Genomic DNA, 487587 nt, shown 5'->3' with positions numbered 1-487587 from the left:
TGAGCATGGGGTACATGGTATTCCTACTCATTCCTCAAAAAAAAGGAGCATAAAAAAACACAGGAGGCAGTTTTTGACAATTCCTTTAATAAAAATAAAATAAAATGTCCCCAGGTGCATATCCATCGTCAATCACGATGCCTGCCGCCACCGCCGACCTGCATGACAGAGCATGCCCTGGATGATGACATTACAAGGGGACGTGGTCACCCGGTAACATCACCTGATGGCCTCACCCCTTAGTTATTTAAGGCAGTGGAGCTGTGAGATGCAGAAGCCTTCGTCGGGAGCACAACACTCTTTTTTTTCCAGGTTGGCATTGGCATCGTGATTGATCTCCACCCGGGACTTTTTTTATTTTTGTGTTTATTATTTTATTTTTCCTTTGTTTTTTTAAACTACACTTTTTTTGGTGAATGAGTAGGGGTACAATGTACCCCATACTCATTCACATGGAGGGCAGGATCTGGTGGGCCCCTTTTTAAAGGGGTATTCCAGATTATGATTAGCCCCTTACCCGCAGACTCCCAAAACCACTGGCCAGGGTTGTGGGGAAGAGGCCTTGTCCCCATCAACATGAGGTCAAGGTGCTTTGAGGGAGTGCAGAGCCCCCCCCCACCCCAGAGCATCCCTCCATGTTGAGGGCATGTGGCCTAGTATGGTTAAGGAGGAGGGGCGCTCACTTGTCCCCCCTTTCCTGACCTGCTGGGCTGTATGCTCAGATAAGGGCTTGGTATGGATTTTTGGGGAGAACCCACAGCATTTTTTATTTTGATGTGGGGTTCTCCTCAAGATCCTTACCAAGCCCTTCGGGTGGGGTGGGCCCACGTTTTTTTCTTATTGTTTAATTGTAGGCAATTCTTTTTTTTTACATTCGGCAGCTGATGACTTGTGACATTACCGCATGTTTTCACTGCAAAATTACCACATGACTTAATAAAATAACTCATGTGGTATATTAGTACCATTTTTTAGTGAATGCCAAGATATGTTTTGAAAAACGATGTGAATTGTCCCCTATGTTCTCAAAAATAATGCTAGATACATAAATGAATAAGGGCTTGTTTTAAAGTAATCTTTGGTTGTTTCTGGATTTAACTGTACTAAGTCACAGGTCTTGAACAAGCATAATAAAATGTCAGAGAAGAAAGTGGAGATTGGATAAAATCTGTCCGTTTTTTGTGTGGTCACCTGTTGAGGTTATTGTGTGGTCACCAGAAGAGGAAGTGAGCAGAAGCCCTCCAAAGTGTGTACTGAATACAAAAATGTTTTTTAGACTTTTAGTAGTGTGAGGAGTTAGTACACCTGTGTGGACATTAGAACAAGACCTAAGGGTTAATATTTCCAAGGACACAGACAGCAACAACTACCTGAGAAAGGGTCTTAACCTCTTTCATTCAACCTAAGTAAAAAAATGTAAGTTTCTAGTGGAGTTTCACTTGATATTTGCAAGATCATTACAATTCCACTGTTGTGAACCAGCCGTTGAAGGTGGTGGGGACGACTCTAGTATATATTATCACAAATAACTGCTGCGCTGCCACTAATGAGTGAATGTGCCACACTATGTTTGTGATAGTGGCCCACACATGAACATATACCTCTATAGCCTATAAACTTAAAATGTACCCCTCCACCTCAGGGCCTTAATGCAACCTTGTAATATAGAAATTGGTTAAATTCCCTACATACTTAGTCCAGTACTGTCAAAAGTGCTCAATGAGTGAAAAATTGTTCTGTTAGTGTACCAATCATGAACATCAATATTCCCAGTATGAATCAGTGGCATTCCAAAACATCAAACCATAAATATACATAACACAGTGCACTTGTAGGTAAGTTAATTCATGCACATAGGGCATTTAACCAATTTCTATATTACAAGGTTGTATTAAGACCCTGAGGTGGAGGGGCACATTTTAAGTTTATAGGCTATAGAGGTATATGTTTATGTGTGGGACACTATTACAAACGTAGTGTGGCACATTCACTCATTTGTGGCAGGGCAGAAGTTATTTATTTATGTTTGTATTTACACATTTGTTTGCATTTCACACATTTGTGGTATTGCTAGCAGCAGCCAGTTCATTTCCACAGTAACCACAGTCCACTGGGCAGGCTTCACTATATATATATATCTAGAATATATTATTTACCATATACTAAAAAAGCATGCCTTCTTGACAGGCTAGTTTGAAAAGGTGTGTTTTATTGATGTATTTTTTATTGAAGTATAATTATGCTGTAATTCTATGGCTTAATATGATTACTATAGTCCATATGTAGCACCCTCACATTTAACACATTGAGCTTTTTTATTAAGTGGGCAATTTAGACACTAAGGGGTTTATTTACTAAAGCTGGAGAGTGCAAAATCTGTCTCACTTCTGCATAGAAACCAATCAGCTTCTAACTTCAGCTTGTTCAATTAAGCTTGACAATAAAACCTGAAAGCTGATTAGTTTCTATGCAGAAGTGAGCCTGATTTTGCACTCTGCAGCTTTAATAAATGAACCCCTAACAGGCTATGCCCTAAAGAAAAATGAAAAGTGCTTGAAACCCATTAAATGATGGAAGTAGCCTCCCAAGTCAAACCATGGTAACAATTGCTGGTAAACCAGCCATCAGCAGGCTTCCACATAGGCGGCTGGTGTTGATGATGTGTTATGTGCTGTTTTAAGTATTGTTGACTGTGCATTTCACGTTTTAAGTAAAGTGTGTTTGCCCAGCTTTTGCTCTATTACAGAGTGCACAGACCAATGAAAAAAAGCCACCAGAAGAACCTGGAGACAGAGAACACAGGAGTGTAGAAGATTCTAGATCTGACAGAGAAGGAATGAAAGATCTGCTTTTAAAGATTACAAAGTGTGTTTATCAGCCAGCACATAGGAGGTACTGTAAAGATGATAGTTCTGTGGTCCAGAAGCCTAGCTAAAAACAATGTTTACATTGCTTGTTTAATTATATAGCAGTACATTAGCTAATTAACTAATCACACACTTAAAATACACAATTTAATTTATCTATTGATTATTTTAAAAATGTAAATGTATCTAATGTCTAAGCACCCAACATATCGTGAATGTTGTATCAGTTTTTTCCTCTTCAGCAATACTCATAAGAGAACAATTATAAATAAAGACCTTTTTTTTAAAAAAAATTAAAGGTTTAAGACACATACATACTTTAGCAGGGTTCATCAACTATGTGAATGTAAAATGCTAAGTCCCCTATTGCTCTGTATCAAATTCTGGAAGACAGCACCAATCTTTAGTTTATATTAGAAAGAGTTTGTTGGTCTGTACAGGCTCTTCTTTGGGAGAGTGGCAAAGCAGATGAGAGTGTAAACTACGTCACTAAATAATGTTTAAACAAAAAACATACCAGAAGCCAAGGAAATTGTTAAATCATACCCAGTTTTTCATTGAAGCTTGTTAGTAGATGATCACACTTGCAAATAAGCATTAACATACAGTGAAAGCAACATTGAAATCAAACTGTGCATTTAAAATTAAACTAAGATACATATTTTCCTCAAAATATTACATTGCATTGGAGACAACATTAATTAAAAATAAAATCCAATACAATGATCTCCCATTAAAAACAAATTCAAGTATTTTTCAAATTTTTAGGTACTTGTGCAATTTATAATGTTGCATAGTAAAGAAAAAACATAAACAAATCAAATTACAAAGAGTCTCAACATGCACCTAAAGAAAGTTCGAAAAGTAGACAGTTCTCATACAGAAGACTTAAGTTATTACTGAGGAGTCGTGCAAAATGTGTTTTATATAAGATGTTTTCAATTGTCACTGCAAAGCACTTATAATAATTTAGGAGCAGTTTTGTTTCGAGTTGGTAAAGCCTACAGTATTTATTCTTAGGGGGTAACTTACTAAAGAGAAAGCAGCCTGTTTTATGCTGCACCTGAATAGATATTAAAAACAAACTTAGATTCCCTTCATTTTAGTAAATGACCTAATAAATGTGTTGAGGAACTATGAAAGCTATGTTAGAAATTAAGAGAATGACCATTATTTTCTTGTTTGAATTTACTGCAGTAGTCTAAAACCTTTTAGAGACAATTACCAGTTGAATAGTTTTGTGTGATAATCAAGAGACTGGGAAAATATAATATTTACTAAAATACCACACCACTATATCTAGTTTCAAAACCTTTAAAGAGACCTTGTAACCAACTTAAAAAATGTAGGTAAAAGCACAAAAATCAGTTATTTTAAATGCTTACTTGTAGTGTTTATCCTTTCTATTTTTTGTATTCACTTTCAACATGTTTTTAAACTTGATAAGGGATTTTACTACTCCAGAAAGAGTTAAATCCCTAGCATAGCCAATCCTTGCACATCATAGAGACCAATTACTATCTGTGCTGGCCAAGTGCCTCTGTCCCTACCCTCCTACATAAACTTTATGTAGCTGTCAGGGGTGGAGCATAAAGGAATTCTATAGAGTGTTGCTCAAGTGGCAGCTCTGAGTCTTCTGGGGTTGCTGACATCACATCCAAGACGGCAGTGCCCAATAGCAGTCTCAGGTCTTTTGTATGTCTACATGGGAGTATTTTCTAGATATATAACATGCATAAAATATGTTAACTGCACATATAATTGCATGTATAGATTATTGTTAAAGTGCATTGTCTGGTGAAAGGGTCTCTCTAACAATCTAAACCATATGTAAAGGTACATAATTCTATAATTCTGCACCCACCTTTTTAATATGTGCATAGGAAATAGGCATAAAGAGTAAATGTACTTCCCCCATAGAATATGTATTATGAATTCTCTATATAAATGTCTACAGAATTTATATACCGCCTTAAACTGTAGATGATTCTTTAACTGTCAGCCTGGAGAGTTAGGACTGTCAATGTAATTTACAGTAGAAGTTAACTTTTCTCATATGACCGTGCATAATAGTGTCTTCCTTTGTTTTTGTATTTGTAACATGATGGCAGCAATGTAATGGAACTTAATAAAAATGAAAATTAATATATTCTACTACATAATTATAGTCAATTTTCAAACCTAAGAAACCCAAAGTAGTAACAAGTAAAATTAACAGTGTCAATGTTTAGTAATAACAAGATAGTACATATCAAACCCTATTAGTTATGTAATGTTTGGAAATTCGAAGAATTCTTGAAATCAGTATTGACTGCAAAAAATGAATGTTGACTCCTCACTATCTTACAGGTACCTCAGATACATCCACATTCTTTCATAATTCATCAGGGACAGAAAAGTAAAATCTTCTCAACTTCAGCCACACATTGCAAGTCTACCAAATGCATTTCTAGATACACCACTGAAAACCAATTCAGATATTTGATTGTATTTCACCTTTGTAAAAATCATCCTGAAACACTACGATATGAGTAAAACATAACATATTTCTATAGAACTAGAAATATCTTCTTTAAGAGCCTAAAAAGTATTTACTAATTTACATTCACTGCTGTCATATTATGAGCAGTTGCAATGAACATCTCTTTTTTATATTTAATAAATACTGTAGTACGTATTGAATAATGACTGGTATTTAAAAGTAATCATTTGGTATTTCAGCAATGGTACTGACATCTTAATAACCTTGTCTTTCATATAGCTCAAAACAGACATTGCAACTTTATTGGATAGATATTGCTTATGGGTTCCCAAACACAGTGTACAGTTTAATGCATTGCCTTGATACTATATCTATTGAAGTAATGTGTAGGGTATAAAAAAAAATTTAAAAACTATTCACGGTAAAAAAAATTACATTGTCTTAAATATATTTAATGACAATGAGCTATATATTTAATGCAAAGTGAAAAACCCCATATCAAAGTATTTATTTTTTTTCTTTTACTGATATTGTATCTGAAAACTGCAATGTGGTTGGTTGTTATGGGTTGTTTCACTTTGCACATCTTTCCTACCCTTCAGTTTAACACAATCCCAAAATAAGAGTTACATTTTTGTGACAGTTCAAACTATGTAGAAAGGGAGTATGTAATCTATGCTTTCATTATGAGCTCATTTTAAAAAACCAAAGGGTTAGGAAATATGGAAAAAAGCATTGACTAAATAAAGGGAGTAAAAGCAAATCTTTTCAAGTTCCAGACCCCTATTTAGGTTAAAAGGGGAGTTCACCTAAAATAATAAAAAATAATAATATTTTAACAAAATGTCACCAAGGGTAATTATTTTATTTTCTGAATCTTTCCACAATTTCCAATATGTTTAGCCAATAAAAGTAGCAGCCCTTGGTTACTTTTTTGTTTCTTTAATTCATTCATTACCTTGTCCAAGTCCATGTTTTGATATTTTCATTATTTATAGTTTATAAACTCTAAAGCGTACCAGCTGTCATACCTACACTCATGGTCACAGGGATGCAGAGAAAATAGGTTCAGAAATAGAATTTGTTTTACTTAATGTTACTGGGGTAGTGTTTCTCAAACGTGCTTAGAAGGCACCTAATACAGAATATAGATTTTATGAAGCATGTTTTAGTATGGGTCACGTAATTTTAAGTACCGCTTGATGTAGGAACATTTATTACAAGCACCACTTATTTTTGTGTATATACTTTCCAATCAATTATTTGTTAAATAAATTAATTGACCTATTATTATAATATAATAATCTGTTATGTTAAGTGTATTATAAGATGCAGATGTACCCCTTGAATCCATCAGAATCAAACCATGGAGTACACATGCTACTGGCTGAAAACCAGGACATTAATATAACAAAAGTTTACAGTTAAATGCAAGTGCTTTCTAGAAAGTTATTAAGTTATCAATACCACCATTCACATGCAGGTATGCATTGCACATCACTATTACTTACTCTCAACTGTGCACACAAGTGATAGAAATACCAAATGCATAGAGTAGTTCCTCAATAATTGTGTATGGTGTGAATATTGTAGTACCTCAAACTAATTATTTAAAATGTTATGTAAGTGCCTGATTAGGCCTGGTTAGTTCCATTTCACTAACAAATTCAAATTAGAAACATTTTCAGTTGCCACTAAATACCTAAAGGTGACACTGTGTTCTAGAATGACATTACTCAGCATCTCTGTTGCCTGGTGCCCCTGGAAAAAAGTTATTATGGGGCATCACAGCATTTACTTGTAAAATAAAAAGGTTTGCTGCATTATGATTAAAGACTTCTAAATGTGAGCTTTACAAACTCAGTTATTTTACACCTTAAAAATATTTATCTATACATCTAGGTTAGGAATAGGTATCAGGAGAAAATTTAAAAATGGCATAAACATCTTACTTACATATAAGATTTTCAGACAATATGTCTGATTTTATGATGCAACAATGATGTAGTGAAATGCATTAAATGTAATTATACAATGATTTTCCCAGTCATTTATATATATATATAAATACAGTCAAACCTCCAATTTGTGCCTTACAAAAGCAAAACTTGGGAAACATGGTAACAAAATGTAATACTGCTTGAACATAATTAAAATAGAAAAATACATGGCGCTTGTTGCACATCCCTACATTAGTTTACATTTATTGCTAGACAATCTGCAAAATCCCATTAAGTATAGCATCTGACGTTCAGAGTTCAATAGTCCAGTGAATTATAATGAATGTATTCTATAGATTTGATGGGATGCTGTATGCTATGGCTCTTTGCCCCAAGTTACTTTACAGGTTCTTCAGGAAAAAAGTTATACTCTTTCTTTGGGCATTTAGATTTTCAAAGATTCATTGATTAACATCCTTCCCTTCCATGAGGGAGATGAGGGCAGTTTGAAGTTATCTGAAGTTATCTGGTTGTTAGGTATTTGTTAATCACTTTGTTTCAGAAGAGGTGACTTTTCAAACAGCCTTCTATGGGAGAAATGAGTGCAGTTTGAAGTTATCTGGCTGTTACGTATTTGTTACCTTAGAATGGAATAGGCAACACCTCACCAAATGACTACTTCATTTCAGAATAGTTGACTTTTCAAACAACCTTTGGTTCTTCCTTGGATGAGAATGAGCTGAGACCTCTAACTCAGTAAGAAGTCCTCCTCTGTGATTAAGTGAAAAGGGTTTAACTCTTTCAGAAAAACTGAGAAAAATAAAAGATGTCCTTAAATGAAAACAGTGGCTAAATAAAAACATGTGGAATAACGTAGTTGGCACCACCTGCATGTGTTTTCACCCTACCCCCTGGGACCCCATCAAAATGGGGTGCTGTGATGGGGAAACAATGAGCAGCTTCCATGGTCTGGTGGCTCTGGATTGCACTTGCCTGCAGCTGTTAACAAATCAACCCATTATAGTTATAGATATATAATGAGGTCGGGAGGGAGGAAAGGACTAGGCAGAGCTATGTCTGGGGCATGGTCACTGTTTCCTCATCAAAGCGCCCTCCTTTTCTGGGGTCTCAGGGCACTCTACAACAAATTACAAAGGACATGAAGGGAGAAGCAAGTTACACTTTGTATGTGTCCATTTCATATGGCCATTGACTCACTTCAAAGTAAACAAATCCTAATTCTATGTAACTACATCTGTGGCTATACATAGAAACAGTACTGTCTTACACAGCAAAAATATTACAAGTGAGTGCATTTCGTGGCATAAAATGAGTAAATAAGGACTATATCAAAGAAAAGGCTGATGTACCAAAAATAGAAAAGCTTACAAAAGAAAATAGTATAAATCAGTGGATTGACTGTATCATTCGCGTCATACACCTACATTACCGCATTAAATAATACGATTATGCAAAGAATTACATATTTACATGCATGTGGGAGACAATCAAGTGATAACAGAAATGTGCATATGAGCTTGGCACTTTTGTGATTAATTTGAATGAGTAGTTATATTTCTGCTTTCATACATTATGTACAAAATTTCCATGACAGAAAAAATGGAGCTTAATCATATTTAGAATTATTACATATATATTCATTTACAGTATATTTTAATAAAGGTGTACTTTTTGGTTTCAAGCATACAAACCTTAGTTCATCCGTGTTGTGCCAAAATTTCCTGCATGTACATGCTTAGTCTTCTCTATTAATGTATGCAAGCCCAACGTGCCAACCCTACATGCTAGAAAAAAGAGAGGGGGCAAATGTGTGTATGAGTGTGCATGTATATATTTTTTTTCTTTTTCATGTATGTGATATATATAACATATATGACATACATACAGTATATACATATATAAATATATGCATATATTTATATGTAGTTTAATATATCATTTTACATACACATAAAGCTTTTGTCATCCGAAAATCTTTCAATACATGATATTTAAAGTCCTATTTTCATATTTACATGTCCTTAATAATTTTCTTTTTATTTGTATGACTTCATGTCCACTCTGTCAGTGCAGAGAAATCATGGCTTAGATTTTGAGAAAATGTTTTTTTGTGGGTTAAAAGCCTGCAAAGCATGTATTAAAGTAATTCTTCCATGTTCCACAATGGTGTCACCATCTTCCACATTGGTTGGACATGGTTGGTTCAGTAGCTACATCTACGGTATGTTTAATTTCGTATGTCTGCTTAGTGCTATGCCATGCAGCTTTGCTCTTTTCTTCAGTAAAAAAAAAAAAATCATGCCTTGTTTTTTCCTTAGTATTCTTTGAGAAGAGTTAATCATGCTTAAGTTCAATGAAGCATACTGAGCGCCAACCGCTGAGATAGAAGTGGTTTTCATTTTTTAACCTTAAATTTTCAGAAAAACTATTGCACCTTTATTTGTAATGTTATGTTGTAGACTGATTTGGAGTCCAAAAGAGATATATCGGTGAGCAGGCCTTTACATTCTGAGAAAAAATCCTATGAGGATATTGTCAAAATATTAAAGGCTCAATTTTGATGGCCATGAAAGAGATGAAGTGGTGATTCCCCATAAGTGTGACACTGAAGTCCTTGACCAATGGGTGTAGGAAGACAATATCCGAGTCGCCTCATATTCCAGACTGAGATGGGTCGTATCTTCTCTTTTTGACATTTCTTGCAGGACGTATCAAAAGAAGGTGGGGAAAAAAGGCAGAGAATCGTTAGGGGTATTTAATAAACACAAAATGAACAAATAATGGTTGTGTTTATGGCAGAGAATGCAGATCACCATGAGGTAGTGTTGCACAAAATTCTGTACTACAATTAGAACTTTGTAATCACTTATGACCAGGGGCGGACTGACCATTCGAGCACTCGGGCACTGCCCGAGGGCCCGGGGTCAGTAGGGGGCCCCATGAAATGCCCCTGGTACCTTTTTTTAATGCTTTTTTGGGTGTGCTTTGAGTATGGGCAAGGGCACAGGGGCCCCATGATCCCCTATTGCCCGGGGGCCCCATGAGTTGTCAGTCCGCCCCTGCTTATGACACCAATAAAAATGATATAACAATGCATTGCTTGTGTTCAGGTATACTTTATGTGCACTCCATATCAGATATCTGTGATGTCACTACAGCATTGACACTGCAGTAAATAGAATACATTACCATTTGGTGAGTGCCCCTCTACCATGAAATCCTGCCATTCTTTATACAGAGACAATGAAAGGAGAATGGACTCATCCAATGGTTAGTAGAATTTCCAGCCATGTGTACAGCAATTGTGTTAAAATGGTAAGTGCATCAAGCAGTGATGCCCATTCTCCTTATGTAGTATATGTTTTTACTAAAATAGAGCATAACAATACAGTGCAACAACAAACACTGGGTGCAACCTCCCCATAATCTGGCTTTATGTGGGGCATCAAGCAAAAGGGCTCATGCATTCAATCTGGATACACTTGGCATATGCACCACTACCGCCCTCAGGTTAGCATGCAAAAACACAGAACAGTAGTTTCAGAATATGCATATGCAGCCATGTGTTCTGTGAGAAACTTGTGAAAAGTTCTGTTGGTTTAAAAAAAGTGATCTTAAATACATTTTTCACAAGATAAAAGCAGGCAGTTTTCAAAGTTTTATGTGATACAAGCACAACAATTTATAAGCAATGTTAAAACCTCTCAACATTACACAGGTCCAGAAACTTAATACAATCAACACAGCACAATACTGTATGTATGTAAACGATCCTGATTTTATATTGACACCAAATTTCATAAGCAACTCACCAAATTATCCTAGAAAAGCATGATTCCGTTATATACTGGAGTACATGGTGTATAAATTGATGATATTGTAATGCTAAACACAAACTGATCTTGTGGTGGCAAATGAAGCCACTAAAAGGCTACAAGGAAATTACTGCTATACTTTGATAGCAGAAGCCATGGTACATGTCAGCAATTTTCAAGTAGTAACACTTTTATCTTTGTAGGTTTTACTATTAGGATACACTTTGTGAGCTGTGTGCACATTAACATTTTTTACATCTGTTAGCATGATAACCAAAACTGTTTTTACTTTTGCATAAGAAATGAATTTATATTTGTACTAAAACCTAAAGCAAAATTTTGCTTTGCCCATTGAAGAGAAAGTACAAGCTGATAGCCAACCCCTCTGCTACTGATACTTACCTTCCCCACCTTCCTAATGGAGCCCTTAGAAAGGATTATATAAGCTGCAGTGTGGGCCTGCTCCATACCTCACAACTTTGGACTTTCATAAAGAGGAATGGTCAGGAGAAGAGATAATGTTGCACACGCTCTGTGGTGAAAGCTTGATGTGGTTACATAATACTGAATATTTGGTATGGTTTAGAGGGGTATGGTTAAATACAGTCTGAGTCTATACACAGTATACACTGCACACAAGATAGTACACAATGGAGCTACTTAGTAACCAATAACTATTGGGAAAAAAAACACTGGTCAGGAGTATGTAACATAGAGCACAGCATAGAAAATACAGAGGTTAGGATTACACAACAGTTCCTGTTTCATTGCTGGTCAATGGAAGGGAGAAAAATGTCCTGGCATGGGTGGTCAGTATCAAAAAGAAAAAATGTCTGGTGTCATTAGTCAGTAGGCGAAAAACAAAAGGCCCTGCTGTTGGTGATTAGTGGGAGGAAAACACCTGGAATTATTGTACAGTGGAAGGAAAAAAGCCCCAACATTAGTAGGAGGGGAAACAACTCTAGAGTCAGTGGGAGTAAAAAAAATTCTGATGTCAATGGTTGGTGCCAGGTAAAAAGCCTAATTTTATTGATCAGTGGAAAAAAATGTCTTCATTGGTCAGTGGCAAAAAATGTCCCGCTTAATTGATCAGAGGAAAAAACTGCCCATTGTCATTAGTCACTAACATTATTAGGCTGTGGGAGGAAAATTTTGCCCGACATAAGGGTGAGGAAACATGACTCTGGCATCAGTGGAAGTAAAAAATATCCCCTAGCATCAGTGGAACCTAAAAATGAACCATTGCCAGTGATCAGTGGCCCTTTCTTAACATTCATACCCTTTATCAGTCTCCCCACACCTCAAAGCAGCCCCCTTTAATCTACTTTTCAGATCCATAATTAGCCCCTCTTCAGACCTCAACTCATCCCCCTTATATCTAGTTTATTCCTGTTTTGCATATAAATATTTCAGGTGTACTGTCACTCAAATACAAAGAGAACAATTACTCAACCAGTACTTAAATGAATACAGCCTATGAGATAATTTGTTTTTGGTGATGGTCCAACAATGCTACAAATTCAGATTATTCTGATAGAGAGCTGTGGCACCTAATAGCAAGGGAAGTTTATCCCAGACTCTGAGTCATGTGAAGAAAATGTCAGAAACAGGACCTGGGAATAGTTTTTTTCCCACTCTCTTTTATTTGTAAAGGTCAAATGCTGGCTTCGGTTGCTGGAGCAAGCACTTCAGCACCCAGTGCTGGGACATGGAGTGGGGTCATGGGACACTGGGATGTGTTTTAAATTCTGGGGGAGTTTAGTGGTTCAGAGGCATGGTGGGCAGAGGGCAGAGTGGCTGCCTAAATAAACACTAGGACAGATATTAGGTTGAGGATCACATCAGTATCTGATTTAAAGCCTATGTTTATGTAGGTTTATGGCATGAGGGCAGGAAGATATTTGGGGTATTTTGCATACAATTTTGTCAATTTAAAATGGTTTCTGTGTCCATTAAAAATGCAGAATCTTTTGTGGCAGGATACATTCCACTCGGTCCTCCTTTGAGTGGCAAGACTAAATTTACTACCAGTAAAGGGCACTGCAACTCTCACCCATCTGATTTCATAAACAGCACCCCATGGTGCATTAATGTACCATTATTGCTCCTGCTTGCTGCCTAAATTCACTCTGGAGCCCCATGAAAGATCCTGTGACACGAGGTACATTATTGGTTAAACCAAAGTTTCTCAACCTGGGTTCCTCCACAAATTGTGAGGGGTTCCTTGAGCAATGGGCAAGTTCTACCTCTCGGAAAAGTTCCCACTGACACCATTGATCTTTTTAACTGTCTGTTCTTCTCACTGACCATCACACTATCGTATCATGAGCTGTAGACATAGTAATTTTTAGCAGGGGTTCCCTGAGTTTGGATTGTTATTTCAAGGGTTCCACTGTGTTGAAAAGTTTGAGAAAGGCTGGGTTAAACACAGATAACTAAATCCTATTTACAGTAAAATACTGTCAATTTACAGAGGATTCACACAACTTTTACCCAAGAATTACACCTTTATCTAATCAGAGTCAATTAGGTTTAATGTGTAAATCCTGGGTGAATAGTGGCTGAATTTATAAATAGACCCCTATACATTTAAGAGGGGATAGCACTTTGAACACGGCTAAACTATCAATACTATAATCTGTCTATTGTTTACAGGACTGATTATAATATAAGTACTTCACATTTTAAATACTCTGAAATTTCTCCCTAAGGGAAAGTCAAACAGGCAAGTTTAAGTATTGGGGTATGGTGGGAGAGGGTTGGGTTTCATACACACCACCATTATTGTAATATAATTTGCTATGTTTCATAATGCAAGTATAATGTTTACCTTTAAAGATTTTGTGGTTCTTAAGCACTCACCCTAGACTGATTTGGGTAAAAATCCTACATGTGGCACCCTGACAAGTAAAATTCAATTCAGTTAAATGGGACTCTTCCACAATGTAGAGTAGTGTAAATAAAAGCACATGGCAATGCACACTGCCATATGCACTGTATTGTGAACACACAGTAAATGTAGTTTACAGTAGGGAGAAATTGATTCAATAATATGTAGCTAGTCCACATCTACAGGTATGTGCTTCAGCTCACCCACTTTTTAGCGTACACAAATTAGGCAGTTCTATTAAAAGAAGGCCATTCTGTGTGCTTTAAGGTAGGGATAGGCAACCTTAAAGGATAAGTTCACCTTTGTCAACATGTTACATGTTCCCCCCTCCCTCTGACAGCTAATATGGGGAGAAGTCTCCCCGTACTATCTGTCAGATTTGAAAATGGACTTCCATGAATGAATGAACTGCAAGTCCCGGTAGCCTTAGCGGATGTGGGCTTGCAGTTTTCAATGAACTACCACGGTGCTGTGGAGCGCCGTGGTAGTTCATTGAAGCTTCCTATCAGAATATCTGCGTGGCCGTACATCCCGTACAGCAAGCAGATATTCCGACAGGTCTGCAAGAAATCTGCATGGCATCAGCAATCTACTGATCGTTGATGCAATGCTCTCCAGGTTCCTTTGGACAAAAATAATAAATGCATATGTTCTTACCTGCAAAAAAATGTGCATTTATTATTTTTGTCCAAAAGGTGAATTTATCCTTTAAAGAGGTGGAGATCTACCTGAACAAAATGGGAGAAGGTAAACATCACCGGGCACAGCGTTGCCCAGTTTCTCCTCCTCACACCTGATTTAATCATCTAATTGCTGTACTTACTAGTCGCAGTCACGTGCATTGCATGGAAATCATGGGTTTAAATCAGATGGTGAGGAAGCAACATATCACCTCCTCACCACCAGTCAAACACACTCGGATTGCTTTCCGGAGGAGCATCAGTGCCTGCTGCACTTGTGAATGAGCCCTTAGTAGCATTTGGCACCAGCACCCTTAGGACTCGTTCACAGGTAAAATTGGGGGGTGGTAAATCCATGCGGTTGAGTTACGCTTTTACCTAAATCCTAATCCCTAACCCCTTTAGCTGCTACACCAAAAGGTGTACACATGCCACAGTAGGAATCAAACCTCCTGTTGCTTTTGGTGAATGCTACCACCTGCCAACTGGGACCCATTAAAATAAATGGCGCCACTCTACAAGCGCCCCACAACTGCATGCTTCTGCGGGGTCCAAGGGGTTAAAGCTACACAAATCTGGAAGCAACACAATACTGCCTCTTTTAACCCCTTGTTTGCTATTCTGCACAAGGCTGCAGGGCACTTGCAGTACAGCCTTTTTCACTTCAATGGGTCATGCTTGATGGGTGCTACACCCACCATCCATAACAGGGCATATAACTGCTGCGGGTGTGACATGTGTACACTCCTTGCCGCTGCAGCTAAAGGGGGTGCAGTTGGAGAGGGGGTGGTAAAAACACATCTTAACTATAGGGTTTTACCCCCACTCCCCCCAAACTGCAAATGTAAATGAACCCTTACTGTTCTGAGCCCCCTAAAAGGCTGCTTTCACACTGATGGGTGGAGGTTTACCTGCACTGTGGGTGCAGTGCAATGCATCTGAGACTTTCCTGGGTTAGCTGCACTTTGCCATAGACTTCTAATATATCCTGCAGGTGTGGTGCACTTTCTGAAAGCACACCAAAACTCCTGTATTCAGGAAAGTGCACCAAGCCCACAGGATTTAATAGAAGTCTATTGCTCAACACAGCAAACCCACAGGAAAGCTGTGGGTACACTACACTGCACCCGCTGTGAAAGCAGCCCTATACTATTATGCCCAGTGTATTGCTTCACACTGACCTGAAGATCTCTTCTTTCCTGCTGCGGGCACCACTCTGGAGACCGCAGGTTGGGATAAGAGGAGTGCAGTTGGTATCACTCCGCATGGGACAGGAGCCAGCACTACAGAGGAGGCATCAGCTTATGGGGCTCTTGCTCCTTACTACAACTCCACCTATAAGTAGACCCTTTGCATTGCACTCTGATGCTCTGGGATGGAGGCTCAGCAAGCCCAGACCATGTTCTACAAGTAACCTGGCTGAGATCTACTGGTAGAGTGCAATGACTCCCATTTAAGGGATCTGATCCACATGTGATAAATGTGTTGGTGCATAGCTATGGAATTGAAGCGATCTGGCCCACGGATATCAGATAATGGTTGGAATAAGTAGGTAGAGAAGACACTTCTACAAAAATGCACATACATAATATAAATGTACTTTTTTGAGAAGAGAGGGTGAGAGCAGGAGTATATCCCCAGTTTTTCTTGTAGTAAAGCACAAGAAGTCTCTGTGTACCCACTGGTATATAGTTATGTAAATACACACATGGGATCAAATGATTCTCATTTTATATCAATGTGCACAATATTTTTAACAATTGTACTTACATTTTTTGAGGGGTTGGGTTCCCAAACAGTTTGCTAAATCTTGCTCAAAGTTTGCAAACTCTGAAGGGAGCCCTAAGTGGGGTAATCTTGTTATTCAGTTCTGGCCATTTGTAGGGCTATTGAGCAAGCTATATTTATAAAATGGGGGCAGGGTTATCCAGTCCTTCAAATGATTGGTTCTTGTAACTCATCTGAGTAGGTGCATAGGTTGTGCCCTGTATTACCCTGTTTAACTCCGCCCTGTAGCAGGATTACTGCTACAGGCGGACTCCCTGCGTAAAGTCACGTATACTGTATATACGAGATCCGCGCTCCCATCGTGATTGCGGGCTGGGGGCATGCGTCTGTGTAGCGACCCGGCAGTGCCGTATTGCGGTGCTGCACCGATGAATCAGCAGATTCAGGCCAGTGATCTATGTGAGTAAAAACAGCATACTTTTACAGTACAAGCACAGCTAGGTCAATTTAACCCTCTGATCACCCCCCCTCCCCAGTTAACTCCTTCACTGCCCTGTCACCAGTGTCATTAGTACAGTGTACAGATTTTTTTACTGATCACTGTATTAGTGTTACAGGCAACTTCAGACAGCATTAGAGTCAGCTAGCATCCCTCCCAGATAGCGTCAGATTGCCCGCCACTACATCAGTCATCAAACTTAACCCTTTGATTGCCAGGAACACACTCACATACACAATAAATCTCCATTTCTAGTATAGTGTCTGAACGGATCAATATCTTTGATATCTTTGATCAGATCAGAACTATACCAGCATTCACAACAGTATAGTGTCCCCAAAAATGCAGTGTTAACACGATCAGCTCCGGCACCTGCCAGCACCTGCGTTTAGCCCCTTCGCTTAACCCCCTCTCCCCCAGCAAGTGCAGTGTTAGTAGATCACTGTCACTTGATACCTTGCACACAAAACCACAGTGGTAGCAGAATCAGGGCTGATTTCTGCTAACACTTGCAGGTAATTTTTTTTGTAGCAGTTCAAGCAGTCCCTGACAGCCAGGTGATCTTATTCCCGTGAGTCGCACTAGGTACCTATAAATTTAGTCGCCAACATGTTCAAAGAAAGGTACCCTAGTGAAGAGGCCTACAGGACTCTGACTATGTCAGATGAGAGAGAAGGGGAAGCCTCACTGACAGAATCAGGCTCAGAATACGAACCTGTAGACAGCACCGGCACCCTGACAGATAGCTCAGATGATGGAGGAGAGGTCTCTGCTAAGATCAGGCATACCGACCCCCTTCCCGGGTTGCTGAGGTGGTACAATCGCATGATTCTCATATGCAGCAGAGTGCAAGTACTAGTGTCGCTCTACCTTTTGGTGAACTGGTGAACACCAGCGGCCTAGTACATCCTGGTCTTTTACATACCAGCACTGCAGTATCACTTGTGATGTGGCGAGTCCCATAAGCTGGGGCTGTGGCTAGTACAAGTAGTGTCCCACAGCCACCAAGAATTCAAACACAGGCCCGTAGAGCCCATAGTGTCCTTTCGGATGTAAATCTTGATGGGCGGCCCTCAAATTCTGCAGCACCCGTACTTCCCCCATTCACTGCCCGACCTGGAATTCAAGTGGAAACAGCAAATTTAACTACTCCCCTTGATTTTTTGGTGCTGTTTTTCATGGAAGATCTGTATGGATTGATTGTGGATCAAAGCAATGTATATGCACAATAATTATACCCAAATTTAAACCTTGCCAGACCATTTGCATGGAAACCCATTACAGCTTCTGAATTTAAAGTTTTTGGGGCTTAACTCTCAACCTGGGCATTACTAAAAAAAATGAATTGCGGTTGTATTGGTCCACAGACCTGATTCATCATATGTTCATGTTCTCTGCTGCCATGGCCAGGTATAGATATGAGAATATAATGCAATTTATTCATTTCAATGACAATACACTCTGTCGTCCTTGGGGTGACCCTGAATTTGATCGGCTCCACACAATTTGGCCCCTCGTAAATCACCTCCCCAGCAAAACATCTGTGCTAATGAGTCCCTCATTAGTTTTTCTGGCTGCCTTGCACTCAAACAATTTCTTCCCAGCAAGTGTGCCAGATAGGGGACAAAATGTATAAGACCTGTGAGAGGGCAACAGGCTGTACATGCAATTTTCAGATTTACAAGGGAAAATAGCAAGAGGGAAAATAGCAAGATAGTTTGGGACTTGGTGTCATCCTTTTTTCATATTGGGTACCACTTATGCGTGGACAATTTTTATTCAAACGTGCCACTATTTAGACATTTGTACAATCTTGGAATTGGCGCATGTGGAACCGTGCAAACTAATCACTGGGCTTCCCCCAACGGCTTGTAAATACCCGTCTTAGAAAGGGGGAAAAAGCCTGCTTGAAAAATGATGAATTGCTCACAGTGAAGTGGAATTCAAACAGGATGTTTTCGTCCTGTCTTCCATTCACGCAGACACACCCATCCAAATTTCCATGGCAGCTGGTGTTGTTGAGAAGCCCCTCTGTGTCCATGACTACAACATTAACATGGGAGGGGTGGACTTCAACGACCAGATGATAAAGCCATACTTAGTTTTCTAAAAAGCCATAGTACAATAAAGTGTCTGTTTATTCATTTCAATTGGCTCTATGTAACGCTTTTGTGCTTTACAAAGCAACTGGACAAAGGAAATTCCAGGAAGAGATCATCAAGGCCCATTTGTATCTAGAAGGTGCTGTGGCCCAAACCTCCAACCCAGATGCAGTTATTTGGCTGCATGATAGGCATTTTCCCGATGTCATTCCTGGTACCCCAACTCAAAAGACACCCCAAAAAAGATGTTGTGTCTGTAGCAAACATGAAATTAGGTGTGACACCCGCTTTTATTGTCCCTTCTGTCCTGGTTAACCTGATCTCTGCCTCAAGGACTGCTTCCGTTGCTACCATACACTAGTGTAGTATTAGTATAGGGTACAGCACAGCACAGTCAAGGGCACATATATACACAGGGTCTCGAAAAGATGTTAGGTAGTCAGGAAACTGGCTATCGCATTTTGAGAGACCCTACCATCTGGAAGTTAAAAAAAGTTTTAAAAAACCCTTCAAAATAAAAAGTAAAAAAAAAACAATTGTTGTTTTATTGTTGTAAAGTTACTAGTTTATTGTTACTGTTTGATTGTTAACAACTGCTGTTTTCTTTGCAGACATGCCATTTGGCTGCAGCACCAGTCTGTTTATTCTGATAGCAACAGGGTCTTTCTCTCAAAATATCCATAAGTGTGCACAGCACTGTAGGATAAGATTTTTAATCCGCAGATAAAAAAAGAACATATTTACCCAAGCATGGGGGCCTGGGGTGGCCAGTGAGTGGATCGTCCCTATGCTTCGGCATATATATTTTTTAATTTTTCTTTGCACAGATTTCATTAAAAAAGTTGTTTTATTGAGTTACTGTTGTATTGTTAACCATTGCTGTTTTCATTGCAGGAATGCCATTCAACTGCAGCACTGATCTGTTTATTCTGACAGCAACAGGGTCATTTCATGTGTGCCCACCATTAGGAATGGGTGGAATCGGATGCAGAGCGGTATATTCTAATGGTGGGCATACCACACACTTTTTCTGGCAGAGATTTCTGCCCACAGACTGCATAAAAACAAAGAACATAGCATATATATCCAACAAGGACCAGCGATGTACTGGTACATCACTGGACTTTGAGTGGTTATACCAGGATGATGTCTGCAGCTGCAGGCATCATCCTGGTATAATTTTTTTCAGCCAGTAATTGGCTTTCATGTAAAAGCAATTCTAGTGGCTAGTTAGCTGCAGGATTGCTTTAACAAGCAGCAGGAGAAGATGCCCCCCCCCTGCCTTCCACGGCTTTCTCAGGCAGTCCCCAGTCCCATGCCACCGGGAACCTGAGAATGCAGCTGGTGTCTCTGCCAGCTGACCGTACTAATGTGCAACTGCGTGCACAAACGTTGGCACCGTGTTGATATGTAAACAGCAATTGCACCATGCATGTGAGGTATCGCCGTGAATGTCAGATCGAGCGCAGTAATTCTAGCACTAGACATCCTGTGTAAATCTACAATGATAGCCTGTAAAGCCTTTTAAAGTGTTGCCTGTGGATATTAAAAATGTATGCAGTTTGTTGCCATTGCACGGGGCATGAGCAGTTTTAAAGCATGTCATGTTTAGTATCTATTTATTTTTTATAGTTTACCAAACAATTGGCCAATATATTGTGTTTTTGTGCATTAAAATTAAAAAAAGAGTATTTTTGAAAAAATATTGCATTTGAAAAATCACTGTGTGAGTACTATGTGACATAAAAAATTGCAGCATCCACCATTTTATTCAATAGGATGCCTGCTTTAAAAATATATAATGTTTGGGGGTTCAAAGTAATTTCCTAGCAAAAATACTGATTTTCCCATGTGAAAAAAAAGTGTCAGAAAAGGCTTGGACTTCAGGTGGTTAGACGAGTGAGTGATGTGTGGCATAAATGTCTAATGCTGGGCATAAAATGTCCCCCCCTCCCAAAAAAATGACCTCTTTTTGGAAAGTAGACACCCCAAACTATTTACTGAGAGGCATGTTGAGTCAATAGAGGAATTTGTTATTTTTTACCATAAGTTTTTGGAAAATGACAAACGTTGTCAATATATCGATCACACATGCCATGGGTATATGTGGAATGACTCCCCAAAATACATTCTGCTACTTCTTCCAAGTATGGGGATACCACATGTGAAAGGCGTTTTGGCAGTCTAGCCACGTACAGGACCCTAAAATCCAATAAGCACCTACAGGTTTTTAAAGGGCCTTCCTTATTACACTTCCTGACTACCTATCACAGTTTTGGGTGCCCCGAAATGCCAGAATAGTACAAACCCCCCACCCCCAAAAGGCCCCTTTTTGGAAAGTAGACACCCCAAGGAATTTGATAAGAAGCATGGTGAGTATTTTGCAGATCTTGTTTGTTGCCACAAGTATTTGCAAAATGATGAAAGAAAACAAAAACATATTTCTTCTTTTCTTTTTTTATATTTCAAAACTTTGTGAGAAAAAATGAGATCTGCAAAATACTCACCATGTCACCTATTGAATTCCTTGGAGTACCTACTTTCCAAAAAGGCATCATTTGGGGGGGGGGGGTGCTATCCTGGCATTTAATGGCCTCCAAAACTGTGATAGGTAGTGAGGAAGTAAAATGAGGAAGTTACGCACCTTCAGGCTTTCAAAGTGGTCATTGGATTTCAGGCACCTGTATGTGGCTAGGCTTCCAAAAAATCTCACACGTGTGGTATCCCCATACTCAGTAGAAGTAGCAGAATATATTTTGGGGTGTAATTCCAAATATACCCATGGCACATGTGAGCAATATACCATTTAACTGACAACTTTGTGGAAAAAGAAAAAAACATTTTTTGTAATTTTCCAAAAATGTCTCTCAGCAGATAGCTTAGGGTGTCTACTTTCCAAAAACGGTCATTTTGGGGTGTTTGTACTGCCCTGGAATTTTAGCACCCCAAGAAATGTGATAGGCAGTCAGAAAGGAAAAGCTGTGTAAATTCTAGTATCTACACCATAGTTTGCAGACGCTATAACTTTCACACAAACCAATTAATATGCAGTTATTGGGATTTTTTTTTACCAAAGACATGTAGCAAAATACATTTTGGCCTAAATTTATGACGAAAATTTGAGTTTATTAGATTTTTTTTATGACAGAAATGAGAAAATAATGGTTTTTTTTCAAAATTTTCAGTCTTTTTTTGTTTACAGAACAAAAAATAAAAAAACCCAGAGATGATCAAATATCACCAAAAGAAAGCTCATTTCTGTGACAAAAGGACATAAATTTGGTTTGGGCACAGCACCGCATGAAAGTAAAATTACCAGTTGAATTAGCACAGTGCCAAATAGCAAAAAATGGCCTGGTCAGGAAGGGGGGTAAATCCTCTGGAGGGCAAGCGATCACAGGTTGTTTTTATTCTGTTGGTGATCCTGTGAGGTTTTTGGTCACAAGTTCATGGTTTGCAAATCCTGGGATTCTCAGCAAACACATTATAGAGGAAAAATCAAACCTCATCTCTTGTCACACAGACAAGAAGTGCAGTGGATGCCCTAGAACTCAACAGAGCTTGGCAGACAGTGAAGAAGGTGAAAGAGGAGAATTAAGAATGCTACATTTGTGCAACAGGAAGAAATCACAGCTGCAAAACATTAAAAAAAAAGAGCCGAGGCTGAGGTTTAGTTTAAATACTTTGTTGGCCACCACTTACAGTACTTTCCTGTTTGCCCATCAGAGCCATGTAAAAAAAAAACCATCTGTAAGCTTTATGTTAAAATTTTCCCCCTACCATGACATGACAGGGCTCTTGCTTGACTCCAGCTGGAGAACGGGACACCATGGCAGTGTGAAGAATGTAAGTATCATCAGTCATCAGGGAAGAAGGTAGGCTTAGCTTATACAAAGTGCACTTACTCTCCTCCTCCACGTTTTATAGACTTCTTTGGAGCTGCCTGATAAAAAATCTGTTTTTTACTTTGTATTTAAATTTCAACACTGAAGTAAGATAAATTAAGTCAGGATTTTTAAAAAAACGGATTTGTGCATAGACACTGCAAATCATATAAAATGGTATGCTCTGAGTGAGTGTATCACTTCAATGTAATATTAATCCATACATAAACGCAGAAATATGTCACTTTACATAATAAGTGAATTTATAAATATCCAAGTATTCTTTTAAGGGTGACAGATTCCCCTTAATTCAGTAATGACATAAACATAAATTTAATGTACCCTCATTGAAATACACGGATGAAGAAACTACATTTTCACAGCATTTAGACCAGAACGTCAGCCTCACTTTTTTGTTAATGTTAGAGTTACCTATCCCTAAAAGAGTATCTTTTCTGTTGCTCTTTTTTTCAGAGGAGATTGTGATTTTCACAATCTCTTTTGGAGTTTTGTATTCAACTTTGTGAAGCTGAGCCATCCAGTCTGGATGACAGCCAGCATCATCCAAACACCTCATCCTCAGCTTGGCTGTCAGGGACAATCCCCATGTAATCATTATGCTGCTGCCCACATCATTTGTAGTTGTTGGTAGCAGCATTCTGCATGCAAAGCCAGACTGTCTAACAACACCAAATGACTGTATCAGCAGTTGACTGGTTTAGTTATTGCAGGTAACGTAGACATGCACAGTCAGAAAATCTCTTCGAACTTAGTGCAGATAAATAAGAAGTTATGTATAAAGGCCCATACACAGGATAAGAAAATCATAAAAAAATGTCCATATGAGGAACCATCGGCATATTATCTGATCGTTAATATAGTGCTGTCCACACCTGATTCTGACTTTTTGGATGATAAAAACCAAGGGTGCAAGCTAGAAAATTTTTATTGTATGAGAACACAACGTCTGATTTTCATACAATAAAAATTTTCTAGCTTGCACCCTTGGTTTTTATCATTCAAAAAGTCAGAATCAGGTGTACGGTAATCGTAAGGAGATAATTGAATAGAAAATAATGCGCATTATCAGAATCAAAGAATGACCCTACATTTCCTGTTCTAGTACACTAGTACGCAGCTACGTTTGCCTTTGTCCAACTACATCACGATAAGCACTTTTGTGGAAAATCGGACAATTGGACGTCCAACTTTCTCATAGTGTGTACTAGGCTTTGGAATGGCATTATATAGCAATACTGACTTCTGTTTTATAACAAATATAAAATATTACATACATGACCAAATTGCTTTCTTGCAATCTAAATATAAACAGAAATGCCCAGTGGTCTTTGCATGGCTACAAATTAGCAAAAATGAGATGTGGAAGTGAGGTTATGGCGTTTTGCCAGAACTGTAAATGTTGTATTACAGCACTGACACTTGCAGACACTTATCAGCCCTGATCTGAAGCTAAGCAATAATAGACGTGTTGTACTCTACTATGTCTCTGCACATAATGCTGCACCACAAGCCCATCAACATGCCTGCTCTATAGCCTAGCCATAAGGCCACCCACATGGCAACCCAGCTCTGCACTTTGCAAAACTCAAGGACCCATGGTGATTGTACTTTTTGCAAGGAGTTAGTGACTGTATCGCTGGTATGTGCAATTTAAGTATCTGCAACTGTTTTAAGTAAAGTAAGCAGCATAGATGGGCAAATCAGAGGAGGCAGAAAACTTGTATATCTCAAACTTTTAATGTAGAATGCTAAGCAAACTGTTTAGTTCAAATCCAAATATTTTTACTGTTTTCACCTGGAAAAGAATTTTTAATCTTGACCAATCATTCTGGTAATGCGCACACCTCTGCAAGACAGTAAGATCACTACTACATCTTGCTTCACTTTTTCTGGGTCAGCCCTCTATTTGTAAATAAAGGGGGTATGCAGATTTATTGTTCAGTGATTCGACTGGAGGTGGAGCAGTCTGGCTATGCATTGTGCCAGTCACTGGCCACATACTGTATGTATGTTGAATGCATATTTGGCTTTTGCTCACAGTTTCACTGTAGCTACAGCAAACAAGTATTTTTTTAAATTGTGAATTAACAAATAATGTAAACAACTTTTGCACAGTCAACAAATTATGAAATAGACTAAAGATTACCAGGAAACATATACAGTATATCATGCTAAAAAAATTAATAAAAAATTTTAGACATTCATTTTAATATATTTTAAGTGTATTATACATATGATTTCAAGGAGTGGCTTAACAACTTCAATGCCAAAAGAAATTTAAGTTGGTCTTAATTTAACTAGGAAGAGTTACAGCTGTGTGTTTAACTGCCCTGCTTAAAAACCATAATTAATGCATCCACTGCTTTCTTTAATCATTTGCATTCTTTTATTCTAGAATAGTGTGAACAGGACAAATAATGATTTGAAACCAAAAAGTAAATGGTTAGCAATTAGATTCTTTTGGTAGTCAGTACTGCAATGTACTAATTACAATTACTATAATTATTGTTAATTTTACATAGCAGCTAAATGAAATCATCTAACTGATTATTTGCTGAAGATCATTGCTCATTCTTACTCGTGTGTGGTCATTAAGCCACCTATCACCAAATTATTATACAACAGAAGTTCAGAATCTAAACAGACAGTAGCAAAAAATGCACTAGTGCCAACACGGAACAGATCCTACTAACAATACGGAACATTGGTATTATTTTCAAGTTTTTCACACTGACAGAACAGAAATCCATGATACCAATGCCAATCCACCATAATCTACATGTAAGAATAGTTTAATGTTTCCCGCCCCTTCATAATCAACATGCACTTTAAGCTGTGAGCTAGGCCAGGCCAATTTATTGAGGTTCTGCTACAGTATATACATCAATTAGTTTATTTATTTATTTAATATCAGCATGAACCTATGAAGTATAATTTTAATGTTTTCTCAAATAAATGACACTTTAGGTGCAAAGATATGATCTTACTTTTCTGACTTTAAAATAGAATGCTTGAACATCAATTTACATTATAAATGTCATTACATAGACCCCAAACATTTTACTGAAGCTGGTGCTAATTTAGGTACCAAGCCAAATTACATATGTAATTTATGTACATTATTCTACAAATTATATAAAACATCAACTTCCATCTACAAGTCAGATCCTACTAAGCTAAAATTAGATTTATGTTCATTAAAAGAATTTTGGAACTAAGCCTCAGTTTGAAAGCAAAATCTGGACTCAATGAAGTAAGGGTCTTTATCAATTTAGAAAAAAGTATTCCACTGAATACCAAAATAGGTAGGAAGCAAGTTTTTCCTATCTATAATTTTATATAGTGAAAACACATAAGACTTACATGAGAAATCCATATAATATACTGTAGATTCTCTTAGCTTAAACTGTAATAAACATGACAAAATGCGGGACCAGTTATCAATAATTTTAATGCAGAATACATAAAGGATACAAGTATCCCTGAGGTGACAATCAATATCTAAATGTATCTTTGCCTGATATCAGTTGGGTGCATTTTTATTAATGTGTTTGTATTCTGATGTAAACTTGATAACACATTGTCATAAATTCTTCACTTTACATAATCCATTATCTTGCAGGACATTACTGTCCAGAGACAAGGGCTAACTAAACTTTGTCTTACATTATCATTAGGTGAGAAATCAGTTAAGTCTACTTCCTTTTCCTGAGTGTCACAAAATGTAATAATAGACTATATATACTATCCTAGTAACAGAAATTAGATCTATGCTTCACAATTAATGTGCCATTTACATCATATAAAAAAATCTGCATTGTACTTGGAATGTTTCATTTTGAAATTGCACACATTTTGCATGTCAGTTTGTGTACACTAAACAATGGTAAATCCATGATTTACACATATTTTGCATCAATTATTTTTTGTCTATAATTATAAAAAGGTTTTTACGTTCATGCTAGATCTATCTTGTCACCCAAGTGTCAGGTACTGTTTCATTTTATTGATTTTTTATAAGCAAATGACTTGTTTTTATGTGAATCTGACATGGATCATGTAGCAGAAACTCAAAATGTTGTGAAAAACAGTAAGCAGTAGAGTCATGGCATAGCCATTGAAGAGAAGACATGCGTTGTTCCTTACTTAAAGCCCCATCCAGTCCCCCCAAGGACAATAGCTGCTACCAGGATGGCACCAGCGATGGACCCTATTATAAGGTTGGTAGCACTAGGACCTGTGGTAAAGGATCATGGGAAGAAAAGCATAAGAACCAAAGACAAAAGGGAAACTCAAACAAATAGTTTTGTAGTCATAGAAAAAAAGTAAAAATGTTCAGTCTTATTTAATAAAACAATGCACACTGTATAAAAAGCAGTTAAAAACATTATTAAAGATCCATCCACCACGGACCAAATGACCCCAAAATGAGTCTGATTAAAATAGGTTGCTACACTTTGCACACTGTAACTGGTCTCTGCACTGTCTTATTGAATAAGCCTGATTATTTTCCCATTGTTATTCTCATCTAGTGAATATACATTTTGTAGCATTATATCAATAATGGTTTGTATTGCTCAAAATCAGGAAATTTGTTTGCGGTTTTTTCCATGTTTGCAGTAATAGCAACCTTGTATTTTTGTCTATTAAAAAGTTGAAGAAAGCACACCACTGTTCCTTTTTTGAATCTAGAAGGCTGAAAACTCATTGTTGATAAAGTAATTAGATAGAAGTATGAAATTGCTTTCCTTCTGTGAAGACTAATTAGCCCATCCACTTAAAGGTTACATTTTGAATGACAAGATTTAAATATCTTCTAATATATGAACTCAGTTTATTCCTGTTTACTCTTCAGAAGGTTAAGAAAAAGGGGTCTTCATAAATTCAAAGAGAACATTTAAACATCTAAACACTATATTGTGACTGGAACATTCCAAACATCAAAGCAAGCTATTTGTCATTTACAAGCAGCCATCAAACAGTGTAAAGCAGCAAGTAGGCTTAAGAAAAAAAGGGTGGCCAGAAGAAACCTATTTGTGCAATTATATCTAAGGAGCAGAGAACACTTAAACCAACTGAAGGGTCCTTGTCATAATTAACCTACACCTCAGCTTGGTATTTCCATGACACAGTTACTTTTCAATTGCATGTACACCTCTTTCATTGTTTTTGAAATTACTATAACACTTGTCAATATCATTTTACAGCAGTTTAAAGATGGTCCAGAAACACTATGGGGTTGATGTACCAAAGGCAAATAGGTTGTTCACTTTGCAGGGGATTTTTTTCTTTAGCTTAGTGAATGAGGTGAAGCTCATCTGACTTCCATCTTTCAATTAGGTGCCAGCAGACTTTTTTTTTTTCACTGCATTAACTAAGTTAAGGGAAATTTCCCATGCAAAGTTAAAATTTCTTGCACAGTAAATGGACTATTTGCCTTTAGTAAATCATCCACTATGACTCTATAAGCAGACATATCTCATGATTTTAAAAGGGGTATACTGGTGCTGACTGACTCTTTAAAAAAAAAAAAGCTAGATCCCTGGTGTCAATAACCAGAAGCAAGTATGGAGTTCTAGCTTCTCTGTAACTTTTTTAGCCTGTGTGCTTCCTCCAGTAGAGTAGCTCTCAAAAACCAGGGACAGAAAGCAAGATTTCTGAGGAGATCTGCAATGGCAACCCACATCTGTTTCCCCAATTAGATTCCTTATTGCCCTTGACACTTTTGACCTAATGAGAATGTAATTTTTACCCCCATTTTTTGTTGCCGTTCACATGGTAAGAGGATAATATAAACATCACAGCATCCTGCTTGTAAACAATATAATGGGGTTTACTTAATTTCCATCTGGTTTTCCTCTCACATATACTGTACTAATACAAGAGCATACTTTCATGTAGTCCAGTGCTATACAGCATTATCATATATACATCATGATATGAAAGATATCATTAAGGACACACTCTCTATAATGTGTGCCCAATGTGTAGAGCTGGTATGATGTAGCACGTCACTGTGTAAAAATGCAACTGGTCCTACTTTTTTTTGTAGCACACACCACTGTGTGAACTGAAACATTAGGACATAAGGCAAATTGTCTTGTCTATGTGTTAGGACTGAGTTAGGCAATGCTGTCCAATGCAGCCCAAAAGGGCTGATGTGAACAAGCCCTAATGTAAAATGGACACAGCAAACAGAACTGTATGTTTTGTGCAGTTCTTGATGATCAATAAACTACATGGTTGTGTAACTAAGAAAATAAAAAGATGCAGCATCTATTTACATGTTTAACAAACTTTTAACAAGCTTCATTTTTAGTTCCACTACCCACTGTCCTTTGTTGCATATTTTGATTACTGGATTAGCTTGGTAGAGTTTGGTAAAATGCTACAGTGATAAACACATTTAAAACTGAGAATACTTATGCAATAACATAAGTTCAAGTGCAAGAGTGTATATGTACATGGTAGACATTTTTTTCTTGATTGTTGTAGAGGCAAGGCCAGCACCAGAGAGAAATCCACTCCCTTATTCCTTACTGAGTATAAATGGTAATTTCCAGTCCATACCTCTAGCCCTGTTATCTACCAATCTATCTACACTATATAATGTGAATGATAAGGGACAGTTTACAGTACCTATAACCCATCTAGTTAAATTCCATGTTTTTTAGACATGTCTTTAACTAGAAACGTATGCACAATGTGCTATTTCTGTCCCTTATATATCAAATGGTACACAAAGAATAACTGTTGCAGACATATTATTTTCTGGAAAGGAGACAATGAGTGGATAGTGCTCAAAGTGAAGCAAACAGTTACCGTCCACTGTAAAGGAAAGTCTTTTACAACTTACCTGTAGAAGACATACTATTTAAACAACAATTAATAAAACAGTTTATTTATTTGAATCATAGTAACCAATTGTTACTTGTCCTGGCATTTCTGTAGCAAAGACTGTATATGTGTGTTGAATGGATAGCACATTTATAATACGGTGTCAATCCAGTACCTAAGATTTTTTTAGTAGCAAGCCACAATATACATGCCAATGTCTCACCATACGAAAGCAGCTACATCAGAGTTGTTAAGGGACTGTACCTCTATAAAAATCTGATAAGTCAAAGGCTACTTTAAGTGGACCTAAACTCATTCGTATCCTAGTCTGGGCTAGTTTTATTATGACGTTTATTGTTATCCATGTTATCTACATAAATAGCCCTCAATTAAATTCCCCAGACTGAAGACTAATATTATTATTACACAATGACAAAAATTTTTCACTACATCTACAACACATTACAAAACTCAAACTAAACAATGTTTTATTACACAGTACCTGTAATATTACATTTAACAAGAAACTTTACCTTCAACAACAACTGCAAAACATAAGTTACAGAAATACAAAATGCGGCAAATTATGCCCAGACAATTTTTATAACAGAATATAACAACACATTCCTTGAACAAGATGTCAGTTCAGCCAAAACAGAGTTCTGCTTTGTTCAATCAAACATTTGGCAGCAATAGTTGTGACTAAGATTTCCCTTTCTAGTAACAATGCTGCAAAAACAGTGGCAGGTTTTCAAGCCATGTTGACATGGATGATATTTGCCATGTATAAACCAAAATGGGTACCCTACCAACCAAACTGACTCTGAACAGGTGTGGCAGATACAACATATTCTGTACTATTAGAATAAAACATGCTTGTCACTAAAGAAGTCATCTGCAAAAAAGGAAAGGAATAGAGGATGAAAGACTAAACGTTTGTGCATTGCTGTAATAGTAAGACATGTCTGACAGGATACTTCAATAACCTCATTGTGTTGAAAAAGAAAATTAAAGAATGTATTTAAAGTGGAACTAAAGCCAAATTTTTTTTATTTGTTTTGCACAGAGTGGGTGAAAAGTAGAACCTTTCTTGTGTTTTTTTGAGGAGGCAATTAAATATCAGTTCATATCCTGGTGCTTGGAGTCTGATGGGTCAAGAAGTTAAATCTCCAACTGAAAACACAGAAAGTAATTCAAACAATGTTTGGTAATGTGGGGAACCTCCATTGGGTTTCTGTATGCTGGCTGTGTCCCTATGAGTAGGATACTCACATTACCCTGTAACCACTTGTAGTGCCGTTCACGGTGCTCTGCTGGTAAAAAATCCAGTATCTGACAGCAATGTAAGGGTGCAGGCTGTGCTTGATCCAAGAAGCAGTGAAGCATAAGGGGATGAGATTACGGGTGTGGCTTAGGAGGAGTCCATTCCTTTCCACCTGTTGAACTAGTGTTGTGTGGTGTCTCTCATCCCCTTATCCTTATGAATGAGGTTCACTTCATGTCAGAAAGCACAGGAAGTATGACCATATCTCTCAAGAAGGACCACAGACAGCAATAAAATCCCTACTATGGTTTTAAGCTATTTATTTATAGACTTGATGTGGGAATCTACTAAAGCCTCAAAGTATGTTGGCTACGATTTCAACAATTACACAAAGCACGGTTTGACTAAGAACTATTCATCCACCTTTACCATGATACCCAATTTAGGGTTTGCCCCTCCTGATGGGAGTAGGGCTCTCACTTAGGTTGTACTTTATTTTTTTACTAAACATGTGGTGCTTTGGAGCTGCTGGATTCCATGTTCGTGCATGTGAGCAGGCTATACCTTTTGACAGATGATGGTCTCTGTTTTGCATCCAGATCTGTTGTTTATGCAATCAAATCATGATACAGGTTCTAACATTTCCCCACTTCATCCAAATTTTTTAAAAGGAGTATTCAGGTATATAAAAAGAAGGAAAAAACAACATATACTGTAGTAGCATAGGGATCTAATTATTAGTAATCCAGACTAGCAGATATATTTCACTGGCTATAGTTCTGGGGAAAAAAACACCAATACCAGATGTTGGGAGTTGGAAAGCACCCATTATGGTTTTTTTTTAACTATTGTGACATATTTGCAGAAAGGAATAAAATCAGAAAAGAGGCCTGCAGCATGTCTGTTTAGAGAAACAGGCACTCTTATCATCAGCAAACACTGATATGCCTATGTTAGCTGTCAGCAGTTCACTAATGGATACTACTTTTTTTTCTTATCAGGAAAAAGCCTTTACTGAAGAAATTGTCATATAAAGACAAAAAGTGAAGAACAATAAAGTACAGGTTCAACCAGTAGAAGTGGTGACACGTAACAATCCAGTAGAAGAACATCCAAATAAATACAATGAGAAAAGCCTATTCATCCAGTATAAAAATCATAGTATAGATATAATGTGGCCTGTGTGTAGTAGAGGAGAAAGAATTTTGCACCCCAAAAATATTAGCGACAGAGCAGGGGCAACAAGTTTCAAAGGGGTAATATATGCCCAGGGTAGTGTTTAAGCAGAGGTGCAAACAATCTAAGGGCTATATGCAAGTCTTGGGCAATGGGCACTACTTTTAATCATATGCTATTGCCACGTTTTTGCAAACATTGTGCATAGACAGAAACTGTACAATATTATGACAAATGCTTATAAAAACAATTCACCAGTTAATATAAATGGCAAATAGGGTCCCTGAGTGTTGAAATACTTTGGTATGATTGTATAATCAGTTATCCATTCAGGATCTTGCACAATAGAATGGCAATAACGTTTATTTTTCTAACTTGTAGGCACAGTTACAGTAAATTTTGTCAATATAAAAGTTGTCAAATTTGACACAACTTAGTTCACTTGGTTGCACATGGATATATTCAAGAGTTAGATAAAAGCAACCAATTTTTTCTAGAATCTGTATTTATTATAAGTATTTTAAAAATGAGCCAAAAAAGGACTGCCCCCTTTATCAATGGCTGCATTTTATCAATGTAAAAAAGGCTTTATTTTTTACCATAGACAATTTAAGACAACAAAAATCAACACATCTAGTTCTGTGTGGGTTCAAGGAAGAGAGAAATTCATACTATGCCCCACATTTTCCCAGACAGGAGAGGGTCAACACTGCATGAGCAAATCACATAACAAGGACACGATCAAATCACATGACTATTACGGTCATCACCACGTGACACAAAGCCAATGGGACAAGTACACATAAGGCTCAGACACACAGTATACTTTCACCTCACACACTAATCACCAGACATAAAACTTGGAAAAATGCTTACTCTATTCCCCACCCTGTGCCTCCAAATATCACCCCCAGAGCCAGAATGGTCCCTGCCACTGCACCTATAAGTCTGTTAGTGGCCATGCTCACTGTTTGGAGGGAAAAGGGAGATTATTTTTCATAAGAAGAATAACTTTTCATTAATATTAATAAAACAGGTATACATCATCTGTCTATAAAAATAGTCCCGTGGAATCTTCCATTAAATTCAATTGAGTGATTTAGGTTTGCTGAAATAATAGGTCAGCTCGTAAAGAAATGCAAATTACAGATTGTCTGTATACTTTTATATATATATATGTGCACCTTTATGAAACTCTGCAACATGGTGTTCTGACTAAACTTAGCAAAGGTGGTACTCACAATAAGGGATGATTTTTGTCATGTGTAGCCAAGGGCTGCTCATCTGTACCTAATCACATTTAAACACTCGGATGTACAGTTACATGTGAACAACCATGTCATATGTCTGCCTGTCATTGATTTGTGCAGGCTGCTTGCCACAGCTGATCACACGCACTTGTGCATACCCACAACAGAGAAATTATGATTCTTGGTGGCTCTAAATTAAATCAAGTATAACACTGTAAGTCATATTAATTTGTGTGACATCCCTTAATATAGTTGATAAATATGTTTGTCTTCAGACACAATGACCTTAGGTAAATATTAAAAACAACACCTTTTAGCCTAGCTATATAGTTATTAAACGATCCTAAAGTGAACCTGCCAAAGTATTTAACCATCCTGAACAAGCAGTAAAAAAACAAGCCCTTATTAATGTCTGAAGCTACAGGCATTGTGGAGAAATTCATTTTCAAACTTCAAAGAGGCATGAAAGCCTTAGCTCTTTTCTTATTACGTATGTAAATACACAGCAGATGCCTGTGAACTGTTAGAAACCAATTAAAATCCAAATTTTAGTTTTTGTTTTGATCTTTGAAGATCTTTAAGAATTATTTAATTGACAGTTCAATTAGCCAGAGAGGTCAGAGATGGTTTGTTTTAAAACTTGTTTACTGCTTGTTAAGAAATGTCGGTATAAATACCTGAAATTCATCTTTATACTGTATTATCTTCTTACAATATCCTGTACATAATAAATTCGACTTGTCAGAGTATTAGTAAATTGCCATTTACTAAGCAGGTGCCAATGTGCAATACAATATCCTGGAAATTCCTGGAATGGGAAGTGCCTTTGATATTTTTATCTGCAGATTAGGAAGGCTGAATTTAAGGTGGGTTTTTAGTCTGTTTACCTGAACACTTTATATTTACTTTTATTTTAGATATATGTAAATGGGAACATTATTCAACTTCGAACATCAAACTTGTTTACATTGAAGCACCGGAGGGGAAAGCTTTGGTAGGTAAATCTGCCTTAATGTGTTAATATGCTGTGCATACTAGCACATTATGGCAAAAATCCTTCATATTCATTTAGTATAGCATTTTAGTCTGCTTTAATATTGTCTTTGTTTTCCTGCCTCACTTGTGTCGTGCCTGATTGAAATCAACACACCAAACCATGTTTAATCTAAAAATTTTTTATTACATTATATGCCTTTATACTTCTACCATCTCTTCCCTCCCACATCTGTTTTTTTAATATTTTGCTTACCACGCTTATTAAATGATATTTTCCCTATTTTTTTCTAATTTTAGTTATTTTCTTGCCTACTTTTCCTATTTTAACTTTGGATCACAGAGTTTCTACTGTCTGCTTAAACTCCGGTAGAAAAAAAAACAAATCAAGTGTAACTAGTCAATGGCTATAATACCACTTAAGGCTTTATATTAATATTGCTCGGGATGCCACTTTAGCAAGCCTTTGATGCTATTGCAGCTTGATCAGGGCCTGTCTCATCTATTCTGAGCTACCTGTCTTGCAGATAAGACCAAGGGTTTGTTATACATAACCTAAATAATAAAAGTTAAATGATACATTCAGAACTGTTAACAACCGTACCATAAAGAGGTTAGCAATGGAATTTCCCTTACCAAGTTCAATTACCTTTAACTAATGATAACAAAAAAACTTGTGTTGTAGTTTTTATAGAATACTTCCATAAATGGTATTGCACATGAAACACATTAAATAATAAATATTGCTTTTCCTTTGTTGGAAAGTATTTTGCACCTCTCTTTTAAATGATCAATGAAGCAAATGGGCCGATTTTGAAAATTATAATTAAAATAGGGAAAAATAGAACTCTACTACACTGCAACCAGACTCCTTATTTGATTCAAAAGATCAAAACAGATTTGTTGTAATGGATGACTTTTTTTTTTCTACTTTAACCTTCTTTTAAATCACATACGTCCCTTGTATTTCACTACTTGTCAAATGTTTGAAAATGCCACTTTTCACGTTTTTATTCAAAGGCATAATCCACGTTTTGCAAAAATGTAAGACATGCACCCTTCTTAATAAAATAAAAGATTTGCATGTATTACATTTTGGCATTGAATCCTGTGGAGCATTGTAGCCGTGATCAGTGCATCATGGGTGCAATGCACAGGTTCCTACAAACTCCTCCCCTAGCCCCAGGGCCATATGGAGCTATGGACCTTCTGCTAGGGGGCTGGAGAAAGTAAACACTGGGCTACAAGTGTGGTGACATCACTGCACTTGTGCTGTGCTGAGATCTACAAGTCCTTCTACTACAGTGGCAGATGTCACTTGTAGTCTTTTCATTCCTAGATTCCTGTGAATTGATGATGTAACTGTGTAGGTGGATCCACACACAGCCAGGCTAAATTCAAAAGAAAACAGGACACTTCAGGGAGAGGCTCCCTATGATTTAGGTAAGTAGGGGGGAATATACGAGGGGGGTGGTAAATGTGGCTTCAAGGAGCAGGGCCTTCCTATCCCTCTTGTATTGAATTGTTGCTGTATTGTCTCCCATTATATTGTAAAGCGCTGAGCAAACTATTGGCACTATATAAATCCTATATAATAATAATGTGGCCTTGTTTCATGTTGTACCCAAAAAACAAGGTCACAAAGGTGGAGTATACTTTTACATTCAAACACTGAATAACCTGAAATGGCATAAAGATAACTATAAGATAAAAAGAGTTTAAGTTACCAAAAACTGGAAAATAGTGCAAATTTTAGTAATGCAGAGGCCCTTTTTATGGAACAAGTAAAATGTTAATCTACAGCTTTTCTGCAACAATGAAAGTAAACTAAGATTTGAGAGGTGGTACAAACAATTCCTACAGAATTATTTGGACAGTATTACAATGTACTACACTGTGAAAAGGCAATTGACAAGGAAAAAAGAACACTATTCAGATGCATATAGACTTTTTTCAGACAGTGTGTCCCTTTACAGCGTGGATGGACAAATCTCCCACTGCGGCTAACGTATTTTGACAGCCAGCCCTGCCAAAATACGTTTTTTTTTTAAATGCTGTGCGATATCCTACCGCATACTCGGACGCAGTAAGATACCGCTTAGTGAATTGTGCCCATTGTACTTTAAGTGATTCGTAAGGCTTTTTTTTAATATTAAATTAAATAAAATAAGTGTTATACTTATCTGTTCTGTGCACAGAGTGGTCCCTTATCTCTTCTCTGAAGAATCTCCACCGTGGCTCTCTACTCCTTCCTGTGAGTGACCCCATAGCAAGCCATGTGCTGTGTAGGCACCCATGCAGGTCTGCTCCTGAGCCGAGCTGTGTGAATCCATAGACAAACACATCACAGATCGACCACACCTCCCGCTCCCTGACAGGAAGTGGAGGAACGGTGCTGCAGATGGAACAATGCTGGAGTGGTGACAGGAGCCAGGGAAGTGTTTAGGAAGTGAGGGGAGGACATTTCCCTTAATGCAGGAATGCATAAAGGCAAAAAAAGAGACTTTAGAACCACTTTAAAGCGGAACTTCACCCAAAAGGGAAAGTTCCACTTGTTTGTATCCTTCCCCATGCACTGCCACATATGACACTTTTTTGGGGGGAGGGGGGATTGGGTATCTGTTTTGACAGGTACCCACTCCCACTTCTGGGTCAGATTGCCGCAGCGACCTGAACTGGCAGTTCAGCCCCCCTTCCTTTTCCTGCAGCCTCTGGAACACTTCACAGGTCCCAGAAGACTGTGGGCCATTTACAAAGTGCAGCATATTTTGCGCATGCACAGTAGGAAACCGCAAGGCCAGATGCTGGTACCTGCACCCAAAGCTGATTGAAGAATTGGCTCAGGTGAGGACATCTCTGGATCCCTGGACAGGTAAGTATCCTTATATTAAAAGTCAGCAACTACACTATTTGTAGCTACTGACTTTTAATTTGTTGAGGGGAGCCTGGAGCTCCAATATAAGTATGTGTTCTCCATCAAAATGGCCCATTAAACATTTTACTTTCCTGCTGAGTCATGTGTTTTAGTTTACCATATTAGTATGTTCATTTTCACATTCTGCATTCATTTCACACAGACGAGAAGAATCTAGCGATCTTGTAAACCATAATCACATTCAGACAGGGCATTTTATAGACTCAATACCTAAAATGTTATGAAATCAATGCCCAAAATGTATGTACAACCCAAACTTTTTTTTTGGTTTTGAATGGGGGAAGGAGAGGATAGAACCCCTGTAGGATTTGAACTGCTATCCATTTGAGACCTTTTCCATTACTTTTCATCCAGTTACAATTATTTTACCAGAGAGGGAAAATCTGCAACAGGGACACAAAAAGTAATGGAAAACTGTCTCCCCCTACGCCACTAAAATAAAATAATAAAAACACTTTAATTGTCACATTGTCGCTGTAACAGTAATTGAAGGAAAATCTCTGTAATGAAGCCCCAGATAACAGTGAAAAAACAAGGGTTCTAATCCATTCTACTCAAAGTAAAAATAAAAAAAAAGTTTTGGCTGAATATACAATTTAAAACTGTACAATTACCCAAGTGTTACTTATAAACAGTCTCTAGCACCTGTTGTCCTTGTTTTGAGGTCATTAACTATCATTCATATGTTTTTTCTAAAGAAATTATCCCAGTAATACCGTTTTTTACAACATCTCTAAAACCTTTTTACATAAATGCACGTGACATAGTTCTGGCATATTTCCTGCTTCCCTATATTATACGACATAATGTAGTAGCTAATAAACAACATAAGAAAATGGCACAAACCCTTTGGTACTTCCTCCTTTTTGTTGTTAATCTCTTTTTTTGGGTCATAAATGCTGCAATCTGTTCCTGCCCAGGTAGAAGAGCATATGCATGTGGCTTCATTGCTGCAAACCTGAAAAGAACTGAATGGTATTAGGAGTGGCACATGGTACTTTTGCAATATACCGCACATTCTATGAATTTTTTTGATAGATTCACCAATCATCTGTAGCACTGTTGAAAGATACACTGAAACTTTGCTCATGCACAGTTTCTGCAAAGGGCCCTCCTCCCTGCCCCTCTATACTCACTTTACCAAAGCTCCCTTGCCAGGTCTTCCTACTACGCAGCTGGCACTGAAATGACTTGTATTGGCATTTAGGAGGAACAGTGACATCACTCCTCAAGACATGTGACAGTGCAGGGGGAGGAGAGGAGGAGTTAATATGCACCTCTTCTGGGTGCCGGGTATTGTTGCTGGCTGCGAAGAAGGAAAAACAGCAAAGCTTTTAAGGTGAGTACAGGTACAGTATGTTAGGAGAGAGGTGTCCCTTGCAGCATTGCCACTTTTTACCATCCATGGGCAAGGTGATAGTATCTCTTTAAATAAATGAACTGTGCAGTTGTATTTGAATTCAACTCTGGCTACGAGGGTTTTAGTTTCTTTATTTTTTAAAGGAGAAGTATGGCCAAAGCTTTCATGGCCATACTTCTCCTGGGGTTCACAGGAGTGCACTCAGTTCTGCACTTCTGTGTCTCAGATTCAGCTGATAGTGGGCTAAAGCTCACTGTGGGCTGACATCACAGAGATGGTCCAGGCTCTGCAGGGATCCCACCAATAATTTTGGGATCCACCTAGATGCCTGACTGGCAGCTGGCTCAGCCTCTCAGTGAGCCACTAGAAGCCTGCTGCTCTCAGCCAACACACAGCCCAGCACTCCAGTGAGAGCTAGCGGGGCAGAGAAGAAAGCTGGGGACTGACAGTCACCGGCTCTCTGCTCACTGAAGACCAAGAATTGAGTCATCAGCTGTCTTTGATCGCTCAGTTCTCGGTGTAGAGCCAGCGGAGGACAGCTGCAGCATTGGACTGATGCTGCAGTGATCTAGTTGAGTATATATGTTTGTTTTTTGTGAACTAATGCTTCGCTTTTAAAGAAACTATTTAAAGAGAAAAAAACTCTGGTGGTAAGAAAGTAGACAACTAGGCAACTAGAGACATCTGCGCATATCTTCAGCAGCCAAGCTGTTTTACAAGGCAAAGCACGAAAACTTCTATGTAGTGAAGGAGATTGCTCCTAAGCAGTGCCCATATATTTTCCTACTGGCAATTCACGATGAGCATTCTTTCTGGTTAACAGAAACGTGGAGGCTGGAAGGAAATGCAGTAGCTTTGCCTGTCAGAACAGCCAAGCATTCAGCTGTCTCAGGAGGGTTTGTAAAGCAACATCAGTCAGTCAAATTGCATTTCAGTCAGTCAAATCAGTCAATCCCGAACACTTTTTGAACCACCGAGACTTGTAAATATGATCACAACACAAGCAACTGAGCCATGTATCACTCATTAGTTTGATCGGACCCCAGAATTTAATTTGTGAATTGTGAAAACTAGGTAAATTGAAAGCTTCAATACATTTTATTGAATTATCAAATTAAAATGGAACTGGAAAATATATAATTAAAAGTGATTATGGGAGGGGCCAAGGAGTTGCTACCAAATGTGGCAGACACATTTTGTACCAACAGCACACAGAGATCCAAATAAATTATTATTTGGTTAAATTGTAGGTAGGAAAACAACAAGTGGGTACAGCACCAAAGTTCTTGACTTAACAGTTCCACAAAATATTTAACACCAAGAGCCCAATATTACAAGAGCGCAGTCGTAGAAGTTCCAGCAATGTTAGCGTCACATTGGCAAAAGCAGATAACAGATTGTCACTTTGACATGGTGGTGTCCCTATTCTGTCTCTCCTCATCAAGAACCTCTCTCTAGGGTAAATGAACTGTCCCTATCTAGCGTGGATCCTGTGCCTATACTTTCTACATCCTCATCCTCCATTCCCTTTGTACAGTGGTCAGCAACACAGAGGGGAGGGTAAACTGCAACTGCCTACATGATTTTTTTGGTTTTTTTAGCGTGTTTGATGAGAGCAATTTCAATCCCATCTCCTCTGCAGTCAGTCAACGACTATTATGCTTTCAACTGCTTCTGTAACATTGACAAAAAACTGATTTGAAAGTTCCTGCACCAATTACATTGCCACATGTATTTTTTTGTTTGTTTTTTTAAAAAAAGCCATCATTAAGCTTTGAAACTATATAAATTGTGGAGAAATTAATTTTCAATGTTCACAATGCACTGAAATCTCAGCTTTTCTCTTTGAGAGCAGATTTCTGCAGCCTGACAGCCTTTTAATATAAACACACACCAGGTGTTTCTAAGCTGTTAGAAACAGACTGAAACTTGACTTTAGAGTCTTTGTTGTCATCTTTGGGGATCTTAGAAAACAAATTATTTCACAGTAAAAGTAGCTGCAGAGGTGAGCAATTGCTTGTTTAACTCTCTTTTACCGCTTGTTGAGAATATGTAAATACAGTGCTCAGCATAAATGAGTACACCTCAAGAGATTTGTCACAAAACCTTTACTTTTCTTTAAGAATCAACATTTTCTATGGAAATTGCAATAGAGAAGGCCATACTGAGCAGACCTGCCTAATTCCGAGCTGTGTATACAATGAAGGGCAGTAGGAGGTTGGGAGTTGGCTGCTTAATTTGGTGTGTCAGGTACCGATAGGAACATATAAAATTGTTACTAGGGTCAACGTATATGTATATATTATGATAATGGGTTGATTTGTGTGCTGTTATAGTTCAACAGACATTTATTAGGTTAATAATATGGTTGAGTAAGGCCCTGCTTGAGGTTTACAGTAGTATCTAAAAGCTGGTTAATGTATGGTTCTAAGCATGTGCTGACGAATAGTGAGTGAATGAACATCCTTACACGTAGTGGACCCGATTTTAAAGATGCCAATAAGGAAAAGACACTGAGTAGTGCCATCAAAGTAGTCACTGAAGAATGGTGATGAGGTGCCATGCAGGTGCAAAGCGGCATATATTGGTTAGCACAATGTGTCCTAATGTCAGACATGTCTGGACTGTTCTATAGAAGCTGTCTCTGAAGAAGGTGATGGTGTGCCATTCAGGCACAAAGCAGCATATGTTGGAAGGCAACATGTTTTTATATCAGACATTTATGGATTCTTACTGCCTGGTTATCAAAGAACCATTTGGGCTGTTGGATGTCATCTTGGAGTGTCAGTAAAACAAGAATTTACAACAGGGCGTGTGGCTGCATTGCAAAATCCTGGTCCTAGGAATTCACACTTGCCGCCTAGCATTGGAGCGTGGAGATAAGAGAGCCTCGGCACAGATTCCCTGGTGACATGAAGATTAAAAGGACAGATCGCATGGCTTCTAGCCAGAAGGAATAAACCGGATGTGGACTGAAATGTTGACCTGGGTCATAGCATTTTTGTCAATATAGCAGTGCCCTCTGGTGGAGACGACATACTTCCAGGAGGATGGCTGGGGTAATACTATACTTATGTCCTAATGAGGAAGGAGGACAGCCCCTTATGAGTTATGGACTGTCGCTCTTTGGACAGAGGACTACACCAGATGGGTCAAGGGTGTTTGTGTGGGTGGTGTCTGAGAGTGCTTTAAATGCAAGCCTGGCCATGCTTGCACCCCTTCCCTCTTTCTACCCAGAGCCCAGCTAAAGGATATTCAACTTTGAGGACAAACTTATGTAACGTATCATCTTTGCTCTTTTATTTCGATATGCTCTTTAATTTTTGTTTAGATTTCTCTGTTAGTGTTTTACTTCCTTTGTAAATAATAAAGACCTTGCTTCTTTGAGCACTGTGTTTATTATTATAGCTAAGATTGTAATATATGACTACCATGAATATTGTCAGAACTCAGATATACTGGCTAATTACAGGGACCGACAAGATAGTACATAATTTTAATATAAGTAAGGGGCATCCAAACCCACTCCCATAATTTATTTCAGGCACTATACTACAAAATACTCCCACAAATGCAGGCCATTGATTGCAAACAAGATTTGTTAATTTGAAGACACAAAAAAGTATTTTTCTTAACAAATTCATTCAAGACCATGTTGCAAAAATGAATACACCCCAATGAAAGTCTTAGGAGCAAAGCAAAATTTCAGACAACAAAATACTAATTAACAAGAATTCAACTACAGGTAAGTCTAATTATTCAGTAAACAGGTGTCCAGCAGACAGTTGATTATAAAAGGGCGTTAATTAACAAAGAAAACCCCTTTCCATTTCTTTACACAAGAAGGCTACAAGAAGATCGGCAAAACTTTACTTATCAGTCACAATAGTGTAGCAAAAGTGATACAACAATTTAACAAAGATGGAACTGTGACCATCTCACAGAGACGTCCAGGTTGTCCACAGAATTGAACACCTCAACAGGAGCGTCTTCTGATGAGAAGGGTTGAAGAAAATTGCCATGCAAGATCACTGCAGTTAGCTAAAGAAGTAGACAGCCAAACTGGGGTGATTATTTCCCTTGAGACATCACAGCATACACTGCAGAGGGATGGCATGCATGGGTGTCGTCCACAAAGGAAGCCTTTTCTAATGCCCATGCACAAAAAATCCTGCCTAGACTTTGCAAGTGCCCATACTGAAAAAGAAGAAGACTACTGGGACACTGTATTCTGGAGTGATGAGACCAAGATAAATGTTTTTGGAACTGATGGCCTTAAAACTGTATGGCGTTGCAGAGGTGAGGAGTACAAAGAAAAATGTATGGTGGCTACAGTGAAACATAGTGGTGGCAGTGTCCTTCTATGGGGCTGCATGAGTGCTACTGGTGTAGGGGAGCTGCATTTCATCGATGGTATCATGAATTCACAGATGTACTGCTCTATATTGAAAAAGAAGATGCTACCATAACTCTCTGCCCTTGGCCGTCATGCACTTTTTCCAGAATGACAATGATCCGAAACACACATCTAAGGCCACTGTTGCATTTCTAAAGAAGAACAGGGTAATAGTAATTCAGTGGCCAAGTATGTCTCCGGATCTGAACCCAATCAAACACCTACTGTATGGAATATTATGAACAGACAAGTTGAGCATCACTCCCCATCCAGCATCCAGGTTCTAAAAGAGGTCGTTCTTGAAGAATGGAAAACGATTGATGTTGCAATATGTCACCAACTTGTTCATTCCATGCCTAGATGACTTGGTGCTGGGCTTACATATCATGGTCATACAAAATACTAGATGTAGTAGTTTTTGTTCTGGGTGTAATAATTTTTGCATCAACCAATTTGTGTAAAACTGAAGATTTTGTAATCTAATTTACATTACTAAAGTGATACTCAATTTTGTTATTTATTTATTTAACAAACATGTTACACTTACCTGCTCTCTGCAGTGGTTTTGCACAGAGCAGTCCCGATCCTCCTCTTCTCAGGTCCCCTGTCAGCGCTCCTGGCTCCTCCTTTCTGTCGGTTGCCCTTCATAGCAAGCAGCTTGCTATGGGGGCACCGGAGCAGGCGTTTTCCTGAAGCGCTGCTCCGTGTGTCCATTCACGGAGCCATGGCCTGGCCCTGTCCCCTCTCTCTCCTAACTGGCTGACTGGCCAATGGCTCCCGCTTGCTGTCTCAGCCAATGAGAAGACAGAGACAAGGACAGCCGAGGCTGTCATGCACATCGCTAGATCGTGATGGAGCTCAGGTAAGTATTGAGGGGGCTGGGGGCACTGCTGCACACAGAAGGTTTTTTACCTTCATGCATAGCACGCATGAAGGTAAAAAACCTTCATCCTTTACAACCACTTTAACCTTACTTTCATGTAATTAGCTAAACAAATGTTCTATAAAACGCAGTTTTGTCAAAAATTTGGAAATTGTTCTTGTGTAAATTGAGATATTGATTAAAATCTTACTTTTCAAAAGGGGTGTGCTCACTTATGCAAATCTCTGTAGTTTAATGTCCATAGTCTGGGCACAAATGCACATTAGTAGCAGTTATTAGTTAGGCAAACATGGAAATGGAAATAGAGCATTAAACATATACATTCTACAGAACATAGATAGACTGCAGAAAGCTCTGATAGAAGGCGAGGTCAGTTTCACTTTACTAGTTTAAAACTACAAATAAGTCTTCCACAGTTGGTTAATAGGGCTTTTCCTAAAAGTTCTACATTAAACTTACCCCATGTCCAGAACAGACTTTGTCATTTGAACCCATTGGACAGCTACTGATGTTTAGTGATGAAATATAGAGGCATTTTCTGTCTAGGCACATCATTGATGGGCCACATGGCGTTCCATCTTCTACATATCCCATGTCAGTTTCATCATCCAAAAGAATATGGGCACCACTGTGTAAAGAGATAATTATACATCGAACACTTTTTTTAAAATTTCTGTAGAAAAACAAATTCCAGCAATGAAATAATTGTACCATGGGCCCTGTGCTGTTCTCAATATATGGGCCAGTTTAAAGGGATAACGTTCATTGTACATAAGCATTTGTGTTATGCAGTGGAATATTCAGTGGTACATTCTTCCTCATCCCATGCCGGTCAACCAAGATGGCCGAAGACTGGCACCCAGGAGAAAGATGTCAGCGTTGGCTGACCATTTAAGAAGAGGGTAAGCACTGCAGACTATAATCCCAATTTGGATATTTGTGTTATACTGTATCTGTTCGACAAGTGCAAAAAATACCTGTACTTTTCCCAGAAACCAGTAAACTGATAACTTCCTGTGCTTCCTGCCTGTGCACAAGAAGGTGTTATGAAGATGAGGAAATGAGGAGGTGCGGGAGAGATGTGAAGAGGTGTTTGTTCTTTGTGATGCATCAGAAATTAAGTAGGTAGGGCTGAAAACACATGCTTTAAAATTCAGAGGGTTGTTATGTCAAAAAGGAAGATAGGAGCATAGTATATTTTTGTCATATCAACAGTTAATATTCTGTACTTGCAGCATATTTAAATGATAAAACTTGGGGTTATGTTTATGTATTGCAAGATGTACAAACTGTATACAGTATATGCTTTTAGGAGAAATATGAAGCCTACCATTGATGAACACCTACTCAAGGAAAGGCCAATACACACTTGTCCAATTTTGGCAGATATATTTTTCATTGCATTGAATGTCATTGGATGTGCACAATGGCATGCCCTCATGTGTGTTTACACATCAGAATGTGTGTTAACATACATTTTGATACATTTAAATTAAATTTAAATTACATTTATTTCAGTGATTTGCCATAAAAAAGCAATAAAAAGGACCCAGAAAGCCTTGCAAGGTGAAATAACACTGACGTGCAGAACATTATTAACATCCCCATGGACCTGAGGCAGCCACCCATTCTGTCCTTCTTGTAATTCACCACTGTTTACAATAATAACAGTACAAAAAAATATTGATAAAGCATGTAAAAACCTCAATTAAATACCTGCAGTCCAGAACTCTCTTTTGGTGATTAATGTATGTTGGTGGAATGTCACCCTCTAATTTGCCAATACGAGGGGTTTTAGATACATTTGCACATAGCAGAAATCCACAAAATACATCACTGCAAGAGAAAAAGCCAAATTTAAAAAATTACATTGCTGGTGCCTTTTATTAATTTAATGTACATCTTTCAATGTAATGTTCTTAAATTATTTGTATTATTATTTCCTTGATGTACCCTGCATCAATAGTGTACACATGCCAAAAAACAATTTACTATATCAATGAATATTTCACTGTGAGCCTACAAAGTTGTTAAAATATGGATTATTGCATCTATATTATGAAAAGGCATACAGTCATAACTCCTACATGGAACAGGCATGGGAAATACAAAACGTCTCACATTCAAATTAGAATGTGTTAATCAAGTATATATTGCTGAAGCTAATGCCAATTAAAAAAGAAAATCAAGGAAATGCACCGTCACTCCAATGCAATGTGGTCTTACACACTAAAAATTCAGAAGGTATGCAAAAGAATGTGCTATGCAGTACATAGTCATTCAACATGATCCACTCATAAAGTATGGAAAATGTTACTTCTGAAATGTTTCTGCTTTTGGTGATTAGTGCCCTGGTACTTTAAGCATATCTAAATCCAAAACTGTTTTTCTGCTGTTCAAATTGAGTGAGAAAGGGTAAAAACTGCTGCTTTTGTAAATGTAATCTGTACCTTTGGGAATATTTTTTTTCATTCCCTGTCCTCTAGACACAACAGGAAGTGAAAGGACATCTCTCCAAAGTGAAAGAAATGCCCTTTTAGAGAACTGTCATTGGCTTATATGTCCCCACTGATTTCTCTATTTTTGTGTCAACTCAAAATTGTGGATGAGAGGTCACAGGGACAGATAGAAAGACTTACTTCCTTAACATTCATTCCCTACTCTATCCAAAGCAAAAAAGTTTTCGCTTTAGATACATTTTAAGCAAACTCTTTACAGGAAGATGAGAGAAAATTAGGAAGCTTAATGTACCTTTTAGAACAGGTCATGTTAGAGGCTCTAAATGCAATATAAATGGAACAAAATTGACTGTCATGTCATAGAATAATCCTACCAACCAGGGTTGGATCTTGTTAACTGGAGCTTATAGACACACAACCTTTGGAACTCTGAGTAATACCCCTCTGCTATCACCTCTTTTACAAATAACATTACTTTGTTTTTCTGTTCTTAACCTGGCTTAGAATATTGTGGTAATATACTACTAATATAAACTACTCCTAATGATGATAAAGAAAAATGGCCAATTATAGAGGAAAAAAGAGACCACCTTTGCCTCTGCCACAAATAGACAGATGTCTACAGTGCCTAACACTGGTAAGTCTTGCTATTTATAAGGTCCTCAATTAATATATAGATAAAACAAAAGCAAAAAGCTGATACTGTTTACAGCCAGCTTAGATGTGCATGTATGTTTCACCTACACCGAAAGAGGTTGATTTACTAAAGAACTATACATTATTGGCTTAGTAGAAGCAGAGAAGTAGTGAAGCTGTGTTCACTTTGAAAACAGGGTTTTGACTTGCATATGGTTTGATAATTGATGTTAACACAACTTCACCTTAAATCTAAGCTAAGTGAGCATTCACTTTGCAAAGTATACTTGAACTTTACACAGTGAACATGTTCTATTTCTAGTAACTCAACTCCTATATTCTCACACACAGGATCTATTACCGGTGGTAAGTATTTAGATTTCTTAGCAAATTACATGAAGGTACATTCATCCTGCCATTCCTACATAGGTCAAATATCAATGCTGGCTTATATTTAGCAATAATATCAGGAGAATGTTTCTTGAACTGTTTTGTCCATTCCAATAACAACTAGCTCCTTTTAACTTACTGTTTGCTGCACTTGATCCAGTTACCTCCATCCTTTCCACAATTTCCTTTCTCTGTGCCTTCTGCATTCAGTCTTTCATAACAATATTTGTCCGACCCTGAAGCTTCTGCCATGACAGCAAAAGAAAATTATAAACAGGATAATGGTATAATTATCTAATATTAATTTTCCTTTCCTGAAGCATGGCAGCATACTCATAGATATGGTTTCATTCTTACTCACAAAACTGATTATATGAAACCCCCATAAAAGGCCATTGTTGGTGTAAATATACTCAATGCAAAAGCCCTGGGAGATTTTGTATACTGATATGCTTTATTATCAGGAAAGGAAAATTACTGATAGGTAAGTATACAATTTTCCTCATGGCAGCATGTGTATGTGACATAACAGACAAAATGGTATTTGTACAACTTACATTTATACAAAACTGAACAACCAAACTCTAAATCTCTTAACCTCTGAATGTGTCTATTTGCTGGCATTAGTGCCTTGGTCTTCTATCATGAGAGAATAATCCCAACTTTCCTCCTGTGACTTCAGATATTGCATTTTATAGCTTGTTGATGTACAGGAAAAAAGCCTTAATATGTAATTATACACAGATTTGGCTTAGATAAGATATCTGCAATCCATGGCTTAAGTTGGGGGGATATTTTGAGCATTACTAAATACAACATGGCCTTGGATATGAAACATTGTAAATCTGTTATTGGTAAAATCACACGTCAGTTTAATTTCACTCAGCCATGGACTGAAGACACCTTTTCTAAGTCAAATTGGTGTAGAAGTAAATATGGAGGCTCATTCCTGTACAACAACAAGCTAGAAAATGCAATATCTGAAGTCACAGGAGGAAGGCTGAGACTAGAAAACCAAAAAAACCTTGTTGCCACCCAAAAGGTCTACATTTTATGGCCACAAATGGATTGTTTTGGCTACTGATCTAAGCTGCATTGCTGGCCTACAGGTGCCCCCCGAGGTGGTATAAATCTTCTTGACATCCATATCTGTCCTTCTGTCTAGGGTGTCTTGTGTCGTCCTTTGGTAATGTGACATTCCCAGCAACTTTGCTGACTGCTGCATTGATTAGAGGGACTGCATCCAATCAACAAGCTTTATCTTCTTTCAAAGGCCTAAATCCTAGCAAATCTATTCAGCAGAAAGGGTTTAGTCTCCACTCCCTTCCACTTATCAAATATCATCTGTCTCATTTTTCCATTAGAGCAGGGATCTCCAAACTATGGCCCTCCAGCTGTTGAAGTACTACAAGTCCTATCATGCCTCTGGGAGTCTTGCCTGTGGCTGTTAGAGTCTTGCAAAGCCTCATGGGATTTGCAGTTCCTTAACACCTGAAGAGCCATAGTTTGGAGACCCCTGCATTAGAGGAAGGTGTTGCTAATACCTTCTGGACATTGATGGTGGTTCCATATGTAAAATCAAAGCCTACAGCTGGTGATTCTGCTGACAGCGATTCATCCCCTGAAAGAGATGCTGTTGAGGGCTCTCTAACCTACTGCCTCTGAGACAAAGAAGGGCTTTAGACAGATATGCAGCTGCTTTACTGGGCTTAGTAACTGACAAATCATGAATAAAGGCCTTCACCGTCCGTTTAATAAGGCTCGAAACTTCTAACTTTTTTGCCTCTTCACCCGCTGCTGCTTCTGTTAAGCAGACCTGGCACAGCATCTTACTGGGCAAATCAGGCTGTTCACAAACTCAAAGGTCAATTGTTCCTTCGGGCATAAGGTTTTCCCTTTAGCCTGTCTTGTGGAACTTTGATTGCATTGCAGTTTCTTCAGGAGATGAAAAGGACCTCTCAAGGCATTCTGAATATTTTGCCATCCATTAAGCCCATAACTGAACTGTATTTTAAAATGAATAAATACTTACCTACTAACCCTCACCTTAAAGAATGTGTTTGGTCTCTAAGGGAACTCATGCCTATGTATATGCTGTCATGCTTGTGCTGGCAAAGTAAACTGTGAATGCTTCACTTTGTCCATACATCTATGCTTCTGTTTCTTTCTATAACTTTCATGACAATTATTAAAATATTATCGTTAATATAACAGTTGTGTATGCTAAAAAAAAATAATACATTTCAGAATTTTCAGTGTGCTGTGTATTACCTTGTGAAAGTCTATAAATGAAAAATGAGCATCTTATTCGAGGTGGCAGAAGTGAAAAGTTATACCATATTTTGTCCATAGACAAAAGGGGCAAAGACAAATATAATTTATTTAGTTCATTCTTTGTCGCATGATGTCTCCAGGCACAATGCATTGTCTCCATGAGCCACTCTGATAGGTTCCCAGCACTAGTGATGGTTAAATCTGGATGGGCTCAATACATGGGCATTTTTGGCTAACATGTCCAAAAATTCACAAATAGCAAACTTGAACGTGAAGCCCACTCAAGTCAATGGAATGTGAATTTTGAAAATCGGTTCTGTCCAGCTTCAGAGATAATAGACAATGGATTGTCAAACAAAAAGAACAGGGATGTGAGCACAGGGTGACATGTACCCATGCAAAAAATGCATTTGGAAAATACCACTGAAGGGAATCAGCTCTTTTATTAAAGTTTAAAGAAAAAAATTAAAAATGCACAATTCCTTTAAATAACATTCTTTGGGAGTGCATTAAACCTGTCTCTGACGTAGCATATCATTATAATGTGCCAAACCAAAAGTGACATTTAAAATGAAAAAAATACAATTTAAAATGCCACTACGACATTCCCCTCAATGTCCATACCAAACCCTTAATCAGGGTCTGTTATGGATTGTAAGGGGGAACACAAAAAAACAAAAAATGTCATGGGGTTCCATATTCCTTGATGAGGGTCTAATATGGAGTTTAAAAAGAACTGTGTGTAAAATCCATACCCTATCCTTTTGTATAAATATATAAATAAACCACTTTGTGCTAAGGTAGCAGCCAGAGGTTTGTGGAGGCAAACAGGACAAATTTGGTCATTTAGTTTTGCCAAGTCTGAGAATTACCAGCATGCAGAGTTTGGTGCCACCTTTGTGTAGCACTACCCTCTTGAGGGCCACTGAGTATTTTTGGGTTCCCTGTCTGTCCTGAGCCTGCTTTGGAAGTACAGCCCCTACTGACACCACCGTGAATCTTTGACCAGAAGGAATCTCTGGCTTTGAACCATAAAAAAAAACACACAGTTTAGCGTGAACAAATATTCTTGTTATATTGAGGTCAGAATATAAAGAATGCAAACACAAGAAGAATCACAGTAGATGTGCATAAAAGAAAAGTTAAACACTCTAAAAGGTTCACCAAAGTAATAAAACACAGTATCACTTTAAGCAACCCCAAATATCCTGTAGGATCAGAATTTAAACATCAATTCCAGCTTCTAAGATGTCTCTCCCCAAGTGATCTGGAGTGAATTATCAAGCTGTCAGGCTAACTCACTTTGGGGTTCTCAGTTGCCGGTAACTGGGTTTAACTCTGGAGATGAATACTTTCGTTATAAGCAATAGTGTCCCCCTTTTGTATCTTTTTAAGTAAGGGTGTCAAATCTTTATTTTTTCTACATTAAGGTTCAGATCCTTCCTAGTGCAAGATTTCCTTAAGATGGTATAAGCACAGAAAAATTCCCCCTTTGAGTGATGTTGAATTTGGGTAAAGTCGCTTTAAAACAAAGGATGAAGGCAAGAATTAGCTAAGATTGTAGAAAGGGGTGGAAACAGACTTCAACAAAGCCTGACCCCCTAAAGATGGTGAACCAGTCTGGTGAAGTAGGTTCCTTTATAGTTGGAAGAGGCTTGAAATGAGATACTAAGTGTAATCCTGTCCGAAGTGGGCACGTGTTGTAGCCAGAGTCCTGCGGTTTCAGGGTGTTAGCGAGGCACTAAAGTGGTAGGCCACCAGACAGTCTGGGCCTCAGTGTGATAAGGTGTGGTGTAAGGTGTACTGAACTGAACAACTGAAATTAATACAATCACTGTGATGATCGGGGTATGGAACCCTCTCACTCGATCTGTAGCCTTCACAACATAAGAGGTAGTCTTTCCGGAGGGGGACCTGTTAATGTTTGGTTCCTCTGTTAATGAGTGATGCTGATGACAGCACTACGATCCAACTGCCAACAGGATTTACTGTCCCGCTTGTCAGCGATACCAACGGTTTGCAGTCCTTCTGTACTTCTCTGCTCAATGGCCCGGTCCAGCCCGGATCTCCAGAGTCCTCCACACACACCTTTCCACCACCTCTTACCATCCACTTCCTTCCTGTAAAGTTCCTGGGCTTCTCAATATACATGCCCTGCCCCTTTACCAGCTCTCCTGGGAAATGTAGTCTGTTTACTCCCTATCTGAGTGCTTAAGTCCTGCTACCAGCATACAAGTCCAAGATTTACATCAATAGAGTCTGCATAACTGAACCGCAGAACACTGCCATCTTGTTTTTAGTTAACATCCTGCAGGGTGTTACATTGGTATGGCCACAATTACATACTCTACCTCATCCCTACCCAGCAAAAAAACAAAAAGCAGGGACAGCAGGCAGGATTGGGGATCTTTGGGAAAGGTTATATAGTTGATCTACAGCCTGCTGGAACACTGTATAGTCCATAGATCGACTGACTGCGCTCACTAAGGAGTTACAGTGCCAGTCCAACTAAAACTATTTTTAGTAAATGATGGTGATTTAAACCAATGAATGATTTCTAAAATCTCCAGGAATCCAATGGAATCTTGCGTTCCCCCGAGCTGGCTATTTGTAGAGACCATAAAGGGAGCCTCTGCTCTCCCTACTGGATTGTGTACTAATTTTTTTAGAATGGTCAGATTCTTTATTTAGTTTTTCTAATGAAGCATGAAACAAAATGGGTAAGGCTGTTTCAGTGTAATCAAAACTTGGAACTATGGCAGGGAATCCCCAAGATATATAACACAGAATTATTCAGCCCATGAGTCTGACGTAAAATGAAATACCACTTTTGAATCTATGAATTCATGACAACTGCCTTACTGAAATAAAGTAAATATGATTGAACAATTACTTTTGTACCAATCATAATTTAGCCCAGTAAATAGGCTGCATCTAAATAAACTAGTAGCTATAGTAATTAAAAAAATAAATACAGTTGCATAGTTAATACAGTAATAACTTACTTTGTCCCCAGATGTGTTTGCACTGATTGTCTCTTGTCTTGCATTCCCCATTGTAACAGCGTCCCTGAAATATATTTGTATGTCCAAAACGGAGATATAAAATAAAATAATATATTTTCTGTTAAAATAAATATTAGCTGTACATACCACAAGTGAGACATGCAAGAAATGTAATGCTTTTACCTGTTAAAGTACAACTAAAGGCCAAAGTTTTTTCTTTTTTTTTTTAGTTTTGGATAGTGTGGAGAGGGATTAGAACACTTGTCTGTTGTTATTGTTGTCTGGGCCCCTATTAGGGAGATTCACCCTCTCTATTTGTCCTGTTTACCATTATCATTGAACGTGAAAAAAAAATCCCAAATTTAGGGTTGTACCAGAAAAGTAATAGAGGGGAAATGTTCCAATGGAGGCTCTAGTTCTGATGGCCTGGGGGTCCCCAAGAAATTTCCTTAATTAGCAGTGATTTCTTCTCACTTCCTTTTTTGGCTATTGGACAGGAAAAGAAGGGAAATCTCAGCAATGGGACATAGATGGCGAAAATCTGACAGGGTTTTATTCCTCCTTTGCTCTATCCAAAATTTAATTTAAAAAAATTGTGCCTATAGTTCTACGTTCATTTGTTACAGAATTTTAGCCAAGGCTTTAATTTGAAAAAAAAAAGGCCATGATGAACAATCTAAAAACAAAAAATTAATCTAGTAGATATATCATTCAGTTCTCTCTGTAAAGTTTCCTAGAGACACTAAACATGCACACTGAAGTGATCTTGGACCAGATTAAAGTAGATCTAAATCCTAAGAAGATGATATTTAGTCTACTAAAGAACTGTTTATAAAAACAAAATATAAAAAATTGCCATTATTTTTTTTAATAAAATAAAAGTTTTCACTCTCTTATTTCACTTTTTTATGTTGCTGATCTCACCCAGACTCTTTCAGCTACTTACTGTCTTCATCAACTTGGTCCAGTGTCAGCTGCACAGCATTGCTTAGGGCCATTTTTATGATAGTGGCATTGGTAGACCATGCTTTTGCAACATGTGCGTCAGCACAGCTTTTAATGTAAACCGGGGGTTAATGCAGGTTCTCAGTTGAGAGACAGAGTTTGCTCCCAAACCAGCATGGTCATGAACATGAAACTCATACAGTCATGCCCAAAAATATTGGCACCCCTTCATTTCTGACAGATAATGCACCACTGTACCCAGAAAACTGTTGAAATTACAAGTGTTTATGCAGCCTCTTGTTTATTTCTTTTGTTTGTATTGGTATGACACAAAAAATTGGAGAAACAAAAAGCCAAATCGGACACATTCCACACAAAACCCCAAAAATGGACTGAACAAAATTATTGGCACCTTCAATGTAATATTTGGTTGCACACCCCTTGGCTAAAATAACTGAAATCAATCACTTCTTGTAACCATCAATGAGTTTCTTACACCTCTCTGCTGGAATTTTGGATCACTCTTCTTTCGCCAACTGCTCCAGGTCTCTCAGATTGGAAGAATTCTTTTTCTCAACTGCTGTATTGAGATCTCCCCACAGGTGCTCTATGGGACTGAGATCTGGATTCATTGCTGCCCATTTTAGTACTCTCTAGCACTTTGTCTGAAACCATTTCTGGGTGTTTTTTGATGTGTGCTTTGGGTCATTGTCCTGCTGTAAGACCCATGACCTCTGATGGAGACCCAACTTTCTGACACTGGGCCCTACATTGCACCCCAGAATTCTTTGGTAGTCTTCAGAATTCATAATGCCATGCACTAGGTCAAGACATCCAGTGCGTGAAGCAGCAAAGCAACCCCAAAACATCAGTGAACCTCCACCATGTTTGGCAGTAAGAGCTGTATTCTTTTTTTTTAAAGCCTCATTTCTTTTTCTGAAAACAGTAGAATGATGGGCTTTAACAAAAAGCTGTAATTTTGTTTCATCTGTCCACAGCACCTACTTCCAAAAGGATTTTGGCTTCCTCAGATATGTTTTGGCAAATTCCAACCTAGCTTTTTTATATTTCTGTGTCAGCAGTGCGGTACTCCTGGGTCTTCTACCATAGCGTCCTTGTCATTCAGATTGCTATGTATAGTGCGAGCTGACACAGTTGTACCCTGTGCCTGAAGGTCAGCCCGAATTTGTCTGGAAGTTAATTGAAGTTCTGTATCCACCATTCAAACAATCCTCAATTGTAATCTTTGATCAAATTTTCTCTTTTGTCCATGTCCAGGGAGATTAGCTACAGTACCATGGGCTGTAAACTTCTTGACAAAGTTGTGCACAATGGACACAGGAACATTAAGATCTCTGGAGATGGATTCCTAACCTTGAGATTGTCCATGCTTTTCCACAATATTTGTTCTCAAATCCTCAGACAATTCTTTGCTGCTCTTTCTCTTCTCCATGCTCCATGTGGCACACAAAGCCATACAACAGAAAGGTTGAGTACATTTTTCACCATTTTAACTGGTTGCTGATGTGATTTATATATTGTCAGCACCTGTTAACTGATACAGGTGAGTTTATTTACAAATTACAGGAGCATCACAAACTTGGAATGCAATTATTTCTTACAATATTGAGAAGGTGCCAATAATTTTGTCCACTCAATTTTGGGGGTTTTGAGTGGAATATGTCAGATTTGGCTTTTTGTTTCTTCACTTTTTTGTGTCATACCAATGCAAGCAAGAAATAAACACGAGAATGCCTAAATATTTGTAATTACAATCATTTTCTGGGCTAAGTGGTGCATTATCTGACATAAATGCAAGGGTGCCAATATTTCTGGCCATTACTGTAACTACCCAGCACTTATTAGTAACATCCCAACCATACACCAGGGAAAGCGGGCAGGATTGGAGCTCTTTAGGAAAGGTTAGCCAGTTGATTACCAGCCTTTTTCAAGAACACCACAGTTTAATCCATAGATCAACTAACTATCTTTACTAAAGAGTTACAGTGCTTGTGCTCTTTGAAAATGATGGTGATTTGAGCCAGCTTTCCAATAGTGACAATGGTAGACTACGCCTGTGTAATGTGTGTGACAGCACAGATGCTTGTGGTCAACCAAGAGCTCATAGGACAGGAGCCATGCAGGATCACAATTGGTAGACAGTTGTCTCCCAATAACAAGAGGTGTCTGAATAAGGGCCTCCATAGCAGGATCACCAGCTAAGAGATTTAAAAAAGGTTGAAAACAACTTTTTAATTGGAAGATTGCATTAAGGTTTATATGAGAGTTTAGTGAATGGATTAAGATGTAAAGAGTGAAGTGGTCTGAAGTGAACCTGTATGTATTACAAACAATCAATCAAATTCAGAGGAATTTCAAAGAAAACAAAGCTTCACTTTCAGGTGTTCAGATTATCACTAAGGTTCACTCAAGCCCATTTTTTCCTTTAGTAGGAATGTGAGGACTGCCACTTCTCACCTTCCTTTGGAAATACTATTTGTATGCCTGTTATTCTCACTTTCAATACCTTTTGAGTCACTGACCCAGAAAAATGTAGAACAGAAGAGTCAGAGAAAAGTAGAAGACTTATTAGCATGGCAGCCAGACAACATATTCAGAAAGAAGACCATGTGACTGCACTGGGCCAATTACTTGTGCTGTCAAGTGGGTGGAAAGGGAGTGAGTCACATGCTGCCCAATACCTGGAAGTATCCCATACTGAATCATTTATGCTCCTGGTGTACACATGAAGTGGTAGCAGAGTGAAGGGAAGCTAAGTGTATGTTGCTGGAAGGGAAAGTTACATAAACCTGTTGCTTTCCTTGCTCACTGTGCTTTCTCTGACTTCCCTAGACATCACACTTTAGTAAATCAAGCCACAAAACTGTTTCAGGAATCCATCCCTAGAGCAAAATACGTCCATTTCAGTCTGATGCTGAGTTTTTTTTTCAGATAATTTGCATGTATCTTTTGCATCCAGTCTTTAGTAACTGTTTTTTTTTATAGGGAAGAGTGTAAAAGGTACTCATAGCAACTAATCAGCAATCAAACAAATTGAAGGTCAAATATCACTTACATAGATGGCAATCAGCACGGACCATTTCATTTACTTTTTTATTTGACCACTTGTTTTATTTGCCTTAATGCCTTAAATTGCTTGAAGCAAATCTGTCGCATGTGATGCAAAATGATGTGCTGTAGAGTAAACTAGAGCACTAGTAACACTGTTTTACTCTTTCAGGCTCTCTTCACATTATGCATTGTATTAATGCAAAGTACTATCATGTATTAAGGTGTGCTGTGTTAAGACAGCCTATTCATTTTGAATGGGCAACCAGCACAACTGAACACAGTGAACATCGGCTATGCCTCTTTTGATAATGCATGCACCTCAGCAAATGACATGTGCTTTATGGTGGTCTGTGTTGATGGATGCGTTGCCTGCTACTGTAACAGTGCATCAATGTGCATTATCATAAGGGGTCCTAATACATTCTATCATTGCCAATTAATCAGTAATGGGAATTTTGCGCTTTCCATGGTTTTTACCTTGTCCCCCCCAATTTTTTTTGGGAGGTAAACTTCATTGCCACTGACCATCACTTAAGCATCACTGTCACTAAATGCCAGTGTGGGGGGGGGGGGGGGGGGTTTAAAGGCATTGCCACTAACCACCAATAGGGAAGAGTATTAAATAGTACTGCAACTAAGCACCAATATGCGGTTAATTATTGCGCCCACTGACACCAATGCCGGGGGTTATTATTGTGTCCATTGAGACCAATGCTATGGGTTATTATTGTGGTCTCTGACATCAGTGCTGGGGGTTATTTTTGCACCCACTGGACACCAATGCTGGGGGATAATATTACAACCATTGACACCAACACTGGGGATTTTATGAATACGCATACTTGCACAACGCTTGTAAAAGTTTTGAAAAAAGCTTCAAAATGACTAGGAATACACTACATTTTCGCTCTGCTCAGATGTGAATGCAGGCTTAAGCTGGACATATATGATTTTTTTTTCATTCAGACAGTAGTCAGAAAAAAATGAACAGATTCCTCCATCCACATAAGTCAGGCCGATGGAGGAATCCCCAAGATGGGTAATTGGATTCTGACAACAGTACCTGGGGCTGTCCAAACACACCGATTAGCAGCTGCTGACTGACAGTTTTCCAACCTACTCGTTCAACAGAAGTTGATCTAACATTCCAGTTGTGTTGAACAGGAGCAGCCACACACTGAATTGCTAAACTGACCACATTTTGATCCGCCTATGGCCAGCTTTAGTAATGAGCTTAATGGAAGTTTTAGGATTTTAGGCTGCAGATAAACACATGGTGTAGGTTGCAGGGAAACACATGGCTTCATTACAATGCTGGAGTGGAGTAAACTATTAAAATAATGTGTGGGATGCATTATATTGGCATTATGGCTTTTATGGTGCTCAAAGCTTTGGAAGATATATGGCATTAGGGAATAAACTATGCTGATAAATGTTATCACAAACATGATTATAATTCTACCATAGAGTGTTTTTTTTCTAGTGCGAGCAGATATTACACTCTCTAAAACTATATCTACATTTTGGTCACACTGACAACCCGAGCAATGGTGAATGAAATTAAAAACAATGGGGTTGATTTACTAAAACTTAAGCATGAAAAATCTGATGCAGCTCTGCATGGTAGCCAATCAGCTTCTAAGTTCAACTTGTTCAGTTAAGCTTTGACAAAAGAAATGGAAGATCATTGGTTTCTATGCAGAGCAGCACCTGATTTTGCACTCTTCAGTTTTAGTAAATCATCCCCACCACTTATTGTTGGGTAGAATACTGTCATCTTAAGAAACATTCTCAGTAGATCAACTGCAGAAGGTTGCATGTCTATATTTTCACACAACAAACAAAGTGTTACCTGGTTTGAATCACAGGCATATCCATCTTGTTTACGAAGATTGGGTGGACACTAAAAAATAAAAAAAACAGACAAGCTCACAAAATATATATATACACAGTATATATAGTATTATAAAGCATTACATATACGCTTAAGTGACCTGTATCACCATTGGTGAACAACAACCATGGTGAAAAAAATGTTAAGGTAAAAATTGGTTGAAGCCAATGATTGAGAAAAATTACCTACGTTAGCCACTAGTAACAAGGAAAGGAAGCTTTGTGTCAGCTCTAAGTCACAGCATTTACAGGGCTGGGAACACCATGTGCTGGGTCAGTTGGTCAGTCACCAAGCACCAGTACTGTTCATTAGAGGAAGTGAAGTGAATCACATTATCCTGCATATCCAGAGTACTGGTACTTCCTTTGCTGTCTGTGGCTGAATACATTGATACAGTGGTAAAGGAAACAGTAGGTATGTCTCTTTCTGGGGGAGAGGGATCAATGCAAACCTGTTGCTTTCCCTGTATGGATAAAGTACATGTTTGTTTGAAGTGTGTTTCCACTTTTGCAGCCAAATTGGGATAACACATACTTTAAAGCTATATGATACTGCTGTCAAAGCATAACTTAAAAAATGCTGCTTACTTTTGTCAATGTTTTTTACATTTTAAAAATCCAACCTAGCTTTCCCCTAATTTGTAGAATTTAGGAAAGAGTTGTGTAGTAATGTTTAACATAATTAAACCTCTCTGTAATGTGCTGGCAGATCTCATCATCAGTTGTAACCTAAATTTGAACACTGTTCCAACAAAAGATTCAAGATCTCAAGGCATTGGTTCTACATTGCATGTTATTGCACTTTAAAACATACTATGGGTTATTTACTAAAATTGTAGAGTGCAAATTCTGATGCAGCTCTGCATAGAAATCAATTAGCTTCCAGGTTTTATTGCCAACGTTTAACTGATCAATCTGAAGTTAGAAGTTGATTGACTACCATGCACAGCTGCACCAGATTCTAAGTGTGCCAGTTTTAGTAAATCTACCCCGCTGTTCCTCAAGTGAGTTTCCTCAAACAAGTCCCTCAAATAAGCTATCTATTCTAAGAAAGAGAAGCTGCCCATATAATTCTATCCAAAAATCTGTTCCAAAGAAACAACTAGAAATGTTAAACAAATATTGTTTTCATTAAAATTACTATTAGCAATGCTTGTGAATGATAGCACATAACAAACATATAGTCGTGGGGGGGCTTAATTCAGGAAATAACAATTATCCCAAAATTGAATGTTAAAAGCAAACAACTTTTTTTGTACCATAAATTGTTTATTTTGAAAATTTATAAAAGCTACAAAGAAATAAGGCACCAGAATCATAGCTTCTGACATTGCATCAATAACAATAAGAGCAGCATAGTAATCCATCAATGCTGTGGGTGGGCATCTTCCCCAAGGATGGTCAAAAACAGTAGTGCATAAAAGCAAACAAAATTTAGAGATACTTTCAGATTACATTTGTCATATCATTGAATGTACTAAGAGTTTTTATACTAGTGTTTGAACAGATACTTATATGAACATTGGTGTGAAAATCTACTAGCATATGGCCAGCTTATGTTGGGAGGCTTGTATGATCACTGAAACAGTTGAACGGTGTGTTAGGGTAAGAATTCATAGTGGGTGGCAAAGCTGTACATATCACCAGGTATTATGTAAACTAAGGGTTACAGAAAGTATGCTTTCTATACTAATAAAAATGTTGTTATAAAAGCATAGAAAGGCAAAGCAAAAATACAATATGGGAAGTTAAAATTACAGTACCTGGCCGGAGTCTCCTGTGCATTGCTCTGTGATGTCACAATCGTTCACTGCATTGCGACACTCATACTCACGAGGTAAAAACTGCAAAGGTAACAGATAATATAGACAGTATTTCCTGCTTAGTAGACTTCAGTCTTAAAGTCATATTCCAAAACTCATCGTAAACTAGTTTCAGAAATTCCTACATTAGTGCACCAAATAACAAGATACTTATTTATTAGAAGGTACTTCTATAGCGCTACATTACATGTTTGTTGTACATTCACATCAGTCCCTGCCCTCAGGGAGCTTACAATCTAAGGTCCTTAACTCACAATCATACATACACAGACTAGGGCCGGGTTAAACAGGAGTCAATTAACCTACCAGCATGTCTTTGAATTGTAAGAGGAAACCCACGCAGGCACATGGAGAACATGCAAGCTCTATGCAGGTAGTGCCATGGTTGGGATTTGAACTGATGATGATCCTAGAGCTGCTAGGTGGAAGTGCTAACCTTTAAGCCACTGTGCTGCCATCTTTGATCTGCTGCTTCCAGTTATAGGTCACCAGACTCAGCAATTTAGCCCACAATTTCCCTATTATTCCCTATGAATTTTCATGGTGTCCTCAAGCCTTATGAATAGTGCACTCTTTTTGGCATATTTTGGGTTTCTTTGGGGTTTCTGTCAAATTCAAGATTTTTGATTTCCATGCCAGTCATCTTGAAAATATTTTGGTGGTAAATTTCACAAGCTAAAATATTTTTTTCTAATGCTCCTGAAAACAATGTTTTTAAACTTTATACAGACAAGAGTTTAGCCTTAACCCTAGCCTAATTATAGCCCTGATCATTTATTCATCACACATAGGCATTTAATTCATTTAAATTTGAACATTATTATGAGAAAAATTAACAAAAACTAAAAACATGAAGCCTTTTTGACCCCCCAAGATATAGTCAGTAAACCTTGACTTAAACCTAGTTCTAACCATAGCATAATTATAGCCCTGATCTTATTCTTATACATCTGGTCAGTCATTGGCTTTTAAAGCAGCAGAGACCACACAGATCGGTTCCTGTATGCTTCCCTTTGATCAGGACGTTTCAGTGATAGGTGGAACAGAGAGATTTAAAAATTTATGTGATGACAAAAAGTACCTGACCAAAAGGGTGTGAATATTATGGTAATATAAATCTATCATCATCATGTATAGTGATGAGTACAAGCCGAAAATGTCCTTACATTGACACATAATCAAAGGCCTCTAAATGTATCATTAGTCTAAGCATTATGCCTGTGGCTAAGACCTGTTTGATGTTAGGCACATTAATTGCAAATGTTATTGGTGATTTTTGATCTTGCTACATGTACAGTATGATATATGACACATCTGTTACAGAAGACACCGAACAGACAGGACTGTATAACCCTAATGAAGCTTATGTGTCACCTACCAGAACAGCAGAATTGGAAGTAACATTGCAAATGACTTTTCTACAATTTTTTTGCCTGTACTGGCCACCTCTGTGGTTAATTCAGCAAGAGGGAGAATGGGATACAGTTAAGTTGAGAGGAGTCAGAAGATTCACTATAGTTCAGAACACATGAAGCCATCTCCCCTCCCTGGCAGTCTATACATGTAAAATCTATCTGTAACTGTAAAGCAAACAGAATGCTGCCTCCAAAAGTACATTCAAGCACTATTTTTTCTAAAAGAATTACAGAATCAGAATCAGAGCCATTATAAAAACAAAAGACAATAACATTAGTTAATACTTACCAGACAAGATGTGTTGCAGCATGGTCCATCACTGCACTGGGCTCCATTAGACAAAGAACATTTCTTGCAGCAGTCTCCAATACAATCCTGGGTAAAATGTTTTGTCTATGAAAAAGATAGGTAGAATATTGTTATATGTAGGTGTTAAGCAGCTTCCCATCCACCTTCACAAGCAGTAGGCATTGACATTTTAACAACAAAGTGAAATAAGGCATTTACAGTATGTAATAAAGCAGGTGAAACACTAGTCCCTTTAAAATATCCTACTCCAAATTCATGAAAGCCTTGGGACTTTTTCAGTAACTGTTCCAACTTGTAAGAGATTCATGTAGTTCCTCTTTGCATTACTGCACCAAATTCAAAAAAGAATTACTTGCAGTTCATAGGTAACAAGACTGGAGGTAATTAAGACCAACTCAAAGTTGGTACACATACAGGCCAGAGTAATAAGGAGGGGGTGCTTTTGTGTTAGAACTATATTATGTGGTTTGCATACTTTCTTTATTGATTGCTAGGATGCTGGTCATTAGCTTTCTTGCAACCAATGATTCAGGTCTGAATTTGGACAGAGCCTCTTTGGGATGTTGAGGGGCTAGTTCCCCATCAAGTCCACGTGCCTTGTGATTGTCAGTGGATGTCAGTTGACTGCTATTGGACTGAAAAGCAACTATAGTATTCGCCCAGACCCAGGTCAGCCTGCCCTATGATTGACAGCGAATGGCTGTTATAACAAAATTGGTGCTGCGCTCCCACACTTATACTTATATAAATAAATTAAAAATGAGGTTTCAATTACATCCCTAGTGAATCCTCCCATGTGTAATTATCCCAAACTCAATTCTTCATATTATTATACAATCTTATGCAGTGATGTTTGATAAGCCATATGAAATAAAATTAAAATGTGTAAAACGCATAAAAACACAATATATAAACCCACTTGTGTCCCTAAACAGGGTGAAATCACAAACATGTATTAAACCACATGTGATAAAACACTTGGCATAAATAAATGCCCAAAGGTGCAGTGGAAATAGACTAATAGCACTATTGTGCCTATAAAACACACAATAGGACAGTCAGGATAAATGGACCCTGACTATAGGACAATCTACAAGGACTATAACAAATCCTTCAACATAAATGTGCAACCACCACTCAACAAGTGCCCACATGTACCAAAGTAAAAATTGCCGTGCTCTCGTCCCTAAACTTGGGACTATACTGTTATATAAATAGCAGGAAAAAAAAAATATTGAGTGAATCCACAAATGAAAATCCAGTGACACTCTATGATAAACACATAACTTACATTTATAACAAAGTCCACAAAAACATGTGCCACCAATTATTAATAAACAATAAACAAATCATCCATGTGTGTAATCTTCAATATGGCTGGATATATAGAAACCTCCAGCGAACAATATAAATCTGGCAGGTGAACACAAAGTGTAATCCTTCACCAGTAAGATTGCCTCCTCACCTTCATGCAGCGACCACGCAGGGTCAAACTGCTTTTTTGCTATTAAGCACAGCCAACCGCTCAATCCTCCATGTCAGATTCGGTATTACAAACAGTGGTGGTATCCCCCTTCAGAACTTAAAGGTATCACCTCTCCTGATATCCGGATGGTTTTCATATGATCTATTTGTACCTCAGCTTCCTCAACGATGTTTATAAAACAAGAAGAAGAATCCTTCCATCATGTGATATTGTTTCATTTATTGATATAAAAGAATACTATAAATGCTCAGAGATCCTCATAGGAACTCCTGGGTGTACTCCTATGGGTGTATCAAGATGGCCCTTCCTCCGGAAGTGATGTCACCATGTCTCCGTCTCTCGTCCAACTAGTTGCGTCACTAATCACATTACTTCATCAGGAACAACGGCCGTGGTGACAAACCGTGCTATTTATACTGTCCTCATATTAATCTAATGGAAAAATCCCTGCCATCGGCCATTTTCCCGAAGACCAGCGGCCATTTTTCAAGAGTCCTCCCTATTACTATTGTCTTTCTGGAACTCCTATAGAGAGATATGCTGGTGGCCATTTTCCCGGAGACCCGTGGCCATTTTTATGGAGACCAGCGGCCATTTTTAGAGAGACCATAGTCCCCAAAACGTCCGGGATCGATAAGGATGCAAGGATTTGCTCAGAATTACCTTGCTAACCAGGTATCCATGATCATTTTATTCCCAGAGCTCCTTTTAACTTGAGAGGGTATTTAATCAGCACTTTTTAATACTCATATTCTTTCTTTTTAAGTAAATGGCTGTTAGCGTATACCAAAGCCACTGAGAAGCAGCTATGGAATAAATCACAAGCAGACTTGATGGACAGATATTCTCTCAGAGTTCCCCATAAGGTCTGCCTCCCTTGTGATTGACAGAAGATGGCTTTTTTTGCTGACATTTTGATAACAATTCTCTTCTTGATTTCCTGTTCCAAAAATATATTTTCTAAAATAAAACGAGTTCCTCTTCTACACCTTAATAAATAGGCTCTTCCGTCAGGTTGAAAAAATGTAAAAGTCAGCAGCTACAAATACTGTGGCTGCTGACGTTTTTTAAAAAGACACTGTCTTGGGACCCAGGGCTGTCCTCACCCAAGTCTGTTCTTCACCAGTCCTTGTGTCCCGAGTACCACCTTGCTGACTATGGGAAGCCGGATGTAATTCCCTTTTACTTCACAGCTGGCTCCCCACTGTACATGCAGAAATCATGCTGCTCTCTGTAAATGGTCCTGCAGCCTCTTGAGACACGTGACGTATCTGCCCCCCCAAAAAAAGTTTCCAAAAAGGAGAGAAGAGCGGGAGGTGGATAAGCACAACTTCCCTTTTTTAGGTGAAGTTCCACTTTAACTTTTAGTTTACTCTAATTAGCCCTAATTAACTTATTCTTCCCTTTCTCACCTTAACTATTATTATTAATATTATTTATTTCTTAATTAATGTATTATTTTTATTTTTTTACTGATTTTTTTTATTTCTATTTTTCTAACCATTACTACTTATACTTTTTATTTTGTTTATTAATTTTTTTTTAATGTCCCATTAAAAAAAGTGAAAAATTTAAAAACGTTCTTAGTGTATTTGTAAATAGCTTTGCACTGCTTTGAACTAAAATTTATTTTTAAATTTTAAACAGGACAAATGATAGAATACAATGTACAATTTATACTTTTTATTTATGGTAACAATTTTTAACACTGATTACATTAAAAAGAAGTATGTGTGTGTGCGATTTTTTTTGTCTGTGGATCACATAGAGAAAAATTATTTTTGCAGGCCAATATTAATAAAAGAAAGGCCCAGAGCAGAAGTGTAAAAATTGCTCTGGCCCATAGAGGGTGTACACAAAAAGTGACTGAAAAACTCAGATGTGCATGTTTCTCTATGGGACTGTGTAAAGGGAGGTGTGTCCTTTCCCTGATCTCAAGTCTAAGATTACACTCAGCTCCCTGCTCTACACTGTACAAAGTGTGATGTCAGATCCCCGACCCCTGCCTGCTGGAGCTGAGAAAAAGACTTCAATCCGTGTGTTTTACAAGGACGACAGGGCTGCAGGTAAAGAGGTACAACTTATGTAGGAGGATTTGTTTCATCTCTGCATACCACTTGAGGCTAATCACTTCAATGGGTAAATGTAAGGGTTTACAACTACTTTTTTTAAATCAGACTAGATACCATCTTTTTTTGTTTTCATTACTGAATTGCTAGCACTGCAAATTGTCCTTACTGCTGGAGACTTACTGTTCGTGAACCACAGTCACACTCTTCTCCTGGTTCCACATAACCATTGCCGCACTCTGTCACTTCAAACAGCTGCCAAAGTAGTAAAGAGAAAAACTAAATTCACTCCTTGCAATGTTAACAAAGCAAAATCTTACACATGGGTTCAATTGGTTTATTTTACACTGGTTGCAGCTAATGAAAATACCACCATTACTAACGCTGGCCATATACATTACAACCTGCTTATACAACCACTTTGCAATCTCCTTTAGATTTACCAAAATGATGTCATACGAGGATCAACCTAAACAATGCATATACCACAGCAGGCACACTTGCGCCACACAGTTGATAGTAGATCTAAAGGAAATTGTACAATCAGAGATTGTAGAGTGAATGGTCAGCCTTAGTCTGCAAAAAGACTATTGATTTAGGAGACCTTGTCACAAAATAAATAAAGCCTTTATTGAAGCACTTCTAGTTGTCCGTGTTTACCTGTCCAATTTTTTTTTTAAAGGCAGCCATTTTCATCTAAGCCTGGTGGCCTACAAAGCAGGGAGGAAAAGGCATTCTGAAGACACTGCTAGCGTATCAGTGAAATACCAATAACTGATAGATAAGGCTTTCCAAACTACCCAATCAGCATTTCTACCAAGGAGCCTCAACTGGTGCCATCTGGAGGTGCTCCAGTGTCATTATGTCATCCAGCAAAAAAACAGCCCAATCAGGAAGCTGTATTACAATATTTATGTGCAACTTTAAGCTGGTCATACATTATACAATTTTCTTGTTTAATTTCCTTTAGATTTACCTTCAACTATGTAGTACAAGGGCCTGCCTGACTACATACAAATTGAAAGTGTTTAGGTTTGACCTCATATTATGTGGTTTTGGTAAATCTAAAGCCTTACTCATCTGTAATTCTAATAGATGCTGTATGTACAACATGAGAAAAAAATAATACCAAATAATAAAGTGAATCCATAAGTCATATATCAGCTTCAGCAGTAAGTATGCAGATCTGTTTACATTGCAATAGAAGCATTTACAAAAATGTACAGATTTTTATTTTGTACCTAAATTATAAAAAGTATTGTTATTTTTTTATATAGCATGCTGGGAAAAATATAATAATTTTAGTTAAAAAAAATCTGTCTTTTATCGATTTATTTCATGCATTTTTATTTATACAAAAAAGTCCAGTGTTAGGTCGTAAAAGTTATTGCATCTCACACACATGGAATTGCAGCACACTCGCAGAATATAATGGCTCTCTTTGAGAAGCACTGGTCTTACTCCAGTCTAAGAAGTAATGTTGGGCTGCTCTCTTGGCATTGTACAATGGACCTGTATAAGTAGATGACTTCAAAGGCTTCACATATATATATGGGTTAAGAATAGAACACTTTAAATTAGAAGTAAACAGGCAGAAACTGTGAATGTCTATCACCATGAAGTGATTTGTTAGAAATATTTGAGCTCTCTATCAGGCTAAAGGATTTTTCCTGATCAGTTGTCAACTTGCGAGATACAGATTCCCGACACCACAAATAATAATATTAATAATAATAATAATCACTATGTTTTACGTTCAAGAGTACTGTCAGAGACTGCATACATACAGGTAAAACTCGAAAAATTAGAATATCGTGCAAAAGTTCATTTATTTCAGTAATGTAACTTAAAAGGTGAAACTAATATATGAGATAGACTCATTACATGCAAAGCAAGATAGTTCAAGCTGTGATTTGTCATAATTGTGATGATTATGGCTTACAGCTCATGAAAACCTCCAAATTCACAATCTCAGAAAATTAGAATATTACATGCAATCAATAAAACAAGGATTGTACATAGAACAATGTTGGACCTCTGAAAAGTATAAGCATGCATATGTACTCAGTACTTGGTTTGGGCCCCTTTTGCATCAATTACTGCCTCAATGCGGTGTGGCATGGAAGCTATCAGCCTGTGGCACTGCTGAGGTGTTATGGAAGACCAGGATGCTTCAGTAGCGGCCTGCAGCTCTTCTGCATTGTTCGGTCTCATGTCTCTCATCTTTCTCTTGGCAATGCCCCATAGATTCTCTATGGGGTTCAGGTCAGGCGAGTTTGCTGGCCAATCAAGCACAGTAATCCCATGGTCATTGAACCAGGTTTTGGTGCTTTTGGCAGTGTGGGCAGGTGACAAGTCCTGCTGGAAAATGAAGTTAGCATCCCCATAAAGCTTGTCGGCGGAAGGAAGCATGAAGTACTCTAAAATCTCCTGGTAGACAGCTGCATTGACCCTGGGTTTAATGAAGCACAGTGGACCAACACCAGCAGATGACATGGCTCCCCAAATCAACACAGACTGTGGAAACTTCACACTGGACTTCAAGCATCTTGCAGTGTGTGCCTCTCCATTCTTCCTCCATACTTTGGGTCCTTGGTTTCCAAATGAGATGCAAAAGTTGCTCTCATCAGAAAAGAGGACTTTGGACCACTGAGCAACAGACCAGGTCTGTTTTTCTTTAGCCCAGGTAAGACGCTTCTGACATTGTTTGTTGTTCAGGAGTGGCTTGACAAGAGGAATACGACATTTGAAGCCCATATCCAGGATCCATCTGTGTGTGGTGGCTCTTGATGCACTGACTCCAGCCTCAGTCCACTCCTTGTGAAAGTCCCCAACACTTTGGAATGGCCTTTTCCTGACAATCCTCTCCAGGCTGCGGTCATCCCTGCTTCTTGTGAACCTTTTTCTTCCACACGTTTCCCTTCCAGATAACTTTCTGTTAATGTGCTTTGATACAGCACTTTGGGAACATCCAACTTCTTTTGCAATTACCTTTTCCCTCCTTATGGATGGTGTTAATGATGGTTTTCTGCACAACTGTCAGGTCAGCAGTCTTTCCCATGATTGTGATTCCTACTGAACCAGACTGAGACCATTTAAAGGCTCAGGAACCCTTTGCAGGTCTTATGGCTTAATTAGCTGATTAGAGTGGGACACTTTGAGCCTAGAATATTGCACCTTTTCACAGTATTCTAATTTTCTGAGATTGTGGATTTGGGGTTTTCATGAGCTGTAAGCCATAATCATCACAATTATGACAAATCATGGTTTGAACTATCTTGCTTTGCATGTAATGAGTCTATCTCATATATTAGTTTTACCTTTTAAGTTGCATTACTGAAGTAAATTAACTTTTGCACGATATTCTAATTTTTTGAGTTTCACCTGTACCATATAAAATAAAGGTCAGAGACAAGTTTGGTTGTAGAATACAGACATTCTGTAGAAGACAGTACAAGACTAGAGATGTGTTACATGAGGAAAGACAGAAAGATCACTTCAATTATCCCTTTACAAATCAATGCTCCCACACCCACTACACACTGATGGGACCACAAGCCACACAACAAGCACCAAAGGGCTGCACGTGGCCCTTAAGTCACAGATTTGGCACCAGGGGTCCAGAATGTTGGGCTGTACATGCATAGTAATAAACATTGGGTGAAAAGATGCATGCTATCGTACTACAACTATAATAATTTCTTTCACTATCTTCATCTAAGTAAGCCCGATAAGATTATATTTCAAGAATTGATTTTATTGAGAAATAGGCAGTGGAAAAAAACAGAGTGTTCAACAGCAGGGGCAGGGCAAGTCAAGTCATAAGTGAGATAAATACACTGCTCAAACAAATTAAAAGAACACTTTGAAAACACATCAGATCTCAATGGGGAAAAATCTCATACTGGATATCTATACTGATATGGACTGGGTAATGTGTTAGGAATGTAAGGATGCTGCATCGTTTGATGGAAATGAAAATTATCAACCTACAGAGGACTGAATTCAAAGACATCCCAAAGATCAAAGTGAGAAAATTATGCAGCATTTGCTGATGTAGTCCAATTTCCCAAAGTTTAATTGGAGCAACTCAAAATGGTACTCAGTAACTTGTATGGCCCCTATGTGCTTGTATGCATGCATGACAATGTTGAGACATGCTCCCAATGAGACGACAAATGGTATCCTGGGGTATTTCCTTCTAGTTCTGGACCAGGGCATCACTGAGCTCCTGGGCAGTCTGAGGTGCAACCTGCTGGCGTTGGAAGGACTGAAATATGATATCCCAGAGATGTTCTATTGGATTTCGGTCAGGCCATTCAATGGTATCAATTCCTTCATCCTCCAGGAACTGCCTGCATACTCTCGCCACATGAGGCCGGGCAGGCATTTTCATGCACCAGGAGGAACCCAGGACCCACTGCACCAGTATAGGGTCTGACAATGGGTCCAAGGATTTCATCCCGATACCTAATGACAATCAGGGTGCCATTGTCTAGCCTGTAGAGGTCTGCGTGTCCCGCCATGGAAATGCCTCCCCAGACCATCACTGACCTACCACCAAAACGGTCATGCTGAAAGATGTTACAGGCAGCATAATGTTCTCCACGGCTTCTCCAGACCCTTTCGCGTCTGTCACATGTGCTCAGGGTGAACCTGCTCTCATCTGTGTAAAAGCACAGGGCGCCAGTGGAGGACCTGCCAATTCTGGTGTTCAGTGGAAAATGCCAATCAAGCTCTATGGTGCCAGGCAGTGAGCACAGGGCCCACTAGAGGACGTTGGGCCCTCAGGCCACCCTCATGAAGTCTGTTTCTGATTGTTTGGTCAGAGATATTCACACCAGTGGCCTGCTGGAGGTCATTTTGTAGGGCTCTGGCAGTGCTCATCCTGTTCTGCATTACACAAAGAAACAGATACCAGGTATACAGCCCTGTCCAGCTCTCCTAGAGTAACTGCCTGTCTCCTGGAATCTCCTCCATGCTCTTTAGAGTAGAGAGAGTAGTGCTGGGAGACACAGCAAACCTTCTGGCAATGGTAAGTATTGATGTGCCACCCTGGAGGAGTTGGACTGCCTGTGCAACCTCTGTAGGGTCCAGGTATCGCCCTGTGCTACTAATAGTGACACTGAACCTAGCCAAATGCAAAACTAGTGAAAAACAGTCAGAAAAGATGAGTAGGAAAAAAATGTCCGTGGCCACCACCTGTAAAACCATTCCTGTTTTGGGGGTCATCTCACTGTTGCCCATCTAGTGCACCTGTTGTTAATTTCAATAACACCAAAGCAGCTGAAACTGATTAACAACCGCCGCTCTGCTACTTAACTGACCAGATCAATATCCCAGAAGTTTATTTGACTTGATGCTATACTCTGATTAAAAAGTTTTCCTTTTTTTTTTTTGAGCAGTGCACATCAGTATAGAATGCAATGAATAGAGATGTGCACAGTGGAAATATTTGTTTTGTTTTCATTTGTTATGTAAATCATTTTGTTTTGTCATAATCGTTGTTAGAATGATTCAATTTTGAAATGTTTTGTTATTTCAGGTGAGTATATATTTGTTGTTCCAAAGTTCTGTTATTCTTTTGTTATTTCGGCAGATTGGCTATGTTCATTTTAATGTAATTAATATGTATTCATTTATTATGCTTTTAAGTTGAATTTGTTTCCCCATTCCAAACTGACTTTGTTTGTTGGGCGGCGCACATACAAATTAAATGAATGGTCAAAAAGAAGCTTATTAGAATATTCCTACTACACTCAATAGAATAAAAATGAATGGATTCAAATCAATTTGGATAATTTTTTTATGCCATTATGTTATTTACGGATCATTAACAAAAGGCCCAAACTATTGCATCATGTCTTCCAAATGAAATGATAACGACTGATTCCTTTGTTTTCATTATAATTTATTGAGTTAGTTGAAATTTGTTACTATTGTGATTCGGAATAACACAAATTTCATCAGCACTTCGATTTACAATTAAACTAACTGCATGTGTCTCGTGATGAACGACAATCAACAGAAGTATCCTGTAATAAATTATTTGTTTGAAAACAAGGTTGTATTTGTCATCATGTTTGTCATATCTCCTAAACATATTTTATTTCAATAGCCTTGAAATCTGAGACTTGAAAAAGTAAAAAAAAACTTTCTATGTGACTGGTAATGTTTTTTTTTTTAGTTCAATGCGGAACTGTACCTTTGTTGGCCTATTAAATAGACATGAACCCCCTCCTCGTGAAAGAAATTCCTTGAACTCAGCAATACTGCATTTAGAAAATCTCCGTGAATGGTACACTCTGAAAACATGAACAGTAAAGTATATCAGCACAAAATAGTCACAATTATGAAAATTAAAAAATAGATCCAGTTCACAGAGATATAACTCAAATGTGAGAGATATGAAATACATTTTTTTTGTAAACCTGTTCCATAAAAGAAACTGCAGAACAGTAACTATTGGATAAATCACCTTTTATTCCTATAAAAATCATGCAGTACATGTCTGAGAGTTTCCGGAGGGTATGCTCTGCTGTCTTGCCACAAGTGGAAAATCTGAAGATTTCATTAATGGAAATGTATAGCAGTTTCATTTTTTTTAGATACACATATACAAGAAATCACCGTGATACATATAATCATATCTATACCTGGTTATAGATGAAAAACCTTATTTCTATGGATGACTTGTAATTATATAGATACATGGGGACTGCCATATTTGTTCAGTACATATGCAGGTTCTGCTTTCTGCATTTCAGTGCTGCACAATCACTATGTGTCACTGCCCTTTCCACAACTTAAGTCTATGAATTGTCCAACTTGTTAGAAACTTTGCACTCCCTTTGAGGTTCAGATTTCTTCACAACAAGTAAGAGAAATGTCAGGAAGTAATTATACTTTCAAATTAAAAAAAAACCTCTTATGTGTTAAAAGGCATTCACTCAATGTACATTTTAAGCTACATGCATTACAATGCACAATAAATGAAACTTTATCAGCTGGTTCACACCTGAATAGCACAGGAATGCAGTCCAAATTTCTGTGCATTTCCTGTGCGTTTCAACATGGTGCAATTTTGCAGCCTATTCATTTGAATAAGCTGCAAATCACATCGGATCACACAAAAAGTAGTCCATGCACTACTTTTCAAAAACGCACTGCACAAAAATTACATGGTACTGCAGTGCCATGTGATCTGGTGCAGGCAAAAGTACTGCGTTTGCGATCTCTGTCTGGGGTGCTGTTAACAATGTATTGGCACCCACAGCAGATTGCAAAGGCAGGGTGTTTTGACTGCGGTGCAGGAAACTTGCACGGAAAGCGCCTTTCCCAAGCTGAGTTCTGGTGTGAACTGGCCCTTAGCGCAAATCCTAGGAAAGCCTAATGGTATACCCACCCTGTTTCTTCCATAATGCATCCGCCAAAGTTTTCTGCACAGTCACATTCTTCTAGAAGGACAATGAAAACCATCAGGATTTCACATTTTTAAAAAATATATTTACATAGTTACATAGTTAGTCTGGCTGAAAAAAGACAAAAGTCCATCTAGTTCAACCATACAAAAAAAATGTTATAATCCTATACCCACAGTTGATCCAGAGGAAGCCAAAAACCCCAGCAAAGCATGAGCTAATTTGCTCCTGCAGGGGAAAAAAATCCTTCCTGATCCCCCGAGAGGCAATCGGATATTCCCTGGATCAACTTTACCTATAAATGTTAGTATCCAGTTATATTATGTGTATCTAGGAAAGAACCCAGGACTTTTTTAAAGCAATCTACTTAGCTGGCCAGAACCAACTCTTGAAGGAGTCTATTGCATATTTTCACAGTTCTTACTGTGAAGAAACCTTTCCATATTTGGAGAATAAATCTGCTTGTTAATCCAATATGTTAATCCACAGTAACTTAAACACAATTAACATATTACAGACCAGTGTAGTATATCACAAGGCTTATTAACAAATGAAAAATTGAATTCTGGTTGGTTGCTGTGAACAACAGCTCTAATTTTTTTGTTCTTTTTCATATTTCCAGGTTTTTTTAATCAGTCACAGCACTATTCACAGAATGCTTTGCATTTTCTCAATGAATCAACATCAAAACTTTGGCTCTATGGGACACCATGATTCATACTTATGCCTCTGCATTGCAATCTCATACTTACTTGGTTTCAGCTTTCGAGAAGCTGGTTCCCACTGAATACCAAGATTTTGCGCTAAACTTTGTGCCAGCTGCTGTGCCATGGCCATCAGGAAACCATACTGCGGGAAAAAAACACATAAGGTAGAACAAATTATTTTGCTACAATACAATTTTAAATTCAGTTCTAGCCAAACATAATTATTTCAGCTTTCTGATATTCTTGGCAAGCTGCTTCCCATGCTGGCTTTTTATAATTGTCATGGAGTTTAATGTTAAGATATTTCCACCATAATTCCAAGTTCTGCCCTACTACGCAGCCTTTATAAAGGCAAATGATGGTAAAATGCTCTAGTAAAATTGAACAGTTTATCACTAATATACTGTAGATTGATAACTAGAGAGTCCAGGTGCCAGATGGTATTTTATGGCTGTCTGGAAAAAGGTGGGGAGAAGAACTGTGGCGAGGAAATCTTGTCATTGAAGTTTCAGGTAAATATAGGAAGTATAGAGACTACTGCAAATACAATCTCTATAACAAGGCAATAGCCAGCCGCTAATATTTTTTTAACAAGCATACAAATGTCACTCCCATTGTTATTATTAACACTACTACTATCAGGACTACGACTACTCCTATTACTACTGTGACCTATCCTAATAATAACAATAATAATGATTTTGTTGCACACATGGAATAGATAACCAGGACCTATGCTTTCTACATATCTTAATTTCTTCAATTAAATGCTACCATTCTGGCCAGCTATTCTGATATAGCCACACCCTGGTGACCATTTTTTGGCTCAGATGTATACAGCAATGATGTTTTGCAAAATATTATGGCCCATAGCAGCCACTCCAAGATCATTTTTCATATTCATAAGCTCTCTCAATATTATCAACTTGAGCATGTGTTCAGCAAAATCACATCTACTGAAGAAGTGAGGACATATTGTAAAAAAGGGATATAGGAGTTGGGGTGTTTAGATATAGAAGATGTATTGTGAAAGTTAAGGGGTTTAGATACAGAAGGCAAGATAAGATAAGGTGGGTTATAGGGTTTGAGGGTATTAGGTCTGGAGCGGTATATTTAGGATAGTATTGGCCCAGTTGCTTTTTCTATCAACCAGGGACAGGTCAATGTAGGAGCAGGAAAGGCTCTCACCATAGGTACTGTGTTGGGGGAGCACACTTTGTCATTTTTGCCTTGGGAGTCAGAGAACCCTGTCCATAGCCCTGACACTAATGTCAACGGAGCCTTTTGGATAGTTTTATTATTAACATAGCTTTTTCAGTAGAGAAAGGTTTATTAAACACTGCTGCAAGAGGGTATAGTTGTTGTTTATGGGAATACATATACAGCATTCCATAACAGACACTGCTAGAGTTATTACCACTGAGAGAGATCCATATTCACTGAGAGAAGGACTGCTTAGATTATGCAGAAGCATTTTGAAGGTTGTGTGAAGACACAGGGCCCTGATAAAATTCACTAGATGACACTGGATTCTCTGTGGTGCACTGGAGTTATGGGACTCACAGGGGCAGAGTGGTGTTCCTGGATGTCACAGGATGCTCTAGGTCAGCGATTCTCAACCTGGGGGTCGCGACCCCTTTGGGGGTCGAACGACCATTTCCCAGGGGTCGCCTAAGACCATCGGAAAACACATATTTCCGATGGTCTTAGGAACCGAGACACCGCTGCTCTGTCTCGCGATCTGTGGGCGGGATGATATGCTGCCCCTGTAACCTGGCCACACCTCCGGGATCACTCAACAGCTCCGCCTCCTCGCCGCTGATTGGCCACCGGAACTGTAGCTCAGGAGAGGCACACAGGCGGCCAATCACCGGCGAGGAGGTGGAGCTTGGAGAGGAGGAGCAGAGCGGCAGAGCGCGCAGATCGAAGAAGATCGAGGGAGCTGCAGGACCGAGTGAAGAGGAGAGAGGCCAGAGAAGGAAGACAGCTGACAGGTAAGTGCAAATTTTGCTTCTGCAGGCTGTAGATGGGAGAGGGAGAGAGCGAGCCCAGGCTGGAGCAGGGGTCAGCAAGGTAAGTATCATTGGTGTCAGTGGGAGGAATAGTGCCCCATCATTTGTGTCACTAATACCAACGATGGGGCACTATTGCTCCCCCCACTGACACCAACGATGGGGCACTATTCCTCCCCCCACTGACACCAATGATAGGCACTATTCCTCCCCCCACTGACACCAACGATGGGGCACTATTCCTCCCACTGACACCAACGATGGGGCACTATTCCTCCCACTGACACCAACGATGGGGCACTATTCCTCCCACTGACACCAACGATGGGGCACTATTCCTCCCACTGACACCAACGATGGGGCACTATTCCTCCCCCCACTGACACCAACGATGGGGCACTATTCCTCCCCCCACTGACACCAACGATGGGGCACTATTCCTCCCCCCACTGACACCAACGATGGGGCACTATTCCTCCCCCCACTGACACCAACGTTGGGGCACTATTCCTCCCCCCACTGACACCAACGATGGGGCACTATTCCTCCCCCCACTGACACCAACGATGGGGCACTATTCCTCCCCCCACTGACACCAACGATGAGGCACTATTCCTCCCCCCACTGACACCAACGATGGGGCACTATTCCTCCCCCCACTGACACCAACGATGGGGCACTATTCCTCCCCCCACTGACACCAACGATGGGGCACTATTCCTCCCCCCACTGACACCAACGATGGGGCACTATTCCTCCCCCCACTGACACCAACGATGGGGCACTATTCCTCCCCCCACTGACACCAACGATGGGGCACTATTCCTCCCCCCACTGACACCAACGATGGGGCACTATTCCTCCCCCCCACTGACACCAATGATAGGCACTATTCCTCCCCCCCACTGATACCAACGATGGGGCACTATTCCTCCCACTGACACCAACGATGGGGCACTATTCCTCCCACTGACACCAACGATGGGGCACTATTCCTCCCACTGATACCAACGATGGGACACTATTCCTCCCACTGACATCAGTGATGGGGCGCTAGTCCTCCCACTGATACCAATGATGGGGCACTATTCCTCCCACTGATACCAATGATGGGGCACTATTCCTCCCACTGACACCAATGGCGGGACACTATTCCTCCCACTGATACCAACGATGGGACACTATTCCTCCCACTGACATCAGTGATGGGGCACTATTCCTCCCACTGATACCAACGATGGGACGCTATTCCTCCCACTGATACCAATGATGGGGCGCTAGTCCTCCCACTGATACCAATGATGGGGCACTATTCCTCCCACTGCAAAATTACAGTTCTGAAGTAGCAACGAAAATAATTTTATGGTTGGGGGTCACCACAACATGAGGAACTGTATTAAGGGGTCGCGGCGTTAGAAAGGTTGAGAACCACTGCTCTAGGTTATACTTGAGTCACATGTTACACAGGGGAGCACTGGCATCACTGGATGACACAAGATCCTATGGGTTGCACAGGAGTCATGGGGTATACAGAGGCACACTGAGGTCACTGGGGCACAAGAGGAGCAGGAGTACTGTGAATACTGGCAGCAGAAAATGGATGAAGGACACAGAGGACTTAGGACAAGCACAAGTACACGGGAATGAATACTACAATTGTGGGCTCAGTATGAGTATAGTGACTAATTGCTAGACCGCTGAGCCATTCTTCGCTTTTCCATTTAAGCCAGCACAAAGAGCTGTTTCCAGATTGGCTACAGTGCCAATAATGAGAGGTAAGAGGTGAGACCCGGAAGTGGGTAGACATGGTGCTAGAGCAGATGAATGTTACAGTTGCAGTAGTAGAAATTACCCTCTGCATGTTCTATAAAATAATTACCTCATTCACGCCAACACCTCTAGACATAGAGCACACTCCTCCAAAATAGCTCATACTGCTCCTCTTGTAATGGAAATTTCCATTCCTAATGTTAAGGAAACAAACACATATATATTGCATTAAATAGAAGTGATGTAGATGTCATAAACTTCACAACATCGTCTAAACAATAATACATTCAAATTTCAAAACTGAGTTGTAAAAATGAAATTATTTTTAGGTACATACAAAAGAAGGTGTACAGCATCAGCGTGTTGTTTAATATAATTCTGTCTGTACTTGGAGAAGTCATGTAACATCTTCAGGGGGTCAGGGCCAATTGTTATGCGGTCTTTATCTGTCCACGTCTCTACAGCGACCAGAACCACCCGTGTGTTCAGCTGTTCTTTATAAATCTAGAAAACGGTAATTAAAATGATAAAAAAGACTTTGTTACTAATAAAAAAGGCACTGCTGAGCAGAGTTCAGTGTTCTATAGATATTATCAAATTATTATATTCATTGGCAGTTATGTACAGTATCTCACAGAAGTGAGTACACCCCTCACATTTTTGTAAATATTTTATTATATCTTTTCATGTGACAACACTGAAGAAATGACACTTTGCTACAATGTAAAGTAGTGAGTGTACAGCTTGTATAACAGTGTAAACTTGCTGTCCCCTCAAAATAACTCAACACACAGCCATTAATGTCTAAACCGCTGGCAACAAAAGTGAGTACACACCTAAGTAATAATGTCCATATTGGGTCCAAAGTGTCAATATTTTGTGTGGCCATCATTATTTTCCAGCACTGCCTTAACCCTCTTGGGCATGGAGTTCACCAGAGCTTTACAGGTTGCCACTAGAGTCCTCTTCCACTCCACCATGACGACATCATGGAGCTGGTGGATGTTAGAGACCTTGCGCTCTTCCACCTTCCGTTTTAGGATGCCCCACAGATGTTCAATAGGGTTTAGGTCTGGAGACATGCTTGGCCAGTCCATCACCTTTACCCTCAGCTTCCCTCAGATTCTTTAGCAAGGCAGTGGTTGTCTTGGAGGTGTTTTTGGGGTCGTTATCATGTTGGAATACTGCCCTGTGGCCCAGTCTCCGAAGGGAGGGGATCATGCTCTGCTTCAATATGTCACAGTACATTGACATTCATGGTTCCCCCTCAATGAACTGTAGCTCCCTAGTGCCGGCAGCACTCATGCAGCCCCAGACCATGACACGCCCACCACCATGCTAGACTGTAGGCAAGACACACTTGTCTTTGTACTCCTCACCTGGTTGTTGCCACACACGCTTGACACCATCTCAACCAAATACTTTTATCTTGGTCTCATCAGACCACAGGACATGGTTCCAGTAATCCATGTCCTTAGTCTGCTTGACTTCAGCAAACTGTTTGCAGGATTTTTTGTGCATCATCATTAGAAGACCATGGCGAGGCCTGTTCTGAGTGGAACCTGTCCTGTTAAACCGCTGTATGGTCTTGGCCACCATGCTGCAGCTCAGTTTCAGGGTCTTGGCAATCTTCTTATAGCCTAGGGCATCTTTATGTAGAGCAACAATACTTTTTTTCAGATCCTCAGAGAGTTCTTTGCCATGAGATGCCATGTTGAACTTCCAGTGACCAGTATAAGAGAATGAGAGCAATAACACCAAATTTAACACACCTGCTCCCCATTCACACCTGGCTGAGACCTTGTAATACTAATGAGTCACATGACACCGGGGAGGGAAAATGACTTATTGGGCCCAATTTGGACATTTTCACTTAGGGGTGTACTCACTTTTGTTGCCAGCGGTTTAGACATTAATGGCTGTGTGTTGAGTAATTTTGAGGAGACAGCAAATGTACACTGTTATACAAGCTGTACACTCACTACTTTACATTGTAGCAAAGTGTAATTTCTTCAGTGTTGTCACATGAAAAGTTATAATAAAATATTTACAAAAATTTGAGGGGTGTACTCACTTCTGTGAGATACTGTATATTTGGCAACAGAAGAAGCTTTCCTTGGCATATATGTATTTTATCAAAACTGGTCAATTAAGAGCCTTGAGAGACTACCAAGGAACAAGTGGTTCAAAAAGTGGTGGGAGTGCACTAAAGCTAGTAGAAGTGGTCACATGATATCTTCATCTACTGACAAATGCAGCTACGGTACTAGCTACTGCCCAGTCTTCCCAGTGGCCTAATCTGTTGTTGCAATTGCCTAGTTTGTGGGCACTGTTAAGCTACTCATACACATAATATTATCCTCAGCAGGATAATTTTAGCTGATACCACTGAACTTATACCACAATGGCTGCCACCAAACAACCTAGCTAACTGAACTATTGTGCCTTCCCATCCAACTGTATTATTATAAACACACACATTCAGACAGTGTACACGGTTCGGAAGGATCTTTCTACAGAAAGGTCTTTCATTAAGTCAGACTTTACTCTCACATCTATGCCTCTTCTGATATCAAATGACCCACTGACATTTCCTTTTTGAGTGGACAGGCAGATTAAATAATCAAATGCTTCCTTTTGGGGCTCTGAACTTGAATTAACGGGTTGGCTTGAGTTGGTACAGTCGTTTCTCAAAGGTCTTATTTTTCCTGCTGGAATATCCAGTTAGTTTACACTGCAGATAATGAAAGTCGTTCTAAGAATCCTACTGTCTCTGCAGTAAGAGTGAGACTCCAAGGCACTGTTACAACTACATGTGAAAGATTATGATACCAGAAGACTGAAAATTTAAATATGGCAAAGGGTGATTTAAATAGTTTAAATTTACCTTCAATATTGTTTTTGGGTGTGCACAGTTAAAGTTGTATTAAATCCAATAATACTCAATAATAAGCTGCTTGCTATAGGGGCACTCGTTTGTACTCAAGCTCAAGCCAGCTCTCTGTGTCCATTGACACACAGAGTGTGGCTCGACCCCAACCCCTGCTCCCTCTTCATTGGTTGTGATTGACAGCAGTGGGAGGCAAAGGCTGTCTCTGAGCCAATGAGGAGGGAGACAGCTGAGAGAGCACATTGCTAGATCAAGATCAGGCTCAGGTAAGTATAGGGGGAGTTGGAGAGGGGAGCTGCATGCAGGAGGTTTTTACCTTAAAGGAGAAGTTAACCTTTTAACAAAAAATAATAAGTGAACATTTTTTGAAGGTTAAAAAAATGTGTATTTATTATTTTTGTTTTGGGAGCCTGCAAAGCTGGTGCCATGCAGGACTCCTGAAGACCTGTCAGTGTATCTGTGTGCTCATACCTCGTACGAGCAAGCAGATACATACTGACAGGGAGAATCAATAAGATACCACAATTCACAACAGCGCTGTGGTAGTTCATTGAGAACTACAAGCCGACAGCAGCAAAGCCTGTTGGAACTTGTAGGTTTTCCATTCACAGAATACTGGGAATGATTGACACGGCTGGGTGGGCAGAGCACGGCCATGTTTTTTTTTAATTCTGACAGCTAGCGGGGGGTTGAAGATCCCCTGCTAGCTGTCAAAACAGGGGATCGGGGCCGATCCTTTTGTAACATGTTACATGTTACACCCTGAATATGGATGTAATATGTAACATGTTACAAAAGGTGAACTTATCCTTTAGTGAAGAGAATGCATTAAGGTAAAAAAAAACCCTCCTGCCTTTAGAACCACTTTATGTTTAGCATATTGCACATTGTTATGACTATTTGCTGCTAGTGTACATGAGGCCATAGGTTTATTGTGCTTTTACTTGTATGTGATAAGCATGACAAGAGCTTATTCAAAACCTGTGCTCAAAGCACAATAACAAATGCAACATGTAGCTGAAAAGTGATTTGTTCAGATCCCATAATGTACAGCAGACTTTCTAAAAGTCTTTTTCGAGACCAAAAACAATTGCAAAAGGCTAGGGGATCTTTCCAGAATACACAACAACAATGCTCAGGTAAACCTGCTACTGATTTCCATGATTTATGATTTGAACTATTTTCCTAACTCTCTTAATTTTTTTTTATCAATGATTCTTAAGAAATGAAAAAAGCTGCATATGTAATCTAATCAACTTGAAGAGAAGATCTTTCAAAGCATAGGATGTACCTGAATAAATGTCTCACAAGCATGATATAAACACACTGGCTTTTATGGATGCCCTTTGATGATGTCAATTGCTCATAATAACCCTCATTCAAAACTGCTTTGAATTACAAGAGAGGAAGCACAAACAGAAAATCCATGTAAGCATTTAGTGAAAGTGACACGTGAGAACAAGAGCTTCTCAACATATGTATCTTCTTATTAGTACGATTTCCCTGTAACTAATACATATCGTTTGGATTCCTAGTTCGTATCTTTATCACTTGAGGTAATTTAGATACTTTACTCCTGCTGTACTGCTTAAGGCTGCTGTTCATTTAGGTAAAGTGCAGATGACACTTGATGGCCAGGAGTTGTGATCACTCAAACTGTGGAAGATTGGACGTTGGTGTCGCCATTGTAGGAGTACAGGCACGTTGTGCATCAACACAGTGTCCTCTAGTTTCCAAGTCAGAAGAAGAGACCAAAACTGACCACGGTAAGATGAATGTGCTCCTGTACTTAGTGTGGTCAGTACCACATAGAACCAGATTCTTTGAGCTTAGAAATTTCTCTGAGCTTACAGAGTTCCTAACTGTTTGATTTTAGGCTTAAATACACGTTAACCTTATTTAAAGATAGGACGTTTGAAGCATTTAGGTTGCAATATAAGATTTAAAAAGTGAAACTCATTTTGTCCTTTTTTTAAGTAATTTCCAATATTTCTTTTACAAATACAGCCTCCTACCAATTTGTGCACTGTACTCTTAAAGTATATCTAAACCCAAGAACAAAAGTAAAGCAATTTGCATCTTACCGGTTCTTAGTTGTCCTTTTTTTAAGTAATTTCCAATATTTCTTTTACAAATACAGCCTCCTACCACTTTGTGCACTGTACTCTTAAAGTATATCTAAACCCAAGAACAAAAGTAAAGCAATTTGCATCTTACCGGTTCTTAGTTGTACTAGCTGCACTATTATTATTTTTATTGTTATACAAGATTTATAAGAGTTAGCATAGCGTTTTACAATATACAGGGAGCAAATAGAGCTACAACACAATTCAATATGAGAGAATTGTGAGATCATGCTTGTCAGAGCTTACAATCTAATGGCGAGAGGCAAGTGGTAAAAAAAGGTTATACTGTAACTGTGAGAGGGATGAGATGATTGAAAAGTTAAAAGTTCAATTCTTAGGTGAAGGAGGGATAGGCGTCCCTGAAGAGATGAGTTTTTAAAGATCTAAAGATGGACAGAGTAGGAGACAGCTTGAAAGATTAGGATAGGGAGCTCTAGAGAACTGAAGAGGCTCTGAAAAAGTCCTGGAGGCAAGTATGGAAGAAGAGCACAAGGTAGCTAGACAGGAGGAGATCTTGGGATTAGTTTTCATTTTTAATAAAAGTACATTTTCAGCAAATACAGAAAGATACCTGGTAAAGATTTAGTAAATCCTGATTTACTGAAACTGGAGAATGCAAATTCTGGTGCAGCTGTGCATGGTAGCCAATCAGCTTCTAATTTTGGCTTGTTCAATTAAGCTGTGAAAAAAAAACCTGGACGCTGATGTAAACTCCACACAGTTAGTGCTGTGGTTGGGGTTCAAACCGATGATCCTAGCACTGCTAGGCGGAAGTGCTAACCACTTAGCCACTGTGCTGCCCATTATAATAAAAAAAAAATTATACAGTGTGAATGGATGAATCTCCCACTGCAGCTAACATATTTTGACAGCTGGCCCTGCTGGCTGTCAAAATACCCAAACTCCGGCTACATCTGATTTGATAAAGTCATTTCTCGGTTAACCATTGTCTCTGCCCAGCAGCCTCAATTTTTCAATCAATGAATGTCTGCAGGAGGGTGGTGTTTGATAAGAAGCAATCAATACAATTCCACCACTGCCAATTGTCTTGGCACAAAAACTGCACAGGAGCTCACAAAATTGATCAAACCTTGGATATTTAATTTGGAACTTGCATTTAATTCAACATTTTAGTTGAATGGAGGAATCTTCCACTGCAGCCAACGTATTTTGGCATCTGGTCCTGCTGGCTGTCAAAATACCCGAACCCCGGCTACATCTGATTTGATGCAGTCATTGTTTGGCTGGGGGGGCTGGAGAAAGTAAACACTGGACTACAAGTGTGGTGACATCACTGCACTTGTGCTGTGCTGAGATCTACAAGTCCTTCTACTACAGTGGCAGATGTCACTTATAGTCTTTCCATTCCTAGATTCCTGTGAATGGATGATGTAACTGTGTGGGTGGAGCCACACATAGTCAGGCTAAATTCAAAAGAAAACAGGACACTTCAGAAAGAAGCACTCTATGATTTAGCTAAGTAAGGGGAAATATACGAGGGGGCTAGTGAATGTGGCCATGTTTCAAGTTGCACCCAAAAACAAGGTCACAAAGGTGGACTATGTAAAACGTTTACCTACATCTTTTCTGCAACAATGGAAGTAAATTAAGATTTGAAAGGTGGTACAAACCGTTCCTACAGGAGTATAAAATGTATGTTATTACACTCTCTTTAGAATTATTTGGACAGTATCACAATGCACCGCACTGTGAAAAGGAAGTTACCAAGGAAATTAAGCGCATATAGACTTTTTTCAGACAGTGTATACCTATACAGCGTGGATGAATCTCCCACTGCGGCTAACGTATTTTCAGAGCCGGCCCTGCTGGCTATCAAAATACCCAATCTCCAGCTACATCTGATTTGATTCAGTTGTTGCTGGGCTATCCATTGTCTCTACCCAGCTCCTTCAATTTTTCAATCAATTGATGTCAGGCAGAAGGGTGGTGATCAATAAGAAGCAATCAACACAATTCCACCGCTACCAATTGTCTTGGCACACAAATTGCTTAGGAGATCACAAAATTGATAAAATTCTGGATCTTTAATTTGGAACTTTTTGAGAACCAGCCCTGCTGGCTATCAAAATACCCAAACCCTGGCTACATCTGATTTGATGCAGTTGTTGTTCGGCTAACAATTGTCTGTGCACAGCACCTTCAATTTTTCAATCAATGGATGTTAAGCAGGAGGGTGGTTATCGATAAGAAGCAATCCAAATAAGTTTCACAGCCTAGGGTGACAATGCCACACCTCCATAGATCCATTAATTTAACTTATGAATATTTTATTATTATTTTATAAGATTTATAAAATAGCATATGATAGTAGAATGCTCTTTCGTTTCATGTGGGATTTAAATAGCTTTCTATGTTGAACATCTGGACAATAAAATGGATTTGGATTTGTTGCATGATAAGGCTTACTGTACACGTGTATATAATTTCTAGTAATTTTGTCCCTGACAGGCTGAAAAACAGTTCCAATAGATCACTATCTAGATTTATAGCTCTTCTTAGGCTTACAACATATTTCAGTAACATTAATATATTACTTTAAGCTTTGAATCCTTTGCTATGGTTTACCGATTCACAGTACTTAAGTAAACACTGTCTATTTTATGCAATATGGCTGTGAATGACTCTGTTTTTGATGCATTAACTGCCCACTATCTGTTCACTTACGAAAGCCAGGTGGCTTAAGTTTTTATTTACTTTTAGGTGGCTATTAGCTCTTGTCATTTGGTGGCTGATTGAGGTATATCAATAAAATTGTCATCTTAATTGCACTACCCCAAGGTATACAGATACAATCTACCTTGCTTCAGAGACCATTACATCAAATAGCAAAGATGTAGATGTGTTCTATACTGATACAACAATTCTAAATATTTTTATTGAAATGTAACCCTTTACTGGTACTACATAAAAGACACTGCAAAAAGGAGATGTATTATAAAAAAAATGATTACCATTTGTGGCCACTTACTCCAACTCCAATTATTCTGCCATACTATTCTTATCTCATACCAATGACCTTCCATCTGGACAGTGTGAGTAGTTCTGTCTCAGTGGTGTCATTACCACTTCTAAATATGACAGCTTCCCCTCAGGTTGGCTGTTAGGAAGCCAGCAGCTGCCGACGTCCTAACAACCAATGGGTCAATGGGTCATTCTCTATCCATCCAGCCCATGTGGCTGTCAGCCAGGAAAAAGGGGTGGTCCCTTGCAAAAAGTAAGTTAAAAAAGCCTGAGGTCCCCCAAAATCCACAAAAACCATCTGGGCACCTTGTCGACATGTTGATGAAGACGGATGTATATATATATGGAAGCCCCATTTATGAATTAGGGGACCCCAAACCCTGGTTCCTCCCTATCTGAATGAGTAGGGGGTGCACAGCACTCCTACTCATTCGCCAAACAAAGTATACAGTAAATAAATGCACTGACACTTTTTGACAAGTCCTTTATTAAAAAAAAAAGTCCCATGAAGTACATCCATTGTCAACCACGTCGTCCAGCAATGCAGATTCATATCGGTCAGGAAGAACAATGCCCTCCAACCTGCCAAAATTTAACAAATCCACTGACATAATCCGCTCCCAAGGTTGGCCATAGTCAGTCAGCTGCTCATTGAGATGCATTAGAAAAGGCAGCTGTACGTGATTGTATAAAGTATGCTCATGTGCACTAGAATTATTTCTGAATGCAGATCTGAGCATATATCAGTGCTCCTGCAGGTGCTTTACACAATACCTGGCACACAACCATGTACAGCTGCCTCTTCTCATGCATCCCAGTGGCTAGCTGGACATGGCTGCACTGGGTCTGGAGAATATCTTTACACAGCTCTGTGTTCTGTCTGGTCCCAGTATGGTCATGAAGCCCAAATCCTGTTAAGAATTATTTGGATTCTCCACAATTACAGTCAATGGGGTTGATTTACTAAAGGCAAATAGACTGTGCACTTTGCAAGTTGCTCCAGAGCTTTGTAAATGAGGGGAAACGGCTGATATCCATCATCCAATCATGTGCAAGCAAAAATACTGGGGGTATTTTTGGACTCTGGAAAGTGCACAGTCTATTTGCCTTTAGTAGATCAACCCCAGTTTGTCTTTATCCTTTCAGACCTTACAGTGCTAAAACAAATGATTTTTGCTAATAATAAAGACAACAGATGGTATTTACTTACTGAATCCACCACATTCACTATTGATTTTGCAAAGTTGCTGGTGTGAATGTGAGAAGAACGTTGTTTCTTATACTGAAAGAAAAGAAAATGCAAGTTATTTTTGAGGAGAGCTCTATTTTAGGTGTTGCACAGACTCAGTATCCTGCATTGTTACAAATGCAACACTGCCACCGCCTGGTCACAAGAAAAGGTTTGCAGAGTAATAAAAGAAAATGAGAAAGACATACAAATAGAGCAAAGGCTAATTATTATTATTATTATTATTATTATTATTATTATTATAATACAGGATTTATATAGCGCCAACAGTTTGCTCAGCACTTTACAATATAATGGGAGACAATTCAACAAGAATACAGTTCAATACAAAAGGGTTAGGAGGGCCCTGCTCCTTGGAGCTTACAATCTAAGAGGGCTAATGTTGATAGGTGTTCTTGGCAATTGCTGCATTTGATACTGGAATACAATAGCAAACATTTGAATATCCAACACAGCATTTGAGAAGAAAAGGCTTTGTTTTCCCTGCTTTGCTGCAGTTCAAATGCACCTTAATAGGATATCCTGCATCCACAGAGACACAGTGCAACGCAAACCATTAAAATATTATTGATACACAAGTAAACAGTTTATAGAGTATTAGGTTTTATTACTATCTTCTTTTCTGGGTCAATCTGCTGCAGAACGAATCATTTTCCCTTTGTTATCTTCTTTACTCTTAACGTACACACACACACACACACACACACGCACACGCTAGGTTTGACATCCCATACCAGGAACATTTATATTCTAAGCCTCAGTTGTTCGTCATTTCTGCCATCTAGTGGGCAAACTGGAGTAAAGATGATGCTATTTATTTCCAACAATACTGAAATACTACTTACTAAAACAAGCTAAAACATAAGTCATATACCGTATTTTTCGCTCCATAAGACGCACTTTTTTCCCCCCAAAAAAGGGGGGAAAATGTCAGTGCGTCCTATGGAGCGAATATAGAGCGACTGGTCCGGTATTTCCACCGCCGCCGTGCAGAATACCGGGCCGGCCGCTCAGCTCTGCAACGGGACCTTATGGAGAGGACTGCTGACCTTTGGGGAGGTGGGGAGCGGGTACCTGAATTGGACAGGTACCCGCTCTTACTTCTTTGTTCTTACCTGTTCCTCTATCCAGCAGCGCGCTGTCTTCCCGGCTTGTGTAGTGCGGGCACTGGGCATGACAGCCAGGTGCCAAGTGCGCATGCGCAAGAAACGGTGCTTTTTGTGAATGGTAAGGTGGTACCTGGGACACATGACCGATCCCAGAAGCCGCTGGACCAATCACAAAGCGCAAGTGCTTCTCGCTCATGCGCACTGGGCACCCGGCTGTCATGCCGAGCGTCATTACAGAAGCCGGGAAGACAGCGCGCGGCTGGATCGAGGAACAGGTAAGATCAAACAAAACTCTGCGGAAGTAAGAGCGGGTACCTGTCAAATTCAGGTACCCGCTCCCCACCTCCCCAAAGGTCAGCAGTCATCTGTGCTGTCCGCAGTCTCTGGTCATCCCTGTGCTGTCCGCAGTCTCTGGTCATCCCTGTGCTGTCCGCAGTCTCTGGTCATCCCTGTACTATGTCTGCAGTCCATTAGTTCAGAATTTTTTTTTCCTGTTTTCTGCCTCTAAAACCTAGGTGCGTCTTATGGTCAGGTGCGTCTTATGGAGCGAAAAATACGGTAAATACCAATTTGCTGTAGATATACCAGTGTTACACACAGACAATATCCCAGTGTTACATTCATACAGTATAACAGTGTTTCATGCATATAGTATACCAGGAAGAAAGCATACAGGTGGAGCAAACACCTAGTACATTATCCAAGGTTTATTAAAAGTGTAAAAGGACAAAAAATATATACTCACAAACATAGCATGTGTGTAAAGCCTATAAGGCCATGGAGATGACCAAAAGGATGGTAGAGTATCCGACTGATGGTGCGGTCGGCCTACTGACGCGTTTTGGGGACAAATCCCTTTCCTCGTTTTAAAACACATACTGGGGTTGATTTACTAAAGGCAAATAGACTGTGCACTTTACAAATGCAGTTGCACTAGAGCTTAGTAAAGGAGGGGAAGCTCTGCAGACTTCAAAAAATCAAACATGTGGAAGAAAAGAGCTGGTATTTTTTTTATATTTTCCTTGCATGCAATTGGGTATTCCTTGCAAAGTGAAGCTTTATGTCAATTACTAAGCTCTAAAGCCAACTGCACTTTCAAAGTGCACAGCCTAGTTGCCTTTAGTAAATCCACCCCACAATGCCCCAGTGTTACACACATACAGTATATCAAGCACCTGGCAATCCCCATTCTCCCCTCCTCCATTCTCTCCAAATGGCATAAATTGATACCTAGGTCCTCAGCAGATGCAGGTGCCTGATGGTGTTATATAGTGCCTGTACATTTGATCATAATCTCAATTCTATAGGAACCTTAAAAGAACCCTTTTACTTACAAAAATATAGAGGCTACCATTACTGATTGCTCAGTTTGCAAATGCTAGTTCCCTGGATATCATGCAGACCCATTGGCTTTGGTACTTTAAGTCATTAACCTAGAACAAGCAAGAAGATAAAGAGTTCTGATCTGAGAGGACTGACCCATATACTTGTTTTAGCACAGTGACTCAGTAACTGAAAGACCAGATCAATAAAATGGCCAGGCAACTGGGTTTTTTAGTAGGAGGTCAGCAATGCCAGCCTCTATGTTTCTTTCAAGAAAGGTTTACTTTAAAAGTAGTAAAGTGTGTAATGAATAGGGACTTAAATAAGAAGAGGAAGAGGAAAATGACTACGGAAGGTGACTACAATATGGCATCTAAATGAGTGCCACTGGATGGGCCTGAGCACTTCAATTTATCTACAGCAGGGACAGCAACATGTCCGGAGTATTGAATGAGGATTGAGTGTCACACACATCAAGCTATGCAGGGGTCACGGTAACACTTCAGATGTTCCACTGAAATAACATTGAGTTAAACCTATGGCTACAAAAATATGTAACCATCTGTGTAAAAATGCCTACTATGCAAAACAGGTAATCAAAATATGCATATTACAAAACGTATTGGCAAAAAAGAAAATCCTTTTACTGTATTACTTATTTATCTCTAGATATACCACCACAAGTACAAAAGTGCTTACCATTTGATGGTCATTCACAATCATAAGTTCAATATATTTCATCTCTTCAAATACTCCACCACGTGTCTGTAATATTAACACAATAGATGTCAGATAAACACCATCATATATCACAGGTACATAATACAATAATTGCAGCACATAAACAAATAGTGAACATACAGTATCATCAAATGTAACTCAAAAGAATAAATAAATTAACATCCAAATCCACTTATATGAACATATGACAGTCCAAGAACGTGCATCCGCCGTGTGGAAATTATCCACCCAAGTTTTTGCTCGTCACCTCTCAGCAAAGAGAAAAAATGCAAACTCACTGCAAACAAATGCTGCCAGAAAATAAGCAGCAACAGCATTTAAGGTAACCTGGGCAAGGTTCTCTATCACACAGGATCCGATCTTCAACTCCTCCTTTCATCCACTGGGGGCAGTAGTATACACTTGTCACCAGTGGCCACCACAAAGGAAAACCAATGTGGCGTCATGACGTCACACATGTAGCTCTGCCCAGGGAAAAGTCTGATCAATAGGCATCATTTAGAACCTCAGACTTAAAGCTGAAGTTTAGCATAAATAAATAAATATCCCTACAGCTTAAATTGGCCCATATACTATTCATATTTTTTTGTCTTTCAGCCAGAAAATTTCCCAGCTTGTCCACTCAGCAAATGTTGATCCAGTGATCGACATTTGCCATGTCCAGTGCAGCACTACAGGCACTGCATTTTATTTGATTATTTCAGAGAACCTCCCTCCTAGATTGTAAGCTCTAAAGCAGTGGTTCTTAACCTTGTTGGAGGTACTGAACCCCACCAGTTTCATATGCGCATTCACCGAACCCTTCTTAATTGGAAAAATAAAATATGATTTTTAAAATTCAAAACATAGGTATATATTTATACATAGGTGCACAAAATGAACAAAACCGTTAAGAACAAAGAACAAAACCATTAAAACATGATTTTCACACAAAAACAAAAACATAATAATGAATATTTACTGCACGAATCATATGAGTCGGGTGTGGGTCTTCACCTCTGCCGAACCCGCGAGACTGACTCACTGAACCCCTGGGGTTCGATCGAACCCAGGTTAAGAACCACTGTTTTATAGTAATTCATCCCCCATAGTAATTCATCCCCCATATAGTAATTCATCCCCCATATAGTAATTCATCCCCCATAGTAATTCATCCCCCCTATAGTAATTCATCCCCCATATAGTAATTCATCCCCCATAGTAATTCATCCCCCATATAGTAATTCATCCCCCATAGTAATTCATCCCCCATATAGTAATTCATCTCCCATATAGTAATTCATCCCCCATAGTAATTCATCCCCCCCTATAGTAATTCATCCCCCATATAGTAATTCATCCCCCATAGTAATTCATCCCCCATATAGTAATTCATCCCCCATAGTAATTCATCCCCCATATAGTAATTCATCCCCCATAGTAATTCATCCCCCATATAGTAATTCATCCCCCATAGTAATTCATCCCTCATAGTAATTCATCCCCCATAGTAATTCATCCCCCATATAGTAATTCATCCCCCATAGTAATACATCCCCCATATAGTAATTCATCCCCTATAGTAATTCATCCCCCATATAGTAATTCATCCCCCATAGTAATTCATCCCCCATATAGTAATTCATCCCCCATAGTAATTCATCCCCCATATAGTAATTCATCCCCCATATAGTAATTCATCCCCCATAGTAATACATTCCCCATATAGTAATTCATCCCCCATATAGTAATTCATCCCCCATAGTAATTCATCCCCCATATAGTAATTCATCCCCCATATAGTAATTCATCCCCCATAGTAATACATCCCCCATATAGTAATTCATCCCCCATATAGTAATTCATCCCCCATAGTAATTCATCCCCCATAGTAATTCATCCCCCATATAGTAATTCATCCCCCCTATAGTAATTCATCCCCCATATTAATTCATCCCTTATATAGTAGTAGTAAGTAAGTAGCAAGTAGTAAGCCAAGTCCCCCCTGTGTCAATTCACTTAACTTTGCTCCGCGCGTTCCTCTCGCCGTATTCCCGCGCCGTTCCGGTCTTCAGGGCGGACTGTGAGAGGAGCCTAGCTCCTCTCACGTTCGTCACGCTGCCCCGCCTACACACATCCTGACAGCCAATCACTGGCTATCAGGATGTGAGTGGCAGCGAGACTGGCCAATCATTGCATTTGAGCGCGCTGCCCTGGCTGTTTTTTTTTTTGGATCACGCTGCAGAGTCCCTGCCGCCCGAGAGGAGGGAGGGGAGCGGGCGCCCGGCACACAAGAGCCGCATTAAAGCGTGTAAAGAGCCGCATGTGGCTCGCGAGCCGCGGCTTGCCGACCACTGGGCTAAGCGATGTTGCGTGACCACCTGCAGCCAATGATGGACAAGCGGGGCATGTCATCACGAATCATATGAGTCGGGTGTGGGTCTTCACCTCCGCCGAACCCGCGAGACTGACTCACCGAACCCCTGGGGTTCGATCGAACCCAGGTTAAGAACCACTGCTCTAAAGAGTAGGGCCCTCTAACCCCTCATGTGCTGTTTGTAGTTGCTGTACTGTTTCATGTATTGTCCCCCCCCCTCTATTGTACAGCACTGAGCAAACCCTTTGGCGCTGTATAAACTCGATGTAATAATAATAATAATAATAATTGCCAAAGCACAGAGTCTAGCAGGGTGGAGTAGCCTATATGGGAGCAGGACTTGGGTAAGTAAAAGTGATTTTTTTTTTTTTTTTTTACTGGCTGCCCATAAAAACAAGAGCGGTTGGCAACACTGGTACATTGGGGTATTTCTATTTGTTAGGAGGAATTATTATACTACTTGAGACAACACAGGACATGTGTAGAGAACACAGGACATCTATGAACTTCTGGCATGATCAACACGTTTGTTTTTTTAATTGACTTATCAAAATCATATTGCAAAATGTTTTCAATTGTATATTATTTAACAGACCAAGAAGTAGTAAATTAAAGAAGTTAGGGGTTAGTTACATGCACCTTAGTGAATTGTCACTTAAGTGAATATTCTGATATATAAAATGTATCCAAAGAGTAAAACCATCTTTGTCAAACTGCACACATAATTGAATGCATCCTATGTGAATGGGGCAGATTATAAAAAAGCACCCAGGGGTAATGGTGAAGGCAGCAGACATTAAGGCACCATTTACATTTCTGTGGTGTGTTATACATGCACAATAAGATTCGTCGCCCACAGCATACCCCATCATGGGCAAAATCCCATATGTTCTTTTCTTTTGCAATGCAATGCATACAACACACTTATTGAATGGGCTGCCCATGCATGAGCAAAATTGCAGAGTTGTGGAGTATTACATGCAGCTGCATTGCTTTAGGGTGTTTGGGTGCCACTGCAAATGAATGGCACCACAGTGCACCAAACAAATGTTACATGTGTCAGTGCATGTTGCATTACCACAATCTCAGAACTGTGAATCCAGCCAAGGAAAGACCAACTGCTATGCATTCAAAGGTCAGTGTTAATGCTCATGTAATCACCAAGAGCTTTCGTCAAACAAATTGCAGAGCATTACTCATGGTACAGGCTGAGCTCTGTTCACTTTGCGTAAAACATGTGATGCAGCTAGATCTTCCATGTACAGGGTACCTCACTGAGGTTGGATGATGACCCCACATATGGTCAGAAGATGCCATTTTCTAATAGGGTTTTCTGGTTACAAAGTCCAGTATCTGAAGCTTATTGTATCAGCTGGACCACCAAACATTTCTGGATCATACACTGCACATTTTGACCTTACTTTACTAATTATAGATATAGCACAATGTAGTGTGACCTTGAAAGATTGAACAAAACCCACAATATATGAAAACCCAGGATTAGAGACAAACATGCTAACATTTCCCTTTTATTTCTAGGATAGTGCCGACTACACACAGTAAAACCAGACTCATTGTTCTACATGTATAGAAACAGAATTACTGTAAGATTACTTTCATTTGGAAGATTACGGTTAATCTGACACTTTATGTGTAGTCTTCCAGCAGCCCACAGTAATACCTAGTAGCTCAGTGTAAGCCTGATTAACCAATAGGCCAAACTGGAAACAGCTCCTGGTATTTGGCATTTGGGCAAAGTGACAGGACTTGAAGAACAATGGCAAATATATACAGGGCACAAAACATAATTTAAAGTATAAACATGTTTTCTAGTTCATGTATACCAATAATCTACATGAGGTTTTGGGTAATTGGTATTCCCTCTGCTGACTGAATGACAAAAATGCACTGTGTGGTGTTGATTTAGATGTGTCTACTCTTTGGATAAAGAGGGCCTAACTGAGGATAGAGGAAAGTAGGTGACCAATATCCTGTGTGTGACTGAGGCAAAGAATATAGATTACATTACTGCACATACTGTACATAATGAGGCTGATTACTAAAAGAGTTGAAATCTTTACCCCATAAATTATAATGAATATTTTCTTTCACTTTGTGAAAAGCAAATTCTTTTTTCCTTATTTTATTTCCACATAACCTGGTATTCAAAGTAAATAGAAATATGCCTTTCACACTATTGGATAATTGAAGCGAACATTCATTATTATTATTATAATACAGGATTTATATAGCTCCAATATTTGCTCAGCGCTTTATAATATAAAGGGAGACAATACAGCAACAATACAGTTCAATACAAGAGGGATAGGAGAGCCCTGCTCCTTGGAGCTTACATGCAATTTATTGTGCAAAGATTCTCAACTCCCTCAGTAAATCAGCCCGACTCCATGTGTAGAATGAGCGTGGATTCACACATGTGCAGTGTGAACTGAAGCTCCGTTTCCACAGCTAATTGAAAAAGTAGTTGTTCAGCAGTTCAGGTCAGGTTAAGATCAGGTTCAGGTAAGGATTTTATCCTGTTCACAAATGATGATATGTGCAATTCAAAAGCATTCCCATAGGAGTCAGTGAGCCTGAATTTGCACCTGAGCACTGCTCAGAAAACTGACAGGGCTCTTTTTCCTTTCACGCTGAATCCACACTCTGGTTGCACTGCACATATGTGAACAGGCACAATAGAATTAAATGTTGACTGAATGACTAGACACTATGCTATATTAGGGAACACCCTGTCCTCCGAAGACGCATTTGGTGTATATTTGGATGGGCTGAGACTCGGCATCGTGGCCTTCGTCTCAGATTCTTGATTCACGCGCTGCCCTTTTGAACGATCCTGCATGTGTTGCATCCCACCATATATGACTATCGTTGTGGCCCATACAAAATTATATGACTTATTCTATCCATAACTACCCACTTTAACATTCCCTTTCCTCCCTACCCATTCCCCCCCCCCCTTTTTTTTCTTTTTTTTTCTCTCCCCCCCACTACCTCACGTTACATTCCCATCTTTCTCGCTAGCTATTCTCTTTTCTGACTTTTCTTTATCTTTAGCCTCCCAAATCCCAACAAATATGGCATTTTATCTCTTATACAAATGTGCCTGATTTCACATGGCTCAACCGCTCCTGAAATGGACACACAAATTTTGTCATATAAGTCATCATGTGCTAGCAATACCCAACACATCACATTCGGCCGACATAAGGGCTCACCAGTACATAAGACAGTAATCCTTATACCCATTTTGATTTACCTACTATACTCTTTGTATCTACTGGTTTGCCATATACATTTGCATTAAGGATATATTTCGACCAGCTGTGTACTTGACCCATCTGCGTAAGGGGATGCTATATGATGTGTCTATGTTCGGACTGTGATCCGTATTTGTATGTATACTGCTATACTTTATTTTCTAATAAAAATATTTTGGGAAAAAAAAAAAAAGAATTAAATGTTATTTCACATGTCATGAGAATTGGATGCGGTTCCAAAAGTATCCAATTCACATACATGTGAACCAGAGAAATACAAGATCTATACATAGTGTAAAGGTGATTGGTTTCATGACAATATGTTGTTACAACACTGACTGCTTATCATTGATTCCTGAACATACTCAAAGAAGCGCTGGGAACGTTTGCGCATGTAGTCATATGAAGAAAAACTTTAAACAAGCTTAATACCTCTGGCCAAGCAGCTACCAAACAGCAAGGCTTCCCTTGACAGGCACCTGAGAGTAGCTCAAACCATAAAAATACAGTAAGGAGAGCAAGACCAAAACCTGATAGATAACTTTAATTGTTGATAAATACATCATATAAAAACAGCCAACACATTTTGAGGGCAACATCACTCCCCCTTCATCAGGATAAACCTCAGATGGATGAAGAAAATAGTGACTTGACAGATATTAGATCCAGTATGAACTCTCCACATAGTAACTACTTGACAGCAGTTGCTGAGCAGCAATGGATGATAAAGGGGGAATGGTGTTGCCCCCCCCCCCCCAAATGCATTGGTTGTTTTTATATGACTTATTTACCATAAATGGAAATTACAGTATATTTTGTCCAGTTTTGATACACTGTACAGTATATGCCGATCATATGAATTAAGGACATTTTAGGAAATTTTGGAACCAGAAATATTTAGAATGGATGTGTGTAAGCTCTAACAGCGCACCCGAGAATGATTATTATACTCACACTGACTGTCCTTTTCCTTCTCCTTCTTACCCACTGTGTTTGTGCAAAAAATGGCTGTTGGCTGTTGACTTTCTTCTCAGAATCTGCTAAGAGGATTAACATAAATTGCATCAAAAAAACTTCTAATGTATATATAAAAGAAGCAATTGCAAAGTTTAAAGCTGAACTCCAGATAGAAAAAGTTTCATGCAAACATATTCCCCAATAGCCACAATGGATATAAATCTACTTTGTATGCACCAGTTGGCCATTTTTTTTTCTTTTTTTATAGAAAAAAAGGTTATTACCTTGTAAATGTAGATGCAATATTAACATTGTGCTGTACATAACCTATGCAGAGAGCAGAGCTGGGGGGAGAGGGGGCAGAGACCCAGCAGGCTCCATTCACAGACTGTCTACAAAAAACTACAGCAGGGAATGGATACAAGACCAGTCACCCCACAAAAGAAGAGAGAACAGCAGTGACGGGCCTTTATTACAGGAAATTCAAGCTTAATTACAGCACAGAGCTGGAAAATTAAATTAGCAATACACATATCTTACGTATTTAGATAATATTTGTATTTAGAAAATATTTGCTTAGCACATAGTTCAGTTTTAAGGACACATTCTATAGCAAATGTGTTTTTATGTAAATGGACGTTATTACCTATTTTTCTTTATATACCTGGACAGATTAAATGTTTAATTTCTGCATACTGCCATGGTGCAGATTGGTACAATATATTGGATTCTGATAACTTGGTGCAAAGCACAGCAATAGAAAACCAGACACATTTTAAGAATCTTTTAACGTGTGCATTTGGATCTGATTAGCAAGGCACATCAAAAATCCAGGGCTGTCTATAATGCCAACAACTACCAGATCTTTTACAGTTGCACCATGGCCTGCCCCTTCCAAGACCCCTGTCTTGCTATCAGAATCCTTGCAGGTAGATGATTTCTGTAGAGTCCTACAGAGTAAAACCATGTATGTGCAATGACTACTTTGGCACCCAACATTGTCTGGCTACATAGTAATTTATGCAGGTGGCAAAAGCATTTTATTTTAGTTAGTCTCAGAACTCCTATAAAACTGCTATGAAAGCAAATATATGAAAGCTTTTGAGATGCTGAATAAAGTGATGGAGGCCTCTTAATAATTTTTGACATGGGCCTCAGCACAGTTAGAGTTCTCCTTTCTCAGGAGAGGACCTTAGAGGTATATCCCCTTTCATTCAACTACTGATTATTCAATAATCTATTACATTTAGGGTATAATATAGCATTGTTTAAGACAATTAATTTGTACAGAGGAACTACAGAAAATAAAACTAGGAAATTAAATAGATAAGCTCTCTCTTAAAATGTCTACAAAATGTAACTGAATTTGTGGGTAACTTACCTAAATGGTGTGGTTCACTAGGAATTTGGGATCCTGGAGATTTCTCTATGACATGGGGACGACTTGTGCTTTCCTGGAGAACAACAAATGCTGGTCCAAATCAAACAACAAGAAGCTGGAATAATGTAGTTTTATTAAAGAAGTTTATAACCTCTGAAAACAAAATCACAAATATGTGAGAATACATTTTTTCAGTAGTTTTGTAATAGGACACACATACAGGCTGCCAGTTGGAATGTAACAGTTTGTGCTGCATGATTTCAAGCGATGCCAAAGAAAATTCAAATAGTTGGCTCCTTAATTTCATGGATGGACCCGCAACATATTACATATTGTCCAAAAAATGTATCATTGTTAAAACCAAAGTCCAGGTTACGGCAAAAATTTTAAATATCATTTCCTAGCATCACTAAAAACTAAAATGAAATAAAAAAATTTGATCTGACTTCAATATTCAGTTTCTCTCTGGCACTGTCCCCACAGACTCACTACTCTGCAATCCGGCATCACCCTCAGAATGACAGGCAGCATCATTCAACACACTTCTGGTAAGCCCAGGACATAAAGAACCCATCCAATGTGGCATATCATCTAGCTGCCCTGAATAATCAGCAGACTGCTGCAGAGAGTAATGACACATCATCAAAGAAAAAGCAAAGGTTTATGGCATGTTCCAATGGGAAGGGGATGCCAAACTTGGGAACTAGTTGGTAAACCCAGAGATGGATAAGTATAAAACTTTATATGACCAGCACTTCCTGGTCATAAGCAGCCAAGGTAGCTCACTACCTTCCGTGTGTGTCCTGGGGGATTGTTGTCATGGAATCCCCTGGCTCCCACCGGTACAGTGTTATCCCTGATAGTAGTTAATTATGTTCAGCTGCTGTGTTGAAAAGGTTTGGTGTAGCATTAATTGCACCTCAGACAAACCTTTTCCTGGTTTATACGAAATTAAATAAATGCAAAATCTAGCATATAGTAGCTAGAATCTTCCCAGTAAACATAAGTATGACAGCAGAAAGGTATTTAATGAGCACTATGACTTTATAATAATGGTGCATCTCTATACAATTGCCTTTTATAGTCCTTGTATTTAAAATTTAGTAAATTCAGTGCAATTATTAGCTTCATGATTTTATAATTTTATTTTGGGAAATCTGAAAAAGGTATTTTTCTATCAAATATAATTAAACAAAAATGAGACACAGATACATTGGTCAAGGTGCCTGAATGCTCCATAACTCCATTCAACAGTCAACATTCTAAGTCCTTTCTGCTGCATTATGCAAGCAGTTCATTACAGCATACACCAGAAAAATACTGGACTGAAAGAAGCCAGGGGATGCAGAGCTTTATAATAGATTGTTTCCTGTGTAGCAAAGGGAAGAGCTGGACAAGCAAGAAGTGAGGGGCATATCTGATGATTGATCTCCCAGAATGCATCTGGGGACCCGGTAATCTGTTAAGGCTTTTTGTGACCATGATGTGGTGGGGACTTAGTTAACTTCTCAGTGAAATATATTTTTGCAAAGTCTATTCTATGTTATGTTATGGAGCCACCTAAGGAGCTGAACAAGTTTACTTTTAAACTTTAGGCTCAATTTGAAAAAAGTTATGTAGCCTTGTTGTAGAAAATAGTAAAACTCTGAAAAAGAAATAGTAACACGTTATTAATGCTACATGTATCCAAGCTGTACCTAAGCAAAGAATGCTTGGTGTCATGATCTATGCCACTGTCAATAAGATTAATGTCTTAAGCAGTAAGAAATGTTCAGCAAAGGGCCAAGAATACAGTGTTAATGTAGACTCTATGTCTAGTGCTGAAAATAAATATAGGTTGTAGCAATGTCTTTTGCTTACCTTTCTCAGTAATGTAAGCCATATCAAGCTTCATAAACTCTTGAACTTTTTACAACTTTAAGATCAGAATCGACTGGAAACCGTAGCTTGATGATATCTAATTAAATGTACACTTACATATTATTTTTTACTGCTCAAAAATTTTATTTCTCTGCCAAGTGTATCATCTTCCCTATGTTTTTTTGGCATAATGTTTTATACTTTGAATGGACCATGGTGGCTGTGTACCAGTATAAAGTTGTCTTAGAATGTATGTTCAGACTTATTTTTGATTTTGAATATTGGTATTTTCTTAATACTGTAACTGATGTTGGAACGTACTATTAATCATAGTCAATTGCCTACTCTGGACCTTTTTGCCTTATTTCATTAAACTCTGATGTTTTGGCTTTTGAATTATATAGAAATTATATATAAAGGAACATAAATGAGATTTCCTAAAAGAAAGAGAATAAGGTCACTTCCAGAATCTTTCAGAAGCACTCAGTGGCATGAAACCATCTGGTGGCCTTGGTCATCAGATGTCCCACTGAATGGAGCTAGTAGGCTCAGTATACAAAAAACCCACAAATATTCTGTGTAGGAGACAAAGAATGTCGTAAATAATCACTTGCATATGTTGCACAAACATTCTAACAATTAGTGAGCAGTAGGTTGAAATAATGAATCTACATATAGATGAAAAATAATTATTTTTAAACACATTTCCCACAGCAGCACAATTATATAAAATATAGTTTACAGTAATGCTGCAATGAGTCATATGAGGTGTTTTTAGTAACACGCGAGCGGAAGAACATCACTGGAAGATGATGAGAGATCAGGAAGATGCAGAATTTCACGTTTGCTGTTTGTTCTAACTTTCTGTCCATTTTTACAATCTTGGTTGAAACTAAGCAAATCGATGGATCTCCAGAATTTTGTCAAAACAGCGACCTTTGAGCTGGATCTTCATCTTCCGGAAGAGGGCATTTTTGTCTTTTGAGCTTGTTGAAGATCTTCCTGATCTCTTGTTATCTTCCAGTGATGTTCTTCTGCTCTTGAAGCACACGTGCCTCTCAAAACACCTCAAACAACTCATTGCCGCATTGCCATAAACTTGCTGAATCATGTCAAATATCTCTGTGGCAGATTTGCCCAGTTTCATGAAGAATTTCACGTTTGCACTTTGCTATAACTTTCTGTCCATGATGAAATAGCAGACGTGGTAATGCATGTGGTCGGAATAGCACCAGTTGCACAGCTCCAGATGTACACAAGACAAAGTTTTTTTTGCACACTGACTTATGAAGGTCAGTGCTCTCTGTGACTCTGTGTGCAGCCTCACACTGCCATTTGCTGGTGTGTTACAAAACTAGTCTCGAAACTTTTTGATACCACCTCATATGTCAATTACAACTCTGAATGGGACACAAGATAGTATTATATAAAAAGGAAGATAAAGCCTAGCACACATGATCAGAAAAGCATATGAAAAATACCGCTTTCTAAGCGATCGTATGATAATCTGATTGTTAGTACACAGCTTTCGCCTGAAATTATTCGAAGGGACAAGCACAAAAATGTTTCTCGTGTGATACCAGATCGTACGATTTTCGCTTAATCAGTACAGTTTTCATCCGAAAATACAATACAATACATTACATCACTTCCAAATTTTTATTCTGTCCTACAAGAATTTTCGTAACTTGAGTAACCTCCTCATTTTTGATATGAGACTAGCATGCAAAGAAAAAAAAAGTTGAAAAATCATTGGTCCAATATTCTCATCTTGTGTATGGAGCTTTATAGAAAAAGATAATTCCTGGTTTTCAAGTTCTACTATCTGTCAATTCTTATTCACTGGGGCTCATGTGCAGCAACTGATAGTGTTGTCACTTCTGCTAATAGGCAGGGGTTATTAAAAACTATAATGAGGAGCAAAAAAGTAGTGGGGAAAAATCTGTAGCAGTTCAAAGCATAGCCAACAATATAAAAATGTACACAAAAAAACTCAAACTTGTATATGTTTGTTCTGATTTTCAGGTGATGCTTTTGCTGGTGTGGATACTTACAGTGTCGTGAGTTAGGTCCACTGGATGTATGGTATAGGTGTGGGTGCCATCATCAAACATTCCACTGCAAAAAATTGGTACATTTGAGACTACCATAAAATATTTAACAATCTCAACAATATAAATGCAGCTGACACTGAAATCCAGGATGTCGGCTGGTGTCTGACACTAAAAGTGATGATATCACTTCCCTGGTCAAGTAACAGTACTTGAGCCTAGCAAATGGCTGCTAGACCCTTGCACTGTCACATTGGAGGAGGTCACATGCTCCCCCAGTTTAAGATCAGTAACATGTTAACATTAAAGTATATGTGAACCCTCACCCTGTAAAAAATCCTATACTGTTTAAAATAAAAATAAAATTAAAGGTAAAACATTTGTGTATAGATATAAAAAAATATTATAAATACACTATTCCCCTTTTTTATAAGTAATCACAGACCCTCTGTTCTCAGCTGCATAAGGTGGTCAGACAGCTGATGGAGGAGAAAAAGCAGCACACTGGTCTTCCCAGTGAATGGCTAAGCAAGGGGAAACGTGTCAGGAAACATGTGATTATTGGCAGAGAGCAGACTAAGGTCTCAGCATAGCTAGAGAACTGACCACGCTGTGCTGTCATGCCTAATGTTTTCAGTTTTTATTGGGAAGCAGAGGGACTGTCAGGAACACCAGGGATTTCACACAACGGAAGCACTACAAACAGAACAGGATACGTTTTCATACTAGTACATGGAACAACAGGCATATATCAGAAATGCGAAATTTGATTCAAACAGAGGCTGACTTGGGATCCTTTGGTTGTATATTGTGTGCCTACAGCTTCAGGTAATGGAAATCCCTCCCTGGTTTACAGTACAGAATGTCTGACCAGGGGCGGACTGACAACTCATGGGGCCCCCGGGCAATAGGGGATCATGGGGCCCCTGTGTCCTTGACCAAACTCAAAAAAGCCTATGAAAAAGGTACCAGGGGCATCTCATGGGGCCCCCTACTGACCCCGGGCCCTCAGGCAGTGCCCGAGTTTCCAAATGGTTAGTCTGCCCCTGTGTCTGACATTTATCCACACATTTTCAATGTTCAGTTCTGGCAGCTCTAAATAAAATTTCAACACTGCAAGCTTTCATTTTTTGAAGCAATTCATGTGTTATTTTTAAGGTATGCTTTGGATCACTACCTTTTGGAATATTCAACTTCTTTTGAGCTTCAGTTTTATTACTGATTATAGAACATTGGCTTACAGGATGTTTTTTTCATATGTCTCTAGAAGATATTCCCTCCTCTATCGGTGCACTATTTCTTGTGCCACTGACTGCCATTTAACCACAAAACATAACAGATCCATCTTCAACATCACCTATGTCTAAACTGTTCTTTTTTTTAAATGCTTGTTGACTGCAGTTAAAGGGATCAGTTTTTTGTTTTTATTAGACTCTAGCACTTGGATCCATAATGTCTTAGCCTTATCAAAGTACTGTATTTCACGCTTTAGCTGTTGACTTTTGTGATGTGCTTAAGGGTAAACCTTCCTTCTGAGCACCCTCTATGCAGATCAAATGTTGTATTTGAGCAACACCATATGAAGAGTTTTTTTTTTTCCTTGGACTTCCAGATCTTACTTTTACCTTTGACTAGAGGACATTGTGAAAAAGATGATATGGATTAGGGTGTAATAAGTAAATTAAAGTGGTTTTAAACCCTGAAATAAAATGTATTACATTGCAGCTTACTGAATCTTAGATGTGCTTGCTCAATTAGTTTAAGCTTTTATCCTGTATTTTTACCTTGTGATCCAGCCCAGTAAGTCTATTATTCTTCAACTTAACATTAACAGACCAATTTGTTAGACCTAGCAGATAGAGGGCCGAGACAAACAATTTAAGACTTGTAGGGCTGCCCAAATTGGTTTACAAAGGTTTGCAATGCTGCTGTCCAAGAGTATGTTGCTCCTCTATGGATACAGTGGAAAAGTGAATGCAGCCACCCTAGGGATGATGTACGCTGCAGCTCCTAAACTGATGTTCAGGAGCTGTTCAGTGTTTTTTTCAGCAGCCCCTAAACTCTCCCTAATGTTTTCCTATGTGTCCATGTATACATATTCGTTTACAGGCAGTTGAGTTTACAGTCGTTTTCTTGATCGCACCAAACTTGCGTTCAGGAGTAGATTTTACCTGCATTTCAAACTCTTGTAAATGCGTGTAAACACTTGTAAACGTTTGTAAGCATTTGCGTTTAAAAGCGTTTTTTAACTGTTCCATGTCCAGAGCCTTTTTTCATCATCAGAAATGCATGCACAGCGTTCTCCATGTATTCAAATGGACCTATTACACCAGTGCAGTCAGTTCCAGGTTTCGCGTGAAGGAAAAAATGGTAGAACCTGCTGCATTATGCTCATGATGGGATCCATAGTGAATACAACCAGAAAAGACAGGTAACCTCAACACATACTGCTCTCTCTGCTTCTGCTCTCTCTGTTCCTCTCAAAATGTCTGAAATAGTTATTTTTTTACTATTTGTCAGTGCATTCTGGGCATTTGGGAAGGTCTCCTGATGTTATGTTTTAAAAATGCTTCTAAACACAAATGCGCATAAACGCGCATAAACACGGTATGCAAATGCGGCTAAACTGACGTTATTTAAGCTACATTTTCCAGCAGTCAGTTTCCATCATTCAGAAGAGTTTTCCAAACGCCTCGTGTACATGAGCTCTTAAACCTAAGATGTCGTACTGGCTGATCACCAGATGAAAATAAATTAGGAATAAAAGCTTGAAGAAAAAGAAAACTAATGCAGCCACCATATCCAAGGATTGGTAAGCTACAATATATTGTTTTTTTCTTTGGGTTTTAGCTATGCTTTAACCATCTCTTAAGCATGTAATAACATCTCTAAAAAGACACTAAAGTGACCGACACCTAAAGTTACTCAGTCCATTATTACTAGCTATTGACTCTGCGTCAGTCAAAGTTAGCCCACCCTGTCCTTCACATGCCTCGGGGAGTTGGGGGGGTCTTACATACTGTATGTATGTATATATATATATATATATATATATATATATATATATATATATACAGGGCTTAAAATTTCAAGTCCTGAGCTACAAGCCAGGCCTTAAGAGTTACTCGCCACCAACAAACACACACAAACAGAAACACCTGTACACACACACAGACATGTACATACACACACACAGAGACACATGTACACACACACATACAGACACATGTATACACACACAGGCACGTACAGACACGCATACACACAGATACATGTACATACAGAGAAATACACACGCACAGACACATGTACATACACACAGACACATGTACATACATACATACACAGACACATGAACACACAGACACATGTACGTACATACAAACACACACACACGTACATACACACACAGACACATGTACATTCACACAGACACATGTACAGATACACATATGTACATACACACAGACACGTGCAATTGTACATGCATACACAGAAACACACACACACACACACACACACATGAACACGTACACACACACACACACCCCCGTTCCCCATAAAAATTGCAGTACTTCGTTGTTCACTCACAGAGCCGGGTACTGCACTCTAGGGGGAGGCAGAGAGCACAGCACGCACTCCTTGCTTTGCTTTCACTGTGCTCAGCTATTGAGCAGTCTGACAGCTCCCAGTGCCTATGACAGATCTGGCCTGAGCTCTGAGCCTGCTCAGCAAGATGGCCCTGTGGAACACACTCACCCCCACCATAATCTCCACTCGCCATTGGTGAGCAGGTGAGTGAAAATTTAAAGCCCTGTATATATATATATATATATATATATATATATATATATATATATATATAGTGTATTTTCAGCAATTGCTCTTTTAATGCTATTATTGAACTGTTTACCCAAAATTAATTCCTAATATTATATGCCGTAGACAAATGTGTGTTGCTGGCTGTATCACCAGGTTAAAATAATGAATATTTGGACCTGCTTAGTTATGGGGTTCCCTGTCCACTGGCACTCTTTAGGTCTTATGTACAGGCATTTTCTTGCACCTGAACTGCTTTTCTTCTCTGTACAAGTAAATGGAAAGGGATGCAAGATGCAAAGGGAGATTTAAAAGAAAGATGTCCTTCGGGAAAATATGTTAGTGGGATACTGAAATAAAGGTTGCTAAAATCTTTGTACTATAAGAAGTAGACTGAGATTACTTCATTTTTAACAGCAGAAATAAGTGACTACCTAGGACAAAAGATCCAGGTTACATGGACTGGGCATACAGACCCTTGGCATGAGGTCTGCAATTGTGTGGAATCCCTTTTGCCCATGTAACCATTAGGGGACCTCTACGCAATTCATCTATGATGAAGGCAAAGGCTTCATAAGGACAGAATGCAGCTGGGCAGTCTGACAAGATCTCTCTACTCTCATCTCTAAAAGGAATTTTCTCTTGCCGGATGAATAAGAGCTAAAAAGTGTTCCTCACTGCACTAAAGTCTGTCTGCTAAGGATGCTCCCTGGAGTCTCAGTAGAGACGACTTCTCCCCCTGCCTGAGCTAGGCAGTTTATTCATCACTGAGGGAAGCAGACGTGCTTAGTTTACTACATTGTTTCACAAATTATGCAATGACCTCATCCTCCCTATACATCTTATAATTTTTAAGAATTTCCATAAAGAAAAATAATTTATTTCAATGGCAGAAGCTGGTGAAAAAAAAAAAGGTTTTTCATATCTCTATACAGTATAAAGCTTCTAATTCACTCCCTGGTCATCTCTCGCCTCCACTACTGAAACTGCCTCCTCATTGGATTACCTTTACATAGGCTATCCCCCCTTCAATCCATCATGAATGCTACTGCCAGACTCATCCACCTTACTAACCGTACAGTGTCTTCTACCCCTCTTTGCCAATCCCTCCACTGGCTTCCACTCATGTAACAAATAAAATTCAAAATACTAACAACAACTTACAAAGTCTGTCTGAATATATCCTAATCTATCCATGTTTAGATGATCCCTGAAAACCCTTCTCTTTAAAGAAGCCTATCCTGCTTCTAACTAATACACTGTGTTTTTACTTTCTCCATCAGCTCATACCCCACAGTTATTACCTTTTGTATCATTTTACCTTCCCTCTTAGATTGTAAGCTGTAATTGTAATGTCTGCCTTTATTTTGTAAAGTCCTGCACAAACTGTTGGCCCTATATAAATAGTGCATAATAATAATAAAAATAATAATAATAATAATTTACGTGAATGATAAAAGATTTGTTCTGTCAGATGTTGTATGGCCATACAACATCTGGCAGAACAAATATTTTATCATCCATGGCCATGACTATATTTTTTTGGGTTCAGGACCACCATCTTTGTGGCATGTTTTGATAAATGGATTTTGGTTTATGCACATGCAATGAAATGATCTCTTTGTAAAGCATTGTCTTTGCAAATAAATTTTGTGCTTATATAATTAAGCCATTTAGAAATATTTTGGACCTAGGGAAATAGACAGAGACTCAAATACAACCATATCCTAGCTAATGAAGAAGATTGAGTGGAGAGATTGATGTAGTAAGGGGCAACTGATGACCACCCACCATGCTTATGTTTGGTACATCAAGCTCTTCCAGAGTAATATATTACTAAACTTTCCTTTAGCCTATATATATTCTGCACATTGCCTCAAATACTTTACTTATTTGGCAATTCTATTACACTTGACCAGTATTTTTCTTTAATTATAATAGTATGCACTTTGCAAGGGCAAAAAAATTAAACAGATATTTGGCAGTGTCATCTGACTATGTGATGAACACAAATGTATATCAAGTAAATTGACACTTCATTCAAAACTAATATTCCAGCATTGGACTTCCTTTATTTTTTGGGAACCCTGACCACAGGATCTTGGCACCAGAGTTTTCAGGTTTACCCATCTCCTATGTCCATTATAAAGAGGCCTCCCTCTCCCTTTTGGGGTTTCCATGTATTTTATATTGCAGAACATCTATTTGATAACTGTGAATGCCATTTTCAATCCTTTAACATTGTATAGTTGATTAATGGCAATGCAAATGTAGTGTACATTTCTCCTTACTGTAAACCATTGCAAGTAGATATTGCGACTCTTGAGTTCTTCACACCTCTGATGGTACCATGATAGTAGCAGTGTTCTCCTCCCTACGGAATACAAAAAAGTGCTTACAGGGCAAAAGTCAATGTAAATTAAAAGTGACATTTCCTGCTAGAATATTAATGAAAACCATTTTTTCTATCATAAAGGCAAATTAGTAAAGAATAAAAGAAAATCAGAAATGAGAGTGTTAGTTTGAATTCACATTTATGATACCAGCTTACAATGCCTGTAGATAGCAGTCACTGACTCCACACTTTAAAGATTCAGCCTGTTCCAAACTGATTCCATTTTGAGTAGATGCTAAGGGTTGAGTTATCCTTGGCAACATCAGGGCAGAGATATTTACACCTGGATTGCCACTTGCTGTAGCCATTTCTAGTGGTTCTCATTTTTGAATGACTATATTCAACTTCAAGGTGAAAACAGCTATAAGAGTGAGACCCCATAACAGCAGGTTTCAACCCCCTAATTGTTCAACCTGTAACCTCCTACCACCATTTACAGATGAATTGTTCTAACTGTATCACCAATATTTAGCTTAATTGGTCTTACCCCCATCTTGGGCTTTTTCTTAACTAAAAATAACCCTATCAGGTTAAAAAGAACCTTTGTTATATTTGGGGGATTAAAACCAACCTGCTTCTCCACTTGAGAGTGACCCTTTTTTAATGATCGATTCTCCTAGGGAGTAAGCCAATTAATGGGGCTAGAGGATCTGCAGTCTATCTTCCAGGGTCATCAACTTTGATTATTTAATTGGAAATTTCATGGTACAATGCTGTTCACTGTCAAACAACCCCGAGCTACATGGGCCATCCTCCACGAATGTCAAAAACTGCCCAATACAGCCCGAGCAATCCTGAGATAGTGAGATTGGCTTGAGACATGGGACAAAGTGCTTTATCACCAGGCCTGCATTCCGACTGAACAAAGGGACATCCTACATGCTGTGGTCCCCCAGTCGCATATTTTCAGATCTGCCAAGTGCTACACATCGTGCGTGGGCACTTTTGGGCTGACAAAACTGAGTCCCTGGTCAGGAAATACTTCTTCTGCCCATGACTGACAGATTTGGTGCAGAAAGCTTGCAGAGTGTGGAAACTTCTCTGCACAAGGTCCCTACTGAAAAGGTTCTTCCTCAGGGTATCACTACACTTTGGTTTTCATTGATCATTTCACCAAGTTTGCGGTGGTAGTCCCCACCAAAGACCAGATGGCTCAAACAAGGCCAAACTGTTTTGGTAGCATGTAGTCCAACCCTACATTTGCCCCAAGAACATACTCTTGGACCAAGGCCCAAACTTTGAATCAGTGATCATGTCTGAGCTGTGTCTCAGTGGCATCCGGAAATCACACATCACTCCTAATCATTCACAGGGTAATGAAGCTTGCGAATGGATCAATTGCACCCTGCTGGGTATGCTACGAACAAAGCCACCAAGATGGGATCAACATGAGGGGGCAGTGGTGTGGGCCTAAAAGAACACAGTCCATCGAGTCACTGGTCACACACTCTTCTTCCTGATGTTTGGGCACTATGACTGGATGCTGGTGGGCCTTCTAGTAGGATCTCCAGAATACTTGCTGCACGTGGGTGCAGGAACACTGGGAAAGGGTCCAGAAAGCTAAGCAGGTGGTGTTTGATAGACACATGGAACTGGCCCCTGATTCTGCTCTAGAAGATCTGCCATTGCGACTGGGAGACCAAGTGTTGGTAAATAATACAAGGGGCAGTAATATGGAGCCCAAATGGGAGCATACCCTTTAGTAGGTTGAGAAACAGCCTTTCCAATGATCACTTTCAACGTTACTCCACAGAAGACAATGTAGTTCACCACCCATGGTGGACAGCTTCCTGCAAAGTACTCTATGTTGTTTAAACTTACTTTTTTCTGTTTTGCTTTAACCATGTTTATTGCAGTTTCCATGTTGCCATTTTCTGTGTTGCGATGCCGAGGACAGCATCTGTCAAAGGATGGAGGAGGGGTGTAGGCAGGTGCAGTCTATTTCCTCCACTGTAGGTGGTGCTCAAACACAGTAGCATTGCAGAGGGAGAGGAAGTCAAGGGAAACATGCTCCTGTATGGTTTTCTGAGTCACTGGGGAAGTGATCCAGTTGGATGCTGCCACTCAATGTGACTCTGGTGTTCATCTTGGGTCAGGCAGAGTCTATATAAGACCCTGGCTCTTGGGCTTGGCGTGCGTTTCTGAAAAATGGGTAGTATAGGGATAGATCACCCATCTGACAGGAACAGTGAATAGTGGTAGGGTAAGGTTCTAGATTAGTAGGGAAATGATAGGGAAACGCCATCCTTCCTAGAATCCCCCCATTTGGGTACAGACTAGCCAGACTGCAATCTGCCCTTCAAGATAGAAGCTGTAGTCACTTCCAAGACCAGCTCCGTTCTACCTTGCTGTTACGTATGTAAGTTTCACGGATGAAGGTCTTTCCGCTGGGTTGTTTGTGAAGTTTGAACTCTGACTTTAATACAAGATCTGTTTACTGCAACTGGACCTTGTGTGTTTACTGGTGCTGCACCTTCCCATATGCTTAACATGGGCACCATACAGAAAATGCTTTCATTGCTCAATGCAAAGACACATACAAAACAAACAAAGGGGTTTTAAAGAGAAGAAAGAACAAAAAATAGCACAAAAATTTAATGGGGGGATAAACTTGATGGACCACTTGTTTTTCTTCTGCCATCACTCTTCAATTCTTGCAGTAGTTAGATTCATGAGTCAGCAACTGCAGTATTCACGCTGCAGCAGTTTCCTGAGCCAATCTGCACTGTACCATAAGGCTTTTCATTGCTTTTGTGCTTGTTTCTCCTAACATGGTACACACACACAAAGCTGTGTGACTTAATACTGTAAATCCTTTCAAACATAGCCATATGCATATGGCTAATATATTGTACGCAGCTGCTGAGCATATTACAAACAAATGGATTTAAATACTGAAGCTCAGATTTGCTGTTAGATTTACATTTAAGCATGCAACCCTTTTCTCTGGTGATTCTACAGCTTATATTTCAGTATTTATAAGAACTATGCTGCTCTGTTTTTGGACAATATGTTATGAAGAAAAGAGAAATTCAAAGTGATTTAAAGAACTATAGGCAAAACATGTTTTTTTAATTTTTTTCATGGATAGAGTAAGGAAGAGTTATAACCCCTGTCAATTTTTGTGCCATCTATGTCCCATTGGGGAAATTTACATTCACTTCCAGTCCCATAGCCAAACCAGGAAGTGAGAAGAAATCCCTGCAAATTAAGGGAATCCCTTGGGTCACTCCAGCTCACCAGAACGTGTGTCTCCTTTGGAAAATTCCCCCTCAGCTTTTCTAGGGACAAAACAAACTTTTGAGTTTTTCTTTTACTTTCACTTTCAATGATAATGGTAAACAAGACAAATAGAGAGTTTGAATTTCCCTAACAGGGGCACATACGACAATAAAAACTTGACCGAGGTTCTAATCCATCTTTACTCTATCCAAAACTAAAAGAAAAAAGTTTTGATTTTACAGACAGTTTAACTTAGATCTGTTCCTTTGCAATAAACATGATATTAAAAGTTAAAAGGCACCAAGAGCTGTGTATGCATATTCCTATTCTTCCTTGGCACCCCATGTGCCTGCTGCCAACTGGCTTTCAGCTGCAAAGTCAGGGCTATGACTTGTTCTAACCCCCTTCCATTTCAAGGCATATTGTCCTATTGACCAAAGCGGTTCATTGTAATGAAGCATGCAGGAAGGAGGTGGTGGATGGGCTTGTATGCTAAGAAATGAAAAAATTGTATGTGCACAGCGTCTGATTTCACCTTGTTGGATCAAGTTTGCTAACTGACAGATTTACTTTAACTTCTTCACACCGACAGTATGCAACTGGGCCTTGACGCCGAACGGCCACATATTTGCGTACCATTTGTAAACAAACATGTGCTGAGAGCGCATGCCCTGTGTGCTCCGATCACATGCGGTGCGTCCCATGGAAAGGTCCTGATCTCACTTTGCGAGCGGGACCTTTCCAATCATGTGACTGCCATGGCAGCCAATCATGGCGGTCAAATGACCCTAAATCCCGCCCCGCCTCCTGGCGTCAGAAGCCCCTTAAAGGGCTGGGAGGCACCGGCGTGAAGGGGTTAAGCTAAAATCTATTGTATCTCTAAATTGGTTTCATAGGTGCATGCTGTTTCTATCTGCCAATATAAATTGTTCATCATTATTAAAACACTAAAGAGAAGCAATTTCCAAGACAACAGTGTATTTGCTTATATTTCACAATGATGGCCTGCAAAGTATCATGGAAGGGGAAGATCTAAATGTTTGCAGCATAACAAAGCAAAATTACCTTGTTGAGTTTTGGCTTTCCTTCATCATACTCAATCTCCACGTAATCAGAGGACAACAGACCACTGCAATAGGCACAGAGTAGCACAAGTTAGATTCATTTGGAATATATGAGACCTTTTTGAAAAATAAACTTTACAGATAATACTAACACTCCTTGTAAGTTTTCACACCTTCCAAATTTTACTGCACAGTATATTAATATCAGCTAGTCAAAATACAGTATATCCGAATATACTGATTTATAAAAAGATAGTTTAGTGCCATAGCAGTAGTCAATCAAAAAAGAAAACATTTAGCTGTACTTAAACATACTACAGGCTATCAGAAGTAATACTGTGGAACCCACATTTAAAGTATAACTAAAGGCAAAACTTTTTTTTTTAGTTTTGGATAGGGTGGAGATGGATTAGAACGCCTGTCAGTGTCTGTGTCCCCACTAAGGAGATTCACCCTCTCAATTTGTCCTCTTTACCATTATCATTAAAAGTGAAAGTAAAAGAAAATTCCAAATTTTGGGATATCCCCAGAAAAGTAATAGAAGGGAAATCTTCCAATGGGGACACTAATTCTGGTGATTTGGGGGTCCCCAAGGAAGTCCCTTCATTTGCAGGGATTTCCTCTCACTTCCTGTTTGGCTGTGGGATAGTAAGTGAAGGTAAATCTTCGCAATGGGACACAGATGGCAAAAAAAAAAAGTCTGACAGGGGTTGTAAACCTCCCTTGCTCTATCAACAATGTTAAAAAAAAGTTTTGCCTATTGTTCTGCTTTAAATCTGAATGTCAGGCTCCAGATATAAATCTGAACTCCAGGTATAATATATTATTATTATTATTAATGCAGCTCTGCATAAATGAATAAACATTAAGGGCTCATGTACACTGCAGCTGATAAACTGACATTCAGGAGCTGTTCTGCGTTTTTTTCAGCAGCCCCTGAACTCACCCTAATGGTGTCCCATGTGTCCATATACACATCGTCGTTTACAGTCGTTTACTGGCAGTTGAGTTTACAATCGTTTTTTTGAACGGCGTTCAGAAGTAGACGCATGTAAACGTGGCTAAACATGGCTAACCGCGTTTACAAGCATTTGCGTTTGAAACATGTTTTTAACTCTTCCATTTCTAGATGCTGTCCAGAGCCTTTTTTCATCATGAAAAATGCATGCAAAGCATTTTCCTGGTACACCATACTTTGAGGTTTCACATGAAAGAAAATATGTTAGACACTGCTGCAATAACTTCTGCACAGAAATGAGCTGGAACACATCCAAACACCACAAAAAAAAAAAGACAGCTAATCTCAACAAATACTGTTCTCTCTGCTTCTGCTCTCTCTACTTATCTCAAAATGTCTGAAATAGTTCATTGTTTACTGTTTTTCAGTACTTTCTGGGCATTTTGGAAGGTTTCCTGAGGTTATCTTTAAAAAACACTTCTAAACGCAAATGCTCATAAACGCACATAAACACGCATAAACGCAGTATGCAAACACGGCTAAACTGATGTTTTTTAACCTACATTTTCCAGCAGTCAGTTTCCATCATTCACAAGTACATAAATATGTATGGGATATAAGCCTCTTCAGCAATGCCAGTCAGCATTGCTGTAGTGCTTATATGCTAACAAGGGGCATGCCAATTGGAGGAGAGAGCAGAAAGACAGGGAGATGAGCTAACCAATCTACTGCTTCCCTTCACTGACCAATCACAGCCTGGGGGAAGAATCATACCTGTGTTACATAATTGTAATATATAAAAAAAGGTCTCTGACAGACAGGATTGTTGCTATGTAACAGAGTTGTGTAAATCTCAGAAATGGATGGATAGAAATAAAAATAATTTGGCAGATAAAATATTTCCCTTACATGTATTTCAAATGTGTTTAGTCTTTGCCTGGAATTCAACTTTAAAAAAAAAAGTCCAGCAAGGTTATTTATTTTTATTTAGTTTTGGATAGCATGGGGAAGAGATTTGAACTTTGTTGGGTATTTTCTGCTGCTTGTGGCTCCCAATGCTGTCTCAGCCAAATAGGAGGGAGAGACGATGGGACTCAGATAAGTGTTGGGGGGACTGCTACACACAGGTTTTTACCTTCATGCAAAGAATGCATGAGGGTAAAAAAAAAGCTTTGACAACCTCTATTTTACATGTTTTTCCAACATTATGTAGCAGACTTTACATGACTATTTTTAAGAGACTTAACCACATGCCGCCCAGCCACTGTAGAAATACGGTGGCAGGGCGGCACAGCTGGGCAAAACCACGTTTTAAAACGTGTGTTTTCAAAAAAGGTAGGGGGCGCGTGAGAGGCGCGCCACCACCCTACCTGTCCCGCCGATCACGGCGTTACCGGCTGTGTCCAGGCGATTAGCGGCAATCACTGACAGAGAGCAGGGCTGCAGTAGCTGTGCTCTCTGTCAGTTTCCTGACAGCTCTAACAGACTGATCTGGAGAGAAGAGTTTATCTCTCCCGATCAGCGGTGTTCCCTGCAGTACACACCCCCGCCCCCTAGTAAAACACTCCCCTCACACAGTTAACCCTTTCACTGAATAATAAAGTAAACCCCTTCCTCCCCAGTGCCATTAATACAGTGTCAGTGGGTTTTTTTTGCACTGATCACTGTATTGGTGTCACTGAGAATGTCAGTTACCCCAAGTCAGTTCCCCCCACAGTGTCAGAATGTCCACCGCAGTCCCACCATAAGTCGCTGATCGCCGCCATAAGTCACTGATCGCCGCCATAAGTCGCTGATCGCCGCCATTATTAGTATAAAAAAAAATTAAAAATCCCAGTATCTTTCCCGCCATTTGTAAACACTATAACTTTCACGTAAACCAATTAATTTACACGTATTGGGGTTTTTTTTAGCAAAGACATGTCGCAGAATGCATTTTGGCAGAAATTTATGACTAAATTTGATTTTTAAATTTTTTTCTACTGGACATGTTTTATAGCAAAAAGTCCAAAATATTGTTTTTTTTCCTCAAAATTGTCAGCCTTTTTTTTATAGCGCAAAAAATAAAAAACGCACAGGCGATCAAATACCACCAAAAGAAAGCTCAATTTGTGGGAAAAAAAGGATGTAAATTTCATTTATGTACCATATTGCATGATTGCGCAATTGTCCGTTGCTAGCAGCGTTGTATAGAAACAAATGGCGTAAATTGCAGTATCTATACCATAGTTTGTAGACGCTATAACGTCCACACAAAGCAATGAATATACACTTATTGGGATTTTTTTTACCAAAACATGTAGCAGAATACATTTTGGCCTAAATTTATGACTAACTTTGAATTTACTATATATTTTTTATAGCTGAAAGTAAAAAATATAGTTTTTCTTCAAAATTTTTGGTCTTTTTTTGTTTATAGCGTGAAAAATAAAAAGCGCACAGGTGATCAAATACCACCGAAAGAAAGCTCTATTGGTGTGAAAAAAAAGGATGTAAATTTCGTTTGGGTGCAGCATTGGATGACCGTGCAATTATCAGTTGAATTAGTGCAGCGCCGAGTAGCAAAAAGAGGCCTGGTCATTAAGGGGGGTAAATCCTCAGGAGGGCAAGTGGTTAATGATAGGGAAGTTGCAGAGTTATTCAGTGCAGCTCCTTGGTTTGCTGTTTCTGCAACTGAATTTGGCCCTGTTCTAGGTATTTACAAGACAGTAATTTACAGGACAGCAGATTAGAAAAACAGTAATATGCTTCTTGGAGGTTGGTCTTTTTTTAAGGAAAAAAGTGTAGAGTAGAGCACATCTGGTGAATCTGTATGGAACGAGAGTAACTATGTACTACGTTATTACAAAATGGACATTTTAATATCATATCAACTAAGGAACTGAAATTATGATTATAACTCTTGAAAAAATCTTTAAAAATAAAAAGAAATGACCCATTTTGAACTCTTAGAAATATTGTAGCTCTCTTATAGTGGACTCTGCCTATCAGATCTATGCATTTTCAAATAGCCATCCTCCAAAAGGACAAATATTTGTAAGTGCCTTTATAAGTATCAAGGTATTGCTTGCAAAAACTATTTCAGAACTGCAAGATGCTGCTTTGAGGTCTAAATCTCTGTAAAGGTTTTTATATAATGTATTAATGGAGATTTAAATTAACACCCTACAATTTTCCTTTGCAACATCACTTTCAATACAAATGCTGGGTAACTTTAACATTAGAAAAGTCCCTCTTCATGATCTGATTGCTGACTTTCTTCTGGCTGTTGCCCTCCTACTTTCTGTAGCTTGTCCCAACATGTGTGACAACTTTCATGTAATCCATGCATGCCCTCTGAGCAGGGGCGGACTGACAACTCATGGGGCCCCCGGGCAATAGGGGATCATGGGGCCCCTGTGTCCTTGCCCAAACTCAAAAAAGCCTATGAAAAAGGTACCAGGGGCATCTCATGGGGCCCCCTACTGACCCTGGGCCCTCGGGCTGTGCCCGAGTTTCCAAATGGTCAGTCCGCCCCTGCCTCTGAGTGATACCGTGCATTTCGGCCGCAAGCAATGCTGATGTTACATAAGGGGCAATTTCTTGAATGTCTCTGCTTTCTGAAGGCCTTTCAAACTCAAAGTAAGAGAAGAGAAGTCTAGCAATGACTGACATATCTGTCCTACAGGCAGGGCTTTGCATCGGATGTGATACCTAAATGCCCAGATGCATATAGCATCCAGGCAAAATATTGTAGTTTTAGCAGCAAACTCTTTGCAATAGGTGATAATGGCTGTGCATATTCCCAGGGCATGGAGGTTTTGTGTCACTGCACTCAAAGAAGTCCTGGAGGACTATTATGAAAGAATGTTTAGTTGCTTGCAGGACACTCTATTAACAACAGCAGGGCTAGAACAGATGGAAATTCAATGACTCATTACATAAATGATTTTCATTTTCTGACCATAGATATGCTGTAACATTAGCATTGATTCCACAGATATGTATTTTGAATCATATTAGGTGATAAAAGGATATATCAGCCCGTATATCTACATTGTTAACCAGAGCACCTCACTTGACCTTTCTTGGCCTGCACTACTCTGAATTAGCACTCAACAAGAAAATGCACTCTGCAACCTGGCAATTGAAAGAGCAGAAGCCACAGGCAATGACTGGGACGAAAATAGAACTCACTTAAGCTCTTCAGTGCTCGCACGGCTGGATGAATCATCATTATTGGTTAAGCCAGGAGATTTCTGGTTGCTTAAAGAAGATTCTGATTATCATACGACATTCTTATGTTACTATGGGCAAAAGATGGTGGTCATGTGTATGTTATCTAACAAAGGATATTCGGCAGAAGGCTCAGACTTTATATTTTATTTATTGCCAAGTTACATTCCAAGATACAGACATAAACGATTCCAAGCCAGTAACCATTTTACTTGTTCAGGGAACACTTCCTCAGGGCAGGATCTAATAGTCAGTTATTATACTGTCAAGTACATAGGTATACTTGTATGGGCAAGGAATGCATACTTTGTGGAACAGAGATCAGCTAAAAAAATTCTACAATGCCATTCAGCCAATCTTCCCAGAGATTTTCAAACTTTTTTATGCAAAATTTCAGGTCATGAAACACGGACCTTTAGGCTATGTTCACACTAGCCTTGTTAGCAAGCGGCAGACAGGCGCTTTGGAAGCGTTTTTACCGTTTCCCAAACGCCTGGGAAAATTCTGCACATTGCAGCACATGGTGCTGTTCAAACGGGAGCGTTAGCGCCGTGGCAAAACAGATGCCTCTGGTCTAGTCAGGAGAAGTTGAAGCCCCCTATTCAAGTCTATGGTGCCGCTCCGCAAGCATTTGCGATGGGGTTGCGACACGGTTCCGAGGCATTTGCGGAGCGGCAACACCATTCAAACTTCATTATAGGTATTTGTGGGGCGTTATTAACGCTTGGCAAACGCCTAGCAACTGTCGCTAAACCGCGCATGCGGCGTTTGCAGAGCGTTAAAAATTCTCCGCAAACGCCGCACCAACACTTGTCAAATTCTATAGGGGCATTTGGCAAGAGTTGGAAAAACAGTCAAGTGTGAACTAGCCCTTAGGTCTTCTGCTGGTTACACACTGCAATCGCACCGCAAGTACACCTGCAAGCGCACCGCAAGTACACCTGCAAGCGCAACGCAAGTACACCTACAAGTGCAACGCAAGTACACCTGCAAGCACAACGCAAGTACACCTGCAAGCGCACCGCAAGTACACCTGCAAGCGCAACGCAAGTACATCTGCAAGCACACCACAAGTACACCTGTAAGTGCACCACAAGTGCAGTTGCTTTATATCCAAGGGTAAACTCTGAAATGGCTGCTGATTTCTTTCATCCAATTATGTGCAAGCAAAAATGCTGTTTTTTTTTATTTTCCTTGCATGTTCCCCTCAGATCTACAGCAACTGCACTTTCAGTGCACTTACAAGTGCATTTGCAGCCTATTTGCCTTTAGTAAATCAACCCCTCTGTCTTGTACTAATGGTGTGGTGAATCCATTTATGGAGTGTGAATGGTGAATCATCTCCTTTGAGGGGTTTTTATCCGCCACTTTTTTGCTGATACCCATAACCAGGGAACAAAGTAAGAGAAGTCTATCCAATTCAGAATCAGGCAACAATAAAAACCACAAGTGTTAATCCTTTGCTATACTAGAAAAATGTTTTTATTAACTGCTTCAATACCGGACACTTTTACCCCCTTCATGCCCAGGCCAATTTTCAGGTTTCAGCGCTCTCATACTTTGAATGACAATTGCGCAGTCATGCAACACTGTACCCAAACTAAAATTTTATCATTTTGTTCACATAACTAGAGCTTTCTTTTGGTGGCATTTAATCACCACTGGGGATTTTTTTTTGCTAAATTAACAAAAAAAGACCAAAATGTTGAAAAAAAAATTTTTTTTTCTTTGTTTCTGTTATAAAAGTTTGCAAATAAATAATTATTCTTCATAAATTTAAGCCAAGATGTATTCTGCTACATTTCTTTGGTGAAAATAATGCAAATCAGTATTTATTATTTAGTCTGTAGGAACGTTATAGAGTTCACAAACTATGGGATATATCTGAAAATTGACCAATCCTGAAGTACTGACAGCCATTTCTTGAGCCCCAAAAATGTCAGAACAGTATAGATATCCCCCAAATGACCCCTTTTTGCAAAGTAGACAGTCTGACGTATTTCATTAGAGGCATAGCGAGTTTTTTGAAGTCGTAATTGTTTTGTCATAATTTTTCGGAAAATGAAAAAAAGTCACAATTTTTTTTTTTACATACTGTCACCAGTGCAGTACAGCGTCAGCATATAACTGGTGTGGCGGTGATCAGGGACACTGACTGGTGACAGTACGAAAAAAAAAAAAGATAATTTTGTTAACATTTTTTTTTCTTTTTTATTTAATTGTTTCTCGTTTTTAAGTTTTTTTTTTCATATTGCACTATGACCAAGGTAGTATAATGTTACCATAGTAACATTGTACTACTTTGGGGAAGTTATCAGTATTTTTTTTTTTTTTACACAATTTATTGATTATAGCAAAGAATTTCTTTGCTATAAGCAAGTATTTAACTGAATGAAATCGATTCGTTCAGGTTTTTTTTTGTGATTAGCTGTGATTGGCCACAGCTAATCACATGACACAGATGGGCTGTGATTGGCCCAGCCTGTGCATGTGATTGCTGTGACCATTCACAGCTAGACACACTTGTATACAATGAATGGCATGAAAGGAAGCTATCCATTGTATACAACTGTCATGTGACCTGCTGTGATTGGTCACAACAGGTCACATGGTACTGGCAACAGGGCCGGTACACAGATCTGTCATCCGCCATGTCCAAGGTACACGGCTGGTGATAGATCTCACCACAGCGCAGCCCTGCGGGCATGCGCAAAGAGTGATCTGGGAAAGACGCCATATGGCGCCCTCCCGGAGGGATGAAGTGTTCGCCCGGCCACCATTTGACCATAGGCCAGGCGGCAAATGGTTAATGTTTGTGACCCCACTGGGGATAGTTCCCATCATTTCCTGTTCTGACACTCGTTAGATAGACTGGCAATGAAGAAAAACTGCCCATCTAGGGTATATAGACAGCAATAAAAAAAAATCTCAACCCTATTCAAAACTAAGAAAATGTCTGGAGTTGGCATTTAAATGTAAGTAACACATCTGCTTTAATGTCCTGTGACGTCCTTACTGAGATTAAAGTGTTACTAAACCCACAACAGTAAAATCAGTCTGTATATGCAGTAAAGCATGCTTGTTATACTCAATGTGAAAGCTAAGGGGTTAATCCTCTGCATTGTGTAAAAAGGCTGTTTGATCCTTTCTTCTCTGTTCCTCCCCTTTTTCAAGCGACCACAACATATCTCCAGACTGAATAGTAGGCATGCACATGCTCAGTTTGGTGTATATTGCTAGAGAGGTTTTTTTTTCCTTGGGAGATTGTATGTGAACAGCACAGGGCCAATCAGCACTGTCCAGACTGAGGTCAGGGGATTTCTATCCTCCTAGAGCAGAAAGAAGACTCCACCTACAAGCTATAACCAGTGCTCTGCTGGACACTGATAGAAGTCACAAGACTGCTCTATACTGCTGATGAGAAAAGGTATTTAACAGTTTATATTTACTATAATAATTGCATTTCCATGTTGTGTGTACTGTGCAAGACCAGACACAGGGTCCTGAGTTTAGTAACACTTTAAGTTGAGTATTTTAAAAGCACATAACCCACTCTTTTATTTGCTATTCACTATTTTAAATATACGATGCTTGACTAGTCAGAATTTAAACTAAAGAGGTAGGTCTTTCAGTCATTTTAAAGGGTAAAGACAGCTTTGCCCATCCTCTTACCGCTCACCAACCTGCTGGTATTTTCTTTTATTTTGACACATGCATTGAAAGAACCTTTCTTACTTGTAGGGAAAGAATAACCCTCTATAAGAAGACACCAACAGAGGCCAAACTTTATCTGCCATCCAACTCGGCTCGTGTTTGTCAAGTTATACCCAATTATCACAAGCAATGCCGGGAATGGTCACTTCTCTTGTAAAAATTAGATTGTGATTTCCTGGCTTTAGGGCTCTAATGAAACCAAATCTTTCATTAAACTCAGTTTTCCTATAATACAGATCATAGATGGAAAAAGATTAACAGGACATGTCAATACAGGATAATTAAATGAAAAGGAAGCATAGAATTGGTTTTTACAGGCTGAAAACCACTAGGTGTGGATCACATAGGGACCTATTATTTCTTTCTTCGACTCCTTTCCTGATAATAACTTGACCATTTAATATGAGAACTGCTATCTTCGTATTGATGTACTTTGTGCTCTTAAAATAAATAATATAAAATACCCTATATGATAAAACTTTGTATAGAATTCAAAGTCAGCTGCAGTACAAACAGGCAGGTTTAACAGAGATTTTTTTTTTGTTAGTTTTAAACAAAACAGGAAAGGTTAGAACCTCTTTGAGGTTTTTACTGCTGTCTGTGTTTTCTTCGGATGTTTCTCCCTCACTTCCTGTGCTGGTGACCACAAAACCGATATACTCCGAATTTTCTTGTTTTTTTTTTTCCATTGATGTTCATATTCTCAAGTTGGGAGAGTTCTCTAGTGATGATCAGTGTCAATGAACCATCAGATCTCATCTCAGTATACAGACACCGATAAAAACCTGGGAGAGGTTCTTACCATTACCTGTTCTATCCAAAACAAAAAATGTCTGTAGTTGCAATTTAATATACACACTAATATGTATTCTTATTATGGAGGACAACACAATTTCAGTCATTATCTCTGAACATAACTTATAAACATAGATATTCCTATAAGTGCTTTCACTGTCCATATGGGATGTTTTTATTTCTGCTGAACAGGAAAACCTACATTATAAAAGAAATTCTCCTTAAGGTAGTGCATTTAGCTTGCCATAGTGTATACATGTGTCATAGCCAACAGTTTTTTTTTAATGAAATACTATTTTGATCTGTTTTTCATAATTTGTTGCCATTCATACTGATCTCCTCTTTAAACCACTTCCTGTCTACATGCATGTAGGGATTCTGATGGTGACAAATAGAGCTGTTGATAAGGCAGCCCTCCTGTACATGGCTTACTCCCCATGAGTTCCAAAGGGGGGCCCGGACACCTGCCTAGCAGGAGGGCTGGCTTTACTGTCTTGTGACTCTTATTGATCCCCCTACAGCGCTGCCAGCTTTCTCCCTCTGGCTACACTGCAGGTTGATCAGTTCTTGTACTTGTGCCCTCTTCCTCCTGCTGTTCGGGCCCTCCTATGTGTCCCCCCTCCCTGCATAGCTGCTAGCTTCCCTCATCTCCTCTCCCACAAGCAACTACTGCAGGCACACAGGGGGATGTTTCAGGATGGAAAGTGGGGGAAGGGGCCGGTAAACATGTCATGTTTACTTGCCCTTCCTTTCCTCCATGAATACCATGAGCAATTGCTACCAATCACTCCTATGTCCATTCATCACCGAAGCATAATAAACAGTGTTTACTATGCTTCCGTTTTTTAATAAACAGGAAGCCTCAGAGTGCTTCCCATTTATTCACTTTCCAGTGCAGCTGAGGCTGCAGAGAAAGGGACTGATGAATTATGAAGTCTCCAATGTGAGGCATCAAGGGTCTGTGTAGACCCCCTAATATTTCACCAATACCCCCAAACAGGGTAAATAAGAAAATGTTAAATAAAAAAATAAATAGGAATGTTCTAAAAAATAAATAAATAAATACAATTCTAAAAAATAATGTAAAAAAATGAAGGGTTTATTCACATGTGTTTGCATGTGCGGTCAGCATTTGGATCACTCTTCATAGAGCATTTGACAGGCAGTAAGGAGGCACAGTGCTTTAACCCCACACTAACACACTGCAGCTGTGGTTGCGTGGCACTTACAGAGCAGCGCTATTCACCTGAATGGGTCTTGTTCAATGGGGGTATAATTTCTGCCATGACTTCAAAACATAGCATTACGGCCCTGGCATTTTAGTAAAAATATCATTAGATAAAAACTGGACTATGTCTGTGTAATGTGTGTCACCACATCCACTTATAATCTCCACCAGGTGTGCACATAACAGAGTGACAACTCAGGTGCACTATTAGGAGAGAGTTGTCACCTCATAACGGAAAGCAACTAAACAAGGAACTTAATGGTAGGATCACCAAATAATATTTTTTAAAAAGCTGCAGATTTCAAACAACTTTTGAAATCATATTAACATGTTAACACCTATATGGAATTCTAGTGACTGGGTTTAGATCTACTGTAACCTCATCAGCACAATTGCTTTCCAAAGATGTGTGAATTTAGTTTGTGATGAATATCACCTTGGCCATGAAATTGTTAAAATGAGATGGTGGTTGTTTTTAAAGAGATTGGGGAACATCTGGATATATTATTCTCTGATCTCTGCCTAAGTGTCGGCTGCAATGCCCAATGGACTTCAATAGGCTAGATTAATTGCTTTGCCGCACAGCAAAGCAGTAATGCTGTTACCCTGGCAGTGTGGAGATCTGCACCTGCTTACACCATCTGCGTGACCTGATGGTGCAGGGCTCATAGCCCCCGCATGGCTGACCTTCATCTTTCTCTGGGACAAGTACATTTGGCTGCTACCAGTTAAGTGTGTCAGATACAAAAATACAGGCTAGTTCATCCGGAAATGTGAAATCATCATAATTTTGAATGGTTTAAACTATCTCATACAATCCACCCCTTTACATTTATCATATCCTAAAAATCTTTACCCACTGGAACCTTCTGATACACACACATATACAGTATATTAAAAAAATAACATTTTAAATGATTACAATTTGTGCAATGCAATATTTTTAGAATGGCTAAATCATCAATTCTCTAACCTTTTTCACTAAAACCTCACATGCTTTAGGACACCTGCATTTCCTGTTTTATACATGGTCAGCATCATCTAAAACCAATGCAAGAGTTAGCTTTTAACATTGTTGGCAAAAAATGACACTGGATGTTTATTTCTAAAATAAGTCAGAACAGAATCCTAACTAGGAATTGTAAAATGAATGACTTTAGTGTCTATCGGGTGACCTATGTCATACTCTACAAGAATCCACCGCTCTAAATCAATATTAATATTATTGATTCCATATACTACATATCACTACAGATTACCAGTCACTGGAAGCCCATCCCCATTCAAGATGTTTTTCTTATAGAAGTGGAATGGTGTTAATCTCTTTTGTTACCTTTTTTGTTTCTGTCTGTGACTCCATCTGAGCGATCTACCTTCACTTCTTGTCCCAGTGATGGCCATGCAAACAATTGGGAAAATGGTTATCTCCTGGGCACAAAAGTGTCTGACACCAAGAAATGAAGTTCTAACCCTACCTTGCTCCACGTAAAATGTGTTTTTATTGATGCCCATGCTGTAGAGATTTCACATCACGTTCCCTCCTGACAGGCAGTAAGGAAAACTTGATAAAGCCCCTAATCCTTTCACACTTTATCCAAAATTAAATAAATTGTGTTGGTTGGAGTTGGGATTTAAAAGATGGCTTTATCTTTCTATCAACTAACCACCTCTTCTTTCTCCCTCACCATCACAACCGCCACCTAAGCTAACCTGCATTAACCCCCCTCCAGATGCTTACTTACCTCAGTATCATGACCCACTTTGGTGTTTACACTTTCTTCTGAAATTTCCTGTGCAGCAAAGACTTACCTTGGACTGTATATCAAGGATCTCCAGCCCTGATATATGGCCCTATTCAAGTTTTGCCAGTGGCTTCCTTGCAACACAAAACAACTTAGACATATGAGAAAAACTTTGTACAAAGTGATCAAGGTGATGACCAGACAGTTCTTCTAAGTACACAAAGTAATGCCTGAAAAAGCATCCTTTAATATGTGGTTTTCTGTTTATTTTCAGCGCCTTCTTTTCAACTCCTTCTTGTACAGTAGTAAGTAGTACTGGTGTTACTACAGCGCAGGGTTGAGGATAGGCCGAAGCACTATCCTGGCAGCCATAAACTTAATCCCAGCTGCTCTGTAAACTGGGTTTTCCCCAGCGCACACACAACACTGCCCACATGACTGCTTGATCCAAAAAAACCATGCCAAACACTAAACATGTGAGCTTCCTATTAACCTTAGGAAAGGGTTCTGACTGTGTCCCTATATAAAACATAATGTAAACAGGAACACTTCACCAAGACCCTCCTAAATTCGGAGGGGAATTTGTCCTTTACAAATATATTTCAGTTTACGACAAGCTTTTGCTCTTATTAATTTCTTCGAAGAAACTTTAGGAAGATATAACAGAAGCCAAAATCACTGGGAAAATATACATTGGAATTTTTAGTAAAGGGAACAAAGTTTACACAATTATTCAGAGCGAAAAAGGTTTTTAGAAGGAGGAAAAGTTGCATTAATTTACATTATGATTTTCAACTCATTCTCGTACAGTAGTAAGTAGTACTGGTGGTACTACAGTGCAGGGTTGAAGGTAGGTGAAGACACTATCCTCGCAGCCATAAACCAAATCATAAGTGCTCTATAAACTGGGTTCTCCCCAGCATACACACAACATTGCCCACAAGACTGCTTGATCCAAAGAATGATGCCAAACACTAAAGATGTGCACTTCTTATAAAATGTAGGAAAGGTCTATTACCATGTTCCTATATAAAACATAATGTAAACGGGAACGCTTCACTAAGACCCTCTTAAATTTGGAGGGGAACGCATCCTTTAAAAATATATTTCAGTTTATGACAAGCTTTTGCTCTTAATAATTGCTTCTGAGAAACTTTAGGAAGATATAACAGAAGCCGAAACCTCTGGGAAAACATTTGGAATTTTTAGCAAAGGGAACAAAGTTTACACAATTATTCAGAGCGCAAAGGTTTTTAGAAGGAGGAAAAGTTGCATTAATTTACATTATGTCTACGATTCTTCCTTTTGGAGGTTATTTAATATTCTCTTTGTAGCTCTATTCAGCTGTCATCTTCAATAACGTGAGAAGCTATTTTGCCTCTAATGTACGGCCCTGAGGTGTATTGAGCCGCAATTACGGTATATGTATCTGCAGTCTCCCAGACACCACACTCTGGAATACTTAACTCTTCAACGAAGCATAATGGAGTATAACACATCTTTGTGATCAATAAGGTATGGCCGGAAGCAGAAGACATAAGGCAGATACAACCCATTCTATTAAACTGTCAGATAACATAACTGATTATTTCATGCTTTATATATTTTACCATTACTGTTTAAATCATCTTCAGGACCTAATTTCTAAACCTTCATTAGTAATTTGTTATAATGGATTCTTAAATTGAAACAGTTGCTATTATAAGAGTTTAAAACAAAAGAAATGTAAAACTAGCGTGTTGGCTGGATATTTGTTACTACATAGATGCAGGGCTTCATTTGGACATCACACTGGCAACGACACACCTGAACAAAGACACCTTATAGAACAAGATTTACCCTTGCAATTGCAATTGCTAATTTGAAAACTTTAGCTTTGACTAAACCGGGGAATATCAGACTTCTACAGAAAGACCATTGCTTTCATATAGAGAGGTTCTGTACACAGCATGCTAATAGAAGGCAGGCTTTGCTATGTTTTTACTGTTTCTACAGTTTCTACTGCTTTAAAAAGAAAAAAGCAGTGGGCAACGTGCTTCCTTTAACAAGTGGTGCTTTAACGGTGATCCAGTTTATAAACAGCAAAAGTGTGAAAAATACATGTGCATGTTTCTTTTCATAATGTACTGTCACAAAGATGACATCTATTTCTAGGAAGCGAAAGAAAAAGATGCTTCTATTTTGATAAGAAAATAGTGGGGTTCAACTTGATTATAGTAGAACTTCACCCAAAAGGGAAAGTTCTGCTTTATATCCTCCTCCCCTCTCCTCTTCTTCATTTATTTATTTATTTTGGGGAGGGGGCGCAGGTACCCAGTTTTGACAGGTACCTGCTCTCCATTTCCGCTAGAATCACCATGATAAAATTCTTAATGTAGGGATTTGCTGCCCTCTACTATTTGTATTTGGTAATACCTTTTGCTTATTATTTACCACAGAGTTAGTTTGCTAATTGGGTAAGAAATCCCAATTGGAAGACTGTGATGTTATATAATGGGGAGTTTCCGGGAAGAAGATACAGAGAACTGAGCCAGAAGCAGAGACTATTGGGCATGTATTCCTATAAACTAATAGTTTATTTGCAGCTGACCATAGCTTCTTAAGTGTGTATCTGAATCCTTTTGACAGACAGGTCTCTGTCTTATTGTAATTGTCTCACATGCACAGTGCCAGATAGCTAGGTCTGTGCTACTGTATGTGTGTAGTTGTCACCTTCCATTATATTAGATTAACCTGTTTAATGAATTAGAGTTTATATGCAGCTCCTGTTATTTTAGTTAACCCTGTCCTTTCTGGTCTGGGATTCCAAAGCTGGTTTTAGCTCAGGGTTCAATCACCAGCACAGGCTAAAGCCAAGTTAGGCATTGGACAGCTACGTTTGGCAGAGGTCAAGTTGCCTGACAGATTAGAAACTACTAGAGACTAAGATGCAGAGTAAATAGGCTGACTCTGAGTTGCAGTGTCACATGATGGTTTCTGCTGGTGAGAATCTGTGTTCAAAGCTGGTTGAACAACGTTTGAAGGATTTCCCTATAACTGCCACATCATGATCATCCTCAGGCAGAAGATCCTTGCAATCAATAGGGGGCTTTATTGCAACCAATAGGGGGCTATGTCCAAAAATCCAGTACTGCACCCAGGCTCCATCAGGTCAGCAGGGCGGTGGAGACAGAGGCCTGCTTCTCCATGCTTATGTTTGTTTGTGCATTGGCATATGGCAAGAGGGGACATTTTACTCATGTTCGGTCTGTGGCTCCCTACAATCATTTCAGCCTGACGGCTCAAGAGTATCCCCAGAGAATTAAATTACAGGAAGACAATTAGGTTCCCTCTCTTCCTCTATACCAATTCATTGGGGACAGCCCTGGACCATTAAACCAGAACTAAACTTAAATTGTTGAGAACCCTAGGATTATCCCATGAACCAAAGATAAATAGAATGTCCCCTCTCTGCCATATGGTAATTTGCAGAATCTAAGGAGAAGTAGAGAGTAAGAGTCCAGTTACTTCTAGAATGTTGCAGAAAACAAGTAAGTGAGACTGTAGAAGAATCACACTTGTGGTGCGAATGTGGGAATCTAGGCAGCACTAGTTTGGGTCATTATTGTTCTGGGCTGAGGCGACCAATAGGGGGGTACAGACAGTCCTCCCAGTAGACAGCCCACACAGCTTCTCCCCACCAGACCTCCCTGCATAGACTGTATGTATTTCTTATAATCCCCCTAAAAATCCAGCATTTACTAGAAAATGTGCACAAAAATAAAATGCCAACAAAAAAAGTGTTAAACTACAATGAATATATAAATGAGGTTTTGCTGCTAGCAGCAGTCATGTGTTTCCACATCCAAAATGTATAATACCAAAAAGGTGCTGCGCAACCCAATAATATCTATAAGTGTGCATTCATATACATACCTACATCAAATATGTGTATAGAAATATGATAACATAAAACATACCTAACGACTTGTGATGAAACAAAAAACAAAGCAAAATATAAAATATTAATTGATGTAGTAACAATAATAAAGTCCTTGTAAAAAACTGCAAGACATATCTTCACATGCTCCAAATTTGTGTTAGCAGTGCAACGTCCACACATATATAATAGAAAATGCACCTCCCTGTGCCTGCACCTGTCAATGCTGCCGCTTACCTCCACTTATTGGCCAACTCTCAAGTTAGGTCAAAACCAGCCTTCCCAATATCATGGGTTATAATCTTTATCTCTTCACGATCCTATGAGGAAGTCATGCTGTTTGTGACGAAACGCATTAGAGACGTGGCTACATGACATCATCACACTGGAAACATGAGGTCAGCCATCTTACTTGCTGTACTTTGGATGGATGTTTATCCTTGAGGGGGCAACTTGTCTTTTAATGAAACAGGTAATTATTCTTGTGCACGGAATTAGTGCACTATGTTTGTGTGTATTATTCTTTTTATATGCAAATAAACTGACATCCTTTGGATTACTATACTATGAGAGATCTATTATTTCTCCCCTACCTTATTGGTTTTTATGAGAACCATTAAGCTGCTGTCAGGAGATCATGAAGAGATAAAGATTATAATCCATGATATTGGGAAGGCTGTTTCTGACCTAACATGATTTTAAGAGGCTAATGATCCATCTAGGAGCAAGAATAGAGCCATTCACTTGTTGGTTAAGGTACTGCAAGTTAGAGAATATCAGATATGGCTGAAAGGTCCATGATCTGTATAGCATCTAATGGAGTCTGTATGGAGTCACAAGTATATGAAGCCCTTTTCCCTCTCTGCTTATATTAATGGTGGAGTAAATTCTCAAATCACCATAAAATTTATTGGTGCCCATTTTGTTACATCCTCCACTACACAGCAAGGTCACAGCCCTGGGGTCAATGTCAGCCAACTAGACCTCTGAGGAGGTGGGGGCCACTACAAATAAAACCAATAACAAACCATAAAAAGCTATGCAAGTGAAACAGAAATGAAGGATACATAAAAGTGAAAGTTATTAGAAATAGAATATGGTCTGCTATTCATTCAAGAAAATAAAACCTAAAAAGGAGAAGAATACCAACATATCGTGACATCACTGTCCTACCTCTCCACCTCATTCAGTCAGAGAACGTCTTGTATTCATAAAAACCTAAGAAGCGGAAGAAGCCCAACAAACTGTGACATCAGTGCCCTGTCTCTCCACCTTCTCCAGTCAGCAAACACCTTGTATTCATTAACAAAAAGAAAAATACAAGGCATTCTGTAAAAGGCATCTAAGAAGATTGTAGCTATCACCGTAATAAAGCTGACTACTACAGTGACTTCCAGCTTCCATAGTGGTCCCTCAAATATAAAGTAAGCATACTTATATTGGTCTAAGCTGGACTAATGTAACCATACAATAAATATCATGCCTAGAAATAAATAATAATATTATTAATAAATAATAATATTAGTGCTGCGCTGCCGTGCTAAAATAAATGTTAACTCATATTCTGAAGTGATGTATCTAAAAATGAATAAATAAATTATATAAACCATTCAACAGTGACTTCTGTCCGTGATCAAACTATATACTTGTTGATAATTTCTATAGTAAAAAACATAATAAGGTGACCAAAAATTTTTTTTATATATATATATATATATATATATATATATATATATATAATTGCCTTGATGCAATCCAATCAATCAATGTCTGTGTTGAGTGAGCAGTCCTCTTGATAAATCAAAACAACTTGTGCCACCAAATGGAAGAAACAGCGGTGAGTATTAATATATCTATTTAGCCTAATGTGAATTTAGGCTAAAATCACTTTTTGTCCTAAAAGGACAGATGAAAACTGCTCCTGCTCCAGATCGCCTACTCAGATGGTTTCACGTTGCAGTATGCTAATAATCCACTTGGTGTCTCTCCAAAGTGCTGTTCCCTATGATGGATATGGATGGATTCCTCACTCTCACCTCCAGGGGTCTATTCCTCTTTATGTCCCCTCCAGAGCTCCACATACATGGTATCAAAAAGAAAACGAGAAATAGTGCCTTATCCTTTTTACCATTTTATTCATCCAATAACTAGTCCCACTCACATTAAGAACAATTAAAATGCGCCTGTGATAAATGCCTTTGTGTGTGCTCTGCACACTTCCTGTACTCGCCGTCAGCAAGCCGACAGAACGTGGTGATGTCAGAGCCCCTCCCCTACGCGTTACGCCACAGGGTCACGTGGCTTCATCAGGGTGATTTGATTGCCTGGAGCAGGATTTGATTGCCTGGATTGATCTGGAGCAGGAGCAGTTTTCATCTGTCCTTTTAGGACAAAAAGTGAATTAGCCTAAAGTCAAATTAGGCTAAATAGGAGGTGAGCGCATAATATATTAATACTCACCTTTGTTTCTTCCATTTGGTGGCACAAGTTGTTTTGATTTATCAAGAGGCCTGTTCACTCAACACAGACATTGTTTGATTGGATTGCATCAAGGCAATTATATATATATATATATATATATATATATATATATATAACAAAAAAAATATTTTTTTGGTCACCTTATTATGTTTTTTACTATAGAAATTATCAACAAGTATATAGTTTGATCACGGACAGAAGTCACTGTTGAATGGTTTATATAATTTATTTATTCATTTTTAGATACATCACTTCAGAATATGAGTTAATATTTATTTTAGCACGGGAGCGCAGCACTAATATTATTATTTTTTAATAATATTATTATTTATTTGTATGTTTAGCACTATTTATGAGTTGATGTAAGGAGCTAGCGAACCATATGTGCATTTCTAAATAATTTATTTGATTAATTGATTATTTATATCACTATTTGAATTTCACCATATTAGCTCACAAGCAATAATATCACTTAAATATCATGCCTAGAGTTCAGCTTTAAGCATGGTGTAAAAGAGTACAAGGCAAATGTCCAGCTTCTTTTAATGATAAAATTAGTTTTAACAGGAAAACACAAAACAGCCAATGCATTTCAGGGGTCAAACAAAGCCCCCCCCCCCTTCTGCAGGGCTCTGATTTAGGAATAGTAGGGCTCTAAAAGATGATATAAAATCAAGTTTAGCTGTTTCACATTTGAAAGGCTTACACACTTCTTATATTTTATTAAATGGCAATTTATGAAGCTGGCAAGATATAGTTCAGTTGAAATGTGATCAGCTTTCCACTTTGGGTTTACCCTAAATAAACACTTTTAACTATGCTCTTCAAAGTCACATGGCCCCAAGTTCAGGTAAAGCACTGTTTGACTTTATTCTACCTAAAAGCTGCTTTGTAGATGACACATGAGATGCGTTCTCCTTTTTTCTGCCTCTTCTCCATGAGATCTAAGAAATGTAATCAGCCAGTTTATTTTGCAGCCAAGTTACATTTTTTGTCTGCATCAATATTTCACCTGTTTCTAGAGTTCTGTCGGTGCCTAGCAGACTGCAAATGTCATCATTTTCTTCTCCTAATTTCATGCAGTCAAGGGAGGTAATTTATGAGCCAACAGCACAATATAAAGGTCTCAAAAATGCTTCTTTGGCAAAACTGGTAATTTTTTACTTCTTGTGCACCTGCTTTATTTCAGTGAAAAAGCTCTTCTGCACAGCAAACACCTTAAAAAGAGACCTTGCAGTAAAATGGCATTCCCACTGAGCTTTTTAATATAAGTGAAATAACCTAAAACCATTACCTCTATTTGTTTTGGCATAAATATCCTAAGATTGTGTACTTCATTGTGTTGCTTAAAGTTCAGTACTGTGAAAGTGACTTTCACTAAACATCCACTGTTGTATAAAAGAAACTGAGAGTTGCATCTAAGGTTGGACTGAATATGGTGATCCCACATCCTGGGTCATGAGGCTTGCATTCTACATTGTTGGCCATATGAATCTGGTGAGTGAGTAATTCCCCTATATTTGTACATGGTGGAGCACTATATCCTAATGAAGATTTGTCATCACTTAACTATATTGTCAAGAAAACAAGGATTGGGAACTGTTCACAAGATTGGATTGTTTGAACTTTATACTGATCATGTATTGGTTATATATGTTTGTTATTTATCCTAATTTAAGACATTAGAGTACAATTATTTTGGTGTAAAGGGCTAGCGTCTACTTTACATATACTGTAATTCTAAACATTCACTGTTGATGAATCAATCATTGTCATTTAAAACACATGCACCAGTAGGATTCACCTGCAGTGAATGTTTGGTGAATGTCAGATTCAACCCTATAGCGTCAAACTGATAAAACAGCTGTTTACATGAATGATCATTTCAGTGGCTTCCCTTCTTTCCTTTAATGGACTGTGCACAGTCTCACAAGACTTTGGAAGTTCAAGGGGAATACATTCAAGATGAGAGGCATGGGGACTTCAATGCTTAATGATACAGAGGAGTAAAGGGAAAGACATAATAATTCAAAAGCTAACTCACAAGCAACAGGGCTACCCTGCAATGGACACCCAGATTAAGTAAAACGTGCCAGTCCAGATTCACAAATTATCCCATGTGCATATTAAATATCTTGCATATACCATAAGTACCAAATTTATTTATGAGCAAAATAAAAAATAATGCATAATGATATGATTTGGTCTGGTGCTCCTCTTTTGGTTCAAGCTCACATGATGTCTGAGGCAGTAGGGGTGGCATAAAAGAAGGAAGTCAGGCAGTCCATACATGAGTCATTTTCTTTTTTCAACCATTAGGTTGAATGAAAAAAACTGATCCAATTCCCCCATCCACACACTCAATGTGGATGGGGGAATGCTCCCACTGAACTATTGTGTTCTGACAGCGAGGAGCCTTCATTGCCTTCAGAATACACTTATTACTGCTGCTGGCTATAGCCTGCAGGGCTGATCGAGAGGCAAAAATTCAATAGGGCAGTTGTACAGAAGTCGATTGGTAGACCGACTTTTGTACAGTCTTCGTGTCCATGTATGGATCAAAATTCAGCCAGTACCTGCTAAATCGGATGAATTTTGATTAGTGTATGGCTGGCTTAAAGTAGAAATTCAGTCAAAAGATCAAAAGCTAACTAAGGCTAAACCTACTCCCACCTGAATTCTAAGCATTTTCTATCTAACCCTGTAAAGAAAAGATCTGTATACTTACCTATTCTGAAGCTGTTCAGGTCCAGTCACATGATCTCTCCAGTGGCAACTTCTGTGTAGAGAAGAGATCGCCAACAACAGCTGCAAATGCCTGGGAGGTGATGTCACCCATAGGCTTACTATGAGGCATACAATATCAAGGGTTTAAACTTTTGATACAGAAAGTGATTGAAGACACAGCTGCACGGAATGAATGAACAGGAATTGTTCTGTACAGAGGGGCCTCCTGTTCATTCACAAACTGCTTGCTAGGCTTCAGTTATGAATGAACACAGTGAGTGATTAGTACTGATTGCTCACCATATACATTCAGAATAGGAAGGGGCTGGGAAATATGACATATTTATTGGCCACTACCCCACTCTTCATCCTGAAAGAATCCCTTTGTGCCCCAATGTAGCCAGCCAGAGGGAGAAGAGGGGAAGCTGGCAGTGCAGTCGGGACCAGGGGATCCTGGGCAGCTGAAAGCCAGTGGGAGGGAGAAGAAGGGGATCAGTTCCTGTAAATGCTGCCCCACCACACTGATCACTCCCTTCTGTCAAGGATCATCTTTCTTCTGCTTGTCACTCCCTTTTGAACTGATGAGGCCCAGGCCCCATACAGGAGGACCGGTGGTACCCCTTATCAGCAGCCCATACCTTTCCATTCTTCTCAGCTCCCTATTGTTTAAGGAGGCCTCCCTTCATATTTTGTGAAGCAGAAGTTGATCATCCTACAGCTGGATTATGTAGTTAGCAGTTGTAAATATTTTTTCAATTCAATTTTGGATTATCCTGCATTGCTAAGGCACAGCCCTGGCTTCTCTGCTATATTAGTCCACTTTTTAACCATCATCAGAGGGACAGTATTCAAATATCAAGGTCTATGGTATCAAAATCGGTGGCAGGGTCACAAGTGATAAGGTTGTAGTAGTCACCTTGTTCCTATCAACCACAGATACATCACTACATTACAAAGGTGTTTTTGTGAGCCATGAATAGAATGTCATAGGCTTCTTTCTTCTACTGCAAACTGTTGGTAATAAACAGTCTTCTGCTAGCCTTGAAGTGCCTGTTATAGTTCACAGAATACAAGATGTTCTGTAAATGGATCAGGGGAGCAAGGATGTATAAAAGACACTATGGTTTTTATGTATGAGAGCTACAGCTTTCATAGCCAAAGCAGTCAAAATTATAGCGAGAGCTGTATAATCTAGTTTAAATTGAGCTGTATTAAAGAGAAGACAGCAGTTCTAGAGGTATCATACTTCCCATGAGAGTTAACTATTTGTTACCCAGCACATTTTAATAAAAGATGTTTGCCTGGAATTTTGATTTAAGGCATTTAATTTTTTTCTGTTTTACATATTTAACAGGATGATCTTGGTGATTTCAATACACGCCTTTAATCTGGAGCAGTCCCATGCTCTTCTTGACCACAAGATATCCTAGGTCTTCTGGGCTGAATGATGCCCACTGTGAATGCAATGCAGAGAGTCATGGCCCTGTAGACAGTGGTGCGAATTTCATCATGTCAGTACCATTCTTTGCATCAGTAAGGATGGCCTAGCTCAAAAAAGGGGCAAATGTTTAAAGGACCTTGTGGCTTCACAGGACCAGACTAAATACTTTGGAATAGGTAAATAAGCCAGTGAGGGTCCTCAAGAATGGGGGAAGGGGTGGGGGTTGATTAAAGGATAACTAAATGTAATATGCTGAAGCCTACAATCCTTAAATAAGAGTCAATTATTTTTTTCACTGCAAGCACCTTGTGATGCAGTCCATCACTCTTCTTGCCTACTGGATTCCTTTGTAGCGTCATGTGAGTTCCTGTACAAACACAGGAGTGCCTTTTAACCCAGCATTGGAAGTGCAAACGGACAACATTTCATGGGGTGGAAACAGACAAAGCAATCTCCATGCTATATCCTCGACCATAGACTGGAAGGATGCAGCTTCTGATGTGTCTATTGGGTCTACATATACTATAATACAGGGTGTCAAGACACAAACTTCTCAGAAAACCATGGAGCACTATGTAGAGAAAGTAAAGCAGAAGAAGTTTTTCCTTTCTTGAAACACTATAGAGATAATGAGGTGAAGTTCTCCTGATTTTCATCACCCAAACACATGCAAGCGAAAATGCAGTTCTTTTTTACTGTTCTTGCATGTGAATGGGTATTCTTTTCAAAGTGAAATTTCACTACACTTGCTAAGCTTCTAAGGAGCATTCTAATGCAAAAGGCAAATTCCCTTGCAAAGGGAACAGTCTACTTGCCGTTAGTCTTAAAAGGTGAAGAGGAAGAGTCACTGCTGACTCATTTCATTGTGTGTACAAATTTCATTTTTTTTTCAGTGAAAGGGAAGGAGAAACGTAAAAAGGAGACTAGAGTTCCATATATAAAAATAACATGTATACATATGTAATATTTCATATTTATCAAACAAATAAAAATCCTTTTTTTTGCCCTGAGCATTGAAATAAGAATCATATATACAAAACTACTATACAGTCTCTTTAAAAAGAAATTATGTCTTGTATAATTCCAGGAGGAAATACTCCTATTTTGTAGGTAGGCAATTTAATACACTATTGTAAATAAATATTGCTTCTAATACCCAACCAAGCTGCATCATTATTCTGGGATAATTATCCCATTTTGCTGATTCATTTTTATTTAAACATGCTGAAACAAGACAATGGAACGAGCAAATGTTGAATCAGCAAAGTATTCCCTTTCTACAGCTCCAGCTTAAAAACTGTAAGATTATTTTTCCAATAGTATTCCTTAGTGGTCCACATGCAGAATTAGGCTACTCCATGGCACTGTTGGCACAACAAACTCCAATGTTAATTTGAAAGCACTATGGCATGGTGAGTTTTCACATACCTTGCCATTTTAACATGCTTCTTTTTGACCATACAACTGATAATCAGGTTCAGTATGTTCTGTACATAAAATGTCTATTAATACTTCAAGGTGCTATGTTATAAATAAACTATCAAAGCTGAAAATGTGCAAAGGAAAATGTGCAAAATGTGCAAAGATGCAACGAGTTATTGAATAGTTAGCCTTTGTTCCTATAAGACAGAGGGGGTATCTATACCACAAAATGGTGGTAGTATAGAATTAGATCTCTGAATGATTAAAAACAAATGCCACAGGATTATCTGCACTATTCAACCTGAGCTCAAAGGAGAAAGTAAACTTGATGTGTTGGAACACAGCTATTGACATATTTTTAGGTCATCTTTGTATCTAATTGGTCTGGTGATGACAATGATTTGCAGCTTACATAGTGATCGGTCAGGTATGAGATAAGCATATTTACATTAGTCCAAGTTGAACCAATGTAACCAAGCAATAAAAAAAACGTATTATTTATTGTTTTAAATGTAAAATTGACAGGATATCCAGCCACAATAACCGAAGACAGGAGCAGTGAAAGTTTCTGATCTATTTTGGACTGCATAATGATGACTTCACTCAGTACTTGACTACATTCTACCTGCTAAGTGATAACACCGCCCGCATAGGGGACTATGTAATCATATGCTATATTTCTGAGTTTTTTTATCAGGTGATACCATGTGTTCCTGCCTCATTAAAGTCTTGGGGCACAATGAAACATCCAAGGCATCTTTTTGGGCAAGTGTAAGAGCAGACAGTTATATTCAGCACATGTAGTAATATATTAGGGAATTATATTATGACTAATTTTCAAACTGTTGTCTGGATGTAGTGGTAGCCCCCCCGCCCCCAGCACATTCCAAAATATTAATTTTAAACATCCATTTAAATGCAAACTCTGGACTTGTCCCTCTAGTCACCCTGCTCCCTGGAAGTATTTTTTGCCTATTTTGTATACTTATATACTGTATAATAAATGAAATGAAAGTCAGCACACCAGACAGTTCCTTTTCCAAGGTTGTGAATATATTTGTAAAGCTCAAGTGGCTAAGAGATAAAACATACAATATATGCAGACAATAGGTAATACATAGGATGAGATCTTAAAACCCACTCCACTGTACTAGACAGAAATAGAGTAATGCATACAGTATAGTAGTGAGGCATAACAGAGTGGGTGAGATGAGAGACTGAAAAAATGATGCAAAGTAAGCCAAAGAAATACTGCACTATATTGTGGAAACCTGGAAGCCAGATGGAGGTAGAATAAAATGATAGTACGGTAAAGACTATTTCTTCAAGGCAAATACGTTTTTTAAATGATGGTTTAATTTATAAAGGGAAAAAAGCTCTCCAAACCTACCTGGTCCTGTTTGAAAAAGTAATTGCCCCTAAACCTAGTATCTGGTTGTGCCACCCTTGGCGGCAACAACTGCAATCAAGCATTTGCGATAAATGACAATGAGTCTTTCAACATCACTGTGGAGGAATTTTGGCCCACTCTTCTTTGCAGAATTGTCTTAATTCAGCCACATTGGAGGGTTTTCCAGCATGAACCGCCTGTTTAAGATCATGCCACAGCATCTCAATCTGATTTAAGTCTGGACTTTGACAAAGCCATTCCAAAACCTTAATTTTGTTTTTTTAACCATTCAGATGTGGACTTGCTGGTATGTTTCAGGACCTGCTGCATAATCCAAGTGCGCTTGAGGTCACGAATTTCAGGATTTTCAGGTAGAGTGTAGAATGCATGGTTCCATTAAATATATCAAGTCATCCAGGTCCTGATGCAGCAAAGCAGCCCCAGGCAGTCACACTACCACCGCCATGTTTGACTGTTGGTATGATGTTCTTTTTATGAAATGCTGTGTTAGTTTTACGCCAGATGTAACAAGACACACAGGGGTTTATTTACTAAAGCTGGAGAGTCCAAAATCAAACTCCCTTCTGCATAGAAACCAATCAGCTTCCAGGTTTCATTGCCAAAGCTTCATTGAACAAGCTGAGGTTAGAAGCTGATTGGTTTCTATGCAGAAGGGAGTCTGATTTTGGACTCTCCAGCTTTAGGAAATAAACCCCCCACTGTCCAAGAAGTTTGGTTTCATCAGTCCACAGGATATTTTCCCAAAAGTGTTGGGGATAATCAAGATATTATTTGGCAAATATGAAAATATGAGATGAGCCTTTGTGTTCTTTTTGGTAAACAGTGGCTTTCGCCTTGGAACTCTCCCATGGATGCCATTTTTGTCCGGTCTCTTTCTTACTGTTGAATCATGAACACTGACCTTTAAGTGATACTAAAGGTTTAAATGTAAACAAAAAAAACCACAAACATGTCATACTTATCTGCTCCGTGCAGTGGTTTTGCACAAAGCAGCGCAGATCCTCCTCTTCCTGGCCCCTCCCTCCTGTCAGGTGCCCCCACAGCAGGAAGCTTGCTATGGGGGCATCTGAGCAGGTGTGTTCCCAAGCCACTACTCCATGTGTCCATTCACACACGGAGCCACAGCTTGGCCCTGCCCCCTCTCTCTTCTCATTGACTCAGTGGCTCTGATGTGGCTCCCACTGCTGTCTCAGCCATTGAGGAGAGGGAGTCCCGGGATAGCAAAGACTCCAGTGCACATCACTGGATCAAGGGGGGAGCTTAGGTGAGTATTAGGGAGTCTGGGGGGGGATGCTACATAGAAAAGTTTTTTTATCTTCATGCATAAAATGCATGAAGGTAAAAAATGTTGAGCCTTTACAACCACTTTAACTGATGCAAGTAAAATCTGCAGTTCTTTAGATGTTGTACTGGGTTCTTTTATGACCTCCTGGATGAGTGGCCTTTGTGCTCTTTGAGTAGTTTTGGTAGACTGGCCACTCCTGGGAAAGTTCACTACTGTTCCAAGTTTTCCCATTTGTGGATTATGGCTCTCACCATGGTTTGCTGGAGTCCCAAAGCCTTAGGAATAGTTTTCTAGCTCTTTCCAGACTGATACATGTCAAATACTTTGTTTCTCATCTGTTCTTGAATATCTTTAGATCACGGCATGATGTGTTGCTTTTTTAGATATTTTAGTGTGCTTCACTTTGTCAGACAGCTTCTATTTAAGTGATTTATTGATTCAAAAGGTCTGGCAGTAATCAGGCATGGGTGTGTCAAGTGAAATTTAACTCAGCTTTCCAAAAAATGTGGTTAATCACAGTTCACTCATGATTTAGTGAGGGGGGAATTACTTTTCACATATGGCCAGTCAGATTTGGACAGCTTTTTTTCTCTTAATAAATTAATTCATCATTTAAAAACTGCATTGACTTGGGTTATCTTTGTGTAATATTAAAATTTGTTTGAAGATTTGAATCATGTGACAAATATGCAAAAAACTCAGGAAGGGGGCAAATACTTTTTCACAGCACTGTACCTTTATCAGATATCTTTATGCTGGTTACATGTTTCACATGATCTTCTTTCTCTTCTCTGGAAGTAATCAGTACTTAGTGATGTAGAAAGCTGCACTGACATCATTATTATTTTAGGGCAGGTCAATGATACTCAACACTTATTTGATGTCCTCACTCTTCCAGGTTGAATGACGCTGGATGGAAGACTGGGGCATCTAGTGACAGAAAGAAATTACTGTGGAGGGCAGCGGGTATTACAGCCAGAGCTGCTTTTTTAACACCTCCAGGGGACTTTTTTATTTTCCCATAGCTTAACATTAGGAAGTTTGGTTCTAAAGGCTCATGGTTTTTTACCTATTGGCTCCCATTGCTGTCAATCACAGCCAGTGTGCCATTGAGGAGAGAGCGGGGGTGAGGCTGAGTTGTGGCTCTACTGTATGTGTCTCATGGATACATAGAGCAGCAGCTTGGGGGCGAGCATGCAGCGGTGCACCCAGGGCAAGTGGCTTTCCTTGGGGGCACTGCTTGAGGGGGAGGAGCCAGCAGCGCTGGTGAGGACACGAAAGGAAGAGGATCGGAGCTGCTCTGTGCAAAACCACTGCACAGAGCAGATAAGTTTACACATGTATTTTTTTAAACAAAGTTTTAGTGTCATTTTAATCACCTTTACTTTTTTGACTATATAGTATCATGAAAGTTGATAACCCAAATCAGTTCTTTGTTAAGAGTGCTTGTTAGCAAATTTTTCAGACACTCTTATATGTGCAATATTTTCCTTCACCTTATTTTTTGATTCAGCTTCAAGGATTCTACTTCAGATCTTGCAGTCCAACACAGTGCAATAAGACACAGCTGTCACTACACGTTATGTGGTGCATTAACGTAGGTTGCATTAAGTGGTCTGCCAACACACCAAAATAGACTTATAAACAGACTTATACTAGTTTTTTCAATGCAGCTCACCTCAATATATGGTAGTTTCTTGTGGTGAGCTGCAGCGCAGGTGCGTTAAAGCTGCATTGGAATACCAATCACCGTAGTACAAACACTGGCAAGAAGAAGGGTTGATTTAACCCCTGATTCTTAAAAAGTATGTCCAGACAAATCATTTTTTTCTCAGTCTGGGATAAAGTAGGGAAGGGATAGAATCACTGTCAGATTGTTATTGTCATATGGGGTTCCATATAACTCTCACTTCACATTCTGCTCGTTTACCAGGCCAATGTTCAATGTCCAATGTTTTACCAGACAGGTGTGGAGCAATCTTTCTAAGACCCAGTTCACACCAATGCGGTGTGGGAAATGCTGCAAATCTTGCGCGTTTCCCGCGCTGCACTGCAGTCGCATCGTGTTCATGTGATCTGATGCAGGTGTCAATGATAAATTAATGACAAAATGCGATGAGATTGCCAGAAATCACTTTGCATGGGTGAGAACACCCATGTGATGCGATTCAGGTGCAGATTTAAAAAGGGTCCTGCACTTTTTTGGTGCGGATGCGATTTGAGCCTCACAAAGTGTATGGCTCAAATCGCACCGCACAGACATCTGCTTGTAATTTACACAGAAATGCGGAGACTCAGATAGTAAGAAAAACCCAACGAGAGTTTTACTCCTTCCTGACGAGTGTCATCTTTCTATTAAAATACAAACATTAATTCTAACCTTTCAGAATCTTGAAACAAAACTAAAAAAAAAAATAGAATCTAGAATTCAGTTTTTTGGGTCTTGAATATCTAATTTAGCATATTATTCCATAACAAATACAGGCTGTATCAGAAATCAAATCAAAATTTACAGATTTTGCCTAGCATATAGAGCTGACTTATTTGATTCACAAATATTGCTTGGTTAAAGTAAGTTTCTATCTTTTCTCACTTAACTGGAAATGGAATTTCAAATGTTTCACAAATTTCAGTTTTTGAAACTACTTATTCTGCCAGGCTCTGTATTACATGATATCATCAGTCAGAAGGGGAAGTGAGGTTGGAAGTCTTCCTCTCTGCCAAGCCTTTGTTTAGAAATGACAGCAGTGATCTGCTGAGCTGTCATCACATCAGAGACGGCAATGCTCTACAGAGATCCACACAACTCTGTTACGCTACCCTTTTCGGCAACCCCTCCACAGGAGCAGCAACACATGAAGGGGAAGGGACAAAAAGGCTGACTGAGGCTTGAAGGATAGCATGTTGTCATTCTATGCTATGAGCAGCCTATTTCCACTGAATGCCATAACAATTACAGAGAAGAATAATGCAGGCCATAGATGAATTTTCAGCCGATAAATGAAAAATCGGTCGGCCCGTTGCTGATGCTGCCACCGATGTCTGCGAAAAATGGCCGTTTTTCATGGATTTTCCAGCATGACCGATAAAAAGAAATGAGAAGATCCGCAAAAAATGGCCGATGGGCTGGCCCCACTAACGGCGTGAATATCGACCGATTTTTCGGCTGATAAATGACCCGTCTATGGCCTGCATTAGTGCCTGCTTACTGCAGCTATCCGTGCCTATGTCAATTTTAAAGGAGTAGTTCAGCCTACCCACATTGCATAGAGAAACACAGGGACCCAATGATGATGTTATTGTATCTTAAATAAGACATATGATGAAAACGTAAAGGTTTTATTTTAACATTTTTTTACATGGTTGATATGAAGGGGAAAGAGGAATCAGGGAATTGAAAATATGAGCAAATTCAACTTCAGCTTTCATTTCTTGTTACAGATGCATACATTCTTGTCATTAGAGCATTGGTATGTATTAACTAAACAATCACGCTCAGCATCAGTGTAATCTGGGGGAAAATAGTAACTGGCTGATAAAATCTACTGGTAAATTCGATCAAGTATTTTCTTTAAAGCCCAAATACAGAAAAGGCTCTATTAAATTTCATAAAGCTTACTTGTTTAGTGATAGGTCAAGGATAAACCTGGATCCAAAGGCCTCTATCTGGAAACTGGCTTGAGCAAGATGCACAGCCTGTAAGAAGAAAATCAAATATAATTACATTTCAATTTGCAGTTATGAAACCTACTTGGAGGGAATACAGTACTAATAGTTGTTTTAACAGTTTGTCTACACTGTAGATTAATGACCCTGTAATATCATTCCATATTTTATCTTACTCATTCATATTGGGGAATTAAAATTAACATTTTAATCTCCCAGACAGCTCTGATTATTTATCTACCATGGTTCTGCAATTAGGAAGCACATAGGTAAGATCAGATATTTCATTATATTTTATGGGTGGGTCAGATCTTTCCTTGCAGCGGTAGTTAACTGTGGCATGAAAAAAAACCCCTGCAAGGCAATGGCATCATATGCTAGTATGCATTGCACATGTCACTGCTGACATGGCTTCCAACTTCACCCGGTCTTGCTTCTGGGTTTGCTGGCTCCAGTCCTTTGAATGGCTGAGCATTCACATTGGGAGCCATAGCTACAGCACAGAGCTGTCTTTTCAGAGCACATGTGTCGGTGACGTCACCAACTTCATCCTGTGTGAATATCTCCTAAACATCGCATGCCTAGGAGATATTTACTGTACTTACCTTAAGGCTTACCTGTAGGTACAAGTTCAAAAGCAGAGTTTACTACTGCTTTAATCCCTCATGTGTATGAACATAGCCAATAACATAAACCATAGTTAAAGTGTTACTAAACCCACAACAGTAACAACAGTCTGTATATGCAGTAAAGCATGCTTGTTATACTCACTGTGGAACCTAAGGGGTTAGTCCTCTGCATTGTGTAAAATGTCTGTCTTCTCTGATCCTCCCCTTCTTTTGCTGTCCCCAATCCACCTGCCATAGTTAGAGCAGCAGTGCCAGGTCTCCACATGCTCTGTTTGGTATGTATTGCTTGAGAGCTTTTGGGTTTTTTTTTTTTGGGGGGGGGTGTGCATGTGGATCAGCATAGGGCCTATCAGTGCTGTCCAGACAGAAGGTCAGCGGTTATGCAGCCTCATAGGACAGTCAGAGGAATATGAAAACTCTTCCTACAAGATTAACCAGTGCTCAGCTGGACACTGATAGAAGACCACAAGACTGCTATATACTGTTGATGAGAAAAGGTATTTAGCAGCTTGTATTTATTAAAATAATTTCCATATTCTATGTATTGTGCAGAACTGTATATCGTGAATGCAAGGTCATGGGTTTAGTAACACTTTAAAGGAAGCCTTCCTTGAGAGAAAAATCTGCCAGTGTACAGATAAATGTTACATTGTAATACTAAAGTCCAAGGTTTTGTGGAAATATGTTGGAGATTAAAAAAATGAAGAAATGGCAGTTTTTTACTGCTGACTTACATCTCCCTGATTAACCGCCCTTTCCCAAATCTGTATCTAAATATTCCCCAGCATGTTTCCCCATCCTTGGATATATAGTATTTATAAATGTCACTCTTTTAGGGCATAGCAGCTGATACTTTGCATGGTTGGTGACTCTCAGTTGTGACTATCACTGACAGCTCGAGTCCCCACTGATGTTTGTGAACCAATCGGAATAGTTCTGATAATGACATAGTGGAGGCTTCAGTGAAAAAATAAAAGCCTTCTTTTGGCTGTAGTGCCATCTATTTAAAACTGTAATTGTCAGCTATAAAGGTATCCATAGATTATAGAAAAATTAATTAATAACAATATCTATATTATAATTTTGTTTTACATTTTTGCACATTTGTCAGTCTAAGACAGGGGTGGGCAAACTTTTTGACTTGAGGGCCGCAATGGGTTCATATATTGGACCCGGGGGGGCGGACCAAGAGTAGATGAATTATGTGTATGTGTCATCCATAGTAAGTATAGTAATATTCCCCCATAGTAAGCATAGTAATTAATCCCCCATATAGTAATTCATCCCCCATAGTAATTCATCCCCCATATAGTAATTCATCCCCCATATAGTAATTCATCCCCCATAGTAATTCATCCCCCCTATAGTAATTCATCCCCCCTATAGTAATTCATCCCCCATAGTAATTCATCCCCCCTATAGTAATTCATCCCCCCTATAGTAATTCATCCCCCATAGTAATTCATCCCCCATATAGTAATTCATCCCCCATAGTAATTCATCCCTCATATAGTAATTCATCCCCCATATAGTAATTCATCCCCCATATAGTAATTCATCCCTCATATAGTAATTCATCCCCCATAGTAATTCATCCCTCATATAGTAATTCATCCCCCATATAGTAATTCATCCCCCATATAGTAATTCATCCCTCATATAGTAATTCATCCCCCATATAGTAATTCATCCCCCATATAGTAATTTATCCTCCATATAGTAATTCATCCCCCATAGTAATTCATCCCCCCTATAGTAATTCATCCCTCATAGTAATTCATCCCCCCTATAGTAATTCATCCCCCATAGTAATTCATCCCCATATAGTAATTCATCCCCCATAGTAATTCATCCCCCATATTAATTCATCCCCCATATTAATTCATCCCCCCTATAGTAATTCATCCCCCATAGTAATTCATCCCCCATATAGTAATTCATCCCCCATAGTAATTCATCCCCCATAGTAATTCATCCCCATATAGTAATTCATCCCCCATAGTAATTCATCCCCCATATTAATTCATCCCCCATATTAATTCATCCCCCCTATAGTAATTCATCCCCCATAGTAATTCATCCCCCATATAGTAATTCATCCCCCATAGTAATTCATCCCCCATATAGTAATTCATCCCCCATAGTAATTCATCCCCCATATAGTAATTCATCCCCCATATAGTAATTCATCCCTCATATAGTAATTCATCCCCCATAGTAATTCATCCCTCATATAGTAATTCATCCCCCATATAGTAATTCATCCCCCATATAGTAATTCATCCCTCATATAGTAATTCATCCCCCATATAGTAATTCATCCCCCATATAGTAATTTATCCTCCATATAGTAATTCATCCCCCATAGTAATTCATCCCCCCTATAGTAATTCATCCCCCATAGTAATTCATCCCCCCTATAGTAATTCATCCCCCATAGTAATTCATCCCCATATAGTAATTCATCCCCCATAGTAATTCATCCCCCATATTAATTCATCCCCCATATTAATTCATCCCCCCTATAGTAATTCATCCCCCATAGTAATTCACCCCCCATATAGTAATTCATCCCCCATATAGTAATTCATCCCCTATAGTAATTCATCCCCCATAGTAATTCATCCCCATATAGTAATTCATCCCCCATAGTAATTCATCCCCCCATATTAATTCATCCCCCATATTAATTCATCCCCCCTATAGTAATTCATCCCCCATAGTAATTCATCCCCCATATAGTAATTCATCCCCCATATAGTAATTCATCCCCCATAGTAATTCATCCCCCATATAGTAATTCATCCCCCATAGTAATTCATCCCCCATATAGTAATTCATCCCCCATATAGTAATTCATCCCCCATATAGTAATTCATCCCCCATAGTAATTCATCCCCCATATAGTAATTCATCCCCCATAGTAATTCATCCCCCATATAGTAATCCATTCCCCATATTAATTCATCCCCCATATAGTAATCCATTCCCCATATTAATTCATCCCCCATATTAAGTCCTCAAGTCCCCCCTGTGTCAATTCACTTACCTTTGCTCCGCGCGTTCCTCTCGCCGTGTCCCGCGCCGTTCCGGTGTAGCATGAAAATCTGTCTCCTATGAGGATCTGTCCCCCTCGACGTATCTGCGCATGTGCCAGTTTCAGGCATTAGCAGCTGATCGGCGATCTCCGGCACATGCGCAGATACGTCGAGGGGGACAGATCCTCATAGGAGACAGATTTTCATGCTACACCGGTCTTCAGAGCGGACTGTGAGAGAAGCCTAGCTCCGCAGGCCGGATTAAAAGGTCTGCCGGGCCGTAGTTTGCCCATTGCTGGTCTATGATAAATAAACAGCTTTTCTTTTATTGAAAAAGTGTAACGAATAAAGTCCTGTTATTTTTCTTTAAAAAAAATATAAAAATAGTTTTGGTATGCAAACTTTTCATAGAGTTATTGTCAAAGAAAGTGCATATACACAGTACGGTAGTTAAAATGTTTTTGAAGTTGTGAATAGAGTAGCGGTAGATTAACACCCGTCAAGCCTGTATTACTATCTATGTTCCAGTCTGGTGGGATCATGCCCTGTGTTTGTCATAAAAACAAATCAAAACAGAAAGCTATGGTTAATCCAAAAATTGAGAATTATCACCAAAACATGAATTGAATCTTCCAATGCAAACACTTGTTCTCCACACTTACTAGATGTCAAGAGAAACCTCCCCAATGAAACACAAACAGCAAAAAAATAAAAGAACAGAGGTTTAGCTAGAGGAGTAACTAGAAACTTCAGGGCCAGGTGTAAGAAACCATAAAGGGACATCCTGGTCCCCAGCCGACGCCATTCCCTTCATATAGGGGCCCTTCCCTCTAAGCCTGGTGGCAGAACGCCAGAACCCAGTCGTAAGTGCAACCTTTGTGACCCTGTTAGTTCCGCCACTGATGTCAGTAGTTTTTTATTTTTGTTATTGCATTGTTTTAATTTTTTTTGTACAATTTACAATTTTATTTCATTATTGTATTTTTTTTTTAGGAGCCAAATCTCCATTTCTGCAGCCTTGGCTGAACAGAATGAATGGACAGGAATAGCTCTGTACAGCGCATCCCCTCCATTCACAAACTGAAGCATAGTAAACACAGTTTACTATGCCTCTGTTTTGAATGGACAGAGTCAGTAATCGGTTCCGTTCACTGAGTTTGTCCATTGAGACAAGGAATATTTATATCCATATTTATTGGTATTGGCCCCTTCCCCCCGCTCTCCATTCTGACACGAGCCAGCGGGAGAGAAGAGGGGGGAATCCAGCAGGGCTGAGGAGAATGAGGGGGGGCAGGAAAGAACACAAGGGGCTAGGAGAGAGCACAGGGGTCTGGGGGCAGCAAACAGAAGTTGGATAGGGGGAATGGTGGGGGTGACATATAAAGGAACCAATCCTCTCCATTTTCTTCCTGCAGCTGCTGAATGCCTGTGGCAGGGAGAGGAGGAGAAGCAGGCATTCAGTGACTGCAGGAGAAAAATCAAGGGGATTGTGTACTTTACATGCCGCTCCACTGCCCCTCCTATCAAGGTGCACAGGGGAGCTGCATGGGTCCTATAGTATGGGCCGAGTCACAATTGCAACCCCTGTAACACTTATACTTACACCCCTGGGTTTAGCATTTCCCAATCCTTAATAATCCCCCCAAAGTAAAAGTATATCTGGTTTATCTATATTTGCTGTACAATACCATGATCATCTCTAACAAGTAACATATTCAGTTTATACACAATTAATTATTTAATCAAAGAGCAATATTCAATCGGTGGCTAAATCAATTTGTCATAATTAAGTCCTATCAGTCCTGCATACCCTGTATAAAAAAAGATCTATGTACTTACCTTTTTTAATCTGGTCTGGTTCTGTAACATGATCCAGCAACTCAGGCTCCCCTGTGTAAGGAGGCACATTACAACAACTGTGAGTTTCCAGAGCCGAGGTGTCACCCATAGGATCCCTTTCTATCAATTGTTGGGAATCCCCTCTCTCCCTTGCAGCAGCAGCTCACTGACAAAGGGGAGACCCAGCTGCTGGATAATGTAACCAGAATGGAGTAGATTCAAATAGGTAAGTACACAGATCTATTTTATACAGGGTATGCAGGATAGGTAGAAGGAAGGGGGTATATTTTTAGAATAGTTAGCTGTATCTTCCTCTTTAAATGGAAGAAAACCCTAATTCTAGATATTATCTGATGGTATTATTTTGTGAATTTTCTAAATGTTAATCTAGTCGAGTCATACAGGAGTTAATCCAAATGCTGATGAAGTTTGAAGAAGGCTAGTAAATGGCAACACAACTTTGAGGTACAGCTTATAATGGTATGGATCAAGTTCTAAGTTACATAGTTCAAAGAGTTTGGATAGGTCACAGCTAACTCACAACTCACAGTTGTTCAAAAGAGTCTCTCAGGTTCTACGATGGTGGGCCAAAGCCCAGAAATCAAGATCATTTGTGACATATGAAACTGGCACCATGAAAAATATTTCTGAATTACACATGAGATCATTCTTTCTATCAATATATCACACCAAGCAAAAAAAGGCTGTACAATTGCCAGATCTATGTGTATACTGCTGCCATATCTCAGACATAGTGAAATATTTTTTGAATATCTTCAGAGCTAAAGTAATTGGAAAGAACATCAATGGTGTCTGAAAGAATTGTGTATATTCAACCAAAACAATTTCAATAGAGAGGGAATGGGATAGAACCATTGTTAGTTTTCATTGCTGTCTTTGTCTCTGCTGGGGAAAATCATCCTCTCTACTATATTTATCATGGAGGCCATTGTCACTGGGACACAAATTAGGAAGAAATCTAAAACTTTATGGTTGTCACAGAACAAGAGGTAGGGAAAGAATCTTCCAATAGGGACATTTGTTCTAACAGGATTCCCCCTCTCTTTGGAGAGATTTTCATCTTTTTCCCTGTTGAGTCAATAAGGCAGCATAAATCTATTAAACGTCATGCAGCCAATACGAATATAGACAGTGATCTAATGATTCCCTATTCTGTCTAAACAAAATAAAAATATGTTTCCACTACAGAAACACTTTAAATACTCCTTGGACAATGTATTTGGCGTTTTGAAGAATGGACAGGCTGTGTAGGAGCTAGTCTATGTACACCTTTGCATGGTGAAGCATTAACAGGCCAAGATAACATTTTTGTTGATAACCTAATTTTCTTTATAGTTCTGTTGTTATTATTAATATTATTGTGAAAAGCCAAAGGGTCCAAGCTTTCTACATACAGTAAGAAAATGATGTGATGATGTCAGCAAGCATGATGTGAGAGTAAGATAGGGACAGAATTTCTTTATCAATTGCAGCATTAGCAAACATTTGTCCTTGCCATTGGATCTATGACAATGAACACCCTACATTAGCTTCATGCAGAGTCTTAAGTAGCAGAAATGATTCTACCTTTGTAGCCTGCAAATATCTTTTTTTAATAAAACAAAAATTCAGTTTACTATCTTTTGGGGTGCATTTAGATTCTGCTCGATATAGAACTTTATTCCAGGAAAGGCTGCTCCAACTAGTGGAAGGAGTCTTAGACCTGACTTAAATACTGCATTATTCAGTCACTTACAGCTTTTTCCCATGAAATGCAAACTGCTTAGTACAAATGAGAGTGTACTCTGCTTCTTTTGAGCTTGCTGATGCCAGCGATTGATACAAGAGTGAAATAGAGAGCCTGGGGAATGAAGCGTGCCTCCTGGATGTGCTGCAGTGTGAAAATAGCACATCCAAAATGTACTTCATTGCAGAATGCATACAGAAATTCCTAAAGAAAAGTGCATTGCTGCAATTTAAGTTATTTGAAGTTATAAGTTTTATCTTGTTGAACCATACTTTCACCTTATTCCCCAATAAATATAAGTATGGGGTAAAGGACAAAAAGAAATACACAAAAAGGCTGCCAAGGTTTCACCAACACTTTTCTATGTTTCAGCATAAGCATCAAAATAAATCAGCAGCATGTCATATCTTCAAATACTTTACTGAACATTGAGGAAAATCATTTGTTCAAAACTTGGTCCATGTAATGTGATTTGGATGGACTGTCCGTAATTGTATTAGTATGTAATAATCCTATGTGGTATGTGCGTTACATTGAGATTGTCCCAGGGACCAAAACCTGGACCTGCATTTCTTTCAAAAGCCTGTCTCCGGAAAGAACAAATGTTTCATTGCAGGGGCTGTACCCACACTGCGAGGCTTGAATGCTTATGTCCAGGGGCTAAGAAAAGCAGTTTTACCTTCCTGATCCTCCACTCTTCCGGCAGCAAGCCTCTCCAGCAGTGGACTGTCCCTCAATGTCCTTATGACCAGTGTAGAGCTTTGGTCTCTGCATTGGTCTTAATGACATCAGAGAATCTCCAAGTGCCAGAGAATAGGGGAGAAGAGGCTGCAGGTACCAGTCTTACAACTGGAGTAGCCTGCTGAAGTGGATGTAGAGTGGTAAGTAGAACAGCTTTTTGGGACCAGCAAAGAAACCCTAACCTTTTAAATTACACAAATCAGCTAAGGGAACTTAAAAATAGATGTTCCTCTGCCGGTTTGTTGATGATCAAGTAATTCCACCAATTTTACTGGGACAAATAAAATACTGCTAAATACACATGCACTTTGTTACTTTGAAGTAGATCAATTATTACTGTACAGTTATATTACAAGTGGGTCTTTTTTTACTCTGTGGGTGATAGCCACATTAAACGGACATAGGGAAAAATGAAATGCTGGTAAATGTAAAACTTTGGTTTGTCATGTCTGTGTGACAGAAGGTCAGATGAAGTGGATTCTGCAGAGCTAGCAAATGAAATCATGCAGAATGTGCCTACAAAAGACCTTGAGAATTCCTTGAAGCCAAGCAATCCCCTAGAAATTATTTGTCATTTAATTAATGCAAATCATTTCTTCACTTGTTCCATTGTTTTCCTCTTCATCTTTATCTCACTTATCACATCTACACTTTGCAGCGAAATAATGAAGATCATCTTGCCTTTTCTATTGCATTCATAGCAATAAAATGTATCGTCATGTTTTCAGAAAATCTATAGTAATATAGCAAAATAGATTTGTTAATTAAAATAATACACGATACACTAAAGTATGTTGTTTTATATTATTAATCAGCCATGAAGTTAAATCTGACTACTATGCTTAAGTCTTCGGTCACACTGAATCCCACTTTGAAATCGTGCAACTTCACATAAAGTCACGTGATTTCAAAGTCCAATGTCAGTGCAACTTCAGGTGCAACCTGGAAGCCATCTGTGTGACCTCATACATAGATGTCTATGCAAGCTGCACCTGAACTTGCAAAAAGTAGTGCATGAACTACTTTCAAAATTGCTGCGACTCCGACGGAGTCAGAGTGCACCAATTTGACCACTTCCATTGCAGACAATAGGGTGCGACTTGTCATGCAATTTGAAACTATCAAATCAAATGACAATTCTCACCGGTGTGACCGGGGACTAAAGCTGTACTCTGACCAAACAACAGAATACATAGGAAATACCATATACAGTATCTAAACTTTTTTTTTTTACATGCTATTGCTTTTCATAAATGGTACCAAGGACTCCTTCATGGCATCCATGATCAAGAAATTGCTCTGCCTTTGAATTATTGATAGGGAGCACAAAGTGGTTGAAACCCTCTCCACTCTCTTTAGCCTCAGTGGTTTAATATCATTCTTTTTTATATGCAACATAAGGCCCTTTTTACATGGATGGAGGACTTTATGGTCCTCTTAACGTGGCCTGGAATGGATCGCTTATCAGGGGCAACTGAGCATCATTTTTCAGGTGTTCAGGTGTACTGCCACCTCCTGATTGCTTGTTTTTGTTTTTCAATCCCAAGAGCAATGTACACTGAAATATCACCCAATATCATATCCCAAGTGCTTGGCATGTGGTTGCAGCACGGTCCCATTGACTTCAATGTGTGCATCTGGCATGCAACCCCACATGCCAAATGTGACATGATGAACAGACCAGAGCACCAAAATGTGAATAGACCTGGGCCATCACATTAATTTGTAGATTGGCAATCAGAGGCGGAGAAAATGCACATCATCCACCTATTTTTACCATCACTTTGCTGCCTGTGTGAACTTAGCCTTATAAGAGGTGCAGAATATATATGCCCAATGCCAGTATATGTTCCCCAAAACTCAGACTGATAAGAGTATTAGAATACTTCAGCTCAGCTTTAAACATCTGTGTAGCCCTTGTCCAGAGGGCATAACATTTACAAAACATTCACTGCAAGTGAATCTTCCTGCTCAATGAGTTTTCATAAAAAGTGAATGACTCACTATCAGCGAATATTTGGTAGATGTAATTTTCATAACTTTTTTTAACTATGCCCCTTACCTTGTTTAATGCTTTTAAACAAGGTTTATAGGTTAAACATGAGGAAATAATAGTGAAGGGGATATTTTCAAATATTTTTCAATCTCTTTATTTTTATTTTTTAAGAATAGTTACGCAGGAATACTGTATACAATATAACTACTGACATAAAGCATCATTGAACTGCATGTTATACAATAATGAAACAAGATCAAATTTTACATGTGAACCTCACTGCAATATTAAAGTGGATCTAAAGGTTATAATTTTTTTATAAATAACAAATATGTTCTATGTACCTGTTCTCCACAATAGTTTTGCACAGAGCAGCCCCGATCCTCATCTTTTTGGGTCCCCCACCAGTGGCCCTGGCTGCTCCCACCTGTTGAGTGCCCCCAATAGCAAGCCTATTGCTATGGGGCATTCGAACAGGTTTGCTTTATAATGAGTATTGTTGATGTTTTGTTACATTCTTGTTATACCTGATGAAGGAGCCACACGGGTCTGAAACTGTTAAAGTGTTACTAAACCCACAACAGTAAAATCAGTCTGTATATACAGTAAAGTATGCTTGTTATATTCACTGTGGAACGTAAGGGGTTAATCCTCTGCATTGTGTAAAAAGGATGGTTGATCCCGTCTTCTCTGATCCTCACCTTCTTCTAAATTTCCCATTTCATCTCCTGATAGAACAAAGTCTAGGAGACACTCTGCACATGCTCAGTTTGGTGTGTACTGCTAGAGTTTATTCTTTTTCTTGGAAGGGTGCATGTGACCAGCACAGGGCCAATCAGCACTGTCCAGACAGAGGGTCAGGGGTCATGCAAGCTCATAGGGCAGTGAGAGGCGAATGAAAACTCCTCCTACAAGCTTTAACCAGTGCTCAGCTGGACACTGATAGAAGTCACTGCTATAACTGTTGATGAGAAAAGGTATTTAGCAGTTTATATTTAAAAAAATAATTGCATTTCCATGTCTGTGTACTGTGGGAAACCAGATATAGTGAATTCAGGATCCTGGGTTTAGTAACACTTTAATTATATTGTATGTTAACAAGTTTATAACTCTCTAAATACTGTAAATCTACATGGTGCTGTAGACTGGACATTCTCTCTCTCTCTCTCTCTCTCTCTCTCTCTCTATATATAAATATATAAAATCAAGTATATTTATAGATAAGGGATCTTTTCCTTTTAAAGTTGAGGGTTATATGGCAGATTTCAATAAGCAATAAACACATAGTAACTGTCACTTGAGGAGGAGAAGAAATAGTAGTGCTTTGCCCTGGCACCTGTTACTAAGAAATATTCATGTAAGATGAGTCTGGGACAGCTCTAGTGAATATGCTGTCATTTCTAATCATGCTTGCAATGTCATGTTAAGTTCTAGAAACAATTCTGACATGTAATCCAGTCTCAAGTGTATACAAATATAGGGATCCTGAAAGGCTTATACTGTCAGTACCGCATAGCCCATGCGAGACACTCACCTTACTTACTTCAGAAGAAGGAACCTAAATTGTAAGTTACACCAAAAAGACATTGCAGAAGATGTAATAGGCTGTGATTTCAGGTTGGAACATTGCTGTTCTAAACTGAACAAACGTCTCAATAGAGCAATCAAAGCCACAGCGGGCACAGCTTGCTCCATTCTCAAGCAGCAAAGTGTTTCAACTCACAGCTATTATTGCATGGCATATTTCACTGTGTAGGCGGAAGTATTTTTGTGAGTTGGTAAATCCTATTTTAAATAATTCTGAACAATTCCTATACCCTGCAGTTTTTTAGATGTTTGCGAACTACAGTTTCCAGATATCTCTAAATGCCTTTCATGTCAGATCCGTGTCACTGCATGTATACAACGCATCAACAAATTGGAACAAAAGTGAGTATAATCATCTAACAATAATTATAATCCATTTGGGCCTTGGGTGGTGTTTAAAACATGGACCCCATTCTACAGGTAGCGTAGGACTTGACAGAATATTGCCTTTGGAAATTATTGAATGCCTTTCAGTGGTACCATTCAATCTGCACAGTGGTTAAATGGTTAGCAGTTCCGCCTAGCAGCACTAGGGCTGTTGGTTTGAATCCCAACCACGGCACCACCTTCCAGGAGTTTGCAGGTTCTCCCTGTGTCTGTGTGGGTTTCCTCCCACACTCCAAAGATATGCTGGTAGGTTAATTGGATCCTGTCTAAATTGGCCCTAGTATGTATATATATGAATGTGAGTTAGGAACCTTAGACTGTATACCCCTTGAGGGTTAGGGACTGATGTGAATGTACAATATATGTGTAAAGCACTGCATAATAAGTACCTGTAATAAATAAATCTGCATCTCAATAAAAAGTTAATTTTTTTAGGTTAAATATACCATCCACTTAAAATGCTACCTTATGCTACATTAAAAATGTGTCTTTTAGCAGCAAAAAGCATCTGATCAATCCCCCGTCATAGTAACAAAGAAACATTGAAAAGTGACACTGAAAAAAGACCAAGTGGTCCATCGAGTCTGCTTTTTTTATACATGTTTTGTATTTTTTTTTTTACTTTTTGAGTATAGATCTATATTTGTCCCAAGCATGTTTGAAGCCACTTCCTGTTACCTGACTCACTACCTCTGCTGGAAGTCTATTCCAAGCATCAACTACCCTTTCAGTAAAATAGTACTTTCTAAGATTAGTTTTGAACATTCCTCCAGTTTGAGTGAGGTTATGTCTCCATGCTCTTCATCTTGGCTTCATTTTGAAAATCCTGCCCTCCTGAACCTCATTCACCCCCTTGATGTATATAAAGGTTTCAATCATGTCTCCTCTTTCCCTTCTTTCCTCCAGACTATACTGTATATACAGTATTAAGTTCCTGAAGTCACTCTTGATGTTTTATTCCTCAGACCTTTCACCATTTTTGCTGCCCTTCCCTGGACTCGTTCTATCTTATCAATATCTTTTTGTAAATGAGATCTTCAGAACTGGCCACAGTATTCTAAATGAGGCTTCACTAAAGATATATATAGGGGAATCAGGACCTCCTTCCTCCTGCTGGTGATTCCTCTGGTAGTGCATCGTAGAATTCTATTCGCTTTTCGCTGTGTGAGTCCTGACTGGACAAAATGTAGATAAATATTAAGGCAGAAAGCATGTGAGAATCCCTTAATGGGTAATTCCACTTTCATGGGAAAAAAAAAAGCAAATTAAAAAAATATTATAGCATATACAATTGAGATACAAGTCATATTGTAATTGGATTTATTAAAAATTAACTTTCCTTTTCCATCTGCAGTGCTGAAATATTTCTGTAAAATGCAATATGGCTACCTGTAGACGTCCTGTATACAGAATGTGTACAGAATGCCCCCAGCAACATAATTTACTGCTTGTGTGATTGGCTCACTGAATTTTCCAGAAGTCTGCACTAAGATACAAGTCAGATTTCAGGCATCCCCTGCAACAAAAATATCCTTTTTGGTGAGATATTTCCAATAGGAAATCATGTCTAAAGGGATGCAAATATTGCAATTTTCCTAATTAGAGACCTGCAGGTGCAGCAACTGATTGATAATTATGAGACTACTCCCATACAAATTCACTCTGCACATGGACACAGACACAGAAACAGCTCTTTCTTCACAATAACAAAAGGTAGGAATCTGCAACAAAGTTTGTTAGAATCCTTGCAATGCACATAGATAACCCAGAGGGGAACGTCTTTTCTCAACAAAAGTGGGGTTACCGTTTAAGAAAGCCGAGGACACCACCAAAACACTGGGTGAAGTTAATATGGTGTTATCCAACATTATGCTCCTTGGATGATTAAAATCAGTTCATAATGGTTTATTAACACAAGTTACTTGAACCTTGAGCCACTGGATTAGTGGATGGACATGTTTTCTAATGGATCCTTGTAAACACAAATGTGTGGAGGACCTATTTGAAGGAGGGGCATGCCACGACAAGTATTGGATAATGTGCAATGGGCTCTCATAATTTCTCTAGTGGCCTCCTATAACAGGATTGGGGTGAATGGAAAGACTCTTTTTTCCCCTGCAGGCTCCTAAAGGGAAATTGAGAGGAGTGTAAGGACTACCACAATATCAAAACTGTGGGCCTGTGTCAATGGGCCTTTGTTCATTTCAAGTGGGTTTGTATACCTAGACAAATCTATGGGAATAAAAGAAATCATGATGCAGAAACAATGCAGGTCAGAATGTGTTCAATTGCACCTGTCACTGTGAATTTTAAAATATTTCAAAAGTGTAAAATGTGTTATCGCCTATGACCTGTGTCAAGGAACAACACAATTCTATTGACTTGGAATCAATAATGAAGAGTTGAAGAGTATAGTATACGTTCTGATTGTTGCGATCCAATGAAAATACATACACATAGGAATACTGGGGTTTATTTATTTACTAATGCTGGTTCACTCAGAATCTCATGCTCTTCTGCATAGAATCCAATCAGCTTACGGGTTTTATTGCTAAAGTTTAATTGAACAAGCTGTTAGAAGCTGATTGGCTACCATGCACAGGTGCATGAAATTCTCAGTGAACCAGCTTTAGTAAATAAAACCCACAGTGTCTATCCAAGTAGGAATGTATTTTTTTTTTCTTTTTTTAAGCTATTTTAATTGATGATAATAAATGTTTTATATGAAAATTTGACTGGCTGCTGATATTTGGTTTAAAATGTACACTGTGAAAAAGGCTTTTGCTGAATTGTAGGAATCATTAGAATTACATTGTTTTTTTACTGATTATTCTTCAATTACTCATAAACATTTATCATACATATCTGTACTGAGTTTTAGCCTGATCATTGTGTCTGGGGGTTACATACCTCCCAACTTTTGAACTGCAGAATGAGGGACTCTAGAGGGAAGAAGTGACCTGGAATGTGCGTAGCATGCTGTGGCAAAAATCGGTGGGGCCAAATGCTTAACAGTGGGAGGGGCCTAAGGGGCAGGGTTAGGTGTACGTTTCATACACATACTTCCCAATAGTACCAGATTGGGTGGGAATTCCCCATATTTTCACCTTTGTCCCGTGGTCCCGATGTACAGGGGCTTTGTCCTGCACTACTCTATCTATTCTTTATTTGCTAACTTTCAGCCAAGCAGGACCTGCAGCAGTGTGAACATCTAACACAGCCAGGGATTCGTGGGCAAGCCAACAGGGCTTGCAGCCACAATGAGAGAGCATGTGCAGCTGTCAACTCCAACCTGTGATGTCAGGTATGGGTGGGGCCAATATGCCTTTCAAGGGCTCAAGCAAACACTGCATAGACAAACAGCATTTACGGTATACATTGCTGGCCAGGGAAGATGGTGACAAGTGTCAGGACCAGGGGCGGACTGACAACTCATGGGGCTCCTGGGCAATAGGGGATCATGGGGCCCCTGTGTCCTTGCCCAAACTCAAAAAAGCCTATGAATAAGGTACCAGGGCCATCTCATGGGGCCCCCTACTTGACCCCGGGCCCCCGGGCAGTGCCTGAGTTTCCATATGGTCAGTCCGCCCCGGTCAGGACCAATTGGAACTACTGCATGTGCAGCGATGAATATTAAATCTGAATTATACACCACCATGCGTGCACATGTATTACTTCCAATTGGTCCTGCTCCTTGCCACTTTTTTCCCGGTTGGCACTATTTAAATGCCGGCGGTTTCCCTATGAACGTGGTGTTTTTTTTGTGCAGTATCTAGATACTTGTGCTATGTAAGATGAAATAAAAACTAGAGATTATTAATGTTAGCGATAGCATCCACAACTATTTCACAAACTCCATATTCAGCCTAAAAGCAATTAGAGAAGGCCACATCAACATTACAGTGTATTTTTTTAATCAGAGATAAAATTCAACTTTAAAATTAAAAAAAATTCAGGATTATTTCACAGCAAAATAACACCAAAATATTGCAGTAAGTGTGTCCACAGTATTTATGTACTTGTACCAGGCTGCATTTTGACCGAGAGAGAAAACAGACACCAAGAAAGTGACCATTAGTGTTTACTATTTCATAGAAAAAAGCCCTTAACCTCCTCACGCCGAGCACACGCAAATGTACGGCCTCTCGGCATCTGGGCCCTGACGCCGAGGGGCCGAACATTTGCGTGCAATAAAAAAAAACGTGCTGAGAGCGAGCACCATGTGCGCTCACAGAACACATGTCTGGTACTCACGGAAAGGTCCCGATCTCCTCTTGTGATCAGGACCTTTCCCGATCATGTGATCGCCGTGACAGAGAATCACAGTGTCCACATGACCCAAAAACCCCACCCAGCCTCCCAGCTTCTGAAACCCTTAAATGGCTGGGAGGCACCGGCACTAAGTGGTTAAAATACTACTCATTTTATACATAGTTTCTAACCATTTGCCATTCGCCCTATAGCAGAAGTACTGCTACAGGGCGGCACGGCTGCGCAAAATCATGTATGTATGTATGTATATATATGTGTGAGTGTGTGATTAGCATATTCTGATAGGAGGCGCATGCATCTGCACCGCTATTGGCAGCTGTGGATGTCCCAGCCCACGATTCCCAGCCAGCACTTGGTGATCGTCAGCAAAACTGACAGGGGAGAGACCTGTGTGTAAACAACACAGGTCTCTCTCCTGTCAGAGTGGACATGCTGCTTTGTATCTCTCTGCACAAAGCAACATGCCTCCTAAGTAAAACAGCACACAGCATACAATGTAAAACACACACAGCACACAGTTAACCCTTTGCTCACCTCAGATGTTAACCCTTTCCTTCCCAGTGTCATTAGTACAGTGTCAGTGCTTTTTATTAGCAGTGATCACTGTATTAGTGTCACTGAGGATGTCAGTGGCAGCCAGTCAGTTCCCACCCAGTGTCAGAACAGAATGCCTGCTGCATTCCTGCAGTCCTGCTATAAGTCACTGATCGCCACCATTACTAGTATAAAACAAATAAAAAACAAATTCCAGTATATATACCGCTATTTGTAGACGCTAGAACTTTCATGTAAACCAATTAACATACAATTATTGGGATTTTTTTTTGACCAAAGACATGTAGCAGAATATATTTTGGCCTAAATTTATGAATAAAGTTTATTTTTAAAATGTTTTTATCGGATATGTTTTATAGCAAAAAGTAATAATTTATAATTTTTTAAAAAATTGTTCTTTTTTTGTTTATAGTACAAAAAAAAAAAAACGCAGAGGTGATCAAATTCCATCAAAGAAAGCTCTATTTGTGGGGTAAAAATTACATAAATATCATTTATGTACAGCATTGCATGACCGCACAACTGTCAGTTAAAGTAACACAGCGCCGTATCACAAAAAATGCCCTGGTCAGGAAGGGGGGTAAATCCTCAGGGCGGCAAGTGGTTAAGCATTTCTACTAGGCCACGGTTTCATACAGAGACACTAGACAGGTTTTATTGAAGACTTTAAGACTACAGTGCAATTATTTAATTGAAAAGCAAGGAAAATATTGTAATGACCCTATTTACAGTATTTACGCACTTTTACTGGTCTGCTTTCAGGAAGGTCTTGTCAGTACGTGTAATAGTGTATCAGAACAAATATCTGTGTGCAGGTGTGCATGTGCAATAATTATTAATTAATGCTGGTGCTGAACAGGCTATTTAAACTTATCAGCTGCACAAGGCCAGTGCTGTCTTGTCTACAGCATTTCTGTGATATCTATGATCTGAGACTCTGGAATGATTACCCACTACAGACAAAGCTTCCTTTGACCTGCTCCTGATAGCCACCTTTACCGACCCCAGCTTGCACTTGGACTATGTTTTTGCTTGCTCCTTCTGTTCCTGACCAGCTCATCTCTGACTACACTTCTGCCAAATATATTCAAATATATTGTACTTGATCTGAGCACCAGTAACCAACCGCATTTCATACCATGTCTGAGTCTCAGTGGTAGGTCACCTCCAGCCTGCAGTCTCATGGTCAACACTCTTGCCTGTGCACATGCTCCAGGTCACAAGCTATAAAACAGTCCACCATTTTTGCACTGTTCCTGTGATTGTCACCCACTGCTGCAGAATACAGCTTGGCATTCCTGTGTCCAGTCCCCTGTCCATCATCTACTGTGGATAAATTACTCAGTGCTTACTGGTTCAGATATACCTGTCCACCTGTATCCTGCTGGCAAGAACTATGAGGAGCTTTGCCACGTACTTAACGAGGTACTTAACGAGGTGCCCTGAACTAAAGGTGTAAGAAAGGGCATCCTCATTGCTTCAGGCTTCTCCACCAGATACGTGACGGCCACAGTTTAAACAAGATGGCCAACAGCTTTTGTTTCAAAAATCAACTTTAGAGAACATCTATTTTACCGAACAAGACAGCTAAATATTGTACTGACTCCATACACAGTATTTAAACATTTTAATTGGCCACATTTAGAACATGAAAGACATCAGAAAGCTTTTAATTAAAGAAAAAAAAACACATTAGAGTGAATTACTTCACTGAAAAAGGTGGCAACATGTTATGTTGACTCCATGCACAGAGCATAAACACCTTTACTAAACTTAAAAAAATACTATTTAGAGTACACTATTTCAGAAAAAAACTGCCGCAATATTCTCAATTGTCATTGAATTAGAATTAGAATGCAACAAACTAGGAGACACAAAGCTTGATTAACCCTGCAGCAAAAAAAAAATTTAGCAGAGGACCTGCTACAGAAACAATATGTATGGTATCTTTACTGTGCCTGATTACCAGAACATACCAGAAACTATGAGATACAACAGGACCCTGCAGAAAAATGACAAATGTTGCCACTGAGGCCTAACTGCTGAAAAAAACTGAATGGGGAAAGAACAAAGAGGCGCACAGGCCTAGTGCATTACCATAAAAAATGTTTAATAAAAAATAAAGTAGGTGTTGTACTCACAAACAACAATATAGTCAAGGCACATCATAAAAGAACAGCTGGGTCAACACCGCGCTGAGTAACAGTCCACAATAGGGAGTTTAGACATCCAAAATGCTGACGCGTTTCGAGGACTTGCCTCTTCCTCAGAGCCAAGCACAGGAGCATTTGTGTTTGCTGAAAAAAACTGTCTGTGGAATGTTTGCAGTGCTGGAGCTTTGGTTTAGAGAGAGAACAAAATAGCAATGGTGGCAGAAATGGAGTGATGGCAGAAAATGAAAATGGTGGCAGGCCAACAGGGGTGAAAAGAACTGGTGATGTTGGCAGGATTTGGTGATGGTGGGAGGTCAGCATCCATAAAAGGAGCTGGTAATGGTGGCAGGCCAGCAGTGGTGGCAGGGGATTGGTATGGTGTCAGGCAGGCAACAGCAGAAGTTGGTAATAGAGCCAGGCCAGCAGCAGTGGCAGAAGATGGTAATGGCAATTATTAATCATTAATGTATTAATTTGGGGCCAGAATCCAAGAAAAAAAATGTATAGTTCACAATAGCTGCAGGTATTTGGTTCGCATTGCTGATCCAGGGCTAATTTCAATTTATAAAAATGGATCAATCAACTGTGAGTTGTCTCTATCACAAAACCACCAGTTGCAAGTAATGTCTTCTCTAGCAGCACAATGCCCGCAGGGGCAGTCAACAGTGTTATTACATACTGAGTGTAAGGGAATCACGGTGAGAAGATTGCAAATAGAAGTGCACATGCGCAAAGAAATGCACGATCAAGCACGCGCACTTGCACACGCACAGCAAAGATTGGGACCAGACGGACTATTTAAAAGGTGCCTCTGCCTGTGCTGAGTGCTGACTGGACTTCAGCTGTTCCCTGTTTCCTGCTCGTTCATGTGTGATTTCCTTGTTGCTGACCCGGCTTGTTCCTGACCTGATTCTTGATTACTCTCCTGCTTGATACTTGTACCTGACCTCGGCTCTGCTCCTGACTTTGGCTTGCTTATGATTTGGTACCTCGCTGTCCGCCCGTTGATGACCCCGGCTATTCCTATGACATTGCTCCTGTCTCCCATCCCAGCTTCCTGCCTTGCTCTGGTGCACACCTGGCGATCTACCATACCAGCTCTGCATATCACTACTGTTTCTGAATCGGAGGTTCATCAGTCTTCCAAAGCTTCCAACTGCTACAAACAACATCTGCTGGCGCTCTTGTCCCCCTGGTCCCTAGACACCCTCTGTTCCACTTCCAGAGGGGTCAGGGCTAGTGACACAAGTCAATTCAGTCTCCAATCAGGTACGTGACACTGAGACAGTTCTGGTCAGTGATCAAGCCTGGGCACCAAAAACTCCATGGGTTCCTAAGTTTCAACCCTGGACTCCTGGTAATCCAAAATCATAAGGTTTAGGCACTGTCTGTGATTGCTGCCAGCAGCCCGGACAGTGTGATCTATTCTAAAGAAAGACTTTAAAGCAAAACTGAGGCATTCACTGCCACTGCTGTTCCTCCTTTCAGCAATCAGAGGAACTGAGGCATGTTGACCACGAAAGAGGATCCTGACACTCTCTAGAAAGACCCTGACCACCCAAGAAGATTTTACACCGCACATCTTAAAAGTGGCACTGTTTTTTCTGCAATTTTCCCCCTGTTTTGGGGATCAAACAGGGTGGCCAACCAAAAATGGTCCTTCTCCTTCATGGCTTGAATTTTGGGATCCTTGCGTAGCCACTGCAGCATAAACGAGTCAATTAGCTAAAAATTTCCTACAGCTGATACCCCATGTCTTCATTGTTGCTGATGACAACAGTGTCCTCAATAATCTTACTCCACCCATGTAAATCTCTCAGGGTTTCTGAGGGTTGAAATGTATCCCTGGAAGCATTCCCCATCTCCTCTTCACCGTCAAAACCTCTACCCTCCTTCTAGTACTCCTCCTCTGACAAATGTTGCCTCACAGAGATGAAGTCAGTTGTGAAAGGAATCTGCTGGCCTTGAAGCACTAGGAAGTCCTTCTCTTTCTCCTGCTGTGCCTCCAGTGCCTGATCTATTACATTGTGCAGTGTGTGCTCCAGCAGGAACATCTGAGGGATCATGTTGCTAATCCCCACCTCACCATATTGGTTACCTCTTCAAATCGCAACAAGATGGTACATAATTCCATGAATCACTAGTTACTGCTTTGGTGAAAAGAACCCAAGATCCCCAAAGCCTATCCTCCTGTACTTGTACAGGTGCTTGTTGTCTGACCTCCTGCAGGTGCAGCTGCTGCACAATGGTCAACGTTGAACTGATTACTGCATGTGTAGTACATTGCCACTTGCTCCAGTTCCATAACCAAAGTTTGTACATTGGCATAGACTTGGAGCTGAAGGAAGAGACTGCAGTAGCCTATGCAATGCACCTGCGATTCACTGATTGTGGCTGCAATGCTTTGCAGGCTCATATGCACATTGTTTTCTGCAAATGTGGGTGCATTTATTATTTTTGTGCAAAAGGTAGACTTTGCCTTTAGGTTTACTGTATATTGCTACATGAAAGACCTTCTTCCAAACTAGTTCTCCCTGTAAATATACTCTCTCAGCTGTTCCTATATACTGCAAGCCTGCACACACTAACAAAAGACTGCTGAAAATGCTTACCTTTAGGGGAAAGGGGCTGACACATAAGAAAGCCCCCATTACTGGCCCTCCTAAGCCACCTGTTTCTAGTTCTAAGGCCAGAAAGAGTATAATCTGTAATTATTTACTATGGCAGTAAACAATCACATTAGTTTATATTTTCTGGAAGTACACCAAAGATGCAGCATGCAGGACTTTGCAGGTGCAGTTTCAGAAAACGTGGCGAATACCTAATAGAATCTATGTGACCATGGTTAAAACCATGGGTAAAACTGCAGTGCACCAGTGTGAACCCACTTAAAAGCACATAAGACTAAGTACTATTATAGGCGGATGAAACAACGGAAAATTCTTTGGTTGCAGTTATAAAAGGTACTGCTGGAGGACAACATAGAAAGAGGGGGAGGGAGAGAGATTTGGGAGAGAGAAGGAAAGAAGGGAAGAATTGAGGGAGGGAGGGGAAAGTTCTGTCACAGTGCTTGCTCAATTGGGTGGTCCTGGATTCAATTGGGTGGCTCAGTCAGTGGCTTCATGTTCATGATGTAGCTGGCAGCTGTTCTGTTTAAAGTTTCTGGTCCACACAACCCCTTCACATACACAGCACAGGCTACATGCTGAGGATTGGAGTGTGGGGTGGACACAGGAACAAAGGAGGAAAGGAGCAGATCCAGCATCCCTCCCATTCATGCAGTAGAGAGGATGTGCTGGCTGGGCACTGTGAGAATGTAACAGAAACACTCAAACATGACAGATGCACCCAGCCACCCCTAAATTTATGGACAGCTTCTCCTTTCCCATGGACATTTATGAACAGGAGAAATCAGGCTCTTTTTTAAAAATTGGTACAGTTGGCAATGCTGCCTGTAAATGAAAAAAATAGATAGTATCCCCAGCGTCCACCCATGGTGCCTTGGCAAGGGTGAAGTCATCCTGCTTGTGGTGTATAGAATATTCCGTATGTTGCTGAGAAGGTGCTGCCATCACTTTGCTACAGTCTGTTCCCATGTGATTTGGAGTACTCAGCATTTCCCCAGACCTCAATGGAGGATGATGACATCATTCCGTGCACCACAGATGCCAGAGAAAAGGAGAGTAAAACATATTTTTTATACAGTGACTTGAAAAAGTATTTGTACCCCTTGAAATTTTCCACATTTTGTCAGGTTACCACCAAAAAAATGCACGTAAATTACACACAGGTGGACTCTATTTACTAATTGGGTGACTTCTGAAAGCAATTGGTTCCACTAGATTTTAGTTAGGGGTATCAGAGTAAAGGGAGGCTGAATACAAATGCATGCCACACTTTTCAGATATTTATTAAAACAATTTGAAAACCATTTATCATTGTCCTTCCACTTCACAATTATGTTCCACTTTGTGTTGGTCTATCACATAAAATCCCAATAAAATGCATTTACGTTTTTGGTTGTAACATGACAAAATGTGGATAATTTCAAGGTGTATGAATACTTTTCAAGGCACTGTACTTGAGCAGGCTTTTTTTTATAACTTTATTTACAGTGTTTCACCAAGAGAGAGGAGCAAAGGTAAACAGCAAACCTTGCATGTAGCGCAACATCCACTTTAACCAGTTTCCGCCAGCAGCGCTCACATATGCAGGGGCAGGGCAGGTGAGCCTTAACACACAGCTGCCGCATTTATGTGTCCACAGAGAACCATTGCTTTTGCTGAGAGTGGCATGAACAGCTCCAGGCCATTGTTCATGATTGGGAGCTTCCAACCATGTACCTGCTGTGACAGCCAATCATGTGGTCACATGATAAGGAAGCCCATCTCTTCCTCTTGGTGTAAGGAGTTTCTTAAAGAACTGCTGAGCAGCAGAAGTGCCAAGGGTTTATGTGCATTAACATGTTAAAGCCTGACTTCAGGGTATTACCAACCCCCCTCTAACTATCTGCTAGAATGAAAAAGAAACTATCTAAATGTCCACTTACTTAACTGAAGCCACAGTCACATAATGATCCTTCTTTTTTCCGTTTACATCTGGGCAGGGCTTTTTCTCATAAATTAGGTGCAGATACTTCCCCCTTCCAAGTTACCACTTCTCACCGCAACCAACCCACCTTCAAGGGGTACAATACCCTACCCATCTCCCAGTACCACCTGATTGGAGAATGCAGAACCAAGTATCATTTTGTAATGCTAAGTAATTTGTATGTAATTTGTTAATGATAACAAGTGTAGCACTCTCAAGTGTTCTAATAGTGTTAGTGTAGGTACCGTATTTGTCGGCGTATAAGACGACTGGGCGTATAAGACGACTGGGCGTATAAGACGACCCCCTACTTTTCCTGTTAAAATATAGGGTTTGAACTATACTCGCCGTATAAGACTACCCCTCTTCCAACGCACACCAAATAAAAATGAAAAAACATCAGATTTGATTTCAATATGGTATGGTATTTCAGTATGGTATTCCAATGATGGGGTGCTATTCCTCCCACTGACACCAATGATGGGGCATGATTCCTCCCTCTGATACCAATGATGAGGCACTACTCCTCCCACTGACACCAATGATGGGGTGCTATTCCTCCCACTGACACCAATGATGGGGTGCTATTCCTCCCACTGACACCAATGATGGGGCATGATTCCTCCCTCTGATACCAATGATGAGGCACTACTCCTCCCACTGACACTAATGATGGGGCACTATTTCATCCACTGACACCAATGATGGGGCACTATTCCTCCCACTGATAACAATGATGGGACACTATTCCTCCCACTGACACCAATGATGGTGCCCCATCATTAGTGTCAGTGTGTGAGGAATAGTGTCCCATCATTAGTCAGTGGGAGGAATAGTGCCCCATCATTGGTGTCAGTGGGAAGAATCGTGCCCCATCATTGGTGTCAGTGGGAGGAATAGTGTCCCATCATTAGTGTCAGTGGGAGGAATAGTGCTCCATCATTAGTGTCAGTGGGAGGAATAGCACCCCATCATTGGTGTCAGTGGGAGGAATAGCGCCCCATCATTGGTATCAGTGGCAGGAATTGCGCCCCATCATTGGTGTCAGTGGGAGGAATAGCGCCCCATCATTGGTATCAGTGGAACGAAAAGTGCCCCATCGTTGGTGTCAGTGGGGAGGAGGAATAGTGCCCCATCATTGGTGTCAGTGGGGAGAATAGTGCCCCATCATTGGTATCAGTGGGAGGAATAGTGCCCCATCATTGGTGTCAGTGGGGAGAATAGCACCCCATCATTGGTGTCAGTGGGGGAGGAAAAGTGCCCCATCATTGGTGTCAGTGGGGAGGAGGAATAGTGCCCCATCATTGGTGTCAGTGGGGAGGAGGAATAGTGCCCCATGGTTGGTGTCAGTGGGGGAGGAATAGTGCCCCATCATTGGTGTCAGTGGGGGAGGAATAGTGCCCCATCATTGGTATCAGTGGGGAGAAAAGTGCCCCATCATTGGTGTCAGTGGGGGAGGAATAGTGCCCCATCATTGGTGTCAGTGGGGAGGAGGAATAGTGCCCCATCGTTGGTGTCAGTGGGGGAGGAATAGTGCCCCATCGTTGGTGTCAGTGGGGGAGGAACAGTGCCTCATCGTTGGTGTCAGTGTGGAGGAGGAATAGTGCCCCATCGTTAGTGTCAGGGGGAGAGGAGCGGCTGCTCCTTTTTTCAGTTCGGCCGCTTGATTTTCGCAGGGCCGTTCGGCTCCGCCTCCTCGCCGGTGATTGGTTGCCTGTGTGCCTTTCCAGTGCTTGCGCCCAATCACCGGTGAGGAGGCGGAGCCGAGCGGGCGTCGGGACCATCGAGCGGCCGAACTGAAAGAAGGAGCAGCCGCGCTTCCTGGACCGGATCGTCGTGGAACCGGGACCGGAGCCAGGTAAGGTACAGCAGCCCCTCTGCCCACCCCTGTACTTGGTGTCCGTTGGAGGAGGAGGGGGGGTGGCGCCGCCCCTCGAAAAAGTGCCGCCCTGACACCGGCTCGCCGTATATCGGCGTATAAGACGACCCCCGACTTTTCAAAAGATTTTCACGGGTTGAAAAGTCGTCTTATACGCCGGCAAATACGGTAATCTTATTATGGAATGATTCATGGTAACTGTGTGGGTCTGTAATTAGGTTTGGTTACTGCAGGTCAGGCTGGGCCAGTCAGCAGGTTGGGACTTTGTTGCCTCCACCTAGTTCTGGAGAACCATGGAAGCTTCCAAGAGCCAATAGGAGGAAGGGGTGGAGACATGTTTATGAAGTCTGACCAATCCCAGGCTTGGAAGCCCTGGTAGTGTGGTAAGGCTAACCCATAAATATGAGAGAGCCATGCTAGCAGGGGAGTCAAGTGGAAGATGGAGTGCTGAGGAGGCTGTTATTGGCCGGGAAGGGGTCTTCTAGGTGTAGGGCAGGGGTAGGCAACCTGCAGCTCTCCAGCTGTTGCAGGACTACAAGTTCCATCATGCCTCTGCAAGTCATAGCTGTAACTGTCAGTTTTGTAATGTTGCAATGCCTCATGAGAAATGTAGTTCCACAACAGCTAGAGAGCCGCTGGTTGCCTACCCCTGGTCTAGGGGGAACTTGGCCTCCAGGCTTGGCTCGGGCTGGCTCAGGAAGGTCCATTCAGGATCATGGTTTGGGAGCATGGAGGACAGCGTGAGCATATCAGCACACCCAGGAATTCACGAGGGGAGAGGCTGCTACATGTAGCAAGCTTTCAAAGGACAGCGCTGTGTTTAACCCATTATACTTTTCCTAGGAGATCTTCAGAGCAGTCAGAAGGGCTGGTAGTGTCTGTAGGCTGTGGAGCTGGGGGCAGTTCTACAGGTAGAGGAGATACTTCTGCATCTAGTTTGCAACAATCTGTGCTCATTTTCAGAGGGGCCTGAGAGTCCTTAGTCTGTAAGGGGTTTTTGCTACTGATCCATAAAGACTGACCGTATTCAAGGAAAATAACAGTCCAGGATCTTTTTCTGTTCATAGGAGGGAAGTTGTCCTTGTACATTGCTTCAGTCAAGTTTGGCATCCCATAATCCATTTTACCCTATCCAAGTTATTTCCCCCAATTAAACAACAAAACCAAGCTCATGGACTGTTCACCAACTGTGGATGCAAGTGTGGACAAAATGCGTGTTGCCTGGCTGTGCCCTACACAAGAAAAGTAATGGGATACATCCCTGAATCCAGCAACAATACACCCCCAGCAAAAATAGATCTCCACAGCAACAAAATATCTCTCCAGTAACAATGGACCCCCCAGCAACAACAGACCACCTGTAAGACAATACTCCCACGCCAGCAACAATGGATCAATCAACAATAATTCCTCCTGCAACAATAGATCCCCCCCCATAAGCAACAATAAATTCCCCAGCAGCCATCATCAATAGACCCTCCAGCACACCACATAACCTCTTGTCATTACATGAATTCAGTGCTGGAGGTGGTGAAACTGCGTTCCTCCTCACTCTTGCTGAAAAAAATCCTGCTTTTGGAGATCCTTCTTTGATTGTCCACATTACTGCCTGCTTGATGTGCACAATTCCTGTTGGTGGAAGTGACACTTGGTGGAAGTGACACTTGCGGTGGCAGGGCCCTCTTTCATAGACTCTAGAGGCAGGAGAGCTCACAGGAGCAGTGAGGGGACTGGTGCCCAAGAAGATAATAAAAATGGAAAAATGTCTGGTGCCTAGGAGAGGAAATTAGCTTGGCTCGTAGAGGAAACTGTGACTATGATCCATTACACTGCAGAGTGGCTTAGTAAGTGTCTGCAATCAAGACTGATTAGTAAGGTAATTAATACACAATGTACTATATACATTTATTTTTTTCCTGGAGATGGGCTTAAAGCTTTCAGGAATATTTTGGCTTTATATACAATACACTTTAAAGTGGAAGTAAAGTCCACTTTGTAAGTTGTACCTACAGGTAAGCCTATAATAAGGCTTATCTGTAGGTACAGTGAATATCTCCTAAACATTCGCACAGCATGCAGTTGGTGATGTCATGCGCTCTGTAGGGATGAAGCAACACGTCGGACCATCAGAGCTCCATGCTACAGCCAAGGGCTCCCGTACGTGATGTCATTGCGGCTCCGGTCATTCATAATCGAAAAGAAGACTGGGTGAAGATGGCGGCACCAGGGACCCATGACAGTGCGGTGCTGGAGGGCTCCATGTAAAACTACAGAAAAACTAAAAATCCTCCTGCGCTGATACGGAAATACCCTAACCAATAGCGGCCAACACCCAATGATAATACCAATCAGAACAAAAAAAAGAAAAAGAATGGTGCAGCGCTAACTACAAAGGTGAATAGAAATGAATAAACATGAATAAAAATAAATGTGTGTCCATACAATCATAAAGTGCTAATAAATCAACAAACCAAAAATATACATATAACAATATAGTGCTAATCAAAACCGTGATAACAAAGTGAACAATACTAGTGTATGGGTCACCTTAGTGACCTAAAAATGGTGATAAACACACACAATATAAAATGAAATAAACTGGTGTTAAGTGTCCTTGATAATAATCAAAAAACCTTTTAAAGCAAGTACTGATAAGTCCATAAAGTAACAAGTGCTGATAAAATGTGATAAAACACCATGCAATGTGTTAAACGTGAACACTTTGTGCAAGTGCCGGCACACTTTAAATCCACTCCAGCTGCAGTGCCTCCTCACCTCCTTCCTGCGACCCAAAAAGGCCCAACAGGCATTCAGGATCACTCTGGATCCTTTATATCTCCGGCTAATACCTCTCCAGAAAGCCAAGGATCATAAACGGTCTCCTATTCAGCCTCCTTCATACCCCAAGGAAGTCACGAGACCACGTGACGTAACGCGTAGGTAGCGCCGATACGCAGCTTCCGGTACGAGCGACGCACTTCCGGTGGAGGACGTAAGTTCATGTGAGTGTACTTCCTATGTTTAAATATAGACTGCATTATTATTAATACTACACTATAGAGGATCTTTTCTAATACTCACTGGGATTGTGAGTAATATACCCTACAAAGTATCCTTCTAAAAGGCAGAGGAGGAAGCATTTGGAGGCTGAATAGGAGACTGTTTATGATCCTTGGCTTTCTGGAGAGGTATTAGATATAAAGGATCCAGGATCCAGTTTATTTCATTTTATATTGTGTGTGTTTATCACCATTTTTAGGTCACTAAGGTGACCCATACACTAGTATTGTTCACTTTGTTATCACGGTTTTGATTAGCTCTATATTCTTATATGTATATTTTTGGTTTGTTGATTTATTAGCACTTTATGATTGTATGGATACACATTTATTTTTATTCATTTTTATTCATTTCTATTCACCTTTGTAGTTAGCGCTGCACCATTCTTTTTCATTTTTTTGTTCTGATTGGTATTATCATTGGGTGTTGGCCGCTATTGGTTAGGGTATTTCCGTATCAGCGCAGGAGGATTTTTAGTTTTTCTGTTCATCTTATTAAGTCTGCCATAATGTACTAGTATGCGGTGCATACTAGTACAATATGACCTAAATCTGCATGGGGTCCATTATTTTGTTTTTTGGGGGGGGGTTTACTACCACTTTAAGCAAAAGAAATCTTTCACTTGTTCTCAGGGAAGCACGATAGCTAGACTCAGCTGACCATACTTATAAAAAAAGAAATTGCCCATTTATCAATTAACAGTCCAGAGTTCCCCATCTCAAATGAGAATCCATAATTTGTCCCCAGGTAACCCACCAGCCTACTGATTTTCTCAGCTTTAATGAATAATCAGACAATTTACAAAGGAAGCGACTATGCATGTAAAGGTGGGAAATGGATTTCTGGAAGCTGATGATGAAAAGGTCATGTGTTAAGCCGACTGTTACTGTCATCATTTATTTATCACCAGTGTACCAGAACGCGGGACTAGCAGTCTCAGACACAGAAAATGCAATGTCAAGAAATACCTATTTCCACATGAGGAGCTATAAGCAAGGACTGCAACTGGATGGAGACATTATTAATCACTGCTTCTGCCAATCACTGCAGTAAATCCAGTTTTGATTTCACAAATTGTAAAGTAGCAATGTATCAAACTTCCATAAAAAAAATTTTTATGCTATTTTGTAATTCTAAGCATTTGGAACCCATAGCAAGCAATCAATACGTAGCATACATTTGTTTTATTTTGATGAGAAACAACTCACTAGAGGGGTAAATCAGGTGAGACATCCTCAATCAGCAAGGAATAGCTGAGAGCATTGATTGAATTATTATGAAAAATCTGCAGAATTCAACTGTCCTTAAAGTGGTATTAAATCCCAAACCAAAAATGTAATATATTACGGCTTACCAATCATTCGATGTGGTGGCTGCATCAGTTTTAGTTTCTTAGGCTTTGTTCCCTCTGTTTTCACCTGGCGATCTGGTCAGTAATACCCCTCCCGTATTAGAGTGCTCCCATTGTGGATGAATGAGCAAGGGGCAGCATTGGCAGTCTGAAGGAAGTAGTGTTAGATGTGCTAGCAGATTTACACTACCAAACTCAAGCCAAACTCCAGCTATTACTTTATAAGTAGTTACACCAAACAGTTTTTTTTTTCTTCTGGGATAAAGATTTTACATAAATAAAAGCTGATCATTGTAAGCACCCCTGCTAGTGTTAAACGGTTTGTCTCATCCAAGTAAACTGATAAATTCTTCTGGAGAGCTTGATCTTTTGAAAAAAACAGACTTGCTGGCCAGATCATTAGATGAAAATAGAAGAAAGAAGAAATCTTAAAAAAGAAAACTAATGCAGTAATCACATCAAAAAACGGTAAGCTGCATTTCAATAAATGTTTGCTTTTGAGTTTAATACTATTTTCATTTTGAAGAACAGTCCTAACTTTTAAAAACAACATTTTTAAACTATAGCCCGAGAAGCTTTTTCATAAAGATTATTCTGTTCTTTTGTGACCCATCTAATCAAGATGTGCAGTTACAGCAAAATCTATTGAAGCGTAAATTATTTCCTAGACTGCATGTCCAGCAAAACCTTTTCCATTGGGAAACAATGGACCTGCTTTCACATTATATTGCTATTCCGTGTTTAGTTACGGATATTTCCCTCACTTACCTACTGACGCTGGGTTCACCAAAAAGGAACTGAAAGAACATATCCAACTGCAACACAGACACAAATAAACTGCCTTTTGTTAAAAAAAAATTAATTTCAGTCCCCTGAAATTGTTGTCCCATCCCTCTTCTCCCACGTGGCTTTCTGAGTGTCTGGCACACGCACATATGTGATGAAAGTCTCTGCAGGGTTCTGAAGATTTGGCAGAGATTTTTGTCACATCTGTGCATGTGCCAGACACCTTCAGCACATTTGCGAGCATGCGCAAACAACGGCAGTATCTGCAGTCTTTGTACTTTTGGTGTCCACACGCATGCATAGGAAACTTCTGCGTTTCATGTGCAGGTTCCAATGGCGTGCGTGCGTCCGTCCAACAGTAAAATTACCGGCTAGGATGACTGACATGGACATCCCAGGAGGAAGGAGGGGCACAATACCATTCTTGCCTAGACGAGGAACAAGAAATTGCTACTGTGAAGCCCTAATAACGTAAAAACCAATAATACTAAATTTGTATCCAATTGTGGGAGAGCCAGAACGAAAGAAGTTATTTTATTGGCTGAAGTTTCACTTTAATTAGAGCAAAGGAAAGCTGGACCTCAGCCAATTTTTTTATTGCTGTGTTTCCCTATTGCAGATTCTCCCTCAACTTAGGTCTTTTAGCAAATGTCAACATGATTTATCCATAAACCATTTTTTAAACCTTGAAGAAGAGGGAGGCTTATCCCCTGAAATGTGTTGATGTATCCAGTGTTCTTGTTCAATAAAGATCATTCCCAAGCAAGGTGGCCATCTTTACTGTGTGCTCCTAACCACATATTCAGGTTATGAATTATTTAATGGTAATGAATGCTCATGCCTGTCTGCTGTGATTTACTGCACATTTGTACAGTGTTATGCTAGCAAAAGACCATTACAAATTGTTTTGAAATGACGTGTTACAATAACACAAACATTTTTAGTAAATGACAATATAGTAAGTGTTTTCCAATGCAGAGTTTAGCATAAAATCCAAGAAATAATGTGATTCAGAATCAGCAAAAATGTGATTCAGATTCGGCAAAAAACCCAAAGACATATTGATTTGTCACACGAACTGCATTTGCCCGGCTCTGAAAAGTGCAGAAATGTGTCTGGCGTGAATGAGACCTTAGACTAATGGCACTCAATGTCACTTTTCTAAATGATGACCTCTCCTTGGGACGGGATTCACATAAGCCTCACAGACAGTTCCTAATCCATTCTAAATAGGGGAAACTAGAGAGCACAAAAGTCTACTCCAAAAGTTCCAAGAGTTGCAATGTATCCTGACTGATTAGGAGAATACAACATTAACCAGTAACCTTGCCCAAAAAGCGACACTTACCCTCCATTTATATCAAGCCTGACTTTGAAATCGTGCGACTTACAGTGAAGTCGCACGATTTCAAAGTCGGGGGACCGGCCAATTTCAGGTGCGATTTGCAAGACATCTGATACAGATGTCTATGCAAATTGCACACGATGTGACCGGGGGCTTAGACAGATTAAGTTAGAAAGGGCAAAGCCATAGCTTTATTTGTGTAGCACTACCCCCTTAGGAGTTGCTGGGTTATTTTCAGGCTCACTGTCGTTCTGGACCCCTTTCTGAAAGCCCAACCCCTGCTGACACCACAAGATTCCTTTAACCAGAGTAAATTAACACCAGAAAGTATACTCACACACAGATTAGAGTGAACTGATATGAGATTTATAATAAATTTCAATGTAAACTTGGCTGAACAGTACAAACTGGTATTGATACTCAGAATGGCAATAATTACTCTAAGCAACTCTAAGCAATGATGTAACACATAAAGCAGAAGTTCAATCAATGTTAGCAGCCCTACTTTTCAGAAATGAACCCAATGCCTCTGACCTGAGGTGATGGCAACGCCAGTAAGCAATAAAAATTAGTAACAATGGGGCTAGCTCACTTTTGGTCCTCAGAGTGTGACGGCAAGGTTTAAATCTGAGGTAAAAGAGCTCTTTGACCAGGGTAGTCAATGTCCCTTTGAATGTGGTGAGGACTTCTTTGCGTGCTCGCTGGGGCCCAAATGGTGCACAAGTAAGCAGGGATATAAATGATGTAAGTGATAGTTCCTGACAAGATTGATACTAAGGGGAGGTAGAAGAAAAAAACAAAGACTTTCTCTTTAAGTGACACTTGATTTGCATGTGGTCTCCTTTCATGTGATGAGAAAAGAGCAGCTTTTAGGCAAATAAAGTGTTAAACTGGCAAATGGGCTTGTTGGCAAAAGGGCAACTCCACTCCGGGATGTGGTGACCAATGGCAGTAGTGGTAGAATTTCCTTTAAGAGGATAAGCCAGTGTTTCAGGGAGTTCTCATGTGACCTGACCTGCAGGAGGTGTGCACTGCGGTCAGCTCTAATGATTTAACTGTACTGCAAATGTGTTCAACAATGGCGGCTATGGGAACTAGGCTATGGGAACATGTGTTAACTGGATGCAATGTCCACAGCTGTGTACAGGTAAAGTAGCAGTTATGAGGAGAATGTGCAGTGTTCTCTTGCTTAACTGGTGTATAAGACTCTCTCACCCGACCGGTGGCTTCCAGCAGGTTCTGGCTGTCTCTCTCTCGGTGAGTGGAGGCCCCTACAGGTTCTCCGGTCTCACGTGCAACGTTCTGTCCAGTCCCTGCACTCTGGGTCACCTGCTGGCAGACTGTCTCGCTGAACAAGGTGGCAAGGTCAGTGCTCAGCGTCTCCTCCTTGCTTCTCCTCTCTCCAACTCTGCGGCCTGGTCCAATTCTCTGGCAGTCTGCACCTCTCCCTCTCTCTCTGCTTCCTCTCTCCAGCTCTCTCCCCTCTCACTAGCTGTCCAGTCTCTGGGGCTTGTGTATATATATGCCCCCGCCCACATGCCAGCACTTCTGGGAAAAGTAGTCCTCTGATACACTGCTCCCCAGCAAAGTCCTGCGATTCAGTATACAAGGTCCATGGGGCTGCTCTGAAGAATGTCAGTGAATTTGCAGGACACTGCCATCTTCTGTTGGTTTTAACATCCTGCAGCTGACATTACAGCAAAGGTGTTACATTTCAAATTTCCAACATAAACACTTAACCAGTGTCAGTTACAGTTAGATTGTTTACACACTTAAACATTAACTTGCCCTAGTCTAAAAGACTTGTCCTCACCATGAGTGCCTGACAGACATTGAATTGACCCAACTTCCACTCAAGGGTGATTTACAATGCCTGTCAGTTTTTTCCATCCGAATTTCATAGGGGAGATTTCCCTTCATTCTTTGTCCCATTGCCAAAACAAGAAGTGAGAGGAAATCCCTCCGAAGTGAAGGAATACTGCAGTGTCATCAGGGTCACCATTACTAGTGTCGCCTTTGGAAAATTTCCCCTCTATTACTGTTTTGGTGACTACCCAAAATGTGGGATTTTCTTTTACTTTTGATGATAGCAGTAAACAGGACAAACATTTTCATTTTGGATAGCGTAAGGAAGGGTTATAGCCCCTGTCAGATTTCCTTTTTTTTTTACCTCTGTATCCCATTCGGGAGATTTACCTTCATAGCCAAAACAGGAAATGAGAGGAACTTTTTGCAAATTAAGGGAATCCTTTGGAACCCCACCTCCCCCACGTCACCAGAACTAGTGTCCCCATTGGAAGAATTCCCCTCTATTCCTGTTTGGTGACAGCCCAAATTTTGTGATTTTCATTCACTTTCACCGGGATAAAGGTAAATAGGGCAAATGGAGAGGGTGAATCTCTCTAACAGAGGCATGGGCAGCAATAAATACCTTACAGGTGTTCTAATCCTTCTCCACTCTATTCAAAACTGGAAAAAAGAGTGTTGGCTTTAGTTACACTTTAATATGTAAAGATATCCAGTTCTGTTTTTCAGAAGAGGTTCTACAGCAGCTGGGGGTGTAGCAGGTGCTGACAGCGATTAAGCTATTTTTATGTTTCCTAATGGCCTCTGTGAAAATGCTGATTGCTCATTTTTAGGATGTTTTACAATTGATTCTGTCAATGTGAAGCACATATTTAAAAGCACATGATTTCTTACAGTGCAAATAATTTCCGCATTTTGTAGGACTTTGATGAATCAGCATGAAGACTTGGGCACACCAATGAGAGATAGTTTACAGCCTGCATTACTGCCAGGTATACAATCTACACATTATGAATAACTCTTTCCCTTCCAAAGTACCACTATTTCTTATAAATATTAGTAGGCATTCATATTTTGTCCATTTAGAAACACATCCAATTATTTCTTAAGCAATCTGCTGAATTAGCTAGAACCATCTCCTTGGTACAACCAGATAAAACTTAATCTGCTATCCAGAGAAGTCTTCTCCTGGATCTAACCAGTCTACTAATCCCTGATGTTTCTTGTCTGGATTCAGCAAAGGGGTGGCAGACACTCCGATCATATAACTCTGGCTGAGCAACCAATCAGCGCTTCAACCTCATACACAACACACAATGGCCTCAATCGACATGCTGAAGCTCACAACTGTCACAACTGAAGCTAGTGATATTTAAAGTTTAACAAAAATGTTTTTCCAAGTTTTAGATATAGGGATGTTTACAACCTCTATCAGTTTTTTATTGCTGTCCATGTGTCCGTTAAATGTATCCAATACATCGCTATTTTTCAATGGAAGAAAAGGTGAACAAAGATCCAAAATGTTATGGTAGTCAAAGAAGGGGTATCTTTCAAAGGGGACACCTTTCGTTGTGCTAACTGTCAGAGGTGAGATTTATGCTCATTTTGTGGAGATTTCCTCCTACTACTTGCTCAATCTATGGATACAGGTAGAGCAGTAAAATTCCTGAAGATGCCGCTGGGCAAAACGTATGTTGAAGCACGATTATGTCACTTCCGGGTCCAGGGACATGACGTTCAGCCATAGCGAGGTTTGGAGTAGACGTTGGCCATATCTGATATTCACAAGCTGTAGCTACTGGTGCCGGTACAATAGGCACCACTTTATGTTGGTCACCAGCTCTGAGGAAAGGGATTCGTCCCCGAAACGTGTCAGCCATTTGACCGCACTGACAGTGAGAACACCTTGCCTGCCGTTGTGGCCATTGTTATTTTTCTATGCTTTTTAGATACATGCTTCGTCTGTGAGTATGTTTTTATTATTCTTTCACTCCTACAATAAACCTTGGATAATGCACTAGCTGTGTGCGCCACCTGTTTTCTCTCTATCCAGTGGCTGATTTCCCCGTCTGAGGAGGGCTGCACCCCTGAAGCATTTCCTTTGGTTGTCGCTGTCCTGGTACCCTTGGCTTTCATTTTGGCTGTGCATATCCTAAGGCGCTGGGGAGTACATATGATATCCAGAGCAGTAAAATGTTCTCGATTAGGACACAGACAGAAGTAAAAACTTAATAAAGGTTCTAATCCTTGCCACACAATTCATAGCCAAGATTAATATTTTGGGCTGGAGTTACACTTTAAGGAGTGATATTCCATATGATTATGTATAAAATTTATTTTATAATGGAAATACAACAAAAATGAGTCAGATGTCATGACTTGACAGATTGTGAGGCTTACAACCTTCCCTTAAACCCCAGAATTACAAACATACCCTCCACCTCCTCCCAAATTTACCAGATGACAATAATTCTTTTTTTTAGTCAAATGGCCATAGCAACCATTTTATTGTGAATACAACGCAAAACTTTAATTACAGGAATAAAATGCACAGAACAAGCTATATCTAAAAAACAGACCTCTTGGTCAGTGTAAGGTTTTTGAAGGTACATATCATCTGAAAATTCAGTTATATCCACCAAAAAACCTCATTCAAGGACTCCAACAACTATTACACAATAGTTGTTGGGTTCATTTTAAGGAAATGGGAGGTAGACAAATGGAGGAGGATCAGGGGGTGAAAGGGCAGAAGAAACCTGTTCAGAGCTGGCTAAGCTATGACTGATCTTCAGTAAGAACCTCCCTCCTCCTATCCACTGGGATCCACCTACATGACCCCCACCCTTCAATCAGGTAGGTGCTTTTTTCCCTATATAAAACTAAACACACTTAACATGGATCACTCCCTCACTTCTGCGAGCCACAGTCATGTTGGCCTTTCCCTTAGCTGTGCTTACAGCTCCAGGCCTTATTCTTAAAGAGTGAACGCATAACCAGTACTTTCCATAAACATGAAAAAATTGTTCACCAACCTACCTCAGCTTGTTAATGGATAGTGCAAATAGCATTTTCAACTTACTGCCTGCAAACACTGTGCAAACCAAGAGAACTCTTATGGGCCCCTAGCACTGTGATGCTTTACGTGGAATTGTAAAGGTGTTGATATCTAGACAGATTCAGGGATTTATGCAAATTCAATGCAAAAACCATGTAATTATTTTTAATAAATACATAGCTGGATTAAATGCTGTCTGTATATCTGCCTGGATTTCGGCTTTAAAGAGACCCTGTCTTCAAACAATATATTTCTACAAAAATCTTCCTAGAAGTTTATATGCAAATTTAACATATTTTATGTAATACTGTATACCTGTAAATTCCTCACTTGTGTAGACTCAAGTGATACTCTATAGCAGCCTTTCTCAAACAGGTTTCCATGGAACTCTGGAGTTCCTCCAGAGGTAGCTACGGATTCCTTGAACAAGTAGCAATTTCTGCTTCTCAGATAACTAACCACTGATATCAAAGATCTTTTTGCTATTTGTAAGAATGCGATTCTCCACAGTGACCACACGTGTCTCCCCAGTGACCATCACACTAATTACCATGAGATTTACATAGAGTATATATTAGCAAGGGTTCCTTGGGACTGGAAAGTTATTTCAAGGGTACCTCAATGTTAAAAAAGTCAAGAAGGGCTGCTCTATAGACTCATCTGAAGCACAGCAAGTCAGCTTTTACATTTTCATTGTCTAAGACTTGTGGAAAAAAATTAGATAGAAGCTGATTGACTGCAATAGGCAATGGCAACAGAAGAGACAGAACATGTCTCGAATACTTTTTATTCATTCCTCCCTGACTGTCATAAATAATTGATAGCTGTACATAATTCTTGTCTACCTGTACATAATCCAGCAAAGGTTGTACTTCATTGCTTAGGGGCTTCCTAATAGTGACAATGGTGCACCATGCATGCCCAGTGAGCATCAGTATAGCCACCGGACATAGGGACAAAGCTTTGTCACCCAATAGCAGGAGGTGCCTCAATAATGACCCTTATGGCAGGATTTAGCAAGATGTTAATAAAAGCTGTAGATATAGAGACATAGGAAATTGCTTTTGAAATCATTGAAATGTTTTTAAAATGTTAAAGTATAAAGTAAAGAGAGATTTTAGTGATTGGATATTTTTTTATATGATGTAACTATTATTTATGAGCACAGTGCTGGTGACAAAATATTACATTATCATTAAAAAAATATTATGTGTATATATATATATATATATATATATATATATATATATCTACTGTATATATATATAGATATATCTATATATATATATATATTGCCAAAAGTATTGGGACACCCCTCCAAATCATTGTATTGTGTTGTTGTATGGTGTTCCAATCACCTCCATGGCCACAGTTGTATAAAATCTAACACCTAGGCATGCAGACTGCTTCTACAAACATTTGCGAAAGAATAGGTCGCTCTCAGAAGCTCAGTGAAATCAAGCGTGGTACCGTGATAGGTTGCTACCTGTGTAATAAGTCCATCCATGAAATTTCCTTGCTACTAAATATTCCACGCTCAACTGTTAGTGGTATTATAACAAAGTGGAAGAAATTGGGAACAACAGCAACTCAGCTACAAATTGGTAGGCCACATAAAATGACAGAATGGGGTCAACACATGCTGAAGTGCAAAGTGCGCAAAAGTCACCAACTGTCTGAAGAGTCAATAGCTAAAGACCTCCAAACTTCGTATGGCCTTCAGATTAGCACAACAACAGTGCGTAGAGAGCTTCATGGAATGGGTTTCTATGGCCGAGCAGCTGCATCCAAGCCTTACATCACAGTGCAATGCAAAGTGTTCTGGTGCAGTGTGGTGTAAAGCATGCCACCACTGGACTCTAGAGCAGTGGAGACATGTTCTCTGGAGTGACAAATCACACTTCTCAGTCTGGCAATCTGATGGAAGTGTCTGGGTTTGGCAGTTGCCAGGAGAGCGGTACTTGCCTGACTGCATTGTGCCAAGTGTAAACTTTGGTGGAGGGGGGTTATGGTGTGGGACTCATAAGTTATTGAAAACAGAAGATCAGCATTACAGCCAAGCAGCTAGTATTTTTAGCAGGAGGGCAGTTTCTGCATATCTTTCAGGGTTTCAAAGGGTTAGAAAGCAAAACATTTCACTGTAGAGAACATGCCTCCACTGCTCTAGAGTCCAGTGGTGGCATTCTTTACACCGCACTGCACCAGAATGCTTTGCATTGCAAGGCTTGGATGCAGCTGCTCGGCCATAGAAACCCATTCCATGAAGCTCTCTACACACTGTTATGCTAATCTGAAGGCCACATGAAGTTTGGAGGTCTTTAGCTATTGACTCTTCAGACAGTTGGCAACTTCTATTCACTGTGAGCTTCAGCATGTGTTGTCCCTGCTCTATCATTTTATGTGGCCTACCACTTCGTGGCTGAGTTGCTGTTGTTCCCAGTTGCTTCCACTTTGTTACAATACCACTAACAGTTGACTGTGGAATATTTAGTAGCAAGGAAATTTCACGGATGGAGTTATTGCACAGGAGGCAGCTCCTGAGAGCGACCCATTCTTTCATGAATGTTTGTAAGATGTAGAAGCAGTCTGCGTGTCTAGATGCTTGATTGTATACATCTGTGTCCATGGAGATGACTGGAACGCCTGAATCCAATGATTAAAGGGGTGTCCCAATACTTTTGGCAATATAGTGTAAAATATATATATATATATATATATATATCAGTCAGTAGGCATTGCACACGCTGCATCACATACATCAAGGCCATTTTAAACTCTGTTAAACTCTCTTTATATATCCCATTCATCTTTTACTATCTTATTTCTTTTTTGCCACAATTAAGGTTCTTCTTTTTGAAATGCACTGTTTGAACACAGTAAGCCTAGATGGAATCACAGTTGCATTTTGTTAGTAGTTTCATTATATGGTAGCCTTTTACCCATACCTTGTTATGCTTTTGCTGGTCCCTTGTCTTGGTATCCAGTATGTGATATGGGCTTTCTGATTCCTTGTTAAGGTAATAAACTAGTCTTGAGGGCAGTGTGATCTCTCTGTGCACTTCATTGCTCTGGTTGTGATTAGGGCTCTCTCTACTGCTGCCGTTTCGTTGAGATGTCTGCTCTTCTTCTGCTAGTGTGCCAGCAGTAGCAGCCGTATCATTGTGGTGCGGAGCTAATGGAAAAAGACAAACACAAAGACAGTATTCAGTACTTGTTTGGGAATAATGCTATGTGCATTAAAGCAATATATCAATGAATATCATTTATTTAATATTATTAAATAAAACCTGTGATTACAGAAACATGCAGGATGCCGTTGCTGACCAATTTTTCTGAAATGCTAGTTGCTTGGCTGTCATGCTTCAACACTTTTACTGACCTAGAAGAAAGCATACAGATCACATGTTCAGATTTTATTCTGACTTCACTTACTGCATGTTTGTTTCAAGCCAGGGACTCATAAGTTATTGGAAACAGAAGATCAGCATTACAGCCAGGCAGCTAGTATTTTTTAGCAGGAGGGCAGTCTCTGCATATCTTTCAGCGTTTCATAGGGTTAGAAAGCAAAACTTGTTCCTGGCAAATATTTAAAAAAATCAAACTATAATCCAACTATGTATTCATTACAATTGTAAATACAATTTTAAATACTGATAGAATAATTGTCTGAATTCTACTTTTATATTAACATCCCATACAACCTAAAACACCAGATGTTTGGCTGAAATTTGAATCCACATGAGTATGACCCCAAAGGTTTTTTTCTTTTTAAAAAATAAAAAGCAGCTCTGGATGCAATCTTCACTTTCAGACGGGAACTTTCAGAAGATGTCTTCAGCCCTCCAGATCAAATGACACCCAGCAGCTTAACCCAAAATACTGAGAAAAGTCTGAATCCAGAGCCGTATGTCCCTGCCACCCTGCACTCGGTGTATTTAGACATAAAATAGTGCAGATGCGGATGTCATCATGAAAGGGCTGCATCACCCAGAACCGCCCTAAAATAAAATACAGCAAATATTTCATTGGGATATATTTATAATGCAGTGTATGTAATATTCACCAAACATTCATTGAGGTGAATTTTCCTGATATATGTGGTGATTGATTTATCTGCAGTGAATATTTGGTGAATCTCATTTTCACTGCTCAAAAATATATTTCCCTTTTTGAAGAAATTGTTGAGCTAGTGGCAAAAAATTAACTAAACTTAAAATAAAGATGAATCCAGGCAGGTATACTTACCTTGAAAGATCTAAAGTGGTGAATTGTATACCACTATTTAAAAAAAGCCCCTATGTGTGCTTTATTGGTAACACTAGTGTAGCATTATCTGATACATGACCTCAACCAAAGGCCACCACTTAGAACAACTTAAGCCAACATGGCAGAAAATGCCAGAACAGAAACTTCATACCTGACCTTTTGTCTTTATTTGACAGCACCAAGTAGAGGTGACCATCTGCCTGTATCCAAACTGATACAGAGACGGCACTGGAAAACAAATATTTTGGTTATACTTAGATCCTGGCTTTTTAAATGTCTTGGGCACTGCATTTGTTAAATCTCCTTACATAATTCCTGACTCTTTTCCTGTCCTACTGAGATTTTTGGTGCCTTGCCAACCTTTGGGTGTTCAAGCATCTCCCGTAGCATTATGGAGATTAAAAAATGATTTTCAAAAATCCAACAGGTGGAGCAGGATCCATACTGCCCAAAACAGACCCAGGAACCCAAGCGAAGAAATCTTACCAATAAAGTCCATAATAAATGAAAAATTGTAATAGTTAAGATATTTAAGTGAGCACATTTTATCTAAGTATAGTAGCAGTAATTTACTTTGAGATTTTTATGTTCTATAAAGCTACAAGATATACTATATTATTGTGAGTATTGATTAGACAGACTTTATAAATGCATTATACAGATTTATGCACTTTCTTGACTTTATATCGTCTTTGATATGCTTTAATTGCTTCAGAGTAGTTAATGTTCCTGAGTTAATACTAGGTTTATATTTGCTATGTTTGCTATTTTAAGGTTTGTGTTGACAAGATGTAACATAGACACTGCAATAATTCTAATGGTCTAGTGTAATCTTGAACATATTAGGTTTAGCCATGCAAGTGTACTCAAGATAAGTGTTGGGTCTTGTCCTTGGGCCTGGAGTTTGGTAACAGGATCTATCCCCTGGCTTATTATATGACCATGCATGGTAATCAGTCCTTAGAAGGTGGGTCAGGAACTGTCCTGATGTTTAGTAACATGATCTACACTATGATGAGTAAAAGGACTGTCTTCATGGTCTTTGGAGGCAAGCAAACAAAAAGAAATTGATGTTATATAAGTAACACGGTGGACTGCTGATCCTAAACGGGAAGTCTTGTGCTGTTCAGTAATGTACATGTTTTTTTGAACGCCTTTAAGGAACGATAGATATCAGTAAAAGTAATGCCTAACTACAGCTTATATGTATGTTTCATTTAGGAAATAAAAAAGTTAAACATTTCATACAGATTTTCATTTTTGCATATGACCACAATAGAGAGATTTTTATTCCTGTCATTGTGATGCTTATAGAAATGGGGGGAAGAGGGTGGCTGTCACCAAACCAGGGAGACACAGACAACAAAAAGAAAAAAACAAAACAACTGACAGATGTCTAAACCCTTTTCTCAAAAAAGTGTTTTGATTTAGTTTGAGTACTGACAGGAATTGGGGGGAAATTTCCACAATTGGGGCACCAGCATGATACCCAGCTGTCAGACTTTACGCATGAGCATCTCTCAACCATGAGATCTGCAAACAAGGCCCTATGTGTGTAAAAAAACTAATCCTGAACAAACTCTCTTGCTGTACAATCCTGAATAACCTTTTGCTCGATCATCGCTCAGGAACAGTCTTACAGTATGTTATCTTAGGGAACAAGGGCAAACTTCTGCCCCACAAAAGTGCAAACAAGAATACTGACTCACAACTGCTGGACAACCTCTCTGTATTCTTACTCCAAAATACTACCCAAGTTATAAAGAAAGCATTTTGCCCTATCTACATTATGTTAATAACTTAATCCCAACCCACTGGAAAACAACAAAGCCCCCAGCCATTGTGGAATAGGAAATAGGGTCAATACTGGCTGGCTCACAACTCTGGTTCTTTGCTCAAATTACAGTGCCTTGAAAAAGTATTCATACCCCTTGAAATTTTCCACATTTGTCATGTTACAACCAAAAACATAAATGTATTTTAATGGGATTTTATGTGATAGACCAACACAAAGTGGCACATAATTGTGAGGTGGAAGGAAAATGATACATGGTTTTCAACACTTTTTACAAATAAATATCTGAAAAGTGTGGCGTGCATTTGTATTCAGCCCTCTTTACTCTGATACCCCTAACTAAAATCTAGTGGAACCAATTACCTTCAGAAGTCACCTAATTAGTAAATAGAGTCCACCTGTGTGGAATTTAATCTCAGTATAAATACAGCTGTTCTGTGAAGACCTCGGAGGTTTGTCAGAGAACATTAGTGAACAAACAGTATCATGAAGGCCAAGGAACAAACCAGACATGTCAGGGATAAAGTTGTGGATAGATTTAAAGCAGCATTATGTTATAGAAAAATGTCCCAAGCTTTGAACATCTCACAAAGAACTGTTCACTCTATCATCCAAAAATGGAAAGAGTATGGCACAACTGCAAACCTACCAAGACATGGCCATCCACCTAAACTGTCAGTCTAGGCAAGGAAAGCACTAATCAGACAAGCAGCCAAGAGGCCCATGGTAACTCTGGAGGAGCTGCAGAGATCAACAGCTCAGGTGGGAGAATCTGTCCACAGGACAAATACTAGTCGTGCACTCCACAAATCTGGCCTATATGGAAGAGTGGCAAGAAGAAAGCCATTGTTGAAAGAAAGCCACAAGAAGTCAAGTTTGCAGTTTGCGAGAAGCCATGTGGGGGACAAAGCAAACATGCGGAAGAAGGTGCTCTAGTCAGATGAGACCAAAATTGAACTTTTTGGCCTAAAAGCATAACACTATGTGTGGTGGAAAACTAACACGGCACATCACTGTGAACACACCATCCCCACCTTGAAACATAGTGGTGGCAGCATCATGTTGTGGGGATGCTTTCATTCAGCAAGGCCAGGGAAGCTGGTCAGAGTTGATGGGAAGATAGATGGAGCCAAATACAGGGCAATCTTAGAAGAAAGCCTGTTGAAGTATGCAAAAGTCTTGAGACTGGGGTGGAGGTTCACCTTCCAACAGGACAACGACCCTAAATATACAGCCAGAGCTACAATGGAATGGTTTAGATCAAAGCGTATTCATGTGTTAGAATGGCCCAGTCAAAGTCCAGACCTAAATTCAATTGAGAATAACTATAACAAGTTTATAAAAATATGGGCCTCCTGGCTGTTTGTAACTAACAATACTGAGCCCCAACCCCAGGTAACTCAGAAAATGGGAACCTAATAGCTCTGCATTACGACCCCTAACAAAAGGTCTTTTGTTTTATTGATACTCTCATTTTATCAGATTTACAAATGTATTGCATTGATGAGCCTAGAGTTTGGTTGTTTTTTTTCTCATTTTCTCTGCATCTTGTTGGGTGTAGATGTAGCCGTTCCCAGATGTTTTTTTCCTAGGGTCAGAATATGAGATTGCATATGATGCCATTGAATAATCTGTTTATATGATGCATCTCAACAGTGTTCAACTGTATGATTTTTACTAGTGATATCTGAACCTGCACCATTTCTTTCACCCCTCTTTTTCTAAGTTACCTAACCATTTTCCTTTTTTCCCTCCCAAATATGCAGGTATTAAATTGTGAACCAAGAGACACTGATGCTTTTTTTTCACATTTATTGAAAACATTTCCAAAATAACTTGATAAAGACTTTAATGCTTTCCTGCTCTCTCTAAAACCAAATAAAAGGTTTGTCTGGAGTTGGGCTTTACATTTTACAGAGGCTTGGAGGTTTAAGATAGTCTTGTTACAAATGATTACTTTTTTCAGGTACAAATCCTGATGGTAACAAATTAAATGTTACATCTATTTATCTGCATGCAGGCAAGTTTAAGTCCCTTTATTTTTCTGGGGATGGAACACAGTCCTTCCTCAGACATGATCAGTCACAGCTTAACGTATACTGTATGTATTGGCAAAACCTTTTTTTTTATTTTTGGATATCCCTCCAAAGTTTTTATCACTGTCTGTTTCCCCACTAAGGAGATACACCCCACTATTTGTCCTGCTGACCCCTGTCATCAAGACTAAAAGTGAGGGACAATCCAAACTTTTAGAATTGTCACCAAAGCAAGAAATGAGGGTAACAGCTGTCTAAGCTGGGAATTCCTATTACTTTCACTTCCTGTTGCATCCCTGAGACAGGAAAGGAATGAAAATCTTTCCAGGTGGATATAGAAAAAATTTTTAAACCATCTCTACACTATTCAAAACTCTATCAAAAAAGAGGTTCTACTAATGCAAAAATGTAATAGTTCAGTAATCCATATTAGATTGGTAACACAACAATCTGCTTGTAAACCAACACCAACAAGACTGTAAATCACACCATAGGAATGCAATTGATATTTCATCGTGATCATTTTTACATTGCTTTGCTTACCACCAAGCACTTCAGGAACTTAAGACTATTAAAGAAGTGACAGAAGAAAATGCAAACCATCAAATTGAATAGATACACATCTTCTCCTTACACCTTTATACAGTATTAATGTAGGGCTGCATTGTAATACATATTTTGTACCTTTCTTGGTATGTTTCAATTATATTTCACCCAATCAGCACACCAGAGACCACTGGAGTGAAGGCAGAGGAAGAGGACAAAACCTTGGAAGTTAACAATCTAGGTAATGATTACACAACAAACATTTCTCCATTCCTCCCCTAAAGAGCAGATTCTGATCCTGCCACTCTTATGACACTAGAGGCTAGTCTTTGGTTGGTCTTTGTTTTTGGAGGCTAGTCTTATAGCACTAGGAGGCTAGGCACTAGGAGGATAGTCCAGTGTTTCCAGCACTGGAGAAGTGACTGTATCTAAAGCCAAATGTGTTTATATTTATTTACTTAATTATGTTTTGGAGCATGGAATACTTAAAACATCTATGAAGTTAATTTGTTTCCTGTGCCTCATTGGAGACATTCACCCCTTTATGTGTCCCAATGATTCTCACCAAAACATTAAGTGACGAAAACTTTAATATTTTAAAGTTGTCATTGAAACAGGAAAATAGGGAAATCTTTCAGTTTTGGACACCAGTTCCTAATGAAAACTGTCTAAGGCTTCATTCACACCATACATACAGAAAAAGTGATGGAAACTGATGTGCAGATTTCACTTGCAGGGACTTCAGTTTTCATTCGCGCAATGAATTTTATACATGTTTCAGATTCCTGCGCAGAAAAAAATCTGCAGGTGATACTAGTGTTGTGGTGTGAACAGGACACATAGAGAACAATTGATTTTGTTGTGCCAATGCAGAATGCATGCAGAAAATCTGTTGCTTCTGCACCATGGTGTGAATAAGCCCTAAAGGGGGATTTCCTTGTACTTGTAGAGACTTCCTCTCATTTTCTGTTGTGCTCTAGTAAAGGAAATGCAAGGAAATCTGGTGTGCTAAGCATTTTCTAACCTATACAAAAATAAAAGAAAATTAATTCTTGGTTTAGATACACTTTAAGCTTACCTTAGGAAATTAGTGATAAGGATGGGATTACAGTTAAACCGGAGCACAAGTCAAAATGTAAAAAAATAAAAGTCAGCAGCTACAAAAACTGTAGCTGCTGACTTTTAAAGACCAAACACTCACCTGTCCTTTGATCCAGTGGTGTGCTCACCAGCCGTCCTCTCTCCCCGGCATCTTAAGTGTGGGCACCTGGCTGTGACAGCTTGCGGCTTCACAGCCAGGTGCACACTGCGCATGCACGAGTAGCGATGCGCCTAGTGAATGGTCCTATAGTCTTCTGGAATCTGTCACATGTCCTAGAAGTCTACGGGGTGGGATGCGGGGAAGACAAATTCCTAGGCGGTCGCAGCTGAAGTTGGAGCAGATATCTGTCAAAATCAGGCACCCGATCCCCAAAGGTGCCAATACTTAACGAGGATCAGGGGATGAGGCCTTAAAGCAGAACTTCCCCTTTAGGGTGCAGCTCCGCTTTAAGGTTAGTTTCAGGGATACATTTTGCTGAAAACTAACAGCACTGTCCTCTACCCACCGTTTCTTCTTCCCTCCATCCAACAAGCCATTCTATTCCATGCCTGCCATATCTATCTATCTATCTATCTATCTATCTATCTATACATCTCTTCTTCCATCTACAACTACTCCCCTTCTTCTTTTCACAAAATTGACATACAAAATAGACTTCTCTTGGAAAACCGTTTTTTTTTTTTAAATTAAATATACAATTGTTACTGAAAAAATGAATTATTCTTCTCTAAAATCCAATGAGGAATGAGGAGAATCAGGATGTGGATAAAATCTTCTGCCCCATACAAGGGAGCCTTGTTGATAAATAAGAAAAATGATTTACTGTATTTTTAACTCCATAAGATGCACCTGACACCTAGGTTTTAGAGGAGGAAGACAAGAAAAAAAATATTCTGAACCAAGACTTCAGACATAGTACAGGAGATGACCAGAGACTGCGGACATAGTACAGGAGATGACCAGAGACTGCGGACATAGTACAGGAGATGACCAGAGACTGCGGACATAGTACAGGAGATGACCAGAGACTGCAGACATAGTACAGGAGATGACCAGAGACTACAGACATAGTACAGGAGATGACCAGAGACTGCAGACATAGTACAGGAGATGACCAGAGACTGCAGACATAGTACAGGAGATGACCAGAGACTGCAGACACAGTACAGGAGATGACCAGAGACTGCGGACACAGTACAGGAGATGACCAGAGACTGCAGACATAGTACAGGAGATGACCAGAGACTGCGGACATAGTACAGGAGATGAACAGAGACTGCGGACATAGTACAGGAGATGACCAGAGACTGCAGACATAGTACAGGAGATGGCCAGAGACTGCGGACATACTACAGGAGATGATCAAAGACTGCACACATAGTACAGGAGATGATCAGAGACTGAAGACATATTACAGGGTGTGCTGCCTTGTATTACACAAGGCATTCTTTAGCATTCAGCAGTGTCTGTCCCCTTAAGGCCTGAGACTTCCTGTTTGCTAACTTGGGAGGAAGTGACCTCATCTCTTCAGACTGAAGAAATTCTACAATGCAAGTACATGTGGGATGCTGTTCCCTCTTCATATATGGGCTTGATTAGACCCCCAAAGTCTGTAAGTACCCCTCCTATATACTGAGGAATGTTATGTATATAGCTAGGTAGTTAGATATGTACTCATGTTTGTTTATTCTGTTTGTATTCCAGTTTTACCGCGCATTTATCCACATTCATCCGCACATTCATTCATTCTCATTATGTCACATGTTATCAGTAAAAGATCATCGGTTATCAATCATCGACTCTTTACTGTGTGGACATCAAAGGTTATACTGCCTGTAATCCTCTGTAACCATTTCATAACTGCAGAGAAGGCAGGACAGTAAAAAGACTTACACGGTTACTTCAGAGCACATTGTGTGAAAAATCTACAGCAAGCCCCACAACACAGAAAAGACTCTTAACTGTTAATACAGCAGCACGTGTGTGTGAAATCCCCACAGCACAGCCAGTCTAAGGCATAGCAAAGTGAAACTAACTCAGCTTTATGAAAGATATGAAAGATATCACTAAATTAACCCTTCCTAAAATCTCGTGCAAACAGGAAGAAAATATGCACAGTACACTGGAAACTAGGTCACAATGCAGCACGCCGAGAACTTATAACAAATCGGATCTGTCGTCATCCAAAGCAGAAACCGCCAGATCTAAGCGTTCAAGTTCCAGGCATTCAAACGTCACAGACCTATCGTCAGTCAGTGCTGGGGCAGCCAGGAGTAAGCATACAAGTTCCAGACATTCTAGCGTCACAAACTTGTCTTCAGTCAGCGCTATCGCAGCCAGGGCACAAGCCAAGGCCGAGGCCGCATGCGCCATGGCCTCCTATGCCATACAGGAAGCAAAGCTTATGAAAGAGCAAGGCTACCTAGATGAAGAGCAGAAGAAGAGACAAGCCGAAGGGGAAGCTGAAATAAAAAAGAGACAAGCCAAAGGGGAAGCTGAAATAAAAAAGAGACAAGCCGAAGGGGAAGCAGAAATGCTTAGGAGAAAGGCAGAAGTACAAGCCTCTTTACACATACTTAAGCAACAGAAAATAGCTGCAGCAGCCATAGCTGAAGCCGTTCTTGCGAGAGCTGCAGATATTCAGTTTGTAGAGAGCGATGTACTGGAAACCCTGATAACACCTCTCAGTACATTCCAACGCACCCGTGAGTACGTGCAATCACAAGCAACCCTGTACCCTGATAAACAGCCTAGTGATGCACCGAAACCATCAAGGACCCAGTTGGGAGCAGACAGCTTTGATGTTACGCATCACTACAAGACTGAACCTGAACCGCCACGTGATAAGTCAACCAATCACGGGCTCAGATACCAAACCGCCAACACGCTAAGAAACCAAGTAGATGGCGATATAACCTCTCCTCGTGCAAAACCAGATCTAGACTACAATAGAGGAGAGCAACCATCTGACCAAAATAGACTTAGTCAAATACCTCAACGAACCCATCAGTCACTATCAGCCAGTAGTCCCGCGTTTGTACCCAGAACAAACGCACCTGACACAGCAAGGGTTACAGACGTGTCGAAATACCTGATGCGCCGTGAGATGGTGAGCACTGGTCTCTTGAAGTTCGACGATCGTCCTGAAAACTACTGGGCCTGGAGGTCATCCTTCCTAAGCAGCACCCAAAACTTAGAGCTGACAGACAGAGAGAAGCTCGACCTACTCGCCAAATACCTAGGACCAGAGTCCTCAGAGCAGGCCAAAAGAATCAGGTCAGTGCATGTCCATGATGCAACAGCAGGACTTGCGATGGTCTGGCAGAGAATGGAAGACTGCTATGGGTCACCTGAAGTAATTGAAGAAGCACTTTTAAAGAAAATAGAAACTTGCCCGAAAATGACAAACAAAGACAATCAGAAGCTGAGAGAGCTCGGAGACCTACTCCTAGAGATAGAAGCAGCAAAGACTAGTGGAACTCTGCCAGGTCTTTTATACTTAGACACAGCACGTGGAGTAGAGCCCATAATCGAGAAGCTCCCTTTCAACCTGCAAGAAAGGTGGGTCTCTCAAGCATCCAGATACAAGAAAGACTATCGAGTTGCATTTCCACCGTTTGTCTTCCTTGCTGAATTCGTTGTAGACCAAGCTAAGACACGCAATGACCCAAGCTTCGCCTTCCTGAACAAGAGAGTTGCAGGTGCCCCAAGGACAGAGAAGCAGTCGCCAGTACACTACAAAGAACGCAGAGCAACAGTGTCTGTGCGGAAGACAGAAGTCCCGCCTGAGGCTGCAGCCAATCAGGAAGACAACACAAGCAAGGAAGTTGAGGATCCAGACAAACAGTGCCCAATACACAACAAGCCTCATCCACTAAGAAAATGTCGCAGTTTCAGAAGTAAGACATTAGAGGAGCGCAAGGCTTACCTTAAAGACAATCACATTTGTTTCAGATGCTGCGCCTCAATGCAACATCTTGCAAAAGACTGTAAGAGAGAAATACGGTGCACAGAATGCAACAATGACCGACATCTGTCAGCACTGCACCCAGGACCACCACCATGGAGATCAGAAGTTCCAGCAACTCAAGAAGATCATGGTGGGGAGCAAAAAGAAAGTGCAACACCAGCGATAACTTCAAAGTGCACTGAGATCTGTACAGAACCAGGACTCTCTAGATCATGCTCCAAGATATGCTTAGTCAAAGTGTATCCCAACGGTCTCAGAGAAAAGGCAGTGAAGATGTATACAATCCTAGACGAACAAAGCAACAGGTCTCTAGCAAAGACAGAGTTCTTCGACCTCTTCGGTGACAAAGGAAGTCCAACTCCATATACCTTGAAGACATGTTCTGGAGTTATAGAGACATCAGGGAGAAGAGCAAACAACTACACCATCGAGTCATTAGATGGAAAGACGCAGCTGACTCTTCCTACCCTCATAGAATGTGACATGATACCAGATGACAGGTCAGAGATTCCCACACCTGAAGTGGCACGTCACTACCCTCATCTCATGCGAATAGCAGACAAGATCCCAACACTCAACCCAGATGCTGCAATCGTCCTTCTGCTAGGAAGAGACATACTGAGAGTGCACAAGGTCAGAGAACAATACAATGGGCCGCACAATGCACCATTTGCTCAACGTCTTGATCTTGGATGGGTTATCGTTGGAAATGTATGTTTGGACGGACTTCACAAACCCACAAAGGTGAATGTCTACAGAACAAATCTGCTGCAGAACGGTCGCACATCATGTCTTTGCCCATGTAACAACAGCATGCAGATTAAAGAGAAACTATCTAACCCAACGCATCCCCAGAACATCCAGAGGTTCCTGGAAGATACAGCCTCAGCTGAAGATTCAGATCAGCTAGGCCACAAAGTGTTTGAGAGAACTCAAGATGATGACAAACTAGCACCATCTGTTGAAGATAACCTCTTCCTTGAGATCATGGACAGAGAAGTCTTCAAAGACAAAGCAGGCAGTTGGGTAGCCCCACTACCATTCCGTACACCACGACATCGTCTTCCCAACAACAGAGTGCAAGCAGAGAAACGCCTTGCGCTATTGCAGCGCACTCTTGAAAGAAAGCCAGACATGAAAGAACACTTCCAAGAATTCATGCGGAAAATCTTTGACAAAGATCAAGCTGAAAAAGCACCAGCACTGCATGAAAAACAAGAACGCTGGTACTTGCCAATATTCGGAGTGTACCATCCTCAAAAACCAGGTCAGATACGTGTAGTATTTGATTCCAGTGCAAAGCATGAAGGTATTTCCCTTAATGATGTACTTCTCAGCGGACCAGACCTGAACAACACACTTCTTGGAGTCCTTATCAGATTCCGAAGAGAACTTGTTGCAGTAACAGCAGATGTACAGCAGATGTTCTACTGCTTCCTTGTCCGTGAAGACCACAGAGACTACCTGAGGTTCCTATGGTATGAAGACAATGACCTCAACAAAGGTATCATAGAGTATAGGATGAAAGTACATGTGTTTGGGAACAGTCCCTCACCAGCTGTCGCTATCTACAACTTGAGACGAGCAGCGCAGCAAGGTGACAGACACAACCCTGAAGCCAAACAATTTGTTATGAAAAACTTTTATGTAGATGATGGACTTGCTTCCTTCTCCAGTAGTGGAGAAGCCATTGACATTTTGAAAAGCACTAGAGACTTGCTAGCAGAATCTAACATAAGACTGCACAAAGTGGCTTCCAACAACAGCAAAGTCATGGAAGCATTCCCAGCAGAAGACCATGCAAAAGACCTCAAAGACCTAGATCTAGGTACAGATTCACCACTCCTTCAAAGAAGCTTAGGGCTTAGTTGGGACTTGAAAACTGACAGCTTCACCTTCCGAGTATCCAGGGAGGAGAAGCCTTTCACAAAGCGAGGTGTCTTGTCTACGGTCAACAGTCTTTACGATCCCTTGGGGTTCGTAGCACCCATCACCATGCAAGGCAAAGCTCTTTTGAGAGAGATTACAACTGAGCTAGAACAAAGTGATTGGGACACACCTCTACCTGAAAAGAAAGAAATGCAGTGGAAGTTGTGGAAAGACTCTTTGTTGGAGCTTGAGCGATTTAGCATCCAAAGACCATACGTCTCTGTTTCTTTGTCTGTTACAAAACGAAGAGAGATACACGTGTTTTCAGATGCATCCACCGTGGCTATAGCAGCTGTAGCCTACCTTAGAGTTATAGACACTCAGGGACAAAGCCATGCAGGATTCATCTTGGGAAAGTCCAAACTGGCTCCAAGACCTGCTCACACGGTCCCACGCTTAGAACTTTGTGCTGCTGTCCTAGCTGTGGAGATAGCAGACTTACTCATTGCAGAACTGGACATCGAGATCCATGCAGTGAACTTCTACACAGACAGCAAGATTGTTTTAGGTTATATCCACAACGCTTCAAGAAGATTCTACACATACGTGTCAAACAGAGTAACACGTATCAGAAAGTGTACAAGTCCAGAACAGTGGCATCACATCAGTACAGACAAGAACCCTGCTGACCATGGGACTAGACTGGTACCAGCTGCTGTCCTCAAACAGACTAACTGGTTCACAGGTCCATCCTTCTTGACTGGACCAGAAACTGAAGAGACTGATCAGAAAGGAACTTTTCAGCTTGTAGAACCAGACCAAGACAAAGAGGTAAGACCTCTAGTTGCAGTTTACAAGACTCTAACCACCAGAGAAGGTCTTGGCTCATGTAGGTTCGAAAGGTTTTCCAGCTGGAAGTCACTCATCCGTGCCATAGGGAAACTCATCTGCTTGGCCAGATCCTTCAGCAAAACAGCCAGTGTTGACCAGGGTAACAATGACTATCTTGAGCAAGCCAATGTCACCATTATCAGATGTGATATCTTCTGGAAGAGATGGAGACAGGAGTACCTGATGACCCTTCAACCACGCAACAAATGGCAAGCCGACAAGCCCAACTTACAAGTTGGAGATGTTGTTCTACTAAAAGACTTTCAGGCCCACAGGAACGAGTGGCCAATTGGACTCATTGTGGGGACTGATGCTAGTAGTGATAGCAGAGTCAGGAAAGTAGAGGTCAGAGTAGTAAAACAGGGCACCCCTAAGGTGTACCTTAGACCCATCACGGAAGTCGTTTTACTCCTTCCAAGAGTTTAATAGTGGCATATCATTATTATGCCAGGTGGGGAGTGTGCTGCCTTGTATTACACAAGGCATTCTTTAGCATTCAGCAGTGTCTGTCCCCTTAAGGCCTGAGACTTCCTGTTTGCTAACTTGGGAGGAAGTGACCTCATCTCTTCAGACTGAAGAAATTCTACAATGCAAGTACATGTGGGATGCTGTTCCCTCTTCATATATGGGCTTGATTAGACCCCCAAAGTCTGTAAGTACCCCTCCTATATACTGAGGAATGTTATGTATATAGCTAGGTAGTTAGATATGTACTCATGTTTGTTTATTCTGTTTGTATTCCAGTTTTACCGCGCATTTATCCACATTCATCCGCACATTCATTCATTCTCATTATGTCACATGTTATCAGTAAAAGATCATCGGTTATCAATCATCGACTCTTTACTGTGTGGACATCAAAGGTTATACTGCCTGTAATCCTCTGTAACCATTTCATAACTGCAGAGAAGGCAGGACACAGGGGATGAACAGAGCTCTTTCAGCAATCCACAGATATACAGTTTGTGAAAAAGCTCAGGGTTTGGTATAACAGTCCACAGGCAGTCTATGGGGGAAAGGACATACCTGGCTAGCCGTGCTCAGCATCCTCTCTGAGGTCCGGGGGCAGGGCTCCCACTCACATTACAACTTCCACTACAGCAGCTCCTTCTCGAGCATACAGGCTGCATGGGGTGGGGTCAATGGAGCTTACGGACCTGGTCCTGCCCCCTCCCTGCTGGCTGGCCCGGTATTTTAACACAGTAATGGGGGGAAGGGGGAAGGCCTGGTCAATATTCGCTCCATAAGATGCACAGACATTTCCTCCCATTTTTTGGGGGGAAAAAGTGCATCTTATGGAGCAAAAAATACGGTAATATTTTTCACATTAAACGCCTGGGAAATACAACGAGGCCTTTTCCTTACTGCAGCCCTAACATGTAGTGCAAAGCCCTGTAATAAAAAAAAAAAACTGGCCCTTGTTCTTACAGTGTTCCTTATTGTAAACCTCCAAACTGAACCTCCGGACATGATCAGGGGTTTTATACAGTATCAAAATAATTTGTTTCAAGAGTATGACTTGCATTCGGGGCAAAGTAACTTTTATTTTCCAATCCAACATCCATAACATACTTGTTCTAAAGAAATGCATGAGGAACCAGCAGATGATAAAATAATCCTCATTGTCCAGTCTGCCAGCAAACATGGGCCGGGACTGGAGTACCATCCAAAAGATCTGCTGAAGCTACAACTCTATCTTAATTCAAATATGATGAACACTCTCTTCTGCCTTATCTTCCACAGCAGGAACCTCTAGTGGGACTGAAAAAAGTAATTCTTTGTGCAGTATTGCAACAACTGGAAAAGGAAAAGGAATTCAGCACAGCTGCCCCACAGTTTCACAGTATTCTATAAAACACTATAAAAAATAACAAAATGACTTTGCTGCATGTATATTTTCTCAAACATTGTATAACTTCACAGTATCTTAAAGTTAAAAAGATAGACAATAGAGATTATTATAATACAGACTCGTTGGCTTCACCCTAACCTTTGAGTAAAAAAAACGGGGAAATGCGATGAGGGTAATTAGGTTAGGTCTTCTCTTTGTATAAACCTATTTTGGGGTTCAGTTCTGCAAGTTGTGAATCAATAGAGCAACATTAGCAATGCCCTTTTACTTACATTGCTCAAATGCAGGCACAGGATCCTTTAATTCCTTGTCCATCAAGTCTCTAGATACCCACAAACCTCTAGGCTCCCAAAAGCTCCTGGAAAAACCCAAGGGGTGTAAGTTGCTTTCTCTCCCACCATTATGTGTCAGAAAGATTGCACTCAATGAGACTGTTATGGCATGATGTCCCTGACAAGGCGTGCGATTTGTCACCCGAGGAAACACCCTCCACTGTTAATCCTGGCATTTGGGCAGTTGTGTTAGAGTGCAATAGTACACAGCTTCCTAAGATGATCTACACACTGCATACAGCCTGTACCAGAGTGCTGAGCCTGAAGTGGGGTGGTCCTATGCCAACAGCCTCTGTGTTTAGATCAGAGACTTCTTTTGCCACTTGCCTGAGGAACTAACTCTGGGATTCTACCAACTGCTCACCTGGATGGCCAGACCCAGTCTACCTTACTGTGAAGAGTTGCTGTCATAAGTAAAGTACAAGTAGTCATGTGTACTTAGAATCTTATAAAGTTCTGTACAGGGCCCTTGAGGCTTTGTAGAATTTTGGGTGGGATAAAACCTCCATTATTACATCTACATTTTACTTGGTAGCTGAACCTCATTATTAGTCTCAGCTGTCTAAAGGTCTTTATATATGTGAATTGAATGATGCTTAGGACTATCTCTCTTTGCTGTGGGATCTTGCTGCTGGGTGAAAATGCTGAGTGCCAACAGAACATACAGGTACATTGCTGCCTTCTTGATTTTTCTGCAACACATTAAGGGGAACTGTTTTATTCAGGAACTGAGCAGAGCATGTTTTGATTTTTTAACTATGGACCTCCTATACAAAGTCCTCCTGCATTCAAACTGTGTTTGTTTCTCTTGTGTACTTGGACTGTTCCTGGGTGTCACTGCCTCAAGCACGGTTTGTCGCTGCCACTACCAGTTGACTCTATCCATCTTACAATATATATATATATATATATATACAGGAGCAGGGGCGGACTGACAACTCATTGGGCCCCTGGGCAATAGGGGATCATGGCGCCCTGGTGTCCTCGCCCACACTCAAACTACACCATAAAAAGCCTATGAAAGGTATCATTGGCATCTCATGGGGCCCCCTACTGACCCCGGGCCCTCGGGCAGTGCCCGAATGGTCAGTCCGCTCCTGTACAGGATGGATGGATGGATAGATAGATAGATGGATGGATGGATGGATGGATAGATGGAGAGATGGATAGATGGATAGATAGATAGATAGATAGATAGATAGATAGATAGATAGATAGATAGATAGATAGATATTATACACAAACAGATATTTATAGTCTGTTTATTTATAGCTATAGGCTTCATGTACATGGTTACCTGGGGCTGCACATTGTAAAATTTGGGTGTATTTCCCCAGCTGGGAGCAAAGACACCCATAGAAATGAATAGCTCTGCGTGGGTATACGTTGCTACTTATGTAAACACGTGCATGCACACATGTTAAGACCTGCATACAGTGGTGAACAACCACTGATTTCTACTTGCAGCACCCGTGACTCCCAGCTGTTGAAATACAACCAAATTGTACATTGTACTGCCCCAGACTTCCGGAGTATCAGGCCTTATACTTAAATGCTTGGATATCCAATTTTGGTTGTGCTCTGCTCTGTTTTATTGTAGCATTACTGATTTAAAACAAATATATTTTTTGTTACATTTCACAACAAAGTAAAAATGTTATTGCTCTAAACGTAGCATTTCTGCTGTATTTGTCTGATTCAATAAACTATAACTTTGTAAATTCCTACTAAAAGGAGTAAACAACAACAAGTTCTTTAGCAACAGGTAGAAGAACTAAAAATTCTCATATTTATAACACTGGGGCAGTTCAAATTATTAAAAACACACATTGCTACTCTTTCAAGTAGAAGAGTGTGTTTTCGTATTAAGGAGAAATGGAAAAGAAATGTTTGCAAGAAGAGCAGGATACCTGAATGCAATTTGATGGTGGATGGATGCATGTGTATGCATGTACAGATAGTATTGGGACATTTGGAAGAATTCTGGTAGTAGGTTTATATGGATAACTGATGCATATATATCTATGATTTTGCATGTGTGAAGGTGAATAAAATGAATGGCTGTAGGAAATTAGACAGACCATTGACAATCAATATAGCTGTAGATAGAAACAGAGCATAGTTATAGACAGATATGAAAAGATACCAATGTGTTCATACAGTTCTTGAAAAAGTATTCATACCCCTTGAAATTTTCCACTTTTTGTCATGTTACAATCAAAACCGTAAATGTATTTTATTGGGATTTTATGTGATAGACCAACACAAAGTAGCACATAATTGCGAAGTGGAAGGAAATTGATAAATGGTTTTCAAATTTTGTTACAAATAAATATCTGAAAAGGGTGGCGTGCATTTGTATTCATCCCACTTTGTAGAACCACCTTTCGTTGCAATTAAAGCTGCAAGTCTTTTAGGGTATGTCTCTACCAGCTTTGTACATGCAGAGAGTTACATTTTTGCCCATTCTTCTTTGCAAAATAGTTCAAGCTCTGTCAGACTGGATAGAGCATCCATGAACAGCAATTTTCAAGTCTTGCCACAGATTCTCAATTGGATTCATTTCTGGACTTTGACTGGGCCATTCTGTCCTGCTGGAAGGTGAACCGCCACCCCAGTCTCATGTCTTTTGCAGACTCTAACAGGTTTTCTTCTAAGATTGCCCTGTATTTGGCTCCATCCATCTTCCCATCAACTATAACCAGCTTCCCTGGCCCAGGTAAAGAAAAGCATCCCCAGATAATTCTGCTACCATCATGGTTCAAGGTGGGGATGGTGTGTTCAGGTGATGTGCAGTGTTAGTTTTACCGCCACACATAGTGTTTTGCTTTTAGGCCAAAAAGTTTAATTTTGGTCTCATCTGGCCAGCGCACCTTCTTCCACATGCTTGCTGTGTCCCCCACATGGCTTCTCACAAACTGCAAATGGGATTTCTTATGGCTTTCTTTCAATAATAGCTTTCTTCTTGCCACTCTTCCATAAAGGACAGATTTGTGGAGTGCACGACTAATAGTTGTCCTGTGGACAGATTCTCCCACCTGAGCTGTTGATCTCTGCAGCTCCTCCAGAGTTAGGGGTGGGCCTCTTGGCTGCTTCTCTGATTAGTGCTCTCCTTGTCTGCACTGTCAGTTTAGGTGGACAGCCATGTCTTGATAGGTTTGCAGTTATGCCATAATCTTTCCATTTCCGGATGATGGATTGAACAGTGCTCCGTGAGATGTTCAAAGCTTGGGATATTTTTATTTTATAACCTAACCCTGCTTTAAACTTCTCCACAACTTCCCTGACCTGTCTCGTGTTTTCCTTGGCCTTCATGATGCTCTTTGTTCATTAATATACTCTAACAAACATCTGAGGGCTTCACACAACACCTGTATTTATACTGAGATTAAATTCTACACAGGTGAACTCTATTTACTAATTAGGTGACTTCTGAAGGCAATTGGTTCAACTAGATTTTACTTAAGGGTATCAGAGTAAAGGGGGCTGAATACTAATGTACTCCACACTTTTCAGATATTTATTTGTACAAAATTTTGAAAACCATTTATCATTTTCCTTCCACTTCACAAATATGTGCCACTTTGTGTTGGTCTATCCCATAAAATCCAATTAAAATACATTTGTTTTTGGTTGTAACATGAAAAAATGTGGAAAATTTCAAGGGGTATGAATACTTTTTCAAGGCACTGTAAGTAACAATATATAATTAGAAGCAGATGTGATGCTCTCTTACTCACTTGCCTCTTTCTATTGATTCCTCAGAGGCAACTGGGATATTACCTACTTCTAGTGCAAGGCCACTATCAAAAGTATAGTTCAAACAGACAGTCTTTAGACCTAACTCTTCAGCTGGCTAGTGTTGGGGCCTAGTTGTACTATTGGTGCACCTGAGAAAAGTTCCAGTCAAACCTGCAGGCAGCAGTAAGGCTATTAAATGGTTGTATTGTCAATTCCTAAATGGCTCAGAGTCTCTAGCAGCAGATAGTAAATCTCCACAGCAGCAGCATATCATTCCCAGCAATACTGCACCTCACCATCTGGTCACACAGAGCAATTAGTCTGTTCTCAGGTTTCAGCACACTTGGACTCAGCACTCTGGATCCTGGTCAGTCTGTCATTATGCAGCAGTAGTAGTGCACACTGGACAGCAATGTGCACTCCCCAGGCTCCCTTATGACAAGAGAGCTGTGTCCTGTACAGCCTGAGAAAATGTAGCTCTTTCCCCTCCTCCTGGCAATCTCCCTCTGGGAAATGCAGTTAAAAAGCTCTTGATTACAGGAGAGGCTCTTCCAGACTCGAGTAGCTGCCTCAACTCTCTCAAACCTAAGAACAAGGAAAAAAAACATGGAGTGCAGTAGACAACCTCTGTCTTCTGGCAAGAACACATATCCCTACTGGCTGCAACACACAGCTCTCTCCTAATGGGACCCTGAGCTATAGCCAGCTTCTTGTTTATAACCTGTACACTCACACAGCCTGCAGGTCTCTAATAAGACCTGGAAACAGGACTTAAGGCTTCAACCCACCCAAGATGATTTGAAGCCCTTCAACTCCAGACCCTAAATCCTGGATTACAAAACTTGGAGAAAACTGAAACTCCAGTCTTCTTCATTTAAACCCAGCACTCATTACTGTAAATCCTGTGTGACGTTTTCCTATACTCACACCATGGCAGGGCCTAGTACTGTCACAGTAAAATATAGTTGTGACGAATTGTCCCTTTGTGATACCATTTTGCCCTTTCTGTTCTGGTTCTTATCCCCTTTGTAAAGCTGGACATGTTTCACAGACATTCTACACTGTTTGTTTAGGGAAATGTGACCTTGTAGTCTTTCACTTCTATAGAGTTCCTAGGTATCTTGCATTGCATGGTTTGTTGTGGGTGGGGAAAACCTGGTGCCAGTCTGTCTGGTGGGGGTGGGGTGAAGTTGTATATACTGAGCTGTGTTTAATAAAGATTGTCAGTTTCACCCTACACGAAGTTCTGACTCGTGTTTTTAGCTATAATACCTGCCTTGGGAGAATGCTGGAAGACTTGCAGGAAATGAGGACCATTGGGTGTGACACATAGCTCCGCACGAGGAAGCCCAGGAGGAACGGTTCCGCCACAATTGGTTGCCAGCGGTGGGATCTTTCCTCATTGCGGAGAAAGTCCAAACCACCAACCGGGACCCCATCTTTTTCACGGAGACATCCCTGCTCAGCCAGATGGATATACGGGACCTCCGGAAGCCAGCCCTCCAAAGCATGCTTGTCGCTCGGGGAGGTATCGCTGGCTCCAAGACCAGAGAGGAACTGTTGGACGAGATTATGACCCTGGACCAAGTGAATGCGCACCCCACTATGCTTAAAGCGAACACTGCTCCACCAGAAGTGAACTCTGCTTCACAGGAGGAGTTGGAGGAACAGAGCAGCTCATTGGCCCCTGAAACACCAGGCCCACTTAGCACCGTACAGAGACCCCTACACCATTCGGATTTACGACAAGAGGTGGAGTGGCGTTTGTCTCTGTTTGGCAGCGCTCCCACCTCTGAACAGATTTCCAAGGCCCTGGACGATGCCACCCAACTGTGGCTTAGTCACTCCCGGTCATCAACCGAGGACTCGGTCTGGGAGAGGATTACCTCCTGCCTTCTCCAGACTGCAACCAGACCAAAGAAAATTCCCTACGCTGCTTTTAAAACTTTCTCAGAGGCGGATGGGGACATTGATAGCTTTCTTCAGGACTTTGAACGTTTGTGCACCATCCATGGTGTGGCAACCCAAGACCGGGTCCCCATTTTGAGCAGCAAGCTAACCGGTCGGGCTGCAGACGCATTCAGGACTGTACCCGACAGCTACTGCTTGGATTATGATTTTGTTAAGGAACACTTGTTGGCCCGCTACACTCTCACCCCAGAGGCGTATCGCTTAAAGTTCCGGACACTCAAGAAGACACCCCAGGACACCTTCACTGAATGGGGACATCAGTTACAACACACTGCCAGCAGCTGGGTCCGAGGGTGTCAGATCACCAAGCTGGAGGAACTGTTACAACTGCTGTTACTGGAGCAGTTTTACAATGGACTTCCAGGGGATGTTAGACATTGGGTCCGGGACAAACACCCCCTAACCTTAGCCGACGCTAGTCACTGGGCAGATGAGTACCTGGACAACAGGAGGCTAACAGAGCCCACCCTTCCCCCTGCACCTCGTCCACAACCAGTGGTGCCCACTCTGGTCACCCGAGAATGCCTCAGACCACCCACACCTTCTGACCCAAAGTGGTCTGGCCCACGCTGTTATGGCTGCAACCAAACAGGGCACATCCGCATTCATTGCCCACGGAATCCACCAAGGCTCCAGAGCAGCCAACCCCCTCGGGGCACTTCCAAACGACCTACCACTCCCTATGGCCGAGCCTCTGCCTACTCTCTACAGGACCACCCGAGTGACACCGCCTCTTCATGGAGGAATTTTACCACCGAGGATGAGGACATCGGGGTCTTTCATGAGGCTAACCCTCTCCAGGCTGCCACCCCGGACAATCGCCGACACCACCAACAGGTTGTCCATGTTAACGGCCGTCAGGCCCAAGGATTACGGGACACTGGAGCCACACTCACCCTAGTCCAACCTCAACTGGTACCAGACTGGGCCAAGACCGGGCGATCTGTGGCGTTACGGGTAGCGGGAGGCCATGTCTACCGGATTCCTACCGCAAGGCTTCATCTGGATTGGGGGGCCGGGGTCAGGGATGTTGAAATTTGAGTAATGCAGAACTTGCCAGCTGAGGTTCTCCTTGGAAATGATCTGGGAGTCCTGGTCTCCACTTTTTGGCACCGAGACCCCTGCTGAAACTCAACCAGTACCGATCGGGGAAGCAAAATGCCAATGCAGATGGGTTGTCCCGGCAAGCCAAGTTGGAGAAGTGAACCTCCGAACCGACCAGCCCCAAGCGGACCTGTTTGAAGGTCTCGCCGGGTCTGGCGGGTGTTACACAACGGGGGAGCCTTGTGACGAATTGTCCCTTTGTGATACCATTTTGCCCTTTCTGTTCTGGTTCTTATCCCCTTTGTAAAGCTGGACATGTTTCACAGACATTCTACACTGTTTGTTTAGGGAAATGTGACCTTGTAGTCTTTCACTTCTATAGAGTTCCTAGGTATCTTGCATTGCATGGTTTGTTGTGGGTGGGGAAAACCTGGTGCCAGTCTGTCTGGTGGGGGTGGGGTGAAGTTGTATATACTGAGCTGTGTTTAATAAAGATTGTCAGTTTCACCCTACACGAAGTTCTGACTCGTGTTTTTCGCTATAATACCTGCCTTGGGAGAATGCTGGAAGACTTGCCGGAAATGAGGACCATTGGGTGTGACACATAGCTCCGCACGAGGAAGCCCAGGTGGAACGGTTCCGCCACAATAGTAAGTAAGCATTGTCACCTCAGTACAGTTAATGTGTTACTGGCAGAATCATCAAGTGAGTTAAACAAAAAACCCAGAAAATAGAGAATCAAGATCTTCTTTACCAGACCACATCTAAGGAATGGTGAACTGCTATATATTAAATTGTTGTTCTTGGGTTTAGGTATACTCTAAGCTTACCCTTAACTAATCAATTTTCTATATGGTTTTTTTTTAAACTTTTTGTGTAAAGACTGAGACAGAAAAGGACAAAAAAAAGGAGGAATGTATTGAAAAAATACTTTTACCTATCATCTATTTACGTGGCATCTTCCATCTTCCTGCTTTTGAATTTGATCAGAATACCAGACTGGAATGAGATGCAGCTGTTCTGATAGCAGTTATGCTCATAATGCATTCAGTAGTGTATTTAGCTCTTGTCCTGCCCTGGGCAGCACTAAAATTGGGTGCCCAGTGCTGACCACCTGCCACTTTGCCTTGGGGCAAGGTAAGTGGATATAATCAATGGAGTGATATGGCAGAGGAGAACCTTGATTACCTGGCACAAAATGCAGTTTTTCTTGGGTATGTTGGCTCCGAGAACCCAGGCAGCTATAGTCTAGAAGTGCAGCACAGTCTTCACCACATCCACGACTATACAGCTGTGTTCTGCGTGTAGTTCTCCTCTACAAGTGTACAGTCTCTGAACAACTCCACTACTGCATCAGCCTGTCTTTTGAATGATATTTACAAAAACTGTACACTAAAAATTCCTTGGATATCTTGATGCCCAGCGGGTGGAATATTGTCCTGTTTCCAGCACTGTTGGCACTAAACTGTCTGGATCAAATATAGGCAATACTTGAAGATCTGCAAAATCTAGAGACCTTCATCATAGAGAGCTGAAACGTCAGAAAGAAGGCAGGCAAAAGTCACAAGGACTTGGCAGAAGGGAGTTGGCAAAATCATCTTTATCACAACTTCCTGTTGTCTTAAAACTGTAAAGAAGTGAAAACATTCAAAAATATTATTTGCAATTTTTTAGATAACTTTTTAAAAAAAATACTGCCTCTGAAATGGAAAATAGGCAGGTTTTTGTGATATCCCAGAAAAGTATTATTGTTATTATTTGTTTTTTTTATACTTATTCTTTAACTTGCACATTTTTCATAATGTCATTGTGATAGCATATGTATTCCCACTTGAACCAGAGAAAAGCAAAACAAAACATAGCGGTAAATCAAGTCACAGTATTTACTGAGAAGAAATTGCATACTTTGAGACAGCCTCATTGCTAAGCACTGAAGTTGTTTTCCAGTGGAAACCCTATTTAATGAACTGGCTTTAGCCACCTAATTTGTTTAAACATTCTGTAGATTGCTTGTTCTTTCACAAAGAATTCTTTCCATACAGAGAACGATCCATCAGTATTTAAATTTGTATGCACAGAAGCCTAAAATTAATTTAAGGAATTGGTTTCCCCACTGTGCACTACAAAAGAAACCACAGACAGCATTTAATTAATTAATTGAATATTAGATCAAATTTCAATCAACTCCATATTTAAAGCAGAACTACACTGTATCTGAGCACCACAAACCAAAAGCACTATTTCATTTATTTTTAATATTGAAAGCAAACTCCCTTATTTATCCATACTCCCATGCTTTATGTTGCTGAGAAATCACTTAGAAAATCCCCCCTATTATATCTGGCCGTAGACATCTTGGTTAAGGGCCTTATCTGCCCTTAGCACAGGCATGCAGACAGGAGGGGTGTGCTTAGCTAAGATCCTCCCCTCCCGAAGACTGCTGGGATGTATGACGTCATTTGCATAGGCATGGAAGCTAGGAAGTAACTAAAGAAATTAAAAAAAAAACTGTTTAAAACAAGTAAATATGATATACTTTCCTATCTATTTGCTAATGCTAGCAGCAATAGGATTCAAAATAGTCCATGTTGATTGAGAAAGTGAAGTTCTACTTTACATACATCTTTTAATTTGCCAATGTTTAGAGAAATGGTTGCCAAATGTGAAATATTCAGCTTATAAACAACTCACCGATACATAACAGTAATCAAAAATGGGGCTGTAGTCTGCCCATGAGACCTAGTTATTGCCCCAATGGGTAAAACAAAACAGAGGTGCGCCCTCTGTTTTGTTTTTCTCTATTAGTACTTTTGGAATCCCTGGTTCTTTGAGGGCAGCAAGGCGTGCATATTCCAAGACATTCGTGGTGTGATCCCTATGACATAGAATCCATCCCTAAGCGCAGGAGTATTTGGGTTTTCCACTTTCACATCATTGCCCCAATGGGTGCCGCCACCTTGCTTCTCACATACCACATAGCAGACAGAATTTAAAGCCAGCCAATCACAGCCAACATATTAAAGACATCCTTGCCCTTCCTATGACAGCCACACTCTCTGCATACATCAGTAGGTGGGGCAGTGGTTAGGAATGGATATGGTGGACTGGAGGGCTTAGTTGTTGGCTTCTCACAAAAACTTACATTTTGCATATCAGTAACAGTGCTGTTTATGTTGCATGTTTGAGAAAGAAGGGATGTGTTTAAAACAGCTCACGGAGCAGATTATGATGGGGCCACTATGTTCCCATGTCCAGGGAATAGCAAGGATTACGTTAACTTCTAAACTACCACAAGCTGAACATCCACGACCTGATCTACCTCTTGGTTCTCTGCTCATGTTTACTATGTTGGTCTAGAAGGTGTAAATACATTTTATCTTCAATGTTTTCTTTAGTTAGCTTTTTGTTAGGGTTAAGAGTAAGGATTGGCTACCCATGGCTGAAAGAGCTTTCAGGAGAAAAAAAAAAGATTTCTTTGTCTAAGGGTTTGACATAGCCATTTACAGCATTTTCAATAAATTCTGTTTATTTCAACTGTAGTGCTGCAATGTGACTGCTTTTAACTCAACGAATGAAAAACGTAATACTGTAAAATGTTACATGTTAATGTTTGCATTCCTTGTGTCATTTGCACAAAAGATCTTTCGTATATGACTGTTGCAATTTGAATCTGCAGGGCAGAATTTTTTCATGAAACAATTTCCATCCTTTATGCAGGTCTACCTTTTCTTCTTAAGATGCATGTTCTTTTTTTTAAACAATGATTTTAGTAGAGAATTTTGTTATTGTTTATGATAATTTATTAAAAGAAATTTCATAAGCTTGACATGCATGTTCATGCATACCCTTAGTTTTACTTTTCCTTAAAGTTAAATTATAATAAGGTTATGGTAAGGCTAAGACTAGGTTTAGGGTAGCAATAGCAATAGGATTAGGGTAGGGTAAGGTCTCATTTCAATTATTTCTCTGAGGAATAAAGAGGTAATAATTTGTAGTCTAACCCAGGGGTTTTCAAACTTTTCAGTATGAGTGCCACATTGTATAGGTCACAAATAATCACATTTAAATGAATAAATAGGTTTTACTTGGGAGTTTTTTAATTAGCAAAAGAGAAAAAAGGGTAAAACAAAGCAAAGAAACTCCAAATAATTATGATTCCCTCAGAGTCCCCACTAATATTTCCCCTTACATCAGGATCCCTATTACATCAGAGCTCTGATTAAAGTCCCCTCTATAGTGGTCTTAGCGTTCCCACTTAAATCAGGGGCCAGATAAAATATCGTAGGAAGCCAGATTAGGCCCGCGGGCCATAGTTTGGGGACCCCTGGTCTAACCCATTAATAAATACTTTTCAGAATCTACTTATTTAAATGGAATATAATGTTTTAGTACTGCAGGCTGCCTGAAAACACAGTATAGAATCAAATACCAGGAATGGAAAAACTGCCCAGGTAAAACCAAAATGCACAACAAAGGTCCAGTGCTTTATCAACTGTGCTGGCAATTAATAACATCTGCATGTGTGGTATCATCGCTAATACCAGAAGATACTAAAATAATTGTGTTTTAAACCAATGCCACATTGACTTTTCAAAATATAGTCCATCAAAAAACAGCATTATTATTTTTTACTTTATGACTGGACTAGAATTATTTAAAAAAAACAAGAGATCCCAATGTTTTACTCTAACTTAAATACCTTAGGGGTCACATTTTTTTAGATGGAGTGTTTTGGGGGGATTTTAATGTTCTGACACTATGCAGTCAGCTTACATTTGGACCTCATATGTTAATGATAATTAGTACACATGTTGGGTCATTCCACACATAGCAGAAGTGCTTTGTTATATTTTAGTGTACGCTTTTAAAGCTGAGCTACTAATGGGAGGAATGCAAACATTTGGCTTTGGGAGGGGGATACAACCAAGTTTTTCTGTTCATTATATGTACTGATTCAAAAATCAGCTTTTTTGTAGTTCTTGGTATGTGTTCACATCTCAGAGTCTCAGAGGAAGTCAGTGATAGATGAACTGCCTCTGCCATATACTGTGATCATAGGTCTGAATGAGGTAGCTATATAATTTGCTAAATTTGACAGCCACTGCTGGGTCCCACTCTGAATGGTGATGTAACACCATCTAGGGCCACTAACCCAAAATATATTATTAGGAATAGGTCAGGGGCAAACAGCCCCCCACCCAGACTTCCACTAGAGCTTCTCCAAGGAAAAGTACAATTACTTGAGGACAGCAGTTTTTGTAAAAGATGTACTTATCTTGACATCTTTTTATGATAGCAATGTACAATGAGTGAAAAACTGTATATAAATTGAATAGATTTAAGTATACTTTGAGAAATACTGTGAGAGCTGTGATTGGTCACAGCTTGTCACATGGTACAAGGCTGTTGTGAATAGCCTTGTACCATGTGACCTCTGTGATCATTCACAGATTTCACAAGTAGTAAGTAATGATGTCAGGAAGTGACATCTTGTATACTACTATTCATGTGATCCCTGATTGGCCAATCAGTGATCACATAATCGGGACCTCACACAGCGATCGGTGTTCCCAGGAAGCGTGCACAGCCAGTGAATGGGGGGTGTTTATAAATAGCGACCCGCTTCTGCACTGCTCCCGCCTGGCCGTTTATGTACATGGGCCGGACGGGAAGTGGTTAAGGTGCCCTTATTAGTATACCAATGTCCCTTCCATAGCTCTGATCAGCAAGGCACACTCCCCAATGGCTCACTTGTTCCCAAACCTTTATTCGCATCAGTGGACTCTGGCCTGGCCTACAAGGCTTTATGCACCCCGCTACAGGACCTGCAGAAGACGGTCAAGGGAGACAGGATGCCTACAGCCATTCCTACTGACTTCTGTGCCTCCTCAATTTCAGTCCTGCAAAACTGTTTGGGTCCCATGCCCCATCTGACACTAGGCCTCTCCTAACTGCCATTTATATGGACACAGACTACTCCTAAGACATCACTAAGGAGGAACTTTTCTAAAAAGTGGACCTAACATCCAATTACACATTTCTATTTGCCATATTATAATGGAAACAGAGCCATCTAGAGGTAGGAGAGATAACTGCATCTGTCTATATACCCAGTGAAGTGGCTAGCCTCAGGTGATACAAAGGGATTAAACTGCATTCAGTAAGCGACTCACAAAAAAGCTTTGTTTTATTATACTGTAAATCAGTATTAAATATACAGTATTAAATGTAATTGCTAATACTTGTAATGTAAAAAAAGAGTCTTGGATGCAGATGCTGTCTAAACAAAATGAAATCTAGTGTAAGTCATCTATGATTTTGTCTACCAGGGGAGTGTGCTATGTAACCCTCCGCTATGTATCCCAGGCCCCCCTTGGCCATCTTCGGGCCCCGGGGGCAGCATAGCAGGTGTCACCAGGCAGAGGGGAGGGAGCAGAGCGGACACACATCTGCTCTCCTCCCCTTCTTGTTGCTGACCCAGAAACAATGTGTAAAATGTTATTTCCAGGTCCTCATGTCAGTATCACCAGTCATTATGGCCGGGAAAGAATCTGATGCAGTGCGATCTGTACTGCATTAGATCCAGTGGAGCACAGGGGAAACATCCAAGATCTATTAGACCCTGGATGTCTCATTAAATAGAATCTGTCACCAAAAAATCATCATATAGGGTACTTGCAATGAAAAAAAAGTTAACTAGAAAAAAAAAATTTAAATAGTAAAAAAAATAAAGTTATACCCCTGCACATAAGATCTCCCCCAGAAAATGTTTAGCACCCCCATATATACACACACAAATGAACACAAACACATGCGTCGGGGGCGCCTATGCATAAAAACATTGATTATGATACACGTTATATATTTCAATGCACACCAGAGTGAGAGCAATATTTCTAGCACCAGACCTCTTCCAAATGGATGACCTATAGGGGGCTTTTAAAGCGTTGCCTTATAGAAAATATAGGGTACTGAAGTTTGTCACCATTTCACTGACACACATAAATTTAAAGTTTGACATGTTGGGTATCTGTTTACTTGGTACAACCTCATCTTTTGTATTTTCTTTAAAAAGTTGGTAATGTAATATATTTGTGTGCCCTAAAATCAACTTTAGTGTATTTTTTGGTGAACGTTTGCATTTCCTAGACCTTTTCAGTAATATTGTGCTACATACAAAAATTGCAACTACCACTTTTTTAGTCTCTTGGGTGTCTGCTTTCAGAAATTAAATAATGTTTTGGGGGTTCATGCAATCTTGCAGGAGTTCATGCAGGCCTAAAATTATTTTTTAAACATGCGAGCAAAAAACACAAAATCGGCTCTGGCAGCGAAAAGCCTAATCAAGATTTATTGGGAGCTATAAACCAGTTTTTTCATAATTATAGTTTAATTTGAACTGCTCTTCTGAAACAGGTTTTTTAGCCATGTGATTGGCTTAGCTCCAATCAGGTCTGGCCAAACACAGACTCATACTGTAGTCAGCATACATCAGCAGAGTAATCAGATGCCAAAGAACAAGGAAAGATCATGTGACCACACAATAGCGCTGTAGGAATAAGGTACCTATATATAATAATATTAATAATAATAATATATAGTAGCATTATATATATGATTTACATGAATGAATTATGGCAATTAATACTTCTCTGTTTAGTATCACTTTAACACTGCACACAGGCCACACAGTTCAGTGGTAGGATTGTGTTGAAGGGCTTTTTTGTTTTGTCCAACTGGGTTTTGCATTCCTACAAAGTGCATGGAAATGCAAAACCATTGAAGCAGGGCCAAGGCAGGTCAGATAGTCAACTGCAGGTCAAAATGCATTAGTCAATTAATTTTAAATGATCCAGGTAACATTTCAAACTGATGCTATCGACACAAGCCCAAGGTCCATCAACAGAGACCCCATTAGTAATGCAGCCCACAGTTGACTGCAATGTAGAAGTCAGGTTTTTGTTGCTATTTATTAACCTCTTTCCCGTCGCCCTATAGCAAATGTAATGCTACAGGGCGGCAGGGGTGCGCAAAATCAAGTATACTGTATATACGTGATTTTGCACTTCCAGATGGGGGCGAGCATGTCCTGCGCGTGCCCTACCCGCGCCGCTATTTGTGGCCTCAGCTGTCAATCACTGTGTCCTGGCCGGTCATTACTCTCCGGCACATCGTGGCACATTACCAACGGAGGGAGAGAACTGTATGTAAACAATACAGTTCTCTCCCCTTTCAGCTCCTGCACACTGCTTTGCATGGCTCTGCATAGCAGAGCCATGCATAGCAGTGTACATACAGTTGAAAGCACTAACACAGCTCACAGTAAAACGGCACAACCCTTTGATCGCCCAATTTTAACCCCTTCCTGCCCAGTGCCATTAGTACAGTGTCAGTGCTTTTTATTAGCACTGCTCACTGTATTGGTGTCACTGGGGATGTCAGTGATGCCAAGTCAGTTCCCCCCAGTGTCAGAATGCCTGCCGCAGTCCCGCTATAAGTCACTATAAGTCACTGATCGCTGCCATTACTAGTAAAAATAAAAAATAAAAATCCCAGTATATATACCACCATTTGTAAATGCTATAACTTTCACGTAAACCAGTTAATTTACAGCAGAATACATTTTGGCCTAAATTTATTATGAAATTTTGATTTTTTACATTTTATTACTGGACATGTTTAATAGCAAAAAGTCAAAAATAGTGTTTTTTTTCTTTATCTTGCCTTTATTTTTTTATAGCTCAAAAAATAAAAAATGCACAGGCGATCAAATACCACCAAAAGAAAGCTCAATTCGTGGGAAAAAAAGGACATAAATTTTATTTGGGTGCAGTGTTGCATGACCACGCAACTGTCAGTTAAACTAACGCAGCGCTGTGCCGCAGAAAAAAATGGCCTGGTCAGGAAGGGGGGTAAATCCTCAGGAGGGTAAGTGGTTAAAGTAAAACTTTCGGAAAACTATTTTTTTCATTTTGGATAGAGTAAGGGAGGTTTATAACCCTTTCAGTTTTTTCATCTGTAACCCATTGAGGAGATTTTAATAACTGAAAAATGTAAACAAGTTTAAAATAAGTGAATATGACTCAAAAAACCCTGTCATCCCCAACATCTGAAGGACAATGGGTCCTTCTTAGGCCTATGCATGGGGTTGTAGGCCTAAGTAGCAGCTTGTGAGAGATCATATAACCCATGACAAGAGTGAGCAGATTAAAGATCATATGACCTTGACCTCAATATGATTTTGCCGTTTCACATGCTGGTGAATTTCTTGGATACATTTTGGTTTAGCAGATTTTTCTATAGCATGGGCTATTTACTTCACAGAAGGATCTAAGGTATGTCTACATCTTACACAAAAGCCATCAACTGTTTTGTTTCCCACACTGTGATTTTTAAAAAATTAAATATTCCAGTAGGTCTTCTTTTTTTATCAGGATGAAATTGTTTTAATTGTTTTCTATTAGCTTGCAGATTGTATAGTATATATTTTTGTCTAATTCAATCTCTTATAGAGAATCATTTAAAATTATAAAGGACATTTATTGTAGCAATTGGTTTCTTGTTCCAACCAGGAGTTTGATTGAACAAAGAAAACATTAAAGTAGTTGTAAAGGCTAAAGGTTTTTTACCTTCATGCATTCTATGCATAAAATTTAGAGCTAAAAAATGTGGGATTTTAAAGGTGCAAACGTACAACAGAACACATGTATTAAAAAGATTTTTTACAACTTTTATTAGTCACTATAAAAATATAAATTGATACAATACTGTTGAAACAGTGATGAAAACGTGGCTGTGTTACTGCCAAAAAATATACATCAAAATTAAGTTAATTGTAATTGTATTTTGATGTACATTTTTTCATTAATTGTAGACTACACTGTGGTTGAAATACTTCTTTCCCTGAGGAAGCCCTTGTTGGGCGAAACATGTAGGGAACTTATACTTCTCCTAACCGCAGTAACACAGCCAAGTTTTCATCACTGTTTCAACAGTTTTGTATCAATTTATATTTTTATAGTGCCTAATAAAAGTTGTAAAAATCTTTTTAATACATGTTCTCTGTTGTACTTTTGCACCTTTAAAATCCCACATTTTTTAGCTCTATGTTTCCAATTTCAGGGATGTGGTGCTATGTGCATAATTGGTCACCCACGCATCCCTTTTCTCTAGTCTATGCATGAAGAACCTTCTGTGTGCAGCTTCCTCCCAGCTCCCCTAAAACTTACCTGAGTCTCATCCCAATCCAGGGATGTGACCAGAGCCTCTCCTGGGTCTATCCCTCCCCTCCCCCTTGTCAGGGGGCGGGACTGAGCCATGTTTTATGTGTGAATGAACATACAGAGCCTGCTCGTGTGCCCCCATAGCAAGCTGCTTGCTATAAAGGGAACTAGGCAAGAGGGAGGGACCTGGAGCTTCAGCGGGGACCTTAGAAGAGGAGGATTGGGGCTGCTCTGTGCAAAACCATAGAGCAGGTAAGAGCAGGGCAGGTAAGTATGATGTGTTTGTTATTTTAAAAAAAAAACACAAGCCTTTAATATCACTTTAATAGTCTGCAGCTCCATTACAATAAAATTAAATCATCTTCTTTCACTAAAACAAAAGAAATTCTGATGGAATGCATGGGTTACCCTTGACCAACTCATTAAAAAAAAACCCTACAGTTTTTTCTTCCACTGAAAACTCTGAAAGTAGGTGACCACGGTGAAGGTATGGTCCCACGACCACTTCTCAACCACGGCTATTGACAAGTCTGCCTTTTCTTTGAACTTTTGTGAGTGGTGGATTGTCAAGTTCATGTAGCATTATCACAGGTAGGTGGATCTTTCTGCCTTCTTGTTTTTTTCTGTGTACAAGGTGTCATTTCATTTTTTGGAGGACCTAACTTTTAAAGCTGAACTCCAGGAATTCAGCTCCTTTGTAAAAAGTGAAGGTGCACTATGAATTAAGTCCAACGAACTATATGGCATCTCCTGGACTTATCTTTATTATTTACGTCAGACAGTTTTATTGCACTCCCGGAAGCCAGCTATTGCTATAGTTCTGTAAGCCCAACACAGGACCTTCTGGTCCCTGCATAGAGTCATTGCAGCTGTTATGCCCTCCCAGCTGCCCAATCACAGAAGCCTTTGTATTATGTGAACTCATTCACAAAATATAAAGCATCTGTGAATGGGCAACAGAGGGGAGGGTAAGCCTAGCTGTTCTGTCTGCTTTTATCCTCTCATAGCCCTGAGTGTCTTAATGCATGCTTCGGCAGAGCCAGAAACCTGTCAGATATAAATAATAGTGATAAGTTCACAAGGCGGCATGCACCTCCTTGGACTTAGCTCATAGCATTCCTTCACTTTTTACAATTCCTGGAATTCAGCTTTAAGACAAATCACCAACTTTCTTAGGGTTTTCCCTTGTCAATGTGACTGTAAGATTGTGGTTCTTAAGTTTAGACAGATACATAGACTGATACATAGATGATACCCCACAGTATACTACTGGGGTGGTGTGAAGGGGTCAGTGCTGTGTGTGTGTGGGGGGGGGGGGGTTGATAAGAAAAAGGGCAGAGAACACTACTGTTGGGGGGGATTTGTGATGTGAGGGGGTGGGGAAGTGCTGTTGAGAGAGATGTAGGGGAGGGCAATGCTGTGGGGAGGGAGATGTAAAGGAGGGGCATGCTAGTTCTTTCCCTTCTCTTTCCCCTTCTGCTCTACAAGGGATTACAATATGTTTTGGAGTCATATTTGGATATTTACACTACCTAATTAAAATACATTTAATGATCTTTTATATATACATTTATTTCTTTTTTTAATCTGCCTCAAGTTCACCTTAAAAAAACCTTACAAAGGGATGGCTAAACCACTTGGTCTGGACATTCAGCCCCTCGACTGTGCTTCCATTTACTGCCTGAGACAATAAGAACTATCATACATGCTGCATGACCATTCTATTCCTGAGTTCAGGTGCCAAATATAGAAAAAATCCAATGTAATCTATCCTGCTCATTAATTGGTTCATGTATAACTGTACTTTATATATAAATTATATTGTATTTCAAAGGGCACATTTTGGGGGGTAAGTCAAACACACAAAATACCCCCCCACCCAACCCCCAGAACTAGTACAAAATCATGCAATAGGTTGCACTCTCCAGATAAATTTTGTAACTACAAAAGTAAAAAATAAACTGGGAATTGCAGCAGTAATGAAGATCCCTCTTTAGACAAAACTATGCTTTGCCATTCAACAGGTTCACTTTAAGGATAGTTTGAACTGCAGCACATACTCATATTATCTTCACTCTCCGCTACTTTGTTTAGTTTCCAGAAGAAAAAATATCCGGTAGTCCTGGGGACTGGGGAGCATGTGACCCACGGTTGTTTCTTTCATGTGGCAACACTGGTGTTTTTTGATTGGCCTCTCAAGGAACTCAGTTCTGCCACATGTCCCAAGCCTTATGTAACAATAGGATCACTTCAAGGGCCATGGAAAATACATGGAGCCATAAACAATGCTGGGTTGAGCCATCCTGGTTCTAGCTACAACCAAAATATCGCTGGTAAGTGATCTAAATAGGGCTATTACAATTTATTTCTACAGATTCATTAATGCCTGTATTTTTTCCTGAATATCTAATAACATTCAAGATTTTCATAAGTTTCTCTCTATTAATAATGTATTTTCCTCCTAAGATATACATCAGAGTATCTGCCAACAACATGCAGCATTTGATCAGCAGTGACAAAAAGATCGCTCTATAAAGACGAGCATCTGAAGGATTTTGTGCCATGTCTGTTCTTTTTATAGACAGACCTAAATTAATTTTACAAACAAAAAAATGCTAAGATAGCTGCACGCTCCAAAGATCTTTTTCATTTTTCACCCAGTAATGCTGCAAAAGCTTTGATGCATAAAATTATACACATCCAGGAAGAACATGAAGTAATTTAAATGCATGGATGTCTTTTTGTGTCAGGTAAGAATGTCTGCTGGTTAAATGGATTTAAGGTGTAAAAGAGAGACAAGTGCAGAAGAAATAAATGGATGAAGCAATCTAGAAATCAGCGAACAATGCAAGCAACAGAAAAAGGCAACATGAACTTTATATATCATTTACTGTTATTTCAGTTATACAGTGATTCATACATAGTTTGGAACTAATTGAATTGATAGCAAATATTGCAATCTAATCTATCTATCTATCTATCTATCTATCTATCTAATCTACAGTGAAGGAAATAAGTATTTGATCCCCTGCTGATTTTGAATGTTTGCCCACTCACAAAGAAATGATCAGTCTAAAAATACTTATCTCCTTCACGGTACTAATCTATCTATCTATCTATCTACATCTGTAGCATCCTCTAGTGTGCTACTAGATAAATGTACTATGTATGATTCATGGTAACTGTGTGAGTCTGTAATTGAGTCGGGTTACTGCAGGTTACGCTGGATGGCTTAACAGGTTGGGACTCTTTCACCTGGTTCTGGAGGACCATGGAAAAACGTCCAGAATCCAGTAGGTGTAAGGGGTGGAGACCTAATCTGCATGTTTTTGGGAGCCTAACTTATCCCAGGTTTGGAGCCCCTGGTAGAGTGGTGAGACCAACCCATAAATATGGGAGAGTCAGGCTGGCAAGGGGAAGGGGGAAGATGGAGTGCTGAGGAGGCTATCAGTGGCTTGGGAGGGGTCCCCTGGGTCTAGGGGGGCTGGCCTCCAGGCTGGGCTTGGGAGGATCCATTCAGCATCATGGTTTGAACAGGATCCATGCCTGGGAGTAGTGGGAGCAAGGAGAACAGAGTGACTATATCTGCACACCCAGGAAATCAAAAGGGGAGAGACTGCCAAGTGTAGCAAGCTTTAAATAGTCAGTGATATGCTCAAACCTTTATCCTTGTCCTGGGAGATCTTCAGAGCAGACAGGAGGGCTAGTAGTGTCTGTAGGCTGTGGAGCTGGGAACAGTTCTACAGGGCAGATGAGATATCTCTGCATGCAGTTGCAACAATCTAAGCTAACTTTCAGAGGGGGATGAGAGTCCCTAGCCCGTAGGGGGCAGTTGCTACTGATCTGTAATGACTGACCTCTTTCAAGGAAAAGAACAGTCCAGGATCTGTTTCTGTAAATAGGAATGACATTTTCCACATGCATTGATTCAGTTAAATTGAGAATCTCATAATCCCTATTACCTTATCCAAGTTATACCCTTTAATTAAAATAACAAAAACCAAGCTCATGAACTGTTCAATGACTGTGGATGCAAGAGTGGAAACTGCATGTTGCCTGGCTGTGCGAAGCTTAGAGGGATCCAGAAAAACAGCAGACCTCAAGAGGGTAGCACTGCATCTATCTATCTATCTATCTATCTATCTATCTATCTATCTATCTATCTATCTATCTATCTATCGCTATCAGATAAATGACAGCTAGACCATTCGTGTATTTAACTATTTGCATACAAGCACCTGCATATGCACAAATACCCAAGTTAAGGGTAAAGTAGCTATAATAGAGTGAAATTAGAACTTGAATTTTGTTTCCATTGCTATGTGTATCCTACTGGGGAGAACTTCCAGCACCTATTGACCAAATGACAATGGTTACTAAGAGAGGAGCGCTTTCCAAAGAGAATATACACAAAAGCAGCACTCTTGGATAAACTGGAGAAAAAGTAGAACATTTGCAAGGCACTGAAAAACAGAAATTGATACACATCATAAAACAGATGTATAGGATTGCTGCTTGAATACATTCCTCCCTCTGCTAGTAGCATTGTTCTAGTATAAAAATAGAGAATAAATAACTCCTGTGTTTACCAGTTAAATGCCAAAAAACCCCAAGAAATACTTATTGTGAATAATAAAAAATGTGCAAATGGTAGCTGTAAACGCTGTCTCGTGTTCCCACAACACTGATAATTACAGATACATTATAATGCCAAAAGTATTGGGACACCCCTCCAAATCATTGGATATGGCCACAGGCTGGGCTGTAAATATTTTTCTTTTCCTGGGGGAGGGGGGGGGGGGTCAGCTTGCAGCTGAGCTGCATTTTTACTGCTCCCCCACCAACTTCTCTCCCTTGAGCTCTAAAGGCAACTGACGGGGGCAACAGCTATAAATGCTGTTGCACATGTTGCACTCAGTGGGCAGGCAGTAGCACCCATCAAATGCAACTCATTCACCATGCGGTTGTGGTGCAGGTTTTTGGAGTTAAACAGGCGGTGAAGAGGCAAAATTAACCACTTCCTGCTCAGCCTATAGCCAAATGATGACCGGGTGGGACATTCACGATTCCTGGTGGATGTCATATGATGTCCTCCTGGAAAGGGCCACGCTGCCGTGAGATCTTTCACCCACTCTGTATACCAGACACAGCGGATAACTGATTGGTGTAGCGGCCACTGCCGATACCATGTGCTCCCTGTGACCAATCACATCAAATCCCATGACAATTATACACAATGGATGGCATTCATTCATGCCATCCATTATGTACTATCATTTTGATCTCTGTGATTCTTAACAGCAATCACATGGTACAGACAGTGCCAATCACAACTAGCCACAATAGTAAACATTGAACAAATCAATTTCATTCAGTAAAAATGGTTGCTTATAACCGTGAAATTCACTGGTATAAGCAATCATAATGTGTATAAAAAGAAAGAATCCTGATCACTTCCCCAAAGTAGTACAATGTTATTATGGTAACAGTATATTGCTCTGGTCACAGTGTGTTAAAAAAAATTGTAAAAAAAGTAAAAAAATTATTTACATTTTTTTGTTTTGTTTTTACATGCTGTCACCGGTCAGAATCCCTGATCACTGGCACACCAGTTATATAATAATGCTGCACTGCACTGGTGACAGTATGTACATAACATTTGTGAACAAAAAATTACAAGGCAATTGGGGGGGGGGGGTATTTGTACTGTCCTGACATTTGGGGGATTTGTAATGTCCTGACATTTGGGGGAATGTGTCCGGTCCTGACAATTAGGGGGTATTTGTACTGTCCTGAGATCTGGGGGGTTTGTACTGTCCTGACATTTAGGGGGTATTTGTACTGTCCTGACATTTGGGGGGTTTGTACTGTCCTGACATTTAGGGGGTATTTATACTGTCTTAGCATTTGACGGGGGGTTGTCTTGTTGTGGCATTTGGGGGTATTTGTACTGTCCTGACATTTGGGGGGATATGTCCTGTCCTGACAATTGGGGGGTATTTGTACTGTCCTGAGATTTGGGGGGTTTGTACTGTCCTGAGATTTAGGGGGTATTTGTACTGTCCTGACATTTGGGGGGTTTGCACTGTCCTGACATTTAGGGGGTATTTATACTGTCTTAGCATTTGACGGGGGGTTGTCTTGTTGTGGCATTTGGGGGTATTTGTACTGTCCTGACATTTGGGGGGATTTGTACTGTCCAGACATTTGGGGGTATTTGTACTGTCCTGACAATTGGGGGGTATTTGTACTGTCCTGAGATTTGGGGAGTTTGTACTGTCCTGACATTTAGGGGGTATTTGTACAGTCTTAACATTTGAGGGGGGATGTTGTCTTGTGACATTTGGGGGTATTTGTACTGTCCTGACATTTGGGGGGGATTTGTACTGTCCTGACATTTGGGGGGCTTTGTACTGTCCTGGCATTTGGGGGGGATTTTTACTGTCCTAGTGTTTTCGGACCTCAAGAAATGAGATCGGCTGTCAGGAATGATTGGTTTTCAGATATATACCATAGTTTGTGAACTTTATACACTGATTTGAGTTATTTTCTGTAGCAGAATACAGTTTGACCTAAATTTATGAAGAGATTACTTATTTGCAAAATTTTATAACAGATACAAAGCAAAAACATGGGGTTTTTTTTGTATTTTTTTAAATGTAGCAAAAAATAAAATGGTAGTGATTAAATACCACCAAAGAAACCTCTATGTGTGAAAAAAAGGATAGAAATCTCATATGGGTAAAGTGTTGCATGATCACACAATTGTCCGCATCCTTAACCATTTCATAAAATTTGTGGGTGGGGTGAGACTGGGAACCATGGACACAAGGGGAAAAAGAGGGGGTTGTGGCTAGGAGATGGGGGGATGGGTAGATAAAAAAATGAGTGAAAATAGGAGATCCTGGTCTGTACAGGGATAAAAAAAAGGGGAGGAGGATTTGTGTTAGCATGAAGAAAGGGGGAGAAGAGGAAAACAGATGGGAATCAAGGTCACTGGAGAGGTATGGTCAGGGAAGGGCATGGGGTATACGGTCAGCTGGTAAGGAATAGTATGATAAAAGCAAAAAGGAAAGGTGGGAGAGAGGGAGGGAGGGGTGGAAGGAAGGGAGGGAGGGGTGGGAAGGAAGGAAGGGAGGGAGGGGTGGAAGGAAGGAAGGCAGGGAGGGAGGGGTGGAAGGAAGGATGGAAGGCAGGGGTTGAAGAGAGAGGTGGAAGGAAGGGAGGGTGGAAGGAAGAAAGGAAGTGAGGGGTGGAAGGAAGGAAGGGGTGGGAAAGAAGGATGGAAGGGAGGGAGGGGTGGAAGAAAGGCAGGGAGGAAGGCAGGGAGCGAGGGGTAGAAGGAGGGGTGGAAGGAAGGATGGGGAGGGTGGAAGGAAGGGAGGGACGGAAGGAAGGAAGGAAGGGGTGGAAGGAAGGAAGGACTGAAGGAAGGGAAGGGTGGGTGAAAGGAATGAAGGGAGAGGTGGAAGGGAGGGGTGGAAGGAAGGAGGGGTGGATAGAAGGAAGTGAGGGGTGGAAGGAAAGAGGGGATGGAAGAAAGGCAGGGAGGGGTGGAAGGTAGAAAGGAAAGGGTGGAAGGAAGGAAGGGTTGGATGGAAGGGAGGGGTGGAAGGAAGGAAGGAAGGAAGGGGTGGTAGGAAGGAAGGGAGGGGTGAGTGGAAGGAAGGAAGGGAGGCGTGGGTGGAAGGAAGGAGGGGTGCAAGGAAGGAAGGAGGAGGTGGAAGAGAGAGGTGGAAAAAGGAGGGTGGAAGGAAAGGAAGGAAGGAAGGAAGAGGAGGAAGAAAGGGAGGGTGGTAGGAAGAAAGGAAGTGAGGGGTGGAAGGAAAGAAGGAAGGAAGGAAGGAAGGAAGGAAGGAAGGAAGGAAGGAAGGAAAGAAGGAAGGGGGGAAGAAAAGAAGGGAGAGGTGGATGGAAGGAAGGAAGGGTGAGTGGAAAGGAGGAAGGGTGGGTAGAAGGCAGGAAGGGAGGGGTAGGTGGAAAGAAGGAAGGTAGGTCGGACTCACATGCTCAGTAAGAGCCATCAGAGCTGTCGGCTGCTCTGCGTTCAATTTCTTGTCCACACATTCTCTGTAGCTGCACAGTCTGGAGTGTGGGCTGGCACAGGGGGAGGCAGAGCAGATCCAGCCTCTCTCCCCTCTTCTCCTATTGGTGTAGAGAATGGAGGGAGAGGCTGGGCACTGAGAAGCACACAGTGGGAGGGGCCAGAAAGAAAAAGGAACGTTCAGGGATGATCTGTGCAGTGGTGGGGGCAGTGACAAGCAGTGATCTCCTGTATGACTTTCAATGAAACAGCTGGAAGTCCCCTCTCCTTCTCTCTCTTCTGCGGATACCAGCTGCTTCATTGCAAGCCATTCAGGAGATAGCTGCTTGTCACTGCCCCCACAGCTGCCCTTCCCACACACTCCTAGTCCCGGCACTGCTCGGTCACCTTATTTCCACTCTCCCAATGTGAGCGTGCGAATGGAAATTTTGAGGGCTGCTATAAGGGATGGTTGGCAACCCTCCTCTGGGGGGTTCAGATGCCCCCCCTTATCTATGCCCCTGGCCACAGGTGTATAAAATCAAGCACTTAAACATGCAGACTGCTTCTACAAACATTTGTGAAAGAATGGGTCGCTCTAAGGAGCTCAGTGAATTCAAGTGTGGTACCGTGATAGGTAGCCACCTGTGCAATAAGTCCATCAATGAAATTTTCTTGCTACTAAATATTCCACGATCAACTGTTAGTGGTATTATAACAAAGTGGAAGCAACTGGGAACAACGGAAATTCAGCCACAAAGTGGTAGGCTACGTAAAATGATACAGTGAAGTCAGCGCATGCTGAAGGGTACAGTGCGCAGAAGTCGCCAACTGTCTTCAGAGTCAATAGCTAAAGACTTCCAAACTTAACTTGGTGTTTAATTCAGATTAGCACAACAACAGTGCATAGAGAGCTTCATGGAATGGGTTTCCATGGCCAAGGAGCTGCATCCAAGCCTTACATCGCCAAGTGCAATGCAAAGTGTCAGAAGCAGTGGCGTAAAGTACACTGCCACTGGGCTCTAGAGCAGTGGAGACGTGTTCTCTGGAGTGTCGAATCACGCTTTTCTGTCTGGCAATCCAATGAATATGTCTGAGATTGGTGGTCGCCAAAATTGTGCCTTGCTGATTTGCATTGATGTGACCAGGCGCCATTGAAATAAATGTGATTTCCATTGCCATGTGATTCTGTGCAACTCAAGTCACATCTGAAATCGCAGTACTGTGAATAGAGCCTTAAACATGCCCATGACTATTTTTTAAAGAGAAATTGTTCTTTGCCTATGCAGGGCAAAATATCAGATGCATCGTAAAGCCAGCTCCCCCACCTTCCAAAATTCACCTTCAGTGGACTTCCCTGCCACTTTTCTTGCTGCAAGAAGAAGCTATAAATACGCTAGTCATATCCTAGTCAACGCTTACACAGGGTTAAGGACTCTCTCTCCAGCTCCATAGGACAGCACTGGGTCAATCCATAGGACAGCACTGGGCCAGTGTGATCACGTGGGAGAAAGGGAATAAATTCAAATGATTCTAATACCAAGAAGTCTGGGGTATTTCTCTTTGCTTCTGGTAGAGAAAGACCGTACAAGCCACAGGATGCTTTTTAGTAGCACAGCAACAGAATGAAACCTGACCCTGACTACTTCTTAAAGTGGAACTTCACTCTCTCAGTCAACATTTACTATATTTAATCCTTATGTTGATAGCATCAATAAATACATAGGAAAATATGTTGTATTTACTTGTTCTTTAGGTTTCTGTAGTTACTTCCTGGTCTCCAGGCCTAAGCAAATGATGCCACATATCTCAGCAGTCTTCAGGAGGGGAGGAGGGGTTATTTCAGCTAAGCATACCCTCCTGTCTGCATGCCAGAGCTAAGGGCAGATGGATTCTAGAAAGTACATGCTATATGAATCATCTGCTCCTACTCAAGATGGCCACAGAAATGCTAGGGGGTGTTTTTCGAAGTGGTTTCTCAGCAAAATAAAGCATGGTGACATGGATGGAAGGGTGAGTTTTCTTTGAATATTAAAAATTAATTAAAAAGAGTTTTTGTTTTGTGGTGCTCAGATGTAGTGTAGTTCCACTTTAATTGTGTGTCTGTTTAGAGTGAAAATCTGTCCTAATTATAATCATGGATCTATCTCTGAACTTTGTAAGGTCTCACGCACACCGGGCACCTGGGGCCATACAACGTGAAGCCAGGTAACTACTACATTATTCATTTACTTTACAGTCTTAACTCCTGGGGGTAACCAAGTATTTGCAGATTTATATGCTCCCAAGGGAAAGGGGGTTTATAGGCAGAATACATATTAACCCTTTTTCAGAAATGTTTCTGTACATGACTGAGACTTTGAAAAGGATAATACAAAAAAATATACCTTTGGCATATAAAACACTACAGACCATATATCTGGCCACATGACGCTCTATACAATGGTGTGTACTGGCAACACTTCTGTACTTGCAGATTTTAAAAGAACAGGCATAGAATGGGTATATGCTACGGGGGATTTATTACCTGATTAAAACAGATCTGAAGTCACATCAGCTCTCAAGTACTCTTAAACACCCTTTCTGGTAAATGTCAGGGTCAGGTTTCAGCCTCTGCCTTAATGCTAGCCTTTTACTTATGCTGGATACAGTAACCAACACTTGTTCATTTTTGCATACATTGACAGCTGCACGGTATTATTTCTCCTGTTCTTTATACTGCTTAGATACGAGGGTGAGTTCACACACGTGCATATGAAAATGTGTGCATCTTAAAGGAAAACCGCTAAATACACGTTGAAATAATTACTTGGGAGCTGTTTTCTCCATCTTTCATTTCTGTCCATCCATTCACAGATTTTTTCCAGCTCTGACAGACAGCACAGTGACCTAGCCTTTCTCTGCTGCAGTTTAGCAATACACCTTGGTCACCTCTCAACTCCCTGCCTGTTTGTAGGCAGGTGCAGTCTGTTTTCTCCACTGCAGGTGGCGATCAACTGCAGCAGCATTGCAGAGGGAGAGGAAATCAGCAGGAACATGGTTCCTCTATGGTTTCCTGGGTCACTGGGGTAGCTATCCAATTGGATGCTGTTGTTCCACATGACTCTGGAAGCCATCTTGGGTCAGACAGAGTCTATTTAAGACCCTGGCTTCCAGGCATGGAGTGCATTTCGCATGTGGGTAATGAAGGGACAGGTCACCCATCTGTCAGGGACAGTGAAAGGGTAGGGGCACCCCATCCATGCTGGAAGCTTCCCATTTGGGCACAGACTGGGGTCAGACCACATTCTGCCCCTCAAGACAAATGCTGTTGGCACATCCAAGACCTGCTCTGCTCTGCTATACATTGCTGTTGCATTCTGTGAATGGGTATTAAAAAAATAAGCAATTCTTAGGTTTGTTTACACATGTGACAGCTCTCGCCACCCTGGTGATAAGGTGATATGTTGCCTACTCACCCCGTTTTAAACCTCAAAAGCCAGCTCCACTGTGCTGCCTGCATTGCACATGGTTCCAGGGTGTTTGTTGGCTTGGCCCCATTCATTTGAATGGGTCACATACAGCAGCGGTATTGTCTGCTGAATGTCACAGGGGTATAATTTTTGGCGTGGCTGTGAAACAAAGCATTGTGTACAGCCCCATCTGGCTGCTTTTGCAACTTGAGAGGGGAAAATGTATATTCCCCTTTCCTGGCCACAAGAGTAAACTAGCCCTTATTCCACTGTGAGAGAGACACCTAAATTACTCATACCCCCGGAAATCTACCCCTTCTAGGGTAAAGATGAAAGAAGATAAACATACTCAATCCTCTGCTACCACCCCCTTGGATTGTTTTAGTGCCTCCCCAGTGGGCAGAATCGCCCGCTTTGGGAAGCACTGTTATAGACCAATGGAAAACAAAGGTGAATCACTCCAACCAACCATTGTAACTACTGTTTTAGAACCCGAAACCATGTCATCCCATGCCTTCCACAACAAAACACCCTTCCAGTCACAGGACATAGCCCTAACTAGTAAAATAAAGTGAACCTTTACCTAATTTTAGCTGGAAGGGCAGCCTCCTTACATGCCTCATAACTGTCCCTGTTTTTAAACCTAATTCCTCTGTCCCTTTTTCCTCCTCAGTTGTCCCTCATTTTGAACAGATGTGTATATCTCTATAATAAATGCAATAATTAATGCCAAGTGTTAAGCTGGTCATACATTACAATAGATATTCATACGGAAAGTCATACAAAAATGTGTTCAAAAATCCTCAGTACATTCAACAGCGTGACAAATGTAATTAGAAAGTACTGGTAGTACAAAAGTTTGAATGAGGAAAGAACAAACAGAGGGAGCACAGGCCTAGCGCATTACCATAAAAAATGTTTAATAAGAAATAAAATAGGTGTTGTACTCACAAACGACAATAAAGTCAAGGCACGTCATAAAAGAACAGCTGGGTCAACACCGCGCTGAGTAACAGTCCGCAATAGGGAGTGTAGAAATCCAATAGGTTGATGCGTTTCGAGGACTTGCCTCTTCCTCAGAGCCCTCAGCCTATTGGATGTCTACACTCCCTATTGCGGACTGTTACTCAGCACGATGTTGACCCAGCTGTTCTTTTATGATGTGTCTTGACTTTATTGTCATTTGTGAGTACAACACCTACTTTATTTCTTATTAAACATTTTTTATGGTAATGCACTAGGCCTGTGCACCCTCTGTTTGTTCTTTCCTCATTCAGTATATTTGGATTTCCTCGGTCTACTGAGGGAAGCAAGGTGTGCATGTTCCAGGACATTCTTAATGTGGTTGTAGCCTGCATCGAGTCCATCCCCAAGCGCAAGTACAAAATTTGTTGGCTTTTAACATTCAATTTTAAAGCAAATGGACTTTACTAAATGATAACCACATACACCGTATAAAATTTGGTCCAGCAAAAAAAAATGCCCCTCCTGCTCCATCAAATTTTCTCATTAGTCAAAAACGAATGTTGATTTGACCCCATTAAAGATTATACAATTGAACAAATGTTCTTTAAACAAAAAATATTGAATAAAACCCTACTAACTTATAACCAGCTTAAGAATAAACTAAGCCTTCACAAAAACCTTTTTATTATCATATTTTTGTTTTAAAAATTCAGTAGAAAGGAGACATAGTGATGAAAAAAGCACTTTTGGGTTTAGCCAATCACTTTCTTTGCTTTTTTGTTTTCTTTATTGGTTGCATAACTGGGGGTGTGACAGGGAGCATGTCTTTGGATTACACATTTTGAGCTAAAGGGTGGCCCACTTTTCCAACTCATAAAGTGTGGAAGTTTGTCACAAGAGAGGGGACAATGAGCAGCGAGAGCAGTGTGAAGCACAAGTCCAATGTACAAAGACAGGAATACAGGTTGTAGATAATGGGGCCCAATTACAACCTGTTCAGAAAGTCACAACCATCAACACATCACAGTTGTTAGAAAGCAATGAATAGAGACAGGGTTCTTTTTAGACAGATTGTGACGGAACAGATTTCGCCCACCTCTGGCATTGGCCCTCTGTTTCCTGCTCACTACTGTCACTTGCAAATGCAGAAATCCGGCTTCTGTGTTTACAAGTGACAGCACACCACTCCCGGGGGCATGAACAGAACCCTCCCTGCCCTTCACATCCCGATGACAGCAGAGGAGGGAGTGGGGATGTATACAACTGTGCTAGCCTGATGGCAGTAGCTCCTGCTCCTGTGGTTGAGTTCCTGCACCTATTCTCTGAGAAAAAAAGCAGAGTAAAGACATAGACTTTGCTGGTACACATAAGGGTCTAAATTATAAATAATTCTCCTATGGATATTATTATTTATAATAGGAATTTCTATAGTGCTACCAATTTATGAAGTGCTTTACATATTGCACATTCAGTCTCCACTCTGGATAAGTTTACAAGCCAAAGTCCCTATCTCTTATGCATACATACACATACTAGGTCCATTTTGAAGACAAGTGCACATACTGTATATCTACCAGCATCTTTTTGGAATGTGGAAGGACACCAAAGTACCTGAAGGAAACCTAAACAAACAATGGGAGAACATGCAAACTCCATGCAGTTGGTGTTTTGGTGCTGCAATACATATTTGCTAAACGCTAATCCACCATGCAGTTAGACAACGACATACACTATACTGACAAAAGTATTGGGACACCCCTTCAAATCATTGGATTCAGGTGTTCCAATCGCCTCCATGGCCACAGGTGTATAACATCAAGCACCTAGGCATGCAGACTGCTTCTACAAACATTTGTGAAAGAATGGGTCGCTTTCAAGAGCTCATTGAGTTCAAGCATGGTACCGTGATAGGTTGTCACCTGTGCAATAAGTCCATCTGTGAAGTTTCCTTGCTGCTAAATATTCCATGGTCAACTGTTAGTGGTATTATAACAAAGTGGAAGCAACTTGGGAACAACAGGAACTCAGCCACAAAATGGTAGGCCACGTAAAGTGACAGAGCAGGGTCAGCGCATGCTGAAGTGCACAGTGCGCAGAAGTTGCCAACTGTCTGCAGAATCAATAGCTGAAGACCTCCACATTTTGTGTGGCCTTCAGATTAGTACAACTACAGTGCATAGAAAGCTTCATGGAATGGGTTTCCATGGCTGAGCAGCTGCATCCAAGCCTTACATAACCAAGTGCAATGAAAAGCATTGGATGCAGTGGTGTAAAGCACACCGCCACTGGATTCTAGAGCAGTAGAGACGTGTTCTCTGGAGTAATGAATCATGCTTCTCTGTCTGACAATCCGATGGAAATGTCTGGGTTTGGCAGTTGCCAAGAAAACAGTGCTTGCCTGACTACAGTGTACTAAGTGAGAAGTTTAGTGGAGGGGGGATTATAGTGTGGGGTTGTTTTTCAGGGGTTGGGCTTGGCCCCTTAGTTCCAGTGAAGGGAACTCTTAAGGCGTCAGCATACCAAGACAATTTGGACAATTTCATGCTCCCAACTTTGTGGAAACAGTTTGGGGATGGCCCTTTCCTGTTCCAACATGACTGCACACCAGTGCACAAAACGAGGTCCATAAAGACATGGATGAGCAAGTTTGGGGTGGAGGAACATGACTGGCCTGAACAGAGTCTTGGCCTCAACCTGATAGAACACCTTTGGGATGAATTAGAGTGGAGACTGCGAGCCAGGCCTTCTTGTTCAACATCATTGCCTAACCTCAGAAATGTGCTTCTGGAAGAATGGTCAAATACTCCCATAAACACACTCCTAAACCTTGTGGACAGCCTTACCAGAAGAGTTGAAGCTGTTGTAGCTGCAAAGGGTGGACTGCCATTAAAATTCATGTGCGTGTAAAGGCAGGCATCCCAATATTTTTGGCAATATAGTGTATTTCCACTAAGATGTACATCTCTCAGATGCAGACCAGTATTTTTGCCATAAACTAGGGAAGAATCTTAAAACAAAAGCAATTTCACTGCAATCTTCCACCTGTGAAAAATTGATCAGCAGCCTACTACAAAGTGGTATATACTGTACACCCACACCATTGTGTCACTCAAACTATAAAATACATGAAACTGTGCATATACACACATACACTAGTAAAATTTAAAAGCAATTGCATACACAAATAGAAATGAAAAAACCCAATGCATTGATACAAAATATAAAGAAAAGTCCTTGCAATTTATAAGACAATGTAACAACTAAAAATTTGCAGTCAAGCTTTGGTTAAAGTGTCATTAGCAGCCATTTTGCATACCTTTACCCTCACTTGGAAATTCACATGGAGAGTGCAAAATCTGATGCAGCTGTACATGGTAGCTAATAAGCTTCTAACTGCAGCTTGTTCAGTTAAGCTTTAACAATAAAAACCTGGAAGCTGATTGGTTTCTGTGCAGTGTGGCCCCAGTTTCTAGCCATCTCCAGTTTTACAACCCCTGGCAAAAAGTATGGAATTACCACTCTTGGAAAATGTTCATTCAATTGTTTAATTGTGTAGAAAAAAATCACAAACATGCCTCAAAACTATTTTAATTTAACATTCCAACCTTCTGGCTTTAAGAAACACTTAAAAAAATAAAACAGAAAGAAAACTGTAGTCAATTGGAACTGTATTTGCAGATAAAGCAGAGAAATAAAATATGGAATCACTCAATTCTGAGGAAAATATTATGGAATCACCATGTACTTTACAGTTAACAAAGATCTGCATCAGAATACATGTGCTAATTAGTCTGCAGTTAAAAAGAGAGTGCACACCTTGGTGAGCAGTTGCACCAAGCTGTTTGACATGAATCATGGCTCCAACACGAGAGATGTCAGTTGAAACAAAGGAGAGGATTATAAAACTTCTATAAGAAGGTAAATCATCATGGAATGTTGCAAAAGATGTTGGTTGTTCCCAGTCAGCTGTGTTTAAAATCTGGACCAAGAACAAATCAAATGGGAAGGTTGTAAAAGGGACACGTACTGGTAGACCAAGGAAGACATAAGAGTGTCAAGATAGAAAACTGAAAGCAATATGCCTTGAAAACAGAAAATGCACAACAAAACAAATGAGGAACAAATGGGCAGAAACTGGAGTCAATGTCTGTGACCAAACCCTAAGACATCACCTAAAGGAAATGGGATTTACATACAGAAAAGCCAAAAGAAAAGACCATCAGTAACACCTAAACAAAAAAACAAGGTTACAATGGGCTAAGGAAAGCAATCATGGACTATGAATGACTGGATGAAAGTAATATTCAGTGATGAATCGTGAATCTGCATTGGGCAGGGTGATGATGCTGAAACTTTTGTTCCAATGAAATGTATAAAGACAACTGCCTGAAGAAAACATGCAAACTTCCACAATCATTGATGATATGGGGTTGCATGTCAGAGAAAGGTATGGGGGAGATGACAGTCATTAAATCTTCAATAAATGCACAAATTTATATTGAGATTTTAGACACTTTTCTTATTCCATCAATTTAAAGGATTTTCGGTGATGATGACATCATTTTTCTGGATGATAACGCATCTTGTCACAGGGCAAAAGCCGTGAAAACTTTCCTTCAAGAAAAACATAATGTCAGGGCCTGCAAATAGTCTGGACCTCAATCCAATTGAAAATCTATGATGGAAATGAAAGAAAATGGTCCATGACAAGGCTCCAACCTGCAAAGCTGATCTGGCAACTGCAATAAGAAAAAGTTGGAGCCGGATTGATGAAGAATATTTTTTGTCGATAGTTAAATCCATGCCTCAGAGAATTCAAGCTGTTATAAAAGCCAGAGGTGGTGCAACAAAGTACTAGTGGTGTACTGTAGTGTTTTTTTTTTCATGATTCCATAATATTTTCCTCAGAATTGAGTCCATATTTTTTCCTCTGCTTGATCTGCAAAAACAGTTTAAAAGGAGTACAGTTTTCTTTCTTTTTTATTTTTTAAATGTTTCTTAAAGCCAGAAGGTTGGAATGTTAAATGAAAATAGTTTTGAGGCATGTCTATGATTAGTTTTTTTTCTACACAATTAAACAATTGAATGATCATTTTCAAAGAGTGTTGATTCCATACTTTTTGCCAGGGGTTATAGTAAATCAACCTCTCTGTGTCTTCGCCACCACAGAACCCACTGCAATTCTTTGTTTACCAGATAATTAGACCTCCTATATTTAGGAGATCCACTTGCACTTTTCCCAGCTTAACCACCCTTTTGATTGGCCAGCCAGTCCTGGTATCACAGAAGTCGTGATGGTACTCGCTCTGATCCAAGCAAATGTCTCACTCTCACTCAGCACCCAGTCCAGTGGGGATAAAACAAACTCCATATTGTGCAGATCAAAACACATTTATTATTCAACAAAATATAAATAGCCCACCTGTTAAATCGATAAAATCCATCCACACAGCCAAACATAGCATATTTATTTATTTCAGGTACTTATATAGCGCCGTCAATTTTACGCAGCGCTTTACATATATATTGTACATTCACATCAGTCCCTAACCCTCAAGGGGCGTACAATCTAAGGTCCCTAACTCACATTCATACATACACATACTAGGGCCAATTTAGACAGGAACCAATTCACCTACCAGCATGTCTTTGGAGTGTTGGAGGAAACTGGAGTACCCAGAGGAAACCCATGCAGGCACAGGGAGAACATGCAAACTCCAGGCAGGTGGTGCCGTGGTGGGGATTCGAACCAACGACCCTAGTACTGCCAGGCGGAAGTGCTAACCATTTAGCCACTGTGCTGCCCACAATTTATTTATCCATATGGAAATAAACATCACTCGTACCATCAGGGGCAGATTCACCCAGATAAAATAATTTTACCAAAATGCACTGCAGATTATGAATTATGACCAGAGGTAGAGGGGTCGAGGGGGCTTTTGGATAAGCCACCCCCTCACTAGAAAATTGGCGGCATAGGGCAACCATAGTGTCAATGTATTGGAAACTGCTATAGAAAGATTATAGGGAGAGATTATAGGATTTATAGATTATAAACTACAGGAAGAGACTGGTGTCAGTTAGAAAACTGTGCTTTATAGTGGTTCTAAAGTCTATTTTTTTACCTTAAGGCATTCTTTTTTTTACCATAAAGCTGAACTCAATCTTTTATTCCACTCTACATAATTCATTTGGGCCAAACTGTCCGTCACTGACATCTGAGGCCATTGGATGTGCTGTATAAACTGTATGTAGAGGAGGCTACACACAGCGTAGTGCACTGTGTTCCAGTCCGAACCGAGACCTTCCTGTCTTCCTGTCTCAGACCCGAATCAGAGATTGTGATATCAACAGCCCACCTCTCTAACTTACTAAATTATACTGTATATAGCCTCCGCTACGTATAATTTATACAGCACATGCAGCAGCCTCAGTGAGGGACATAATTAGTTTGGGCCAGCTTTAATGCCCCCTGACATACTTCTTGTCCCTAAGTACTTACCAGGGGCGGACTGATCATTTGGAAACTCGGGCACTGCCCAAGAGCCGGGGTCAGTAGGGGGACCCATGAGATGCCCCTGGTACCTTTTTCATAGGCTTTTTTGATTTTGGGCAAGGACACAGGGGCCCCATGATCCCCTGGGCACTGCCCGAGGGCCCGGGGTCAGTAGGGGGCCCCATGAGATGCAGACCATCCCTGTAGGGAGTGTAACCAATGTGCAAGTGCTGCAAATGCTTTAGACTATGGTGGTCATAGCCTTTGCAGCACATATATTTAGACCGGTCTTGGTGTGATTTTTATGGTTTTAGGTCTGTGTGTATTGTCTCATACTGGGGTGATGGTAAACCAGAGCGGTTGCCCGTGTGTCAATCATTAATGTGTAATAAAGCATAATTTTTGGAAATTTTTCTGAGTATCGCATTCTGTTCATAATGTAGCCGCTTTCCTGTGAATCTCTTTTCACAAATCCCTTTTTGGTCTGCATGTTTTTTGGCTACTGGATGGAAGCCATATATTGGGTGATACAGTAATTTATATTTGAACCTCTAAAATGTATCTTTTACTAACTGGCCCCATGAGATGCCCCTGGTACCTTTTTCATAGGCTTTTTTGAGTTTGGGCAAGGACACAGGGGTCCCATGATCCCCTATTGCCCGGGGGCCCCATGAGTTGTCAGTCCGCCCCTGGTACTTACCAGGCTGTCACCAATCCAGTACTGTATTGCAACACTGCTTCCATCACTTCCTGATCTCGTTGGAGCCATTAGCTCCTGCTGCTATCAGTCAAGCTCCTGTGATGAGGTAACATGGGTGCTGCTTCCGCTTACCAGCGCTGTGTGGCTCTATGGACACACATTGCCCAGCTCAAGACAGCACGTGTGCAGGTGCCTTATTAGCTTGCTGAGGTGGCACCCAGGGGAGGGGAGAGCAGATATTGCTGGTGAGGGACTGCCAAACAGAAGGCAAGGGATCACTTTGTGAAATATTGTTGCAAGGAGCAGGTAAGTATAACATCTTTTTTAACAAAACAAAACAAAAAAAACAGCCCTTCACTACTACAATACCAAACACTTTCACCCACTTTCTGAACAGGTGAATTTTCAGCTTTCAGCGCTGTCACACTTTGAATGCCGATTGCTCAGTCATGCTATATTTATTTCCATTTTTTACCATTTTGTCTTTTTTTAAAAAAATTTACATACTGCGACCCGAGCAGGGCAGTGTTACCACAGTGACACTGTACTACTCTGAGAAAGTGACCAGGATTTTTTTTACACTATGATTGCTTATAACAGTGATGTTCACAGTGCAATAATTTTTATGAATGGCATCCATTCATTCATAGCCATCCACTGAGCACTATTATGACAGCTATCACATAGTACAGAAGCACTGTGATTGGCCCTGTCTGCATCAATCACAGAGATCATCACAATAGTACACAGTGAATGGCTATGAATGAAAGCCATTCATTGTGTACAACTGTCATGCGATCGCTGTCACTGGTATAAACTGGCTCTTTGATAGAAATTGGCCAGCTGCAGGACAGTTTTGCACCAGCAAAAACAAGGACAGCCACAAAGCTTACTAAGTGGGTTTGATTAAATGGCATATGCCACCCTTCTAACTAAGGCTTCATTTAGACTTGCAGTTGGGGGGCAGAAGAAATGTGTGGCTAGGTTGCGTTTTGCCGCCCACCAACCGCCCCCCCCATAATCTTGCAATAGGCAGGGGATGGAGATATTTACATGTCGCAGGTGTAATGCTTTGCTTTCCAACCATGGCAAACGTCACCCGACAAGTAGTGATACACATTCAAGGAAATGGAGAAGTACCACAAATGCTCCCCCAATCACGAGGAATGCACGTGGCTGTGGTGCAATTGTTGGCAAAAATATGGTTAATACAGGCATTGAGGAAGCATCACATAGCTTCCTTACCGCCCGTCAGTAGCCTCTGTAGTGGAATCTGAACGCGGATGGGGCTTCAGATGAAAGGAGATTTAGATGCCTGTCTAAATCTACTCTTATGGTCATTTAGAAAAAAAGGATCATAGCAACCAAAGAGAGATCAGTTAAACAGCCAATGAAAAAATGAAAATGAAAAGATTTATAGATCAGAACGTTTTTTTTCATATATAGATATATACAGTGTATACACTATATTGCCAAAAGTATTGGGACACCCCACCAAATCATTGGATTCAGGTGTCTCAATCACCTCCATGGCCACACGTGTATAAAACCAAGCACCTAGGCATGCAGACTGCTTCTACAAAAGAATGGGTAGCTCTCAGGAGCTCAGTGAATTCAAGCTTGGTACTGTGATAAGTTGCCACCTGTGCAATAAGTTCATCCATGAAATGTCCTTGCTACTAAATATTTCACGATCAACTGTTAGTGGTATTATAACAAAGTGGAAGCAACTGGAAACAACAGCAACTCAGCCACGAAATGGTTGCTGTTGTTCATAGTGCACAGAAGTGCACAGAACTAGCCAACTGTCTGCAGAGTCAATAGCTAAAAACCTCCAAACTTCGTGTGGGCTTCAGATTAGCACAACAACTGTGTGTAGAGAGCTTCATAGAATGGGTTTCCATGGTCAAGCAGCTGCAACCAAGCCTCACTGCTGCATCACCAAGTGAAATGCAAAGTGTCAGATGAAATGGTATAAAAGCAAATACTAGTATATCATGCCTTTAACTTGCAGGGGATTTTTTTTTTAGTTTACTAACGCTTTAAGGCAGCAGCATACCAAGCCATTTTGGACAATTTCATGCTCCTAACTTTGGGGATGGCCCCTTGCTGTTCCAACATGACTGCGCACCAGTGCACTAAGCAAGGTCCATAAAGACACAGATGAGCGCGTTTGGGATGGAGGATCTTGCCTGGCCTGCACAGAGTCCTGACCTCAACCCAATAGAACACCTTTGGGATGAATTAGAGCGGAAACTGTGAGCCAGGCCTTCCCGTCCGACATCAGTGCTGGAGCTCACAAATGTGCTTCTGGAAGAATGGTCAAACATTCCCATAGACACACTCCTAAACCCTGTGGACAGCCTTCCTGGAAGAGTTGAGGCTGTTATAGCTCCAAGGGGTGAGCCAACTCAATATTGAATCCTACAGACTAAGAATGGGATGCCATTAAAGTTCATGTGCGTGTAAAGGCAGGTGTCCCAATACTTTTGGCAATATAGTGTGTGTCTGTGTGTGTGTGTGTGTGTGTGTGTATGTATGTATGTATGTATATATATATATATTTTATAATTTAATTTCCTGTCTTGTGAGAATAACAGGAAGTGAATGGAAAAATCTACAATGTGAGAGAAATACCCTTTTATACAATTGTTACTACAGCAACTATTTTCATTTGAAGATTCCCTCTTCTTTTCTTGCTTTTCTAGTAACTAGTAAGAAATCTGGGTTTCCCCTCATTTTCAGTTCTGTTGACTGTAATCATTAGCAATTGGGTGAACAGGGCCATGGATGGCAATAAAAAGCTGGTTCTAAGCCCTTACCACTCTACTTAAAACTAAAAGCAAAGTTTGACTTTAGATACATAAAAGGTCAATTTGCATCTATACACAACACCACAACACACATTTCAATCGTAGATGTATTGCAGTGCCATTCATTTTTGCAGCACACTGCAATGCATGGCAGTACATCATATAATGGTTTTCCAAAAATGTTGTAACTTGTCTGATAACTGGGACATTTTTGAGCATCAGAAACTCAATGATTTGGACTGCTCTAATTGAAGGCACGTTATTGCATGTGCATTATTGCAGCACACAAATTGAAATTTTCCCTAAGAAAACTACTGTCCCATTTTACACATTAGGGTTTACTTGACTTATTGGTATACGAGAGTATAAAAGCAACAGACTCAAGCTCTTTTTTGTTTTTAGTGATTAGATATCATTTGCACCTTTCTTAAGAAAACATCTGTCAAATGCAAAGATATTAAATATTTCATTGTATTTGATAAAGACTTGCATATGCCCCTTTAACCCTTTGAGGACCATAAGATTACGGAACACCAAAAGAATCAATTTTTTGTTTTTAAAGTTCGTACACTTCAGTTACTGTGACTAAGCCATTTCATGAAATAATTGGCAAAAAGCTAGATCCATTTGTTGATAAGAACTAATATTTTGACTAAAACCAAAAAAAAAAGTATTTTAAGTTCTTAATCAGATGATACAGGCAATTAAAAACATGGGACAAATACGTCCCTTGGTCCTCAAAGGGTTAAGGCCCCATTCAAGCCTTTGAGATCTGTTACGGTGCATTAACATGCTGCATGAGTGGCCCAGTCATTTGGAATGAGCTACCACAGCACCCCAATCACCTCAATAGACATGACTCTCTGCATAATGCAGCGCACAGCACAGGGGCGGACTGACAACTCATGGGGCCCCCGGGCAATAGGGGATCATGGGGCTCCTGTGTCCTTGCCCAAACTCAAAAAAGCCTATGAAAAAGGTACCAGGGCATCTCATGGGGCCCCCTACTGATCCCCGGGCCCTTGGGCAGTGCCCGAGTTTCCAAATGGTCAGTCCGCCCCTGGCATAGCAATGTACAGCATGCGAGTTACAGGGCTCTTCAGAACGTGCGTTTTGCTTGCTATTGTGGTTGTGCATTGTGTAGCCATTATAACTTAACTAAGCTGCACAAAATGATGGCGGTTACCACAAGCACATTGTTCAAAAAGTAGCCTAAAGCTATATTTCAGGCATATAAAAAACCTTCATGAGAGCCTTCAATCTGTTATATAACAGCACTCAGACTTGGAGAAACGCAGCACTAGGAGCCAATCAGGTGTGCCACTTGCAAGTCAAGATAAGAATCAGCTAACAAGAGAAGAGAACAGAGAGATGACCTCATCACTCTGCTGCTGCTCCTTTGCTGTCAAGTCACAGGCTGCTGACAAAGGGGTGACCAAGTTGTTTTATATAAAAACAGTATAGCAAAATTCAAGTCACCAACCTGGTACTGCTGTCTGGCAGGGCTGTGTATAGCCCATGACTGGGTGGACAGAAATCTGAATTTAGAAGAAATATGTAGGCTTCAATTGCCATTGTAATTTGGCTTTGATCCTTTATGAGTCACTTACAGCATACTGACCAGTGAAATCTCATATCAGCACTCCTGATTTGCTTATTCCATGTCACTGTGACTGAGGCCTCATGCATAATGGATGTTTTTAACCTGGCTGTTAGGGGCATCCGGCTTTTTTTCTGCCTCTAAACACCCCTGCATGTTAACCTATGTGTCCATACACACCTAGGCATTTAGAGAGGTTTAGAGGCACAAAAAAACCCCCACTGCCAGCGTGTCCTTGACCAGTGCCGTTTTGCCAGAAAAAAAAATGCATGATGCCTGAAAAAGTGCATTAAGGCTAGGCACGTTTATTAATTTCAATTGCCAGAATAAATCCTTATTCTGGTCAAATAAATAAATTAACACCCAAGAGCGTAACACGTGTAAATGCATTACATGCGTTTAGAAGCATCAAGCACTTTTTCTGCCAAAATGCTACTACCAGGAGGAAAGGCATCTAGGAGAGATGACAAAGCGTTAAGCGTGCATAATGCCACTGGATTACCATGACAGTCATGAAACTAGCATGCTCAGGGTAGCCAAGGTAGCCCCCATTCTTCTTCATTACAGATTTCTTGATATTCTCTTTGTTGTTCACATAAGACTTGGATTAACTGGTGTAAATCTGGGATGTTCTTTATATTTCAGTTAGGTTTAACATTATATACAATTTCTATTTAAAGCCCGACTTATGCCCCGTACACACTATAAGAAAATCGTCCGAAAATTTTCATACGAGGACCGATCGTCCGATAACCAGATCGTTAGTACACAGCTTTCGAGAGCCGATCACAAAAATTTGTATGACAATAACCGAAGGGACAAGCGCAAACATTTTTCTCGTATGATACCAGATCGTACGATTTTCGTTTAATTAGTACAGTAGTCGTCTGAAAATACAATACAAATACAACGCAATACAAGACATCACTTTCGAAATTCTTTTCTTTCATAGGAGAATTTTTGTATCTGTAGTAACCTTTTCACTTTCGATGTGAGACTAGAAGGTGAAAAAAAACGGCCGATCGTTTGTACGGAGCATTACATGGTGTTTCTAATAAAGCAGTTCCAAAAATGTTGCCCACACATTTTGTAATACAAAGGTTCTTCAAAAGGTTTCTTTTTTAACATATATATATATATATATATATATATATATATACACACACACTATATTGGATTCAGGTCTTCAAATCACCTCCATGGCCACAGGTGTACAAAATCAAGCACCTAGGCATGCAGACTGCTTCTACAAACATTTTGTGAAAAAATGGGTCGCTCTCAGGAGCTCAGTGAATTCAAGTGTGGTCGGTTGCCACCTGAGCAAAAAGTCCATCTGTGAAATTTCCTTGCTACTAAATATTCCACTGTCAAATGTTAGTGATGTTATAATGAACTAGAAGCAACTGGGAACAACAGCAACTCAGCCATGAAGTAGTAGGTCATGTAAAATGACAGAGCGGGGTCAGAGCATAGTGTGCTGAAGTCGCCAACTGTCTGATTAGCACAACAACAGTGCGTACAGAGCTTCATGGAATGGGTTTCCATGGCCGAGCAACTGCATCCAAGACTTACATCACCAAATGCAGTGCAAAGGGTCGGATGCCGTGGTGTGAAGCACACCACCACTGGACTCTAGAGCAGTTGAGATGTGTTCTGTGACGATTCACATTTCTCTGTCTGGCAATCTTATGGACGTGTCTCGGTTTGGCGATTGCCAGGAAAACTTGCCTGACTGCATTGTGCCAAGTTTGGTAGAGGGAGGATTATGGAGTTGGATCGTTTTTCAGGGGATGGGCTTGGCCCCTTAGTTCCAGTGAAGGGAGCTCTTAAGGTGTCAGCATACCAAGCATACCAAGACATTTTGGCCAATTTTATGCTCCCAACTTTGTGGGAACCATTTGGGGATGGCCCCTTCCTGTTGTAGCATAACTGTGCACTAGTGCACAAAACAAGATCCATAAAGAGATGGATGAGTGAGTTTGGAGTGAACGAACTTGATTGGCCTGCACAGAGTTCTGATCTCAACACGATAGAACACCTTTGGGATGAATTAGAGCGGAGACTGATAGCCAGGCCTTCTCGTCCGACATCAGTGCCTGACCTCACAAATGAGCTTCCAGAAGAATGGTCAAACATTTCCATAGACACACTCCTAAACCTTGTGGACAGTCTTCCCAGAAGAGTTGAAGCTGTTGTAGCTGCAAAGGGTGGACCAACTCAATATTGAACCCTACGGACTAAGACTGGGATGCCATTAAAGTTCATGTGAGTGTAAAGGCAGGTGTCCCAATACTTTTGGCAATATAATATATATATATATATATATATATATATATATATATATATATATATATTGAAGACCCCTCGTGTTGACACATACGTTCTCAATGAGGAACTGGGCTAGAATATAGAAAGAGTACTAATATATAGCATAGATAATATAAACTATAGAGTAGCAGAAACCTTTATTTCAAAATTCCATCTAAAAGTAGTTTCAGTTTGCCCCATGGAGACCACGGCTAATCCATTCTCTAAGACTGGGTTCACACCTTTGCGCTGCAGGAATGCACACATTAGCCTGTGTTTGTTTTGCAAAGAGGTGCTAATGCTGTTTTGCCATTTATTTTTAGCACCCCAACACACCTTACCAATACACATATGTTTTTGCACAAGGTAACGCATGATCATTCAATGTGGTGCACTGCGTATAAAAAAAAAAGGTAAGGCCTCTTTTTTGGTGCATTTTAGTGTGTTAGGGAATCCATTCAAATGAATGCTGCCCTAACACAATGCATGTTAACATGCAAAGTAACACACATCAATGAGCTTGGTGTATAACCAGTCTAAGTGGGAATAAAGCCTGTGGTCTTTTTTCAAGCCTGGTGGAGATATAACACAAACCTAAAAAAAAAAAAATTCAGGGATAGGGGGCGTTGTAAGGTCTTTTAAAAATGTTTCAATATACTAGCTCTGATATATTTTAAAATCAATAAAAGCCTGATGTAAATTTGTTTTGTTAAGCAGAGGATCTCATTGATCTTATAGAAGATTCTGTTCTTTGAATATAGAAGAGTCAAAAGTGTTTTCTAAAAGTCATAACTGCAGATAGCTGCTGCAGTCAGGGATAATATGAAACCAAGACTACGAACAAACCAAGCTCCTCCACCAGCCCTTCTCAACCTTCTTATTCCAGAGGTACCCAAAAAATAATTTTCAGGTCTTGGGAAACCCTTTCTTAAACCAATTCATTGGGAATCAGGGTGAAGAATGCCCCTTACATTGTTGATCAGTAAAAAATACCCACTTTACAGTGACCTTACAGACACCAGAAAAGATCATTGGTGTAATGCCACTTTCTCTGGCCAGATCCATGCCACTGGCTCTAGCAAGATCCTTGCTGGCACCATCAGATGGGACACGAATCAGCCACAACTCAAGGAACCCCTAGCAATCTTTGTATGAACCCTAAGATTCCACACAACCCTGGTTGAGAGTAGCTGTCTTATACTACCAATGTGACATACAGCAATATCACATCTAACACTGGACATTCTCATTATTAACAGCAAAAGACCATCTGGTTTGTTCATTAAAGCAGTGAATAGGGCAGTTAAACATAGTAACCATACAGAAATCGTGATAATTTGTTGCTATGGGTCATTGCAGTTTGCACACTTGGCACTGCCTTATCAAAAAAACTCTTTGCAAGGCAAAGAGAAGCCTTTAAGATATGGTACCCCAAAAGGTATGGTAAAATCAACACCCACATTTCACATATCCAGCTTTAGTTAACATAAATCCATTTGAGTAAATCTACATTTTTCATGTCATCTCTTATCTTGGTACTTTAACACTGTTTTTTATATTAATCTTTTAAAACATCATTCTCTAAGAAATTATATAGTCTGTTTTTCAGCACTGGTAAGGCCAACATCCTAACACTCACAGCAAAATTCCTTGATTGAACACAAACTCTTATAATATTAGCCTGAAACTTAAACTCTTTTAGAAATGTAGTAATCCAGCCTTTCTCAACAAGGGTTCCTTCGAAGATTCAAAGAGGGGTTTCTTGGGCAATAAGTAATTTCTGCCTCTCACATAAGTAACCACTGACACCGATTATCTTTTTAGCTATATGTAAGGGGGAGTTCTATCCACAGACCAAGACTGTAAGACACATTCTTCTCAATGAACATCAATATTAGAAGTATTCTTCCAAATGACCACCAGTGTAAAATGGCACATCTCCCACTGATTACCAGTTTATGGCAACTCTTATCTCATTGTGCTGTGGCCTTTGTCCTATTGGATACCAGTTTAAGAGGGCCCTTATCTCAATAACCACCAGTGTAATGAGTACTTTACCCACTAAATACCAGTTTATGGAGGCCCTTATCTCATTGACCACCAGTGTAAGGGGGCATTTCACTGACCTCAAATGTAAGGGGGCATTTCACTGACCTCAAATGTAAGGGGGCACTTCACTGACCTCCCATGTAAGGGGACACTTCACTGACCTCCCATGTAGGGGGGCACATCACTGACCTCCTATGTAAGGGGGCACATCAATGACCTTCAATGTAAGGGGTCATATCACTGACCTCTAATATAAGGGGGCACTTCACTGGCCTCCATTGTAAGGGGGCACATCACTGGCAAACAATGTAAGAAGGCACATCACTGACCTGCAATGTAAGGGGGCACATCACTGACAAATAATCTAAGGGGGCACATCACTGACCCTCAATGTAAGGGGGGACTTCACTGATCTGCCATGTAAGGGGGAACTTTACTGACCTCCAATGTAGGGGGACACATCACTGACCTCCAATGTAGGGGGACACATCACTGACTTCCAATGTAAGGGGGCACATCACTGACTTCCAATGTAAGGGGTCACATCACTGACCTCCAATGTAAGGGGGAACTTCACTGGCATATATTGTAAGGGGCACATCACTGACCTGCAATGTAAGGGGGCACATCACTGACCTGCAATGTAAGGGGACACATCACTGTCCTGCAGTGTAAGGGGGCACATCACTGACCTGCAATGTAAGGGGTCACATCACTGACAAACAATGTAAGGGGGCACATCAGTGACAAACAATATAAGGGGGCACATCACTGCCAAATAATGTAAGGGGGCACATGAGTGACCTGCAATGTAAGGGGGCACATCAGTGACAATGTAAGGGGGCACATCACTGACCCTCAATGTAAGTGGGGCCATCACTGACCTCCAATGTAAGGGGACACATCACTGACCCTCAATGTAAGGGGCACATCACTGACCCTCAATGAAAGGGGGAACATCACTGACCTCCAATGTAAGGGGGGACATCACTGACCTCCAATGTAAGGGGGCACATCACTGACAAAAAATGTTTAGAGGCACTTTCTGCTGACAAACAATATGCAGAATCACTACAATTGTAACTGTTTAGGTTCTTGCCAAAATTATTATAAGTGTTTAATTTCATTATTATTATTACTGAAAATAATTTTGTCATATAGAGCAATCCTGAGTGCCAAAAAAGCAAATGCTTATTCTTTTACCTACTGTTCACACTATCGTACCATGATTTATAGATATAATAATAATTTGCAGGGGTTCCTTGAGAGTTATTTTAAGGGTTCCTCCATACTAAAAAGGTAGAGATAGACTGTACCAATCATTTTTTACTAGCATGCAATCTACAATGCGTTCCAAAACTGTGCACCTGAACGGTAAAAGTTAAACTGGGTAAGTGAGAGTAGCTCCTTCAATTAGTACATGATCCAAGGGCTACATACAACAGGGCTTATTTTACAAAAACTGGAGCAAAAGAGGGGCTGTTGCCCATAAGAACCAAGAGCTTTCATTTTCTCATAGAAACAAGGAACTTGACTGGTTTTTAAAGGTTTCAGTTCTGCTGATCTGTTAGATCTCTTTGCTTGAGTTTTCCAAGAACAGCCCCAAAATTGCTCCGGGTGACAAGCTACTGTACATATGGTTATGGCTTTGCTATCCGCATTCCATTTGCTGCAGTACTTCCTTATGCAACATCAATCCATGACTACATGGGGAGCTCAGCTGAGCTATCCCTTCTCCAACTAGAGGACTTCTCCCAAACAAATCTGCTTCTGCAGCTGTTACACCTTGCAGAGGTCACTGCAGATTTTTTTTTAACATGTAGAAATGACATGGGAGATTCACAAGTAGAAATTGCCTTAAGTGATCAAGCCAGGTGGTCAGTGAATGGCAAACAGAAGGAGCACATGGCTGGAAATTAGCAGCATTAGACCTACTTGTCTGCAGCAATTATTTAATGCTCAGACAGCTGCTGGAGTTATACATACCGTCCTATCAAGGCTGGTTAAGTCATCACCTTTTATTTTTGGGTGCAGCAGGACTGCTGCAACTACTGATTGCTATAAACTTGTGTGTTGCACTTCTTGGCTTTAGTACCTGTCAATGGGCACTACCTGTCATAGGCTAGTATTAGGCCTGGGAGCTCTACATTCATCTTTCTGAACCTTGGTCATACAATGTCATGGCAATCAAATCACAAAGTACAAGGTGAGCAGGCAGCAATTTTTGTAGCTGCTGCTAGAGAAATACATCCAGATCGTTCTCTGTCTCTCAAAGGAGAAGAGATCGCTGAGGCAGGGGATGTCACTTACCTGTCTGGGAAGCAGAGGCTCCCCAAGGTTGTGGGCAGGAGAGCAGCAGAAGACAGAAGAGGTGCAGCAGTGCAGGACAGGAGAGGTGGGCTGTCAGATGGGACATGGGAGAAGATGAGCGGGGATGCCGCAGGGAGCTGCCTGCTTCCTCCATATCTCATAGCTCTGCAGACCTGGGATACAGCACTAGTCAGTCTACCAGCAGGATCTTCATTGGCATGCTCCTCTCTCGCTCAGCAGGGGGGCTCACCAACCCCACCAGGGGTTATCTGGCTCCCATTTGGATTTTTCCCTACAGCTGCTATTGCAGCACTTCTATCCTTCTCCAACAGTATCCACCCGTCTGGCTCTCTCTCTTATTTTTTCTGCACCTTGCACCTCCCTCCCACCCCCCTTGACGCATGACAGAGGATCAGACAGCCTCCTCCTCCTCCACTTACTACTCTATGCAACACAAACTGCTGCTGCTGCTCCCCCTCCCTCCCCAGGGCTGGTGCTGATGCTTCTGTTGCTAGGAGAGGAGGTTGCTAGAGCACATGCGTGCTGCAGTCCTAGAGGAGGGTCCCGAAAGGATGCAGTGGCACAACCTGGGGAGCCCAGGCATTGTCAGGACTTAGTCATCTACACATCATACCACAGAACTGTCTAGATGTGTCATCGCATTGTCACTGAGCGATCACAGCCGATCTCCGACCTACAAGAAGGATACAGTGTGCTACTGGACTGCAGGATGTGCTCAGCATTTATTGATCAGCACTGCTAAATATTAATTATTAAAAGGCAATGTCCTGTCCTTATGTATTTACAGTGTCAGTGGATCCCTGATGATGTACTATGCAAGCTCTGCATTATGTGGATGGTGTGCCTGCCAAGCGACTGCACTCCAGTGTGATGCTTCCAGAAATGCTGGAAGAAGGGGTGGTTCAGCAGCACTGACATGCTTCCTATGGTAGGGGACTACATATCCCATGATGCCTGAACAACAGATTGATGTGAAATGAAGTGGGGTGATCAGACCATAGGCAGTAGCTGCAATCACTGGGGTGCACACATGGGGAGCATCCCTCTGCAGTGCCCATTATGAAGAACAGTGGAACCAGATTGCTACATACAGATGATGTGCTGAATATTATCACTGCCCAGATCTCATACATCTGTAGAAATGTTTCATGCAACTTTGTAAATTCAAAACAAACCCTTTAAGGCTTGGTTCACGCTGCCGCGACTTGGGATCCGACTTCTGAGACCCCAAGTCACAAGTTGCTCTAGAGTTGCTTCAGAGATGACTGGCAAAGTCACACTGCAAGTTGCTGACGTTCAGGTAGTAGTAGTGTTTACAGAGACTCAGGCTTGGTTCACATTGCCGCGACTTGGGATCCGACTTCTGAGACCACAAGTCGCATGACGTGAAATCCCATGTTAGTCAATGAGAGCTGTCTTAATTAGCACTACTGAAGTCGCTCTGACTTTAGAAAAGTACTGTATTGTACTACTTCAAGGCGACTTCTCTCTGACTTGTGTCCATATACTTTATAGAAGTCACCTCCAAGTCGGATCCTTATCTATATTGATGTGATTTGGAACTGACATTACAGGAAGCTTAACCCAGCATTCCTGAAAGTTGCTTCAGAGTTGCTTAGCAAAGGCACACTGCAAGTTGCTTGACGTTCAGGTAGTAGTAGTGTGAATAGAGACTCAGGCTTGGTTCACACTGCCGCAACTTGGGATCCGACTTCTGAGACCCCAAGTCGCAAGTTGCTTCAGAGATGATTGGCAAAGGCACACTGCAAGTTGCTTGACGTTCAGGTAGTAGTAGTGTGAATAGAGACTCGGGCTTGGTTCACACTGCCGCAACTTGAGATCCGACTTCTGAGACCCCAAGTCGCATGACGTGAAATCCCATGTTAGTCAATGAGAGCTGTCTTAATTAGCACTACTGAAGTCGCTCTGACTTTAGAAAAGTACTGTATTGTACTCCTTCAAGGCGACTTCTCTCCGACTTGTGTCCATATACTTTATAGAAGTCACCTCCAAGTTGGATCCTTATCTATATTGATGTGATTTGGAACTGACATTACAGGAAGATTACCCAGGCATTCCTGAAAGTTGCTTCAGAGTTGACTGGCAAAGTCACACTGCAAGTTGCTCAACGTTCAGGTTGTAGTAGTGTGAACAGAGACTCAGGCTTGGTTTACACTGCCGCAACTTGGGATCCGACTTCTGAGACCCCAAGTCGCATGACATGTGAAATCCCATGTTAGTCAATGAGAGCTGTCTTAATTAGCACTACTGAAGTCGCTCTGACTTTAGAAAAGTACTGTACTGTACTACTTCAAGGCGACTTCTCTCTGACTTGTGTCCATATACTTTATAGAAGTCACCTCCAAGTCGGATCCTTATCTATATTGATGTGATTTGGAACTGACATTACAGGAAGCTTAACCCAGCATTCCTGAAAGATGCTTCAGAGTTGCTTAGCAAAGGCACACTGCAAGTCGATCGACGTTCAGGTAGTAGTAGTGTGAATAAAGACTCAGGCTTGGTTCACACTGCCGCAACTTGGGATCCGACTTCTGAGACCCCAAGTCGCAAGTTGCTTCAGAGATGATTGGCAAAGGCACACTGCAAGTTGCTTGACGTTCAGGTAGTAGTAGTGTGTATAGAGACTCGGGCTTGGTTCACACTGCCGCAACTTGAGATCCGACTTCTGAGACCCCAAGTTGCATGACATGTGAAATCCCATGTTAGTCAATGAGAGCTGTCTTAATTAGCACTACTGAAGTCGCTCTGACTTTAGAAAAGTACTGTATTGTACTACTTCAAGGCGACTTCTCTCTGACTTGTGTCCATATACTTTATAGAAGTCACCTCCAAGTTGGATCCTTATCTACAGTCAGGTCCATAAATATTGGGACATCGACACAATTCTAACATTTTTGGCTCTATACACCACCACAATGGATTTGAAATGAAACAAACAAGATGTGCTTTAGCTGCAGACTGTCAGCTTTAATTTGAGGGTATTTACATCCAAATCAGGTGAATGGTGTAGGAATTACAACAGTTTGCATATGTGCCTCCCACTTGTTAAGGGACCAAAAGTAATGGGACAGAATAATAATCATAAATCAAACTTTTACTTTTTAATACTTGGTTGCAAATCCTTTGCAGTCAATTACAGCCTGAAGTCTGGAACGCATAGACATCACCAGACGCTGGGTTTCATCCCTGGTGATGCTCTGCCAGGCCTCTACTGCAACTGTCTTCAGTTCCTGCTTGTTCTTGGGGCATTTTCCCTTCAGTTTTGTCTTCAGCAAGTGAAATGCATGCTCAATCGGATTCAGGTCAGGTGATTGACTTGGCCATTGCATAACATTCCACTACTTTCCCTTAAAAAACTCTTTGGTTGCTTTTGCAGTATGCTTTGGGTCATTGTCCATCGGCACTGTGAAGCGGCGTCCAATGAGTTCCGAAGCATTTGGCTGAATATGAGCAGATAATATTGCCCGAAACACTTCAGAATTCATCCTGCTGCTTTTCTCAGCAGTCACATCATCAATAAATACAAGAGAACCAGTTCCATTGGCAGCCATACATGCCCACGCCATGACACTACCACCACCATGCTTCACTGATGAGGTGGTATGCTTAGGATCATGAGCAGTTCCTTTCCTTCTCCATACTCTTCTCTTCCCATCACTCTGGTACAAGTTGATCTTGGTCTCATCTGTCCATAGGATGTTGTTCCAGAACTGTGAAGGCTTTTTTAGATATCGTTTGGCAAACTCTAATCTGGCCTTCCTGTTTTTGAGGCTCACCAATGGTTTACATCTTGTGGTGAACCCTCTGTATTCACTCTGGTGAAGTCTTCTCTTGATTGTTGACTTTGACACACATACACCTACCTCCTGGAGAGTGTTCTTGATCTGGCCAACTGTTGTGAAGGGTGTTTTCTTCACCAGGGAAAGAATTCTGCGGTCATCCACCACAGTTGTTTTCCGTGGTCTTCCGGGTCTTTTGGTGTTGCTGAACTCACCGGTGCGTTCCTTCTTTTTAAGAATGTTCCAAACAGTTGTTTTGGCCACGCCTAATGTTTTTGCTATCTCTCTGATGGGTTTGTTTTGTTTTTTCAGCCTAATGATGGCTTGCTTTACTAATAGTGACAGCTCTTTGGATCTCATCTTGAGAGTTGACAGCAACAGATTCCAAATGCAAATAGCACACTTGAAATGAACACTGGACCTTTTATCTGCTCATTGTAATTGGGATAATGAGGGAATAACACACACCTGGCCATGGAACAGCTGAGAAGCCAATTGTCCCATTACTTTTGGTCCCTTAACAAGTGGGAGGCACATATGCAAACTGTTGTAATTCCTACACCATTCACCTGATTTGGATGTAAATACCCTCAAATTAAAGCTGACAGTCTGCAGCTAAAGCACATCTTGTTTGTTTCATTTCAAATCTATTGTGGTGGTGTAAAGAGCCAAAAATGTTAGAATTGTGTCGATGTCCCAATATTTATGGACCTGACTGTATATTGATGTGATTTGGAACTGACATTACAGGAAGATTACCCAGGCATTCCTGAAAGTTGCTTCAGAGTTGACTGGCAAAGTCACACTGCAAGTTGCTCGACGTTCAGGTAGTAGTAGTGTGAACAGAGACTCAGGCTTGGTTCACACTGCCGCGACTTGGGATCCGATTTCTGAGACCCCAAGTTGCATGACATGTGAAATCCCATGTTAGTCAATGAGAGCTGTCTTAATTAGCACTACTGAAGTTGCTCTGACTTTAGAAAAGTACTGTATTGTACTACTTCAAGGCGACTTCTCTCCGACTTGTGTCCATATACATTATAGAAGTCACCTCCAAGTTGGATCCTCATCTATATTGATGTGATTTGGAACCAACATTACAGGAAGATTACCCAGGCATTCCTGAAAGTTGCTTTAGAGTTGTTTGGCAAAGTCACACTGCAAGTTGCATGACTTTTAGGTAGCGGTAGTGTGAACAGTGACTCAGGCTTGGTACACACTGCTGTGACTTGGGATCCGACATGTGAGACCATAAGTCGCATGGCATGTGAAATCCCATGTTAGTCAATGAGAGCTGTCTTAATTAGCACTACTGAAGTCACTCTGACTTTAGAAAAGGTTCCTGTACTACTTCAAGGTGATTTCTAGCCAACTTGTGTCCGTATACTTTAATAGAAGTTGCCTCCAAGTCCGGTCCTCATCTATATTGATGTGATTTGGAGCCAGCATTACAGGAAGATTACTCAGGCATTCCCTGTAAGTTGTTTCACAGTTGCTTCAGAGTTCCTTGGCAAAGTTGCACGGCAAGTCGCATGACTTTCAGGTAGCAGTAGTGTGAACAGAAACTAAAGCAGTATTAAATCTAAAAACACATATTTATTGTATTGCAGCTTACCAATCAACTTAACTGGAGGAACATTCAAAACTAATCTTAGAAAGTATTATTTTACTGAAAGGGTAGTTGATGCTTAGAATAGACTTCCAGCAGAGGTAGTGAGTCAGTCAATAGCAAGTGGTTTCATACATGCTTGGGACACATATAGATCTACTGTATATTCAGAAAAAAAAAAGTTAATTAAAAAAATACAAAACCTGTATTATAAAAAAAGGATAGACACGATGGACCACTTAATTTTTTTTCTGCCATCACTTTTTTATTTTTATCTGATGGCAGCATTAGTTTTCTTTTTTAGGTTTTCTTTCTTTTATTTTCAGCTGGTGATTTGGCCAGTATGTCTGTTGTTTTCCAACAACAACAAGCTGTCCTGCAAATGTATCACTTAGTGTGTTGAAACAAACTATTTACCACAGGGGTGCTTACAATGATCAGTTTTTATTTACAAACCTTTATCCCAAGAAAGAAAAAACTTTGCCATAACTGCTTATAAAGTGTTAGCTGGAGTTTGGCTTCAATTTGCTAGTGTATCTAAATCTGCTAGAATGTTCAACACTCCCCCCCCCCCCCCAGACTGACAATACTGCTGATCACAGTTGCCCCCTGTGCTCCTTCATCCAGAGTGGGGGCATTTTAATACAGGAGATGTGTTACTGGCTGATCACCTGTTGAAAACAGAGTGGGAAAAAAATATTAAAATTAAAACTAATGCAGCCACCACATTTCATAATTAGTAAATTGCATTATATCACATTTTTTTGTTTTGTTATAGGCTTAACCCGTTCCTGCCTGGCCTATGGCCGAATGGCGGCCGGCAAAAACCCTCGTCCCGCCGGGTGGATACCATATGGCGTCCTTTCAGGCATGCGCAGTTTGCATGCCTGCAGAGCCGTGCAGCGGCGCAATCTGTCACCGGCCGTGTACCTCGGACATGACCGATGACAGATCTGTGTACCGACCCCGTTGCTGGTACCATGTGACCTGCTGTGACCAATCACAGCAGGTCACATGACAGTTGTATACAATGGATGGCTTCCTATCATGCCATTGTATACAAGTGTGGCTAGCTGTGAATGGTCACAGTGATCACATGCACAAGCTGGGCCAATCACAGCCCAGCTGTGTCATGTAATTAGCTGTGGCCAAATCACAGTTAAGAAAAAAATAAAAATCCTGAATGAATCGATGTCATTCAGGTAAATGCTTGCTTATAGCAAAGTAATTGTTTGCTATAAGCAAATTGTGTAAAAAAAAAAAAAAACTATATATATATATATATAGATCACTTCCTCAAAGTAGTACAATGTTACTATGGTAACATTATACTACTTTGGTCATAGTGAAATATGAAAAAAAAATCTTAAAAAAAAGAAAAAAATGTAATAAAAAATAATTAAACAATAATAATTTTTTTTTTTTAACCACTTGAGCTCCTGAGGATTTACCCCCCTTAATGACCAGGCCTCTTTTTGCTACTCGGCGCTGCACTAATTCAACTGATAATTGCGCGGTCATGCAATGCTGCACCCAAACGAAATTTACGTCCTTTTTTCACACAAATAGAGCTTTCTTTCGGTGTAATTTGATCACCTGTGCGCTTTTTATTTTTCACGCTATAAACAAAAAAAGGCCAAAAATTTTGAAGAAAAACAATATTTTTTACTTTCTGCTATAAAAAATATATAGTAAACTCAAAGTTGGTTATAAATTTAGGCCAAAATGTATTCTGCTATATGTTTTTGGTAAAAAAATCCCAATAAGTGTATATTGATTGCTTTGTGTGGAAGTTATAGCGTCTAAAATCTATGGTATAAATACTGCAATTTACGCCATTTTTCTGCTATACAGAGCTGCGCTAGTTTAACGGAGAATTGCGCGGTCATGCAATACGGTACATAAATGAAATTTACATGCTTTTTTTCCCCACAAATTGAGCTTTCTTTTGGTGGTATTTGATCGCCTGTGCGGTTTTTGTTTTTTGCGCTATAAAAAAAAAGGCTGACAATTTTGAGTAAAAAAAAACAATATTTTGGACTTTTTGCTATAAAACATGTCCAGTAAAAAAAAAATGCAAAAATCAAATTTAGTCATAAATTTCTGCCAAAATGCATTCTGCGACATGTCTTGGCTGAAAAAAAACCCAATACGTGTAAATTAATTGGTTTACGTGAAAGTTATAGCGTTTACAAATGGCGGGAAAGATACTGGGATTTTAAATTTTTATTTATACTAATAATGGCGCCGATCAGCAACATATAGCGGCAATCAGCAACATATGGCGGCGACCAGCGACTTATGGCGGGACTGCGGCGGACATTTTGACACTGGGGGGGGAACTGACTTGGGGTCACTGACATCCCCAGTGACACCAATACAGTGATCAGTGAAAAAAAACCACTGAAACTGTACTAATGTCACTGGGGAGGAAGGGGTTAACATTTTTAGAATTTGCTGTGTAAGGGGAGTGTTTTACTAGGGGGCGGGGGTGACCCGTGACCCGGCGGCAGAGACCCGCTGCTGACACCCGCGGGACAGGCAGGGCGGGCGCGCGCCTCGCACGCGCCCCTACCTGTTTTGAAGGAAGCCGCTTTAAAACGTGCTTTTGCCTACAAGCGCCGCCCTGCCACCGTTTATATGCGGTGGCTGGGCGGCATGTGGTTAAATTATCTGGGGTTTTTTTCGGACTGTCACCAGTAAGTGTCCCTGATCACCGCCATGCCAGTTATATGATGATGCTGTACTGCACTGGTGACAGTATGTAAAAAAAAAAAATAGTGAAAATTATTTTTTTTATTTCTTCATTTCCGAAAAATTATGACAAAAAAATTACAACTTCAAAAAACTCGCCATGCCTGTTATGAAGTACGTCGGACTGTCTACTTTGCAAAAAGTGGTCATTTGGGGGATATCTGTACTGTTCTGACATTCTTGGACCTCAAGAAATTAGATTGGCCGTCAGTACTTCAGGATTGATCAATATTCAGATATATCCCATAATTTGTGAACTCTATAACTTTCCTATAGACTAAATAATAAATACTAATTTGGGTTATTTTCACCAAAGACATGTAGTAGAATACATTTTGGTCTAAATTTATGAATAATTTATTTGTAAACGTTTATAACAGAAACAAAGAAAAAAGTGTTTTTTTTCATAATTGTTGGCCTTTTTTTGTTAATTTAGCAAAAAATAAAAACCCCAGCAGTGATTAAATACCACCAAAAGAAAGCTCTAGTTGTGTGAAGAAAATGGTAAAATTTTAGTTTGGGTACAATTTTGTATGACCGCGCAATTGTCATTCAAAGTGTGACAATGTTGTATGACCGCGCAATTGTCATTCAAAGTCATTCAAAGTGTGTAGAATACATTAGAATTAGCAGATGTTCATATTTATAACACAATCTATTTGCAGGAATCTACAATTTACTTTAATTTTACATGGTCCTGTTTTTGTTGTCCATTGTTAGCTAATTGCTTGTTAGCTTTGCTCTGTAATTTATTCTGGATCAACCATACAACCCCCTTTTCAAAGTTTTATTTAAAATTATGTTGTAAGCTTTAAAGTACTGGAATGAAGTGAAATCATGAGGTTTCAAGCAATACTCCATAGAAATAACACAAGACATAAGGCAAGCGCAAATATTATGGTAGCTGCTAGCACAAAAGGCAAGGTAACAAACCCACAGTAATCAATTCAAATCTAAGTGCAGCGCAAACAAAATGTTTAACTATATACAATAAATAGTACACTATATTGCCATAAAAAAATACTCCATAGAAGCCATGGTTATCATAATCTCCTCTGATGACAGACAAAAAGCCTGAAACATCTGTATGCAATTTGGAATAAATGGTTCTAAAACATTTTGCTATATTTGCACCATACGCCAGCAGTTGGATGTCATTTGGCATAAAAGAATGTTTTCCATGGCTCCGCCCACTGTCCTGAAATAAGGAATAATCCTGTTTTTGGGATGCAGTAGAATGAGACATGTGAATATGTTCTGTTTTATTGTCCTATGTGTTAATACATAAAGAAAATCAGGTTTTCCTTAAAGGTGACATTTGGGCAAGAATGATGTTTGGCCATTTGAGCAGTAAATACAAGTTAGCTCTAATGATATGTGCCCCACATCTGGGTGCTGCAATGTTTGTATCCTATTCAGGCAGCAGTCTCCAGTCGGCACCGAATGTCTGACACTAATGCTTAATACACACAATCAGATAATCGGACCACTTACCATTCGTTTTTTGTTGCATGCTAGTTTCATATCAAAAATAAAGAGGTTACTAAAGTTATGAAATTTCTTGAATGACAGAATACAACTTTGTGATGTATTGTAATGTATTTGTTTGTTTCTGAGCATGCGTGGTCTTGGTCGCTCAATTTTTTCTGGACATATACTGTACTGATGAAATGAAAATCGTTCATGCTGTTATCGTACGATAAAAATGTTCATGCTTGTACCTTCAGATATTGTCGCATGAACTGTCGGTTGTTGAAATCCGTGTACTAACGATCAGATTATCGTACAATCCCTCCGAAAGCAATTTTTGTTATCCGATTTCCTTTGTTGTGTGTACGGGACATCTTCTCCATTCATAAAAAGTTGTGCATTCTTTTCAATGAATGCAAGGCACTCTGTGATTGGAGGACAGAAGATTGCAATGTTCATTAGCACGTCCTCCAATCACAGAGGGCCTTACATTTATTGAACAGAAAACAGAATGCAAGGCTTTTTATGAATGGAGGAGGTGCTGAGAAAGTAACCAACAGTGATCAGTGTAGTGAATGGATTACAGCCAGAATTATAAGGCCTCACGATGCTGCTCTTCTGCATTATATTTGTATGCGCATTAACATGTATTTTTAGGTGTGCTGCCATTAAATTCTATTAGAATGCAAGTTGTCATGAAAGGGCATCAAAGTCTTGCATCTTTTATGTACTTTCATAAAGCACATGTTCTAATAGTTTAATGGCAGGGCATCTAAATTTACATGTAAAGAAAACATAAAAACGAGTTGCGGAAAAACCGCACTGCATAGATGTGAACCTGGGTTATGTCTCAGTGTAAGATGTTTTGCGCCAACAAGATATTGCTGCATGCGTAAAAGTAAGATATGTAACACATGCCAGGGGGGCATAGGGCACACATACTGGAGCTATCTTATTCTGACTGTTAAAATGGACAAAAATCATTTTTACCCATATTTTACCTTTAAAGAAAATCTAATTTTCTTTGTATATTGAGATAGTAATGCCTTCCTAAAACAAAACATTGTCACATGTCCCATTCCATCACATATCCCAAAAATAGGATTATTCCTCATTTCAGGACAGTGCGCCGAGCCATGAAAATGTATTTATTTATTATGTTCAGGTACTTGTATAGCGCCGTCAATTTACGCAGCACTTTACATATATATTGTACATTCACATCTCTTTCCTTTATGCCCCAACAGTCACATGCACATCCAGAATATACCAAAATACAATAGAGCCATTTGTTCCACAGTCCATACAGCTGTTTCAGGCTTTTTGGTCATCAGGGCAGCATAGAGAAACCATCATTTCTATGGAGTAAGGCTCCATGGCTCCATCCACTCTCCAAAATGAGGAAAAATCCACTTTTAAGAATGAGACATGTGAATGCTTTCTTTTTTAAGGGTTCATGCACACGGGGTTTTCTATAGTGAGTAACAGAAGTATTTGAACACCCTGCGATTTTGCAAGTTCTCCCACTTAGAAATCATGGAGGGGTCTGAAATTCACATTGTTGGTGCATTCCCACCCTGAGAGACAGAATTTAAAAAAAAAATCAGGAAATCACATTGTATGATTTTTAAAGCACACTGTAGCTTACAGCCATTTACTTGTATAGAAGGGTTGTACATGTACATGTTCATGTGTACATGTGCAGCTCCCCAGGCGTGGTAAAGCACAGAGAAAATATGCTAGGCATATAAAATACCTGTTAAAACCCCATGTGCATGAACCCTAGGAAGGCTTTACTGTGCCACACACTGGTTTGGTTGAAGACCATCTTGATTTCTTTTTGTATTGGAATAAATAAAACAATGATGACAGCATTTGTATTTTGTTTAGCCACTTACCCTCCAAAGGATTTACCCTCCTTTCTGACCAGGCCATTTTTTGTGATATGGTGCTGCATTACTTTAACTGACAATTGTGCGGTCATGCTGTACATAAATGAAATTTCTGTCCTTTTTTCCCACTAATAGAGCTTTCTTTTGGTGGTATCACCTGTGCATTTTTAATTTGTTGTGCTATAAACAAAAAAAGACCATCAATTAAAAAAAAACAACAATATTTATGACTTTTTGCTATAAAACATATCTAGTAAAAAAATAAAAAAAATAAAATTTCTTCAAAAATTTAGGCCAAAATGTATTCTTCTACATGCCTTTGCTAAAAAAACTCAATACATGTAAATTAATTGGTTTACGTGAATGTTTTAGCGTCTACAAATGGCGGTATCTATACTGGAAATTTTTTTATTTATACTATTAATGGCATCGATCAGCGACATATAGCGGGACTGCAGGAATGCAGTGGGCATTCTGACACTGGGGGGGGAACTGACTAACTGCCACTGACATCACAATGACATGCTCAGTCCGCAGATCAGAACCATCCTGCGGGGATCGTCGGCATGCAACCTATACGGGGTGACTCCGGACCCACTCCACGAAAAGGTAAGTTGTAAAGAAAGCCGACGATTCCCGCAGGATGGATCGGATCTGCGTATTGAGGAGCATAATGGATCGGAGTTCGATCCATTATGCTCAATCCGCAGATCCGATCCTTTCTTTGGGGATCGTCGGAGGGGGTGTCACAAAGTATTATCGCACCGGGTGACACCAACCCTAGGGACGCCGCTGATTTGAATTGAATGCATATTGCACCAAAATGCACAAAAAGAACTGAAAAACACACACAAATGTACTGCGCTTGCAATCTGTGTTTGGGGTGTCGTTACCAATGTATTTTCACATGCAGTGAGGGAAAAGTGCACAGAATGGGCCCTTCTGGCACCATGTTCTGGTGTGAACCTTAATCTGTTGTTTTTTTAGCAGAATAAGCCATCCCCCTGATGTAGCAGTTAGAGGGTTGAGACAATCCATTTAGCACTGACAATGGTGCTTACAATAATCAACTTTTATTTGTGTAAAATCTTTATCCCAAAAGCAGCAACAGTTTCCTGTAACTGCTTATAAAGTGTTAGCTGGAGTTTTGCTTTAGTTTGTTAGTGCATCTAAATCTGCTAGTCCATCTAACATCCTCCTCTCCCCTGATTAACAATGCTGCTGTGTCTCTGTTGTTCCTTCATCCAGAGTGGAGGCACTCTAATACAAGAGGTACTGTATGTTACTGGCCAGATCAGCAGCTGAAAACAGAAGGAAAAAAGCGTAAACATGAAAACTAATGCAGCCACCACATCTATGGATTGGTAATTTGCAATATATCACATTTTTGGTTTTGGATTTATACTGCCTTAAGAGCCATCATACAAGAAATTGTGTGAATATTCACTTCAAATTTTCAATAATCAGTCCTTATTGTTCTGAATTCTTCATGCCAGTCACGTGACATGCAGGGTGATATTTCTCTTCAGTTCTTCTCCCGATGGTAGGCAGTTCTCAATGATGCCAAAAGAGATGCCAGCTTGATGACTTAACCTCCTTAGCGGTATTCCCGAGTGTAGCTCGGGGTAAAGTTTCAGTACCAAAAGCGGTAACCCCAAGCTTTACTTGGGCTTACCATTCGGCGTTACACAGGGATTCCCTACAGCGCTTACCTTGTCCTTCGCTCCCGCGATGCGTCCCCTGCAGCATCCCTGGCCATCTCCTCCGGCCAATGCCGGCATCTGGCTTCCGTGTTCCGGTCCCTGTGACGTCGGGACGAACGGGCCCCGGAACCGGCGGCAAATTTGAAAATTTTTAAAAAATGACATTTTTTTTAAAACGATTATTTCATAGCAAAACATTCTGTATCAAAGCATTTCACATACATTTTGTCCCTACTGCTTTGTCCTGTGCCCTGCCTGCATTTTGACTGTTCTTTCTGCCTGGAAACTTAGAAAAGTCCATGGCATCCAAAAAGCGTCCCTTTACGTCAAAAGCGGTTTTAGAACAGCTAGAGAACAACGATAGTAAATCAGAACTACTTGCAGAATTGAGTGATAATGATTCGTGGGGAAATTCGTCATCAGACACTGAAAACGATTTTGCGACTTTGCTCAGCGATGTGCGAACTTGGCGCTATATTTCAAATTTCAGCGTTTTTGGTTTGATTATATTATTGAATTAAATTTATTATTATTATATTATTATTTTTTATGAGTATTTATTAAGTAAGTAATTACTAAGAATTGCAGGCCTACAATACATAACACCAAATTTCCATGCACAAAAATGGTACCGCTTTTGGTACAAAATTCCTGACATAATCATACCGCCAGGGAGGTTAAGCACCACAAGCTACATCATAGGGTTCAGCCTCCTCCCTTCCTCAGAGGGTGGATCCATGGTGCCATGCACCCACAATATGTTCTCCATGTTCTGGGTTAAATAACACTGGACATCATTGAACCTGGAAGACTGAAGCCATTTGGTGGCTGATTTGAATTACTGCAGGGTATAGCAACAGGGAAGTGGTGAGTATTGAAGCAAGCATTTCATTTTTTTTCCAACCACTGCTGAGACCTCTGTGACCAAGCCCCAGTGGGCAGGGTGAAACGTGTCAGTGGGCATGGCTGGAGCGGTGGCTGAGGCCATCACATTCAGCCTGACTTGACTGGGCTGGTAGAGCGGTGTCCGTCCTCTTTCATCACTGTTGGGAGACTATTTAAAAAAAAGTCCTGGAGATGTGCTCTGAAATTTGGTAATTTAAATATACATGAATCATATTTGTGTGATTGTTTTATAACATGCAAATGTATTTCAACTCTCACAGTATAAAACTATTATATTATATTATATGTCATTTTTATATATGACTTGCTGCTAAACCTTCAGAAGTGTTTCGTCCTTTTATAGAAAATATGTCAAAAACCAAAATCATTTTATCAATATTCCCCTTCCATCTATTTAGAAAAAAACATCATTACATTGTGACCTATAGGAGGGGATTTACTGAAACTGGTGCACACAGAACCTGTGCACCTGTGCATAGTAACCAACACAGAACCTGGTGCAGCTGTGTATAGTAACCAATCAGCTTCTATCTTCAGCTTGTTCAATTAAGCTTTCACAATAAAACATAGTAGCTGATTGGCTGCAATGCACAGCTGCACCCCATTCTGTGTGCACCAGCTTTCGTAATTCTCCCCCATAGTACATACAGTATAACAAATATATGTTCATATTGCTTGATCAAATACATACATCTCAATTTCTTTCTACACAATTGATACAAATCTGCAAGAATCTGAATCTGAACTGCAAAACGTCCAATAAGGGTACGTTTATTACTGTAAAAGTTTTTCTTCTCTATCAGGTCTCATCAAATATCAATATGTCCCAGAATGTCTTCAGTTGTGAAATTGGACTCGTTTTCAGGGCATGGTGTGTAAGAAGTTCATACTTATTCACTTTTATTCACTTCTCTGCCATCCATTTGCTATCAGGGACCAATGAAAAAAACTCCCGTCCTAAGTAGGGAGGAGAATGTGATTGTTTCCCTTTTCTCCAACAGTGCAACTATTGGCTGTTCACTAGGTACACCTGTTGTCACATGGGTGTGGATGGGAGTGTGTTTAAACCTTGTGTAAGCTCTAAGCTCCATCCGCCCAACTGGAAGATCATCAGGCAGATGAAACCACAGTAGTTATGGTAGAACGGGGTGTTTGGGGTGTGATTAGAACATACGTATTGGGATGGTGTCCATTTTAGTGGCAGGATATACCTTTATGTACCTTTAAAATAATTTAAATGATATTATACTGATTATATAATAGCTTCTGAAACTAACCTTTGCTTTTACTCCCCTTTCTGTTAAATGTGCATAAGCCATTGAGTGTTGTGACCAGAATAAAATCAGTGCCAGGTCTGGAAACATTAAATCGTAAGTGTATATCCAGCCAGCGAGGAATTCCAGCAAAAACCCAGAAACTGTTTAAAATTACCCTTGATTGTCACCAACACCTGATTACTGTCACCAGCATCTGATAAATCATCATAACTCTCTAATTAAATACTAAAGAACTTGAGTTTTCTCTGTTACAGATACTCATGTAAAATCTGTAATAAATGGAGACACTTTCAGTATAAATTTGTTGTCTGTTGTCTGATCTCCCATACTGCAGTGTCTTTAGATTAGGCCTCACTGGAGAACAAGGGACAGGTAACTGAACCTGCACTTTCAAAGAACATCCAAAACAGTATAAACTTTTTAATATCCTCACATGACTGTAACGCAATTACCTCAAAAGGCAGAGATCCTTAAAGTAGTTGTAAAGGTTGAAGGTTTTTTACCTTCATGCATCCTATGATGCATCCAAAACCCTTCTGTGTGCAGCAGCTCCCCCAGCCCCCTCAATACTTACCTGAGCCCCATCACGATCAAACAATGTGAATGACAGCCTCAGATGTCCCAGGTCTCTGCCTCCTTATTGGCTGAGACAGCAAGCGGGAGCCATTGGCTCCTGCTTCTGTCAATCACAGCCAGTCAACCAATGAAGAGAGAGAGGGCAGGGCCAAGTCATGGCTCTGTGTGAATAGACACATGGAGCAGTGGGTGACCCTATAGTAAGCTGCTTGCTGCGGGAGCACTCAACAGATGGGAGGAGCCAGGAGAGCCTGCTGAAGACCTGAGAAAAGGAGGATCCAGGCTGCTTTGTGCAAAACCACTGCACACAGCAGGTAAGTATAGACATGTTTGTTATTTTTAAAAAATGAACCTTCAGAATCACTTTAAAGAGGTAGTAAGTTGTGGCCTCTCAAAAAAAAAAACCCTGCAAGGCAATGGCATAATGTGCTAGTATGCATCACATATAGCACATTATGAACATCACATAGCATAGCACATTATAAAATACTTACCTTAGAATGAAGCCCTTCAGCAGTGCGCTGTCACCACTGGCAGAGCTTCCATCTTCCCCCGGACTTTCTTCCAGGTTCACTGGCTCTAGTCCTTTGAATGGCTGAGTTGTGATGATGTCACTCTCGTGGATGCACACAGGAGTCACGATTTAAGGCACAGAGCTCTGAATGGGATGGAACTGGTATGCTGTCATTTCAGAGTGCATGTGCTGTTGACGTCTCCGGCTGCATCCAGTGTGAATATCTTCCAAACACCACAAAATTAGGAGATATTCACTGTACCTACAGGTAAGCCTTATTATACTTTAGACTTAACTGGAGGTACAACTTTAAAACCAGACTTTACTACCGCTTTAATAAACTCTAGTTACATATTTCTGTTGATGTTGGGAATCAATAAAACATTACCTTGAATGTTTAAAATACTTCCATCTGTTTAGAAGGGGTGTACCTAGCTGTCACTTTGTTAAAAGTTGCTTTATGTCTTCTATTGAAATCAATAGATAAAACCCACATGTGCACAAGAAGCAGATGTTTTCACCACCAGTATAGGGAGAAATAAGCATTCAGGATTTTGGTACCATTGGTGCAGGTTAAGGGAATCGTAAATCTAGCTGTTCACAAAAGCTTGTAACAAAAGCCAATAAAAGCTGTCAATTTTTTAGGGCCCACACATATCAGCAGGTGATGTAGTTGAAATCTAAAACACAAAACTACACAAAGTGCACTTGATTGCATAAGAAAATAACACAAATACACCCACAGGAGAAACTAGTCATGTATAGCAGAAGACAAATGTTGTAAAAACATGCATTCTGCTGATCAGTGCTCTACCACTATGATGGCAGTAAAAAGAAAGGTATGTGATAGATGGAGGACCTTGTTCACACAGGACTAGGACCCTGAGGTTCCTTATAAAATATCAGCATGTATTTATCTGCTCTAGTCCATAAGCTTGCCACTCTGAAGAAGAAGATGTACACCTTTAGTGGCTACAGGTACTGAAAGGAGGCCATTACTTTCCTTATTTGGTCTACGTACCTGCAATATTGATTAGGTTTTCACAGAACACTAGTATTGTATGGTACTATGGCATCCATCTCTTACATTTCACTTGTCGTATAGTAGAGGACTGTCCACCAGACCACTTGCTGTTGTGAAAGCTACCAGGGTAATAGCCTTCTCATATACAAACTAATTGTTCCTTATTGTAAGGGCAGTACTATGCATTTATGCTTTGCATTAAATAGACTATGTGCCATCCAGCACACATTCTTTTGTATTTTAGAATTAGTGGATCGTAACAGGCCAAACGGCTGTGATTTGAGAGAGTAGGTATAATTTTTCTAAACATACTCTTAAAGAAGTTTATAGTATCTGTGATACAGAGCCAAAAAAAGGTTGAACAGTGCAAATTGTGCTACACTGAGTTGCAAAATTGGCACAAGTAGTACTCAATTGGTTATGCTATATGTATTTTTTACTCATGAAGCCTGCTGTCGGCTGACATCACACCAGGCTGGGGAAAGATCCTGACTTACCGCTGAGGGCCTGAGCCAGCCGCTCCCTCCCCCTCCACAGCCCAGCTCTCCAGTGTGCATTGAGGGACAGAGTAGAGAGCGGTGACTAACAGTCACCGCTCTTTTCTCAGGGCAGCTGTAAGAACTCAGCTATCAGCGGTCATGTGATCTCTGAGTTCTCACACTTAGAGACGGTGGGGGACAGAAGCAGCATAGGACCGATGCTGCATCCACCTAGTTAAGTATAAATGGGAAAAAAAGTCCACATTTCTTTTTTAAAGAATTAGCTCAGGAATATGAATGCCACTCATAGTAGGGTTTTCAGAATGATCCTGAATGAGGTCCTGAAGAATGATTCCATGGGTATACTTGTGATAGAGTGGGGAACTTGACATGGTATAACTTTGGTTTTCATCAAGATGAATGTAAATGCTGCTGCAGAGAATGTCCTCTAGAAAAGTGCTTTGCTTGTGGAATTCATCACATTACTTGAGTACAGCTTCATGTACTCAATTGGGTCCCATGTTGAAATCTCTCATTATGATTATTCAGTTCAGCAATCTGTTTTTATTTTTTGAGGTGAAGATGTCCAGAAGGGGTACTCTATATATGTAACAACTTTTTGAATAATTATTTGTAACAAATATTATATTCTAATAAAAAATTTTTTTTAACAGAGTGGTATGTAAAGCATTTTACAGGCATTTTGTAATCCTTACTCATGTTTACTTTGAAAGCCACTATCAGTTCCAGTTTGAATAGTTCACCTTGCCTGTTCAAATTTTTCTAGTCCTGAGTGTAATAATGGATTTTACTGGTCCACAGATAATCCTGCATCCACTATGGCATCTGACTATTAGTTCTTCAACTCTGTATTTCAAGGACTAACCTCTAGTCGGTGTCTCTTACCAAGGCTGAAAGTAGGGAGGGGGGGGGGCATGTGCCCTTGGTGCCACATTGAGAGGGGCGCCATTGGTCCCTTCCAATCCTCTCCTACTGCTGCTCACCTGGCACCTGATCTCCTCCACATCATGAGCTAGAGCTCCTCCACAAGTGCTAAAGCTGAAGCAATGATGCATGTAGTAGCATGATGTTGAGGTGATCAGGCGCCAGGGGACATTGGAGCTACAGCATGTTCTTCTTTCAATGACATCCAGTACAGAACATGCACCGGACTGTCAGCTATATGCCTAGCGCACCCCACATTGCCTTACAACACAAGCCCTGCCCCTTTCTAGAACATCTCTCTGCAAACCCTGGTGCAGCATCACTATTAGCCGGGAAGTCACAAGAGCAAAGAGGAGGGAATTTCTCCTAGTTATTTCCTTGGCGAGTGTCCTGGTGGCATGAGGAGGACAGTAGCACCACATAGCAGGAGCACTAAAGGACAAGGGTGGTGCACAAGAGAAGAAAGACTGTTAGGTGAAGAAATCACAGCCGGCTGGGATGAAGTCTTGGTACCAGGAGGAGTTCTGTTGCCAAAGGCTGAATTAAGAGAAGAGGTGGATTGCAAGAGTAAGTGTCACACCCTCAAATCTCACCATCTGTTCACACTTTTATGTTCCAGTCCAGTGTGTGTTCACCAACCTGCACTGGATGTCTGTAAAAGGACATGGCTCCAATGTTGTTAAAGACTTTGCTACACCTGCCCACCTATGTAGCACAATAGCAACTTATGTGCTAATACTGACACCATCCACTGCCCTACTGGCACCGTCCACTGCTCTAATCACACCAACCACTGCCTACTGACATTGTCATCTGCCCTACTGACTCCAGCCACTGCTCTACAGATACCAGTCACTGCCCTACTGACACCGTCCACTGCCCTACTGGCAACAGCCACTGCCCTACCGACACCGTCAACTTCCCTACTAACACCAGCCACTGCCTTACTGACAATAACAACGGCCCTACTTACACTGTCAACTGCCCTACTGACATCGTTAACTGCCCTACTGGCATTGTCCACCACCCTACTGACACTAGCCACTGCTCTACTGACAACAGCCAATTCCTACTGACACCAGCCACTGCTCTACTGACACCAGTCACTGCCCTACTGACACCAGTCACTGCCCTACTGACACCAGTCACTGCTCTACAGACACCAGCCACTGCTCTACAGACACCAGTCACTGCCCTACTGACACCAGCTACTGCCCTACTGACAATGTCCAGTGCCCTACTGACAACGTCCACTGCCCTACTGACACTGTCAACTGCCCTACTGACACTGTCCACTGCTCTACTGACTGATGCCTTGGGAAGGGGGGCAGCAAACTGAATCTTTGCCTGGGGTGAAGGAACGCCACTGTCTCTTACCGTCCAGTAGTAAATTTAACTTTTACAACAACAGGAAGCAAAAAATTTCAGAAGTAAAACACAGCTTGGTGTTTGGGCACTCTCTGGTAAGTAACAGGGAAATGCTGCCAGGGAAGATTTATGGACCATTCTGAAAATCAATCCTTTTTGCTCAGTACAATATTATTGTAATTTTTTTAAACTAACAGGACCCCAGTACAATATTATTATATTTTTTTACCAGGACACCTGTACTTGCTTGTAACCCTTGCTGCTTGCCTCCCCACTACTCATATTTACCTTTTGTCAAGCTTTACATTCTTACTTTCAACATTGCTTCAGAGACAGAGAGTGACAGATACCAATGGTATGACAGCCATTCCAGCTTCTTTTCTCCATGATCCTGTATCTCACATGCATCCGTGGCACAGTCAGCAATTATTTCAATGATCTACATATACATTGCTTATATCGCTGGTGTACATACTATTCAATGGAATGATCTAAAACCATGACATGAATGTACAGGGACAAAGATTGAGTGGCACAAGACCAGCTGCACAGTCAAACTTTCTGGTTTGGGGTTTCAACAAAATTAAACCTTGTAAAGTTTAGCAGTAAGGGAAGGGTGTTGACAGAAGGGAAGATACCCAGAAAGGACAGTTAATCTGTACCAAAAGTAAAATTACTTCCTAGGTTCAATATGCTACCTTGTAAGGCAGGAATTTCTGCATTGGGAATATTGCTTAATAGAAATAAATAGATATTTTTTTGACATTTAGGACAAGAAGATAATTATAGTGAATTTCTGCACACTTTGTTAATTTCATTAAGTCATTCATTACAATCTGCTAATGCTAATTTGCAAAATCACAAATGCAGCATAAAGCCCTGAACAACTGATTCAGCAAAATATACTCAGGGCAGACCTAAAGTAAAAAAATATTGCACAGCCCTGCGGGTGGGCTTCCACAAAACCAAAAATTAACTAGTTGACGCCACCAATTCTTACATTGTGAACAACAGAAAAATTGGATCTCCACAATTTCCTGGTCACAGGTCACTTAGGTTACCCAGATTCATCTTGGGAGTTTTGTATTTCCTGACAACCTTCCCATTCTTTGAGCAGTTAATCCAAAGTTGTATAGATTAGGAGGAGAGCGTTTCATGACATCAATCTCTAAAGGTATAAATAAATAGCATAAAATGTGATAATGATGATAATATTATTATCTCTCTACTTTGACAATCTTAGATCTTTCTGCAAAATATATTGCATTTTAGCTAAGGGCCACTCATGGGACTGCTCCTTATTTAGTGACAGAGGGTAAAGCAAATGTTAATACAATTTTGCAACTTTGACATGTGTTAGTAAAACTGTACATATCATCGCAACTACTTTGTACTGTATATCCAGGTGGAATGTACCTTGTTTTTGGGGGGACAAATTGGGATTTCTTTTGATGGTAAATGGTAATAGATATCTCCTGATGCCTTTTTTATTATCAAAGGAAAACTGGACCAAAATAGTAAAAAAAATAATTTTGTTTAATTTAACTGAATATTTCTTGCTATTACCATAACTTACCACTAAAGAACAACCCAATATAAATCCTCCTGCTCCTGACGATCGCCGTAATACCACATATGTGTATGTTATTTGTGGCTTGTTCCCGTAGTAGGGACCGGAATTAACAGTGCACATTTTGCTGTTTTTATCCTATCTAAAACACACTGACACTAACTGACACTAACTTAAAAAATGCTTTAAAGAAAAAAAAATCCTACCCAAAATATTCCTACCCTGACCTTTGACCCTCACCATAGACTCTGACCTTGATCTTTGACCCTTTCCTTGACCCTTACACTAACCCTGGCACTGACCTAGATCAAATCTTGATCTAGTTATTTTTTTCTTTATTTTTATTTATTTATTTATTTTTTATTATTTTTTGCACACTTTTGTTTAATTACATCTTCATCTACTGCAGGGAGATACAATATCTCTCCTTTCAGAAGAGAAAGTAAACACAGGGGCAGACTGCATAGTGACTGACCACAATGATAGCCAATCATAGGGTATCACAGTGATTAGATGACCCAGAACCAGGAGAACCCAGAACCTGTTTGTTAGTATGAGACCCAGACCTGCCTGTGACAGCCCATTCTCTGTGCTGGGAGCTTGCTGTATGACATGCTCCCAAGACAAAGACAGGTACGCAGATATGCGGACCATGCGGAAAAGGGCCCAGTTCAGTGAGGGCGCATATCTGCGTACGATCGGCCGAAGGAGGCTAATATTAAATTTTAGGTTCACTGTAAAATATAAGCTATAGATCAGGCAGATATGCAATTATGAAAAACTTTTCAAAGTCAGTTGAAGTCTCCCTTTAGACAGTTGTCACTAGATTCATCATTATGCCAGGTTTTTCTTCTATTTCAGTGACAACTATAATATTTTGGATTTCCTAACTTTTTTTCTCCTGGTGACTGTGGTCACCAGGACAATCAGAAGTGAATTTCCCAGTGGGAACACAGACATCAATAAAAACCTGACCTCATCAAAAGGTTTTTAGTTATAAATATGCTTTAATGTTATTTTTGATAGATATTCTTGGTCCTATTTCAGCAAGTAAAATTTTCAGCTTTGTATATGCTGAATATAAATTATTGAATGAAATGCCAGCAGTAAGTTCAAAGAACTATGTTCAATTAATAGTTCATGAACAGTTCGCATAATCGGCACTTATCTGCTACAACATGGATAAAATAGCCTACTTCTCAAAGCAGCTATATGTTTTTCTAAATATCTGATTTTCGAAGTCTGCTGACTGGGGTGTTGTTTTCTGCTACATTACCCTGAGGTCCATGGAAAAGATTGAATGCTAACTGCATAATCCAACAGATCATTTAGTATCTGTATCAAGAGGTCTTGGCTAGAGGGTTTATACAATACCTAATAAAACCATTGCTTTCTAGCCTTATTATAACAAACTGTAAATTGTGTACATCTTGTACTTTTACTACTTAAATTGACACAATTTTCAACAGCAAGGGGCATTCACACCTAGGAACTGTGGTCAAGGATGGCAAGTTGAGTACGAGCATACATACTCTCTGTGAAGAAATATGTTCTTTTGGATGGTGTTTCAATACAATCATATGAAAGCCCTTTAAAGCGGAACTTTAGTCACAAAATGAAGTCCTGCTAGATCACTTCAGGCTGGCCTCTTTTGCAGGTATAGCTATGTAAAAAAATAAATAGGTGCATATACTGTTTAAAATCCAGGAATACACTGTCTCACCCTGTTCTGCAAATGCTTAGTTGCTCTCCATTTTTAGGCACTGTGCCGAATATGTAGAGGCCGATCTGCTGACAGTTTAAAGATTAAAGTGGAACTAAACCTATTGATTTTGACAGTTTCAAAAAACAGTTACATTCCCGGCATGCCAAGATGCTGTCACATTTGCTTGTGTTCTCAACCAAACTGTCAAATCATCAAATAACTGGTGTTATAACTAATCATACAGGTGAAACTCGAAAAATTAGAATATCGTGCAAAAGTTCATTTTTTTCAGTAATGCAACTTAAAAGGTGAAACTAATATATGAGATAGACTCATTACGTGCAAAGCAAGATAGTTCAAGCCGTGATTTGTCATAATTGTGATGATTATGGCTTACAGCTCATGAAAACTCCAAATCCACAATCCAAGAAAATTAGAATATTGTGAAAAGGTGCAATATTCTAGGCTCAAAGTGTCCCACTCTAATCAGCTAATTAAGCCATAACACCTGCAAAGGGTTCCTGAGTCTTTAAATGGTCTCTCAGTCTGGTTCAGTAGGAATCACAATCAAGGGAAAGACTGCTGACCTGATAGTTGTGCAGAAAACCATCATTGACACCCTCCAGAAGGAGGGAAAGCCTCAAAAGGTAATTGCAAAAGAAGGATGTTCCCAAAGTGCTGTATCCAAGCACATTAATAGAAAGTTATGTGGAAGGGAAAAGTGTGGAAGAAAAAGGCGCACAACCGGCAGGGATGACCGCAGCCTGGAGAGAATTGTCAGGAAAAGGCCATTCAAAAGTGTTGGGGACTTTCACAAGGAGTGGACTGAGGCTGGAGTCAGTGCATCAAGAGCCACCACACACAGATGGATCCTGGACATGGGCTTCAAATGTTGTATTCCTCTTGTCAAGCCGCTCCTGAACAACAAACAGCGTTAGAAGCATCTTAATTGGGCTAAGAAAAACAGACCTGGTCTGTTGCTCTGTGGTCCAAAGTCCTCTTTTCTGATGAGAGCAACTTTTGAATCTCATTTGGAAACCAAGGACCCAGAGTATGGAGGAAGAATGGAGAGGCACACACTGCAAGATGCTTGAAGTCCAGTGTGAAGTTTCCACAGTCTGTGTTGATTTGGGGAGCCATGTCATCTGCTGGTGTTGGTCCACTGTGCTTCATTAAGTCCAGGGTCAACGCAGCCGTCTACCAAGGGATTTTGGAGCGCTTCATGCTTCCTTCCGCAGACAAGCTTTATGGGGATGCTGACTTCATTTTCCAGCAGGACTTGGCACCTGCCGACACTGACAAAAGCACCAAAACCTGGTTCAATGACCGTGGGATTACTGTGCTTGATTGGCCAGCAAACTCGCCTGACCTGAACCCCATAGAGAATCTATGGGGCATTGCCAAGAGAAAGATGAGAGGATGAGAGACATGAGACCGAACAATGCAGAAGAGCTGCAGGCTGCTATTGAAGCATCCTGGTCTTCCATAACACCTCAGCAGTGCCACAGGCTGATAGCTTCCATGCCACGCCGCATTGAGGCAGTAATTGCTGCAAAAGGGGCCCAAACCAAGTACTGAGTACATATGCATGCTTATACTTTTCAGAGGTCCGATATTGTTCTATGTACAATCCTTGTTTTATTGATTGCATGTAATATTCTAATTTTCTGAGATTGTGGATTTGGGGTTTTCATGAGCTGTAAGCCATAATCATCACAATTATGACAAATCACGGCTTGAACTATCTTGCTTTGCATGTAATGAGTCTATCTCATATATTAGTTTCACCTTTTAAGTGGCATTACTGAAATAAATGAACTTTTGCACAATATTCTAATTTGTCGAGTTTCACCTGTATGTGCAGCTCCATGGTAGTTGCAGATCAAACAGATGGCAGCTTCCTTGGCTGAAAAGGATAGGAGAGTTTAGTTCTGCTTTAACTGCAGCTCAGGTGTCTGGGCTTCAACAAAATGGCAGCCTCCAACAAGAAGAAACAGGAACAATGCTGGAGGCAATTTACAGCAAACACTAATTTTGGTAGCAGAATTAATAATGTGGAATGTATGTTCCTTGCTTAAGAACATTGTTTTTTATCAATTGTTATGAGTAAAGTTCCACTTTAAATTTCAGTATGTGTAAAACTGAAAAGCTTTGTATAGTATGACAATATCTACACTCACTGGCCACTTTATTAGGTACACCTTCCTACTGCAAAGAAAATATCCCCCAAACCATTACATCACCACCACCAGCCTGAACCATTCGTAAAAGACAGGATGGATCCATGCTTTCATGTTGTTTAATTCTGACCCTACCATCTGAATGTCACAGCAACCAGTCTGCCCATTCTCCTCTGATCTCTGACATCAACAAGGCATTTTCATCCACACAACTGCCGCTCACTGAATATTTTCTCTTTTTCGGACCATTCTCTGTAAACTCTAGAAATGGTTATGTATGAAAATCCCAGTAGATCAGCAGTTTTTTAAATACTCAGATCAGCCCGTCTGCCACCAACAACTATGCCACGTTCAGTCACTTAAATCCCCTTTCTTCCCCATTCTGATACTCAGATTGAACTTCAGCAAGTCATCTTCACCACGTCTAGATGCCTAAATGCGTTAAGTTGCTGCCATGTGATTGGCTGATTAGGAATTTGTGTTACCAAGCAATTGAAAAGGTGTACCTAATAAAGTGGCTGGTGAGTGTATAGCTATCTATAACTCTGTAGGTAGTACTTCCTTTGCATTTCCAAGTTTTACACTGGGACACTTTGTGAGGTAAAGGGTCATGTTGACTGTGATAATTTTTTCCATTTTTGTTTCGCTTGTGTGTCAGAAACATGATGTAGATTTTTGCACTAAACTCCAAGTGATTCCTGATAGGACTGATTCAATTTTTCTGTTTCTGACTAACTTCTCTTATATTAGACAATGGCATTGAAATATGCCAGACATCCGATTCACAGATAATATTTCTAATTTCTCTCTCAGCATCTTTCTTTTCTTAAGATAATGGCCAGTACAGATAATTTGTGCATTTATTTGGCTGATTCTTCTCATTTTTATATGTGAAGGCATTTCTTTCTTTTTCTTTCTTTTTTTTACACATCTGCAAGGCACTAAAAATAGGAGGTCTTTTAGCAATAGAATACATTTTCTGTCATAAGCATAGTTCACGCCAGCAGCTTTTCTTTTTATGTCCTATTAAAGTGCAGTTTTTATGTTTTCCCCTTAGATCATCATCACTGCTACCTAAAATAATTCTAAAGCTAAAAACATTTTTTAACTTAATGCATTTCTTGCATTAAGGTAAAAAAAAAAGTTTTCTATTTCACTACTCCCACCCCACCCCAATTCCTGTGAGAAGGGGAAGAGAGGGGAGAAAAGTTCAAGCGCTGTGCATGGTTGCATCTCTTCTCTTCTCTCTTCCTCTTCACATAGCACTCGAGCAGCAGCAGGAACCATTGGCTCCTGTTGCTGTCAATCAAATATAGTGAGGAGGAAGTGTGAATAGAGATAGGTCCTGCTGTATGAGTCTATGGAGCGTGGCTCCATAGACACACACCTTTTGATCGAGCAGACACAGTGTATCTCCATAGCAAAATGGTTTGCTATGGGGACACACGAAGAAGAGGAGGAGCCAAGATCGCCAGCGGAGGATCTGAAAAGGAGAGAATTGGGGCCACTCTGTGCAATACCACTGCACAGAGCAGGTGAGTATAACATGTTTGTTATTTTTTTTTTTTTTTTAATTTGACGTTAGTAACACTTTAAGTCATTGGCATTGCCTGAATTCAGTTTTTTAGTGTCCTACACCTGGATTGTCAAATCATCCTAATGTCTGCTGCATTAACTCATTGGGAGCTACTTACTAAAAGTCTATTCCACATTTTCACAGCTCTTACTGTGAAGAAACCTTTCTGTGTTTGGAGATTATATTTATTTTCCTCCAGATGTAAAAAGTGCCCCCTTGTCCTCTGTGATGATCTCAGGGTGAATAACTCTACACCGAGTTCACTATATGAACCACTGTATTTATACATGTTGATCATATCCCCCCTTAATCTCCTCTTCTCAAGAGAGAATAAATTCAGTTCCTCTACTCTTTCCTCATAGCTGAGCTCCTCCATGCCTCTTATCAGTTTGGTTGCCCTTCTCTGTACTTTCTCCATTTCCCCAAAGTTCTTTTTGTGAATTGTTGCCCAAAACTGAACTGCATATTCCATGAGGCCTTACTAATGATTTGTACAGGGGTAATATGATATCTCTCTCTCTCTGTAGTCTATTCCTCTTAATACAAGACAGGATTTTGCTCGCTTTAGAAACTGCAGCTTGGCATTGCATGCCATTATTAAGCTTGTGATCTACCAGAACTCCCAGATCCTTCTCCACCATTGATTCCCCCAGTTGTACTTCCTCTAGTATGTATGATGCATGCATATTCTTAACCCAAGTGCAAAACCTTACATTTATCAACATTAAACCTCATCTGCCACATAGTGGCCCAATTAAACAGTGCATTGAGGTCGGCTTGTAAGTTGGAGACTTCCTGTAAGGACGTTATTCCACTGCACAGCTTGGTGCCATCTGCAAAGAGATTGCAACTGGAGTACTGTGATGTTTAAAGTTTCTGATATGGTGGTGTCCGTTGTCTTCTGCTACCAATGGTGGGACCCATAAACAGTAGTGAATACTAGTAATTCAATGAAGGTAAACAGATAGACCGTGATACTGCTTAAAGCAAAGATCTTCTGATAATGAGGTGTAAAAGTGCCTGCATGCAGTGTCTCTAGAAAGATGACAGAAAGAGGTTGGGCATCTGCCTGCTCACCAATCCCATGGATACCATGGCCTCCTAGGCACTTGACTTTTTGCAGTAGCAGTAAGCCAAAATCTGTCTCTGGAGGAGAACGGCTGTCACCCTGTGTTCAGCTCTGAATCCCACCCCAAGAGAGGGAGCCAGTCCCCTGCTGTAGAATATATCTGCTCTCCCAGCATCCTTCTGGTTCGTCAAGTCCCAAGGTCCTCTGCTGTCAGAAGAACTGGATCCACTCTGCTAACAGGAAGTGATGTAGCAGTCCAAGAACTGGGCAATAGGGGGAAAGAATTAATCATAGTCTCACCTGTAAATGTCCCCAAAAGGAATAATGATATACACAAGTGACAGTGACAGTGGAGAAAGTGTGCAATAGTAGGTAGGTAAGCACTGCCTTATTATATCATAAAACAAAATTTATGACATAAATTAAACTATGCCATAACACTATTAGTAGTCCATAAAACGTGTGCATACAGTGCAGTCTCTTAATCTTTGTCAGTGCTCTATTCCTCTTATAAAAGGTGCCACTTCACATGCTGTGCTCCCCGCCAGGAGCATGGCGTAAGAGCCTGCATGGGCTCTTACGCTTCGGGTGTCAAAACATGCAGATATTGGTCGTTGAATTTATGTACCAAGAGGTTTGAGTCCCTTAATACCAGTGAAACTTTTATGATTAGAAACTTCATAAATTGTGGGACCACCTACTGTATGTGTTGTATCTCATATTGCTGCACATCATGCCGATTGTAGTATGTGGGATGCACTATTCGCTGTCTTAGAACCCTCATCGGAGAACATTTTTATGACTCCACCAACCCACAAGCAAGACAGATTTCTAATGTCTCACGACATTTCAAAGATGTTCATGGAGGAAAAGTTACTTCTTTTTCGTTTTTGTGGCATTGAGAGAGTTTGTGTCAGCAAGAGGGGGGAATAGGCATAATAAATAATTACAGAGAGAAGCATGGTGGAGCCACAGGTTGCAGACCAGATCACCTTTGGGGTTAAACCTCAGATGGGATTTGGATCTGCATCTGGGTTGATTCTTCACTTTTACTCACTCTAGAAATCTTTAAGACACATATGCGATGTATTATCTTTATAACTTTCAAAATGCCAGCATGTATTTGATTTGATTTTATATATTTATATATGTATTTCTCTTTAGTTGTATGTGTGTTTATCGTGAGTCTTCATGTTCACTGGCTGTGTTATATAGATAGTGGTGCATGTCAGTACAGCCCATTCTCTGCATCTACAAGTGTAGTTACTTGATCTGGTTACAGACGGTGGGTTGGGTGGCCATGTTCCACTCTATATATTTGTTTTGTGATTTTTAATATAACCAGCTATGAATAAGATCTGTTTTTAGACTAAAACGCATTAAATTTAGTTTGCCATGGAATATTTTTACTCCTTTATGCAATAAAGTAGATTTTTGTATTCACCTGTTGCCTACACTTTTTGAAGTGGACTTGTATATATAAGCAGATGGAGACTGCTAATTGGGCATGGTGAGCTTATATGCTTTAAACCTAATACATCCAATAAGTAGTAGCACGCCACTCCTGTTTGGATTGGCAAACACTAAACCTGAGCGCAGGATATACATGTTTCACAGTGGAGAAAGTGGGTTTATGTCAAATCCTGTGCCCTTTGTAATTGGTGAAACCAGATAATTAATACTGGTGCTTGGCTGCTTTTTTATTGGTGTATTCTGTAAAGAAGTCACAAATATAGGTCTGATGCTGTGCTCCATTATGTCATAGTTCAGTTATAAAAATAAGTATTTGATCCCCTACCAACCAACAATAATTCTGTCACCCACAGACTGGCTATGCGCTTATATGGTACACAGTTTAGCCCTGTCAATTTAATAATGACAACTCGTTATGTGTATAAAAGACACCTGTCCACAGAATCTCTTTCTTCCATTCAAACTTCACTGTCAAGACCAAAGAGCTGTCAAAGGAAGTCAGGGACAATATTGTAGATGTGCACAAGGCTGGAATGGGCTACAAGGCCATCAGCAAGAAGCTTGGTGAGAATGAGACAGTTGTTGGAGTGATTATTTGCAAATGTAAAAAATACAAAATAACCATCAATCGCTCTCAGTCTGGAGCTCCATGCAAGATTTCGCCTCATGGGGTAAGAATAATCATGAGAAAAGTGAGGGATCGGCCCAGAACTACATGGGAGGGGCTTGTGAATGATCTCAAGGCAGTTGGGTCCACAGTCATCAAACAAACCATTGGTAACACAATACGCCGCCATGAATTGAAATCCTGCAGAATCCGCAGGATTCTGGGAGAAAGTGCTGTGGTCAGATGAGACCAAAAGTGAGCTCTTTGGCATTAACTCGACTCACCATGTTTGGAGGAAGAAAAATGCTGATTATGACCCTAAGAACACCATCCCTACAGTCAAGCATGGAAGTGGAAGCATTTTGCTTTGGGGCTGTTTCTCTGCCAAAGGTACAGGCTGACTTTGCTGCATTGAGGGGCCAATGGATGGGGCCATGTATTGTAAAATCTTGGATGAGAACCTTCTTCCCTCAGCCAGAACACTGAAGATGGGTCATAGATGGGTCTTTCAGCATGACAATAACGCAAAACATACTGCCAAGGCAACAAAGGAGTGGCTCAAGAAGAAGTACATTAGGGTCATGGAGTGGCCTAGCCAGTCTCCAGAGCTTAATCCTATGGAAAAAAATAAAAAATAAAAACAAATATATATATATATTTTTTTCATACTGTCACCAGTCAGTGTCCCTGTTCACCGCCATGCCAGTTATATGATGATGCTGTACTGCACTGGTGACAGTATGTAAAAAAAAAATAGTGAAAATAATTTTTTTAATTTTTTCATTTTCCGAAAAATTATGACAAAAAAAATACAACTTCAAAAAACTCGCCATTCCTCTTATGAAGTACGTCGGACTGTCTACTCTGCAAAAAGGGGTCATTTGGGGGATATCTGTACTGTTCTGACATTCCTGGACCTCAAGAAATTAGATTGGCTGTCAGTATTTCAGGATTGATCAATTTTCAGATCTATACCATAGTTTGTGAACTCTATAACTTTCCTACAAACTAAAAAATACATCCTAATTTGGGTTATTTTCACCAAAGACATGTAGCAGAATACATCTTTGCCCTAAATTTATGAAGAACAATTATGTATTTGTAAATTTTTATAACAAAAACAAAGAAAAACTTGTTTTTTTTCAAACTTTTTTTGTTAATTTAGCAAAAAATAAAAACCCCAGTGGTGATTAAATGCCACCAAAAGAAAGCTCTAGTTGTGTGAAGAAAATGATAAAATTTTAGTTTGGGTACAATGTTGTATGACCGCGCAATTGTCATTCAAAGTGTGAGAGCGCTGAAACCTGAAAAATGGCCTGGGCAGGAAGGTGTAAAATTGCCCGGTATTGAAATGGTTAACAATCTTATGTTTTGTTGGTAAAAAAAATTTAATTTATTATTAGCAATGTTTGTGAATATTGAGAGGACTGCATCCAATTTTAAAACTATATGATTTGCACTTATGTAATATCACCAAAATTGTCCACTCTGCTATTCCTATGACATCTTGCTCTCTAGCTCCCTCATCACTTCCTCCAAAGCTAGCCTTTATGATTTCACCAATGCCTCTCCAATTCTTTGAAACTCTCTTCCTCAATCTGTTTTGTTATCTCTTACTTTGTCCGCCTATAGGGGATGCCTGAAAACCCATCTATTTAGGTAACCCTACCTTTCCTTCCCTTAAAACTGTACTTTGACCAGCTCCATCAGCCCATCCCCCATATCTATTACCTTTTGTACTACTTCCCCTTCCCTTTTAGATTGTAAGCTCCTCCTAATCCTCCTCCATTAATTTGTATTGTAACTGTACTGTCTCCCTTTATATTGTAAAACATTGTGCAGACTGTTGGTGCCATAAAAATCCTGAATAATCATAATAACAATACTAAATATGTCAGTAAGCAATAGAATTTGAAATGTAAGGCACAGAAGGCTGAGAGTAGTGGAGTGAATGGCGTGGAGGTATAAGTGAATTGGAGTGTACAGTGTGAAAGCCTGGGTGTAGCAAAGTGTAAGGTGTGGAGGGCTGAGTGTAGTGAAGTGCACAGTATAGAGAGCTTTGTGTAGTGGAGTTCTGGGCATAGCAGAATTCAAAGGGCTTAATATAGTGGAGGGCTGGGTATGGTGGAGTGTACACTGTGTGCACAATTATTATTCAACTTGTATTTTTGTAGATTATTTCATTATTGAACAACTACAGTGCTCTTGGTGAATCCAAAATGTTAATAAACCTCAAACCTAAATATTTAAGAAAGTAAAAGTGTGGTTGGGCTTTCTTAGGAGAATGTCTATGTGTGCACAATTATTGGGCAACTGTTCGTGTGCACAATTATTATGCAACTAAATGAAAAACAACAATTCTCCAATCTCAGTTGTTTATTTTTTGTTAAAGTAAGAATAATAAACAACTCAAAATTTACAAATAAACATTTCTGACATTTAAAAAAAAGAATCAGTGACCAATACAGTCACTCTTCTTTTTAATAACCGTCATAAGGCTTCCATTCATGGAGTCTGTCAGTTTCTTGATCTGTTGATAATCAACATTTTGTGCAGCAACAACTACAGCCTCCTAGAAACTGTTTAAAGCAGTGTGCTGTTTTCCTTCACTGTAAATCTCCCATTTAAGCAGGGCCCACAAGTTCTCAATAGGATTTAGGTCAGATGAGGAAGAGGGCCATGTCATTATTCTTTCAACTTTAAGGTCTTTACTGGCTAGCAACGCAGTTGAGCACTTCGATGCATGCGATGGAGCATTGTCCTGCATAAATACCATGGGCTTCTTGAAAGATGCAGACTTTTTCCTGTACTACTGCTTGAAGAAACTGTCTTCTAAAAACTGGCCATAGGTTTGGGAGTTGATTTTGAGTCCATCTTCAACCCGAAAAGGTCCAACTAGCTCATCTTTAATAATACCAGCACATACCAGTACCCCATCTCCACATTGCTGGAGTTTGATTCGAAGTGGAGTTCTGTACCTGTTACTGATCCAGCCACAGGCCCATCCATCTGGTCTGTTAAGAGTCACTGTCATCTCATTAGTCCATAGTGCCGGGTATATATGCTATGTTCTTTTTTTTATGCAGCCCTTGGGCTGAATGAAAAAAAGAGAAGAAATCTCTGCCAGAAAAATTGTGTGGTATGCCTACCATTAGAATATACGGCCCTAGATCCACCCACTTCTAATGGTGGGCACACATGAAATATTCTTTTTTTGTCATTCAGCCCGTGGGCTGAACAAAAAAAGAGAGCCTAACAGATTCCTCTATTCACATAGGTCGATGTGGATGAAGAAATATCTGGCAAAAGAGATCTCTTTTTAAATACATACCAAAGAATAGGGGTCATCCACCCGCTGGCCACCCCAGGCCCCCATGCTTTGGCATATATGCTCTTTTTACAGATGAAAAATCCAACAGTTCTGCACACACTTACTTATGAATATTCTGAGAGCAAGTTCCTGTTGCTATCTTAATAAACAAGTTAGTGCTGCAGCTGACTGGCATTCCTGCAAAAAAAAAAAACAGCAATTGTTAACAATAAAACAGTAACAATAAAACAGTAAAATCATAACAGTAGAACAGTAACTCGACAGCAAAAAAAGCTACAACTATTTGTTGGTTTTTAAAATTTAAAATTTTTTTCGTACTTGTACTTTTTATTTTTTGTGGGTTTTTTTACTTTTCTTTTAAATAATTAATTTAAACAGATTGTAGAGTCTCTCAAAATGTGATAGCCAGTTTCCTGACTACCTAACATCTTTCAAGACCCTGTGCAAATATGTGCCCTGAACTGTGCCGTGCTGTAACCTATACTAATACTACACTAGTGTGTGGTAGCGATGGAAGCAGTCCTTGAGGCAGAGACCAGGTTGGTCAGAACAGGAGGGACAAAAAAGTGGGTGTCACACCTAATTCCATGTCTGCTACAGACATGATATATTTTTGGGGTGTCCTTTGGATTGGGGTACCAGGAATGTCATAGAAAAAATGCCTCTCATGCAGCTGGCTAACTGCATCTGGGTTGGGGGTTTGGGCCATAGCACCTTCTGGATACAAAAGGGCTGTGGTGATCTCTTCCTGGAATTTTAGGAAGGATCCACTTCATCCAGTTGCTTTGTAAAGCACAAAATCATTATATAGAGCCATACTGAAATAAATAAACAGGCACTTTTTTGTACCAGCGTCTGACTTTTTGGGAAACTAAGTACGGCTTCATCATCTGGTCGTTGAAGTCCACACCTCCCATGTTAAGGCTATAGTCGTGGACACAGAGGGGCTTCTCAACAACACCAGCTGCCATGGCAATTTGGATGGTCGTGTCTGCGTGTATGGAAGATAGGACGAAAACATCCCGTTTGTCCTTCCACTTCACTGAGAGCAATTCCTCATTTCTCAAGCAGTATTTTCCCCCCTTTCTAAGATGGGTATGTACAAGCCATTGGGGGAAGCCCCGACGATTAGGTCGCACGGTACCATATTTGCCAATTCCAAGATTGTACAAATGTCTAAATAGTGGCACACTTGAATAAAAATTGTCCATGTATAAGTGGTACTCCATATGGAAAAAAGATGACACCAAGTCCCAAACTATCTTGCCACTGATGCCCATGTAGTTTGAGCATCCGGGGGGCTCCACGTGACTATCTTCTCCCTCATAAATCTGAAACTTATATGTATAGCTTGTTGCCCTCTCACATGTCTTATACATCTTGACTGCAAAGCAAAACAAAACAGAAAGCACACCAACCTTGCAGAGCTCTGATGAAGAAGGGACCCCCTTCGAAACGCGTCAGCTGTACCCTGAGTGTCTACCCCATGATGGGACTTGCGCAGGCTCTACTATTCTAAAGTTCCCTTGAGGACTTACATGCTTGATTTGCTTCGCTGTTTGTGAGTATTATTCTGTATTCAATAAAATTTGGTTACTGAGGTAATGCGCAAGGTTGGTGCGCTTTCTGTTTTGTTTCGCTTTGCAGTACTGTCGGGCTTCCCCAGCCTTGTTTGGAGCTGCACAACCCCATATGCACTGGTGGTCAATTTTTTTCAAGTTCTGGTTCCATCTATCCACCCCTTCTTGGGTCTCAGAGCGCAGGAGAGTTCGTTTCTGCTTATACATCTTGACCCCATATCTGGCACGCTTGCTGGGAAGAAATTGAATGCAAGGTGGCCAGAAAAACTAATGAGGGACTCATCAACACAGATGTTTTGCTGGGGAGTATAGACATCTAAAAATTTTTTGTTAAAGTGATTTACGAGGGGCCAAATTTTGTGGAGCTGGTCAAATTCAGAGTCACCCCGAGTATGACAGAGTGTGATGTCATTGAAATGCATAAAACGCATTATATTCTCATATATATGCCTGGCCATGGCAGCAGAGAACACGGGCATATGATGAATCGGGTCTGTGGACCAATACAACCGCAATTCTTTTTTTTTTAGTAATGCCCATGTTGAGGGTTAGGCCCAAAATAACTTTAAATTTAGAAACCGTAATGGGTTTTCATGCGAATAGTCTGGCAAGGTTTGAATTTGGGTTGGCGCCGATAAACTGTTGTGCATATAAATTGCTTTGATCTGCAAGCACATCAGGAAGGATACTAGGGGCTCTACGGGCCTGTGTGCGAATTCTTGGTGGCTGCGGGACACAACTTGTGCTAGCCACCGCCCTGCCTTGTACTGCACTTATGGGACTCACCGCGTCATCAAGTGATACTGCAGTGCTGGTATGTAAAAGACCAGGATGTACTAGGCCACTGGTGCTCGCCAGCTCACCAAAAGGTAGAGCGGCACTAGTACTGGCACTCTGCTGCATATCAGAATCATCATGCGATTGTAACATCTCAGCAACATGTGAACAGGGTTGGGTATGCCTGACCTTAGCAGAGACCTCTTCTCCATCGTCTAAGCTATCTGTCAGGGTGCCGCTGCTGTCTACAGGTTCGTATTCTGTGGTGGATTCTGTCAGTGAGGCTTCCCCTTCGATCTCACCTAACATGCTCAGAATTCTATAGGCCTCTTCACTAGAGTACCTTTCGTTGGACATTTTGGACACTAAATTTATAGGTACCTAGTGCGACTCATTGGAAAAAGAGCACCTGGATGTCAGGGACTGCTTAAACCGCTACAAAAAAATGTACCTGCAAATCATACCAGAGATCAGGCCTGATTCTGCGAACACTGCAGTTTTGTGTGCAATATATCAAGTGACTGTGATCTACTGACACTGCACTTGCTGGAGGAGAGGTGGGGAGGGGGGAGGTAAGTGTAGGGGCACTATACTAGCAGTGGAGGTTTATTGTGTATGTGAGCATGTTCCTGGCAATCAAGGGTTTAAATGTGATGGCTGGTGTAATGATGGGGCAATCTGACGCTATCTGGGAGGGACGCTAACGCTATCCGAATTCGCCAGTGACACTAATACAGTGATCAGCAAAAAAAATGTACTAATAACACTGGTGACAGGGCAGTGAAGGGGTTAACTGGGTGGGCGATCAAGGGGTTAAATGTGACCTAAAAGTGTTCTAACTGTGTGTGTGTGCTGTTTTACTCACTGTGTCTTCTTTCTTCTCCCTCTGTCTTGGACAGAATGTGCCCAGAGAGAGATGTCATCATTCCCTGTACCTGTGTAAGTGTAAACACAGGTACAGGAAGATCCCTGATAGGCCAGGGATCGATCATCTGATTTAGGTCGAACATCATTGGCTTAAATCTGATGATTGGGGATCGAATCATGGCACCCATGGGTCGGCGGCGCGTGCCCCCCCTGCCGTGGTCACCACGGGAGTGTGAATCACGTATATATACGTGATTTTGCACACCCGTACCGCCATGTAGCAGTATTACTGCTATAGGGCGCATGGGAAGCGGTTAAAGAGGGCTGATTGTAGTGGAGTGTATGTTGCATAGGGCTGAGTATACTGATCTACATCGTGAGGAGGGTTCAGAGTAATAGAGTGTATAGTATGGAGAGGGTGTTGAATACGGCTGAGGGAAGTGGAGTACACGTTAAGGAAGACTGGGTGTAGTGGCGTATATAATATGGAGGGCTAAGTGTAGTTGAGTGTATGGTGTAGAGAGCTAAGTGTAGTGGAGTGTATGGTTTGGAGGGCTGGGTTTAGAGGAATGTAAATTAAATAGGGCTGAGTAAAGTTGAGTGTATGGTGTGGAGGTCTCAGTGTAGTGGAGTGTATAGTGCAGTGGGTCTAGTTGTGTTGTGTGCAGAGGGCTGAGTGTAGTGGAGTAAACAGTACATGAGGTTGAGTGCAGTGGAGTGTGTGGTGTTAGGGCTGAATGTAGTGGAGTGTATGATGCAGAGGGTCTAGTGTAGAGGAATGTACAGTGCATAGGCTGAGCTTAGTGGAGTGTACAGTGTGGAGGGCAGAGTATTCTGGTCTGTATAATAGTGGAGCTCACAGTGCATAGGCCTGAATTAAATGAATATACATAAGAAATGTGGATGCATCAGCCTTGTGCATTAACCAAGACACTATTTATTTAGGAATAACAAGTAATGTACTCACAAACAATATAGAGAATCAAGCCCATTGCAAGTATCCAAGAGATCAACCAGAACTTGTAGTGCATCTCCAGATGGCCTGTTAAGATGCCCCAGAGTTCTGAAGATGCTAACATGTTTCAAGGGTGCTCCATCTTCATCAGCAGCCTCTAAATGCATGAGCGCCTTCAGATCTCTGGGACATTCTGTGGAGGTGCCCTAACAGTTTTGGATGCTCTCTTGAATACTTGTGATGGACTTGATGCTCTATATTGTTTGTGAGTACGTTACTTTTTAGTCTTAAATGAAAGGTGTCTCAGTTAATGCACAGGGCTGGTTCCCCTTTTTTGTTTTCTAATGTATAGTGCTTATGGATTCTCAAGTCTGAGTTTGGAAGCAAGGCTAAATGGATTTTAGAAGACTGTGACCTGGGTTATGTGCTGCAGATACCTGGAATCTAGAGACAGCTTCCCCAAGAGGACTGGTGCCATACCTTAATGCAGAAGTGAGATTGTATCATTCTGAATTAAATGAAGTGTGGAGGGATAAGTAAAGTGGATTGTATGGAGTGTAGGACCCATTGAAGAGGAGTGTACAGTGTGGAGGGCTGAGTGTAGTGCAGTATACAATGCATAGGGCTGAGTATAGTGAAGTGTACAATGTGTAGCTCTAAAGCTGACTATACACTAGTAAATTTTCAAATGCAATTTTGTATTTATATTCTTAATACACTCAACGGCTTGACTAATATCATTTGACAGTAGTTCAAAATTTTAACTGCTTTTAGCACTCGATTTTGGAATGAGGGGACTGGACAAAAAAACACATGTCCATATTGCTCCTTTGAATGTTCTCCTCGTTGTGATAAAAAGAAACATCGACTGGAACCTACTAATGTTTAGAAAATTGAACAAACAGTGTTAAAAAGAACAATTTTGAAAGAAATTCTGCCATTGTATAGCCAGCTTTTGTAAAATGGCATGAATGGTGCATAGCATAGGGCTGAGTGTACAGTGTGGAGGACTGGATGAAGTAGAGTGTACAGCATTGAGGGCCAGGTGTATTGGAGTGTACAGAGTGGAGGAATGAGTGTAGTGGAGTGTACAGAGTGGAGGACTGGATGAAGTAGAGTGTACAGCATTGAGGGCCAGGTGTATTGGAGTGTACAGAGTGGAGGAATGAGTGTAGTGGAGTGTACAGAGTGGAGGACTGGATGAAGTAGAGTGTACAGCATTGAGGGCCAGGTGTATTGGAATGTACAGAGTGGAGGAATGAGTGTAGTGTAGTGTACAGTGTGGAGGACTGGATGAAGTAGAGTGTACAGCATTGAGGGCCAGGTGTATTGGAGTGTACAGAGTGGAGGAATGAGTGTAGTGGAGTGTACAGAGTGGAGGACTGGATGAAGTAGAGTGTATAGCATTGAGGGCCAGGTGTATTGGAGTGTACAGAGTGGAGGAATGAGTGGAGTGGAGTGTACAGAGTGGAGGACTGGATGAAGTAGAGTGTACAGCATTGAGGGCCAGGTGTATTGGAGTGTACAGAGTGGAGGAATGAGTGTAGTGGAGTGTACAGAGTGGAGGACTGGATGAAGTAGAGTGTACAGCATTGAGGGCCAGGTGTATTGGAGTGTACAGAGTGGAGGAATGAGTGTAGTGGAGTGTACAGAGTGGAGGACTGGATGAAGTAGAGTGTACAGCATTGAGGGCCAGGTGTATTGGAGTGTACAGAGTGGAGGAATGAGTGTAGTGGAGTGTACAGAGTGGAGGACTGGATGAAGTAGAGTGTACAGCATTGAGGGCCAGGTGTATTGGAGTGTACAGAGTGGAGGAATGAGTGTAGTGGAGTGTACAGTGTGGAGGACTGGATGAAGTAGAGTGTACAGCATTGAGGGCCAGGTGTATTGGAGTGTACAGAGTGGAGGAATGAGTGTAGTGGAGTGTACAGAGTGGAGGACTGGATGAAGTAGAGTGTACAGCATTGAGGGCCAGGTGTATTGGAGTGTACAGAGTGGAGGAATGAGTGTAGTGGAGTGTACAGAGTGGAGGACTGGATGAAGTAGAGTGTACAGCATTGAGGGCCAGGTGTATTGGAGTGTACAGAGTGGAGGAATGAGTGTAGTGGAGTGTACAGAGTGGAGGACTGGATGAAGTAGAGTGTACAGCATTGAGGGCCAGGTGTATTGGAGTGTACAGAGTGGAGGAATGAGTGTAGTGGAGTGTACAGTGTGGAGGACTGGATGAAGTAGAGTGTGCAGCATTGAGGGCCAGGTGTATTGGAGTGTACAGATTGGAGGAATGAGTGTAGTGGAGTGTACAGAGTGGAGGACTGGATGAAGTAGAGTGTACAGCATTGAGGGCCAGGTACAGTTGCAAGAAAAAGTATGTGAACCCCTTGGGATTACGTGGAGTTTTGCATGAATTGGGCATAAAATGTGCTCTGAATGTCATCTAAGTCACAACAATAGAAGAACACAGTCTGCTGAACATAATACTACACAAACATTAGATGTTGCCATGGTTTAATTGCACATAACATGTAAACATTCACAGTGCAGGGAGGAAAAAGTATGTGAGGCCCTAGCTTAATGACTTCTCCCAGAGCTAATTGGAGCCAGGAGTGAGCCAACCTTGACTCCAATCAGTGTGATGATATTGGATGTGTTGCTGACAGCTGTCCTGCCCTTGAAAAACACACACCTGTTTTGGGTTTACTGGTTTCAAGAAGCACTGTCTGATGTGAACCATGCCTCGCAGAAAAGAGCTCTCAGAAGACCTACGATCAAGAATTGTTGACTTGCAGGAAGCTGGAAAGGGTTACAAAAGTATCTCCAAAAGCCTTGATGTTCATGTGTCCACGGTAAGACAGACTGTCTACAAATGGAGAAAGTTTAGCACTGTTGCTACTCTCCCTAGGCGTGGTCGTCCTGTAAAAATGACTGCAAGAGCACAGCGCAGAATGCTGCATGAGGTAAAGAAGAATCCCAGAGTATCAACTAAAGACCTACAGAAATCTCTGGCACATGCTAAAATTTTTGTTGACACATCTACAATAAGGAAAACATTAAACAAGAATGGAGTACATGGGAGGACACCACGGAGGAAGCCATTGTTGTCCAAAAAGAATATTGCAGCACGTTTGAAGTTTGCAAAAGAGCACCTGGATGTTCCACAGCACTACTGGCAAAATATACTGTGGACAGATGAAACCAAGATTGAGTTGTTTGGGAAGAACACACAACACTATGTGTGGAGAAAAAAAGGCATAGCACACCAACATCAAAACCTCATCCCCACTGTGAAACATGGCGGAGGGAGCATCATGGTTTGGGGCTGCTTTGCTGCCTCAGGGCCTGGACGGATTGTTGTCATTGATGGGAAAATGAATTCCAGAGTTTATCAAGACATTTTGCAGGAAAACGTACGACCATCTGTCCGCCAACTGAAGCTCCGCAGAGGATGGGTGATGCAACAGGACAATGACCCAAAGCATACAAGTAATTCAACAAAACAATGGCTGCAACAGCACAGAATACGCCTTCTGGAGTGGCCCAGTCAGAGTCCTGACCTCAACCCGATTGAAATGCTGTGGCATGACCTTAAGAGAGCGATTCACACCAGACATCCCAAGAATATTGCTACACTGAAACAGTTTTGTGAAGAGGAGTGGTCCAAAATGACTCCAGATCGTTGTGCAGGTCTGATCTGCAACTACAGGAAATGTTTGGTTGAGGTTATTGCTGCCAAAGGAGGGTCAACCAGTTATTAAGTCCAAAGGTTCACATACTTTTTCCTCCCTGCACTGTGAATGTTTACATGTTATGTGCAATTAAACCATGGCAACATCTAATGTTTGTGTAGTATTATGTTCAGCAGACTGTGTTCTTCTATTGTTGTGACTTAGATGACGTTCAGAGCACATTTTATGCCCAATTCATGCAAAACTCCACGTAATCCCAAGGGGTTCACATACTTTTTCTTGCAACTGTATATTGGAGTGTACAGATTGGAGGAATGAGTGTAGTGGAGTGTAACGTGTGGAGCTCAGGGTGTAGTGGAATGTACAGTGTGGAGGATTAGGTGTAATGGAGTTTACAGTTTGAACAGCTGGGTTTAGGGGAGTGTACAGCATGGAGGGTTGGATGTAGTGGAGTGTACAGTGTGGAGGACTGGTCTTTTTTTTTAACACATAATGTTTATCGCATTAAGTTTGCATGACATTACGGCTGGTTCACACTACATGCATTCCAGTGTGTTTTTTTCTGCATCCAAAATGCACAGAAAGTAGGTTACACTGAATAACCTGAATACATATTTTTTAAAAATGGGGCAGACTATAGTGGAATATACAGTGTGGAGTCATCAGACAATTAAACAACGCAGGATTCATGCTTTACCATGCTATGACATCCATGAAAGCAGTACTGCATCACAGTGATTGAATCTAGCAGTGTGCACTCCATTGTAACCCACACAGCCACACCCCAAGGGGCAAGTACAACCCAGAGGCCCATGGTGCAGAAACTCGGCACCTCTCCTGCTCTACCTCTTCCCTGCCAAGAGAGGGAGAAGGAGGACAGGGAGAGCAGGAGAGAGGGGGAGAAAAAGAGAGGAGGAAGCAAAAGAGAGGAAAGAGGAAGGTGAGGGGGAGGAAGAGAGAGGAGAGAAAAAGGGAAGGAGGAAAAGATGTGAGAGAGTGTGGGGAAGGGGGGATGAGAGAGAGGTGGGGGAGGTAGTGAGCCAGTCAACAGTAAGTGGATTCAAATGTGCTTGGGGCAAAAATGTGAAAAAAAATTCAATAAACAAAAAAAAACAAAAAAAAAAAACCTGCATACATATTTAAATATGGGGCAGACTATAGTGGAATATACAGTGTGGAATGCTGGGTGTAGTGAAATGTAGATTGTGGCAGGCTGAGTCTACTGAAGTTTACAGTGTGGAGTGTCTGAGTGTAGTGGAATGTACATTGTGGAAGGCTGAGCGTTGTGGAATGTACATTGTGGAAGGTTGAGCGTAGTGGAAAGTACATTGTGGAAGGTTGAGTGCAGTGGAATGTACATTGTGGAAGGCTGAGCGTAGTGGAATGTACATTGTGGAAGGCTGAGCGTAGTGGAATGTACATTGTGGAAGGTTGAGCGTAGTGGAAAGTACATCGTGGAAGGCTGAGTGCAGTGGAATGTACATTGTGGAAGGCTGAGTGCAGTGGAATGTACATTGTGGAAGGCTGAGTGCAGTGGAATGTACATTGTGGAAGGCTGAGTGCAGTGGAATGTACATTGTGGAAGGCTGAGTGCAGTGGCATGTACATTGTGGAAGGCTGAGTGCAGTGGAATGTACATTGTGGAAGGCTGAATGCAGTGGAATGTACATTGTGGAAGGCTGAGCGTAGTGGAATGTACATTGTGGAAGGCTGAATGCAGTGGAATGTACATTGTGGAAGGCTGAGCATAGTGGAATGTACATTGTGGAAGGCTGAGCATAGTGGAATGTACATTGTGGAAGGCTGAGTGCAGTGGAATGTACATTGTGGAAGGCTGAGTGCAGTGGAATGTACATTGTGGAAGGCTGAGTGCAGTGGAATGTACATTGTGGAAGGCTGAATGCAGTGGAATGTACATTGTGGAAGGCTGAATGCAGTGGAATGTACATTGTGGAAGGCTGAGCGTAGTGGAATGTACATTGTGGAAGGTTGAGCGTAGTGGAATGTACATTGTGGAAGGCTGAGCATAGTGGAATGTACATTGTGGAAGGCTGAGCATAGTGGAATGTACATTGTGGAAGGCTGAGCGTAGTGGAATGTACATTGTGGAAGGTTGAGCGTAGTGGAATGTACATTGTGGAAGGTTGAGCATAGTGGAATGTACATTGTGGAAGGCTGAATGCAGTGGAATGTACATTGTGGAAGGCTGAGTGCAGTGGCATGTACATTGTGGAAGGCTAAGCGTAGTGGAGTGTACATTGTGGAAGGCTGAGTGCAGGAAATGTACATTGTGGAAGGCTGAGTGCAGGAAATGTACATTGTGGAAGGCTGAGCGTAGTGGAATGTTCATTGTGGAAGGCTGAGTGCAGTGGTATGTAAAGTGTGAAAGGACCAAATAAGTAGACTATGCTATTTTTTCTGGTTAATTTTCTTCTTGTCCTTGGGATACTGCCATATTTACATATTTTACATTATAGAGAATGCAATAGGAGGCAATAGAACACATATTGGTTAACAGGTACATCCCACACTACCAGGAAAACATGAACACTAGCTAGGAATTATGACAAGGAGATCTCCTGTTGGAGGATCTACCTATAACAAAATATTACTTTTAGGTGGACTGACCCTTTTATTTTTCTCTCAGTTTCAGTAATGTGTTATTGCCATTACCTGTCATCTTGTCTTATGACACAATCAAGAGGATCCTGTGAACAGAGGCGGCTCTAGGCTTTGTGAGGCCTTAGGCAAAACTTAGACATGAGGCCCAGCCGCCCCACTCACACCCATAATGGGAAAAATAATTCAAGCGATAAAAATTAATAATACATTGCCCTGTACAGCGTATAATGAACTGTTAACAATTCACCCATGGCCAGTCCTCAAGGTTTCCATGTCATTGGATCATATCACACCAGAATATGCACTGCAACACTAGCTCCCTCTGTATAGTGATCGTAACTTACTAGACAGCTCTCCGTTATGCCTACATTTTACATACCTAACAAAGTCCAAAGATCCATCGTCTATTTTCCTAAACCTATGCCCCATACCTGCTGTGGGCACAGCCAAAGCATTAACTATGGTCAGTGAACCTGAATACAGACCACTACCTGGTGCTGAATTTCTTTGTTCTGCAGTGTCAGGAAAAGGCAAACCAGTATAGAGAAAAATAAAAGCATTGCCAGCATCCTCCTGCTTGCTCCTGCCAAGCTTCAGAAACCTGCAGTGTGGTCAGTGAAATAGTGTATGAATGCATTATTCATCATGGCCCATGCCTAGGCTGTAAATGTATACCAAGCATCATCCACAGCCATATTTCATTTGTAGTCATCAGACAGTTGTGGAGTCCCAGCCATGACAACTCATGAGGCCCCCGGGCAATAGGGGATCATGGAGCCCCTGTGTCCTTGCCCAAACTCAAAAAAAGCCTATGAAAAAGGTACCAGGGGAATCTCATGAGGCCCCCTACTGACCCTGGGCCCTCGAGCAGTGCCCGAGTATCCAAATGGTCAGTCTGCCCCTGGTCCCAGCACATCTGGTTCTGTCCCGCACATCAGCAGGCAGCGCCATCATTCTTCCCAATGTTGGGTTCTCCCCTCCCTCTGTTAGGCAAATTAGGCGGCTGCGAGCACGAGGCCTTAGGCAACTGCCTAATTTGCCTAATTAAAGAGTAGCTTCTGCCTGTGAAACCTGCAAACCAGAGTCTAAAGTCTCCAGCTTGTGGGGAAATGAATTCAGTTACAACAGTCAGCCTAGGTTCACACTGACCCGGTGCGAAATTTGCACCGGTTTCTGTATGATTTCCGCACCTCATCATAACCGCACCCCATTCACACAAACCATTGCGGGTGTGTATTTTAAGTTAATGACACCCCCAAGTTTGCAGAGTGCGGTGCGATGTATAGAATCGGATCGCATGGATGTGAACACTAGTGCGGACCAAAAAAAACCTGTACCTTTCTGGTGCGAATGTGGTGTAATTTGATCCATACAAAATGTATGGCTCAAATCGCACCACACAGAATTCACATGTGATTTGCACAGGAATGCGTGCGGTTCCTGTGCGAATCACAGGCGGTATGCTGCACCGCACAAGTGTGAACCCAGGCTCAGAGTCATTAGTAAGTTATGATTTCTATAATAAACAAATCATATTCTGTAATAACAAAATACAAGTGCAGCGCTCTGTAAATAATAAAGTGATAATCAAAGAAAGTCCATAAATCAAAAGTCCTTCTGTAATCACCATGTGAATTGAATCATAACTGCCAAAAGAAAAATCACCACGTGACTGCTTAAACAGTATCTTCAATGTGCCGTGTTCCCCCTTCAGGTGTGCACTCACCAAATTTATTTGCCTCCCACTCTCATGGTTGGCAAATGAGCTTTTGTATAAATTTATATTCTTCCAGAATAAAGGTGTTTTCTCATATCAAAAATCGATTCCTCCCAAGACTGGTTCAAATTCTCCAATATTATTGCCTCTGATATTGACTCTCCACAGACATCACATAAAAGAAAAAAGATAGAGACCCAAAATGGTGCAGTACTATTTAAAACCATTTAATCTCTGACCAGAGAATCTCACTTACAAGAACATAAGTTAAAATAAGACCAAAGATATGAAAACCTCCATGTGTCGGTAGTATAAGAGAGGGAAGACCAGAGAATGCTCGCTCTCGGACAGTCCCGCGTAACTTCTGGTTCCAAGGTTCGTCACTTCCAGTTATCGCTTAACCAATCACTGACACGTTTCGTCACTTCATAGGGAGTGGCCATGCGGTGCAGCTTCACACTTTTATAGTGTGTGTAGGATCAACTCTCAGATGTGATAATTTGTTATTTAGATCCGTCATTCCTATATGCATTATACGCCCTTAACCTGGTGGAAGTCATCCACCTTAGATGCCATATTGAAGGGCAAACAAAATTATATATAGATGTATGTACACATATATAAATAACCAATTATCACATCCGAGAGTTGATCATACACATATTAATATTGGAGAATTTGAACCAGTCTTGGGAGGAATTGATTTGTGATATGAGAAAACACCTTTATTCTGGAAGAATATAAATTTATACAAAAGCTCATTTGCCAACCATGAGAGTGGGAGGCAAATAAATTTGGTGAGTGCACACCTGAAGGGGGAACACGGCACATTGAAGATACTATTTAAGCAGTCCCGTCGTGATTTTTATTTTGGCAGTTATGATTCAATTCACAAGGTGATTACAGAAGGACTTTTGATTTATGGACTTTCTTTGATTATCACTTTATTATTTACAGAGCGCTGCACTTCTATTTTGGTATTACAGAATATGATTTGTCTATTATAATTTTTTACAGTGGATAGTAGCAGCTGAATATTTATTTGTTTTGCATTATACACGATATTTTTTTTTAGCGCAGTTTGTATTTAGAAAGGTCATTTCTTTTTGACCTGGAGAAATAGGGTGATTTGTAAAGTTATGATTTCTGTTAGTGAATATATGTCCTATAAAGAAGCTTTTTGTCTAGTGTAAACTGGATGTTTAAGCTATAATTAGTAGAGGCACAGTGGTTAACAAGTCTCGCTTTGACATGGCGAGATTCACTAGTCTCAGCAGGCACACCCAGTGGGTTTCTATCATGCCAACAGTTTACAAAGTGCTAGCAGCCTACTAAGAATGCATTAACACTTTGTTATCCAATCTATCTACACCTCCCACCAACTCATTCTTACCCTTTAAACTCTAGCTACTGTCTTCTATTTTTCTCCCTCCAGTTCTTGCACACACTAACAGGCTAATAGATTTAAAAAAATGTATGCTGCACCATCCACTCTCAACAAATGTTCTGCTATCCATCATCTCTCTAAGGACTAAGCTAAAAGGGCAGCTTTAATCTCCTGGTGCTGAGAAATTTAGCCTCTTGCTGGCATTACTTCGAAATACATGGGAGAATTTTAGTAAAAATCTTTGTTAAATAAATGGAAAAAATGGTTCCTTGTGGGAAAAACTACACAAGTGGCATGTAGAAGAATCTTGCGACGATCATTTGTATATGATTAGAGCATTGTGCAATCATGTAAAATTTCTGCTATATGCTACTAGTGTGGGCTACTCAAGAGAAAGCCATAATAGCCAGGCAACTGGCACTACCATAAGAAGGTCAACTATGGTAGCCCCATATTTATGTTATGGCCTGTTTAGCTTAATGTATCCATTAAAATATTATTTTAGATATTATAGGGTTGCCCCGACTTATACAGTGGCTTGAAAGCCACATACAGGTGAAACTCGAAAAATTAGAATATCGTGCAAAAGTTCTATTATTTCAGTAATACAACTTAAAAGGTGAAACTAATATATGAGATAGACTCATTAAATGCAAAGCAAGATAGTTCAAGCCGTGATTTGTCATTATTGTGATGATTATGGCTTACAGCTCATGAAAACCCCAAATCCACAATTCCAGAAATTAGAATATTACATGCAATCAATAAAACAATGATTGTACATAGAACAATATTAGACCTCTGAAAAGTATAAGCATGCATATGTATTCAGTACTTGGTTTGGGCCCCTTTTGCAGCAATTACTGCCTCAATGCGGCGTGGCATGGAAGCCATCAGCCTGTGGCACTGCTGAGGTGTTATGGAAGACCAGGATGCTTCAATAGCGGCCTTGAGCTCTTCTGCATTGTTCGGTCTTTTAAGTTGCATTACCTTCACCTTTTAAGTTGTATTACTGAATTAAATGAATTAAATATTTCTCTGGCTATGCACCGCCTATTCTATACTTTGAATGAACTGAACATGGTGAATTATTATTAAACAAATCAAACATTGGGTGGGAGGTCTTGTCATTTAATATATAATAGCACCATCCCCTAAAGTACTTCATACAACAATAATAATTTCCATAATAACCCCCAAATGAAAGAGAAGGAGATCATGGAAAAAAAGGAGACTTTAAAGGTGCACTCAAACTCAATAAAAGAGAAATATAATATAAAAACACTTTTTATTATACAAGTTAAAGTATTTCTGGTTGTGTAAAAACATACAATACCAGCTACAGTACAGTCAGAAGATACATATGCTTCAAACTGAAAATGAAAAAATGAAGAGCAGATGAATTGACACATTTCATCCAAAGAGAGCTGCCTCAGGATACACTTCGTTTTGTATGTTTAATAATATTGTAGCTGATAAACAATACAACCAAAATCTGCTGAATGGGACATTTCCCCACACAAGGCACGCTTCCAGCATCAACTGGACATAAAGGCGTCTACCGGAACTTATGGCACTCCTGTCTGGGTGGCTGTGGTCCTCTGTGGATCCCTTTGTGCTCCAGTGGTGTCCTGGCAGTTCCAATACGGACAACGCTATGGGGGATTACTTCTGGTTGATGCCGGAGGTATGTCTTTACATCATTTCCGGTTGACGCCGGAAGTGTGCCATGTGTGTGGGGAACGTCCCATTCAGAAGACAAAGGCTTTTACAGCCTGGTATGGCATTGGCAGGATGAGGGGGACAGCAGACATGGGTGGGGCACTTTTGTGAGATTAAATAGGCAGAGGCATGCCATCCTACAAGCAGTGCTGCCATTTTGTGTCTTTTTGCCAGAAATGCATATGGACTGTTTGTAGAGCTCCTTTTTTTATGCAAGTAATAGGCTGTTTAATGTGGCTTGTTTTGATGGTAGTTTGAACACCACTGTGGTTTATTTAACTGCTTTGTGTTTATTTGTTTAGCTTTCATAAAAGTATTTTTTTATTTTATGTTTGTTTAATCAATGGAATATAGTTGAATGGCTCTCCCTTCACCGTACACTATATTGGACACATTCAAGAGAGATTTTTCTTTGTCGGTTCTAGATACGGGTTCCTTTGCTGTGTATGGGTTGCACACTTGGTTGGATCTCAGATGAGGATAAGTAGTATAAAATGGTTGGTGGGATATATATCTATTGGATATCACATAGGAATAATTTTAGAAATATTGGTTATATATATATATGTATATTTTGTATAATCTTTTATTAGGTATTACCCTCTATAGGCTATCCAGTCCTTGGCCTACTTTTTTCTTTTGATCGTGCTATCCTTGATGGTATCTATATGGTGTCTAGATTTTTTTTGGTTGGCTGCATATCTTTGCTATTTTTCATATATATTTATTTTGGGTAAGTATATTAGGGTGTCATTGCACCCTTTACACACATTTTCATATTAGTATATTGCCTATGTATGTACCCTTCATGTCTTGTCGTCCCCCAAGCTGTTGATACCTAGCCTTCTGTTGGGATAAATTTGGGGATAATTAAATCATTTATTTATTTATATTATTATTTTATTTATTTATTTATCCCCTGTTTCTTGGTGATTTCATATTGATCTAACACATGGTAAATTATTGTTGTTTATAAAATGTTTGTGCTGTCATTATTTTTGTATTTTATGGAAATATTAATTTTGATTGTATTGTTTATCAGTTACAATATCATTAATACAAAATGAAGTGGATCCTGAGGAAGCTCTCTTTTGGTGAAATGTGTTGATCTATCTGCTCTTCGTTTTTTCTTTTTTGACTTGAAACATATGTATCTTCTGATTGTACTGTAGATTATATTGTATGTTTTTACATAACCGCAAATACTTTTTTAACTATAATAAAAAGTGTTTTTATATCATATTTCTCTTTTCTTGAGTTTGTCTCATTTTTTTCCATGATCTCCTCCTCTTTTATTTGGGGGGTTATTATGGAAATTATTATTGTGGTATGAAGTACCTTTGGGGACGGTGCTATTGTATATTAAATGACAAGACCTCCCACCCAATGTTTGATTTGTTTATTACTACTTCTATCACCATGTTCAGTTCTTTCAAAGTACAGAATAGGCGGTGCATAGCCAGAGAAAAATAATTGACTGTACTCAGGGCAGAGCAGCAGAATAGTAATTATGTGGCCTTCAAGCCACTGTATAAGTGGAGGCAACCCTAGAATATCTAAAATAATATTTTAATGGATACATTAAGCTAAACAGGCCATAAATATATATATATATATATATATATATATATATATATATATATATTAAATATGTATAATAAAAAGTGTTAATGTCTCCATTTTTTCCATGATCTCCTCCCCTCCTTTGGGGGATTATTAGGGAAATTATTATTGTGGTATGTAGTAATAAACAAATAGTGCAAGTTGGAGTTTAATTTGCACCAGGTAACTGATAAAGTGGTCCTAAAGCCCACTTTGGTCACAGCAGAAAACACATTCCCTCTTTCTCTATCCAGGAAAATGTTTTTCTCCAGGAAGGTATCAGGGGCGGACTGACAATTCATGGGGCCCCTGGGCAATAGGGGATCATGGGGCCCCTGTGTCCTTACCCGAACTCAAAAAATCCTATGAAAAAGGTACCAGGGGCATCTCATGGGGCCCCCTACTGACCCGGGCCCTTGGGCAGTGCCCTAGTTTCCAAATGGTCAGTCCACCTCTGGAAGGTATACTACTTTTTCAAGCCATTTACAATATTGGAGGAGGATTTTTGCTCCATAACACCCCATGGCCCTAAAAGCCAGATCCTCATTGGATCCTGCCAGGTGGTTTCCTGTCTGGGGGGATGTGGCACACTCTACTGTCGCCAAACCACATTTTACCAGTTCAGTAATACTGCTGGGTGAATCAAATATTCAAATGACACAGCTAATATTGCACTCCACACTGGCAGAGTGGATTTTGCATTATTCACTCATCTTCTCACAGAAATATCAGATAGGTGAACATAAACTAACATATAGTACTTTACCATTAGAGCAGTAAATATGTGGGCATCAGTGAAATTTCTTTGCTTCCTTTGCCCTTGCTGTTTAACTGGGTTGAAACACTGTAATGTACATCCAGTATCTGAGACGTGTTATTCTCATCTTATTGAATTATTAAAGTTCTTCCTCCATAAATTCCAACCTTACTTCAAATATAGTGTACTTTGGCAAGCTTCTGAGATCTTTGCATACGGCATATACTTGTGTATATTGCTAATAGCTTTTCTTTTAAGTAAGCAGCTTATAGTTTATGTTCCTGCAGATTGAATGACGGTTTAAAAATCAACTGCGCATTAAAAGTAAACTGTGAAGAGATGCGGTCAAGTTTATTATTATTTTTTAAGTTTATAAGGTTTGAACTATTTGTGTGTTTTCTTCACAAAACAAAAACATCTATAGACACAGTATATATACACTAACAGGCCTCTTTATTAGGTACACCTGTTCAATTGCTTGGTAACAAATTGCTAATCAGCCAATCACATGGCAGCATCTGAATTCATTTAGGCATCTAGCCATGGTGAAGATGACTTGCTGAAGTTCAAACCGAGCAGAAAGGGGATTTAAGTGACTTAGAACGTGGCATGGTTGTTGGTGCCAGACGGACTGGTATGAGTATTTCAAAAACTGATGATCTACTTTGATTTTCACACACAACCACCGCTAGGGTTTAAAGAGATTGGTCAGAAAAAAAGAAAATATCCAGTGAGTAGCAGATGTGTAGATGAAAAGCCTTGCTGATATTGGAGATCAGAGGAGAATGGGGAGACTGGTTTGAGATGATAGCAAGCCAACAGTAACTAAAATAACCACTCATTACAACGAAGATATGCAGAATAACATCTCTGAATGCACCACATGTCAAACCTTGAAGCAGATGGGATACAGCAGCAGAAGACCACACCTGTCAGCTAAGAACAGGAAATGGAGGCTATGATTCACACAGATTCACCAAAATTGGACAATAGAAGATTGGAAAAACGTTGCCTGGTCTGATGAGTCTCGATTTCAGCTGCGACATTCAGATGGTAGGGTCAGAATTTGGAGTAAACAACATGAAAGCATGGATCTATCCTGCCTTATTTCAATGGTTCAGGATGGTGGTGGTGATGTAATGGTGTGGGGGATATTTTCTTGACACACTGTAAGGGTTTTCCGGCAAGAAGAATCACGATCGGAAATGCGAATGTGCATAGGAATTCCCGCAGGAATTCCCGCAGGAGAATTGCTGGTTGTGCGCATGCACGCAGGAATGCTCGATCTCGCACACGCACGCATACGTGCACACGTATGGCTAAGATTGCCGCCAGACAGCCTATTTAAGGAGTGCCTCTGCTCATGTTCAGTGCTGACTGGTCTTCAGCTCCCCCGTGTCCTGCTTGTTCCTGTGTGATTCCTTTGTTGCTGACCCGGCTTGTTCCTCACCTGACTCTGATTGCTCTCCTGATACTGGTTCCTGACTTCGGCTCTGCTCCTGACCTTGGCTTTTCCTTCTGATTCTGTACTGTGCTGCCCGACTGTTGATGACCCTGGCTATTCCATGAAACTGCTTCTGTCTCTTGTCCTCACTACCTGACTTGCTCTGGTGCACGCCTGGCAATCTAAAAAACCTGCTCTGCCTACTACTACTGTGCCAAAATCAGAGGATCATCAGCCTTCCAAGGTCATCATCTGCAAGAGCTGCAAACAACAACTACTGGCACTCTTTTTCCTCTGGGTCCTAGACTCCCTCTGTTCCAACTCCAGCGGGGTCAGAGCTAGTGACACAAGTGAGGCCGACCTCATCATTTCAGTCTCCCATCAGGTACGTGACACACACTTTGGGCTCCTTAGTACCAATTGAGCCTACCTGAGTATTACTGCTGACCATGTCCATCCCTTTATGACTACAGTGTACCTAACTTCTGATGGCTACTTCCAGCAGGAAAATGCACCATGTCACAAAGCTCAAATCATCTCAAACTTGTTTCTTGAACATGACAATGAGTTCACTGTACTCCAATGGCCTTCACAGTCACCAGATCTCAATTCAACAGAGCACTTTTGGGATGTAGTGGAATGGGAGATTCGCATCATAGATGTGCAGCCGACAAAATCTGCAGCATCTGTGTGAGGCTATCATGTCAATATGGATCAAAGTCTCTGAGGAATGTTTCCAATACCCTGTTGAATCAATGCCACGAAGATTTAAGGCAGTTCTGAAGGTAAAAGGGGGTCCAACCCGGTACTGGCAAGATGTACCTAATAAAGTGGCCGGTGAGTGTAGATACATGTACACGCACACAAATATTCATACACACAATTACACAAATACTGTACACAATTTTTGATTTATTAACATACTCTTGTGTATGTAAATTTTAACCTGAGCTACTAATCTCTGTAAATAAAAGATTTTATTCAAAATCATGAAAGGAAAAGCATGCGAGAATAATCCTACATTTTCACCAATCGATTCAAACAGCAAATACCAAATACTGAATTTTTTTTAGCCCTGACTACATAAAATAAATAGAAAAAATATGTACAAATCCATTACACACGGGATGCTGGGGTTAATTTACTAAGGTCAAACAAATTGCACTTTGCAAGTGCAATTGCTCCAGAGATTAGTAAATGATTGGAAGCTCTGCTGACTTCCATCATCCAATCACATGCAAGCAAAAAAGCAGTGTTTTTTTTTTTTTAATTTTCCTTGCATGTGAATGGGTATTCTTTGTAAAATGAAGCGTTACCTCATTTACTAAGCTCTGGAGCAACTGCACTCGCAGAGTAAAACTGTACTTGCAAAGTGCAGAGTCTGCTTGCCTTTAGTAAATCACCTACACTGTCACCTTGCCCATGCCCCAGTGTTCACCTACAACCCTTCCTATGCATACTATGCTTGTTCCCCCATGCAGCTCCTACGTTCTCCACGGCTGCTGCTAATATCAGTGCTGTCAGTGACTCAGGAAAGCAGTGAAGTGATTCCCTGTGTCAACTGACAGGGTTTAGGCCTTGCAATTGGCTGCTAGGCCTGATCACTCCTTCATACTCTGACGTATCGGATAGTAGCACTTGCCGCAATGGAGAAAGGATCCGCAAAGCAGCATAGCTAAGTTGACAGTGTCTGTTTAAAGCGCATCTATGGTCAAAATTTTACATTTTTATACTAATTTCACATTTTATTTCAATTATTTCTAACCTAATCCTAGTAATCCTAATGATCTTGAAGTTTGTAAACATACTTTGTGAAGATCCCCACACATTTACTTCCTGGAATTCTGTGACACATATTCACTATGCGCTGTGAGTAGGCACTGTTGTGTCACAGAATTCACAGTCTTCCTTGTGAACTACAGAAGAGCTGAGAGTAGGAATCTCTGGAGGCACAATCAGTACAAGAAACACTGCTTGCAGGTAGCAAGGTACCATGGCATATGTAGTCCTTAGAAATTAAAATCAAACAGAGAAGAGGCTGCAAAGCATGCAGGGAATCCAGGAAAATGTGGCAAGAGAAGGCCAACAGACAACTCACAACATGAAAAGAGATTTTTCAAAAATACTTCTATTGGATTGTCAATATTAACCACTTGCCCTCCTGAGAATTTACCCCCCTTCCTGAGCAGGCCATTTTTTGCGTTACGGTGCTGCATTACTTTAACTGACAATTGCGCGGTCATACAACGCTGTACTCAAATTAAATTTCAGTCCTTTTTTTCCCACGAATTCAGCTTTATTTCAGTGGTATTTAATCACCTGTGCGTTTTTTTTATTTTTTGGGCTATAAAAAAAAAGACTGACTAGAATTCTTAAATTTTTAAACATTTTTTACTGATAATGGCAGCGATCAGCAACTTATAGCGGGACTGCAGCGGGCATTCTGACACTGTCGGGAACTGACTTGATGTCACTGACATTCCCAGTGACACCAATACAGTGATCAGTGCTAAAAAAAGCACTGATACTGTACTAATGGCACTGGTCAGGAGGGGATTAACATGAGGGGTGATCAAAGGGTTAACTGTGTGCTGGGAGTGTTTTACATAGGGGGCCGTGTCAGTGTGCTTCACTGTAAGCACACTGCTTTGGATGGCTGTGCTGTGTACAGCCATCCAAAGCAGTGTGCTCGAGCTGACAGAGAGGAGAACTTTTAGTAAACAAAACAGTTCTCCTCCCCTTAGGAGATTGTCGTAAGTCACCAAGCGTATATATACGTGATTTTGCACACCCTTGCCGCCGTGTAGCAGTATTTCTGCCATAGGGTGGACAGGAAGGAGGTTAAGTACAGTAAGTCCCCGAAGTACGAACATTCGAGTTGCGAACTTTTACAGATATGAACCGATCTCTCATTACGAACATTCACAGATGCGAACAAAGCTCCGGAAGTAGCTCACGTGTGTGCCGGACATTGTCACAGCTGCGCTGCTGTCTGCTTACTGTGCAGTACACTGCGATAGTTACTGTACAGAGTCCAGGATGCCCAGAAGCAAGAGGAAAAGCAGTGGTGATGTGGAGGGACTGCTAGGAAGTGCAAAGCAATAACCAACATTTTAAGGAAACTGTAAAAGTAAAAATAGCTTATTTACTGTATTTTTGTGTGTGTTTGTTTTTTTATGCTACACATTGTATATTTGTGTCAAAGGTGTATAAGACTCACTTTGTCGGATTTACGAATGTTCTCCCGGAAGGAAACTCTTTCATAAGTTGGGGACTTACTGTATTGTTTGTATTGCTATTACAATGCCGTTGTTATAAAATGAAAGAGTATGCTGTGACCAAGGACCTTTTTTAAGGAACACGGACCGTTAACAAAGTTCAATTTTCTGTCCAGAAAACTGCAGCTCCCGTTTGTCATGGTATTTGCTATCAATGCACTTTCCACTGTATTTATACGTACAGAAAAATGAACTAAACATAAATCACCTTACAGGCATTCTCATTGTTCACACCTCAGCATTTCACAAAGGGGTTAATAAAAAATAACTGCATGCTGCAACTTTATAAAGCTTAAAAGCTTTTTTCCCTGAGTGAGTGCTAAAAGGGCCCGGGAGGCCTACATGTGGGAAATTTGAACATAGTGGAACGGTATTTTATTATTTCATATTTTCTAAATGCAATAAAGCAATGGGGTTGATTCACTAAAGGCAAATAGTCTGTGCACTGCAAGTGCGGTTGCTCTAGATCTGAGGGGGAAGCTCTGAAATGAAGGAAAGCTCTGCTGATTACTATCATCCAATCATGTTCAAGCAAAAATGCTGTTTTTTTTCTTCCTTGTATGTGATTGGGTATTCTTTACAAAGTGAAGCTTTACCTCATTTACTAAGCTCTGGAGAAAGTACACTTACAGTGCACAGTATATTTGCCTTTAGTAAATCAACCCCAATGTGTTTGTATTGATTTAGTTGATCTGTAATTATGCATGAGTGGTGTGTGAAGTTCACATAGACTAACCAGGTCCCAGACCTCCACCTAGTCTGGACATGCATTAGTCGGGCAGAGTAAACCCAAATCAACACCCACGTCCACACAATCTCTATTCTTGGCCGCAGGGAAGAGATATCATCAGTAAGTGTGGAGCAGAGGTTGTGGACCCTCTGTCTGGCTGCTAGAGCTTCAGCTGGGAGGTCTTTACTGTTCCAGGGCTTGGTCTACCGCTGGAGAAAGGGGCCGACTGCCCCAACTCCCTGAAGCCGTGAAGAAATGGTAGGTGCTAGGCAGAGGCCAGTGGCGCTCTGCCGTGTTGCCAGCACTTCAGCTGGGAGGTCTTTATGATTTTGGGTCTCGATTTGATGCTGGGGAGAGGGACCAACTGCCCTAACTCCCTGGGGCTGTGAAGACAGGGTAGGTACTAGATAGAGGCCAGCTGCCAGCGCTTCAGCTGGGAACCCCACATCCTCCACTCTGGCTGACTGTTGGAGAGGGAGGATGACCACCTCCTCTCCCAGACTGTGGATCTGCCACTGGGGAAGGAGGCCAGCCACCCCCTTTCCCGGACTGTGGAATTACCGCTGGAGAAGGAGGATGACTACCTCCTCTACCGGACTGTGGATCTGCTGCTGGGGAGGAAGGAAGACAACCTCCTCTTCCAGCCTGTGGAACTGTCTCTGGGGAGATGAGCCAGTTGCTCTATCTCCTATACCAACACCTGGTTGCTGGGATGATATTCATCTGGTAATGTCTCCCTAGTGCTGGAGAGGGAAATTAGTTTCCTCCACTCTGACTGACTGTTTGGGAGGGAAGGAGACTACCTGCTCTCCCAGAGTGTGTATCTGTCGCAGGGAAGGGAAGATCTGCCTCTGGGGAGAGAGGATGACCACCTCCTCTCCCAGACTGTGGATTTGCCGTTGCGGAGGGAGGATGACCATCTCTTCTCCAAGTCTGTGGAACTGCCGCTGGGTGAATGAAACGCTGACTACTTCTCCCTGAGGTTCATGTGTCATAGTAGGTGTTGGCCAGAGGTAGTACACCCTCTGTCCTCTTGCTAGCGCTTCTGCTGGGACAGTGCATGGGAAGAGACTGGCAGTACTTTGTCCCACTGCTGGCGTTTCAACTGGGGTTAAAAGTTCCACTGTATCGGCCTGTTACTAGGGCAAAGGGCTGCCTGCACTGGCTCCCTAGAGCTCCGAAAGTGCTGTTTGTGCTGAGCAGAGGCCAGTGGTGCTCTGCCCTGATGCCAGCTCTTCCACTGGGAAATATGCAGTGGCCTTGCATAAATCCTCCAGGGCCACCAATTGTAGGCAGAGGTCAGCAGCACTCTACCTTGATGCCAGTTCTTCTGCTGGAGTCACTGGGTTATTCCTCCTCAGCAGAAAAGTCTATTAAATCTCCAGTCTCTGGAATTGATGAAAATCCAGGGCACAGTCTGGCGGCACTTGGGCCTAGTGCCAGAGCTTCGGCGGGTGACTCCTAATCCATAACATCCATGGGTGCTCGGGAATACTGTTTAGCTTTGCCAAACAGTCTTTTATATGCTTGTTCCAGCTCCCATTCTTGTGTAATTATAAAGTCCAAGTTATTTCTCAATATGATCTCACTGGGAAGTTCCAACTCCCTAAAACCTTCAATGGGCTCCCATCTCCACTCTGATGCACTACTGAAATATGGATACTCCTGAAGTATCTCAAATATCAATTGTGGGCAGCTGAATTCATAGCCTTCTATGGGGTCTCTGCTCTTCAGCCATGGGCACACTTGGGTAGCATACCATTGCAGCGCCCAATGGTAACCGCAATGCAACCTGATCACAAAATCACTGCTCTGTGGTAGGAAGTAATTCTCCCTGGAGAACCTAAACATCCTCGAGGCCCTCATTCCACTAGGGTGCATGAGAAGAAGGATTAACCTCAATATGTCAAGTTAGGCAGCAGTTTCAATGATACCTGTCTCTAAATAATAATAGGCATGTACCTCTAAGGCCCCTTTCACACAGGCAATCCAATCAGGTCCAGCTGTCAGTTTTTCAAGTGGACCTGAGCAGATGGTCCATGTATCCCTATGGACCAGTGGGTGTAAAAGGAATTGTGTCCATTTACACCAGCCTACCTCCAATTTGATCCGGTCCCTCTGTCTAGGGCATTGCAGGGCAATTAGGCTTAACTGGACAGCTGGTCTGTTTACAGCCAGCCACTCATAGAGCAGAGCAGGCTCTGTCAGTGTCTGCTCTATATAAACTGAGCAGAGACAGACCTGTCATCTGCCCGCTCTCCTTCTCAGCAGGGGATCAGCTGACAGATCCCCTGCTGATCATAACAGAGTCCACCCTGTGTGAAAGGGGCCTAATATTCCCAGTAGTGAACACTGCACAAAAAAACAATACTTGACCTGCCCCTTGCAGGAGACTTGCTGTAGAGAGAGACAAGAATACCATGATGAGTCTCCCCTAAAGCAAACCTCCAGGCAAAGACAAAGAAGGGAAGACTAAGAAACTCAGATACTTATTGCTGTTCTTGCATCAGTTGGGGAAATGGTCCTTCGCTTGAGTAGATACAAAAACGGAAAATACAAAACATCTTTCCAAGAAGGACAAAGATAGTAATAACACATTTTGGAAAACAAAATAGTGAAGGGTGAGAACCCCTGCCAAGTTTTTAATTCCTTTCTCTGTTCCTGTTGGAGAGATCTTCTCACTTCCTGTGTGGTCACCTTTACAGAAAGGGAGAGGGACGCATCACCAATTAGGGCATAAATTGCAAAATTTACAACCCTTCCCCATGCAAATAAAAACAAAAATACATTTAGGATGGAGCTGGAGGATAAGTTCACCTTTGGGAACACGTTACATGTTTCACCTGTTTTTAGGGTGGAAAATGTAATATGTTCCCAATGCTGCAGCCGCTGCCCAACCCTTTAGCGGCTATCGGCTTGTAGTTCTCAATGAGCTACCACCACACTGTGAAGCACTGTTGTAGTTCATTTATTCTTCCTGTCAGTATATCGGCTTTCCTGTACATCTCATACGTGCAAGCAGATATTATGACAGGTCTGGAGGAGACCTGCATGGCACCAGCAATCTGCTTCACAGGCTCCTGCAACCAAAAATAATAAATACATATTTTTTAACCTGCAAAAAAAATGTAATTTATTATTTTTTGTCAAAAGGTTCCATTAAAATGAAAGTAAAATGATTATATGTAATGCTATGCTGTAACTGTCCCAGATAAAAGACATAAAATAATTATATCTGTTAAAATGCAAAACCCCTGCTAAGCAGTTCGTAGTTGATATTCATAAACATAAAAAAAAGTACTTAATATATACTGTACATAAATATAAACTTACATCTAAATAACTCAATAAAACAATTAACTCTATAAATATGCAAAACATAGAATTTTAAGATCACTTCCTAAGGCCCATTTGCACCTGAGCATTTTTTCAGTCAAAACTCCAAAAGCACTCAACATCCAAAATCCCTTGGTTTTCAATTGTGCCTGTGCACACTTGAGTGTAGTCAAAAATTACATAAGCTTCTTTTGAGCTTTTACATCAAGTGTCTTTGGCCCCAACAGACTTTAATGAGAGTGCTTGAAAAATGTGTGACCATGCATGAAAACAACACATGAAACCCACACACTGTGTGTATTTTCCATAGTACTATCTTTCCATTGGCTAAAAATAATTAAATAAAAATGCTCAAGCCACAAAAACACCCATACAGATAATCAAAAGAAAAAAAAAAGCCTGCTCAAGTATAAATGCAGCCTAACAAGTTAATTTGTGTTGTGTCATACATATGTAATTGTGATTAATCAGGCCATAGACAATGCGATTTTATTTCCTGTAACCAGGGGTCAGGGTTGATGGGGGAATCCCTCCCGTGGAGCTATTGTGTTCTCCTGGCAGGGGGCATGGGGGGAACTGTTCTTGCCCAGAGAACACAGTGATTATTGCTAGCGGCTATAGCCTCTGGCTATAATTGCATGAAAAATCTGACAAGCTAGTTGTACCCAAGTCATACAACAATCAAATTGAGTACAGTCATCCTGCCCATAGGTGGATTGAATCTAGGCCAGTCCCTGCTGAACCGGCCAAGATTCAAACCATCTATGGCCGGCATTAGCTTTAGATATACTTTAAAAAAAGTGATTACAGTAAAAATGTGAAGGCTGCCATTGGTAACCTGTCTGTGAAGTTGCCTGTTGCTCTCTATTTTTAGTTCTTCCAGCATCCCTGCATATTAAGAATGTCAAAGTGATGAGAGAACATATATTGTAAATCTGCATACTTATTCCGGGTCAATGACTCAGAAAGTACTAAAACCACTGAGGGAGCAGTAAGGCAACATTCATTTTTTTGAAGAGGAGGTCATCAGGTCAGCGATGGCAGTCTTCTCAGTACGGTTCCATTTATTGAATAAATCACGAAGAAGAATTATCATATACAGAAAACTATAAAAAGGACCAAGTAAAAGCATTACTACTTTGTAACATGTGGGTAGCAATACTCGGCAGGTGTTTTTAGATTAGAGATACTGGGAAGGGTTAGAGATCCTGACAGTCTGTTTTTGCTGTCTATGTTCTGTTGGGAAGATTTTCCCTTACCTCCTACGAGACATAAAGTATAACTAAAGGCAAAACTTTTTTTTTAGTTTTGGACATAGTGGGGAGGGGTTAAGACACCTGTCAGTTTTTATTGCTGTCTGCGCCCCTGTTAAGGAGATTCACCCTCTGTTATTTGTTCTGTTTACCATTATCATTGAAAGTAAAAAAAAATACCAAATTTTGTTTTGTCCCCAAAAAAGTAATAAAGGGGAAATCGTCCAATGGGACACTAGTTCTGGTGACCTGGGGGTCCCCAAGGAATTCCCTTAATTTACAAGGATTTCTTCTCACTTCCTGTTTGGCTATGGGACTGGAAGTGAAGGGAAATCTCTGCAATAGGACACAAAAAAAAATCTGACTGGGGTCATGACCCTCTCTTACTCATCTAAAATAGATGCCTGTAGTTCCACTTTAAGAAGAATTAGGAAAAAATCTCTACAAAGTAAAGGGGTTCCCCTCTTGGACAGTTGTCACTGGAGCAAGTGTTCCCATTGAATGATTTACCCTCACATTTTTAAATTTTGAATGTCAAATTACATTGTCTTGTGACAATGGTTAATAGAACAAATAGGGAAGTGTTATTATTCTGTGTATATGCTGCACTGTATGTGAGCTGGAATCGTCAGTATCTGTTCTTATTCTGTATGTATAGACTCTGCACATAATACTCTTGATTTTGGTCCAGAGCTGTTTTCATTTACAGCTGTGTCTACCCCATATTGGCACTGATTACAGTGTACATGATGATACAAGCACAATGCTACACTGAATGTTTATTTTGCACTTTGCACTGATGTTTTGTGCAAATATTTTTCTTATGTGCTGATTTTACATTATTTTTTGTTTGTTTGTCATTAGACAGTTTATGATATTTTGATAGCATTGTACTATTTTGTTTGAAACATATTGGCATAATATGTCCACACTCCCAAGAGTAGCTTTTTTTTTTTAGCAAATTAGGGTTGGAAAATCTGTAAAACAAAGTAGGATTGGCCAGAGAGGGATCACTTTGATGCAGTTGGCCAGCTTAAACATGCATTGCCATACATGAACAAAAAGTATGAACTATCAATCCCGCGCCTTCAATGTGTGAACGTCAACCTGTAGACCAATATAAGTGATACATCAATGAGTAAGTATGTGATGAATTAATAAAGACATCAATGAAAAATATAATATAAACTTTACAGTGGCTGCAAGTAGAAAATGGTGTTCCCACAAACCATGCACGAAAATAATGATAAATAAAACAATGCTGCACAAACTTAACTAGCAACTAATAGCTTGTTGCACAATCGATATGCATATAGAAACTTACACACCTGTGTATAATTCCAAATTACAAAATGTACATATTATACATTCCACTTCCCCGGGCAATAAGAGAACATGGGGCCCCTGTGTCCTTGCCCAAACTCAATAAAGCCTATGAAAAAGGTACCAGGGGCATCTCATGGGGCCCCCTACTGACCCCGGGCCCTCAGGCAGTGCCCGAGTTTCCAAATGGTCAGTCCGCTCCTGCCATGAACAATAGTGCAAAAAATCAAAGTGCAAGTGAACAATATACAGGTGAAACCCAAAAAACTAGAATATCATGCAAAAGTTCATTTAATTCAGTAATGCAACTTAAAAGGTGAAACTAATTTATGAGATAGACTCATTACATGCAAAGCAAGATAGTTTAAGCTGTGATTTGTCATAATTGTGATGATTATGGCTTACAGCTCTTGAAAACCCCAAATCCACAATCTCAGAAAATGAGAATATTGTGAAAAGGTGCAATATTCTCAGCTCAAAGTGCCCCACTCTAATCAGCTAATTAAGCCATAACACATGCAAAGGGTTCCTGAGCCTTTAAATGGTCTCTCAGTCTGGTTCAGTAGGAATCACAATCATGGGAAAGACTGCTGACCTGACAGTTGTGCAGAAAACCATCATTGACACCCTCCATAAGGAGGGAAAGCCTCAAACGTTAATTGCAAAAGAAGTTGGATGTTCCCAAAGTGCTGTATCAAAGCACATTAACCTCCCTAACGGTATTCCCGAGTGTAGCTCGGGGTAAAATGTCTGTACCAAAAGCGGTAACCCCTGTAGCTCGGGGTAAAATGTCAGTATCAAAAGCGGTAACCCCAAGCTACACTCAGGCTTACCATGCGGCGCTGCATAGGGAGTCCCTGCAGCACTTACCTTGTCCTTCGCTCCCGCAATGTGTCCCCTGCAGCATCCCCGGCCATCTCCTCCGGCTGATGCCGGCATCCGGCTCCTGTGTTCCGGTCCCTGTGACGTCAGGACGTACGGGCGGCGGCGGCGGGAAATTTGAAAATTTAAAAAAAATGTCATTTTTTTCAAAACGATTTTACATAGTAAAACATTGCTGTTTCAACCCATTTCACATACATTTTGTCCCTAGTGCTCTGTCCTGTCCCCTGTCTGCATTTTCAAAGTTCTTTCTGCCTGGAAACTTAGAAAAGTCCATGGCGTCCAAAATGTGTCCCTTTAGGTCAAAAGCGGGTTTAGATCAGCTAGAGAACAGCGATAGTAAATCAGAACCACTTGCAGAATTGAGTGATAATGATTCGTGGAGAAATTCGTCATCAGACACTGAAAACAATTTTGCGACTTTGCTCAGCGATGTGTGAACTTGGCGCTATATTTAAAATTTCAGTGTTTTTGGTTTGATTATATTATTGAATTAAATGTAATATTATTATATTATTATTTTTTATGATTATTTATTAAATTATAATTTATGATTTTATGTTTCAAATTTTATCATACCCGGGATGTTTAATAGACTCTTGTTCGGACAGATTTCAGTGAGTTATTCCTAAATATTACAGCCTACAATAAAAAAACTACATATTTCCATGCAAAATAATGGTACTGCTTTCAGCACCAAAAATCTGAAATAATCATACCGCTAGGGAGGTTAATAGAAAGTTATGTTGAAGGGAAAAGTGTGGAAGAAAAAGGTGCACAAGCAGCATGGATGACCGCAGCCTGGAGAGGATTGTCAGGAAAAGACCATTCAAAAGTGTTGGGGACTTTCACAAGTAGTGGACTGAGGCTGGAGTCAGTGCATCAAGAGCCACCACACACAGACGGATCCTGGACATGGGCTTCAAATGTCGTATTCCTCTTGTCAAGCCGCTCCTGAACAACAAACAATGTCAGATGCATCTTACCTGGCTAAAGAAAAACAGACCTGGTCTGTTGCTCAGTGGTCCAAAGTCCTCTTTTCTAATGTGAGCAACTTTTGCATCTCATTTGGAAATCAAGGACCCAGAGTATGGAGGATGAATGGAGAGGCACACACTGCAAGATGCTTGAAGTCCAGTGTGAAGTTTCCACAATCTGTGTTGATTTGGGGAGCCATGTCATCTGCTGGTGTTGGTCCTCTGTGCTTCATTAAGTCCAGGGTCAACGCAGCCATCTACCAGGAGATTTTGGAGCACGTCATGCTTCCTTCCACAGACGAGCTTTATGGGGATGCTGACTTCATTTTCCAGCAGGACTTGGCACCTGTCCACACTGCCAAAAGTACCAAAACCTGGTTCAATGACCATGGGATTACTGTGCTTGATTGGCCAGCAAACTCGCCTGACCTGAATCCCATAGAGAATCTATGGGGCATTGCCAAGAGAAAGATGAGAGACATGAGACCAAACAATGCAGAAGAGCTGAAGGCTGCTATTGAAGCATCCTGGTCTTCCATAACACCTCAGCAGTGCCACAGCCTGATAGCTTCCATGCCATGATGCATTGAGGCAGTAATTGCTGCAAAAGGAGCCCAAACCAAGCACTGAGTACATATGCATGCTTATAATTTTCAGAGGTCCGTTATTGTTCTATGTACAATCCTTGTTTTATTTATTGCATGTAATATTCAAATTTTCTGAGATTGTGGATTTGGGGTTTTCATGAGCTGTAAGCCATAAACATCACAATTACGACAAATCACGGCTTGAACTATCTTGCTTTGCATGTAATGAGTCTATCTCATATATTAGTTTCACCTTATAAGTTGCATTACTGAAATAAATGAACTCTTGCACGATATTCTAATTTTTCGAGTTTCACCTCTAATTATGGTGTCAGAATACGAATGTCACTATATAAACGTGCGCCAATAACTGTGTATAAATGTCCCCTTGTAGTAATCTCAGTCTCTTGATAGTAAAATATTTAAATAAATAATAAAATCAAATAATTCTCCACTTTTTTTGTATTCCCCCTCTTCTGTTCTATTATGAACATGCGTAGTGATTCCCACCACTCTTCATCTATGTGCTCACTTCCAGTAGTGGACCTGCCAAAGTTCAGGTCACATAACTCTTTTCCCACCTTGGGGCTCCTTTATGGTTCCACTTGGTTAAAGCTTCAATTGAATTGCCTCCAATTGTCACTTAAGTTGGTATATGTCACCTCCACATATATAGGTGTATGACCCTTTAAAAGATAAATGTTTCTCCAGGTAGTGTATAGAAAACTACAGCCAGAATAAACCAGAACAGCTCTTTTCCCATGATTCTGATCCTCTGATGTCCTGCACAGTCTGCACACAGCAAGGTGATCAACATCTGCCTTGCTGGATGTCAGCCCTGTCCCCACTCCCCTATGACAGGTGAGTTCTTCTATTACAACATATACAACTTGAGCTTTTAGGTAAGCAGTCTAATTCTCTGACAGGTACACTATTGTGATGCAATGCAAACCAAGGAGGGCTGCTCTATGACAATGTAGTGTAGGTGCTCTGATTACAATAGTAAACAAATACAGCTTAATCACCCAATGACATAGGATGGACAAAACATGTTGGGTGTGGCCTGTACCCGTGATGTCATTGTGTAGTAACGTTATGGTGTGTGTTTGCTGGCCATTTTTGGAGTTCTTTGTCCCGGAGCCATCAGCTTGCCACACTGTTTTTATGTAAGCCTTTTTATTCCCGTTGCACTTATTCGTGGATGTGAATATTTGTATACAAGCAAGAAGTTTTTTGAACGTACTTCACCAAGGATGGGTCTTTGGTTTTTTACCCATTGATGACATCTGCTGTGGTGGAGCTGGATGTGCATATTATTTGTTGAGCGCAGCATGACCATTTTTAATGTAATGGTCCAACTGGTCTGGTCAGAGGCCCTTGGTGGTGGAATTCTCCGTATCTATCACTTTCACCTATGGATTTGATCTTTCTTGGGGAACAGGAGCTTCCATAAATAGACACTTTGTTTGGACTGTTTTCACTTGAACACTTTTTGTGGCATTTATCATTTCATAATTTAATTGTATCACATACTGATTTATATGTTTTTTCACTTAATTGTTTAGTCACTTATTGATTCTAGCGCTGCTTTTTTGTTTTATAGGTATTCTGATTGTTATAGAGCAGCCCTCCTTGAAAAGGGGAAAGAGTTATGTGACCTGGAGTTTAGCAGGTCCACCACTTAAGGTGAGCACATAAAGGAACAGTGGTGGGAATGCGCATGATCTTAATAGGACACAAGAGGTGGAATACAAGAGGACACAAGAGGTGGAATACAAGAAGAAGTGGAGAATTATATGATTTTATTATTTATTCATATCTTTTTACTATCAAGAAACTGGGATTACTGTAAGTGGACATTTAAACACAGTTATTGGTGCAAGTTTATATAGTGGCATTCATATTATGACACCATAATTACGGTATATTGTTCACTTGCATTTTAATTTTTACACTATTGTTCATGGTATTGAAATGGAATGTATAATATGTAAATGTTATAGTTTGGAATTATACACAGGTGTGTAAGTTCCTATATGTATAGGGATTGTACAAGAAGCCATTAGTTGCTAGTAAGGTTGGTACAGCATTTTTTTATTTATATTTTTTTATTGCAATACATGGAAACTGAGAATCCCCATTTTATAAGTAATAGTTTGCTATTGGAAAGGGTTAACGATTGACAACACCTCTTTAGTTTGTCATGTGTTGCATATATGAAGATACTTGGTCCTGAGCATTCATTTCTACATTTCTACTGCATGAAGTACGTTGGTATAAAGGGCATGGAGACCTGAAGTTGCTATATTACTGGCTATAAGTATATACCTGCTGTTCTGTAACCCCTTTGTATTACTGTATATTGATTAGCTTGGGAGTTATTTTGAGATCCACCTGGCTATTTGCATAGCTAAGTATATTTACCTGCCAGATGCTGTCTACCCTATTGTAGCACTACCCACTTAGGAGTTGCTAGAGATTTGGGTCCCCCTATAGTCCTGCACAGCCAGGCAACACACATTTACTCCCAGACTTGCACTCCAGAGACAGTAAACAGTCCTTGAACTTATATTTTTGGATTTTATTAGGGGTAATAAACTTGGATGGGGTTGAGGGGTACATGGGATGCCCAAGGAACTGTAAAACTGAGGACAACGTCCTGGAACTATGTACAAGTAGTTCTTGGAGAGCCTTCCCCTGTGTACCACCGCAGACCCCAGATGAAATCTCCTCTTCACTCAGCTGCCTGAGGGAATCCCTGGCCAAGAAGTCTCAGATGCTGCCACTTTAAATGAAAGCAGTCCCAGATGGGGGCTAGTCAGGTTTCCCACCTGAATGCCCTTTCCCCTTCTCCCATCCAGAAGGTTTAGAATTACTCACTGTCCCTCATCTGTGGATTGCAGATTGGTAGCTGGTTTCAGGACTTCTGCTGGGCTAGCTCCCTCCTCTACACATGGTCCTCTCTCAGGGGGCTGGCAAGGTCCAGCTTTCCTTCTGTCAGCAACTCTCCTGGAGGCAGGCCTCTTCCCTGGGCCTCCTCCCAGGCTCCACTCTCCAGCTCCTGCCCTCACATCTTCCACCGAAACTCTCCTCCCACTGAGCAGGCTCATGCACTCTTAAGGGCTGTCCTGACTCCATGCCAAGCCTCCAGCTTGGGGACTGGCTAGGATCCCATGAGAGTGCAGAAGAGCCCTCACCCCCACCCACTGAATTCTGCAGACTTCTCTAAGTCTCTAGATGTAGATCAGGGGGCAGTTTCAGAGAGCCCTGACCCAAATTTGACCCCTCTGACTATTCCACCAGGCTGATACTCAGCCCCTAACTAAAAAATAATCAACTTCCCTAGGAGGGTGGTACACCATGATGACCCTTTTTTGTAAAGTAGAAACAATAAGGTAAGAGGCATGGTGAGTTTCAAGTTTTCAAAGGGCAAAAATAATGCATCTGATTTCCTTACCCCCTATCACATTTGTTGAGACCCTAAAGTGTTTGGACAGGAGAAACACCCACACAATGATCACATTTTGCAAAGTAGACCCTCCAAGGTATTTAATTAAAGGCATAGTGAGTCTTTTGAAAATCATACAGTGAAGGAAATAAATATTTGATCCCATACTGATTTTGAATGTTTGCCCACTCACAAAGAAATTATCAGTCTAAAAATCAAATGACAGGTGTATTGTAACACCGAAAGACAGAATACCTGGTGGCCAACTACAGGAAATGTCTGACCTCTGTGAATACCGACAAGGGATTTGCTACCAAGTACTAAGTCATGTTTTGTGAAGGGGATCAAATACTTATTTCCCTCATGAACGTGCAAATCAGTGCATGATTTATTAGACATGCATTTCTTTTGAATTTTTTGCTGCTATTCTGTCTCTCAGTGTTACAATACATCTACCATTCGATTTTTAGACTGTCACTGTAGCGCTTGTTATCCCAGCCACATAAGTACTCCTCACTTGTTCCAATCTCTTTAGCTCAACAGTGTCTTCAAAAAGCCTCAGCCACTTTCCACCACCATCAATCATGAATCGTGAAAAAGGTATCTTATAGTGTAATATTTATTGAAATTCATGAATAAAAACAAGATAAAATATTGCATTGCAAATGATGGCGCCCAATACCTCGGAACCAATACATAAAGCAGATCAGCACCGCAGCTCCACTTCCTGGGTCTTGTTGTGTATTCCAATCCACGGAACCGGAAGTGGCGTCACTAGTAGATAAGATATGACAACCACAAAACCAGCCTCTGCATGTTTCTACATAAATTTCAGCAAAAAGATGGCCCAATTCAGCAAAGACATCCCCTTAAATTCAGCAAGGAGATGGCCCAAACCAGCAAAGAGATGGCCCAGCCCAGCAAAGAGACATACCTCTATATCCAGCAAAGAGACATCCCATATATCCAGAAGAGGAAGCTCAATCCAGTTAAAGGACAGCCCCATATATTCAGCAAAGAGATGGCCCAATCCAGCAAAGAGACATCCCCAAATATTCAGCAAGGAAACAACCCAGTTGAGCAAAGAGACAGCCCTATCCAGCAGAGGCAGCCTTATATATTCAGCAAACAGACAGCCCAATCTAGGAAAGAGACACCCCTATATATTCAGCAAATAGGTGGCTTAATCCAGCAAAGAGACATCCCCAAATATACAGCAAAAGGTGGCCCAATCCAGCAAAGAGACATCCCAATCCAGCAAAGAGACAGGTAAATCCAACAGCAACATCCCCATATATTCAGCAAAGAGACAGCCTAATGTAGCAAAAAAAATCCAGAAATATTCAGCAAGGAGACAGCCCAATCTAGCAAAGAGACATCCCCATATATTCAGCAAAGAGACAGCCCAATCTAGGAAAGAGACATCCTGATACAGCAAAAAATACATCCCAATCCAGCAAAGAGACATTACCATATATTCAGCAAAGAAACAATCCAATCAAGCACAGAGACAGCCCAATCCAGCAGAGGCATCCTTATATATTCAGCAAAGAGACAGCCCAATCCAGGAAAGAGACACCCATATATATTCAGCAAACAGGTGGCTTAATCCAGCAAAGAGACATCCCCAAATTTACATCAAAAAGTGGCCTAATCCAGCAAAGAAACATCCCAATCCAGCAAAGAGACAGCTCAATCCAACAGAGACATCCCCATATATTCAGCAAAGAGACAGTCCAATCTAGCAAAGAGACATCCCCATATATTCAGCATAGAAACAGCCCAATCTAGCAAAGAGACATTCTAGTATATTCAGCAAAGATAGATCCCAATCCAGCAAAGAGACATCCCATATATTCAGCAAAGAGACAGCTGAATCCTGCAAAAAGACAGCTGAATCCTGCAAAGAGACATTCCATATAGCAGAGACAGCCCAGTCCAGTAAAGAGACATCCCCATATATTCAGAAATAAGATGGCCCAATCCAGCAAAGAGACATCCCCATATATTAAGCAAAGAGATTGCCCAATCCAGCAAAGAGACAGCCTATATATCCAGCAAAGACACATCCCCACATATTCAGCAAAATGGCCAGCCCATTCCGGTAAAGAGACATCCCCATATAAGTCAGCAGAAAAAAGGCACAATCAGCAAAGAGATGGCCCAGTCCAGCAAACAGACACCCCCATATATTCAGCAAAGATATAATCCAATACAGCAAAGAGACATAACCATATATCCAGCAAAGAGACATCCCCATATATCCAGCAGAGAAATCCCAATCTAGTAAAAGGACAGCCCTATATATTTAGCAAAGAGATGGTTTAATCCAGCAAAGAGACATCCCCATATATTCAGCAAAGAAACAACCCAATCCAGTAAATGGACAGCCCAATCCAGCAGAGGCTTCCTTATATAGTCAGCAAAGAGACAGCCCAATCCAGCAAAGAGACATCCCCATATAGCAAAGACAAGACAACCCAAGCCAGCAAAGAGACAGTTGCAGCACAGGCCCTTATCCAAGCAGCATCAACAGACATACACAGCCTCATCCAGCAATATTGTCAATCATTTTTCCAAAAATGACTAACTCGTCTTTAGTCCACAGCGAATACTGAGCAGTGACAGTTAGGCCAGGCTTGCCTTTTCCCACATGCACCGCCACTCTTCCACACAAATGTGCTGCGAATGGCGCCAACACCAGTTTCCAGTCTGCAGGGAGAGGCAGAGTGAACATGATATCACTAAGCCTTTTGCTCTCTCAGGCTGCAGCTGGAAATAAGTGAGCTACATTGGCTCATTCTGCATCTGCCCTGCTGAGCAATTCAGAGAGTACTCTTTCACTGTATCCCACGGAGGTGTTGTAACATTGTTCCGGCACCTTCTGCCAGAAAAAATACCTGACCCTATGACTTTCATCCAGGTTGACATCTCTGTTGTTCAGGCACTTCCTGCTATTGTATGACATTACTCTTTCTCCATTCTTCCAATTGTCATCATCGCATGCCCTGCTGGTGAAGACTGGAAGTGACTGTGCGTACACTCAGGCCTTGTTCACCATTGTCACCATCCAAAAGCCCACTCTAAGTTTTGATTTGAAGCTGCGGCTGGAATGCTTCCATATAGACAGGAAGGGCCTGGAAGAGGCCATAAAAGATCAGTAACACTGAGATGCAACAAAAGATGAAAAATATGAAGTCATTGATTTCTAATTGAAAAGAAACTGTTTATGAAACACAGTGCTTTAGCAAAGTAAATGTCATCCAGTTATGAGTTTACATCTACTTTAACAGGCACAAGATTTCATTTTTTATAATGCATACTTGCAGGAATATTGCAGCATTCTTAGTGCCTCTCCAGCCTACGTTCCTATTCTCACTCTCTTCCTTTTAATACAGATAAGGTTAGACCATATGGCAAACAGTACATCTACAGGAGCTGAGTCGGGACTTCTCTAATGGCTTTATGAGTCTCTTGGTAATAGGTAAAATTGCACTGGATATCTGCTCTCAGTAACTGACTGGGTTTAGGTTTTTCACTAGTAATGTACATCCTACTTTCAGAGGATTTTTTTTATAAGGCTAGAACTCCAGGCAGAAAACACAATGCAGTAATAAACAAATAAAGTGAAAACAAACTATTTACTTGTATCTGCTATGCAAGACTTCTGCAGCACAGCAGACACAATCCTAACGTGCACACCTCTCAGCATTATTCACCTACAAGTACGTATGAATGTTAGCATGAGTGGAGATGCCCTTTAACTTTGTTACTTGTAAGAGGAGTTGAGACTACAGGAAAATGGCACCCTCCTGTGCACAGGATCAGCAGACTGTAAAGCTAAATTAGTGAAAGATGATGAAAACTGGCTTAATATCAGTTCCCCACCTATATAAGAACCTCTATGAGTTAGCATAGGATTTGCCATGGGCAAAATGCATTGAGGGGGTTCTTCTAAGCACCCCTGTCAGTGGTAAATGGTTTATCTGAAGCCTCTAACTGCCATATCTGCAGGAGCTTGTTCTGTTGAAAAATAACAGTTTTATTGTCCAGATCACTAGGTGAAAAAGTTGTTCCTTTGCCCTTTTGCTGACCATGTCTCTGCCTGCCTCCTGAACTGACCCATCTGCATGCCCAACTATTGTATGTTCCTGCAAGATACCAGTTCCAGTCATACCCTGCAGACAACTGCACTCCTGGAACTGCAGGGGCTCTTTTGTTCTTCTTTTCTTCACCCTCCTGTACCTCCTAGCTAGTGATGGGCCGAACACCCCCCTGTTCGGTTTGCAGTTGAATGGTCGAACTTAAAACAGAGGGGACGATTCACTAAGCGGTATCTTACAGCATCTGAGTATGCGGTAAGGTACCGCATAGCTACTAAAAACATCCTTTAATGTTTCAGATTTTAGCTGGATTCCCTGCTGACAGCTGAATGTCAACATGGTGGGGTGTTTTGGGGCAGGGGGCCCCCCCCCAAAGCACCTTGTCCCCTTTTTGATGGGGACAAGGTCCTCTTCCCCACAACTGTGGCTGGTGTTTGTGGGGTTCTGCAGGCAGGGGGCCTATCATAATCTGGAAGCCCCCTTTAACAAGGGAGCCCCAGGATCACGGCCCCCCCATGTGAATGAGTATGGGGTACATGGTACTCATTCACACAAAAAAAAGGTGTGGTGTACAAAATGACAGTAGACAGTCTTTGACAAGTCCTTTATTAAACACAAAAAAATGTACCCTGAAGTAGATCCAATGTCAATCATGGTGCCCGCCGCCACCGCCAACCTGGAAAAAAAACACTCTGCTGGCTCCCGCTGTCTGACAGCTGCACTGGAATGACAGTTCTTAAATACTGTGATGATGTCGCACGGTGGGCTGGGTCACCCCACCTCCTTGATGTCATTGTGTGCTGTGATTGGCCAAAGCATTGGACCTGACCTGCGGTCAGGTGTATTGCTTTGGGTAATCACAATGCACAGTCAGGGCACAGTGCATTGTGAACAGCCTCCGAACTCCCTTACCGTTCGTGTGTTTGCCGAACACACAAACGGCCGATGTTCGACTTGCACATAAAACCCAACACTACTCCTAGCCAGTGAACATGGCATTCCTCTAGGCAGCCACATACCAGTAGGCTAGGCTTGCATGGCTTATAGAAATTTGGTATAGGTGACCCTACACTAAGCTAAATTCCCTGAACACTCTTATAGAGGGGACCATTACAGTACATTGGTTTTGATACAATTGGTTGCTTTGTGTGATACAAAAGATACAATGTCTAGTATATAATCCATCCAAAAAGTGAAAAAGTCTCAAACATGTGGTATCAGACTCAGGAGGAGTAAGACAAAGTGTTTTGGGGTGAAATTCTAAGTATACCGTATTTTTCGCCGTATAAGACGCACTTTTTCTTCCCCAAAACTGGGGGGAAAAGTTGGTGCATCTTATACGACGAATAGAGAGAGAATCCGTGAGGCGTGGCCACGGCTGTAGGGAAGGCCGCGGCTTTGGCCTATCTCTGGAGCGGTCGGCCATCTTAGTACACCCGGCGGTGCGCGCTGACGTCATCACCCCCTCTGCTCGTGGATCCTACCATAGCACGGATCTACAACAACAGGTGAGGAGCGGGGCAATGCAATGTTACTGGCTATTATTACTATGTTGGGGGCAATGTTACTGGCTATTATTACTATGTTGGGGGCAATGTTACTGGCTATTATTACTAATGTGGGGGCAATGTTACTGGCTATTATTACTAATGTGGGGGGCAATGTTACTGGCTATTATTACTAATGTGGGGGCAATGTTACTGGCTATTATTACTAATGTGGGGGCAATGTTACTGGCTATTATTACTAATGTGGGGGCAATGTTGCACTGGAACAGTGATGGTGATGACGAGTGGGGGGCAATGGTGGACTTTACAGTGATGAGTGGGGGCAATGGTGGACATTACGTGATGAGTGGGGGCAATGGTGGATGATGTATTAAACAAAAAGACAAAACGTACCGGTATGTTTGTCTTGTTGTTTTTTTTTATTGATCCGAAAAAGATCCGATCCGTGACTCCTGATCCGTGGAACGATCCGAACCGTGAGTTCTTTCATTTCTGGAATTGTTACATGGTTGGCATAAAATTGTTCTTAAACTGCTGTTAACTTTATACAGTTGATATAAAATATTTTACTACAGTATTGGGTTCAGAATCTTTTTTTTCTAGATTTTCCTCCTTTAAAATTGGGTGCGTCTTATATTCCGGAGCGTCTTATATGGAGAAAAATACGGTACCTATTATGTGTGTAAGAAATATCTTATTAATTGACAGCTTTGTGTAAAAAATACATTTTCATTATTTAAATAAATATTATTTATTTTTTAAATTTTCCAAAAACTTGTGGCAAAAAATTACATTTTAAAAATACTTCCCATGCCTTTTAGAAATTACCTTAGAGTGTTTGCTTTCCAAAATGGTGTCATTTTGTGGGTATGTTTCCTGTCCCTGTATGTATTTCTTGTGTCCCTGGTACTTCAGGGACACAAGAAATATGAAAGGTAGTCCGAAAATTAAATGCATAATTTATTCTCCTTTAAAGCCCAAAGGTGCTCCTGTGATTTGGGGCCCCTATATACATCCAGCCTGTGAAAAAGTCTAACATATGTGGTATCCCCATAATCAGGAGGCATAGCAGAAAGTGTTTTGGGATTTAAATGTAAGTATGCCTATGCTGTGTGTGAGAAATAACTTCTTAAAATGACAACTTTCTAAAAAAAAACACATTTAATGTAAATTTCTTCATTTTCCAAAAAATTCCAACAAAAACATTACAACTTCAAAAACACTCACCATGACTCTTACTAAACACCTTGGACTGTATACCTTCCAAAAAGGGGTCATTTGGGAAGGCGGGGAGGGGGTATTTGTACTGGCCTGCCATGTTAGGACCTAAAAAAATGAGACAGGCAGTCGGTGAATTAGGATTAGTCAATTTTCAAACATACTGTATATACCATAGTTTGCAGACTCTTTAACTTTCACACAGACTAAGTAGTATACACTGATTTTGGTAATTTTACCAAAGAAACTTAACAGAATACATTTTGGCCTAAATTTAGAAAGACAGAAAATTATAACAGAAACTAAGAAAAACATGTTTCATTTTTGTTTATATAGCACAAAATAAAAAAAAATGCAGTGGTGATTAATTAGATTAAATACCACAAAAGATAGCTCTTTCTGTCTCTGTAATTACCATTCAAAGTGTGGCAGCATTGAAAAATGGCCTGGGCAAGAAGAGGGTAAAATTGTCCAATCTTGATCTGGTTAATAAGCTGCCTGGGTAGCTAGGGAGCAGCACAATGTAGTCCTTTAAAGGTGACAGGTTTTGTTTAAAAACTGGGGAGAGTTATCTGTCTTTTAGTGGCGGTAGCACTACTACTGCTAAATGACAGATCCTCAACGGCTTCCGTTTGTAAAGAAATCAGCCAGGGATACTGGGTGATGTTATAGGCCAAATAAAGTCATGACAATATTTGGTCAATGATGTCACCCAGGATCCTGGGGAATAGCTTCAGGGCAGCATCTTTGGGGGCGGGTCATCATGATAGTGGGTCCACATCAGTGGGCATCACTGAATGACATCACTGGATAGGCTAACTGAATTTGCATTTTCATTAGGGAACATTTATTTGTTGTAAAAAAATGTCTTTCGCAGTGAGGGTTTTTTTTCACATTCTTTGGGGGGAATGAGTAACAAGGGGTAAAGGAAGAAAATCTGGGATGTGGAGAAAATAGGAGCGAAAAGCTGTCAGTGCTGAAGGAAGACAAACTAAGAGACATGTTTGATATAACGTGCAAGTATGCTGTGTAGAATTTAAGACAGGTACTGCACTTGCATAAATATATTTTAAAACCATTGTAAAGAAATCAATGGTGTCCAAATCTACCAATACATCTCCTCCCGATATTTCATAGCCATAGTAAAATTTTCCATTTGTTGGATTTCTATGATTCTGGCAAGCCAATGTGATCTGGTGGTGGGGGAAGGGTTATTAGATCGTTCCACGTTGCCTGAATACAGGCTTTTACCTGAGGTAAAGAGATGTTTTAGTAGGAACTATTTCTAATTTATGTTGGATAAGAAAGTATCATATAGTAGGTATGCAACTGGATTTCCTTCAAGAGACATGCCTGTAAATTGTTTTAATCATTTGTTCTACCATGTCCGAAAAAATCCTTGAGTTCTGAGCATTCCCAAAAGATATGCAATAAGGTGTAACATTTTGTTTTTCAATAAAAAAATTTTAAGCGGTACTTCACTATTGTTGGCCTCTTTTTCTATGCATATGGGACTTCTATCTGTGATCTGGAGTCAAATATGAGGTCGGTAGTCCAGAGAGGACAATTCAAAAGCACGTTTAGACCTTCCAGTAATCTTGGGGGTCAGTTTGAAGGTGAGCTGCTTGCCTACGGAATTAATCACTGGGTGTTTTTGATTTCCACTTTATCATCCACTTTTATCAACGGTGGCAGGAAGATCTTCATTTGCATCTTCAGTGTTTAACCCCTTTGAGCCATGAGTATGGCCTCTCGGCGGATCATTGCGACTCCCCTATATGGAGAATCTGGCTTGGCACTCTGGCTGGTAATGCTGACAGATATTATGAACAGGTTTTAGTCTATTGGCTGTGTGTCAAGACTAACAACAGTTGGATGGTATGCAATGTATTTAATATATGATAACGCACTTTTGTTACCTTATATATTTTTTATATGCATGGATTCCTGTTGTTCTTTATTTCACCCATAGAGCTCTTCTCAGCCATCTCTTTTTTCTTCAGTTTACCCCTGATGAAAGATCATGCTCTGAAAAACATTGGGTACTTCAAATGAAGAAGCACTCCGTCTCCTCTTATTCCAATCAATTGAAGAAGGAGGACATTTAGCTACAATAAGTTTGCAATATCCATTTAGCCACCTTATACATGTTTTTAGCCATATGTGCTTTGTGTGATGATATTACGCTTTTTAACAATTGTTTGTAATAAAAATTATGTTATATTTTTTCTTTTTGGTTGTTTTGCCTTAAAAGCCCCATAGTATTCTAAGAGGGAAAAAATCCTTTGCTTGCACTTTCTGGGATGTCAGCAACATCATGACTCCTGAGCTGGTTTCACAAAACCAAAAATTGTATGTTTGTATTTATTGTAGCTACAAGTTTGTGGATTTTTGGTATTTGTTTCAATGTTACAGTTTCAGGTGGCACTATACACTGTGATATAGGAAATTGGAGTCAGAAGTCTTTAAAATAAAGATGTTCACTAAGATTTTCTCAGTTAACAATAGAGGGTACTTTCATGGATGGAAATACAGCATAAAAACTTGTGAAATAAAGCAATACCAAAAAAAAATACTAATAGTGGAATCATCTTTTCATGTGGCAGTGTTAATAAAGATGCTGAATGGCTAGAAGTTGCCCCTTGTATATATGTTAATTCCTATCTTTTGAGATTACTTGCTTTAAACAACACATTTGGGCTCCTACTGCAAAATGCCATTTGAAGCTTCTATTCAGAAAATATATTTCATTAAACTGAACCCTCATTCTCTTGACAATAGCAAAAAATAATTTTTACTTGTTCTGATGGCTCTCTTTAAAGCCAAGGGTTAAGTTAATGGACATACGAATAAGTGGTGCAGAGATAGGCTTTTCCTAAGCAGATGGCATTTTGTCTGCTCCCATCTGTTACCATACACATTTCTAGGCATGAATTTGGGACAAGTATCGTTCCAACTGGTTTCTGCATGTTGCTAACAGAAAAGATCGCTACTGCTGACATCACCATAACCATAATTATAAGACGATGGGTAATTTGTTGTGCAGTAGTGCAGAAGACTGACTATTTTCTGGACAAGGACCTCAGGCAATAAAAGGGTGAAGCTGATGTTAAAAGCCATACACTCATGTCAGCTTTGTCCATCATAACCAAGTTAACATTCTGCTGACGAGACATAGACCTTTATATGACAATTGACAAATCACATTATGTTCCTCTGGCTGTGTCATTTTTATGACTAATTGTCTTTAGCCTTCACTCAAAAGGTAATGATTTATCCTCCACCCCCTCTACATCTTTCAGATGCCCCCTGGGAGAACACCTCCCTGCAATCTCTCTCCACCTACATCCTTCCTCATCCAGACAGCCGTTAAATACAATCCCAGAAGATCCCATATGTCAGCAAGAAGTATTCTCCCATAGATGATCATATATCCTTCTTTATGTGTTCTCGCTTGGGTGGAACAGGAAACTGCAGATGTTCCCTTATCTATGTAATATATTAATGAAGGTAAACCTTGGTCCCATATAACCGAGATGAAAGCTGAAAGGCACACATGCAATTATTTAATATCAACACGAATGCATAACTACATTCGTTAGCAAACTATTGTCTAAATATTCCTGGAATGTTTCTGCATTTAATTGATTGGGAAATTACACATATACAGTACTAAATATACTGCTTAATAGCAATAAGCGCATTGCTTTTGTTGCAAATTACCAATTTTGATCATTGAACTGCTTCTACTTTTTCTTTACATTGTTTATTTTAGTGATCTTTTTTTGCCTTTTTTGCCTAGTGGTAAATTTAACCCTGTCTGTTCCAGAAAAAAACATTAGCCAATTAATGCTATCTAATTAAATATTTTGCTGGTCTGCTTCTAAATTAGGACTTTGAAACATTTGGTCAACTAGCTAAAAGATTTTCATTTAATCAGTATAGTAGTCAAATTAGGAATCCATATTGTAACACAGAGGTGATTATGCTTAAAGCATTACCTAACCGAAAAAGGAAATTTCCGCATCTCTGTCTCCTCCCTTTAAGTTTTGGAACATTATATTTTTTGAGGGGGGAGCAAGTACCTGGTCTTGACAAGTATCCTCTCCCACTTCTGATTGGATTGCTGCTGCGATCCGAGTGGAGGTCCCCCCTTTTCCCACAGCTTTCTGAAGGACCATTCACAAAGCTCAGTGCAGCCCGCACATGTGTGGTGGGAAGCCAGCTGTGAAGCCACAACCGATCACAACTGGCTTCCCAAAGTAAACATGCTGGCACAGTGGACCCAAAGAGATGGCTCAGGCCGAGCTGTATCCCTGGACAGGTAAGTGTTCTATTATTAAAAGTCAGCAGCTAAAGTATTTGTAGCTACTGGATTTTAACTTTTTGTTTCTATGGTGAAGAACCACTTCAAGTTATTCTTGTTTGTCAAAAAAATTACTAGTGTAGGACTGCATATTGTTCTTTCATAATAAATGGAGGTAAAATATGTGAAACATTCTATTGAAAGAGTAAGAGAAAACCAGGGTTCTGTGTTATCCTGAACATTTTCCTGCAAACCATGTCATTCAGGGGCTATGCTGTGGTGGTCTAAGATTGAAAGGGTGCAGGATGCGGTGTGCCAAGTGTTACTGTACAGGCTGAATAATTTTTGGTTGCAAACTGCAGAGTATGAAATGTAGCGAGGTGGTTTAATGTGCTGTGTGGAGTGTATATGGGGTGCATGCTGCTATGTATTGAGTGTGTTGTGGTGCAAAATGCAGAATGCTAACACCTAGTACACAGAATGAGAAAATCAGACGAAAAATAACATCTTTGGAGCGATCGTCCGATAATTTGATCGTTAGTACACAGCTTTAAAGAGTTGATCACAAATGTTTAGGCGAAATTATCAGAAGAGACAAGCACGAATATGTTTCTTGTAAGATAACAGAACAAACGATTTTTATTAAATCAGTATAGTATTCGTCTTTAAAAAACTGAGTGACCAAGACTGTGCATGCTCGGAAATGAAAGAATACATTGCAATACATTACATAATCGCAGGAGTTGTATTCTGTTTTACGAAACTTTTCGTAACGCTAGTAACCTATTAATTTTCGATATGAGTATGCAAAAATAAATGGATGATCATTTTAATTGTGTGTATGAGGCTTAAGTGTTGTGCCTTCAGCAGGGAAGTTCATTATGCTGATCTCCCTCCAATATTAAATTTGGCCACTAGAAGGAGCCTGGAATAAATTTACTGTATTGCAGAAACCAGAAACTGTTCAGTTAATAAAAATTTCCATCATCCTTCATTCTCCGAACAATTAACAGGTGTATCCTGAGAGCTCAGACTCCATCCTAACAACTGACGGAGAGGAACCAGTTATCATCACCTGCAGCACATGTGGACTAAGCTTACATCTCCTACAGGCAGTATCAATAGTGAGCATCTCCAAACTACTTACTTTATTCTGTTTTTTATACATTTCATACATTAATTGTTTGTACTTCTTATTTGTTTTTCCTAAACCCCACCCTGTTTTGTTAATAAAGCTTCAAGATTTAGTCTGGATTATTGAAAAATACCTGCACATTGAGTTACACACAGGAAAAAGTGTAGTAAGTACAGAAAACTAAATATATGGGATGTTCATATTGTTGTGTGCAAAGTTGTGCACAGTAAGTATAACAGGATTAAATATGATCTTCAAACAACAGGTTCTTCCCACCCCTACTAATTGCCATGTTAGTTTTAAGGAGAAGCTAATCTTAAAGCCCTTTACTTACCTAACTCCATGGTCACATGACAGGGTCTCACGTCTTTTCTCTTCCTCACTGCAGAGTTTGGGTGTCCACATCAATGCTTGGGTGACATGGACACTTACTATTGGCATTCCAGCAGTGGGGTCCTCTCAAGTCCTGAAAACTGTGGGAGCTTGGTGACATCACAAAAAAAGGAATGGTCGGTACAGGCAGACTGCAGAACTAAATCCCATGATAAGAACAGTAATATTGTACACTGGTATTCTCTCAAGCTGATGTATCTTATACTTGTGATTGATAGAGGAGTTATACTGTTGTTTAGGGGGATTGTCAAAGAATTTTTAAAATCCTTCCAATGTACATTGATCACTCAGAGGGGATTGTTTTTTTCTTAACAAAAGTGGAGTTACTCCACTTTTTTTTTTTTTTAGGTTAGCCATAGACTATAAAAAGGCCTATGGCAAAAAAGAGAAACCTAATTCAGGCAACACATCTAAGAATTGGTATTGAAAATAAAATATATGAAATATATTACCTATTTGTTTTTGGGTCTAATGCTGCTTTAAATTGCTCAAATGTACATATTTTATAGATGAAGGAGCAGAGGCAGCAACCATAAAACCCCAAGCCTGCCCCTTTTCCTAAGAGAAAAGTATTTATTGTTTATTTATTTATTACAGGTACTTATATAGTGCTGCCAATTTACGTAGCACTTTACATACACTATATTGCAATAATATTGGGACGCGTGCCTTTACACGCACATGAACTTTAATGGCAGTCTTAGTCCGTAGGGTTCAATATTGAATTGGCCCACCCTTTGCAGCTATAATGGCTTAAACTCTTCTGGGAAGGCTGTCCACAAGATTTAGGAGTGTGTCTATGGGAATGTTTGACCATTCTTTCAGAAGCGCATTTGTGAGGTCAGGCACTAATGTTGAACGAGAAGGCCTGGCTCACAGTCTCTGCTCTAATTCATCCCAAAAGTGTTCTTTCAGGTTGAGGTCAGGATTCTGTGCAGACCAATCAAGTTCCTCCACCCCAAACTCACTCATCCATGTCTTTATGGACCTTGCTTTGTGCAGTCATGTTGGAACAGGAAGGGGTCATCCCCAAACTGCTCCCACAAAGTTGGGAGCATGAAATTATCCAAAATGTGTTGCTATGCTGACGCCTTAAGAGTTCCCTTCACTGGAACTAAGGGGCCAAGCCCAACCCCTGAAAAACAACCCCACACAATAATCCCCCCTCCACCAAACTTTACACTTGCCACAATGTAGTCAGGCAAGTACCGTTCTCCTGGCAACCACCAAACCCAGACCTGTCCATTGGATTGCCAGACAGAGAAGCATGATTGATCACTTCACAGAACACATCTCCACTGCTCTAGAGTCCAGTGGCGGCATGCTTTACACCACTGCATCCAATGCTTTGCATTGCAGTTGGTGATTTAAAGCTTGGATGCAGCTGCTCAGCCATGGAAACCCATTCCTTGAAGCTCTGTATGCACTGTTGTGCTAATCTGAAGGCCACATGAAGTTTGGAGGTCTTTAGCTATTGATTCTGTAGACAGTTGGTGATTTCTGCACACTGTGCACTTCAGCATGAGCTAACCCCGCTCTGTAATTTTACGTGGCCTACCACTTTGTGGTTGAGTTGCTGCTGTTCCCAGTTGCTTCCACTTTGTTCTAATACCACTAACAGTTGACCTTGGAATATTTAGTAGCAAGGAAATTTCACAGATGGACTTATTGCACAGGTGGCAACCTATCACGGTACCACGCTTGAATTCACTGAGCTCCTGAGAGCAACCCATTCTTTCACAAATGATTGTAGAAGCAGCCTGCATGCCTAGGTGCTTGATTTTATAGACCTGTGGCTATGGAGATGATTGGAACACCTGTTAATCCAATAATAATATATCCAATTAATCCAATATATCCAATTAATCCAATAATAAAATAATAATCCAATTATTTGGAGGGGTGTCCCAATACTTTTAGCAATATAGTGTATATATATATATATAGTACATTCACATCAGTACAATCTAAGATCCCTTAGACAGGGCAGCACAGTGGCTAAATTGTTAGCACTTCTGTCTGGCAGTACTAGGGTCATTGCTTTGAATCCCAACCATGGCACCACCTGCCTGGAGTTTGCATGTTCTCCCTGTGGCTGCGTTGGTTTCTTTCGGGTACTCCGTTTTCCTCCCACTCTCCAAAGACATGCTGGTAGGTTAATTGGATATTGTCTAAATTGGCCCTAGTATGTGTATGTATGAATGTAAGTTAGGGACGTTAGATTGTACGCCCCTTGAGGGTTAGGAACTGATGTGAATGCACAATATATGTAAAGTGCTGCATAAATTGACAGCACTATATAATTATCTGTAATAAATAGAAAAGAGCAAATTAACCTAACATAGTAATTATACATAGAATAATAATAGTGAAAAGCTGATTATGCTGTGGTTAGTCACGCTGCACCCTGACATCCAATAACTGTAAACTTTCTTTTTTTTCTTAATTTACAAACTTATGTTTTAATAAAATCTTACAAAAAAAATACTATATATCAGGTATCCATGACATACAGTTTGCAAAGCATTCTGGGCTTTCGAATAATGTGTATCCTCCTTTCACAGCAAAAGCTGTTCCTGAGGATTAAAACGTTTATGCTCTATTCTATAGCAAGCCACCTGCTAGCAATGAGTGGCAAATATGAAACATTCTTAGAAGACATTTCAGATTTATTTGACTTAAAAAGAAAGTTTAAAAAGTTTTAATAATGTATTTGTTGTAATTGAACAGAAGGAAATTATGAAAAAAATATAATACTTGTATGCAGTATCTTTAAGGCTTCTTAAACTTTGCAAATGTTTATTACAATATGGTTTTAAAGCTTTCTGAACAGAATACCTTTGATTGTATAGTCATAGAATAGAAGCACGCGCACATCACTCCCATACTGAAAAAACCCTCCCTGGATCCCACTGACCTGAACATCTCCCTGCTGCCATTTACATCCAAACTCCTTGAGTGCTTGGTCTATAATCGCCTGAGTTCCCACCTCACCAGCAACAACCTCCTTGATTCCCTACAGTCTGGCTTCCGTCCCCTACACTCCACTGAAACTGCTCTACTCAAACTCACCAACGACCTGCTAACCGCCAAAGCTAATGGCCACTATCCAGTGCTACTACTCCTCGACCTCTCCGCGGCTTTCTACACGGTTGACCACCCCCTCCTCCTCAAAAAACTACACTCTCTTGGCCTTAGAGACTCCGCTCTTTCCTGGCTCTCTTCCTATCTATCACAGCACTCCTTCAGTGTTACCTATAACGCTGCCACCTCCCCTTCACTCCCCCTCTCTGTTGGGTTCCCTCAAGGTTCTGTCCAAGGGGCCCTTCTCTTCTCCATCTACACCTCCTCCCTTGGCCAACTGATACACTCCCACGGCTTCAACTACCATCTCTATGCCGACGACACACAAATCTATCTCTCTACCCCTCGCCTCACCCCTTCAGTCTCCGCCCGTATCATAAGCCTACTGAACGACATATCAGATTGGATGTCACTCCACTTCCTCAAACTAAATCTTCCAAAATCGAGCTCCTAGTTTTCCCCCCAGCATGTGCCCCCCCGACTTTTCTATCACGACCAACTACGCCACCATCAGTCCCACTCCGCAAGCCAGAGTACTAGGTGTCATCCTAGACTCCAATCTATCTTTCCAGCCCCAGATCCAATCGCTGACAAACTCATGTAGACTCCACCTCCGCAACATCTCCAAAATACGTCCATTCCTAACCCCAGAAACTACTAAACAACTCATTCACTCCCTTATTATATCACGACTTGACTACTGTAACTCCCTCCTCACTGGCCTACCTCACCACAGGCTATCCCCACTTCAGTCTATACTGAATACTGCGGCCAGACTCATCCACCTTACCAACCGCTCCATATCCACCACCCAGAGGGTGCCCACACTCAAAGCACACCCAAAAAAGCCTACCAGGGGCATTTCATGGGGCCCCCTACTGATCCCGGGCCCTTGGGCGGTGCCTGAGTGCTCGAATGGTCAGTCTGCCCCTGGTTGTAAAGGTATTTCATGCACACAACATGAATTTACATCCTTTGTGACTATTGAGGAATTTATTCAGAGTTTTCAAGTTCAGCCTTAAACATTGGGCTCAATGTATGGTCTTTCAGTGGGTACTTAGCTAGGCATTATTAGCTCTGTACAAAGACAATTATAAAAATTACTAACTTCATACATAATTTATGCTTCATATACCGTCTTTTTTTTTTTTTTTACAGTAACTAGGCCTTTGCTGATTGGTTGGTTTAATTGCTATCCAATAAGCAACATTAAACTAACTGATCACATGAACAATAACAATAATTGATGATGGCGAGATTTGCTGATCATGCTCCATTTATAATCTGAAGCCTCATCCATTATTAAAGGCTGTATGTTTCTCCCTCTCTTTCCACCGATCAATTTCTGAAACCATGAAATATATAAATGTATATTCCCAGCATCATACAGGGAAATTCAAGGACAGCTTTTTGACAATAATTAACAGTGACAGAAATTATTTGACTAAATTAAAATGTATTAACTATTTATATGGTCAGTTAACCTATTCCGTGTAGGATACAGTGTCCCATATGCACGTAAGTGATATTAGTCTTTAAGTGTATTATGGATTTTATTATATGGAGCTATTAAAATATCAAAAGTCATAAAATATGTTTTCAAAGGGCAATGAATACATTTTCAATATCAGGGAAAAAAATCAAAGAATGTAAGATCTTGAAACTTGCATAAGGAAGATGAAATGATGCAATACTGTACTTTCTGCTGGATGGCAGTATGAGTAGACTCTTATGAAATGTGTGATCATTCATGGCTGATCATAATACAATAGCAACAGCACACAGTTATCTACCAATTACAGATGAAGCCAACGATTATTGATAGGTAATAATAGTAATTCTACCTTTAATAAAGTACTGAAGAACAGTAATGCAATAAATATATATATTTGCCCATTAACCCTTTCCTAATGCCATTAAAAATATACACAATATATTAGGTAATATTTGCCTGTTTCTACAGGTAATTCAAATTTGTATGAGGGGTTGCAGTTTACTTGTGTTTGCAAGGAATCAGGGACTTTACTTCCTTTGGTAGTTGGTCTTTTTTCCTGTATTGCCCTTCATCCAACATGTGTCCAATACACACCACTAAATCCCAAGATGCATTTCAGTAGTGAGATATGAATTCCAAAAGGGAGAGGTCTTGAAAAAGGAGAGATCTGGGCATGCTCTGAAACGGGGTCCCGGTAGAGCAGCGGCCATGTTGGCACTGTGCTCTCAGCTCCCGCTGCAGCTGCTGGCTAGCACAGCGAGAAAGGGACACAGTGACAGGATCCCTGCACAGGAATGCATTACGATGAGCCTATTCTTACATCTTGTAAGTGTTTTTAACTGTTTATCTTGAATGAATTTCTGGAACATATTCCACTTAGAGGCGCTTTCTTGCCTTCCTTTAGATGTGAATTCCAGCATATGCAGTTCTCTTCCAATATTTCCATGTAACTAATGAGATCTGTACTCTAATACATATAGCTCATACTCCAGTGTTCATTTCACTACTGATTTCTGCACTCCCATACGCACAGTTCACATCAGAGTGATCAAGCAAACCATGAAATCTGGACAGATCTGTGATCTGTCCCAACATACAGTACAATACCCTATCTTTATCCTCCCACTATATAGACCAATGCTATTCTACTTTGGGCAGGAAGAAGTGACAGCGTGAGAAATACACATCTTGGAGAAAGTGCAGAGCTGTGTTATTTTCTGTCCACAAGTGCTCATTTACACTGGCGGCAGCCCTTGCCAGCCCTCTGAAAATCGATCCCCCATAAATTGCTTTCCAAAGGTGGTTGACATGTGGCTGTAAGGCGATTTGTCACCTCTTCACTGCCTGCTTTAACTCTGAGAAGCTCATACCACCATGTTGCCAATGTCTGCATTGCATTCTTGTAACCTTTCCTATGGAAGGAAGAACAAAATCATCAGTAGTGGCATAAACACTGCCTTGAAAACCCAAACAGAAACTATCAATACAAAGAGAAACAAATAACCATGTACCTCAAGTAACAACATACAATCCAGCACTAGAAGGGATAAGAAAGACAATGAAAGAGCTGCAACCCATCATAATAGAGAATGAAACTCAAAGAAATATTGCAACAAACCCAAATTCTGGCCTTAAGTCAACCACCCAACCGAAGACAGATTAATCAGCAGGTAACTGCAAACTGTGGAGCCCAATCAATCCTTTAAACTTGTCACACACACAAAAGGGACCTTAAATATTACAGAATTGTGCAACTGTACCTCCAGTAATGCTATGTACCTGAAATAGTTCAAATGCATGTATGTATTGAGGGATGTGTAGTCTTTCATATTCAAACTTAGTGGCTGTGTGTATTTTAGTAACGTCTTGTTGGGCGATGAAAAAATAGTCCAAATGCATGTATTTATTGTGGGATGTATAGTCTTTCATATTCAAATTGAGTAAGCAGCAGGGGCGGACTGACAACTCATGGGGCCCCCGGGCAATAGGGGATCATGGTGCCCCTGTGACCTTGCCCACACTCAAAAAAGCCTATGAAAAACGTACCAGGGGCATATCATGGGGCCCCCTACTGACCCCGGGCCCTCGGGCACTGCCCGAGTTTCCAAATCGTCAGTCCGCCCCTGGTTAGCAGTAGGTGTTGTGGAGAGTTAGAGTCTAAATCTCTTTCTTAAACTGTTAAAGAGAATGGAAAAGGAGAAAAGATTTACAGTTGGAAGAACCCAGTAGGAGAACATTCATATCTTCTATTAGTAGTGTTAGGCCAGACTCAAAGTCTTGCAATTTAATGAGGATCTTGCAAAGTAACAGAGATATTTCATATTTTGCCTTTCAGAAAAAGACGTTGTGTACTTCATTAATGCAACAGAGACAAATGACTACTGTCAGTGATTCATTTTTATTTGCACTAACATACAATTTTTTCAGGACAAGCTTTTGGGGTGTACCCCCTTTTTCAAGGTCCAAGCAGTACTAATGCACTAAGGTTTAGCAGAATGTTAAATTAATCTCCTAGGGGAAAAAACTAAACAAACAAATGTACACAGCAATGGTAATTAAACTAGCATAGTTAGTGAGATAACACAGAGAAAGAGCTATAGACTGGGAGGGGGGGGGGGGGGGGGAGACAGTCACAAAGGGGGTCATAAACCTGTTGGATAGTTATTTAGAAAACCCAGATCTAGATTTTAACCCTATTGTCTTAGTTCTCAAAGGGTATTTCAAACCTATTCAGGAAAGGAAAACGTTTGAACTAAGAATGATAGTTCTATTTGACACAAAAGATACTGGCCTAAATCTAGACCTGGGTATGTGTCCCCCCCTTCACAACAATTAACATAACCATAGAGCACCTAAATCACAATTCACATGCTAGCCATTTAGACCATGCTTTCCTAAGGCAGCCTCTATGGGAGTACCTGTCTTTATATAGATTAAGGGCTGTATTGACTAGTTGCCAAAAGGTGATGGTGGGAGGAGTGGACTTTTGCCAAGTGAGAGTAATGGCCTTTCTGGCATAGAACAGCAGAAGCCACAAGAGTGTTCGCTCAGCTTTGGTAGGAGCAAGCCCTTCTATCAGACCTAGTCAACATATTTTTGGAGAGGGTGAGAATGCAATACCAGATAGAGATTTCATTATATCAACAACAGACTCCCAGTATATACCGATAGCAGGGCACGACCAAAATATGTGGGTGAAGTCCCCTGGCTCAATCCCCAACAATTAGAGGAAGACATGGGATCCATTTTGTGTATTCTATAGGGGGTAAAATATGCTTTATGTACTATTTTAAATTGAATGAGCCTATCTCTGAGGGAGACAAGTTGTTTAACCACTTCAAAACATGTTATAGCCGAATACGGACACAGCTGATCACATGATGAGGTAAAAGGCCAAGCAGCCGTTTATCACGATGTGCTGTGTCCAATGACACAGCAGATCACTGAATAAATACAGTTGCTGGTTATCGTCAGCACCTTCCTCACGCTGTCACAGCATGAAGAAGTACTGCCAATAGCTGGCAAATGTCAGTGCCCAGCAGCGCCGCCCAACAATGTCACCCACCAGTGCCCAGCAGTGCCACCCACCAGTGCCCAGCAGTGCCATCCATCAGTGCTCCCCAGCAGTGCCCATCATTGCTGCATATCTGTGCAGCATCATCAGTGCCTCTCCTCATCAATGCCCACCAGTGCTGCCTCATCATTGCAGCCTATCAGTGTCCATCAGTGCTGCCTATCTGTGCCACCTCATAAGTGCCATCAGTGCTGCTTATCAGTGCAGCCTCATCAACGTACATAAGTAAAGGAGAAAAATTACCTGTTTGCAAAATGTTATAATAGCAACAAAGAAAAACTTTTAAAATAAAATGTTTTGCTCTTTATTTGTTTATAGTGCAAATAATAAAACACCCAGTGGCAATTAAATACCATCAAAATAAAGCTCTATTTGTGTGAAAAAATGTTATAAAAATTTCATTTGGGTACAGCGTTGCATGACTGCGCAATTCTCATTCAAAGTTTGAGAGCGCTGAAAGCTGAAAATCGGCCTGGACACGAAGGGGGTAAATGTGCCCAGTAGGCAAATGGTTAAAGGGTAAACCCTAAATGTCCAACCAATCCTCCCTGTCCATGTCAGGTAAGTCAGTTAACCATCTGTTCCAGAGGGATGTCAGGTCAGAAAGGGTAGACATACATATATGCTAGTATAGAATGAACATAGGTTTGTCTGAACAATCCACTTTTAAAACATTGTCAAGGTCAGACACAGTTAAGATGACAGGGGCATTGGAAAATTGGCCACCAAAGGAGTGAGATAGTTGTCAGTATCAGAACAGATGTGTCTCAGAATATTGTATTTCATCTGGGGATCTGAAAATGAGGACAGCTTGCCCTGGTCACACGAGAAAGTAACTTAATTTTGTATTTGATCCAACCCTGTGGATCGGGAGAGAATAAAGTTGAAGTAGAGTAGGATTCAGCCATAATGGGGTATTTGGGATGAATTGGTGTGAGGTTTGGGGTTTGAAACTTAGACTTACTTTCCAAGCCTCGAGTGTGGTGAGTATGGACAGGGTGAGGGGGTAAGGGGTCTTGGTGCCACTGAAAAGGGCTGACTGAAGGGCTTCCAGGGAGGCCAATATTGTGGCTTCCAAAATGATGGCAGTATTTGACATGTCGGGACAGAGCCACCAATGGGCAGTAACCAGTTGTGAAGCTAAAAAATGCTTAAAGCAATCAGGTAATGCCAGCTCCCCTTTTGTGGAGGGCCTCATGAAGGTGGAGAGTTTATAGCAGGGCAGACACAGTCCCAAGAGGAAGGAGGAAAAGGATTGGTTTAGTTTAACAAAGAGCTATTTACAGTTGTGTTCAAAACAATAGCAGTGTGTTGAAAAAAGTGAATAAAGCTCAAAATCCTTCTAATAGCTTTTATTTCCATACACACAAATGCATTGGGAACACTACACTTTCTATTCCAAATCAAAACATGAAGAAAAATATATCACATTTGTGTTGTTCCTCTAAAAAAATTGAAGAAAAGTGAATATTAGACTGTTCAAAAAAATAGCAGTGTTTGTATTTTTCTTTACTGCTTTACATCTGTGTTGCATCTGTGTTGCATGGAGTCAACCAACTTCTGGCACCTGTGAACAGGTATTCCAGCCCAGGATGATTGGACTACATTCCCCAGTTCTTCTCTATTACTTGGTTTTGCCTCAGAAACTGCATTTTTTATGTCACCCCACACGTTTTCTATTGGAATAAGATCTGGGGATTGGGCTGGCCACTCCATAACGTCAATCTTGTTGGTCTGGAACCAAGATGTTGCATGTTTACTGGTGTGTTTGGGGTCGTTGTCTTGTTGGAACACCCATTTCAAGGGAATTTCCTCTTCAGCATAAGGCAGCATGACCTCTTCAAGTATTCTGATGTATTCAAACTGATCCATGATCCCTGGTATGCGATAAATAGGCCCAACACCGTGGTATGAGAAACATCCCCATATCATTATGCTTGCGGAACATGCTTCACTGTCTTCACAGTGTACTGTGGCTTGAATTCAGTGTTTGGGGGTCGTCTGACAAACTGTCTCCGGCCACTAGACTCAAAAACAATAATCTAACTTTCATCAGTCCACAAAATGTTGCGCCATTTCTCTTTAGGCCAGTCAATGTGCTCTTTGGCAAATTGTAACCTCTTCAGCACATGTCTTTTTTTTCAACAGTGGGACTTTGCGGGGGCTTCTTGCAGATAGCTTGGCTTCACATAGGTGTCTTCTAATTGTAACAGTACTCACAGGTAACTTTAGACCTTCTTTGATCTTCCTGGAGCTGATTGTTGGCTGAGTCTTTGCCATTTTGGCTATTCTTCTATCCATTCGAATAGTAGTTTTTCGCTTTCTTCCACGTCTTTCAGGTTTTGGTTGCCATTTTAAAGCATTTGTGATCATTTTAGCTGAGCAACCTATAATTTTCTGCACTTCTTTATTGTTTTCCCCTCTCCAATCAACTTTTTAATCAAGGTACGCTGTTCTTCTGAACAATGTCTGGAACAATCCATTTTCCTCACAATTTCAGAGAGAAATGCACTGTAACCAGCATGTACAACATTTTCTGCCTTCCTTCCTTAAATAAGGGCAATAATTGCCAACTGTTTTTCAAAGAATGAATGACCTCACTAATAGAACTCCACACTGCTATTATTTTGAACATGCCCTTTTCAATTAGTGATTCAATTACACAGAATCAGCAGCATGCATGTAATGACTGTTGGGTCTGTTGGATTTCTATTACTCTACTACACATGCTAGTAAATTATTTGCCATGTAGAAATATCATTTCTACCAAAAACAGTGATTGATCAGGGTAGTGATGTCTGACTGCTATTATTTTGAACACAACTGTAGGTATCCACTGAGGGGAGTTTCTAAACAGATTAGGTAAATTTGGCAAAATGTTCATCTTAATAAGGTTTACTTTACCCAATAATGATAGTGGCAAGTTCTCCCACACCTTTAGCTTAGCCTTTACATCATGGAGGATTGGTAGTAGATCTAACCTGACAAAATCTGTAGCAGAACAAGATACCTCAATAACTAAGTAGCGAAACCCGTCTACCCATTGCAGCGACAGCTCAGGAAAGGCAAGGGCCCATGCCCCTTGGTCTATGGGAAACAGTTGTGATTTGGACCAGTTGATTCGAAGACCTATGATCTTTGAAAAAGAGTTCAGCACTCTGAGGGCCTCCTGTAGAGATGGGCAAGGGTCATTCAGAAAGAGGAGCAGATAGGGCAACCCTCTCCTCCAGCCAGCGAATGAGAAGGCCCAGCACATCAAGCAACATATGGAGAGCCTTGGCAATAGATTCCATGGCAATGGCAAATAGGGTCGAAGAGAAAGGGCACCCCTGCTCCGTTTCCCTCTGTAGCTGAAAGGAATCAAAAAGATTATCTCCTAATTTGATGGACACTGTAGGGCGTTTATAAAGGATGCATAACCAATTCATGAAGCAAAGAAGAGGGAAGCCCATAGGTCTGGGAACCTCCCATAGATAGGCCCATTCCACCCTGTCAAAGGCCTTCTCGATACCTAAGGAGGCCATGACTCTAGTACCCTGGCTGTTATAAAGGGGAATGGATATTAGAGAAAAGCCTGCGGATATTGCTATCCGTAGATCTTAGAGACATAAAACCTGCTTTGTCGGAGTCCACCACTGAGGAAAGAAGCTTATTGAGGCTGCCCATTAGAAGTTTAGTCAGGATTTTAAAATCAAGGTTTAATAAAGCTATAGGTCTGTAAGAGGCACAGGGTGGGATCATTTGGACTTTTATAAATCAACAATATGTGGGCTTCACTCATGGAAGGTGGGAGGACATCTGTAGCTAAGCAGCTAAGCTAAGAAAATAGGGAGGCTAGTTTCGGGGCTAAAATATCCCCAAAGGACTTATACAATTCTATCAGAAGGCCATCAGGGCCAGGGGCCTTCCCACTGGGAGAAGAGTAAATGGCAATTAATACTTCTTCCACTGTAATTGGGCATACCAGCAAGTCCCTTTCCCTGTCTGAGAGCCAGCCCAAGGCCACAGAGTCCAGTAGGGGGTGCATGGATGCCGGGTAAAAATCAGGCAGCAGGGAAAAGGAGTATAGATTACTATAAAAGCGTTTGAATTCTTGCAAGATTTCATCTGGGGAGGTGACAATCATGCCATCTCCAGGTTTCATCTCGAGGATAATGATCAAAAGTGTATCCTGTTGGGCTAACAAGGCCAAGAATCTCCCATTGTGATCTCCCTGTTCAAAAAATGTTTGTTTGAATTTATGGATGTCCAACTTCATGAGTTGAGCCATATGCAGATGTAGGTCTCTTTTAGCAGCCATAAGGGCATCAAAGTTGTGAGGAGTGGGTTCAGTTGCATGCAGATCAGTTTTAATGGTTACAGCCTCTTGCAGCGCCTGATGATCAGAGAGCTGATTTTTACGAACTGCCACAATGGCGGAGGTATACTGTCCCCTTATACACTCCGTAAAGGCATCCCACACTATTTCCTGGGAAGAGGAGTTTTTGTTTCTACTCCAGTAATCCTCCAACATGGGGGGTATCTGCTCCACACCTTCTGGATGCGAGATCCAGTGGGCCCCAAGTCACCACAGTGAGCTATTTTGGGTATGCATGACTGGCAGTTAAAGTTCCATTGGGGAGTGGTCAGGGTTAGCAAAGGCCAGGTCAATGCGAGATGACGCCCAATGTGACGTTGAGAAGCAGGAGTAAGCCCTGGAGGAGGGATATTTCCATCGCCAAACCTCTGTAAGGTTTACTGCCAGAGTCCACGATGCCAGATCACTCGAGGTGTATTGCCCCAGAGTGGATCTGTCTATGTCTGGGGCCAGAACAGCATTAGTAACGATTTAGCTGGTAGGTATGGAGCAATTTTCTCTAGTGTTGTGTACAAGGTGGAGTCAGAGGAAAATTGAGGTATGTAAATGGAAACCACTACATAGCATTGTCACCACAGATTCAGGACCAGCACTACATATTTTACCCTAATGATCTGTGTTCACAGCATCTATCATACATGGTAAAGACTTACTAACAAGAATTTAAACCCCTCTGGAAAAAAGAGGAGTACGTTGCATGAAAACACTTTTGAATCCATGGTGTTTTCAATGTTAAGAGTTTGCTGCCCATTAGGTGTGTTTTGTGGTGTAAAATAATATGGGGGGTATTTGATTTTAGACACTGAAACAGAAGCGCCCTTTTACATTTTGAATTTAAAGGACAGGATCTTGACGGTTTCTAGTTGTCCTAATGCCAATGTCTTTGCTCAGGCAAGATGTACCACAAAGGATAAGGGGAGGGGGGCCTAAGGGGCAGCAAACCAAGTAAGAGCCAACACACACATTTTACCAACACTTAAAAATATGAATACCCAAGCGCAAGTGCACATTCCCTGCCCTTGCTAGCCATGGCTCAAAACAGAGAGTCAGGCGAGCAGGGCCTATACCCAGAACGAAACAAGAACCAGTCACATGAACGTCTAGTGTCCAGTGGAGAATAGTAGAGATGGTTCTGGATCCACCAGGAACCGCACAGCTCTACATCGGGGTGTTTCAGAGGAAACCGTGTCCAAGGCACCAAACCGGTAAGTGCGACCGCCACCGGGGAGCTTGGAACTCCATAGTGGGAGCCAATGATAGATAAAGATAAGGCACCAGCCCATTCAACAGGGACTAGAGGGAACCTTGAGGCCTCCTTTGTCTTGGCCAGGGAAAGAGAACCTGGAAGATAGACCAACAGTGGTCATAAAGGATATGGTGAACATAGGTTCAGCTGGGACCCCACAGGTAGTGCATCTGCAGGTACAGAACAAGGGGAGCTCAGCAGGCATCCAGCCAAGTCAAGGCCACTTCAGGAGAGTCGAAGAACCAGGTCACATCTTTATTGAAGATCCTCAGCTTGCTGTGAAACAGAAGACTGTAAGTGAGGCCCTTATCACATTGGTGTTTGCGAACTTCAGCGCCGACGATGTTGGACCTCAGGAGAGTAGTCTGGGAACATGGAGATCTTGTTGTTCTCGAAGGTCAGATGCTGCTTGTTCCTGGCCCAAGCGAATATCATATCTCTATCTTGATAGTTGCGCAACTTTAGGAGAAAAGAGCGTGTCGGAGCTCCGGGGAGCATGGGGCACCCTGTGAGCCCTCTCCATGATGAAGGTAGGAGGCAGGTTTTCTACGCCCAGCAATGTAGTGAGAAATTGCTCCACAAACTCTGCCTGCCAGAGGCCTTCAGCCATCTCAGGTAGGCCCAGGATCTGCAAATTATTGTGGTGGAGCCGATTTTCTGTGTCGATAGCCTTGTCTTGGAGGGCTTTTACCTGCCTCTGGAGAGCATGAAGGTCCCTGGAGTCCACACTAATGGTATCCTCGGCCTGGGATATTTGGCCCTCCCCCTCAGACAGGCAAGATCTAAATTTCTCCATGTCATGGTGGATCAGGCTGATGTAGGTGGAGAGGAAGTCTATCTTTGCCATGAGTGACTACTTACAGGATGTTATGACAGCAAGGAGATCAGTGCTGGTCCAGAGCTGGAGGAGTCTGTGTCTCGCCCACATGACCGCCACTGTCTGTTTCGCAGGCAAGATGGCTGCCACTGAAACTGAGCAGGGAGGAACAGAGGATGAGCGGGTAGTACGCTCTAAAGAGGAAGGGCCAAAAGAGGATGGAGAAGTGAGTGGCAGTCGTGGGTGAAGGACCGGAGCGGGTCTGGATGGTAGATAGCGCCTGCAGGATGAAGTTTCAGGATGGTAGACAAGGATCTCCTCGCAAAGTGAGGCTTATCTGCTTCGCATCCCGGCCATGCCCCCACATACATTTAGGTTTAGTTTTGCATAAATAAATATCCAGTTCTACAACTTGTTTAAAACAATTGTGATAAAAATAAAAAGCACACTGCATAAGAAATGTGTTAACATTTACCTGTCTCGCTGCCTGTGCTTCTTCACCCTCTTCCAGAGTTACACCCAATCGCAGAATCTTCAGCACATATACCTGAAATTAATTTAAAGGACTAACTTTCTCCTTCTGTCTAAAGGTGTAATCAACATTGCAGTAAGTGAAGGGAGTGTACTGAAGCATGAGAAGGTCCTTCCACCTATAAATCATACATAGTATGACGTTATGTGCAGTAACCCATAACCAATCAGAATTCATTTCTTGCTGGAAAAGTGTTTTTGGTTTCTAGGTTGATTGCATTCTTACTTATCAAATAAGCCTCCATCTTCAGATTTTACATTATTGTAGCACCCTCCTAATTAGGCTGCTAGAGGGTTATTTACTAAAACTGTAGAGAGCACAATCTCATACAGCTCTGCATAGAAAGCAGTCAGCTTACATATTTTATTGCCAAAGTGTAATTGAACAAGCCGAAGTTGGAAGCTGATTGTCTACCATGCACATCTGTACCAGATTCTGAGTGCAGTGAGTGAGTTTTCGTAAATCTTCCCCCTAGTGTCTAGGTAAATTTAGTTTTTTGCTTCCATACAGTAAGGAGTGCAGTGATCATATGCTTTTGGCTGTATTGGTTTCTGCTGGTAACGACTGAACTATTTTCCTCTGCATCCCACTGAATTGCAGAATATAGTGCGTGGAAGAGTCTGACCCTGGCCTGCAGATGCATGCACTGTCTATCCCTGGTCAGTAGAGTGAGTAAACAGTAGGGGGCTGAGAGAGGTATTAATAGGCTGGGGCCTGGAAAAGTATTCCCTTGTTTCTGGGGGAGTAAGAGCCAGCCCGAGGGCTGAGGCACCCTTGGGTTAGCATCTACAGCACTGAAGTAATCTTTTTGGGGGCCCAGCTACAGTTAAAGCTCAGGGACCCATGTCCAGAGTACCCTGAAGCAGTGCGGGAAGTTCCATAGGGAATCCAGGCTGCAGGCACCAAGTATAGAGACTAGCGGGTGCTACAGGAGGCATTACAGTACCCAGGGCACAGTGATTACTAGCCTTAAGGATTCTAGAGACTTTCCTTGCCACCTTTGGGAGAGTTCATTACAGTTCGACTCAGGACTATACTCCAGTCAAGGTGTTCCTGCTTTGAAGTTCATTTAACCTTTACATTCAAGAGGGTGGTTACACCCTGAAGGAGCAGACCGGCTTTAGTGTCCTTTGTTACATTTCTGTTAGTTCCTTTTGGAGTATCCCAAGGCTTGCCCTTACCCCATCCAAGTTAAACAGCAAATAAATTGTATAAGGAAATGCAAGACTTGTTTTCTGACTTGAGTGACTGTGAACTACTCTGTGTCTGGCTGCCAGAGAAGGGTTCCTGGGATCAAACAGCCTGGAGTCTGGAGTTTGTGTTTCATTATTATTAAACATTTATAATCTAAACTAATTACAGGCATACCTCAGTTTACAAATTGAATGCGTTCTCCGGGACGTTTTGTATTGAGAAAAGTTCGTAAACCGAAACACGGTTTCCCATAGGAATGCATTGAAAACCAATTAATCCGTTCCGGAGGTCAGAAAAAAGTCAAAAAAGTTTTATCTGTTCAAAACTCTTTATGAAGTGTACTTTAAAGGCATAAATACTGTACAGGGACATGATTAAAAAAATGTGCATTGAAAACCAATTAATCCGTTCTGGAGGTCAGAAAAAAGTAAAACAAAGTCTTAAATGTTTAAAACGCTTTATAAAGTGCACTTTAAAGGCACGGGGCTGCGCTATAAACCTCAATGGCACAATGCATCCTGGGGAAACTTACTTCGTATTGCGAAAAAAATTTGTAACCCGAGGCATTATTTTCAATGGATTTTCATTCGTAAACTGAAAATTACATTAACTGAGGTAGGCCTGTATTCACTTTTAGCATGGAAAGAAGCACAGATGGGTCTGACTTGAACCGTATTCAGGAATGTCAGTAATAGATTAACATAGGGAATGTGTAAGAAAACAATACATGTCATGCTGTTGTTGATCAGCAAAAAACAAAATACAATACACAGAGATGAGGGAGCTCCTCTTTGCAGGTATGTCAATAAGCCAGTGTAGGAGATCTGAATTCTGACAACATCTGAATCTTGGTATTCAAAAAGTAGCCTTTTGGCATCATAAGAATTTTGGAGATATTGATTACTCACGGCAAATAGGCTGCTCAATTTGCAAGGGAATTTTGTGAGAATTCAGTTTGCAAACAATACCAAATCATGTGCAAAGAAAATAGAAATACAGTACATTAGCCTGCACTTGATTGGACTATGGAAGTCAGCAGCGCTAAATTGCAGGGTAAATTCCCTTGCAAATCCAAAGTGCATTTTCCTTGCAGAGTGAACAGCCTGTTTTCCTTTACCAAATCATCTCCATTGTCTTCTGATTGCCATAAAGTTCACTTAAGATACAATCAATAGGTTGTACTTTTTTGCAGATGGAGTATGATCAGTGAATGAAGTACAACATGAATCCTAAATGGTCAATATGGAACACTGCACAGTGTCATACTTTAACTAAACAAACCAGTTTACAAAAATCTGTGTGATGTAACAAGGCAGCCTTTTATGTTCTTAGATTCTGATGATATCAGAACCCAGATACCTATTTATAACCTTGCAATTGCTGCCAGGCTTGTTGTCATCCCTTGAGAGCTGTGAAGTGGAGGTCTCCAATCTCAATGGATGGTGCCGGGTGTCCTATTGCTTAACACCATTATGTGCCCTGCACCCTTGGTTTCTCCTGGCATTCCTTAACAAGGCCCAAGCTAGACCTATAACTGCTGCCTCTGACACTACAGTTTAATCGTGGTGTGCAATATTTTATCCATACTTAAAAAGGTTATGCAATGATCCAAATACATCATACATGTCACAGTTTGACTACACAATGAACTTTACATTTACCAAAGCCATGTAATATGAGGACTGATCTAATCTATCCATTCCCTGGTACTACTTTCTGGTAGCTCTAAAGGAGTTTGTACAATCAGTTTGTAATATGCTGTATGTGATGACCTTATGTCTGTGTATCTTCCATTATAGAATGATAGTTACTTGGATCCACTGAAAATTATTTTATGTGGTTAATCTGTAATCCCCTCCTCCTTTGGTAACATCCAGCAGCCTTTTCCACAGTTTAATAATATTTCCATAGTGAAAACGGGTGGTCTGAGGCTGTTTTAGTATCTCCAGGATGTGGAGAGAGAGCACAGTAGTTAAGATTTAATGAATTTCTGGTGGAACTATAAAGGTATACATCATTTGTATGTACAAGCTCAGCATGTTTCTAGTCAGTGAGACTAGGAAATTCTTGGGACTGGCACTGAAGGTTCTTCATTGAATTACCTTTACTCACTGCTATTTATGGGCCCCACCATTGCTAGCAGAAGACAATGGCTACTATCACATCAGGAACATTTAACATCTCAGGATTCAAGTTGCTAATTACATAATATATATAGGGAGCTGATAAGTCAACAAGTCTTTTTCCCCCTCCTGCTACTGGTGTTGCAGTTACATTATTATTATTTCATACTGTTGAAATATGTCTGAACTCAGAGTGTCAGAGGTGTTAGGGTAACCATTATCAAGCAGCCCCTGCGGGGGTAGCACTACATTCTCTATGCTGTGTATTTGACTATCCTGACCACTGCACTCTTTATATTGTACAGGAGTTGCTGGTTGCTAAGTAGTCTTTGGCTATGTCAAGGAGGTTTACGAGAGGGGTATTAGAGGGAACAGAGACAACAGTAAGAAAGTACCCTTCATCGTGATGGAAACAGGATGAAGAGTATAAACATCACAAGCCTTTCATCTGTTATTGTGGTACCATACAATTATAAAAAAGGTGTGAAACTTATGGTGTGATTGAATTCTGGTGGTGAGGTTGTCTGCAGATAAAAGATCCAACACATCTCCCGCTGAAGGACTCTTTCTTATTGAAATCCCCACCACTAGAAACAACCAGGATCCGATCAAGTGCTGCAACTTTAACTACTGAGGCATCCCCAGAATAATTAAGCCCTACATGGCATCCTATAGGTGTGGATAACATATGATTCTTATTGAATTATTTATGATCCTTAATTTTGCTCCAGAAAGGATGCTTGGTTTTGCAAACATAAAAGCCCACACAACTTTTAGTGAAAAAGGTCTTCCTAAACTTGAATTTCCAGAATTAAAAATTACACTAAAGTACACCAGTGTGTGCTAAATTCTCCTCCAAAATGCAATACATCTCTATGCAAGTGAAACACAACACACTTACCAGACTTCCATGACCTCCTATTGCTAAGTAGGTCTAAATAAGCTCTGTATAAATACGGCTCCACATCTTGGCTCTAACATTCACTGTTCCACTTTACACTTACATGACAAGTATACTCCTGAAGAAGTCCAATGGATGAAATGCACTGAGTGGGCAGGTACATGTGATATCAGACATTATCAGGAATTCAAGACTCTGCTGCTCTGCTGGGATTATTCAGCATCAGTGCACAAGCCTAATACTGTATACCAGTGCGGTTACAGCACCCACAAATGTAAGTTGTTCTATGCTTTGTTTAATAAAGGGTTCTTTATGGGGTTTTTTTTTTTTGGGGGGGGGGGGCATTTTTCTAGGCTTGCCATGTGAGTGAAAAATAGAACTGTGAATATTAGAGCTGGGATGGAACAGGTGGATCTGTATTTACAGTGTATGGAATGTATTTAGATCTACCTAGCAAAATGAGGTCATAGAATGTGGTAAGTGAGCAGTGCTTCAGGCACTTCCAGTGGAGGTATATTGCACTTTGAAGAAGAACTGAGCACACACTGGAGTACTTTTGTGTGATCATTTATGGTGGAATTTTTAGTTTGGGAGGACCTTTTTTTTACTAAAAGCTGTGAGGATTTTATGTTAATATTATAGATGTTAGCTTATCACAAATTGATTGTTATTTGGCACTTGTTTTCACAGTGATATAAGGAAGTGTTTTTTGATCTCTGTAGCCCTGGGTATTGTTGTAAGTCGTATGTTTTTAAAAAAGTTTCTTTTTCTCACACCCGGAATTCTCTGCAGCATACAATGTGCCACTTAGTTATTTTCCTCTAGAAACCCAAAGCTTAATCCGCCCAATCAGGAAAAAATTATCAATGGCTCTGACAGACACACTAGATGCCATGCAATAATGTAGAATTGCCAGCTTATTTGTATAAAAAAAAGTTCATATTATTTACTAAGGAAATGTGGATGGCCTCAAAAAACTACCTGAAATGTATATTATAATCAATGTGCACACAGTTAGCCCTAGATCATGCAAAATATTATTATCGAAAATGAAAGCATTTCACCTCTCAGGTACACATTTCTTTGGCTAAATTGTCTTAGGAAACATGTCACTCTGCGTAGCAACACAGAGGCCTCTTTACATAGTTAAAGCTACTGACTGGCAAAATCCCACTTACTATGGAGAACATATTCATGTGTTGTATATGTTCTCCCCTCGTTTACTTGGGTTTTCTTCTGTGTGTTCCAGCTGTAATCCACAAAAGCTGAATTCATTTTGACTTCTGACCAAACAGCCAATAGAGAAAATAGTTGTGTGTCTATATGACTGGGCAAGGGTTGTTGGACTGTAAATTCCTATGGGGCAAGAATTGGGGTAGATGGATGCATGCATAATGTAAAATGCTCTGTCATTCTTTGGTGTCATATAAATACATGAAATAAAACAACATGATGAACCATTTCCAAGTGTAACGTGCAGAGTTTTGTCTGTGGCTGTTTTATCTTATGTAGATCAGATATTCTAGGCATTAAGTTCATTAAACATTAGATTCATCAAACTACATTAGGAAACAATCATAACCTAAAGCCATTTCACAAAAAATGACTGCCAAGAAAAAAACCCCAATATATTTAAAGGATAAGTAATGTTTTAGGTAGATAAATGTGGATTTGATTTTAATCTGGCATCTTACAGTATAAAAATATATTGAATTCATTTTGTAAAGCGCTGCGCAAACTTTTGGTGCTATATAAATCCTGTATAATAATAATATTAATAATAATATCTTAACCTAAAAACATTAACTACAATTGGAATACCAGATTTGGGTGAACAAATTTTACTGTGGACACATATGTCATTAACATGTTTGGGTGCTAGTTACAGGAGCTTCTAGTTTCAGACTTGCCACAAACCTCATGGCTGATTGTGGTCTATGATTATGTGTATGCCATGTTTCAAAATCAAAATAGTTTAAGCAGATCATGGTACCATTTTAAAACACATCAACTTTTCTAAACTTAGAAAGCTCATGCAATGTATCATAATCTGAGTTTTGTGTAATTCCCTGTATAATTAAAGTGTTATTAAAACCCACAACAGTACAATCAGTCTGTATATGCAGTAAAGCATGCTTGTTATACTCACCATGGAACCTAAGGGGTTAATCCTCTGCATTGTGTAAAAAGGCTGTTTGATCCTTTCTTCTCTGCCCCTCCTCTTGTTGAAATGACCACCTGTTACAGAATGAACCTGTGGTCACATGCACATGCTCATTTTGGTGTGTATGGCTAGAGAGGTTTTTTTTTTTCTTGGGAAGGTGGATGTGATCAGCACAGGGCCAATCAGCACTGTACAGACAGAGGGTCAGAGGTTTCATATCCTCCTAGGGTGTAAAGAAAACTCCTCCTACAAGCTTTAACCAGTGCTCTACTGAAGTCAAAAGACTGCTCTAGCTGCTGATGAGAAAAGGTTTTCAACAGTTTATATCTACTAAAATAATTTCATTTCCATGTTCTGTGTACTGTAGGAGACCAGATATAGTGAATGCAGGTTTATGGGTTTAGTATCACTTTAATCTACAAAACACCTCATTAGGAATGTGCTTCATGAATCATATGCTAAATAACTTATTTTATTCCACTAACACCAGTCACATTAAAACCAATGCAGCTTTGAATTTCAATGATGACTCCTAGAAAACTCTTAGTGCTATTTTTTTTTAACATGTGACTTTATGTATGGCAGACTCAGCAGAGAGCCTACATTGGATTAGCCTGATGCATCACAAGCAGGGATTCTCAGATTACTGGTCTATTAAAAAAATAAAAAAAGCAAACAAACCGGTATACTGCAGCAATATCTGAAGAAAAATTGGGATACTGAGCAGGTAGGTACTGTATGCTTCATAAATTCATCTTTCGAGTTAATGTTTAGGCAGAAACATGTTACTTTATCTAGTGAACAACTTCACATGTAAACACTTTTTCTTTGGGGCAGATTATTTTTTTTTCTTTTCTGAAAAATGTTTCTTCACTGTCTTAAAGTAGGACTAAAGTACAAAAAAACTGACTGTAGCTGTACTTGCCTAGGGACCTGCCTAGTTTCTAGAACCTCTACTGAAAGCCATAAAATTCTTACCTGCCATTCCTTAGGCTGGCCATACACTATACAATTTTCTTCCAATTTTTTGTCCAATTTTTGCCTAATTTCCTTTATATTTACCTTCAACTGTGTAGTGCAAGGGCCTGCCTAATTGGATACAACTGAAAGTGTTGTTTAGGTTTGACCTCGTATTATATGGTTATTGGTAAATCTAAAGCAACATTCTCAAGAAAATTGCAAAATGTATGGCCAGCCTTAGGGGCTGTCTTTGATTCCAACTAGAATGCATGCCCATACCTGCTATTTTTAGGTTTCACGTACCCAAGGCCAGCTGTGTGAAACAGAGGCACTGATTGGCATTTAAGAAAGGCAGTGTCTTTGCCTAACACATAACCCCCCCTGGGCCATGGCTGAAAGTCATAAATAGCAGGGTCAGCCACAATTCAGATGCACTCAAATATTTTTTGAACCCCTGACTATTACGCCTACAGCAATTGAGCTTGTTGAAAATGTTATTCAAAAGCTATGGGCACTAATATGGATTAAGTCTCCTTTGTAGCTATAATAGCCTTCACCCTTCTGAGAAAGCTTTACACAAGATCAAGTGTGTCTGTGGAAAATTGTGCCTATACAACCAAAGGAACGTTTTTCAGATCAGGTACTGATGCTGGATGAGAAGACCTAGCTTCTAATTAGTGTTCCAATTTATACCAAAGGTGTTCAGTGGCGTAAAGGTCAGGGCACTGTGCAAGATACTTGAGTTTCTTCACACCAAATGTATTAAAGCACGTCTTTATAGACCTGACTTTGTACACAGGGACAGAGTCATGCTGCAACAGAAAAATTACTTCCCCAAACTGCTGCCACAAGGTTGGATGTTCACTATTGCCCAAAATATTTTTGTATACTGCACTAGCGGCAGCCTTTACTGGAAATACCTGAACTCAATAATGTGAAGAAGTGTCTGCATACTTTCGACAATAAAGGTAGGTGTTATGGCCAATTGTCCACAAACTTATGACCATATAGTGTAGTTGAATGTGAATGTTGATTTAGGAAGCTGAAAGAGAAAGAGTTACAAAGCACGAGCAAAGGAAGTACACTCACAGTGACCCTCTGGGGTGCTCTCTAAATTCTTGCTGTGGATTGGAAAGAACTCAGATTGAAGTATAACTGAAGGCAAAACCTTTTTTCTTTCATTTTAGATACAGTAAGTGGTGTTGTAACCACTGTCAAATTTTCTTGCCATCTGTGTCCCATTGGGGAGATTTCCCTTCATTTCGTTTCTCAAAACAGGAGGTGAGAAGAAATTCCTCCAAAGTGAGGGAATCCCTGGTTGCCACCATGGTCATTAGTGTTTACATTGGAAGATTTTCCCATTATAACTGTTCTGGGGACAACCCAGAATTACTAAAAAAATACTTTCATTTTTGATGATATCAGTAAGCATAACAAGTAGAGAGGGCGAAACTCCATTACCATGGAAACAGGCAGCAATAAAATAATCTTATTCCACTCTATACAAAACTAAAAAAAAGGTTTTTCCTATAGTTATACTTTAATGTGAACTTTCTAATTTCATCACAGTTGGCAATGATAGTTAGATAATGTAACTTTTACACTGCTAAAGTTTATTTCTAGGCAAAATCTTTTTTTGTTTTGTTTTGAAAAGAGGGGGCAAGGAGTAGACCCTCTGTCAAGATTTTATTGGTGCCTGTGTCTTCTCTGGGAAGATTTGTCCTCTTGATTAAACTGGTAACCATTGTCACTGAGAAACAGATGAGGGGAAATAAAAATGTTAGAGTTGTCTTCAAAACAACAGGTAAAGGGTAATCTCTTAACCACTTGCCCTCCTGAGGATTTACCCCTTCCTAACTAGGCCATTTTTTTGCATTATGGCGCTGTGTTATTTTAACTGACAATTGCTCGGTCATGCAACACTGCACCCAAATGGAATTTACGTCCTTTTTTTCCCATGAATTGAGCTTTCTTTCGCTGGTATTTGATCGCCTGTCCGTTTTTTATTTTTTGCACTATGAAAAAAAGATGACTGACAATTTTGAGAAAAAAAACAATATTTTTGACTTTTTGCTATTAAACATGTCCAGTAAAAAAAATTTAAAAATCAAATTTCGTCATAAATTTAGGCCAATATGTATTCTGCTACATGTGTTTGCTAAAAAAAATTCCAATACGTGTAAATTAATTGGTTTACGTGAAAGTTATAGCGTTTAAAAATGGCGGTATAGATACTGGAATTTTTTTTTCTTTTACTAGTAATGGCGTCGATCAGCGACTTATAGCGGGACTGCGACGGGCATTCTGACACTGGGGGGGAACGGACTTTGTGTCACTGACATCCTCAGTGACACCAATACAGTGGTCAGTGCTAATAAAAAGCACTGACACTGTACTAATGACATTGGGCAGGAAGGGGTTAACATGAGGGGCAATCAAAGGATTAACTGTGTGGTGGGAGTATTACTGGGGGCTGGTGTGTTGGTGCTTCCCTGTAAGCACACTGCTGGTAAACAAATCATCCCTCCTTCCCGTCGGAGATGCTCGGTAATCACCAGTCGCCGGCAGGGAATCACCGGCCGGGACCTAGTGATTGACAGCCCAAACGCAAATGGCACGTGCCCCCTACCCGGAAAGACAAAATCACGTATATATATATGTGATTTTGCGTATCCCTGCCGCCCTGTAGCAGTATATCTGCTATAGGGCGGTTGGGATGCGGTTAATGAGGACACCTGTTTCTAGAACAACTGTCTAAGAGGGGTATTTCCTCCCCTATAGCCATTTGGGATGGGGGGGGGGGGGAGTGGGCTTAGGGTGGTGGGGGCAAAAGGTTAAGATAACTTTGTGGGAAGGTTTCTGTATCTTTTAAAGGCTGCCATAAAACATTCTGAACCTTCTTTGGTGTCTTCTTAATTACTTTATAGACTTAGAGCCAACTTTTTTTTACATCTCAGTATTCTAATTATAAACAGTGTCCATTAAAGATCATTTTATGGCATTTAAAATAAAGCTTTAATATACCCCATTTAATAACATTTATAGAAATCAGTATGTTGAATATGGAGCTCTGTTCTGATCTTAATATATTAATATACAATAAGACAACTATACTTATGGTCAGTTCATTTAACACAATTTTTATAAAGAAATATATCTTACAATAAACATTATTAATAGATTATGAAAGTGTAAAATATTTTGAATATTAACTCAGCAAATATTCTAGACAACTATAAAAAAAGTATCAAAAATGTACCTTAATACCCGTTTTCCAGCACACAGTGTTTTAGTGTCTTATTAGTCCATAAACAGTGACATTTTAATACAAGTTCACCTGACTTTTCTTCTGGTCAGTGTGTTAGTAAAAGTTCTAGTATTAGAAGCTTTATTTGCTACTGCATGTCTACTCCTTAGATAATGCATTGTGTTCTGCACTATAAGCTCAGAGGTTTTGCTCCGAGATCTAGTAATATTTTTCTCTTGACACTTTTTTTGCAAACTGTTTTTTGTCATACTTTGATTTCTTTTTTGGGGATTGACTGAGACAAACTGTGACTTTACCAGTCTTTTCTTATGATCTTGAACTGTAATCTCATTTCTCTCGTTTCTCAGTTTCTGTTTATTTGGCTGTCGAACTCGACCAAAAGATTTGTTTGATTTTGGAAGAACTGAAGAAGATTTTTTGCTTGGCCGTTTCCTACATGTGGATACTCCTTTTGCTTGTTTTCCTAAATTTTTCACCATCCTGTGGGGATTATGTCTGGATTGTACAGCATCTCTAGATTCTATCTGTGACTTCCTATTTCTGGCGGATGAATTATGAGGATCTTTTGTGATCAACTTCTGCTGTTTCAAAGGTTTACTTTGAGATTTTGAAAGCAAGATACTGTGTTGGTTATCTTCCTTGGCCTTGGTGTTAACTGCTTTGCATGGAGAAATGGTAATGTGTGCATATGGTATTTCAGAATGCCCTGACTTTACAAAGCCAGTACCTATGTATTCTGAGTTCACAGATGATCCACTCCCCTTTATGCTGGAGCTTAAATCCTTTCCCTTTACAGATCCAAAGTGTAAAGAAGCAGCAGAACAACTGCTCAAAGACTTCTTAGAGGTGCTTGATTCCTTTTGTTCAGGATCTACTTTATCAACATTTCCTTCACTACTAAGACTTCTGAACAGCTTTCGAACACAGAGTGCCTTGCTACTTATTCCTCGTACTGAGTTTCTGGGAGGGGTTTTGAGAATACGATTAGTCAAAGGGTCATAATACTTCAGAGGTGACTGCTTATATTTATAAAATATTGAGTCCCTACTGTCGGTTGAGCACTGATTACGACTTCTCCTATAAGTACTTGGCTTTATATCTGGGTGTGAGAGAACATATACCATTGTCTTGGGTTGTAATGGAGTTAAAATTTTGGTGTATGATTCTGGAAGTTTTAAAGCACACATTCTAGTTTTCATGTCTGGAGTCTTTTCCTCCTCCAGGTCATCAAAAACTCCCTGTGATTCATTTTTCAGGACTTTCTTTTTTACCACCGGATAGTTGACCAAACTTGTCTGAGTACCATGGCTGACTTTTACAACTTGGCATCTGGAAGCTTGCCTCCACACTCGTTTGCAAGGTTTAGGAAGCTTAGATTTTAAAAGTCTTTCTGATTTAATACTAACTGTATCAGGGTGATGGTCTTCACAAAAATCTTCGAATAATGGCAGCAAATTTATTTTTTGGGATTCATCTAAGTCCTCTGTCTTTGTCTCTACTTTTTTCTCTATTTCTCTGCTCTTATGTTTTCTCTTAGAGCCCACATTCACAGAACAATCGTCTTCGAAGTAACAATGGAACTTTCCCTTCCTAAACTCTTTGACTAGGGCTTCAATTTTTAAATCATCTTCATACATTACTTGGGACCAAGTTTTACCAACAAATGATGGAGGGATATGAGGCAAAGCTGGAAGAACTTCCTCATCCTGTTCGTGTTTTATAGCCTGTACTTCATTTGTTGGGCTTTCACGCAGGATACATTTAAGTTTTGATTTGTACTCTTCATCAATATTTACATCAGACTGTTTGTGCAAGTCTAAATTTGTTATTGCGACTTTTAAGTGGTCTTCTTTTAACTCTGAAGGTGCAACACAATCAAAACTTAGAGTAGAATCTCCAGTAATGGATGGGACATTTAAGGACAATACACTTTCTTCATCTTTTTCTGTTGTCTTGTCTGATGAAGATTCATGGCAGTATTTTTTGATTACTGCCTCAATGATTTCATTTACTAAGGTTCCATTATCTTTGCCCAAGTGAATCCCTTTGTTCTTGAAGAGGGAAAATCCTTTACATTTTCCATCATTTTTCATTTTGTTTGATTCATTACATAGCTCATGATCCCTGAGAAAGCATTCCTTGTTTTCCTGAGGTTTGAAAATCCTTTCATTCTTAAACAAAGCGCCTGAGGTTAGATGATGATAGCTGCCTTGGAAATTGAACTGGCTGTTTTGTAAGTCATTTGTAGGGTTTTTTGATGTTGGTATACCTAGGCACTTTTTACATTTCTCATAATTTGTCTCTCTCTGATTAGTAGACCCTGAACAATGCGCATGCGGAGTTTCAAAGGAACTGTTATTTGCAGTCAACTGGCTAGTAGAATATAAAGGTAAAGTGCTATAGTGAAAAGTGTGAGGTATGGTGTTTACCGTTTTATGTAAGGCTTTTTGGCAAGTAGTCAGAGGACTTCTGCAAATGCTTTGTTGGTTTTCCCCAGTTTTGGAACACTGGCCCTCTTTGGGGTTTGTGTTGTGTGATTGTGTGAATGTTTTTTCATTGCAATTGAACCTTGATCTATATGATTCAGAGATACAATGTTTGTCCAAGCCAGTTAGTCTGCCACTACTGGAAACAGCACCCTGATTTTCCTGTAAGAGAGTACAAGTTCTGTCTTCGCATGAGGAAGTAAGAACATTAACTTCTGGGATATCATCATATGTTGGTCTGAAAAAGACAAAAATGAATAATTTGTTTATTAAATTGTATCTAAACCCAGGAGCAAAAAAATATATATATTGCAGTTTACCAGTCCTTAGATGAGATTTAAAGTTTTTTTTCTCTTTATTTTCACCTAGTGATTCTGCCAGTAATGTGCTAGGGTGACAACATGTACTCATTGTACTGCATCTGTGAATCAGCAGTGCTGTGACCCAAGGCTGTCCACTCCTTAATTTGACTAAAGAACACCCCTCTCCTCTTCTCTATAACACAGGGGGGATATGTTCTGTAGTCCAGCCTTTTTTAACCAGGGGGTGCCCTCGGGGTCTTTGCAGGGCCTTGGCAAAATGCCTAAACATTGCCTCAAACTACCCAAAAATGATGTACATGCCAGTGGATCAGTCAAGCCTGCCTTTGGGATCACGTTAGCTGAGTGAGAGAGAAAAAAAAGAAACACTGGAATACTAGTAAATGCCAGTGCGCTGAGGTGAATTTTCTTTGTAAGAATAAATCACCTGTAATGTCGGTTGTCCTACATGTGTGGATGCTGCTGCATTTGGTAAAAGTATTAGTTTAATTTTTACATTTTAAAATGGGGTGCCTCGAAAAAGTTTGAGAAACACTGCTGTACTCTACAAAACAGAACTGGGAGAAGTTAATAACACGCTGCTTGAAATGTCAATGCAGCACAAGCAGAATGAAGAATAAGTTAGGAAATCTGAGTTCTCTATTATGTACACTTGCCTGCATATGTTTTAGCTCACAATGCCAATATAGGATTGCAAAAAGCAATGGAATCTAACTGAAACTCCTACTATTAAGTTGATACTAGTGTGTAGGGGATTATAATAAATTATTATATCTTTGGATTTTAGGTAATAACCCAGAATAATTTAAAAAAAACCATTTAATGAATTTTACTATTTGGCCATATAAAAAAACCTTAATTACAACATCCTTGAGACACATAGTAAAGCAATCCTCCGTAGCCTCCCTAGCGGTCTGATTATGTCAGTATTTCTGTGCTCAAAGCGGTACATTTTTTTGCATGGAAATATGTATTTTTTTTATTGCAGGCCTGTAATTTTTAGGAATAACTCACTGAAATCTGTCCGAACAAGAGTCTAGTAAACATCCTGGGTATGTTAAAATTTGAAACACGAAATCATAAATGATAATTTAATAAATAATCATAAAAAATAATAATATAATAATAAATGTAATTCAATATTATAATCAAACCAAAAACACTGAAATTTGAAATATAGCGCCACGTTTGCACATCACTGAGCAAAGTCGCAAAATCCTTTTCAGTGTCTGATGACGAATTTCCCCATGAATCATTATCACTAAATTCTGCAAGCGGTTCTAATTTACTATCGCTGTTCTCTAGCTGGTCTTAAACCTCTTTTGACCTAAAGGGACGCTTTTTGGACGCCATGGACATTTCTCAGTTTCTAGGCAGAAAGAATGGTAAAAATGCAGGCAGGGCACAGGACAAAGCACTAGGAACAAAATGTATGTGAAATGGTTTGATACAGTAATGTTTTACTATCTGATTTTAGTGTATTTAGTCAATTTCACTTTTTCACATTGTTAAATTTCCTGCCGTTCCATCTCCATACATCCTTACGTCGCATTGAACAGAACCCAGAAGACAGATGCCGGCATTGGACGGAGGACATTGCCAGGGACACTGCAGGAGGTACATCGCGGGAGCGCAGGACAAGGTAAGTGAAGAAGAGATCCCGGAGCAACGCTGCAAGGTATTCCCGAGTGTAGCTCGGGGTTACCGCTTGAGGTGCTAAAACTTTACCCCGAGCTACACTCGGGAATACCTCCAGGGAGGTTAACAGTCATAGGCGGCATTTTACTGACACCTATCATCACTCTACTTTCTTGTTCTTTTCTCTCTTACACTCCTAAACCACCTCCTTCTGTCAAACAAGCATGCTGGAAAACCATCAGCTGACCATCATCCGATCAGCCAATGGCTGCGAGCACTGAGCAGTGTGTCCTGACGGGGAATGGTCCCCCTGTCAGAACACAAACATTGCTTGTGTTAGTACAGTGAGCGATAAGGTTTTTTGTTTTTTTTTTAGTTCAGCACACTGGGTTGAATGAAAACAAAACCTATAGTGTGTACCAGGCTTTAACCTCCCTAGTGGTATTCCCGAATGTAGCTCGGGGTAAAATGTCAGTGCCAAAAGCGGTAACCCCGAGCTACACTCGGGCTTACCATGCGGCGCTGCATAGGGAGTCCCTGCAGAGCTTACCTTGTCCTTCGCTCCCGCGATGTGTCCCCTGCAGCGTCCCCGGCCATCTCCTCCGGCCAATGCCGGCATCCGGCTTCTGTGTTCCGGCCCCTGTGACGTCGGGACGTACGGGTGCCGCCGCCGGAGGGAAATTTGAAAATTTAAAAAAATTTCATTTTTTTCAAAACAAATTTTTCATAGTAAAACATTTCACATACATATTGTCCCTAGTGCTTAGTCCTGTGCCCTGCCTGCATTTTGTCTGTTCTTTCTGCCTGGAAACTGAGAAACGTCCATGGCGTCCAAAAAACTGTCCCTTTAGGTCAAAAGCGGGTTTAGATCAGCTAAAGAACAGCGATAGTAAATCAGAACCACTTTCAGAATTGAGTGATAATGATTCGTGGGTAAATTCGTCATCAGACACTGAAAACGATTTTGCGACTTTGCTCAGCAATGTATGAACTTGGCGCCATATTTCAAATTTCAGTGTTTTCGGTTTGAGTATATTATTGAATTAAATGTATTATTATTATATTATTATTTTTTATGATTATTTATTAAATTATAATTCATGATTTCGTGTTTCAAATTTTATCATACCCGGGATGTTTAATAGACTCTTGTTCGGACAGATTTCAGTGAGTTATTCCTAAAAATTACAGCCTACAATAAAAAAAACTACATATTTCCATGCAAAATAATGGTACCGCTTTCAGCACCAAAAATCTGAAATAATCATACCGCTAGGGAGGTTAAAGAACAAAGCATTTCTTCAAAAACTGTTGGTGGATAATTTAAAAAAAATCACTCTCAGCTGAAAACTAAGATTATTTTCTAGGCAGAAGAGGGCTAATTTATTAGAGATAGTGGGCATAGTTTGACAGTGGTCAGCTGGACAGGAAGTGAAGGGAAATCCAACTAAAGGTTCAAAGAGATAGATACATTAGCCACACACCATATGGTACATGTAACCATTTTACTTATAGGAGTGCTGAAGTGATCTAACCGATGGCACAATCATTCATGAATAAAAAGGTGTATATTTAGATATGTCTAGATATATATCTAGTGTGTCTAGATATAGTTAATTAGGTCCATCCATTATAAAGGACGTCAGTTTTCACTAGCATGATCAGCACAAAAAGCTAATGTTTCATGACCATGCTGTGTCCCTATATTAAGGTAGCATGATAAAAAACCCTTTCCCACCCTATTCAAACAAAAAAACTTGACTGCACTTCCACTTAAGTTCTAAAAATGACTCGCCTGTTTTGAGTGGGGAAGGTATGTTTTATAAAAAGACAGAGTGTTAGGCATGTACAACTCTTACCTAGTATCGTGGTAGTTTTGAGGATGGTAGAGATGAACATCCTGCAAGAATCGCTCCATCAATGTGCTTGTACTGAATCGGTTCTTATGTAGCTTGGATATTCGTCTGTGCTGGTCACTTGCAAGGTGCTAGAGAGAAGATTAAACATTAAATATAGTCAATTAAAATACATTACCACAAGGTATAAAAAAATACAAATGCTAAATAAAATGTACTTCTGTATCCCTTAACCACCCTAATACTTGTACCAGCATGTTATACCACTTTCCTTTCCAGGCCATTTTTCAGTTTTCAGTGCTGTAATAGTTTGACGGACAATTACTCACTAATGCAACAATGTACCCAGATAAGTACAATATTCTACCCTTTTTTGTGACAGATAGCGCTTTGATTTGGTGGTATTTAATAATAATTGTTTTTTTTTCCACTATATGAAGAAAAAAAGCCTCAACATTTTTGAAAAACAAAACTGTTTCCCTTACTTTCTGATATAAAACATATCAAATAAAAATAACATCACAAACTTGCAAGTGTGAGTCTTCTGTTATTAATGGCAGAAAGTTCCCTAAGGGCTAGTGCACATCATATGCGTTCCAGTGCTTTTTTCCACATCCAAAATGCATAGAAAGTAGGTTACATGGTTTTCAATGGCATAGTTCACACCAGTGCTTGCAGTTTCAGTGTGTTCCGATTTCAGAAAAAAAGTGGAACATGTTGCAGTTTTCCTGCACAGAACTGTACTGGAATGTGGTAAAATTCATCAATAACACACCGGAACACACCTACACACATAAAAAACGCACCAGACCCCAGTAAAGTGAAAAAAAAAAACTGGAAAAAAAGCATCCGGGAATGCATCAAAAGCACACCGAAACGCATCAAGAAAAGCATAAAAAACACGCATGCAGAAATGCATCCGCTGGTGTGAACTGGTCCCAAAGGATGAAATTGCATTGCTTTAAAATTACATTGTGTGCTAGATATCATGGATGAACCCAAAAACACTTTAAACCACCCCCACAACAATCCAACAATCGTTGGTGGTCAATGGAACTTTAAAACATCCAAAAACAATCCCACAATCATTGGTTGCTGCATCCCTTTTGGAATAATTGCTTTAACTTCCTATCTTGTAGACACAGCAGGCAAGAAGAGGGAATATTTACAGATTATGGTAAATCACAGCTTTTCAAATTGTCATTGGAACAAGTGCCGCATTGAAAGATTTCCCTTCTATTCCTGTGACAATTCAACATTTTGGATTTTTTCTCACTTCATTATGTTGACAATTGTCAGCTGGATATATAAAGTGGCTGAATCTCCCCAACAGGTACACTAACAACAATGCAAACCTGACAGAGGTTCTAACTCTTCCCTACTCCATCCAAAACTAAAAATCATACATTTCAGATTAATGAATTCCCTTGTATCTTTACACATTCTGGTGGGGTTAGTTGACTTCTATGTAGTAATTAGTGACTTAAAGCAGAATCAAACCCTCCTATCCTTTACAGCAAGGAAAGCTGCCATCTTAGCCTCTGATTGATCTGCAGTTGTCATGGTGCTGCACATATGATCATTTATGACAAAAGCCATTTGATAGCTTGACAGTTCCATGGAGAACATAAGCAACTGTGATATTTAATCATGGCATGCCTTGATGGGTTTAATTCCACTTTGAAGCCGGATGCTAGGTATGATCTTTATTGCATACATACACTGGACCAGCATGGATCAATGTATGCATATCTCATACCTGAGGGGACTCTCATGAATGGCAATCACTGTAAAAGTCTGCACTACTACAGTGATAGCCACCATCCTGTACAGGTACTGTGTGAGTGGCTTCCCTTCTACACAATCACCACAAGGGGTTGCTTGCTTGGCCGTCCCATCATTGATAGTACGCATTGTATTTTTTCAATGAATTCCAGGTGTCCACCTCATCCAAGTGGACACTACCTTGTATTCATTGAAAAAAAGTTGTCCTATGAATGGTGGCAGTGTTAAGCGAGTAACCCCTTGTGGTCTTTGCATAGAAGTAAACTGTCTGCACAGAATCTGAGCAGGACTCAGATGTTAGAGGCTATCACTGTAGTTGTCAGTTTCCTCGAGTGGCTCCTCAAGAATTAGACATGCATACTTACATTGGTCCAAGCTGAACCAATGTAAATGTTTAAATAAATATCATACTTGGAGTTCAGGCTGAAGTTTAAACTGCATATATTGCCTTTCCTAGCTTCTCCATTCCTTCCTCATCAACATGCTAATGGCATTTTTTTAAATCACTCTGTTTTTATTACACGCCATTTTTTTGACCCAGTGACATCATTAATGGGTCTCTTTGCTTCTCTGGAACGTAGGCAGAGCCTGTCAGGGTGCTGTACATTAGTTCCTGAGAACATCACAGCATCCTGCATTGGTACTTCACTTAAAAGTCCTCAGCCCAGATGCAAGTAGCGGGCTGGTTGTTGGGAGGAGTTATGCAAATATCAAAATGCCTTGATAGGTGGGCGTCAGTTTGGAGGAGTGAGCATTCCTAGTCAGACTGCATTTATATGTGGACCACATTAGTTGCGAAACCTCCATTACTGAAAGAACTGAAATCCAGTAAGCAAAAGGGGAGGGCCAGGGAAGGTCAGGCTGGGGAAGATGGTGTTGGGTGATGCTGGAGTCCTCCAGCCAGGAAATGAGGCAGACTCTCTCTAACTTCCTGCAGCTTCTAAGGAACAATAAGAAATTCACAGTGTGCAGTGAAATCAGAGTAACTAATTTCAGTACAGGAGCGGAGCCTGTACAGCTGAAGGTAAGGCTAAATTGATGCATCTTCTTGGCTTCTCCCATTAAAGTCTTCTGAGAATGGTATTCTGTTTGGTAACAGATTTCAGGTGGTAATTAATACTGCATAACAGTATACTGAATCCTTAAAGCATACCTTTCTTGGCAAATGGCAGGTATGCTTAATTGCCAGCCTCTGACCCTTGAACATAAGCCATTTGTAAATAAACCCTTCGCTCCAAGAAAAATAATGCTTAGTGTGACACCACAATGTAAAATGTATCTCAGACTCCGAAAAACAGAGCACATTGTCAAATACCATTTATTATAACCCAGGTTACAGCTATCTTTACTTTCAATGTTAAGATTTCTTACCTTTTCTAGGTTAATGTAATGTACTTGGCAACAGCTGCAGTATCCTTGTCTATAATACCCTGGGGGTAAACTGCTTCCCAACTGCTCTTGGACTTGTCCATTACCACTTAAAAAATAAAGAAACATGAATACATCTCTGGAAATCACAGATATTTTCATTATCATCCACCAGTCAGCATTAGTAGAGATGTTTATCATTTAAATTCCATCTTTTTTGTTTAAAATGGTGCAGGCTATGGTTTTCCAGTGAAAAGCATCTTTATACAAAAAAGTAATGTTAAGGATTATGATTTTCGTATGCTTTTCAAAATTTGGGTATACAAATCAGGATATCAGCATTTTCGACATACCGTTTATGATGTCAGTCCTCACAGTGCAAGAACTGGCTCATGAAACCAGATTTTGATTTTTTTTTAAGGTTAGCTCTGATTGGCAGCAAAATGGTTTGTCATTAACACCACAAAACATTTTGTTCTGTTTCCCTTTGCTGTACAAAAGGCACTCTGCATGGTTTGCAAGGCTTTGCTCAAAAAGAGCAGTGAAATGCATCTTTAAAATCAAGCCCTTCACTGTGCCACGGGAAAGGTAAAAGCCACAGGTCAAATCTAATGTTTAGCATTCAACACAATCATTCAGTATCAAAGAAGAAATATGCATTAAACTAGAGAAGTGGCATTTTATTGATGTAACAGTTACAGGTGATTATCTTTTTTAATTAGGCTTTTCAAGTGATTTTTTCAGATACTTGTTTTATTCATAAATTGTGTGCTTTAGCAAGTTCATATTCATGGTCTATGCCTACTATAACTAAAAATAACAGTGGGACTGGAAGTACAGAGCTATGTGTGACTTCACAGGCACAGCTCAAACCTCTTATCTTATCAAACACATTCCAACCATACTTAGGGGTCAATTTATAATGAAGAATGAATATAAATATCCACTCTTCTTTATACTCCACAGGGTTACTCCATACTGTAGCTTGCTTTTTGCAGCCCATTCATAAAAAAATGCAGGCCACAGTATGGTGCATACCAAGTTCTCTCTGCTTACAGCCTAACTCCAGGTTTTAGTGAACTTTAATTAGTTTGATTGGACCAAGCTGGTCCAAACAATTTCCTTTGCTAGGACATGCAGCAGCTGTGTGTGCTGTAAAAAATGGATGTAGCATCAGCTCCTTACAGTATACAGTGCTGTGTTGTGGCAGCGGGATGAGAACTTCTGTGCTGTGCTAGATTATTTTGTTGGGGCAGATGTTGCTACAAATGCCAGGTCATTTTTGTGACTATTAATGGCAACATCTCCACTAACCATTTCAGCAAAGCGGATTTCAGATAAGGGCTTATCTTTGGCTTTTACAATCTCTACTATGGGGTACAGCCAGCAATATAAACATTTATTTTAGTAGACTGAGAAGGCTTCGAACCTTTAACAGGTTTTTTTGTATACGCTATATTGTCAAAAGTATTGAGACACCCCTCTAAATTGTTGGATTCAGATGTTTCAATCACCTCCATGGCATCAGGTGTATAAAATCAAGCACCTAGGCATGCAGACTGCTTCTGTAAACATTTGTGAAAGAATGGGTCACTCTCAGGAGCTCAGTGAATTCAAGCATGGTACCATGATAGGTTGCCACCTGTGCAATAAGTCCATCCGTGAAATTTCCGTGCTACTAAATATTCCACACTCAGCTGTTAGTGGTACTATAACCAAGTGGAAGCAACTGGGAAAAGCAACTTAGCCACAAAGGAGTAGGCCATGTAAAATGACAGAGCGGGGTCAGTGCATGCTGAAGCACACAGTGCGCAGAAGTCACCAACTGTCTACAGAGTCAATAGCTAAAGACCTCCAAACTTTGTGTGGCCTTCAGTTAGCACAGCAACAGTGTGTAGAGAGCTTCATGGAATGGGTTTCCATGGCTGAGCAGCTGCATCCAAGCCTTACGTCACCAAGTGCAATGCAAAGTGTTGGATGCAGTGGTGTAAAGCACACCACCACTGGACTCTAGCGCAATGGAGACATATTCTCTGCATGTATGAATCACGCTTCTCTGTCTGGCAACCCGATGAACATGTCTGGGATTGACAGTTGCCAGGAGAACAGTACTTACCTGACTGCACTGTGCCAAGTGTAAAGTTTGGCAGAGGGGGGGTTATGGTGTGGGGTTGTTTTTCAGGGGTTGGGCTTGGCCCCTTAGTTCCAGTGAAGGAAACTCTTAAGGCATCAGCATACCAAGGCATTTTGGAAAATTGCTCCCAACATTGTAGGAACAGATGGGGATGGCCCCTTCCTGTTCCAACATGACTGTGCAACATTGCACAAAGTAAGGTCCATAAAGACATGGATGAGCAAGTCTGGGGTGGAGGAACTTGACTGGCCTGCACAGAGTCCTAACCTTAAACCAACAGAACGCCTTTAGGATGAATAAAAGTGGAGACTGTGAGCCAGGCATTCTAGTCCAACATCAGTGCCTGACCTCACAAATGTGCTTCTGGAAGAATGGTCAAGCATTCCCATAGACACACTCCTAAACCTTGTGAACTGCCTTCCTAGAAGAGTTAAAGCTGTTATAGCTGCAAAGGGTGGGCCAACTCAATATTGAACCCTACGGACTAAGACTGGGATGCCATTAAAGTTCATGTATGTGTAAAGGCAGGTGTCCCAATACTTTTGGCAATATGGTGTATGTCCTCATTGTGTAGATTCTCCTCATTTCCTATGTTGTCAGGGTGGTCAGAATGGAAGGAAAATGTCCACAACATGGACACAGACAATAATAAAAATATGACTGAGATTGTAATTCCTCTTTCTTCTATTATGGACTTAGGTTTTTGCCTGCATTTCCTCTTTAAACTTTGAACATTTTTTACTTTACTATGAAAGTTAATGAGCTAAGAGTTAGGGCACAGGGATTATTTGTCCTATAAAAAGCTTGCAGTGCTGTTGAAACTAGTAAACGTTTTAACACATATTTATTTCTATTACTTAATCTCCAATGAAATCCACACACTAGCTCAATGTTCTGTAAATATGTAATCATTGTAATACTGCATGACAAATAAGATGGGTTTGACTGATTACATCTTTCAAATTTCCAACATAACATATATAGCTATTTTTCTACCAACATCTTTTGCTAAAAAAATATTGTATAGTTACCATCCATTAGAAAAGTGTTTGAAGTCCACTGCATTGTAGATCCAAATATGTTAGGGTAGAACATAATGGTAACTTGCTATAGAATAGGCAAAATCCGTAAAGTGGCAATATAGAATCCGATAATCTTATTCCTTTACATCCAAGAAATGATGGATATGTGGATTTAGAATAAAAACAAAGATATCTTCTCTGAAAAGATCATCTTCTGGCTTTAGAAGTAAAATAATATGTTGCTCTCATATACACTTCAAACTATTATGTCTGCTAGGCACTTAAAATATACTGGTGAATCCACCACTTTACACATAGCATCTTCGGCCACTTTAGCACAGTTTCATGTCAAGCAGAATCCTTTACAAATACTTTTTCAAACATGTTTAGCATAAAACACAACATTTTCAAAGGATTTTTATCTTATGAAGCTCAAATGGCACTTATTTATTCTTTGATTGTTATTGTACATTGCACAGGAATCTTAAAAAGTAATTGTATTTCATAGATTTATATAAATTCGAACATAATATGTAAACTGGGCATGATCTAAAGAAACAGTTAAGAAGAAATCTTAGAACACAGATCATACAGGTATTAACAACATTTGACATGCTTACTTATAATATTCTCTATCCATTCATAAACAGACTGCATAAGTGGTGGATAGAGTTGCAAAAGGGCTGCTGTGTTAAGACCAATAGTTGTCCCCACCTTTCAACTACTGGTCAAGTAAAAATACTTTTAAACATATCTGGCAACGTGCCTCACTGTATATAGTTTTGGTCAGAAAATCATTTGCATCCATTTTTTTCAAAGTTTCTACTCTTCGGATATGTCAGGATCAGCCCTTCCTATTGCAGGCTAACAACGTTAACCCATGCCTTACAAATCAGCAGTAATGTTGGCAGCCTGCTGAGCAATAGATTCACAAAAAAATATTTGCTTAAGAAAACTGTATAAAGCAAGACATAATGTCAAACATACTGAAAACTATATTTTGGATTTACATATACTTTAAACAATGCAAGCCCATAATGGCATTTGGAAGAGCTGTAGATAGTGATAGTAGAAGCATTATTTGCATGCATCCTATAGACACATAAGATTTGATTTACAAATAGACTGTGCACTTGCAAGTGCAGTTGTATTCATTTTCCTGAGAGTTTAGAGAGTGTGTAAAGCTCTACTGATTTCCATCATCCAATCAGGTGTAAGCAAACATGCTGGTTTTTTTTCCTTGTGCTTGGGTATTATTTAGGAAGAGAAATTTCACCACTTTTTACTAAGCTCTGGGGAAAATGAGTGCAACTGCTCTTGCAAAGTGCACAGTCTTTTTGGCTTTAGTAAATAAACCCCAAAACATTTGTCAGGCCAGTGTAGTAGTCCTAAGTAATTCTGACCATACCAAGTAATTCTGATCATATACTAGTCAATTATTTGTGCAATTCACCGCTTGATACAATTGTTTAATCAATCTGATGTCTGAAACAATAGTCCAATGCAAACTAAATGGCAAATTTGCTTTCATTAATCCACTCAATTTACAATTAATCCAATCACTTACAATTTCACTTTCAATAACTTGATCCATATACCAATGGATTGACTTGACACTGATTTGAGTTTTCAAACCCATCAAATTACCTTTATCTTCAATTTAAGCCTATTAGTCAGATTAAAGCTAAAAAATACTATTAATTTTAGTTTCTGAATATTGAAACAATAGTTTCACTGAACAATTTGCGTGTTGCCAGTATTAGTGCAGTTTGCTAACTGGGACATTATTGGCACATTTTTTGTGTGGCCAAATATATGGTATAGTAAGACTATGTGACTTCCACAGATAAAACTTACCTGTTACCGCCATCCAATTTAACCTCATTTTTCTTATCCACGCCTGCAATAAAAGAGCACACATAAATATTAGAGTTTTTTAACATATCAGAATTATATAACATAATATAATATACAGTATACTGTGTAATACCAATAATATAATATTTCAGCTCAATTGTGTTATAATGTTTTATCATGATTTATGTCAATTTCAAGTCCAACTCTGTAATCTTGAGCCCAAGATATACCTCTAAGGCTAGGTTCACACCTATGCAGGTTGCATTTGAGTCATTTCTGCATTGCGTTTTGTGTTGCATTTTTGCACCTTTATTTTTTAATGCATTTTTTACCTGTTTTGATGCTTTTTGGGTTTGTTTGTTTTTTCATTTTTTTGTTGCTAGGCAGATTTAAAATGCAAAACGGATCAAAAACGAATCAAAAACAAGGCAAAGATGCAGCAAAAACGCTCTACATGCTTTTCTGCACCGTTTCCATTGAAGTCTATAGAATCAAAAATGCAACTTTTTGCGATAAAAAAAAGTCCCGGACCCTTTTCAAAGAAACGCACCAGGTGAAAACACCGGAGATGTGAATATGTCCCATAGGAAATCATGTTAACTGAACTGTACTACGTTTCTGCAAAATGCAAAACACTGCGTAATACCCTTAGTTGTGAACCTAGGGTCAGCTAGGTTTGACAGCATTCCACATTTGTTAATTTGGATTCCGAAAGGGTTCTGACAGCTGATCTCTTCCTCCATATGCACTACATTGCCAAAAATATTGGGACACACCTCCAAATCATTGGATTCAGGTGTTCCAATCACCTCCATGGCCACAGGTGTATAAAATCAAGCACCTAGGCATGCAGACTGCCTCTACAAACATTTGTGAAAGAATGGGTCACTCTCAGGAGCTCAGTGAATTCAAGTGTGGTACTGTGATAGGTTGCTACCTGTGCAATAAGTCCATCCGTGAAATTTCCTTGCTACTAAATATTTCACGGTCAACTGTTAGTGGTATTAGAACAAAGTGGAAGCAACTGGAAACAATAGCAATTCAGCCACGAAGTGCTAGGCCTACCTATCATGGTACCATGCTTGAATTCACTGAGCTTCTGAGAGCGACCCATTCTTTCACAAATGTTTGTAGAAGCAGTCTGCATGCCTAGGTGCTTGATTTTATACAACTGTGGCCATGGAGGTGATTTGAACATCTGAATCCAATGATTTGGAAGGGTTTCCCAATACTTTTGGCAATACAGTGTCTATCTATTTATCTATCTATCTATTTATCTATATGTATATGCAATGTAATGTAATGTAACGCTGCTGTCTTTATTTGAAAAATGTTGAAAGGTTTTGATTTTGTTTTTACATTATTATTAATGTTTGTGAGCATGGGAGCGTTGATTACTGATTGTGTCCAGCTGTGAGGTGTAATCAGGAATAATGTGATTTAAATGGCTATCAACCTGTCAGTGATATGTTACGATTAGGTGATTGTAACTTGAAACACATTAACATTCATTCCTCATCCATGTGCTTAGATTGTACACCCCTTGAGGGTTAGGGACTGATGTGAATATACTATATATATGTAAAAGTGCTGCGTAAATTGATGGCGCTATATAAGTACCTGAAATAAATAAATAAATGTGCTGTGATTCTGTGGATATTTTAATCCTTGCAATAAAGAATCCAGAATTTTACTGTCAGTGTGCAGTCATCCATCCCTGCCCTCTTGATCTTTTATGGTATGAGCTGGACCGGCACCTTACTAGTGTTTAGGGCTTGTTGTGGTGGACTGACCTGGAGCGGTTTGTAGTGTATTGTGATCTCTTCCCCAGGTTTGCTTTAAAACCCAAACAAATCTTACTCTCCAAGCAAATCCAAAAACTCCAACTACACCTCCAGATCTATTATAGAAAACAGTCAGGCTCCAAAGCTGCATTAAGATGTTTCTGCTTTGCTACAGCTACTTTTTCTAAAGCTGATCATACATGGATCAAAATTCAGCCAAGTCAGCAAGGATGGGCTGAATTTCAATCCATGTATGGCCTAGTTGGTTGTACACAAATCAATCTACAACCAGCTTTTTTTGAACGACCAGTGACACTGGCTATAACCAGCAAAACTGGTCATTGTATTCTGCTGGCAAGAAAAACAGTTCATTCACATTGAATGTTTGGATGGGAGAATCAGTTGGTTTTTTTTGAACAAAAAAAAAAGTGAATCATGCATGGAATGTCTAAGAATCAGCTCTGTTGCTGCCAAAACACATTTTGTGTATGAAAATTAATATTCCTTAAAACTTTCTGCAGAAGACTTGTTAAACTTTCTTCTAATTTTTTAACTCCAATATACAGGATCACTGGTAAACAAAATCGAAAAAAATTTCTGTCACAGAAATGAACAGGGGTTATTCTAGTTCTGTTTTTGGTTGCAAACTCAGATATCTGCTTAGAAATTCTCCAGCACGTAACGTTTTGCAGTGACATCCAGTTGAAATTTACACTATGTTGCTTATATTTACAATATGCAAATATAGGTGTATATTGTAATGTAGTCTTTTAAAAGGTATTTGTATATGATTTTCTGCTGTGTTGCGCATCAGGAACATCCCTTTTAAGGGTCCAACAATAGTCTGCAAGCATACTGGAGCTACACTTGCCCTGGTACCTAATTTCCATTACTGAAATATCCCGATTAAACCGTTCCCCGTGTTCATCACTGATTGCTCCTAGATTTGCAGGGAAAAAATCCAGGTGTGAATCCAAAAAGTGCATTTTCAAAGACATGTTACACCCCAGTTTCTGGTAAGATTTCAGTAGAGTATCCACTAATTCTGCGTAGTTGTCTGCCTTGCTATTTCCCGGCAAACAGTCTTAAAGGACTCCCATGCAGCTCTTTCAGTTTTATTCAACTGACCATCAAAGTTTTCATCTTTCATCAGTTTCCTAATGTCAGATTCTACAATGATCCCTTCTTTGATCTTCGCTTCACTGATCCTTGTAAATGTATTTCTTAGATATGCAAATCCAAGTCCACTTTTATCCATCAACTGTAATCAAAGTCCTCCTGCGCTTAGGTGAACCTGTGGCTAAAGCTGCTACCACCTAACCATATACAGTCCCAATAAAAATGGTCAACCCAAAATGTAAATTGTGGTGCTGCGCTAATAAACTATATGTGAACTCCAATACGTGATATTCAGTGAATGGATAAACAATATCCCCTTATAAATCAATTAAATTAAAATATGACATATACCCCAAAATATACCTCTACACCACCTCTACTAAGTGAGTACACAAACAAAATATTCCACACATACATACACAATAATTATGCACATATACTTAATGCCGTGATGCCGAATGAACTCCTGAACGGCAACACCAGTGAATAAATAAAGTGACATAAACGCATGTAAACATTACATGCCCTGGATAAGCAGGTTGAAAGAAATAATAGTGATTCCACTAGGGGATAAAAATCAAAGTGAATCAGTGAAACCACTGTGGTAAACATGAGAAAAAAAAGGAAAAGAGGAATCAAAAAGGTAAAATGCAAGTATATGCTCAAAATGATTTGTGAATCTAAACAATGCCAGTGATCCCACTATGGGATAAATACAGTGGATCCGTGAAACCACAAATGGTGGTAATTGTGAAAGAAAGAGAAAATCAGGCTCACCGCCTGTAAATCATTAACAATCACTTAAATAAACGATAGTGACCCCCTACTGGGGATAAGTGAACATCAAAAAATAGGCTAAATGCCTATAGATACTGATGTGATTCATAACCCCAAATGGGCACTTTCCATATATCCACAAACATAAATAAACAGTGGATAATCCACCCACCAACATAAACTAAAACTACAAAAAATTATTGTGTCCTAAAAAATGAGAAAAAAAATATATAAAAATAAATGTCCAATCTAAAAAAGTGTCCAGAACCATCCAAATGGAGGTGTACTGTAGTCCTGTGATCACCAAACTGTGCAACAGGATACTATGAATCCCACTCTAGGTGCAAAGGCCCCTCACCTCCATGTGGTGACCCTGCAGGGTCAAATCGCCTTAGACAATCAAATACCACCGGTCTGGAACCCGGACTCCCTCCAACGGATATCAGGTCCACTGCCATGTCAGTTCCCTCCCTGATGGCCAAGGTCCCGCATACAGCTTCCTCTCAGTGGTCCTAGAAGTGTTAGCTCCTCATTCGCTCAGAAAGAGAATGCAAAGTGCTCCCATAGTATATTAACGTTTAATGACTCAAGATGGATAAAAACGTATCAAATTCCACTCACATTTAACTTGAAATTATAAGCTTTTAGTACCTATCCACATGCTGTGGGTATACTAATACAGTACATTGACCTCAATAGGAGTTCCAAGATGGCGTCCGCTCCGGAAGTTGAGTCAGAACGCCGGACGTTGTGTCACCACAAGCCCAAGTGTTACATCACGATGTCACGTGACTTCATCAGGGTCTTTTGGGCAGGATTCAGAGCTAAACACAAGGGGATTGCCATTCTTCTCCAGAGACAGATTGGTGGCTATTACTGCAGAACTCTGCATACCAGTTCAGTACAGTGGTGACATTGATCACCACACTGGGATCACAGCAGTTTCTCTGCATCAGTACTGCCACTATCCAGGCTTCACACAGACATCTCTGCTTGCACACTGACGGTCTATCAGGCAGTAACTCTGCACACCCATTTGGGTGGATGCCCAACCTCTTTCTGACAACTCTCTAGAGACACTGCATGCAGACACCTTTGCACCCCAGTTACCAGGAGATCTTTGCTTTGAGCATTTACCACAGCCTATCTTTTATGGTCATTAATTAAAATTAGAATATTACATAAGACATGTACATGTGCATGTACAGTATAATATGCACTCAATATTTGGTCGGGGCTCCTTTTGCATGAATTATTGTATCAATGCAGAGTGGCATGGAGGCGATCAGCACTGACACTGCTGAAGTGTTATAGAAGCCCAGGTTGCTTTGATAGTGGCCTTCAGCTCATCTGCATTGTTGGGTCTGGTGTCTCTCATCTTCTTCTTGACAATACCCCACAGATTCTCTATGGGGTTTAGGTCAGGCGAGTTTGCTGGCCAATCAAGCACAGTGATACCATGATCATTAAACCAGGTATTGGCACTGTTGGCAGTGTGGGCAGATGCCAAGTTCTGCTGGAAAATGAAATCAGCATCTCCATAAAGCTGGTCAGCAGAGGGAAGCATGAAGTGCTCTAGCATTTCCTGGTGGAGGGGCTGCGTTGACTTTGGACTTGATAAAACACAGTGGACCAACACCAGCTGATGACATGGCTCCCCAAATCATCACTTACTGTGGAAACTTCACACTGGACCTCATGCAACTTGGATTCTACGCCTCTCCACTCTTCCTACAGACTCTGAGACCTTGATTTCCATATGATATGCAAAATTTACTTTCAACCGAAAAGATGATTTTAAACCACTGAACAACAGTCCAGTCCTATTTCTCCTTAGACCAAGTAAGACAAGGAATACTACAGTTGTACCATATGTCCTGGATACGTCTGTGTGTGGTGGCTCTTGAAGCACTGACACCAGCCATAGTCCACTCATTCTGAATTTCCCCCAAGTTCTTCAATGGCCTTTGCTTCACAATCCTCTCAAGGCTGCGGTTATCCATGTTGCTTGTGCACCTTTTTCTACCACACTTTTTCCTTCCACTCAACTTTCCAATAATATGTTTGGTTACAGCACTCTGTGAACAGCCAGCTTTTTTAGCAATGACCTTTTGTGACTTACCCTCCTTGCGGAGGGTGTCGATGACTGTCTTCTGAACAACTGGCAAGTCAGCAGTCTTCCCCATGATTGTGTAACTTACTGAACCAGACTGAGAGACCATTTAACTGCCTCCCACCCGCCATATAGTAATATGACGGACGCAAGGCGGTTCTCTCGTTCTGGGAGGACGTCATTTGATGTCCTCCCATTCTAAACGCGCATGCGCGGCTCCCGGAGCGTGCAGCATGGCGATTGGCGGTGCGCTGTGTCTCTCGGACACAGCGGATCACTGATCCATGGAAAGAGCCAAAGATGTCGGCTCGGTCATGTGATCAGCTGTGTCCAATCACAGCTGATCACATGTAAACAGGGAAATGCCGGTTATCGGCATTTCTCTCCCCACGAGCTGTCACGCTGACAACTCGTGAGGAGAGGAGAGCTGGTAATCGGCATTCCTCAGAGTGGACATGTACACAGATCATCAGAGCACTGATGATCAGTGTGCCCTGATGATCTGTGTAGCCACAGCAGCGCCACCTGTCAGTGTCCATCAGTGCCAGCTCTCAGTGCTCATCCATGCCACTTGCCAGTGCCCATCAGTGCCACATATCAGTGCCCATCTGAGCTGCCTATCAGTGTCAGTCAGTGCCACCTATCAGTGCTGCCAGTCAGTGCCACCTATCAGTGCCAGTCAGTGCCACCTATCAGTGTGCATCAGTGCCGCCTATCAGGGCCTATCAGTGCCGCCTAACAGTGCCAGTCAGTGCCACCTAACAGTGCCAGTCAGTGCTGCCTATCAGTGCCAGTCAGTGCCGCCTATCAGTGCCACCTATCAGTGCTGCCTATCAGTGCCATATATGAGTGCTGCATTTCAGTGCCCATCAGTGATGCCTGTCAATACCCATCAGTGCCACCTACCAGTGCCTCATCAGTGCCACCTATCAGTGTCCATCAGTGCCGCCTATCAGTGTCCATCAGTGCCGCCTATCAGTGTCCATCAGTGCAGCCTCATTAGCGCACATCAGTGAAGGAGAAAAATCACTTATTTACAAAATTTTATAACAAAAACTAAGAAATGTTTTATTTTTAATTTTCAGTGGTTTTTGGTTTAAGAACAAATAAAAAACCCACCAAAATAAAGCTCTATCTGTCACAAAAAAATGATAAAAATTTCATATGGGTACAGTGTTGCATGACCGCGCAATTGTCATTCAAAGTGCAACAGCTCTGAAAGCTGGAAATTGGCCTAGGCAGGAAGGGGGTATAAGTGCCCTGTAGGCTAGTGATTAAAGGCTTAGGAAACCTTTACAAGTGTTTTGAGTTAATTAGCTGGTTAGAGTGTGACAACATGAATCTACAGTATTGAACTTTTTCACAATATTCAAATTTTCTGAGATACTGAATTGTTTTGGTTTTCACTAGCTGTAAGCCTTAATAATCAAAATTACAAGAAAGAAATGCTTGAAATATATCACTGTGTGTAAGGAATCTATATAATATATGAGTTTCACTTTTTGAATTAAATTACTGAGAAAAATTAACTTTTTGATGATATTCTGATTTATTGAGATGTACCTGTGTGTGTGTGTATATATATATATATATTTATATTTATTTATTCACTTACATAATTCTTTTCATTCCCTACTGTGACGCTGATGGCCCAGAGGGAGCTGATGAGTCAACAAGCCTTTATTCCCCCTCCTTCTGCTGGCGTTGGAGTTACATAGTTACAACGTACCATTTGTGACCATATAATGTGTTAATCGTTGCAATTTGGTTAATTCCATTTTATTTGTGTTCTGCTTTTATGCATTAACTGGGGATGTACCTCCTAAACCTTTATTCTGTGATCTACTCTTTTGAATGAGCCTAATATAGAGGTGTTACTAAAGAATCGTGTCTCTTGCATTATTATTTCATACTTTTGAAATATGTCTGAACCCAGAGTGTCAGAAGGCTTGCAAGGTCAGGGCAACCACTGGTGACAAGCATTATCAAACGGCCCCTGCACTACATATGTATGGACATGCTAGCTTGATTTACCGATTCCCGACCACGCTATAGTAGAACTACGGCTACAGGGCAGCAGGGCTGCGCAAAATCACATGTCATATATATATATATATATATATATATACATATACACACACACACACACACACAAATGATTTTGCATTTCCGGTTAGGGGGCGAACATGTGCCGCCATTGGAGACTACAGATGTCAATCACCAGGTCCCAGCCGAAGACTCCCCACCAGTACTCGGCGATCGCCGAGTATCACAGGGGAGAGACTTGTGTGTAAATAACACAGGCCTCTCTCCTGCCAGCAGTAACATTCTGCTGTGTGTACACAGCAGTATGTTTCTTAGTAAAACACACACAGTACACACAGTAAAACAGCACACAGTTGACCCTTTGATCACTCCAGATGTTAGTACAGTGTCAGTGCTTTTTATTAGCACTGATCACTGTATTAGTGTCATTGGGATGTCAGTGGCAGTTAGTCAGTTCCCCAGCAGTGTTAGAATGCCCACCGCAGTCCTGCTATAAGTCGCTGATCGCCACCATTACTAGTATAAAAACAAATAACATTTCCAGTATATGTACAATACCGCCATTTGTAGATGCTATAACTTTCATGTAAACCAATTAATTTATATGTATTGGGATTTTTTTTAGCAAAGACATGTAGCAGAATACCGTTTGACCTAAATTTATGAAGACATTTTTTTTTTTTTTTTTTTTTTTACTGAATGTTTTATAGCAAAAAGTCAAAAATATTGTTTGTTTTTTTCAAAGATTTTTTTGTTTATAGTGCAAAAAAATAAAAAAGCACAGGTTATCAAATACCACCAAAAGAAAGCTCTATTCGTGGGAAAAAAAGGACATAAATTTAATTTATGTACAGCATTGCATGACCGCGCAATTGTCAGTTCAATAACGCAGCACCGTATCGCAAAAAATGGCCTGGTCAGGAGGGGGGTTAAATCCTCTGGAAGGCAAGTGGTTAAACAAAGAATAAAAAAAATAGCAAACTGACCTATGTAATCTTAAATGTATGTCAGTCATAGGTAGTAAAAATAAAAGGAGCAGAATGTGAGCTCTGCATCTTAATCCATCTAGCTCCAGTAACTCAGTTCAAACTCTACACATAATCTAGCAAAAAATGACAAGCTCTGTTTCAGCTCCAGGCAATGAAGTCAGCGGCAAAGCCTTGTCAACTCTAGTCCCATCTGTCCCTGCTTACCCTTCTATTGGTTTGACAGACATTTTTTTCTACCCACATATCTTTAGACTTAGCCAACAGGACAATTCTGTTAGGGTTGGATTTGAGAAGAGTCTACATGGATGCAAGGTAGGGCTTACATGTCCAAACATTTGATGAAAAGATACTGAGAAACGGAGATTTAATTCATGTCTGTAATACAACACAGTTTTGATAATCTTGTGAGAACAGTGTGGTATCAACTGTTTTAAGACTGTCAACATCTTGAGATTTACTGGTATTTACTTAAAGCAAACAGGCTGTTCACTTTGCAAGCAAAATTTCCCCAAGCTAAATGAAAGAGATGAATCTCTGCTGACTTCTTTTAATTGTATGCAAGTAAAAATACTGTCTTCTTATTCTCCTTGCACATTGTTGGGTACTCAGTGTTCGCTAAGCTAACATTTCCTTTCAAAGTGAGCAGCCTATTTGCTTATAGTAAATCAATCACATCAAGTATATTTTTGTGTTTTTTCTCTGATTGTAACCGTTGAGTTCAAAATACTATATAATCAGTTCAGTTTTGACTTACAAAAAAAGCTATGCTGTGAAGCTAATTTTTTTCATTTTAAACATGAGCTTTTTGCTAGTAAACTGTCCAATTAGCTCTTTGCTTAGCAATCATGTATCATCACATAAATGGGTACCTCCTGTACTGGCGATTAGAAGATGCCAACAGATTTTATAAGAAAGGTCAGGCTTACATAATTACGGAACTTTGGAAAATGATGGCTGTGCTTGTATAGATTGTATAAACCATACAGTATTCCCTATAAAGCATTCTGTATTAACCAGTAAAAAGGTGGATTTGTTGAAATGTAAACAGACTATATTGGTTTTGAATTTTATTACCATGTCCTGAAGCAGATGAACCTTCTTCAGATTGCCTTCTCTTATCATGCATCTGTATTAAAACAAACATTTAGGATATATGTTATTTACGCTCACCATCTTAAATTATCATAAAACAGGTGGAAGAATTTTAATGTATTCATGTGATTACCATACTTACACTGTACTCTTGTTAACTTTACAAATCTCCATGAATACATTTCTCACATCACAGTGTACAAAAATGTTGCACTAAAAAAATAGCAGCATTTATTATTAAAGTGCACACACTTTTCTCTACCCCAATCCTCTCCTGCATAACATAAAAAGCCCACTGTTTTTTTTTTTCACATTTTTACTTACAATTATTTATTTATTTTAACCTCATGGTTGACCCATTCCATGACATCAAGCCTTCTCCTACAGCTTCCTGGGATAGACCACAGGAATCTTCCCAACAGTGCGGGAAGATTTATCTGGCTCTGCATCATCTGGGGGCTGGCTGCAAGAACCTAGAAGAGACAGCTGGCTCCCTATGACCATGAAAGAAAGATTGCAGCATGGGACAGTACATGCAGTGGAGGAACACTGGGGGAGAAAAGGACAAATCGAGAATTTCTGGGCTTGTCAGTATGCTTTTCCTGGATACAAAAGTAAGTGCAATTTTTAGAATGAATAAATTAGAAATAAGTTGATATGGGTGAAGGTACTCTTGATTATACAGCCATTAAGTGTTTTATGCCTAGGCATGAGATTATTTTATCAGTCTGTTGCAGGCAGCAGGAAATATTATCCTGCTTTTTGCATTCTCCTCTCCTGCAATGATCAGACTGTAACATTGTAGCAGGTCCTAGATTGTAAGCTCCTCCTATCCCTCTTGTATTGAACTGTATTGTTGCTGTATTGTCTCCCGTTATATTGTAAAGCGCTGAGCAAACTGTTGGTGCCATATAAATCCTGTATAGTAATAATAATAATAATAATAATAATAATGTCACATGACAAGAGGATGCAGCTGAGGCTGATCTGACATCTACTGTATGAACACAGCCCAAAAATGCACAAACCCCAGTATTTACAACAGTGGTGGTTACCTATTTAATATTGGGAGTCTCAAGTGTGATCCAAAAGACTGACGTGTTTTGAGGGGCAATCCCCTGTTCTTCGGAGTCCACTACACAACTCATGCATTTATAGAGAGACTAAACAGATCACATGGTATCCAGCGCCAGCCCCTCCTACCACTGGGTGGGTACTTGGCAAATACACTTCTCAAAAAAAAAAAGAAACACTTTGAAAACACATCAGATGGAGAAAAATCTCATGGGGAAAAATATCATGCTGGATATCTATAATGATATGTCCAGAGGAATGTGTTAGGAATGTAAGAATGCCCCATAATTTGATGAAAATGAAAATTATCGACCTACAGAGGACTGAAATCAAAGTGAAAAAATTATGCACCAAGCTGGTTCATTTTGCTGAAATTTTATTGCAGCAACTCAAAATGTGTGTTCTATTGGATTTAGGTCAGGCAAGCATGAGGGCCATTCAATGGTACCAATTCCTTCATTCTCCAGGACCTGCCTGCATACTCTCACCACAAGAGGCCGGGCATTGTCGTGCACCAGGAGGAACACAGGACCCACTGCACCAGCGTAAGGTCTGGCAGTGGGTCCAAGGATTTCATCCCGATACCTAATGGCAGTCAGGGTACCATTGTCTAGCCTGTAGAGGTCTGTGCATCCCTCCATGGATATTCCTCCCCAAGCCATCATGGACCCACCACCAAAACGATCATACTGAACAATGTTACAGGCAGCATAACATTCTCTATGGCTTCTCCAGATCCTTTTACATCTGTCACATATGCTTAGGGTGAACCTGCTTTCATCTGTGGAAAGCACAGGGCGCCAGTGGCAGATCTGCCAATTCTAGTGTTCAATGGCAAATGCCAATCGAGCTCTATGGTGCAGGGCAGTGAGTACAGGCCCCACTGGGAGGACGTCAGGCCCTCAAGCCACCCTCACGAGGTCTGTTTCTGTATGTTTGTCAGAGACATTCACACCAGTGGCCTGCTGAAGGTCATTTTGTAGGGCTCTGACAGTGCTCATGCTGTTCCTCTTTGCACAAACGAGCAGATACTGGTCCTGCTGATGGTTTAAGGACCTTCTACAGCCCTCTCCAGCTCTCCTAGAGTAACTGCCTGTCTCCTGGAATCTCCTCCATACTCCTTGAGACTGTGCTGGGAGACACAGTAAACCTTCTGGCAATGGCACAAATTGATGTGTCATTCTGGAGGAGTTGGACTGCCTGTGCAACCTCTGTAGGGTCCAGGTATCACCTCATGCTACCAGTAGTGACACTGACCTTAGCCAATTGCAAAACTAGTCAGCAAAGATGAGTAGGGAAAAAAATGTCAGTGGCTTCCACCTGTAAAACCATTCCTGTTTTGGGGATCGTCTCATTGTTGCCCATCTAGTGCACCTGTTGTTAATTTCATTAACACCAAAGCAGCTGAAACTGATTAACAACCCCCTCTGCTATTTAACTGACCAGATCAATATCCCAGGAGTTTAATTGACTTGATGCTATACTCTGATTAAAAAGCGTTCCTTTAATTTTTTTGAGCAGTGTATAAATTAATGAATACATGAGTCAGCCAACACTTTTAACACAGCCACAGATACAATTACATGGTATCCACATGATAATAGTAAATAGATGGATAACACAAACAAATTGATAAATAATAAATATAAGTGTGAAGATAAAAAGTGTAAAAAAAAAAAAAAAAAAAAAATATATATATATATATATACACACACACAGTGAAGAACAGAAGTATTTGAACACCCTGCGATTTTGCAAGTTCTCCCACTTAGAAATCATGGAGGGGTCTGAAATTCACATTGTAGGTGCATTCCCACTCTGAGAGACAGAATTAAAAAAAAATTCAGGAAATCACATTGTAAGATTTTTAAATAATTTATTTGTCTTGCACTGCTGAACATAAGTATTTGAACACCTGAGAAAATCAGTGTTAATGTTTGGTACAGAAGCCTTTGTTTGCAATTACAGACGTCAAACGTTTCCTGTAGTTCTTGACCAGGTTTGCACACACTGCAACAGGGATTTTGGCCCACTCCTCCACACAGATCTCCTTTAGATCTGTCAGGTTTCGGGGCTGTCGCTGAGCAACACGGAGTTTCAGCTCCCTCCAAAGATGTTCTATTGGATTTAGGCCACTCCAGAACCTTGATATGCTTCTTACGGAGCCACTCCTTGGTTATCCTGGCTGTGTGCTTCGGGTCGTTGTCATGTTGGAAGACCCAGCCACGACTCATCTTCAATGCTCTGACTGAGGAAAGGAGGTTGTTGCTCAAAATCTCACAATAAATGGCCCCATTCATCCTCTCCTTAATACAGTGCAGTCGTCCTGTCCCCTTCGCAGAAAAGCACCCCCAAAGCATGATGTTACCACCCCCATGCTTCACAGTAGGGATGGTGTTCTTGGGATGCAACTAATTCTTCTTTTTCCTCCAAACACGACGAGTGAAGTTTAGACCAAAAAGTTCTACTTTGGTCTCATCTGACCACATGACTTTCTCCCATGCCTCCTCTGGATCATCCAGATGGTCATTGGCAAACTTCAGATGGGCCTGTCATTGACCAGCTCCTCCCTTGTAGTTCTGGGCTGATTCCTCACCTTTCTTATCATCAGTGATACCGCACGAGGTGAGATCTTGCATGGAGCCCCAGTCCGAGGGAGACTGACAGTCGTCTTTAGCCTCTTCCATTTTCTAACAATTGCTCCAACAGTTGATCTATTTTCACCAAGCTGCTTGGCAATTGCCCCGTAGCCCTTTCCAGCCTTGTGGAGGTCCACAATTTTGTCTCTGGTGTCTTTTGACAGCTCTTTGGTCTTGCCCATGATAGTAGTTGGCGTCTGACTGACTGTGGGCTGGACAGGTGTCTTTAAAGAGCTCAGACAGGTGCTACTAAGTTAGATTAATGAGTGGAGTAGAGGAGCAGAGGTGGACTTTTTAAAGGCACAGTATCAGGTCTTTGAGAGCCAGAATTCTTGCTGTTTCTTAGGTGTTCAAATACTTATGCTCAGCAGTGCAAGACAAATAAATTCTTTAAAAATCATACAATGTGATTTCCTGAATTTTTTTCTAAATGCTGTCTCTCAGAGTGGGATTGCACCTACAATGTAAATTTCAGACCCCTCCATGATTTCTAAGTGGGAGAACTTGCAAAATTACAGGGTGTCCAAATACGTCTGTTCCTCACTGTATATATATATAAAATATGGTTAAATATAAATACTAATAATCGTCATGACCCTCAAATTTAAAATATCCATATATAGCAGCAAAACAAGAGTTCATAGCTTACCCCTACCCTTGTCCTGTGATAAGATACGGTAGCCAGGCGGGCTGGTAATTGTAACACTTAGGGGACTTAAAGCTCCTACAAGTTCAGACTTTGCTAAAATCCATTCAAGGGGACTGCAAGTTGCTGTACTTTGATAAAGAGACTGTCAAGGTTCCAGCTGGACCACAGTCATTCATCTGCCATTTTAGTATTTTCTAGAGAAGGAAATTGTCCTCAAATTGTTATTCTGCAATCAAATTGGGAATCCCAGAACCCCTACAGTTAAATTCCCTAATAAACCTTTAAAACCAAGCCCATGGACTGTTTCTTGTGTTTGGATACAAGTGGAAAATGTGTGTTGCCTGGCTGTGCAGGAAGTAAAGGGGGACACAAAGCCAGCGTCTCTCCAGGGCGTAGCACTACACAGTATAAGCATTTTTCCTAATGGAAGAGGGGGGAAGAAAGGGAGGACAGTTGTCAGGAGATTTTCAAATCTACAGCCGCTGCTCTTAACCCATGCAACACCATAAGTTTGCAGCTGTGAGGAGAATCTAACATCAGTGAAGGGTGGATTTCTACAAGAAGAAGCAGCCAGCAGGACACAGGACGCTTTTCATTAAAGGTAAGTTATGTCCCTGGTGCCATATACCAAAAAATGTAAAGATCACCGTGTAGCTCTGCAAAGTAGGAAGTAGAACCTGCATTAGCAAATATGGCTGACCCCATGCACATACATAATTACACAGTGAAACAAGGTATTTGAAACATTAACCACATTTCTACTGGAAATATTTAAAGGGTAAGCTCACCTTTGGAACATGTTACATGTTCTATATGTATTTAGGGTGACACATGTAACATGTTCCAGCTCCTGCCTCCTCCCCTCACTGTGGGTAAGGAATATTCACCCGCACCAATTTCACAATTTAAAAACAGTATTTTCGAGCAGGGCTCCACACACACGGCCAAGTCATTCATTAACAGAGTTCTTTGAATGAATGAACTGCAAGTACCATCAGCCATTAAGTCCGCTGGTGAGCGCTCTCATAGTACATTGGTTCTTCCTGCAATTCAGTAACTCCTTGCCCATACGGGAGGTACAGGCAAACAGTGTATTGAGAGTCTGCAGGAGCCTGGTATTGCACCCACGATCTGCAGATCATGGGTGCAATGCTTTATCTGCTCCAGTGTAAAAAATAATAAATGCACATTTTTTTTCACCTCCACAAAGATTAATTATTTTTTCATAAAAGGTGAACTTATCCTTTAAAGTTTTTTCAAACACATGGTAAAATCTCCACATTTTGAAATTACTTTAAATTCCCAAACAATTATATATTTTCTGAAAACAGGCCATGTAGAATAAAATAGTGGTAATTACAATTTATTATGTCACATAATATTTTTTATCAAATGCATACTTTCAGGATAAAAACAAGTGCACATAAATACAATATAACACCCAGTTTTTGGTAAAATATAAAAGATGGGGTTGTGGCAAGTAAATAAATACCAAACATATTACACCTTAAAACTAGTTAAATTGTGAAACATGATGGTGCCCATAGACAATGTTTCAAAGGTCTTTATGGTTTATCAATTTAGAGACAACCATGAAGGGTGAATCATTGCAATCACAATAATGTCAATTTAGTTTGGCGCAGTTCATGTTTACATACACATGTGCAAACTGCATGTGCATTTTCATCCAGGTGTGGGCTGAAGCAGCAGTAGGGGTATATAATTGATTTCTTTACCACTTTTTTAATTTAACCTCATACTATCACAATAGCTATCACTGTGATACATGGGGAGATGACAGGTCTTCTTTATTGAAACATCAGGAGTCTATGTCTCCCCCTGCCCTCTACTGCAGCTAATCAAGCACAGATGATGTTCTTCCCCTGACCAGAGCAGACTCAGAATGACAGCTCTAAATTCAGATGGAGGATGGGGGGTGGGGGGTATCTTCAGTACCCCATAAAAGTGATTGGTGGCTCTAGAGGTAGACAAGCGTTTAAGGCTGATGAGATTATATACATCTAGCTTTTACAAGGATATATTAAACTATTGAAAATACTAGTTTTTTGTGCTGGTGGTGCTTATAGAGCAAAGATGGATATAATCAGAAGCACAGAGCAGTTATTATGTTGCTCAGTGTCATCATCTCTTATTTCGGTATATTATATAGACAAAATGGCAGCATATTGTCACTGGCTACAAAGGCCAGAACCTTCAGGCTTATAGTTGTCTAGTTCACATTATATCATTTTTCCAGAATATCTGAGCCGACAGCTCCCTGTTTTCTGAATGTGTCTTCAAGCTACTCATCAATTGTGAACAATTATTTTAAATGGTGGAGTCAGGAACTGTCAGGTTTGGGATAATAACCCTATACATGGTGCTTAGTTGCATTTAAAACTGAACAAACAGTTCAGACTGTACAATGACCCTCTCCTCTGGGAAACAGCAATTGCTGAGCCTCCATGAACATCAGTGTATATACAGTATATGTATCCCTAACTTTTACATTTCCCGTTGCCCAGTGCACACACTGCATTTAGCCTAAAGGTTCTATTGACCTGACAATTTCAAACTGCATTTACTGTTCAATGTGATGCACTTTATAAGAATTATTGGAGCTGCAGTATCAAGGCTTGCTGACACTGCTATGCTCTTCATGAGGCATATTTAGCTGATTAAACTGAACTCTTTCTGTAAGTCCTGTGGCAGAAACATTGTCTGTCACTGTAGTGATGCAGCTGGTGACCGGGATAAATCCTTTTTCAGAAGTGAAATGGTCCCACAACAAATTGATCATTCCAAGGGAAGATAATGAATGGGAACAGGTGGGTCTTATTCACAAATAAAAAAAAGAACAAACTATGCATACTACATATAGTGGGTCTATAAACGTTTATTAAAAGAAGACAATTAGCAACCCACATGAAGTAAAGCAAATTATGCTTATCATAGTTTTCAAAAGGATTTCCAGCTGGGGAGGACACCAAAGAAACTGTCGCAATGGATACACTGGATATGGTGTGGATGGCACCTGCAATGGCTAAGAGAGACTGCACGGGGGGGTACTAATCTAAGTGCAGCAAGGTGGAGTGATGGACACAGCACACAATCATTGGCAACTCACAGTGTGTGAATGATCTCATGCTTTACAGTCAATAGTGCATCTACATCTGGGAGGAGAAGACATCCAAGATCCCAAGATGGAGCTCTAGCTGCAAGGGAGATAGAACTGAGGCAGCTCTGCTCTTTCTGCCCCTCTAAAAACATGATCTGTGTTGGATCACTTTTCAGAGAATGTTTGACAAACAGCTGGAAGGCAATATGTCGCCTCCTCACGACCTGTTTTAACCTAGAAAGACTGCAGCACAATGCTACAACTGAGTGCCTTGCATCCACCTGAATGAGTCCTGTGCAGTGAGAGTACGGCCACCAGGGGATATAAAGGGACAGGGAGAATAATTTTTGCCATGACCGCAAGGCAAGGCTGCATGGCCTGCAAAGTGTTTACAGCCCCCTGGAACCACTGTGTTACATTATAGGGAGAAAAACAAAAAGCCAAGAGGTTGAGAGACATCTGTGTTCATTGTTATGCTAAACAACCCATAAGGGCAGAACACTGTGATTAAAGTTGTAGTAAACTCTTTTGAGCAACTTTTACCTACAAATAAGCTTATAATAAAGCTTACCTGTAGGTAAAATGAATATCTCCTAAACATGCACAGTTTAGGAGATATTCACTTCTTCTACAGCCAGTGACGTCACCAGTGTCATCGGCATGCCATCCATTCAGAGCGCTGCGCTACAGAGTGACTCGGCCATTCAAACAGCGTGAGAATAAGTGAAAATGGAAGCTCTGTCAGTAGTGACAGCTTGCCGCTAGAGGGTTTTGTTTTCAAGTAAGTCTTTCATAATGTGCTAGTATGCAGTGCACACTAGCGCATTATGGCAGCAACTTGTAGGGGCGCGGAAGTATTTGTTCCCTTCGTTTACTAATGCTTTAACAAGTGGGAAAAAAAGCCCTAAAACATATACAGCTGAGTGGACCGAATCTTGGGAATACTCTCCATTTGAAGTTAAATCTTACATTTCACACAATTGAGTGTAAAAACTGGGAAAACATAACCGAGCAGGCAGAGACTGTGGAGTTTGTATTGCTTCTTTGCATACGCTTATGGATGATACAATAGGATTGCTACTAAAGGCAAATAGAATGTGCACTTTGCAATTGCAGTTGCTCCAGAGCTTAGTAAAAGAGGTGAAACTTCACTTTGTAACGAATACACAATGACATGCAAGGAACATAAGAAAAACAGCATTTTTGCTTGCACATGATAGGATGATAGAAGCCAGCAGACCTTACCCTCATTTACAGGAGTAACTGCACTTGCAAAGTTTGCTTTTAGTAAATCAACCCCATTGTTTTTAAAAGATTGCCTGAAATAAATCTAATTATAGTAACGAGCAAGAAGTTTACAAGATCTCACAAGGTTTCATATTTTGAGGATTTGTAAATGTCCCTCATAAGATCCTCTGTTGGTGAATGCAATTAGCATCCCTGCTTAAAGCGGACCTCCTACCTGGCATAGATGAAAACTATGTAGCAGCCCGCCTACACGCTAAAATTGCCAAGTGTACATATATAAAAAACAGTTTACAAGAGCATATTATTGTGAGATTCAGAAACCGGCTTTACTGAAGACTAGATGGCAGAGAGCACGTACCTTGGAATACAATAGTTCTGCACATCAGTTGTCAAAGTTTACAGATGTGAAGAATGTCCTCTCATCAAACACATCAGCCACTTTCGTCTCTGAGGGTCATCTGTAGCAGATCAGAAAAACAATGTTACATCAGGTTTTATTTGAAAAATTGAGATAAAAAAATGATTCATTTCTTGAAAAAAAAAAGAAGAACAAAGAACACCACTGCTTGAATAATACAATGCTATGTGGCTTATTTATTTGCTTTCACTTTTACGTAGCAGTGGAAGCTGGCATATATTTTGTAGTTGTCTCAAACTACATTCAAGTGTAAATGTATTTAGAGAAGATGTTTATGTGGAGATGAGTGTACCAGAAATTAAGTGAGGATTCTGTAACAACTACTTTAAAGTCATATTTTATATGATAAATATATATTTGTTATATTAATTTTAACCGACTGTTATAATGACTTTGAAAACGAAATTCTAATTTAAAGAGGTTAAGAAATACCAAAATATTTGAGGAAATCTCTTATTAGAGTAGTCAGCATGTGCACTGATGGAATAAAACCAATCAAAGAAAAACCTTCTTTAGGTTCTTCTCCCCTTTCTACTTTTTTAACACCAACTAAGCAGCCCTCAGTACTCATCAGCATTCTTGGGCTTCAGCGATCTGATACACATCAAATTAAAAAACACATCATAACTCCCCGAAACTGAGCTAAATCAGCTTACCATAGACATGAATGAAGCTTCTGTCCTCTGTCACATGAACATCAGGAAAAGTGCTTTTTCCCCATCTATGCTCTTTTAACTGGAAAAGCTGAACACAGTGCTGAGCTTATGCCTCTCAATATGCATAGAACACCATGTGCTTTTTGATAAAGAAATAAATATTTCCTTACACCCCCGACATCAGCCATAGTCAAACAATCTTCAGAAGCTGAAGAAGCTTCTGTAGCCTATTTTGTTGATGAGTTATAATTTAAATGTTTGAAATATGCAAGCAAATATAGTATACGTCCACAATAAAATCAACAGATACCCAAATGATCATCTCAAAAGTCTGTAATCCTTTGTTATTGGCATTAAGGTGACAACAGGAAATACAATGGTAGCCAATGCATTTCGGGGCCAAGTATTTTCCCTTCTTCAGGGCTTGGGCTTACTGTCAAAGTTTCTCTTATGGACTATAAAAAATCTCCTGAAGTACAATCTCACTCGGAAGAAGTACCTGGACCATCTCATTTATCTTGTATCCTAGATTCTAGAAGGAGTTTGTATGTGAAGAAACAAACATTGAAATTCTATTCCAGAGGCATGGTGGACAGTAGACTTTTTTCTTCTGATAAAGGGTTCTACTTTTAATAGCATAATATTGCGTGCCAAGTTTACACATGTAGAGATTAGTAGGGGCCTAACAGCCTAGAGGTGTACAGCAAAACCAAACTGTGAGAAATGTGTAGTAATTACAGTATGTGCCTGGCATTATTTTGAAAGTAGTAATTGCGTTCTCATTTCTATGCTTTGCTTAGAAAAATACAACCTAATCACAGTTAATAAGAGCTGACCTCTTGCCATTTTACAGCAGACATAAGAAAAACGGAACTGCAAGAGGTGAGTAGTAGTTAGATGCATGAATATTAGTCTAACAGAAATCTACAACATGCAATGACTTGCCAAATTGTGGAAATAAGTTTTTTTTCATAGGCATTCAACAGAGCGAGGGTTTATGTACAATACAGTATGCCCTGCAGAGGGTAATACGTGGAGGTCTAGTAACTCACCAGTTGGTAAAAAGAACAATTTCTATCCGTTTTATTAACAACGCATATGCCAAATTCCATAGTAACTTACTAATTGCCTAAAACCAATTGCCACCACTGTGTACTCTTAATCTTAGACCTCTCAGCCACCTTTGATACAGCTGATGACATACTCCTCTTCAAAAAACACCACTCCTTGGCATCCCAGACTCTGCTCAATTCTGGTTAATCTTCTACAGATTTCAGCAAACCTTAAATATTACCTACAACATTATCACCTTCTCCTCTTCCTCTTTCTGCAGGCATCCCCCAAACCTCTGTCCTTAGACCCATTCTATTCTCCCTCTATAACTTTTACATGGGTCAGTTTAAAAGCTCCCATGGCATCCACTATCTCTACACGAACAACACCCAAATATATCTATCTACTCTTCAGATCACTCCCTACGTTTCCTCATGCATTACGGATTTACAAACTGACATATCAGTATGAATATCACACTGCTTCCTCCAACTCAGTATTTCAAAAACTCATAGTCTCATTGCTCTTGTACCAAATTGTAACTGTAATGTATGCCTTCATTTTTTAAAGTGCTGCACAAACTGTTGGTGCTATATAAATACTGTATTATAATAATAATAATAATAATAATGATAGTTTCCTCCCGTGCCCCCCCTTCTATTGACATCAACAGCAAAATTATTAATCCCTTGCTCCTGCCTGGGTGTTAGGTGCAATCCTGGACTCTGACCCCTGCTTCAGGCTCCACATTCAATCACTGTCCATATCTTAATGCCTTAACATCTTCAAAATGTACCCCTTTCTAGCATAACCATATCATGAAGCTTCATGCACACAGGATCTTTTTGCAGCCACTTTTAGAGGCATCAGTTATCTTTTTTTACTGCTTCCAAACAGACCTCCACATTATCCTATGTGTTTATGCACACATAGCCTTTTAGAAGCTTTTAGTAGCTCCTAGATTGTAAGCTCTAACAAGCAGAGCCCTCTGTTTCCTCTTGTACCAAATTTTATTGTAATTGTTATGTCTACCTTCATTTTGGAAAGCGCTGCGCAAATTGTTACGCTATATAAATCCTATATAATAATAATAATAGCAGCAGTAGCATTTACCAGCAAAAAACCCAGGGCCAGTGCATCCAGGAGCAGCAGTGGTTTCGCAGAAGAAACACTGAATGCGTGCACATGCGCCTAAACACGTATTAACGCTAGGCGCAATTCTGGCCAATGAAATGAATTAATGCCCAAGCGCTAATTCTAAGCATTCTTAAAACATCCTGTGTGCATGAGGCCTTAAGCTACTGATTCACTCCCTGATTTTCTGATGCTTTGACCATTGCAACTCCATTCTCATTGGCCTGCCTTTACACCCCGGTCACACCGATCCCGACTTTGAAATTGTGTGACTTACAGTGAAGTCACACGATTTCAAAGTCGGTTGTCATGCCAATTTGAGGTGCGGTTTGCAAAACATCTGACACAGATGTCTATGCAAATCGCACCAAAAGTAGTGCATGCACTACTTTAGAAATCGGTGCGGCTCCAACCAAATCGGAACAGCACCGATATGACCACTGTAATTGTGGACAAAAGGGGGCGACTTCACATGTGATTTGCAAGTCAAATGGCATGTAAATCGAATGCCAAGTCGCTCCTAGTGGGACTGGGGTCTTATACAGGCTTTTCCCATTTACTCTATAATGGATACTGCTGCTGGAATCACCCACCTTACCAGCTGGTTAGAAGCTGCTGCCTCTTTCTACCAATCCCTCCACTGATAGACCAATGCATAAAATTAAAATCACTAACGACATACAAAACCGTATACAACTCTGATCCAAGCCACGTCACCAACCTTATTTTAAATTATCAATCAGACTGTCTACTCTGCTCCTCCCAGGATCTCCTCTTCTCTTGCTTCCTCTTCACTTCCTCCTGTACTTGTCCCTAGGACTACCCAGATGCATACTCTGGAATAGGATCTGTTCTCTGGAACTCCCTACCTCAATCTGTCAGCATTTAGAAAAAACCTATTCCGCCTTAACCTAGAAACTGTGCGTTCATTTTCTTCATCAACTCATCCATTCATCACAGTTATTACCTTTTGCATTACTTGCCCCTCCTTTTTAGATTGTTAGCTCTCACAGAGACCTCTCAATTATTTTGTATTAAATTGTATTAACTGTACTATCTCCTTTTAGTTTGTAAAATCCTGTTGGTGCTATGTAAATCCTGTATATTAATAATCATATGGCCATGAAATAATGACACGCGAAGACCTTAAAGTCAACTTGAGCACTCGTAGTTTATTATGGGTTTGAAATCAAGCTGCATAAAAAGTAAAAAATGTTTCTGCTTATTTTAATTTGTTACTGCTTTACTATTATATAAAACTGTCCTGTGTCTGTAGCATGCCGGAGACCCAACGGTCTGGGTCTCCAGCAGTTCAGCACCCCTCTGCACTGTGCCTTAATCAACAATGTTGCTTTGAAAACATGAGCATTGTTGATTGTAGCACTGTGACAGAGGCATGTTGGACTACTAGAGACCCAGTCCACTGCGTTTGAGAGATATTTGCTGCCATTACAGGGCAGTTTCATATAGTAGGAAAGTATTAACACAACAAAACACACATTCTTTACTTTTTATGCAGCTGGACCGCATATCGCTATGAAAATATAAAGGTTCAACTGGGCTTTAATAATATTAATAATAATAAAATAATACAGAATGTATACGTATAGCACCAACAGTTTGGCTATGTCTTGCCTCAATACCTTTGAACCACAGGCTAGGAATTCCTTATCTCTATACTTGTCCTGGATCTATAGTTCAGAAAGGGTTTAATCCACAGCATCAACTTGACAGCCAAGAAACCATCTTTCTTAAAGGGAGAGGAAATGGAAACATACCCAATTCTCTTGTGAAAGTGTACCTTAACCCACCCAGCCTATAGCAGATTGACAGCCAAGCAGGGCGTTCCTCATGAGTGGGTCCTCTCAGAAGGCGCTGCTCATGCGGCCGCAAGGCCGCACAGGGGAGTGATCTGTCACTGGCTGTGTCCACCGGACACAGCCAATGACTGATCACTACATCGACCCGCTGCCAGTGTGATTGCTATGATCAATCACATTAGATCACATTATAATTGTAAACAATGAATGGCTTCCTTTCATGCCATCCATTGTATACAATTGTGTTGTTAGCTTGATTGGTCACAGTGACCACATCATACAGACAGGGCCATTCACAGCCCAGCTGTATCATGTGATTAGCTTTGGCCAATCACAGCTAATGGCAAGAAAAGATACTGAATGAATCAGTTTCATTCAGTAAAAATGGTTTCTTATATGAATGAAATACATGGGTATAAGCAATCATAATGTGTAAAAAAAAATCCTGATCACTGGACCAAAAAAAATAAAAAATATTACATTTTTTTTTTACCATACTGTCACCAGTCAGTGTCCCTGATCACCGCCGCATCAGTTATTTTTATTTGTACTGTCCTGGCGTTTTGGGGCCCCAAGAAATGAGATCAGTACATCAGGATTGCTCGATTTTCAGATATATCCCATCGTTTGTGGACTCTATAACTTTCCTACAGACTAAATAATATACACTGATTTGGGTTATTTTCACCAAAGAAATGTAGCAGTATACATTTTGACCTAAATTTATGAAGAAAGGTTATTTATTTGCAAATTTTTACAACAGAAACAAAGAAAATTTTATTTTTTTGTTTACTTAGCAAAAAATAAAGATAGCTCTAGTTGTGTGAAAAAAATTATAAAAATGTCATATGGGTACAGTGTTGCATGACCGCGCAATTGTAATTTGAACTACAGTAGCGCTGAAAGCTGGAAATTGGCATGGGCAGGAAGGGGGCAAAAGTTCCCGGTATTGAAATGGCTACAGCAGCCTAAAGGGAATGCAAGAAAGCCATACAAGCTGTATTTAAGCTGCATTGAATGTTTGTATCCTGGCATTACTTTCTCTGTGTGAATGTCCTGTACTGTTAGTGTAGGGATTGACTACACCTATTTCACTTACAGCAACGCTGTGGCGAGTCGTGCTGAACAGAAATAAAATGCTTATGTGCAATCTATTAAGACAGCAGTTTTCATGCGCCACAAAAAAGTACATAAACAGCATTAACGTAATAATAAACATTTTCAGATTTCCATGTTTTTTAAGAATTGTTAATTCAAGTTACCACAGACTATCATGTATGTAAATATAATTATTACATCTTATTTTTTTTAAGAATTAAATAATTTTGGGTTATACAGAAAACAAACATACGCACTCACTTCCATGCTACAGCATCCATGTAACACTGCAGCTGTCTCACACTGGCTCTAAGACCGAGAACTGAGCAATCACACAACTGCTGATCACTCAGCTCCCGATCTGCTCACAGTGTACTGTCAGTTACTGACTCTCCACTATGCTCCTCTAGCAAACATTGAAGCACAGGGCTAGAGAGGGGATGGGAGCAACTGACTCCAACGCTCAGAAATAAGCTGAAAGTTGGAGCTAGCTGTCAGGCAGGCAGGCACACTGGTGGATCCCAACAATATTGTCAGAATCCTTCCCGAGTCTATAGCTGTTCTGCCCTGTGAGCTGATAGCAGGCAATAGCCCGCTATCAACTGACTCTGAGTCAGAGGAATACAATAGTGAATGTACTCCTGTGACCCTAAAAAGAAGTACAGACAAAAAAGATTTAGGCATACTATCATGTAAAGTGAACTTTATGTAAACAACTAAATACACAGAAGAAATGGACATATGAGAGCTGTTTACATAGCAATTTGTTTTTCTGTTCATTAATTCCTGCGATTTACACAGCTATGCCCCACAGCAGAGTCAGCCAAGAGGCCTTATTTTTCTTTATGGTATTGAAGTAATACAGCTAGGCCTTGTCCATAACTCCAGCCTGTGATTGGAGTGTGATAGAGAAGCAAGTTCATCATTCTATCTCTCTGCCCTGTCCTCCCATCACCATTTGTGAGCGTTGCTTCACAACTGACTGGCACCTTGTGCTACTTCTCCCTTTCCAATTCTCAGCTCTGCTGTACAGAGGATTGCAAGAGGCTGACACCAAATAAAAACATGTATTTACACTAGTTGCTTTTACCGCTGCACCAGGGCAAGACACCGACAGTGAATGTTTGGTGAATAAATACATATCTGCATGATGTTTTGTTTTCTGCCTAGAGTTTAGCTTTAAATTAATATATGATTTTGTGCATTTTTTTGGGTCTGACTACCTTTTTTTTTACAGAAATTGCATGCAGTGAAATTGAAGCCAATTCTAAAATCTGGTTGAAAACTATGGAGATTGTGTTTACCTGGCATAATCTATCATTACAGTGTAATTTCAGTAAGGAAGTCATCCTTTAAGCCCCTTTCACACGAGCAACCCGACAAGGTCCGCCTTTTAGTTTTTCAGGCAAACCTGATCAGAAGGTCCATTCATTCCTATAGACAGGGTCTGATCTGGTCTACTAAAAAAAAAAAATGGAAGGGGGTCCATCCTCTTCCATTCGGGTGGATCAGATGGTAGTTGGTCGTAAATGGACAACAGAGTCTGTTTACTCCCAGCCGCCCATAGAGTGGAGCGTACTCTGTGTCCACTCTGCAAAAACTGAGCAGACATGGATGTGTCATCCGACCGCTCTGCTCTGACGAGCAGGGGATCTATGAGCGGATCCCTTGCTGATCGGAACAGATTCTTCCCCATGTGAAAAGGGCCTTAATCTCACCCTCTATTCCTAGATTGTAAGCTCTAATGAGCAGGGCCCTCTTGCACCAAATTGTATTGTAACTGTAGTGTCTACCTAAATTTTGTAAAGCACTGAGCAAGCTGTTGGCCCTATATAAATCCTGTATAATAATAATAATAATAATAATAATATAGCAGCTTCTTTCTAAAAATCAGCTTATGTTATCACAGGAGGTGCTTTTAAAGGTCAGCATAATGTTTGAGTCTTGATTGATATTGTGCTTTACAAGCAAGCGCATGTTTTGGGAGACACCACAGACAATAGTGGCAGTACCATGTTGTGATGCCAAAGATGAAACATTGTGCCAGCCTTGAGCAGTGTGGCAATGTAAATCACCCTCTTCTGAAATCTGAAGTGTGTGATTAGGTTCAGAAAGCTGATGCCCCAGGCTGTGGGGTGAATTTAAAGGTACTCTATTGCCAGGCCATTTATTTCAACAATAGATTATATGTGCATGTTACATATTTCAGATATGTTATCTACCCATTAGTCTCCTTTGTGTAGACATTCAAAAGGTTGAGACTTCTGCTTGGCAGCACATGGATGTGATGTCTGCAGCTAAATAGGAGGCTAAGCAGGGAGGTGAGGGGAGAGGCAGAGGAGCTAGGCCATCACAGACAATAATTAGACACTCTCAGAAAAGGAGAAGGCTATGACGTGCAAAGAGGGAAGAGGCTGTGCTAGGGAATTGAAAAGTTCAAAGACCCATTGCAAGTGAATACAAATGGAAAGGCAAAAGCATTAGAAAGTAGGCTATAAAGAATGAGTGCACTTTAAAACAAAGTTTCCCTTGACCTAGCTTAAGAAACCCTACCCATTCACAGATGCATATTTACCTTGATCCAAGAGCTGCAGTTTTGTGCTTTGTCCAGTGGTGCAAGTCTTCACTAGAGTGGCCACATATGCAAATTACAGCTCCATGAACTTCTTTGGGACTGTGTTCTGAGGCCAGAGAAGACTGGAGACAGTTCCATAGATATCTATAGAACTGTAATGCACAGGCATGGTCAGGTCAGCAAAGATTTATAGAGTTGGATGAAAACATAGTTAAACCACAGCTTTTGGATGGAGGTAAGTATACATCTGTGGAGGGAGAGGGCAGGTTAAATGAATTCACGAGGCAAAAAGCATAAATGCGCTTTGTTTTAAAGTGCATTGATTATTTTAAATACTTCATTTTCTGCTATTAGGTTGGCGACAGTGTATTTAAAGTACATCTACAGCATGGTTTGTTCTGTCAAGATTGTATTGTTGTGTCCCCTGCTTTTTTATTAAAACTGCATTACTATACATATCACACAAATAAGTTAGCCCTTTGCAGGAATACATACATTTATATATTTAGATTGTAAGTTCTAACAGGGCCCTCTTGTATTGAATTGTAACTCTACTGTCTCCTTCAATTTTGTAAAGCGCTGCGCAAACTATTGGCAATATATAAATCCTTTATTAGATAGATAGACAGACAGACAGCTAGATAGATAGATAGATAGATAGATAGATAGATAGATAGATAGATAGATAGGACCCACACCAGTAGTCACAAAATATAAATGTTACAGCTTCCGATAATTTAATTGTATGAGTAGTTACCACTCCTGTTGAAATAATGTGCTTGAGTTTGTCATAAGAATTCTTGGCTAACAGAAATACTTAAACAGCCAAAAGACTGATACAGCTGCCGTAACTAGGCACATACAGTAGGTTTTTATTTCCAAAAAATAATTATCCACAAGCACAAAATGAGGATTTTGAGTTCCGTTCCATTAAAGTCAGCATACAAAGAGAGAAAACACACGTTTGGTGCAGATTGTTTTACTTTCTTTTATTTCTTTTTCTTCACTCTGAATATACAAATTATAGTGAATCATTCATAAGAATCCAGGAGCATTTAAATACCATACAATTATAAAAGAATTATAAACGATATCTACAAGAGATTAAGAAAAAATGTACCAATAATTTACGCTTTTCACTTCTCACTTCTAGCATATGCAAACATGTAACTATATTCAAGAATAAATCTACAAAGATGAAAGTTATACTGAGGGAGATTTATTAAAACTGGGGCACTCAGATTCTGGTGCATCTGTGCATGGTAGCCAGTCAGCTTCTAACTCCAGCTTGTTCATTTAAGCGCTGGCAATAAAACTTGGAAGCTGATTGCTTTCTATGCATATTTGCACCAGATTTTGCACTCTCCAGTTTTAGGAAATACCCCCAATGTTTATCAAACACCTAAAGAAATCTAGTATCAAAGGCTCCATAAATGACATGAAGATATTGGGACAGTTTGATAGCTTCTCAAATGCAGCAAGCAAGCTGCAAATAGTCATAGACCTGTCTGTGAAGGCCCTCATTTATCCAAGTCATGGCATAGCTAATAGTAATAAGTCATATTCAACTGGACTTGTTCTGTAATGTTGAAGACATTTTGCCACTCATTCAAGTAGTTTCTTCAGTTTTATTGAGTGTCAGGAACATACCCAGCAATCATAGCCACACTTGGAACTCAGTCACCATGAAATGTGTTAAGGTAGATCTTTAATGCCCAAGGACATCATGGCAAGTGAAACCACTATCTTCTAATATTTATTTTAATCCCATTACCATGGTGTTCCAGGGTCTTAAGCATGTATTGATTATTGGAGCTATATGTCTAATCGTGTAAATTATTATTAAATCTCAGGGTAAGTTTGTTAAAATTGTATTATATATGGGTGAGAGATGGTGTTGAAGGCCCCCAACCAGGCTTAAGGATATTTGTTCTGCTATGACACAGAAAGCCTCTTTCATGCCTCTAGCTAACCAATTGTTCTTTCTGTCCAAAATATATACCTTACTGTCCACAAATGATTGTTCTTTTTCCTTAAGGTATAGGGAGATTGTGGAGCCCAGTCCTCATTTGTTGGGCCATGCGTTTGTTAAGCAGTTGTTTCGTCTCTCCAAAGTAACGGTCTTTACTTTCCGCTGCATCATGTACTGGGTTACTTTGCCTGTGTTGTGGATGTTGGATGCACATGTTCTTTTCTGTTTAGCTGGGCTTACAATACAATATTATGTGTCCTTCTCCTCCCCTCTGCTGTACAGTCCTATGTTTAAGTTTGAACATATGGTTATGTTAACGAAAGACCAGTCTTGGTCACCACACACATCTGTGATGTCTCTTTTGTCTTTAATTTGTTGTTACTATCGCAGTGTGATGGTTAAGAGCTTTAATAATCTCTAGTTTGTGTTCCAGTGGTTGACAGAGTTACTCATGTGGCTATAAATGCTTGAGAAATGTTACAGACATTCAAACGAACAGAAGAAGCTATAATATAAAAGTGCAATTGAAAGTACTACTGTCTGACTGCCAAATGATTAGCATTGTTGCTAGATGTGTATGGTTTAAATACATAAATACAGGGGTTGATAATGGTGTTTTCACAGCCCTCCATAATTGCCAACCACTGGACCCATATCCTACTATCCTCCCTACTGGCAATAATACATACCAACATAATCGTGGTGAGAGAAGTTATACTATTACTATATGATCTAATTTATAATAATTAAACTTTGTCTGAGCTTGTAATTCATGGCAAAGTAGGAAGGTTCTGTTGATAGTCCTTCCCAGGATACCTACCTTTCCTATGCATCCCTTTCTTCCTGCTGGAGATAGAAAGCCCAGTGTAAGCCCATGTAGGTCCATGTCTGTGTTTGCAGACCTCCACCCCTAAATGACAGTGCTTGACCCTGACAATTGGTTGCGCAAGTATTGAGCAGTGCATTGTGGGAGGAAGGGGAGAAAGGCACATCCTCACTCGTGTCTGTAAATACAGAGCAGTTTTATGGCTACAAATGGCACGATTTGCCTGGTGCCCAACTTTAAATACTTTCTATACTTTTAAAAATTAGACTTTAAGAGATGCAGCAGTGAAATGGGAACATGGTTGAACCAGGACGGTGGGCCAAAAAAAGGGTACAAGCCTCGTGCTATATAAAAATGTATAAAAACCTAACTATACCCGTTACTGCTCCAGGTTAGTCTGCTGTTTACCCACTGTAGTTTCTCCGGGTGCTTGTCCAGCTCCTTATCCCAGCATGTATGACATTCAAAGGCTTTGCTAGCACATACCAGCAAAATGCTACACATAAAATGTTTATGGATGTTTAATTACATCAAGAACTCTTGACCTTCTGATACAATTCACAGTAAACAGCACTTAGTCATAGTCTAATTCTTAGTCACCTCTAATAATCAACTAGAGTCCTACAAATGTTATCTCAATCTGCAGCATTATTTTTGCCAAACTTAACATGATGATATAATTGCATTGCATGTGATAACCTCATAGCACTTTTGAAGGCCCAAGCTGCGCGAAGCATAAACATCCCTGCAACCAGAGCCAAGCTTCGGAACTACAGTTACTAAATCTTTAACGGAGACTGCAGATTTGTGTCCCTGCTGTTTACACTCACCAGCCAGTTTATTAGGTACACCTGTTCAATTGATTGGTAGCACAAATTGCTAATCAGCCAATCAGATGGCATCAACGTAATGTATTTAGGCATGTAGACATTGTGAAGACGATTTGCTAAAGTTCAAACTGAGCATCAGAATGGGGAAAAAATGGGATGAAAGTGACTTTTACTGTGGCATGGTTGTTGGTGCCAGATGAGCTAGTCTGAGTATTTCAAAAACTGCTGATCTACTGGGATTTTCACACACAACCATCTCTAGGGTTTACAGAGAATAGTCAAGAGGTCAGAGTTGAATGGGCAGACTGGTTTGACATGATGGAAAAGCAATAGTAACTCATGTCAATATGGACCAAAATATCTGAGGAATGTTTCCAACACCTTGTTGAATCTATGCCATGAAGAATTAAGGCAGTTCTGAAGGTAAAAGGGGTAAAACCCGGCACTGGCAAGGTGTACCTAATAAAGTGGCCGGTAAATGTATATTCTCTCTGCATTTTTACAGCTTGCTCTGGTCCTCTCAATTTCAGACAGATGTGAAATTTTAGCTGGTGTTTTCTGCTGATGACAAGAATAAAATATTCATCACTTTTCAACATATTCTTGATTACGGTAAAGGTAGTTAGTGTTCCTTTGCAGAGATGCAGTGCATTTTTAAAAACAGCATACTGCATCTTTGTGTGTTAATGTACTAATAGTGGACCCATTGAACTTAATGTGCTCTTCTGCACCACTCAAACTGTTAAGGACATGTAAAAGTGTATACAGCATCCCTTGTTACAAACTGCTGTTACTAGGTGTGAAAGAATATTGTACTTTTCCAGACACTGACATTTGATACTGTGAAGTTGCACTGAAAGAATTGTGCTTTCACTGCCATCTCTAAGCTTGGCTCCACCAACTCCTCCCTAACAAAACTGCCTTTTGGACTGTTACTGTAATGGACAGTCTCTTTTTTTCAATAGGGAGGCTCAGAAAGTGAAAAGGGTTTATTCCGAGCCCATCTTTTATGATTAAAGCAAGCTTTGCGCATAACTTCAGCGGACTAAATTCTCTAATAGAGATGTGCACAACAGAAAAATGTCATTTTGGAATAATTTGTTAAGTAAATCATTTTGTTTTTCATATTTGTTATGTTAGAATGATTTGTTTTCAGAATTTATTTCATATATTCAGATGGTTTTGTATTTTCAGAAGTTATTTCAGAAGATTAGTTATGCACTCTGAGTCATCCTGGCTAGTCCAAACCATAAAGAGAAATAGAATGAGCTGATTGAACAATATTGACTGGGGTCACGTGCATCTGAAAGTAACAAATGGAACAAAATTAATTTGGGATTTATTTGTTATATTACGATTTGGAGATTCTGAGGGATCCACCTCCATCCAACTCAAACACAGCAAGTAGGAATCATATTAGTTCACTTTTATACCTTACTGTATGTATTGCAATGTGTTTCTATTTCATATATAGTGCATTTTTTATAATAATGAAAAATATTAATGCAAAAAGAGATTATCTAAGAGTTAAGACTACTGGGCCACTCAATTTGGATAATGAAAATTTGGCCCGATTTCGATTTATAACAAAACAAATCGCACATGTCTATACTCTATATCTTCTGATCATTTTGACTTAGATTTTACACCGAAGGTATCCTCTGCATAAAGTTTTGTCACTGCATGCTAAATTTGAATTGATTACAATTCTGATAGGTTTACTTTAACCAGTGCTTAAAGAAATGCTGTCTTGCCCATGCAGGGTCCCTCCAAATGGGTACCCGAGTCCCGCTTATACTGACCTTAGCTGTCCTTCTGTGCACAGGTGGTTCTGACTTGAGAAAGGGGTTCTGCCGAAAATGTCGGTCTCCTCCTGGTTTCCAGATGTCCACAAACTAGTAAGCTACTTTATTTCGGGTACCTTTTTGCTACGATCTTCACTAGTTGATACGCTCTTCCCACTTTTAGGTGATCGCTGAAAACCTATCTCTTCAGGGAAGCCTATTCTGCCTTCAGCTAATATTGGCATCTTCTATTCCTCCTACCAGTCCATCCCCCACAGTTATTACCTTTTATACCACCAGCCCCTCCCTTTTAGATTGTAAGCTCCGGGGAGCAGGGCCCTCCTAACTCTCTTGTATTGAACAGTATTGTTGCTGTATTGACTCCCTTTATATTGTAAAGCGCTGAGCGAACTGCTGGCGCTATATAAATCCTGTAATATAATACACAGTAATAATAATAATACACAGAATCTTACCATCCTGACAAATGTTATTACACTCCTGTACTAAACATCAGGATGTGCTTATGCCAAGTTTCATGATGATGGTGAGTTTTGTTGTTAATTTATTTTTGTTGTTAGTTTATTAAAACTGTACAAATAATACAAGCAATTGGTTAAATGCTAAGCTGTTTGGTGTGCCTCCTTTTATTTATACATTCTACTACATTGTGTTTTTGTGTTTAAAACCTAGTTAAGGGGTTTCAGTACCTAAACATTGGTATTTACACAGTTTCTAGGGTGTGCAGCTGCCATTTTCTCTGTACTAAGTATTGTCTCTGACCCAGTGGAGCAGTGACATCAGTTCCTTGGTCATTTGAAAGTGTTGGGACCTTCATCATAGTTCCTCTGCTTCCTCTACTGCTGTGCCTTCATACGGCTATCACTGGAGAAGATAAAAGAGAGCAGCCTGAGGAAACTCAATGCCAATCAGTGCCACCTATCAGTGCTGCCAATCAGTGCCGCCTATCAGCGCCAGTCAGTGCTTCCTATCAGTGCCAGTCAGTGCCGCCTATTAGTGCCAGTCAGTGCTGCCTATCAGTGCCATGTATCAGTGCTGCCTTTCAGTGCCCATCAGTGATGCCTGTCAATGCCCATCAGTGCCACCTACCAGTGCCTCCTCATCAGTGGCCATCAGTGCAGCCTATCAGTGCCCATCACTGCAGCCTCATTAGCGCATATCAGTGAAGGAGAAAAATCACTTATTTACAAAATTTTATAACCAAAACTAAGAAAATACGTTTTTTTTTTTTTAAATTTTCAGAGGTTTTTGGTTTGTTTAACCACTTCCCAACCGGCCGTTGTATATAAACGGCCGGACGGTGGCACTGCAGGGTCAGGTGGCCGTTTATAAACGGCCTCCCCGCACCCTGCTTGTGCGCGTTCCCCGGGAGCGCGCAGCACCGCGATTCGGTGCCCGCTGTGTCCTCCAGACACAGTGAAACACCGATCGTCGGACGGGACCTCTGTACGAGGTCCCGATTATGTGACCACTGATTGGCCAATTAGTGATCACATGCAAAGTAGTAAGCAAGATGTCACTTGTGACATCATTGCTTACTACGTGTGAAATCTGTGAATGATCACAGAGGTCACATGGTACAAGGCTATTCACAACAGCCTTGTACCATGTGACAAGCTGTGACCAATCACAGCTCACTCTGTAGTTCTCAATGGCTGCAAGAATGCAGACAGAGAGAAAGAGAAATGATTGCTTTTACATCCTATATGGGTGTAAAAGCAATCAGTGTAAAAAAAAAAAAAAAAATCTACATCACCCCCCAAAAGTAGTACAGTGTCACCATGGTGACACTGTACTGCTAGGGTGACAGTATGTAAAAAAATAAAATAAAATAAAATAAATATAAAAAAAGTTTACAAATTACAATTTTTGGTTATAAACTAATTTGGCTTATTTTCTTTTTTACTAAAAAAAAATATTATTTATTTGCAAAATTTTATAAGAAAAACACTTTTTTTCAAACTTTTTGGACATTTTCATTTACATAGCAAAAAAAAAATAAAAATCTCAGCGGTGAATAAATACCACCAAAATAAAGTTTTATCTGTCTCAAAAAAATGGTAAAAAATTCATATGGGTACAGTGTTGCATGACCGCGCAATTGTCATTCAAAGTGTGATAGCACTGAAAGCTGAAAATTGCCCTGGACAGGAAGGGGGTAAAAGAAAAAATAAAAAAAACCCAGAGTTGATTAAATACCACCAAAATAAAGCTCTGTCACAAAAAAATTATAAAAATTTTATATGGGTAGAGTGTTGCATGACCGCGCAATTGTCATTCAAAGTGCGACAGCGCTGAAGGCTGAAAATTGGCCTGGAAGGAAGGGGGTATAAGTGCCCTGTAGGCAAGTGGTTAAAATCAGTGCCACTTAAAGCAGAGTTCCACCCAAAAGGGTTCCCCATTAAAGACTGGTCCCCCACTCCCCATTACGGATTGGCACCTTTGGGGAGCGGGGGGGAGCTGGTACCTGAAATTGACAGGTACCCACTCCCACTTCCACTGGCGATCAGAAGCGGAAGTTGTCCTCCCACCCTCCTTCCCTGTAGTCTTTTGGGACACATTACAGGCCCCAGAAGACTACAGAACCATTCACAAAGCGCAGCGCTACTCGCACATGCGCAGTGGGCACCCGGCTTTGAAGCCGCAAGCTGTCACAGCCGGGTGCCCACACTGAAGATGCCGGCACCTGGAACACAGAACGGCTGGTGAAACGTGCTGCGGGGAGGACACTGTGATCGTGGGACAGGTGAGTAGCTGTTTTTTTAAAAGTCAGCATAGTGTGAGTGGAACTCCATTTTAAAGACCCTGCAGTTCTCTGCCTCTTGACTGGACATAACTCTCAACTGTCTCTCTGTTGGATGGACAATATATATATTTTTAATTCAAATGTTCCTGGCCCTCATTTTTCAGCTGTTAGGAGTCACCTGTAGACCTGTATAAACAAATGTACTGTATAGCTAACCAAAGTGTTTATTGCATTAATGTTGCCAATGACAATTAAAAAGAAAATTTTATACTTTATGGGGTTTGATTGGCAATTTTTTGTGCACCGGTTTATTATGGACTAGGCACTAAACATTTTCTTTCTTTCTTATTTTTGGGATATATATTAGTGGGGATTAGGCACCCCCCCCCCCCCGATTCCAAAGTCCAATAACAGCTGACAGTGGAATCTATTAGCAGGCCTTTTTAATATGGGGCAAAGTATGATTGCATTTATGTTTTCTATATTCTCATTTATCCTTTAATATAACTAAAAGAAAAATGCAAAGATAGCTGGGGGAACTGTAGTTACTCCAGCAAGAAGAGGTAAGCACAACTTCCAAATTTCTAAGATGAGAAAGAGAGACACCTTTTAGTATTTTTATGGGAAGTACAAAATTTCTTATCTATAGAATTACAAATAATAATCTGTTACTGTGCAGTCTTACCTTTCAAAATATTTATGTGAACATGGGAACTATAAAATAAAGGCTTATTGACACACAAGCAGCATATATATATATAGTTAATCTACAATGGAAAATAAATAATAACTAATTCAAAATATTTTTTATAAAATTATCCTTCTTATGCATGAAAAATATATATATTTGGAGCAATCTTTACCCAACCAAACAAAACAAAATTAAATACAGAGCAATCACACACATAAGGTCACCCAGGATGGAAGTAAAAAATAGATATACTGTAAATGGCCAAAACGACTGCCAAGGAGTGACCGCTTTTTGTTATAGATTACCTATAATGATGACAAGGCACTGTTAACAGCATCTCTTTAAATATTGCATATTAAGACCCTACATTTTCCATGCATCTTTAGCCATTTATATAAGTTTTTTACTTCTATCTCGGGTAGCTTTGTGTGCTGTTGGGGTTTGTTTTTAATATGTTTTTAAATTTGGTGGGTAGATATAGTTCCACATACATATTTTTTCTTAGGTTCCATGTTTACACCCTTTAGAATGTAGGCAAAGGACTCATCCCTGCCAGGCCCCAGTTAAGCAGACCTGGAGGATTTATAATGCAAAAAGTGATTGGTTAAACTTATTATATAGTTATATAGTACACTTTTACAAAGTCTACACATCAGGCCAAAAAGAGATGGAAAGTGAGATATGTTTCCAAGAGGGTCAGCCCCTCCAAATGAAGGACATTTGGAACCTATGGGTATGTGTCAATGCTCTTCAGCCACCTGCTGCTGCTGTTGCAAGTAGTATTAAACACTGGGGTTGATTTACTAAAACTGGAGAGTGAAAAATCTGGATTTTGCACTCTCCAATTTTAGTAAATCAAACCAACTATGTCTCATCAGGTTCACTTTTATTTATGGTGTGTTGTTTTATACCATTTGGTATGTAAGAGGGTCATACTGGGGGCAACTCAATTAGGCATCAAATTTTTAGTGGTGCAGACGTAGTCAGGAGCCTTGCGCCAAATTCATGAAAACCCTGCATTATTTTCATTTTTAGTATCAATGCATGTAACAATTTTAGGCTAGGTTCATATTTTTGCAAGTGGGTAAGCGAGTTCCCAACCCACAGAGAAATCCACAGCACTTTGGCACGTGGGGGTGCCTTTACTTTTTAATGGTAACCCCACACATCAGCAGCCATGGCTCAGTTTTGTGCACACTAAACCATAGGGTGATGCAGTACTGAACGATTAATTGCGGTGCAACGTCTAAAAAGGGTCGGAAACATCTTTCCTCGTGTTTCTCAAAGTGTAATACCTTATTTCTTGCTCCAGCAGGGTCGCTCCAGCAGTGTCACTGGTCCTGGGAAGACTACTCTCTAAGGCTGGGGTCTTCAAACTGTTTAAGCAAAGGGCCAGTTTACTGTCCTTCAGACTTTAGGGGGGCTGAACTGTAGCCAGTGGGAGTAGAAAATGCCCTGGCATCAGTGCCCCATCATCTGTTTTAATAGGAGGAATAGTGCCCCATGGCTGATATCGGTGAGAAGAATAGTGCTCCATTGTTGATATCAATGAGAAATATAATGCCCCATTGATGGTGTCAGTAGAGGGAATGGTGACAGTTATTATTATTATACAGGATTTATATAGCGCCAACAGTTTGCACTGCAATTACAACATAATGGATACAGTACAATTACAATACATTTCAGTACAGAAGGAATATGAGGGCCCTGATCGTGGAGCTTACAATCTAAAGGAAGGGGGAGGTGATACAAAAGATGATAGCTGCGAGGAATGATCTGGTGAAGATGATTCAAGTACAGTTCTTAGGTGGAGGTGGACTTCCCTGAATAAGTGAGTTTTCAAAGATCGCCTGAAGGCAGACAGGGTGGGGGCTGACCGGACATAATGTGGTAGGGAGTTCCAGAGGATGGGAGAGGCTCTGGAGAAGTCCTGGAGGTGAGCGTGGGAGGATGTGATGACGGAGCTAGAGAGGAATATTTCTTGGGAGGAGCGGGGTGGGTGATTTGGAAGGTATCTGCGGATGAGGTTGGCGATGTAGCTAGGGGCAGTGTTGTGGATGGCTTTGTAAGCTGTGGTTATTATGTTGGTTTAATAGTGTCCCTAGGGACAGATAAAGGCAAGCAAAGGGTCACATCCGGCCCCCGGGCCGTAGTTTGGAGACCACTGCTCTAAGGCATTCACCATCCTGCCTCCTCTGAATACAATGCAGGATTAATAGCTATGTATTGTATGCCATGATGCCGAGGCAGAGGAGGAGAGTGATGGACCTGGCCAGAGCAGGGTGGGTAACGTAAGTAAAGCAGCCGTTTCATCTCCCTCTAGATGCAATGAGCATTTAACCCTTGCAGTGCAGGAGAGGGAGGCACTGCAAGGGTTTTTTTTTTTTCTTCCAGCCTGGAGTGCCAATGGAATGGATATATGATACATTTTCCATTACTTTCTCAACGTCTACACAGGGTGGATAAAAATCAATGATTTTTTTAAAAAAATCTAAAAATCTTATTTTTTTTATTTAAATCGGATTTTTTTTATTTAAATCGGATTTTTTTAAATAAAATGCTTTTTGAGGAAAATATATTACCATCCAAAGGTTATTCCATCATGAAATAAAGATTAGTATTTTAATTATGTAGAATAAGGCTGTATATGTTTAATTTTCTTGGTAAATAAATTCCATTAATCCATTCACAATGTCATGCTCTTCCAGAGGTTTTTGTAAGATTATTGGGCAGTTTCTCTGCCTACAAGATATTATCACAGATGTTTGGTTTACTTTTGCAGTTCTCAAAACTGAATTTGACTCAGCGGAGATCAGATGCCTCTTCTTCACAACCAAAATGTTATAACATGAACAGAGTTAAGAAAAAGACCTTAATCCTAACTTCTACAAACCTATGAATACAGAATCAACCCCTTCAGTGCTAAGTTTCAAGAAGTTCAGTGAATAGAATAGAAACAGTATTTTTCTGATTGTTTGGAGTGGAATAGATCTGCACAAGAAGAAAGTGAAACTAAGTGTGAGGAGGAAGGGGCTGACAGTCTAAGTTTCTTAAAATATATATATTTTGTTTAGCCAAATTAGTTAACAAACATGGATGTTTGTTTAAGCAAATAACATATGCTGGAATGTTATTGTTTCAGTTGAATAAATCTATTTAAATTGTTAATAATAAGGTAATGATTATTTTTCTCCTTCCTAAGTACAACAGAAAAGTTGTCCAAATGTGAATGATTAACCTATTAAACTGGGGATAAAAAAACTAATATGAAAAGTTGTTATTCTAAAAATCTTCATCTACTTGCATATTAAAGTTATACCAGCAAGAATTAGTCTATGTAGAAAACTATGATTTAAATCAAGCCTTACTGACTAGTGATTTAAATCGTGATTTAAATCAGTTTGATTTAAATCAAATCCACCCTGCGTCTACATATAACTTCTTTGTCTGCATAACTTTGCAGAAGAGATTCTTGCAAGTTTTGTTGTGACAAATGCGTATAGGACTTAGCAAAATGTTCATGAATCTGTTGCAAGTTCCATTATTTGTCGCACTACAGCGAGACAGATTTCTAAAGAGTATCTAGGTCACTCTTTAAGAATTTCAGGGACTGTCTAAATACTAGGCTATGCATGATGATACTTACAATAAAGTTCACATTGATAGAGAATGAATGGTTACAATGATCATATGGCACAGCAAAAAAAAAAAAAAGTCTAGCATTTGTAAAATTGAAGCTCTATGAAAAAGCGCCCGAAGCCTATGGCCCTGATCATCCTTAATCCAACTCTGGCCCTGACTACTAGAAGGGCATGCACGTGAAAATGTGAGAGAGAAGTTTTTACACATTGAGATCTATGATTACTAATATATCACTGGACACACCATGCAAATATGGGAAAATAACTACAATACTACTAAAATGTAAAACATATTCAAAACTATTTGGGTGATAGTGTTCCTTTAACAAGCAGAGTAGTATGCATATATACTGTGAGCTAGGCTCTCTAGCTGGTTTGTATATACACATAACAGGACTACATACACACATGCTCGCTTACAGATCATCAGGAAAGCCAGGGATGTTAGTAAACATAGGATTTGTGTTGGGCGTGGATGGTTAGTTCATTGTCCCACCATATCTCACCCTTAGTGATGGACAGAGCTGGGGTCCTGTACAACCGAATTAGCAGGCCTCTCTTCTACTACTTTTCCCAGGTTCCATCCATCTCTTTCCGGGTTTCATCTGAGAAAAGGGAGCCCTAGCATCCCTTTAGTTGTGCGCATTTCTGCCCACTAGGTGGTGCTGCACATCTGGCAATCCTTCGCTCACTTAAAGCGTATCGAAATTCAAAAATGAAATGTTTTATGTTGCAGTTTACCAATCCATAGATGTGACAGATCCATTAGTTTTCTCTTTTTAGTTTTTTTTCCCCTTTATTTTTACCTGGTGCATCTACTACTAATAAACTTCGGGGGTTATTTACTAAAACTTGAGAGTGCCAAATCTGGTGCAGTTCTGAATATATACCAATCAGCTTCCAGGTTTTATTGTCAAAGCGTAGCCTCCCTAGCGGTCTGATTATGTCCATATTTCTGTGCTCAAAGCGGTACTTTTTTTGCATGGAAATATGTATTTTTTTTATTGTAGGCCTGTAATTTTTAGGAATAAGTCACTGAAATCTGTCCGAACAAGGGTCTAGTAAACATCCTGGGTATGTTAAAATTGGAAAAACGAAATCATTAATTATAATTTAATAAATGATCATAAAAAATAATAATAATAAATTTAATTCAATAATATAATCAAAGCAAAAACACTGAAACTTGAAATATAGTGCCAAGTTCGTACATCACTGAGCAAAGTCGCAAAATCGTTTTCAGTGTCTGATGACGAATTTCCCCACAAATCATTATCACTCAATTCTGCAAGTGGTTCTAATTTACTATCATTGTTCTTTAGCTGGTCTAAAACCGCTTTTGACCTAAAGGGGCACTTTTTGGACGCCATGGACATTTCTCAGTTTCCAGGCAGAAAGAACAGTCAAAATGCAGGCAGGGCACAGGACAAAGCCCTCGGGACAAAATGTATGTGAAATTGTTTGATACAGTAATGTTTTACTATGTGATTTTAGTGTATTTAGTGAATGTCACTTTTACAACTTTCAATTTTCCTGCCAGTTCCGTCCCCGTACGTCCTGACGTCGCAGAGAATGGAACCCAGAAGACAGATGCCAGCATCGGCTGGAGGACATTGCCGAGGACGCTGCAGTGGGGACATTGCGGGAGCGAAGGACAAGGTAAGTGAAGAAGGGATCCTGGAACAGCGCTGCATGGTATGCCCGAGTGTAGCCCGGGGTTACCGCTTGTGGTGCTGAAACGTTACCCTGAGCTACACTCGGGAATACCGCCAGGGAGGTTAACTGAACAAGCTGAGGTTAGAAGCGGATTGGCTACTATGCACAGCTGCACCAGATTCTGAGTGATCCAGTTTTAGTAAATCTACCCCTTCTTGTCTGACAACACTCACTCCCTGTGCATAGCTCCCAACTGTCCCTGATTTCGAGGGACTGTCCCTGATTTGGAACAAAGTCCCTCTGTCCCTCTTTCCTCCTCATTTTGGTCTGATCAATATAGTTATATATAAAATGCACAATTTATCTTTCAAAAAGTGTTTCCCAGTGCTAAACCTTTCATCCATTTTTTAAAATGCTTAATTTGTAAATTTCAAATGCCCGTATATTGGAATAGTAGTGGTATAAAAAAAAGCAATTGTAGGTTTAACTAATAGTTTATTTTGAATAGTTCCCCTTTAAGTGGGCGTGGCAGGGGTGTCTCCTATGATTACATACTTCTGCTAATAAGTGTCCTTCATTCAAAAAGTTGGGAGGTATGCCTGGGCTGCATCAGGACAACAGAAACAGAACTATTGGGAGGTCCCCTATCTACCTGTACATTACATACATGGGCAGGGTCCTGGGCAAGATTGAAAAAGCAAAAATGAGGGTGCACTGGCCTAGTGCATTAACCTTTATATTTCAATGGTTTTTATTAATTTTTAAACAGTATAAAACAGAGGCAACAAAACACGCCCATGCAGGTGCTATCAATGGCACATAAGTTACAATAACATTAATGTAACTCCGACTATAACAACTAATGGCAGCTGTCCACTGTCACATCAAAAACAAACAGAGAAAGAGAGAAAGGATGAAACAAAAAACACACAAACAAAAAAAACAAAGAGCAGGGGTCCAAGAGCGCCAATACCAAACGCCATTACATCCCCAGACTAGCCGGGGGGAGCGTGGAAAACCTTAACCGCAAATTGCCACGGCGGGAACGGTTTTCAAAATCCTCAAGCCATAGCAGCGCGTCCGCCAATTATTTCTTGAGGTCGCTCAAATCCTGTTTGTGATTTTCAATGACCGTGGCCGCAGCATCCATTTTATCTTCGAGATCGTTCGTCCGGTTGCCCAACTCCCGAATTTCTCACGAAAGACAGTCGGCCAGCTTGGAGGTAGCAGAGGACAATTCCGACTGCAGCATGAATTTGAAGCGGCGCAGGAGCTCAGCATCCTGCAAGGATGGAATGGGAGACTGCAGGGATGTCTCTGATGCCAGGTCTTCCATACCGCTAGGATTCGGCCCACCTGTGGGTAGCGGCAGACGGGGACCCGAAATCGAGGCCGGGGCTTCATTTGCGGTCTCAGGCGGGAGCCGCAAACTCGTTGCCGAGATTCTGGAAGTCTCCGGCGGCCGGCCCAAAATCGAGGCCGTGGCTGCAACCGCGACCTCCGGCGGGTAGGCCGCAAATTCTGGCACGGCCCACCGGGTGCTGGAGGCGCGGGCGGCCGGTGTTTTCTTGCCCATCAGGGTACTGGGAGGACAAGGGGTTAGCAAGAAAGCAGAGGGACCCCCCCCGAGGGTCAGAAATCGGCCGATGTGTCCGGCGGCCGAGGAAGAGATTCAAAAGGCAGCCATCCTGGCTGCTGCTCATGAGCCGTGCATTAACCTTTAAACACGATTTTATTGTATAAAAGTGGTAAGTAATATACTCACAAAAGATGAGTGAGACAAAGGCTCATCATCAACAACAGCACCATCCAATCCACAGAACATCACATCTCAATGACACTAGGCCAGTGCACCCTCTTTTTTGTTTTTTCAGTCACAATGTTTTTGGACATCCCCAGTCCTTTGAGGGCGAGTGTCATCTATGAAAGCCAGGAGGAAGCCATAATCCATTGTGACCTTTGATCCCATTCCCTAGCGCAAGAGGTTTTGTATTTTCCAGGGCAAGATCCACAAGATGCTGTATCAGGGAACATTAAATGGACCGTATTTTTTACTCCATAAGACACACTTTTTTCCCCAAAAAAAATGGGGGGAAATGTCTGTGCACCTTATGGAGGGAATATGGAGCGACCAGTCCTGTATTCCCCTCGTCGCTGCCGTGTTAGAATGCAGCAGAACCTGCTCCTTGGTCTTAACTGTTCCTCGGTCCAGTGGTGTCCTCATCACCTCATTACCTTTGGTGTGGGCACCCGGCTGTGACAGCTTGCGGGCTTCACAACTGGGTGCCCACTGCACATGCGCAAGAAGCGCTGCACTTTGTGAATGCCCCCCGCTCCCCAAAGGTCTGTAGTCTTTGGTCATCTCCTGTACTATGTCCGCAGTCTCTGGCCATCTCCTGTACTATGTCCGCAGTCTCTGGTCATTTCCTGTACTATGTCCACAGTCTCTGGTCATCTCCTGTACTATGTCCACAGTCTTTGTTCATCTCCCGCAGTATGTCTGCAGTCTTTGGTCATCTCCTGTACTGTGTCCGCAGTCTCTGGTCATTTCCTGTACTGTCCACAGTCTTTGGTCATCTCCCGCAGTATGTCTGCAGTTTCTGGTCATCTCCTGTACTATGTCCGCAGTCTCTGGTCATCTCCTGTACTATGTCTGCAGTCTCTGGTCATCTCCTGTACTATGTCTGCAGTCTCTGGTCATCTCCTGTACTATGTCCGCAGTCTCTGGTCATCTCCTGTACTATGTCTGCAGTCTCTGGTCATCTCCTGTACTATGTTTGCAGTCTCTGGTCATCTCCTGTACTATGTCTGCAGTCTCTGGTCATCTCCTGTACTATGTCCGCAGTCTTTGGTCATCTCCTGTACTATGTCCGCAGTCTTTGTTCATCTCCCTCAGTATGTCTGCAGTTTCTGGTCATCTCCTGTACTATGTCTGCAGTCTTTGGTCATCCCCTGTACTATGTCTGCAGTCTCTGGTCATTTCCTGTACTATGTCCACAGTCTCTGGTCATCTCCTGCAGTATGTCCACAGTCTTTGGTCATCTCCTGTACTATGTCCGCAGTCTTTGTTCATCTCCCTCAGTATGTCTGCAGTTTCTGGTCATCTCCTGTACTATGTCTGCAGTCTCTGGTCATCTCCTGTACTATATCTGCAGTCTCTGGTCATCTCCTGTACTATGTCCGCAGTCTCTGGTCATCTCCTGTATTATGTCCGCAGTCTCTGGTCATCTCCTGTACTATGTCTGCAGTCTCTGGTCATCTCCTGTACTATGTCCGCAGTCTCTGGTCATCTCCTGTACTATGTCCGCAGTCTCTGGTCATCTCCTGTACTATGTCCACAGTCTCTGGTCATCTCCTGCAGTATGTCCACAGTCTTTGGTCATCTCCTGTACTATGTCCGCAGTCTTTGTTCATCTCCCTCAGTATGTCTGCAGTTTCTGGTCATCTCCTGTACTATGTCTGTAGTCTCTGGTCATCTCCTGTACTATGTCCGCAGTCTCTGGTCATCTCCTGTACTATGTCCGCAGTCTCTGGTCATCTCCTGTAGTATGTCCGCAGTCTCTGGTCATCTCCTGTACTATGTCCGCAGTCTCTGGTCATCTCCTGTACTATGTCCGCAGTCTCTGGTCATCTCCTGTACTATGTCTGCAGTCTCTGGTCATCTCCTGTAGTATGTCCGCAGTCTCTGGTCATCTCCTTTTTTTTTGTTCATCTTACTTCACTTGCTTGTGCATTACCAAATGTACTGCATTATATCCAATTTTTGGAGTATGTGATATTTCTCATTTCAGAATTTACCTTTGTGATGTTTCAATAAAGCTCATAAAGCAATTATGGAAAAAAAAGGTTGTTACCCATGCAGATATACCATACATCTTACAGTTTATAAAAGAATAATACAGCAAGTAAAATGGCATTTCCCCCCTTAGTTTAATGAGGTATTAAACCCAAAACTAAAAATGTACTACACTGAAGCTTACCAATCATTAGATGTGTTGGCTGCATTAGTTTTCTTTTTTTAGGCCCTTTTCACACAAGTGGTCTGATTGGGCCCACCTTTCAGCTTTTCAGGCAGACCCTATCGGACCTTTCATTTTGCTCTATGGAGTGGTGGGTGTAAACAGACTTCATTTTTCATTGTTCATGTTCATTTATACTCAGCTACCCCCAGTCTGATCTGGTCTGCTAAAAAAAAGAGAAGGGGACCTGTTCCCCTCCGTCTGGGTGGATCAGAATATAGGGCAGTCAGGTGTGAACAGACAGCTGTGTCCATTTACATCCGAATGTCCATAGAGCAGAGCAGGCTGTGTCCATTTACACTCTGCATAAGCAGAGCGGACACTGACCTGTCATCGCTTGGATCCGGCCCGTGTGAAAGGGCTTTTTTCCCGTTTTAACTTGGCCAGTAACACACTTCCTGTATTAGGGTGCCTCCACTCTGGATGAAGGCGCACAGGGGGCACCTTTGGACAGAAGCATTGTCAGCCTTGGGAGAGGGGAGTGTTAGAAGTAGTAGCAGATTTAGATACACTAACAAATTGAAGCCAAGCTCCAGCTCCAGCCTCATCTCTGTAACTGATACATTCTGCTGGAGAGCTTGGTGTTTTGAAAAACAACAGACGTACTGGCCAAATCTCCAGATAAAAATAAAGGAAAGCAAGCCTGAAAAAGAAAATTAATGCAGCCATCACATTTAAGAACTGGTAAGCTTCAATATAATAATATAATAAATGTTTGCTTTTGGGTTTAATACTACTTAAAAGTGATATTAAAGGCTTAGTTTTTAATTTTTAAAAAATAACAAACATGTTATACTTACCTGCTCTGTGCAATGGCTTCGCACAGAGCAGCTCGGAGCCTCCTCTTCTTGGGTCCCCTGTCGGCGCTCCTGGCCCCTCCCCACCACTGAGTGCCCCCATAGCAAGCTGCTTGCTGTGGGGGCACTCCTGCATGCTCACTTCCAAGCCATGCTCTGTATGTTCATTGACACACCGAACAGGGTCCCCCCATTTCCTCTTCACTGGCTGAGACTGACAGCAGTGGGAACCAATGGCTCTTGCTGCTGTCTCTGAACCAATGAGGAGGCAGAGAGCCAGGAGAGCCGCTGCTCTCGTGCGCATTGCTGAATCGAGATCAAGCTCAGCTAAGTATTAGGGAGGGCTGCAGACTGAAGGTTTTTCACCTTCATGCAGATTGGAATGTCATTATGAAAATACTAATTAAAAAAAAGATTAGTTTTAGCATAGTTGGTTAGAGATAAAATGTTGCTTAGGTTGAATAAAAATTGTACTTAGAAATTGTACTTCTCTAAGGTAGTGTTAGGGTTTCACCAGGGTTCTATAATGGTAACAATATGGCAGCTAGTTTGCATCATTAAGATGATAGTATAATATCAGCAAAAACATAAGCCCCCCAGATGCAAGATAACAGGAGCCATATTCCTAAGCTGCTTACGGATTTTACAATCGCCCCATGTGTGATGATCGCGGCATCAGACCCCAGGCCTTCTCACAAAACTCGTGACTGAAGGACTAACCAATCTAAAACCACGCTGTCACGTGCGTAACAATGCCACGCCCAGCTGCACTCTGCACAAAGATTTTCCAGCTAATGGACCAAATTCTGTGTGTCTGCAGCCTGAGAGCGATTGTTACTGGGTCAGGTTAATTGCGCAATTAACCCTTCACACTGCCACCACCTCCTTTTTGTACAGAGAAAGAGGAAACTTAGCAATATCAGCAATAACACTATGATGTTTGAATAATCGTTTGTATACACAATGTCACCGCAGACAGATGTATGCAGACGTTTTAAAACACACAGTAGCGCTCTTCAGAGGCAGTGATTCTTAGTTTACATTAAAGAGCTTTAGAAATAGTTCAACACTTTCGGAAAGTAAGATTTATTACTAAAAGATCAAAAGGGTGCAATAAAAATATTTACAGAAAAGATTTAGCCAATACATATATATATATATATATATATATATAAATATACAGAGAGCAATAACACAGCAAAGAGATAACAGCAAGGAATTTAGGGAGATAAAGTACTTGCCAAAAGTCCCGGTTTAAGCAGATCAGGTTTCCTGAGCCAAAAGGTTGCCTTATCTCCCAAAGTTAGTTCCGATGTTAAAAGGGAGAATCTTCAATTTAGCTCAACTCAGCTTAGCTAGCTCCAAGCATAACAGCCTTTTTCTAGGAACTCAACAGGGTGTCTCCTTAAAGCAGAGAACCAATCGCCTCATTTGGGGAGGGGTGTTGTAGGCGGAGAGCTCAGGCTGTGACCAAATTCCTCACAAATTATACTATGGTCAATAACTTTTCCTAGGTACATGTACCATTCTATCCACGGGTAGATTAATACGCAAAATCATCTGCTGAACGTCTAGATATGAAATATGATATACCTGCTGGGATGGTTAAGGAGATATCATTTTCTGCTCTCCTGTTTGTGTCAGCTAGGGGGTGTAATATATCAGACGACTTGTATTAAAGTGACCGGTCTGACTATATGCCTGGTTTTTATGTAAGTCTTTCATATTCCAAGATATGCAATCATAGGGGAAAGTGGATGTTGAATGTGATGTCTGGTTCATGGCTTATCTGGAATGTCTTTGAAGCTCAGCGAGGGACTGGTTTATGGTTTTACGATCCTTTTCCAAGCAGAGTTTCGCAGACATATGGGGTTTATAGCCAGGAGCTCCCCCGCTGTGCCTTGATGCCTTTTTGAACTGATCATCCAGGGACCACGTGTCCCTCAACAGAGAGGGAGGGGGGATGAGGGAAGAGGGAGAGAGATACAAGATGGAGGGTTTGGAGCAAAATGGATGACCGCGTCCATCTCTGTGTGCACGATTTCTACACCATGCATACATGATTTCATCCTCCAAATATCCCCACGCATGCATGGTGTATTGTCGTTCCCGATGGCTCTGTGTTGTGCAATGCTTTCTGACATCAAAATATAGTAGTGGTATAGTGCACATGTTGAATACAGTTGCCATATTGTGATGTCAGAAATATGCGCAGTAGTGGTAGGAAAGACTGGTCACAACCACGCATGTGCCAGATCTATCCACCATACTGAAGAAACCATCGCTGAGCATGGAAACATTGAGAGCGCTGATGAGATAATACACTGGCCATGCATGGGAATATACTGTACACACACTACTGCACATGGATGGGACTGTTATGACAGCTTGGGGGGGGACCTGCACACGCATGCTGCAATCAAAAGCATCACCTCCTGCCACCACACATTCTTACAGAGCATCTCCCCTTTTGTCACAATGTTCCCCCATCTTACACTTCCACCAGCACCGCTCTCTTTCATATCACCATCCTTCTGCATCTTACACCTCCATTTATGACTTTGTCCCCTTTCTGCCATCCTATACCCCCCTTCGATTACCCTGTACCCTTTCTATTTTTGCAAACCATTGCTACCTCCACAATGTCCTCCTCTTGTCATCTCCCCCTTCTATTATTACCCCCTTTTTTTACCTTGTCTCCCCATCTGTCACTCTAGAGATAACCTTCTGTAACTCTGTACCCAGCCCTCCACCTCTGGAGAACATCTCCACTTCTCTGCACTTGCTCCCCTCCCCTTTCGTGCAACTCACTGTACTTGAACCCCCTTCTATCAGCAACCTCTGCACCAGTACCCCCCTTTCTTTCACCACCCACGGTGCCTGCTAACTTCTTTACTTCTTTCTCTCATCACCTATAGTGCCAGCAATCCTCCTTCCCCTCCACCTTCCTCACTACCATGCTTCTACTCATGCTTCTACTCACTACCATGCTTCTACTCTGCAGCATTCTATAGAATTCAATAGGAATGCTGCAGAAAAGCATGCATTACATTTTTGCTGCGTTTTTGCCATGTTTTTGATGCGTTTTGCATTTAAAATCCTCCTAGCAACAAGAAAAATTAAAAAATGGAACACTGACGCCACCCCCCGCCCCCCGCAAAACACATCAAAAATGCAGGAAAAATGAAACTACAAAAACGCAACACAAACCCCTTGAGGGTTAGGGACTGATGTGAATGTACAATATATGTTTGTAAAACGCTGTGCACATTAATGGCGCTATATAATTACCTGTAATAATATGAAGCCATTTAATAGCACATCGTTGTTTGGCTCCTTTTTAAATCATAATGATAACAGAAATCACCCAAATAGCCCTGATCAAAAGTTTACATACCCTGGAATGTTTTGGCCTTAGTACAGATGCATAAGGTGACACACACAAGTTAAATTGGCGTATTAAAGGTTAACTTCCCACATCTGTGGCTTTTTAAATTGCAATTAGTGTGTGTGTGTATAAATACTCTTGAGTTTGTTAGCTCTCTCAGGTGGATGCAGTGAGCAGGTTAGATACTGAGCCATAAGGAGCAGAAAAGAACTGTCAAAAGACCTGTGCAACAAGGTAATGGACCTTTATAAAGATGGAAAATGATACAAAAAGATGTCTAAAGCCATGAATATGCCAGTCAGTACTGTTCAATCTCCTATTAAGAAGTGGAAAGTTCTGGGATCTCTTGATACCAAGCCAAGGTCGGGTAGACCAAGAAAGACTGCAGCAACAACTGCCAAAAGAATTGTTTGAGATACAAAGAAAAACCCACAGGTAACCACAGGTGTGTTTTTTTTAAGGAGCACAATACAACAGTTCCTAAACAAAAATGAGCTGTATGGTCAAGTTGCCAAAAAGAAGCCTTTACTGTGCTCTCCCACCCAATCATGTGCAAGGAAAATAAAAAAAAATTTTACTTGACAATGATTGGATGCTGGAAGTCAGCAGAAGTTCACTTCATTCGCTAAGCTTTACGGCTAATTCCCTTGTAAAGGAAATAATCTATTTGCCTTTAGTAAATCAACCTCCAATGTCTTAGAAAGTCCCAAACAGGAACCCAGAGAGCAGTAAAACCTAAAAGAGATTCTGGATGCATAGAAATGAAAGAGTTAACTCATTATGTTCACAATATATACAGTACACAGATAAAGTCCTATTAATGTTAGAAGTTTATTATTCATTGTTACTGAACACAAAAGAATTCAACATTGTAGGTTGGTTTGCAAGCGTGTGAAAAGAGCGTGCACATCTAAAGGAATGCTGGAGCTGCCATCTTTTGTAAAAGTTCAGCATTACATGCTTTTACTTCCGGACTGCTGGGAAGATCATAGAGTGCTGATGTTAAATAGTAGAGCGGTTGTTGGTCGTATGTCCGGGTATCTGGGAAATAGCAACCCAATGAGTTTGATTTATTTAAAGGGCAGACAAATTTTACTTTGCAAAGTAAATGTTTTCATTAGTTTAGTGATTAGGTGAAGCTGTGTTCCTTTCAATCATCTAATTATGGAAGCAAAAATCTTGTGTTTTAAATATTCACTAACCCCTGGTTCACATATCTGCATTCCTGCGGTCTACGTTTTATGCGGGCACGAGAGCCCATTCATTTGAATGGACTCCCGTGCCCCGGGGCACTTCTGAAAACGCAGCCCGCATGGGAACCTTGGTTCCCAGTGCGGTTGCAATTTCCACTGCGGGCGGCATGCCATTAGAATTAATGGCACACGCCCGCAGGTCCGCATTCTTCTGCGTGGGTGGTGCAGCTGCACGGATGTTTGTGCGGATCCGCAGCGGCACCACCCGCACATATGTGAACCTAGCCTTAGGGCTCATGCACATAAAAAAATAGCTGCTGTTACAGGCATTGGGGGTTTTTTTTCCCTCCGCCTGTAAAAACGCCACTATGTAATCCTATGTGTCCATGCACACATAGCCATTCATAGACATATTAGAAGAGAAGCAATCACAGGTTGAAAAAAAAAACAACAAAAGCACATTTGGGAGAGGACCCGAAGAGCAGAAAAATGTTGAAGGTGCCTAAATGCATCTAAACATGTCTACATACTAGACATGTCTAGCATTTGAGCAGTAATGCACTCCAATTGCTGGAATAAAATTACATTCTGCAAATGGAATCCATTAACGCTCATATGCTTGATGCGCCTAAATGTGTGTGCAATATGCAGCTTTAACCGCTAGCCTACAGGGCACTTATACCCCCTTCCTGCCCAGGCCAATTTCCAGCTTTCAGCGCTGTCACACTTTGAATGGCAATTGTGCGGTCATGCAACACTGTACCCATATGAAATTTGTATCATTTTTTTGTGACAGATAGAGCTTTATTTTGGTGGTATTTAATCACCTCGGGGTTTTTTATTTTTTCTTAAACAAACCAAAAACCACTGAAAATTTAGAAAAAAAATGTTTTTTCTTAGTTTTTGTTATAAAATTTTGTAAATAAGTGATTTTTATCCTTCACTGATGTGTGCTAATGAGGCTGTACTGATGGGCACTGATAGGCTGCACTGATGGACACTGATAGGTGGCACTGATGGGCACTGATGAGGAGGCACTGGTAGGTGGCACTGATGGGCATTGACAGGCATCACTGATGGGCACTGAAAGGCAGCACTAATATATGGCACTAATATATGGCACTGATAGGCAGCACTGATAGGCGGCACTGACTGGCACTGTTAGGCGGCACTGACTGGCACTGACTGGCACTGATAGGCGGCACTGACTGGCACTGATAGGCGGCACTGACTGGCATTGATAGGTGGCACTGATTGGCATTGATAGGTGGCAATGACTGGCACTGATGGGTGACACTGAAAGGCAGCTCAGATGGGCACTGATATGTGGCATTGATGTGCACTGGTAGGCACTGATATGTGGCACTGATGGGCACTGGCACGAGGCACTGATGAGCACTGATATAAGGCACTGATGGACACTGACAGGTGGCACTGCTGGGGCTACACTGATCATCAGTGCCCTGATGTACATGTCCCCTCCGCAGAAAGCCAATTACCGGCTCTCCTCTCCTCTCGAGCTGTCAACATGACAGCTCGAGAGGAGAGAAATGCCGATAACAGGCATTTCCCTGTTTACATGTGATCAGCTGTGATTGGACACAGCTGATCACATGACCGAGCCGACATCTTCGGCTTTTTCCGTGATCGGTAATCCGCTGTGTTTGAGGGACACAGCGCACCGCCGATTGCCACGCTGCACGCTCCCTGAGCCGGGCATGCGCAGTGAGAATGGGAGGACGTCATATGATGCCCTCCCAGAACGAGAGAACCACCTTGCACCCGTCATATTACTATATGGCGGGTGGGAGGTGGTTAAACACTTTTTAGCAGCTTTTCTCCTGCCAGGGGTTCTGGCATTCAGAGGGGCCCATATATCATATACCTGTAATTTTCTTGTCCAATTTTCCTTTGGATTTACCAGAACTATATAATATAAGGTCAAACCTAAACACTTTCAATTTGTATGTAATCAGGCAGGTTCTTGTATTACATACAGTAGCTGAGGTAAATCTAAATTAAATTAAATTGAATATAAAAATTGTATAATGTATGGCCAGCTTACTCTTGAATAGGTATTCAGAATGAACACTGCTTCATCATATTCACTTTGGTAACAGAACATTCTGTATTGCTTGAGCAAATAAACCACAGAAACTCTACAGTAACTGCAGAAAGTATGCCACAATATCTTCAATTGATATACATGTACATACATTCCAGTAAACATATATTTCATTGAAATTCTAAAAAATGTATTCATCCATATTTAAAGTCAACTGTAAAATATTTTTTTATATAAACAAGTATTACATGTTATTTTGCATTATACCTGTTTTATAAGTATAAAAATAAATAACAGTTATTACGTGGTGCTACCCCCTTAACCACTTGCCTACAGGGCACTTATACCCCCTTCCTGCCCAGGCCAGTTTTCAGCTTTCAGCACTGTCACACTTTGAATGACAATTGCGCGGTCATGCAACACTGTACCCATATGACATTTTTATAATTTTTTTTGAAACAGATAGAGCTTTCTTTTGGTGGTATTTAATCACCTCTGGGTTTTTTATTTTTTTGTGAAAATTTTAAAAAAACATGTTTTTTTCTTAGTTTTTGTTGTAAAATTTTGTAAATAAGTGATTTTTCTCCTTCACTGATGTGCACTAATGAGGCTGCACTGATGGGCACTGATAGGCTGCACTGATGGGCACTGATAGGTGGCACTGATGGGCACTGATGAGGAGGCACTAGTAGGTGGCACTGATGGGCATTGACAGGCATCACTGATGGGCACTGAAAGGCAGCACTCATATATGGCACTGATACGCGGCACTGACTGGCACTGTTAGGCGGCACTGATGAGCACTTTTAGGTGGCACTGACTGGCACTGTTAGGCGGCACTGACTGGCACTGATTGGCAGCACTGATAGGTGGCACTGACTGGCATTGATAGGTGCCACTGACTGGCACTGATAGGTGACACTGAAAGGCAGCTCAGATGGGCACTGATATGTGGCATTGAGGCACTGATGAGCATTGACAGCTGGCATTGATGGGCACTGACAGGTGGCACTTCTGGGGCTACACTGATCATCAGGGCACACTGATCATCAGTGCCCTGATGATCAGTGTACATGTCCCCTCCAAGGAATGCTGATTACCCGCTCTCTCCTCTCGAGCTGTCAGCATGACAGCTCGTGAGGAGCGAAATGCCGATAACGGCATTTCCCTATTTACATGCGATCAGCTGTGATTGGACACAGCTGATCACATGACCGAGTCAACATCTTTGGCTCTATCCAACCCAAATTCAAGCCTTGCCAGACCATTCACATGGAAACCCATTAAGGTTTCCAAATTTTACATTATTTTGGGCCTAACCCTCAACATGGGCATTACTAAAAAAAAATTAATTGCGGTTGTATTAGTCCACAGACCACATTTCAATTACAACACACTCTGTTGTCATCGGGGTGACCCTGAATTTGACTGGCTCCACAAAATTCGGCCCCTCGTAAATCACCTTATCCAAAAATTTGCAGATGTCTATACTCCTCAGCAAAACATCTGCATTGATGAGTCTCTCAATAATTTTTCTGGCCGCCTTGCATTCAAACAATTTCTCCCCAGCAAGCGTGCCAGATATGGGGTCAAGATGTATAAGACCTTTGAGAGGTCAATAGGCTATAAATATAAGTTTCGGAATTACGACGGAAAAGATAGTGATGTGGAGCCCCCCGGATGCCCAGACTACATGGGGAGCAGTGGCAAGATAGTTTGGGACATGGTGTCATCCTTTTTCCATATGGGGTACCTCTTATACGTGGACAATTTTTATTCAAGCATGCCTCTATTTAGACATTTGTACAATCTTGGAATTGGCGCATGTGGCACCGCGCGACCTAATCGGCGGGGCTTCCCCTAACGGCTTGTAAATACCCGTCTTAGAAATGGGGAAAAAGCCTGCTTTTGAAATGAGGATGTCATTCAGCTGCATCTGAATATTTTTTAGCACATTTTTGGCACATTTCATGTGTGCCCACCATTAGAAGTGGGTGGATGCAGGGCGGTATATTCTAATGGTGGGCATACCACACACTTTTTCTGGCAGAGATTTCTTCTCTTTTTTTCATTCAGCAGACAGGCTGCATAAAAAAAAGAACATAGCATATACACCCAACAAGGACCAGCGACATACTGGTACATCACTGGACTTTGAGTGGTTATACCAGGATGATGCCTGCTGCTACAGGCATCATCCTGGTATCATTTTTTTCACCCGGCGATCTGCTTTCACCTAAAAGCAATCCTAGTGGCTAATTAGCTGCAGGATTGCTTTTACAAGCAGCGGGAGAAGATGCCACCCCTCCCCCGCTGCCTTTCACAGCCTTCTCGGCAGTCCTGTGCCATCGGAGAAACCTGAGAATGCAGCCAGTGTTTCTGCCAGCTGGCCATACAGCTGATTGGAGACTGGAATTGTGCCAATCATCTCTATAGTCTAAGAAATTATAAGCTACAAGCATTTCATCACTTCAGTTTCGCTGGATACAAACAGCGCCATTTGTAAATTGGGAAAGCATCTGATCACACCGATCTTGGTAAGATTAAAGAATGTAGGGGCAGAGGAGATATCTAGAGTCTGATAGACCCCAGATTTTAAAAAAAAAAACAATATATGACAATGCCCATTGCAGTTATAGGGGATATTTGCATTCCCTGTGATAGCAATAAAAGTAATAAAAGAAAAATTAAAGGGACAGTGTAAAAATAATTTAAAAAATCAAAATAACGTTTAAAAAAAGCACCCTTGCCCCACCCTGTGCATGCGCGTGCACCTGCATGCGCGAGCGTTGACCCTGTGCCAGTATGTAAACAGCGGTTGCACCATGCATGTGAGGTATTGCCGCGAACATCAGATCAAGGGCAGTAATTTTAGCACTAGACCTCCTCTGTATATCTAAAATGGTAGCTTGTAAAGGCTTTTAAAGTGTTGCCTAAGGATATTAAACATATATGCAGTTTGTTGCCATTGCATGGGGCATGCGCATTTTTAAAGCATGTCATGTTTGGTATCTATTTACTCTGCATACCGTCATCTTTTATATTTTACCAAATAATTGGCCAATATATTGTGTTTTTGTGCATTAAAGTAAAAAAAGGCTCCTGTATGTGGCTAGGCTCCCAAAAAGTCTCACATGTGGTATCCCCATACTCGGTAGAAGTAGCAGAATGTATATTGGGGTGTAATTCCACATATAGTCATGCCTTGTGTGAGCAATATATAATTTAAGTGACAACTTTGTGTAAAAAAATAAATGTTTTTGTCATTTTCCAAAAACTTATGGAATAAAAATAAATCTTCCATGGACTCAATATGCCTCTCAGCAGATAGCTTAGGGTGTCTACTTTCCAAAAAGGGGTAATTTTGGGGTGTTTGTACTGTCCTGGTATTTTAGCACCTAAAGAAATGTGATAGGCAGTCAGAAAGTAAAAGCTGTGTAAATTCCATTATCTATACCATAACTTGTAGACCAGGGCTTGAAATTTCCGCTCGCCTGCTCGCCAAATGCGAGAAGAAATCCCTTTGTGGCAAGCGGGTGGCTTGCAATGGAGCGGGGACAAAGGAGAGGCCCTCTCTCCACCGCCTTGAGGGACACGAGGCCCACTCTCCACTGCCTTGAGGGACACGAGGCCCGCTCTCCACCGCCTTGGGAGACACGAGGCCCACTCTCCACCACCTTGGGGGACACGAGGCCCATTCTCCACCGACTTGGGGGACACGAGGCCCGCTCTCCACCGCCTTGGGGGACATGAGGTCCACTCTGCACCACCTTGGGGGACACGAGGCCTGCTCTCCACCGCCTTGGGGGAAAATGACTTGTGTATGGCCAGCTTAAGGTGAGCTGCACCACTCAATTGTTTTAAGCTTTGTATAGAGAGAGAAAGGGCTAGAACCTACGTATTTTACTGTTGTCTGTGTCTGGCCTGGTGAGATTACAAAGATTAGGACATTTTGTATAATGCCCCACCATTTACACTGTTTTTGCCAACATCCCAAATATTGAAACAGACAACAATTATGGAAATATCCCCCTGGGACTTTGAAAAAGTGTGTACACAGGTATAAAACAATAAATGTTTATTGCAACAAATTATTTTTTGATAAAAAGAATCGAAAGACTCAGTGAGGTTGAGCTGCAGTACAACAATGCATGACTTAAAAGTAGAAAACATACAAGGTGTGTATATCCTGACAGTCTGTAATTATTACAGACTGCCAGGATATGCACACTGTGCATGTTTTCTACTTTTAAGCTTTAAGGGGGTATGGTTGGGGGAAGGGCTAGGGGCAAGGTTGGGGGAAGGGCCGGGGGTGGGGTTGGAGGCAGACCTGGGCAAGGTTGGGTGGGGCAACTGGTGGACTGGTGGAGAGTAAGGTTTGTGCCTAGCTAGTAGGTCTAGACTCGAAATTTTAAGCCCTGTTGTAGACTCTATAACACAAAGCAATCAATATACACTTATTGGGATTTTGTTTACCAAAAACATGTATCAGAATACATTTTGGCCTAAATTTATGACAAAATTTGAGTTTTTTGGATATTTTTTATGACAGAAATGAGAAAATATTGTTTTTTTCAAAATGTTCGGACTTTTTTGTGTATAGTGCAAAAAATAAAAAGTGCACAGGTGATCAAATATCACCGAACGAAATCTATATTTGTGTGAAAAAAAGGACATAAATTTAATTTATGTACAGTATTGCATGACCGTGCAATTGTCAGTTAAACTAGTGCAGCGCTGTATAACAAGAAATGGTGTAAATTGCAGTATCTACACCATAGTTTGTAGACACTACAACTTTCACACAAAGCAATCAATTTACACTTATTGTTTTTTTTTTTTTTTACGAAAAACATATAGCAGAATACATTTTGGCCTATATTTATGACTAACTTTGAGTTTACTACATATTTTTTATAGCTGAAAGTAAATAATATAGTTTTTCTTCAAAATTTTTGTTTTTTTTTGTTTATAGCGTGAAAAATAAAAAGCGCACATGTGATCAAATACCAGCGAAAGAAAGCTCAATTTGTTTGAAAAAAGGACATAAATTTCATTTGGGTGCAGCATTGCATGGCCGCGCAATTACCAGTTGAAATAGTGCAATAGCAAAAGGAGGCCTGGTCAGGAAGCAGGGTAAATCCTCAAGAGGGAAAGTGGTTAAAGAGAAAGGTTTTCAGGGATCATCTACAGGTGGATAGATTAGGAGATAGCCAGACAGATTGGGGTAGGGAGTTCTATAGGATGGAAGAAGCTCGGTAGAATTCCTGGAGGCAGCATGGGAAGAGGTGACATAGGAACTAGAGAACAGAAGGTCGAAGGGAGGATCGAAGGGAGCAGTTTGGATGATATTTTGAGACCAGGTTGCTGGGGGGAGAGTTGTGGATGGCTTTGTAAGTTGTTGTTAGTATTATGAATTGTATTTGTTGGGCGAATGGAAGCCAGTGGAGGGATTGGCAGAGAGGGATAGCAGACACTGAATGGTTGGTAAGGTGTATGAGCCTGGCAGCAGTATTCATGATGGATTGGAGGGAGGATAGCCTCATTGGCTTACCATGTAAAGGTATTAGTCGAGGCGAGAGATAACCAGGGAGTGACTTAGGAGCTTTGTGGTACCATTGGTTAAATAGGGGCGTATTCTGGAGATGTTGCGGAGGTTGAGACAGCATGATTTGGACAGGGATTGGATGTAGGCCTGAAAGGATAGTTCAGAATCCAGGGTTACCCCTAGCACTCTGGCATGCGGGGATGGGTTGATAATGATGCTGTTGATCCTGACCAAGAATACAGGGGAAGAGGCACATGGGGGAGGAAATATGATGAGCTCAGTTTTGGATAGATTGAGTTTTAGGAAGTGGTGTGACATCCAGTTTGATATATCTGATAGACTAACTCACAACTGGGGGAATCAATGGTTGAGAAGGATCTGGGAGTTCTGGTACATCACAAGCTTAATAATGGCATGAAATGCCAAGCAAGCAAAATCCTTTCTAGTATTAAAAGAGGTACAGACTCCAGAGAGAGAGATATCATATTACCCCTGTACAAACCATTAGTAGACCTCATCTGGAATATGCAGTTCAATTTTGGGTACCAATTCACAAAAAGAACATTGGGGAACTGGAGAAAGTACAGAGAAGGGCAACCAAACTGATAAGAGGCATGGAGGAGCTCAGCTATGAGGAAAAATTAGAGGAACTGAATTTATAATACATATTCCGTGTCATTATTACATCTTATGTGACTTGAATTTTAATAATAACCAATACGCATTTCTAATAAGTATAAATTATTTTATATATAAAGAGAAATTGAACTCTGTAAGCTGTACCTAAAAAGCCAGGCAAAGGTCTAGTCACCACTGATACATCATTTCCCATACTAATTATCTTGTCCTGAACTATGTCTGTGTGAAGACAACCATCTTGGTCCAGGCAGGTCATGTCAGAACCTCACCCAAAAAGAACAATGAACGGCACAGTAGTAACATCATTTAATCTCAGTCCAATTCTTCTGAGAACAGCAGTCAGAGCAGCAGTGCCTCAGATGATTTCAAACTGTATGTATATATATATATATATATATATACACAGTGAGGAACAGAAGTATTTGAACACCCTGCGATTTTGCAAGTTCTCCTACTTAGAAATCATGGAGGGGTCTGCAATTCACATTGTAGGTGCATTCCCACTCTGAGAGACAGAATTAAAAAAAAAAAAATCAGGAAATCACATTGTATGATTTTTAAAGAATTTGTCTTGCACTGCTGAACATAAGTATTTGAACACCTAAGAAACAGCAAGAATTCTGTCTCTCAAAGACCTGTTACTGTGCCTTTAAAAAGTCCACCTCTACTCCACTCATTAATCAAACTTAGTAGCACCTGTCTGAGATCTTTAAAGACACCTGTCCACCCCACAGTCAGTCAGACACCAACTACTACCATGGGCAAGACCAAAGAGCTGTCAAAAGACACCAGAGACAAAATTGCGGACCTCCACAAGGCTGGAAAGAGCTACAGGGCAAGCAGCTTGGTGAAAATATATGAACTGTTGGAGCAATTGTTAGAAAATGGAGGAGGCTAAAGAGACTGTCAGTCTCCCTCGGACTGGGGCTCCATGCAAGATCTCACCTCGTGGGGTATCACTGATGATAAGAAAGGTGAGGAATCAGCCCAGAACTACAAGGGAGGAGCTGGTCAATGGCATGAAGAGAGCTGGTGAAGCGCTTCACATGAAAAACTAAATAAGTAGGTGCAATGATCCTGATGAAGCCACGTGATATCGTGGAGTAACGCGTAGAGCGCAGTGATGTACTTCTGGTTAAACATTTCCGGCAGACACCATCATTGAACACCCAGCACCTTGCAGTACACCCACAGCACATGGGAGACGAGCTGTATGAGATCTGCTATACTGTGAGTGTTCTTTTTTGGCTTGTTTTTATCTGCTATATGGAATAAACGGCATTTCACTATGGAGGCTCTCTTTGTCCACCTTTCTATGGCATTGTGATTATCCCGGGGGTATTACCATCTGAGGGCATAAGTGACCTGGCAGAGGAGATCGAGTGGTACTACAGGAGTATTATTACAGAGATTCCCAGTCTGGTAGAGCTGTATTACCTAAAGCATTGTGGCCCTTAGGGGTCGCATGGTTAAGGTGAGGAGGCACTTTAGCCATTTTTGGATTACGATATACACGTGTGGCATGCTAACACGCATCATGTTTGGAGTGGAGAATTGAAGCACTGACATCGCAGCGTTTATTTGCACATGAAAAGTCAAGCACTTTGTTATTGCACTTTATTGTGTATTTTACTTTTTATCATTATTTATACTCCTACTGAGCACCTGTCACTTTCAGTTAGAGTGTGCACTGCTATTGTGTATTATTTCACTGTGCATATATTGTATTTTGGCACAATTTAGTCAGCAAACGCATGACCTGTTTTGCACTTTATTGTGGATTTTACTTTAACCAATATTCATACTCCTACTAAGCACTTTTTACTTTCAGTTAGAGTGTGCAATGTTATTGTGTATTATGTATATTGTGCATATATTGCATTTTGGCACGGTCTAGTCAGCAAACGCATGACCTGTTTTGCACTTTATTGTGGATTTTACTTTTAACTTATATTCATACCCATACTGAGCACGTTCCACTTTCAGTTAGAGTGTGTAATGTTATTGTGTATTATGTTTACTGTGCATATATTTTATTTTGGCACGATCTAGTCAGCAAACGCATGACCTGTTTTGCACTCCCAGCACTTGGCACTTGTATATTTTGTTGGGGGGGGATTATTTAGCATTAGTTATCAATACCTTTCAATACAGTGCGGTCACTTTATATGTATTTTTATATCATTGCACCTACTTATTTAGTTTTTCATGTGAAGAACTTCACCAATATTGTTTTTATGTCATACATCCTGTGGTATTGGGAATAGGTGGTAGCAGCTTGCATATATTTGGGGTTGTGTTTGTTCATACCAGTGGAGTGCAGGGGGATTATATATTTTTATATATGAAGAGAGCTGGGACCACAGTTTCAAAGGTCACTGTCGGTAGAACACTACTCCGTCATGGTTTCAAATCATGCATTGCACGGAAGGTTCCCCTGCTCAAGTCATCACATGTCCAGGCCGTCTGAAGTTTGCTAATGACCATCTGGATGATCCAGAGGAGGCATGGCAGAAATTCATGTGGTCAGATGAGACCAAAGTAGAACTTTTTGGTCTAAACTTCACTCGTCGTGTTTGGAGGAAAAAGGATGAGTTGCATCCCAAGAACACCATCCCTATTGTGAAGCATGGGGGTGGTAACATCATGCTTTGGGGGTGCTTTTCTGCGAAGGGGACAGGACGACAGCACTGTACTAAGGAGAGGATGAATAGGGCCATTTATTGTGAGATTTTGAGCAACAACCTCCTTCCCTCAGTCAGAGCATTGAAGATGGGTCGTGGCTGGGTCTTCCAACATGACAACGACCTGAAGCACACAGCCAGGATAACCAAGGAGTGGCTCTGTAAGAAGCATATCAATGTTCTGGAGTGGCCTAGCCAGTCTCCAGACCTAAATCCAGTAGAACTACTTTGGAGGGAGCTGAACCTCCGTGTTGCTCAGCGAGAGCCCCGAAACCTGACAGATCTAGAGGAGATCTGTGTGGAGGAGTGGGCCAAAATCCCTGTTGCAGTGTGTGCAAACCTGGTCAAGAACTACAGGAAATGTTTGACCTCTGTAATTGCAAACAAAGGCTTCTGCACCAAATATTAACACTGATTTTCTCAGGTGTTCCAATACTTATGTTCAGCAGTGCAAGACAAATAAATTATTTAAAAATCATACAATGTGATTTCCTGAATTTTTTTTTCATTCTGTCTCTCAGAGTGGAAATGCACCTACAATGTGAATTTCAGACCCCTCCATGATTTCTAAGTGGGAGAACTTGCAAAATCGCAGGGTGTTCAAATACTTTTGTTTCTCACTGTATATATATATATATATACAGTTTGAAATCATCTGAGGTACTGCTGCTCTGACTGCTGTTCTCAGAAGAATTGGACTGAGATTAAATGATGTTACTACTGTGCCGTTCATTGTTCTTTTTGGGTGAGGTTCTGACATGACCTGCCTGGACCAAGATGGTTGTCTTCACACAGACATAGTTCAGGACAAGATAATTAGTATGGGAAATGATGTATCAGTGGTGACTAGACCTTTGCCTGGCTTTTTAGGTACAGCTTACAGAGTTCAATTTCTCTTTAAAGTGTATCTAATGGTAAAACATTTGGATAGATAGAGAGCAGAAGGGTTAGAACTTTTGTTTGATTTTCATTGCTGCCTATGTCCTTGTCAGAGATTTACCCTCTTTTCCTTCTGGTGACTATTGTAACTCAATAGACAAAAAGTGATGGGATATCCAAATTCTTACAGTTGGTATCAGAAAAAGAGGTGAGGGGAAATCCTTAAATTGAAATACCTGTTGGCAACTGTCTGGGAGAGAATATCCTCTCACTTTAGAGAAATGTCTCCTTTTTCTTTTTGCTTTATCTGTCTTAAAAAGTTTTGACTTTAGATATACTTCAGTCATTTATTGCAGGAGACTAAAAGTGTTCCTTATTTAGGCTGATAAAACATGCAGGTGATACAAGTACACTGCTCACAAAAAATTAATGGAACACTTTGAAAACACATCAGATCTCAATGGGGAAAAATCTCCTGCTAGATATCTATACTGATATAGACTGGCTAGTGTGTTAGGAACATAAAGGTGTTCCATCGTTTGATGGAAATGAAAATTATCAACCTACAGAGAGGACTGAATTCAAAGACACCCTGAAAATCAAAGTGAAAAAATGATGCAACAGGCTAGTTCATTTTGCTGAAATTTCATTGCAGCAACTCAAAATGGTAGTTTGTATGACCCCCACGTGCTTGCATGCTTGCCTAACAACATCGGGGCATGCTCCTAATGAGGCAATGGATGGTGTCCTGGGGGATTTCCTCCCAGATCTGGACCAGGGCATCACTGAGCTCCTGGACAGTCTTAGGTACAACCTGGCAGCGTTGGATGGACCAAAACATGATATCCCAGAGGTGTTCTATTGGATTTAGGTCAGGCTAGTGTGGGGTCATTCAATGGGATCAATTCCTTCATTCTCCAGGAACTGCCTGCATACTCTTGCCACATGAGGTCAGGCATTGTCATGCAGGAGGAACCCAGGACCCACTGCACCAGTGTAGGGTCTGACAATTGGTCCAACGATTTAATCTCAATACCTAATGGCAGTCAGGGTGTAGAGGTCTGTGCATCCCTCCATGGATATGCCTCCCCAGACCATCACTGACCCACCACCAAAACGGTCATGCTGAACGATGTTACAGGCAGCATAACATTCTCCATGGCTTCTCCAGACCCTTTCATGTCTGTCACATGTGCTCAGGGTGAACCTGCTCTCATCTGTGAAAAGCACAGGGCGCCAGTGGCGGATCTGCCAATTCTGGTGTTCAATGGCAAATGCTAATCGAGCTATATGGTGCTGGGCAGTGAATTCAGGGCCGACTAGAGGATGTGGGGCCCTCAGGCCACCCTCATGAAGTCTGTTTCTAATTGTTTGGTCAGACATTCACAGCAGTGGCCTGCTGAAGGTCATTTTGTAGTTCTCTGACAGTGCTCATCCTGTTCCTCCATGCACAAACGAGCAGATACCGATCCTGCCGATGGGTTAAGGACCTTCTATGGCCCTGTCCAGCTCTCCTAGAGTAACTGCCTGTCTCCTGGAATCTCCTCCATGCTCTTGAGACTGTGCTGGGAGACAGAGTTAACCTTCTGGCAATGGCATGTATTGATGTGCCATCCTGGAGGAGTTGGACTGCCTGTGCAACCTCTGTAGGGTTCAGGTATCGCCTCATGCTACCAGTAGTGACACTGACCCTAGCCAAATGCAAAACTACTGAAAAACAGTCAGAAAAGATGAGTAGAGAAAAAAAAGTCAGTGGTCTCCACCTGTAAAATCACTGTTTTGGGGATCGTCTGATTGTTGCACATCTAGTGCACCTGTTGCTAATTTCATTAACACCAAAGCAGCTGAAACTGATTAACAATCCTATCTGCTACTTAACTGACCAGATCAATATCCCAGGAGTTTAAAAGACTGGATGCTATACTCTGATTAAAAAGTATTCCTTTTTTTGAGCAGTGTAGATTAATAATAAGTGACCCAGAGGGAGGAGAGTAGGCACAAGTGTTTGATGAAGAACAAATCTAGTGCATGCAGAAGTGAATAAAATAAGGATTTGTTTATTACAGGGCCTACTAGAAGGGCAGGGATAACATTTGAGGACCTTTGGATTAACTTTGATTATAAGCAGTGCCAGGACAAGGTCACCCAGAGCTCAGGATGTGTGAGCATTATGTGTAAGCAAAAATCCCTCCCCCCCCCAAAAAAAAAAGAAATTGAATACTAATCTGCATGCCTACCCCTTAAGCATAAATTCCCCTTCTCCCTAGTACAAATTCACCTTCCTGCTGAAACTGTCAATCTTGCAATGCCTCATGGGAATTGTAGTTTGGAAACAGCTGGAGGGCCACCAGTTTGATACCCATGCCCTAGGAAGAAACCTTTAAGCTTACTCAACATTCCCGGGTCCATCTTTCTCCCTCTTCACAACTATCCCTCTTCCACTCACTCTATGGGTCAGCTGGGTCCCTTCCTAGCTCGGCTCTCTGCACAGGCTATATGCAAAACAGTGGTGATGTCAATGCCACTTTTACAATGTCTTTTACAAAGTAATACCTGGGTTTGCAAAAGAAATTGGTGCACACAAAGATTATATCCTTTGCAGCTACTGAGGAAAAGATTTGAATGATATGTTTGTGCCAGGAGCTCTGCTTTAATATGCAGTGAATGGAAGGTGCACAGTAGAGAGGTAATTTACAGTAAACAACAAGGGCAAAGCAAGAAGGTAATGTATAGTGAATGTGAGGCAGACCGTAATGGGTTAATGTACATTGATTTAAAGGCAACCAGTAAAGAGGTAATGTACGAGGATGGAAGAGTCTCTTGAGTAAGCCGATAAAATGCCCTCATGTATATCAGGGAGATGTGTCCTTAATGCTCTTCGTGGAAGCTGGCCACTCCTGATGTCCTAGAAGAGTTTCCAGGAATTACAGCTCTCCCAGCAGATGCAGCTGCATTGCCTATCCTTCTCCTCCCTTCCTCTTGAGGGAAGAGACAGCTTTGAACAGCGTTGAGAATAACGATTTGTATCTGTCATACTGCTGGTACAGCACCACGATCTCACATTTAGTCCCATAGCTTAAAGTGTATACCCAATATATATATAATATATATATATATATATATATATATATATATATATATATATAGTATATACTGTATATTGTAAAAGAAAAATACAGACCGTAAAATGGAGTTTTAGTTTCTGTTCTGATCTAGAGATTGCATTGCATGAGGAGAGAGGGGTCATAAAAAGTGATGTTGTAGCTCAATTAAAATGCCTACCTTGAAAGTAACGGAATTGAATAATAGGAATAGTGGACTTCTAGAAAATGAATGCCACATTAACAACTTGCCCTCCTGAGGATTTACCCCCCTTCCCAACCAGTCCATTTTTTGCATTATGGAGTTGCGTTACTTTAACAATTGCGCGGTCATGTGCCCAATAAATAAAAGTTATGTCCTCTTTTTCCCACGAATTGAGCTTTCTTTTGGTGGTATTTGATCACCTGTGCGTTTTTTATTTTTTGCACTATAAAAAAAGACCAACACTTGAGAAAAAAAACAATATTTTTGACTTTTTGTTATTAAACATGTCCAGTAAAAAAATTACTGGGGGGCGGTGTCTGTGTGCTTCACTGTAATCACACTGTGCACAGCCATCCAGAGCAGTGTGCCTGAGCTGTCAGGGAGGAGGACTGTTAGTAAACAAAACAGTCCTCTTCCCCGTCGGGAGATGCTTGGCAATCACCGGGCGCCAACAGGTAATCACCGGCCGGGACCCAGTGATCAACAGCCGCTGCCGTGAATGGCGGCACAGGTAGGCGTGCACACGGCTCGTGCGCGCCCCCTACCCGGAGATGCAAAATCTCGTATATATATATATATGGGTAGGAAGGGGTTAACATGAGAGGAGATCAAAGGGTTAACTGTGTGCAGAGAGTTTTTTTACTGAGGGGCGGTGTCTGTGTGCTTCATTGTAATCACACTGTTTTGGATGGCTGTGCTGTGCACAGCCATCCAGAGCAGTGTGCCCGAGCTGACAGGGAGGAGGACTGTTAGTAAACAAAACAGTCCTCCTCCCCGTCAGAGATGCTTGGTAATCACCGGGCGCCGGCAGGTAATCACCGGCCAGGACCCGGTGATTGACAGCAGCGGACGCGAAATCCCCTACCCAGAAATGCAAAATCACGTATATATATGTGATTTTGCGCACCCCTGCCGCCTTGTAGTAGTATATCTGCTATAGGGCAGCAGGAAAGCGGTTAAAGGGGTCCCATAGTAGTGGAGGTGGTGGGTGGGTTTAGTGTTTGTCTTTCCTCCTGTTTAGCTCAGAAGTGCGCAACTCTTCCCTTTTTCCAAGGGAACACACACAATATCACGTACCTGGTAGCAAAGCCTGATATGATGAGGAAGGCCTCTCTTACACCTCTGATTCGGGCCCCTGGCAGTGTAAACAGGAGGCGCAGGAGTACAGAGTGGCAGGAGTGCCTGTAAGTCTTGCTAGCAGCAGGGCAGGTGTACACACTCAACAGGTGAGGTCATCAGAAGGCTCCAGTAAGCAGGCATGCTGGTAGGCCGCAGACTGAGGCAGGCTGGTACTGGCAACAGCAGGCAGCTGAGACGGTTGCTGGTAGCAGACTGTAGGTTAGCCGGTACAGCAGGGTGGTAGGCAGGTACCGGTGATGGCAGGCAGAGTAGCACAGTCAGGGAGGCCAGGTCATACACAGACAGGATGGATCAGGTACAGGGCACAGGCAGAAGCATGGTCAGGAAACAAGCTGGGTCCGGAACCGATCAGTCAAGTAGGCACCAATGGAGCAGACAAAAGCGGAGGTCAGGGGTCCAGCCGAGGTCAGTACAGGCGGGGTTCAGAGGGCAGTCATGACAAACTGGGTCAGCAACTGGAATTAGGATACAGAATCACAGGATACACAGGAGGCTGAAGATAAAGCGGCACTGATCCTGAGTACTGGCCTAGTTTATTTGGCGCCAACACCTGCCACAAGAGCACGTGAGCACCAGTGTGCATGGGTATGTGAATGGGTATGCGAATTAGAGAATGGCCAATTCCTGCAATGAGAGGAAACGTGTATTTGACTGTGAACAGAAGTCTGTCCAGATTAGCCATCTCATCTATTGGCATGCCCTTACACACAATGTGCACAGCACAGGATTTACTGGCCTCTACAGGCAGCACCGGGGAGCAGGTGATGTCACCACAGGGAGGAGGAAGTGGACAGAGAGTACAGAATCTTCATGCTGAACCTCACTTACTCTCTATGTATTCCTGCAAAGGAGATAAGAAGGAAGCAGTGACCAGGGGTTTGCAGGAATAGAGGGAGCAATGGTGGAATATGCAGTGGCACAGGTGCTAGCTGGCAGAAAAGTACAGTGTCTGGGATGTTGGAGTGCACTCTTAGGGGTGCTGGAAGGCAGTAAGGTTCAGAATAAGGGGGATTTGAGGGTGCAGTGATAGCGGTGCTGGGGTTCAGGAAGATGCAAAGTCAGGGTGCAGAGTGGCAGAGGTACTGGATTCTTAATAGGCCCAAATGCAAAAATAAGATTTTTTTACTTATCGTAAAATCCAATGAGGGCACAGGAATTTAGAAATAGTACTGTTACACTGTGACTTACAGCAAGTTAAAGCACTGATAAACAGAAATATTGTAAGCCGGCTCCTGTATAACTCCTCTTCTATCTCACTGTTAGTCCTGTGGAAAAGCAATACCAAGAGCAAGGGGTAGGCCCTAGGTCCCTCAATGGTCTGCAAGAAATACATTTTCACATTTACCAGAGGAGACTGATGAGTTACACCAGGGACTTTCTGGTCCATAGAGAATATCTGAATGTCTCACCCAGAGCTGAGGTCTATAATAATAGAAAAGAAGGCTGAGAAGGACTGGGGGCCAACAAGAGCAGGGAAGTCCATGTTGAGAGGGAGTTCCCTCCATTCCACAGCCTCTTTGTTAATTAGAACTATCTGCTAACTGCCCTATGCTGTGTCTGTGGCAGACACTGTACAAAACAGTACAGCTAGATGCTCTGTATTCCTTTGCATGTGCCCCCCCCCCCCCTTCTCAGTTGAGTGGTGGGCTGTGCAGGTCCTGCATGCTCCAAATGGCAGGTCTGACCTTTGCTGATTAAGAGCAAACCCTGCACCAGTTTCTATTGTACTCGCTCCACTTACTGATCTCATCAAAGGGAGCAAGTCCATCATGGTAAAACAGAACAAAGAGACAGAAAGAGCTTTTCAAGAACTGAATGCAGTATTGTGTAAGGGACCTGTGAAAACCATACGTCTTCAGTCAAGAATTTCTTGTAAGAAAAATCAAAAGAATAACACCTGTTTGAACAGACAAAATGCACTTTAAAGAAAGTATATAATTTACCTAAAAAAATAATGATCTTTGGAACTATGTACTTTGAACAATACTTTTAATACCCACGAAAAAGCATAGTAACAAATAATGGACATAAATCCCATAAATTACCTTGCCCTCGCTGATGAAGAATGTATTGTAAAATGGTCCATTTCGCAATACAAGCAGGCACATAGGGGTGGGGTGTTTTTTGAGGTTTGTGTCAAAATGTTTTTAAAATGCTTTTTCTGCAGTTACAAAGATCATTTACAACATATTTTAAAGGAAAATATATACATTTTTTCAAAACTTCATTGAGTCTGTCCAAACATGCATTCATCTTTAGATTTATTTTGTCACTACTTCAATATTACTGCTTCTAGGCTTTGAACGCATCTTGTAATTTTAAGTCAGTTCAGTTTTGGATTACATATCTACAAAAACATTTCTTGTACAAACAGATGTTTCTGGTGTTGGCCTGGGAGCAGTCTTGTCCTTGGATATTAATGAGGAGGAACATCCGGTAACATACCTCAGCCAAAATCTAACCCCTGCAGGTAGGAACGATTTAATAGTTGAAAGAGAGTGTCTGCCAATAAGTGGGCACTAGAGTCACTTAATTACTACCTTTTGGCACATAGTTCTGACTGATTACAGACCACTACAGTGGATTGCCCAGAACAAAGGGAACAATGCAAGGGTCACAAGATGGCTCCTGTGTTACAAGACTTAACATTTTCTGTAGAACTCAGGCTGGTGACCTAGCAAAGGAGTGTTGATGGGCTGTCACACATCCATGGTATGTTAGCAAAATGTTCTGCTTCCCAGTTTTGAACAGAGGGGCAGGTTAGGTGAGCCACTGGCTGGCAAGATTTTGGACAGTGTATATGTGTCACTTAGTACCTACACATGGTAAGGTGCTTCAGGATTTACGACTTATTCTTTATTTAAATTGCAAGGCTTATACTTTATATTGTCAACACATCGAACAAGGAAATGCCAATATACAGTTCAATTCAGTTCAGATGAATTCACCACAGAATCTCAACTGGAATACCTATGTATATATATTTAATATTGGCACATTGGAAACTTTAAGAGAGAATGGACACAGGTAGATGGAAGAAGAACTACAGTATGTCGTGTTTACTGTTGTTATCAGGTTTATAATACCAATAAATATTTGTCACTAAAGCCAGTCACAGATGGATCAAATCCCAATTGGTTCAACAAAGACCGGCTGAGGTTTGGTCCATCTATGGGTAGGCTGGTTGAACTGAAATTGATCAATCAATCGACTTCAGTACAACCAGCCTATCAAATGCCTGCTGGAAGAACACAATGGCTCAGTGGGAGGGATTTCCCCATCAACAGTGACTGTATTGATGGGGAAATAGAGCCATTTTGTTTTCTTCCACCCAAAGTGGAAGGAAAGAAAATTGCACAGTCTATGTATCGCTTTAGTTTTTTACAATGTGGAACATTTTCATGTGATTTCATTTTTTTGGGGGGATAGTGGGTAGTAAGGTGCTATATAACTTGGAACCATGAAGACCTATGAATAGGTACATAAGGTAAGAGAAAGGAAAAGGGGGAGAGATGGTCTGAAATTGAGAGGGGAAGGAAGATGGGGGAGTAGGGCCAAGACAAAGAAGATGAGTTGTGGGGGGAGGGGGATTGGAGTAGAAAGTAGTAGTACTGTGAGAGTAATGTATGTACATTAGATTGTGAGCTGCTTTTCCTACAATATAGGAATACTTCAATACAAAAAATGACAATGCGAAAACTGCAGTAACCCGTTGCAGCCAATTAGAAATCTGTATTACTACTGCATTACAGTAAACAGATTAGTATGCTTGGATCATGGCACTGTACAGTATATAATTGCTATTTGAACAATGTAACCAAATACATTTTGGTGAATTACAATACCCTACAGCAGGAAATAAAATCATCTCCAAATTGCAGCACAATAGGAGAAATCTGACAGTGAATCATAGCACCTTGCACATCCTCATTTCTAGTTGAACCATTTTACTGGATGAGCCTGTATGTGAATAGTAAAAATCATCAAAAAATACAGGATGTCAGTGTCTTTTGCTGTGTAATCGGATGTCCTCTTGTGCAAATGGGATCTAAAAGCAAAGTAGAATTACAAGACTAAAATAAACTGTAAAGTTATTCCACTGCAGTCTTTTCAGTCAAACATTCCACTTCTCATCCTTTCCACAATGGGCGTCCCCTAACCAATATATCAACATCTCATTGTGTGTCTGCGTAATAAACGTTGTTATGTATGGCAACATCTGTTTCCCAAAGAAATTATACTTCCATGATCATAGAAGGAGCTTGCTTGTAAGGCAAGGGCGTCTTCACAGTAAACAGACATCAATATATTATAGCCTTCATATTTTTTTAACAGGAAGAAGGGTATATGTTTCCTGAACAAATCATTTACTTGTAGCTACAGTATGAGGTGTATTTATAAAATGCTTGCATATCAATTCGCCCAGTGAAAGCTCATGTATATTCGTCCTGTGCGAATGGAGCAAAAAAATGAATGTTATTAGGCTATTTCCTGTCCTGGATGAAAGTTTTTAAATTATTTAACCGCTTTATAACTGCATACCACATATACGTGATGTCCAGGAAGTGGGCTTTAACGCTGGGCGCAGCATATACTGTATGTGTTCTAGTGTTTGTGCTAGAGGCACGCTAGCTCAAGACCTGGCTATCGGTAACTAATAATGGGGATCTGGGAACTGGATCCTGATCACATGATTGCAGTGATAGTCTGTGATTGGCTACCACAGTGATCATTTACCTTGTAGCCTACCCCAATGTTGTTCCTCCTTTGTGAAGAGGAGATACAACAAATTACTGTTCTAGCAAGGAGGAAAAACACAATGTATCTATTCATTCTCACTAGAAATAAAGATTAACTAGCTCAAGGCTTGATCTAGTTAGTATCAGTGTAGGTATCAGTGGCAGTGTGGCAGTTACTGTTAGTGGCAGTGCCAGTTAGTGGCAGTATAAGTGCCAGTTAATGGCAGTCTCAGTGTCAGTTAGTGTCAATGTTAGGGGCAGTAAATGTTTGGTAAGAAAAAAGATTTTATATATACAGTGGGGATCAAAAGTTTGGGCACCCCAGCTAAAAATTTGTATTAATGTGCATAAAGAAGCCAAGGAAAGATGGAAAAATCTCCAAAAGGCATCAAATTACAGATTAGACATTCTTATAATATGTCAACAAAAGTTAGATTTTATTTCCATCATTTACACTTTCAAAATAACAGAAAACAAAAAAATGGCATCTGCAAAAGTTTGGGCACCCTGCAGAATATATAGCATGCACTGCCCCCTTTGCCAAGCTGAGACCTGCCAGTGTCATGGATTGTTCTCAATCATCGTCTGGGAAGACCAGGTGATGTCAATCTCAAAGGTTTTAAATGCCCAGACTCATCTGACCTTGCCCCAACAATCAGCACCATGGGTTCTTCTAAGCAGTTGTCTAGAAAACTGAAACTGAAAATAGTTGACGCTCACAAAGCTAGAGAAGGCTATAAGAAGATAACAAAGCGTTTTCAGATGTCAATATCCTCTGTTCGGAATGTACTTAAGAAATGACAGTCATCAGGAACAGTGGAATTTAAAGCAACATCTGGAAGACCAAGAAAAATATCAGACAGAACAGCTCGCAGGATTGTGAGAAAAACAATTCAAAACCCACGTTTGACTGCACGATCCCTCCAGAAAGATCTGGCAGACACGGGTTGTGGTAAACTATTCCACTATAAAGAGATACTTGTACAAATTAGGTCTTCATGGAAGAGTCATCAGAAGAAAACCACTTCTATGTCCTCACCACAAAAATCATCGTTTGAACTTTGCAAATGAACATATAGACAAGCATGATGCATTTTGGAAACAAGTTCTGTGGACCGATGAGGTTAAAATTGAACTTTTTGGCCAGAATGAGCAAAGGTACGTTTGGAGAAGAAGGGGCACAGAATTTAATGAAAAGAACCTCTGTCCAACTGTTAAGCATGGGGTTGGATCAATCATGCTTTGGGGTTGTGTTGCAGCCAGTGGCACAGGGAACATCTCACGAGTAGAAGGAAAAATGGATTCAATAAAATTTCAGCAAATTTTGGATGGTAGCTTGATGCCATCTGTGAAAAAGCTGAAGTTAAAGAGAGGATGGCTTCTACAAATGGATAATGATCCTAAACACACCTCGAATTCCACGGGGGATTACATCAAGAGGCGTAAACTGAAGGTTTTGCCATGGCCTTCACAATCTCCTGACCTCAACATAATTGAAAATCTATGGATAGACCTTAAAAGAGCAGTGCGTGACAGACAGCCCAGAAATCTCAAAGAACTGGAAGACTTTTGTAAGGAAGAATGGGCAAAGATACCTCAAACAAGAATTGAAAGACTCTTGGCTGGCTACAAAAAGCGTTTACAAGCTGTGGTACTTGCCAAAGGGGGCAGTACAAGATATTACGTCTGCAGGGTGCCCAAACTTTTGCAGACGCCATTTTTTTGTTTTCTGTTATTTTGAAAGTGTAAATGATGGAAATAAAATCTAACTTTTGTTGACATATTATAAGAATGTCTAATCTGTAATTTGATGCCTTTTGGAGATTTTTCCATCTTTCCTTGGCTTCTTTATGCACATTAATACAAATTTATAGCTGGGGTGCCCAAACTTTCGATCCCCACTGTAATGTCAGTGCATGTGTTAGTTTCAGTGTCAGTGTGTATAGGTTGGATAATAAAACTAAATATGTACTATTGTTTTGTTTTTAGGCCCTACTATGGGTACAAAGAACAAATAATGCACACATATGTGGTATCCAGGGCTGTAGATAAAGGGGGGGTGAGGGGGGTCTGAACCCCCCCAGAGGACAGTTACCAACCATCCCTGCAGCCCTCGATCCACTCACCCGCAAGTGAAAATAAGGTTGGGCCGGTGAGCAGTGCCGGGACTAGGGGTGTGTGGGAGGGGTGGCGGTGGGGGCAGTGACAAGCAGCGATCTTCCAGCCAGGGGCGGACTGACCATTTGGAAATTCGGGCACTGCCCGAGGGCCTGGGGTCAGTAGGGGGCCCCATGAGATGCCCCTGGTACCTTTTTTCATAGGGTTTTTTGAGTTTGGGCAAGGACACAGGGGCCCCATGATCCCCTATTGCCCGGGGGCCCCATGAGTTGTCAGTCTGCCCCTGCTTCCAGCTGAAAGCCATACAGGAGATCACTGCTTGTCACCGCCCCCACCGCTGCACAGAACATACCTGAGGGTTCAGGTATGTGTCCCGCCGCCACCGCCTCAACATTCTTCTCACAGCCCAGCCCCTCCCACCATCCTCCACACCAATAGGAGGGGAGAGAGGCTGAATCTGCTCTGCCTCCCCCTGTGCCCTCCCACACTCCAGTCCATGCAGTTTCAGAGGTGTGGGCGGGAAACTGAACACAACAGCTGACCGCTCTGATGCTTCTTATTGAGTCATGGTAAGTCTGACCTGTTCCATCCATACAACGTCCCGCTCTCCCTCCCTTCCTTCCTTCCTTCCTCCCTCCCTTCCTTCCACCCACCCCTCCCTTCCTTTCTTCCACCCCCCCTTCCACCAACCCCTCCCTTCCTTCCTTCCACCCCTCCCTTCCTTCCACCCACCCCCTCCTTCTTTCCTTCCACCCACCCCTTCCTTCCACCTACCCTTCCTTCCTTCCACCCATCCTCTCCTTCCTTCCTTCCACCCACCCCTTCCTTCCTTTCACCCCTTCCTTCCTTCAAGGGGGAAAAGTTGTTGTTGGTGGTGGTGGGGGGCAAAAAATATGCTGCTCAGTTGTGAGCTGACCCCCCCCCCCCCCAACAAAAAAGAAAAATATCTACAGCCCTGTCATTGTCATGAGTAGCAAAATTTGTTTTTTTTTTGTGGTGATAGGTCATTGCAATGGCTTAAAAAAATGAAGGTTTAAATTTTAAAAAATACAATTTTTTTACTGTTTTGGGACAGTTTTCTTTTCATAATAAAATAAATAGATATCCATTAACATTTACCACCAAATTAAAGCCCAGAAATAAAATAAATAAAGAAATAAAATGTCCTGAAATAAAAACAAGTCCACCTAGATACACTAAGTGGTTGTGATGATATGTAGTTATACTAACACATGTCAAAGTTGCAGAATTCGGTCTGGGTGTAAGTTTTGACCTTAGCTGTGAAGGGCTTAAAACTGAAATGCAGCAATTTTCCACTAGATAGTGCTAAGTATCATGATACTTAGCTGCATCTAGTTGCCAGATGCGACATTTTCAGTTTTTAATCAACGAAAAACATTCATCCAGCAAAGGAAAAAGCCCAACAACTTTTCATTTTTGCCCCATGCACACAAAATGTATGTACATGCTCTTTCACTATGTGAACTCTATTTTTATATAAATACATCCATCCATTTTATTGAACACTATAAGGATGAAAATACACTTGGTAAAAAAATGCAGTCGGTACCAAGCAAAATACTTTTTTCTTTAAACAAAAAAATAAATAAAAAATTGGGTGGATGCTCTCGACAGGGTTATTGGTAAATAAAGTGAAGAAAATGCAGCGCAACAACAAATAAATAATTATAATCGTGCTTACAGTCTTAAACGTGCATGTGTAAATGGTGATGATCAATCTACTGTGCTCATGAGGGCCTTTAAATCCGCTGTACTTTAAGTGAACCAGTGTGATCACACTGCTGCATAAACGCTCCTGTGTCACCCCTTAGTGCTCTTCCACCTCCAACACACTATTACGCTCACCTCCAAGTTTGACCCATAACAACAGGTCAAACTGCACTTTTCCCTTTAACCCGGGAGGATATAATGGTGCACATATCTTCACCACTGTTTGCCAGCACTTTTAAGCAGATCCAGATCGCTCCATATTCAAGTAAAAAAATGTTCAATATAGTGTAGTATTTCTGCTAAAATCAGCCTTTATTAAAACGATATATGTTCAACTCACATTAAAATGTGTCCTCCTGGGACACTACAGGGTAAAAAACTCACTATACAGTGTTGTCTGCCAAATGTATATGGAAATCCCTCTTTCCAAATGGCTTAACGTGGACTTCCGGTTAACGGTTTAACGTCATTGGCGTACCCTATGCGTTATGTCACAACACGTGACTGCATCAGGAGTAGCCGATTGGATGTCAAGACTTCCATTTATATCCATTCATTGATTGTAATGCACTGCATCTGTGCCAGCGCCCTTTGGTTATAGACCGTCACATGGTCTCAGGCGCCATTTTCTTGAAGACAAATACATAGTGAATGTGTATTGGCCTCACCCTGCACAAAGGGCAGGGGAATATATATGAACACTAAAGATTACCATACCAGGAAAAATAACTCATAGGTGTGTGTTATATGTTATGAGCATATGAATACAATAAACTCTTACTAGCTGCTTGCTATATACCATACAGGTGAATTTATCCATACATAAAGTATGCGAGATTGTGTGTCGCCCTAATATGCTAAATGCATCTAACAGGTTCTAAATACTATATTAATACTATAAAATAATAAAGATGGTAAGTGTATGATGAGGGTTATGGGTCACACTATATGATAAATATATATCAGTATATTCCAAAAATATTGCAAACATATTACTAAGTACTATTATAATTATTTATTTATTGTTGCACTGCATTTTCTTCACTTTATTTACCAATAACCCTGTCTAGAGCACCCACCCAATTTTTTTATTTATTTTTTGTTAAAAGAAAAAAGTATTTTCCTTTGTACCGACTGCATTTTTTTCACCAAGTGTATTTTGCTATATGTGTGGGAACACATTATATGCTAGCTGCACATTTATTTAGGAGGTTTTCATTGCGCTGAAGGTTTTCTATACACAGGGTTATTGGTAAGACTGTGGAAGACCTGTGGCAGTCCAGGACACACTAAGTGGTAGTGTGGAATATGGATTATACAGGGTAGAGTACAGAAAGACACTGTTAAAAAAATAATGTACAACACAGCATGTAGAATGAGGTGGTTTGGAATAGGGAATATACAGTGCAGTTTACAGAATGAGATCATGAGGAAAAAGGAATATAGATTTCAGTGTACAAAATGAGATAGTGTGGACCAGGGAATGTAAAAGGCAGTGTACAGAATGACGTGGTGTGGAATAGGGAATGTAGAATGCAGTGTACAGAATGAGGTGGTGTGGAATAGGGAATGTAAAATGCAGTATACAGAATGAGGTGGTGTGGAATAGGGAATGTAAAATGCAGCGTACAGAATGAGGTGGTGTGGAATAGGGAATGTAAACTGCAGTGTACAGAATGAGGTGGTGTGGAATAGAGAATGTAAAATGCAGTTTACAGAATGAGGTGGTGTGGAATAAGGAATGTAGAATGCAGTGGACAGAATGAGGTGGCATGAAATAGGGAAAGTAGAATGCAGTGAACAGAATGATGTGGTGTGGAACAGGGAACATACAACGCGGTGTACAAAAAAAGCTTGTATGGAATATGGAACATGCAACACTGCTCAGAATGAGATGGTGTGGAACAGGGAATGTAAACCGCAGTGTACAGAATGAGGTGGCGTGGAACAGGGAATGTGAAATGCAGTGTACAAAATGAGGTGGCGTGGAATAGGGAATGTAAGATGCCGTGTACAGAATAAGGTGGCATGGAATAGGGAATGTAGAATGCAGTTAATAAAATGAGGTGGCGTGGAATAGGGAATGTAAAATGCAGTGTACAGAATAAGGTGGCATGGAATAGGGAATGTAAAATGCAGTGTACAGAATGAGGTGGTGTGGAAAAGGGAATTTAAACTGCAGTGTACAGAATGAGGTGGCATGGAATAGGGAATGTAGAACACAGTGTACAGAATAAGGTGGTGTGAAATAAGGACATACAATGCAGTGTACAGAATAAGGTGGTGTGGAATAGGGAATGTAAAATGCAGTGTAAAGAATAAGGTGGTGTGGAATAGGGAATGTAAAATGCAGTATACAGAATAAGGTGGCATGGAATAGGGAATGTAAAATGCAGTGTACAGAATAAGGTGGTGTGGAATGGGGAATGTAAAATGCAGTATACAGAATAAGGTGGCATGGAATAGGGAATGTAAAATGCAGTGTACAGAATAAGGTGGTGTGGAATGGGGAATGTAAAATGCAGTGTACAGAATAAGGTGGTGTGGAAAAGGGAATGGAAAATGAAGTGTACAGAATGAGGTGGTGTGGAATGGGGAATGTAAAATGCAGTGTACAGAATGAGATGGCGTGGAATAGGGAATGTAGAACACAGTGTACAGAATGAGGTAGTGTGAAATAAGGAACATACAATGCAGTATACAGAATAAGGTGCTGTGGAATAGGGAACATATAACACAATCTACATAATGAAGTGGTGTGGAATAGGGATTGTAGAATGCAATGTACAGAATGAGATGGTGTATCAAATGCATGTAGACCACAGTGTACAGAATGAGGTGGTATGGACCAGGGAATGTAGAACGCAGTGTACAGAAAGAGCTGGTATGAAAGAGGGAATGTACAGTGTGGTGCAGAGAAAGAGGAGGTGTGGAAATGAAATGTACTGTGCACCGAATGTGGTGGTGTGGAATAGGGAAGCTCACATGCTCCCGTCAGCTGTACTGACTGGTTCAAACACTGCTGCTGGGTGCTGGGTCACTGATAAGAGCATGTCAGCGCTATCCATATAGCCACAATTGTTTCCCAGGACCACACATCAATATAGTCGATCAAAAAACAAATGACAATTAAAGTGTTACCAAACCCAGGACCCTGCATTCACCATATCTGGTCTCCCACAGTACACAAAACATGGAAATGCAATTATTGTAGTAAATATAAACTGCTGAATACCTTTTCTCATCAGCAGTATAGAGCAGTCTTGTGACTTCAGCTGAGCTGAACTGGTTACAGCTTGTAGGAGGAGTTTTCTTTCTGCTCTAGGAGGATGCAGAACGCCTGACCTCTGTCTGGACAGCGCTGATTGGCCCTGTGCTGATCACATGCACTCTCCCAAGAAAAAAAAACCTCTCTAGCAATACACACCAAACTGAACATGTGCAGAATGGCTACGGGCTCAGTCTGTCTTATCAGGTGGACATCTGAACAAGAGGAGGGGCAGAGAAGTCAGGACAAAATAGCATTTTTACACAATGCAGAAGATTAACCCCTTAGGCTCAACAGTGAGTATACCAAGCATGCTTTACTGCATATACTGTATAGACTGATTTTACTGTTGTGGGTTTGGTAACACTTTAAGCTCCATACCGGTGAAACATGTTAAAGGGACTTACCTGATGGGTGGACAGTCAGCTGAAGCCATTTTGTGATTATTAGTTTTGTGATTCACCATAATGAGGGGCAGCACAGTGACTAAATGGTTAGCACCTCCACCTGGCAGTACTAGGGCCATTGATTTAAATCCCCACCACGGCACAACCTGCCTGGAGTTTGCATGTTCTCCCTGTGCCTGCATGGGTTTCCTCCCACACTCCAAAGACATGCCGGTAGGTTAACTGGATCCTAAAATAGAGAATGTAGAATACAGTATACAGAATGAGGTGGTGTAGATTAGAGAATGTAGAATGCGGTATACAGAATGAGGTGGTGTAGAGTAGAGAATGTGGAATGCGGTATACAGAATGAGGTGGTGTAGAATAGAGAATGTAGAATGCAGTGTACAGAATGAGGTGGTGTAGAATAGAGAATGTAGAATGCAGTATACAGAATGAGGTGGTGTAGAACAGAGAATGTAGAATGCAGTATACAGAATGAGGTGGTGTAGAATAGAGAATGTAGAATGCAGTATACAGAATGAGGTGGTGTAGAATAGAGAATGTAGAATGCAGTGTACAGAATGAGGTGGTGTAGAATAGAGAATGTAGAATGCGGTATACAGAATGAGGTGGTGTAGAACAGAGAATGTAGAATGCAGTATACAGAATGAGGTGGTGTAGAATAGAGAATGTAGAATGCAGTATACAGAATGAGGTGGTGTAGAATGCAGTATACAGAATGAGGTGGTGTAGAATAGAGAATGTAGAATGCAGTATACAGAATGAGGTGGTGTAGAATAGAGAATGTAGAATGCGGTATACAGGATGAGGTGGTGTAGAACAGAGAATGTAGATTGCGGTATACAGAATGAGGTGGTGTAGAATAGAGAATGTAGAATGCAGTATACAGAATGAGGTGGTGTAGAATAGAGAATGTAGAATGCAGTATACAGAATGAGGTGGTGTAGAATAGAGAATGTAGAATGCAGTATACAGAATGAGGTGGTGTAGAATAGAGAATGTAGAATGCGGTATACAGAATGAGGTGGTGTAGAACAGAGAATGTAGAATGCAGTATACAGAATGAAGAGGTGTAAAATAGAGAATGTAGAATGCAGTATACAGAATGAGGTGGTGTCGAATAGAGAATGTAGAATGCAGTATACAGAATGAGGTGGTGTAGAATAGAGAATGTAGAATGCAGTATACAGAATGAGGTGGTGTAGAACAGAGAATGTAGAATGCAGTATACAGAATGAGGTAGTGTAGAATAGAGAATGTAGAATGCAGTATACAGAATGAAGAGGTGTAAAATAGAGAATGTAGAATGCAGTATACAGAATGAGGTGGTGTAGAATAGAGAATGTAGAATGCAGTATACAGAATGAGCTGGTGTAGAATAGAGAATGTAGAATGCAGTATACAGAATGAGGTGGTGTAGAATAGAGAATGTAGAATGCAGTATACAGAATGAGGTGGTGTAGAATAGAGAATGTAGAATGCAGTATACAGAATGAAGAGATGTAAAAAAGAGAATGTAGAATGCAGTATACAGAATGAGGTGGTGTAGAATAGAGAATGTAGAATGCAGTATACAGAATTAGGTAGTGTAGAATAGAGAATGTAGAATACAGTATACAGAATGAGGTGGTGTAGAATAGAGAATGTAGAATGCAGTATACAGAATGAGGTAGTGTAGAATAGAGAATGTAGAATGCGGTATACCAGCGGTTCTCAACCTGGGGGTCGCGACCCCTTTGGGGGTCGAACAACCATTTCCCAGGGGTCGCCTAAGACCATCCGAAAACACATATTTCCGATGGTCTTAGGAACCGAGACACCGCTGCTGTCTCCGGCGATGTGTGGGGGCGGGATGATATGCTGCCCCTGTCACCGCCTCCTCGCCGCTGATTGGCCACCAGAACTGTAGCTCAGGAGAGGCACACAGGCGGCCAATCACCGGCGAGAAGGTGGAGCTTGGAGAGGAGGAGCCGAGCGGCAGCGCGCGGAGATCGAAGAAGTTTGAGGGAGCTGCAGGAACGAGTGAAGAGAGAGGCCAGAGAAGGAAGACAACTGACAGGTAAGTGCAAATTTTGCTGCTGCAGCCAGGTATGCAGGCTGTAGATGGGAGAGGGAGAGAGCGAGCCCAGGCTGGAGCAGGAGTCAGCAAGGTAATTATCATTGGTGTCAGTGGAAGGGATATTGCCCCATCATTTGTGTCACTAATACCAACGATGGTGCACTATTCCTCCCCCCACTGACACCAACGATGGTGCACTATTCCTCCCACTGACACCAACGATGGTGCACTATTCCTCCCACTGACACCAACGATGGGGCACTATTATTCCCCCCACTGACACCAACGATGGGGCACTATTATTCCCCCCACTGACACCAACGATGGGGCACTATTCCTCCCCCCACTGACACCAACGATGGGGCACTATACCTCCCCCCACTGACACCAACGATGAGACAGTATTCCTCCCCTCACTGACGCCAACGATGGGGCACTATTCCTCCCCCCACTGACGCCAACGATGGGGCACTATTCCTCCCCCCACTGACGCCAACGATGGGGCACTATTCCTCCCCCCACTGACGCCAACGATGGGGCACTATTCCTCCCCCCACTGACGCCAACGATGGGGCACTATTCCTCCCCCCACTGACGCCAACGATGGGGCACTATTCCTCCCCCCACTGACGCCAACGATGGGGCACTATTCCTCCCCCCACTGACGCCAACGATGGGGCACTATTCCTCCCCCCACTGACGCCAACGATGGGGCACTATTCCTCCCCCCACTGACGCCAACGATGGGGCACTATGCCTCCCCCCACTGACGCCAACGATGGGGCACTATTCCTCCCCCCACTGACGCCAACGATGGGGCACTATTCCTCCCCCCACTGACGCCAACAATGGGGCACTATTCCTCCCCCCACTGACGCCAACGATGGGGCACTATTCCTCCCCCCACTGACGCCAACGATGGGGCACTATTCCTCCCCCCACTGACGCCAACGATGGGGCACTATTCCTCCCACTCATACCAATGATGGGGCACTATTCCTCCCACTCATACCAATGATGGGGCACTATTCCTCCCACTCATACCAATGATGGGGCACTATTCCTCCCACTCATACCAATGATGGGGCACTATTCCTTCCACTGACACCAATGATGGGGCACTATTCCTCCCACTCATACCAATGATGGGGCACTATTCCTTCCACTGACACCAATGATGGGGCACTATTCCTCCCACTGATACTAATGATGGGGCACTATTCCTCCCATTGACACCAATGATGGGGCACTATTCCTCCCACTGACACCAATGATGGGGCACTATTCCTCCCACTGACACCAATGATGGGGCACTATTCCTCCCACTCATACCAATGATGGGGCACTATTCCTTCCACTGACACCAATGATGGGGCACTATTCCTCCCACTGATACTAATGACGGGGCACTATTCCTCCCACTGACACCAATGATGGGGCACTATTCCTCCCACTGACACCAATGATGGGGTACTATTCCTCCCACTCATACCAATGATGGGGCACTATTCCTCCCACTGATACCAATGATGGGGCACTATTCCCCCCACTGATACCAATGATGGGGCACTATTCCCCCCACTGACACCAATGATGGGACACTATTCCTCCCACTGACACCAATGATGGGACACTATTCCTCCCACTGACGCCAATGATGGGACACTATTCCTCCCACTGACGCCAATGATGGGACACTATTCCTCCCACTGACGCCAATGATGGGGCACTATTCCTCCCACTGACGCCAACGATGAGGCACTATTCCTCCCACTGACGCCAACGATGGGGCACTATTCCTCCCCCCACTGACGCCAACGATGGGGCACTATTCCTCCCCCCACTGACGCCAATGATGGGGCACTATTCCTCCCCCCACTGACGCCAACGATGGGGCACTATTCCTCCCACTAACGCCAACGATGGGGCACTATTCCTCCCACTAACGCCAACGATGGGGCACTATTCCTCCCACTGACACCAATGATGGGGCACTATTCCTCCCACTCATACCAATGATGGGGCACTATTCCTCCCACTCATACCAATGATGGGGCACTATTCCTCCCACTCATACCAATGATGGGGCACTATTCCTCCCACTCATACCAATGATGGGGCACTATTCCTTCCACTGACACCAATGATGGGGCACTATTCCTCCCACTCATACCAATGATGGGGCACTATTCCTTCCACTGACACCAATGATGGGGCACTATTCCTCCCACTGACACTAATGATGGGGCACTATTCCTCCCACTGACACCAATGATGGGGCACTATTCCTCCCACTGACACCAATGATGGGGCACTATTCCTCCCACTCATACCAATGATGGGGCACTATTCCTTCCACTGACACCAATGATGGGGCACTATTCCTTCCACTGACACCAATGATGGGGCACTATTCCTCCCACTGATACTAATGATGGGGCACTATTCCTCCCACTGACACCAATGATGGGGCACTATTCCTCCCACTGATACCAATGATGGGGTACTATTCCTCCCACTCATACCAATGATGGGGCACTATTCCTCCCACTGATACCAATGATGGGGCACTATTCCCCCCACTGACACCAATGATGGGACACTATTCCTCCCACTGACGCCAATGATGGGACACTATTCTTCCCACTGACGCCAATGATGGGACACTATTCCTCCCACTGACGCCAATGATGGGACACTATTCCTCCCACTGACGCCAATGATGGGACACTATTCCTCCCACTGACGCCAATGATGGGACACTATTCCTCCCACTGACGCCAATGATGGGGCACTATTCCTCCCACTGACGCCAATGATGAGGCACTATTCCTCCCACTGACGCCAATGATGAGGCACTATTCCTCCCACTGACACCAATGATGGGGCACTATTCCTCCCACTGACACCAATGATGGGGCACTATTCCTCCCACTGACACCAATGATGGGGCACTATTCCTCCCACTGACACCAATGATGGGACACTATTCCTCCCACTGACACCAATGATGGGGCACTATTCCTCCCACTGACACCAATGATGGGACACTATTCCTCCCACTGACACCAATGATGGGGCACTATTCCTCCCACTGATACCAACGATGGGACACTATTCATCCCACTGACATCAGTGATGGGGCGCTAGTCCTCCCACTGCAAAATTACAGTTATGAAGTAGCAACGAAAATAATTTTATGGTTGGGGGTCACCACAACATGAGGAACTGTATTAAGGGGTCGCGGCATTAGAAAGGTTGAGAACCACTGCGGTATACAGAATGAGGTGGTGTAAAATAGAGAATGTAGAATGCAGTATACAGAATGAGGTGGTGTAGAATAGAGAATGTAGAATGCGGTATACAGAATGAGGTGGTGTAAAATAGAGAATGTAGAATGCAGTATACAGAATGAGGTGGTGTAGAATAGAGAATGTAGAATGCAGTATACAGAATGAAGGGGTGTAGAATAGAGAATGTAGAATGCAGTATACAGAATGAAGGGGTGTAGAATAGAGAATGTAGAATGCAGTATACAGAATGAATGGGTGTAGAAAGGAATTGTACAGTATAGTGTACAGCATGAGGTGGTGGGAAATATGAAACTTACAGTGTGAGGAGGTGTGAAACAGGCAATGCAGAACACAGTGTACAGAATGTGTGAGAAGGAAAGTACAGTACAGTCTAAAGAATAAGGAGGTATGGAACTGACACTGTACAGAACAGCATACAACATGAGGCTGGGTGGAATAGAAAACAGACAGTGCATGCATGTTTTGTTTGCCAGACTTACAGTGAGGATGCAGAAAGTGCTTGCTGGATTATTGCTACACTCCCTCCCTCCAGGCGATGAAAGTGTCAAGAGGTTGAAGAGACGTGATAGTACATTTCTTCCACATACCCTAAATGGGCAAAGTCTCTTTCAGGTTTCATAAAAATTAGAGTAATCTTCTATAATTTGACAGTTCCTGCTAGACTGCTCCTTTGAGGCATGCCTCATGCGTTTGAAAATATGATCATTTCTAAGTATGGAATGTATGCATGAGTTTGCATGCTCATAGTCTACCAGACACAGATGTGTTCCACTTGTGCATAGCTGCCAGGTTTATTAAATCTTTTTAAGCTCCCCCAGTGGAATTGCCCAGGTTCAGCAGCAGAGCTAGTGGACTTTATTAAGTTATATGATATGTGCTTGTGCTCAACTCTTCCACTACATCATACTTATTAATCGACACAGTTTATACAGGAGCAGGGCAGTCAGTTTTCTCTCTAAAATAGTTTTGCCTGGTTTAGTCACACCTAACTACGGCACTCCAAGCAGGAGTCATAGTAACATACACAAACAGAAATGATCATTTCCATTAACAAATTGTATCTTGCTGTTTGATGTATTGAAACACAATGTTACATGTTAAATACATGGAGACTTACATATGTAGTATTATCCCCGTATTAGTTGCTGAAGGTTTGGGTCCCCCTTTAGTCCTGCACAGCCAGGCAACACGCATTTCCTTCCAGACTCGCACTCCAGAGACAGGACACAGTCCTTGAACTTGTTTTTTTTTTTTTTTTTAAGGGGAATGAAACTTGGTTGGGGATGAGGGATACATGGGATGCCCAAAGAACTGTAAAACTATGGAGAACTTCCTGGAGCTATGTACAAGTATACAGAAGGCTTTTCTCTTCTTGGAGTGCTATACAGCCTCTTTGTCTACCACCTCAGACCACAGATGAAATCTCTTCTTCACCCAGCTGCCTGCGGGAAACCCTGGGCAAGGGGTCCCAGGAGCTGACACTTTAAATGAAAGCAGTCCCAGATGGGGGATAATCAGGTTTCCCACCAGATTGCCCTTTCCCCTTATCTGGCCTGAGGGGTACGGGGTTACTCACTCAGTCTCTCCTGCAAGCTTGTGGGTTGGTGGCTGCCTTCAGACCTTACACTGGGCTGGCTCCTTCCCTGCTTCCTGGGCTGTCCTCTCTCAGGGGGCGATAAGACCGAGAGATCATTCCTTCCAGCTCCTCTACCTGTAGGTAGGCCCCTCTCCTGGACCCCTTCCCAGGCTCCACAGACACCATCCTGCTCACTTCATCTTCCACCCGAACTCTCCTGCTTTTGAACAGACTCGGTCACTCTTAAGGGCTGTCCTGACTCCATGCCAAGCCTCCTGCTTGGGAATTGTCCAGGATCCCTTGAGAATGTAGGTCAGCTCCTCCTCACTCCATCCACTGAATTCTAGTGACTTCTCCAAGTCTCTAGATCAGGAGGAAGTTCAAGGTAGCTGATCTGCAGAGCCTCTCCGTCCTGACCAAAATTTGACCTCTCTGACTATTTCTCCCGGCTGCTTTTCAGCCTCCTACTAGAAAAAGGAATTAACTTAGCTCCCTCTAGCTACCTAGGAGGGTGCTAGCCATGCAAATGAAATATGATAAAATAGTGGACTAGCCACTATCCCTTTAAAGTCCCCATTATAGGATTAGTTCTTAATACAGTTCTAGGCTTGGTCACTAACCAAAGAGGTCTTGGGTTCAAATAAAGGAGTCTAGAAAACACTATGTCCTCCAGATTGTTTATCATGAAAGAAAGATACAAAGTGCTGATTATACTATCTGGCATACAGATAGCCACTAGATGGAGCGTTTTCAAATACATACAGGGGTTAAGCAAAAAATGGAAATATTACAATTGCTGGTGTAAAAGTGACCACATGTTTCACATTGAAAGCAGAAGCGATGTAACATTATTTTGCTTGCACTGTAGGGAAAAGAAAAGTTGCGCACCATTCACTTTAGACTTTGCAATAAATATATTACTGAATACATTTCTGGAAGAGAGGGTTAAGGGTGCAGAACACACAAAAATAAAAAGCATGGCTTACAGCTAATGGTAGCAGTAAAGTTAATTGCAATTACTATTTGATAGCAGTTACTGTTCCTTTCCTGAGCTTTAATAATTCTTAATTTTTCTCTAGGACTCCTTGACTCTTTGGGAGCAGCCACATGTACCACAATTTATGAGCAACAAATTCTTCTTGCAATGTCCAGTGGTAACAGCTTCTACTAGCTCATCCTGGACACTCTTCAGAACAATAAACTTCCCCAATGATGCTCCATCCAGTCAGCCATCTCCCTGCCAGTTTCCTATGGACATATCCTCCAGAAGAGTGAGTTAAATGCAACAGAGCCCTAGGATGGCCAAAGATCGTTCATTTAATTTTTTGTTTGTAGGCCGATCAAAGAAAATCCAAATGAATTCCCCTATCCATGCAATTGAGGTAGATAGAGGAATCTTCCCCGCTGTGCTATTGTAAACTGAAAGCAGGGACTGCACTATCAGGATACACAAAAAAAATGCTGCAACCAATTGGCAGCATGCGCTGGTTGAAAGAAAATTTTCAGATCAGATTTCGGTTGGTAGACATGTGCGGTTCATTTTGTTTCATCAAAATTTGGATGAATTTCATTGTTCGGAGATTCGAATGTATAATAGTAACAAACTTAAACGAATCTTAAATAGCGAAACAAAATTATGTCCGAAATTCAAATCAAATTCAAAATCGAATTAAGAAATGAAATTGAATTAAAAAGTGAGTATAAAATAAAATAGAATAGAAAATAAAGAAATAGAATAGAAAGAAAATAAAGGAATATAACAGAAAAGAATAGAATATAATAGAAAATGAAAATAATAGAATAGAATAGAACAGAACAAAAGAGAATAGAATAAAATAGAATATAAAATAATGGAATAGAAAATAATAGACTATAATAAAAAAGAATATAGCAAAACAGAATAGAATAGAATAGAAAATAAAAGAATAGAAAATAAAGGAATAGAAACAAATAGGAATTACTAGAAAAGAATAAAACAGAAAATACAAATAATAGAATCAAATAGAGTAAAACAGAATAGAATAGAATAGAAAATAAAGGAAATAATAGAATAGAATACAAAAGAATAGAGTAAAACAGAACAGAACAGAATAGAAAATAAAATAACAGAATAAAATAGAATAAAAAGTAAGGGAATAGCATACAAAAGAATAGAACAGATTATAATATAATAGAAAATAATAGAATAGAAAATAAAATAATAGAATAGTAAAAACAATAGAATAGAATAAATATAACCATGTTCCAAAATTTGAAAATAATACATTTGAATAGAATGGAATATAAAAGAATAGAAAATCAAAGACTAAAATAGCAAAAACAATAGAATAGAAAGAATATAATTGTCTTCCAAAATTAAAATTTTTAATAGAATAAATTCAAATTTGAATAGATTTGAATAGAATAGAATAGAAAAGAATAGAATAGAAAATAAACGAATATAATATAATAGTGTGGGTAATTCTCTTCTATATGCCTTTAGCTGCCACCCTACACACACTATTAAAGCTTTTCCAACAGTGGAATTTGTAAGAGCTAGAAGGAACTACTCCACACGTAATGATTTTTATCGGGAGTGTGGAACAGTTTCTGATAGAGCGGGAATACACTCTCTGAGAGAGCATATCTCCTGAATGGGGACAAAGCAGGAGAACCTACCTGGGCCATATCACCCAGCCCAAGAGAGAGTGGCAGTGCACAGAAGAGGCTGTGAAAAGAACATTGGGGCAAGGAAGTGTAGCTCCCCTCTGGTTAGCCAGGGGGAGCTAGTGGATAATTCCTAGTTAGAAAGACTGAGTAGCAGCCTGGGGAAGAAGTCAGCAGAGTAAAATTTGGGTCAGGGCTGAGAGGCTCTGCAGATCAGCTCACAAATAGCTCCTCTTGATCTAGAGACTTGGAGGAGTCTCTAGAACTCAGTGAGCGCGGGTGGGGAGGAGACTTGGCATGGGGTCAAGACAGCCCTTAAGAGTGACTGAGCCTGATCAGCAGCAGGAGAGTTTGAGTGGAAGATGAAGTGAGAGGCTGCTAGTAGGAGGCTGGATATGGAAGAGAGAGAATTTGTTCTAGGAGTGGGGAGGAATTGTGCTAGGAAGGGGATTTGGGGGGAGATTTGTGCTAGGAGGGGGGATTGGGGGAGAGCTTTTGTGATAAGTGGGTTTGGGGGAATTTATGCAAAGAGGGGGGATTTGGGGGGGGGATTTGTGCTGGGAAGCAGGATTGGGGGGAGAGGATTTGTGCTAGGAGGGGAAATTGGGGGGGGGGGGGGGATTTGTGCTAGGAGGGGAAATTGGGGGGAGGATTTGTGCTAGGATGGGTGATTTATTTTTTGGTGTGGGGATTTGTGCTAGGAGGGGTGATTTGGTGAAGAGAGGATTTGAGCTGGGGGGCAGCAATTGGCAAGGAAAAAAATCTGTGCTGAGAGGGGGGATTTGTACTGGGAGGAGGGGGGATTTTTTGCATTTTTATTTGGAGAGAATTTTGATTTGCAGAGGGAATTTATGCTTAGGGGAGTGCAGAATAATGCTGTGTTCTTTTTGGGGGGAAGGAGGAGATTTTTACCAAGACATCATGCTCACATATTACGGAAAGGGGGGGGCAGTTTGTCATCTTTGCCCTGGGCAATAGATGACCTTATCCAGCATTGTAAGTACCTGAATATGACCTGGTTTCGGCCTCCAGGGTTGGAGTTCAAAAGGAAGAAGAAACACAAGGCTTCCAAGGCAGAGAGGCAGGCAGATGACATCATGATATTCACTTCAATCAGTCAGAGGAAGCCTTTTATTAATTCATAAAATACAAGGCTTCTTGTGAATGGCTGAACAGCACTCAGCCTGACTTGATTTTGTTTTGTGAATTAGTACAAAAGTCCCCATACCACTGCCATATTACAGTGCTGTATACTGTATGTAGCTGATACCATGTACAGTTTATACAGCGCTCCCAAGGGGAGTAAAGGAAATAGCTTGTTATAGTCAATTTGGCCCAAATGAACTATTTAAAGTCTTAGTAAATCTGGAGTTAGGATATAACAATCAGTTAAATCAGTATCCCACGATGCAGGCCCTTAGAGGAACATATTTGATGGTAGCTTTAAAAGACCTACAGACAGTCTGATGTTCAGCTAATAACAGAGCGGTGTGTTCACATGGTTTTGAATTTTCTTAATGTAAATATTAAATGTGTGTGTATAGTTTCTAGGAAGGCCTATAAAGTATTTTCATTGAAACTGGGGCACTGATGTTGCCCTTCTGGGAACACCAGCTCCAGTGACATTGTGTGGCAAAAATGATTCCCCCATCACAATTTGTGGGCATTACCACCTGCTGAACATGGCCTATCCAATCGGATAAGGATCAACCGCTTCACAAGTTTGTGCAATTGCAAAAGATTTTTTTTCTCTCATGTATTTTCTGTGTTGCACTCTATCTGCTGAAAGGCTGTTGGCTTTGAGCTAACATAGTTTTTGGACTTAAAGTGTTACTATACCCAGGACCCCGCATTCACTATATCTGGTCTCCCACAGTACACACAACATGGAAATGTAATTATTTTAGTAAAAATAAACTGAAAAATACCTTTTCTCATCAGCAGTTAGAGCAGTCTTGTGACTTCTATCAGTGTCCAGCTGAGCACTGGTTAACGCTTGTAGGAGGAGTTTTCATTTTCCTCTCACTGCCCTATGAGATTGCATAACCCCTGACCCTCTGTCTGGACAGAGCTGATTGGTCCTATGCTGATCACATGCACTCTCCTAGAAAAAGAAAAAACTCTCTAGCAGTACACACCAAATTGAGCATGTGCAGAGTGTCCCAGAGGCTCTGTTCTATCAGGAGATGAAATGGGGAATGTGGAAGAAGGGGGGGGGGGATCAGAGAGGACAGGATCAAACATCCTTTTTACACAATGCAGAGGATTAACCCCTTAAGTTCCACGGTGAGTATAACAAGCATGCTTAACTGCATATACAGACTGATTGTACTGTTGTGGATTTAGTAACACTTTAACTAGAAAACTAGGTATTTGTGCAAACAGTTTCCCTAATATTAGAAAGCAATGATTATATTGTGATGCCTGTCTAAATAGTATGACATTATGATGATTATTCACTATAATTATCCAAATGTAAAAATCTAATTCCTGTTCCATGTTTTTCACATGAATGTCTACCTGAAGGGAATTTCACACAATTCGTTGATTTAACTCCAAACACTTCATCACACAAGTAAAAAAAAAAAAAGAAAACAATATTTTTTTATTTAAAAAAAGGTATTGTGTGAAATGTATAAAGCAAGTGCCCTGACATTAACTTAATAAAGGCTACTGTATATACAGTACGTCCAAACTGTCAAGCAAGCTCCCCTGCAAAAGACATAATGAACTGGGCAAATATGACCCTCTTTATTGTCCCACGCCTTTTTTCCCCTTCTGTCTGGTCATTGTGCCCTTTGCATATTATGACTGAAGATATCATCAAACAGAAGTCATTTGATGTATGTAATTGTGGAAGACACACTGCTTTCATTACACACAGCATGAGAAACAAATAGTTGCACAGCATACTGTGGAATTCTCCATTTACTGGTTAAAATACCAAAGGTATATTCCACTACGACAGGTACGGCTGTGTCCACGGTGCGTCTGGGATAGGGTTCCATAACTTGCATGGCAAGAGCAAATGCCTCATTGCCAGCAAACACCATCACCATAAATGGTCCTGTAGTACCTGGCAGAGGCTGGTCAGGAGGCAGCTGCAGACCACTGAATCAAAGCTTTCTACCAGAAGGAGAATTTGTGAAAATAGTAGCATCTGGACTGCTGCCATATGAGCTTACGCCAGTATCACACAAACAATACTTTGCAGCAAGCACCTTTAACCACTTGACCTCCAGAGGATTTACCCCCCTTAATGACCAGGCCTCTTTTTGCTACTCGGCGCTTCACTAATTCAACTGATAATTGCGCAGTCATGCAATGCTGCACCCAAACGAAATTTACGTCCTTTTTTTCACACAGATAGAGCTTTCTTGCGGTGGTATTTGATCACCTGTGCGCTTTTTATTTTTCACGCTATAAACAAAAAAAGGCCAAAAATTTTGAAGAAAAACAATATTTTTTACTTTCAGCTATAAAAAATATATAATAAACTCAAAGTTGGTTATAAATTTAGGCCAAAATGTATTCTGCTACATGTTTTTGGTGAAAAAAATCCCAATAAGTGTATATTGATTGCTTTGCATGAAAGTTATAGCGTCTACAAATTATGGTATAGATACTGCAATTTACGCCATTTTTTTGCTATACAGCACTGTGCTAGTTTAACGGACAATTGGGCGGTCATGCAATACGGTACATAAATGAAATTTACATCCTTTTTTTCCCACAAATTGAGCTTTCTTTCGGTGGTATTTGATCGCCAGTGCGGTTTTTATTTTTTGCGCTATAAAAAAATAGGGTGACAATTTTGAGGAGAAAAAACAATATTTTGGACTTTTTGCTATAAAACATGTTCAGTAAAAAAAAATTTAAAAATCAAATTTAGTCATAAATTTCTGCCAAAATGCATTCTGCGACATGTCTTTGCTAAAAAAAAACCCCAATACGTGTAAATTAATTGGTTTACGTGAAAGTTATAGCGTTTACAAATGGCGGTAAAGATACTGGGATTTTTAGTTTTTTTCTATACTAATAATGGCGGCAATCAGCGACTTATGGCAGCTATCAGTGACTTATGGCGGTGATCAGTGACTTATGGCGGGACTGCGGCGGACATTCTGACATTGGGGGGTACTGACTTGGGGTCACTGACATCCCCAGTGACACCAATACAGTGATCAGTGCAAAAAAAAAAAACACTGACACTGTACTAATGGCACTGGGGAGGAAGGGGTTAACTTTATTTTTCAGGGAAGGGTTATCTGTGTAAGGGGGAGTGTTTTACTAGGGGGCGGGGGTGTGTGCTGGATGGGGACAGGCTGATCGGGAGAGAGAAACTCTTCTGTCCCGATTAGCTTGTCCTCGAGCTGTCAGGGAAGTGACAGAAAGCACAGCTACTGCAGCTGTGCTCTCTGTCACTAATTGCCGCCGATCACAAGGAGATAGCCAGTAAGGACCGGCTGTGACCCGGCGACTGACATCCGCGGCTGTGAACGGCGGGACAGGTAGGGCGGCGGCGCGCCTCACGAGCGCCCCCTACCTGTTTACAAAACACGTTTTAAAACGTGGTTTTGCCTGCCCGTGCCGCCCTGCCAACGTATTTATACAGTGGCTGGGCGGCATGTGGTGAAAAAGCACTAAAGATAGATATTTTTTATAGTTAAACAATCTGCTGCCATTGCCTGGAGGTATTATGACTCCAGCAATGGCACAAAGTTAGGGAAGTGACATTCTTGTAGAAACATTTTTCACAATTTGGGACCATTCCTTCGTGGTAGGCTCCTTCATCACTTACTCACTAAATACATCCCAGATGGCAGCAAAATATGATGGACAAGGGTAAATGCGGTTGACTTGCCAACCAAAAAACTGTAATGCAGGCTGGAAAATGACTAACTTGTAGATAGGTATCTGGAGAAAAAAAACAACATAAGATCTACATTTCTATTTCACAGTTGATGCACTTAAGACAACAATGGTGCATCATAAATGATAACTTCAACCAGTGTTGCAGAATTTAACAAGAGACCTGAAGTGGTTCTGCAGGGCAAGACAAGTATATGCATTCAAACTAACTCAAATTCCTAATTCCTCTTCTGTGCATGTGTGGTGTGTTCAACATTGTTAGGTCAAACTACTGTAGTAACAGATGTCTTATTTATAAATAGTACTAAAGCAAGCTGAGCAGCCAAAGACTGGAAAAGGACACAAATTATCTGGGCATGAAGCATATCTCCTGAATTTGGACAGAGCAGGAGAACCTACCTGGGCCATATCACCCATCCAAAGAGAGAGTGGCAGTGCACAGAAGAGGCTGTCAATAGAACATTGGCGCAAGTAAGTGTAGCTCCCTGCTAGTTAGCTAGGGGGAGCTAGTGGATAATTTCTAGTTAGAAAGGCTGAGTAGCAGCCTGGGGAAGAAGTCAGCAGAGTAAAATTTGGGTCAGGGCTGAGAGGCTCTAAAGATCAGCTCACAGGTAAGTCTCTAGAACTCATTGAGTGAGGGTGAGGAAGAGCTGGTCTGCACGTTTGAGGGATCCTGGCCAATTCCCAGGCAGGAAACTTGGCGTGGGGTCAGGCCAGCCCTTAAGAGTGACTGAGCCTGATCAGCAGCATGAGAGTTTGGGTGGAAGATGAAGTGAGAGGCTGAGATGCAGGAGCCTGGTAGGGGGCACCATTGTAAGGGACTTACTTACAGGCTGGGACCTGGAAAGGAGGATTTCTTAGCCTCACCATCCCCTGAGAGAGATCAATCTGGGAAGCAGGGAAGGAGCCAGCCCAGCGTAAGGCCTGAAGGCAGTTACCCTCTGGGCCAGATAAGGAGAGGGTATTCTGGTAGGAAAACTGGCTAGCTCCTCACCTAGGAATGTAAATTATTAAGTGGCGGCTTCTGTATCCCCTTCTTCTGGGGTCTGAGGTGGTACACCTGTAGGGCTGGAGAGCTATTCCAACAAAGAGACTTTGCTGTCTACTGGACTTGTACATAGTTGCTAAGGAGTTTGTCTTCAGTTGCAGTTTCCTTGAGCATCCCATACACCCTTCAACCTCATCCAAGTTCAATGCCCCTTTAATAAAACATAAAACCAAGCTCAAGGACTGTTTACTGTCTCCTGTGTGCAAGGTCTGAAGAAAATGTGTGTTTCCTGGTTGTGCAGAACTATAGGGGGACCCAAATCTCATCGACTCCTGAGTGGATAGTGTTACATAAGGAAATCCTGAGAATGTTGTGGAAACTTAGACAAAATGTCAGGACACTATGACTGTAGGCCTTAGTTTTTATATGTTTTTTTAAATAAATGCCCAGCTTTCCACCTTGACATGAGGATTCCAATCCTTAATGCCATACGTCCCTTCCTACCTTGGCAGGACCCTCCCCTTCAAACTCTCTTGGCCCACCATACCAAAATCAAATACACTGCTCTTCTTCAATATACATATATACAATATATATGTAAAGCGCTGCGTAAATTGACTGCGCTATATAAGTACCTGAAATAAATAAATAATCTTTCTTCGTAAATTTAGGGCCAAAGTGGATTCTGCTACATTTTTTGGGGTAAAAATAACCCAAAACAGTGTATATTATTCAGTCTGTGTGAAAGTTACAGTCTACAAACTTTGGGATATATATCTGAAAACTGATCAGTTGAGACCCTAAAATGCTGGATGCTGGCATGACGTATGGCAATGACCAGGATGCTGGTATGGGGTATGGCAGTGATTAGGGTGCTGGTATGGTGTAGGGCGGTGATCAGGGCACTGGTATGGTGTAGGGCAGTGATCAGAATGATGGTATGGGGTATGGCTGTGATCAGGATGCTGGTATGGGGTATGGTGGTGATCAGGGCACTGGCATGGTGTATAGCGGTGATCAGGGTGCTGGTATGGGGTATGGTAGGGATTAGGGTGCTGATATAAGGTATGGCAGTGATCAGGGCGTTGTCATGGTATATAACGGTGATCAGGGCACTGGTATGGTAGTGATCAGGGTGCTAGTATAAGGTATGACGGTGATCTGGACACTGGTATGGTGTATGACAGTGATCAGGGTGCTAGTATGGTGTATTGCGGTGATCAGTATGCTGGTATGGCATATGGCAGTGATCATGGCACTGCTTCCTGTCCGCCATCTATAGGCAATGGGCGGACGGGAACAGGTTAATCCCTGTGGCAGTGTCTGTCTAGACCTGTCACTCAAATTGATTAGGCATGTTCTTCTGGGACCTCTTCCCACAATAATCCAGCCCCTGGTCTATACTCCATGTATGGGATGTATAATATAGGTGTCCCCACATGTTATGTATAATATAGGGGTCCCCCCATGTCTCCCCATCCATGGCAATGACAGTAGATGTGACAGGACAGAGGAGGTGTTTAGGTGTGAGCATATTCCACATGTCTGGACAGTCAGATCCTGGTCAGCTAGGTGGGGGACTCACCAAGGGGGGTGGAGAGCTAGAGCTGCAATGAGGGAGACATCCGACAATAAAGCAGACAATGCAATGTAGGGGAATCTGGATGGGATTGGAACTGACCTGAATGGTTTGGTGGAATCAGGTGGGAATCTTCTTGATAGGATGGCCGCAGCCCAATGGGGAAGATACTGTGAGAGCCAGCAATTGCATGCAGCAGGCAACACCTGCATGGATGCCCTGCACCAGCATCCAGCGATGTTATGGGATCTGCCTGGATAGGAATGGCAGGGAAGATGCTGTCGATGCCAGCAATCACATTGGGAAGCCTGGCAACACGTCGCCTGGATGGATGGCCAGGCTGCCTGGCCCCCAGCACCTCCGACATCACACCAGCTCACCTGCACCTGGGAAGGGAAGATTCTGTACAGCCGCACCGCCAAGAGAGTTTGTGCTGTCAATTTTAAATGCAGAAGCAGGCTTCTGTATTTAAAAGTGACAGCACAGCAGCAAGAGAGATGAAAACCCAGGGCTAGCTACTTTACAGATGAAAAAAAGTCCTGTCACAGGCCTCAGGATGGTGTCACCCCTACCCCTACCAGTGCCTCCTCATCAGTGCCCATCAGTTCCACCTATCAGTGTCCATCAGTGCATCTTATCAGTGGCCATCACTACAGCCTCATTAGCGCACATCAGTGAAGGAGAAAAATCACTTATTTACAAAATTGTATAACAAAAACTAAGAAAAAACGTTTTTTTTTTCAAAATTTTCAGTGGTTTTTGGTTTGTTGTCCCTCAGCACCATCTGTTCCACCTTCAGTGGGGCCTGGCCTGGAGATACAAGAGAGGCCAACCTCGTCAGTTCAGACTTCTACCTGGTATGTGACAGTATCAAAGGGAGAATGTAGGAGACCTTCACTGGTTTTCTCCTAGAAGTTGATATGGAACGTCAACGGTTCATGGGATATCTTTATTCTTAACAAGCATGAGACACTTTCAACTCTTTGATGATGAGGTTGCAATTGCAGTGAATGCCCAATAGATAACTCCCTACTCAATAAAATTATGATATACAGAACAATATGCTTTAAAGTGTTACTAAACCCACAACAGTAAAATCAGTCTGTATATGCAGTAAAGCATGCTTGTTATACTTACTGGAACCTAAGGGGTTAATCCTCTGCATTGTGTAAAAAGGCTATTTGATCCTGTTTTCTCTGATCATCCCCTTCTTTTACTGTCCCCAATTCATCTGCCATAGTCAGAGCAGCAGTGGCAAGTCTACACATGCTCTATTTGGTGTGTAGTGCTAGAGAGTTTTTTTTTCTGAGGGGGGAGGGTGCATGTAATCAGCATAGGGCCCATCAGCACTATAAGGACAGAGGGTCAGGGGTCATGCAGCCTCATGGGACAGTCAAAGGAGAATGAAAACAATCTCCTACAAGATTAACCAGTGCACGGCCAGATACTGATAACAGTCACAAGAGGAGATACATACTGCTGACGAGAGAAGGTATTTAGCAGTTTATATTTACTAAAATAATTGCATTTCCATGTTCGGATATAGTGAATGCAGGGTCCTGGGTTTAGTAACACTTTAAGTATACTGTATCTAAAATCATTTTCCCTTATTTATCACTTTTGGACAGAGTAGGGAATATTTAAAATCTCCAGTTTTAGTTATGTGAGCGTTTATACATGTCTGTGTGTCTGATGAACCTAGGGTTGGCGGATGCTAAGGTGAGGTGTAAGTCTACAACTGAAGCTTATATGGTATATGTTATAAAATCTCTTTTTAGTGCTTTCAGTAAGCATAGTGAAGTCAATAACAGGAAAATGATCTCTATAAATAAAAATAAAGTGTCCTTTATTCTAGGACTGTGGCTTGTTTCCTGATCCATCTCTCCATTTCACTGTTTATTTGTATGAGAAGCTGTGAGCTGGCATCTGACACATTGATCGATGCAACAGTGAAGCCATTCATATGCACTTTTTGTGTGAGCCAAGCAGGAAGAGGAAGGAAATCTGAATAAATAAGTTAGAGTGTATAAGTCTCAGCAGTTCCTCTTATACAAAAAAAAATAAAATACATTTTTTTACAGGTTTTATGTCTTAAAGCTAAATCCAAGACAATATAAAATGTAACGTTTAATTCAATTATGGATTCAGTTACAAATCATTAAATGTGTGTTTATACACAGCTGGTACAAATATCTGAAACTCTTTAAACAAACCCATAATTCTCTGCACACCAGTGAGCGAGGTTAATAGTACAGGCTGCATTGTAGAACTGCAGAGAGGTCTCAGGCTAGGTTCACATCTATGCAGATTGCATTTGATCTGTTTCTGCAGTGCGCTTTGCATTTTGTATTTTTTCACTTGCATTTTTGGCAGGTTTTTTCCACGTCGTTAATGCATTTTGCATTTTTTTTCTTGTTGCTAGGCAGATTTAAAAATGCCACAAAACGCAGCAAAAACTCACTACATGCTTTTCTGCAGCGTTTCCATATTCTATAGAACCAAAAATGCAACTTTTTGCATTCTAAAACGTTCCTGACCCTTTCCAAAAAACACTGAGATGTGAACATGTCCCATAGGAAATCATGTTAAATGGACTGTAGTATGTTTCTGCAAAACGCTGCGGAAAACGTTTGGTGTGAACCCAGGGTAAGGCTGCTTTCACACTGATCAGTTTTTCTTCCATTGTTACGTTGAGAAAAACAGAAAAAAATGCATGACTATTAAATTCTATGTAACTTTTCACACTGGTCAGTTGCGGGGCCTTTGCTTTTTTCAAAGTCCTGCTTGCTGCATCTTTTGTGTATGTTTGGTGTGGTAAACAAAATATATAAAAATGCACATCCTCAATTACGTCAATGGAAAATGCATCAAAAAATGTAGCAAAAACACATCAAAACCCCACTAGCAGTTGCATTTTTGGTGCGTTTTTTTAAGTCACATGTCCTTTTTCAAATGTGTATAATGCACCAGAAACGCAGCAAAAAAGGCACATGCGTTTTTAATGCGCTTTTGCAATGGAGCACTGTGAAAATAGCCTAAAGCTTGACAAATATGGGTTAATTTGATTAAGCGATTAATCTTTCAGTTTCATTCTTTGGCCAAAGCAATTAATGACATAAAATGGTAGTTTCAATCAGTCTATAGGGTATGGGATCAAAATAGCTCCAATCAAAGCCAGCAGAAAATTCTGACTAATTGTAACAAAATTGCCATAGCTTTTTCTGCTTTTTGCCCAGTTTCCTTTTCATAATTGACCAATTTAATTGATCAAACACTTGGTTGTGGATAGTTTTGTTTCCCACAATTATTTTCATTTGTATTTGTGATTCCAAGTGGATTGAAAGTAGTTAAAATTTACTGTAAATAAGCTTAAAGCTGGAAATGTGCATCGATTTACACCACTTGCAGATAGGTTTTGCATTACAGAAAGTACAAAAAACTGATTAATACAACAGGCAACTGTCCAATTCTATCAACACTGTAAAATGATCTAAAGTGTTGGTAGCTTAGGCTGTTTGATTGTTGTTGGAATTGAAAGCTGGTTTAAAAGTGGAGGACAGGGCCTGAAAAATAAGAGAGTACACGACCAGGCTATTCCGTCTGGCATTATCTCTGGATCACACGGCTATTGGAACTAAATTACACATCCATTGGCAGGTAAGGCAGTTCATATATAAAGTGGAACTAAACCCACCATTTGAACTGTTTCCAAAAATAGTTACATTCAAGGAATGCCTTGAGTGATAAATGTCACAGTTACTAATGTACTTATGTTAGCTCTCAACCAAAATGTCAAGCCATCCAATGGTTGGTGTCATAGCTGATCACATGGGCAGCACTGACGCAACTGCAGATTAAACGGGCTAAGATGGCACCTGTCTGTAAAGGACGGGGTTTAGTTCCACTTTAAGTGTGTGCATTTAGATGTTTCTCTGGAAACTGTATATAAAAATAAGCCATAGACAGCACAATATAAATAACCAATTGACCATTTTTCAAACATTCCTTCCAACTGTCAAGCCATTTTGTATTGCAATGTGACAATGAGGGTTTAGGCAGTTGGAAGCACTCCTTTTTGGAATTTGCTGGAAAATCTTTGTGAAATGTAATTTTTTTGCCCCCTTATTTCTCTCTAGTCAACTGTGTAGGTTTGTAAAAGGAAAAATAGAAGTTCTGCTTGTTTGCCTCCTCCTCCCTCCTCTTTAACAAGTGGCATTTTGTTTTGGTGGGGGGGAGCGGGTAGCTGGTTTTCACAGGTACCTGCTACCACTTCTGCCCGGTTCACTTATTCGATCCGAGTGGAAGTTGGCCCCTCCCTTCACCCGCAGCCTTCTGGGACATATCACAGGTCCTAGAAGACTGTGGGGCCATTCATAAAGTGCAGAGCGGTTCGCGCATGCACAGTAGGAAGTTGGCTGTGAAGCTGCAAAACTTCACAGCCGTTTTCCCTTAGTTAAGATGCCAGCCCCTGGACCTGAAGCCCATTGAAGACTTGGCTTGGGTGATCACTGGATCCCTGGATGAGTAAGTCTCCTTATATTAAAAATCAACAGCTACAGTATTTATTTTAGTTTTTTCAGGGGAGACGTGGGTCACTTTTTATTTGTTCAACCAGTGGGTTCAGTGTGGATATGGTATCCCCCTGCTGTGCAATTGTATTCTGACAGATGGACTCCCCCACTATCAGAATACACAGATCAGTGTTGCAGGCCTATTGCCTGTGGCACTGATCGAGCGAAAATATACTGACAGGGCGGCTGAACAGAAGTTGATCATTTGACCGGTCCCTGCTGAACCCAGAGTATATGAACTGTAGCTACACTATTCTACCAACAAAAGAGCACAGCAATGAGAAAATAGGGGAAACCAGAGCAGAGGGTGGAGTATTTTACGATATGTAAGAGTGTTTCTGATAGCAGTATAGTGTGCAGGTGCCAGCCTGTGACAGCCCCGTATCCCAAAACTATGGCTTACATTTAATATGAAAGGATCCAGCCCTGGTCCACATCCCCCTCTCCTCTTTGCAGAGAGTGAACATTGGGCAAGGATTATGACAGGTTCCCAACGATATACAAAGGGGTATTGTGTGAGGGTTGGCAGATACTGTATCTCTCTAATTGCTATCTCTGACTGTTTACTATATTTAAGGTTTTAGCAACAAAAATGCTATATAAAAGTACAAACACAGGGGAGCAGTGCTAAATGAATATATACTGATCCTGATAAGTCATAAACACATGATTTAAAACTCAATACAGTGCCCACGTAAGGTGACAAAGTGCAGTTCACATATATGACAATCTATATTAAAGTGCTGTATGCGTAATAATAGTGAGTTTTCAGTACATCACAAAACCACACTAGTAGAGAACATAGAAAGTTCATAGATGATAGTATATATTCATTCAGAATAGTCTCTAAAAGGTGATCTGTGTGCTCCAAACTGATCATTCAGGTGATGTGCCAGAAGGAATGTTAAAATTGCACACTCACCAGATAGATAATCATAATACGCAATGTATATGATATATAGCCGAAGGTCCCTCTTAAGGTAATCAGCAGCCTGGTCACCTGAATGATCAGTTTGGAGCACACAGATCACCTTTTAGAGACTATTCTGAACGATTATACATTATTATCTATGAACTTTATATGTTCTCTACTAGTGGGGTTTTGTGATATACTGAAAACTCACTATTATTACGCATATGGCACTTTAATATAGATTGTCATATATGTGAACTGCACTTTGTCACCTTATATGGGCACTGTATTGAGTTTTAAATCATGTGTTTATGACTTATCAGGATCAGTATATATTCATTTAGCGCTGCACCCCTGTGTTTGATATTTATCTTGAGAGGTGTTTTATGGTTACTTTGGTGCAATAGCTGCTCATTGTTTTTGGCGCTCGCTTATTTTTTCTTTACTATAATAAAGTACAACTGGCTCCATGGCAGATTTTTTATTATTGACATATCAATATAATTAAAAGAGAATAAAATAAAAATACAGAAAATGCGCAGGAAAGAGCTTGCAAACTATGAAAGGAAAGTGGAGGCTGGAAGCAAAGATTACTTTGTGTTGGGTCTTGCTTTGTCATAATCCATCTGTGGAAAACTTTAATGCAGGCACAGTTTGTGTGGTCTAAACAGAGCAGCGTACCATGGAAGAGCAAAAATGTATCAGGAAAAAAAGTGCACATGGGTAAAAGACATCTATTAATAGGCTTTGAAAACATTTTTCTCTGTTAATCCATTCTCATTCCTGGCTCAACAAACTGTGGAAATATTTGTTCTTCCCTTAGCTGACGCAGCAAATCCCCATGCAGAAACAACTGTCTCTCACCCACAGGTTAGCACCACTACCTCCCTAGAAATGGAACTATACAAGCGCTGCACAAAATGTTGGTGCTATATAAATCCTGTATTATAATAATAATAATAATACTAATAATAATAATAGCCCTAGAAATAACACTGCCTCCCCTTATGAAAATATTACTTTCCTCACAACTACCTCTACAAAATCCTGCCCACCTATCTACAGTTCAGCAGCTGTGCTCATTGGCCCATTAAATAACATATGGATGGTACTACAGCAGGGGGTAGGCTGCAAGGCAGTATTAAATTCCAGAGGGGATGAGCACGTTATACACAAATAAAAAAGTAGAAAAATAGATCAAGATAATAATCAATCTAAAAATAATGGCACACAATCAGCTTATCTATTCTATTACAGACCTTCCAAAATGACTAGATCCTCTTTCAATGAATCATTGTAAAGGGTCTGTTAAACAGGCTATAGAATATACAATCTTCTTTCCTTTCACCATGAGTGGTAGGAAAGAAAAATGCTAGATTTCCCCATCAACAAGTCAGTGTTAATGGGGGAATCCCTTCCACAGCGCTATTGTGTTCTGCCGGCGAGGAGCCTTCCTTGTCGCCAGAACACATTGGTCAATGCCAGCTGCTATAGCCACCAGTAGGGATCACAGAAAATCCGACAGGTGGGTTGTACTGTTGCATCTGCAGTACAACCAGCCTGCACATAGATGGATCGAATCTTGGCCAGTTCCTGCTGAACCAGCCAAGATTCAATCCATCTATGGCTGGCTTTAGTAATTTGATCTCCAATTAACTCTTGCAAAAGCACTATAAAAAAATGTAAGCTGATTTAAAAGATATAGAGGAACCCAGGAACAGTGTACTCTGTATTTCACAGAGTAAAATAGACTGATCACACAGTAAAGATGATCACTCATGTCACATGATCACGAGTTTGAATAGCAAAAAAAAGAAAATACCAAAGCTTTGGTAGATTGTAAAGCTGGAGAGTGCAAAATCAGGCTCATTTCTGCATAGAAACCAATCAGCTTCTAACCTCAGCTTGTTCAATTAAGCTTTGGCAATAAAACCTGGAAGCTGACTCGTTTCTATTCAGAAGTGAGCCTGATTTTTCACTCTCCAGCTTTAGAGCTTTAGTACATAACCCCCTTAGATTATGACATGTCATTCTCAAGGTTACAAAACTGGAGATTCCTGACTATATACTGTATTTTTATATATACTGTATATTATTATTATAGCCTTTAAACTGGCTTATTAAGCTAAAATAAAAATAACTCTGTACAACAGCCAATTAGAAATAACTTTCCACAGTAAGAAAAGGGGTTCTACAGTCCGTGTTGGATTTTAATAATTTTATGTAAAGAAAAATGTAAACACCCAAAGGTGACGAGGGTCTGAGTGACCGCCGACTGCGTGGGGTCCGTCCATGGGAGTCCTGAGTGCCGAAAGTAAAACTCTTCTAGGAGAGGCATGGAGGCCGCTGATAGGGCAATACTAAGGGGGAGTTTTACCCTATTAGAAGGATCACTTGTTTTTTAGTAATATATCATATATTTGATAGTATGATCCAGTCTTTCTCATCCTTTTAACACTCTAAGGCTACGTTCACACTAGCATTGTGTGCAGGTGGCAGAAAGGCGTTTGGGAAGCGTTTTTACTGCTTCCCAAACGCCTCTGACAATTCTGCACATTGCAGTACATGGTGCTGTTCTAACGGGAGCGTTAGCGTCGCGGCAAAACGGATGCCTCTGGGGATGTCAGTGCAATGTTAAAGTGGAGTTCCAGTCGGGGGTGGAGCCTAACCCTGGCGGCTGACGAGAGCCCGATGTAGGAGCTCTCGGGCAAGCTCCTTCACCCACCTCCCCAGACCCCTACCTGTGATGTGGAGCTGCGGTGCGGTGGTCCCCCTTGGATGGATGGAGGAACCCTGCGGGAGAGCTGAGTTGTGAGAAGGGATCCGGCTCCGGTGCTCGGGGGGAAGGTGTGTCGGGCAGCGGGGAGACAAGGTGGAGCGGTGCAGACACGTGACCGGCCGCTAAGCACCACTGGGAAACCAGGAAGCCGGCCGGTGTTTGGTGCAGAGAGAGAGGAGCTGATCGGCTTGTGGATCTACCCCTTGGTGCACGGCTGCAGACCCAATACCTGGTCCCCTGTTATAGCGCCGATAGTCTGGTGCCCTGCTAATAGGCTCACTGCTCGGAGCTCTGCATCCTAGCCCAGTGCTCAGAATCCTGTCAGCCGGTTTCTACCTGGAGCTCTGTCTGCCGGTTTGTTGGCTGGGATCTTGACCGTTGCTGGACTGCTGGGGGCTGTGCTGGTCGGTCCGTTGTTTGGGGCCCTGCTGGTTGGCCCACTGCTCTGAGTCCTGCTTCTGAAGGAGGAGAGACACGGGGGATTGGAGAGAGAAAGGAGGAGGATTCTTTTTGGAGGAACCCCTAAAATGATCACACTGCCCAGCTGAAGGACAGAGAGGAATGCTGGTTGGGCCCCGAGAAGAAGAGAGACACGAGCAGGGTGAGTGACTCTGACCGAGTCTCAACAAAATTATGTGCTTCCTGTGGGCTGTTGGGAGAGGCAGTGTGTGAGAGAAGAGAGGGGAGCCCCTTGAGTGGGAAATATAAAATAGTGAAAAGGAGAAGAGGAAAAACGAATAAAAAGCTGGAAAATCAAATGAGTGGATAAGTAGTGACGTATATATTAATAGTTATCTCTCCTTAACCCCCGAGCCAATAAAGAAGAATAAGAGCAATAGAAGAATGAAAAATAAAAGTACAAAAGGAAGTGGGCTAAAAGGGACTCAGACTGGCACTATTAAAAAATACACTTCCCAGGGAAATATAACCCCAGAAAGGACTCAGGGCAAAAGTGGAAAAGGTGAAGTAGATCTAAGCCTGGAAAGTAGCCCTAGACTATCACTAGGCCTTGACATTAGCAGCCAACAAATATCTGCTAATACAGAGATGGAGACAGAGCTACAAATACCAAACAAAAAAGAAATGGCAGAAATGTTCAAAGATCTGGAGAAAACAATAAAACAAGAAATTGTAAATATTCGAAATGATTTGGGTCACCTTTTGGTGAGAGTGGAAGAAACGGAGGAAAAAGTCAAAAACCAGTCCCAAACTATTGCCGAATTGGAAAAAGAAATAATTAATATGAGGAAAGCACAAGAAAAATTGTTTTATAAGGCTGAGATACAAGAAAATAGGAATAGGAGGAGAAATATTAGGATACGTGGAGTCCCAGAGAATTCTAAAGGAGAAAATTTGCAAGAGATGGTCTGTAAAATATTAAATTCCATAATGGACAGTACTAATATGGAAAAAACTAAAATAGAAGGAATCTCTAGACAAGGAAAAATCCAAGGAAATTCGGGAAAAGATAGGCCACGAGATATACTTGTCAAATTTTGTGAATTCCTAGATAAAGATAAAATTTGGAAGAGGATAAAGGGAAAAGCAGTAATTATGTATGAAGGAAAGGACTTACAGATATATGCGGACTTGTCACCAGAGACTTTATGGAGAAGGAGAACCCTTTGACCTCTATTGGAAAGATTGAAAGAACAAAAGGTGCAATATAGATGGGGGACCCCTGAGTGCCTAATAGGATGGAGAAATGGAAATACAGCATATCTTAGGTTCCCAGAAGATTTGAAAAATTTTTGCGACAGACTCAATCTACAAAGAATGGAGATTCCTGGCTGGGAAGAAGAACACTGGGAAATTAGAACGAAAAGAAAAGAGGACTGGCAACTGGTTGGTGGGGGGGGGCGGAGGGGGGGAGGGGGAGAGGGAGAGAGATAGTGTTTTGTTTTTTTTTTTTTTTTTTTTTTTCTCTCTCTCTCTCTCTCCGCCTTGTCCCTTCCGCCCTCAAACCACTGTTATTGAGATATTTTGGTAGGATTTAGGGGTTAAGGGGGAGGGGGGGAAGGGGCGGAATGCTGTCCAGGGCTGGAGTTTTTCCCCTATAGATTAAATCAAAAGTGGATAGTATTACCACAAATGATTGGTAGGCAATCAACAGGCCTAAAAAGAGGGGAGGGGGAGGAAGGGGGGTGGGATGGGAAAATGGGTGGGAGGGGGGAGGGGAGGGGAGTTGGGTGGGACGGGAGCTGGGTGGGAGGGAGGGGAGGAGGTATTGGGTTAATACTCTGCATGACAGAAGGGACAAAGAGGAAGAGGCAATCTAGAAGAGAGATGGAGTTAATAGGGAAAGATGGAAGAAATACAGTTTATAACTTATAATGTGAATGGGCTGAGTTGTCCAGGGAAGAGATTTAGGTTGTTTAATGAGTTACATCATAGGGCGACGTCAGTGGTATTTTTACAGGAGACGCATTTTGAGATAGAGGCAAACGTGAAATTAAAATCCAAATACTACCCAATATGGTACTATGCAGATTCTCCAATAAAAAGAGCAAAAGGGGTTGCAATAGGTTTGGCAAAGAATATGAGATTTGAGCTGCAGGATAGAAGAACCGACCCGGAGGGGAGGTTTTTATTCCTAAAAGGTAGACTTCAGGGGATAGAGTGTACTTTAGCCAATATATACTGCCCTAATAGAAACCCGGAGATATATATGAAGGGTCTGTTGAAAAAATTAATGGAATTCAAAAAAGGGCGTTTGATAGTAGCTGGAGACCTAAATTTCTGTATGGACCCACAAAGGGATAATACCTCTTCTGTGCAGAGAGAGGGGAGTAGGTCTCTGAGAGTTTTGAAGAAAGTGATGCATGAATGTCAACTAGTGGACACCTGGAGAATAACGCATATGAAAGACAGAGACTATACCTTCTTCTCTAATGCACATGAGATATATTCGAGATTAGATTACATCTTAATAGACCATCAACTTATAGATCACCTGGTTAAAATTGACATAGAGACAAGGACGTTCTCGGATCATGCTCCGGTCGTAATGAAAATGGAATGGGGAAGAAGGTGGACTGGAGGATTAGGGTGGAGGTTAAATGAGGTTCTTCTTCTGGATGAGGAGGTAGTTCAGAAAATCGAGAAAGAGATTAAGGTATACTTTAAGGAGAACGAATCAGAGGAAGTATCGATAGCCACAGTCTGGGAAAGCCATAAGGTATTCATAAGAGGAATCTTGATAGCGGCAGGAGCAAGGAAGAAAAAGGAAAGAAGAGAGAGGGTCAGTGGGATATTAAAAGAAATATTGGATTTAGAGCAGATACATAAGAAGAAAATAACAAAAGATACGAGACAGAAGTTATTGGATAAAAAAGATGAACTAGAGAGATTGATGGATGAGGAGAAGAGAAGAGTATACAACAGGGTTTTGAATGAGAGATATAGATGGGGAGACAGACCAGGAAGATATTTAATGAGAGCTTTGAATAAAAAGAAAAATAGGAACTATATAGAAAAGATAAAAAGCTCAAAGGGGGAGTTGGTCCACTCAAATAAAGAGATTATTAAAGTGTTTACGGAGTATTACAAAAAGTTATATAATATTAGTCCCCAAGGCCCTCTAAAACAAACTCAAGAGGTAATTAACAAAAAAAAGATGACATACTTAAAAAATGCGGGATTACCAAAACTAAGTGAAGCACAGTTGAACTCCCTAGACGCAGAAATTTCCCAGGAAGAAATCAAAACAGCATTAAAAAGCACAGGGGGGGGAAAAAGCCCAGGCCCGGATGGTTATACAGTTAAGTACTATAAGAAATTTAGTGAAGTACTGTTACCCAAACTGGAGAAATATATGAATGCTCTGGGAGGTGGGATGGAAGTGAGGAGAGAATCCCTACAGGCCCATGTAGTGCTTATTCATAAGGAGGGAAAAGATCCATCTCAGTGCTCCAGCTACAGACCTATCTCATTATTGAACACTGACACTAAACTGTATGCAAAGGTGTTAGCAAACAGGTTGAGGGACTTGATGCCTGAATGGATACATGGAGATCAGGTGGGCTTTGTACCGGGGAGAGAAGGTAGAGATAACGGCTTGAGAACCCTCATGCTTATTCAGAAAAGTAGAAAAGGGAAAGCCCCGGTAGTGCTCTTGTCAATTGATGCAGAGAAAGCATTTGATAGAGTGGACTGGGGCTTTATGATGGACAACTTAAAAGTGCTGGGGATAGGCGATAGAATGCGAGAGTGGATAAGTAAATTATATAGGGAGCCTACTGCAATCATCACGGTAAATGGGGAGAGATCAGAACCCATTGGAATGTCCAATGGTACAAGACAAGGCTGCCCACTATCCCCCCTGCTATATGTATTGTCACTCGAACCTTTGTTGTCAACAATAAGAAATAGCGGATCGGTAAAGGGAATTCAGATAGAATCTATAGAACACAGAGTAGCGGCCTTTGCGGACGACTTATTGTTCTATGTGGGGAACCCCCGAATAACTCTCCCAAATATAATGAAGATTCTGAAGGAGTACGGTGAACTATCAAATTTAAAAATTAATCCAACGAAAACAGAGATCCTGAATATTAATATATCAAAGAACGAAAAAGAAAAACTACAAAAAGAATTCCCCTTTATATGGAGAGAAAAAGAGATAAAATACTTAGGAATAAAACTCACTGCCTCATCTAAGCACCTGTATAGATTAAACTATATCTCTTTGATAAATGAGATCAGGGAAGATCTAAAAAGACTGGAAGGAGGAAATCCATCCTGGATAGGACGTATAAACTTAGTCAAAATGGTAATTATGCCTAAAATACTGTATAGATTTCAAATGGTACCAATTAAAATCCCAGAAGCCTTCTTTAAGATAATGAAAAAAATGTTAACAAGATACATATGGAAGAATAAAAAACCTAGAATAGCATATGAAACATTGAGCAGGACTAAAGAGAAAGGGGGATTGGGTCTACCAGATGTCAAGAGATACTATAAAGCAGTGGTCTTAGCAAGAATATATGACTGGACATTTAACCATAAGGGGAAAAGTTGGGTAACAATTGAAAACGATCTTAGTGGCACTAGATTGAACCAGATGATATGGGTTCCACCACAGTTTAGGGGAATTAAAGAAAGCACAAGTATCTACACTCTAAATGTTCTTAGGATATGGGATAATTTACACAAAAACATGAAATGGGAATTTAATTCTATATTAATGCCTCTCACAAATACTGATTACTTTCCTCCGGGAAAAAATAAGATATCGGGGAGATGGTTTAGAAAGGAGGATACCCAACTGAGAGATGTTTTGGTGGGGGGGGGAATTGAGACCACTTAAAGATTTAATGGAGAATAAGGGAGATATTTTTATTAGAATAGATGAGTGGAAATATCATCAATTGAAATGTTTTATTGGAAATCTTCCGAAACCCTTGAGAGTAAAACAGGAGTGGAATATGTTTGAAAGGTTGTTAGAGACACGAAGAGATGGGAAGCACGGTGTTTCAAAAGTGTATAGAATACTCACAGAATTAGACACAAACACAAAGTTAATCTTTATCACAAAATGGGAAAGAGATATGGGAGTTGGGTTTGACGAAGATAGACAGAAAAAGATGTTTAGATTGATACACGATAATGTGAGTATGAGAGAGGTTGAGGTTAATTATAAGTGTGTGACACGATGGCACATTACACCGAGTGTAGAGCACAAGATGAATGGGGAGGACTCAGATAAGTGTTGGAGAGGGTGTGGAGAGATGGGCACGGTGTTTCACATATGGTGGGAATGTCCGAAAATCCAGGCTTTTTGGAAGATAATAGTCAAATTGATTAAAGAAATAACTGAAATTGACATAGGGTTAGACCCAACGACGTGCCTCCTACACAATGTAGAGACATCAGTAAATAAATATAAAGACTCAGGTATTTGGTATTTCTTGAATGCGGCGAAAGGGTTGATACCCAAGTTTTGGCGGAGGGCTGAGGTACCAAAGGAGGAAGACTGGATTAATAGAGTAAACCAGATAGGTAGAATGGAAAGATCATATCATATGCAGGAAGATAAGATGAGAGTTTATTTCAGGAGATGGGAAAAATGGGAAAGAGCAGGATTGAAAGAGAAATATAGGAAAATATGAACCAGGTTGTTAGCAAAAAAAAAAAAAAAAAAAAAAATTTAATAAGCCTCAAGAGAGTAGAATGGGATAGAGTCTGCAGAGGGGGAGGAGGGGGGAGGAGCGGTGGGAAGGGGGGATAGTGGGATGGGAAAGAAAAGAGTTTTTAGTAAGGGATAGATAGAAATGTTAGAAATGTTTATTTGTATGAAAATTTTTTTTTTTCCCTTTTTGGGTTTTTGTAATAATATGAAAAATTTAATAAATATCTAAATTAAAAAAAAAAAAAAAAAAACACCCAAAGGTGACTAGGAGAATGATCTTTTTGCTTTTTCAAAGATAATGTTTCTTGCTTTTAAGCATTTAATACAGTACAATTGCAAAAAATCACTAAGACGAAATCTCTTAAATGAAATAAGGAATGCAGTCTTGTGTCCTTCTGTATACATCAGTGGAATATAACATAGTCATAGTGGTGATAGTACATTCAAGTAGATATATTTACATATAAGAAATGAATGAAGAAAAAAAAACTGTGGTCTCCTGAGAACCATATTGGAGTTAGACTGTGAAAGAGGAATGGGACCCCAGATCCTGTCATAATTTGCTGGGGATCTTCTATTAGTGTAGACAAGTTGATATAGGGGGATAATAGCATACAATTTGAATTGAATTAGAGTTCTATCAGTGATCAGCTAAATATAGTACATAGAAATAATTCATTATTATCAGGTGATAATAAAGGTTTTTCGAAAGAGGTTTTTTAAGTAGAACATCAGGAATTTTTAATTGGCTATAGACCGCATGTCAAAGTTATAATAGAAAAAGACCTGGAGATATTATTGCTACAAACCTCCTAGAGATATTAAAAAATAACCAACTTAACCAGACCATACCTGTAACTGAAATAAAGAAAATGTGTATTTTGTGCATTGGTGCATTGCAGTGCCACAATTAGCACTCCAATGCACCTTGCCAATGGATGCACAATTTGGTTAGCTGTGATGCACTGTGTTACGAAACCAATCCATGCACATTTTTAGTATGTTAGGTCACCCATTCAAATGAATAGGCTGCCTTAACACAAAGTATGTTAACACATGGCCTAACATGTCAACTTGCATGTGTTAATGCACCACAACAATGTGAACCCAGCCTAAGGCTTACATTTGATAGACAGTAAAGGAAAAATAGACAAAGAATTAAAAAAATGACTTTTGGCTAGTTGAATGAATAATGTTTCTTTGTTAATTATTAGGGCTTACCACCATGTATTAGACGTACATCTGAACAGAGTAGGATACGCTTGTTGTTGTGGCTCATTGTAGCCACATCTGCAGCATATTTTTGCCCATAGACATACATTACAAAAAACCCTGTTTGTGCTGTATGTATTTCCCAAAACATGTTTCTCTTTTTTTATGCTGTTGTAATGAAATCTTAAAGGAAGCTCCTCTTTTGTCAAGTTTTGAGTTAAAGAATTGCACAAAACCCTCTTGGTATAGGCAATAAAAAGCTTATACACATCTTTATTGAATATATACAAGTTTCAGGCATGTGACAAAAGCAACATTGCTCGCTGTCATGTCCGTAGGGAATATTGCAGACTTGTGATTGGCTGATCAAAAATCCAGTGTTACATCAAAAGTATAATTATAAAAATTACTATAATTATAGCTTCAACTACAGTATAGGGCCGTTCCCTGGAAAATCCAATCAAATGAGTGGCATGTTTCTCATCAAAACAAGTTTTTTTCCATTAATATGAATAATTCCAGAAAATATCTGTTTTGATTTCCCAGGAAAACATATATCATTTTTAAGTGTCAGCTACAGTGTGTAGTACGTGCCTAAGCATCCTACCCCAAGACAAAATTACAAAGTAAGGTAGAGAAAAAATGGTACAAATTCAAGTGTCCATACCTAATTTAACCCATTCAGTATAAAGAATAGGCATGTATGCTACCACTAATGGTGGGGACTCTACATACTATATGGTTCCAATTTGATACATATGATAGAGGTATAGGGTTAAAAAAAAAGGGATACATGTTAGAGTTCATGATGTAAGGCTCCTTTCACATGGGGACTTCAGAAGTTTGTTTCTAAACCTGTGATTAACACGCATTAAAATGGACTGCAACGTATCCCTATAGGTGGCCTGGAAGAAAAGCATGTATCCACCTACATCCAACCACCTATATGGATTGCACATCTCTTTTTCTTCCATCACAAGATGGCTGAAAAATTGTATGGACATAGATGTCACAGACACTATATTGCCAAAACTATTGGGACACCCCTCCAAATCATTGGATTCAGGTGTTCTAATCACCTCCATGGCCACATGTGTATAAAATCAAGCACCTAGGCATGCAGACTGCTTCTACAAACATTTGTGAAAGAAAGGGTCACTCTCAGGAGCTCAGTGAATTCAAGCGTGGTACCGTGATAGGTTGCCACCTGTGCAATAAGTCCATCCGTGAAATTTCCTTGCTACTAAATATTCCACGGTCAACTATTAGTGATGTTATAACAAAGTGGAAGCAACTGGAAACAACAGAAACTTAGCCACGAAATGGTAGGCCACGTAAAATGACAGAGTGTGGTCAGCGCATGCTGAAGTGCACAGTGCACAGAAGTCGCCAACTGTCTGCAGAGTCAATAGCTAAAGACCTCCAAACTTTGTATGGCCTTCAGATTAGCACAACAACAGTGCGTAGAGAGCTTCATGGAATGGGTTTACATGGCTGAGCAGCTGCATCCAAGCCTTATATCACCGAGTGCAATGCAGAGCATTGGATGCAGTGGTGTAAAGCACACCACCACTGGACTCAAGAGCAGTGGAGTTATGTTCTCTGCCATGACGATTTATGCTTTTCTGTCTGGACGTGTCTGGGTTTGGCGGTTGCCAGGAGAACGGTACTTGCCTGACTGCATTGTGCCAAGTATAAAGTTTGGTGGAGGGGGGATTATAGTGTGGGGTTGTTTTTCAGGGGTTGTGCTTGGCCTCTTAGTTCCAGTGAAGGGAACTCTTAGTGCGTCAGCATACCAAGACATTTTGGACAATTTCATGCTCCCAACTCTGTGGGAAAAAATTGGAGATGGCCCCTCCTGTTCCAACATGACTGCGCATCAGTGCACAAAGTAAGGTCCATAAAGACATGGATGAGCAAGTTTGGGGTGGAGGAACTTGACTGGCCTGCAGAGTCCTGACCCCTTACCTGACAGAACACCTTTGGGATGAATTAGAGTGGAGACTGCAAGCCAGGCCTTCTCATCCAACATTAGTGCCTGACCTCACAAATGCACTTCTGGAAGAATGGTCAAACATTCCCATAGACACACTCCTAAACCTTGTGGACAGCCTTCCCAGAAGAGTTGAAGCTGTTATAGCCGTAAAGGGTGGGACAACTCAATATTGAACCATACAGACTAAGACTGGGATGCCATTAAAGTTCATGTGTGTCTAAAGGCAGGCGTCCCAATACTTTTGGCAATATAGTGTATGTGACAGTCATTTCCATTCTGAACTGACACAACTGGGGATCAGTACAAGATCCCCCGCTGAGACAGAACAGAGGGAAAAGGGAAAGGGGCCCAATCCTTTTTCTCATACGAAGCTCCGAATTTAACCAGGTCTGTTTTAATATAGAAAATGTGTGTATGCTGGGGCATTGATCGCACCAACAAGTAAATTGTAAATTTACTATATTTGCCAACTAGAAAAAATTTACTTATTTGTTAAGAACAGGCTGAATGCAGTGGCAATGAGCACAGAAATGGCGGTAAACGATGACGCAATGTGTTGGTGCAGTGATCGCAGAAACTAGTGTTGGTGCAGTGGTCAGTGAAGTAGGGGCATGAAGGATAAATGGTGAGAGCTGGGTATTACAACATTGCTTTCCATTTGGCCTCTCCCCTTGACTTGCCCCTCAGCTCACCCCAATCTTAAATAACTTTTGAAAGTTCCCATCTATTAATCTTTATATCAGGCTGAAACTAAGGGTTGTTTACACCTGCATTAATCTGTAAAGTGTGATCTGCGGTGGGTTGCTTTTCAGAGACCTGAGAGGCATTCAGGAGACGATACTACCACCTCTCAAATGTCTATTTTTATGACAGCTAAATGGAGTTTTTGAATGGAAGCACAGCGCCGCAAACGTAAGCCTAGCATATGGCTTGAGGATGCAGCAAGACCCCATTCACTTAGAGGGGTTGTGTGCAGCAGCAATACTGCCTGCCAAATGTGAAAAGGGGAATGATTTTTGCTGCCGTGTGATGCTGCATGTGTGCAACCCTGTCTGGCTGCCGTTGCAGCTTAAGGGGGGCAGTTTTGGGTGTAAAACACAGCTCAATCGCCTAGTTTTACTGTCTGCCACCGCCAATGTAAACTAAGCCTACGAGAACAACTAAAACTGCACTTTACTTTCAATGTTGGTCTTTTACAAAAAGTATGGTGCCTGCAATGCAAGCATATATGCAAAGGCTACAGCGTAAAAGGGTGGTGTTCTATGGACTGTAGGCTCCAGTATCCAAACCCATGCCTCCAAAGCTGTGGCATGTCTATTGGTTTTTTCTAATGTTTTTGTTCATGTGTATAACCACTTCTGACCTTTTTAAATGCACATACCATGTAGGCATAAAACTGCAAGTGTGTATATCCATTATCCAAGGAGGCTGTAAAACCCTAGGTTTTGAAAAGCTAGGTTTTTTGAATCACGCACAGAGGGGTGAATGCACATATCTTTGTGTTTTCATAAATATATATTTAATATTTTTTTTTATATATTAGATTATTATAATATTTAAGAAGCTGGTGGCATATGGTATGCTATATGCTTATGCTTGGACTTTTTTTTCTACAACAGTATGTTGTACAGAATTCTTGGCATGTTACTTAGCTTGGGGCATTTGTACATTAAGCTTTGGTGCACACTGATGCGGCTCATAATGCGATTTGACCATTCCAATTGCATGACATGATCGGCAATAAAAATGTTCAGAGATGCGCTGATATGAAAGTAGTTCCTGCCCTACTTTTGCTGATTTTGAGTGCATCTTGCATCAACATCTATGCTTGAAGTTGCATAGATGTCTGCAAGTCACACCCAAAGTCGCATTGACATGCGACTTTGAAATTGTGTGACTTCAAGTGAAGTTGGACAATTTCTAATTTGTATGCTAAGGACTAGTCTAAATACTTAGCTTGGTGCATGTGTACATAAAAGGAATAATCTAATTGCATTGTAACAATGATATTTTTACAATGTCTGCATTAGTGAAGCCTGCAAACAATATGTAAATGCAGTCTAAAATCAAATAGCAGAGCAGTGCCAAAGATATAGCAGGTGGTTTTGGTGAGGGAGGACCTGAATTTGTAAAGTATGCCCAAAGTTTAACAAAAAGGTAGCAGAAGCAAGCATGGGCCCCCTAGTAGCCTAGTTGGGCCCCAGATACTGACTCGATGGGAATCCATCACTTGTTGCATTACACAATTGCAATCTGCTGATCTGTTGAGAAATGTTGCTTTGAAATTTGCATAATCACTACCCTATCACAAAATGATGTATGGGGACTTTATTTTTACAACAAAATGCTATTGTAGTTCAGGACCTTCTAATCAGTTCATGTTCACAAGAACAAAGGAATAGATTATATGTACATGACACTGTATGATAAGACATGTATAAACTGTGAAACACTTTATTATTCTTGGTTGTGACAATGAAAAATTTATTACAGCGTGTTTCTTGGAAAAATTAGAGCAAGTGGTGCCAGGATGAACATTTCATGGAATACAAAAAACAATCAGATATCTTTCCATATCCCTCTAAACAAGGCTGAAGTTTAATCTACTTATATTTTGAATTTTGTCCTTTTTTGCTCCCCACATCATACTAATTATATATTGAACCCCTTCCTGCCCAGCACCAGCATCCCTTTAATAGGGTCTGTATGCTCTGGTAGGGGCAGGAAGGATAACATTTTTGTTTTTGGGTTTAGCTAACTGTATATATTACATTTTGCTGATCGCATGACACATATATGGATCATGAGGGTGGGCTTTCATGCCCAGGTGCTGGGACTGTCTACAATGGCCCCAGAATGTGTGCTCCCAGCACACAATCTGGGGCCATTGTAGCCAGCCCCAGATTGTGTGCTCCCAGCACACTGACCGAGCTGTCAGTGACAGCTCTCAGTCAAGGCTTCTGATCGGGAACTAGTGGGGTGAGCTGTGAGAGCAATCACAGTGGTCACATGATAGAAAAGCTACACCACCTCCTGGGCATTAAAGCCCACTTAAAGGGTCATCCAGAGGCAGCATGAAGGGGTTAATGTGACTAACTCTTAATGGATGTATATGCAACTGCACAGCATCAGAAGCAATCAGGCAAGTCAGATATGTTTAAAAATATTGTCTCAGTTTACGGATCTTGATGAAACATTTACCCTAATTTACAAACATTTACTCAATGTGTGATTCACATGTCCGTCATTGTTTGTGTGTGTGGCCTTTTTGTCTCTAAAATCAGACTTACCTCTGTTACAGTGGTTTCCTGCTCTAACCATGTAGAATTCATGAACTCTTTTTTACCACGACCGTCACACACTGACTCTTCTGTTGATCTCACACAACTGTAAGATCAGTTGTGAACACAAAAATGTTAATGCTAGTAGTTATGGAGACTGAACAGTCTTACAGATGTCAGCCTCTGTCTGAATGGAAATATATACATGACACGGATGCCCTTCAGAAATGGCGTTCCTTCTCTTTTGAGTAACTTCTTTTTCTGCATAGTACAAGCAAGCTATTTATAAATCTTTTAAAATAAAAATACTACATTTTCAAATCTCTACACTAGGTAACATATTTTTTTTTCTAGATGTATTAGAGAAGATTTAAGCTGGCTATACATTATGAGAGTTTTTCAATCAACCTGCAGGCTGAATGAAAATAATCAAATAAATTCCTCCAGCCACACTGTACAGTTTATATCAGCCTTTCTCAACCTTTTCAATGCAGAGGACCTCTTGATGTAACTTTCCAGTCTCAGGGAACCCCTGCTAATAATGACTATATCTACAATTCATGATACATTAGTGTGATAGTCAGAGGTACTGTAAGAATGTTCCTTACACTTGTGGTCATTGGGAAGAATTACCCCCTTACAGATTGCTAAAAAGATCAGTGGCGTCAGTGGGAACTTACCTGAGAGGCAAAAATTGCTAATTGCTCAAGGAACCCCTGGCAACCTCTGGAGGAACCCTGGTTTAGATGGACAAATCTCCCCTGCCAGGCTACTATATGTCAACAGCTGCAGCCGACAGCTGTCAGAATACCTGAAATTCTACTGCATCTGATTGGATACAGCTGCTATTGGGCTTACAAATTTCCACCCAGCTCCTGCGAGATGTCGGATAGGAGGAACTGATAGGGCCACCCACCAAAGCCTCATACACATGATGAGAATATCAGATGAATGATCCGGTTTTTTTTTTTTTTTGCATGCTAGACTCATATAGAAAATGAAGTGGTTACTAAAGTTGCGAAAATTCTCACATGACAGAATATAACTGTGGAATTTATGTATTGTATTGTGTTGTAATGTATTATTTTGTTTCTGAGCATGCATGATATTGGTCTTCTGATTTTTTTCCAACGTATACTGTACTGATTAAATTAAAATCGTGTGTTCTGTTGTTGTATGAGAAAAATGTTCATGTTTGTCCCTTCAAATAATTTTGCATGAATTGTCATGATGGGCTCTCAAAAGTTGTATACTAATGATCAGATTACCATACGATCTTGTTGAAAACTGTATTTTTTGTCCGATTTTGTGATTGTGTGTACTAGGAGTAAGTGAATTTTGGCCATTCACTTTTAGGACCTCTACATTAAGGGGTTAGTTAAATTTTAATGATTTTTTGCTGCAAACACGCCTAAGCATACAGCATCCTAGGTACATTATCATGCTGTGTTCCCTTTAGTAAAAAAAAAAAAAAGCTTACTTTTTAAGCCGCTTATTCCATTGCCCTCCCCTCTCCATTTTGTGGATGGTAGGATGTACCAAGCATTGGATGAATGGCCCTAAAAACTCATGATCAAGCACTTGGCTTCCTTTTCTACCCATGCATGTGCAGTTCGCTTTCTTTCACTCTTGCAAAACGCTGGGCTTGGAAGGATTCCTAAAGCTGTTTATTCCATTAAAAATGTTTACACAGCATCTGTAAGTATGGGCAATGCATTTAAAAGGTTTAAAAGTGCCCTTTCATCAGAGTTGTAATATGTGTAGAAAGACAGCTAGGTGGGCTTGGGAGAGTATTACAATTATGGTGCAGGAGATTTACTTACTGGCACACTCATGATCAGCTGTTGTTAACAGCACTGGCACAA

General features: G+C 40.6%; 2 protein-coding genes across 7 annotated transcripts; both read right to left on the bottom strand.

Annotated features, from left to right (window-relative positions):
* Positions 1-3397: 3397 nt before the first annotated feature.
* On the bottom strand, positions 3398-247061 carry ADAM23 (ADAM metallopeptidase domain 23). 4 transcript variants are annotated; one of them, XM_089671082.1, is made up of 26 exons: positions 246688-247061; positions 183279-183505; positions 143471-143547; positions 112515-112578; positions 108124-108206; positions 102017-102080; positions 98103-98175; positions 96719-96804; positions 90089-90154; positions 86919-86990; positions 78048-78214; positions 77820-77904; positions 73974-74070; positions 73206-73257; positions 72006-72105; positions 65984-66055; positions 62225-62329; positions 60461-60541; positions 58657-58707; positions 52788-52851; positions 47648-47753; positions 45740-45859; positions 44483-44651; positions 38231-38342; positions 33083-33173; positions 3398-10008 (listed from the first exon to the last, which is right to left on the bottom strand). In XM_089671082.1, the coding sequence occupies exons 1-26, from the start codon at positions 246839-246841 to the stop codon at positions 9963-9965; spliced, it is 2484 nt and encodes an 827-aa protein (XP_089527208.1). In that variant the 5' UTR covers positions 246842-247061; the 3' UTR covers positions 3398-9962. The 4 variants fall into 4 exon arrangements, with proteins under 4 accessions (XP_089527208.1, XP_089527224.1, XP_089527203.1 ...); XM_089671098.1 differs by having other exon boundaries at positions 96719-96801; XM_089671077.1 differs by lacking the exon at positions 33083-33173 and adding an exon at positions 27076-27166 and having other exon boundaries at positions 246688-247060.
* Positions 247062-353697: 106636 nt separating this feature from the next.
* ZDBF2 (zinc finger DBF-type containing 2) lies at positions 353698-408820 on the bottom strand. 3 transcript variants are annotated; one of them, XM_089671053.1, is made up of 7 exons: positions 408730-408820; positions 387314-387413; positions 378210-378261; positions 368308-368350; positions 363298-363403; positions 360145-360272; positions 353698-356565 (listed from the first exon to the last, which is right to left on the bottom strand). In XM_089671053.1, exons 3-7 carry the CDS (start codon positions 378259-378261, stop codon positions 353907-353909), a joined length of 2988 nt encoding a protein of 995 aa, XP_089527179.1. In that variant the 5' UTR covers positions 387314-387413; positions 408730-408820; the 3' UTR covers positions 353698-353906. The 3 variants fall into 3 exon arrangements, with proteins under 3 accessions (XP_089527179.1, XP_089527189.1, XP_089527197.1); XM_089671063.1 differs by lacking the exon at positions 408730-408820 and adding an exon at positions 401140-401308; XM_089671071.1 differs by lacking the exons at positions 378210-378261; positions 387314-387413; positions 408730-408820 and adding an exon at positions 366460-366590.
* Positions 408821-487587: the final 78767 nt, after the last annotated feature.

The sequence above is a fragment of the Staurois parvus genome, unplaced genomic scaffold, assembly GCF_062004578.1.
Source record: "Staurois parvus isolate SC_StPar_1 unplaced genomic scaffold, SC_StPar_1.0 ptg000011l, whole genome shotgun sequence".
Lineage (NCBI taxonomy): Eukaryota > Metazoa > Chordata > Amphibia > Anura > Ranidae > Staurois > Staurois parvus.
This window is presented reverse-complemented; position numbering and strand designations above follow the sequence as displayed.

Excerpts from the sequence above, each read along its gene's own strand:
- ADAM23 (XM_089671082.1), bottom strand. The coding sequence starts at position 246,841 with ATGGAGGAAGCAGGCAGCTCCCTGCGGCATCCCCGCTCATCTTCTCCC. Across the intron at positions 62,330-65,983 it reads GTGACTGTGGTTCACGAACA|ACAAAACATTTTACCCAGGA; the intron begins GTAAGTCTCCAG and ends TCTTTTTCATAG. Across the intron at positions 52,852-58,656 it reads ATGCCTGTGATTCAAACCAG|GGACGCTGTTACAATGGGGA; the intron begins GTAACACTTTGT and ends AATATATTTCAG.
- ZDBF2 (XM_089671053.1), bottom strand. The coding sequence starts at position 378,261 with ATGCATGATAAGAGAAGGCAATCTGAAGAAGGTTCATCTGCTTCAGGA. Across the intron at positions 363,404-368,307 it reads AAATTGGATGGCGGTAACAG|TGGTAATGGACAAGTCCAAG; the intron begins GTAAGTTTTATC and ends TTATTTTTTAAG. Across the intron at positions 360,273-363,297 it reads ATTACATTAACCTAGAAAAG|CACCTTGCAAGTGACCAGCA; the intron begins GTAAGAAATCTT and ends TCTTCTCTCTAG.